Raw genomic sequence first — 518315 nt, forward strand, 5'->3', positions numbered from 1 at the left:
TTCTATCTTGGGTTTTCCTTTCTGTTTTCATTTTGCTTGATTTTTCCTGAGTTCAATTTTCCCCCTGAATATCATTATATTATCTCCAAATTTCTAGCAATTATAATTCCAAAAATGTTACTGATTCATTATTTCTTCTAACAAGATCAGCCTTTATCTTTGGGTTTTTAAAAAAGATTTTAGGGGAAATACACTAGCAATCTTTTATATTATCCTGTTTCTTGAGTATTCTTATACATTATGAACTTGCTTCACAAAAGTTATAATAGAACTTATATTGTTATTAGTATCAAAAAATATAAAAAAGGTATATTACATTTATAGTTATTTAATATTATAAATTCATGTTTAATTTTTCTGACTTATAAATGCTTCAGTTATAAATATATCATTTCTATTATAAGTTATTTCAGTTATATATATGTAGCTTCAGTTTCAGTTATAAACACAATTTATTTCAATTATAAATAAAATTGAATTTTAGGGCCACATAAATCAGTTATGTAAAATTGTCATTGGAAAATACTGAGATAATGATGGTCTAGGGTTATTATGTTTCTCTCCTCACCAGACTTTTTAGAGGCATGACCAGTTTTTATAATTAAAAAAAAAAACTTAAGTGCATTATTAGTTGTTGATTGATATCTGTGACAGTGTTTCATTTTTTTCTAGATTCTATCATTTTACACAGAATCTTTACATTCCTCAGGGATTTGGGAATTAGGCTTAATTGTAGAAATTCTAGATAAACTATGATTATTCTTTGAAAAATCTCAATTTATGAAAAGCACTACTTCAAAAATACTTTAATATTAATATTAATAATGTGGAATAGTTTCTTATTGTGTACAAGACTTGAAATCTTATCCTAAACCAAGCAGACATTCAGGAGACAGAGCTATAATTCTGACATGGCAGGATGTCAGAGAGATGCAAAACAGAATGTCAAGTGTGATCACATTTTAAAAAATAACGACAAAAACAACAAATATGTGTGCGTGTATATATATAAAGATGTTTTTAAGATACACAAAAAGATCTATAAAGGTGTTTAATGATGGTTATCTCTGAAGGATGAGATTCAAGGGGGATTTTACTCTATTTCTATACTGCTTAAATTGTTTGCAGAATATAGAATGACAATAAATTTGGAATTAAAATAAAAGCTTACCCATCATACGACGCATTCTCCTCCAACCCACTCCCCCAGAGCCTACTCCTGGTAACTTCCAGTTTTTCAATTTAACATAATTTCATAAAAACCTAATGGAGAATGAAAAACTCTTTGTGGATAAGTTTTAACTAATACATTTCATAAATAGTGCTTCCAATTTTTATATGAATGGAAGCAGCTTTTTATATTGGAAAAAATGGTCCAGTCTTTCTTGGAAAACAGGTAATGCCTCTGTTCTTCCTAACTACCCTGTTGCCCTTCTTTTCCTCCTCTTTCTCCATCTCAGCAACAATGGACTAGAATAAGCACACTTATTGCTGACCAATTGTTGGGACACATAGCTCTCTACCCCAAATGTGCTCTCAGTAAATAATTTTAAAAAGCTCTAAAATCTGAGTCATGATGCTTTTCCTTAGAAATAATATGCAAACTCCCTCTAGTCTTTCATATATAAAAATATATAATGATTATAGATTCAATAATTCAATGAGAACCTTCTACCCTGATCATCACTGGGACATCAGAAAGGACAGAGGACAGAAAGAAAAGAGAAGCAAGGGAGAACTCAATTCAAATGGACAAAGCTGAAATTTGGCTTCCAGTGGACAAAGTCAGAGTCTTAAGCTGACATTTCAAAAACAAAACAAAACAAAACAAAAAACCCACCCACTTAAGTCTTCCATTAACTAGAAAACAAATGCCCAGATTTCCAGTGGAGAGGGCCCCCTTCTTGTTATATATCTTATCCTATTCCCATCTTTAATTGGCAGGGAAAATGGGAAAATGGGAAATGAAAACACATAGTTTTTGTTACTTAGAAAGCACCTTGATTACTTCCAGTGACTATGTCAGAGCACTTACAAAAGGTGGGTCAGTTATCCTACCTTCTCAGTCAATTTAATTTTGCAGTTGATTAGAAATCATTAAACTGCAAATAGATATAAGCTAGATGATCACTAGCACTAATGAATGAAAGTAAAGTACAAAATTAAACTAGAAAACTATTTAAAATTTTGCATTTATTTGCTGCTTACTTCTTTTGTGCAATTCAATACCAACGGCATAAATATGCTAGCTGATACTTGTATCTTTGTACTTTGGCATAATGACTTTACTTGGAAAAAAAACTTGAAACTAACATGCTGTAAGAATTTGTTTTGATAGATGGTAAGAAATTCTCACTGCTTTATGCTATAAATCAAGAGAAGTTGAAGATTCATGAATAAATCATCATCTATAATATAGTGAAGCATAATTATGTTTCAAAATGTGCATGGAGGAAACTAATGGAAACAACTCACGCTTTTATTCTTCAGATTATTTTACTTGAAATACTTTATAATTAGAATCCAGCTTGTGGAGTCAGTCATGAGTCTATTGATTTTAACAAACTAATTTATTAGATTAATTTGGCTCACTTAAAAAATAGCAATCTTTTCTGAAAATGTTTATTAAAATATATAGAAAAGGTCTTTACTATAACTAAAAGTGCCCAAATATAATATGTACCATGCTATAATAGTAATTACATACAATATATTTTCAGAAAAAATGACAATGTTCAGATTAAATGCAGGAAAGAAAACATCACATTTTAACATTTAATATTTCCACTGATTCTTCATGCTCTGCAATTAGAAGATAATTTCACTTGTTTAGTTTTCTATCTATTCCAGGAGATTTGTGTTGAAATTTTTTTTCGCCATTAGAAACTGTGATTCTCTATGGGACCTTTTCAGTTTTGCACGCCGATTTTGAAACCAAATCTAAAGTTAAGGAAAAATAAAATAGGTCTCAGAAACATTATTTTATTATTCTTAACATTTCAACACCATGAATAACAACTAAATTTGAAAATTACCTGGATTCTGTCTTCCTCTAGATTCAATTTTCGAGCTAAGTCTTCTCTAATATCAATGCCAGGATAGCAGTTTACTCTAAAGACATTTTCTAACACTTCAATCTAAGAATAAGAAAAAAAAAATGTTGATATTCAGTATGTCACCAAAAATGAGCTTTAACTTCTGGAGTAAAATGACTACATTTAAATCTGGGCAATTAATCTGGATGCCTTTTTAAAAATGATTACCTGGAAATTGTTAAAATATGATAGTCTATTGTTTCATTAATAAAGCTTCTAAACTGAGATACCAAAGTGAATGGGCTTTTGTTCAACTTGGTGTCAATTAAAGCCTTTGTATTATCATTATTGGGTGAAAAAACTTCCCACCTGGTTTTGAGTAAAAGCAGTTCTTGGTCTTCGGCCTCTATACCAACTCAACTCTCTTTTCAAAGACAGTCTTTCTGAGGCTGAAAAGTAATTTTCATATTTCGAAGCTCTTTCTTCTGGCACTGGATGATCCACCATGCTGGGGAATGAAATCCCACTGGGAGGATTTGGGCTATGTAGACATAAGTTACCATCTTTCCCTAAAAACAGAAAAATAAGCCCTATCTTAGATGGTCAATCTTATGTTCCACAAAGTTCTATAGAGGTAGTTTCAGAAACTCATCTTTCTTTTCCTAGTGGAATTCTGGGATTCACAAGAGAATTGCCCCCCATTAACCAAAAACCAATAAAAAATGAAGATCCTGTCTTGGTAATACTGCCTCTTTGGTCTCTGAATGTCATGTATTTTTCAGTGAAAAGAGATTTCAAATATCTGATGTGTCAAACAGGGAGAGATCTTCTGAAGGCAGGTTCTTGGTATTTCCTGTGAGTGAACTTATCCACTTCGCTCAATCCAAAGCTGATATTGTTTTCATTTTCCCTAGGACTCAGCTGGAGGCATTAAAGTCCTAGACTCTGGCTGGGCGTGGTGCGTCATGCCTGTAATCCCAACACTTTGGGAGGCCGAGGCAGGCGGATCACCTGAGGTCAGGAGTTCGAGACTAGCCTGACCAACAGGGTGAAACCGCCCCCCCCTACTAAAAATACAAAAATTAGCAGGACATGGTGGCGCATGCCTGTAATCCCAGCTACTCGGAAGGCTGAGGCAGGAGAATCGTTTGAACCCGGGAGGTGGAGGCTGCAGTGAGCCAAGATCATGCCATTGCACTCCAGCCTTGACAACAAGACTAACACTCCATCTCAGAAAAAAAAAAAAAAAATAATAATAATAAATAAAATAAAAGTCCTAAACTCTAGCTCTATGTAGTATGAAATAAAGGGCAAATTAAACACTGTAAATGAAGTAACAAAGAATTGAAACAACTAAGCTGTGGCATACCTGAGAAGCTGCAGGTGTCTGCCCAGGGCCTGTGGGGTTTCCTTAATGGAACACAGTCTTTCTTCTGGTCCAGTCCTAAGATTTTCTCAATTGAAAAGGAGCAAGTTGAGGGTTTGCTTTCCCCGAGCTGAGAGCCTTCTTGAAGGCTGGGAGACATCCTCTTGTGGTCTGCACAGAGCAATAGCTCCGGCCTCTGCTGGCTCTGCCCCACGTGTATAGGGCTGGGATCTTCCTGCAGTTCACCTTATAGCGCCGCTGACAAGGGGGCTGGATTTAGAACGTCACTAATTAAAATCCTGTCTTAGAAAGTTTTAGCATGTCAATGAACACTTGCCCAGCCAGCAGCTTAAGGAGTTAATTGTTTATTTGTTTGCAAGTAATTAGCAACTAATGGCTACACCAGGGGGGCCACCTACAGGGACAAAAAGTGTTATCTCTCCTAAGCAGAACACAGACTTAACTTTCTCGAAAGAAGTGATGCACAAATGTGGCACTCCTCTTTTATTTGAAATCATTAATGTATAAAATCATGCTTTTTATTCTGAAGTTTATACTTTCATGGGCTCCACTTACCTAAACATACAGGCAAGATACGAGAGCAGTCGAGTAATAAATAATCTAATTTAAGTGAATTTTCTTCCAAAGAAATTGGAAAAAATAATAATCTCTTAATGCTATTACAGTAATTCTGATGAAAATGCCTGTTTTTCATATGCATATGTAATAGGGAATGTTGTCAATGAAAACACAATAGTATTTGGAGTGCAGCATAGTGGAAAAGGTTGGCAATGTTATTAACACGGAGTGTAATTGTCTTCCAAGTGCCTGGATTAATTCATAGGAACAGTTGCACCAATTATTTTAAATAATTAATGGGCTAATTCCTTTCCTTCCTCTTTTCTTTTAAATGAGAGAGATACAAGTTTATATGAAGGTTCATATGTAATCACCTCCAAGCAACTTAGAAGCATGACTACTTAAAGTGAATACTTTCTCTATCACAGTTATTTTAAAGAAAAGAACATAGTTTGCTTTCTAAAGAAAAATTTATCTCTGTTGATCTTTTGAGGGATGGGCAGAGGATGGAGTCTTTCAAGATGATAAGGCTTGTGAAAATAACCAAGAACAGAATGTTTTAATTTCATAATCCTAAGAAAACTTGAAATTAAAAGAAAAGTATAACTGCTGATTGGGAAGATTTTGAACTGGCTGTTCCCCCCGCAAAGGTATGCTTGTAGTTCTTGTACTCTGCTCCTTCTCTTCTTCCAGTACCTTCCTGAAGATACATTCAAGTGCCTAACTTTATTCATTATTTAAACAACTGCTGGTCTTTCCTTCAGGGAAGGGGAAAAACAGTCTCCACTCATAGAGGAAATAGCCTCTATAGGATGGAGCTCATCTTCATCAGCTTTTATCCTATTATGATCTCACAAATATTGAGCTAAATTCCTCCTGATGAAAGCTCTCGGGTAAATAATGGATCTCACATGCAAAACATCAACAGGCACATGGATTTATAAATATACGTGTAAAACCATTCTGTGGATGAATAAACTGGTGAACATTTACACCTCATGGAGATTTTGTATATAGTGCTGAGATGTAGATTGTGCAGAGGTGGGGGGTATCTTAATCTGGGATGACTAGGAGGAAGTGAAAGAATACAGGACCTTCTCAGTTTTCTTTCTCTCCTTTGAGACATTCATTATTTCCTTCCCCAATTGGTTGAGCACCTACTTAGAATCAGAAAAAAACAAAATACTACCTTGCCTTCATAGAGCTCACAGTGGTGCAGGGTGGGGGACAGGAAACAAATAATAATTATAGGTAAATTATCTAGTATGTTAGCCAGGGTAAGAATGGGAAAAGGAAACAGGTGAGCCAGGTAAGATGAATTAGTGTAGGTGGAGGGATAGGTGTCAGTGTAGGCATCACTGAGCCCCTGAGCCCCGCAGTTGAGTGCCTCAGAGGCACAAGGCAGAAGGATGCCACAGCGCATGCCAGAGCAACTCCAGTTTTCAACTTCTTCTTTATTAACAAAGATGTTCCAATATTTTTATTCAGCTTAAATTGATTTTCTTTGGATTTACATAATATCATTTTATATATGGATGAGTAGATGAAAATAAAAAGCAGGAAAAATTATCTAAAAATGTGAGGGAAGCATTTTCTCATATACTCACTCAACAGATTTTTGTTGGTTGGTTGGTTGGTTGGTTGGTTGGTTGGTTGGTTGGTTGGTTTGAGACAGAATCTCACTGTTGCCCAGGCTGGAGTGCAGTGCCACCATCTCAGCTCACTGCAACCTCCACCTCCTGGGTTCAAGCAATTCTCCTGCCTTAGCCTCCCGAGTAGCTGGGATTACACATGTGCACCACCACGCGTGGCTAATTTTTCTATTTTTAGTAGAGACGGGGGTTTCACCATGTTGGCCAGGCTGGTCTCAAACTCCTGACCTCAAGTGATCCACCTGCCTTGGCCTCCTAAAGTGGTTACAGACTTTTACAGGGCACTTAATGTGTGCCAGACATTATCATAGGTGCTAGAGATCAGTGATGAACAAAACATGCTAATTTCATGGCATGATAAATACACTGAAAGGAGTGAACAAGGTGATGCGGATGCAACATAATGGCAGAGGGTGACTTAAAGTACAGTGGTCGGTGGTCGATGGTGGAGGAGGGCCTGAGGAAGTGACATTTTCACTGAAGATGAGCTAGCATGCCAAGAGCCTGAGAAAAAGCACTGCGCTGAGAGAGAATGGCAAGTACAAAGGTCTTGCAGTTGAAAATCACTTGGAATGTTTGAGGAGGAAGAAGGCAGTAGCTGGAGTGAAGTTAGTGATACCAGGTGCATTTGGAGTGCCAGGCCAGGTTGGATAGTGGATGGCCTTTATAAAGGACATGGTAAGGAGGGTGCAAAGAGAAGCCAGGGTAGGGTTTTAAGCTGGGACCAAAATGATAGAATTTATGTTTTTAAACCTTACTCTGGTTGCTCTGTGGAAAGGGATTAGAGAGAAGTGGGTGCAACCAGGGAGATCAGCTGGGAGTTACTTATTCAACACATATTTACTAAGCATATACTACCTGCTAGGCATTGTTCTAGGTGTGAGGGATACAGTGGTGAAAACAAAGACAATTGTTTAGCGGCAAAAGATGATCCTTTGAAAAAAGTGTGAGAAGAGAAGGTAGATTTGGAGAGAAGTGCAATTCTTTAGAAGGTTACGGGAGATTGAATAATCGAATACTTGGTCCCAAGTCTTCAATCCCCATAAAATCTTATACAACCATCCCCTTGCTGTGGTTTCATGGTGAATACAGTATACTTCCCATCTCCTGATTTTGGGCTTGTTTGTGTGACTGGCCAATGGGAAGTGATGAGAGCAGAAGCTCAGTGTGCCCATTTGGGTTTTTTTTGTTTTTGGTATTTTTAAGACAGTCTCACTCTGTCACCCAGGCTGGAGTGCAGTGGTGCAATCTCTGCTCACTGCAACCTCTGCCTCCCAGGTTCGAGTGATTCTCCTGCCTCAGCCTCCCATGTGGCTGAGACTACAGGTGCATGCCATCACACCTGGCTAATTTTTGTATTTTAGTGAACAGTGATCAGCAACCAAATGGTAAACATGGGGTCACCTCCAAGGGCAAATAACTTTAGCATCAAAAACCAAGATATTAATCCTCAGACTAGCAGTAGGTGAGAGAGCTGAAGACTCCTCTTGGTTCCTAGAAAAGGCAAACTAAACCCTCTCTGGAGGAAAGCATCCCTAATTTAGGTCCACAAGATTCCCACAGATTAAGAGCAAGCAAACATAAGCTCATAATCAAAGATCATCAAGCACGTGAGACCAGCCACCTCATGAGGGAAAGCCAGCAGAAATGAGATTTATAGCTTGTTCCAGAGACTGCTAGTTGTCCACCAATATCCATTCTATCCTTCCTCAGTAGTAATATAATTTTTTTTTTTGAGTTTCAGTCTGTTGCCCAGGCTGGAGTGCAGTGACATGATCTTGGCTCACTGCAACCTGCACCTCCTGGGTTCAAGCAATTCTCTTGCCTTAACCTCCTGAGTAACTGGGATTACAGGTGCGTGCCACCATGCCTGGCTAATTTTTTGTATTTTTAGTAGAGATGTGGTTTCACCATGTTGGCCAGGCTGGTCTTGAACTCCTGACCTCAAGTGATCCAACCCACCTCAGCCTCCCAAAGTGCTAGGATTACAGGCATGAGCCACTACACCAGGCCACAATATAGTTTTTAGGTAAAGGTTGATAATGACATTTCCCAGACTGTCTTGCATATAGGTGTGGTCATGTGACTTCTTACCTCTGAGATGTGAGCGGAAGCAACATGTCTAACTTTCAGGCCCAGCTATTAAAAGTTAGGGGTGACCCCTCTGTGTTCCCATTTTCTCTTTTCTACTGTCTGGACTGTGGACAAGACGGTGGGAGCTGATGAAATGTTGAGAATAGCAGTGTAATGAGAGAGAGGACTTGAAGCCCTGTGGATTGTGGATTGGACTTTCCCTATCAGTACTGGACTACCTGCTTGTACAAAGAATAAATGTCTGTCTTGTTATTTGGGGTCTGTAAGTTATAGCAGTCAAGTCTATACTGTAACTAATATAGATCTAGAAGAAATTCAGATATGGGAGTTAACAACAACAGAATATGAAATATCTAACAAGTGAAAGTTTAAAGAACTAAAAGTTAGAATCATCAATAGGGACAAGCAAAAAGAAATGATCAGAAATGACTGGGAAGATTTTAAAAAGAACTAAATGGAATTCATAAAATTAAAAATGTATATAATTATTAAAATACACTCTGGATAAGTTAAAAGAGCATTTTGGGTCGTCATGAGAGCACCCTTCCCCACACCCTGGCCCATACTCACTGTTATAAACATTTTAAATTATTGCCAATATGACACATAAAATAATTTGTTTCACATTTCTTCAAGTAAGGTTGGGCATTAATTTCTTTACAGGTTTATTGGTCAATGTGTATTTCTTCTTTTGTGAAATAATAGTGTATTCCCTCAGCCCATTTTTCTATTAAGGTGATTTTTTTGCTTGTTTCTTCACTTTCTTCAGAAGGTGGGGGTGATGGTAGGGACTAAATGGGAAGAAAAATGAGGAAACTTTTTGGGGTGAGGGTAAGGTTCTATATTTTGACAGGATCTGGATTACACAGCTGTATGCATTTGTCAATACTCACTGATTGGTACTCTAAAATTTGTTCACTGAAAAATTTTATCTATAAAAGCATAAACAAGTATTAACTAGTCAATGTTATGTATGCTAAAGAGTTTAAGGGGGAAGTATATTGATGGCTACAACTTGATTGATTGATTGATTGAGATGGAGTCTCGCTCTGTTTCCCAGGCTGGAGTGCAGTGGTGCGATCTCAGCTCACTGCAGCCCAGACTTGTTTTACGCATTTTAAAGTAAGTTGTAGGCCAGGCACGGTGGCTCACGCCTGTAATCTCAGCACTTCGGGAGGCCGAGGCGGGCAGATCACTTGAGGTCAGGAGTTCGAGACCAGCCTGGCCAACACAGTGAAGCCCAGTCTCTACTAAAACTACAAAAATCAGCTGGGCATGGTAGCACACGCCTGTAATCCTAGCTACTTGGGAGGCTGAGGCATGAGAATAGCTTAAACTGGGGAGGCGAGGTTGCAGTGAGCTGAGATCATGCCACTGCACTCCAGCCTGGGTGACAGAGTGAGACTGTATCTAAAAAAAAAAAAAAGGGCCGGGCGCGGTGGCTCAAGCCTGTAATCCCAGCACTTTGGGAGGCCGAGACGGGTGGATCACGAGTTCAGGAGATTGAGACCATCCTGGCTAACACGGTGAAACCCCGTCTCTACTAAAATACAAAAAAAATTAGCCGGGCGAGGTGGCGGGCGCCTGTACTCCCAGCTACTCGGGAGGCTGAGGCAGGAACCCGGGAGGCGGGGCTTGCAGTGAGCTGAGATCCGGCCATTGCACTCCAGCCTGGGCAACAGAGCTAGACTCCGTCTCAAAAAAAAAAAAAAGAAAAAAAAGAAAAAAATGCATAAAACATAAAATGGATGGATGGATAAATATGCTTTCATGATCACTCTTATTCAACATTATTGTGTAATTCTGGATGATGAGAACTTCTAAACCAATTGAGTTTTCTGGGATGATGAAAATGTTCTTCATCTGAGCTATCCAATATGGTAGCCACTAGCTACATGTGGCTAATGAGCACTTGAAATGTTGCTAGTGCAACTGAGGAACTGAATTTCAAATGTAATTAAGTTTAATTTAATTTAAACTTGGACAGACACACATGGCTAGTGGCTCCAAACCGAAGAGCACAGACAGAGAACATTTCCATAACTGCAAGAAGTCTTACCAGATAGTGCTGGTCTAGAAGTATAGAACAATATTGAAAATAGTGATGATAGGCTGGGCACGGTGGCTCACGCCTGTAATCCCAGCACTGTGGGACGCGGAGGCGGGGTGGATCACCTGATGTCAGAAGTTCGAGACCAGCCTGGCCAACATGGTGAAACCCTGTCTCTACTAAAAATACAAAAAATTAGCTGGGTATGGTGGGGCTTGTACTCCCATCTGCTCGGGAGGTTGAGGCAGCAGAATCGCTTGAACCTGGGAGGTGGAGGTTGCAGTGAGCTGAGATCGCACTATTGCACTCCAGCCTGGGCAACAAGAGTGAAGCTCTATCTCAAAAAAGAAAAAAGAAAAAACAAAAAAGAAAAGAAAAGAAAAAAAGAAAAGGAAGGGAAAGAGAAGAAAATAGTGATGATAAAAACAAAAAACAAACACCTTTGTTTTGTTCTGACATGAGAAAAGTATTTCACCATTAAAATAGTATCTTCTGCTGGTTTCTAATAAATGCTGTTTATTTAGCACAATGTTATAATGAATACAAATGCAAAATATCTACCGAGCTTTATTGCTTCTGCAGCATTTTAGCATATTTGTGTTTAATCTTCTCACAAATCTTTTATCATTTGGTAGCTGATAAAACAGAAATTGAGAGTAACATTGTAATACCAGAAGTCACTAACTAGGAAGTGGCAGAGCCTTGACTTGCATTTTCTGCTCTAAATCCTGTTTTATTGACTTCACCAATTAATGGCCACCGTAACATCTTCACCAATGATCTCATAGTATAAATATCAAAGTGTACTAATCAATTAAGAAAAAAACTGTGTAAACTTTGCATATGATACTCAGTATCTTTCAACACTTACTTTGATATGAGAAAGAAAAGTCTGACATATTGACATTAGAGAGAAGAGGTTTTAGGAATAAAATTGGACAGTCTATATTTCAAATATTTATACATACAAGATGAAGTAAAAACTGAGAGGTTTATGTTTTTTCTTGTTTTAGGAACATGAAAGTCCATTCATGTTTTGATAAATATTTATTTTTAAATTGTGTATTTCAGTTAATATCCAAATCATTAACATCAGGAAAAATGTACTAGGTCTGAGGTGTTTTGGCAAAGATTTCTGTAAACCAGCCATACAAGTATTATGCTGTGAGCGTAATAAGAAATGGAATAAGCAAAGCTCCAGTGAACCTTGCGCCTTCCTTACTTTTGCATAGGAATTGCACTGATTTCACACTTTCAGTATTTTTAATGTTAAAATGTGTTTTCTAAAATATAAGTTTATTTTTTACTGCAATGCCTTCAGTGTTTCCTAGAACAATGCCCAAGTAGACATTCAATAAAATTTGTTGAATAAGTGAATTGAATGGATGGATAGACAGATGGGACGAGCAAGATGTGACATCTGAAACCTGACATGCAACGTAAATACTGTACTAGTATTGTTTATTATTTAAGTTTACTTGAATAGGGTTTAACTATTGTTGCCATTGTTTTTTAATGTGTAAAGTAATCCCAGTTTTCTGTGAACTACATGTGTATCACTCCAGGGCAATCTACAAAAGAGAAGACATTATGGCATTCTGTAACTAAAATTTAATAAAAATTGAGATAGGGCATTCATTTAAAAATCTGAGTTGAGGACAGGTGCTATGGCTCATTCCTATAATCCAAGCACTTTGGGAAGCTGCGGTGGGAGAATTGCTCAAACCCAGGAGTTCAAGACCTGCCTGGGCAACACAGTGGGACGTTGTCTCTTCAAAAATTGAAAAACCGTTAGCCGGGTGTGGTAGCATGCGCCTGTGATCCCAGATACTCAGGAGGTTGAGGTGGATTGCTTGAGCATAGGAGGTTAAGGCTGCAATGAGCTGTGATCGTGCCACTGCACTCCAGTTTGGGTGACAGGGAGAGACCTTGTCCAAAAAAAAAGAAAAAAAGAAAAAGAAAAAGAAAAAAAAGGCCAGGCACGGTGGCTTATGCCTGTAATCCCAGCACTTTGGGAGGCCAAGGGAGGTGGATCACAAGACGTCAGGAGTTCGAGACCAGCGTGGCCAACATGGTGAAACCCCATCTCTACTAAAAATACAAAAATTAGCCGGATATGGTGGTAAGCGCCTGTAATCCCAGCTACTGGGGAGGGAGGTAGGAGAATTGCTTGAACCCAGGAGGTAGATGTTACAGTGAGCTGAGATAGCGTCACTGCACTCCAGCTTGGGTGACAGAGTGAGATGCTATCTCAAAAAAAAAAAAAAAAAAAAAAATCCAAGTTTAAAATCTAAAAATCTCAAGTCATGTTGAACAATTCATATTTGTGGCACTCTATGGTTTCTATGGCCCTTGTCTGCCATTGTTACTAGACACACACAGGAGCTTTCCCAGTGATTACGAGGTTCAGGAGAGCAAGGTCTGTTTCATACAGTCTTCGATCTCCCCTGCACCCAGCACAGTGCCTGTCACACAGGAAATGTTAAGTAAGTTTATTGAGTATGTCCAGTTTATAACAATTAAAAAGCATTTCAGCCTTTGCTCTTCTCAAATCTCAAAAAATTATTATATTTTTCATTTTCAAATCAGTTAAAATTGTTTACAGTATAATGTCTTGTACATATCAAGCCCTTGACTTAAAAAATTTGATATAAAGTCAACCAAAAGACAAATGCATTTTTATTTTGAAAAGATTCATTCTACAGGCCGGGCGTGGTGGCTCACACCTATAATCTCAGCACGTTGGGAGGCTGAGGTGGGTGGATCACGAGGTCAAGAGATCGAGACCATCCTGGCCAACATGGTAAAACCCTGTCTCTACTAAAAATACAAAAATTAGCTGGGCGTGGTGGTGTGCACCTGTAGTCCCAGCTACTTGGGAGGCTGAGGCAGCAGAAGAATCGCTTGACCCAGGGAGGCAGGGGTTGTAGTGGGCCAAGATCACACGACTGCACTCCAGCATGGGGACAGAGTGAGACTCTGTCTCAAAAAAAAAAAAAAAAAGATTCATTCTCCACTGATCGAAGTAGCAAAGAGAAAAAATGTAAATTTTAAAAAAGATTTATTCTGTACAAGAGTACATGGAGTAAAATATGATAGTCTCCTTCACTTTTACCCCATCTTACCTCCCCAGCTTACTGGCTATCACCACTAACAATGTAGCATTTCTCCTGCCTGCCTTTCAAAATACTTTGACTTAAATAGGAGGATGCACACATGCACATATTTTTTTTTTAAATTATACTTTAAGTTCTAGAGTACATGTGCACAACACGCAGGTTTGTTACATAGGTATACATGTGCCATGTTGGTTTGCTGCACCCATCAACTCATCATTTACATTAGGTATTTCTCCTAATGCTAACCCTCCCCCAGTCTCCCACCTCGGACAGGCCCTGGTGTGTGATGTTCCCTGCCCTGGCACACATGCACATGTTTTTATCGACATGGGGTCAAACGTGTGCTATTCTGCAATGTGGTCCACTCTCCCATAGTGTGACACACACACACATACACCACAAACATGTATAGCTCTTCCTCTCCCTTCAACACCTGCTTGGCACTACAAGTGGATGAACCACAATTTATCAATCTATACCCTGGATAATGAGGGATATAGGTTGTCTCCAATTTTTTACTATACCATTTTGGCAATGAACATCCTCTACATACATGTTAGCACACATGCAGGGGTGCATGGAAATCCATGGAAAAATTTCTTTGAAATGCATATTATTTTTTAGTGGATGCTGCCATATTTCCTTCTGAGAAATCTTTACCAATGAACACTCTCATCCTGTCGAGCCCTTGTTCTTATGTCCTGCCTGGATTGACAGTGGGAACAAGAAAACTCAGGGCTGAGCTAAATTAGACTCAGGTTTTTCTCAGCCTCAATATTCAAAGATAAAATGGTTTAGGATTTAAGGCTCCAAAGGGCTCGGGCCTAAACTTTAGTGCTATTTAATCTAATCGCTGTAGATTAAATGGGAGTTGTCAGTTAACCCAAGAATCTGATGGTTATTTATAACATTGTTTCTGGGGGATCAATGTTACGGTTTTAAACAACTTTAACTTTCCAGTCGGGCGTGGCGGCTCACACCTGTAATCCCAGCACTTTGGAAGGCCGAGGCAGGCAGATCACGAGGTCAGGAGTTCAAGACCATCCTGGCCAACATGGTGAAACCCCATCTCTACTAAAAATACAAAAATTAGCTGGGCGTGGTGGCACGCATCTGTAATCCCAGGTACTCGGGAAGCTGAGGCAGGAGAATTGCCTGAACCCAGGAGGCAGAGGTTGCAGTGAGCCAAGATTGTGCCACTGCACTCCAGCTTGGGCAAGAGAGCAAGACTCCGTCTCAAATAAATAAATAAACTTTTCAATCAAAACAAACATTTGTTAAACTCCAACATATATCAGGGAGTGCTCTGCAGAGCACAGAGATGAAATCATTTCTGCCTTCAAGAAACTCATGATTAAGAGGATAGTAATTAATGTTGATTTTATTAGGTATGATAATGTGATTATGGTTACCTAATATGCCCCTTTAAAAGACACTCAAGTATTTACAGGTGAAATTTCATGATGTCTGGGTTTTGCTTTCAAATATTTTAGGAAAACAGAAAGAAAACCAAGAAAGAGATAATTGAAGTAGGTATTGCAAAATGTTGATGTGTTGAATTAGAGACCGGTACATGTGGATTCATTATTCTCTCTACTTTTGTAAATACAAATAGTAACATTCTCTTTAGTCTTTTAGGGACACCAGTATGTACATACACAATTACAATATAACAAAATAAAGATACAGGCACAAGTGACTATGGGAATAGAAAATGGCCCAAATCTACTTGGGTGAGATTAAATAGGACTGAGGAAGGGTTAAGAACCCAACTCTGATGTCAGATTATCTGGGTCCAAATTCCAGCTCTTCTTAGCTATGTGACTTTGCACATATAACTTAGCCTTTTGAGCCTGTTTCTTCTGCAATAAAATGGGGATAATTATAGTGCCCAACTGAGGATCCAATGCGTTAATATCTGCAAAGCTCTTGGAATAGAGCCTGACACGTAGTAGACATTACATAAACTGACTACCATTACTCACTTATTGCTGTTATCAATGTTATTATAAAGGCTTTTCAGAGATGTGTTGAGGCAGAGATGTTTCAAGAAAAGGTCAGAGGGCTGGGCGCGGTGGCTCAAGCCTGTAATCCCAGCACTTTGGGAGGCCGAGACGGGGTGGATCACGAGGTCAGGAGATCAAGACCATCCTGGATAACACGGTGAAACTCCCTCTCTACTAAAAAATACAAAAAAAACACTAGCCGGGCGAGGTGGTGGGCGCCTGTAGTCCCAGCTACTCGGGAGGCTGAGGCAGGATAATGGCGTGAACCCGGGAGGCGGAGCTTGCAGTGAGCTGAGATCGCGCCACTGCACTCCAGCCTGGGCGACAGAGCAAGACTCTGTCTCAAAAAAAAAAAAAAAAGAAAAAAAAAAACAAAAACCAGAAAAGGTCAGAGAAAAGCAACATAACATAAGGCCCGTCAGAGACAGGGGTGTGTGTGTGCTTGTCTGTTGAGGGGACGAGGAGAAAGTTAATGTGATTCCAATATTTCTAGCTTAGATAACCAGATGAATGATGGTATCATTAAGAAGGGAATATAGAGGAAGGGGGGTTTATCAATCAAAATACAATACAAATTATATTTCTAATTATACACACAAATGGGCAAGTATTTAGCAAACTGAATTTCTTCAGAATTAAGACAAAATTCCCAGAATGAGATGGTAAAACTCTAGTGAAAATTGACAGAATGTGATAAATGATAAAGATCTAAAAATATTTTAAGGAATAACTTTATCTAGAATATTAAATATTATTGTCATATATCTCACATATATAACCTAAATAAGTGAGTTCATTTTAGTAGTAGAAGACTGCAAATAACATTTCAGAAATCTAGCAATCAGATATTAGAAATACTTCAAAATAAATATGTATTTCTAAAAGGTTGTGATCAAATAAGGCAGCTATCATGGTTACCAATGGATTCTTCTAGGGAGGTACAAGAATTCTCAGTGGTGTCTAGGTCCTCATAAAAGTAGAGATAGAAAAGAGCAAAGATGAACTTTGGAATATTTTACTTTGAGTGCCCAGAGGTCTTACCACTTTCCAGGACACAAAGTTTCTTCTTTTCTATAGCAAAGACACCTGTTTAATACTCTCTCTTTAAAAACAGAAAAATGTTGGCTGGGCACGGTGGCTCACACCTGTAATCCCAGCACTTTGGGAGGCCGAGGCACGTGGATCACCTGAGGTCAGCAGTTTGAGACCAGCCTGGCCAATGTGGTGAAACCTTGTCTTTACTAAAAATATAAAAATTAGCCAGGTGTGGTGGCAGGCGCCTGTAATCCCAGCTACTCAGGAGGCTGAGGCAGGAGAATCACTTGAACCCGGGAGGCAGAGGTTGCAGTGAGCCAAGGTCGTGCCATTGCACTCCAGCCTGGGTGACACAGTGAGACTCTGTCTCAAAAAACAAACAAACAAACAGACCAAAAAAAAAAAAAAAATACACACACACACAGAGAAAAATGTTAAGGCAAAAAAAAAAACAATTTAGCAATGTATCATGTTCAATGGTCTATTCATGATTACAGCTATGTACCTGGTTTTAATTTGTAATGTTTTTTATTTAATTTTGAAACAATTTCAAACTTACTTAAAAGTTGCAAGTACAGTACAAAAACCTCTCTCTCCAACCATTTAGAGTAGTTGCTGACATGATGCCCCATCAACCCTGAATAGTGTTTTTCCTGCAAACAAGCATTTCCTCCTATATAATCACAATCAAACCATCAAAATCAAGAAAGTAACATTGGTTATATCACTACCATGTAATCATCAAACCCCATTCAAGTTTCATTCATTGCCCCAAATAACATCCTTCACAGTAAAATAATCCAGTTCAGAATCACACATTGTCTTCAATCGTGTCTAAGTCTCATTCAATCAACAACAGATCCTCAGTATTTTCTTGACCTTCATGACCTGGACACTTTTTGAAGATTACAGTCAGCTACTTTGTAGAATGTCCTTCATTTAAGGTTATCTGGGCTGGGCACATTGGCTCACACCTGTAATGCCAGCACTTTGGGAGGCCGCAGGCTGAGGCGGGCAGATCACTTGAGCCCAGCAGTTAGAGATCAGCCTGGGAAAAGAGGGAGACCTCATCTCTACAAAAACCACAAAAAATTAGCCAGGCATGGTGATGTGCATCTGTAGTCCCAGTTACCTGGGAGGCTGAGGTGGAAGGATCACCTGAGCCCAGGAGGTCGAGGCTGCAGTGAGCTATGATCGTGTCACTGCACTCCAGGTGAGGTGAGAGTAAGACTGTCTCAAAAAATAAAAAATAAGGTTATGTCTGATGTTTCCTCGTGACTAGGTTCAGGTTAAGCATCTTTGGTAGGAATGTCACAGAAGTAATGCTGTGTTCTCATTATTTCCAATCAGGTAGCACATGATTTTGATATGTCCCATTACTGGTGATATTTAATTTTGATTAAGATGGTGTCTACCAGGTTTCTCCACTGTAAACTTACTCTTTTCCCCTTCATAATATAGTATTTTGTGTGGAGGAGGTACTTTAAGCCTATGTAAATACTGTTTCTCATCAAATTTTTGAATTATTTATATCATTTATTTCTATCAGTATGGACTCACAGTTTCCTATTTTAATAGATTATAATCTCTTTATTATGACATTCAAATTCCCCCAGATTTGGCCAATGGGAGTCCCCTTCAAGTCTGACATTTTTGAACACTTTCTAATTTCTGGCACAACAAGATGTCCCAGGTGCATCTTGTTCTTTTCTTGTTCCAGGGACCTAGGATAAGCCATTCCTCCAAGGAACCCTCCAAGCTTCTTTTTAGTGGAGAATGGTGTTTAGAGGGCAAAATCTGGGACGTATGTGTGTTCATTGCCATTGGGGCATCTCTGCTTCTAGGCCCTCTCAGTGGAAGAGCTAGGAAACACATGCATATGATACATATACACGTTTATATCTACATTTATTTCCATATATTTACTGAAATCTGTGAGTTAACATGGATACTGTAATTCCAATCCAGCACCAGAGGAACCCTTTCCAATTTTCTCCCTTTCCATATTTGTAATCCCTTTGACAGTGAGAAACATGGCTTCCATTATCTTCAATATATTTACTTACTTGATCTGTCCCATGTATATAACCAAACTTTCATTGCCATCACCTCTTACTCACAGAGATGGCTTCCTTACCTAATTTGAGGACCAATCCCCTGTGCTAGTGCTAGGTGCTTTCCTAAAAAGCCCTTCTCTTCTTATTTGGGCTCTGTTTTCACCTTGCTCTGAGGTATAGGGCTCTGAGACCCTGCACCAGGCTTCCCTCCTTTATGGGTACTTCCCTCACCCCTTGGGTTCTGAAATCCTGCACCAAACTCCCACCTCATGCAAAAGCCCTCCTCATCATGCTTGGGCTCCAAACTGCACTCTCATGCAGGTGCCCTCTTCACTCCACTTTTGTTTCAACATCCTGCCACCAAACACCCTCTTTACCATCCTTGTGCTCTGACAACCCCCTCCACAGATGACTCCTCACCTTGCACAGGCTCTGAAACCTCACACCAGGCCACTCCTCTGTGGGGATGTCCTCCTCACACAGCCTGGACTCCAACACCCCGTTCTGGGCCCCCGTGACTTCTCCACTTTGCATCTACTCCTACTTTACCTGACTGCACCTAATGGCTTTAAGGCTGCATTAGTATTCAGAAAGGGAAGAGGAAAAACTATAAACCCATTTGTATTTATTTTTTAGCATTTATTTTTGGTTCAGGGATACACATGTAGGTTTGTTACATAGTTAAACCTGTGTCATGGAGGTTTCTTGTACAGATCATTTCATCTCCCAGGTACTAAGCCTAGTATCCAATAGTTATTTTTTTCTGATCCTCTTCCTCTTTCCAACCTTCACCCTCAAGCAGGCCCCAGTGTCTGTTGTTGCCTCTTTGTGTCTATGTATTCTCATCATTTAGCTCCCATTTTTAAGTGAGAACATGTGGTATTTGGTTTTCTGTTCCTGCATTAGTTTGCTAATGATGATGGCCTACAGCTCTATCCATGTTTCGAAAGGACATGATCTCATTCTCTCTCTTTTTTTTTTTTTTTTTTTTTTTTTGAGATGGAGTCTCACTCTTTTGCCCAGGCTGGAGTGCAGTAGCATGATCTCAGCTCACTGCAACCTCTACTTCCTGGGTTCAAGTGATTGTCCTGCCTCAACCTCCCAAGTATCTGGGATGACAGGCACCCGCCATCATGCCCAGTTAATTTTTGTATTTTTAGTTGAGAACGGTTTTGCCATGTTGGCCAGGCTGGTCTTGAACTCCTGACCTCAGGTGATCTGCCTGCCTCAGCCTCCCAAAATGCTGGGATTACAGACGTGAGCCACCATGCCCAGCCAGTCTTACTCTCTTTTTTATGGCTGCATAGTATTCCATGGTGTACATGTACCAAATTTTCTTTATCCAGTCTACCATTGATGGGCACTTAGGTTGATTCCATGTCTTTGCTATTGTGAATAGTGCTGCAGTGACCATTCACAAGCATGTATCTTTATGGTAGAATGATTTATACTCCGTTGGGTTTGTACCCAGTAATATGATTGCTGAGTTGAATGGTAGTTCTGTTTTTAGCTCTTGGAGGAATTATCACACTGCTTTCCACAATGGCTGAACTAATTTACTCTCCCACCAATAGTGTATAAGTGTTCCCTTTTCTCTGCAAACTCACAGCATGTGTTATCTTTTTACTTTTTAATAGTAGCCATTCTGACTGTTGTTCCCCTCTTTGTGTCTATGTATTCTCATCATTTAGCTCCAATTTGTAAGTGAGAACATGTGGTATTTGGTTTTCTGTTCCTGCATTACTTTTCTAATGATGGCCTACAGTTCCCTACAGATGGTATCTCATTGTGGTTTTTATTTGCATTTTTCTCTAATGATCAATGATATTGGGCTATTTTTCTTATGCTTGTAGGCCACATGCATGACTTCTTCTGAAAAGTGTCTGTTCATGTCCTTTACCCACTTTTTTTTTTTTGTGAAGGACTCTCACTCTGTCACACAGGCTGGAGTGCAGTGTCACGGTCTTGGCTCACTGCAAGCTCCGCCTCCCGGGTTCATGCCATTCTCCTGCCTCAGCCTCCCGAGCAGCTGGGACTACAGGCACCCGCCACCATGCCCAGCTAATTTTTTGTATTTTTAGTACAGACAGGGTTTCACCGTGTTAGCCAGGATGGTCTTGATCTCCTGACCTCGTGATCCACCTGCCTCGGCCTCCCAAAGTGCTGGGATTACAGGTGTGAGCCACAGCGCCTGGCCTCCTTTGCCCACTTTTTAATAGGGTTTTTTCCTTGTAAATTTGTTTAAGTTTCTTATAGATGCTGAATATTAGACCTTTGTCAGATGCAGTTTCCAAAAATTTTCTCCCATTCTGTAGGTTGTCTGTTTACTCTGTTGATAGTTTATTTTGCTGTGCAGAAGCTCTTAAGTTTAGTGAGATCCCATTCGTAATTTTTGCTTTTGTTGCAATTGCTTTTGGCATTTTCATCATGAAATCTTTGCCTGATCCTATGTCCAGAATGGTATGCCTAGGTTTTCTTCCAGGGTTTTTGTAATTTGGGGTTTTACATTTAAATCTTCAATCCATCTTTAATTGATTTTTGTATATGGTGTAAAAAAGGCGTTCAGTTTCAGTCTTCGACATATGGCTTGTCAGATAGCCCAGCACCATTTATTAAATAGGGAGTCCTTTCCCTATTGCTTGTTTTTGTCAGCTTTGTTGGAGATCAGATGGTCGTAGGTGTGCAGCCTTATTTCTGGGCTCTCTACTCTGTTCCATTGGTCTATGTACCTATTTTTATACCAATACCATGCTGTTTTGGTTACTGTAGCCCTGCAGTAGAGCATGAAGTCGTATTTTATGACTTTTTAAAAACATTGTCTTGGCCGGGCACGGTGGCTCAAGCCTGTAATCCCAGCACTTTGGGAGGCCGAGACGGGCGGATCACGAGGTCAGGAGATCGAGACCATCCTGGCTAATATGGGGAAACCCCGTCTCTACTAAAAAATACAAAAAACTAGCCGGGCGAGGTGGCGGGCGCCTGTAGTCCCAGCTACTCGGGAGGCTGCTGAGGCAGGAGAATGGCGTAAACCGGGGAGGTGGAGCTTGCAGTGAGCTGAGATCCGGCCACTGCACTCCAGCCTGGCCGACAGAGCGAGACTCCATCTCAAAAAAAAAACAAACAAAACCATTGTCTTAAGACATTGCTTTTGGTCCTGTCTATAATGAATGTGATTAAGCTAAATCACTAATGTAGTCTTTTTCCCTTTAAATCAAAGGATCTCGTAAATGATTGAGTTTACTTAAGAAAAAGTTAATTTGCCATTTATTTATTTATTTGTTTATTTATTTATTTATTTTGTTCTGACACAGAGTCTCACTCTGTCGCCCAGGATGGAGTGCAGCGGTGTGATCTTGGCTCACCGCAACCTCTGCCTCCCAGGCTCAAGCGATTCTCCTGCCTCAGCCTCCTGAGTAGCTGGGATTACAGGCGCCCACCACCACTGCCCATCTAATTTTTGTATTTTTAGTGGAGACAGGGTTTCATTATATTGGCCATGCTAGTCTTGAACTCCTGACTTCAAATGATCCACCCACCTCGGCCTTCCAAAGTGCTGGGATTACAGGCAAGAACCACCGCATCTGGCCACCCATATTTTATTATTTAGTATACCACCAATTCTCCAGTTTCCCCAACATTTGTTTCAAATCGCTGCCTTTATTAAAGGTGTTTTTGCCCAAAATTAGGGTAAGAGCCAAAGTCCTCATAGAGGGCACAAGGCTTTGCCTGACGTGGCCTCCTCTCCCTTCCTTTACTCCTCAGGCTTTCCACTGGCTTGCTCTTCTCCTGTCATCTTGGGCTCTGTGCAATTCTTGAACTAGGCCAGGCCACTCTTACCTTAGGGGTGACGGCTTCTGCCCTGGTGGTCTCTCTTTCTGGAATGTTTGCTCCCTAGACATCCCCAGGGCTCATTCCAGCCACTCCAAGGTTTTGTTCATGTGTTACTTTCTTAATGAAGCTTATTCTGAAGAACCTATTTAAAATTGCAGCTGCCCCGGCTCTGTTTTCTCTACTTTTTTTTTTTTTGAGACAAGGCCTTGCTCTGTCACCCATGCTGGAGTGCAGCCTCTACTCCATGGCTCAATGCAGCCTCCAACTCTCCAGCTCAAGCGATCCTCCCACCTCAGCCTCCCAAGTAGCTGGGACTATTGGTACACACCACCATACCCAGCCAATTAAAAAATTTTTTTGTAAAGATGGGTTCTTGTCATGTTGCTCACGCTGGTCTTGAATTCCTGGGCTCAAGCCATCCTCCCACCTCAGCCTCCCAAAGTGCTGGGATTACAAGCATGAGCTGCTGTGCCTGGCCTTCGCTACTCTACTTTCTATAGCACTTATGACATTCTAACTTACTATTCTTTATTTTACTATATAAGATAAGGTTTGCCCAGGCTGGAGTACAGGGGTGCAATCATAGCTCACTACAGGCTTGTAGCTGTAATATGCTATACTTCGTATTTATCTATCTATTTATTTTGAGATGAAGTCTCATTCTTTCACCCAGGCTGGAGTGCAGTGGCACAACAAATTCTGCCTCCCACGTTCTAGCGATTTTCCTGCTTCAGCTTCCCAAGCAGCTAGGACTATAGTCGTGTGCCACCATGCCCAGCTAATTTTTGTATTTTTAGTAGAGATGGGGTTTCACCATATTGGCAAGGCTGGTCTCGAACTCCTGACCTCGTGATCCACCAACCTCGGCCTCCCAAAGTGCTGGGATTACAGACATGAGCCACTGTGCCCGGCCAATATGCTATACTTCTAAGACTACTATGTTTATTTTTTATTGTCTTTCTCCCCACCATATCTACTAACCTGTAGCACCACAGTGACAGAGAGTTTTATTGTTTTGATCATTATTTAATAAATATTTGTTGAATGAAGACAGCTGTTCCCCGAGGTAGTCTGAATCCTAAATAATTGGCGCCATCTAGTGTTCTTGGAAGCATGTGTGAATTAACCCTGAGGGTCTTATTTGCATTAGCCATGGGATAAATAGTACTGGTATAATCAATTCTGCTACTTTGTTTTTCACTGCCCTCGATGGCTCTGAAAATATTAAAATGTTTTCAATGATTAAACAGGCACAGGACATATTAATTTCCCTAAAAGCTTTTTTTTTTTTTTTGAGACAGGGTCTCGCTGTCACCCAGGCTGGAGTGCAGTGGCAAGATCATGGCTCACTGCAGCTTTGACCTCCTGGGCTCAAGCAATCCTCCCACCTCAGCCTCCCGAGTAGCTGGGACTACAGGCATGTGCCACCACACCTGGCTAATTTTAAAATTTTTTGTAGAGACAGTCTCACTATGTTGCCCAGGTTAGTCTCAAATTCCTGGGCTCAAGCGATCCTCCCACCTCAGCCTCCCAAAATTTTGGGATTACAGGTGTGAGCCACTGCCCCCAGCCTATGAGCAATTTTGTCCCCAATGATTTGACTGTTCCTTCCAGAATTCCCATGTGGGGAAAGCATCATGAAAGTCTTCTTTTAACTTTGGGGCACCTCTACCCACTCACCACCCGCCAAAAAAAAAAAAAAAAAAAAAGAACAACAACAACAAAAAAACTCTCAAAAACCTCAAAATGGCAATAACCTTGGCTCTTTTGGTAATTGTTTTGGTACACTTTTCCTCCAGAATTTCAAAGTACATATTTATTGATTTTGAAATTTTGGTTTTGGCCTCAAAAGCCCCCAAATCAAAGTGATAAAACATTAGCAAGGGTAACTAATGTTATTTAAAATAGTATCAGAATTCTCTAAGGTAATAAGCCCAATCTTCTGATTTAAAAAATATTGGTTTTTTTAGGCCGGGCGCGGTGGCTCAAGCCTGTAATCCCAGTACTTTGGGAGGCCGAGGCGGGTGGATCACGAAGTCAGGAGATCGAGACCATCCTGGCTAACATGGTGAAACCCCGTCTCTACTAAAAATACAAAAAACTAGCCGGGCGTGGTGGCGGGCGCCTGTAGTCCCAGCTACTCGGAGGCTGAGGCAGGAGAATGGCGTAAACCCGGGAGGCGGAGCTTGCAGTGAGCCGAGATCGCGCCACTGCACTCCAGCCTGGGTGACACAGCGAGACTCCGTCTCAAAAAAAAAAAAAAAAATTGGTTTTTTAAAAAATATGATAGAGACCAAAAAAGCTTCCTTAAAAGCAGTAAAATGTTTTAATATTTAATAGTTGATAATGAAAGAGATAATTAGTTCATATTTACTGAATACTTATTGTGCTAGGAGCTACTGTAAAAGTTCATTAATCATCTTAACAACCCTATTAATGTAGGTTCTCTAGTATGAAGCTCCACTTTTCAGATGACAGAATGGAGAAACAGAGAAGTTAAATAACTTGACTTCAGTCACAGAGCTACTAAACAGTGGAGCCAGAATTTAAATCACAGGCCAAGCCCATGAGATCATAACCATGTTCTCATCTACCTCCCCACAGAAGGGGAATGATGCTATTTTGTGTTAAAGTTCTTGGCCTGGTCAAACAAATTAATTAAAGTGTTCTTCTAAAAAGGAATCAAGACAACCATAGATAAACAAAAGCATATACAATTTTCCTAGAATTTTGTTTTTTCTTTTTACAGTCAAGAAAGTTGAAGCTGCAGAATTGTCCCCCATTCTAAGGATGCTGTGGCAATGAGTAAAAGTGACATCAAGGTCAAGGTCAAAGGCAGAAGCTAGTTTGCAGTGGCATAATGAAGAACCAGTTGGTCCTTACTGCCCTCCCACCTCTTTTTGCAACCCATTCCTCAGAACTTTTTGTTCTACCCTCCAATTGTCCAAAGCTTCCCCCTACTCTGCTACTGGTGCTAATGTTTTAAAATAGATTAAATGACTCAAGTTCCCAAATTTTCTTGAAATCTGCTATTTCCTGAATCTGCTTTATCTCAGCTGGTATTAAGAAAATAATTGAATTATCTGTTAAAGTTAGTCCTACTAAGGAGTGATTTACTAGTAACAACCAGAATTTTTTGCATTATACATTACACTCTTTAAAAGGAGTATGGATTTCCCAGAATTTTAAATTGATGGAGTCTTTCAGAGGATATCTGTGAGTAGGTGGTTTCCAGGCTTGTTAGCCTGGAAATGATGTCCCTCTCACTATCCTCACCTGGAACCTAGGATTCCTTTTCTAAATGTTTGCTTAACTCTTTATTTTTTGTTAATTTTTTTTTTTCCTTTAGACTGAGTCTCGCTGTCACCCAGGTTGGAGTGCAGTGGTGTGATCTCAGCTCACTGCAACCTCCGCCTCCCAGGTTCAAGCGATTCTCCTGCTTCAGCCTCCCAAGTAGCTGGGATTACAGGAACCTGCCACCACATTTGGCTAATTTTTGTAGAGACGGGGTTTCACTATGTTGGCCAGCCTGGTCTCACACTCCTGACTTCAGGTGGTCCACCTGCCTCGGCCTCCCAAAGTGCTGGGATTACAGGCATAAGCCACTGTGCTCAGCCTATTTTTCAAAATTTTAATTTAATTTCAGTTTTTTTTTTTTTTTGTAGAGATGGTGTCTCTGTGTTGCCCAGGCTAGTCTCAAACTCCAGAGCTTAAACAATCCTCCCACCTTGACCTCCCAAAGTACTAGGATTACATGCATGAGCTACTGTGCCCACCTAACTCTTTAAAAAAAATTTTTAAATACAAAGTGATCTAGGAAAGGGAAATGATCATTCTCCATCTTGGATAGAGTTTTTCCTCATGTGGTTTGTGGATTACCCGCTTCAGACTTAACTGGAGAGATTCCCAGCCCTGACTCTGACCTACTACACCAAAATCTTCCAGTAGGGCTCAGGAATCTGTATTCTTTGTGTGTGTGTGTGTGTGTGTGTGTGTGTGTGTGTGTGTGTGTGTGGTTTTCTTTTTAATTATCTTTAGTCTTGTGGTCACACATATTTTTAAAATTTGTGTATATCTCCACTACTTTAATCCCTTTAAGTTGGCAAAAGCACCATTCTCAATCACAAATACACAGTTCTATAGTTTTATAAGTTTCTGAATGGCTGTTTAAAGACAGTCCTAAATTATAACTTAGTTTGACTTAGATTGTAAAGAATTCAAGAGTGAAGTTTAACTTGCTACTATTTTAAAAGCATGTGACCTTATAGATCTATAGGATGTGAGAAGTGTTGAATCATCTTTAATATTACACATAAACCACACTAAAATGCCTTTCAGTAAGTAAAAGGAACAATTTTAAATACAGGGAATTATAATTAAATTGGCATAGTTAAGGCCAAAACTCTAGACATTGCTACCTTATTTATCTTCAACTCTTGCCTTTAAGAGGCAAATGAACACAAAACACAGGTGAATCTTGCTTGGTTCTGAGACAGTGAAGGAATTTCCTCAGTATTTAAATACATTCACAAACCAGTTATATAAATCTAAATATAAAACCAATCTCCAGTAAGTTTTAAGATGGCACTCACCATCTTTGTGAAAAGTTGAACATTACTAACGAAGTCTAATCATATCTTTAGAAGGGGTAAACAGTGATAGCATTTACCGAATTGGAATTACTATTAAAATTCAAAAACTGAACATATTCATTTAACCACAAGCCAGTCTTAGTTTTAAATCAGGACTGCCCAACAAAATATTCTGTCAGTCACTCATGATCTGAATTCTGGTGTATGAGATCTATTAAAGCATGGTACACATAAAAAAGTCAGACATTTGTTTTGTAATAAATAAAATGTGGCCTATTACTCATTAGTAGCTTTTTTGAGATAAGCTATCAAGTCTGCCCTTTCTTCCTTCTTCTTAATGCCGACAAAGATCATTTTTGTTCCAGGGATGTACTTCTTGGGATTCTCCAAATACTCCATCAGTGTATCCTCTCCCCAGGTGATGCCTTTGTTCTTACTGGTGGCTGTGTAAGAGTATCCAGGGGCCTCACCTGTCTTCCTCCCGAAGAGACCATGGAGATTTGGCCCAGTCTTGTGCTTGCCTCCCTTTTAAATGGTGTAGCACTGGGAACACTTCATAATAAAAATCTTGCCTTTCTCAACATCACCCATATTTAATTCTCTTTTTAGTCGCTGGCCCGATGAAGATTCCTGCTCCGAAGCCGGATGTCCCAACTCTCTCAGGAATCTGTATTCTAACAACCTTCCCAGATGATTTTTCTGTGTGCATGAAGTTTGGAAACCACTGACCTAAAGGGATAATTTTTAAAAGTAAAGAACCAGCATCACTTGGGTTATTGGATTCTTTCCTATTACAGATCACAGAGGAGAACTTCAAGGAGTATCATGTAAAAACCTAATTATAAGACCAAATATAATTTTAGGAGACTAATAATTAACAACTCTATTTACAAGACTGTATGTCCTTTTGTTGTAAATTATACGTGTGAAATGTCTCAAGGGATAGATGTGAAATGTCTCAAAGAAATCTTTGGTGGACGTTGTTTAATCCTGACTTGCCTTCCATAAAATTAACCAGTTGCCCAAAGTTTTTACTCTACTACCCACAGATGAGTCTCCAGTAACCCTTAAGGCATTCTCTGAACAAGCCTCATTTCCTGTATAAAAGAAAACTGGCTTAAAATGAACTGAGTTTAGTTAACTGCACAAAACTTAGGCTGATTAAACTGGTTATCAAAAATGACTATGAATTCTGCAGCTTTGGAGATGTTTTAACATAGGAAATACAACTATATTTTTGGATGAGCAGGGTATATAGTGGCCTAAAGCTAGAGAATCCAAATGGAAGGCTCAAACTGGATTCTAGTACAAACAGGTTAAAACTAGATTTGACTAAACCTACCTCTCCATCGAATTGAATGTGAACCTGTTTTTGTTTTTTATTTTTTCATTTTTATTTATTTATTTTTTGTTTTTGAGATGCAGTCTCACGCTGTTGCCCAGGCTGGAGTGCAGTCTTGGCTCCCTGCAACCTCCACCTCCCGGGTTCAAGCAATTCTCCTGTCTCAAGCCTTCCAAAGAGCTGGGAGTACAGGCGCGCGCTACCATGCCCAGCTAATTTTTGTATTTTTGGTACAGACGGGGTTTCCCCAGATTGGCCAGGATGGTCTTGATCTCTTGACCTCGTGATCCGCCTGCCTCAGCCTCCCAAAGTGCTGGGATTACAGGCGTGAGCCCCACCGCGCCCAGCCTGTTTTATTTTTTAACCAATTTTTAACCAAGAATTCCTTGCCATTCTGCCATGATATAATGGCCTCTTGAGAATCCTTTACAGAAACACAGTTTAGATGTACATAACATACTAAGAAGGAAATCATTTAACAATACCACACCCAGATAATTCAAATACCTAATAGAATTTTTCATTCGAATTATTTGGTTTGGCCAAGTTAATTGGGTAACTTTTTTTTTTTTTTGAGACGGAGTCTTGCTCTATCGCCCACGCCGGAGTGCAGTGGCGTGATCTCGGCTCACTGCCCCTGGGCCTCCCGTCTTCAATTGAGTCTCCAGCCTCAGCCGCTCTCGAGTAGCTGGGACTACAGGCACGCCACCACGCCCAGCTAATTTTTGTATTGTTCGTAGAGACTGGGTTTCGCCATGTTGGGCAGGCTGGTCTTGAACTCCTGACGTCAGGTGATCCACCTGCCACAGCCTCCCAAAGTGCTGGGATTACAGGCGTGAGCCACAGTGCCCTTTTTTTTTTTTTTTTTTCTTTCTTATACATTGTTTACACTCCTCACTCTCACTCCTGATTCTTAACAGTTGTCACAACCTTTCTTCTCCTTCATTTAAAATCTAACTCAGTTCAATCAGGAAGGTCACTTACCTTGAAAGTCTTCCTTCTTTCGAGCTGGGGTGCATGGTGTTCTTGCTGGCAGAGTAGAAACAAGATATCAAGGAAAAAGAACCTGTAACACACTGGGAACCCTTAACTCATTGTAAGAACTGCCTCCAAATCAACTTCCTCAAAAACTAAAGAACTCTTCGAGAGAGCGAGACTAGTTGATAAACAATCTAAGGGGAGAACTTCTAAAGATTGTAACACTAAAAATAATTCCGTAAAACTACAATCCAAGTCTACCCAACAAAACTTTAAAAATATAATTTTATCTTTCCTTCAAGAGATCATGGGAAAATCTACTATTTTCGTTTAAAATATATAACTTCTATTTGTTACTGTATTTGGATTTGTGCTACCACTATTCTGGATTTGTTCCCATGTATCTGTGGAACCAAGCAGCTAATAATCTTTACTCAGCATCTCTGGGTATTTCTTGAATGAAAATGGAATGGATGGGTGGAATTAATGGCTAGATGTTTAGAAGACACTACTTTGTTATTTTCTCTGTATAATGTTGAAAGCCTACAACTATCCAGAGACATAAACGAGCCAGGGTGAGAGGCTGGGAAAGATGAAGAGGGAGGAGGAAAGGATGGGCTTGTAGCCCTCATCCGGTCAAACTCCCAACTTTGAGCTTCACTTTATTGTAAAATTAGAGGCTAAAACTATTTAAAGCTTCCAAAACTTTTGATGAAACGGAAATGCCAATTAGCTACTAACATAATTAACCAGTGTATCCTGATTTTTAAAAGATGTTTTCCTCTGTGATTTAAAGGAAACATGGGAGCTGGAGTTGCAGCGTCAGTCCTGAAGGACTGACCTTGGGAGGCCAGGTAGGAACTGTTAAACGGGCAACAAAATCACATGTTTTCAACTGAATATACTGATATTCAAGTGTCCAGAAAAATAATTTCGAGGCTACGTTCACAAGTTTGCCAGAAAGCCCTATTGACACAGCTGCGGATCTCAGACATCTGAGTTAGCACCATTCTGCTGGAGGGGATTAAGACTGGATGCTCCGAGCGGAGTTGGGAACATTATCATCTGAGGAAACTAAAAGGCGCCAGCAGTAGGGCTTTTTCCAACGTCTCTGACAAAATATGTTGCGGGAAAAGTCAACCCGCCCCAAATTCCCCCGTGTGGCCCTAACTCGAGGCTCCGGCTCCTCGCGCCAGCAAGCTGAGGAAGAGACAGTCTCCTGCGATTTAAATACAAACACGCGCGTGCAGGGAAGGCCATCGCAGGGCAGCCACTGCCACCTCCACCGCTTCCGACGCCCGCGCTCACGGGAGAGCCTTGCGCCGCACGGGAACCTCCCGTCCACCGCCGCAGAGCGGATGGGCGTCCCCGGGAGCCAATGGACGCGCCGGGAGGCGGGGCAGGGAGGCCGAGGGGGCGGGATTTCCCTCACGGCCGCTCGGCGTCTGGAGAAGGCGGTGCGGGCGGGGACGGCGGCCGCGCCAGTCGGAGAGGGCGGGCCGGGGTCAGCTGCGGTGGGTGGGCCGGCGTGGGGAGCTGTGGGCGGCCGCTGCGTCTCCTGCCGCCGCCCTCCCTCCGCCACGATGCCGGGGATCGACAAACTGCCCATCGAGGAGACGCTGGAGGACAGCCCGCAGGTGAGGCGCGGGCGCTGGTGGGCGACGAGGGAGAGCCCAGCGGGTGGACCCCAGGTCTGGCACCTCCGCCGCTCCCGCAGGTGCTCGCCCCGGCCCAGGTGGGCGCCGCCGCCCTGGGTCACCGCCCGTCGCAGGCCGCGCCCCGGGTTGTGGAGGGTGGGCCCGCCGCCCAAGGCCCGCGTGGGCCTGCTCGGCTGGGCCGAGGGCCGCAGGCGGAGACCGAGCCGCTGGTGCTCGTGGGCCGGGCGGTCACGTACGCTCGCGGGTCTCCTTTTTATTTGACGAAAGGCGCTGTTTTTTATCGCCGTAATGTGAGGTGGTAAATCTCGACCCTGGAATTTTCTCCCCAAGAATCTCTTCAGAGAAAATGCAGAAGGGAGAGAAACCCCGGTAGTCTTATTTAATGATTTCCGAGGCTCAGCAAGCTAGGGAAGGAAATGGATTGTTTTTCTTCGGGAGAGGCTGTAAGGTTGTGTGTGGAGACCTAACGGCAAAGCCCGTGACGGGTCCCGGAGCCCAAGACCGCTTTCCCCGCCCGTGACTGTGGTCGCTGTCACTCGAGCTGTGTATGGCCAGGGATGGACGGTGCCTTCGCCGCTCCTCGACTGCTGCGCCGCTCCCTGCAGACTTGGCCTTAATAAACTCATCAAAATAAAAGCCCTGTGTTCTGTGCGTCGGAATGATGCTGGTGTGGTTGCTCTAGCTTAAGACAGTTTTGGAAAATGTAACCATTTAATATGTTTTAAGTACTGAAGAATGAAATCAGCTATATTTTTAAAAATGTTGGCAGGGGCTGTAACTTGCATAGGGAAAACTTCATCTCTAAGTCTTTTTACACGATAATTTAAACGGTTTAAGACGGTGTTGCCGGTTGGACACTATTTAGAATGAAACATTTCTGAATTATTGCTCATTTAGAAATGCAGTTGCACCATTTCGTGTGTCTTTACAGCTGAACATGGCCCCCAAAGAAGAAAAGCAGAAGAGGTCTAGATCTCCTTTTCCTGGATGACACTTCTGCCATGGATTTTATGTCAGTGTTAATTGCCAAGTTGAAATGGGGCTCTGATTGTAGAACTGATTTGTTCTTTTTTATTCTGAAAGTTATCTTCACAGACCAGTTGCCTGCTGCTAATGTACTCTTAGCCTATACTGACAAAGAGAGAAACTCACATTTAGTTTATCTTGACTGCCAGTATAGCTGGTTCAATTTTTTTCTTCATGATTTCTCCATATAAAGTTATAAACTGTATTTGTTTCAGATGATTTGCAAAAAGTTTGTGGAATTGGTCAGGCGTACTTTGTCATTTTACTTTTTATTATGTAAGATTCAACAGGTTGCCTTACCTTTCTTCTCTTACTTGGCTTTTTTTTTTTTTTTTTTTTAATAGCCCATAAAGACTATAAACAGCTCAGAATGGATTGCATACTGCCCTAGATATGACTTGTGAGGCAGAGGTAAAATCTTGACTCATCTAATTTCTTGAGCTTTTTGCACAGATTAGTTTACAACTTAAGAATTGTGGTTTTTTGTTTTTGTTTTTTTTGCAAGCATGCATCATACTAGTGTCAGTTTTACAGTATATTTGTTTGTTTGTTGAGATGGGGATCTTGCTATGTTTCCCAGTCTGGAGAGCAATGGCTGTTCACAGACACTATCATAGTGCACTGTGTCCTGGAACACCTGTGCTGAAGTGATCCTCCTGCCTCAGCCTCCCTAGCAGCTGGGAATACAGGCGTGTGTCACTGTGCCAGCTAGTTTTTTTCTTTTTCTTTTTTTTTTTTCTGAGACGAGGTTTTGCTCTTGTTGCCCAGGCTGGAGTGCAATGGCATGATCTCGACTCACTGCAACCTCCGCCTCCCGGGTTCAAGTGATTCTCCTGCCTCAGCCTCCTGAGTAGCTGGGATTACAGTCGCATGCCACCACCCACCTAGTTTTTGTATTTTTAGTAGAGACGGGGTTTCGCCATGTTGGCCAGGCTGGTCTTGAACTCCTGACGTCAGGTGATCCGCCCACTTTGGCCTCCCAAAGTGCTGGGATTACAGGTATGAGCACCTGGCCTGTGCCAGCTAATTTTTAATGAAGTAGTCACATTGATATTCCTTCAATGTTTAAAGGCAATAAATTGGAACTAGGTAAAATTTACTTGGGAAAATTAATGGGGACAACTGGGATTTAGGAAGTGTAGATATTTGCAGGTGATTCTTCGGTTGAATCTGTGGCAGAATGGAAAGCCTTGGATCTAGGGTTGAGGAGATTTTTAGTCATCACTGTCACTTACTACCGTCTGCTTTAGGGCAAATCATTCAACTTCTCTGAACCTCAGCTATTGTGCCTTAATTTTTGACCCTGATTTAAAAAAATAATAGTTGCTTGCTTCAGAAAAATTGGAAGGCCCAGAAAAGAATAACACACAATTACCTGTTGGGTACCCAGCAAAAACCTGTTAACAGTTTGGTTTCTTTATTCTACTGTTTTTTTTTTTCTTCTACATGTTTTAATGGAATTGAGATTATATTGTGCATAATGATCTTTATCCTGCTTTTAGCTTAACATTATAACTTAAGTGTCTTCATATGTTTTTACATTCTAAATAAAAAAATTTGAAGACCACACACTTCCTTAACTGATTCCACCATCCACTGCTGGACTTTTAGAGTTTTCCCAAAGTCTTGCTTTTATAAACAGGGCTGAGATTAATGCTTTGGAGCATAAATTTTCTTCTCAGTTTGAACTATTTTATTTAGAATAGAGTCCAAGAAGTAGAGCAGCAAAGAATATGAAGACTTTTAAAGCTCATGGTAAGTTTTTTGCTTTTTTTTTTGAGACAGAGTCTCACTGTCACATAGGTTGGATTGCAGTGGCTCAGCCATAGCTCAGAAACCTCAAACTCCTAGACATATGCTACCAAGCTCAGCTAATTTTATTTTATTTTATTTTATTGTTTTTGGAGATGGAGTTTCGCTCTTGTCGCCCAGGCTGGAGTGCAGTGGCATGATCTTGGCTGACTATAGTCTTCACCCCCCAGGTTCAAGTGATTCTGCTGCCTCAGCCTCCTAAGTAGCCCAACTAATTTAAAAATGTTTTGTAGAAGACTGGGCGTGGTGGCTCACGCCTGTAATCCCAGCACTTCGGGAGGCCTAGGCGGGTGGATCACAAGGTCAGGAGTTTGAGACCGGCCTGGCCAACATAGTGAAACTCCGCCTCTACTAAAAATGCAAAAAATTAGCCGGACGTGGTGGTGGGTGTCTATAATCCCAGTTACTCAGGAGGCTGAGGCAGGAGAATTGCTTGAACCGGGGAGGCGGAGGTTGCAGTGAGCTGAAATTGCGCCATTGCACTCCAGCCCGGGCAACAGTGCGAGACCCTGTCTTAAAAAAAAATAAATTTAAAAAAAAAATTAAAAAAAATAATTTTTTTTTTTAAAGACAGGGTCTCACTATATTGGCCAGGCTAGTCTTAAACTCCTGGCCTTAGTGCTGGGATTATAGATGTGAGCCACTGTACCAGGCCCTAAAAGTTTTTTATTTGATTAGTTTTTAAGTTTTTTAGATCATTTAGATCTAATCAAAAGTGACCTGCCAGTTGCTACATAAAAAAGTTAGAGTCTTGGCCTGGCACAGTGGCTCATGCTTGTGAACACTTGAGGGTGGGAGTTCAGGACCACCTAGGGCCAAATAGCAAGACCTCATCTCTACCAAAAATAAAATTAGCTGGGCGTGGTGGCATGAGCCTGTAGTCCCAGCTATTCAGGAGGCTAGGGCAGGAGGATCGACTGAGTCCAGGAGTCCGTGGCTGCAGTGAGCTATGGTCACACCACTGCACTCCAGCCTGGGTAACAGAATAAGGCTTTGGCTCTAAAAAAAAAAAAAAGAACCTGGGAGTGATGGAAGACTATCCTGAATTATAGTTATCCTTCTTTAGTTTTGATTTATAGTAACTAGGTATTAAATTAGGGAGAATTTGCAAGTCCAAAATCCAGCTGATCAAAGAGCATCTTTTAAGGATAATGCCCGGAACCTGGAGGGGGGCGGAAAAAGCATGTTTGGAATTACCTTGCCCAAACCACACAGTTCTGCAAAAGATCATCCATTAAGCCAGAAAATCTTAAGCTTATACTAGATGCCTTGTCCATATTTATATGTTGTTCTGAAAATTAAGATCAAAATAAACCTTATTAATTACTAAAAACAGATAATGATCTTTAAAAACTTAATTGATTTTATGTGTAGATCTGTATCTTAGTGATTCATCTATGAGAGAACAGTGAAGAAAAACCCCAGTCCCAAATGGGATCTTCTTTCTTTGCATAATATGAAATACTCATGAGATGTGCCTTTCCCCCCAACATTTTAATGTCTCTGATTGGGATTCCTCATAGCGTTGATGGTATGTTAACAATTGCTATCAGCCAGGTAGCAGTAGTAATGTATTTCACATTGCCTGCAAATGTACATACTTGGTTGTTTCTCTTAGTAGCATACTGGCCAAGTGTAGTCTCTCAGTGTTCAACTAACAAATCAATTTTGCCACCATTTGAGAAAGGAGTATCAGTCCTGGTTATTGTCCAAAAATCTTCCTTTGATACCTGGTGAGATGTCAAATGACATCATCAAAACTTGCTTGAAGAAAATATTAGGGACAAAAATGGAGTACTTCTAAGAAATACTTATCTCCTCATGGCACAGAGAATGATAATGTATAGGAAAACATAGATATTGATGACTCTTGAGTTGAAAAGTGGTTCATGGGCCGGGCATGGTGGCTCATGCCTATAATCCCAGCACTTTGTGAGGCTAAGGTGGGCAGATCATGAGGTCAGGAGATCGAGACCATCCTGGCTAACACGATGAAACCCAGTCTCTATTAAAAATACAAAAAATTAGCTGGGCATGGTGGCAGGCGCCTGTAGTCCCAGCCACATGGGAGACTGGGGCAGGAGAATGGTGTGAACCCGGGAGGTGGAGCATGCAGTGAGCCAAGATTGCGCTGCTGCACTCCAGCCTGGGCGACAGAGTGAGACTCTGACTCAAAAAAAAAAAAAAAAAAAAGAAAAGTGGTTCATAAGATTTGAACTCTATGAAGTTTTAGAAATAAGTTTATGATGCTTATATTTCCTGTATTTACATGAGAGCTGTATATGATAAAATTCTGTGTGAAGGTCTGTTTCCATAAATATAAGGTAAAAAATTCAAGACATAAAACCTTAAATCATAGCTTAATTGCCAGCATTGTTTTGTTTGAGTAGTACAAAAATAAAAATGATGCATCTTACAATGGATACCGTCATAGATTCAATGAAATGGTACCATATTGATTCTATTTTTTAAGCTACTAACTTTAAACAAACAGTAATTATCCAGTGTTGAAGTTGATATTGTTAGTGTAAAATAGGGAATCTGTTTCAGCTTTGTTTGAGCTAAGAAGAGCTTTTAAATTTAATTATGCTACAAGTTTTTACATATATATGTAACTCCTTGAATTGGAATTACCCATTTTTAGAAAAAAAAAACGAAGTAGCAGATTTTTCTTAAGAATGGCACTAGCCAAACAAGATTTCCTGATGCTTTCTTTTGTACATCTTAAAATAGCACTATAGGGAATTGTAGTGGAGTGCTTGAAAAAGATTCTGTCAAATCTAAATCTCTGAGGCCTGGGGAAGTAGAAGACTGAAAATAGGGCCTTACTGGCATAATGATTTTGTGTCTTTCCCCTCCTTTATACTATATTGACTTAGCTTCCTCCTCTGAAAATAGGAAGCCAAGAAATAAGTTGATTTAAGAAAACAAAATTTCTGGCCATGTGCAGTGGCTGACACCTGACCTGTAATCCCAGCACTTTGGGAGGCCGAGGTAGGAGAATTGCTTGAGCCAAGCAGTTTGAAACCAGCCTGAGTAACATAGTGAGACCCTGTCACTACAAAAAAAATAGAAAAAAAGTAGCTAGACATGGTGGCAAATGTCTGTAGTCCCAGCTACATGGGAGGCTGAGGTGGGAGGATTGTTTGAGCCTGGGAGGTCAAGGCTGCAGTGAGCCGAGATCATGTTACTGCACTCCAGCCTGGGAGAAAGAATGAGATCCTGTCTCAAACAACAGCAACAACAACCACAACATTTTTCTAAGGCTGAGGCATAGGCCGGGCGCTGTGGCTCATGCCTGTAATCCCAATACTTTGGGAGGCTAAGGCAGGTGGATCACAAGGTCAAGAGATCTAGACCATCCTGGGTAACATGGTGAAACCCCGTCTCTACTAAAAAATGCAAAAAATTAGCCGGGCTTGGTGGTGGGCACCTGAAGTCCTAGCTACTGGGGAGTCTGAGGCAGGAGAATGGCGTGAACCTAGGAGGTGGAACTTGTAGTGAGCCGAGATCATGCCACTGCACCTCCAACCTGGGCGGCAGAGCAAGACTCTGTCTCAAAAAAAAATCTAAGGCCGAGGCATAAATTATTTTTAGAATAAAAATACAAAGTCATCTTTTAGATTTTAAGCTGCGGTTATCTCCAGTAGTTGTTGGTATTTTCATTCTTTCCCTGCCTTTGGGATGTAATGTGAGTATGTCTGCCTTGCCTTTGATAGCTTCAGCTTCCTTATCTTTGATACATTTTTATTGATATTCTGTCTTTTTTTTTTTTTTTTTTTTTTTGAGAAGAAGTCTCGCTCTGTCGCCCAGGCTGGAATGCAGTGGGCGATCTCAGCTCACTGCAAGCTCCGCCTCCCGGGTTCACGCCATTCACCTGCCTTAGCCTCCCGAGTAGCTGGGACTACAGGCACCCACCACCACGCCTGGCTAATTTTTTGTATTTTTAGTAGAGACGGGGTTTCACCATGTTAGCCAGGATGGTCTCGATCTCCTGACCTCGTGATCCACCTGCCTGGGCCTCCCAAAGTGCTGGGATTACAGGCGTGAGCCACCACGCCTGGTCTGACATTCTTAACATTTACTTATAAGCTTTTCCCCTTAAAATGAAGATAATTAAAAAAAATTTTTTTATTTTGAGACAGAGTCTTGCTCTGTTGTCCAGGCTGAAGTGCAGTGGCGCGATCTTGGCTCACTGTAACCTTCGCCTCCCAAGTTCAAGCTATTCTCTTGCCTCAGCCTCCTGAGTAGCTGTGACTACAGGCATGTGCGACCAAGCCTGGCTAATTTTTTGTATTTTTAGTAGAGACGGGGTTTCATTGTGTTAGCCAGGATGGTCTCAATCTCCTGACCTCGTGATCTGCCTGCCTTGGCCTCCCAAAGTGCTGAGATTACAGGCATGAGCTGCCATGCCCAGCCTAAAATGAAGGTAATTTTTAAATGTGCATAGTAGAAAAATGAGAAAACAAAACAAAAGCCAAACAATATAGACGTGTATAAAGAAGAAGAAAGGAAACCCCCAAATTGTGCATTCAGAAAAACCTAGTTAGCGTTTTATATGCTGAAGAGTTGGCCATGTTGGGGAGAGTATACTGTGGTATTTTTAGATTAGGACAGGGAGGGGTTTGGCCTCTTCTAGAAAAAAACTATAGAAGAAAAGAAATAATCATACTAAATTATCCTGAAGTAAGACATTTCGCCTGGCTAATTTTTTGTATTTTTAGTAGAGACGGGGTTTCACTGTGTTAGCCAGGATGGTCTCAATCTCCTGACCTTGTGATCTGCCTGCCTCGGCCTCCCAAAGTGCTGAGATTACAGGCATGAGCTGCCGTGCCCGGCCTAAAATGAAGATAATTTTTAAATGTACATAGTAGAAAAACGACAAAACAAAACAAAAGCCAAACCATATAGACGTGTATAAAGAAGAAGAAAGGAAAACCCCCAAATTGTGCATTCAGAAAAACGTAGTTAGCATTTTATGTGCTGAAGAGTTGGCCATGTTGGGGAGGGTGTACTGTGGTATTTTTAGATTAGGACAGGGAGGGGTTTGGCCTCTTCTAGAAAAAACTATAGAAAAAAAAAATAATCATACTAAATTATCCTGAAGTAAGACATTCAAAATATTTATACTACATAGAATGCTGTTAATTTAGCTTTGAATGTTTCTGTTGATTTGTCTTATAGAATTTTTGGTTTCTGAAAATATACCTCTGTTGTTTCTCCTAAAGTTTGTGTGACATAGTTGGAAAATACCTCTGCTTTGTTGAAGTGAAACTGAGAACAAAAAAACTCTGACTTTTTAACATTACTACCAAAGAGAGAAAATAGATTAAAACTCAGAATTACTAGAACTTTAATATCCTATGATTTTTGCTTCCTTTAGAAAAAATATTTTTCCATCTGATTTGTATTATGATTAACATAAACTTACTGCTATTATTTTATACAGACAAGGTCTTTACTGGGTGTATTTGAAGAAGATGCCACAGCTATTTCCAACTATATGAATCAGTTGTATCAAGCTATGCATCGGATTTATGATGCACAGGTAAAACACTGAGGACTAACTTGATGCTTTTAAAACATGAATTTTTAAGCCTCATAAGGATAGGTAGCGTCTGTCTTGTTTACCAGTGCTTAACCCTGTACTAGGCTCCTAGTAATAAATATTTGTTGAATGGATGAATGAACATTGTGTATTACAGAACTGACATTTCAACTACTAGAGTACAGTTTGTAGTACTACAAAAGTGATAGAAGATTGAAGCATCTGCCCATTCTCCCCAAACATAGTTTGGGGGAAACCCCCCATGAAACTCACTGATAGTGATCTTTCCTAATATTTGAATGATTATCCCATGTCATCACTGGTATTTTCCCTAATCATGCTTATTACAATCTTATGGAACACTTCCCCACCCCCACTTTATTTATTTATTTATTTATTTTTTTGAGATGGAGCTTTGCTCTTGTTGCCCAGACTGGAGTGCAGTGGTGTGATCTCGGCTCACCGCGTCCTCCGCCCCCCTGGGTTCAAATGATTCTCCTGCCTCAGCCTCTTGAGTAGCTGGGATTACAGGCATGCACCAGCATGCTGGCTAATTTTGTATTTTTAGTAGAGACGGGGTTTCTCCGTGTTGGTCAGGCTGGTCTTGAACTCCTGACGTCAGGTGATCCGCCCACCTTGGCCTCCCAAAGTGCTGGGATTGTGCCTGGCCCTTTTTTTTTTTTTTGGAGACGGAGTTTTGCTCATGTCTCCCAGGTTGAAGTACAATGGCGCAATCTCGACTCACTGCACCCTCCACCTCCCAGGTTCAAGCAATTCTCCTGCCTTAGCCTCCTGAGTAGCTGGGATTACAGGCGTGCGCCACTACGCCCGGATAATTTTGTATTTTTACTAGAGGTGGGGTTTCACCATGTTGGCCAGGCTAGTCTTGAACTCCTGACCTCAGGTGATCTGCCCGCCTCAGCCTCCCAAAGTGCTGGGATTACAGGTGTGAGCCACTGCAAATGGCCAACACTTCCCCTTTTTCAGTAGAGGATTTGAAAGTTGGCTGCCTCTGTCAAGTTAAAAGAAGGCACTAAAAATTAGATGTACCTTTGGAGTACAAGAAGATGAAGGGTATGACTAGGTTTTCTTGTTGACCAGGAATAAAATTTGAAGCTATGTTTGGATAACTTAATTATAAGCTTAAACAGCAACCTAGGTTCTGTGATATACTTTCTTTGGGATTAATTAAGTGTACAAGTTTTATTTTTTTCCCTTCTCATATTGTTTGCTTTCTGGCTTCACATTTTCCTTACATACTTAAAAGTTGCTATGTTGTTTAGTTTTTCCTTGTGATCAGGCTCTGAAGCTTTGCTTTCTGACCACACAGATATATGATATAATATGTTAAAGAAATGTCATATTTGTTATAGTCACTAAAAAAACTAAAAGTTTTTCATATGGCTGTGTTGCTGTATTATATGACTAGGTCAACTACATTTTGGTTGTATATTATTAAGTGCTTACTGTAGTCTAGTAACAGCATCTACAGAGAGCAATAATCAGTCATCAACGTAGACTCTCTAAAGATTTTGCTAAGGCTTTAAAGTATTTAGTGCTTAGTTTTTATTAGCAACAAACAAACACCAGGAACACTGCTGAATTCCTTGAGAGTGTCTATTTTATGGTTTGAATTTTCTTTTAAAGTGCTTTAATGGTAGTACGCCTTTCCAGTGATTTAATGAAGGTTTTTAAAATATTTATGTTAAGTGATAATAAATAAATTAGGTATATTCAACTAAAACTTTTTTCTCGGTATGATCATGCTAATTTGAATGCTTTTTCCATAGAATGAATTAAGTGCAGCAACACACCTGACCTCAAAACTTTTAAAAGAATATGAAAAACAGGTATCGTATATCAAAGTTTTAAAAGCATAATTTTAAAAGTATAGTATCTGTATAGATAGACTTTCAACAAGAATCCTTAAGTTTTCTTGAATTCACAGAATATACCATCGAAATTTCATGATAGCACTTACGTTCAGATAATTTTAATGATTTAATATTAAATACAGAGGCTATCTAGTTTACCTGTGTTCTTTTTACAAATGAAGAAGTTGTGACTTGCTCAACGTTACACCATTATTGGAGGAACTGGAGCTAAATGCTAAATCTTTGAACTTCGAGTACGGTGGAGATTCCAATATGCCATGTCAATTGGTTACTTAACAAACAATTAATGTTTATTAATTATATACATTACACAATTTTAGTTAAATGATATTTTAGAGCTTATTCAAAATTTTGGAAGTTTTTCTAAAGTTATTTAAAAATGTAAATTATAGTAATGTCATTCCCAAAAGACACGACGTTGAAACTTTACCTCATCTCTGTTTCTCGTTTTTCAGCGTTTTCCATTGGGAGGTGATGATGAAGTTATGAGCTCTACATTGCAACAGTTTTCAAAAGTTATAGATGAGGTAAACTTTTATTTTATTTTGCTTGATTAAAGGGTCTTATAATTAAGTTACCAGGCTTTTATTTTATGAGTAAAGCTCTATTACAGAGATGACTAAAGAAGAATCTTACTTCCACATCCTGGTGGCTGGCTCATCAAAACAATACTTTCTTTACCAGATTAAAACATTGTTTTCCAGGAATAAACATACAGATGTACTTCTTCTATATGTAGTCCATGTAACATTCAGTCTTGACACGTGTCATTAGATGTAGGCAGGGAGAGAAGAGTTAGGTAGTGAGCTACATCTGGGTTCTTTGTTGTTGCTCTAAGCAACATTTTACTGTTTAGTCTTTATTAATCCTGCCATCCTAAACAGCCAAAATCAACCCTGAATTCCTCAGATCGGTCACCACAACAAATCATTAAAACAAAGACCTGAAAGCTAACAGGAAGAAAAGGTAGTGAGAGCTTATGGAGAATCAATAACTATTCTCTACTGTTGCAGTAAAATCTCTTCTTTTCACATGGACCATTCGATAGTCCTGTGTTTTCTAGAATCTTACATGGAAAAATATTTTTTTTTGAAATATTTTAATAACCCATTATAGCAAAATGTTTTACCAGGAAATCAAGATAAAGAAATAATGTAATTTTTTTCATTTCAAAAATTGTGATAAAGTACACATAGCATAAAATTTGCCATTCGTGACATTTAGTACATTCACAGTGCTATGCAACCATAACCACTGTCTGGTTTTTAGGACATTTTCATCATCTCAAAGGAAGCCTTGTGCCCGTTAAGCAGTGAATTAATCTGTTTTCACACTGCTGATAAAGACATACCTGATATGGGTAATTTATAAAGAAAAAGAGGTTTAATGGACTCACAGTTCCACGTGGCTGGGGAGGCCTCACAATCGTGGCGGAAGGCGAAAGGCACATCTTACATGGCAGCACATGAGAGAGAATGAGAGACAAGTGAAAGGGGAACCCCTTAAAAATCATCAGATCTCGTGAAACTTACTCACTACCACAAGAACAATGTGGGGGAAACTGCCCCTATGATTCAGTTGTCTCCCAGGGGGCCCCTCCCACAACATGTGGGAATTATGGGAGCTACAGTTGAAGATGAGATTTGGGTGGGGACAGCCAAACCGTATCAAGCAGTCACTTCCACCTCTCTGCTCCCTCAGTCCTTGTCAACCACTAATCTGCTTTCTTTTTTTGTTTTTTTTTTTGAGACGGAGTCTGGCTTTGTCGCCCAGGCTGGAGTGCAGTGGCCGGATCTCAGCTCACTGCAAGCTCCGCCTCCCGGGTTTACGCCATTCTCCTGCCTCAGCCTCCCGAGTAGCTGGGACTACAGGCGCCTGCCACCTCACCCGGCTAGTTTTTTGTGTTTTTTTAGTAGAGACGGGGTTTCACCGTGTTAACCAGGATGGTCTTGATCTGCTGACCTCGTGATCTGCCCGTCTCGGCCTCCCAAAGTGCTGGGATTATAGGCTTGAGCCACCATGCGTGGCAATCTGCTTTCTTTCTGTATGACTTTGCCTACTTTTGATATTTCATATAAATGAACTCATAATTTTAGAGTTTTTAATGTCTGCTTTCACTTAGCATAATGTGTTCAAGGTTCATTCATGTTGTAATATGCCTCAGTACTTCATTCCTTTTTTGGCTAAATAAAATTTCATTGTTATGGATATATCAAGTTTTGTTTTTCTAGCTATCTCTTTATATATCTGTATCTGTTTATCTAGTCCTTGTTCATTTGTGTTGTTTCTACCTTTTAACTAGTTCAAATAATGTTGTTATGAGCATTCATATACAGGTTTTTTTGTTTTTTTTTTGAACAACAGTTTTCAGTTCTCTTGAGTAGGTACCCAGAAATGGGATTGCTGAGTCATTGCATGGTAATTTTATGTTTGTTTATTTAAAAGTTAAATAATGTAGAAAACCACCAAACTGTTTTCTACAGTGCCTGCACCATTTTACATTCCTACCAGCAATGTAGGAGGGTTCCAGTTTTTCCACATCCTCACCAACAATTATTTTTGTTTGTGTGTATTTAAAATTTTTAAAAAAATTATAGCCGTCTGAGTGAGTGTGAAGTGGTCCCTCATTGTGGTTTTCATTTGCACTTTCTTGATGTGTAATGATATTGAGCACCTTTTCATATGCTTATTGGCCATTTGTTTATCTTTGAAGAAGTTATACAGATCCTTTGCCCGTTTTTAAATTGGTTGTCTTTTTATTATTAAGTTGTAAATGTTCTCTTTCTAGATACAAGTTATGTATCACATACATAATTGGCAAATATTTTCTCCCATTCTGAGTTGTTTTTTTTTCTTTTCACTTTCTTGATGGTATGCTTTGATGCATAGAAGTTTTAAATTTTGATGATGTCCATTATATATTTTCTTTTGTTCCTTGTGCTTTTAGTGTCATATGCAAGAAACCGTTACCAAATCCAAGGTCATTCTGTGTTTTCTAAGAGTTTAGTAAATGGAATTTTTTTTACTATATAATATTTTGTACTGTATCACATAATTTTTAGTGTTTGCCTATATAAAATACATCAGAACCTTTTTTGTTAGATTCTGTTTAATTTACATAACACTGGTTAAATGTCTATGTATAGTTATTTGGCCTTTTTGGTCTTTCTTTTTCTAGCTTAGCTCTTGTCATGCAGTACTTTCAACTCAACTTGCTGATGCCATGATGTTCCCCATTACCCAGTTTAAAGAAAGAGATCTGAAAGGTATTGAAGTCAAGCTTATGTTTACTTTCATTGGCTGTAAGATCAACGCTTGTAAAATGCATATTACTCTATACCTACACCATTTCTTGACCACAACCTGTGCCACTCTTACTTTGCTCAGTTATCAAACATTTATAGGAGCTCCTGCTAGGTATCAAACTAGATATTGAGAAATACCGATATGGGTAAGATATCCCCTCTTTTGAGAAATTCTAGAGAAGGAAGTGGGCACACGCATAATTACAACACTTATGTCTCTTATAATTAGGGAATGAGCAAGGTGCTGGCGGGGCTGTTAGGAGGGGTCAGCAAGGCTTCACCCAAGGATGTGACATGAGCATTGAACAGTGAAGAGGAATTTGCCAGAAGAGTCATTGTTCTGTTAGAGGGACTAGAGTGCACAAAGTATGGCTTTTAGAAACACACAGCCTATTTGACAGTAGCAAGAAACTCAGTGTGGCTGCAATGCTGGATGTGTTAGAGTGAGGCAGGAGATGAATCCAGAAACAGAGGAGATGGGAGTAGGTCATGCTAAGAGGCTAGACTTCAGTTTATGAGCAAAGGAGAAGTCAATGGGGGTCTTTAAGGAGAGACACAATTCCTTTGGAGGATGGAATAGAGTAGCCTTGTTATGTAGGAGACTAGACTGGGAAGTTGTGGGTGTCCAGTGAGATGTGACTAAGGCCTGAGTTAGGATAGTGGCACAGGGTATAGAGGTGTGTGTATGGGCCGAAGTGGCAAGAGGTAGGGGTACTGGCACATTTAACAGTCTGCAACCTGGTTGTTTGTGGGTTTTATTTTTACCCACTTAGGATTACTAGGTGATACAATGAGAGTTTTATAGAATTGGTTCTGCTTTCCCATAACTTGTAATCTCAGCCATACAGACTTACTTCCAAAATATGTAGAGAGATTAAAAATATTGAACTAATGTATCAGTAATGGTAAAGTATTTAAATTATACATGGAATACAGACAAATGCGTATTATCATACTATTCTATACCTACCACCATTTCTGGACAGCAACCTGTGCCACCTTTACTCAGTCACCAATACATCTCTAATGTATTTTAAAGATGGAGTTACTAATTGTGGTTGTGATCCTCAAGAATGGTCATTTCTAAGGTCTAGAACAAGATCTCTTTTCTTCAGTGTAAGGGGACTGAATGGCATAATCTTATTAATAAGATGTTTTGTTTCTCGTTTAGCATTTGAATGTTTAGATTCATATACCAAAAATGCATGATTCTGGCACTAAATCAGAATATTTGCATATCTTACCATTTACAGTGGGTGTTTAAATTTGTTTTTCTGTCATATCACTAATTTGTAGCAAGTAGATTTTCTGGTGGTGTAACTGTTGCTAATGATAGTAAATGTTTCATAGACTAGCTGAAACACAGAATAGCTTTTTCACCCTGAATGTTGAAGTATGAAATATTATTTGGAGTTTTAATTATAGTTTAAGTAGCAGTTATTATTTTCCAAACAAATGTATTTCATAAATATGCCAAACTTAAATTATTCTTGAACTTTTTCAGAAATACTAACGTTAAAGGAAGTATTTCAGATTGCAAGTAACGGTAAGCCCTATAATTTGCATACTTATTTCTTGCAGTGATGTATTTGTTTATCAGTGCATATCTGTGGCTAGATTCTTTGTAATAATTGAAAAAAAAAAGAACACAATTAAAAATAAGTGAACATTACTTAAATCAGTATTGCTTCTTAAATTACACTGGTTATACAGTGTAATTTAAATCTTAAGGAAATTAAGTCTTATAGGTTACTATCTTCATAATGCTTAAAGAGATGTTATAGTATTTTACCTTTCTTGTTCTTTTATATATCCCAATTTTTCATTAATGAGTGTTAGATATATATATATGTATATATGTGTGTGTGTGTGTGTATATATATGTGTGTATATATTTTAAGATATGGGGTCTTGCTGTGTTGCCCAGGTTGGAGTGCAGTGGCTATTGAAGCCACAATCATAGCATACTGTAGTGATCCTGCTGCCCCATCCTCCTGATTAGCTGGGACTATTGGCATGTGCCACTGTGTCTAAGCTGCGTTTGCTATTTTTGTACTACAAAATACTTTAAAAAGCTTTACTGCATTAGTTTCCTGGAATTAATTTTTTAAAAACCAGTTTGAGAAGTAGACACATAATTTAGGGGAAATTTGGCTGTGGGGAAAATTTGAGTTCAGTGATCATGTGGTAGGAAATTCTTGCTTTAGTACGTTTGTGGAAAGATGCACATGTGAAGACCATTGAAAGCATTTGTAAGTTTTGAAAAGTACTGTTGTATTGTTAACACTCGTTTCTTTTTTCCAGATCATGATGCTGCAATTAACAGATATAGCCGATTATCCAAAAAAAGAGAAAATGACAAGGTGTGATACATATTTATTCCTTCAGTGTCATGATTAACAACTATTCATTAGGTGGTCTAGTTTTTCCTCTATCAAAATAGAGCCAGCAGTTACTTTGTATGTTTTGTTATATTACCCTTAGTTTTTTCTTTCCTTCTAGCTGTTCGAAACCTTTCTGATAATCATTGATCTCTTTAAACAAAATATTTTCTTCGGCCAAAATTTGATGTTATAAGTAAACATAACTATTCTGGAAATGTAACTAATGCCCAGTATATAACATTGCCTCTTGTTGCTTTGTATTTCGATGACATGGCATTGGTTCTGTTTGAATATATATGTGTGTTCAAAAATGTCTTCTGAGATAGAGTGGTCAAGAAGTAGAATTGTCACACACATAATGAAATTCTGTTATGAGGCCCTCCTTATTTACAGAAATATATATCTTTTGATATTTGTTCAAGGAGTGAAATACAGAAATATTACACTGTATTTGAGGAGAAATGCATTCAAGTAAAGATCAGAGAACAGAGTATTAACAAGTTCTTCTGGGCGTGCCTTAAGATCATGTCTTTCTCCAGCACCTAGTCCAAAGCTTGATGTGTAGGTCTTTCTAGATGCTTGTGACTGAGGTGATCTCTGTGCCTGGGTGTTGGTGTCTGTAGCCTTGGCTGCAGCTGCTGTTGGAAACGCAGTGACTGCTTGTGGGAATCCATAGTTGGGTACAATTTACTGTGCAACAGCTACTGTGACAAAGGAAATGTTTCTCACACAAAGTTTAGTATGAAGATTGATTTCCTTTTCGTTTTCTAATTTTCGCTGCAGACTACTACTTAATGGTGTATTGATAAAATGTATACATTTTGAGATCTCTAATAGTCACTTGGCCTTAGAGAAGTAGTCAAAGGCTCTAGGTATAAAATTTGATATATTTTACATTACTTCTGGCTGTTCAAAGTATTTTAAAAAACACTTTTTCACCAACTTCATTTTATTTAAAAATTCATTGAGTACCTAATATATGTCAAACAGTCTGTTGGGTACCTTGGGGGAACAATGGGAATAGGCTTCACTCCTGCCCTCAAAGACTGGATACTCCACATTTATTGAAGGCTACCTGTGTGAAGGCATGCAAGTCGACTAGGAACCAGAGTACAAGGATGACAAGAAGGCATGGATTAACTCTGTTATTAGTTAAATACAATAATAGGGGTTTTAATAAAATGCGGAGAGAGCACAGAGAGGGGAGCAGTTAGCTTTGATTGGTGAATTGGGAAAGGTTACACTTTTTTTTTTGAGACAGGGCCTCATTCTGACTCCCAGGCAGGAGTGCAGTGGCGCTGTCTCGGCTCACTGCAACCTCCACCTCCTGGGTTCAGGTGATTCTCCTGCCTCAGCCTCCCCAGTAACTGGGATTATAGGTGTGAGCCACCTTGCTCAGCTAATTTTTGTATTTTTAGTAGAGGTGGGTGTTCATCGTGTTGGCCAGGCTGGTCTCAAACTCCTGACCTCAGGTGATCCGCCCGCCTCAGCCTCCCAAAGTGCTGGGATTACAGGTGTGAGCCACTGCACCCGGCCAGCAAAGGTTACACTTTTAAAAGGTGACATTTACATTGAAGATAAGTGGATAACACTAGTTTGGAATTGGAGATTGCTTTCCTGAAAGAAAAACAGCCTTTCAGAGGCACATGGTGGAGTTGGGAGAGTGTAAAGGTTAGGAGTACTCTGTGACAGTAAAGGAAATGTTTGGAGATATGGCAGAAAGAGTAAGAAGTATATTGGTACCAGATTACTATATTAATGACCTTGAAATTTGTGTTAGAGGGAGTGGACAACCGCCAAAGGATTCTAAGTAGGTGAATAACATCATGCAGTTGTGTTATAGAACAAACATACTAATGAAAATGTGAAGAGGACAAGACTAGAGGGAATCCAATGAAAGGAATTGGAATAGTTTGCAAAGATATAATGAAGGCCTCAGCTAAGGTTGTTACTGAAAGTGGAGAGGAAGGAGTACTTTTGAGAGATATTTCTTTTTTTTTTTTTTTTTTTTTTTTTTGAGACGGAGTCTCGCTCTGTCGCCCAGGCTGGAGTGCAGTGGCCGGATCTCAGCTCACTGCAAGCTCCGCCTCCCGGGTTTACGCCATTCTCCTGCCTCAGCCTCCCGAGTAGCTGGGACTACAGGCGCCCGCCACCTCGCCCGGCTAGTTTTTTTTGTATTTTTTAGTAGAGACGGGGTTTCACTGTGTTAGCCAGGATGGTCTCGATCTCCTGACCTCGTGATCCACCCGTCTCGGCCTCCCAAAGTGCTGGGATTACAGGCTTGAGCCACCGCGCCCAGCCGAGAGATATTTCTTAAGTATGAATTGACAAGTCTTGTGGTAATAGGAGGAATAAAAAATGAGTCCTAGATTTCTTGGATGTCTGGATGGATCCTGTAGTAATTAAGAGAGCTAAGAAACAAAGTAGAAGAACAGGTTTTGTGTACAAAACTATTTTCAGTTTTGTACATTTGTAGCACATAAACACACATAAAGAACCCAGCTGGAGATGCGTTTCCTCTGTCACTTGGGAGAGTGAGAGGGAAGAGATAAAATTTGTGAGTCATTGATATATTGGAATATTAGAATATTCTTGGTACTTGAGGATTCTAAGGAAAGGAGGAAGACAGAAGAACATAATGCCTATTACATAATAGGTATTCAATAAATATATGTTGTCTGAATAAAAGAACTCTAGGGAGCACACATATTTCAAGTATGGGTGAGGGAAGACAAGCAAGTACAAGAGAGGAAGACTGATAGGGAGAGAACCAGGAGGGGAGACTGGTATGCTGTGAACTGATCAAAGTCAAAGACTAATGGCTAAACTAATAACAAACAATTGTCTGCCCTTCCTCCATGTGGTAAGCTTTCTCTGCCATGCTTAGTTTAGTTACTGTACCATTCTTAGTTATGTACAGAATTCTGTTTTCAATATGCCTTTTTTTTTTTTTTTTTTGAGACAGTCTCTGTCGCCCAGGTTGGAGTACAGTTGTGTGATCTTGGCTCACTGCAACCTCCACCTCCCAGGGTGAAGCTATTCTCATGCCTCAGCCTCCCTAGTAGCTGGAATTACAGGCATGTACCACCGCACCCAGCTAATTTTTTTCCATTTTTAGTAGAGACAGGGTTTTACCATGTTGACCAGGCTGCTCTTAAACTCCTGGCCTCAAGTGATCTTCCTGCCTCGGCCTCCCAAAGTGCTGGGATTACAGGCATGAGCCACCACGCCTGGCCTCAATGTGCATTTTGTAAATTATGTGGTTGGAAGGAAGTTAAACAGGAAAATTCGCTTAACCAGTATGTTGAAGGATTTCTAAAAGATCAGAAACAGGAACATCAATGCTCAATTGCTTGTGATACACCTTTTCCTCGGTGGGCTCTTCTCCACAGCTCCTACTGAAGATAATACAAAATTAAGTAAATAATAGTAGATTATTTACTTAATTATTTAAATCTTTTCATTCAAAGGTGAAGTATGAAGTAACAGAAGATGTGTACACGTCCAGAAAGAAACAACACCAGACCATGATGCATTATTTTTGTGCATTAAATACTCTTCAGTACAAGAAGAAAATAGCATTGTTAGAACCTCTACTTGGGTACATGCAAGCTCAGGTAAATACTGTACTGTATTTTGGATTATAACTGTCCTAAAAGCTTTATATTAAGCTTGATATTTACATTAAGTATAAAGATTTATAAACTATTTTCAACATCCTTGTTCATGTCTGTGGAAGTAATTTTAAAAAATGTCATCAGACTGTTATTTTAAGGAAGTTAGGAAGAATGGTTTTCCTTGCAAATGAAGATTTCAAATATTTTAGGGTAAATGAAACCACTTGTTCACCGTAGCTGGGGACTGAGAACAGAAAGCTAAATGAATTTCAGAGTTACACCTATTGCTGGAGCTTCAACTAAACACTTGCTTCATAATAGATCTGAAAGAGAATGAACAGGTTTGAGTTTATCCCATATTCCTTGCATACTTCCTGAGTTAAAAATAATAGATGAACTCCAGCGTGCCCCAAGGTACATCAGGAAGGGGGCTAGAAATTTGTTTTGGGTAGTATAAGACAAAGTGTCAGTCTCCTAAAAATTAAGAGTTTAAAGAAAATTGAGGCCAGGTGCGGTGCCTCATGCCTATAATCAAGCACTTTGGTAGGGCCGAGGTAGGAGAATCACTTGAGTCCAGGAGTTTAAGACTAGCCTTAGCAATGTAGGGAGACCCCATCTCTACAAAAATTGAAAAAATTAGTTGGGCTTGGTAGCATGTCTCCGTGGTCCCAGCAACTTGGGAGGCTGAGATGGAAGGATCCCTCGAGCCTAGGAGGCTGAGGCTGCAATGAGGTGTTACTGTGCAGTCTGGATGACAAAGCGAGACCCTGTCTCAAAAAAAAACAAAAAATTGAATCTATTTAAGTAAAAGAGTACTTTACTGATTATTCATCAGATAGAAAACTTATCTTTGTAGTAAACATGAAATACTTTATATAATTTGTTGGAAATACTTTAAAATTTATTTTCCAATTTTAAAAGATTGTTAACCATACATATGTATTACTTGTTCCAATTCAAAAAATATAAAAGGATATATAGTGGAATTTAAGTCTAACTTCCTTAATGGCTCCATGTGCAGTAGAAATCACAAACTACAATGTATTTTTACACAAATGGGAATATTCCTTTGTTTTTTACCTAACCATGTATCTTAGAGATTGTTTATATGATTTACTTTAAGTATTGCTTAATGTATTTTTGTATTGTTCAATTCCCCTGACTCCCTGCTCTCCAGATAAGTTTCTTTAAGATGGGTTCTGAAAATCTTAATGAACAACTGGAAGAATTTTTAGCTAATATTGGAACAAGCGTTCAGAAGTAAGTATTTTTTTCCTTAAAATTGAAAATGAAATGATGTGAATGATAGCTTAACAGCTCAGTGATATCAAATGTAAAGATATTTATCATTTAATTTCCTGAGTGAATATTTTCCCTGCCATGAGAGTTTCTTATATGGTTCATGGCTACTTCTTGTTTTTTTTTTTTTTTTTTTTTACCTCTTTTTTCCATAGATTGTGAACTTCGAATTTCTTAATGGTGATAATTTGATTCTAAACTCAGTTTTATGTCTGAATAAAACAGACACATAATAGTAATTCCCCATAAGTGAAATTATCTTTAAACTTGAAATTGTGGGAGTTTAATGGGAGATTACTAAATATTGTTTCCACGCCATGAAAGCTTAAAGACAGAGAGAAAGCAGTTCTCATCAGGTTCAAAATGCTGAGCAGTATATGTGGTCTGTCCACGGTATGGAGAGAGATGAAAGTGATTGTTGTTTTAAAGGCACAGGACCTCTGTTTTAAAGGCGCAGTTTGAAAATTATGCCAAAATCAGGGATTCAGTGGGGCTTCATTCATTTTTTGAATTTAGTATTGTTTCCAAAATATCTAAGTTTCAAATAAACTGTAAACCTGTTTTAAAATGTATTTGTGTTGTTTTAACCACGCATGCCACATTTCCTCTCTTTAAGAAAACATATCCAAAACAAATATGCAGGTAAACATGATTAGTAAGGAGTTCTACATTGATTGTGATTTATAGTAAATAATCTGTTCTGTATCAGTGTTCGCAGGGAAATGGACAGTGATATAGAGACCATGCAACAGACAATAGAGGATTTGGAAGTAGCCAGTGATCCCTTATATGTGCCTGACCCAGACCCCACCAAATTTCCTGTTAATCGAAATTTAACCCGAAAGGCTGGATACCTTAATGCTAGGAAGTAAGAAAACTATTGTTATTTTTGTATATTGTATATCATGTAAGACAATACCAAATGAATATAATAAATAATTGATGTCTGTCATATTGTTTTGATTTTTATTAAAGGTTGAAACTTTTTAGAGGTGTTAGTATTATGTGAACTTTTTGACAGATGAGGTACGTAAATACTTTTCAGAAGTAAAATCCTACCTAGCTATTTATTGAATAATGTAGAATGATAAAAGAAGTGAAACCAAGGCTGGGCGTGGTGGCTCACACCTGTGATCCCAGCACTTTGGGGGAGACCAAGGCAGGTGGATCACCTGAGGTCAGGAGTTCGAGACCAGCCTGGCCAACATGGTGGAGCCCCACCTCTACTAAAAATACAAAAATTAGCCAAGCATGGTGGCTTATGCCTGTAATCCCAGCTACTCAGGAGGCTGAGGCACAAGAATCACTTGAACCTGGGAGGCAGAGGTTGCGGTGACCCGAGATCGCGCCACTGCACTCTAGCCTAGGGGACAGAGTGAGACTCTTGTCTCAAAAAAAAAATGAACTGAAACTAATTTGAGTTTAAGTAAATATTCACATATGGTATCATCACATGAGAATGCTGCGAAATATCATTTATCATACTTTAATATATTTGTAATTATAGCACCAAGTCAAATGTTAGTTTTCACCTGATGATAGGATGAAGCAGGTTAACCCTAGAAATAAAATAAATTCTATTGTTTTGAATTTACTCCCTTGGAAGTTGAACTATAACCTGTATTTTATGGATCGTTATTATAACAGCCACAGTTTGATAATTTCCAGCCTTGTTTTGGAAACTGTATACACATTCACAAAAGTGAGTCAATATACATGAATTTATTTTAGAGACTGAAAGCATATTTATATTTAGTTTCTTGGCATCTTGGTGGCTTTTCGGAAGCCAGTTCTTTGTAACATGCTTTATCTTGTGTCTAGCTGATGATGAGATTCAGGTATGTTGTTATTAAAGAGTGAATGTGCTTTCTTCATTTAGTAAAACAGGCTTGGTGTCATCTACCTGGGACAGACAGTTTTACTTCACGCAGGGTGGAAATTTAATGAGTCAGGCCCGTGGGGATGTAGCAGGAGGCCTGGCCATGGACATAGACAACTGTTCAGTGATGGCTGTGGACTGTGAAGACAGACGATATTGTTTTCAGATCACTTCTTTCGATGGAAAAAAGTTAGTATTTTTTCCTACTACTAATTATCTATAATATTTTAAACTTCTGAAATGTGGGATAATTCCTTTTTGTTTAGAAATTTTATGGACATTTTAGGTTCATATGTATTAAGATAAATTGCTTTTTAATCTTGTAGAAATATATTGAATTTTTGTTTCTGTCTTGGTTAAATGGTTTGTTGATATTTTGAGGTTGTCAAAGCAATGTCATATAGTAAAGACCTGTGATTTCATGTTAGGGAACTGGAACTGAAAATCCTGTGTAGCATCGGGGAATACAGAACAAGTTCATGGAAAGAGTCCTAAACCTGGAGTCAGAAAGTTCAAATTCTGGATCCATTACTTACTCTGTGGTCTCAGACAGCAGAGTAATGTCTGTAACCCCTCTCAGCTCCATTTTTGTTCATGTAAAATGTGAGTGGGGGGGTTGTAATCCCTACTTCGTAAATTGTTGTGAGGAACAGAAATTCTAACATATGTAATGTGACTGACATACAGTAGGTGCTAACAACAGTGTTATTTTAAAATGTTAATCAAATATTTCTGATCAGATTATTTTTCCATTAATGTTTATAATACCATTTAAAAAAATTTCTATTACCTTTTTTTGAGGTGGGGTCTTACTATGTCTCCCTGGCTGGAATGCAGTGGTGTGAACATGGCTCACTGTAGCCCCAACCTCCTGGGCTCAAGGGATCCTCCCACCTCAGGATCCCAAGTTGCTAGGATCACAGGTGCATGCCACCATGTCTGGCAATTAAAAAAAATTTTTTTTGTAGAGATGTCTCATCATGTTGCCCAGGCTGGTCTCCAACTCCTGGACCTAAGTGGTCTTCCTGCGCTAGCCTCCCAAAGTGCTAGGATTATAGGCCTGGGCCACCACGCCCAAGCTTCTATTACTTTTGCATTAAATGAGAATCTTTAAAGTAGCATTTAAAAGAAATTTTCAAAAAGCATGGAAAGTTTAAAAAGGAGTATGAAAAAATTCTACTGTCTTATTAATCGAAAGCAACAATTAACTTTTTTGTCCATTGCCTTCCAATTTTTAACCTAAGTACATTTTAAAAATAGTTGAAGAAATACTGTAATTTGGATTTGCAGCCACCTATTAAAAACATGTTATAATGGCTATTCTATAATCTATTTAAGGACATACATTATAATTTAAACATTTTCCTAATGATAGATGTTTAGACTATCTGCCATTTTTCCCCCACTCAATTAAAATACTGCTTTTAACCTTTGAACTTTCTTAATTTAATAATCAGGAGCAGCCTCTGGGTTCCCTGAAAGTCATTTTTTTCCCCTGTATTTATGCACATTAAGATATTATACAAATAAATAAATTTGACCTTTACCCCTGAAAAAAAGATGCTATAGGCCAGGCTTGGTGGCTCACGCCTGTAATCCCAGCTCTTTGGGAGGCCAAGGTGGGTGGATCACCTGAGGTCAGGAGTTTGAGACCAGCCTGGCCAACATGGTGAAACCCAGTCTCTACTAAAAATACAAAAATTAGCTGGGCATTGTGGCAGGTGCCTGTAATCCTATCTACTTGGGAGGCTGACGCAGGGGGAATTGCTTGAACCCAGGAGGCAGAGGTTGCAGTGAGCCGAGATCGCGCCACTGCCTTCCAACCTGGGCAACAGAGTGAGACTTTGTCTCAAAAAAAAAAAAAAAAAAGATATTATAGCTCACTATCCTTTATCAAAATGGTTGTTTAATTTCACATTCCTTCTACAAACATACAATGAATGCCAATATTGTGTGGATTTATCCCACTAGATATTGGGAATCACTGTATTCATTTATCAAAATTACCAACTTGTTAACATGTTACTTACTATAAGTACTTACTTTTTGTTTAATGCTTACCTGATTTCCCATTTCATATTCCTGGTGTGATGCAAAATTAGTAAAAATTATTATTTTCTCTAACTCTAATATTATATCTGTAGAAAAGTGAATTAATGATATGTTAATGAGTAACATTGAAATATTTGATTTAATATTAAAGGAGAAATAATGAAGTAAAGTTTTTGCTATTAGGATCATTGATGCATATTTGAAATATATATGATAGTTCATAATATATAGGAAATATATATGATAAGTTGAAATGTATTGCCTTCACTGAAATGTAACTTTGTCATGGTCTGTCTTCTAAGGATCAGCACCTGTTTCCTTTTTGGTACATCTTGGGATAGGTAGCCAAAGTCAGAGTTGTTAAAGTCTGCATCCTGATACCTCTGGTGGTCTCCTTTTCCTAAGATACTGTTGGTTGTGTTTTGTTTTTGTTCTTTTAATACCGATTGGTTTTTATACATGCCTTTACCTTTAAAGATTAAAAAGTTCTCTCAGATTATGTTGAAAATACTTTTTTAAACAGTTGAGGCTCAAATGTCTCTTCTCTTCCAGATCTTCAATTTTGCAAGCAGAGAGTAAAAAAGATCATGAAGAGGTAAGATTTTACTTAGTTCATTTCTTCATTGACATTTAAAAATATTTCTCTGATGACAAAACATATATTAATATGTTTATTGTAGAAATTTTGGAAAATCCTAGTTAATTAAAAATCTTTCTTTTTCTTTTTTTGGTAAAGGTCTATTGTCCTTGAGCAATATTCTTGTTTCTCACAGAATTTTGTAGAGGGAGGGACCTTAGAGATCATCTCTGCTATTTTAAAGACTCAGATTGAGAAATGACCTTGTGACTGTTGCTGTCTGGCAGGCTGTTAGTATCATGAGGTGACAGTTTAATTTACTGTCTTCTCTCACCAATCCTTTGAGACACTATTTGCTGCACTAAGAACATAGTGGCAGCAGATGTGACATGGCAAGGAAACAACTAAAGCTGAAAATCTTGGAGAAATGAAAGATAGAAAAACAAAAATTTGGGAGTCTCTGTTCTTCCTCATGAGCCTTTTCTTTTTGACTCCATTTTTACTCCTACTATATCAGATATGGAAGGTAAGGTATTAGCAATAATTGATGCTTCAAACCTTTATCTTGAGAAACATTCTTCCATGAAAATATATCTTAGCTTGATTTTTCGCCTTTTAATTTGGCATTATAATTGTGTTGGTAAAAGATAAAAGTTGGAAATGCTATAGAGATCTACCTTTATTTACTTCTTATGGAAAAGAGTAATATTAAAACTTGCTTTCGGTCTCTGAGGAACACACACAAATGTCTCTGTTCTCTGCATAATTTACCAAATAAAATATTTGTTTAGATTAGTGAGGCTCATCAGGCACTTCAATCCTCGAGAGTGAAGCAAAAGATGTAGAGTGGAGATTTTCTATGCTAATTATTTATAAACTTGACAGAAGGGAGGCATGTAAAATATATTCGCCAAGAATATATTTGTCTTTTAAGTTTTTTTTGCATTTGTGTTTATGATACCTGAGTTCACACCGTCTTGTTTGGTGGGGATTAGGAGGGGAAGTGATATAAAAAGATAAATATAGATTATTAAGCATAATTTAACATGATTGCTGTATTTTTTATTTTCTTATGTGAATTAAACTTGAGATTCTTATATAAATCTACTGAATGTTTTCATATATTTAAATAATGAAAATGTTGAATGTTCTTTTATATATATTTATACGCACCCTCTTTATGAAATGTTTTCTTATAAGGAAGATAAATGGATTACTTCTAATGAAACATCTGTTGCAGTTGAGTATTGAACATTTGCCTTTACAAGAGAAGCTTTGTAGAAAAAAATAATTATATTTTTCTATTTTTTTCTCTTGCAGTGGATCTGTACAATAAACAACATATCTAAACAAATATACTTAAGTGAAAATCCAGAGGTAATATTTTTATTTTATGTTACCCAGATCTAACAAAATTGAGTAATTTTGTGGCTTACATGTTTTTATTAATTCATAATTTTTCAAGTTCTGTAATTTTTTAATTTGGCCTTGAATGGGTAGATTTTTTTTTTTTTTTTTTTGGAGACAGAGTCTCGCCCTGTTGCCCAGACTGGAGTGCAGTGGCCTCATCTTTGTTCACTGCAGTCTCCACCTCCCAGGTTCAAATGATTCTCCTGCCTCAGCCTCCCCAGTAGCTGAGATTACAGGTGTGTGCCACCACACCCAGCTAATTTTTGTATTTTTAGTAGAGACAGGATTTGGTCATGTTGGCCAGCCTGGTCTCAAACTCCTGTCCTCAGGTGATCTGGCCATCTTGGCCTCCCAAAGTGCTGGGATTATAGGTGTGAACCACTGCGCCTGGCCTGAATGAGTAGCTTTAATGTGCCATATATGTAATGAATGGTCTTCCTAGAACAATAAATTATTTCAAAAGATACTCAGCTCAGTCAACCAACAAATATTTATTGGGTGTTGACTATTTAACTCTGTGTTGAGCACCATGAAGAAAGGAAATACAGAAGAAAATTGAGCCATGGCCTCTGCCCTCTAGGAGCCTATCTGTATGGAGAGACAAAACTAAAACTTTAAGTAACATTTCATTTCAGATAAAACAGGATGTAATTGAAAGCATATGGTGATGACTAAAGGCTTAAGTTTTGAGAATAGTTTTGAGAATATTAAGATCAGTGTGGACTTTAGAGAAAACTCTGTGGAAATGGTGGAAACTTGAGTTGGGTAGGATTTGTTTGTGTTTTGAGGAAAAGAAGACACAGTGCAGATAAGAGAATAAGTACAAATGCAGAAATGGCAAATTTATGAAACTGTAGTATAATTAAAGATTTTTGTTTTTTTTTTTTTTTGGAGACAGAATCCTACTGTGTCGCCCAGACTGGAGTGCAGTGGCACTATCTCAGCTCACTGCAGCCTCCGCCTCCCAGGTTCAAGCGATTCTCCTGCCTCAGCCTTTTGAGTAGCTGGGACTACAGGCCTGCACCACCATGCCCAGCCAAGTTTTGTATTTTTAATAGAGACAGCGTTTTGGCATGTTGGCCAGGCTGGTCTCGAACTTCCAACTTCAGGTGATCTACCTGCCTTGGCCTCCCAAAGTGCTGGGATTACAGGCATGAGCCACCATGCCCAGCCAAGTTAAAGGTTCTTCATAGAGAATACAAAACTGAAATGTGCATACAAGTCACTTAGGGGTCTTGTTAAAATGCATAATATGATTCAGTATGTCTGGGGTGATACAGCGTGAATTCCCAGTTTTGCAAATTATACTTTGTGTAGTAAGGATATCAAACCAGATGAACTCTGAAGTGTAGATACAGCCATAGGTGCAGTCCAAACATACAGGTAGAACACAGGGGTACAGAGAATCCTTGAAGGAGTCAAGTGGGTACCGCAGCATAGTTGGAAAAGGACTTGACTCTAGGACAGGAGCTGTCTGACCTCTGCCACTGTTGGTGGGCCTGTCTGTGCTGTGAGAGAGAGTCCAGGCAACTCCTGGCTGATGATTTCAGCTGAGGCTGGGAGGGCTGATTTCTTTGGGAGGCTCTCACTCTTCTAAATTGTAATCTGCTGTTGATGTAATGGTGGATTAGATGGGAGGGCTAGACTAGTTTAGTAACTGATTGATATGAAGGATGAAAGAGATGAATAAGGTAAAGATGACTTCCAGGTTTTAAACCCAAGAGAAGAGAAGAGGAATTTGGGAAAGAAAAGTTCTGTTTTTTTCTTAATGAATTTGAAGTGCCAGCTAAGAAATGCCTAGGAGGAAGTTTTGAACCATAGAAACAAAATCTCATGACCTCCAAAATACTAGTAATTATACTGTAACATATAATGTATTATAATTATGTCTAATACAATAAATTATGAGTTTAGGCCAGGCGTGGTGGCTCACACCTGTAATCCCAGCACTTTGGGAGGCCGAGGCGGGCGGATCACGAGGTCAGGAAATCGAGACCATCCTGGCTAACACGGTGAAACCCCGTCTCTACTAAAAATGCAAAAAATTAGCCGTGCGTCACGGTGAGCACCTGTAGTCCCAGCTACTCGGGAGGCTGAGGCAGGAGAATGGCGTGAACCCGGGAGGTGGAGCTTGCAGTGAGCCGAGATCACGCCACTGCACTCCAGCCTGGGTGACAAAGCAAGACTCTGTCTAAAAAAAAAAATAAATAATAATTATGAGTTTAATTACGGAAAATCCATGTTAACTATAGAGAAACCTTTTGCTTTTAGTAATTTGATATCCTGCCAATCTAGCTTTTCCTTTTTGTAAGGTTATTTGGGAGCAACAAAAAATACCATTAAAATACAAATTAAATGATTTATTTTATCATCTAGGGAATACAGTGTTTGGATTTGAATAGTTTGTAATACTTATATAGTCTTTTCCTACCAATTATCAGAACTAATTTTTAGTTAGTATTTCTTAGGTTATCCAGAATTATTTTATCTGTGAGAATAGAAATTTTGATCAGTTTGTAGCATTGTATTGGTGATTTTGCTAACAATAAGACACAGAAATGCAAAATTGTTTTGTTATTATTTTTTCTAATTTAAAGACCATGTTTATGGAGTAGTGCCTGTTGTCCCAACTACTCAGGAGGCTGATGGGGAGGACTGCTTAAGCCTAGGAGATCGAGGGTGCAGTGAGCCATAATCATTGCACGCCAGCCTGGGCAGCAGAGAACCTGTCTCCCAAAAAAAGACCATTTAAAAAATTGTGAAAAAATCTACAAATTTACCATGTTAACTCTTTTTAAGTATACAGAAATGTTAACTATATGTACATGATTAAAACAGATCTCTAATTTAAATACCATTTTTATTCAGTCAATATTTTAAATAAAACAGTCTAAAGTATTTCCTATGAAAAGCTTTCTTATTTTCAATTTTTCGTTCTGAAAATATGACAACTTTATAAATTAATAAACAGATATTTCTGAGCATAAATATATTCTGGAAAATTGTGAAAACTTTACCAGCATAGTTATAAAATACTCGTATTTTGTGAGTATTTCCTTATTCCTTCTAAATTTCTTTATTCAACAAATGTATCGATTGTCCATTGTGCCAGGCACTGGACTGTGTGCTAGCAATACAAACTTTAATAAAAAAAATCTGGTAGTTAAAAATGTAAAGAAAACAATATTTTCTTTAAAAATTTAAAGTGTGCAACACTTGCAGGGAATTTTAAAAAATTAAAGAAAAAGCAATATCTAATAATTACATATAAGTAGAAAATCAGATTTTTTGCTAGGTTATAGGAAGAGGAAATCAGTTATGTACCCTAATATTAAGGTGAGGGAATACAGAACTACTTTAGTAGCTCTAATTTATATTTTAAGTGTAACCAGAAGCATTCTAACAATTCAGGGTTACATTCAAACTTTTGGTTTGCTTACTTTACTAATATTAGTCCTTTTTTAAAAAAATTAAAATAGGAAACTGCTGCACGAGTAAATCAGTCAGCTCTGGAAGCTGTCACTCCTTCCCCATCTTTCCAGCAGAGGCACGAGAGCCTGCGGCCAGCCGCAGGGTAAGTTACCACACTGTGAGTTATTTAAAGAAGGATATGGGCTATTTAAAGTATCTGTGATCTGGGATTATGTTTGTACTGAAACATAAGACTTCTCATTGACTTATAATGTTGTGTTTTCTTTTTTCATAGTTTGTTAAATATTTAATATCCAAAAGGGAAAATTAAATGGAATGCCTTCTTGTTTTATGCTTAGACAATCTCGGCCACCGACAGCTCGAACCAGCAGTTCAGGATCCTTAGGATCTGAGTCTACAAATTTGGCTGCCCTGTCTCTAGATTCCCTTGTTGCCCCAGACACCCCAATACAGTTTGACATAATTTCTCCTGTGTGTGAAGATCAGCCTGGCCAGGCAAAAGCCTTTGGCCAGGGAGGCAGGTGGGTGATAGCATCACAGGTACATTGTGCTGTGGTCTGTAAGGCTTATAATCCGCTGTCTACATTTGAGAGTCATCTCTTATTTATCATGTACATCAGCTATGTTGTACTTTCTTTGTTTAATTACGTAACATACTGATAGTTAGGGAAGAACCATGCAGGTTTTTCCTCTATGTCTTCTGCCTCAGTTAAGGAGTTAAGATAATTTAGTTTCAAAATATTTAATTCTCTATTGCTTATTAGGTCTACTTCTTGGATATTTGCTCTTAAAATTGCAGAAGAAAGTTGATAGCCCTGTCTTTAGGTCATGACAATTTTTTTAAAATTCTTGAGGATAATACACGTGATATGGGTTTATTAGAAAATATTATCTTATACCAGAAAAAGAAATCTTCAGGAAGTTACTAAAACATTATCACTATTATGAATTATTAATGAATCATCTTTTATTTATATAATGAATATTCTCACCAAAGCAGTTAAAATTTTTCCTTGGCTGTGGTTGAAGGAAACATGACTTAAGGCAAATCATTTATTAAGTAGAATGGATACCTAATGAATTGATCATATATTAATTTGGATATACATGGCTATGACCCACAAAAAGTCATTTACACATCACAGAAATACACTTAGCATTTGATGTAATAGAACACATACTACAGATATTAATTTCCTGTTATCTTAATGTCAGTGTTTTTTTAGAACCACTTAGCTCTCTGCTTCCAAAACCTATTTTGTTTTGTTTTGAGACGGGGTCTCACTCTGTTGCCCAGGCTGGAGTGCAGTGGCATGATCATAGCTCACTGCAGCTTTGACCTCCTGGGCTGAAGGGATCCTCCTGCCTCACCCTCCTGAATACCTGGGACCACAGGCGTGCACCACCACACCCAACTAATTTTTAAATTTCTTTGGTAGAGAGGGGGTCTTCCTGTGTTGCCCAAGCGGATCTCAAACTCCAGGGCTCAAGCAGTCCTCCTGCCTCAGCCTCCCAAAGTGCTGAGATTACAGGTGTGAGCCACAATGCCCAGCCCTTCAAAACCTACTTTGAGTTGTACTTTTCTTCCTTCACTGTGGTGTGCCACAAGCCATGCACACTAAGGAGGAAGGTAACTTCCATCTCCAGTTCACTTTTCTTTTTGCATTGTTACTTGTGCTTTGAGAAATACAGGTTTAAACTAGATTATAGCTAACTTGCAACATATACTTACAGAAGTAAGTAAAAACCTAAAAAGAAGTTTTTACAATTCCAGGACATTCTTAGCATTTTTCTCAAGCAGCTAAGATTGCAGTTAAATCAGTGTTCCTCTGTGCTGGTTTATTTAAATTCAAGAACTTTTGCAACATGGTTTATTATTATGTTGATTTTTTGTTGTGTATGGCTAAACTTCCAATTCATCTGTGTCTTCTAAAGTGCATGAACATTGATCAGTTAATGTGTGACAACAGAGGCCTTCATCATAGTAATTTAGTGATCAATAGTGTTTCTTAACAGGATGGGGCATTTTAGAGCTTTCTTTTTACAATGTTAACTCTGGTTTTAATGATTATATTCTTCTATGTGGCTCATGGTAACTGATCATTTGTTCATATTTTTTTCTGAACTTTTTAGGCGTACAAATCCATTTGGAGAATCTGGGGGAATTATAAAATCTGAAACTGAAGGTAACACAGATGTGCAGCATTCATATTTTAGAACTGCTTCTCAGCAAACTGTGAAGAATTTATTGTTTATATTTGTTCTGCTGCTAAGCTCAGTTTTCATGTTATCTTTACTTCAAAATTTCCTCTACTTATAGTACACTTGAAACAACAGAACTTAATCTGACTTAAGATGTTGTGATTCATACAAAACTATAGACTCACACTTGTGACCTTATAGTCAAATTCTCAGTGCCTAAGATACCTTTCAAGCTTTTCCTAACAGCTGATGTTTCACTTCTGGTACTGGAGCATAAATTTTGTTTTTCCACCACTAACTATTCATTTTAATTCCAAACTTACAGAAATGCTGTAAGAACCACCAGTTGTGTGTGTGTGTGTGTGTGTTAAGAGACAGGGTCTCCCTATGTTGCCTAGGCTGGTCTCGAACTCCTGGGCTCAAGGGATCCTCCTGCCTCAGCCTCCCAAAGTGCTAGGATTATAGGTGTCAACCACCACGCCTGGCCTCAGAACCACCAATTGTTGAAGCATTACTTTTAGCTATTTGAATTTTAAACCCTAATTTTCCTGTAACTTGGAATGCTGTAGTTAGGAGTTATTTTGAAATGTATCCCTTAAGTTGTTGAATTTTTCACTGGAAAATCTAAAAGGAGGCAATGTATTTTATTCTTTTGGAAAAGAAATATGGCATTAAAAAATATATAATACACCTTGTTCTGTTATAGATTCTATTCTTCATCAGTTATTTATTGTCCGATTCCTTGGTTCAATGGAGGTGAAATCAGATGACCATCCAGATGTTGTTTATGAAACTATGCGCCAAATCTTAGCTGCCCGGGCCATCCATAACATCTTTCGGATGACAGAATCGCATTTATTAGTCACTTGTGACTGTTTAAAGTAAGTAAAACCCTCCCTTAAAAAGCTGTAGAAAAAACATGTACATGATTTCAGCCTAATTAAAATTTGTTTTCCAATTTTTAAATTATTATTTTAGGTTAATTGATCCACAGACACAAGTTACAAGGCTCACGGTGAGTTCCACATGATTTAAGCTTTGTTTTAGGTCCCTTTGTATATATACACATTTTACAATTTGATAATAATCCTAATCCTGTATATTCAAGTGTGATAGGATCAGCTATGATTGGTCTTTGGCTGTTATAGTTAAGTCTGTGGCCATCTCCAAAAAGTTATCATTGAACAGTTTATGTAACTTAAAATAATTAACACAATTCTTATCATTGTGTTATCATTGAACATTTTATGTAACTTAAAAGAATTATCATTGAACATTTTATGTAACTTAAAAGAATTAACACAATTCTTTTTGTAATTTTTTAACAGTTCTTTTTGACTTTGTAAAATGTGTTAATGACTAATAAAATAAATGTAATATTCAACAACCTCTTTTTCTGCTTGTTAATTCAAACCAAATATGACATTACTTGTTTCTGCATTACGAGTCTGTTAAAATAATTGGCTTTAATATATTACAATATTTATATTTTTAGAACTTAGCTTATGAGTTTGTCACAAGTGCTGCTGTAATGACTTGTAAAATCTCATGTTTGCTTCTGATGTTTTCTGTGGCAGTTTCCATTACCTTGTGTAGTTTTGTATGCTACACACCAGGAAAATAAGCGCCTTTTTGGATTTGTTCTTCGGACATCAAGTGGGAGAAGTGAAAGTAATCTGTCATCAGTCTGCTATATATTCGAGTCAAACAATGAGGGGGAAAAGGTACATGGCTTTGCGGAATATCTCTGTCATAACTACTTACTAAGTGATTCTTACTAAGATTTAATAATTATTAAATTCTTACTAATTAAATTACTTAGTAATTACTGATTGAATTCTTTACAATTAATACAAATTTATGAGGTACATGTGAATTTTGTTACATGTATAGAATGTACAGTAAGCAAGTCAGGGTATTTAGGGTGTCCATCACCCAAGTACAATACATTTTTGTTAAGTATAGTCACCCTACTCTGCTGTCAGATATTAAATATATTCCTTCTATCGTAATTTATGGTTGTACCCTTTAATCCACTTTTCTTCATCCTCCCCTTTCCTCATCACTCAGCCTTCCAAGTCTCTTATCTATCATTCCACTCTCTGCCTCCATGTGATCAATTTTTTGGCTCCCACATACAAGTGAGAACATGTGATATTTGTCTTTTTGTTCCTGGCTTATTTCACATAAGATAATGACCTCTAGTTCCATCCATGTTGCTGCAAATGACATGATTTCATTCTTTTTATGGCTGAATAGTACTCCATTGTGTATATGTACCACATTTTCTTTATTCATTTATCTGTTAATGAACATTTAGATTGATTTAACATCTTTGCTATTGTGAATAGTGCTACTGTAAACATGTGAATGCAGGTATCCTTTTGATACAGATTTCTTTAATTTTGGGTAGATACCCAGTGGTGGGATTGTTGGATCGAATGGTAGTTCTATTTTTAGTTTTCGAGAGATCTCCATACTGTTTTCCATAGTGGTTGTACTAGTTTATGTTCCCACCAACAGTGTATGAGTTCCCCTTTTTTCTGCATTTCACCAACATCTATTATTTTTTGTCTTTTTAGTTATAGCCATTCTGACTAGGGTAAGAATGACTCATTGTCATTTTGATTTGGATTTCTCTAATGAATAGTGATGTTGAGCAGTTTTCATATACCTGTTGCCTGTTTTTATGTCCTTTAAGAAGTACATATTCATATCCTCTGCATACTTTTAAATGGGATTATTTTTTTCCCTGTTGAGTTCGTTGTATATTCTGGATATTAGTCCCCAGTTGGATGAACAGTTTGCAAATAATTTCTCCGATTCAACAGGTTGTCTCTTTACTCTGTTATTTCTTTGGCTGTGCAGACACTTTTTAGTTTAAGCCCCATTTGTCTATTTTTATTGCCTATACTTTTGAGGTCTTAGGCATAAAATCTTTGCCGAGACCAATGTGCAGGAGTTTTCCCTTCGTTTTCTTCTAGTATTTTTTTTCCTATGGAAAATAACCTTTATTTTATTAATTTATTTATTTTTGAGATGAACTCTCGCTCTGTTGCCCAGGCTGGAGTGCAGTGGCACAATCTTGGCTCACTGCAACCTCCACCTCCCGGATCAAAGTGATTCTCCTACCTCAGCCTCCTGAGTAGCTGGGACTACAGGTGTCTGCCACCATGCCTAGCTAATTTTTTTAGTAGAGACAGGATTTCACCATGTTGACCAGGCTGGTCTTGAACTCCTGACCTCAAGTGATCCACCTGCCTCGGCCTCCCAAAGTGCTGGGATTACAGGTGTGAGCTGCCACGCCTAGCTGGAAAAAAAACCTTTAATAGAACAGTTATTGAGAATATCATACTAACAAAGTTTCTCAAGAGACTAAGAGCTAAAATGGTGAAAGTAGGATGATCTTTTTTTTTTCTTTTTGATTTTTGTGGGTACAAGGGGTGTGTGTGTGTGTATGCACTTTTTTTTTTTTTTTTTAAGATGGAGTCTTGCTCTGTTGCCCGGGCTGGAGTGCAATGGTGCAATCTTGGCTCATTGCAACCTCCGCACCCCCCAGGTTAAAGCGATTCTCCTGCTTCAGCTTCCTGAGTAGCTGGGACTATAGGCATGTACTACCACGCCCAGCTAATTTTGTATTTTTAGTAGAGACAGGGTTTTTCCATGTTGGTCAGGCTGGTCTCAAACTCCCGACCTCAGGTGATCTGCCTGCCTTGGCCTCCCAAAGTGCTGGGATTACAGATGTGAGCCACCTTGCCCAGCCAGGTGTATATATTTATGCAGTACATGAAATATTTTGCTACGTGCATGCAATGCATAATAACCACATCATGGAAAATTGAGTATTCATTCCCTTAAGCATTTATCATTTGTATTAGAAACAATCCAATTATACTCTTTTAGTTATTTTTAAATGTACAGTTATTATTGACCATAGTCCTCCTGTTTTATCAAATACCAGGTTTTATTCATTCTATCTTTTTTTTTTTTTTTAATCATTAACCATCCTCCCACCCCCCATCCCCACACTACCCTTCTCAGCCTCTGGTAACCATCCTTCTACTCTCTGGCTCCATGAGTTCAATTGTTTTGATTTTTAGATCCCACAAATAAGTGAAAACATGCAACATTTGTCTTTCTGTGCCTGGCTTGTTTTGCTTAACATAATGACCTCCATGTTCCATATATCTTGTTGCACATGACAGAATCTCATTCTTTTTTATTGCTGAATAGTACTCCATTGTATGTAAGTACCACATTTTCTTTATCCATATATCATCCATTCAAATGACAGAATCTCATTCCTTTTTTCTGGCTGAATAGTGCTCCATTGTGTATGTGTACATTTTCTTTATCCATTCATCTGTTGATGGACACTTAGGTTGCTTCCAAATTGTGGCTGTTGTGAACAGAGCTGCAACAAACATGGGAGTGCAGATGTCCCTTCAATATATTGATTTCATTTTTTTAGGTATATACCCAGCAGTGGGATTGCTGGATCATATGGTAACTCTATTTTTACTTTTTTAAGGAACCTCTGAGTTTTCTCCATAGTGGTTATACTAATTTACATTCCCACCAACAGTGTACAAGGGTTCCCTTTTCTCCACATGCTTCCCAGCATTTGTTACTGCCTTTTTGCTATAATAAGCCATTTTAACTGGGGTGAGATAATACATTGTAGTTTTGATTTGCATTTCTCTGATGATCAGTGATGTCGAGGACCTTTTCATATGCCTGTTTGCCATTTGTACGTGTTCTTCTGAAAAATGTCTATTCAAATCTTTTGTCCAGTTTTAAATCAGATTAAGTTTTTTCCTATAGAGTTGTTTGAGCTCTTTGTATATTCTGGTTATTAATCCCTTGTCAGATGAGTAGTTTACAAATATTTTCTCCCATTCTGTGACTTGTTTCTTCACTTTGTTGATTGTTTCCTTTGCAGTGCAGAAGCTTTTTAACTTGATGAGATCCCATTTGTCCATTTTTGCTTTAGTTGCCTGTGCTTGTGGGGTATTACTCAAGAAATTTTTGCCCAGACTGATGTCCTGGAGAGTTTCCCCAATATTTTCGTGTAGTAGTTTCATAGTTTGGGGTCTTAGATTTAAGGTTTTAATCCATTTTGATTAGATTTTTTTATATGGTGAGAGATAGGGGTCTAGTTTTATTCTTCTGCATATGGATATCCAGTCTTTATTGAAGGGACTGTCTTTCCCCCAATGTGTATTCTTGGCACCTTTGTCAAAAATGAGTTCACTGTAGTTGTATGGATTTGTTTCTGGATTTTCTATTCTGTTGCATTGCTCTATGTGTCTTTTTTTTTTTTTTTTTTTTTTTTGCCAGTACCATGCCGTTTTGGTTACTACAGCTCTGTAGTATTGTAATTTGAAGTCACGTAATGTGATTTCTCTAGTTTTGTTATTTTTGCTCAGAATAGCTTTTGGCTATTCTGAATCTTTTATAAATGATTCCATATACATTTTCAGATTATATTTTTCTATTTCTGTGAAGAACATCATTGGTTTTTTGATAGGGATTGCATTGAATCTGTAGATTGCTTTGGGTAGTATGGACATTTTAACAATATTGATTCTTCCAATCCATGAACATGGAATATGTTTCCATTTTTGGTGTCCTCTTCAGTTTCTTTCATCAGGGTTTTATAGTTTTTTGGTTTTTTTTTTTTTTTTTTTTGAGACAGAGTCTCACTCTATTGCCCAGGCTGGAGTGTGCAGTTGCATAATCTTGGCTCACTGCAACGTCTGCCTTCCAGGTTGAAGCAATTCTCATGCCTGAGCCTCCCAAGTAGCTGGGATTACAGGTGTGTGCCACCATGCCTGGCTAATATTTTTAGTAGAGAAGGGGTTTCACCATATTGGCCAGGCTGGTCTCAAACTCCTGGCCTCAAGTGATCCACCTGCCTGGGCCTCCCAAAGTGCTGGGATTACCGGCCTGAGCCACTGCGCCCAGCTTGTAGTTTTCATTATAGAGATCTTTCACTTCTTGGGTTAACTCCTAGGTATTTAATTTTATCTATGGCTGTTGTAAGTGAGATTACTTTATTTCTTTTGCAGATTGTTCACTGTTGGCATATAGAAATGCTACTATGTAGTATGTTGATTTTGTATTCTGAAGCTTTACTGAATTCATCAGTTCTAATAGTTTTTTGGTGGAGTCTAAGTTTTTCTAAGTATAAGATCATCATACCATCTGCAAACAAGGATAGTTTGACTTCTTCCTTTCCAATTTGGATGCCTTTTTTCTCTCTTGTCTGATTACTCATCTTCCATCTATAAGGTGGAAAGGCTTTTGGTTTTTCCCCATTCAGTATGATACTAGCTGTAAGTCTGTCATATATGGCTTTTATTATGTTGAGCTATATTCCTTCTATACCAAGTGTTTTTTAGGGTTTTTAATCATGAAGGGATGTTGAATTTTATCAAATGCATTTTCAGCAGTAATTGATTAAATAGTTTTTGTCCTTTATTCTGTTGATATGATGTAGCATATTGATTGATTTGCATATGTTGAACTATCTTTACATCCCTGGGATAAATCCCACTTGGTCATGATAAATGATCTTTTTAATGGGTTGTTGCATTTGGTTTGCTAGTATTTTGTTGAGGATTTTTGCGTCAATATTCATGAGATATATTGGCATGTAGTTTTCTTTTTTTGATGTGTCTTTGTCTGATTTTGGTATCAGGTAATACTGGCCTTATAGAATGAGTTTGGAAGAATTCCCTTCTCTATTTTTTGTAACATTTTGGGTAAGATTGGTATTAGTTCTTTAAATGTTTGGTAGAATTCAGCAGTAAAGCCATCGGGTCCTGGGCTTTTCATTATCAGGAGACTTTTTATTATGGTTTGGATCTTGTTACTTGTTATTGGACTGTTCGGGTTTTGGATTTCTTCGTGGTTCAGTTTTTAGGTTATATTTGTCCAGGAATTTATCCATTTCTTCTCGATTTTCCAATTTATTAGCATGTAGTTGCTCATAGTAGCCACCAATGATCCTTTGAATTTATGCAGTATCAATTGTAGTGTCTCCTTTTTAATCTCCAATTTTATTTACTTGAGTCTTCTTTTTCTTCGTCTGGCTAAATGTCAGTTTTGTTTATCTTTTCAAAAAAACCAACTTTTTGTTATGTTGATCTTTTGTATTGTTTTCTTCATGTCAGATTCATTTATTTCTGCTCTGATCCTCATAATTTCTTCTAGTATTTTTATAGTGTTGGGTCTTATGTTTAAGTCTTTAGTGTATTTTGAGTTGATTTTTGTATATGGTGAGAGGGAAGGGTCTGGTTTCATTCTTCTACATGTGGCTCTCCAATCTTGCCAGAACCATTTATTGAAGAGGATATCCCTTCCCTAGTGAAAGTTCTTTGTCAGCTTTGTTGACGATCAGTTGGCTGTAAACATGTGGCTTTGTTCCTGGGTTCTCCGTTCTGTTCCATTGGTCATATGTCTTATTTTTATAACAATCCTCTGCTGTTTTGCTTAATGTAGCCTTGTAATATATTTTGAAGTTAGGTAATGTGATGCTTCCAGCTTTGTTCTTTTTGTTTAAGATTGCTTTGGCTATTTGTATTGAACCTATAGATTGCTTTGGGCAATATGGTTATTTTAGCTGTATTATTCTGATCCATGAGCATGGGATGTTTTTTTGTTTGTGTCTTCAGTCTCTTTCATCAGTGTTTTGTAGTTTTTTGTGTAAATACAATTCTTATATAATTCTAAGATTTTTGGAAAAAACTCCCAAATTTTGCGTAGGCTGACTGTGCTGCTTGAGCAAAGCATCTCTGAAGAGAGCCAAGCTGATGGGTTGGGCCTTCTGACTCTACAGACTCATGTTTTCCCTGCCACTGATAGTTGGTGCAATATTTTAGCCTCTAATTTATGCTGGGAATGGAATATATTCCCAAAACCAGCCATTTTCAGATGTCTTCAGCTTAGAATAGCATTAGCAGCTGTGTGCGTCTTCCTTGTAGGCCTAACTATGACAGTAATGAATTTGACATAACAAGAAATGGGGTATATGAAGGTGAGTGTCAGCAGTGGAAGCCTATAGACTTCAAGGAAAACATACAAAGCCTTGGTTTTGGGGCTTGAGCATTCTTAAATATGCTTTTGCTTGAAGCAATGTATTAGGATTCATTATAAAACTAGTTACATCAGTTATTTGGATACTTGACATTTTTGCTTTGTTGTGAGAACTGCCTGAATTTTTCATACTTTTTCTCTTTTTAGATATGTGATTCTGTTGGACTGGCAAAACAGATAGCTTTGCATGCTGAACTGGTAAGAATCCAAGATGTGGCTGGGCACAGTGGCTCATGTCTGTAATCACAGCACTTTGGGAGGCTGAGGCGGGCAGATCACTTGAGGTCAGGAGTTCGAGACTAGCCTGGCCAACATGGTGAAACCCCGTGTCTACTAAAAATACAAAAATTAGTTGACTGTGGTGTCGTGCCCCTGTAATCCCAGCTACTGAAGAGGTCTGAGGCATGAAAATGACTTGAACCCGGGAGGTGGAGGTTGCAGTGAGTTGAGATCACACCACTGTACTCCAGCCTGGGCAACAGAGCGAGACTCTATCTATCTCAAAAAAAAAAAAAAAAAAAAAATCCAAGATGCGTGATTTTCCAAGAATGTTAACTAAAATAGTGTATTAGCTCTTTCATATTAGCAAGTAAATAAAATGATTTTGCTAAACAATTAACAGTGGATACTATTACCAACATAGCATTTAGAATTTGGATAATTGTTTGCCATTGAATGTAAACTGTTGGTGTGCTTTCTTATGTATAAATGCAAAAAAAAATTGAAAGGTTACAAATGTGATATTAACTGAAATGTCTAAAATTTAAAGTTATTTCATGTTTAATTCATTAGTTTTATTCATCTGTTTCTTAGGATCGTAGGGCATCAGAAAAACAAAAAGAAATAGAGAGAGTAAAAGAGAAGCAACAGAAAGAACTCAATAAACAAAAACAGATTGAAAAGGTATACAGTCCTAATGTCTAGATCTTTGTGTGTTGTTTGTGAAGACTTAATTCAGCACTATGACTTTCAGATTTGAATTTCCAAATGAAGGACTGTTTCTGCTTGTTCAGCCACTTCATAAACAGATGATTCATACCATAGCAGAAAAGGGTCACATCTCTTTTTTGATACGATGTTTACATTATAGTTATGTTGACATGTAATATGACTGTTTCAAAAATATACCAGAACTTTAATATTTCAGAGGAGGTTGTCTCTGTCAAAGCAGTTGAGAGGCTGTATAGCTTTAACTGCCATTGCTGAAAGCCATTTTGCCTTCTATGGGGGGAAATAAATATATATATGTTATATGAAATATATAATGAAATATGTATTTTTAATATTGCCAGGAGTGTCAAATCATTGTCCATCCAACAGGATAATTTTAAAAGACAAATTTTGGAGCAAAACTTGAAGAATGCATTAAATGATCCATGAGATTGTAAGAACGTGTTATGGGTTGCAGATTGACTGTAGGAATAGTAAAGAGGAGACAGCTGGGATACTTAGATCAGATCAGTAAGCATTGGCTGTGGGCTATCTTTCTGGACAAAGAGGGAAGTGGCAAAGATGACACTGAAGTGAGGCTTTCTTGGTAGGCTAGGCTGAGGGAAGGTGACACCTGATTTAGCAAGATGAATTGGACAGGGATGGAGAAAAGGGCTGGAAAGGGAAAGGAGTGTGGGGTGATCGCTTTCGAGGGTTTTACTATGGTAAAAGATGATGGGCTTTATTTGGTTGTTGGTCGTAAAAAAAGAAAATGAGAAAAAATATTTTAGTTTGAATGCTGGGTTTTATAGGATGGTGCCAAAATTCATTTTGGTGTTGTATTGTTTGGGTGTAGCTTTTCTTTTTATCAAGTTGTCAGAAGTATGCATATATATTTATGACAGAAGAACTGAAGTGGCTCTCAAGAATGTATCTTAACTGCATAATTTGCCATTTGACTGCAGACAAGTAACTTAGTTTCTTTTTTGTCTTTTCCACTAGGACTTGGAAGAACAAAGTCGGTTGATAGCTGCGTCCAGTAGACCAAACCAAGCCAGTAGTGAGGGGCAGTTTGTTGTCCTTAGCAGTAGCCAGTCAGAAGAGAGTGATTTGGGAGAAGGAGGAAAGAAGAGAGAGTCAGAAGCATAAACTTAAACTTTTGGTAGATATTTCCCCCTTGGAATTTGACAGTTTCTATGGTGAAATGGCACAAGGTAACAACTGTGTTGAAATATCAAGGAGGAGACTAAGCTTTATATTTGCTTATTTGTTGTAGCTACATTTTAAAAGAAAGATTGAACTTGATGACTTAGGTTTGCATTGATCTTTTTTCCCCCTTAAACATAATGTACTATGCATTAACATCTAAAGAAAACCTGCTCATCTCCCTGAAGTAGACATTTGCTCAATAATTTTTTCCTTCAGATTGTGAACTTTTAATTCTTGCATTGTAATTGGCTATGACCGTAAGAAATCATTTATTCTTCAGGCTTAGACATTCATGGATATGCTTTTCTTTCATTACGAACATTTTGCTGGCAGTGAGGAAGCATTTAGCTGAATAAGTTTAAAGCCCTTTATACAGAGAATTCTACAAGTTTGCAAATATTTTAACAATATTAAATGTGCAATAGAACTTTTATAAAATAATTAGAACAGAGATTTTACACTTAAGGTTTCAAATTGTGGCAGGTGGTACTGTTGATCTCAGGGCACTTTCTGGGATTGCTCACATTTCGCTAATGTACTGCACTTGATGCCAGTAGGAAAGAAGCTTAAGTGTCTTCAGTTCAAGATTGATAGAGCCCTTGGCATTTTATTGTCACATTTTTAGTTCTCAGGTTGGGACTTCAATTACTGCTGCAGAGCAGTAGTGGTTAAAAATAAGATAATGGAATTTATTAGAAGATTTTTTGTTCAAATACATTTTAGATTAGGATTGACAAAGATACTGCTATAGAATGATACATTGTATTTTCTGCATTGTGTGAAATAGTTTTTATTGAAAGTCAAGTGACATTTCAAAAGAAGTTCTATAACAATTATGTTTCATGCTTAAAGTAAAAATTCCCAGAGTTTAGTTTAGAAAATGTAATCTTTTAAATTTCAGACTGTTATTCCCAGTATTTTCATAATCCCATGTTTTGATAAAGTACTGAATCACCACTTTATATCCATAAAGGCCAATAACTAATGTATGAGAATAGAATAATTTGCACTAATTATTGTAAATATGTCTACTCTTCAAATGAGAAAAAGGTCCAATTTTATGAAAGATTGAAAATACATTGAATGCCTCGTAGAGTATAGGAGAAGTTGACCAAGGAAGGATTTAACCTGGTGCCAAGGTTAAAATAACATTTCTCTACTCCCTGTTGTCTATGTTAAACCTTAATTTTTTTTTCTGTAATCACTTTTAACACTGCTAATAGAAATTGTTTTCATGTGTTTCACATGAAAAAGTATATATATATACAAAGTTAATATAGTGAGTAAAATACATAGTCACACATTTACAGATTTTTCAAGAGGTTAGCCACTAAGACTTTAATAATTTTACAAGGGAGAAAGCCTTTTTTTTTTTTTTTTTGATATACAGTTTTTTCTTCGTAGTTCTGCATTAGAAATGACATCTGTTTTAGGTCTCAAACTATAACTCGGCTGTTTCACACTATATGTACATTGTTTTCTGTAGGAATAGGATAATGATATATAGGATCATGATATTCCTTCTATCCATGTGCCAAATGGGTGTAATGTTTATTTACTGATGCTTTATGTTACCAAAACGTACAGTAAAAAAGTAGAAATTTATGAAATACTTTTTGATAAAAAGTTTATTTTGTGCTTACCAAAGGGAATGCTTTCACAATAGTGTATCAATTGTTTTGTTGAAGTTAGAATTTCTTCTGTTGCCAGCACTTAAGTAGTCATGGCAAGTCCTGTTTTTAAGACCTTTTGGAGACTGGAGCTTTCTGTTCCATTAAGTCTTTTGTTTATACTACAAATTGTCACCTCACTTAGTTCAGATGAAATTTGTTACTCTACACGGAAGGTGGTCATCATTAGGAGGCAGCTGTACTAAGCTGGTGCTTTGCATGGTAGCAAGTGCTGCCCTTGGTCAGCACCCTGGGTCATACTGTAGGCTAGAGTTAAGGGCACTGGCAGACTTAGGGATGCTGGACAGACCTGTAGTTTGTTTTAAGTCATGTTCACAGAAATTTCTACAATACTACACCCATCTTCATAGGTCAAATCAAAGTGCATTCCAATGTTAAATAGAAATTATGAGTGGGTTTAACAATTTTAGATGATTCAACTTCTGTTCCATTATTATTGAACTATATGAACTATTCCATTACTGCAGAGATTTAAGTATCCGTTTTAATAAGCTCTTTTTGTTATTTAAAGGCTGCCCATGGGTTTCTGCCTAGTGGTAAAGCTGATTGTTATCCTCCTTTGAAATCCCTTCTAGTTCTTGAGATGCTCTGAGGGTAATTGGATTAGATTTTGGGATATCTTTTCTCACATTCAGACTTACACTTAATGGTGTTAGAAATCAACAAAACTGCTTTTTAAACAGAAAAGATTTTAAGCCTGCCTACTTCTGCAATGCATTCTGTTAGCTGTATGAACAGTATGTTTGTAACTATGGCAATGAAGTCAGTAGATAGGAAACCAGTTATTCCCTCTCACCTTTAAAAATTTTGAAAACTTGCTAACAAGGGACTAAAGCTATTAACTTGAACAGAGTCCCTAAAGCTAGTCTAGTTTTTGCCACGTCTGCAATGATTATTGTTTAATTTCAAAAGAGTCATCAGACTCCACAATCTAGGGGTGGTAAATGTGTTTCCATATGCTTGGGAAAAGGTCAGTAGGATGTGCATCCTAGGGAAGATAAAATCGTATATGGTAAAGGCATCTGAGTTAACTTTGCATTATATCTAGGAACTGTATTATTTAAAATTTGAATCCTATTATTAATGCCAAGAGATCCTAAGAGCTAGTGTATTGTAAAACCTGCCACCTGAATAAAACGAAAATATTAATGTTGGTTCTGAGACAACCTCTTAGCATTCAGATTGTATTTTAAATATTTAAACACACCAATTGTAGAAAGCAACCCTTTATTTTTAGCAAGTTTGGTTTACTCTTCTCCCATGAGATTTCAGTTTTCTACATTAATTAGTAATACATAAAGATTTGAAACTGGAACTATGTTATACTTTTTAACCAATCTCTGTGGCTTTACTCATGAAATTTACTTCAGTTAATGTGAGACTGGGGATTAAGTTGTAACTAATGTGCAAAATTGCTTTGTATATTTGGTGATTTTATAATGTAAGTGAATTGGTTAATTCTTATTTCACTGATACTATTAATCATGCAGTGTACAATTTAAAATCATGCAATGTTTCACTTTAGAATTGGACTTGAAGAACTCGACTTTATGTGATCATGGTATTGGTATACATGTGGGGTGGAGAACTTATTTTTTCATTTTGTCACAATAGGTATTTACTGACAAGGCTTCAGGAAAAAAGTTAGATTTTTTAATGTATAATAAAGTCCATGATTTTTGTACAGTGTTTTTTAATGAAATATTTGATACTCTGAACTTTATTTCTCAAAGTAATTTCAGATGTTTGTAAAACAATGGACTCCTTAATCTGTTATGACATTATAAATTACACGTCTAGCCCAACTGCAATTCCACAGCAGCTAAAATGGAAAAAAAAAATTGTCACCTTATTAGGAAAAGTTTGTTATAGAAGCAAACTAATCAATCGCTGGTGACTTTTTTTCTTTTAGCAAAGGAAAAAGACTTCATTAATTGATGTATACTTGCTACTGTTTGGTCCTACTCACAGAAATTCCTCCAATTTAAAGGGGCAGATTATTGTGCATGCCACAGTATAGCTTGGATCTGTAATTTCAATACTAATGCTTATTCATCCCATGTGCTCTTTATAGTTTCTTATGGCAATTAGTTGGCAATTAGTTCCTTTCTTCTGGGATTTAGTGTTTTAATTTGTTTAGAATTTTATAGAAATGTACATACACTTTTAGAAGGTACAGGTAATAGATGAAATTAACTTTAGAATTATATCATTTATCTGATAGAAGTGCATGTATAGCCTAAATATATTTCTATATTGAAAGATATAATCTCTCACTTATCAGTTTGATTAAAAAAAATAAAAACTATTCATGTCAGCTATATAAATTTTTTAATGTAAAAAAACTATAAAAATAATTTAAAGTCTGTGCTTACTGAAATAGTCTATATAGCCATTAATCCCTACACCAGAAAAAAATCATATAGCTTCAGTTTCCCTAAAATGGACTCTCTAATTCTTTAAAAAGTACCAAGACTAAACATGTAAACACATCAAGGCCATAGCTGACTGGGCTGTAGTGAAAATGGACAATATCATTGTACCTGTTACCCCTATTGACGTGGCTTCTAAATGTGACACAAGTGTGGTTGAATGAATGTCTTTTTCAGTTTCTTTCCTCACTTTCCACACGTAGAAATGTATACTTACATGCAGGCCTGGCACAGTGGCTCATGCCTGTAATCCCAGCACTTTGGGAGGCCAAGGCGGGCAGATCACTTGAGGTCAGGAGTTGGAGACAGCCTGACCAACATGGTGAAACCCCATCTTTACTAAAAATACAAAAATTAGCTGGGTGTGGTGGCACACTCTTGTGATTCCAGCTACTTGGGAGGCTGAGACATGAGAATCTCTGGAACCCAGGAGGCAGAGGTTGCAGTGAGCTGAGATTGCACCACTGCACTCCAGCCTGGGCAACAGGGCGGCTCTCCATCTCAGAAAAAGGAACCTATACTTACATGCAGTATGAAATACATAGAAATAAAAATTTAACATAACTCCCATCAGCGAGCCTCTTCATGTCCATTATCAGGCTAGGTTCAATACAGAAATCATAAGCCGTCAATCATTTGCAAACACTTGTAATTCCAATTCCAGTGATCATATTAACCAGTAAATGGTCAGCCATAGCCAGGGTTTTGTGGAAAGAAGGGATACACATTTCTCATTAATAATGAAATTTCAATTGAGAGTTGTATTTCAATTAACTGAATTACCCTATCTCTGTACTTCACTCTACAAAGAAACAGTAGTAGACACTAAGCTGGTATTGGGAGTTTTCCACAAGAACAGCAAACTTCTAAGTCATGTACTGGGGTCAGTGTGTATTCAGTCCAATCACTGAGATGTACAGTAGGCCCCCTTATCCATGGTTTCCCTTTGTGTGGTTTCAGTTACCCGTGGTCCAAAACTATTAAAAGGAGGCTGGGTGCGGTGCCTCATACCTATAATCCCAGCACTTTGGGAGGCCAAAGAGGGCAGATCACCTGAGGTCAGGAGTTCAAGATCAGCCTGGCCAACATGGTGAAACCCCGTCTCTACTGAAAATACAAAAATTAGCCAGGCATGGTGGTGTACTCCTGTAATCCCAGCTACTCGGGAGGCTGAGGCACGAGAATCGCTTGAACCCGGGAGGCAGAGGTTAAAGTGAGCTGAGATCATGCCACTGCAGTCCAGCATGGGTGACAGGACAAGACTCCATCTCAAAAAAAAAAAAAAAAAAAAAAGGTGTTAAAAGGAAAATCCCAGAAATAAGTAATTTATGAGTTTTAAATTGCACACCATTCTGAGCAACATGATGAAGTCTCTCGCTGTCCTGCCTTGTCCCACCTGGGACCTGAATCATCCCTCTGTCCAGTGTATCCACACTGTAGGGCATGCGTGTACAGTTGTATGTTGCTTAACAACTGGCTTAAAGATGTAGATACCTACTGAGAAATGTGTTAGGTGATTTTGTCATTGTGCAAACATCATAGAGTCACTTACACAAACCTAGATGGGATGGTATACTACACACCTAGGCCATGTGTTATATAGCCTATTGCTCCTGGGCTGCAAGCCTGTACAGCATGTTACTGTACTGAATAGGCAATTATAACATATAGTAAGTATGTATTTAAACATAGAAAAGGTACAGTAAAAATAAGCATTATAATCTTATGGGACCACCATTACATATTTAGTCCAATGATGACTGAAACATTGTATGATATGTGACTGTGTAGGAAAAAAATACACTATGTATAGGGTTCTGTACTAACCCTGGTTTCAGACATCCACTGAGGGTCTTGGAACGTATCCTCTGAAGATAAGGGAGACTACTGTATTACATATATACTTCTCTATTAAAAAGATACTGTAATGAGTTATCTTGACTTGTCAGAAGTGGCATCTATTATTTTGAGCACATAGACATTGGATTTATACACTTAATTAGAACTGGTGTATTTCAGTTAATTGAAATTTTTACTATTTGGGTTTTTTTTTTTTTAAACTGCCTTGAGAATGCTAGTCATATATATGTTGAGAGGCTATGTTCAAAGCTACTTAAAAAAAATTTGTTTTTCTTTTAGAGATGGGGTCTTGCTCTGGTCACCTAGGCTGGAGTGCAGTGGCGCGATCACAGCTCACTGCAGCCTTGACCTCCCCAAGCTGAAGCAACACTCCTGCCTCAGCCTCCCAGAGCTACTTTTTAAAGGACTTAGACTGCATTGAGATTTTAGTTGGTGGGTAAAGCAAAAAATATGAATCATACATAAGTGAAATTCTAAGGAATACAGCTGCAAAATTATACCTTTTCCATTAGAATGGTTTGATTACCAGGTTCCTGTAAAAATTCCTTGTCCATAAAGGTCGTATTCTTTGTAAAGGACATATGCTTTTAGACGATTGGGTAATGGAAGAAATGACATGAATACAGGGCAGCGCAAATGTAAACGTCCCATGCATTTCCGGATCTTTAGGCGGCACAAGTGTTTTAGGGAGCGAGGGTTTGCTAAAAAGAAAAGGCACATTATCCAAAGAGAAAAAGAACTTATTTTTTAGTATCTTAGGGTTTTGTTAGCAAATGTATTTGATAGCATTTCATTTGCTGTTACTAAATAGCAAAATCAGGGAAATAGTTTTTCAGTTCTTACTGCAATCCTTGTTGTAGATATGGTTCCAGAGCCATGTCAAGTTAGAATCCAAAGACTGGCATCAATTGTGGATCTGGCCTGTGAGATCTGAAGTTCTTAAATCTGCATGTGGCCAGGCGGGGTATCTCATGCCTATAATCCCAGCACTCTGGGAGGCCGAGGCAGGTGGATCACTTGAGGCCAGGAGTTCGAGACCAGCCTGGCCAACATGGTGAAACCCCGTCTCTATTAAAAATACAAAACTTAGCTGGGCATGGTGACCATGCGCCTGTAATCTCAGCTACTCGCGAGACCAAGGCAGGAGAATTGCTTGAACCCAGGAGGCGGAGGTTGCAATGAGCTGTGATTGCGCCACTACACTCCAGCCTGGTTGACACAGTGAGACTCTGTCTCAAAAAAAAAAAAAAAAAAAAAAAAAAGTCTGCATGTTTTAGCCCCCTCAGGGACAGGGTAGAAACTGAAGATTACCCCCCAAGGGAAATAACACAAAATAAATTATTAATTTGTCTTACATGCTACTTTGAAAGGATTTGCTTTGAAGAAAGTCCTTTTGATACCCTCAACAGACTTGGCTCTTAGCTTTTTCTCATCCTTGTTTTTATTGCCATATAATAGCTTTTCATTCCTGTGTCCATGGTGTTCTTTTATAGCCATGGTTTAGGTGGATTGGGATGAAAGTATTACCTACCTATATAATAAGTAGTTACCTAACAGGTTTTATCTCCTCGGAAAAGGTAATAAATACAAATTAAGTATAGTTAGTAACATTTTTTTAAGATAGGAATAGTATTTTTCTGGTTTAAGTCAAGCTTTTAACCAGAAGAGAAGGGTGTTCTAATTCTAAAACAATCAAATTAGAATACAATTAGTATTTTTGTAAAAAGTCATTCTATAAGGATACTCACTTAAGATAAAATGTATTTCTGACCAGATGCCCTGTTTTTGGAGCACAGCTTTCAACTTTGAACAGATCCGAACTTGATCAACATAATCAAGCATCACTCGAACAACCTTTCCAGAGAGGTGTTGCAGCCATGACAAAGTTATTACTTCACAGAACTGAGGGAAACAAAGTCAGAATTAGGAAAGTAAATGAAAAACATGAAGTAGCTATGGTTTAGCATAGTAGTCAAAGGAGAAGTGTTGTGATGAAGGCCAAGAGGGAAAAATGTCTCAAAAACGGGGAGGGATGGTATTAGTCAACTGTACTTATTCTGATTGTTTTTTTCATCAGAAATATGATCAAAGTAAATCATTTAATCAGTTGCTTCATTTATGAAACTTCCTCACACTGCTAGGCAGAGTTAAATCACTTTTCTCTGTACTGTTTTTGTTCCTTTTATATCTTTCTACATTGTGTTCATTTTATCATAATTATTTTATCATATTAATTGTTATTATACTAGGATCTCTTCAAGCTTCTGGAGAGAATGGATGTAATCTATTTATTGCCATAGTTCCAGGGCCACAAATAATGACTGTAAGGGAATACAGCCAATACTGTGGACTTACCTTAGTATCTTTGATAACTGTAGATGTCCAGCCTTCAACAGTATAGGAAGGATGGACTTTGTCTCCATGTGGGCAATCAAAACATCGCTGTGTGTCATACCCATAGTTCAGCAGCATCCTGAGCATGACTTCATCTTTCAGAGTGTATTGCAGTGCTGATGGGAAATGTAAAGGGTTAACTCTGCAGAAGTAATTGACATTGGCCCCATGCCTTAGCAGCAGACTGATCAGCTCATAGTTGCCCATCCTGAGGGCTATCTGGAGGCAGTTAACCGGGTCTTGGTTAGGCAGAGCTCCAGCACTCAGAAGCAGCTTGACAGAAGAGAGGTCACTGTTTGATACAGCAAAATGCAAAGCTGACTTCCTGTGGTCATCGTAGTGTTTGCTAACTCTCTGATCCAGCATGAAGTTCACATCAAATCCAGCCTGGATGAGGAGTTCCAGGCACTGAGGGTGTGCTCCTGCTGCTGCGCAGTGAACTGGACTGATCCCACTCTGCTTAATGGCAGCAAGATCCGTAACTGGAATCAGTATCTTTAGAGCTCTGAGAAAGAATTTCAAAATGCATTTCAACATTGTTTTTAAGAAGTAGCACTAACGGGCCGGGCGCGGTGGCTCAAGCCTGTAATCCCAGCACTTTGGGAGGCCGAGACGGGTGGATCACAAGGTCAGGAGATCGAGACCATCCTGGCTAACCCGGTGAAACCCCGTCTCTACTAAAAAATACAAAAAAAAAACTAGCCGGGTGAGGTGGCGGGCGCCTGTAGTCCCAGCTACTCGGGAGGCTGAGGCAGGAGAATGGCGTGAACCCAGGAGGCGGAGCTTGCAGTGAGCTGAGATCCGGCCACTGCACTCCAGCCTGGGTGACAGAGCGAGACCCTGTCTCAAAAAAAAAAAAAAAAAAAAAAAAGAAGTAGCACTAACTTGTTTATTATTGTTTTATAGTAATACTAGATAGTATCAATATTCAGGGGCATTTAGAACCCCCAACCAAACAAAAGCATAATTCCTTCATCCAGAAGCTCAGATACCAAGTAAAATTGAATGGAATTACTGTCTAAGCTGTAAAATTCAGAATTAGCCCAGAAACCTGAGGCTTCCCATATTGTCTAAATACCTGAGAAAAAAGTTTTATATCTCTTTGGTGGCTTCAGAGGATGCCTGGTAAACAACCATTTCTAGTTCTTGCTAGTTGGTCAAGAGTTTTTTTTTTTTTTTTTGAGACGGAGTTTTGCTCTTGTTGCCCAAGCTGGAGTGCAGTGGCGCGATCTCGGCTCACTGCAGCCTCCACCTCCCAGTTTCAAGCAATTCTCCTAAGAGTTTCTCATCTTTAAAAGGTATGTTTAAGGCTAGTCGTCATGACTCAAGCCTGTAATCCCAGCACTGTGGGAGGCTGAGGTGGGTAAATCACGAGGTCAAGAGATTGAGACCGTCCTGGCCAACATGGTGAAACCCCATCTCTACTAAAAATACAAAAATTAGCCAGTGTAGTGGCGCCCACCTGTAGTCCCAGCTACTCAGGAGGCTGAGGCAGGAGAATTGCTTGAACCCAGGAGGCGGAGGTTGCAGTGAGCTGAGATCATGCCACTGCACTCCAGTCTGGCTGTAGGAGTTCGGTCAGCATGGTGGGAAAAATTATAAAAGTTATAGATAGAAGCAAACCTTTTCGGAAGGCTGGGAGGTTTTGCAAAAGCTTCAGGAAAGGATTTGGCTGAAGGCAGCTGAATTCTCTCAGAGTAGATAACAAGGAAGTGTAAGGGAATTGATCTAGATGGGGTGGGGGAAACTGTGTTAATTACCCACAAAATGTGCTGACTCAAAGCCTTTGTCATTAAATCTGTACTAAATAAATGCCTGAAGCACCAGCTTGTCAGGGCCATGGCTGCTACAACTCTTTCTGTGAGCAGCTTGGTCCCCTAGCCCACTCTTTCACTGGATACCTGTGTCTAAGTACTCCTTTCATCTGTTGCTTGGCCAGGGTCTGTGGTTCAGACCCAGCACCTGGCAACAGAGTGAGATTGCATCTCAAAAAAAAAAAAAGAAACAAAAAACAAAAAAACAGTATGTTTAGGTTGTGGGATTGGTGATTAAAGATTATAAAGTTCCTAGAAGCAGCTCAAAATAAAAGGTAGCTATTACAATTTTTATTATTTACAATAATGTAATTGAACTTAACAGTAAGTGGCCCCTGTCAGCTGCCACATGGATGGGCAGGTGGCCTGAATTCTTAGGGATGTTGGCATCAGCTCCGTACTCCAGCAAGAGGGCCACAGCATCTGGATTTCCTCCACTCGCAGCTTCGAGTAAAATGGAAGAAGAATCAGAGGCCTGACCATGAGCATTAGCTCCTAAGAGGAGAAAGACTCTTGTCAATGCAAAAATTATTTTCCACTGTTATTTCTTGAGCAATCTTAAAAATATATCACCATCAACAAAAAGCAGTTAGTGAGCATGCACTCTAGCAAAGCACCAAGAATCAAAGTGACAAAATATATACCTCCTGCTCTCAAGTAGCTTATAAACTAGTTGGGGAAGAAAAAAAAATGGCAGTTTCTAAATTATAAGTAGGTTAGTTTTTGAAGTAATTTGATGTCCATTTGTTTGGAACTTGAAAATTCCAGTAGAAATACTGTTATAAAAGTTGCTTTTATTTCTAGACCAGCCTACAAAAGCCCACTTATAACACACATATAGGATGGTACTAACAAATCTATCGAACTATAATACCATGCCATCTAATGATACTGTTTTGGTGGAAAAGGGCATTTGTTCTGTTTTAGCTTGTTTGTAGGGGACCATAGTAAGAGACACTAACTTTTTAATTGAGGTTAGGAACTGCCAATAGCCAAAGAGATAAGTTGTTGTACAGTTATTAGTACAGAGTATCCCTTATCCAAAATGCTTGGGACCAGAAGTGTTTCAGATTTCAGGGTTTTTTAAAAAAGTATTTGCATTACACTTACAAGTTGCATTATATTTACAAGTCCCAAATCCAGAAATCTGAAATCTGAAATGCTCCAGTAGGAATTTCTTTTGAGCATCATTTTGATGCTCAAAAAGTTTCAGATTTTGGAAGATTTTGGATTTCAGATTTTCAGATTAAGAATGCTGGCCGGGCGCGGTGGCTCAAGCCTGTATTCCCAGCACTTTGAGAGGCCAAGACGGGTGGATCACGAGGTCAGGAGATCGAGACCATCCTGGCTAACATGGTGAAACCCCGTCTCTACTAAAAAAAAATACAAAAAACTAGCCGGTATTCCCAGCTACTCGTGAGGCTGAGGCAGGAGAATGGCGTGGACCCGGGAGGCAGAGCTTGCAGTGAGCCGAGATCCGGCCACTGCACTCCAGCCTAGGCAACAGAGCGAGACTCCGTCTCAAAAACAAAAAACAAAAAAACAAAACAAAACAAAAAAAGAATGCTTAACTTATATATACCCTGTACATTAAGTGTTATGTGAGTGATGTGAATAAGAGTACAGGTACAGGCAAAAGGTCTTCTAGAAGATCTAGGGCTGGGGTTGGAAGGGGAGCTGGGAGGTGAAGGAAGGAGAAAAGAGTTTGGGTCAGTTGTGGAAGTCTTCCCAGTAAAACGGGCTGTGAGGAAACAGCATTTGAATGGACGAAAGTTGAGGAGAGCATTCTGAAGCTCACATAAAAAAGATGTAGTGACTTTAACACAGTCATCAGGGTCCAGTGACTGCCCAAGAACCCCATTCCAAGAATGCCTTAAGAAGTCCAATAAGCCTCTGTTTATTGAGTGTCCACTATGTGCTGATTCCTTTATGTGTATAATTTTTAAACTTTGTAAGAACCCCTAGCAGTAGGTGCTAACATACTCATTTTAAAGATGAAGAAACTCAATTGAGTTTCAGTGACTTCCCCAAAGATGCACAGCTAGTAAGCAAGGTAGTCAGGATTCTATGCAAGTATTCTAGACCCAGGGCTTATATCTCTGATGCCATGTTGCCACTCTAGCAATGCAGGGTGGTAATGTGATTTGGAATCAGACAGATGTACCTTGAAATACTAGCTCTGTCATTTACCATCTATGCCACTTGGTGCAAATTACTTTGTAAGGGAGTCACTTAAAGGAAATGCTCACTCACTGAGGTCAACTGATGCTGGTTTCTTTGCAGGGTAAAGGATTTAACATCTGTTGCTTCTCTTTCTCTGTATTTTAATCAATGATGTATACAAAAGGTTACTCTTTCCTCATAGATGAAAGACTCCAATGTTTACTTTTGCTATTCCAGCTAATGACTTTAGACATTTCTTATATTGATCATGTAAAACATCTTACTTAAAATGTCTTATGGCCATTGATTAGAAACTAGCCTCCCCCATATGACAGGAAAGATTTAGATAAGTCTAAAGAGCACAAGGTTGTTCTTAAATATAAGAGTCTCTGCCATCTAGAATATTGGAGACCAGGACCATATATTGTTAAAGAACAAAATAATACTTCTAGGGAGTAGAATAGGGAGGAGAATAAAGAAGATAATTCTATTATTGAGACTTTTAAAAATCTTGGTAAAAGTGTGCTTTTTTGAAAAAAGCTTTAGATTGATCTTACCTTGCTTCATCTAACAGTGTCATCAATGAGCTCTCCTCAAAGACAGTAAAAGCCAAAGTTCTCTGAGCCAAGGGTCCCTGCCAGTTAAGCCAGCATTCAAACTGACCACAGCTACAGAGCTGGGGATAGGGGAGGGGGCATGTTTGAAGGGAAGTCCTGCAACTGGTACCATGGCTGACCCTCACTTTCCTCCAGTACAAAACGAGGATAATACCTACCTCACGTGGTTTTTAAAGGGTTACAAGGCAACATGGGTAGTTTAATGCTTGTTGCTTAGACAGTAGTACCCAATACTGTAAGTTGCTTTCCCCTTCTCTTGGAGTTTTGGTTATTACTAGAGTGAAGAACTGGGACCCAAAGAGAAGAAATCAGGAAGAATTTCCTAATATCTAGTCATTTGGTAACAGATTAAACCGCCTCATGATTTAGACTTAGGCAGAGGTAACGTGTAGAGTATGTTGCAGGGTGTTTGATTTTATGATTCTAGAAAAGGACACCACCACAAAAAAGTTAAAAAACCACCATCTTCTTAGCAGGGTGAAGGAATGTTAAGTAAAAGTAACCTGCATCCTAGTAACTTTTGGAAAATTATGTCAGACCTAATAAAAAATTCAATCTTTATGTTAGGCTTTTCAGTAATCACTATTAACCCATAATTTTTATCAAACATTTATATTAGGCTTAAATAAAATATTAACTTTTATTATTTTGAAGTTCTCCATTAAGAGGAAAACCCCTGGATCATGTTACCCTTTGTTAGTGTGCTGACCAAACAGAAGATCTTGCCTTTCCGCAGTAACATTTCCATGATTTCAGTGTGTCCACTTTGGGCAGCAAGAGCAAGAGGAGTGAATCCATATGTGCTCTGTGGGTCAGGGTGTGCCCCAGAAACCAGCATAAGCTTCACCATGTCCTCTCTGCCCAGTTTGGCTGCTTCGTGGAGAGCTGTCCTCTCGTTGGCACAACGCAGATTGACATCTGCTCCATAGTTGATCAGCAAGGCAGCCATGTCATAGGAGTCACGCAGCACAGCTGGGAAATGAGAAGTGAGGTGGGCATGTTCAACGGGAAGTTAAGACCAGAGCAGCATATCTGCAAGTATCCCTCAGGCTTTCTTAAGGAGTTCTTCCCACCCACTCCCAGACCCCAACATTCTGTGTTTAGGAAACAGATTGTAAAGTAAGGCATGTATCAGATAACACTGAGAGTATTTTACATCAATGGACTATTTGTTTTTATGTAAGCCATGAGTAATTATTCATTGCTTATGTGGTTGAAACACAAATGTAAACTTTTCACTTATCTTTATTCTTCAAGAAAATGGGAACTTAATTATTCAGTACAGTCCTGGAAATGTTTGTAGCTGCTTTAAAATAAGAGAAAAAAAAACAAACAAAAGACAGCCCAGACATGGAAACGTGCCCCAAAAAACCCACCAGAATCTACCCCAGAAAATGAATGACTAAAACACAATTTAAATATGCATGTCTGGTGGGAGTGGTTGAGGCCATAGATGATAGTTTTGGCCTATCATTTCTGCATTAACACATTTTAGCAACATACCAAAGTATGTTGTGCAGAAAGCCCCTTAAGGTTCTGTAAAGAAAATTGTTTTGTAGTTAAAAAAATACTAATAATAAAAGGCTTGGGAACACTGTGTGTTTGTGTATATGTGTATGTAAATATATATATCTAGGGTCTCATTCTGTCATCCAGGCTGAAGTGTTGTGGTACAATCATAGCTCCCTACAGCCTTGAACTCCTGGGCTCAGTCAATCCTCCTGCCATAGCCTCCTAAGAAGCTGGGTCTACAGGCATGCACCACCATGCCTGGCTAATTTCTTTAAAAATTTCTGTAGAGATGCAGTCTTGGTATGTTGCCCAGGCTGGTCTTAACCCCTGGGTTCAAGTGATCTTCCTGCCTCGGCCTTCCAGAGACTGGGATTACCGGTATGAGCCACTGCTCTCAGCCAGCACTGTATATTCTATCACCCTCTTCAAGATTCACTTTGCATATTGATATATTGAAGTCTCTGAGGAATCTTGCAATGTGTTTGCTTAACTTTTTAACCCAGCATTTTCCATGACCTATCAGTGGGGACATGCTGTTTGGGTACCACAGAAATGGAATCATTTGACCTGCCAGATAGGCTGAAGTGAAGAGAGGAAAACTAGCTCTACCATCATTGTTTCAACAGGCTTCACAGCTTCATGGTTTTTACATATGTAATTTTTCTACACACAAGACAAATACTATCTTATAGACGAGGAAACAGGTTTAGAGAGGTTAGACCTGACGCAGAGTTCTTTTCACTATACAGTGCTAGGGTGCTTCGTGGTTTATGCGTGCTTTCTCAGAGAAGGCTCTTCTGCTCAGTGTTTTTCTATAAAATGCAAAGCCTTAGAAAGCATCTTCAGACAAACCACGAAGGGACCCCAAATCCTAATTTTTGGCAGTACTCTGTTGGTCTCTTTTTAATTTTCGTTGTTTTTTTTTTTTTGTTGTTGTTGTTTGTTTTTTGAGATGCAGTCTTGCTCTGTCACCCGGGCTGGAGTGCAGTGGTACGATCGTGGCTCACTGCAACCTCTTTTCTCCCGGGTTCAAGTGATTCTCCTGCCTCAGCCTCCCGAGTAGCTGAGATTACAGGTGCCTGCCACCACGCCCTGCTAATTTTTGTATTTTTAGAGACGGGGTTTCACCATGTTGGTCAGGCTGCCCTCAAACTCGTGATCGCAGGTGATCCGCCCGCCCCGGCCTCCCAAAGTGCTGGGATTACAGACTTGAGCTACCGCACCCAACCTAATTTTCAGCTTTTATTTTGATAAAAGTTATACATGTACAGAACTTAAAGAGCCAATTACTGTGAAGTCTATCACTCTTTCCCTACAGTCTTTCTCCTTCTCCAGAGGTATCCTTTAGCTGATTCTTTGCTCTTCATGCCTGTGTTTCATAAGTAACCTGCTTGTATTGCTATTTGTTGATTTTTGGTTTTGGTATAATTTAATGACTTCTTACCATAGAAAATGATTTAACTTTTTTTCCTCCTGTCCCCACCACATGTGCACATTTCTCATCCCACCATCCTATTGTTTTTATAGCACAATTTTTGTTAGATAAATATTTACCTTCATGTATGTCATTCAAAGGTGGGCCATATTTACATTTCCTTTTCTGCACATCTTTTTGTTTTCCCTGGAGTTAATATTTGTCTTATGTTTCATTTGCTTAGTTTTCAATTTATCATTAATTGCACCCCAAACTCTCTAAACTGTCTACATCTCCCTTCAAGATGTCATTCCTAGCCCACCATGGTCTTGAAGAAGCCTCTACCTGGGGCCTCCTGACCTGTTCCAATCTGGACCTCAGTGCCTGGTCATATGTGGTCATCCTACGATCATTATTCCTCTCATCTTAGGGATCTCATTTGCCTCCCACCTGGCTTGGATCTTCTGTTTCCTGGATCCCAAGCTTTTGTTTTTCTGTTTTACTCCAATGTTGGTAGAACATTTGCTCCGTTAGCTTCCTAACGGCAGGGAGCAAGAACGTTTTTGAGATTTCGTATGTCTGAAAATATCTTTTATGTCTTTACTGTCAGATTAGAGAGTTGGAGCAAATATAGAATTTTAAGTTGGAAATATTTTTCCTTAGAGTTTGCAAAACTATTATTCACCACCAATTACTTCAAGCTTCTAGTTACACCATTGAGATGTCTGACACCACTCTGATTTTTCATCTTTTGTATATTATGTATTCCTTTTTTTCTCTCAGGAAGTCTGTGGAAACGTCTTTGTCCCTAGTGACTTGTGAGTCTTTCTCTTTTTTTTTTTTTAGCTTTTTATGATTTTTTATTACAATGTAAAAGAGGCTATGTTCAATAAACTTAGAGTATAGAAGTAGAAAAGTTTAATTCTACCTCTGAAATGATCTTTGTTAACATTTTCACATGTATCCTTGAATTATTTATTTCTACATACGTTACATTTTGAAGAAGTTTTTGTTACACAAAATTCTCTAATAATTGGCTTTTCTGCATTTATACTGTGAATTCACATTTAGAGAAGGATACTTAGACCCCCAAGATCCTAAAACACCTAACTTTATCCATCTCACTATTCACTCATTAATTATTGGCACCAAATGTGTACAAGGAGTCTTGCTAGCTGCTGAAGTGCTGAATCAGTATGAATTCTGCTAATAAGCATTTATAATTTGCCACAGAAAGTGCTCTCATTGCTCTAAGACTAGAAACAAAGTGCTGAGGGGATTGGGTCTTTTACAGTACATTGAACTGGCGCTTAGTATGGCCCTTTATTCTGGAAACACTTGTCCTTCATTTTAGGACATCATTTTCTTGACTTACTGCATTGGCCATATACCACCTCCATCTTGTCTGTTCTCTCATTCCTCTTATTCACATGTTGCTCCTCTTGGATCATCCAGCTAATTTTTACTTCTTTCCTATTTTCCATTTCTTATTTTATTCTTCTGGAAGCTTTCCTGAACTACATCTTCCAGCATTGTTTTGGTTTTTAAAATTTCTGCTCATATTTTTAATTTTCAAGAATATTTTGTTTTCTGATTTTGCTAACCCCTTGTTCTTATTAAAATGGTTTCTCTGAGGAAGTTAATGACAATTTCCCTTTAAATTTTATTTTCCCTAAATAATCTTAAAGTTGTTTAACTCTGTTGGTTGAAGATTTTCCTCAGATAGCCTTCAGCTATTTGCTCATAATTAAAAGTTGGAGACTAGAAAGCTGGTTGGAAATTTTAAGCAGAAGGTGGGGCTTGCGGACTGTGGGTTTAACAATAGGTTGATATGTTTGGGCCACTTACTGGGAAAGCCCCAATGTTACTATCTTTAGCTCTTTCTTCTTGGGCTGGTCAGATTCCTCCAGAGAACCCCCCTGCCTGGAGGGTAAGGGCCTGGCTGCCAGCCTTCTAGGAGGAGGGCTGGGCAGTCTCAATTATGTTTGCTTAATTCCTCCAGTATTTTCAATCTAGTACTCCCAGCCTCACCTAAAGTTCCGTGGTCCAGAGACTTTCCGTTTAAGCTATGCAGAGAATAAACCTCCAGGAGTCTACTGGGGTTGGGCAGGAGTGATCTAGAGATCTATCTGCTTCTTAATAGTTTTCAACCAACTCTTCTGTTTCAGCTGCCTGCCCTTCACCCATGCTTCATGAGGTAATTCTGCTCCCCTCTGATTTCTTATATCAGAATTAACTGGCTTGATCAAGGCACCATGCAAAATGAGCTGCCCTTAATTGAGCAGAGGTTTTGCATCAGGCCACCTCACAGGCCAGCCTATAGAAACCTTCTGGAGGGTTGGTACCCATGTCTGGTCAGTTGGGAGGAGAGCGACAGTGCTGCAACTATGCACAAAAAGCTGCCTTTGAAATTTGGGGGCATGAAGGAGACTCAGTGCCACAGACTCGTTTTCAGAAACAAGGTATTCATTTACCTGTAAGAAGAGGAGAATTGCCTTCAAAATTCTTAGCATTTGGATTGCAGCCATTGAGAAGAAGAAAAGTGGCATTTTCTAAGAGGCAATTGCTGACAGCCAAAAACAGTGGCGTTTCACCATTGTGAGTGGTTTGCTCCCACAGACTGGGGTCTGAAGCTGAAATAAATTCATCATACCACACAAGTTAAGACATAGAAATGAATGTTAAATTTATCTCTTAGAAACATCAAGAAGAGTCAAAGGGAATTTACCGCTTAGGGTTATTTCCAAAATTTTCTTATTTAATTGCACTGCAGCCTTATGCAGAGGAATCCAGCCTATCTCATCTGCTTCACCAAAAGCAGAATGGTACTTGGTTAAGTGTGACAATGCATCTTCCTTACCTATTAACAAGTCAAATGAGAACAGATTCACATTTGGCACACTTACAAGGGAGCCCATATTGCTTCCTGAATTCCACCACCAAAGTTAATGCATAAGACAACAGAATTCTAGTGCCACCTTTTATGAAAGACAAATGGCATATGACAGACAGTAAGGCCTGTCATCTAGCATTCCACACCTGGGCCTGTGAATACCCCCAGCATCTTGTTACTTAATGAAAAAACAGTTATGTCTAGGAAGGAACCCAGGAGCTCTTTGCTACATTGAGCTGAAGTATTTTTTTCCCAGAAAAGCCTACATCAGACTCTTGACAATAAGCTGTGGACCCCCATGGTGTTCAGCATGGAAGAACCTGCTTCTAGGCTTCCTGAGCTTCGAGGAGAAATGCTGCCAGCTGTCACCATCACATTTTTCCTTTTTTTTTTTGAGACAGAGTCTCGCTCTGTCGCCCAGACTGGAGTGCAGTGGCGTGATCTCGGTTTACTGAAACCTCCATCTCCTGGGTTTAAGCAATTCTCTTACCCTACCCTCCCGAGTAGCTGGGATTACAAGGGCCCATCACCACACCCGGCTATTTTTTGCATTTTTAGTAGAGATGGGGGGTTTCACCACATTGGCCAGACTGGTCTTGCACTCCTGACGTCTGGCGATCTGCCTGCCTTGGCATCCCAAAGTGCTGGGATTACAGGCATGAGCCACTGTGCCCAGCCAATGTCACCATCCCATCTTACCACAAGTTAAAGGGGATAGAAGAGGAGGAGTACTTAACTTTCTCTATTGTTTCAACTATCTTCTTATAGTCAGCACTCAAAAAGGAATGGGAGCTGCACAGAAGAAAATACATATGTAATTCCAAAACTGAGGAGAAAAAACTGTTAATCTGATAGAAATAAAAAGGAAAGGGTAACGGTAGTAGTAGTTAATCTGGGATGCACTTTCATAGGAGGCATTGACTGAGGCGTAATAGAAATACTTCTATTTGTAAAATGTAATGTGGCCCTTAACAAAATTCTAGGGAAGCTCCTTCACCACATCTGTCTTCCGCATTCGCCTGTTAGCTTCTTTAGGGCAAGGACTGTGTGAGCCTGGATTGCAGTAGGCCTTTAATCAGTGTTGACTGAACTGAATCAAGCCTGCCTATGACTGAAATGTCACACTATCTCATGGTAAAATTTGATGGCCACTATAGAATGTCAATGATTCTAGCATAAACTATTTTTAAAAATAGTAAATAAAAATGGTGTGAGTTTTAAAAAATATTCACAGTCAGAATGTGTGCTCAGAAAACGCTATTAGCAGTTAAGTAATGTTTTTATTATTTAAGGCTTTAAATCTCAATTTATGAATCTTACATTATTTTAAAACCTAGCAAATAAGGATTGCCACCTTCCATTCTTTTTTTTTTTTTTTTTGAGATGGAGTCTCACTCTGTTGCCTAGGCTGGAGTGCAGTGGCACGATCTTGGCTCACTGCAGAGTAGCTGGTACTACAGGTGCCCGCCTCCACAGTTGGCTAATTTTTTGTATTTTTAGTAGAGACAGGGTTTCACCATGTTAGCCAGGATGGTCTCGATCTCCTGACCTCGTGATCTGCCTGCCTCAGCCTCCCAAAGTGCTGGGATTATAGGCATAAGCCACCACGCCTGGCCACCTTCCATTCTTTAACTATTTAATGAACCCAGGTTGAGGAGAATAAATTCCCTTGGATACTCTGTCCTGTTTACAATTTGGTCAATTAAGTTATCTTAAACATTTAAACCTGCACTCATAGATTCAGGATTGTGTTAGTTTTCTATAGCTGCTGTAAGAAGTAACCATACACTTAGTGGCTTAAAACAACAATAATAAAACAAATTTATTATCTTACAGTTCAGTAGTTCAGAAATCCGAAACAGTCCTCACTGAACTAAAATCAATGTGTCAGCAGGGCTGTCTGTGTTCCTTCTGAGGGCTCTCGGGGAGAACCTATCTCACCTTTTCTAGCTTCTAGAAGCCACCCACATTTCCTGGCTTGTGGACTCCTTGCTCCATATTCAAAGCCAGCAATGTTGGGCTTAGTCCTTCTAACACTGCCATCTGCCAGGTTGTCTCTCCTGACTCCCTCTTTCACACTTAAAGATCCTGTGTTACACTGGGACCACCTGGGTAATCCAGAATACGCTCCCTATCTACAAGTCAGCTGATGAGCAGCCATAATTCCATCTGTAGCCTTACTTCTCCTTCGCCATATAAGCTTCCAGAAGTTAGGACATCTTTAGTCCCAACCATTACTCCACATGTCACAAGTATGTTCTAGTTTTCTGATTCCTTCAAGTACCTGAGTAAATCAGCAAGCCTGCCTAACTATCATACAATTCCTGCAAGTCTAATCAAGTAAATGCATAACCACAGTCAATTTCAGTTTCTCTGAAACATTTCAGTACTCTAGTTAGCCCAACTCTCTTATACCTTTCAACCTAAAATTATTAGTTACTCAGTTATGCAATTTAAGGTTTTAATCATAAGGTTAATATAACAGATAATCTAATAAGGCTAATTGCTTTATAAAACTTTAAATATTTAAAGATTATTTTAAAAACTAATCCTGGGCCGGGTGCGGTGGCTCAAGCCTATAATCCCAGCACTTTGGGAGGCCGAGGCGGGTGGATCACGAGGTCAGGAGATCGAGACCATCCTGGCGAACACGGTGAAACCCCGTCTCTACTAAAAAATACAAAAAAAAAAACTAGCCGGGCGAGGTGGCGGGCGCCTGTAGTCCCAGCTACTCGGGAGGCCGAGGCAGGAGAATGGCGTAAACCCGGGAGGCAGAGCTTGCAGTGAGCTGAGATCCGGCCACTGCACTCCAGCCTGGGCGACAGAGCAAGACTCCGTCTCAAAAAAAAAAAAAAAAAAAAAAAACTAATCCTAAATTGAACACAAAACTATAGGAACAGTGTTGGTTAAGAGCACAGACTTTAGAATCAGACTGCCTGGCTCTTCACTTACTAGCTCTGTGACCTTGGGTAAGCCACTTAACTTTTCTGTGCCTCACTTTCTTCCTCTCTAAATAAGGATAATAATAGGACCTACCTCATAGAGAGATAATGAGAATTAGAATTTAAAAGTTAGTATTTATGAAGTGCTTAAAATAACATGACACATAGTGATCACTCCATGAGTTTATTACATTTTTAAATACTATATAGGTTTGATGTGCTTCATCATGTCTCTATTTAGTTATGAAATCTCTTGGGGTTAAAATACGTTTTTCTAGTTTTACATCCAGCAGGCAAATAGAGATTACCATCCCAAGCAAACTGGTTTATCACCCCAGAAGAAATGATGGTTACTACCTCAGGAGACCAAGGTTGCTGATTGGCCAGAGAGCGCGTGAGCAGGTGTGCTTGACTGCAGACTGCCCATATCCAGGACGACTCTTCTTACACCCCACACAGGGTCCAACTGGTCCTTTTTCAGTGTTGTTCAACAAAACTCTGAATCTACACTTTCAGAAGTCTCATTCAAGTTTATGGAATTCCTCCTTTTGATTTGAGTAGATCAAAGACTGGACCCCGTCCTCACCTACTCCACTAAGGTTGAAGATAGCTAACTTTCTGTGTGTCCTGGTTGGATTTATGCATTTCTTCAATTCCCAAAGACAAGATGTATTTGAGTTTTTCTCTAGCCCTTCATGTCCTCATTTCTTTCTTTCTTCTGATTTCCAGTCTGTATCACCTCACCCAGATTTGCTGCTAACCTCCTTCAGATATTTTATTGCCTAATTAAATTCTGAATTATTTCCAGATTATTCCTGTCTAGTCAGGCACAATATCTTACAGATATTTAATTGACAGCTCCTTGGAGTCTGACCCTCCTGTTTTTGTCACAACACTAGATTTAAGCTAATGACAAATGTCAGCTGTTGAATACAACACTTAATACTACATTGCCAATGAGAAAACCATTACCTCTCATCCTTAGGTGCATGTTGTGCTGTTCCTGGCTTATAAATATCCTGTAAACTCTGCTGAATGATGAACTGGGTGTCAAAGTCTTCATCTGTGTCTTCATCGCGGGTGTAATTATCCATGTGAAACGTGGACAGGTTTACTGTAAAGTCAGAGTGAATTAAGATTATTTTTCCAGTTGTGAAGAGATCAACTGCTTAAAATTACAAATGAAATTCAGAAACCTAGAAAATTGATTGGATTAACAAATGAAAAATACACAAAATTTAGGCAACAAAATATTCATTAAAAAATTTCTATAAACTTAAAAGAGTTTTCTGGACTGCCACATATTCAACAAAAATTAGAAGTTTCCATGAGTAGCCATTGACTTAAAGCTTATTCAGGAAAAACCACCTTTCAAATAAGACTTTGGTTAGTGCCACTCTAACACTGACAACACTTAAACTTGGCTTGTGAGTTCTTCACAGTGATTGTAGCACTCATCCAAAATAATATTTCCTACACACAGTGAGTGTGATGCTGAAAATATTTTACTTAATAAACATGAAAAATAAACATGTTAAAGAAACAAATGTATTCTCATAATTACAACACAGATTCAGCAGCAGTAAAAACAAATGTATCTTACTAGGCAATATCTAAATGGTTTTAAAAGAAAAATGTCAATTTTAGCATAGAATACGTTTGGTCACATTTCAAAGACTTTTTACCTTTTGTTTTATCCTCTAGGACAGCACTGAAGTTTTCACTGTTAAGGACTAACACATGTAAGCCTCAGATTTTTCATTTATATTTAGGATCTCCTCTCCCCTGTAGTGACCATTCCATTAATAGCTTTACTATAAATACTTCATCATAAGACAGTCTGGCACATTCTCCTTGTTTTTTACATGTGGTTTAGCTCTTTTTGGAAACATGATCTCTTTTCTTCAGTGCCACATTCATCAAATTTAAAGGATTAAACATTTTATTCCTGGAATAAAATGTTTTTGCAGGGAGTTGGCCATGCAAAGAGAATTCATTCTCTTAAGACTCATGCACATAGCTACTACAAACCACAATCAATTTTTCATTTAAGAGAACCCAAACATTTTGCTCTGACCCAATTATGCAAAGTGACTGTCCCAATGTACTAGATTCACTAGGTAGCTGTGACTACATTTTCCTTGGGTTACAGAACTGTGGCCTTAAGTGTCCTTGGAATCCTAAGGGAAGAATTCACTCTACACAAGATAAAATTTTGACCAAAATTCTGTTTTGTTGAAATATTTTTTAATCGTTAATATACACTAAAAAAAAAACAAAGGGACCACTTGACATTTCAAATTAAATATGAAGCAAATGCCGAGAAGCACACTGTCACTGCAGGTGTAGAAGTTCGGACTGCCCTCCAGCCATCCTACTGCCTTTGCAGGCCAGCTTTGCAGCTTTGAGTTTCCTTTCCTAGTCACAAGGATGCGGTGAGAAATGGAACCAATGTCTTAGAGGTAGGAAATAAGAGGTGTAGTTGTGTAACTGTTTTAATATTTTCCATATTTACAATTTCTTAATTTATGTATTTGAAATATTTGTGTATAATTAAGGTAGGACAGTGGAAAGTAAACTACTGAAGCTGAAGGAATGACTTAACATTTGTGAAGGAGATAATTCCTGATATTTGTTAAATTTTATCCGTTTAACCCTCAAATCTATTTTTCACATACAATCAAACTTCAAAAAGTTCTCCTCAGAGAGGAGAACAATGCAATGAGCGTTTGCAAAGACCATTTAAAAGAATAACACCAAGATACTTGGTTTTATAATGTATATATTTTAAGTAGGACAGGTTTTTTTTTTTTGTAAACTTTTGGATGTTTTATAAATTTGTCCAATTTAGTCATCCAACTGACAAAGCAAAGCAACCCCACGCTTGATCCAGTGCTCAGTAGGTTGGTCTGTTTTTAACAGCATTGCAATGACAAAGTTAGTAGAATGTCCCGTAGTGGAAAGAGTTCCTTTACGTTCACTTGTCTTGTAGAGGGGACAGACATAGGCATCCGACTTTATAATCTGAGATTTTTGAGCTTGAAAAAAAAAAAAGAAACAAATTCATTTGATAAAGGGGAAAACAGCCATTAGTACTAAAAGAACTACTTATCTTGTAATAAAATGGCCAGAACTACATCTAAGATCATAATTGTGATATATGAAGGTTTTACAGCATATATACATACATCTTTTTACAGTACATACAGTATTACGATTGTGAAACAAGGCAAGTATTTTTTTTTTTTTTTTTGAGACTGAGTCTCACTCTGTCGCCTAGGCTGGAGTACAGTCGCACAATCTCGGCTCATTGCAACCTCTGCCTCCCAGGTTCAAGTGATTCTCTTGTCTCAGCCTCCCAAGTAGGTGGGATTACAGGCGCCTGCCACCACGCCCCGCTAATTTTTGTATTTTTAGTAGAGACGGGGTTTCACTATGTTGGCCAGGCTGGTCTCGAACTCCCGACCTCGTGATCCGCCTGCCTTGGCCTCCCAAAGTGCTGGGATTACAGGCGTGAGCCACCATGCCTGGCTTAAGGCAAGTATTTCATATCGTGCATGATTCTAGGTGTGGAAGACAGGAATAGACTTTAAAGTTCTGACCGCTTAGCAGGCATGAGAAAACTCAAGAGGATTTGGGAGGGAAGAAGGAGAAGGGAGGGAAAAAGGAATAAAATACAGTATAGGTAGTGGGGGAGACGCAAAAGGAGAACTACAACTGCTTAGAGCGCTAATCCAAGAAACCCACACAGAAGAAGCTGACATTTCTATTTGTTTTTAGCAGGTAAATAATAAGAAAAACACGCCAACTTTTACCAGTTCACGAAAAGAAACTATGTACAATCCCCAAAAAGCCAGATAGAAGATATTAGGAGTCTTTCCAAACTAAGGTCACATTTCTCATAGTTATTCTCATTATGAACCACATTCATAATGAGAATATTTGATAGGTTGGATGGTGATTCTGGGTGACCGGTAAATATTTTCATTTAAGAAATTGTTGGCCGGGCGCGGTGGCTCAAGCCTGTAATCCCAGCACTTTGGGAGGCCGAGACGGGCGGATCACGAGGTCAGGAGATTGAGACCATCCTGGCTAACACGGTGAAACCCCGTCTCTACTAAAAAAAAAATACAAAAAACTAGCCGGGCGAGGCGGCAGGCGCCTGTAGTCCCAGCTACTCGTGAGGCTGAGGCAGGAGAATGGCGTGAACCCGAGAGGCGGAGCTTGCAGTGAGCTGAGATCCGGCCACTGCACTCCAGCCTGGGCGACAGAGCGAGACTCCGTCTCAAAAAAAAAAAAAAAAAAGAAAGAAATTGTTGTTATTTAAGAATTAAAACATTAGGGAAGAGAAAACAAAAGAATGAGACTTTTTTTCCAGACTTGTAGAAAGATGATGATGGTAGAAGCAGGGGAGGAGCAAGCAGTTTCCTAAGTGGGACAAATTGGCCCCCACCCCATGTGGCTGGCAACATCTATGCCTTGGGGCACCTGGCTGGCTCCTAGGCTTAGCGGTTTCTTATAGCCAGAAAATGCTAGTCACTATCTGGAGACTGTGTCAAGCTAATTTGTGCCTCTGAGCAATGTGCAAAGGGAATTCAGAATATGGATGGGCAGCTGTTCAATCTGTGAACCCCCTTGTAGAAGTGGGGGGAGGGCTGAAAAGAATGACATATCCCATAGGCTAGGAGCATAAAAAGCAGCATGGTATTCCCAAAATAATATAAATGCCATACACACAAAGGGATAATAATAATTTCTAATGTAAATATTCTATCAATATTTATTATAATTGAGCTAGATCCCAAAAGGTTTGAGCAAAAACTTATTTTGGGGAGCAGTGTATAATATCCATCCTTATTCTCCCTGAACTTCAAATAAATTTTGTTGAGAGAATATTTACTTGGTTTTATCCATATGATGGGCATCAGGTCAAACAGAAGTTTGGGATGTTGTTCAGCAAGCAATCCACTATAAAGAGAAATGGATAGAAATTATTAGAAATAACTTCTGAAATTTGCTAGAAGCAAATTGCTACTTACATATTGGCTACTTACATATTGGCATACTTACATATTGGCTTTTACTAGAAGAAAGTACTAGAGACAGAGAGAAAGTACTAGAGACAGAGAGAAAAAAATGTAAAAAAAGAAAATGAAAAAATGGCAATGAAGAATTGGGAGAAACAAAAGAAAACGATGGGACAGCAAAGGATAAACAGTGGACACTTATCAATGGCTGCCAATTTTTAATGACCGCCCATGAGGCCAGGGCTCCAAGGGAAACTTTCTCTCCTTCTCTCCTTCTCTCCTCTCTATCCCATATATTTTAAACAGGAATAGTATTGCTTAATTTCCTGAGTGAAGCAGGAAATTCAATATTTATTGTAAATATTTCTTTATTATCAAAATGCAAGAAAAGGCTTCCCATTCACTAACAGAAAGGTGAACTTCATTATAACTAACTGTAAACTGTTTAAAAGTGAGGTGGTCCTACACATTACAAAATAGAAGGCAACTGTTACAAAATGGAATAAGCAGGAAAATAATTTCAGCTAACTTTTCTACTAATAAGACTACTGAAATATTGACTAAAAATTATTCAGCACCTAAAAATAACAACTCATCAGTTGCCCCAGCTTGACTAATTATTTATGTGAGAGTTCTGATATTATTACTTGCCTTAAAAGAGGACTTTTTTTTTTTAAAGCAACGGGTTGCTTATCTTATCTATGATTCAGCTACAAACGAAGAGGTCCTGGCAGTTAAAACCACTGACCTTTGTCGGTTCCAGCGTGCGCCATCGAGATACAATCCGTGAATATAAACACCATCATCTGGTGATGTGTCAGATGTATCAGATGGGATAACCTGAAGGGACAGGCACACACTAGCAGTGATCCTCTCCAGACAACTTCATCTCATAAAGAACACATTAGTGAAATATTCAGAACACATTCATGGAAACTCTACTGTATAATAGCTTGTTAAACTACACATTTTTTCAGCCATAGTTTGTAAAAAAGTATAAAAGTACTTCTTTTTTAAGACTTTATCAAATTTTACTGTACCTCATAATATTTTTTGCTAAAGAGAAGAACAGCATTGGATTATTTAAATCAAATATTGCAGTATATAAAAGTTCTCTCTTAGGGATAGCAAGACAAATATTCTTACAACCCAAAGAACGAAGTAAAATTGCTTACAATGGGTTACAATATATAAACTCGGTTTAAATACATGACTTAATGTAATGAAATACTGTTGACTTTAAGGAGTTACTATACCTCAAATTCATATCCTAGCAAATCAATAGGGGTGGTATATTTTCTGGCATAATTCTGCATAGCTCCAGTTAAAAAGGCCTGGGTGAAAAAGAAACCTGACAGCCAAAACACACAAGGTTTTCCTGAATTATACCAGTCCTATAAAGGGGAAACAAAACACATTATGTCAGTTTTTAAAGTTATACAAGCACCACCTGATGTACAATTCCTGATTCTGGTTTTTGCTCATGTTGTCCACATTTTCCATCACAAGGCCCTCTTCCCCGATGTCAAGCACACAGCCTGCCTTGGCCCTCCCACCTCTTTCACCTTCTAGTTACTCTTCTTGGAAAACTCAAAACAATTTGAGCATTAACCTGAATGAAACATAGTTTGAAGAGTCAAATCTTCTGCAAAAGCCAAATGTAAATTATTTGATGCTTTATTATATCACCCCACTCAAAAGCAACCACGGTTAGACATCTTACACATTGTCTAATTATAGACCTCATTCGTTGATTCCAGTTCCTTAACCCATTTTTTTTTTAGATGAAATCTCGCACCATCACCCAGGCTGGAGTGCAGTGGCATGATCTTGGCTCACTGCAGCCTCTGCCTCCTGGGTTCGAGTGATTCTCCTGTTTCAGTCTCCTGAGTAGCTGGGATTACCGGCGTGCACCACCACATCTGGCTAATTTTTGTATTTTTAGTAGAGATGGAGTTTCAGCATGTTGGCCAGGTTGGTCTGGAACTCCAGACTTCAAGTGATCTGCCCACCTCGGCCTCCCAAAGTGCTAGGTATGAGCCACCGTGCCTGGCCACTGGGGCTGGAGGTATGACTGGCCAGGTGTGAGCCATCGTGCCTGGCCCCAGTTCCTTAACTCTTAAACCCCTTGTCTCTGTGTCCACTGCCCTCACTCCAGTTCCTGGTCTTCTTTCTGTACCAGTGCGTGTTGTCTTCTTGCTTCTTCCCTTTCTGTTCAATCTATCCAGAAGAATGTTGCCAGAATATAACTCATCGTGCAGAGTTTGGATCAGATGTAGCATCTTGCATAATTCTTCAGTGACCTACCAAATTGTTCAGTGACACACCAAATTAAAGCTTAAACCTCTTGGTCTCCTATTCAAGATGCTTCACATAAAGCAAATAAACAAACCAAAAACAGAGATACTTCACAATCCAGCCCCAATGTATTTTCAGTTTTATATCTCTTTTACTTCCTTTCAGGCATCCTGCATTCTAATCTGGACTGGACTAAAGAGACTGGACTATTTGCTGGTCTCTGTGCTGGGTGACATTTGTTGTTTTCCTGCCTATCTTAAAGTGATATTACCCTTCTCAGTCCAAGCTTCTCAGTCCAGGCACATCTGGTGGTAGAACACCACCTAGGCTTGCAGGGTAGGCTGGTGATTCACACCTGGCCAGTCATACCTCCAGCCCCAGTGACTGATTCAGAAATGGACATGTGACCCAATCAAAGCCAGAGATGCAGAAACTCTTGCTGGGACTTTTGGAGAAAAGACTCACTCTCAGCTCCTCAAAGTTGTGTGGATGTGAGGCCAGAGTTGCTGTTGCTATCTTGCTACCATCAGATGAGAACCTGACTGAGAATGGAGTTTACCTGAAGGGAATGGAGACAAGAGATGAAGTGCAAGAAGCCAGGACAAGATATCCATGTTTGCACCCTGGTCAAATGTTACCTGAAGCCACTTTAGCTCCTGGAGTTACACGAGGGAACTTTATGTTTGCTTATGTCAGAATTTTTGTTACTTATAATGGAATCAATCCAAAGTGATACAGTGCCTTTTATCCCACAAGCTACATAGCGATCTCTTTTTCCTTTCTTTGCAGTATCAAAACCATTCATTCTTTAAATCCAGCTTAAATGCTACCTCATCCATGAAACAATCTCTGCTTTCTTGTGCCATAAGAACTCGCTCCCTTCTTTGAAATCGCAGAGCATTTTACATGTTGGTCTTTCATGGAACATCCCTTACTATAGTGTACTAATTTTCTTTAGATACATGGCTTGTCTCCCTGTAAGCTCTTGGCAGCGTCAGGACAGGACTTTTGTTGTAATTATGTTTTTATCACAGAACACGCAACAAGGTGCTTTGAATAAAATAAGGTCTCAATTCATATTTATGGAATGAACAGATGAATCAATGAAATGGACTTTGTCTCTGGGCAGGCAATATACTCTGGGAAGAAGCCAGTTTTGCCCCCTAGGAGGAAGAGAACAAACTGCTGCTGGAGATGCTGCAACAGTACAAGCTATCAGGTCAAGAAGAGGCACAGAAAGAGATGAAGTCTGATGAGGGCAAAACCAGGCAGAGCAAGCACCAAGCACAAGAAGGCTGTAAAGGCCCACAAGGCAAGCATTTAGAAAACCCACTCGCCCATGGCTCCCTTTATCCCAGAGTGTCATTAGTGTCTGTGGTCAGCTACTTGTACTATCTCTGAATAAGCTACCATTTACTAAGTGCCATTAGTACATGCCAGGCACTGTGCTAAGCATTTTATATGCATTGCCTCATTTACTCTATAAAATAACAGTGAGTTGAATGTTTCTCTCATTTTACGGATGAAGAAACTGGGATGCAGCAAGATGAGTAACTTGCTCAAAGTCACAAAGATAGTAAGTGTTAGATCAGGATTTATGCTGGGATTTTAGGCAGTGTGCAAAAAGTTTTCTTTTTTAAAAAAAGTCACAGGAGGAGAGAATGTGAAGATGCTATGGACTGAATGTTTGTTTTCCTCCAAAATTCACAGATTGAAACCCTCATCTCCAAGGTGATGGTATTTGGAGATGGAGCCTTTGGGAGGTACTTAGGTCTTAAGGGTGGAGCCCTCATGATAGGATTAGCACCCTTATAAGAAGAAACAGAAGAGACATTTTTTTCTCTCTGTCTTTTTCTTTCATCTTTCTCTCTCATCATGAACCAGGAGAGCCGTCACCAACAACCTGACCATAATGGCATCCTGATCTCAGACTTCCCAGCCTCCAGAGCTATGAGAAATAAATGTCTGTTCTTTAAGTTGTCCTGTCTGTTTTGCCTTTTTTATAGCAGCCTGAACTGACTAAAAAGGAAATCGATAGGGTGAACAGTGAGAGAGAAATGAGGAAAGGGTAGTCCTGATAAGTAACAACTAGGAAAGGGCCCCAGGTGAGGAAGAACAATTGTTCTGAAAAAAGTCTAATTACAGACAATCCACTAGCAAATCTTGTTTCCAAATACCTTGCTCTGCCTGTAGCCCGAGCAGCACCACCTCGTTCTGCATAGCTCCTCTAGCACCACCCTACAAAACTTCCCTCCAGCCCCTGGTTCTTTACAGATAGCCTCTTCTCTGCTTAGCTACCCACTGCACTCTTGCAATGTATCTTCATACTTTCTCTAATAAATCTGCCTTTCTTTACCTACGACTGTCTTGGTAAATTGTTTTACTGAACATGACGCTGGCCCCAGACAGTTGCACCCAAGACAGAAAGAACAGAAAATTCAGATGACTCCTTTGCTTAACTTGTTAACTCTAAGAACCATTAGGAGGTAAAGAAGAGTACAGGAGAAAGAAAGATAATGAGAAAACTATAGCTTCTGTAAGGGTAAGAGAACAATGGAGGAAACCCTTTCAGTATTCTGTTTTATATTATTCCTTTTGTTAAACATATAATCTACATGAAAAGCTCCTATCAATTAAAAATAATACAGAAGAAAAATGGGCCTAGGATATGAATTGACAACACACACACACACACACACACACACACACACACACACACACACACACACACACAAATGGAAAGCACACATACTAAAGAAGCATAGGCTCACTAGTCATCAAAGAAAGTCGAATGGAAACAGCAAGATATGGTTGACCTAACAGATTGGCAAACATTTTAAAGGGATACAGGAGAAAGTCTGTCCCGCTACATTCTTACAAGCACTGGTTATTTTATGATTAGCTTATACAGTGAAACAAATAAAGCTTTTGTACAATAAAAAGGCAATTGAATATGGAAAGATCATATACCTTTGTGAATTTCCAAAAAAATCGTTTTGGGATTTTCCCCACCCCATACTCCTTCATAAACATCAACTATAGAATAGGGACAGGCAGTGGAGTTGAGAAGGAAAAGCAGTGTTCTGTCTGATGTTTATGCTGGGAGGAGAGCAGAGGGGGCATTCAAAATACTCATCTTTTCCCTGGTTTTCTGAGATAAGAGGCACTGATTTAAAGACAATAGCCAATTATTGATAAATCCAAGCCTCTGGCCTGTAATCCCAGTGCTTTGGGAGGCCAAGATGGGAGGACTGCTTGAGGTCAGGAGTGAGGGACCAGCCTGGGGTACTTGGTGAGACTTCATCTCTACAAAAAATAAAACTAGCCAAGTGTGGTGGCACGTGCCTGTAGTTCCAGCTATTCAAGAGGATCCCACGATTTTGAGATTACGGTGAGCTAAGACCACACCACTGCACTCTAGCCTGGATGACAGAGCAAGACCCTGTCTCTTAAAAAAAAAAAAAAAGAAAAAAGAAATCCAAGTCTCAGGATTTTTGACTTACATCAGTATTAAAATCACAAGATGGGATGCTTCCGGCCTTAGCTAAACCCATCTGGGAGGTAGGTTTGTGAGCATGAGAGGACAATCTGTACCTCAGGGACTGAAGTATGCTTATCCAGGTGGGCTGCCTCGAGCCTCGATCCCACCCCTGCGCTGGGTGTACTACAGACCTCCACATGTTGGACAGTAGGATTCAGCAGAGAATGAGTCCCACATCCTCTTTTCATCCATAAGCCACTATTCCCAACTGCTCTTCCACCTCCCATTGTCCCTATGTCTACTTTACTGCTCAATCTGGATTTTGGGGAACCTCCTCCCAAAAAGGCATTAGAAGGAAATGCCAAGCACTGAAATTTTGTCAAGAAGCGGAGGCTCTTAGAACGGAGAGGCTTTCTGAGTAAAAAGAACCAACCCCCTAGCAAGGCGCCTAAGTTGCACTCTGAACCTCCAAAGAAAGGGGAAGCTCCTACAGTGGATGGCACTTGGAAGACCCCTTCCTTCCCAAAAAAGAAGAAGACAGCTGCCTCTAGCAATGGGTCAGGACAGCCCCTGGACAAGAAAGCTGCAGTGTCTTGGCTGATCCCTGCCCCTTCAAAAAAGGCTGATTCTGTTGCTGCTAAAGTAGATTTGCTGGGGGAGTTCCAGAGTGCCCTTCCAAAGATCAATAGTCACCCAACCTGCTCTCAGAAGAAGGGCTCCCAGAAGAAATCCTCTAAGAAGAACCATCCTCAGAAGAATGCCCCACAGAACTCCACCCAAGCTCATTCAGAGAATAAATGCTCCGGAATATCCCAGAAGTTGCCACAGAAGATGGTGGCAATTGACTGTGAGATGGTGGGCACAGGATCAAAGGGGCATGTTAGTTCCTTGGCTCAATGTAGCATTGTCAACTACAATGGAGATGTGCTTTATGACGAGTACATTCTTTCCCCCTGCCACATTGTGGACTACCGAACCAGATGGAGTGGTATCCGGAAGCACCACGTGGTGAATGCCACACCCTTCAAGATTGCTCGAGGCCAGATCTTGAAGATACTCACAGGGAAGACAGTGGTGGGACATGCCATCCACAATGACTTCAAAGCCCTTCAGTACTTTCACCCCAAGTCCCTCACCTGTGACACCTCCCATAGCACCCCCCTCAACCTGGAAGGCTCACTGCCCGGAGAATGCCACCATGTCTCTGAAGCATCTCACCAAGAAGCTGCTAAACTGGGATATCCAGGTTGGGAAGAGTGGACATTCCTCTGTGGAAGATGCCCAGGCCACCGTGGAGCTGTACAAGTTGGTTGAAGTCGAGTGGGAAGAGCACCTAGCCCAGAATCCCCCTAAAGACTAGTGACACTGGGGACACTGGTGATATGGGGAGGCAGAGGCAGCGCCCAGGAGAAACAGGGCAGCGGACGAATGGACAGCTCCACCAGCTCCACATCTTTGGAAGATAGATTTGTGGGGAGAGAGAAGCTCTACACCAGACTTAATACCCATTGAAATTTCACCTCAGATGTTGTGTCCTGTATCTGGTTAAGTGTCCCATGGAAGGGGGAGGCCTTTACCTCAGAACCCAGCCCTATACCGTTTACTTCTTAAATGGCGCTAACCACAGGTGTCCCAGCATGCTCTGTGTCAGTTAAGATTTTTAATTCTCAAGGGGCAGGGCATACTGGGAAATGTAGTTTCCCAAACTGCCTTATCACTTGGGTGGACATATGTCTCCTTTTATGCCTTTTGGTTTGAGTAATTAACAGCATCCTCTTCCACACTCAGAAATGTTCTGGTTGGTGCCAGGCATGGTGGCTCACGCCTGTAATCCCAACACTTAGGGAGACCAAGGCAGGTGGATCACCTGAGGTCAGGAGTTCAAGACCAGCCTGGCCAACATGGCAAAATCCTGTTCTCTACTAAAAATACAAAAAACTAGTGGAGCATGGTGGCGGGTGCCTGTAATCCTAGCTACTCAGGAGGCTGAGGCAGGAGAAGCGCTTGAGCCCAGAAGGCGGAGATTGCAGCGAGCCGAGATCACGTCACTGCACTCCAGCCTGGGTAACAAGAGTGAGACTCTGTCTCCAAAAAACAAACAAAAAAAGTGTCCTGGTTGGATAATAAATTGTGTGGTCCCTGCTGGGCGCGGTGTATTGCTGTATTGCTCATGCCTGTAATCCCAACACTTTGGGAGGCCGAGGTAGGCGGATCACGAAGTCAGGAGACCGAGACCATCCTGGCTAACACAGTGAAACCCCGTCTCTACTAAAAATACAAAAAATTAGCCGGGCGTGGTGGCAGGCTCCTGCAGTCGCAGCTACTCAGGAGGCTAAGGCAGGAGAATGGCGTGAACCCAGGAGGTGGAGCTTGCAGTAAGCCGAGATCGTGCCACTGCACTGCAGCCTGGTCCACAGAGCAAGACTCCGTCTCAAAAAAAAAAAAAAAAAAAAAATTGTGTGGTCCCTTTCCATGTCACAGACTCTGCTTTTGGCTCAGAGTCTGTAACTAGCCTGTGTCAGGATATTGCCTGTTCTTCCCACCTTGACTTCCAGAGCAGCCATCGCTGGTGAGCTTTAGTTCTCCTTAGGGTTCCAAGGCATTAAAAGTAAGAGTGTAGCTTGGAAATCAACTTTTGTGATTTAGGAAAGCTGTCTCTTTCCTAAGGTAATGGGGGTTTATTTCATTTAGGCCCCAATTGGTAGGTTTTAAAATAATTTATAAAGTGTTTTAATAATTTGGTTGTCTTTTTTACCTTGCTAAACCAAGCCTCTAAAAACTCAAATTATTCCCTTGATAAATTTTTATAATGGAAAAAAAAAAAATCACAAGACAACTTTAAACTGTGGTCTTAGAGGACCACACACTTAGAATCTTGGTCTCAGAGAACTACAAACTTAGAATTTTGAAAAATATAAATATCACATATTACATTGGTTTGAAGTATGATTTTAATTTTCCACTCAATACTTTGAAATGTGTGTATTTTTCAATATTCTAAAATTTTCATCAGACTATCACGAAGCTACTAATCACATTTCATTCAACTCAGAGACATTCAAGTGACCAGAGCCAACAACGAATATCTCCCCAATTAACCAAAAAAAATAAAATTTTATATGTGTGTATATTTTACATATTTGTACATGCAATTTACACACACACACACACACACACACACACACACACACACTTTTACCTGTAAAAAGTTCAGCCGGGCTAGGAAATCTGTGGTGTAACTTCCTAGTGGCTTAAGGCTTGGGTATGAACGTTTGGCCCATATTTCTGGAACCTTTCCAACAAGTAAGCTGCCGGAGAGTGCCTCCAATGCAGAATCCATCACAACCACTCCCTTAATAGCTTTTTCAAGGTCCCGCAGACTGTTACGTATAGTTATAATTAAACTGCAATGAAAGAAATTATGTCATCAACATATATGATGATATCACCATACAGTCTTTCCAGAAGAAGAACAGCAGGCATTTCATTCCCAGCTTCATGGGACTGCTTCCCAAAATGTGTCCCCTCCCATGTGGTGGTACGTGAGGTAATGTTAAGTGACACATGTATGAACATTTTTCATTCATCACATACATATTTTAAAATACAGAAAGTAATACAACTAGCATATCACAATTGTTGCTTTCTGGCTATTTTTTCCTTAGGACCTAGCTAATTTAAGCAGGGAATGACTTAAGGAAAAATAATAGGTAAATAATATTTCAGGTGACATGCAAATATGAAAAAGCTGTAATGATGTCATTCAATGGCTGAAACTAAGGAAACACTGCATGAAAACATAAATTATATATTCATTTATACACTTGCAAATACTTTACTTGCACTTAGGCCCACCTTGCTACGAACACCATAAATATACTTGTAGTGAGAGATTTTAGGCTAGAAGCCTGAGCAGCTGAGATATAGTATGTTATTATGTATATATAAATAAAACCTTTGTATAAGAAATGCTGAATTAACTAAGGCATCAGGTGCGCATATATATATATATGTATTTTTTTTTTCTTTTTTTGAGACAGAGTTTCACTCTGTTGCCCAGGCTGCAGTGCAATGGCATGATCTTGGCTCACTGCAACCTCCACCTCCCAGGTTCAAGCAATTCTCCTGCCTCAGCCTCCTGAGTAGCTGGGATTATAGGCATGCACCACCGCACCCAGCTAATTTCTGTATTTTTAGTAGAGACAGGGTCTCACCATGTTGGCCAGGCTGGTCTCGAACTCCTGACCTCAGGTGTTTCGCCTGCCTGGGCCTCCCAAAGTGCTGGGATTACAGGCGTGAGCCACTGCACCTGGCCAGGTAGCAGAAAAATGACAAAAGATGTGACTACACATAGGTCTAGCTAATGTTTATTCTGTCTCTAATTCCTAAGAAGTATCGTTAACAGATGGATGAGAAGTTATGATTAATGAATATTTTTAACCAGTAATAACAGATCTCTTTTCATCATCATTTTTACTTTTTAAAAGATACCCTCTCAGCCAGGCTCGGTGACTCATGCCTGTAATCCCAGCACTTGGGGAGACTGAGGTGGGCGGATCACAAGATCAGGAGATCGAGACCTTCCTGGCTAACACAGAGAAACCCCGTCTTTACTAAAAATACGAAAAATTAGCCAGGCATAGTGGCAGGCGCCTGTAGTCCCAGTTATTTGGGAGGCTGAGGCAGGAGAATGGAGTGAACCCAGGAGATGGAGCTGGCAGTGAGCCCAGATAGTGCCACTGCACTTCAGCCTGGACGACAGAGTGAGACTCCATCTAAAAAATAAATAAATAAATAAATAAATAAATAAATAAATAAATAAAGATACCCTCTCTTCTGAGACAGAAGATATGGAACTTTTCTTTTTCTTTTCTTTTCTTTTTCTTTTTTTTTTTTTTTTTTTTTTTGAGACAAGGTTTCACTGTGTTTCCCAGGTTGGAGTGCAGTGGCACGATCTCTGCTCACTGCAGCCTCCATCTCCCAGGCTCAAGCAATTCTCCCAACTCGGCCTCCCAAGTAGCTGAGACTACAGGCACCTGCCACCATGCCTGGATAATTTTTAAATTTTTGTTGACAAGGTTTTGCCATGTTTCCAAAGCTGGAATTCCAGGGCTCAAGCGATCCTCCTGCCTCAGCCTCATAAAGTGTTGGGATTACAGTATGAGTCACTGAGCCTGGCCAGAACTTTTTGAATGAGTGAAAATTCCAATGAAATGACAGGATTTAATAGTCTTTTCGGTTCAATACCATTGTGTGCTTTTATTGACTTTGGATGGTTGCCTTCTGAATCACTGGGGACATAGATCCTTACTTGTTAAATCTTTCCATTTCTTGTACTAACACAGTATTCATGCTTTCTTCATATCTCACAGGATACTTCTGTAGTGCCATTTCAATGTCGAAATCACTAGGGAGCTAAAATAATAGATTTTGAAGATCACAAATTATTCTCAGAATGGATAATTAGCTTCATTCAGCTATTATATAATAATAGCTAACACCAGATTATATATGTACATTAGCTCATAACATACATTAATGTAGGTAAGTCATATGTACATTAGCGCATCCACAACCACAGTTACTAAGAACTTATTATATGCCAGGCATTTTATAAGCCACTTTAAATTCATGATCTCTTTAATGTTCTCAAAAAGCTTTAAAAAATTGGTAGTAGTATCACCATTTAACAGATTTGGAGACTAATGCTTAGAGAGGCAAAGTTCTTCCTCAAGATCACAATGCTAGTACATGGAGTTTTCAGATTGTCATTTCAGTATCATTTTTTATTTATATTTTAAGTAACATATTTTAAGCTAAGCATTACCTTGTTGAGGATATCTTTGGCAATTTCTAACAGAATCTGGTCAGTGCTTCCCGCGGCTCCTGTCTGTTTGGAGCCTCCCTGGGTGAGGAGCAAAGACTCGAAGAGGGTTTTTGTTTGTTGAAGATCCTTGGAGATATCAACATTTTCATGTAATCCAAATATCTCAGGGTGTTGAGTAAATGGAAGTTTCTACCAGAAAGCAAATTAAGCATGCATCATATTTTCCGTGGATACTGAAAGGGATGATCAGGATACGCTAGTCCAAAATATGCTACTTTGGCATGGGGGTTATGTGAGCTGAAGGCAATTAAGAATCAACAGATCCAGAAAGAGGTCTCCGCCCTCCCCTCATCTGTCTAAAAGTAGGGCATCAATTTCCCATTTTGACTTGTGGCAGACATTGCCTCTTTCTTGTACCAGGATGAAGAGAATGACCCTTCTCACTGGAGACAGAACTGGCACTGAGACGAGTCTGTATAAACAGACCTCACTCAAAATGGTCCTTATCTTCCACTAGTTTCCCCCATATATTTCCTAATCACTTTCCCACGATGTATTGCCCCTAGAACTCTAAACCCCCTTTCCTTTACCTAGTCATGTCTCTACAATTTACCCGCCTCTGTTGAAATGGTAAATGCCCAAGTACAACTGCACTGTTTGGTTTTCACTCCTTTTCTGCAAAGCTCCTGTGCACATAAAAATGTTAACATTAGTACAAACTGTACTGCCTCTTCTCCTGTGATTTGTTTTTTGTCAGTTTGATTGGCAGGCCCTGGCACTGAACATAAGAGGGCAAAGTTTTTCCTTTTCTACAATACATGAATTCATAAGGCAGACATGTGCAGACGAAAAAAGGGTTAAAAACCAACATCGAATAACAGAATACTCAAAATTTTTCTAATTTTCAGTAATTACTAGAAAAAGGTTATTAAAAGTTGATAAAACCATAATACTTGTCTAAACCTATACATTAGAGAAGAACATTTCACCATTTGCTGTTAGAAAAATCACACATTAATCTAACCTTATTTTCGGTGACATCATTACCTTAATGAATTCAATGTAGTCCTCATAAGTGCCTTTAGGAGGTGCAAAATAGTTTCCACTGGGAGAAAACTTATAATGAGGGTTTTCAACTATGGACAGATTATAAAAGTCAGCCAGCATGGTTAATAGGAGACGTCTGTCCCAATCGTCTGTCACTCTTCCTCCATAATTACACTCCCCAGTCAGGTAAGATATAGCTTCAAATGGAACTGTATCATATTCATTGATAAATAACTGAAGCAAAGGAAAAACGAAACAAGAAAAACCTTGAAGTATTTTGCTTCATTTCTATTTTAAGTATGTATCTATCTATCTAGAAAGGGGGTTGAAAGAATTATCATGAGTTGTCTTTGGGTAGCTAAGATTGTTAGTTTTTTTGTTGGACAGAGTCTTGCTCTGTCGCCCAGGCTGGAGTGCAGTGGCATGATCTCAGCTCACTGCAACCTCTGCTTCCTGGGTCCAAGCAATTCTCCTGCCTCAGCCTCCCAAGTAGCTGGAATTACAGGAGTGTGCCACCACGCCCGGCTAATTTTTTGTGTTTTTAGTAGAGACAGGGCTTCACCATGTTGGCCAGTCTGGTCTTGAACTCCTGACCTCAAGTGATCCACCTGCCTCAGCCTCCCAAAGGGCTGGGATTACAGGCATGAGCCCCTGCACCTGGCTGATAGCATTTTACCTTAAATTGCTTGTCTGTGTTTCTAATTTTTTCTGAAATAAAGACATACTGCTTCTGTAATGAGAAAAACATTTAACAAAAAAAGATGACATGGAAATTACCAAGTATTTTTCATATGAATTTGGATAAACCTTGTTTTATGGTACTCGCTATCAACTGGGGTTAATTTTGTCGCCCAGGTTACATTTGGCAATGTCTGGAGATAACTTAGATGGTCACAACTGTGGTGGGGGCTGGGGTGTTACTGGCATCTATTGGGTAGAGGCCTGGGCTGCTGCTAGACAATACACAGGAGAGCTGCCCACAGCAAAGAACTATCTGGCCCAAAATGCCAGTCATGCCAAGGCTGAGAACCAGGTGCCTGGTTTAGGACACTTTTCACAATGTGATTAAAAACAAAGCAATTTCAAACTTTAGTACAAGAGCATAAATCACACACTATGACACAGTTCCACTGGTAAACAATGCATAGAATTTCTAGTTTCCTTATTGTTGTCATAATAGTAATAAAAACTATCATTTGCATAGTTTTTATATTGTCTTATTCACTTCTCAATAACTCTGTGGAGTAGGAAACAGTCTGGTGAATGTGAAGTAATATGAAGGCCTGAATTTATTTCTTCCAGTTCCAGATCCCATACTTTTTCTAATATACAGGAATTTTTTATAGTATGTGTATTGAGACGGTATAAGTTGTGGGTTGAGAGCTTTTCCTGCCCCTGAAGTTTACTTAATAGTGCAGGAATTATAGCAGAAATTATGCACAGTTGAGAAAAAAATATTTCTAAATTCTCTAGAACCAAGTTGAAAGAAGGCTTAATCCTTTAAGATGCCCACGTTTTGAAGAGTAAGAGAAGTGTCAAGAGACATGAAAGGGGACTAAGAAAGAGGGAAGGTCGTTGTTTTGGGAAATGAATTATTTGCAAAAAGAGGAAAGTTTCTCCCTGTCTCTTCTTTGGGGGAAGGGAAGGGTGTGTTCAACTGGGTCCTTTCCCTCCCAAAACTGAAGGAAGAGACTTCACGAGAATTTAATGTTAAATTTGTGGCATATGCAAGAAGTGGAGACCAACAGCTCATTCTCCGGCTGTGTATCCACTTAGCCATCAGTTTTCTGATTTGCCTTTTGAAGAGAGGCAGCCTGCTCATACCAGGTGAAGATGGCTTAAGGATTAATCCTCAATCATCTTTCCAATTTCTGAAGAAAGGAAACATAGACCCAGCCAATGCTGGCAGTTTCCAATGTTGGGGCTAGAAAGGTTGATGATATCAGAGGCTGTAGGCTGGGGCTTGGCCAGAAGGTGATTGATTATATGCAGTATGATGGTTTTGGCAAAATGTTCTTCAAGCTTAGGCTGTACCAACTAATTGGTCTAAAAAACCAATGTTTAAAATCAATGTCATTTCATCATGCAGTTACAATTCCATAAGCACCAATCTCAACAACTGTTACAAGGATTTTCAAACGGACATTTTTATTCCAGTTAAGGTTTCTGCCCTGAAATTTTTTTAAAGACTTGATAAAATATCAACTATTTCTATACAAATTATGTGTTAACAATTTTTATTTTAAAGGTTGGTATAAATGTGATTAAATGCTTATAGCCTTACAAAAACCTACCTGACTGAAATCTAATAGCACCAATTAATTAGACTTTATCAATGCTTCTCTTTTCCCTTCATTAGGTCCTATTTCAAAAAGGCCTCTCAGAACAGCAAAAGAGCAGGAAAATATTAATATTCTGTGTTTGTGTGAAAGGCCAGCTACTCACTTTCCCAAGCTCTCTTACAGCTGAAGCCTATGCCTGTGACCTGGGCTTGGCTACTCAGATGCATCCACCTTAAACTAAGTAGGGGATTAAGGTACAGAGAAGCAAGAACAGCTATTGTGGCTCATGCCTGTAACCCAGCACTTTGGGAGGCCGAGGTGAGAGGATCGCTTGAGACCAGGAGTTTGAGATAAGCCTGGGCAATGCAGCAAGACCCTGTCTCTACAAAATACATCAAAAAAAAAAAAAAAAACCCCCAAAAAAAACACCTACAAGGGGCTGGGCATAGTGGCTCATGCCTGTAATCTCAGCACTTTGGGAGGCTGAGGTGGGTGGATTGCCTGAGCTCAGGAGTTTGAGACAAGCCTGGGCAACATGGCATAACCCCATTTCTACTAAAAAATACAAAAAATTAGCCGAGCATGGTGGCACACACCTGTAGTCCCAGCTACTTGGGAGGCTGAAGCATAAGAATCACTTGAACTGGGAGGCGCAGGTTGCAGTAAGCAGAGATCATGCCACTGCACTCCAGCCTGGATGACAGAGTGAAACTCTGTCTCCAAACAAACTTATCTGGGAATGGTGGCCTGTGCCTGTAGTCCCAGTTACTCCAGAGGCTGAGGCAAGAGGATTGCTTGAGCCCAGGAGTTCAAGGCTGTAGTGAGCTATGATTACATCACTGCACTCTAGCCCGGGCAACAGAGCGAGACTCCATCTCAAAAACAAACAAACAAACAAAAAAATCAGTAACACCAAAGAATCTCTTTGAATGTGGTCATGACAGCAGAGGCCTGCAGTAGACTAGAGTCTATGTGGCAGCCATGCAAGCTCTGGGGTCTAATATTCAACAAGGGTAGAGATGCTGCCTTACCAGACACAGAGTGATTTTGGATTTGACTCTGGATGCCTCTTCTCTGAGCTTGGCTCTCCAGCTGTCTTGGTGATACTGTGAGCTACCCAATATCCTTTCAATAAATTATTTTTCTGCTGAAAGTATACAAGCTGTTTCTGTTGATAGAGCTAAGCTGTAGAACTGACCAAGTGGAGGAAAGTAGAGGATAGTGAGGACATATGTTAAGGCAACACTGACGATGGCACTGCACAAATACAAAGAACCAGGGTCCTCGATGACAACACTGTGATGTTGCTGAATCAACCAAACCCAGAGCATGTCCTTCTTCTGCACCTCTTTATTATGTGAGTAATGAGTTTCATTGTGGTTTAAGCCAGTTTGAATCAGATTTCCCATTACTTGCAGCAGGAAGAATCCAGATAGATATAGTGTTTCATAAGCCATAGTTATTACCATCTACCCACCTGTTAGTGATGCTGGGAGAAGTGAATCAGTTATTCCAAGCAAAAGACTTGCCTAGGGCCTGATAAACAGTGATCCTTCATGAATGTTAATTTCTTGTTAGTTTTACCTGCAGTTGTCGGATACTGATGCGCAAGTCAGATTCATTAAATCCATATGGAATATTCCAACCAAGAGGACCAAATTTCTTTCTCTCTTGCACAAGGGCATGAAAAAAACAAACTCCAAACAGTAACTTCTCCCAGGCCTTTAATATAAAAAGTACACAAGAAAAAAATTCTCGTCAGATTCCATCAGTAAAATGAGAGGAATAAATGATCTTTCTCATTACAAGATTATGTGATCACGTATCTCTACAAACTTCTATTTTAAAAAAATCCTATCTAAAATAATACTTACTATAAATAGTATTCATCTTATGATTTAATTCAAATCTCCAAAGCTGGACAAACCATAGTAATATTAAGCCTTGTTAAAATGCAAAAATGGTATCATTTTACCAAAGCATTGACTAATAATACTTCGGTATTACTCGTAGATATTTACAACTTCAATACTTAAATGTTATTCTGTAAACTTGCTGGCATATGCTTGAGACTAAGTTCAGGGGAGTGATTAACCATTATAACATGAATACATCCTAGTATGTCATTCATGACTTTGTAACTTTCCATTTGAAAATCATTTTTGAAACCATTGTTTATTTCATCTGCTTTTGTGGCATCCTCACGTATGTGATATGCACGTCGCGTGGGCTTCTCACAAAATCTGTGTCAGTGTTCCAGAGGATGGTCGCCCAACTCTTTAAGGTCTCCCCAAGTAAATTTCAAGTATGATACACAGCATGTATTTTAATTTAGAACATTTCAAACATAGCTCCAAATCCAGTGAAAATCCATCCAGCTATTTTCATACAATGCAGTGGTAGACATTATTCTTTAATATTAGAAGGCAAGTACACTACGCTTTACTGTGTAGATATGTTTTTGAAATGTTGTAAGTACTTCAAAGCATATTTTAAATATACTAGATGAATGCTGTGGTGAAACATTTCATAGGGGAAGAAACTTTAGCAATAAGAACAAATATCTAATTTACATATATTTTCTACATATTTTTAAATAGTGGGTTTTCTTAAGGCTGGAACCATCCTTAAAGTTTTGGAAAATTGAATGATCACATTTGTTTCTGTCTTTGGACTTTATTTAGACTGGGTTCCTCCAAAAGTACACTTTGAGAGAAAGACGAGGGTGAAGGTGGGTGTATGTGAGAAGTGATCCCAGGAAGCAGGAGAGGAGTAGGGAAAGAAAGGCAGAGAAAGAGAAAAAGTCAGTATCAGGAAGAATTATGGAAGCTGTTGCCGTGATGAGGACTCAGTTCTGCTGGGACAAGTGGTCCCTGAAGAGTTGAAGGTTATCCCTGGAGTTGATAATTTCTCCACATTTTTGGTCTATGCTTGTGTGTCTACAGGCCAAGAAGGCTCCTGTTGCATCAGAGAAATCTTGAGGAAAGAAAACAGAAAGATGCATACTTGAGATAAGGTGCTGTAGCCTATGAAGAGTCTGAACTCACAAAGAACTATCTTCTACAGTTGTGGCTGAAATTAGATACAGACTGAAGAGCTGTGACAAAGGACATCAGTGTAGTTTGTCACAGTCCTGTTATCTAGATATTTTAAAAACCAGATATTCTTTAAAAAGCTTTTAAACATTAAAACATAATTTCTTTAAAAATAATGCCTTTCTTTTTTTTTTATGCTTGTTTTTGATTAAGCCAAGGGGGCAGTAGGATGCTGCCTTCTCTGCCTAAAGATGATACCACTGACCTGCCATCAGTGAGGGTATACATTTTAGTTTGTTTTCTATGATGTGATGCTGTTTTGTGTTGACTTATTCAAACTCCTTAGCAAGGCATGTAAAGACTTCCAGTCTTGACCCAATATTCCTTCCCATTCTTACTTCCTACCAGTTTAGCCAAAATGAGGTCCTTATTGCTCTTTCAACAACCTTGTTATAATAGTTGTACATATTAAACTTACTTCTTGTTCCTACTTCAAATATCACTTCTTCCATGAAACTTTTTTTCGATTCAGCCAAGCAGAGTTAATCACACACAAATGGAAAGAGTGAGATGTCCTGGGTACCAAATCCCACCTCCAACAATGGGCTGAGCTGTATGACTGATATCGTTTGGTTCTGTGTCCCCACCTAAATCTCATCTCAATTTGTAATCTCCATTTATCAAGGGAGGGACCTGTAATCCCTGCCTGTTGAGGGAGGGAGGTGACTTGATCATGGGGGCAGCTTCCCCCATACTGTTCTTGTGATAGTGAGTTCTCATGAGATCTGATGGTTTTATAAGCATTTGGAAGTTCTTCCTTTGCTGTTCTCTCTCCTGCCGCCTTGTGAAGAAGGTGCTTGCTTCCCCTTCACCTTCCACCATGATTGTAAGTTTCCCTAGGCTTCTCCAGCCATGTGGAATTGTGAGTCAATTAAACCTCTTCCCTTTATAAATTACCCAGTCTCGGTATTTCTTTATAGCAGTGTAAGAACAGACTAATTCAATGACCTCAATAATTTATTTAATTCATTTGAGCTTCAGTTTCCTTATTTAACAAATAGGTGTGTGAAAATGATACCTATATTAGAGGACTGTTGCAAGGCTTATATAGTTAAACTAACTGAAATCTGCTGATGGTCAATAAATGTTTGCCCCTTTCCTCCCTTCCTTTCTTTGTCCTCCTTTAGTTCATAACACTATCATGGCTGTTGAGCGCAGCGGTTGCTAACTTAGTTGAACATGCAAATTTGTTTGTTTACATCATATATGTTTTAGTAATTTTCATTTTATTGTGGTAAAGCATTTAACATGAAATCTACCGTCTTAAATTTTTAAGTGTACAATATAGTATTGTTAACTATAAGGACAATGTTGTACAGCGAATCTCCAGAATTTATTCACCTTGCATAATTGAAACACTATTCTCATTAATAAGCAACTCCCTATTTCCCCCTCCCACAGCCCTGGGAAACCACCTTCTGATTCTATGAGTTTGACTATTTTTGATACCTTATATAAGTGGAATCATACAGCATTTCTCTTTCTGTGACTGGCTTAGTTCACTTAGGATAATGTCTTCAAGTTTTATCCATGTTGTCATATATGGCAGTGTTTTCTTCTTTTCTAAGGCTGAATAATATTTTACAAATGGGCATTTAGGATGTTTCCACATATTGGCTATTGTGAATAGTGCTGCAATGAACATTGGCCTGCTAATATCTCTTAGAGATCCTGATTTCAATTTTTTTTTGGATACTCAGAAGTGAGACTGCTGGATATGTTCTGTTTTTAATTTTTTGAGAGTCTCCATACTGTTTTCGTTAATGACTGCACCACTTTGCATTACCACCAACAGTGTAAGAAGGCTCCAATGTTGTCCTTGCTAATACATGTTGTTTTTTGTTTTTTGATAATAGCTATCCCAGAAGGTGTGAGATGATATCTCAGTGTGGTTTTGATTTGTATTTCCCTGCTGACTAGTGACATTGAGCATTTTCTCATATATCTGTTGGCCATTTGTATGTCTTCTTTGGAGAAATGTCTATTCAAATCTTTAGCCCATTTTTAATCTGGTTATTCTTTGTTTTTTGTTGTTGTTATTGAGGTGTTCCATATATTTTTTGGAAATTAATCCCTTATCTAACATATGGTTTGCAAATAATTTCTCCCATTCCTTAGGTTGGCTTTTCACTTTGTTGATCATTTCCTTTGCTCTGTAGAAGCTTTTTAGTTTGATTTGATCCTACTTTGTTTTTGTTGCCTGTGCTTTTGGTGTGATATCTATGAAATTATTGCTAAGATCAATGTTATGAAGCTTTCCTTCTAAGTGTTCTTCCAGAAGTTTCACAGTTTCAAATCTTACATTTAAGTCTTTAATCCATTTTGAGTTGATTTTTATGTATAGTGTAAGATATGAGTTAAATTTCATTCTTTTGCATGTGGATATGCAGTTTTCTCAATACCAGTTGTTGAAGAGACTATACTTCTCCCATTGTATATTCTTGGCACCTGTATCAAAGATCAGTTGACCTTATATGTGTAGATTGATTTCTGGGCTCTCTATTCTTTTCCAGTGGTCTGTATGTCTGACTTTATGCTAGTACAGGTTGAGCATCCTAAACCCAAAAACCAAAAATCCAAAATGCTCCAAAATCCAAAAGTTTTTGAGTACCAACATGATGCTCAAAGGAAATGCTCATTAGAGCATTTCAGGTTTTGTATTTTTGTATTTGGAATGTTAACTGGTAAGTGCAATGCAAATATTCCAAAATTTTAAAAAAAATCCCAAGCATTCAGATAAGGAATACTTAACCTGTACCATATTGTTTTAATCACTGTAGCTTTGTATTATATTTTGAAATCAGGAAGTATGATGCCTCTAGCTTTGTTTTTTCTCAACATTGATTTGTCTATTTAAGATCTTTTGTGGTTCTATATGAATTTTAGAGTTTTTTTCTATTTCTGTAAAAAAAACCAAGTCATTGGGATTTTGATAGGGATTGCTAAATTAAATCTGTAGATCACTTTGGTTACTTTGCGCATTTTAATAATATTAAGTCTTCCAATCCATGAACATGGGATATTTTTCCATGTTTGTGTCTTACTTTAACTTACTGCATCAATGTTTTATAGTTTTCAGTGTATACATCTTTTACCTCCTCAGTTGAATTTATTCCTAAGTATTTTATTGTTTTTGGTACTATTATAAATGGGATTGTTTTCCTGATTTCCATTTCATATAGTTTGTTGTTGGTGTACAGAAATGCAACTAATTTTTATATGTTGATTTTGTACCCTACAACTTTACTGAATTCATTGATTAGCTCTAACAGGTTTTTCTTGTGTGGAGCTTTGTGGTTTTCTATATGTATAAGATCACATCATCTGCAAACAAGGACAATTTTACTTTTTCTGCTTTGATTTGGATACCTCCTGTTTCTTTTTCTTGCCTAATTGTTCTGTCTAGGACTTCCAGTCTAGACAGAAGTAGGAAGAGTGGGCTTCCATGCCTTGTTTCTGATCTTACAGGAAAAACTTTCAGTTTTTCCATGGTTGAGTATAAGTTGTGGTATTTTCATATTGTCTTTTATTATGTTGAGGTAATCTTCTTCTATTCCTCATTTGTTAAGAGTTGTTTTTGTTTTGTTTTGTTTTGTTTCTTCCTGAGATGGAGTCATGCTCTGTTGCTCAGGCTGGAGTGCAGTGGCACGATCTCAGCTCACTGCACCCTCCACCTCATGGGCTCAAGCAATTCTCCTGCCTCCTCCCGAGTAACTGGGATTATAGCCACACACCACCACACCCGGCTAATTTTTTTTTTTTTAGTAGAGACAGGGTTTCACTATGTTGGCTTGGCTGGTCTCAAACTCCTGATCTCAAGTGATCCTCCTACCTCAGTCTCCCAAAGTGCTGGGATTACAGGGATGAGCCACCATGCCCAGCTGAGAGTTTATATTATAAACAAGCATTGAATTTTGTTGGATGCTTTTTCTGCATCTAGTGAGATGATCATGTGATTTTTATCCTTCTTCTGTTAATGTGTATTACATTAATTGATTTTTATAAGTTGAATCATTTTAGCATCCCAGGGGATAAATCCCGCTTGGCCATGGTGTATATATGATATGCTATATTTATGCTTGTTCTTGAGCCTTACTTCAAAGTTAGTGAATCAGAATTCCAGAAGTGTGGCACTGACATCTGTAGCTTTAACAAGTCCCCCAGGTTTGTGGGAATTACAGTTGAGCTTGCCTTCCATAGGTTTCCTTTGACTAAAATGTCAGCTCCATAAAGATAGGAATTTTTACATGTTTTTATATATTTATATGTTCATTGCCATATTACCAGTTCCTATAAGAATGCCTTGCACCTAGTAGGTACTCAATAAATATTTGCTGAATAAATAAGTGAAGATACAGAAATGTATCCCTACCCTTAAGGAGAATAAAGTGAGTACAGGTGACAGACCTATAGACCGACAACGAACGTCTTATCATTGCTAGGTAATTCAAATGCCAAGATATCAACAACCTGTGATTTAAAAGATCATATTTACTTTTAATGGCCAAATGATGATAGTTCAAATTGTTGCTGGCCTAATTGTCAGAAATTAGCCTTATCAAAAGGCATTCCAGCTATTTCTGGAAGCCTCAGTGGAATTTCACATATGTCTACAAACCAGTCACCTGCAGAAACTGGAAGGCAATGGTTTTCAAAGTGTGATTCCAGGACCAGTCACATCAACATCACCAGGGAATTTGTTAGAACTATAAATTCTTAAGCCCCACCCCAGATCCACTGAATTAGAGACTCTGGGGATGGGACCCAGCAAGATGTGTTTGAACAAGCCCTCTAGGAGAATTGGATGCATATTGAGAACCTACATCACAGGGCATTTACATTCTTTTACTTCTCTTACCCCAGCTTTCATTTGTTTGTACTACCAGAGAAGTTGCTTGGTGAAGCCTTATCTATTACCACTGTTCATCACAAAAATAATGATACATGGCAAGGATACTGACTTCAGATATCCCAACAAATCCCAATACTTAGTTGCTTGCTCAATGTTGTAATACACGAGGAATGAGAATGCTTCTTCTCTAACTTAGCACCATTTTTATTTGAATAATCTGAGTCCCAGACTAACTCTGCTTGAGCTTAGAATCTTTCAAAGTTTCTCTTCTCTCTTGCCCTCTCTCTTTTAATTGCAGGAGCTCAAACTCTGGATGGGGATCAGACACCATACTATCTTCTCCATTCTACTAAGCTCCTTTCTCAATAAAACCACAAAATATCCTCTCTTGTTCTAAGATTTGCAAACAAAAGTATGGTGCAGAACTAGGGTACACAGAAAGTATCATTAAGCAGAGGGAAAATACCTGACTTTCAAAGAATTTACTATTTTACCTTCAGTATCATTTTTTCTAGCTTAAACATGCAAATATGATAAACAGTACATGTTGGGGTGAGGGCAGGGGATGATTTTCCCTCAGTAACGTTTCCTTTCATGTGCCCAGTTAGTAACGTAACACGCTGGACTTTTCTCCATTCTTGTACTTACTTGCTGCAGGAGAAGGGAGTGACCTACCTGACTGGTAAATTTGGGGAAAATTAACCAGATATGCTCGGCCCAGCTTCTGTCTTTTCTTTCTTAGAAGTGAGCTTCTTACAGGGACCTGGGTTTTCCTTTACTCTTCTGGGTGGATAAATTTGCTTAATTTTAGGGTTCTGTAATATGAAACCCATTTGTTCACAGATATAAGCTATATCTTCCAATCTAGCCTATATCAATAATTAAGCTTATGCTTTGGTTACCATACATTTATACTTTTCCCTGTTTCTCAGTTGGTAAGAATTTAGGCAGGGAAATGAATACTTTGTACTGGGATCCTTAAACTCCCCAGTACTGTAAACAAACTGTTTTAGGTGGATATATGGAAAAGCACTATTAACATGCTTAACATTATTACTAGAATTTAAGTTCCATCAAGGCAGATTTCTTTGTGTGTCTATTTTGTTCTCATTGCTTTATATCTACACTACCTAGGAGAGGGCCCAGCACACACACTTGTTTAAAAAGAATAAACAATGGGAAAATAGATTTCTACTCTCGGGTCCTAATCAAAAACATTATTGGGCTTTGGCTTACAAACTAAGATTCATTCATTCAACAAGTATTTATTTCAATGTCTACTATGTGGGAAGTGGAACACAAACTATATTGAATAAAATGGTGAACAAGATAAGTACAATTTTTGTCTTGTTAGGAAATGCTTAAAGTTTTAAAAACATTAAATAAAAATTTTATAAAAGCATTATTAAATAAAATTTTACACTTCCATATTTGATCACTATAAAACACATTTTAAAAGTTCCAAAAGATGAATATTACCAGTTCCTTCCCACGGCATCCCTTGAAAAACTCAGGATCAGAAACTGGATCAGTGAGATACGATTGAAGGAGATTCAGCCGAAGACCCGTGGGAGGTTCATTAGTCATTTTTACTCCATTCTGTAGAATTGTTACTGGGAACTAAGACAAAATAAATGGAGAGCATCATACAAGATAGCAAGTGGAGGCTCTAAAAGTGCATATACAAGTGGCTTAAAAAACAGGCATAATGGAGGACTCCAGAAATATTTAAAAACCTCTTAAGGTTAAGCATCTAAGGCTTGATTAAGATATGCAGACAGCTGGCCAGGCATGGTGGTGCACGCCTGAAATTCCAGCACTTTGGGAGGCTGAGGCGGGCGGATCACCTATGGTCAGGAGTTCTAGACCAGGCTGGCCGACATGGTAAAACCCCGTTTCTACTTAAAAATACAAAAATTAGCCAAGCATGGTGGCATGCGTTACTAGTGGCATGAGCTACTACATGGTGGCATAATCCCAGCTACAAGGGAGGCTAAGGCAGGAGAATCGCTTGAACCTGGGAGGCAAAGGTTGCGGTGAGCCGAGATTGCGCCACTGCACTCCAGCCTGGGAGACAGAGTGAGACTCCGTCTCAAAACAAACAAAACAAACAAGATATACAGATAGCTAAGTAAACGTACTGAACTGTACAAGGAAATAAACATACTTTTGGAGATGGATAGCTTGTCAGCCAAAGCCTAAAGGATGAGTTACAGGTTTCAGAGGTAAAATCTTCACATATTTTTTCCAACATGGGCATCCAGGAGACTGCAAGGTGGCAATTCTGTAGGCACACCCAAGTTCCTTCTTCTATTGCTGCTTTAATCATTTTTGCTGCAATTGGTCCTTGTCCCTGTCCCAGTGAAATAGCTTGAAACTTATTTCCAGACATAGATTTATCATTTGCAAATTTCAGCAGGCCTATGAGAGGCACAAAAAAATAGTCACACTACTTACTCTAAAATTATAAAAAAGTGCCTTATGTATAGCTGTTTTATCATGAAAAATTCTAGTTACATTTCTCTGTAAATATTGGATTTACTAACTGATTTATAATCATATAAGAAATGAGTATTGAACAAGATTTATAATTTCTTAAAAGTTTACAGTGTATGCACTTACTGGCCATAGGATCTGCTCCTGGAGATAGAACAAAAATTAAGGGAATGGTGCAATTTGAATCCAAGTAACTCTTTGTCAAATCAAATGGTGGAGGCTCTACAAACTTTTTCCCTAGTTTGTCAGTTACATAGTTTGTTATAGCTGGGGTTATCTGTTGAAGAGAAAAGATATGATCTTTAGAGCAACTTTTATTTCACATAACAGATTTGATTATTACTGAAAAATAACAAAGAATACAATTTGAGTCTAACGGTCAAAAAAAGCATGTAGCATCACAGACAAAGCACTAATTTCTCTAATAAATAAAAACTATATACATTTATAGGAGAAGACTAATTATCCAAAAGAAAAATGGGCAAAGGAGATGAACTGCTTAGAGAAAATGAAGTATAAATTGATCCTAAACATATGAGGGATGCTCAATGTCACTCATTATAGCAGAGATTGCATATTGTCCCACTTATTTGTCTCTGTTTGGTATTAGAACCCCAAGTTTTCCTGGCGTTTCTTGCAGGTAATGTGGCCATGTGACTAAGTTTTGGCCAGAGAGATAGAAGTAGAAATTATGTATGGATCTTCCAGATTATATTTTAAGGAAGCTATTTGCCTTCAACATTTTCTTCTCTTTTCAACAGTGTTCACAAGCCGGCTTCCATTTTGCTGATGAGGACCACACTGTAAGCATGAAAGAACCTGAGTTTCTGGGTGATCTCAGGAGCCAAGCTTCCCTGTCAGCCCTTAATCATTTGCCTCTGAGCTGTTAGGAGACAGAGAAATTAACTTCTATTTGATTTAAGCCACTGTACTTTAGGTCCCTTTGTTACAGCAGCTTCATTTATACTCTAATACTTATAATAATAAGAAGAAAAATACAAATTATACTTAGATACCATTTTTAACCTATTGAATTGTTATATAAATGAGTCAAAGATGGCCTGTGAGACCATGATATCCTGATATTTGGTCAAATAGCAGTCTACATGTTGCTGTGAAGGTATTTTTGGATGAGATTAATATTCAAATTAGTAGATTTGGAGTAAAGCAGATTGCCCTCCATAATGTGGTGGGCCGCATACAATCAGTTGAAAGCCTTAAGAAAGAAAAAAGCCTGATTTCTCCTGAGAAAGAGGACCTTTTGCCAGCAAACTGCCTTTGGACTCGAGTTACAACATCAACTCCTCCTTGAGTTTCCAGCCTGCCAGCTTACTGTGCAAATTCACCAGCTTCCACAATCACACCAGCCAATTCCTTTCAGAAAATCCAATCAATCGATCAATCAATTCCCCTCCCCTTTTGTTTTATTTCTGGAGAACAGAGGGAAAGAAGTAGAAGACCTGAATAATATAGGCGTTAATTACATTTAGTTTAACTCAATTCAATTCAACTTAATTCACAGACATTTGTTGAGCTTCTACCATCTGCCAGACATTGCTCTAAATCCTGGTGATATAGAGCAAAATAATATATGAGTCTTGACCTCAAGAAGCTCATAGTCTAGTGGGAGGTCCTAAAACATAAGCAGACAATTATTGTACATTCTAATGGGTTAAGTGCTATGGTATATAAGCACAGGCTTCCAGACATGGCAGACGAAGCAAAAACCCTACACGTGGTATTGAAACAATATCTCTACTGCCCATCAGGGAGCCATTCTGTAAAGTGAAAATAGGCAGGTGTTCCCAGATACAAAGCTATTAAGTCTTCACCATGAACAAGGGAGGCTACTGGTGATAATGAATAAAGCATTGTTTAGGGGCTCCAGGGACTTAAAGGGACTCTCTAGTGAGAGCAGAACAAACATACACAGACACATATGCACACACAACTAACTATCTGGGAAGAATGAGGTGAGTATTAACAATGTACAAAGGTCTTTGGGAGTCAGGGTAAGGGGTAAAACATGTAGGCCTCTGTTTAAATCTACTCAGAGACAGAGCATTAGATAATGTTCCTTGTGAGACTTTACTAAAACTGTAAATTTTTTTTTTTTTTTAAAGAAGGAAGAAACGAAGGGACTATTGCAATCACTTTCAACACCTTCATATTTTTCATGGTGTAGGTGAAGTGACTTACTGGTAAAGATTCTTTCCTCAAACAAACCTTCGTTAGACAGGCTTCTCTGAGCCCTTTTTTCTATGAGGACTGTCTTCAAGAGCCCAGTTGTAGCAAGAATCCTGCTAGCCAGTTTAGTGAGAGTCCCCCACCCTCTCCATCTGATCATCCTCCGTATCTGGTCAAATTCCTCATACCCTGCCATCACCCAGGTGGTGTCTCATCACCCTGGCCTGCTTTCAGCACTAATTCTGTTAGGTCAGTGTAGCAAGAATTCCCCCTATCCTTGATGTCTCTTCTTAGTAATTTCCCCCCACCCTGCTCCTTGACTATAAATCCCCAACTGTCTCTGCTGTATTTGGAACTAAGCCTGAGCTCTCTTTCCTACTGTGATAATCTTGAACAAAGTCTTCCTCACTGCTTTAACATTTGTCATGAATAATTTTTTTTAACATTACTCAAAGTTTAAACTAGATGTATGAACATGGTTTTTTGTTTTCTATTACAAAATTATCCTTTTGTAATACTATGATCACCTTTCTTAAATTTGTGAAAACTGGTATCAACCTACTTATCTTACCTTTAGAAAGATTTCTGTGCATGTTTGAACTAATAAAATTGTGACATGTACAAAATTTTCTGCCATCTTCTACTTTCAGCTATGATGTGGTTATAGGGATTGGATTTACCCTACCACCACAAACAACTTAAAAAACAGGCACAATTAATGAAACAACCATTTTTGCATAGGGGGCAATAGGTGGTGTACGACTGTGATCACTGAGAAAAAGAAAACAAAGTGAACGCTATCCTCTCAGATTTCTTCTTGGAGGTATGCTAGACTGTGGAACAGGGAGAGTGACTAAGGCAGAGCAATGCAGTGATGCTGAGTTGGGAAAACAAGAAAAAGACTACAAAGGGGCCAAGGCTGCTGAAATTGCAGAGTTCTAATTAGGATAGAACTGCCCAGGAAGAGTTCAGAAATCTACTCACAGTACCTCTGAATCCTTGCTGAACACTATGGTGTGTATGCATGAGACCAAGCAAAGAGCGTCTGAGGAGCTGTAACCAGGAGATCTGGGGAGCTACCACTCTTTATGAAGGTTGTGACTCATTCAGGTTCCCAAAAGCCATAGAGAGTCCTTAGTGATCGCCTGGAGCATTCAGTAAAGGCCCCAGACAGGTGGCACTTTAGTAGAGCTAAATTAATGCATTGAATAAAGGCTATTCTAGACCAGTCCTAACAAATCTTAAACAATATTTGAAAGGAACAATTCAAACTTCAGTAATTTAACTATATAACCACAGAGGTTGACAAACTTTCTATAGAAGGCCAGATAGGAAATATTTTAGGTTTTGTGGGACATATACAGGTTCTGTTGCATGATTTTTAAAATTATTTTTTATGAGACAGAGTCTCTCTCTGTCACCCAGGCTGGAGTGCAATGGTTTGATCTCGTATCACTGCAACCTCTACCTCCCAGGTTCAAGAGATTCTCTTGCCTCAGCCTCCCCAGCTCAAACTGCTGACCTCGTGATCTATCTGGCTCAGCCTCCCAAAGTGCTGGGATTACAGGCATGAGCCACCGTGCCTGGACGCATGTTCTTTTTAAGGCAACTTTTTTTTTTTTTTTTTTTTTTTTTTGAGACGGAGTCTTGCTCTGTCGCCCAGGCTACAGTGCAGTGGTGTGATCTCTGCTCACTGCAACCCCCGCCTTCCCAGTTCAAGTGATTCTCCTTCCTCAGCCTCCTGAGTAGCTGAGACTACATGCATGCACCACTATGCCTGGCTAATTTTTGTATTTTTGGTAGTGACAGGGTTTCACCATCTTGGCCAGACTGGTCTTGAACTCCTGACCTCAAGTGATCTGTCCTCCTCGGCCTCCCAAAGTGCTGGGATTACAGGCATGAGCCACTGTGCCCAGCCAAAACTACTCTTTAAAAATATAAAAAACATTCTCAGTTCATGGGCCAGGCCAAAGAGGTCATGGGGCTGGATTTGTCCCACAGGTGTTTGTTGACCCCTGATCTAGCAGGACAGAACTCAACAATCTTTATAGGAAAATGAAATTAACTCATCAACAATGTGATATTCACAATGCCCAATATCCAATCAAACATTATTAGACATGCCAAGAAGCAGGAAAACATGTATAACTAAAAGTAAAATCAGTCAATAGAAATAGATCCAGAAATTATGGAATTATTAGTCAGTAATTTAAAAACAGTTCTTATAACTGTGTCCAACTATTTAGAAGAAAATATTAGCAGATTAAAAAGAGAAATAGGATACAGAAAAAGAACCAAACAAATTTTTTAGAGATGAAATATACAATTACTAAAATTTAAAAATTAATCGAATGGGATTTGTAGCAGATTAGACAATACAAAAGAAGAAATCAACAAATGTAAAGACAGCAACAGAAACTACCCAAACTGACACAAGGAGATACCAAGGCTTGAAAAATAATTAACAAAGTATCAGTTACATTATATTACATTACATGGCATCATATTAAGCAATCTAATGTATATGCAGTTGAAATCCTGGGTGGGGTGAAATAATATTTGAAGAAATAATAACCAAAAACATTCCCAAACTGAGGAAAACAGTAATCCCACAGATCCAAATCCAAGGAGCTCAACAAACTGTAAGCTGGATAATCAATCTGAGAGTTAAAGAATCAAATAACAGTAATTTTAAGCCTAGTACTTCATAAATGGCAAATTATCTGGGTTCCAAATAGAACACATTGGTCTTTTACCTTATCGGGTCTTAAACACCGAAGAATTATTATTTTCTGTAGTTCCTTTAGGTTCTTATCCATTGGTGCTGGAAATTTAGCATTATGTGGCTCTTTACTGTCATAGATTTTCCGCCATTCATCTATATGTTCACAAAAATGTTGCCTAATAGGAAAAAGCTTAAGAATTATTCTTTTTATTGGGAAAAACTTAAAAGAGATTGTTGAACAAGGAGTAGAAACCAGACAGCTATAGGACCATTTAAAAATCACTAGATTGAAGAACAAGTTTACCTATTGCCATTCAGTGATAAATCATCAAATGTAACAGTTACCTGAGCCCTCTGAAGGCAGGAAATTCACTTGCACGACAAATTTCCTCCCAGCTTTTGTCCTGTAGCCAAGTTGGATCAGGATTTTTCTCAGCACTTTTAAGACTTACCCCTCCAGTTAAAAGAAACATCAGTTCCTGGTATTCAATCTCTTTCCTTGCCCTGTATTCCCAAAATAAGGACTGTTACACAATTGTTGGTTTTAAAATTGAATATCAATTTCTGCTTTTATAATCTGGATAGAATAACTTAGACTGTACTTACCCACCTGCTGTAAACAACTAGAAAACTGGACAAAATTAATGAAACAACTGTTTTTTGAAATTGTACAATAGCCAGTGCAGGACTGTGGCCTCTGAGAGAAGAGAGATGAATAAGGTGACCCCTGTTCCTCAGCGGTGTGCCTAGAGGCACTTTCTAGACTACAGAACAGGGAGGTGTGATCAGAATCAGAGCTTTGCAGTATTGCTGAGTTGAGGAAACCAGCATTAAGTTCTCCTCAACAGTATCGCTGAGTTGAGGACATCAGCATTAGGGAAAGCTTAGGTGCTGGAGTTTGTGAGCAGAGGAGGAAGAGGAATGGAAAAGGTGAATGAACATCTTAAACATCTACAGAGGTGCTCTCTTGGTTCTACTGATAAATACAGCCAGGCATTGCTCATAGAATTCTTAGTCACACATTGTAAGAAGTGCGTTGTTAGGTGATTTCATCATTGTGTGAACACCATAACGTGTACTTACACAAATCTAGATGGTGTATATGGTATAGCCTGTTGTTCCTAGGCTATAAATCTGTACAGCATGTTACTGTACTGAATGCAGTACACAGCTGTAACATAATGGCATGTATTCATGTATCTAAACATAGAAAAGAACAGTAAAAATATGGCATTATTATAATCTTATGGAACCACCATTGCATATGCACTTTGTTGCTGACTGAAATATTGTAATGTGGCACATGACTGTACTAAGGCATGCATCAGTAAGGTAAAATTCTAGGAAGCCAGCAAAAGAACATCTAACGGGCTATAAACTAAATAGCTCCCAGAGATCACACAAGACTAGGAAATATAAGTTCTTGCCAACCAGAGTTGAGTCCTTGTTCAACACCAGAGGAATTCAGGTCTCCTTAGTAGTGAAGCTAACATAGCCTTAGAGTAAAGGTTACTCTAAAACTACTATAAGAAAGTTTAAATACAAGTTGTCTTTTTTTTTTTTTTTTTTTTTTTTTATTTTTTTAAGAGATGGGGTCTTGCTCTGTCATCCAGCCTGGAAGTACAGTGGTACAATCATAGTTCACTGCAGCCTCAAACTTCTGAGCTTAAGCAATCCTCCTGGCTTAGCCTTCTGAGTAGCTGAGATTAGAGGTGTGGGCCACTGCACCTAGCATAAGTCTTGAAAAGATCAAACTAACCCAGTAGTAATTTAACTACCTGAAAAGTGAAGTCTAAAGCTCTTTAAAGGAATACAAAATTTCCAGCATTTACCAATATAAAATTCACAACATCCATAACCAGGAAAAAAATTGGTCTTAGATGTAGTTGTAGAAGTGAAAGAGACAATTCAACTAGCCAATGAGAATGTTAAAATAGTTATTATAAACATGCCAAAGGAGTTAAAGCAAAGCATGAACATAATAGAAGAAATAGGCAATATTAAATAGACCAAACACAACTCCTAAAAATAAAAATACATAATCTGTTACAGGAATAGAAAAAAAAACCTAAAGATACAAATATAAAAATTGAGATATTGGCCGGGCGCGGTGGCTCAAGCCTGTAATCCCAGCACTTTGGGAGGCCGAGACGGGCAGATCACGAGGTCGGGAGATCGAGACCATCCTGGTTAACACAGTGAAACCCCGTCTCTACTAAAAAATACAAAAAAAAAAAAACTAGCCGGGCGAGGTGGCGGGCGCCTGTAGTCCCAGCTACTCGGGAGGCTGAGGCAGGAGAAAGGCGTGAACCCGGGAGGCGGAGCTTGCAGTGAGCTGAGATCCGGCCACTGCACTCCAGCCTGGGTGACAGAGCGAGACTCCGTCTCAAAAAAAAAAAAAAAAAAAAATTGAGATATTTACTTATTTATTTTCCAGATGTATAGATATTGAAAAGATTCATTACAAGTAGACCTACACTACAAAATATCTTAGGGGAAGTTTCAGATAGTTGGAACTCTGGATCAACACCAAAGAATAAAGAACAACAGAAATGGTAACTTTGTGGGTAAACATAAAATATTTTTTAAAAAATCATTAATATTTAAGTGTCTGTAAAAGATAATGTCAGGAATTTGGAAGTCATCACTCACATCCTCACAATAAGAAAAAAGCTGAACAAACTGAAAATCAGCAACTTTTCTTAGATGCATCAGAGAACTGAGGTCATACAGCTAACTCACTACCTCCTAACTGGGAAGAGACGGATAAATACAGAGAATCCTAAATTACTTGAGCAGAAGCTCAGGTTATTATCAATAATAACCTTGAATGTAAACAAATTAAATCCCCCAATTAAAATATATAAACTGGCTAACTGAATAAAGAATACCCAACTATATGCTGCCTACATGAAACTCACCTCACCTGAAAAGACAGAGACTGACAGTAACAGGATGAAAAGAGATATTCCACACCAACGAAAACCAAAAGGAAGCAGGAGTATCTATATTTACATCAGAAAAAACAGACTTTAAGTTAAAAAGTACAAAGAGACAAATAATAATATTATATAATAATAAGGGGATCAATTCAGCAAGAGAATATAACAACTGTAAAAATACATGCACCTGGCCAGGCGCGGTAGCTCACGCCTGTAATCCCAGCACTTTAGGAGGCCGTGGGCAGCAGGACTGCTTGAGCCCAGGAGCTCCAGACCAGCCTGGGTCACATAGGGAGACCCTCTATTTTAATAATAATATTTTAAAATCTATTTTATTATTATTTTTATTTTTATTTTATTTTTTTTTGAGACAGAGTCTAGCTCTGTTGCCCAGGCTGGAGTGCAGTGGCCGGATCTCAGCTCACTACAAGCTCCGCCTCTCGGGTTGACGCCATTCTCCTGCCTCAGCCTCCCGAGTAGCTGGGACTACAGGCGCCCGCCACCTCGCCCGGCTAGTTTTTTGTATTTTTTAGTAGAGACGGGGTTTCACCGTGTTAGCCAGGATGGTCTCGATCTCCTGACCTCGTGATCTGCCCGTCTCGGCCTCCCAAAGTGCTGGGATTACAGGCTTGAGCCACCGCGCCCGGCCAATAACATTTTTTTAAAAGAGAAAACTTTTCAGCCAGGCACGGTGGCTTACAACTGTAATCCCAGCACTTTGGTGTGGGCAGCAAGCCACCCAGGTACTGAGGCAAGAGACTGAGGGCACGAGCTGTTCCAGTATAATAAAATATATAAAATAACAAGTTATACTAGATATAGATCATAGATATGATTATATACAAGTATCACTAATCATTAGTTTGTAGTAATTACTCTTTATTCCAATATTATAATAATTCTTGCTCTACAATCATAACCTAGGAAAAACCAGGCCATACAGAGATAGGAGCTGAAGGGATATGGTGAAAAGGGACCAGAAGACAAGAGTGTGAGCCTTCTGTTATGCCCAGACAGGGCCACCAGAGGGCTCCTTGGTCTAGCGGTAATGCCAGCGTCTGGGAAGACGCCCGTTACCAAGCAGACCGTGGTCTAGCAGTAGCATCAGTGCCAAGGAAAAGCACCCGCTACTTAGCAGACTGGGAAAGGGAGTCTCCCTTTCCCCGGGGGAGTTTAGAGAAGACTCTACTCCACCACCTCTTGTGGAGGGCCTGACATCAGTCACGCCCGCCTGCAGTTGTCTGGAGGCCTGAACATCTCCCTGTGATGCTGTGCTTCAGCGGTCACACTCCTGGTCCACTTTCATGTTCCTGTATACCTGGCTCTGCCTTCTAGGTAGCAGTAGCAGAATTAGTGAAAGTATTAAAAGTCTCTGAAATGCAGAAATAATGGCATAAGCTGTCTCTCCTCTCTCTCTCTCTCTCTCCTCTCTCTCTCTCTGCCTTGGCTGCCAAACAGGGAAGGGGCCCTGTCCAGCGAACACGTGACACACATGATCTTACCTATCATTGGAGATGGCTCACACTCCTTACCCTGTCCCCTTGTTTTGTATCCAATAAATAAGAGCGCAGCCTAGCATTTGGGGCCACTACTGGTCTCCATGTCTTGGTGGTCCCCTGGGCCTAACTGTCTTTTCTTTTATCTCTTTATCTTGTGTCTTTATTTCTATGATCTCTCATCTCGGCACACGGGGAGAAAAACCCACAGACCCTGTAGGGCTGGTCCTTACACTTTGGGAGGCGAAGGTGGGCAGATTACCTGAGGTCGGGAGTTCGGGACCAGCCTGACCAACATGGAGAAACTCTGTTTCTACTAAAAATAGAAAATTAGCCGGGCATGGTGATGCATGCCTATAATCCCAGCTACTTGGGAGGCTGAGGCAGGAGAACCACTTGAACCTGGGAGCCAGAGGTTGTGGTGAACCAAGATTGTGCAATTGCACTCCAGCCTGGGCAAGAAGAGTGAAACTCTGTCTCAAAAAACAACAACAAAAAAAACCAAAACAAAAACCAACACCAGAGCACCTAGATATATAAAGCAAATATTATTAGATCTAAAGGTAGAGGTAGACCCCAATACAATAAGCTGGAGACTTTAACACCCCACTCTAGGCAGAAAGTCAACAAAAAAACTGCAAATTTAAACTGTACCATAGACCAAAGAGACCTAAAAGACATTTACAGAACAATTCACAGTAGTTGCAGACTACACATTCTCTTCATCAGCACATAAAACATTCTCCAGGATTGGCCATACTTTAGGACACAAAAAAGAAACCTTAAAAGATTGTTTTAATTGAAGTAATACCAAGTATCTTATCTGACCACAATGGAATAAAAGTATACATCAGTAACAAGAGGAACACTCAGAACTATACAAATACATGAAAACTAAACAACACGCTCCTGAGCAACCAATTGATTTAAAAAAAGAAATTAAGAGGGAAAGTAAAAAATATCTCACCCCTGTAATCCTAGCACTTTCGGAGAATGAGGCAGGCAGACTGCTTGAGCCCAGGGGTTCAAGACCAATCAGGGCAACATAGCAAAACCTTGTCTCTACAAAAAAAAAAAAAAAAAAAAGCAGAAAAAATTAGCCAAGTGTGGTGGCATATGCCTGCAGTCCCAGCTACTCGGGAGGCTGATGTAGGAGGATTGCTTGAGCCCAGGAGGTTGAAACCACAGTGAGCTGTGATCATGCCATTGCACTCCAGCCTGAGGAACAGAGTGACACCCTGTCTCAAAAATAAAAATTCCCTGAAGCAAATGAAAATAGAAACACAGCATACCAAAATGTATGGGACACAACAAAAGCCATGTTTAGAGCAAGTTTATAGTAAGTATAGCAAGAGGCAAGTTTATAGCAATAAATGCCTACATTAGAAAGTAGAAAGATTTCAAATCAATAAGCTAATGATGCACCTCAAGAAACTAGAAAAGAACAAACTCAAAATTAGAAAAAGGAAAAACATAAAAAGCAGAAATAAATGACATTGAGACTAAAAAAATAGAAAAGATCAATGAAACAAAAAGTTAGATTTTCAAAAACATCAACAAAATTGACAAAGCATTAACTAGACTAAGAAAAAAAGAGAGAAGACCCAAAAAAGGAAAATCACAAACAAAAGGAGACATTACAGTTGATACTGCAGAAATACAAAAGATCATCAGACACTATTATAAACAATTATAAACTAATCAACTTGAAAACTTAGAGAAAATGAGTAAATTTGTTGATACATACAACCTATCAAGATTGAACCAAGAAAAAATAGAAAACTTGAACAGATCAATAATGAGTAATGAGATTGAATCACAGTAATGAAAAGGAAATCAAGAAAGAAAAGTCCAGGACCAGATGTCTTCACTGCTGAATTCTACCAAACTTTTAAAGAACTAATATTCTTTAAAATTCTTCTCAAACTATTCCAAAAAATCGAAGGGGAGGGAATTCTTCCAAACCCATTTTACAAGACCAGCATAACCCTGACACCAAAACCAGATAAAAACAACATACAAAAACTACAGACCAATATCTCTGAACATAAATGCAAAAATCCTCAACAAAATATAGTAAACCAAATTCAACAGCACATCAAAAATATCATACACTATAATCAAGTGGATTTATCCTAGGGATGCAAGGATTATTCAACCTACACAAATAATGTGATGCATCACAATAGAATGAAGGACAAAACCAATATGATCATCTCAATAGATCCAGAAAAAGCATTTGATAAAATTCAATATCCCTCATGATAAAAACTCTCAATAAATTAGGCACAGAAGCAAGTACCTTAACACAATAAAGGCCATATAAGACAAACCCACAGCTACCATCATACTGAACTGGAACAGGACAAGGATATCCACTCTCATCACTCTTATTCAACATGTTAATAGTATTAAAAGTCTTAGCCAGAGCAATTATGCAAGGGAAAAAAATGAAGGGCATTCAAACTAGAAAGGGGGAAGTCAAATTGTCCTTCTTTGCAGATGACATGATTTTATATATAGAAAAACTTAGACTCTACCAAAAAACTCTTAAAACTAATAAATTCAGCAAAGTTGCAGGATATAAATACCAACATACAAAAATTGGTCGTGTTTTTATATGAGAACAATGAACTAGCTGGAAAAGAAATCAAGAAAGTAATCCCATCTGCAAAAATTACAAAAAGTAAAATACCTAGGAATAAATTTAGCCAAGGAGGTGAAGGCTCTCTACAAGGAAAACTTTAAAAACACCAAAAAACAATGATGAAAGAAATTGAAGAAGACACCAAAAAGTAGAATGACATCCCATCTTCATGGGCTAGAAAAATTAATATTGTTAAAATGATCATACTACCCAAGGTGATCAAAAGATTCAATGCACTCTCTTTCAATATACCAATGATGTTCTTCATAGAAATAGAAAAAAAAAATCCTAAAATTTGCACGGAACCACAAAAGACCCCAAATAGCCAAAACAATACTAAGCAAAATGAACAAAGCTAGATGCGTCACAGTACCAGACTTCAAAATATACTACAAAGCTATATTAATGAAAACAGCATGGTACTGGCATATGATCAGACACATAGACCAGTGGAACAGAATAGGGAACCCAGAAATTAATCCATGTATCTACAGCCAACTGACTTTTGAGAAAGGTACCAAGAACACTGATTGGGGGAAGGACAGTCTCTTCAGTAAATGCTTCTGGGGAAAATTGGATATCCATACACAGAAGAACAAAACTAGACCATCTCCTCTTATTCTATACAAAAATCAACTCAAAATGGCTTAAAGACCTAAATGTAAAACCTGAAGCTATAAAATTACTAGAAGAAAACATGGGGAAATGCTTCAGGACATCAGTCCTGGAACAGATTTTATGAATAAGATCTCAAAAGCACAGGAAACAAAAGCAAAATACAAATAAGTGGGATTATATCAAACTAAAAACTTCTGCACACCAAAAGACACAATCAACACAGTGAAAAGACAACCTATAGAATGGGAGAAAATATTTGCAAACTGGCCAGACACGGCGGCTTATACCTGTAATCCCAGCACTTTGGGAGGCTGAGACAGGTGGATCACAAGGTTTGAAACCAGCCTGACCAACATGGTGAAAACCCGTCTCTACTAAAAACACACACAAAAAATTAGCCAGGCATGGTGGTGGGTGCCTGTAATCCCAGCTACTGAGGAGGCTGAGGTAGGAGAATCACTTGAACCCAGGACGTAGAGGTTGCAGTGAGCTGAGATCGCGCCACTGTACTCCAGCCTGGGCGACAGACTGAGACTCCATCTCGAAAAAAAATAAAAGAAAAGAAAAAGAAAAAGAAAATATCTGCAAACTATTCACCCATCAAGGAATTAATATACAGAATATACAAGGAACTCAAACATCTCAACAGAAAAAAAAAATCTAATTTTTAAATGGGCAAATGAGTCTAGCATGGTGGTTCATGCCTGTAATCCCAGTACTCTGGGAGGCCAAGGCAGGTGGATCACTTTAACCCAGGAGTGCATGACTGGGCAACATAGCAAAACCCTCTCTCTACAAAAAGAAAAATACAAAAATTAGCCAAACGTGGTAGCATGTGCCTGTGTCCCAGCTACTTGGGAGGCTGGGGTGGGAGGATCACCTGAGCCAGGCAGGTGGAGGTTGGAGTGAGCCAAGAAAGTGCCACTGCACTCCAGCCTGGGCGACAAAGTGAGACTCTGTCTCAAAAGAAAAAAAAAAGGCAAATGATCTTAACAGACATTTCTCAAAAAACAAAACAAAACAAAACAAAACAAAAAAACCACACACACACACACACACACAAATGGCCAAAAACACATGAAAAAATGTTCATAATCACTAATAATTAGGGAAATGCAAATCAAAACCACAATGAGATATCATCTCACCCCAGTTAGAATGGCTATCATCAAAAAGCCAAAAAATACAAATGCTGGTGAGGATGCAGAGAAAAGGGAACTCTTATGCACTATTGCTAGAAATGTAAACTAGTAAAACCAGTATGGAGAACAGTACGGAGGTTCCTCAGAAAACTACAAATCAAACTACCGTATGATCCAGCGATCCCACGACCAGGCCTTTATCTAAAGGAAAGCAAATCATTATATTGAAGAGACATCTGCACCCTGATTTTTTTTGGTAGCACTATTCACAATAACCAAGGTATGGAATCAACCTAAGTGTCCAACAACAGATGAAGGGATACAAACAATGTCGTATACATACACAATGGAATACTATTCAGCCATAAAAAGAATGAAAATTTCTCATTTGTGGCAACATGAATGAAACTGAAAGACATTATGTTCAGTGAAATATGCCAGGAACAGAAAGTTAAACACCACATGTTCTCATAGGTAGAAGCTAAAAAAAGTTGATTTCATAGAAGTAAAAAGTAGAACAGAGTATACTAGAGGCTGGGAAACATAGGGAAAAGCAGGGAATAGGGAGAAATTTGTTAAAGGATACAAAAGAAGTTCTAGCATTCAGTGGCACTGTAGGATGAGTATAGTTAACAATAATATATTACATTTGACTCTTGAACAACCGACACGGAAGTTAAGATGCTGACCCCCCATGCGGTCAAAATTCATGTATAATTTTTTACTCCCCCAAAACTTAACTACTAATTGTCTATTGTTGACTGAAAATCTTACTGATAGTCAATTAGTATATATTTTACATGTTATATGCATTACATACTATATTCTTATAATAAAGTACACCAGAAAAAGAAAATATTATCAAGAAAATCATAAGACAAATGCATTTACAGTATATACTGTATTTATCAATACTATAAGTTTACATAATCTGTTTACAAGATGAAATGTCTGTCCGAAATGGTGGGTAACTATGGCTGCAGACCTCAACTTATGGTAAATATCAAACAATTCCATTTTTTCTTGTAATGTAATGGACTCTTCTCTGTCTCTTGGGAGAACTTCCAGGAAAACTACAAACCAAAATCTCTCATGAAAATAGACACAAAAATCCTCGACAAAATATTAGCAAATCAAATCCAATAATGCATACAAAGAATTATACACTAGTGGCACTTTGTTCTATGTTATTCCAAGTTTGTGATATTGTACTAAACACAATGAAAAATACACGAGAACCATGAAGAGATCACTTTTTACTGCTATACCCAATGTACTGAAGAGATGAACTGCTCTTGAGATGATGAGCATCACCTGACATTTTAAGTGGATAATCATAACACTTAAGCTCACATCAACAGCAACAGGATGGGGCTACAAAATTATCACAGTAGTACAGTGTGTGCTACAGTTAATTTTATGCAATTATGATTTGATACTGCATCTTTATATTTGTTTACATTTCTTGACTGCAAATGATGCCATGCATGGACTGTAAGTGTGTGAGTTTTGATAAATTTTAACTTTTTATAATAGATTTGTGTATATTTTATGGTAGTAAATGATAAAAATAGACTAGTATCTACAAGTATTTTATGTATTTATGACATACCCAATCTTAAGTTTTTGAGTGTTTCTGGCTAGGCAGCTCATCTGTGTTTTTCCAAAGTGTCACAAATCTTAAAAAATTTTTCCAATATATATTTTTTAAAAATCCATGTATAAGTGGACTGGTGTAGCTGAAACCCATGTTGTTCAAGGGTCACTAGTTATTTTCAAATAACTAGAAGAGAGAATACTGAATGTTCCTATAGCACAAAGAAGTGATAAATGTTTCAGATGATGGATATGCTCATTACCCTGATCTGATCACTATAACCTGTATGTTCTGAAATAGTACTATGAAACTGAAAAATACATACAATTATTATGTGCTAATTAAAAGATACAAAAATGAAAATAACAGCTGTGCAAAATAATAATAGCAACAATGTATTTGATGACTATGGCTATGGATAAGTGAAATGAATGACCACAATGTTACAAGGGAGAGTGGGAGGGGAAACTGGAGTTACAAAGTAATTGCAGGAAGTGGTATAGTGTTATTTGAATGAGGACTTAGATAGATTAGTTGTAAATGTACATTGCAAACTCAAGGGCAATAACTAAAAGTTTTTTTTAAGAAGCAAGTATAATTGATCTGCTAAGAGAAGAGAAAAAATGAAATCATACCAAATAGCTAAAACCAGAGAAGACAGAAAAATAGAAGATAAAAACAGTAACAACAACAACAGAACAAGGGTAATGAATAGGAAACAGTAACATATATGGTAGATATTAATCCAACTGTATCAGTAATCAGTTTAAATGTCAATGATCTAAATACATCAATTAAAAGACAGGTTGTCAGAGTGGATCCAAAAGCAAGACCCAACTATATGTTGTCTACAGGAAGCCCACTTTGAACCATATAAAAACACAGATACATTAAAAGTAGAGATAGAGAAAGACATACCATGCTAACACTAATGAAGGGGAAGTAAGGTAGTTATATTGATTTCAGACTAAGAAGACTTCAGAGTAAGGAAAATTATTGGGAATTAAGAGGAGCATTACATAAAGATAAAGAAGTCACAGTCTCCCAAAACTCTCACAAGGAAAAATAGATAATATGAATAGACCTGTATCTATTAATGAAATTCAATCAATAATTAATAATCATCTAAAACAGAAAGCACCAAGCCCAGATGGGTCCACTGAAGAATTCTACTAAACGTATAGGAAGAAATTAAACCAATTCCACCATGTCTTTCAGAAAATAGTGGAAGAAATACTTCCTAACTGGTTCTTTGAGGTCAGTATTACCTAATACCAGAGCCAAGCAAGACATTACAAGAAAGGAAAACTGCAATTCAAAATCTTTCATAAAAACAGATGCAAAAATCCTCAACAAAAGGAGCATAATATTAGCAACAAAATATTAGCAAATCAAATCCAATAATGTATGGAAAGAATTATACACCATGATTAAGCAGGATTTATTGTAGGTATGAAAGGCTGATTTAACAAGTGAAAATTAATTAATGTAATTCATCATAGCAAGAGAGTAAAGAAGTAAAACCATATGATCCTATCAAAATATGCAGAAAAAACATTTGAGAGCTGGGCACAGTGGTTCACACCTACAATCCCAGCATTTTGGGAGGCCAAGGCAGGCAGCTCACTTGAGGTCAGGAGTTCATGACTAGCCTGGCCAACATGGTAAAACCCTGTCTCTACTAAAAATACAAAAATTAGCCAGGCTTGATGGCAAGTACCTGTAATCCCAGCTACTCGGAAGGCTGAGGCAGGAGAATCAATTGACCCCAGGAGGTGGAGGTTGCAGTGAGCCGAGACGAGATAGAACCACTGTACTCCAGCCTGGATGAGAGATCAAGAATCTGCCTCAAAAAAAAAAAAAAAAAAAAAAAAAAAAGAAAGCAAAAGACCTGAACAGACATTTCACCAAAGAAGATATATAGTTGGCAAATAAGAATAGGAAAAGATGCTCAACATCACATTTCATTAGGAAATTCCAAATTAAAATGAAATATCACTAAACACTATTAAAACGGCCACTTTCCAAAATAGGCAACACGAACTCTTATTCATTACTGGTGGAGATGCTAAATGTTACGGCCACTCAGGAAGACAGTTTGGTAGTTTTTTACAAAACTAAACTTACTCTTACCATACAATCCAGCTGTTGCACACCTGGTACTTACCCAAAGGAGTTGAAAACTTATGTTCACACAAAAACTTACACATGAATGTTTGTAGCATATTTATTCATAATTGCCCAAACTTAGGAGCAACTAAGATGTCCATCAGTAGGTTAATGAATAAACTGTAGTACATCCAAACAATGGAATATAATTCAGCACTAAAAAGAAATAAGCCATCAAGCCATGAAAAGACATGGAGGAACCTTATTACTAAGAGAAAAAAAGCCCATCTGAAAAGGCATACATAGTGCATAATTCCAACTATATAACCCTCTGGAAATGACAAAACTAAACCATGGAGATAACAAAAGAATCAGTGATTGGCAGGGTTGAGGGGAGGGAGGGCTGAACAAATAGAACATAGAGGATTTTTAGAGCAGTGAAACTATAATGATAGACATATGACATTATACACTTGTCAAAATTGATAGGTACATAACACCCAGAGTGAAGCCTGATGTTAGCTATGAACTTACTTATGAGTGACAATGATATGTCAATGAAAGCTCATAGATTCTAACAAATATATCACACTGGTAAGGGGTTTTGTTAGTGCAGGAGGTTGTATATAAGAAATCTCTGTGTCTTCTGCTCAGTTTTGCTGTGGATCTAAAGTTGCTCTACAAAATAAAGCCTTTTCAAAAAAAAGGACGGGCAAGACATAGAAAACTATGAAACATTATAGAGTGAAATGAAAAAGAACTAAGGAAAATGGAGTGACATATTATGTTCTTAGACTGAAACACTCAATATTATAAAATTGTTAATTTCCCACAAACTGATTTACAGTTCCAATGCACTCCTAATCAAAACTTCAGCATATTACTAGGTATCTTTCCACTTTGGACTTGACCAGATGATGCTAATATTTATATGGAAATGCAAAGATCCAAGAATAAGAAAGACACTCTTGTATAAAAGAAGAACAAACAAATGCAACAAAAATAAAGATAAATAGATGGGACTTAATTAAACTAAAAACCTTCTGCACAGCAAAAGACATAATCAGCAGAGTTAACAGATAATCCACAGAGTGGGAGAAAATCATCACAATCTATACATCTGGCAAAGATTAATATCCAGAATCTACGAAGAACTCAAACAAATTAGCAAGAAAACAACAACAACAACAACAACAAACAATCTCATTAAAAAAGTGGGCTAAGGACATGAATAGACAATTCTCAAAAGAAGATATATGGTCAACAGGCATATAGAAAAATGGCCAACAAGCATATGGAAAAATGCTCAACATCACTAATTTTCAGGGAAATGCAAATCGAAACCACAACATGATACCACCTCACTCCTGCAAGAATGGCCATTAAAAAAAAAAAAAATAGATGTTGGCATGGATGTGGTGAAAAGGGTACACTTTTACACTGTTGGTGGGAATGTAAACTAGTACAACCACTATAGAAAACAGTGTGGAGATTCTTTAAAGAGCTAAAAGTAGATCTACTGTTTGATCCAGCAATCCCACTACTCAGCATCTACCCAGAGGAAAAGAAGTCAGTATATGAAAAAGACACCTTATACGTGTTTATAGCAGCACAATTTGCAATTGCAAAAGTATGAAACCAGCCCCAATGTCCATCAATCAACAAGTAGATAAAGAAAATGCAATATATATATATATATATATATACACCACGAAATACTACTCAGCCATAAAAAGGAACAAAATAATGGCATTTGCAGCAACCTGGATGGAATTGGAGACTATTACTTTATTTATTTATTTTTAGACAGAGTCTCACTCTGTAGCCCAAGCTGGAATGCAGTGGCGCTATCTCGGCTTACTGCAACCTTTGCCTCCAAGGCTCAACCGATTCTTGCCTCAGCCTCCTGAGTAGCTGGGATTACAGGCATGTGCCACCACGCCTGGCTAGTTTTTTTGTATTTTTAGTAGAGACAGAGTTTCACGATGTTGCCCTGGGTGGTCTTGAGCTCCTGAACTCAGGTGATCCACTTGCCTCGGCCTCCCAAAGTGCTGGGATTACAGGCATTAGCCACCACACCTGGCTTGGAGCCTATTATTCTAAGCGAAGTAACTCACTTCACTTACTGTAATGTAAAAGCAAACTTCTTATGTTCTTACTCATATAAGGGAGCTATGCCATGAGGTCATAAAGGCATAAGAATGGTACATTGGACTTTGGGGACTTGGGAGAAACTGTGGGGGGGGGGCGGTGGAGAGGGATAAGAGACTACACATAGGTGCTCTGGTGATGGGTGCACCAAAATCTCAGAAATCACCACTATAGAACTTATTCATGTAACCAAACACCACCAGTTCCCCCAAAAACCAGTTGAAATAAATAAAAAATTAAAGAACAAGATGAAACACTATCAGACATCAAGATTAATTACAGACAAACACATTAATGGAACTGAATAGACAGTCCAGAAACAGATCTAGACATATGAATTTATTATTTATGGCAAGGAAGGCACTACAGAGCAGTAGGGAAAAGGCCAGTCTTTTCAACAAGTGGAGAGCTACATGGAAAAAATGTAAAATTTGACATTTCCTTAGACCATGCACACACATCAGTTGCATGTGGCTTGTACATCTAAATGTGAAAGGCATAATAAAGCTTCCAGATGGTTATATAGGAGAATACCTTCATAATATTGGGCTGTGAAGAGTTTTCACAAAGCAAGAACCATAAATCAGACTATATTAAAATTAAGAACTTGTGTTCAGCAAAAGGCAGCATTAAGAGAAAGAGAAAGCAAACTAGAGTGAGTGCCAATTTGTCACACAATTAAATAATTGTCAAGGGATTTGTGTCTAGAATATATAAAGAACTCATACAAATCCCTAAGAAAAACCCCATAAATAGGCAAGTGATGTGAACAAGTACACTAGAAGATTTCCAAGTGGCCTATAAACATGAACTAGTGTTCAACTTCATTAGTCATCAGAGAAATATAAATTCAAACCATGATTCAATAATATGTACCACATACCAAAATAGATTTCTTTTAAACAATATAAAACATTGGTGGGGGCCAGGTGCGGTGGCTCACGCCTGTAATACCAGCACTTTGGGAGGCCGAGGTGGACAGATCACGAGGTCAGGAGTTTGAGACCAGCCTGGCCAACATAGTGAAACCCTGTCTCTACTAAAAATACAAAAATTAGCCAGGCATGGTTGTACACACCTGTAGTCCCAGCTACTCTGGAGGCTGAGGCAGGAGAATCACTTGAACCCAGGAGGCAGAGGTTGTGGTGAGCCGAGATCCCACAACTGCACTCCAGCCTGGGCAACAGAGCGAGACTCCATCTCAAAACAAACAACAACAACAACAACAACAAAAAGAACAAAAATAAAACGTTGGTGGGGATCTGGTGCAATGGAACGCTCAAATTCTGTTAATGGGATGTAAACTGGTACAATTATTCTGGAAAACAATTTGTAACTTTCTTTCTAGGCATCTTCCCAAAAGAAATGTGTGCACGTGTGCCCCTACATTTATACACAAGATTGTTCATAGCACCATTACTTACACTAGTGCCAAACTGGAAACAACCCATCTGTTCATTGAGTAGACAGGTAAACATCAATGTATTCTTCTAATGGAATACTGTAAAGCAGTCACAGCAAATGAACTAGCCTCATGCTACGACACGGATGAGTCTCATGAAAGTAATGTTGAGGAAAAGAAGCCAGATAAAAGAATAAAGAATACATATTACTTGCTTATATATGTCAAACTAAACTGCAGTGTTTTAAGTGAGTATAGTAGTTACCTTTTTGGGGAGTAAGGAGGTGGTAACTGAAAGGAGTACAAGTGCTTCAAGGATGGTGGGGAAATGTTCTATTTCATCACCAGATCTTCCCTTTGTAAGAATTTGTTGAACTGTACATTAATACTCTGTGAACTTTTCTGTGTTATGTAAATTTTAAAAATTAAATAAACACCAATACTATTATAGAAGCTATTGTTATCAGTGAAATGCACAAGTAAAATCATGACTTAAGCAAAGAAAAATATAGCCTTCTGTGAGAAGATACATTTACAGATTTGATTTTCCAGGGAGGTTTTAAAAATAAATAAGTTATGGAAAAAGCAAGTAACTTACAGAAGAAGATTGGCACATAATAAAAAGGAAAATAACAGCTTGTCCTTCTCAAATAGTGATCGGCATATATTACAATATAAGTTGTATGTGAAGTGGTCATTTAAATATCGTAGGCGCTTTTCCAAAATCTTGGATTTGTTACTAAAAGTTAAAAAGAAGGAAAATGTATTGTCAAACAAAACTAGGAAAATATAAGCAATGTGAATTAACATATGCACTTTTTATTTTACGAAAGTATCACTATTAAAAACATATAAAGACACACACATGAGGGCACGTAAAACTGGTGAAATCTGAATAAGCTCTATGGGTTGTAACCATGTCAGTTTCTTGGTTGTACTATAGGCAAGATACTAGCATTGGAGAAACAAAATGAAAGGTACATGAAACCTCTCTGCACATATTTTTCTGTGTGCAACTTGTCATGAGTCCATAAGTATTTTAAAATAAAAAGTTTTAAAATGTAGGGTATAATTCTCTGAGAAAGTGAAATATGGCTTATACCATCTCTCTATTTTCCAAATCCTAAATATCTTATTCTGCCTCACAGTGACTGAAAACAATCAGTTAATTTAAAAAAACATGCCTATTAAATCTCTATTAGTGTAAGGCTCTATGCTAGGGAGGGAAGTGTAAGAGACAAAGAATTATGAAACATTTGCCTGCACCAAATAAGCATAAAATCTAGAGAAAGATCCACATATTTTAAAAATGCATGAAAAGGTCAGGCACGGTGCCTCTTGCCTGTAATCCCAGCACTTTAGGAGGCCGAGGTGGGTGGATCATTTGAGGTCAGAAGTTTGAGACCAGCTTGGCCAACATGGTGAAACCTCATCTCTACTAAAAATACAAAAATTAGCCACGGGTGGTGGTACAATCCTGTAATCCCAGCTACGAGGGAGGCTGAGGCAGGAGAATTGCTTGAACCCGGGAGGCGGAGGTTGTAGTGTGAGATCACGCCATTGCACTTGAACCTGGGTAATGGAATAAGACTCCGTCTCAAAAAGAAAAAAAATACATAAAAAGTCAGAAAACATATGGATAAATGTAATTACTGGATGGAGTTATGACTGATATTCTTTATACTTTCATATTCCAAAAAATGTTTATAATAAGCATATATTGCTTTCAATTTTTTTAGTTCAATTTAAAAATATAATACCTATGGGAATATAAAATGATGTAGCCATTCTAAAAAATAGTTTGGCATTTTATTATTATTATTATTATTTTGAGACAGGGTCTCACCCTGTCACCCAGGCTGGAGTGCAGTAGCATGATCACAGCTCACTGCAACCTCTACCTCCTGGGCTCAAGTAATCTTCCCATCTCAGCCTCCTAAGTAGCTGGGACTACAAGTGCATGGCACCATGCCCAGCTAGTTGTTTTTTTTTTGTTTTGTTTTTTGTAGAGATGGGGTTTCACTATGTTGCCCAGGCTGTCACTTTCTTTAAAAAATTTTTAAAAACTCAACTAAAGATCTTCTGCACAGCAAAATAAACTATCAACAGAGTAAACAGACAGCCCACACAATGGGAGAAAATATTTCAAACTGTACATCTGACAAAGATCTAATATCCAAAATCTATAAGAAACTTAAATTAATTAACAAGCATAAAACTAACAACCCCATTAAAAAGTAGGCAAAGGACATAGACACTTTTCAAAAGAAGACATACACATGGCCAAAAAGCATATGAAAAAATGCTTAAAATCATTAATCATTAGAGAAATGCGAATCAAAACCACAATGAGATACCATCTCGCACCAGTCAGAATGGCTATAATTAAAAAGCAAAAAAAAAAAAAAAAAAAAAACAGAAGCTGGCAAAGTTGTGGAGCAAAGGGAATACTTATACACTGCTGGTGGGAATGTAAATTAGTTCACCATGGAAAGCAGTTTGGAGATTTCTCAAAGAGCTTAAAACAGAACTACCATTTGACCCAGCAATCCATTATTGGGTATATACACAAAGGAATATAAATTGTTCTACCATAAAGACACATATACGTATGTTTATCACAGCACTATTCACAATATCAAAGATCTGGAATCAACCTAGATGCCTGTCAATAGTAGACTAGATAAAACTAATGTGGTACAGATACAACATGGAATACAACACAGCCACCAAAAAGAATGAACTCGTGTCCTTTGCAGCAACATGGATGGAGCTGGAGACCATTATCCTAAGCAAACTAATGCAGGAACAGAAAACCAAATACTGCATGTTCTCACTTATATAACATGAGTACACTTGGACAAAAGGAAGGGAACAATAGACACTGGGGCCTACTCAAAGGTGGAGAGTGGGAGGACGGTGAGGTTCAAAAAACTACCTTTCAGGTATCATGCTCATTACCTGAGTGACCAAATAATCTGTATATTAACCCCCTGTGACATGTAGTTTACCTGTATAACAAACCTGCATATGTACCCCTGAACCTAAAAGCTTAAAAAAAGAGTCCTCAATAAACCCTATGTCTTGTTTGCAAAAAAAAAAAAAAAAAAAAATCTAAACAAACAACTGCTACATGACCCAGCAATTGCACTCCCGGGTATTTATCTCAGAGAAATAAAAATTTCTATTCACAAATATATGTACATGAATGTTTATAGCACTTTTATTCATAGTAACCCCAAACTGGAAATAATTCAGAAGTCCTTCAACAGGTAAACGATTAAACAGATTTTAATCTGTGGTAAATTCATGCTATGAAATATTTCTCAGCCGTCAAAAAGAGCCAAATATTTATACACATAGCAACCTGAACGAATCCCTGGAGAACTATGCTGAGTAAAAAAAGCCAGTCTCAAAAAGTTACACGCCATATGATTCCATTTACATAAAATTTTTGAAGTAACGAAAGTATAGAAATGGAGAACAGGTTAGTGGTTGCCAAGGGTTACGGAAGAGGTAAGGATGGGAAGGAAGTGGGTATAGCTATAAAAGAGCAACACAGATATCCTTGTGGTGGTAGAAATATTCTGTATCTTGACTGTATTAATGTCATTATCATGGTTGTGATACTGTTCTACAGGTTTTCAAAATGTCACCATTGGGGCAACTGGGTAAAAGGTACATGAGATCCTTATTATTTCTCATAATTGCATGTGAATCTACACTTAACTCAAAATTAAAAATTTGATTTTTAAAAAGTAATACATAAGACCATGGGAATGGGATGAAAGGGATGGTGGTATTGACACTTCTCTGAGTAGATCTTTTTGTACAGGATTGAATTTTGGAGTCATTAATGGTGTCTGTACTCAAACATATAATAAAGTTAAAGTCAACAAAGATGAAGAAAAATCCTAAAATGAAACATAAAAATAAACAAATGAACTTAACTGTATTTCACATGAATAACATCTCATGTTGAAGGCGGAAAAACTAACCCAAGTAACTTGAATATAGCATTTTATGCCTAAATTTTTTTTAACTTTAAGTTTTTGTGTGAACATATGCAATCAATTCTCTTGGGTATATGCCCAGGAGTGGAATTGCTGGGTTACATGGCAAATCTAGGTTTAATATTTTGAAGAACTTCCAAAGTGGCCACATTATTTTAAAATCCAACCAGCAGTGTAAGAGGGTTCCAATTATTCCACATCTCACCAAAACTTGATACTGACATTTTTATGTCAATTCTTTAACTTGAATTTCCTTCATCATATGGGTTGCATAAATTCAAATTCCAAATGCCAACTGAGAAGGGATTTCAATCACTCAGCAGAGGTTATTCTACCAAGAGTCAATGTAGAAATTTCTTACAGCATACATGATTGGCTCAAGTTGTATATTTATTTTACTTAAAAAGTACAGCAGTTACTAAATACCAGACATTGTTACAAACACTTTATAAATATTATCTCATTTAATTCTCAAAAACTCAAAAGGTAGTTACTATTATTATCCCAATTTTATAGATAAGAAAAATCACGGCAATTACCTCATGTTAACGAACTTGCCTGTAGGCATGCAGCTAGTATGTGGCAGAACTGAGGTGTAATCCTCAACTCCAGTCTGACTCCAAAATTTGCATACATTCATTAAGTGATTAAAGTGCAAATATCCAGAAAACTATTAGAAATGTGGGGCCAGGTGCAGTGGCTCACTCCTGTAATCTCAGCACTTATGGAGACTAAGTCAGGAAGATTTCTTGAGTCCAGGAGTTCGAGACCAGCCTAGGCAACATGATGAAACCCCATCTCTACAAAAAAATTCAAAAATTAGCCAGACATAGTGGTGTGCACGTGTACTCTGAAGGCTGAGGTGGGTGGATCACCTGAGCCCGGGAGGTTGAGGCTGCAGTGAGCTGTGATTGTGCCACTGCACTCTAGCCTGGGTGACAGAGTGACACTTGTCTCAAAAATAAATTAATTAATTAAATTAAATAAAGAAAAAAGAAATGTGGGACTGAAGCCTTTTAGAGACCTCAAGGTTGGAGAAAGATACACTAGAGTTGCGAGGAAAAACAAATCATGCGCCTGCCTCACTGAAATATTTAAAAGAGACAAGAAAAAAAACTAGAGTTTATCCCTCCATGCCTAAATCTTGAGTAGGAGTGAAACAACAACTTAAAATAGAAAGAAGATTTTTATTATCTTTCATATGTCTTTTTTTCTTTCACTTTTCCACTTTTTTATATTTTTAGTTTTTGAGACAGTCTCACTCTGTTGCCCAGGCTGGCGAGCAGGGGTGCCATATTGGCTCATTGCAACATCCACCTCCTGAGTTGAAGCGATTCTCTTGCCTCAGCCTCCTGAGTAGCTGGGATTACAGGCACCTGCCACCATGCTTGGCTAATTTATGTATTTTTAGTAGATATGGGGTTTCACCATGTTGGCCAGGCTGGTCTTGAACTCCTGACCTCAAGTGATCTGCCTGCCTCAGCTTCCCAAAGTGCTGAGATTACAGGTGTGAGCCACTGCACCTAGCCATTTTTTCAAATTTTTAATGTTCTGTAATGAATATACATTATGTAAGTTTTTTTAAAAAGTTACTTTTTAAATGGAATTACTTTTTAAATGGAAAGGGCTGTGAAAATCCAACCTTGGGAAGATGAATAAAGTGAGAGAATGTTTACCTGTCATGAATAGAGTTGATATAAAGGTTGACAAACCAGGTAAGAGAGTACTGATACATGGGATCAATATTAGCCAGGTCTGCAATGCTAAAGAATAATACCGATGAGTGTTTGGCGATGGGTCTATAGCCTTCTCGAGACTCTGCTATTTTGAGTTCTGTCTTTTCTGCAATCTAAGAGAAGAATAGAAAAAGCAAGATTAAGAAATAGGAAGAGTATTTTAATTATGTACTTTTCATATAATGAAGTTTATATATTTTTTTAAAATCTCAATTCAATAACATTATATGAATTTAAATATGGTTTACAAGAGAGGGCTTTATCATACTGAAAGCCAGAAATAAAGAAAACAAAAGGGGATGAAGGAAAGAACTAGGGATAGAGGAAAGGGGAAGGAGAGAGAGGAGGAACGAGAGAGGAAAAAAGAAAAAATAAGTTTAAACTTTAGATTAACAGTTTGATCAGCTACCAACCATCTCTTTCTTGAGACATACCAAATAAGAAAACTTTGCTTATTCTTTGACTGACTGATCAGTGTCTACCGTAGTCATTCACCTTCTTTTAACAGGTCAGAGATAAAGAGGGAGAGAGGGATGGAGAGCAAGTTTACACGTTTGTATACTTACGGTGTTAACTCATGTACTGGAACCCTGCACAGTCTGGCAAAGTGGGTATTCAAAACTATTTGTTGATTGATGGTTTTATACCCAAGGATGCTTTTTCAACTAGCTTCTCATATGTTTAATTTTCTAACTTAACAGGGCTGTAGATATTCAACCCCCAAGGAAAAATGTTCTCCAAGATAATAGCTCTCCAACTCAATCTGATAGGTTGATATTCTATAGAAAAAATGTTTCGAGCACTATTCCAACTCACTCTTCCTTCTTTGGTAATGCTATCCACAGACTCTGATGAATGGTACGCCTATGTAGTCATGTTTATATCAAATCCTGTTTGTTGCTAATTTAATCAACAGGCAGGGATAAAACCAGATCCAAGATAAGGTAATCAAAAATTTTCCTAGAGAATTAAGACTTTAAAAGCCTCAGAAACTGAAGTTAGGTGGCATCGGCATTAGGAGTAAAAGGTAGTAGGACTTTTTCTACATGTTGGTTCCTACATGCTAGATAAGTATATGAAGGAAGAGATTAAAAAGTCTTAAAAGAAATTGGTCTTCAGTAGAGGGAAGCACAGAATGACCACACAGCCCCGGAAGTAGAGGAAGAGATAGAGAGCACAGAAACTTAAGGTCTTCCATTCATCCTTGAGGTCTGGATGTATATCCTATAATTGGGAAAATAAATTATTCCCTTGTATCTTTCTTATTTTAGCTAATTCAAGTGGGTTCCTGTTACTTGCAAACAAACTTTCCCCAAAATTATACTGTATAACCACAAATGAACTAAAAATAAGTTTGGAATCTCAGTCCTAACTATAAATAAGTAAAACAAAGTTATTGACAATGGGAATTAATGACATCTTATCTAAGAAAGCATAATTTTAGTATTCTCATTTAAACCTTTTGCTATTTAAACTTTGACTTTCAATTCAAATGCCATTTTGCAACTAACAGCAATAGCAAGCAGAAACAAACAGCAGATATAATTTTTATTTATTTTTATTTTTTCAAGAGGGAGTCTTGCTCTGTCATCCAGGCTGGAGTGCAGTGGCACGATCTCAGCTCACTACAACCTCCACCTTCTGGGTTCAAGCAATTCTCCTGCCTCAGCCTCCCAAGTAGCTGAGATTATAGGCATCCACCACCACACCTGGCTAATTTTTGTATTTTAGTAGAGATGGGGTTTCACCATGTTGGTCAGGCTAATCTCGAACTCTTGACCTCAGGTGATCCACCTGCTTTGGCCTCCCAAAGTGCTGGGATTACAGGCATGAGACATTGCACCGGGCCATAATTTTTAAACATTAAATAATAACTTAATTCATATTCCATGGTTTGATCTATGTATACTTAAAAACAGTGTTTGCTAAACTTGAATCTTTAGCATGAAATGCTAGGCTTAAGAAATATAAATACATTTTAAATATCATTTACCATTAATGGCCTAAAATCAAAGAACAAGATATTTTCTAAGAAATAAATACTGTGAGTTGGGCGCAGGGGCTCACGCCTGTAATCCCAGCATTTTGGGAGGTTGAGGTGGGCAGATCACCTGAGGTCCAGAGTTTGAGACCAGCCTGACCAACATGGAGAAACCCCGTCTCTACTAAAAATACAACATTAGCCGGGCGTGGTGGCGCATGCCTGTAATCCCAGTTACTCCGGAGGCTGAGGCAGGAGAATGGCTTGAACCCAGGAGGCGGAGGTTGTTATGAGCTGAGATCGTGCCATTGCACTGACTCTGGGCAACAAGAGCAAAACTCCACCTCAAAAGAAAGAAAGAAAGGAGAGAGAGAAGGAAGGAAGGAAGGAAGGAAGGAAGGAAGGAAGGAAGGAAGGAAGGAGGGAGGGAGGGCGGGCGGGCGGGAGGGAGGGAGGGCGGGAGGGAGGGAGGGAGGGAGGGAAGGAAAGAAAGAAAGGAAAACACTGTGAGTATATGTTAAGATGTTAAAAGAGGGCAACTCATTACTTGTAAAACTTTTCTGGTCTGTGATATTTATATATATAATACTTTCCAAAAATAAAAAAGACTAAACTTCAGTCAGGAAATCATTGGAGTAGCAGTAGGAGTAAACTTTGAAATCTCTAGAATAAACTCGTAAGGTTTTGTTTGTGTTTGTGTAATCTTGCGGGTTTACAGAAAAGGCAAAAGCAGATTTTGACTATGTTGGAGAGCCTTCCCTGCAGATGTTTTTTCTTACATTAGGTGGGTGGAGAAAGGTAGACTAGAAGTCAGGGTCAAATATGGAGTATGTTTTAGCTCAAACCATATAATGAATTTAAAACTGTGTTTGCAATGATCAATGGGATCCAGTCAGAAAGGTACTATAATTTATTATGTTTTTCTCATTGTAAGATAAAGTACTTGAACAAATAAATAATTATATCGCCCTTTCTCTTCGAGTCTTAACAGGAAGTAAGGCAATAAATGCTCCCTATCCTCTTTACCCTTTGAAAACTAGTTTGGTGAGGGAGCAAGAAGTAGCTTGTTCTGCTCTGATGGACAGGTATTGGGAAAGAAGACATGATAGAATATCTCAGCCATGGTCCCAGACTGGGGGCTGCCACAGAATATTACTCTAAGACCCTACTCCTTTGGCTCCCCCAAGATGAAAAACCCAAAACAAAACAAAACACCAAATAGTACAAGTGACCAGAAAGAATGATTACCATCACATTCATGCAAAATAAATCTATCCAAAAGGGAAGGGTGCCTAGACCTTTAGAAAGTCCTCTGTCCAGCCGGGCACGGTGGCTCACGCCTGTAATCCCAGCATTTTGAGAGGCCAAGGCAGGGGGATCACCTGAGGTTGGGAGTTCAAGACCAACCTGACCAACACAGAGAAACCCGTCTCTACTAAAAATACAAAATTAGCCGGGTGTGGTGGCGCATGCCTGTAATCCCAGCTACTCGGGAGGCTGAGGCAAAAGAATTGCTTGAACCCTGGAGGCAGAGGTTGTGATGAGCCAAGATGGCGCCATTATACTATAGCCTGGGCAACAAGAGCGAAACTGTCTCAACAACGACAACAACAACAACAACAAAAAAGTCCTCTGTCTCAGAGCAAGAGTGCACTGTGGGGTGGGAAGCAGTGGAGAGATGCTGAGTAATTAGTGCAATCTCTGTTTAGGTTTCTTTTTATTTTTTAATTACCCTAAAGTGAAGGAGCACGTAACTCATTTGGTGGGCCAAGGAAAACCAAAAGGCCTGAAGATCAATAACATTAGCTTACAGAAGTCATTCTGTAATACCATTTAATTGTGTAAACTTGGGCCTCAGCCAACCTTTCTGGGCCCTAGTTTTCTCAACTATGAAGTACAAAAAATAACTGCTTGCTAATGCCTTTTCTGTTTATAACATTGTATTATTTTATAAAAAGAGAAGTAGTATAAAAATATCATTCAGGGCCGGGCATAGTGGCTCATGCCTGTAATCCCTGCACTTTGGGAGGCCGAGGCGAGTAGATCACCTGAGATCAGGAGTTCAAGACCAACCTGGCCAACATAATGAAACCCTATCTCTACTAAAAATACAAAAAAATTAGCCCGGCATGGTGGCGGGCACCTGTAATCCCAGCTACTCAGGAGGCCTGAGGCAGGAGAATTACTTGAACCCAGAGGTGGAGGTTGGAGTATGCTGAGATCATGCCATTGCACTCCAGCCTGGACAACAAGAGCAAAACTCTGTCTCCAAAAAAAAAAATATATATATATATACACACACACACACACACACACACACAAATATATATATATACACACACAATATATATATACACATTATATATATACACTCTCTCTCTCTCTCTCTCTCTCTACATATATATATATATCTCATTCAGCTCTGTTAGGTGATTTGCAATAAATCCATTATTGGCTGTAGACTACTTGCTCTCTTCCTCCACCTGCCACCCTCAACTCTCATACCTGTCTTCCTGACAAATGACAAGATAATGATGGAATTAATGTCTAAGAATCTCTATTTATTCCTAGAATCCCTTATTGTTCAATCAACTAACAACTACCTCTGCCAAGAACTCCAATCAGAAACAGAGGTAAGACAAACTCTCAAATTTAGTTTTCCAGAGAAGAGTCAATTAAAATCTGAATGAACCCAAGTTGCCTGCTTTATCTATCCAATAATAATACCTATCTGATACTTCTAATAATACTTTACCTATCCAATAATAATACCTATCCAATACTTCTAATAATACCTTACCTGTGCAATAATAATACCTTTCCAATTCTTTTTTTTAAATTATACTTTAAGTTTTAGGGTACATGTGCAGGTTTGTTACATATGTATACATGTGCCATGTTGGTGTGCTGCACCCATTAACTTGTCATTTACATTAGGTATATCTCCTAATGCTATCCCTCCCCTCTCCCCCCACCCCACGACAGGCCCCAGTGTGTGATGTTCCCCATCCTGTGTCCAAGTGTTCTCATTGTTCAATTCCCACCTATGAGTGAGAACATGCAGTGTTTGGTTTTCTGTCCTGGCCATAGTTTGCTCAGAATGATGGTTTCCAGCTTCATGTATGTCCCTGCAAAGGACATGAACTCATCCTTTTTTATGGCTGCATAGTATTCCGTGGTGTATATGTGGCACATTTTCTTAATCCAGTCTATCATTGATGGATATTTGGGTTGGTTCCAAGTCTTTGCTATTGTGAATAGTGCTGAAATAAATATACGTGTGCATGTGTCTTTATAGCAGCATGATTTATAATCCTTTGGGTATATACCCAGTAATGGGATGGCTGGGTCAAATGGTATTTCTAGTTCTAGATCCTTGAGGAATCCCCACACTGTCTTCCACAATGGTTGAACTAGTTTACAGTCCCACCAACAGTGTAAAAGCGTTCCTATTTCTCCAGCATCTGTTGTTTCCTGACTTTTTAATGATTGCCATTCTAACTGGTGTGTGATGGTATCTCATTGTAGTTTTGATTTGCATTTCTCTGATGGCCAGTGATGATGAGCATTTTTTTCATGTGTCTGCTGGCTGCATAAATGTCTTCTTTTGAGAAGTGTCTGTTCATATCCTTTGCCCACTTTTTGATGGGATTGTTTGATTTTTTTCTTGTAAATTTAAGTTATTTGTAGATTCTGGATATTAGCCCTTTGTCAGATGGGTAGTTTGCAAAAATTTTCTCCCATTCTGTAGATTGCCTGTTCACTCTGATGGTAGTTTCTTTTGCTGTGCAGAAGCTCTTTAGTTTAGTTAGATCCCATTTGTCAGTTTTGGCTTTTGTTGACATTGGTTTTGGTGTTTTAGTCATGAAGTCCTTGCCCATACCTATGTCCTGAATGTTATTGCCTAGGTTTTCTTCTAGGGTTTTTATGGTTTTAGGCCTAACATTTAAGTCTTTAATCCATCTTAAATTAATTTTTGCATAAGGTGTAAGGAAGGAATCCAGTTTCAACAGACTTAAAGACCAACGGAACAGAATAGAGCCCTCAGAAATAACACCACACATCTACAACCATCTGATCTTCGACAAAAACAAGAAATGGGGAAAGGATTTCCTATTTAATAAATGGTGCTGGGAAAACTGGCTAGCTATACGTAGAAAGCTGAAACTGGATACCTATCCAATACTTCTAATAATACCTTACCTATCCAATAATACCTATCCGATACTTCTAATAATACCTTCCTTACCTATCCAATAATAATAAATATATTTTAAAACGTTCATTCTAAATTTATTTCTTCTGTGTATAGATACCATATAGATCAGACCAGGTTTTAAATAATTTAACAGTAAGATATTCTCTTAAGAGTTTAAATTTATGTTTTGGTATTTTATCATTTTCTTTTTCCTTTCCAGCAAGGCTACTCCAGCACCTTCCCTGGGGGCTGGAAGAAAATCGGAATCTTAAGATTTCTTAAGAATCTTAAGATTTAAATCAAAAGATTTCCAGGATTCTTTTTTCACCTGCTGTTTCTTTGTTATCTCATTGGACATCATTTTGGCAGAGTCTAAGACTTTAATTGCACTTTCATCTTCTAAAATGTTTCCTTCTGATGATGATAATGTTTCTAAAATTTTTTTCTCTATGTCTTTCAGCTGTTTCTTGTTAGCTGCAGACTGAAGAATAAGGGCATTTCGTTCCTCTTCTAATTCTGGTCTAAAAAGACAGAAACATTTAGTCCAAATTTGTAGTATTTTATCTAAATTTACATCTAAGTGTTACATATCACAAATTTGTAGACATCTAACACAAACTAAGGTGATTAACTGCTTTATTTTAAGGGAAAAATACTTTCACACACATAACTATTTGAGAAGTTCAAGCAAAAAAAGCATTAATTGTATGCATGTAAAATGTGGCAATAACATGTGCCACAGTAAGTCTAAGAATACATTAGACTTATCCATACGGTATAGCTGGTATGCAAAAGTAAGAACTGGAGAAGAAATTCAAAGTATGAACTTCTTATTTATTTCTTGATTTTGTCACCACTAAGTCTCATTTTCATCATATTTTCTATAGTAGCAAACATTGAAAGGATGACTGGTCATAAAACTGACTCTTTAAGTGAAAGACAAAATTGGCATTTATGTCGAAACACTTATGTCAAACAAAAATGGGATGAAACTTCAAAATAACACAGTCTACCATGGAATAGAATATGTTATGACATGGTTCTGCATTGGACACTCTACAAGTGGGATTTAAATATTGGAAGAAACACTTCATAGTTAAATATTTTCACTTTTAATTCGATTTCATTTACTAGACCACTTGATAATGTTACATTTAGATTCAAGTGAGATCAGATTTCCTTCCAGAAGCAATTCTTTACTAGTAGCCCTCCCAGGTACCATAGTGTTTTTCCTCATTTTAAAAAAATAATACATATTTGTGGTTTTACATTTAAGTCTTTAATCCTTATTATAGGCACAGGCAAAGATTTCACAACAAAAACATCAAAAGCAATTGCAACAAAAATGCAAATTGACAAATCGGATCTAATTAAACTAAGGAGCTTCTGCACAGCAAAATAAACTATCAGAATGTACAGACAACCTACAGAATGGGAGAAAATGTTTGCAATCAATCCACCTGACAAAGGTCTAATATCCAGAATCTACAAAGAACATAAACAAGTTTACAAGAAAAAACAAACAACCCCATTAAAAAGTGGGCAAAGGACACTTCTCAAAAGAAGATATTTATGTGGCCAACAAACATATGAAAACAAGCTCAACATCACTGATCATTACAGAACTGTAAATCAAAACCAAAATGCGATACCATCTTATGCCAGTCAGAATGGTGATTACTAAAAAGTCAAGAAACAACAGATGCTGGTTAGGCTGCAGAGAAACAGAAACACTTTTACACTGTTGATGGGAATGTAAATTAGTTTAACCATTGTGGAAGACAGTATGACGATTCCTCAAAGACCTAGAACCAGATATACCATTTGACACAGCAATCCCATTACTGGGCATATACCAAAGGAATAGAAATCATTCTATTATAAAGGTACATGCACGTGTATGTTTACTGCAGTGCTATTCACAATAGCAAAGACATGGAATCAACCTAAGTGCTCATCAACTATAGACTGGATAAAGAAAATGTGGTACATATACACCATGGAATACTATGCAGCCATAAAAAGGAACAAGATCATGTCCTTTGCAGAGACATGGATGGAGCTGGAAGCCATTATCATCAGCAAACTAACACAAAAACAGAAAACCAGACACTGCATGTTCTCACTTATAAGCGGGAGCTGAAAAAGATGAACACATAGACACAGGGTAGGGATCAACACACACTGGGGCCTGTCAGGGTGGATAGGAGGAGTGAGAGCATCAGGAAAAATAGCTAATGCATGCTGGGCTTACTACCAAGGTGATGGGTTAAGTGCAGCAAATCACCATGGCACACATTTACCTATGTAAGAAACCTGCACATCCTGCACATGTACCCTGGAACTTAAAATAAAAATAGTACATATATAGAGTATAAAGAAAACGATAAAAATTACCCATAATCTTACCACCAGAGAGAATTACTTTAACATTGAAGTGTATTCCTTCCCAATCTTTTTTTAATTCTTTTTATATATGTAGATAAACATCCATCTTTTTTTAAACAAAATATTACATATTCTGGATATAGTTTTATATGCTGCTTTTTCCCTCTTTTGCTAAGCATTTTCTTATTAATATCCTGTGTATATGTATATAAATGAATGTATTTCTATTTACAGTCACAGCATAGATTCCTAGGGGTGAAATTTCTGGCTCATTCAGATGCAAGTCAGAAGTCATGGTGTCAGAGGAATTTGAACCACAGCAACTCCATCTTGAGTAGGGGGTGGGTAAAATGAGATTAAAACCTACTGGACTGCATTCCCAAATAGTTGGGCCTTCTAAGTCACAGGATGAGATAGGATGTCAACACAAGAAACAGGTCATAAAGACCTTGCTGATAAAACAGATTACAGTAAAGAAGCTGGCTAAATCCCACCAAAACCAAGACGGCCACAAAAGTGACCTCTGCTCATCCTCACTGCTACATCCCACCAGTGCCATAACAGTTTACAAATGCTATGACAACATCAAAAAGTTACCCTCTATGGTCTAAAAAAGGGAGGCATAAATAATCCACCCCTTGTTTAGCATATAACCAAGAAATAACCATAAAAATGGACGACTAGCAGCCCTCGGGCTGCTCTATGGAGGAGCCATTCTTTTATTCCTTTACTTTCTTAATAAACTTGCTTTCACTTTACTCTGTGGACTCGCCCTGAATTCTTTCTTGCACAAGATCCAAGAACCCTTTCGTGGGGTCTGGATGGGGATCCCTTTCCTGTAACAATGGCATGTAACCTGAACCCAACTGCCCATACTAAAAGCCCAATATAACACAGTTGGCTTATAACTTACTTGTTACAGATGGCTATTTTAGAGGATTATGTGATTATTTATAGTAACAAAGTATAAAATTTGACAAAGTTTTAAAAGATTCACAAAACAAAAATATTAATGGCCTACAAATGTTCCTTTTTAAACCGTCTAGAAGCATCTAAGAAAATACATACCTCTCCTTTGCAACAACAATACCTAGTAATTGATCTTCAAGTCCTTCTGGAGTTATCATGAAATTGAGCAAAGACACTTTTGTAGCCAGCTCTGGCATATAGTGTGGATTTCTTAGTTTTGTGGTGATATAAAATTTGAAATCAAAGGAATACTCAATAATGACCTCACCAAGTCTGATGCAATCAATGCCACCTATAGTTCAGAAAACAAATGCATAACAAGTGAGCTAGTTACATAGCCCCTCACACTATGTACTTCTCTGGCCTTGCCTAGGTTACAAATAAATGGTCCTAAAGTAATTTAAAATAGAAAACAAGGCCAGGCTCGGTGGCTCACACCTATAATTCCAATACTTTGGGAGGCCAAGGCAGGTGGATCATTGGAGGTAAGGAGTTCAACACCAGCCTGGCCAACATGGTGAAACCCCATCTCTACTAAAAATACTAAAAAAATTACCTGGGTGTCGTGGTGGCACACACCTGTAATCCCAGCTACTTTGGAGGCTGAGGAACAAGAATCACTTGAACCCAGGAGGCAGTGAGCTGAGACTGCACCACTATACTCCATCCTGGGCAACAGAGCAAAACTCTGTCTCAAAATGATAATAACAACATATAGAAAACAGGAGAGGCAAAAGTCACAGACACAGCAACAAGTAAGCAGTTATACAGCAGGACTCTTTATGGGTTAATACAGGACATTTTCTTTGGTTGTCATAGAGCTTTGTAAATCAAGATTTCTCTTGAGCTTTCTTCCTCCATCAATTTTCAATTATGATTCTAAAATATATGTAAATGACTAAAGTTCTTAAAGGTAATAGCACTTGGCAGAGACAAATTTTTACAAACAGAAAGATATTAGGTGGACAATGTTTACCTAAACTCAACTCAGGCCCACATTCACAATCACTATTCATGGTGGCTAATTCCTATAATCCCAGCACTTTGGGAGGCTGAGGGAGGGGATCACTTGAGGCCAGGGGTTTGACACCACCACTATTCATAACAATAGACTTTTTGTGGTCAAGGGTCACAGGATAAAGGAATTTCAAGCTGGCTTCAACTTCTTTATGTTCTCTGACAGTCTAGATAACAGTGGTTAAGGCAATGAAGAGAGGGCAAGGTATATATCTGGCTAAGGTTCATTCCTGATAGCTTGTTCCAAATTTCCTTTCACTCATAACAATGAACCAGAAGTTCTGCATTATTAACATTATTATTAAATTTATGTAGTAGGCTTCTTTCATGCCTCCAAGATAATTCAATCATCTTTCAGTTCTACAGATTAATAGAAATTGCTTTATACCTTGTTTAAAAGTTTGTCTAAGTAGTAAAGGCTCCAAAGATGGATCCAGTTCTTCACCAACATTTTCTAATAGAAGTGGAGTTCCAAACTGAATACAGTTTTCCAACGTTCTCATATAGTCTGAATCTGATAGCTTAATAACACTAAGCTGATTTTCTTTTTCAGAGTTTTTGATCCACTTATTGGCTTGACCCTGGGGGTCAATCATTAAAGGCCTAGAATATAATAAGAAAAATTCTGAGAGGAAGACATAAACGTTGAGATTTCTTTAGAATTATATAAATAATAAATATCACCATCAATCTGTACAAAGTATTTCATATACATTATCAGGATTACTCTTCACAAAAGTCCTATGAGAAAAAAGTGAAAAGGAGTTTTTTTTTCTTTTTCTTATTTATTTTTCAAATGAAGAAATTCAGTCTCAGGAAGTACTCTGCTCAAGGTTCCAAGGTTCCAAAACTAGTTCAGTGTTAGAAGTAGTAGGACCTTGTGAATCTCTGAGCTCTGCTCTTCCCAATATAATATGCTGTCTTCATGGTAACTTTAATACATGACATCTGTTAACATAATATGAAAGTAATACTATAAAATATTTGATAAACATTTAAAACAAGAGATCCACTAGCATATAAGGGATTTCCTCAGATTATAAGTAGAATTACAAATTATGTCCAAGTTTAGGGTGGTATATATCTGAGATCTATTTAGGAGTTTCTTCTGAGTTAGCACAGTAAAGACTGTGTTCAAGAATATATGATTCATGGTTCAGATGTGTAATATATGATGTGCTTTTTGCTCTTCCTCATGGATGATGCTCACTGTCCTAGGTTTCTCTTGTATTCAGTACGGTACATTAAATTTTCTTTTAAAAATATAGCCCAGAGGCCGGGCACGGTGGCTCAGGCCTGTAATGCCAGTGCTTTGGGAGGCCAAGGCGGGCAGATCACCTGATGTCAGGAGTTCAAGACCAGCTTGGCCAACATGGTGAAAGCCTGTCTCTACTAAAAAAAAATAAATAAATAAATACAAAAATTACCCGGGTGCGGTGGTGGGTGCCTGTAATCCCAGCTATAGGGGAGGCTGAGGCAGGAGAATCGCTTAAACCCGGGAGATGGAGGTTGCAGTGAGCTGAGATCGCACCACTGCACTCCAGCCTGGGCAACAAAGAATGAAACTCCATTTAAAAAAATATATATACACATATATAATTTTATTTAATTATATATAAAAAATTATATATATTTAATATTTATATATATTTAAATAGATATATATACATATCACAGAAAAGGGAGTTTTTGTCCCATGTCATGTCAGCTTTCCCATTCTCTTTCTATTCCAACAGATTCTAGGGCTAGAGCTAAAATCCCCTTTCCCTATAAGCTCTTTAATTTACTCTCAAATAACTGTGTTCTTTTAGTTTCTGTCTTTCCCCAAAGACTAAACTAGACGACTGGACGTTTTCTTTCTTGGCTCTAATTGTGCTGAAATCCTACTTAAAGTACAAAAAGGTCCAGACGGTGCTTAAAATCTACTTTCCTACCACAGCAAAGAAAGCAAAGGCATTCTGCAAACAAAGTTATTTTTTCATAGACGTTACCTAGTAATTACACTAGTAGATGCTTTTGGTACCTTTCAAGGCCCTGTTTAAAGAGACATTATTTTCTTCCTTTCATGTCCTTATTATTGGAAAAATACAGTATGTGTTCATTCCCTCACAAAATGCAACAACACCTATAAATTAACATTCTAATGTTAATAAACATCCTTGGTAATGCCTAAATAAATGTTCTTGGTTACCCAATAATTAGAGATTCTTGTCTACTCTGAAAGAAATCTGACTCCTATTTAATATAACCTTATGTGAATACTGGAAAATTGGATTGTTGTGTCCATCATAGAAATAAGGCCAGGCCATGGAATTTGCATTCTAAGTATACCTTACTCTAGGTATGAAAATAATACTAGCCTACATTTGAGATCTTTGAGCAGTTTGAAGAAAGCAGCATTATCCATCTACGTTTCTGACAGAGGTGGTAATTTGGAGGAAAATAAGCTTTGCTGTTAAGTAGCCAGAGCAATGTATAAACACTAAAAAAGGAACACACTATTTTGCATTTTATTTTTTGTCTCCTACCTCCACCTAGGAGACACAGTAAGCGTTTTCATCACGGTTGAAACATGGCAAAATCAGAACTTAAGATATAGACTAGAGTGAGATATTCAAAGATAATTACAAAAAACTAACATTTCTTGAGCACTTATGTGCTAAGTGCTTTCTCACAACATTTCTATGAAGTAGGAGTTATTTTCATTCACAGATGGGGAAACCAAGGCACTGAGAGGTCAAATATGTTACCAAACTCTCAAGACAGAAAGTGAGGAAGTTTGAACCCAAATGCCCTCACTCCAGAGTCTGAACTGCTCTCAACCATTGCACAATATTATAAACAGACAAACTGCTAGAAACTATAAAGAGCAAGCACAATGATTAATTATCAACTACAGTCACAACAGCATGACTGGCTAAAAATCCTTCTTCCTCCTAGTGCTGATGGATAAAATATGACATTATTTTAAATGCACAGGTTAGTTGAGGCATGCATTTAAAAGACACATACATGCATTCACACATATCTAATACATAGGTACAGAAAAACACAGGTGCCAAAACAGATAAAACTAAAATCCAGAATAGTAAGTTTGTGAGCGAAACTGACAGCTGGACTTGGGAAGAGTGTCAGTCTGATAATCTAGAGGCTCACTGGGTCCATACGTGGGGGGAGGCTGGAACTGAGACCTTTGTATTAAGCTGAAACTCACAAAAGGCTTAAAGAAGTCACTGATAGAAAAAATTTCAACCCTATGCATAAAGAGACAAGAAGGAAATGTTTTGATTCCCATCTCATATCTGGCTAGGAAAAAGTGTCCCCTCAAAATGTGAATGTGTAGCTGTGGGTCTATATCTCATACAGGTTTAGGATATAAATTTATACCATCTACATGACTGAGGAAACTCCAAGCTGGAAAATTAACAGTTTGTGGCCAGTAATACTCCAAAGAATCCCAGAAGAAGTAAAGGCAAAACACACACTGCAGCTGAAAGTAGATTTGAAAGTTTACCCCTATTGCCACTCCAGTGGTTCCCTAACTGAAGTTTAGCCTTTTTTATTCTTGGAAAGCATTATATATATCTCAAAGATCAGAAAAATTTTAATGAAATGTCTTCTTTTAACATCTTAACATACACTCACAGTATTTGTTTCTTAGAAAATGGCTTGTTCTTTGATTTTAGGCTATTAATGGTAAATTAAAAATGTATTTGTATTTCTTAAGTGTAGCATTTCATACTAAAAATCGCTGAATTGTACAATTTAAAAGGGTAAATTTTATGGTACATGAATTATATATCAATACAGCTGTTCAAAATGATGGGAGGTGGGGGCACTATACTCACCTGTAGTTCCAGCTACATCAGGAAGCTGAGCCCAGGAGGTCAAGGCTGCAGTGGGCCATGATTGCACTACTACACTCCAGCCTAGGTGACAAACTGAGACCCCGATCTCAAAACACACATACACACACAAACACATGTGCATACACACCTGGACACATCAAACTGCTGAAAACTAAAGAGAGAAAAACTGGAAATTTTCCAGAGGAAAAAAAGGTATATTATATAAAGAGGAACTAAAGTAAGACTTAGAGTAGACTTCTCATCAGACTATGCAAGTCAGAAGCAATGTAGTGACATCGTGAAAGAAAAAACAATAAGCCCCAAAACAGAAGCAAAAAACAACTGTCAACCCAAAATTCTAAACTCAGCCAAAAAAAAAAAATTCTTTCAAAATGAAGATGAAATAAAGACTTTTTTCAAGGTTGGTTAATAGATACAGAAATACAGTTATGTAGAAGGCATAAGATCTAGCATTTGATAGTGCAGTAGGGTAACTATAGTTAACAATAGTTTATTGTATAGTTCAAAACTGCTAGAAAAGAAGAATTAGAATATTCTCAACATAAAGAAAATATAAATGTTTGAAGTGATGAATACCCCACTATCCTGACTTGATCACTGTACATGGAATAAATGTATTAAAATATCACATATATCCCTGAAATAGGTACAACTATTACATACCAATTTTTTTAAAGATTGTTTTTTTAGACCAGAAAAAGAAAAAAGCTGAATTCATTGCCAGTAGACCTGTTCACATGAAGTGTTAAAGGACATTCTTCAGGCAGAAGAAATGTGAAACCAAACAGAAACTAAGAAATTAAGAGGTCCCAAAATGGGAAAAAGATGAAGGTAAACATAAGACTTTTTTTCTTATATTTAATCACTCTAAAAGATAAATTATTGTCTAAAGTAAAAATAAAGAGAATCTATTATAGAATTTATGGCATACAAAAAAGTGAAATATGTAACAGCACAAAAGACAGACAAGAGATAGAATTATACTGTTGAAAGATACACTATATATAATAGCATAAAATTATTTGAAGATACTCAGTAATAAACTAGAAACGGATGATATTATAAACACTAGCACGAACACTAAAAATAAGGAGCATTTAACCAATAAGCCAATGTGGACATAAAATGGAATCATAAAAAAAAATTCAGCTAATCCAAATCCAAGTAGAAAAAGAAGAAAAAAAGGAACAAAGAACAAAGGAGACAAATAAAAAAGAACAAGGTGGTAGATTTAAATCTAAGTGTATCAATAATTCCATTAAATGTAAATGATCTAGATACTGGGATTAAAAGTAGAAAGAAAAACAAAGCATTTTAAAAGCAGTTCACAAGTCCTCACTAAAGTTAGAAAGACTAAAGGGACAAAGCAGTGAGGAAATAATGGATAACTCAACAAATAGTGCTGGAGTAAATGGCTATCATTATAAAAATAAATAAAATTACCTTTTGTCATGTCCAAAAATGCAAAAGAAGGAAGCAAACATTTGAGTCCTAATTGTAAAACGTAAGCTACTTTTCCAGGTCATGACTCTTCTTCTGAGAGCTACACTCTGGGTCTTCAATACTCATGGTTGTTACTCTGGCTTGGGCCCCACAGCTATAAGTTACTAAACCTAAGGTGAATGTTTGTCTCAAGCTAGACCAATCAGATGTTTTTCACAGGAATTAGAATTTGGACTCAGTGGTTATAGTTAATCTATACTACTCAACTGATTTTTTTTTTTTTTTTTTTTTTGAAACAGAGTCTTGCTCTGTCACCCAGGCTGGAGTGCAGTGGCGCAGTCTTGGCTAACTGCAACCTCTGCCTCCCAGGTTCAAGCGATTCTCCTGCCTCAGCCTCCTGAGTAGCTGGAATTACAGGTGCATGCCACCATGCCTGGCTAATTTTTTTTTTTTTTTTTTGTATTTTCAGTAGAGATAGGGTTTCTTCATATTGACCAGGCTGGTCTTGAACTCCCTACCTTGTAATCTGCCCGCCTCAGCCTCCCAAAGTGGTGGGATTACAGGCATGAGCCACCATGCCCAGGCCACAACAGCATTTTCTAAACTGCAATTTAAATAATCTGAATGGTCACAAAACACATGGAAATGGGTTCTAAAACAGAATTAACAGACTCAAGGGTCTAATATTCTGTTAAACAGAATGATCCCTGCTCTACCACAGAACACGTTTTTTATAACTAAAACATATTCTTTTTCAGATTATATTAAATTTTGCTTATTGCTTAGAAGTTTCAACTTAAGTATCTTCGCTCTCAAGTAAAGTTTTGAGTGTAAACTCAATATATGATTATATACATTCTTATTTTATTAAAACAATACTGCCAATATAAACAGGAGTTAGTTGTTTTGAAGTTTCCAGAAAGATTTGCAGAGAATATAAAACAAACAATAACTCAAACTTTCAGGATGTTACATTTTCTTATATCTTTAATTTATCTCATCTCAAAGAAGACCAAAATTTCCATTATGGTTTTAAAGGCAGTGAGTGTGATATCCTATTCCACAATTCACTCCAGCATAGTAATTAAGAGCAAGGATTTGAAAATCAGATTGCCTGGATTCAAATTCTGACTCTATCACTTATTTGCTGTCTTTACTAATTTAAAATTACTAAATCATTCTGGGCTTCAATTTCCTCATCTATAAAATGGGATAATAATAATACCTAACTCACAGGACATTGTGAAGATGTTGGGCACTTAGAATAAATAGAACCTGATAAATCTAAGAGCTCCATAGTATCTATCACAGTATATTTGAGATACAGTCCCATGAAAAGACTTTTAAAATTAGATGACACTGTCACTACATAACCATTATAGAAAACTATTTCTCAAAGGAAAGTAATTTTCCAAGTTTTTCAAAGTGATATGAATAAGAGGATAACAATAAAGACATTTGAAAAGTTTTTATAGTTATCAGACTATCAATGATAGCAAATAAAAAAGGTACCCATGAAATTGCATAAATTATCAAGTTATATCTTGAAGATGGATAGCAATACCTAATTAAAATAAGTACATTGTATAGACAGAAACTAGAAATAGCCCAGATGTCCATCAATAGAATACATCAACAGTGATACATTCATAAAATGGAACTCAGCAACAAAAAATAGGAACAGAGTACCAATGTATGCAATAACATGGATAGATCTCAGAAAAAAATATGCCAAAAGAAGCCTTACCCAATAACATATACATTATGATTCCTTTATATGAAATTCTAGAAGTAATCCATACAAAAATAATCTAGGCAAAACTAACCCATGGTGGGAAATAATCAGAACAATGATTTCTTGGGGTGGGATGAGGGTAGGGATATACGAAAGGAACATAAGGAGACTTCCCTGGTGGTAGTCATGTTTTATATCTTGATAGAGATTTGGGTTACACTAGTTTATATCTTCGTTAGAACTCACTGAATGGTATGGTTTTGTGTATTTCATGTATGTAAATTTTACCTCAAAAGAATAAAAACATAAGCAAATAGTGAACTTTAGTTGATGATATGCATGCTGAAGTATCTGGAAGGAAGTATACCTATGTCTGCCATTTACATGGAAATGCATTTTAAAAGATGGGTTGATGGAGTGATAGAGGGAAGGACAGGTACATGATAAAGCAAAAATACTAAAGTGTTAACTGCAGAATCTAGGAGGTGGTAGTTATATTGGTGCTTATGATAAAATTCTTTCAACTTTTCTATATGTTTGAAATTTTTCAAATAAAACAACGGAAAAAATAAACAGTTTATATTTCTTACCAACGCCTTGAGTTGTTAACGATCACTCCATTATCTATGGAAAACCTATCTGTTGGTAATCCAGCAATATTCCAAGCTCTAATTTGTACTGGATCACCCAGGGTTTTACTCAACAAGAACTCCTCTGAACATGGGATTTTTTTCTTCTGTAAGAAATAAACAAAAATCTGTTTTCTTTCATCTTGTTAATTGAAATATTTTTTAAATTAAAATATCAGTTTAATTGTCACTAGGTAGTATTTAATAACGCTAAGGAACGGAAAGAAAAGAAATTAAAAGTTGAACTGTGGAACTATTTTACTGATGAAACAAGAAGCAAAAAAAGAAAGACCCCATGTTTTCAGTTATTTCTTCTTTTTGTCCTTGTTATCATCCTTTCCCCCAAAATATCCCAAAACATACTTTGGATGTTCTAAAACAAGACTTAAAAAATATAAAACCATTACCTTGCACAACATGCTCCAATCTTTTGTACATGTTTCTCGAAAGCCAGAAGTGAAAGCACCAAGGTAAGCTATGACTCCTGCTGATACCAAGACATCGCCAGTTAAATTTTCATATGTTATCTGAAGGTCATCTGCAGCTTGGGCCCATCTGTGCCATCAACCAAAGGCAAAATCGATTTACAACAGAAAATGATGGGAGACAGTAATTGAAAGGGCAAGGGCTTCCAGTCCAACTGTGTAACAAAAAGCTATAAAATGTGGGACACCTGCTTATCTGTAAAATGAGGTTGGAACCCTTCTAGCTCTTATGTGCAATAACATGTATCTATGTTATGTGAATGACAATCTTCCTTTCATTATTAGAATATTAGACATTTCTTACAGGACTTGGCCCTTCACAAAAAGCAAAAAATAAACCAAAAAACAAAACAAAACAAAAACCCAAAACACCAACATTTTGCCTAATAATTTTCTCTTGGATGATTTGGTCTAGTGGATGTGCTATTTGTTTTAGTATTTATTGTTAGACTGTAAAACACAGGAACATTTGCAATTCATTGCCAAAAATTACATTTAAGCTGTATAGAAGCTGACATACTAAGAATCGTATTTTTTCCATTTAATGAAACCCATACAATAAAAAAGTGTATTCCAAAACTATCTAATCTGTACTACAAAGTCTTGTCAAACTTTATCGTGCTATTCATTCAACAAATAGAATAAATGAAATAGCTGGCTGTCCAATCCAAGTAAATACATTAGAATAAAGCTTACTGGCTTTGTTAGATCAAGCCAGTTATATCTTCGTTAACATAAAATTTAACCAATGAACCATGCATTCACTACTCCCTCCAAACATTGTATTACAAAAAATTTTAAACATACATAAAATTGGAAAGAACTGTACAACAAACAACAACATACTCACCACTTGGATTAAAAAAATTGTTACCATTTGCCTTATTTGCCTCTTTTAAAAGACTATGTGAAAGCAATTTGTAAACACCATCCTCAAGACTGATATCCTTGTTTGGAGAAGCCTGGCCAGGTGTCTTCCAGAATGTCCCATATCCTCAACCAGCCATTGTAAAATCAGTAATTACAATAAACACCCAAAGAAGGTCACATATTCAAGCCTGACATTCCTAAATCTTGTTAAAATAAATAGAAATCTGACCTTGATTTTTCTCCACCCAGTCCTCCAATTAATTGTGAGGCTCTTTCAAGTTTCTTAGCACAGAGTTCCACCTGGTCTTCTAAAGCAGCCTTTTCCTCTGTTTTCTCAAGAAATGTCATTTGTAAATTTTCCAAATGATGTTCTACTTCTGCCAGTTCTGCTCTCTTCTGATTCAAAAGCTCCATTGTCTCAGCTAAAGACTTCTGAGCTTCTGTTAAGCGAGCTTTCTTAGGAGCCACTACCTTTTTGGGAACAATATATGCAGATATGATGTGTACTATGTAAAATTGATATCTGTATAATTCCTCCCTTATAGATATTATGGATTAGAAATGCATTATAATAAATTACATAAACATTTTGCCTTAAATCTTCTGTTTTTACATACAAAGTAAAATATACCTATATATATTATAAAATAGATAAATCTGGACTAGCAAATTGTTACCTATAAAATGATAATTTACACTGGGCTAACAAAATGTCGAAATATGTAGCAAAAATGTCACAAGATGTCTCAAAATAATGAGTAGGTGTCACTCAACTGTCGTCAAATAACAGAGAAAAACATATAACATGAAATAATAAGTGTTTGTTTAAACACATGAATATGCTTTGGGTGTTTTTTTTTTTCCTTTCCAAGCTTGTGATTTTCTTCCTAGTCAGATTGAGGCTTACATCTGCCTTGCCAGGATTAGAGCTGTGATGGTGGAAATAAAAAGGAAGAAAACCTTGATGCTCAGTTTCACTACCAAAACTGAATTTTCCTCAACAAATCTTGAAAAGTCACATTTGAATGACAAAAAAGGGATTTCCTAAAGTTGTTTTGTTATGCCCATTCGCATATCAACAATGCAGTTTGGCCAACTGGATCACTGAGCGTCCTCTAAGCCCTTGGTATAAAGAATACACACCGGGGCCTATCATGTTGAGGGGGGAGGGGGGAGGGATTGCATTGGGAGTTATACCTGATGTAAAAGACGAGTTGATGGGTGCAGCACACCAACATGGCACAAGTATACATATGTAACAAACCTGCACGTTATGCACATGTACCCTACAACTTAAAGTATAATAATAATAAATAAATTAAAAAAAAAAAAAAAAAGAATGTAGAAGATGACCAGAGAGGGTCTGCGCCTATTAGAAAGTAGATAGACCTAACCCTTCTAGTAAATTGCCATGAAAGAAGCTGAAGGCAAGGACGGACGAGAGAGAGAGAGAGAGAGCAGTGTATCAGACACAAAATGCCCTGCTTTCTCTCTGCTACATTGAAATCATGAAAGAAAATGTGTTAAATAAGTAGACAGAAAGCACATGAAAGAAAATGTGTTAAATAAGTAGACAGAAAGCAGGAAGCTCCCTTTTCTGCTTCTGACTTCAGAGAAGACATTACTGCATATTTCCCTCCCATGCTTCTGTATCAACATGGGGCAGCTTGTATCAGAATAAAAACGGCAGTGTGGAAGTGTAGAGTGGGAAGGCAGGAAAAAGCCTGAATGCCTTGGCTTCTCTGCTTTGTAGAAAGGATCCACAAGATTCTACACATCTGTGGAACATGTGGAAATTAGCTGAGCTACCATGAGACTACCGTGTGAAGGGACAAGATGTTTAATGGAAAGACATCCTAGATAAAATTAATTTTATTTCTTTAACAGGTTTTTTCAGGTCTGCTCCCTTGAAACTAACAAACTCTCTACCTCTCTCTAGGTACATGTATGTATATCATTTAGGAAGACCTTCCTAATTATTACAGCTTGATCATTTATTCCGTCTTCTGAGTTTGTTTTAAACACATGCTACCACATATTTTCATCTACCTTTTTATTTATATTTCTTTCTTCCTTAGGTAGAATTCTGCAAGCTGCGAGGGCAAAGCCTTTGTTGCCCTGGTCCTTTGCTAGCCAGATTTACAAAATGCTCTTAACTATTCTCTGCTCTCCCAGAAATTTGGACCCGGTGGGTATTCCATGAAAGGTTCTGTGTCAGTGCATGGTATTGTTTCAGGGGATCTTTCCATGCTCTGCCTCTTAACTCTACTGGATCCTCTTACTTCTGATCCTTGGAATCAACTTTTTAATCTGGCACTTTCCCCTTGATGGTTTAGATTTTTCTTTGCTTCTGCCTCATCAAACCTTAATTCCCCTTTGTCCTGGGTCCTAAAGCTACAAGTAAATCTGACTAATTTTACTCATCATCCCTGCTCCTGCATCACTACCACCCACACCAGCCCCAACCAGGTTATGTTATGCACAAATATTCTCTTCGTCTACTAGGTATGCAATCAATATATGATAATATGCTACAGCAGGACAAATTCTCTCTGTGGTCACTTTGAGAAACTTCTTAACCAGTAAATATAAGTACAGATTTTAATTCCTGGGAATATCTTAGTAGAATACAGACGTGCTAATCTTCAAAATACCTTGGCAACTCTGTCGTACACTTCCATGGCCATAATCCACTTACACAGACCCTCAGCTGCAGAAGAAGCTTTAGCAACCTTAGGGGGATCAAATTCAGGGTTCGTTAAGTATTCACTACGAATCTTCTGCATAACAGTCACCTATATAACAAAGATTTAAATTTTAAAATTTCAATATAGATCGCACAATCATCAGATGAAAAAATCATATACAATAAAAACATTTGTATAAAAAAGTAATGTTGGCTTTAAAAGCCAAAATAAGTATTTTGAGATAATTTAAAAATAAGCATAATTGTAGCAGAAATACATCACATTTGTGAGCAAAATATGCAAATGTATTACAGATATGAAGGCAAAATGTTTCTTCCAAAAATATTAAAAGACTTACAAGTTTAGGCCGGGCACAGTGGCTCACACTTGTAATCCCAGCACTTCGGGAGGCCAAGGCTGGCAGATCACTTGAGACCAGGAGTTTGAGGCCAGCCTGGCCAACATGGTGAAACCCCATCTCTACTAATAGTATAAAAATTAGCTGGGTGTGGTGGAGGGTGGCGGGTGCCTGTAATCCCAGCTACTCAAGAGGCTGAAGCAGGAGAATTGCTTGAACCTGGGAGGTGGAGGTTGCAGTGAGCCGAGATCATGCCACCGCACTCCAGCCTGGGCTACAGAGCAAGACTCCATCTCAAAAAAAAAAAAAAAAAAAAAGACATACATTGAGAGGACAAACGGAAACAATGGAAAAGAACAATTAAACATTAAGAATAAGAATTTGGATAGAAAATAATGTGCTATACTTTTTAAATCTTACATAAATTTGTGTATCAGATTTCTTAATTTGTTATAAGAAGACAGACAACTCTTTCAAGTCAATTATACACTAAAAGAGTAACTTATTTAAATAACTTTTTAATTATCTGAGACAGGAATGGTTTTAAACATTATGAAAATTCATAGTATCATTAATAAATGTAATATCTCTATTATGTTAATCCTAAAATGGACTATTTCTATATGTGTTGTAAACTATTGCATAATATTAAAGTTTTTAAACATCTTAACCAAGTCACATTTATAGAAAGAAACCCAATGCAACTCACTGGAATGTTGTCCTTGTCATATTCTTTCAAATCTCTTAAGAAATTCATATCTCCCAGAAGTTTTTTGCTAGGTCCCCAGTAATCTAATATCTACAAATAAAATTTATGGAAATTTGTTAAATTTGCAACTAAAAATGCTAGATGTAAAATTTTTCTTCTTGAAGTTTAAGAGGTATTATCAAGAGAAACTAATCGTATACTTTTTGTTTGTTTTGAGATGGAGTCTCACTCTGTCGCCCAGGCTGGAATGCAGTGGTGCAATCTTGTCTCACTGCCTCCCAGGTTGAAGTGATTCTCCCACTTCAGCCTAGCTGGGACTACAGGCATCTTCCACCACACCTGGCTAATTATTGTATTTTTAGTAGAGACGGGGTTTCACCATGTTGGCTAGGCTGGTCTCCAATTCCTGACCTCAAGTGATCCACCTGCCTCAGCCTCCCAAAGTGCTGGGATTATAGGCGTGAGCCACGACGCCCAGCTATCAACTTACATCTCCTTGGAAATTAAGACTTTCCTCAAGTACATGTTAAACATAAAATATTTTTAAATATGGAAATGCATTTATAGGCTGAATTTGTTTTAAAAAGTAAACACTGAAAAGGAAATAATGTGATTATTTCTTTTGAAAACTTCAGCAACTTGAGTAAACGCTATCACAATTTCATATAAGAAAATAAATTTTTATTACTTCAAAATTTACTTTCCTGTATTCTTTGACTCTTTTAAATAAGAAAAGTACCAAACTTTTTCTTAAAGACAAACTCCTCACTTACCTAGACTCTCCAAGTGAAATTAAAGGAGAAAGCAGAAAGCCAAAGAGTGAGTACACGTTGCTCTGCCAACCATAGGGTAAAAGCACATGCTACTTATACTGGCAAAAGAGCTGAAATAACCAGCTGAAAGTTCTTTTTCCTGCTTCTGGAAGCCTGATAGGGAGGTGTGTGTGTGTGTGTGTGTCTGTGTGTGTGTAAATGAGAAAAACTTAATAAGAGCCTATTTATTTTCTCAATGAAGGACAGAATGGCCAAAAAAAAAAAAAATCTAATTCTTTAATTCAGGAATTTAAACCCACGTATTAAAAAAACCTGAAGAGAAAATTAGCCTGTACATTCAGTTTAGAATGGATATTATGCCTTCCTTTTTAAGGGATGTATCCTTGAATAATAATTGTAATAATAACAGCTAACATTTATTGTGCACTTACTGTTTGTGAGGCTTTACACCTAAAAACTTTATATGTACTAACTAATCTAATTCTCTCATTAGCTTTATGAGGTAGATACTATGAGTACCCTCTTTTTTTATTTTTATTTTTTTATTTTTATTTTTTATTTTTATTTATTTTATTATTATTATAATACTTTAAGTTCTAGGGTACATGTGCATAACGTGCAGGTTTGTTACATATGTATACTTGTGCCATGTTGGTTGCTGCACCCATCAACTCGTCAGCACCCATCAACTCGTCATTTACATCAGGTATAACTCCCAATGCCATCCCTCCCCCCTCCCCCCTCCCCATGATAGGCCCTGGTGTGTGATGTTCCCCTTCCCAAGTTCAAGTGATCTCATTGTTTAGTTCCCACCTATGAGTGAGAACATGCGGTGTTTGGTTTTCTGTTCTTGTGATAGTTTGCTAAGAATGATGGTTTCCAGCTGCATCCATGTCCCTACAAAGGACACAAACTCATCCTTTTTTATGGCTGCATAGTATTCCATGGTGTATATGTGCCACATTTTCTTAATCCAGTCTGTCACTGATGGACATTTGGGTTGATTCCAAGTCTTTGCTATTGTGAATAGTGCCGCAATAAACATATGTGTGCATGTGTCTTTATAGCAGCACGATTTATAATCCTTTGGGTATATACCCAGTAATGGGATGGCTGGGTCATATGGTACATCTCTTTTTAATGGAATCCCACACGTTAAATACCTTAACCAAGGTCACGCTGCTAGTGGGGCTGGGATTTCTGAATACAGACATTCTAGCTCCAGAGCACATGCTTTTAACAACTTCACTATACTGCTTAACTCAGCAGATTTGTTGGAATACCTAGAAAGAATCTTAGCTGGAAAAGTACAAGTACCTCAGTGTTCATTTAGTTCCAAGCCCATGGTAGTGGAGAATTCTGCATAGACAGAAAAGGAGATGGAAGCAACTAGAACCATTTTTTTTTTTGAGCTGGAGTCCCACTCTGTCACCAAGGCTGGAGTGCAGTGGCACGATCTTGGCTCATTGCAACCTCTGCCTCCTGGGTTCAAGCAATTCTCCTGCCTCAGCCTCCTGAGTAGCTGGGATGACAGGTGCCTGCCACTGCATCCGGTTAATTTTTGTATTTTAGTAGAGACGGGGTTTTACCACGTTAGCCAGATTCATCTGGAAACACATTTTTTTGACACTACATTGTCTTAGCTTTACCCTAGAATATATACAGACAATATCTGGAAAACAATGTTTCTTCCCTAATTTGGGTACTGTTGATATTTGATAATAGTTGCTGCTGACAAGTTCTATACATTCATGAATATGATTCAAATCTGTGTCAAGTTATTACCTTGCCTCCAGTCCCTGAAGGATCTGAAATTTTTTCTGGTTTTATATCTTTCATGACACAAACAGCAGCCATAACTAGTTTAACACCAGATGGAGGATTCTTCATTGATTTCACAATCGTAATGTCAGCTGGCTAAAAGAAAAAAACAAAAACAAACAGGACATCTTCAGAATAGTTTACTTTTAAATAATGAAAAAATTTTAAAGTAATGTTGGAGAATAATGAAAGCACTCCTTTTTATTTGAAATCAAAGTTTTGTTGTTTTTATTTTTTATTTATTTATTTTTTTACTTTATGTGGTTATGAAACAATTAGCAAAAGAGAATTCAGCACAGATTAAGACTAATGGTTCTCAAATGTTGGGAGGGGTCAGTCATAGATACTTATGAGAATATAATGGCAGCTATAAATCCACCAGAAAATATAGTTTTTCGCATATACAATCACATACCACACCCATTTGTAGAACCTAGGTTAAGAATCCTAATTTAGATGAAGATTTAATTCTGTATTTGCTTATATATATTAGTTGTATTGAAGATGAAAGAAGAGGTAGGTCCCAATTCCAAACCTATTTTCTAAAAAGGTATACATTTTTATAATAGATAGTATAGATTCATTTACCCACACCAATATATTTCTGACATTTCTTGCAAGATGCAAATGCTGGAAAGCTAACAACTATATATCTTAGTTTTTCATGCAACTAGAGTTCTGGGTGAGAATTCGATTCCAGATCACTTGAGTGGTACTAGAATTCAGACAATAAATGGGGAGACTGGCAGGGTGCAAGACATCCATTGTGACAATGTAGATTATAGTGGAGGTCATGTGGCACTGTAGGAAGGCTCTGCAGGCTTCCTACTCAGAGGGACAGCTGCTCTGGTAGACCATTTCTGCGGTATGTCTTTGTGAGTCATTCCTGGAGGCTCAGCCTCTTCCAACAATTCTGTAATCCATTTATAAAATTCCCTAAAGAATCTTTGTCTGCTTATACTAAATAGAGTTAACTCTCTTCTCTGTAACTGAACTCTAACTCAGGTAATACAGCATTTGATATCAGGAAGGGTATAAGCAACAGACTCTCAATGAAAGGGGACCCTAGTATTAATGACCTAAATTGAAGGCATCAAGAATCCTATATCAGAGGATGGAGTGCTGAAAGTTCATGGAACATAGAGAGAAGTTACTTACTTGAGAGTTACATGAGAGAAGTTGCTCATGGTCACCTAGAATGGAGTGCCTCTTAAAACAAGGCTTTGTCAAAATAAGTAGCTGCTGTAATAAATCTCTAAGGAGAGAATGCAGAAAGATCACAGGGTAATAAGTGACTCTTAAATGTGCCAGAAATTAGCCAGGCATGGTGTCACATGACTGTAGTTCCAGCTACTCAGGAAGCTGAGTCGGGGGGTTGGGGGGTATTACTTTAGCCCAAAAGTTTCAGGTTGTGGTGAGCTATGATCACATTGCTGCACTCCAACCTGAGTGAAAGAGTGAGACCCTGTGTCAAAAAAAAAAAAGAAAGAAAGAAAGTACCTGAGAGCATGAAGAAAGAACATAATAAGCTCAGCGTTTTAAATTCCTGATTCACAGCGCATTGAGAGCACTAGGAAATTTCTATAAATGCCCTAAAATAATCTCTTGTCTTATAACTACAGGGCTGATGTTACTGAAAATCAGAGAGTTTGATTCTGTGAAATGCTGAATTACCCACAGGTTGAGTTTACAGTCTTGTCAGGTCTGTTACATGAAAGAAAGAGTATTGATTAGGAAAAAAGGCAAAAAATGGGACCTGAATACACTGTTGACCCCCTAGTCAACAGATGCTGTCTCTCCTGCTGTGCTTGGTGCAGTTGTTCTGGTCTTCCCGAAAGACCTGTAAAAAGTTGTGTACAACATAATGTGGTACAGATGGTGCCACTCACAGCTGTACTGGAAATGGCCTTTAAGTTTTTCTGTGTATGCAGGTCCAGGAGGCTGCAGAAGACTAGCTCCACACTGTACTTAACATATGCCTGCTGGTCCACGTACAGAACCACTTTGGCCTCTTGGAGTCTATTCGTCTCATTCCACTAGAATATCCTGAATGAAAATTATAAATAATATACAAAAAGCAAAAATAGGCCAGGCATGGAAGCTCATGCCTATAATCCCAGCACTTTGAGAGGCCAAGCTGGGAGGATCACTTGAGCCCAGGAGTTTGAGACCAACATGGGCAACATAGGGTGACCCTGTCTCTATAAAAAAAAAAAAATATTTAAAAAGATTAGCCAGGCATAGTGGTGTGTGTCTGTGGTCCTAGCTACTGAGGAGGCTATGGTAGGAGAATCATTTGAGCCCAGGAGATGGAGGCTGCAGCAGGCCATGGACTGCACTACTGCACTCCAGCCTGGTCAACAAAGTGAGACTCTGCCTCAAAAATAAATAAATAAAATAAAATAAAATAAAATAAAAATAAAACAATATATCAAAGGCAAACTGTTAAGAGGCAAGTTTCATTTGATTAGAAAGAAACAAGATAATGCCACCTACTGAAATACAGCCACTTCTAATAAGCCAAATACCCATATTCAACTTCCCTCTGTTGATGAAACACAAAGTAGTTAATTCAAACACGTGCCTTAAGTGTATCCAGTGCAGACAGAGCTGCTTCCAAGGCTGGAATTGCCTCAGCTAGGTCACTTTCACACTCATTTTTCAGAGCTTGGGCTTCTTCAGCTTTCCCACTGGCTACCTCTTCATCCAATTTCACAAATTGTCTTTTCGCTTCCACTTGTACAGACTCTATCTCAATAACCTAAAGAAGTGAAAGATGAAGACAATTTCTCAAACACCCTATTGCTTTTTCAATCCTAGACAAAAGAATATTTGAAAATCAGGGAATCTAACATATCATTTTGAAGGATAGAAGGGTCTATAATAAAATCAGGAGAAATACAAATACATGTGAACTAATTTGGAAATCGGCTTCACAAATTCCTTCAAAAAAGACAGAACCCACATTGGACCCAATGAGACAGCCAGTCAATGGAAAAGGGTAAAGTCTCTAAAGTCTAGTGGCAAAAAATTAACTCTTACTTTCTAGGCTAATTTTACATATTTCAATTGTCCTTTGACATCAAAAACATTCAGGATACTCTACCTGCATCATATTTGCATTTTCAATTTTAGCTTCCTCCAATTTGGGCTGTAATTCAACAAGCTCCATTTGCATTTCACCAACCTAAAGAGACAGTTTATAATATGATTAAGTTTCCATTGCTGTAATTGCTATTGAAACCAAATGCAGAAAATATAAATTTAAATGTATCCATAAAAGTATTGGAGCAGAAAATCTCAACTTTTTCTGCTAGTTCTTTGCATGATAAACAAAACTATGAAAGTGTGGGCCAGGGCCAAGCACAGTGGCTCACGTCTGTAATCCTAGCACTTTGGGAGGTCGAGGCAGGTGGACTGCCTGAGCTCAGGAATTCGAGACAAGCCTGGGGAACATGGTGAAATACCGTCTCTACTAAAAATACAAAAAAATTGCCAGGCGTGGCAGCGTGCACCTGTAATCCCAGCTATTCGGGAGGGTGAGACAGAATTGCTTGAACTTGGGAGGTGGAGGTTGCAGTGAGCCAAGATTGTGCCATTACACTCCAGCCTGGGTGACAGAGTGACACTCCATCTCAAAAAAAAAAAAAAAAAAAAAAAAGGCGTGGGCCAGTTTTCTTCACAGAAGACCTCAGTAGGAGAATGCAGTTGCCATGGAAGAAATGTAGATTGAAAACAAAGCAGCATCTCAGAGTATTCTTGGTATACTATGTGCATGACATATGATACAAAGATCAGCCAACCAAACCTCTATTACTTATGTTGAACTAACACTAATTATTACTAGCACTTATTAAAAAAACCACAAATCTCATATTTAACCAGCTTTTATAATAAAAAGTGACCTAAACTTATATTCTTTTAAATGGCAAAAAATTAATTAAAAATAAAACATGATCTATTTGAGCTGTGTGGTCTAGGCAACTTACTGAACTTCTATAAAACTTACTATACTCATTTGTAAAATGAGGATCATAAAAGTGTCTACCTTATAGAGTTGTTATGAAGAATAACTGAAGGAATAGATGTGAAATACATAACAAAGAGCCTGGCATATCACATATTCTCAATAAATTATAGCTTGTATTATTATTTCTTATACTTCTCAGTATATATTATCATTCTGAGCAGCTCATCAAATTTACCTGAGACTCAGCAAAAGCTAATTTGTCAAGCCCATTCACGTATCGCTGTTTTGCTTCCATGACAGCTTGTCGCTTCTTTGTCAAAAGCTGTCGAAATGAGCCAATGAGTTCAAGATAAGAAGTAGCAGTAACATAGTTATGTCGTCCTAACTCATGCAAGAACCTAAAAGAGAGGCAGATAACATACTTCACTATAAGTAATGGATTCCACAAAAAGGTAAATTCAACATACCATTAACAGACATTTAATAAAGATTACATTTTATATAGAAGTTAGTGAGTACTTGAACATTGTAAGACTCTAGAATCCTACATATTACCACATTATAATTTCTTGTCTCTAAAATAACTACTAGTGGTGACATATTTAAAAGGCACAAATCAAGTGAGATCCTATCTTTTAAAAAACCACAGATCAACAAATATGTCTATAAAAGATGAACTACAGCAAAAAAGAATCAGACTATTTCACATGTTTCATAAGCCAGGAGGATCTAACTTGGTAAGTGACCCAAGATATCACGTAAACCAGGTAAGTACAGTAGGAAAGGGGATAGCAGATAAGATAGCAAATACATGTGAATTAATTTGGAAATGGGCTTCACAAATCCCTTCATTGTCATTTTAAAATTTACTAATATTAACCTTTCTGAAAGATCCATAATGGAGGTGTGAAAGTGTTTACAGATTGGAACTATCTCTTGTCGTTCAACCTCAGTAAGCTCCAGTGTTTCTAAGAATTTCACAGCTACACGTTCAAGAGCATCTTCAGGCCATGACTAAAAACAAGAAAAAGAAAAACTCTTGAAATTTAAGATGAACAGTAGTCTCATTCCAACTCCATAACTTAATGCATAATAAGTTGCATGACTTCCTATGGAAGAATAATTTGGTTTTGAGAAAATTAAAATTTTAATGAACAAAGCAGAATAAGAGAGACTGAGGTCTCTGAAAGACCTAATATTCTTATATACTAAAATGAAAAAAAAGGATAATATAAAGAAAGGATCAATGAAGTTTTATTTATCAAAGATATATTACACTGCCTTCCCAACTCTTCCACTTGGATGTCTAGTAGGCACCCCAAATTTATCATGACAGTGGCAGAAGCTGCTAGTTGTCCACCCAATATCTACTAGCCCTTTCTTCCTTGGGACTCCAATTTTATTCTAGATAGCAATATATCCAGCTAAAAGACTAGATTTCCTAGACTCCTTTGGAATTCAGGATGGCCAATGACACATAAGCAGTTGTTGGGTGGGGACTTCAGGGTAGAGCTAGGACATCCTTTTTGGCCTACTTTCATTCTTCTACTTCTTGTTTGGAACACAATTGTGAACAATGGCACTCTAGCAGCCACCTCACCTCCCTAAGTTACTTTGAGAATGGAAGTCGCATGCTAAGGATAGTAAAGCAGAATAACTTGGGATCCTCATGACTTTGTTAAGCCACAAAAGCCCCACTCTGCTTACCTTTAGATTTTTTTTTCCTATGAGAGTTAAAAAACCCAATGTGTTTGGTTTGGGTTTCTATTACTGGGAGACCATCACAATTTCTACTATAACATCCAAAGGTGATTTTTAAATTTTCTTCCCTACAAATTTGCTTCCTAGCCAGTCCTCTCCATCTTAGTGAAATGGTTCCTTCCTTGGCTTTCCTGCAATATGTCAAGCATGCTCCTACCTCTGGGTCTTTGGACGTGCTTTTCCCTCTGACTAGAACCCTCTCCCTCAGACCTCCATGTGGTTCATGCTCTCACTTCCTTCACATCCAAGCTCATATACCGACTTATCAGGAAGGCCTTCCCAGAGCACTCTTTATAAAACAGCATTACTTCCCTCATTACTCTGCCTTTTATACTGAGTTTTCTTCTCAGCACTTACCAATACATGGCATATCATTAATCTTTATTTGCTCACTAGAGTATTTTCCAGGTTTCCTTTCATTTAGTTTCAATACTATGCTTATAATTTTTTTTCCTTTGTAGCAGATAATACGCATTTTAAGACCAATTTTTTTTTGGTGTCTAGCCTAAGCACATACTGCCAGTGTATGCATTTTTTATTAATAGATTGTTATATTCATGTGATCCAATTGTACCAATACATATTTTAAATCTAAGAGAGACTTCTAAAGAACTATTAAGATTAGTGAAATTTTATAAAATGCCAAGTTAAATGTCATATAACTTACACATCATTAAAAAATACTATGGAGGCTTATCTTTTTGTTCTGCATGCTTCATTTTTAATCATCCTGCTAATTATCATGCATATTTAATACTATCTGTAGCAGTTAGGATATTTATGACTAAAGAGGCAGAAAACCAGTCTTACTGTATCTTCAAAAAAGAGAAGATGCATATTCTTATAGAGTAATACCCAGAAGTAGGGTATTTCCAGGGTTGCTTCATTTAGAAGCTCAACTATATTATCAAGTATTCACGTTTTTTCCATCTTGTTCCTTTCTCAGTGCACTTTATTTCATCCTTGGGCTTGTCCCATTATGGTGACATGATGACTGCTGCAGCTATGGGCATCACATTCTCAAGCAACAAGATTGAGAGACCAAAAAAAGGCCCTTTTATTACCATGTGACTCCTTTTATAGTGAAAATACTTTTTTTCCCCAAAGCTCCCCAGGACCCACTGGCAAGGAATGGTTCATACATGGGCTCAGGCATAAAACAATCACTAGCAAGAGAAATGAAAGCATATATACACACACACACATATACACACACACACACACACATATATACACATACACACACACACACACACACACACACACACACACATATATATATATATCTTTTTTTTGAGACGGAGTTTCACTCTGTTGCCAGGCTGGAGTGCAGTGGCACAATCTCGGCCCACTGCGACCTCCGCCTCCTGGGTTCAAGCAATTCTCCTGGCTTAGCCTCCTGAGTAGCTGGGACTACAGGCGTGCAGCACCACACTGAGCTAACTTTTATATTTTTAGTAGAGACGGGGTTTCACCATGTTGGCCAGGATGGTCTCCATCTCTTGACCTCATGACCCACCCGCTTCGGCCTCCCAAAGTGCTGGGATTACAGGTGTGAGCCACCGTGCCCGCCTGAGAGCACCAATATTGGCTTAGGGCTGGGCACAATGGCTCATGCCTATAATCCCAGCACTTTGGGAGGCTGAGGTGGGAGACAAGCTTGGACGACATAGAGAAACCCTGTCTCTATAAAAAATTTAAAAATGAGTTGGGCATGGTGGCATACACCTATAGTCCCAACTACTCTGGAGGCTGAGGTGGGAGGATTGCTTGAGCCCAGGAGGCAGAGGTTGCAGTGAGCTGAGATTGCACCAGTGCACTCCAGCCTGGACGACAGAGATCCTGTCTCAAAATATATATATATATTGACTTAGACCAACCATGATTCAATCCCTCTGATACATAGCTACATGGAGGGTGATTTCCCAAACAAAACCAGAATGCAGTTGATAAGAATTAGGCAAAGAGAATAAAACAAATCAGTACCAGAAACTAATTTTTTAAAAAAAATTATCCAGGGTCAATGCACAGTCCACATTCTATTGCACATAAAACAATCAAATAGAAGGTACCATGAGTTACTGTTCTCAAAAGTATGAATACCAAATGGTTTTATACAGGCAGTGGCAGTCTGTCTTAGGTGAGGCAGTGGCCTTCATCATTTGCTTCCAGCTTGACTGAAATTGTTGCCTAGCTGGTTTTCCTGTCTCTTGTTTTGCCCTACTGTAATTTACCCACCACACAGCTTCCAACTGTTTTGGTTTTCTCCTAAATACAGATTATCTAAAAATATGTTGATGCCACTGTGATGTCTCTGGTATAAAACCAAATTCCTAGGAATACCTTGCCAATCTCTTTGTAACCTGATACGCGCCCAAAGCTCCAACTCAACTGCTGCTGCCCTTAAAATGCCAGCCAGCTATACCAAACAATTTTCAGTGGGGCAGACGAGCCAACCTCTTCCCACCCTTCTCCTTTTCCATGTACTATTCTCTAATAATGGTTCATTTTATGTGTCAACTTGACTGGGCCATGAGGTTCCCAGATATTTGGTCCAACATGATTCTGGGTGTTTCTGTAAGAGTGTTTTTACATGAGTTCAACATTTAAATCATTATAGACTGAGTAAAGCAGAGTGCCCTCCCTAATGTCAATGGACTGCATTCAGTTGTCCTTGTCCAATTTTGTTCAATCCAACGCAACACAAATGCTGATCCTCCCCCAAATTCCTCCTGTATGATTGTCTTCAAGCTGAGACATTGGTTCTTTTTCCCCTCCCTTCAGACTTGGACTGAATTGGCTCTTCCTGGCTCCTGAGCCTGCCGGCCTTCAGACTGGAACTACATCACTGGTTTTCCTGGGCTTTCACCTACCAACTGCAGATCTTGGGACTTTTTAGGCTTCATAATCATACGAGCCAATTCCTCATAATAAATTTCTTTACATACAAATTTCCTATTGATTCCTAATACACTCCCCCTCTATGTAACTAATTCATCTTCATGCCTCAGAAATTCACTGCCTTTGTATGTATACCCTTTGCACATCAACATTATGGCTCTCTTATATAATCATGATTGCTGACTGCTTTTTCTATCTTCCAGTCTATAGTGTAAGCTCCTTGTGAGGATCATGTAGTCCTATCAGTCTCTGGTGCTGAACATTACGCCTGTCATTACAGTAACTGATCAAGAAACAAACACTTGCTGAATGTATATTAATGAAGTTTTTCAAATATTTCACTAAAATTCCAAAAGAGTTAGTTGCCTCCCCCTCCAACCAAGAAAAATGACAAACCTGAAACCAGTCAATGGTACAGCAGTTGATGAGTGATGGGAACTGTCTCAAGCGATTTCGAAAGGCATCTCCAATGGGGCTAAAGGCCACCACGACATGAAGATTATCTTTGCAGCGATTCACGAAGAAAGCAAACAGGGCTAAGGGGCTGAGTTCATCATGTTTACTGCCAGCCTGAGCTACTGGACGAACACCCTAGGGAATATCAGAAAATAAAAACCTTGTAAATAAAAATAGATAAGCTGGCAGTGAGATTGGTGGATATTAGAATATGAAGAAGTTTTATTGCTCCCTGTAAATATCTGTAAAATTTTGGTTTCATATCAATAGGATGACTTTGACATAGTTTAAATGTAGAAAACCTCTTCCAACTCAAAATTCTACAATTTAAAAACAAGTATCTGCCAAGAATTTACCTTATAAAGATAACCACAAAAGTTCACAAAGATGTATAGAGACATAATTTTACATTTTTTTTTTTTTTTTGAGACGGAGTCTCGCTCTGTCGCCCAGGCTGGAGTGCAGTGGCCGGATCTCAGCTCACTGCAAGCTCCGCCTCCCGGGTTCACGCCATTCTCCTGCCTCAGCCTCCCGAGTAGCTGGGACTACAGGCGTCTGCCATCTCGCCCGGCTAGTTTTTTGTATTTTTTAGTAGAGATGGGGTTTCACCGTGTTAGCCAGGATGGTCTCGATCTCCTGACCTTGTGATCCGCCCGTCTCGGCCTCCCAAAGTGCTGGGATTACAGGCTTGCGCCACCGCGCCTGGCCAATTTTACATTGTTTTTAAGAGAAAAAATGTAAACAGCTGAAGTAGCAATCAGTAAGGAAGTAGTTATAAATGTAAAAGATCCACATATTAGCATTTTATACAACAGTTAAAAATAATAAAGTGGTGTCTCATGCCTGGAATCCTAGCTTCTTGGGAGGCTGAGGTAAGAGCCCAGGAGTTGGAAGCTGCAGTGAGCTATGACTGCACCACTGCACTCCAGCCTGGGCAACAGAGCAGTGAGACTTCATCTCTAGAAACACACAGACACAGACACACACACACACACACACACACACACAGTGTATTTTGTGCTACAAGAAGATAAGCAAGATAAAATAACTAAAAAAAAAAGTTTTGCAACAGTATATTGAATATGATACCGTTTAAAAAATATAGATGTATATAAAATAGCAAATATATAACAGAAATAGTGAAGAAATGGAAAAGTTTAGTAGCAAAGTGATGGGAATGAAAGATAGATAATAGCTAAAGCAGCAGGACAGCCTAGCAAAGCTTAGGAAATTCCATTTCCCAAAGGTGACTATTCCTTGAATGGGCATATGGACGATGCATTTCTCCTATAAATCAGGAGAATACCACTAATTCGCAGCCTTGGTCACATCTCTGACATATCCCAGATAAAAGCAAAGAACATGGGTTTTTGTTGTGTTGTTTTGTCCTCTTTTCTCCTTCCACACTCCATACTATGAACTGGTAATGCACCATTTACTGAGGGCTGTGTAAGTGCCTGACACTACATAAGTGCTTTATTTTGTTTGATTCTCAAACCTCACAGCAACCCCATGTGGGAAGAACTCTTATCTGTGCTGCCATTTCATGGAACAGAAAAGCAGAGTACTTGAAAATGTGAGTCCATTTCACTCCAGATGTTATGGCTGGAGGTGGGGAATTAAATATCCAGGTGTGAGTGATATATTTTGTGGGTAAAAGTGATTATGGTAATGAGAAAGTGTGACATTACTTTCATCTTAGAAATGAGGGTTAAAGTATGTGACAGTAGTGGACACGTCACCATTGTATTTTTTGTCAATTAAATCACAAACAAGACTTTCAGAGGTATCAAACCTATAAGATAGTTTCATTAAAACTTTTTAAAAATTTACTAACCAGTGTAAACGACAAAGACTAATAAAGTAGCATTAAAATCATGCTTTCTTACATCAATGTAACCTTAAGAGATGATTTAAAATTCTCTAATCACTCATAAAACATGCTAAATAACATTAAACAGGTGAAACAAACTGCCATTATTATGAAGATAGGAGTTACAAAACAAAAATTATTCCTCATAACTATGGTTGAAGCAATTTAAAATTCACCAAACAATGATGTATTTAACTAATATACTTAAAATTTTTAATTACCCCAAAATCATGTGTACAAACTATATTTATCCTGAAGAGCTGAGAAAAGGTTTCAAGAAATAAAGTTTTGTGCTAGGAGCAGTACTTTCCCAAAAGTGTTTACCTCCATCACTTCTTGTTTCTCATCTGCTGCAAAAATGTTAGGCACTTCTCCTGTGTTGAGCACACTGTCAATATCCTCTAGAAAAGCTTCCTCTTTAATCTGAGTGTCTGTGATGAGAAAGACGGTCTTCTGGCCCCTCATGCCCACATTCCTTAACAGACCCTTAAAAAATAAAAATGTACTTGTAAGCAGAATATGGTAGACATCTGTTGGTTTTGATTTCCCTCACTTTCCCCTTCTTTTGATAATAACACTTTGATTTTTAGGGCAGTAACTCTCCCCACTTCTACTGGGGCTGTCAATTGGGGCCTCCACTGCCTCTGTCCCCTGGGTGGGAAAGCCAAACTGGTCAGTTTCCCCAAACCCCTAGACATAATCACTGATTCAGAGGAAGGCATATGATTTAAGCAGGGCCCAATCATAGTCTTACTTCAGGGATTGAGACAGACTTGAAACAGAAAGAATCCTGGCTGTTCTGAGATGGAATATATAAAGGCCAGTAACCTTAATTACTTGGAGTTAACTGTTTGCCTCATGGAATGAGCCTGCTGGAGAAGGAAGCCAAATGGAGGAGAGTTGTGTCAGGAGATAGAAAGAGTAATTACTAAGGACATAATTTGATACCCTAAATTCAGCTTTGTCAAAAGCCTATCTACCTCTAGACACTTCAGTGTAGACAGGCTGGGGTTTTTGTGCAGGGGTCAACAGCAACCCAAATTCCTAATATAAGATATGGGCTCAGTAGTGTGCTGAAACTGACTTGTACAAGCTTGTTAGAACTGACTGTTAAAATTTCAGGCACTTGTCAGAAGTTTGTAAAACATAGCCAGGATTTAAAAATTGAATTATATAAACTTACAATTATACAAAAATCTAGTTATATTTAAAAGGGAGGTAAATGCTTAAATCTCATCATCTCCTATTTTATTATGTTACTATTATCTATACTCTGGAAATTTTTTCAATCTATTGTATCAATACAGTAAAATACCATGTCATGGTGTTCTATGCATATCTCTTTTCAGTTCTGTTCTCAGTGACAGCATGTTGGGAGCTTCAGATCAGCCATGGGGCAGTTTTTACATCATGGAAATTGGAAAATCTACCATCAGAGGCTCCCTCTCACCCCCAGTCCTCGAAAGCTGCTTGTTAAACATTTGTCAGCATACAAACTGACTGTAGTTCACAGTGAAATAGCATTACAACTTCTGTAAGTTCTTTTTTAAAATAACCTTCTACATTGTAAAACCATATATTTTAAATCATTAAATATTAACTAATATTTTCACTCCATAAAATAACTGGTGGATTTTTATATTGTACACAACTACGTCCTTTTCCCATTACAGCCATCTTCCAATATGAAGGCTGTTTTGTTCTTAGAAATAATTTTCTGTCATCAAAACTAGGGAGTCTAGTTTTTAAAGTAGTATTGTATCAGGTTTATAATTATTAATATTATATCAAAATAAATCTTAGGCTGGGTACAGTGGCTCACCCCTGTAATCTGAGCAGTTTGAGAGGGTGAGGCAGGAGGATTACTTGAGCCCAGGAGTTTGAGAGCAGCCTGGACAACATAATGAGAGACCATCTCTAAAAAAAAAAAAAAAAAAAAAAAAAAAAATTAGCCAGGCCTGGTGGTACATGCCTGTAGTCCCACAGGCAGCTACTAGGGAGGGTGAAGCGGGAGGGTTGCTTGAACCTGGGAGGTTGAGGCTGCAGTGAGCTATGCTCATGCCACTGTACTCCAGCTGGGGTGACAGAGTGAGACACCTCTCCAAAAAAAAAAAAAAAAAAAAAAATCTAAAAATTTTAATTTGTGCTGGGTGTGGTGGCTCAGGCCTGTAATCCCGGCACTTTGGGAGGCCCAGGCAGGTGGATCAACTGAGGTTAGGAGTTCGAGACCAGCCTGACCAACATGGAGAAACCCTGTCTCTACGAAAAATACAAAATAACCTGGGCATGGTGGCACATGCCTCTAATCCCAGCTACTCGGGAGGCTGAGGCAGGAGAATCGCTTGAACCCAGGAGGTGGAGGTTGCAGTGAGCCAGGATCGTGCCATTGCCCTTTAGCCCTGGCAACAAGAGCAAGCCTCCATCTCAAAAAAAGAAAAAGGAAAAAAAAAAAACCATAAAAATTTTAATTTAAAATAAACTTTACAATACAATATACACAAACATATTTAACTTATTGTCATGAGCATCATTGTAATTTGTTTTTTTTGTTGTTGTTTTTTTTGAGACAAAGTCTCGCTCTCTTGCCTGGGCTGGAGTGCAGTGGCACGATCTTGGCTCACTGAACTTCTGCCTCCCAGGTTCTAGCGATTCTCCCGCCTCAGCCTTCCAAGTATCTGAGATTACAGGTTCATTCCACTACAAATGATTCTCCTGCCTCAGGCTCTTGAGTAGCTGCAATTACAGCTCCGTTCTACCACACTTGGCTAATTTTTGTATTTTTAGAAGAGACAGAGTTTCATCATGTTGGCCAGGCTGGTCTCAGACCTCTGACCTCAGGTGATCCGAGACCAACTTGGTTAACATGGTGAAATCCCATCTCTAGCAAAAATACAGGAAAAAAAAATTAGCCAGGCATGGTGGCAGGCACCAATAATTCCAGCTACTAGGGAGGCTGAGGCAGTAGAACCACTTGAACTCGGCAGGTGGACGTTGCAGTGAGTGGAGATTGTGCCACTGCACTCCAGCCTGGGTGACACAGTGAGACTTCATCTCAATAAAAAAAATTGATATTAATTATATGTCAGGAATATTAAGAAAACCCTATATACATTATATAATTTAACCATAATAATCTTTGAAATAGGTGGTATTATCCAAATTTTACAAATGAAGAATTGAGAAAGTGACCATCAGCAAGATAATGGGCTAGGAAGCTCTAGACCCTTTTCTACCCTGAAGACACTGTATTAGCAATATATAGAACACAATTACCTTTGTGAGAACTTTGGAAACTAGTTAAGTGGCTGCAGCACCCAGAAAAGAGCATGAACAAGAGAAGGGACTGTTCCCAAAAGGGTGAGACAGTACCTCATATTTTTCTCACTCTAGCCCCTCCCCCAACTGGGCATAGTGTGGGGAGATCCAGAGAATACCATCCAAATCCTGGCTCCTTCCTCAGGACAGAAGGAATATAGTTGAACTTGAGCCCAGAATACTGGCTTGTGTGGGGGCTGTTCCACCTGCCTTCAGGTGCTAACAGGAACAATGGCCTATTTTGGACACCAGGTTGGAGGCCACTGAAACAGGGTGAGTTCCCTGGTGGGTTAGAGCAGCAGAAGCTGCAGTTCTACAGGCAGGCAGGCACCAGGGAGAGCAAGAGATCAAGGGCAGAGGAATACAACGGAATCAGCAACTGAAAGCCCCTGAGAAGAAAGAGCAAATTAAGACAGTCAAAAGCACTCATACATGCAACAATAAAAGCACACGTACAACCTCAAAGAAGACACGTCCTCAGAAAAGGTCTGAAAGGTCCCAGAACCTCTAGCTAGGTTGATTGGTGAAGGTCTTCCCTGAATGAGGCCAGTCATAATGATTGGGAGGGGTGGCTTTATTTCAAATGGTCAACTCTCAAAAAGATCACAAGGGATGCAAAGAAATAAGGAAATGTGGCCCAATCAAAGAAACAAAATAAAGTTCCAGAAACCAACCATAAGGAAATGCAGATCCATGAACTGACTAGCAAAACATTTAAAATAACTACCTTAAAGTTTCTCAGTGAGCTGAAAGGAACCCAGAGCTAAATCAGGAAAACAATGCATGAACAAAATGAGAATTAACAAAGATATAGAAACCATAAAATATAAATAGAAATTCTGGACCCGAAACATAAAACTGAACTAAAAAGTTATCTAGAGGGGTTCAATATTAGACTTGATCAGGCAGAATCAAGAGTCAACCAACTTGAAAACAAGTAATTGAAAATCACCAGGTTAATGGAGCAAAAACTAAACAAAGACAATAAAGGAAGGTGGAGCAAGCCTAAGGGATTTATGGTACACCATCAAGTGGACCAATACATGCATTATGGAAATCCCAGAATGAGAGACAGAGGAAGAGAGGACAGAGAGCTTTTTCAAGAAATAATGGCTGAAAATTTCTCAAATCTGAGGAAAGAAGTGGATATAAAAATTCCATTTTATGGAAGATCAATGAATTCCAACTAGGATGAAGTCAAAGAAATCCACACTAAAAAACAATATAATCAAACTGCCAAAAGTCAAATACAAAGAGAAAATATTGAAAGCAGCCAGAGAAAAGCAACTTGTCATCTACAAGGGAACTACCTTAAGATTATCAGTGAATTTCTCAGCAGAAAATGTACAGACCAGAAGGAAGTAGGGTGACATATTCTAATTGCAGAAAGATAAAAACCTGTCAACCAAGAACACTGTATCTGGTAGAGCTGCCCTACAAAAATGAAGGTGAAATTAAAACCTTTCCAGATGAACAAACACCGAGGGAGTCCTTACCACTAGATCTGCCCTACAAGATACGCTAAAGGGAGTCCTTTAAGCTAAAGTTGAAACAAAAGAACCTAGATTACTACTAAGACAACGTTAATGCCATCATCATCATCATCAGGTTCATGTTTAAATCTGCTAGAAACCATATCTGAAATAAGTCCTCTCTGAACTGGAATAAATATATAGTCAGTGGCATAAGCCAGGCACAGAAAGATAAACATCACATGTGCTGACTTATATGTAGGAGCCAAAAATTTGACCTCATGGAGGTAGAGAGTAGAAAGACAGTTATCAGAGGCCAGAAAGGAGATGCAGGCAGGGGAGGATAAAGAGAAGCAGGTCAATGGGTATGAACATACAGTTAGAAGAAGTTGTAGTGTTCAATAGTACAATAGCGCAACTATATTTAACAATGTATTGCGTATTTCAGGATAGAAGATATGCAATGTTACCAATACAAAAAGATCGATGTTCTACATGATAGATATCCTAAATGTGCTGACTCCATAGTTATTCATTTTATGCATGTATCAAAATATTACATGTACCTCATAAATATGTACAAATATTATACAACAATTTTTTTAAAGCAGCAGCCATGGTAATAGCGTAGTGGATAAGACTTGAGTTAGAAAGCCTTGCTCTGTTGTGCATCACATGTCACTCAGCTTCAGTAAAACACAGAGACAACCCACCTGCTGCATTGCATTGCTGTACCTATAGAATGAGATCATGTAGGTAAAAGCTAGGTAAAGCACTCAGGACAGAACTCAGCACACACAGTAGATGCTCTATGGACAGTATCATCATCATCATCATCATCATCATCATCACTGGAGTTCAGTACACAGCTACACAGGCTGGTTCTCTCTTTACAAGTAAAAGAATGTACTGTTTTCATTTTAGATACTAGGCTTCTTCATAATCTTACCTTCATATCCTCTCTCCATTCATTCATACCATAGCTCTTAGAAATTTCTGGTTGGAAAATATGCATTTTTGCCATGGATGTAGCCAGACGAGTTAAAGATTGACGACCACTTCCTCCAAGTCCGACAAGCAAAGCATTTCCACCAGACTGCTTTAGAACTCGACATATTCTTGATAAATGTTCCAAAACATACCTACCACAAAATAAAAATTTTATTAATGCATTACAATAAAAATGTAAATGTATATTTACATGTAACTACTGTTTTACTTTCCTAGAAGAACATGACTTTGCTGTCCTATATGTTACTATCCCAGTTTTAAAGAATTTACTATCAAAAACTGTGATTTTTTCAAAAGCAGTCACAACTGGATCATTCGATATAGGAGAAAACTAATTAAAAGTTCAAATTCAGGAAACTTGATATACAAGTTATACAAATAAAATGAAATATTAACTAATACTGGCAGTATCTTATCACTTTTATTAAATATGTTTCTTCAGTGTCTTAAGATTTCTGTGTGAGAAAAGATCGTTACCTATAAAACAACAAATTCAGAAAAGGTGCTTAGCTTCACTGGTAATTAGGTTAATTAAAATTAAAATGATAATGAGATACCATTTCACTCTCCTTAGACTAGAAAAACTTACAATATCTGTCAATCCTAAGCATCAGCAAAGGTAAAGAACAATGGAAGCTCTCAAAAATAATAATCATTTTTAAAGATGTTTTGGCAAAATTTAGTAAAGTTGAAGATGCTTATATACTATGACATGATAATCCCACTTATAGGAAAATAGCCTAGAGAAATTCTCACACATGTACCCAAGGAGACACGCATGAGAATTTTCAAAGCCTTTCTTATAATAGCAAAAACTAGAAGTCACCTAAAGTTTGTCTCAGAAGAATGACTACACTGTGGTACAATTATATAATAGAATGCAATATAGTGGTAAATATTCATTTTTCTTTGACTCTCACAATATGGAATAAACCAACTAGTAGCAGAAGATTATGTCTAGTATTATACCATTTATATGCAGTTTTAAAATATGCAAAATAAGACTGCGTATATGTTTAGGAATACACACATGTATAGTAAAAGTTCTAAGAAACACAAGTTTCAGCCAGGCGCAGTGGTTCATGTCTGTAATCCCAGCACTTTGGGAGGCCAAGGCGGGCAGATCACTTGAGGTCAGGAGTTCGAGACCACCCTGGCCAGCATGGTGAACCCCATATCTACTAAAAATACAAAAACATTAGCTGGGCGTGGTGTTGCATGCCTATAGTTCCAGCTACCTGGGAGGCTGAGGTAGGAGAATTGCTTCAACCCAGGAGGCAGAGGTTGCAGTGAGCTGAGATTGTGCTATTGCACTCCAGCCTGGACGACAGAGCAAGACTCAGTCTCCCAAAAAAAAAAAAAAAAAAAAAAAAAAAGTTTCTTTTCACTGCTACTCTTAGGACACCGGATGCAGTGAGAGAGTGTGACTATAACAGGGAACTTCAAATAAATTACTAATATTTTATGTCTTATGCTGGATAATGGGGACAAAGTTATTCACCGTATTTTTCTTTACACCTTTTGGTACATTTTAAACATTTCATAATAACGTTTTACAGGTAGCAATTTCAAGCATCAACATCATATATAGGTACCTAAAAATGACAAGATTCATTCTTGTTTTGTGTGTTTGATTATACTCATCTAAGCACTGGTCCACAACATCACTAAAATGAAGAATATTTGGAATTTCAATATAAACTCTATCATCTCCTTCAAGGTCAGGATTCATATAGTCACCAAACATGAGATTTCTTAAGTCTTCTTCAGTTACCTATGGAAAGGAAATCAACAAATTATAAAACTTAAAACATTTAAAAAATAAATTTAAGAAAATGTTGTATAAAATTTTTGTTTCATCCATGTTATAAAGTAATTTTTTTAAACATTAGGGTAGTAAATAATATACTTACAAAATTAGTACCTGAGATTACATCCTTAGGATATAAAAAGAAAAGTAAGATCTTCTATCATATACGTTTTATTGTTGTTAGGCTACAGAAGTCATTCTGGGTGACTCCCATTTATTGAGTAGTTACTAAGTGATGGTCATCATGTTAAGCACGTTATATCTATTATATCATTTATTCCCTACCACATAAGGTGTTATTCTTTAAATAACTTCTATGTTGCATACTTTCCTATGAAGATAAATCTTCTCAAAACAAACACCTATTTACAAGGAATGCTAAAAAAAAAGTTCATTAAGAAATGATTTTTTTAAATATAACTTAATTGTAACAATTTATATATTGTACTGCTTTAACTCAATATGTTCTTAATCACTGTACTCACAGGTGCATTTTGTTTCCTCAAATGTGAAAAGATACTGTCAAATGATTCTTTAAAATGGTCCTTTATAACAGTTTTAGTTAACTGGAACAGCCATCTTCGATCATCATCATTAATGAGGCGATCGTAAAACACTCGGAGAACCTCATGCACAAACAGACGGATCATAGTGTGTTTGCTCGCCACAGCATCTCTTTCAATGAGTAAACAGCCCCGGATGACACGTGAAAAATCACGCAAGTTGAAAGTATAATGGGATTTTGTGGGAGTGGGTAAAAGATTTTCCACAGATTGTTTATATATCTGAATATGAAAAAAGCAACAAAGTAAAAATAAAATGCTTATAATCAGCAAAGTCATGTAACCAATGGAATGTTACACAAAATATTTTATTTACTCTATCAGATTATAAGGGCTTGGACTGAGCACGGTGGTTCACATCTCTAATCTCAGCACTTTGAGAGGCTGAGCTCGGCAGATCACCTAAGGTCAGGAATTCGAGACCAGCCTGGCCAACATGGCAAAACCCCGTCTCTACTAAAAATACAAAAATTAGCCAGGTGTCGTGGCACATGCCTATAATCCCAGCTACTCAGGAGGCTGAGGCAGGAGAATGGCTTGAACCCAGGAGGTGGAGGTGGATGTTGCAGAGAGCTGAGATCGCGCCATTGCACTCCAGTCTGGGCAACGAAGTGAGACTCTGTCTCAAAAAAAAAAAAAAAGAAAAGAAAAGAAAAAAGAAAAAAGATCATCCTGGCTTGGAAAATTGCACAGTACTAAGCCTAGCATGGGATATATGTTTATTTTGGCTTATAGCACTCAACCAGGCATTATAAAGCTGAGGGAACTTAACATCTGATTCCCTCCAAGCCCATCCAAGTAGAAACCTGTTTCTACTTTTATTTCCCAGTTATTATGGTTATGCCATTTAAAGGTGAATAATCTGAGGTTAAATAGTGAAAAACAAAATCTTTTATAGAAAGTGAAATCAGATAACTCAGCTGAATCATTCCAAAGAAGATGACGAAATAATTTTCTTGTTACTACAATCAACTTCAAAACAAATCAATTTGTTCTCTCTCTTCCCTTCTATCTCTTATTCCCTCACTGCCTTCTTCCTTATATCTAAATTGGCTATAAGGAAATGAAGTATATTTTTACTATGTACTGAATTCACCAAATGAAGTTTAATGTTCTCTTAAAGGCAGGTGAATTAAGCCTTTTATAATATAGTCAAAAAAGGAAAACTAAACAACTTTTTTTTTTTTCAGATGGATTCTTGTTCTGTCGCCAGGCTGGAGTGCGGTGGCACAATCTCGGCTCACTGCAACCTCCGCCTCCCGGGTTCAAGTGATTCTCCTGCCTCAGCCTCCCGAGTGACTGGGACTACAGGTACGCACCACCACACCCAGCTAATTTTTGCATTTTTAGTAGAGATGGGGTTTCACCATGTTGGTCAGGATAGTCTCAATCTCTTGACCTCATGATCCACCCACCTTGGCCTCCCAAAGTGCTAGGATTACAGGCATAAGTCACCACGCCTAGCCAACATTTTTTATTTGTATGTGTTCTGTGATTCATCTACCTACTCCAACCTCCACACATGGTAGGTCTACAATGCTTCAAATACAGAAAAACAGAAAAAAGCCGGGGGTAGGGTGGTGGCAGGGATGCTTTCTGTATCCCCTTCTATCTGACCAATACCCCTGTATTTTCCAGGACATGACTGAAATAGAAATATTATATTTATAAATAAAAGCACTTTTCTGTATCAGAATAAATGTACTATCTCTTCGCTCATAATTTCTTTACTTGAACAGCACACACTTTCCACTGAAACAAGAGGAGAATTTTAGAAGATAAGACTGATGTTCTTGGAAATGGATGGAAGGATTCTAGGGAGCTTTTTGCTTCCTGTTGCAGTGATCACAAAATGAAACTTGCTTTTTCAAGCTTCTAGAAAATGTAGTTTGGTAAGATCATGACTGACATGCCTTTATATATATTGTTTCCCATTTACCATTAGAGATGAGGCTGGCTCTAGTCTCTGAACTGAGGCAAATAACACATCTGAAATAAGTTAAAAACTGTTCTTTGGCTATATGAGGAGTCTTGTTGTCTGTTTCTACCCTTGTATTTCTCTTTCATAATTATTTTTTCATTGCTACTTATAAATTATATGGTCTAAAAGTAATGTATTCATAAGCTGCTTAAATTTCTTTAAGACAAGCATGAAAAATGGGAGGGAAGACAGAAGAAACTTGACAAATACCAGAGTAGGAACCTAACAGCAAAATACCTGTGATGTGGCAGATACTAGTTTTAGATGTTTTCCTTAAACAACCTTGTGAAATAGGTGTTTTATTCCATTTTAGTCATTAAATAAACAGCCTCTGGAATGTCAAATTACTTGCTCAAAGTCATATAGCTAGGAAATAGCAGTCAAGGCTCAACCCAAGTTAGATTCCCTCATTTCAAATCCTGTGATCTTCCTATTCTCTGGTCTTCCAAACAGTTTCTCTGACACCAAAGACCAAAGCAGATAGTTAAGTGGGAAACAACGCTAAAAAAAAATAAAATAACGGACAAATGAGGGAAATATGCAATACTAAAACATTTACATTGCATTATTGACTGACCTCCATAGTCCCATTGACTATCTGGTTCCCAATTACAAAGTACTCTGGAGGAAATTCACGAGTTCTCAGGTAGAATGCTACAATAGATGAGAAGATTCGGACCATAGTTTCATCACTAAAAGAATTAATACTGCAGACATTGAAATGTCGAATACAACGGGGAGTAACTGGATTTCTTCCACCACCTGGAGGGCCCATTGCAGCAATCAGCTCTATGTCCACCAGTGTGATTTTACTTGTGTCCTTAAGGTCATACCTTAGAAAGCACACACACAAAAAACTTAGATTATCTGTTATAAAGACAGTAAAATGGAATGAAATATAGATCTCTCAAGAAATTTAATCAGACTTTAGCTTCTCTAAAAGGAATAACTTCAGATAACACTTTGAGTAGGAGAGAATTTTGTTTTAAAGCAGAATTTGGTTTCTCCCCTCAGTGACTGATTCTGTTACCCAGATTCTGGGTATCTAGAACGAATCTTCCTCTTACTTTTCCCTCTCTTTCCTCCTACTCTTCCTTACAGTTTGACTCTCCATTTCTCGTTTCTTATTCCAAATCTAGAAGCATGGATGAGTGATCAATCCTATTTGTAGCCATTCAAAGATAAGGTTACCATGTATCTCATTTTACCTAGGACAATTCTGGCTTGTGCTTATTGTACTGAAGTAATTATTAATAACACTCCCCTTTTACTGTCAGAAAGGTCACAGTTTGAACACTAAGTTATGTAGTCAAACTGGTTATAGCGATGTCCTGATTTTCTTTTTCTCATCTCAAACTGTATCTTCAGAGTGGATAAGGATGTCTAAATAGGATCTATACATTTTGTTATAGAAAGGGACCCATTAGGGAAAAATGAAATTTCAAGGAAGTTTTAATCAGAAAGAAGTATGAAATGACACAATTTAGTTGGAACCACTCAGAGTAAAAGGTTGCTATTGTCAATAAGCCAGCAAGTCTTTAATACTGAAGCTATTGCACACACAGAGACATACACATACAGAGGCTGGGGGAGGAGTCTGTCTAGCCAGTCCTTAGGCTAAAAGCATGCTAGAAAGTATGAAAATATGGTTTTTGGTAACAACCCTAATAATCATCAATGGAAGACCAGCTAAGTAAATTACAGCAACATCCACATAATATTAAAGCCAATAAAATGAATGAGTAGACAAATATGCACTGATATGGCTATTCAAGATAAATATATAAGTGCAAAATAATTTACAAAACATTGCATGTAATATGAGCCTATTTTTAAACATAAAAATACTTATATAGAAAAAAATCACTGAGGAATAGTGATTATCTCCTGATAAGCACTAACTCAGGAGAGTGACTATCTCCTGAGATAATTGCAGTTATTATCTCAACAATGGTTATCTCCTGAAAGCAGAATTCCTAGGGCCTATAGTAATAACAAAAATGCATCTGTAAAATATGACTTAGCTTTGAAATTCATCTACCCTTGTCTTGAGATAAAAATCATGGCATACTGAAGAATAGAAAAGTACATTTAAGAGGAGGAAAGGAAGAATTATTAATCCTAATTAAAAGGTGCTGTATCTTGCATGTGAGAAACTAACCATGTCACCATAAAGTGGTGTGGGGAGAATAGAAGGGTTATCCATGAGATTGCTGTCAAATACAGCCATCTCCAAGATATGGTAGGTAGTTCCAAGCAGCCACAGAAAATATACAGTTAAAAACATGGTAGAAAAATAGGGTGCTGATTATAGTTACTTAGGCTGGACACTACCCACAAATTATTGATTTAGGGGAATGGTACTTGGAAGGATGTAACCTGTAAGTTATTTTCAATAATTGAAACTAAGTTGAAAAGTGCAGGCATACCGCATTTTATTTCACTTCACTTCATTAAGCTTCGCAGATACTATGTTTTTTACAAACTGAAAAAGGGTTTTAGAAACCCTGTGTTGAACAGGTCTATAGGCACCATTTTTCCAACAGCATTTGCTTACTTCCAGTCTCTGTGTCACATTTCGGTAATTCTTGCAATATTTCAAACTTTTCCATTATTTTTATATCTAGTATGGTGATCTGTGATCAGTGATCTTTGATGTTACTATTGTAATTGTTTTGGAGCACCATGAATTGCACCTATATAAGAAGAAAAACTTAACAGATAAATATTGTGTGTGTTCTGACTGTTCCACTGGCTGGCTGTTCCCCATCTCTCTCTCTCTTCTCAGACCTTCCTATTCCTTGAGATACAACAATATGGAAGTTAGGCCAATTAATAATCCTCCAGGCCGGGCATGGTGGCTCATACCTGTAATCCCAGTGCTTTAGGAGGCCAAGGCGGTGGATCACTTGAGGTCAGGAGTTCGAAACCAGCCTTGCCAACATGGCAAAACCGTCTCTACTAAAAATACAAAAATTAGCTGGATGTGGTGGTGTGTACCTGTAATCCCAGCTACTTGGGAGGCTAGGGCATGAGAATCACTTGAACCTGTAGTGAGCCAAGATCACGCCACTACATTCCAGCCTGAGTGACAGAGCAAGACTTTGTCTCAAATAAAGGCAAAAAAAAAAAAAAAAAAAAAAGCCAAAAATCTCCCAGTAAACTAGGAATAAAGGTAACTTCCTCAACTTGGTAAGGAATATCTATAAAAACTCTACAGTTAACACCATACTTAATGGTGAGAATCTCCAAGCTTTCCCACTAAGATCAGGAACAAGGTAAGAATGTTCCCTCTCACCACTTCTTTTCAACATCATAATAAGGGCTAGAAATAAGAAAAAAAAAAAAAGGTATACAGACTGGGAAGAAAGAAATGAAACTGTCCTTGTTTGCAGATAACATGATGATCTATAAAGAAAATCTGAAAGAACTACAAAAAACTTCTGGAACTAATAAGCGATTATACCAAGCTTGTAAAGAGTTACCAGGTAAAAGTCAATCACCTTTTTATATACCAGCAATAAACAAGTGGAATTTGAAATTAAAAGTACAACACCTGGGCCAGGCACAGTGGCTCATGCCTGTAATTCCAGCATTTTGGGAGGCCAAGGAAGTTGGATCACTTGAGGTCAGGAGTTTGAGACCAGCCTAGCCAACATGGTGAAAACCTGTCTCTACTAAAAACACAAAAATTAGTTGGGCATGGTGGCACATGCCTGTAATCCCAGCTACTTGGGAGGCTGAGGCAGGAGAATCTCTTGAACCCAGAGGCAGAGGTTGTAGTGAGCCAAGATCATGCCACTGCATTCCAGCCTGGGTGACACAGTGAGACTCTGTCTCAAAAAAAAAAAAAAAAACAAGTACAACACAATTTACATTAGCACCCACCCCCAATGAAATACTTAGGGATATATCTAACAAAATATATAGAAGATCTACATGAGGAAAACTATAAAACCCTGATGAACTAAATCAAAATACTAAATAAAGAGAGGTATTCCATGTTCATGGATAGGAGAACAATATTATGAAGATGACAGGCTTTCCAAACTTGACTTGTAGATTCCATGCAATCCCAATCTAAATCACAGCAAGTTATTTTTTGGATCTTGAGAAACTGATTCTAAAGTTGATATGGAGAGGCAAAAGGCCCAAATTAGTCAACACTATTGAAAGAGAAGAACAAAGTCAGAGGACTGACACTACCCAACTTTAAGGCTTACTATAAAACTACAGCAGTCAAGACAATGTGGTACTGACAGAACAGACAAATAGGTCAGTGGAACAGATTAGAGAGCCCAGAAATAGACCCAATAAATATAGTCAACTGATCTTTGACAAAGGAGCAAAGGCAATATTATGGAGCAAAGATAGTCTTTTCAAGAAATGTTGCTGGGCACAGTGGCTCATACCTGTAATCCCACCTACCCAGGAGGCTAAGGCAGATGGAATGCTCAAAGCTAGAATTTTGAGAACAGCCTCAACAACATAGCAAGATCCCTGTCTTTTAGCAAAAGACAAATACTATTAAACAATTGGACACACACACGCAAAAAATTGACCTATATACAATTTTACCCACCCTTCACAACAATTAACTAAAAATGGATCACAGGCCTACATATTAAATGCAATACTATAAAACTCCTAGGAGATAGCAAAAGTAAACCTAGTTGAACTTGGGTATAGCAATGACTTTTTCAGACACAACACCAACGGACTGGTTGGAAAAACTGGACTTCATTAAAATTAACAACTTCTGCTCTGCCAAAGACAAAGTCAAGAGAATGAGAAGACAGGCCTGACTTGGAGAAAATAATGGCAAATGACACATCTGATAAAGGACTATTATCCAAAATATACAAAGAACTCTTAAAACTAAATGATAATAAAACAAACAACCCAATTTAAAAATGGTCAAAGACCCTAACAGACACCTCACCAAGTAAGATACACAGAGGGCAAATAAACATATTAAAAGATGCTTCTTACCATATGTCAGGGAAATGCAAATTAAAACAATGAAATACCACCACACACTCATTAGAATGGCCAAAATCTAGAACACTGACAATACCAAATGCCAGAGAAGACATGGAACAACACTAACTCTCATTGATTCCTGATGGGAATGCAAATGGTATGGTTATTTTGGAAGATAGTTTGGTGGTTTGTTACAAAACTAAACATATTCTTACCACATTGTTCAGCAATTGTGTTCCTTGGTATTTACTCAAAGAAGTTGACAACTTATGTCCATGTAAAACCTGTGCACAAATGTTTACAGCAACTTTATTCATAATTGTTGAAAACTTGGAAGCAACCAAGATGTCCTTCAGTAGGTTAATGGATTAATTGTGGTATAACCAGACAATTGAATGTTACTCAGTGCTAAAAAGAAATGAGCTATCAAGCCATGAGAAGATATGAAGGAAACTCAAATGCATATTACTAAACGAAAGAAGCTAATCTGAAAAGGCTATATACTGTATTATTCCAACTATATGACATTCTGAAAATGGCTAAACTATAGAGACAGTAAGATCAATGGATCTCTTACAAAGGGGCTGAAGTTGGGGGAGGAATGAAAAGAGAACAGAGGATCTTTACAGCAGTGAAAATACTCTCTATGATATTATAATAATGGATACATATCATATACATTTCTCCAAACCCATAGCATGTACAACACATAAAGCAAACCCTAAAGTAAACTATGGACTTTGGGTGATTGTGATATAGCAATGTAGGCTTATCAATTGTAACAAATGTGCCAATTTGGTGGGGCTGATGAGATTGAGGAGACTATGCATGTGTTGGGGGCAGGGAGTATACAGGAAATATCTGTACCTTCCTCTCAATTTAAAACAGTCTTTTTGAAAGATATTAGAAAGCCTTCATGTACAGGAAAATCTGAGCAATCATTCTTTTCCTTAAATATCTCAAAAAATATATTATTTTACTTAAAAAACCTAAAATAAAAACTGAGATATAACTTCAGCATAACTTATCGAATTAAATAGTTACCAATGTCCACAGTCAAAAAATTGTCGTAATAATTCAATAGGAGGTTGAGCTCCATACTTCTCCAATGCAGGCATATTCATATCATCTATAAAAATTATACACTTCTTTCCCATAGGTGGTCCAAAGACTCCTTTGCGTCTTTTATCCAATCTAGCCATGATAATGTTCTAAAATATAAAGGAAGAGTGGTATATTTACCTATAACTGAATTAGGAATTTATTTTCATACTTATGTTAAATCAGTATCAACAAGTACAACAACCTATTTTGCCAGAATCCATGGGATTTTTACCAGTAACAATGACTATTTGCTTAATTTATCAATGATTAACTTAACATAAAATACCATATTTAACATCAGAAAAAAAAAAGTTTAAGTTTCTGTAGGGAAATCATATCAAGTAGCATTATATATAGTGTTTGTTTTTATTTATTCATATTTAGGGTGATACTAAACTTCACAATCAACATCATTCAAACATTTATTGAAATCCTATGCACTCACAATTGTTACACACATATATTTATGTATTATATTTGTATAGTATATGCATGTTTCTACAATATTTCCACAAATGTCACCAAAATTTCTACAATATTTTCCTCATTGGACAAGCAACATATTTTCATTTTTTTCTTCACTGAATAATTTTTCTTTCCAACTTTTATTTTAGGTTCAGGGAGTACACATGCAGGTTATATGGGTAATTGTGTGTTGCGAGGGTTTGGTGTACAGATTATTTCATCACTCAGGTAATAAGCATAGTACCCAATAGGCAGTTTTTCAATCCTCACCCTCCTGCCCGGCTCCACTCTCAAGTAGGCCCTGATTTCTGTTGTTCCCTTCTTTGTGTCCATCTGTACTCAAGAATGTATCTATTAGCTAAAACAAATGTGGATGCTTTCTTATAGTTCTAATGCTTTTGGAACTCACTTGTCCATTGGAAAAATAAACTGAAATTATTTTCATTCAAATAAAGCTCCACAGTAAGTGTTCTAAATTTGTAAGATTTTGAAGCTCAGTGAAGCATATAGACTTAAAACAACAGAAATGAGGCCGGGAGAGAATGGATAGGCATAAATTTAGGAATGGATGATGAAAATGGCAATTAGAAAAGGTTTCATGAAGTAGTTTCACCTTGACACATTTGAAGGCAAAGGGTGGGATGCACTCACGTGGTTCCTGTCACAGGCCCATGGTATGAAAGGTCCAGAGAGCAGCAAATGCCCCTAAGGCCCATCCAGGAGGGTCTTGAGAGAACAATTCAAAGTTCTCTCATTTCTCCCTGGATCTCCCCACCCCCGCCCCGCCCTGTGTGTGTGTGTGTCTTTTATACTCCCTTCACCAGTTAAGAAATCAATTGTTGCTTCTTCTCAGGCTAAAAAACAGAAACAAAAACAAAAACAAAACAAAAAAAAACCAAACAAACAGGTAATAAAGCTCAATAACCCACTATTAATGTAAAAATGTCCTCTGAAACTTTTCTCATTAATTTCAAAAACTTGTAATTCCTCAAACATTTGAAAGTTTTATTTAAATTCATAGATTTACACAGTTGCTTATTTAATGTACAATTTTAAATACTGAGCAAATAAGACAAAATATTAATGACAGACCCACGTTTCTGTCTTTAAACTAACCTGAACCTGATTGGCACTGGTCCGTGCAGATAAGTTAACATAAAAAGGAAAGTATTTGTCCTTTTCCAAGTGATTCATTAGCTTATCCTTCACATACACAGATTTTCCTGTACCCGTTGGACCCACAAAAAGGAGTGGCCTTAATGAAAACAATGAATATATTATTCAAAATGGAAAAAAGTCAGAATACATTTCTACTAAAGGAGGTGGTAGTTAAAAGCTTACATAAGAATCAAATCATCTTCATTAAAAACTCATTTTTTACCTATAGTTATTATTTCATGAGAGACAGATAAAAGTAATGATTGGCATACATTTTTACATAACGTTGCGGAGACTTTATTTTGTATCTTTTTATTTTATTTTATTTTTTTGAGACAGAGTTGCACTTAGTTCCCCAGGCTGGAGTGCAGTGGCGTGATCTTGGGTCACTGCAACCCCCACCTCCCAGGTTCAAGCAATCCCCCTGCCTCAGCCTTCCAAGTAGCTGGGACTATAGGTGTGCACCACCACATCCAGCTAATTTTTGTATTTTTAGTAGAGACGGGTTTCACTCTGTTGGCCAGGCTGGTCTCCAACTCCTGACCTCAAGTAATCCACCTGCCAAAGTGCTGGGATTACAGGCATGAGTCACCATGCCTGATCTATTTTTATTTTTTGAGATAAAGTCTCACTCTGTGGCACAATCATAGCTCACTGCAGCCTCAAACTTCTGGGCTCGAGTGATCTTCCTGCCTCAGCTTCCCAAGTAGCTAGGACTATAGGTGGCATGTCACCACACCAGGCTAATTTTTTTTTTTAACTTTTAATGTTTTGAAGAGACAGGGCCTGGCTATGTTGCCCATGCTGGTCTCAAACTCTTGGCCTCAAGTGATCCTCTCATCCCAGTCTCCCAAAGCACTGGGATTACAGACAGGAGCCACTGGGCCTGGCCTTGCAGATACTTTAATAGTAATAAACTCTTATTTGAATAGATGTAATGTCACTTATACAAAACACTTACGAAACAAGTAATAATATGCTTAACTTTTCAGAGCAGAAAGTCAAAATCTGTCTCTTCAGAAAAGAGCTGTATTTGTCCTTTTACTGTAGAGACATGGGGGCAGCATGTGAATAACAAGGGGATGACAGTAAGACAGCTGTAAGCTGTTTCCCAGTGATCTCAATAGCCAAAGGTTTTGTGAGAGATGGAATGACAGTGAATTCTAAAGCTAACAGTTATGTATATGTATACTGTTAATAGCATTTTTAAATGAATTCAATTACTAACTGAAAATATTTGTCTAAAAGCAAACACTAAGGAATTCCCCATTCAGTGAGGCTTCAAGCAAGGTTTCCCATTCTTAAGTGATCACAACTAATTTTAAGGGGAAAAGTAGTCATATGAGTTTATGTTCACAAAACTCTGGACAATCCCAGTTTGAGAAATGCTGCATTAAAAATAAAATACTATCATTTTGAGTGATAACTTGTTAATACACAATACATAAAGACAAACACAGGCCGGGCACGGTGGCTCATGCCTGTAATCACAGCACTTCGGGAGGCTGAGGCAGGCAGATTACCTGAGGTCAGGAGTTCGAGACCAGCCTGACCAACAATGGAGAAACCCCATTTCTATTAAAAATACAAAATCAACCAGGCATGGTGGCAAATGCCTGTCATCCCAGCTACTTGGGAGGCTGAGGCAGGAGAATCACTTGAACCCGGGAGGCAGAGGTTACGGGGAGCTGAGATTGTGCCATTGCACTCCGGCCTGGGCAATAAGAGTGAAACTCTGTCTAACAAAAAAAAAAAAAAAAAGACAAACAGAAAGGCACTGAAACTGAGTAGTAGCCATATTCAGTTCTAAGGGGTCATCTAAGTGAGCCAAACTATGCCAGTATTAATTTTGAAAATTGTTACTGAAATATGATCACAAAATTAAAGTTCTTTTAGAACTAGAGTGACCCCTGAGAATTCATCTACATGTTCCAGTCTAACACTAGCTCTATGAAAATCTATTTATTAAAATAATACTAATAAATTTCTGTTCTTAACTTGGGGTCCATGAACCAACTAAAAACATTCGTAGAATTCAGAGAATCTGTGAACTTGAATGACAAAAAGTTTATACCTTTACTTTTGCTATCCTGTAACTAAAATGTAGCAATTGTATGAGTAGTACCTGTGTCTTTGTCACCAGTAGAAATCATAGCTATTATCCTACACATTATAATTCTTACAGTATCTCAAAAATATCACTCATGCCCATTCCTTCTTCAAAGGTATTATAGTCATCAGATCCACTGACAGATCTTGTTATTTAATGTGTTAATAAACATATATATTTACTACTACAGCCCAAATATGTTCAATATTTTAATAAATGTATTTCAATACAAAAAGAAAAAAAACAGGCTGGGCACAGTGGCTCAAGCCTGTAATCCCAGCACTTTGGGAGGCCAAGGTGGGTGGATCACTTGAGGCCAGGAGTTCAAGACCAGCCTGGCCAACATGGTGAACCCCCGACTCTACTTTTTGTATTTTTAATACAAAAAATTAGCCGGGCGTGGTGGCAGGTGCCTGTAATCCCAGCTACTCCGGAAGCTGAGGTAGGAGAAGTACTTGAACCCAGGAGGCAGAGGTTGCAGTGAGCAGAGATCACGCCACTGCATTCCAGCCTGGGAGACAGAGTGCAAGTGACTCTGTCTTAAATAAATAAATAATAAATAAATAAATAAATAAATAAATGTATATATATGGTTTACTTTATAATTCTATTTGTACTTATTTATTTAAAAGTATTATTCTGACAAATGGTTCTTGGCACGAAAGAACTGTATTGCCAGGCACGGTGGCTGACACCTGTAATCCTAGCACTTTGAGAGGCTGAAGCGGGTGGTTTGCTTGAGCTCAGGTGTTCAAGATGAGTCTGGGCAACCTGTCTCTACCAAAAAAAAAAATAAAAAAAAAAAGCCAGGCATAGTGGTGCATGCTTATAGTCCCAGCTACTTGAGAGGCTGAGGTGGGAGGATCGCTAGAGCCTAGGAAGTCAAGACTGCAGTGAGCCGTGATTGCACCTCTGTACTCCCGACTGGGTGACAGAGTGAGACCCTGTCTAAAAAAAAAAAAAAAAAAGAACTGCTATACTAGAAATGTCACAGAATTGGCAACTGTCTTCCTTGCTTAGCTTCTAAATGCAAAAATGCAACTACGGACACAAAGTAGGGGTAAACTAATTTTCCCTCATAAGCTATTTTTCCTTTTTTTTTTTAAAACAAGGTAAAATTGGTTACAGAATGCATTCAGAAACAGGTTCTTTATCAAAAAATGACATTTATGATTACATAAACTTGTTTAGTTTAAATAGTATGAATTATAAATTATGCCTTGTGTTTTAAAAGAAAAGTAACTATTAAATGTTATTAAGAAAGTCGGTATGGATATGCAAACAGTACATATCTAGGCTTTTGATCAGCTTCATGTGTCTTTATTTTTGATGGACTCTTCTGAGTTTTTAATATTCATCTTAAGTTATAGAATCCAGAACTAGCATAGGACATACATGAAAATGCTAAATGTAATAGGAGAATGTGGATCATGGTTACTTTGATGTCTCAGGAGTACACTGAATCTTTAAGTAGACTGCATACCTTTTTAACAGTAACACTACAGCAGACTTTCAGTGTGCTGTTACAAATCAAAAATGTAAGGTGACTTATGAGGCAGCAAGGTATGATGGCAAGGGCTTTGGAGTGGGCAATGGGAAATGTGCATTCCAGGTTTGCCAATAGCAACAGATGTCACTTTCAACATGTCAACAAGTCCCCCAGGATTTCAGTTATCTGAAAAAGGATGATCTTAAATACTTCAAAATTTGCCATAATCCTATTAAAATGGTACTTTTACATTCAAAATGCTTGTTTATAGCAGAGTTCCTTACTTTGCATAGGTAATACTCAAATCCATTAGAAACGTATATCTAATTGTGTCCATCGTAGGGACTATGATATCTTGAATCTTGATTTGTTTATCTCCTAAATTAGTATTTTTAATTAATTCATTCCAATGGACCCAGCGACCTTTGTTTTTCAACTACAAGAAAATATAAGTTTTAAAGTATTAAAACCATGTACTTGCCGTATCTGAAAGGCTCTTTTCAACACTTATACTATTAAATTAGCTTTTAAAAACTTTAGTCGTCCCCCTTTTAATGAAATATTATATTCATATAAAAGAACACATATAGCATATTTTAAGTCCTAAGCAGATTAATAAAATAAGCATTCATGAAAACACCACTCAATTTAAAAAATACATATTTTCAATTTTCCTTTTTAATAACCTGAAAAACATAATATAACTTTTATTATCACATATTCAACATATCTAACATTTCAGATACTTTTGCCTTTATGTCTCCTTAACACTCCAATATTCCCCAAATGCCTTCAAGATGTCCTTCTGCATACATCAAGTATTTATTTGAAAGCCACTCTAATGTACCTCAAGTCACAATTTCCTGGATTTTGGCTTTACCTTTTATATTTTAAAATAAATGGGCAATAATCTAACTAAAAATAAAATATCACATAAAACCACTGTATTTGTTTCTCTAACATTATTCTCTTTGGCATTTTGATCCAGACTGAAACAACCAGGATATATATCAGCATAGTTGTATTAATTGTTATGATACCGAAATTCTTCTGAATCACTGGCTAAATAACTGCTGTCCTGACACCTCTGAGTGTCTCCCAATCTTCACTCCACCCCCAACCATTATCTTCTTCTCCAGGTTGTTTTGACCCCTCCCTGGAGACCCCCAGCCCTTCCACTATTAAGTAAAAAAACTTTTAATACCTGCCAAAGTAGCCCCCTAGGACCCTATTTCAGAGCTGTGACTGGAATCTCAAAATCTTTTCCTATTTTTGAGCAAATTGTACATGTATGTTATATGTTTGAATTATGGTAACTGTAAGTTTGGGTGAATGTTTCTTTAGGAATTCATATTTGTATTTTTTTAAGTTTTAGCTTTTATTTTTATCAACATCATATATGTACAGATTTTACAGTCAAAAGATGTATAAGGTTAAGAAAAACAGCATTTCCCTACTGTCACTTTCCCCTTCCTAGAGACCTTTACCTTCTCTAAGCTGGATAGTTTGGTATTTATTTTCGATTCTTAAAGAATATTCTTGTGTTACCACCTCTTTTTCACTTTTATTGACTTCCTGCTATGGCTAATGAGGATGAAACTCTCTTTCTGGCCATATTCTTAAAATTCTGTGTTAGTATGATTTTGGGGAAAGGGTCCTGCACTATCAGGAGAACTTGTGTCAAGTTCTGGCTCTGCTAGTCACTAACCTTTTTAGGTTTACTTCCTTATCATAAAACTTGAGATTTAGATGAAATTACAACTAATGCTCTATCTAGATCTTATGGAGAATGAAATAAAATTTGTGTGAATCAAATAATTATTCAAATACTTGCTGTTTAAAAAATGCTTTGGGGACTTATTTAATAAAATTGAAAAATAAATTTAATTTAAATATGAAATTATAAAAATTTTATTAAAGCAAATTTATTTATACAGCCAACAAGTTATCGAAGGTGAAACTAAAAAGAAGGGAGCTTAAAAAGCTCACCACAGGAGTCAAAATAACTCTAGGATGGAAACCCAGGAGCTTTGTCTGCTGATCCAAGCCTTTGTGTTTTATCTTACCATACCAAGCTACATCATACCTCATACATGTAGTCATAGACCAGGCCTTTTTCATCAAATGGGCATTCCCATTTACCCACAGAATCTGGCACTGGGTTTTCTTCATCTTTTCCCAGTATGATTAATCGTATGAAAGCATCAAAAACACGACGGCCATCTGTATCACAACTTCCTCCAATCGACCAAATCAAAGAGAATATAAAGCAAGCCTGTTGGTGGAGAAAAATGTTAACTTATAGCAATTATTTTAAAAGGCATTTTAGAAGAAATGTAACCAAAATTCAATATATTAGGATGTGCTCAACCTACTTGAACAAGGTCATAAATGTAAATAAAGTGGAATGGAGCACCGCTAAGCCACATAATAATTTCTCTGGCAATTTTTATCAAAATAAATGTCTGTCTTTCCTTTTTTTTTGAGACAGGGTCTCACTCTGGTTGCCCAGGCTGGTGAACAGGGGCACCATCTCAACTCACTGCAACCTCAACCTCCCCAGTTCAGGTGATTCTTGTGTCTCAGCCTCCCAAGTAGCTGGGACTACAGACATACACCACAAAGCCTGACTAATTTTTTGTTTTGTTCTTTAAGTAGAGATGGGGTTTTGCTATGTTACTCAGGCTGGTCTTGAACTCTTAGACTTGGCAATTCACCCGCCTCAGCCTCCTAGAGTGCTAAGATTACAGGCATAAGTTACCATGCCTGGCCCAATATCTATTTAAAAAAAAAATTTTTTTTTCTATTTTGAGATGGAGTCTCACTCTCTCACCCAAGCTGGAGTGCAGTGGTGCGATCTCAGCTCACTGCAACCTCTGCTTCCCAGGTTCAAGCTATTCTCCTACCTCAGCCTCCCAAGTAGCTGGGACTACAGGCGCCCACGACCATGGGGTTTCACCATGTTAGCGAGGATAGTCTCGATCTCCTAACCTCGTGATCCACCCACCTTGGCCTCCCAAAGTGCTGGGATTACAGGTGTGAGACACTGCGCCCAGCCTCTATCAAAATTTTAATGCCCATACTGGCGGGGTAGAGTGGTTCACACCTGTAAACCCAAAGCTTTGGAAGGTAAAAGGATTGCTTAAGGCCAGGAATTTGAGACCAGCCTGGGGAACATAGTAAGACCCCATCTCTACAAAATATTTTTAAACATAAAAATAAATAAATAAAATGTCCTTCCCAAATAACCTAGGAATTTCTCTTGTGGGAGTTTATACTCAAATATATTTCCACCTGTGAAAATGATACATGTACAAGAATATTCACTGCAGCACTATTTGTAATAGCAAAAGATCAAAAGCAACCCAAATTGTTCTTCAACAATGGTCTGCTTAATTGGATTCTAATACACTGAAATACACACAGCTGTTAAAAAAGAAGGTCACTCTATAAGCACTAATATGAAAATGACATATTACAATGGAGAAATGATGCAAATCAGTACATAATGTATGCTAATGTATTTTTAAATGTATACATGTAAAAGAGTGTGTGCATAAAATACTTCTAGAATTCTATATAGGGCACTGGTAATATTAGCTGCCTTCAGTGTGGCTGGGGGACTGCTATGGAAAAGTGGGGAAAACCCACTTTTGCCTTTTGAATTGTACTCTAGGTACATGCCTTATCTAGTCCAAAAGTAAATATATATTCAGAGAAAAATTTCACCTAGGTATCAATCTATATAACTCTCTTGAAGTGATTCTGAACCACTTAAAACATTTAGGTTTTAGGTTTACCAACAGAATAAAATGTTCAGGAAAAATGAAACTTGAAGGTTATACAGGTAAACTGTTCCCGTGATACTTTTATAAACGGTAACACTGACAGATATGGAAGAAAGCTAAAACACTAGTTTTGGGATTACAGGCATGAGCCACATCACCCGGCCTACTCCTGGTCTTTCATAGCTAGCTTTTACGTTGTCTACATGCTGGTTTAACATTAATTAATTAATAAAATTAATTCACCTAATGTCCAAATTTGTTTAATATTACATCATCTCATTGTTGATAAAATTGTAATCTTTCATAAATAATAGGATAGTTGGCTGGGCGTGGTGGCTCACGCCTGTAATCCTGGCACTTTGGGAGACCGAGGTGGGCAGATCACCTGAGGTCAGGAGTTTGAAACCAGCCTGGCCAACATGGTGAAACCCCATCTCTACTAAAGATTAAAAAAATTAGCTCGGCTTGGTGGCATGTGCCTGTAATTCCAGCTTACTCAGGAAGCTGGGGCAGGAGAATCGCTTGAACTCAGGAGGCAGAGGATGCAGTGAGCCGAGATCACATCACTGCACTCCAGCCTGGGCAACAGGGCAAGATTCCGTCTCAAACAACAAAACAACAAAAACAAACAAACAGGATAGTTGCCAGGCGCAGTGGCTCACACTAGTAATACCAGCACTTTGGGAGGCCAAGGCAGTTGGATCACGAGGTTAGGAGTTCAAGACCAGCCTGGCCAAGATGGTGAAACTCCGTGTCTTCTAAAAATACAAAAATTAGCCAGGCACAGTGGCAGGCACCTGTAATCTCAGCTACTTGGGAGGCTGAGGCAGGAGAACCAATTGAACCTTGGGGAGAAGGGCGGAGGTTACAGTGAGCTGAGATCACACCACTGCATTCCAACCTGGGTGAGAGTGAGATTCTGCTGTCTCAAAAAAAAAAAAAAAAAAAAAGGATAGTTTTGGTTCCTTCTGACATTTTAATTTCTTTAAAGTGCTTTTTAATATCAGAATACCAGGTGTCAGGGCAACTTTAGTGTCTCAAGCTATTCTTTTAATACTCACCAAAAAAACCAGCTTTGGATCTTATCATGTTTTTCTCAATAGAAACATCATGTACCAGAAGCATAATTTATTCTGTAATTTAAAACTACATAAAGTATAAAACCAACCATAATCCAAACACGAATGTGCTTGCTAGTAGGATCATTTTCTACCACATTACAAAGTAGCACTTCAAAGAGGCGTGTGAGAGATACAACCACATTGCTATTGCTGGTAGGAATCAGTTCCTGCAAGGTGAAAATAAGATAACTTTCTTAATTTTCATCTTATTTAGAAAATAAGAAGATAAACATTTTATTTTTAAAAACCGATAAAGGCATACATGGTTTTAATAAGGTCTTTTTTTTTTTTTTTTTTTTGAGATAGGGTCTTACTCTGTCACCCAGGCTGGAGTCCAGTTGCACAATCATAGCTCACTGCAGCCTCCAACTCCTGGGCTTAAGGGATCCTCCTACCTCAGCCTCCTAAGTAGTTAGGACTATAGGTGCACACCACCAGGCTAATTTTTTTTTTTTTTTTTTTTTTTTTTAGATAGGGTCTCACTCTGTTACCCAGGCTAGAGTACAGTGGTGTGATCACAGCTCAGTGCAGCCTCAACCTCCTGGACTCAGGCAATCCTCCTGCCTCAGCCTCCTAAAATGCTGGGATGACAGGCATGAGCCACCACACCTAGCCTCATAAGGTCTTTATAATATTTAAACTTAAAAACTTTAAGTAGGCATGATAAAACATTTCTAAAATATTTTAGTTTCCCATATTACATTATACAATTATACATAACTGTACAGTTGCACATAACATATTCTAAATTCTCTGATAAATGAAAACTAGCTACTGTAAGAGAATAAACAATGTTCTAAGGAACAATAACAATGTTCTAAGTCTCTAAGAGCCATTCATTCATTTATTTATTCAACAAACATTTATGAAAAACACACTATACCTATGTGGCAAGCTAAGAGATATGGAAATAAAAGATAGAATCCCTAAAAATGGGTGATATTAAAATTAAATAGACAAAAATAATATAATAATGATTGACAGAGAAAGTCTCAGGGTAGGAGGAAGCTACTAGAGTGCTTGGGATAAACAATTGGAGGAGTACAAAAAGAGGAAAACAGGAGAGAGATACATCAAGGAGGGCTTCCTGGAGGAAGTAATAATAGCTGAGCCGAATTTAGAAGGAAAATGTAAGTTTGCCAGGTGAACAAGGGAAGGATATTCAAAGCAGGGGAATGTATACAAAGAAATGGAGATGTGAGCAGACACAGATTATTAAGGGGATTCTGTAGATTATGAAAATAGGGTATGAAGGAGGAATGCCCCAAAAATAGGCTTGAGAAATAGACAAGAGTCAGATCCTAAAAGGTTTTTATATGCTGTTTTCAGGACTTAATTACAAGAAGAAGACAGTTCCAACGGAGGATTTTAAATAAAGGAATAGACAGAAAGGATTTGTGTTTTGGAAACTTCATTCTGTAGCAGGATGTAGACTGGACCACAGCAGCTCTGTTGTATTGATTCAGGTAGGAAGTGATGATGGTCAGAACTGGGATACTATAATGGGAAGGGTGGGGCGAGGAGGTGGCCACAGAAACATGGATGGAAAGAAGACAGGTATAAACATTATCAAGAAGGGAAAATCAATAGATCCTGGAGCCTGGGCCAAGTGGCTCATGCCTGTAATTCCAGCACTTTGGGAGGCTGAGGTTGGCAGAATGCTTGAGGCCAGGAGTTCAAGACCAGCCTGGCCAATGCAGCAAAACCTCATCTCTACAAAAAAATACAAAAATTAGCCAGGTGTGGTGGTGTGCACCTGTAATTGTGCCTGCAATCCCAGTTATCTGGGAGGCTCAGGCACGAGAATCACATGAATCTGAAAGGTGGAGGAAAGGTGGAGTGCCACTGCACTCCAGCCTGGGAGACAAAGACTCTATCTCAAAAAAAAAAAAAGTGGCTCACACCTGTAATCCCAGCCCTTTGGGAGGCCAAGGTGGGCGGATCACGAGGTCAGGCGATCGAGACCATCCTGGCTAACACGGTGAAACCCTGTCTCTATTAAAAATACAAAAAATTAGCCGGGCATGGTGGCGGGCACCTGTAGTCCCAGCTACTCGGGAGGCTGAGGCAGCAGAATGGCGTGAACCCGGGAGGCGGAGCTTGCAGTGAGCCAAGATCGTGCCACTGCACTCCAGCCTGGGTGACAGAGCGAGATTCAGTCTCAAAAAAAAAAAAAAAAAAAGTCTGGGGACTGACTGGATGAGAATGAACTATGAGAAGAAAATCCATTACTCATTATGTGGAAAGGTGAAGCCCATTTTGTATTATTTACAACATATAGCATTAGAGCTTTAAAACTGCAAGGAACTTTGTCTATTTTCTCTATGAAGACACTATACAGACTCTTCATAAAGTGGAGTTGTTCATTTTTTCTTTTAAATGGCACTTTTTTCTATCCCTAAAACAACAGTTTAGGATAAAACCGAGTATCTCTTTTCCCGTCTCTATATCAATATATTTATTTACATGTAAGAAGCTAATATGTGTGTGTGTGTGTGTGTGTAGGTGATGGTGGTGGTGGTTGAACAATGGTCCCCAAAAAGATATTTCCATGTTCTAATCTGAGGAACCTATAAATGTGATCTTATATGGAAAAAGGTCTCCGAAGAAGCAATTAAGTTAAAAATCTCAGGAGGAAGACATCATTCTGGATTATCTGGTGGGTGCTACATCTAAGTCCTTATAAGTGTCACATGGAGAAGAGACATGTGAAGTAGAAAGCCGTGTGAAGATTGGCCAGGTGCAATTGCTCATGCCTGTAATCCCAAAATTTTGGGAGGCCGAGGTGGGTGGATCAACTGAAGTCAGGAGTTCAAGACCAGCCTGGCCAACATGGAGAAATCCTGTCTCTACTAACAATATAAAAAAATTAGCTGGGTGTGGTGGCACATGCCTGTAATCCCAGTTACTCAGGAGGCTGAGGCTGGAGAACTGCTTCAACCTGGGAGACAGAGGTTGCGGTGAACCAAGATCGCGCCACTGCACTCCAGCCTGGGTGACAGAGCAAGATTCTGTCTCAAAAATAAATAAATAAAATTTAAAAAAAAAAAAAAAAAAAAAAAGAAGGCCATATGAACATGGAAGAAGAGGTTGCAGTTGTGTAGCCACAAGCAAAGGAACACCTGAGGCTACCAGAATCTGGAGGAGGTAAGGAAAGAGTCTCCCTTAGAGCTTCTGAGGAAGTATAGCCCTACAAACATCCTGATTTTGGACTTCTGGTCTCCAGAACTGTGAGAGAATCAATTTCTGGTTTTGGGGTGTTTTCTGGGTTTTGGGGGTTTTTTTTGAGACAGAGTCTTGCTCTGTTGCCCAAGCTGGAGTGCAGTGGCGTGATCCTGGCTCACTGCAACCTCCATCTCCTGGCTTCCAGTGATTCTCCTGCCTCAGCCTCCTGAGTAGCTGGGATTACAGGCATGCACCACCACACCTGGTTAATTTTTATACCTTTAGTAGAGACAGGGTTTCACCATATTGGCCAGACTAGTCTCAAACTCCTGACTTCAAGTGATCTGCCCACCCCGGCTTCCCAAAGTGTGCTGGGATTATAGGAGTGAGCCACTGTGTCTGTAGCTTTAGCCATCAAGTTTGTGGCAATTTGTTATGACAGCCCTGGGAAGCTAATACAATATGTAAAGTTTTTTCATAAAATACTAAATATTAAATAACTCATAAACTCACTAAATATACAAGTGAGTTTTTACAGGCACATACTTAAAATAATTTGAAATACGAAAAGTAATTAGAATTTGTAAAGCTTCAGACACTATGGTTATATACAAATAGTTTAGCGGGAATAAATTCAACCCCTGAGTTATTCGGCTATAACTTGAGCAATATAAAATCAACAGTGGATAGTAAATGCATAAGGACAAACTGGTTTTAGTTATTCATTCTACCAACCACTGTGACTTTAGACTTAGTCAAGTTGAATGGAAACAAAGAAACTTGAATAGGTCAGAGAAGTATAGGATTACCTTGCATTTTTTCTTACGCTGCTTTAAAGAGGGTGGTATTAACCAGGCAAAAAGTCCTTTCAGAAGAGCTTGATGTTCTGGTTCACACAGAGGTCCTTTCAGTGAATTCAACCAAGAAGACACAAGCGGTTCCCATCCTAACTGTGAGGGCTCCAAATAAATCATACCACAACGGCTTACAGTGGCAGGCTAGGGAAAAAAGACACAATTTTCTTTTTGCACAGTTGCTTTTATACCAGTGGCACCTGGCAATTATCAACTACTTCTTAGGATGACTTATGAGATCCTTCATAATCTAGCTCCCATCTGCCTCACAGAGCTTCACACAGTCTAGACGTTCCCCATACAGAAAACTATTTGCAGTTCAGTTTCCCAGACATGTAAAGGCTCCATATCTTTAAACATTATCTTGATTTGGAAACGCCTAGGATTTCCAAATCCAATCTCCCTGGAGAAATCTTACATCTTCCTCAAAATCAGACCAAACACTCAGTTACCTTCCATGGTGCTCCTCTATCCATCCTCCTCACAGATGCTCACTCCTCTCCACACTTTTTTTTTTGTTTTTTTGAAACGGAGTTTTGCTCTTGTTGCCCAGGCTGGAGTGCAATGGCCCAATCTCAGCTCACTGCAACCTCCGCCTCCTGGGTTCAAGCGATTCTCCTGCCACAGCCTCACGAGTAGCTGGGATTACAGGTATGCATCACCACGCCTGGCTAATTTTGTGTTTTTAGTAGAGACGGGGTTTCTCCATGTTGGTCAGGCTGGTCTTGAGCTTCCCACCTCAGGTGATCTGCCCAAAGTGCTGGGATTACAGGCGTGAGCCACCGTGCCCAGCCATCCTCTTCACACTCTTAAAGCACTAACATGTAGCTGTGTATTGGGATTATTTATTAACATGCTTCTCATTCTCCCTAAACAAGTATAAACTATGTCTTATTCATCTTTGTATTCCCAGTGCCTAACCCATTTTCTGACATATAATAAAAAATACTTATTGGCTAAATTAAAGAATGAAGAAATGAACAAACTGCTATTGTATTAAATTATGAACTTACGGACGCCTGGGAAAGGTCCATTGTTTCAAAGATGAGGCTCATCTGGGGGGACATCTGAATGATTTCTCCACTCATAAGGCAAAGCTAAAGGCAATTATTTTTCAAACATTTATTTTTTTAAATTTCAAGCTTCTCAGATAACAATTTATACTATGTATAAGATAAAGTAGCTCCTGTGATATAATGGACTAAGAATTAGAATGGAAGCCAGAAAATCTTAATTCTAGGTCTAGCCCTGTTAATTATTACTGTTAAGCAAATACTTAACATCTCTGAGTCTCAGTATAATATACTCTCTTGTATAATATCTCTCTTGTATAACTGTGGGAAGGGGGACTATAAGACAAAGTCCAAAACCTATAAAATCCTATACAAATATCAGCTATTAAGAAAATTAAGTGAAATACTCCTGAATTTATAAAGTGACCATAGACCTTTTTATTAAATTAAAGAACAGAAAATAGAGAATAGAGAATAGCATGAGTACTCATATACCCAGCTCCTAGATTTAATCAATGTTAAGATTTTGCCATACTGCCATTGCCCTTTTAAAAAAACATTTTAAAGAGCATTATAGACATCATGGCATTTCACATCCAAGTGCCAATGTCTCCAAAAAATAAGTATATTTTCTATGTAATCACAATAACATTATCACACCTAACAAAATTAATAATTCTTTATTATCATCTAATACTCAGTCAATATTCAAATTTCCTCAGTTGAAAGCAAAATTCAATCCAAGACTATGCCTTGAGTTTTTTATGTCTCCTTGGTCTCTCTTAATCTAAAACATTTCTTCTTTTATCAAACACGTCAAAAACTGAATTTATCCACTGCTTCCTTTCCCTCGAATTTCTATCTTGTCTATTATTAAAGCCATCCTATCTCCTCAATCTGGCTTGCACCTTTGGAATTATCATTAACTTTTAATAGTATTAATAATTATTATTAACTTGATACCTAAATTAACTTATTACTAAGTCTTTTAAATTCTTCTACATTTAGTTTTCAGTGCTTCCTTTCTGCTTTTACAATCATCACTTTTAGTTCCAGTTTTGCCCCTATCTAATCACATGTCAACAATGAGAAATTTAACATTTGTGGATTCCGTTTCTTAGCTGTAAAATAAATGAATGATCTAGAGGTGGATTGTCCAATATGGTAGCTGCTAGCCATATATGGCTATTTATATTTAATTTTAACCAAAACTAAATAAAATTTAAAATTCAGTTCTTCAACTGCACTAAGCCACACTTCAAATGCTCAGTAGCCACATGTGGCTAGTGGCTACCTTCTCAGAGAACGTAGATAGTTGCAGTATTGTAAAAAGTTCTACTGGACGTACTCGTCTAGAATACTTTCAATCTTTGACCAGATTATTTCAGCAGACATCCTCCTAACTCTCCACAAATGTGAAAGGTAGGGTCAGCATTCTCCTCACTGCCCTGTGTTGTTTCCCAACTACTTCTATTCCACCCCAGTTACCACCCTTGACAACCCCTGCTTTTTTCCTGCCACTCAACAGCACCCAATGATTCCCTCCTCAATAGCTAAAGTCCTTGGAACTTGGCCTAATCTCTTTCTCTACTATAACTCTGGCCTGATCTGGTATTTATAAAGACTGAGAATCTCAACACAGCAGCCCATCAGATTCTTGACCACCTTGTTCCACTCCAGCTGTCCACTTTATGTATCTGGGACCTTCTCTCCAGAAATACTACACAATTCTGAAATATTAAATTCAAGTATCTCAGTCTCTGCCCACAGCCTCCAATCCATCCAGTTATTTCATTCATTGTCTCCTACTATACTTGCTCATTTTCACAAGATTTTTCACATCCCTGATGTTTTCACTTCTTTCATTAGGCAGCTTCTGTCCTGTGGTCTAGTGCTTCTACCATTCTCATGTCAATATCTTTAAAGTCTTACTATATTTCCAGGCCTGCAATATTACCTACGCCTAAGCTGCTTAGACTGGCAGAGAGTATCTCAAAAAGGCAGACCTTGGTACTACTAATAATAACTTATGGTCTTCTACTCAATCAGGCTCTCAGTGCTAGCCAGAAATCCTTCTATGTTTTCCTAGATAGCTCTCTTTCCCATCTTCCACAATGGCTAATTTAAGTCTCTTCCTTTATCCTCAATTTTGCAAAGAACCAAGGCCCATCACTTCACGAAGAAAAGAGAAATCATCAGAAGGATTTGCCTTCAAATTTCCACGATCAAATCTATACACTCACCTATAACTGTCTTTTCATAATTCCTTCTCATGCAGTAAGAGACAATCCATCCACTTGGCTCTGAACCCTTAGACTTCACTCTACAATTAGAATAACCTTCCTGCTTCTTCATTTACTTTCCACCCTCAGCTCAACCAATATTACTGAATGAATGAAAGAAGGAATGTGAATGACTAATCACCTATGATAAAGTACTTCAGTATATCTTTTTTTTTTTTTTTTTTTTTAAGACGGAGTCTCACTCTGTTGCCCAGGCTGGAGTGCAGTGGTGTGATCTTGGTTCACTGCAACCTCTGCCCCTGGGTTCAAGTGATTCTCCTGCCTCAGCCTCCTGAGTAGCTGGGATTATAGGCACGCGCCACCACACCCAGCTAATTTTTTTTTTTTTTTGTATTTTAGTAGAGACAGGGTTTCACCATGTTGCTCAGGCTGGTCTCGAACTCCTGACCTCAAATGATCCACCTGCCTTAGCCTCCCAAAGTGCTGGGATAACAGGCGTGAGTCACCAAGCCCGGCCTTGAGTATATCTTTAAATGCTAATTAAATGAGTTTGCTTATTTAGTAGGGCAGTCATTTCATGTAAGTACGGAAATAATTTGTGATATATTCACACACTAGGATACTAATATAGACATAAAAGAAAAAAGTTAACAAAACTGAACTACAACAATATGAACATCACACATACATTGATTTAAAAAAAACACTAAAGAGTATGATTCCAATATATGAAGTTCAAGAGTTGGCAAAACTAATTCATCATAGAAGTCAGAAGAGTGATTATCTCTGGAGGAAGATAAACAAACTAGGAAGGAACATGAGTGAAACTTGCAGGGTATAGGAAATTTCATGTGTCATTTTTTGGGTGACGATTATGTGAGTGTACAAACACATTTAGAAAATCATAGAATCTACACTTGAAATTGGTATACATATTATACCTTACATATGTTGTCTTTCAATTAAAATAAATATTAGAATACTTTCACTTTCTAGTTCTTTTGTATATCTCATAGCGCCTAAGGTGATATACTATATATAAACACTGAAGCATTCCATGTTTTCAAAAGGAATTAGGCTTTTGTTATTTTATCCTAAAATATTAAAGTTCTATAAGAAACCATAAGACTGAAGTCTCTTAACAACTTATTCTCACCCTAGATTACTATGTCTTCTGGCTAACACAGTAATTTTAATACACTATACTTTCATTCTATAAAAAAAATTAAGCCAAGGACTTACTATAGCACAGTTTTCATTGAAAAGAGAATTTATAAACCTACTCAACTTGCTGCATCCTTTATTTTAAATAGAGTCCTAGTTGATTAATTGTTGAACATATAAAATTGCTTAATCATGGCTGAATCTGCTTCTCTTTTGATCATGATTTACCTTTTTATTATCATCCAATACTGTGTTCATGCTCTCTATCCACAAAGTGTCAATAGGACCATCAAATACAACCCATTTCCGGTCAGATGTTTCTGATAAGGCAAATTCTCTAAAAGTGTTAGCCACAATACCATCAGTCCACTGAGGGGAAAAAAAGAATTAGAAAGCTTGACTCATAAAATTGGATTTAGGAGTGAAACTATGAAAATACTTCACATTTCTTGTTTTAACACGCACTTCCCATAAGAGAGTTGGGAATACTTATATTTAGTTTACCTCATGAGACACTGGGTCAAACTGTCCAAAAAGTTGGCCCATAGTAATAGATTTGGGGTTTACAGTTCTATAAATGACCTTTTCTTCCTCTCCATAGCCATGTTCATTCATTAAACTTAGCGTATCCGCCAGCACATGCAGAACTTTTGTCTTAGCAGCAAAAGGCTCTCCTACTAACATAAATCTATGAAGGAAAAGAAATAATTATACAATAAGACTCTTTAAAAAGTTAAATAATTTATATCAGTATATAAAACTTTACCCTGTGATAATTACTACTTATAATTTTTGAAAGCATATGAATTTTTCTCAGACATAAAGAAAACATATTTAATTTCTGAACTGGTGACTCTAAATCAAATTCTTCACACTAATATTTTCTCCAAAAGGGAATGTAATAAAGAATCTTCAAATGGCAATGAAAACTTAATATCTGTGTACTCTTAAAAAAAACAAACCTGAAGCCCCCTAAGGAGTGAAATGGGAAAGATTTATATTCCCAAAGTCTTCATTTGCCATAAAACTGTTAGTGTTCTTTACCAACTACTTCTGGATCTCCTCCCTCCTGGCACATAGGATTTCTGGCCCTCTTGTGGAAAGACTAGGTAACTAGTTCTAACCAATGAGTAATAAATGGAAATGAAGGGCATTACTTCCAAGCGGGGATAGGTAATTGCCAGCTAGAGACCTCACAGAGCTCCCTTTTCCCTCTAGCATGGCTGTGACCCACAATGTTGAGGTGGTGCTTACTCTAACAGCCTGGGCCCTGAGTGGTCATAATGAGCAGGGCTGCCCTCGTAACCTACTGTGTATAAATGAGAAATAAATCTTTGTTTTTTAAATCACTAACATTTAGGTGTTGACAGTTCTTACAGAATATCCTCGCCCATAGAAATCGGTACCTAGAAGGGGGGAGGGTGTTCTTGCCATAATAATAATAATTTTTAAAAACCTACTGTGGCATTGGCTTAAAGGCCAGGTTATGAGTGACAAATTAACTGTTATCAGAACCTAAGATATGGACAATTATTGTTATGCAATGAATGATGAAACATTTGGTAAATGTATTCCTTGAGATTACCTGGAAGATAGCTAATTACCTAAGGAAATTAGAATTTCAGGTGAAAAAGATAGTAAACAGAATGTTATTAGTATATAATGGCAGGTACTAGTTTCATTTAAAAAAGAACTATAACAAAGAAATGAGCCCAGAAAAAAAACATGGCCAGTTTGCAAGCAGGAGTGAAAAAGGGAGTCCAGAAATTCAGGGACTTCTAGAATTGAATGTATCAAGTTATTCTCATTCGCAATTGGTAAAAGATAAAATTAAGAAAATCTTTAAACAAAAATCTATTAAAACTCAGTTTGGCATCAAGGATCAAATCAAGGGTAGGGTTGTTATATCATATTATTAAAACCCATGAAGAATTAATATGGGCCGGGTGGCTCATGCCTGTAATCCCAGCATTGGGAGGCCAAGGTGGGTGGAACACTTGAGGTCAGGAGTTCAAGACCAGCTTGGCCAACATGACAAAACCCTGTCTTTACTAAAACTACCAAAATTAGCTGGGTGTGATGGCATGCCCCTGTAGTCCCAGCTACTCAGGAGGTTGAGGCAAGAGAATCACTTGAACCCAGGAGGTGGAAGTTGCAGTGAGCCAAGATCTTGCCACTGCACTCCAGCCTGGGTGATAGACCAAGACTCTGCCTCAAAAAAAAAAAAAAAAAAAAAAAAGAATATAATTCCCAGTAATCATTATTTCAGGAGGATAAAATGATTCATGAAAAACAGACTAAGATTATGGCTCCCTCCATAAAGCCTGATAAGGCCAAGGATACTTCAAGGAAATTTTCAAAGGCATGGCTTAATAAGGGCAGTAGTTATGGATATAGGAATATGGAGCTGCCTAGAATCAAATAGATAAAAAGCTGATTGTCTTTGAGGGAGTTTACTGACCAAAAAAACTGTGAGTCTAGTCTAAAACACATGTGAATGTTCAAGACTTAAATAATCCTTGGGAACTAGGTGTGGTGGTGCGCACCTGTAGTCCCAGCTACTCAGGAGGCTCAGGAGGGAGGATCGCTTGAGCCCTGGAGTTTGAGACCATCCTGGGCAATATCAACAGACTACATCTCAAAAATACATAATCAATAATTTTTCAAATGATCCTTGGGTATTGGATGCATAAGGGTTGATTGTACTATTCCCTCTATTTTTGTATTTGTTTAAAAATTTACATAATGTTTTTGTAACCCTACCTTTAAAAAAATTTGTGACCATTGAGATCCCAACTTTCTACAGGCAGGAAGCAGGCTGAAAACATTTCTCAGCTCCCAAGAGCAGTGTTTTCTCTATTGCCTACTTCACATGTGCCCAGAGAAGAAAATGGAAATGGAAAGATCTCTCAGAAGGTTAAACTAAGGCCCATGAAGAATTAAACTGGAAAGTCCCTCCTAGGTAGCAAAAATCAAGCACAAGCAGATCCAGATTTTAAGAAAGGTGGCTAAGTAAATTTAAATATACGTATACACACACACACACAAAAAAAAACTTTACTTATATAACATATATAACTTTTACTTATATAATTATAAATACGAAATGCCCATAGCCACTTTAATGACACCCTGTATAATAAATCACAAATACAAAATGCTTATGGCTCCTTGGATGAGGCCCTACAAGTGAGAGGTCCTGAAGTTTAAACTCTATTAGTTTCACAATCAATCCATCTCTAGAACTGGGACCCTCACGTGACCAGCTGGATTTCAGAATTGTCACAGAATGTGTTGGCTGTGTCTTCTATTCTTCGATTTCTGAATGAGAGTGTTTGCTCTGGTAATCCTGTTCTGGTAAGCTCACTATTGTGCACTGGGTTTGTGGAGAAAAGATAACTTGTCTTTCTAGGTTGTAGGTCTCTGGATCAAGAGGAACAGCTTCCAGATATGATACAAAGGCTATCATGCATTGTCACCTAGGGATCCTGAACTTTGAGTCTGGTTCATTTATTGATTAGAACTTTTAGGTGCCTCCCTGGGAAGGGAAGAGTATGTTTTTATGCAAATGGTGGTGTTTATTAGTGCTAGCTCACTGAATGAGCACTTCTTACCAACCCTTGTTGGACATGTAGTATGAGAAATAAACCTTTGCCTTTTAAGCCACTGAGGGGCTGGGGGGTGGGCGGGGGTTGCTCTCAAGCTCACCTAATCAGTTTGCCAAGTCTTTGGTTCATGGATTTTAGTTGTTTTAACAGTTTAATCAAGAAATAACATCTAACTATAGCAATATATAATCTTACCCATGTCTAACAATCATCATTTCATATGTTTGAATTATTTTTTCAAGAAAAAATTTAACAGGCTGAAGATTATGTACATTGCAGGCTTCATGAGCACATTCTAAAAATTCCTGAAAAAAAAAAAAGTAATGCATTTCTACCACACAATATTATAAATCATGTCATACTGTCTTACAAGTGTAGATTTTAAATTTACTAGTAAAAAATCTTGTTTATTATTTCTTAAAACTTTATTATTTTTTCAAATCAAGAGGAGAAACGTATAGACTCAAAACACTTTTAATATATTAGTCTTCCCTATTATAAGTTATGAATGATCATAGCTTCATAGCACTGGGTGTATACTGCATGAAAACAACTCCTTTTAATAGTGTTTCCCAGAATTTCACTTTTGGTTAGGATATAGAAAGACATGCCAGACAATCCTTCACACTGTAGTAACCAGAAATAAACAAGTAAGTTTTTATTTTTTTATTTTTTTATTTTTTTTTTTATTTTATTTATTTTTTTTTTTGAGACGGAGTCTCGCTGTGTCTCCCAGGCTGGAGTGCAGTGGCGTGATCTCGGCTCACTGCAAGCTCCGCCTCCCGGGTTCACGCCATTCTCCCGCCTCAGCCTCCCAAGTAGCTGAGACTACAGGCGCCCGCCACCACGCCCGGCTAGTTTTTTGTATTTTTAGTAGAGACGGGGTTTCACCATGTTAGCCAGGATAGTCTGGATCTCCTGACCTCGTGATCCACCCGCCTCGGCCTCCCAAAGTGCTGGGATTACAGGCTTGAGCCACCGCGCCCGGCCGTAAGTTTTTAAAATTATAAAAAATTTAAACACACAGAAGTACTTTGGATGCAAATAAATATAAAAGAACTCAGTTGCAGAAAGGGATGATGAACCTTTCCTAGGTAAGCACAAAGCAACAGCTGTTTTCACCCCAGGGACATTTTCTAAGTCTGGACATGGTAGATACTGGATTGGGCCTGCTATAGACAGAAGGACATAGCCAAAGTAAGAAGAAACCAATAGAGATTTTAATGGTTGTGTGGGCTTATGTGACATGTTTGAATTTGGAGGAGCCCAAATGCCAAGCTGGTTCTCCCCACTATCCATGCTTTTGCTCAGCATGTAGTGCCACAAGAGACCAAGGGCTCAGCTGGAAAGACACACAGAGAGATGTCTTTAGTTTCAGAATGCTTAGATCCCAAAATCCTACTACAGGGAAGGGCCAATCACATGGCAGGACAACTCTTACTCTGAAGACATTTGAAACCAGAAGTAAACTACAGCTCAATAATGCTGTAACAAAACTCTGACTTAGGTCAACTCTCAATTGAACTGATTAGCAATGCAACCTAGCTACCTGAAATAGGGGGGAAAAAACCATGATTTTTCTGCAGGAAAATTATACCACCTGGCCAGGTACGGTGGCTCACATCTGTAATCCCAGCACTTTGGGAGGCCAAGGTGGGCAGATCACCTGAGGTCAGGAGTTCATGACCAGCCTGCCCAAGACGGCAAAACCCTGTCTCTACTAAACATACAAAAAATTATCCGGGCACGGTGGCGGGCGCCTGTAATCCCAGCTACTCAATAGGCTGAGGCAGGAGAATCGCTTAAACCCAGGAGGTGGAGCTTGCAGTGAGCCAAGACTACGCCACTGTATTCCAGCTTGGGTAACAAGAGTGAAACTCCGTCTCAAAAAAACAAAAAACAACAAACAAACAAACACCTTAGCCTGTATAATTATGTTATACACAATGTTTAACATACAATCAAAACTTAAAGTTGGAAGTGCTAGCCAGAACAATCAGGCAAGAGAAAGAAATAAAAGGCATTCAAATAGAAAAAGAAGTCAAACTATCTGTCTTCTCTGACAATATGATTCTATGGCTAGAAAACCCTAAAGACTCTGCCAAGAGGCTCCTGAAACTGATAAATGACTTTGGTAAAGTTTCAGGAACAAAACCAATATACAAAAATCAGTAGCATTTCCACACACCAATAGCATTCAAGCTGAAAGTCAAATCAAGAATGCAATCTGGCCGGGTGTGGTGGCTCATGTCTGTAATCACAGCACTTTGGGAGGCCGAGGCAGGTGGATCATTTGAGGTCAGAAGTTCAAGACCAGCCTGGCCAACATGGTGAAACCCCATCTCTATTAAAAATACAAAATTAGCTGGGCGGTAGTGGCATGCACCTGTAATCCCAGCTACTGGGAGGCTGCAGTAAGCAGAGGTTGCACCACTGCACTCCAGTCTGGGCAACAGAGACTCTTTATCAGGAAAAAAAAAAACAAAAAAGGAAAGCAACTCCATTTACAATAGACATACACACACACATACATGCACACACCCTAGGAATATGTGTAACCAAAGAGGTGAAGATCTCTACAAGGAGGACTACAAAACACTGCTGAAAGAAATCACAGATGACACAAATGGAAAAACATCCCATGCTCATGGATTGGAAGAATCAATATTATTAAAATGGCCATACTGCCCAATGCAATCTACGGATTCATTGCTATTCCTATCAAGCTACCATGATTAGTTTTCACAGAACTATAAAAAAATTATTCTAAAATTCAGATGGAACCCAAAAAGAGCCTGAATAGCCAAAGCAATTCTAAGCAAAAAGAACAAAGCCAGAGGAATCACCTTACCCAACTTCAAACTATAAGATTACAGTAACTAAAACTGTATGGTGCTGGTACAAAAAGAGTGACACAGACCAACAGAATGACTAGAGAACCCAGAAATAAAGCTGCACACCTACAACCACCTGATCTTCAACAAAGTGGACAAAAGCAATGGAGAAAAGACTCCCTATTCAATCGATAGTGCTAAGATGGCTTGCTAGCCACATATAGAAGAATTATTGGATCCCTACCTTTCACCATATACAAAAATTAATATGGATTGAAAAGTTAAGATCTCAAACTATAAGAATCCTAGAAGAAAACCTAGGAATCATTGGCCTTGGGAAGGGATTTATGACTAAGTCCTCAAAAGCAATTGCTACAAAAACAAAAATTGACAAGTGGGACCTATTTAAACTAGAGAGCTTCTGCATGGCAAAATAAACTATCAACAGAAAAAACATACAACCTACAGAATGGGAGAAAATACTCACAAATTATGCATCCAGCAAAGGTCTAATATCCAGAATTGATAAGAACTTAAACAATTGAACAGGGGGAAAAAACATTTAAAAATGGGCAAAAGATATGAACAGACACTTCTCAAAAGACATGCAAGCAGCCAACAAATATATGAAAAAATGTTCAACATCACTAACCGTTAGAGAAATGCAAATCAAAAGTACAATGAGATACTATCTCATACCAGTCAGAATGGCTATTACTAAAAAGTTAAGAACAACAGATGCTGGCAAGGCTGCAGAGAAAAGGGAATGCTCATATGTTGTTTGCAGGAATGCAAATTAGTTCAGCCACCATGGAAAGCAGTTTAGAGATTTCTCAAAACACTAAAACAGAACTACTGTTTGATCCAGCAATCCCATTACTGGGTATATATCCAAAAGAAAATAAATTGTTCTACCAAAGAGACACATGCATGCATTATGTTTACCACAGCACTATTCACAACAGCAAAAACATGGAATCAACCTAGGTGCCCATCAACAGTAGAATGAATAAAGCAAATGTACATATATACCATGGAATACTATGCAGCCATAAAAAAGAACAAAATCATGTCCTTTGCAGCAACATGGATACAGCTGGAGGTTACTCTCCTAAGCAAATTCACACAGGAACAGGAAACCAAATACTGCATGTTCTTACTTATAAGTGGTAGGCAAACATTGGGTACTCATGAGCATAATAATGGCAACAACAGACACTGGGGACTACTAAGGGGAAGAGAGAGGGAAAAACTAACTATTGGGTACTATGCTCAGTACCTGCATGATGGGATTAATAATACCTCAAACTTCAGCATCATGATTATGCCCATGAAACAAACCTGGGCATGTACCCCTTGAATTTAAAAGTTGAAATTCCTTTAAAAATAAATAAATAAATAGGCCTGGAGCAGTGGCTTAAGACTGTAATCCCCAGCACTTTGGGAGGCCAAAGTGAGTGGATGGCTTGAGCCTAGGAGTTCAAGATGCTGCTGGGTAACATCACAAGACCTCCTCTCTACTAAAAATACAAAAAATCAGCCAGGTGTGGTGGTACATGCCTATAGTCCCAGCTACTCAGAAGGCTGATGTAGGAGGATTGCTTGAGCCCAGGAGTTGGAGGCCGCAGTGAGCCGTGATTGCACTGCTGTACTCCAGCCTGGGTAACAGAGCAAGACCCTGACTCCAAATAGTCACTTCATAACAGAACCAAAAAAATAACAAAGTCATGAGACGTAGCTGATGACCAAGAGAAAAAACAAACAAAACAAACTTATAGATGACCCAGATGTCATAATTAACAGATAATAATTTGACACTACATTTACAAAGTATAAAAAAGAATAGATTATAAGATAGAAAAAATAGAGGAAAAAATATAGAATTTTAGCAGAAAAAAGGAATCTCTAAAAAGAACCAATTGGACACACTAGAACTAAAAAAATCAAAATATGTGAAATTAAGAATTCATTGAATGGGCTTATCAGCAAACTGGACAAAGCCAAAGAAAGAACCACTAACCTTGAAGATAGGTCAATTAGTAAGTATTCAAACTAAAGTACAGAGACAAAGTAATGAAAAACAAAAGAAAAAAAAAAAAGAGCCATGAGAGACACGTGAAACTATATAAAATGGTCTAATATACATGTCACTGAAGTTCTGGAAGGAGAAAGGAGAAAAAATTAGGACATAAAAAGATAATTACTGATAATTTTCTGGCCGAGTACAGTGGCTCATGCCTGTAATCACAACTCTTTAGGAGACCGAGCCAGGAAGACTGCTGGAGCCCAGAGCTTGATACCAACCTGGGCAACAAAGTGAGACCTTGTCTCTATGAAAAATAAAATAATTAGCTGGGTGTGGTGGCACGCACCTGTAGTCCCAGCTACTTGGGAGGCTGAGGTGGGAGAATTTCTTAAACCTAGGAGGTTGACAATGCAGTGAGCTTTGATCATACCACTGCACTCCAGCCTGGGTGAAAGTGAGACCTTGTCTCAAAAAAAAGAAAAGAAAATTTTCTGACAAAACACATCAACACACAGATTCAAAGAGTATAGCAAATCCTAGGCAATAAAGTACAAAACAAAACTTGGCACATAGTCAAACTGCTCAAAACCAAAAAAAAAAAAAAAAAAAGAATATTAAAACAACCAGAGGAGCATAAATAAGAAAAATGCCGGACTTCTAAGCACAACACTGAATGGCAGAAGTCAATGAAGTAACATCTTTAAATGCTGGGGGCGGGGCAGGCTGGGGAAGAGATGCCTTGACAATCTAGAATTCCATACCCGTGAAAATATTCTTCAAAAATAAAGATTAAATAAAGACATTTCAGACAGACGAAAGGTGAGAGAATTTGTTGCCAGAAGACTCACATACACACAAATACTACAGGATGTTTTTTAGGTTAAAGATAAAAGACCCCAAATGAAAACATCTATCTGCTGGAAAGAATAAAAGCACTAGAAAAGTGTAAAAGGCTGTTTTTTCCCCCCAAATACTAATACTTAAAGTAGAAAACAACAACAATGTATTGTGGTGTTTACAGAATATATAGAAGTAAAATATATGACAACAATAGCATAATGGGCAGGAGTAAGTGGATAATGAAACTATACTATTTAAGGTGCTTATATTTTTTGTTAACTGGTAAAATACTAACTGTAAAGTTGTAATAAGCCAAGGATATATACTGCAATCTGTGGAGTGACCACTAAGGTAAAACTATAAAGCCAATAGAGAAGATAAAATGGAGTGACAAACATTTTTTGAAACCTAAAAGTCAGTAAAATAAATATAGAACACATTAAAAAGCAAGAAGGCAATTTAGCACTATTTTTCCAACTAGAATCTATGGATTCATTGCTGTATTCATAAGAGTATATAAGAGTTCTTCAAGAAAATATTAAAATTTTGTGTTTTCATTCTGGTGTTTAAAAATCATACTAGCACATCCTGAATCATCTTGATAGTCACCTTAACCTGCCATAAAATGCATATTAGTATTTGAGCATAAGAATTTAAAAAACAGACAAAAAAATAAAGATAGCTTTAAGTTAAGTGATGTCTTAATGATTTGACAGCTCAAACAAAAAGATGTTGCAGTCCTATCAGTAAAGAGAAGATGTGGAAGAATTGAATCATCACTTGGCAAAAGGTGGTTTATGAATGCTGAACTCAAGAGAATCTTCACTGTATATTTCACAATAGAAGTTCCCGTAAAGTGACAAATCAGTTTCAACCACATATCACCTATTTCATTGTGTTAAACTGAATTTGAGATTGTTTTGTTTGTAATGTTATTTTGTTATTTCTAGTTTAAGATGGAGTCTTGCTCTGTCACCCAGACTGGAATATAATGGTGTGATCTCGGCTCACTGCAACCTCCGCCTCCCGGGTTCAAGCAATTCTCCTGTCTCAGCCTTCCAAGAAGCTGGGACTACAGGCATGCACCACCATGCCCAGCTAATTTTTGTATTTTTAGTAGAGACAGGGTTTCACCATGTTGGCCAGGCTGGTCTCGAACTCCTGACCCCAGGTGATCCACTTGCCTTGGCCTCCCAAAGTGCTGGGATTATAGGTGTGAGCCGCCACGCCTGGCCTGTAATTAATTTTAAATTGTATTTTGGTTTTCTATAACAGCCATAAGCAGCAGATGAGTATATACATATTTAGGCTTCATTATAATATGTATAAATTACATGAAGTTGGAAATGTGAGTGGTTTGTGTCTTTTTGTTATTTTTAATTTTTAATTGACAAATAAAAATTGTATACATTCAAGGTGCAACATGATGATTTGACAAACATATACATTATACAATGATTACCACAATCTAACATATCCATCACTACCCAGTTACTGTGTGTGTGTGTTTGTGTTAGGACTGTTTCCTTTAAAAATAAAGTGAGTGTACTACCTAAATTTGAGAAATAAAGCTTTATTATGTTACCTACAGGACGTTTTACTACTTTCATTTCTACCTAATATAATACACAATAGTATTTAGTATGCAATACTATATATTACCCAATAGTGTAATATACTATTACAGTACACATACTAGTATCTTAAATCACAAGATAGAAAATAAAATCTTTTTTCTCAGCCAGGCACAATGGCTCAAGCCTGTGATCCCAGCACTTTGGGAGGCTGAGCTGGACGAATCACCTGAGGCTGGGAGTTCAAGACCAGCCAGACCAACATGGAGAAACCCCATCTCTACTAAAAATACAAAATTAAAGCTGGGCATGGTGGTGCTTGCCTATAGTTCCAGCTACTCAGGAGGCTGAGGCAGGAGAATTGGTTGAACCCGGGAGGCAGAGCTTGCAGCAAACCAAGATTGCACCATTGCATTCCAGCCTGGGCAAAAAGAGCGAAACTCTGTCTCAATAATAATAATAATAATAATAAATACTTATTTTTTGTGTGTGAGAAAAAGTCACTCTGTGGACCAGGCTGGAGTGCAGTGGTGGGACACCACCATGCCTGACTAATTTTTTGTATTTTTAGTGGAGACGGAGTTTTGCAATATTGGCCAGGTTGGTCTCAAACTCCTGACCTCAGGTGATCTACCCATCTTGGCCTTCCAAAGTGCTGGGATTACAGGTGTGAACCATTGTGCCTGGCCTGTTTAACCTACATCTTGACAGGTTAACTTTGGTATCATATAATAGAAGGTACCCAAATTTACTTATTGTTATTAACAATAAGTGGTCAAAATAGGGGATTTTCCTCAAAACAGAATAATTTCACTCATTTAATAAATCTTGGTAAACAATTGAGTCATCAGACGAATAATGCCGAATAAGTCTTTCTCATGTCTTTACTTACATGATAGTCAGCTTCAGGAAGTTTAATACCAGGAAATAAGTCACTAGTTATTCCATTAAATAAAGGTATATCATGTGATAAAAACTTTGGTTCATTTACATCTTTAATTGATCGAAGAAGCTAAAATTACCCAAAAAGTGCAATGTAAGTTAGTTGCCAGCATTTGCAACCCCACTTCTCCCACCCCGCCCCGATCCGACCCACCGCACCCCCCAGCCAAAAGTCAAAGTTTATTTTACATTGCTTTATGGAATCCCTATAATAAAAAGCCAATACTATGCTTATCGAGCCAAAAAGTCTTCATATTCATATGAAGTATAACAATAACATAACCCAAAAAACTACCATTTCGACCTCATATGAAAAGACAAAGCACACCCTCTCAAGTGCCTATTTGTAGTTCCTGATTAACCTCACTAAAGAAAATTATCTTTCTACTGAAACTTTCACAATGCTTATATCTAATACTTACAAGTATATCTTCATTTTCATTCGGGTATTTTAGTTTTAGATTGCCAGCAGCCACTAAAACGGCTTTTACTGCTCGCATTCCATAGTCATAATGAAATTGTGATGAGAGCTGCTCTGAGCAAAGCCTATAGGTCATTACTATTTTCACAGACAGAGGTTTTGCATTCAAAAATCCGTAGGAGTAGAGAGATATTTCTGCTATAAGGGCATAGTTTGGAACCATCATAGCCACTGTTCTAAAAAGAACCTGAAGTATAAAATAAATGAAATATATTACTTACATAAATGAAGCTGTTTTTAAGCTGAGCATAAGCATTCAAGGTGTGGTGTTGTCAAGTTTATTCTCCAAATGCAGCACCTTTTTCTAAACTATAATTTTTTTTGGTAGTACTTTTAATATTTTTATGCAGTTAGTATTTTTTTGGATGTCTAAATAAGTTTTGGGAGGGAAATTACAATGTTATGAAAAAAATATCATTTTGAATGGATTATGCTGTTTTTTTTTTAATTCACAAACTTACTCTCTTAAAAAATATTGGCTGGGGTACAGTGGCTGACGTCTGTAATCCCAGCACTTTGGGAGGCTGAGGCAGGTGAATCACGAGGTCAGGAGATCCAGACCATCCTGGCTACCACGGTGAAACCCCGTCTCTACTAAAAGTACAAAAAATTAGCCAGGCGTGGTGGCATGAGCCTCTAGTCCCAGCTACTCGGGAGGCTGAGGCAAGAGAATCACTTGAACCCGAGAGATGGAGGTTGCAGTGAGCTGAGATCATGCCACTGCACTCCAGCTTGGGCAACAGAGCGAGACTCTGGCTCAAAAATATACATACATACATACATACATAAATGAATGAATGAATGATATTACCTTAAGATTGTCCGGCAATTCAGAGCGTCCTGCATAACCAGGATTCATGGTAATAGCTACAAAGCAATTCGGATTGAGCTTAAGTTCTGTCCCTTCAAAAACAAACACATCCAACTTCTGTTGAATGGCTCTCTGAATGCAAAGGATCTGTTGAGCTACCACTGACAACACTTCCAACTCAATTCGATTGAATTCATCAAAGCAAGCCCAAGCACCAGAAGAAGCCAATCCTTTAAAAAACTAAGGACAAAGAAAAAAGGAAAGTGAACTTTTTCTCAGGAAAGGATATCATCTCTTAAAACAAATATCTAACACTTTAAGTCAGAATTGAAAGTTAAATTCAGTAAAAGTTTCAAGGATAAAAACAATGTCTTCACTCCTAAAATGCAAGTCCAAATAATATTCAAACCACATTCATAGGTTTAAAAATGAGTTTGCTTCCATTTATCCAATTAGACCTAGATTATTGATTCAGCAATTTAACTACCTTTCCCATTGCTAGATAATCTAGCCCATCAGAACAGTTGAACACCACACACTGCACAGCAAGAGCTTTAGCCAAGTCCTTGGTGGTTTCAGTTTTTCCTGTGCCTGCTGGCCCCTCTGGAGCACCTCCAAGGTTTAAATAGAAAGCACCTATCTGAAATGAAAAATACATGTGAAAAGAAATCCATGCTTAAATTTAAAAAATCAACAGACACTTGTTTACCAAATGGATTTAGTCTGTTCCGTAGCTTCAGAGAAGCCATTACATAATTACATTGTTCATTTAATTTTTAGCACAAATTTTTCTAGCTGCTCAAAGAGAAAGCATTTTAAAATGTTCAAAAAAGTGAAAAGGTATCAAAACTTCCGTGTCTTCTGACACTTTTATAGGTATCCCATTTGCCTTTAAAAACAAAGAAAATCTAGCCTTGTGGGGGTAAAATTGGTTCAGAAAGGTTTTAATTAGAAGTGTTTGTGGAGATGGTTGTGGAGGACAATAATGACACATTCTGGATGGCTCGCCGCAAAGAGGGTAAAACACCAGAAAGTGAGATCTATAAATGGCACCCATCATTGGGAAAAGAAACAGATGACTTATTATATAATTTTGTCTATAATTTGCCTGGCTATTGCCTTTTACACTTGATATGTTCTCCATTTTCTATTTTCCCATAAAACTGTTCTATATTTCTCATTACTGGTAGTATCACTTTCTACCTTGTATTATACTTAATTACGTACATTTTTTTTCTCATCAATTAGTCTTTAAGGCGCTTAATGACAATATCAGCAGAATTTGAATTATTCCTGGGTCCCCAAAATGACTGGACTAGTGGCTGGAAATTTTTAGAAACATAAATTATAGTCAGCTCTAACTATGGAGTCCATTTCATGGGAGTTTCAAATTTAACTTCTTTTAGAAAAAGTAGGGCTAAGTGACGAAGGCTGCGCATATAAGTGGGGCAGGGGAAATAAGAGAACTCTGTACTTTGCTCTTAATTTTGCTATGAACCTAAAACTGCTCAAAAAAAGGTCTATTTTTGCTTTTCTGCAACGGGTTTGCCGCCAGAACACAGGTGTCGTGAAAACTACCCCTAAAAGCCAAAATGGGAAAGGAAAAGACTCATATCAACATTGTCATCATTGGACACGTAGATTCGGGCAAGTCCACCACTACTGGCCATCTGATCTACAAATGTGGTGGCATCGACAAAAGAACCATTGAAAAATTTGAGAAGGAGGCTGCTGAGATGGGAAAGGGCTCCTTCAAGTATGCCTGGGTTTTAGATAAACTGAAAGCTGAGCGGGAACGTGGTATCACCATTGATCTCTCCTTGTGGAAATTTGAGACCAGCAAGTACTATGTGACTATCATTGATGCCCCAGGACACAGAGACTTCATCAAAAACATGATTACAGGGACATCTCAGGCTGGCTGTGCTGTCCTGATTGTTGCTGCTGATGAATTTAAAGCTGGTATCTCCAAGAATGGGCAGACCCGAGAGCATGCTCTGCTGGCTTACACACTGGGTGTGAAACAACTAATTGTTGGCGTTAACAAAATGGATTCCACTGAGCCACCCTACAGCCAGTAGAGATATGAGGAAATTGTTAAGGAAGTCAGCACTTACATTAAGAAAATTGGCTACAACCCCGACACAGTAGCATTTGTGCCAATTTCTAGTTGGAATGGTGACAACATGCTGGAGCCAAGTGCTAACATGCCTTGGTTCAAGGGATGGAAGGTCACCCGTAAGGATGGCAATGCCAGTGGAACCACGCTGCCTGAGGCTCTGGACTGCATCCTACCACCAACTCGTCCAACTGACAAGCCCTTTAAGCCTGCCTCTCCAGGATGTCTACAAAATTGGTGGTATTGGTACTGTTCCTGTTGGCTGTGACTGGTGTTCTCAAACCCAGTATGGTGGTCACCTTTGCTGCAGTCAGTGTTACAACTGAAGTAAAATCTGTCGAAATGCACCATGAAGCTTTGAGTGAAGCTCTTCCTGGCGACAATGTGGGCTTCAATGTCAAGAATGTGTCTGTCAAGGATGTTCATCGTGGCAACGTTGCTGGTGACAGCAAAAACGACCCACCAATGGAAGCAGCTGGCTTCACTGCTCAGGTGATTATCCTGAACCATCCAGGCCAAATTAGTGCTGGCTATGCCCCTGTATTGGATTGCCACACGGCTCACATTGCATGCAAGTTTGCTGAGCTGAAGGAAAATATTGATCGCCGTTCTGGTAAAAAACTGGAAGATGGCCCCAAATTCTTGAAGTCTGGTGATGCTGCCATTGTTGATATGGTTCCTGGCAAGCCCATGTGTGTTGAGAGCTTCTCAGACTATCTACCTTTGGGTCGCTTTGCTGTTCGTGATATGAGGCAGATAGTTGTGGTGGGTGTCATCAAAGCAGTGGACAAGAAGGCTGCTGGAGATGGCAAGGTCACCAAGTCTGCCCAGAAAGCTCAGAAGGCTAAATGAATATTATCCCTAATACCTGCCACCCCACTCTTAATCAGTGGTGGAAGAACAGTCTCAGAACTGTTTGTTTCAATTGGCCATTTAATTTTAGTAGTAAAAGACTGGTTAACGATAACAATGCATCGTAAAACCTTCAGAAGGAAAGGAGAATGTTTTGTGGACCACTTTGGTTTTCTTTTATGCATGTGGCAGTTTTAACTTGCTAGTTTTTAAAATCAGTACTTTTTAATGGAAACAACTTAACCAAAAACTTGTCACAGAATTTTGAGACCCATTAAAAAAGTTTAATGAGAAAAAAAAGGTCTATTTTTAAAAATAAGTAAACCACAAAATGATAAATATTTTTTACTTTATTTTAAAAATCCAAGAGAGACAGCTAGTGTAAAAAATGCAATATCAGTGATACTTCATCCATTTTATTTTATTTTTTGAGACAGGGTCTCGCTCTATTGCCCAGGCTGGAGTGCAGTGGTGAGATCTTGACTAGGTGCACCTCTGCCTCCTGGGCTCAAGCAACCCTCCTACCTCAGCCTCCCGACTAACTAGGACTACAGGTGTACGCCACCACACTGAGTTTATTTTTTGTATTTTTAGTAGACAAGAGGTCTCACTATGTTGCCCAAGCTGGTCTCAAACTCCTGAGCTCAAGCAAGCCTCCCGCCTTAGTCTCCCAAAGTCCTAGGATTATAGGCGTGAGCTACCACACCTGGCCAACCTATTTTAAATTTATAATGGATGCCATATTGTTAATGCCCATTAACTTGATTGCTGAAAACCTCGGGCTCTTCCTTTTAAATTTTAAGAAAATGTTCACAAACATGTTCCCTTTATTATGAATAATAAATATATTAGGAGACTTTTTCTCAATGTCTAGTGTTGTATTCAAGCATTTAATATGATTCCGGGTGGGCACAGTGGCTCACACCCGTAATCCCAGCACTTTGGGAGGCATAGGCAGGTGGATCACTTGAGGTCAGGAGTTCAAGACCAGCCTGGCCAACATGGCGAAACCCCGTCTCTACTAAAAATACAAAAATTAGCCAGGTGATTACAGTGGCACACACCTGTAATCCCAGCTACGTGGGAGGCTGAGGCAGGAGAATCACTTGAACCTGGGAGGCAGAGGTTGCAGTGAGCCAAGATCACACCACTGTACTCCGGCCTGGGAGACAAAGTGAGACTGTCTCAACTAAAAAAAAAAAAAAAAGTGACCTGGTGGGGTGGCTCACGCCTGTAATTCCAGCACTTTGGGAGGCCAAGGTGGGCGAATCACCTGAGGTAGGGAGTTTAAGACCAGCCTGAATAACATGGAGAAACCCCATCTCTACTAAAAATACAAAACTAGCTGGGCATGGTGGCGCATGCCTGTAACCCCAACTACTCAGGAGGGTGAGGCAGGAGAATTGCTTGAAGCAGGGAGGCGGAGGTTGCGGTGAGCTGAGATCCCACCATTGCACTCCAGCCTGGACAACAAGAGCAAAACTCCTTCTCAAAAAAAAAAAGAAAAGGTGTTGAATATGATTCTGATTTTTACAACTCAAAGTTGTTAACCTCCACCTTACAAGCATATCACAGCTTCTGACTTCACAGAGGTAACAGATATGACATCCTATCTTGAATTCATCTGCTCAACAAATATTTAGGGATAATGTGTCCTTGTTCAGCACTAGAGTAGAGAACAAGACAGACATAGTCCCTGCCCACAGGCAGCTACCCAAGAAAATAAAGAGTTTGGTGAAATCTTTTCTCCTAGACCCATTGTTGCCCTACCCAGAGCCCCTTTACCCAGCCATTGCATTCATCCATTTGCTGTGTGAGTTGCAAATAGTTCACAGCTGCTCTTTTCTCCTTATCAGCAAGAAAATGCCTGAAAGCTTACTCATATCCCTGCCCCAGGGGTGACCCTAGTCAATGAAATTAAACGGGTACAAAAGCCAGACCCTGCTGGCTTTGAAGTGGAATAACTCATGCCATTCATGCTTCAGAGCACCCTGTGAGATCAGGCTGCAACTGTACGTCTGTTGAAACCACACCTTTGCTTAGCTTTTTACTGTCCCATCCTGCTGTCCTTGTTTCCCTACAGGTTTTTACTAAGAACATTACCTAATCCTTTGCACAAGAATTGCCACTTCATTTCTGTTTTAAGAGAACTCATTCGAAGACACTTCAGTTTCACTTACTCAGCACAAGTAGAGTGGTACTTCTTGATGCTCCTTCTCAATTCCCGTAGGTAGGGTTGCCAGATTTAGCAAATAAAAATACAGAATGCCCAGTTAAATTTTATTTCAGATAAACAGCCAGGACCAGTGGCTCATGTCTGCAATCCTAGCACTTTGGAAGGCTGAGGCAGGCAGATGGCTTGAGCCCAGGAGTTCAAGAACAGCTTGGGCAAGCAACATGGCTGAAACCCCATCTCTATTTTAAAAAGTACGAAAATTAGCTGGGTGTGGTGGCATCTGCCTATAGTCCCAGCTACTTGGGAGGCTGAGGTAGGAGGATCTCCTTGAGCCCAGGAGGCAGAGGTTAAAGTGAGCCATGATGGCACCACTGTATTCCAGCCTGGGTGGCAAAGTGAGATTCTCAGAACAAAACAAAACAAAGCAAAACAAAAATTCAGTTACAGTGGGTAGCTAGTCAGGTATGAGCAGAGCCGGAAAGCGCTCCCCACCCCACACACACCAGGAATGTCCGGTGACCACCAGGTGATGGTCAGGGGTTGTTAACTGTCTCGCTGAAGTAATAATTGGTCACAGCTGATGCCAGGGATGGGCAGTTTCCTAACAAATAGAAAATACCTGAAACTGGTGATCAGCAGCTTCCCCATAAGATCTCAGGAGCTGGGTGAGTGGGGAGAAGTAATGCAAGATCTAGGAAGTATGCCAATGTATAAAAGTCAAAAGGTCAAGCTGCATACTTGATCTCTCAAGTCACCTGCTTGGGCCTCCTCGAAGTGTACTTTACTCCCTTTCGTTCCTGCTCTAAAGCTTGTTAATGAACTTTCGCTCCTGCTCTAAACCCTGCCTCAGTCTCTTTCCGCCTTATGCAACTCAGTCAAATTCTTTCTTCTGAGAAGGTAAGAACTGAGGTTACTGCAGTCTCGTACTGATACAGATACGCTCCACAGGCAACATATTTTGGTGTCATGTGACTTGGGTAATTTCCACTGCTACCATTCAGATAAACAATGAATAATTTATTAGTGTAAGTATGTCCCATGCAATATTTGGGACATATTTACTTTAAAAATTATTTGTTGTTTGTCTGAAATTCAAATTTACCTGGGAATCCTGTATTTTATCCAGCAACCACATTCCCAGGGTATTCATAGTTACAGCTCTGTCTTCCATACCTTCAGCTCTGGATCTCAGGTCTCAGCACCACACCCATACACTTCATCTCTCCATCCTATTTAACAGCACTAATTTGGTGTCCTAAGGCCCAAATGTACTTTCCTCATCTTCCTGTCATCTCTCCCAAGACTCCACTGCAAAAACTGATACCATTTTCCAAAGCTCCAGTTTAGTCATTATATTGTCAATACTTCCCTTTTTCTAATTACCCCCAATCAGAGTGACTCACAACTTTCATACGATAAAATGTAAACACTCTTGTATGCTACAAAAGCACCCAGAAGTAAATATTCATTATTATAATTTTGCATAAAGAGAATTTGGGATTAGAAAGGGATAACTGTATTCAACTACTGCAGGTAAGACAAGTGAGAAAAGATGTCGTTACAGCAAAAAGTAATTGTTAATGTGTGAATTAAGATAATTTAAAAGCATACCAATGTTCTGTAACACCTGTCAGTTAGAGGTGTAATGACAAGTCGAGGTGAGTTACCAAGATATTCATAAGCATATTTTACATTGCAATTAATGATACGAACTCGGGCATTCTCATTTTCCCAATAATATCGGAGCTGAGCAAGCCACTGGAAATCTGTATCATGTGAGACACCTAGAAAAAATAAAGTAAAATAAGAGACATGATCCTTACATGGAAATAATTTTTAAAATAAGTATTTTATCTTTTATAACAGCAAATATTTAAAAATCATGTTTGCCAACTTATAAAAAAAATTCTGTTGAGAGAAAAATACATAGAGTACAAGTATTTGTTTCCAGATGCTATCAACATTTTATCTTTAAAAATCAAAGAAAAAGTCACCTACCCATTTCAATCATGTCCATGACCACATCTCTAGCATGGACATCAATAGTAACCAAAGCCCCCAGAGTGGTCCTGGTCTGCTTAGACAACTTTCCTCTTACCAGCTCTACAATCTCATTCAGTTGGTTCTGAAGTTCCTTATAATACTTCTTTAATCCCTACAAAATAAAAAAAAAGCAATCTAATTGATGTCATATCATACTTAAAACATGTGTTTTATATATTTAGCCTTTTATAAAACAATTCTGACTTCTTAATCTATCTCAATATAGAAATGAGTCCAAGCGCGGTGGCTCATGCCTATAATCCCAGCATCTAGGAGGCTAAGATGGGAGGATCTTCTTTTTTTTTTTGAGACAGAGTCACTGTTGCCCAGGCTGAAGTGGCAGGATCTCAGCTTACTGCAAACTCCGCCTCCTGGGTTCAAGTGATTCTCCTGCCTCAGCCTCCTGAGTAGCTGGGACTACAGGCATGTGCCAATAGGTCTGGCTAATTTTTTGTGTTTTTAGTAGAGACGAGGTTTCACTATGTTAGCCAGGCTGGTCTCGAACCCCTGACCTCAAGTGATCCAACCGCCTCGGTCTCCCAAAGTGTTAGGATTACAGGCGTGAGCCATGGTGCCAGGCCCAAGGTGGGAAGATCATTTGAGGACACGATTTCAAGACCAGCCTGGCAAAGCAGAGAGACCACTGTCTCTATAAAATTTTTTTTTAATTAGCCAGATGTGGTGGTGTGTGCCTGTGGTCCTAGCTATTCAGAGGCTGAGGCAAGAGGATAGCTTAAGCCCAGGAGTGTGAGGTTATACTGAGTTATGACTATGCCATTGCACAGCCTGGGTGACAGAGCAAGACCCTGTCTCTAAATATACACACACACACACACACACACACACAGAAATGAATTTTGTGAGTGATTTTGTCTAAGCCCAGTAAAATATTAAGAACAAGTTCTCGGGCCAGGTGCAGTGGCTCATGCCTGTAATTCCAGCACTTTGGGAGGCTAAGGCAGGCGGATCTCCTGAAGTCGGGTGTTCAAGACCAGCCTGACCAACATAGAGAAACCCCATCTCAACTAAAAATACAAAATTAGCCGGGCGTGGTGGCACATGCCTGTAATCTCAGCTACTTGGAACAAGGCTGAGGCAGGAGAATTGCTTGAACCCAGGAGGCAGAGGTTGCAGTGAGCCAAGATCGTGCCATTGCTCTCCAGCCTAGGCAACAAGATCATAACTCCATCTCAAAAAAAAAAAAAGAACAAGTTCTCAATGAAGTTATAATTTTAAGATTATATACAGAAACTGACAGATGTATTGTCTTTGCAAACAATAGATAAGCTAACTAAGAAACACGGGATGGGGTCAGGCACTGTGGCTCATGCCTCTAATCCTAATACTTTGGGAGGTTGAAGTGGGAGGATTTCTTGAGGCCAGGAGTTCAAGACCAGCCTGGACAGCACAGCAAGATCTCATTTCTAAAAACAATAAAATAAAATAAAATAAAACAAAACCTGGAATGAAGGATGTTACTTAAAAGCAAACAATGCTTTACCTCCGTCCCACCACTTATAACTTCCTGTGTCTCAGATGTCCAGAACATTTGAGAAACACAAAGCACAACTTGGCCAGGCCACTCTCGAACCCAGTCTCTTCTTGCAGATTCTGGATAAGCCTGAACAATTAAAATAAATTTATAACTTTAAAAGGCTGCATGAGAAAAAGTAACTAAATGTCTAGCAATAGAGAAGTGCAATATTTGGTACCTACATAGGCTAGAATATCATATAGTCATAAAATTGTTAAATGACTAAAAGACTCCCTCCAAATTTTATAATTATTATGTTTTAAAAATATTTATTTATAAAAGAATGGAAAGATAAACACCAACATGTTAATAATGGGCAGATTTAACTGTTGATTCTTCTGGAAGTTGATTTCTATGTAATTTTTATGTTCCTTTGCTGTGGAGAGTTGTCAAGTTTTCCATATAGAATACCTTTTACTCCTATCATAATAAAATACAAAAATTTTAGTAAACTTAAAAAAACTAGTCAAGGCCGGGTGCGGTGGCTCACACCTGTAATCCCAGCACTTTGGGAGGTCGAGGCAATGGATCACCTGAGGTCAGGAGTTCGAGACCAGCCTGGCCAATGTGGTGAAACCCCCCCCTCTACTAAAAATACAAAAAAAAATTTGCTGGGCATGGTGGCGGGCACCTGAAATCCCAGCTACTGGGGAGGCTGAGGCAGGAGAATCACTTCAACCCGGGAGGCAGAGGTTGCAGTGAGCCAAGATCACGCCACTGCACTCCAACCTGGGTGATAGAGTGAGACTCTGTTTCAAAAACAACAACAACAACAAACTAGTCAAATAGATTATGTATATTGATGCCAATATTTAATTGAAAAGGAGACTATACAATATAGTTAAAAACTGCACTAATAGTGCCCTTGTATTATTTATCCATAGCTTTTCTGAAAACCTATATGACCAGGGCATATAATTTCACAATTATATATTTGTTCAATTATGTACAATTGAACAATCTGTAGTTTTGAATTCAAGGTATACGTTCATTTTTTCTAACACTTTGATATTCAAAATGCATTTAAATGTATTTATGGAGGGAGAGGTTTAATCATTTTAAAAATAGCTTTTTTTTTAACAGTAAATGATTTTAGCAGATCGAACTGTAAATTGAAAACAACTACAGAATGAATTTTGAAGCTGATGCTAATGCAAATTATATTTTCAATAAAATAAGATCATCTTATATATATAAGAATGTTAAAATAGGATATCAGTATTGTTATAAAATGCTTCTTAGTCATATTTAGAAATAAATGCAAATGATAAGCTGACCTAAGCTTCAAAGAAGGATGAATGGTGACTGAGAGCCATTGCCAGGTACACAGAAGGTCAATTTCTATACTAATTAAGGAAATACTTTCATGGACAATGGTGGTTCTTTCCTATGTGTTTTAGTTTGCTTTGAATCATAAATAGTAAAAGGAGAGAAAAAGTCAAGATTTATCTGTAGGAACACTGAAGCTGAACAGAATAGCCACCACAAGAAGATGAGCTTCATAGGACTCTCGGTGAAAGAAAAAGAACAGTCACTCACATATAGTGAGTTGCTGAATATAAAGCTTCAATGCCTTTTAAAACTATTCTACTACTTTACAACTGCTCCTTTGTGGTCCTAAAGGCAGAAATACATGTGTTTATCATTCAAGATTAGGTTAACTGAATTAACATAAGTGAGATACATGTAGTGCCAAGTGTTATCTTTCTTTCAAATTTATTACATAGCCCCCTTTAATGTTTGTTCATCTTATTTGAGTTCTTAAGTAGTTGTTTAAGTGTAAAATGCAGTACGTGAACTAGGTCATGCATTTACCACTCATATCTGAAGAGAACTGTCCTGCAGATCCGCATGTGCTAATGTGCAGGATTGTTTGCCTATGAAACATATCCACTAGCCTAGCTCATAGCATTTCAATTTTAATATATCTAAAATTGAGCTCTTGATCTTCCCCTAAGCCTCCACAAACCTGCTTCTCCTCCAGGAATCACCCAGAGTAAATGCCACCCATATGTTCAAATCAGAAGCCTAAAAGTGATTTTTGAGACCTCCCCCTGCTTACACTTGTATTCTACAACCAGTTCATCATTAAGACCTGTTGAAATTAACTACAAAATTTATTTATAATATTCTACTTTGCTCTATATCTTCTGCCATTTGCCTAGAAACAGACCACATCTTTTTTCCTTTATTTTTGGTTTTTATTTTTTGAACCTGAATCTCTGGCAAACCAGCCCACATCATCTTTCATCTGAACTAATCTGAGTCTCCTAATTTGCCTTCCTGTTTTCACACCTCCACTAATCTATTCTTTATACCATAGCCATAGTGGTATAAAAATATAAATCAGACTATGTCTCTTCCCTGATTAAAATATTTAGATGGTGTTCCATTGCATTTAAAATAAAATGCAAACTCCTAACTGCCTTCCTTTCCAACCTCATGTCACTTTACTCTCCACTCTGCTTACTCTATCCAGACATATTTGTCTTCTTTCAGGATCTCCCAAATCCCCAGTTCTCTCTGATCCCAGGGCCTTTACATAGGATACCTAGATGCTCTCTCACTTGCTCTTTACCTGGCTAATTCCTACCTATCCTTTGTATCTCAGTTTCAACATCACCTCCTCTAATAGCCTATCACTGGACCTTCCCCCATTCTAAATTATATACCTCTTATTTTTCTCTCTCATAATACCTTTCCTCTTTTATAACAATCATATACTATTATCAATTCATAGCAATATTGTTATATTAATAATAATGTTAGAAACAAAGAAGTAAAGAAAATAAATGATTTAAAATAGTAAGAGCTTTAAGTGTTAATTTACTGGTTTTCAAAACCTCTTAAACAAAGCATTTGCAGAATATAGGGTATACATCAAATCCTAGAAAACACACCAGCCTGGCTGCAGCGATCACATCATGAATACTCCGGAGCATTAGGTCTTCCACTTGAATGAGCCACTTTTCCACAGCACCCCGCGCTGCAGACGTGGAAATGAGTGCAATCAGCTCCACTCGCTCGCTCTCAGAGCTATACATGGCTTTAATGTCCAAATTGGGAAGGAACTCCAATTTAGCAATGCCCTCAAAGCATTTTTTTAAATGTGGCTGAACTCTAAGAGGATCTTTAGTCTCTGATAAAATCTCTAACATTTCATCGTTAGATAAGAAGAAAAACCTAGGGAAAAACATGCAAATATAAAAGTTTTAGTTATAATTCATCACACATAAGAAAATGCTTTTAATTACAGCACAATTGATTATCATACCGAGGGAAGAAAAGACGTTTCTTTTCAAGATATGCATTAAGACCTTTCATAATTTTCTCCAAAAGTTCATTGCAGTTCTGCAGTTTTTCCAATAAACCTGTTAAAGAAGTGGCAGCAAGAACCTAAACGAGACACACTCATTCAAGTCAGCACTTTTATGCCAGATATAAGACTTAAATATCAATCTATACTATACATTAAAATCTTTTAATGTTAAAAGGTTTACCAAAAAAGTCAAAGGTTTATAAAATTTGCAGTGAAATTTTTTGCAATGTAAAAACTATTAAAATTCAATGAGTTATAAATATTTATCCAAGGACACTAGTTAAAATGACAAGTTGTGATTGTCATGCATATTGTCATTTCTCCTATATTATTTTGAATGATGTGAGAAAAGTCTGTTTGGCTGGTGCTCGATTTAATTCTTACTTTTACTACTGTCAACCATAAATGTAACAATCTACAGCAAGGAGTTGGCAAACTATATCCTGCAGACCAAATCCAGCCTGCTGTCAGTTTTTGTATGGGTTGTAAGCTAAAAATTATTTTTACACTTTTGGAAGTTAAGAAAATCAAGAGAATAATATTTTGTGACATATGAAAATGTCAGTGTCCATAAAATTTTATTGTAGCACAGAAACAGTCATTCATTTTCATATTATCTCTGGCTGCTTTCTCACTGCAACAGCAACAGAATTGAGTAGCTGCAAAAAATACCTGTCCTGCACAGCCTAAAATATTTACTACTTGGCCCTTAGCAGAAAAAATTGCTGACCTCTGATCTACAAGAAATCATGTTTCACAAAGATTCTAAAGTCAACAGGTAAAGCAAAATCCTTAACACTCATGAATTTCAGTGCGCTACTGACTCGCAGTAAGTCCAGCACAGCTAGTTTTTCATTCAGCATGGGAATAAATTGTTATTTCTTAAATTGAATGCCAGATGAAAAAGTGGATGCATATCTATGAACTATGTGCACTGTGTGTATGAAAAATATATAGTCTGTTTTTCAACATTTACTGGGAAAGACATAGGAATTGCAACCAATGGAGAGAACAGCAGATTCTTCCCCATCACTCCGAGTATACAGAGTCACTAGTAGAATGTCAGTTGAGTCACCTACACTATTCATTCTGTCTCCCTCTCTCTTGTTCTCACTCTCTCCTCTCCCCATTTGATTTGATTTATCTATTTATTTTATGAGGAGGAGAGCAGTGCGTGTTTATAGTAGAAGGTGTGTGAATCAGATGTACATTTGAAGCAACTCCACTAGGTATACTAAAGAGTAACAAGCAGTGTATCTTATTAATTGAAAAGTAAACTTATTTTAATACTTTTATGCTTTCTCATATTTTTCTGAACTTTCCAGTTTGTATACAATGAGCAAGTTTAATTTTTATAATCAGAAAAAAGTCACATGTTTTACTTAATTTCCAAAAACAAAGGTTCACCTACTGTGAGAGAGAAAACAAACACTTCACCTTTGGATCTTTTGCACAAAACTTCATGATATCCCTCCAATGTCTGTCTACTGTCTGAAATTGACGCCCTTCTTCTGGCATCTGTTGCATAATATCCTCAGAACAAAAGATGGGCTCTAAGTACAGCCATTGAGCTTGCACTTTTAACCATTCATCAATTGTTTCTTGTATTCGAATCAAGCGGTCCTCCCAGGCCTTAATGAAAAGTATACTGCACTAAATTCTAGTTATTAAAGAAAGGTTATAAATTATAGCAAGGAAAATACATTTTAAATTTACTATTATTTTTAAATAAGTGCAAACATCTTACAGCTTAAGGTTACTTATGTATGTCTCACAAAGGCTTAAAAAAAATTCTAAGAGGTCTGAGGTTTTCCTAAATCACTGGAACTCACAATTGGAAATGACTGTAACGTTATTTTTATTTTTATTTTTTATTATACTTTAAGTTCTAGGGTACATGTGGATAACGTGCAGGTTTGTTACATATGTATACCTGTGCCATGTTGGCGTGCTGTACCCATCAACTCGTCAGCACCCATCAACTCGTCATTTATATCAGGTATAACTCCCAATGCAATCCCTCCCCCCTCCCTCTCCCCCCTCCCCATGATAGGCCCCGGTGTGTGATGTTCCCCTTCCCGAGTCCAAGTGATCTCATTGTTCAGTTCCCACCTATGAGTGAGAACATGCGGTGTTTGGTTTTCTGTTCTTGCGATAGTTTGCTGAGAATGATGGTTTCCAGCTGCATCCATGTCCCTACAAAGGACACAAACTCATCCTTTTTTATGGCTGCATAGTATTCCATGGTGTATATGTGCCACATTTTCTTAATCCAGTCTGTCACTGATGGACATTTGGGTTGATTCCAAGTCTTTGCTATTGTGAATAGTGCTGCAATAAACATACATGTGCATGTGTCTTTATAGCAGCATGATTTATAATCCTTTGGGTATATACCCAGTAATGGGATGGCTGGGTCATATGGTACTTCTAGTTCTAGATCCTTTAGGAATCGCCATACTGTTTTCCATAATGGTTGAACTAGTTTACAGTCCCACCAACAGTGTAAAAGTGTTCCTATTTCTCCACATCCTCTCCAGCACCTGTTGTTTCCTGACTTTTTAATGATTGCCATTCTAACTGGTGTGAGATGGTATCTCATTGTGGTTTTGATTTGCATTTCTCTGATGGCCAGTGATGATGAGCATTTTTTCATGTGTCTGTTGGCTGTATGAATGTCTTCTTTTGAGAACTGTCTGTTCATATCCTTTGCCCACTTTTCGATGGGGTTGTTTGTTTTTTTCTTGTAAATTTGTTTGAGTTCTTTGTAGGTTCTGGATATTAGCCCTTTGTCAGATGAGTAGATTGCAAAAACTTTCTCCCATTCTGTAGGTTGCCTGTAACGTTATTTTTATCAGTTTCCTAATCTCTAGATGAGCCATCTGGAGTCCCAAAACCATCCAAGAATATATCCTGCTCTACAGCAGTGGTTATCAACCACGGGCAATTTTGCCTCCCACCCCAGGGAACATTTGACAATGTCTGTAGACATTTTTGGTTGTCACAACTGATGGGGGAAGATGCTACTAATGTCTAATGGGTAGAGGCCAGAGATGCAGTTACACAACCTATAATGTACAAGACAGCCTCCCATCACAGAGAATTATAGAGCCCAAAATATCAACAGTGACAGGTTGAGAAATCCTGCTCTATATCAATACAATTTGGAGAAAAGTGAACTGAAATGAAAAATAAAATGAAATAAGTCTCCTTATTCTCATAGATCCCCTAGAAATGACAAGATATTTCATTAGCCAAAGACCATTAATATAATATCTCTCTTTGGTTCTTAAATATATGCCTAAGGTCTAAGTGTCAAGAGATTAAGTCCATATCTTCGATTTTTAAAAAATCTCTAAGACAGCTTTTAAATTTGTCTTCTAAATTCTTCTTGTTAGACAAGTAAATTTCTACAAAAAAGTAATATCTTATCAGGAAAGGCTAGGTTAGCCTGCTTCTTGGGATAATGTCCAGCCTTATGTTCTCTTGGAAGAACATTACTCTGCTTTCTCCAAATAATGACAGCCAAAATCTTCTATAAAACACGATTTATGCTCATATTAAAACCAAATTGCCTCAGTTTGAACCCCAGCTCTGTCACTTATTAGCTAGATGAACTTAGGAAAATTACCTATCCTATATGTTGGTTTCCTTGTCTATGAATACAGATAATAATAGTGCCTACTTTGAAGGCCTGCTGCAGGGATCAAGTGGGTTAATAAGTGTAAAGTTCCTAAAGCAGCATCTGAAACATAGTTTGAAATCAATTGATATCAGGGTAAAAAATCCAGTTGTCTTTCCCCAATTTATATAGGCCCCAGTTAGAACAGTTTTCATATCCAATAAGATATGAAATAATCTTGGAGCCTCAAATACCATTCGTTTTTCTCAAGGGAACAATAATTCATTAAATACTCTAAAAGATCCTCATGCTAGCTGTTTACAACTATAATTAAAGCATGGTTACTACAAGTTTCAAGAATGCAGCATAAAACAAGGTTTAGGTTTTCTTAAGTTAGAATAAGTAATACCACCTGTTTTCCTCTCGAGTCTATCACTGCCATTGGAGAAGATTTTAATAAGACATTTTTCTTTTAAAAATCATTTATGTCTCAGATGTATATATTTCTATATTAAATTTTGAATAGCATTTTGTATTTTATGAAATAAAATATCAAGATTATAGGTCTATGATTTGAATAAACACTTAAAAAGCCATTCAATCGGCTACTTATTACCATGAGAGCATATATGTAACAGGATTGCAATCTGTATAAATGACCAAGAGCTGATTATTATATTTAACACACCTTGATCTCATGTTCAAATGGTTTGATGAAAGGTGAGCCTCTCATTGTCTGAGTTTTTATAATTTGATCATCAAGGATGGCCTGAATCTCATCCACTGAAGAAAGAATACAAACTCCAGTGTCACGATATAGACTTATATGAAAAGCAATATCATCCCAAGTTCCTATCATTGTATTCATGGCTTTCTCTAATGAAAATTCCTAAAAGGAAGGAATGAAGAAAGAATGGGAGGGTGAAGAAAGGATCTTATTTACTATATTGACTTTCCCTAGTGAATTCAGTAAGCATTTGATGTATTACATTATCATTTCCTTAAGATAATCTGTGACTACAGTATAACTTTTTAAGTTAGAAGGTTTTTCAACAATTTAAAAATTCCTAAGAAGAACGACTACATAGTTTTAAAAAATTCACTTGCTATGAAAACTACTGCTGTCAATATTAAAAAAGGACAAGAGAATAAAATACCTGTAGGACTTTCTCTGAAGTGGCCTTTCTACAGGCAGTCCATAGTCTGAAGATGTTTTCTGTGTACTTCAAGAACCCATTCTTTAGGGCCATACTTACCCTGCTAGAACACACACATATCACATGCCACACATACAACAGTACTCTTAATGAAAAAATTATGTACCAACACTAGCACATCATCCAACAGCATCAGAATGTGGCAGAATTAAGAGGAGGTCAAAGGAGTCATTTCTCATCTGGATTCAGGACAAGTAAGCACACACTTTGTTGGGGGGAAAAGAGTGTTTTGTTTTTGAGACAGAGTTTTGCTCTTGTCGCCCAGGCTGGAGTGCAGTGGCATAATCTCAACTCACTGCAACCTCCACCTCCCAGGTTCAAATAATTCTCCCGCCTCAGCCTCCTGAGTAGCTGGGATTACAGGCACCCACCACCATGCCCAGCTAATTTCTGTATTTTTATTAGAGACAGGGTTTTGCTGTGTTGGCCAGGCTCGTTTTGAACTCCTGACCTCAGGTGATCTGCCCACCTCGGCCTCCCAAAGTGCTGGGATTACAGGCGTGAGCTACCATGCCCGGCCAGAGAGTGGTATTCTATTACTCTCCCCCACCACCTCCCGTTGCTATCCAGTACTGTACACATTCAACCCCAACAAAAACTATGATTACTTGATTAACAAAGTCATCACATAAAGTATTTCAGTTGATCTTTATGTTTACCTTGCTTGCACCTGCACTTATCACTTCAAATTGTTCCAAGTATGGGGTAAGGTTTAATTTTAAAACTTTTCTCAGTGTAGTTCCAGAGTCTGGAGTCAAGTCATAGCCTACAATTTCTGACATCTGTTTCCAATGACGAGCTCTCATTCCTGGATTGCACAGAATGGAGACAGTAGGAATATATTCCTAATGGCAAAAATATAAACAAAATGAGTCATTCATTTGACTTCCACACACATAGATTCCATAGATGAAGCCTTGATGGTATAAGGATCACATTTCTTCAGTTTATTTAATACATTTCTATCAGTACAATCAAAACATCAATTAGATTTGGAAGGAGAGAGATACTAAGAAAATGAACCTAAAGTTCACCTGCAAAAATAAGCATGTAAAAATAGCCAGGAAAATTATAAGAGTAAAAAAGAAGAATGAAGGGCCAGACGCAATGGTTCATGCCTGTAATCCCAGCACTTTGGGAGGCTGGGGTGGGAGGATTGCTTGAGCCCAGGAATTTGAGGTTACAGTGAGCTAAGACTGCAAACTGCACTCCAGCGTGAGTGAGAGAGAGACAAGAGGCCTTGTCTCTATTTAGGAAAAATAAAAATAAAAAAGGTATTATTTCAGAAATTCAAATTCATTATACTATTTGCAGAAATATATAATATATAGTTATAAACACACACACATAGCATGAATGGGGAAAATATCTGTGCCAAAATCCCAAAATGTAACAATGTTTTATCTCTGCTGAGTGACCCCTGCCTTGGCCTCCCAAAGTGCTGGGATTACAGGTATGAATCACCATGCCTGGCTCCCTATTTTATATTTATATGAGTCATGTTTTAACTTTGTAAAAGTAATAACTTAATATGGTAAATTTTTTTAAATTGGAGGACCATAAACTAGCACACTTTTTGTTTTGCTTAGTTAAGGACTTTGTTTTAACCTTCCATGGGTTATCACCATCATGTTTTTGCTTTTCATCACATATTCCCTAGAATTTGTCAGAACATAATATAACAGGCACTCAGTAAGTATTTTTTAAATAAATGAAGTTTCAACATCTAAAAAGTAGAAAGAACATACTCTTTATTTACTTATTTAGACAGAGTCTTGCTCCGTCGCCCAAGGTGGAGTGCAGTGATGCGATCTCGGCTCATTGCAACCTCCACCTTCTAGATTCAAGAGATTCTCCTGCCTCATCCTCCCAAGTAACTGGGACTACAGCCTCCTGAGTAGCCTCCTGAGTAGCTGGACCACACAAAAGTGAAAAAACTCTAAGCAGATGAGCAGACAGTAAGAGAATCAGACTTCCACATCTGCAATGCCCCTCCCTCTATTCTGTCAGGTACCAAGAGGGCAGAAAATTTCCCCCCAACTCACTGTTTCTACCCTGATAAGAACAAGGTCAAAGTGGACAACCAGCTACCCCACCACCTTGGATTCCCTAGCAGGAGATCTGTCCTGCCTTAACCCACAGGAAGCATCCCCAGTGCCTGAAAGGATAAATAATTCCTGAGGACAAGCAGAGACAAAGGGAGGAGGTAGGACTACCATCCCCAGCCCTGGAAACGTTACTCTGTAAGCCACAGGAGATGCCAAATCAGAGTGGCTATTCTGCAGCACCACTCTGTAGGAGGTTTGTCCCACAGGTCCCCTGGGCACAAACTCCTAGCCAGCTTCCCACATTGCCAGAATATAACCTGTGGTACTGTCCCCATTCAGTAAGGGCAGCGCTCCCATCAGGTACTAGAGCCAAGCCAAACCTGGGCTTAAGGTGCCACTTGGAGCTGAAAAGGAAGCAGTGACCTAACAGTACAGAAACTCTAAGCAAATATATCCAATATAAACCAAAACAAGCCAGAGAAGAAACACTGGAATAAATAATACTTCAATGCAAAGACACTGATGTACAACCAGCAAAAACAACAGCAAACAGGGAACCATGATCTCCACAAACAGAAGAAGCAAAGAACCAGTAAATGACTCTGACAAGACAGTGATACATGAGCTCTCTGACCAACAATAAACAACTAAATTCCTAACCAGACTGATTAACAAAAAGGAGAGAAAATTAAAATAATCAATATTGAGAATTAAAAAGGAGTTAGCACTACAGAATCTACAGACATTTAAAAGATAATGAATGTTATTAGCAACTTTATGGCGACAAAATCAATGACTTAGAAGAAATGGACAAATTCCTTAAAAAATACAATCTACCAAAATTAAACACAAAATCTGAATAGCGCCTATGTCTATTAAAGAAATTATCTTTTCCTTCCTCTAGAGGGGGAATTGGCACAGGACTTGCTTCAGCCAATGTAATGTGGGTGGATATGAAGTATTTCACTCACAGCTGAGTAGATCTAAACTTAGGTACACGGTTTAGCTCAGCCCTTGCTCTCTCTCTATAACACGAGATTGGCCCACATTAGCTCAGGGCACAGCCTGTGTCCTGGAACTTAGAAAACTCAGAAGCAGAACAGGACTGCAACTGGAAGCAGAGACTCAGCTAACCTGTGGTCCTCATGGAATATGAAGAAGAAATAAATTAGTACTTGAGAAATATATATAGAGAGAGTCTGTTTTCAAAACCTTTCCTACAAACAAAACGTCAGGCTAAATGGTTTCACGAGTGAATGTTTCTCTAAAATAAGAAAGAAATAATACCAATTTATAAAAAACTCTTTCAGAAAATAGAGAAAATAAAACTTCCCAATTTGTTTTATAAGGCCAACATAACCCTGATACCAAAATCTGACAAAGACATTACAAGAAAACTAAGACCAAGATCCTTCCTGAACATAATCTCAAATATCCTAAATAAAATATGAACAAATAACAAACTATAAGAGTATTAGAAAAAAATATTTTGGCATGGGGAAGGCATTTTAAACTACAGTTCAGAACCCAACAGCCATAAAGGAAAAGAATAAAAATAATTACATAAAAATAAAAGGCTTCTGCCAGGCAAAAGCTATCATAAGCAAGGTTAAAAAGCAAATAATAAATATTCACATCACAGACAAAGCCTAATCTATATACACAGGAAAAGAAATCAGTAAGAAAAAGGTCAATAATTCAACAGAAAAATAGGCAGAGGTAAGTTAAAGCAGTTTACAGGAAAAGAAATATAAAACACTCTTAAATATATGAAATAGATGAAAATATGCTTAAAATTTTACTTGCAAGAAGAGAAATGAAAATTCTCCTAGTAGAGTAGCAAAAACCTAAAGTTTGATGATATTTTGTTATGAAGGTTGGTGAGAGTATATATTGGTATAACCTGTACGGAGGGTAATTCAACTGTTGATTTTAACTTGGCATTTACTCTTCCACAGTTTACCCTGCAGTCCCACCTTCAAACACATGCAATTTACACACACATACACACATTAGTCACACATTATATAGGTGTGAAAAAAAATGAAGAAGCTCCCTATATATAACAAGAAAAGGTCTCCAAGATAAATTAAGCAAAACAAGGAAAGAAAATAGCAGAAGCAGTTCCAAGATGGCCAAATAGGAAGAGTTCCAGGCTACAGCTCCCAGCGTGAGCGACACAGAAGATGGGTGATTTCTGCATTTCCAACCAAGTTACTGGGTTCATCTCACTGCAGCGTATCAGTGGGTGCAGGACAGTGGGTGCAGCCCACCAAGCGAGAGTTGAAGCAGGGCGAGGCATCGCCTCACCCAGGAAGTGCAAGGAGTAAGGGAATTCCCTTTCCTAGCCAAGGGAAACCATGACACACAGCACCTGGAAAATCGGGTCACTCCCATCCAAATACTGCACTTTTCCAAGGGTCTTAGCAAACGGCACACCAGGAGATTATATACGCCTGGCTCAGAGGTTCCCACGCCCACATTGCTAGCACAGCAGTCTGAGATCTAACTGCAAGGTGGCAGCGAGGCTGGGGGAGGGGCACCCACCATTGCTGAGGCTTGAGTAGGTAAACAAAGTGGCCAGGAAGCTTGAACTGGGTGGAGCCCACTGCAGCTCAAGGAGGCCTGCCTGCCTCTGTAGACTCCACCTCTGGGGTCAGGGCATAGCCAAATAAAAGGCAGCAGAAACTTCTGCAGATTTAAATGTCCCTGTCTGACAGCTTTGAAGAGAGTAGTGGTTCTCCCAGCACGGAGTTTGAGATCTGATAACGGTCAGACTGCCTCCTCAAGTGGGTTCCTGAGCCCCCTGTAGCCTAACTGGGAGGCATCCCCCAGTAGGGGCAGACTGACACCTCACACGGCCAGGTACCCCTCTGAGACGAAGCTTCCAGAGGAACGATCAGGCAGCAGCATTTGCTGTTCAACAATATTCACTCTTCTGAAGCCTCTGCTGCTGATACCCAGGCAAACAGGGTCTGGAGTGGACCTCCAGCAAACTCCAACAGACCTGCAGCTGAGGGTCCTGACCGTTAGAAGGAAAACTAACAAACAGAAAGGACATCCACACCAAAACCCCATCTGTATGTCACCATCATCAAAGACCAAAGGTAGATAAAACCACGAAGATGGGGAAAAAACAGAACAGAAAAGCTGAAAATTCTAAAATTTGGAGTGCCTCTCCCCCTTCAAAGGAATGCAGCTCCTCACCAGCAATGGAACAAAGCTGGATGGAGAATGACTTCGACAAGTTGAGAGAAGAAGGCTTCAGATGATCAAACTTCTCTGAGCTAAAGGAGGAAGTTTGAACATCTCAAAGAAGCTAAAAACCTTGAAAAAAGATTAGACAAATGTTTAACTAGAATAACCAATGTAGAGAAGTCCTTAAATGACCTGGTAGAGCTGAAAACCATGACACGAGAACTACGTGATAAATGCACAAGATTCAGTAACCGATTCGATCAAGTGGAAGAAAGGGTATCAGTAATTGAAGATCAAATGAATGAAATGAAGCAAGAAGAGAAGTTTAGAGAAAAAAGAGTAAAATGAAATGAACAAAGCCTCCAAGAAATATGTGACTATGTGAAAAGACCAAATCTATGTCTGACTGGTGTACCTGAAAGTGACAGGGAGAATGGAACCAAGTTGGAAAACACTATTCAGGATATTATCCATGAGAACTTCCCCAACCTAGCAAGGCTGGCCAACATTCAAACTCAGGAAATACAGAGAACACCACAAAGATGCACCTCAAGAAGAGCAACTCCAAGACACATAATTGTCAGATTCACCAAAGTTGAAATGAAGGAAAAAATGTTAAAGGCAGCCAGAGAGAAAGGTCGGGTTACCCACAAAGGAAAGCCCATCAGACTAACAGCAGATCTCTTGGCAGAAACTCTACAAGCCAGAAGAGAGTGGGGGCCAACATTCAACATTCTTAAACAAAAGAATTTTCAACCCAAAACTTCATATGTAGCCAAACTAAGTTTCATAAGTGAGGGAGAAATAAAATCCTTTACAGACAAGCAAATGCTGAGAGATTTTGTCACTACCAGGCCTGCCATACAAGAGCTCCTGAAGGAAGCACTAAACATGGAAAGGAACAACTGGTACCAGCCACTGCAAAAACATGCCAAAATGTAAAGACCATCAATGCTAGGAAAAAACTGCAACAACTAACGAGCAAAATAACCAGCTAATATCATAATGACAGGATCAAATTCACATATAACAATATTAACCTTAAACATAAATGGGCTAAATGCTCCAATTAAAAGACACAGACTAGCAAATTGGATAGAGTCAAGACCCATCAGTGTGCTGTATTCAGGAGACCCATCTCACGTGCAGAGACACACACAGGCTCAAAATAAAGGGATGGAGGAAGATCTACTAAGCAAATGGAAAACAAAAAAAAGGCAAGGGTTGCAATCCTAGTCTCTGATAAAACAGACTTTAAACCAAAAAAGATCAAAAGAGACAAAGAAGGCCATTACATAATGGTAAAGGGATCAATTCAACAAGAAGAGCTAACTAACTACCCTAAATATATAGGCACCCAATACAGGCGCACCCAGATTCATAAAGCAAGTCCTTAGAAACTTACAAAGAGACTTAGACTCACACACAATAATAAGGGGAGACTTTAACACCCCACTGTCAATGTTAGACAGATCAACGAGACAGAAAGTTAACAAGGATATCCAGGAATTGAACTCAGCTCTGCACCAAGCAGACCTAATAGACATCTACACAACTCTCCACCCCAAATCAACAGAATATACATTCTTCTCAGCACCACGTTGCACTTATTCCAAAATTGACCACATAGTTGGAAGTAAAGCACTCCTCAGCAAATGTAAAAGAACAGAAATTATAACAAACTGTCTCTCAGACCTCAGTGCAATAAAACTAGAACTCAGAATTAAGAAACTCACTTAAAACCGCTCAACTACATGGAAACTGAACAACCTGCTCCTGAATGACTACTGGGTACATAACGAAATGAAGGCAGAAATAAAGATGTTCTTTGATACCAATGAGAACAAAGATACAACATACCAGAATCTCTGGGACACATTTAAAGCAGTGTTTAGAGGGAAATTTATAGCACTAAATGCCCACAAGAGAAAGCAGGAAGGATCTAAAATTGACACCCTAACATCACAATTAAAAGAACTAGAGAAGCAAGAGCAAATGCATTCAAAAGCTAGCAGAAGGCAAGAAATAACTAAGATCAGAGCAGAACTGAAGGTGATAGAGCCACAAAGAAACCCTACAAAAAATCAATGAATCCAGGAGCTTGTTTTTTGCAAAGATCAACAAAATTGATAGACTGCTAGCAAGACTAATAAAGAAGAAAAGAGAGAAGAATCAAAATATGCAATAAAAAATGATAAAGGGGATATCGCCACTGACCCCACAGAAATACAAACTACCATCAGAGAATACTGCAAACACCTCTACACAAATAAACTAGAACACCTAGAAGAAATGGATAAATTCCTAGACACATACACCCTCCCAAGACTAAACCAGGAAGAAGCTGAATCCCTGAATAGGCCAATAACAGGCTCTGAAATTGAGGCAATAATTAATAGCCTATCAACCAAAAAAATTCCAGGACCAGATGGATTCACAGCTGAATTCTACCAGAGGTACAAGGAGGAGCTGGTACCATTCCTTCTGAAACTATTCCAATCAATAGAAAAAGAGGGAATCCTCCCTAACTCATTTTATGAGGCCAACATCATCCTGATACCAAAGCCTGGCAGAGATACAACAAAAAAAGAGAATTTTAGACCAATATCCCTGATGAACATTGATGCAAAAATCCTCAATAAAATACTGGCAAACCAAATCCAGCAGCACATCAAAAAGCTTATCCATCATGATCAAGTGGGCTTCATCCCTGGGATGCAAGGCTGGTTCAACATACGCAAATCAATAAACGTAATCCAGCATATGAACAGAACCAAAGACAAAAACCACATGATTATTTCAATAGACGCAGAAAAGGCCTTGACAAAATTCAACAGCCCTTCATGCTAAAAACTCTCAATAAATTCAGTGTTGATGGAACATATCTCAAAATAATAAGAGCTATTTATGACAAACCCACAGCCAATATCATACTGAATGGGCAAAAACTGGAAGCATTCCCTTTGAAAACTGGTTCAAGACAGGGATGCCCTCTCTCACCACTCCTATTCAACATAGTGTTGGAAGTTCTGGCCAGGGCAATCAGGCAGGAGAAAGAAATAAAGGGTATTCAATTAGGAAAAGAGGAAGTCAAATTGTCCCTGTTTACAGATGACATGATTGTGTATTTAGAAAACCCAATCGTCTCAGCCCAAAATCTCCTTAAGCTGATAAGCAACATCAGCAAAGTCTCAGGATACAAAGTCAATGTGCAAAAATTACAAGCATTCTTATACACCAATAACAAACAAGCAGAAAACCAAATCATGAGTGAACTCCCATTCACAATTGCTTCAAATAGAACAAAATACCTAGGAATCCAACTTGCAAGGGATGTGAAGGACCTCTTCAAGGAGAACTACAAACCACTGCTCAATGAAATAAAAGAGGACACAAACAAATGGAAGAACATTCCATGTTCATGGATAGGAAGAATCAATATCGTGAAAATGGCCATACTGCCCAAGGTGATTTGTAGATTCAATGCCATCCCCATTAAGCTACCAATGACTTTCTTCACAGAATTGGAAAAAACTACTTTAAAGTTCATATGGAACCAAAAAAGAGCCCGCGTTGCCAAGACAATCCTAAGCCAAAAGAACAAAGCTGGAGGCATCACGCTACCTGAGTTCAAACTATACTACAAGGCTACAGTAACCAAAACAGCATGGTACTGGTACCAAAACATAGATACAGACCAATGGAACAGAACAGAGCCCTCAGAAATGATACCACACATCTACAACCATCTGATCTTTGACAAACCTGAAAAAACAAGAAATGGGGAAAGGATTCCCTATTTAATAAATAGTGCTGGGAAAACTGGCGAGCCATATGTAGAAAGCTGAAACTGGATCCCTTCCTTACACCTTATATGAAAATTAATTCAAGATGGATTAGAGACTTAAACGTTAGACCTAAAACCATAAAAACCCTAGAAGAAAACCTAGGCAATACCATTCAGGACATAGGCATGGGCAAGGACTTCATGTCTAAAACACCAAAAGCAATGGCAACAAAAGCCAAAATTGACAAATGGGATCTAATTAAACTAAAGAGCTTCTGCACAGCAAAAGAAACTACCATCAGAGTGAACAGGCAACCTACAGAATGGGAGAAAATTTTTGCAATCTACTCATCTGACAAAGGGCTAATATCCAGAACCTACAAAGAATTCAAACAAATTTATGAGAAAAAAACAAACAGCCCCATCAAAAAGTGGGCAAAGGATATGGACACTTCTCAAAAGAAGACATCTATGCAGCCAACAGACAATGAAAAAATGCTCATCATCACTCGTCATCAGAGAAATGCAAATCAAAACCACAGTGAGATACCATCTCACACCAGTTAGAATGGCGATCACTAAAAAGTCAGGAAACAACAGGTGTTGGAGAGGATGTGGAGAAATAGGAACACTTCTACACTGTTGGTGGGACTGTAAACTAGTTCAACCATTGTGGAAGACAGTGTGGGGATTCCTCAAAGATCTAGAACTAGAAATACCATTTGACCCAGCCATCCCATTACTAGATATATACCCAAAGGATTATAAATCATGCTGCTATAAAGACACATGCACACGTATGTTTATTTCAGCACTATTCACAATAGCAAAGACTTGGAACCAACCCAAATGTCCATCAGTGACAGACTGGATTAAGAAAATGTGACACGTATACACCATGGAATACTATGCAGCCATAAAAAAGGATGAGTTAATGTCCTTTGTAGGGACATGGATGCAACTGGAAACCATCATTCTCAGCAAACTATCACAAGAACAGAAAACCAAACACCGCATGTTCTCACTCATAGGTGGGAATTGAACAATGAGAACACTTGGACACAGGAAGGGGAATATCACACACTGGGGCCTGTCATGGGGTGGGGGGAGGGTGGATGGATAGCATTAGGTGATATACCTAATGTAAATGACAAGTTAATGGGTGCAGCACACCAACATGGCACATGTATACATATGTAACAAACCTGCACGTTGTGCACATGTACCCTAGAACTTAAAAAAATTAAAAATAAATAAATAAATAAAATCATATACATTGTATGCTACAGTTTATCTAAAAAGATAGAAGGATAAGAATATATATTTGCATTGTTATATATGTAATAAAACTCTGGAACTATACACAAGAAGGTAATAACATTGATCACTTGAGTTATACAGGTGAGAACCATGAGGAGACTTTTCAGATACATCTTTCTATATTTTTTAGACCATGCAAGTATATTCAACATTGCAAATAATTTTTAAGTTAAAAAAAATCAGGCAGTCATGGAATCTCTGAGATGACTAGACACAGACAGGAACAGTGCTTGCATCCAATCACAGAGTTTGCACTCTGGGCATGTTGACAGTGGAAATTTAAGGATGTATTACTGACTGTCAAAAAAAACTGTTCTTATTCTCTCTTTATAAATGAGAGGACCAAGGCACAAGTGGCTAAATATCTTGCTCAAGGTGTGCCACTGCCAAGTGGAGAACTGTGTTATAACTAAGCAGTGTGGTTCCAAATCCTTCCCAATAAACTGTTACCCTGTGTTGCTGTACTTAGTGTAGACTAAGTGGTCTGCCCTAGTAAATTTATGCCCCTTTTTTTTTTTTGAGACAGGGTCTCACTCTGTTGTGCCCAGGAGTGTGGTGGTATAATCATAGCTCACTGCAACCTCAAACTTGCACCTCAGCCTCCCAAGTAGCTGGGTCTTCAGGTGCAGCTGAATTCTTTTTTACCATGCCTGGCTAATTTTTTATTTTTTGTAGAGGTAGGGTCTCACTATATTACCCAGGCTGGTCTTGAACTTCTGGCCTCAAATGATCCTCCTACCTTGGCCTCCCAAAGCACTGGGATTACAGGTTACAGGTGTCATCCACTATACCCAGCCTGCTTCCAAACCTTTCTATTTCTCTTCATTAGCACTTGATGATGAGAATAGCTCTATCGAGCCTTTCTTAAGTAATTTTGGAGTCTTGCTCTGTTGCCCAGACTGGGCATGCAGAGGCATGATCTCAGCTCACTGCAACCTCCGCCTCCTGGGTTCAAACGATTCTCCTCCCTCAGCCTCCCGAGTAACTGGGATTATAAGTATGTACCACCATGCTCAACTAATTTTTGTAATTTTAGTAGAGATGAGTTTTCACCATATTGGCCAGGCTGGTCTCGAACTCCTGACCTCAGGTGATCTGCCCACCTCAGCCTCCCAAAGTGCTGGAATTACAGGCATGAGCCACCGTGCCTGTCCTTGAGTAATTCTTAAGATTCAGAATTCATAGGTCAACAATTTATCTGGACTCAAAAGCCTTCATCTAAGCATTTTGCAAATGCTAAAATTTTTTAATGTATTCATCTAGAAAAAATAGTTATAACCTCACTTCAAAGTTTGGATTATGCTTAATTAATGGTAGGCTATTTATTCTGTTTGTTTAGTTTTATTATACTAAATTATAAACAATGGTGTACTCTTCCTATTTTCAGGAAGTATGCAATCTGCCCTAATAGGTCTAAGCAATCTTCTGCTGCCTTTCTTGGGCCAGAGGAACTCTTTCCCCCAGTTTTGCCAGATCTGGCTTTATATGTATATTCTCCTTGATCTGCCCCAAATATGGCTGCCATTCACCACCCAACCAGCCTTTCCTACGCTCCATAGCGGTGCTTCATGATGACGAGCTAAAGTTGTGGGAATGAGACACCAAAACATCAAAGATGCAAACAGATGTAATTTGAAAGATGAGAGGAATAAAGTGCCCTCTCTTGCCCTTACCTCTTCCTCCCAAAACCAATCACTCAGCTCTGTCACAAATACCCACGCCTAGAACAGAGGTAGGAGTGAGTCAGAGCTTGACCAAGAGGCTGAGGCATAGCAGAGGAATTTAAAATCTTATTTTTTCTGATTGTTTCTCCTCAGTACCTTCATTTGGCCATACTCCTTTGATTACAAGTGACAGAGACCCAATTCATTAGCAAAATGGGAAGAAATAGTGTCTTCTTCTTGAGCCTACGAGTCTGAGGCTGCAGGGAGCTATGACTGTGCCACTGCACTCCCGCCTGGGCAACAGAGTGAGACCCTATCTAAAAAGTAATAATAATAGGCCAGGTGTGGTGGCTCATGCCTGTAATTCCAGCACTTTGGGAGGCCAAGGTGGACAGATTGCTTGAGCACAGGAGTTCAAGACCAGCCTGGGTAACACAGCAAAATCCCATTTCTTCAAAAAAATTAGCCAGGCATGGTGGCTGTATTACCAGCTACTCAGGAGGCTGATGTGGGAGGATTACTTGAGCCTAGGAGGTGGCAGTGGCAGTGAGTCACCACTACACTCCAGCCTGGCCAACAGAGCAAGACCTGCCTCAAAAATTATTAATAATAATAAATAATAAACATGTAAAACCAGAAGATAGGCTTTATAATTTATATATCAGGCAACAGAAAAGTTGAGAAGATAGCTATAATATTAAAATGTTATTATATACATTTATACCCTAAAAGCTTTTATCTGTTCCATGACTGTACTGCACATAGTAAGAGTAGGATTCTCTTTTGGTTCTTCTTCAATTTTCTCTTCTTCCAAAGACCGTTTTCTTGCTGCCTTTCTTTTTTCTTGCAATTCTTTCTTTAGCTTCGTTTGGAAAAACTTTAGTGTCTTAAAAATTTCTCGGGAAAACTCTTCCACATCAGCCTCCATGCTTTCCCCGTTGAGGTCCAAAAACCCTCCATCCATCCACCTGAATTGAAAGAAAAAATACTATTAAACTCAGACTTTTGGAGTTTGAAGGGGTCTTAGAGATCCTTTAGGCTAGACCCCTTGTTTTAAGAGAGAAAAATGAGGGCAAGAGCTGTTAACAGTTTTTCTCAGGCACCCAAGTAGAGCTGATGGTAGAAAGACAGAACTAAAATAATCATTTTGACTATGCTGCATGTGCTAAAATATGTATCAGATTATAAATGGAGGACTAACAGTACCCAAATAAAATGCAGATTCACATTACAGACATGCAAATCAAACCACAATGAGAGACCATCTCCCATCAGCCAGAATGGCTATTATTAAAAAGTAAAACAAAAAAACAAAAACAGATGCTGTGGAGAAACGGGAATGCTTATACACTGTTGCACTGTTGGTGGGTCTGTAAAGTAGCTCAGCCACTGTGGAGAGTAGTTTGGAGATTTTTCAAAGAACTTAAAACAGAACCACCATTTGACCCCGCAATCCCATTACTGGGTATATACCCAAAGGAAAATAATCATTCTACCAAAAAGACACATGTACTTGTCTGTTCATCGCAGCACCATTCGCAATAGCAAAGACATGGAGTCAACCTAGGTGCTCATCAACAATGGATTGAATAAAAAAAATTCGGTACATATACACCATGAATACAATGCAACCTTAAAAAAGAATGAAATCATGCCCTTTGCAGCAACATGGATGCAGCTGAAGGCCATTATCCTAAGCAAATTAATGCAGGAACAGAAAACCAAATACCTCATTTTCTCACTTTGAAGTGGGAGCTAAGCCCTGGGTATGCATGGACACAGAGATGGGAACAACAGACACTGGGGACTACTAGAGGTGGGAGAGAGGGAGGGGAGCAAGGGCTGAAAAACTACCTATTAGGTGCTATGCTCACTACCTGGGAGATAGGATCATTTGTACCCCAAATCTCAGTGTCATGCAATATACCCATGAAACAAACCCGCACATGTTTCTGAATCTAAAATAAAAGTTGAAATTATAAAACAAAAATAAAAATAAAATGCGGATTTGACTCCATACTTCTAATTTTGGGGGTAAACATTAGTGAAATTAATCTATTGTATTAAAAAGGGAATTGACTCTCAGAAACCAAAATGAAAACTCATATATTATATATACATTTTTCATGTCAGAAGGGTAATGTGCTGACATTGTAACAACGTTTGAGGGAGGCCACACCTCTCACACATGAGCATGAAAATCCAATCATTATGCTCATAAACCAGAAAAGGATCTCAGATATTGTATTAGTAAGGTTAGTGGGACCTTAGCAGCACTGGATGCTTCTCCTATATGGTACCTGATTCTCTTTCAAATGGACATAAAAATCCTACTTTTAAACACTTAACCAAAAAAAAAAAATCAATTTATATTTTACAAACTCTTTTCTGTCATTTGCTTGATTTTTACTACATTACCAGCAATTACCGTTTTTCTGATCGTTGCCACTTCAAAACAAAATTGAAAAACTTCTGATAGGGCTCAATGTTAACTTTTAATTTATCCAGTTCAGGATATTTTGTCAATTCCCACTTGAAAAGTTCCTCTTCTTTATTGATAAACTGCACTGCTTCTTCAGATTCCTGAATACGTTTTTGTAGTTGTCTTACATCTGTCACGTACTGAAAGCAAATAATTTTTTGTCTTAAGAAATATTCAAGTAATGTTACAAAAATAAAATCATATGATACTGTGTACAATATGTCCTTGCATTTATACAACAACTTTATTTTTAGGCTGGAGTGCAGTGGCATGATCTGGGCTCACTGCAACCTCCGCCCCCCTGGTTCAAGCGATCCTCCCGCCTCAGCCTACCGAGTAACTGGGACTACAGATGCCGAGCACCACGCCTGGCAAATTTTTGTATTTTTAGTAGAGACAGGGTTTTGCCATGTTGGCTAGGCTGGTCTCAAACTCCTGACCTCAGGTGATCTGCCCACCTCTGCCTCCCAAAGTGCGGGGATTACAGGAGTGAGCCACTGTGCCCCGCCTATACAGCAATTTTAAATATTAACTTCACAACATAACTATGATTGAGAGCAAAAGGTATGATGACGTCTACTCTACAAATAGAGAACTAAGTCACAAGAAAGACAATATAGCTCCAGTTCTGGGCCTAAGAGTCAGGTCTTTGTTTGCCAGCCTGGGCAACATGGCAAAACCCCATCTCTACAAGAAAATACAAAAAATTAGCCGGGCATGGTGGCACACGCCTGTTAGTCCAAGCTACTCAGGAGGCTGAGACTACATATAAAGTGTTTAAATAAATATTTATGTATTTTACTATATATAAACACATTATATAAATATATATGTATCTATGTAATATATAGAAAAATATATAGAGTAGACATAAAAAAGTAAACTTGCATTTGTCTATATTTTTAAATTTATGTTAACATGCCCTGTATGACTCTATGGGCTGGCCATAGCTATCGTCTTATATATTTATCAGACCTGTTGCATGCGCTCCAGCTCTGCAAATTCTGTAAACTCTTCCATGCGGCGTGATTCCTTTTCTATTTCCAAAATAAGTTTCTCTCTCTTGGCCATTAGTTCATTTTCTTTTTTATGTTTAGCATTCTCAATTAGCTTTTTAAAAGACAATTTAATCATGTTAGTTAATCTGTAACAAAGAATTACCAAGTCAGAAATCTAAATACTGTGTATAATCATAAAAACCATCAGAGAAGTAAAAATGAGCACAAAAATAAAACAATGTCTATAATTATTGATATAAAAATGCAAAGAATAATAAACCACACACAAAAACATTCCTCGATCTCCAAAGTGACTTTAACAACTTGTATTCATTAATTAAAATTTATTTTAATTTGTTTATTTAACAGATTCTGGGATACTAATAAAATTACCATTTATTGAGCATGTGCCATGTATCAAGAACTATTAAATACCTTACCTATATTATTACTAGTATTATTATTCTCATTTCAGAGAAAAGAAATTGAATCTTACGGAAGTCATGTTCATGTTCACAAAATCATAAAAATCAAAATCTGGATTAGAATCTTGGTTTATCTGATTGAAGGCCACGCTTTTTATTACAATACCATCTTACCTCCCAATTCAGGATAAACTGGTTTATATTAGGACTTTTTCAATATCTGAAATACATTCAGTCTGATATAAAATTGTAAATCTTATCACTGTGATATTGAACTATTTAATTTCTCTGAGTCTCATATTTCTCATCTATAAAATGGAAGAAATGGGAGCACGTGTGATTTTTATGAGTTAAATAATTGAATAAATGGAAAGCATTTTCTCAGTTAAGTGCTTCTATTATTAATTTATATAATAGTTCTGACTTTCTAAATGTCAGCCCCACTACTTACCAGACCTTGTGAGTTAAGCCTAACAGCTTGTCTTAAGCCTAGAGGGCCATAAGTGTGGCCAGTCTCAAACTCATATTGACACAAAAAATTACTTTTAAAGTTAGATGGCCAGTAGATATGAAAATTAAATGTGAATGATGTGCTCGAAATGTCAGAATACAAAAAAAAATGAAAAATATATTTACCTCATCATTTTCATCAAAGATGGGATTAATTTTCTTAGGCCACATGAGGACAGTTGCATTTAAAGCTAAGTCTTCTTGAGGAAATAGAAAAACATCTAAAAAGTAACTCATTTGGCGTTTAGATTCCTACGAAAGAAACTCTGGATATAATATGTCATATAGAAAATCTAAGTCATTACGAAAAAGAGAACAACAATCTCTAATACTTTTTCAGATTGAAATTTGACTCAGATTATAAACTGATATTTTATATATCGCCCAAACCAGACAGGTATTTCAATAGCTACAGTATTTATCTTGCTTCATGCCACATAATTGTATACTTTTATGCTAGAAACAAGGCTTTTAAAAAGTTTTCACTTGCAGTTGATTTAACATAAAGGAACTTTTGGTCCTCCCTTGTTTATGACTGAAAAACATAATTAAATCTTCAGTAATCCTTTAACTTTGATTTTAAAGGATTTTAAATTATTTTATTCTTATAAATGTTTTTATTTTTGTATCTTTGATGACAATGATTTTAGTATCTTTTGTTTTGTATCTTCAGTGACATCACCACCATTTTTGCCTACTTCACACATTGCTGTATGCAATAGTCCAGAATATTACGGTTTGTAATAGTTCAGAAAGAGTTGGAGGTGAGTAGGCCGGGTGCAGTGGCTCACACCTGTAATCCCAGCACTTTGGGAAGCCGAGGGAGGTGGATCACCTGAGGTCAGGAGTTACAGACCAGCCTGGCCAACATGGTGAACCCCCATCTCTAATAAAAATACAAAAATTAGCCAGGCGTGATGATGCACGCCTGTAGTCCCAGCTACTCGGAGGCTGAGGCAGAAGAATTGCTTGAACCCAAGAAGCAGAGGTTGCAGTGGGCCGAGATCGTGCCACTGCACACCAGCCTGGGCGACAGAGTGAGACTCCGTCTCAAAAAAAAAAAAAAAAGGAGGTGAGTTGCAAAGAAAAAAAACTCTTAAAACAATAGATTTATCTGAGTAGAGAGATTGAATATTTTTACCCTCTATATCTTTCATTGTTCTATAAGCTGTACTGTAGCACTAATTTTTAAGAACTGAAATACAGATTCAAAGGCAAATTTAAGGTTTTTGATTTTATATTATATGTATGTATTTTATATATTATATATCATATAGATATAAAATTATGTATTGAAAATAACATTAAATATGCATTTTGTACATTCTATATATTTTATATATACAATGCACATAGAAATAAAACTTTAAAATAAAAAACGATCCATGTAATTCATTATACTAACAGATTAAAGAGAAAAAGCATATGATCACCAAAAAAGGCATGTAGTGAAATTCAAAGTTCACTCATACTAATTTTTCTTTTCAAAAAACCTAGTAGCACATCAGCAATAGAAGGGAATTCATTAATCTGGCAAAAGTACCTGTATAAAACCTACGACAAATGTCATACTTAATAGTGAAATATTCCCAGCACTTTGGGAGGCCGAGACGGGCGGATCATGAGGTCAAGAGATAGAGACCATCCTGGCTAACACGGTGAAACCCTGTCTCTACTAAAAAATACAAAAAATTAGCCGGGCGAGGTGGCGGGCGCCTGTAGCTCCAGCTACTCAGGAGGCTGAGGCAGGAGAATGGCGGGAACCCGGGAGGCGGAGCTTGCAGTGAGCTGAGATCTGGCCACTGCACTCCAGCCTGGGCGACAGAGCGAGACTCCGTCTCAGAAAAAAAAAAAAAAAAAGAAAGCTTTCCCCTTAAGGTTGGGATAAAGATGGGAAAACTGTCATCCACTGCTATTCAACATTGTACTACAGTCCCAGACAGTCCACTGTTGCAAAGAAAATAAACAAAGTTTTGCAAATGTGTAACATTTGGTCATGAAAAACAAAACTGTCATTATTTGCAAGTTATATAATGAATGGTACATGCAGACATTCCAAAATAATCTTCAGATAAAGTATTAAAATTAAGAAGAGAAATTTAAAATATATAAAAATAGTAAAGTTAATTTTTTTTTTTTTTAGAGACGGAGTTTCACTCTTTTTGCCCAGGCTGGAGTGCAATGGCGCAATCTCGGCTCACTGCAACCTCCGCCTCCCAGGTTCAAGTGATTCCCTTGCCTCAGCCTCCCAAGTAGCTGGGATTACAGGCATGTGCCACCAAGCCTGGCCAACTTTTTGTATTTAGTAGAGATGGGGTTTCACCATGTTGGTCAGTCTGGTCTCGAACTTCTGACCTCAGGTGCTCCACCTACCTCCGCCTCCCAAAGTACTGGGATTACAGGCATGAGCCACTGCGCATGGCCTAAAGTTCAAAGTTTTAAATAGAAAATGTTGAAAGAAAAATTGAATGATGGGTATTAAATTAGTATATAAAAATACATTTTGGCAGAGCATGGTGGCTCATGCCTGTAATCCCAGCACTTTGGGAGGCCAAGTCGGGCGGATCATGAGGTCAAGAGATGGAGACCATCCTGGCCAACATAGTGAAACCCCATCTCTACTAAAAATACAAAAATTAGCTGGGCGTGGTGGTGCTAGCTGGGCATGGTGGCACGTGCCTGTAGTCCCAGCTACTCGGGAGGCTGAGGCAGGAGAATCTCTTGAACCCGGGAGGCAAAGGTTGCAATGAGCTGGGATTGCACCATTGCACTCCAGCTTGGTGACAGAGTGAGACTCTGTCAAAAAAAAATAAACAAAAAAAGGCCAATGGAACAGAACAAGCTGCCTCAAAACAGATCTATACATATATGGACACAGTGGGGATGGTCTCTTCAGTAAATGTGTAATTGCTCATCTATATGGGAAAATATTTAAATTGGACCTCACATTATTTACAGAAATAAATTTTCAGGATTGAAACCTAAATCTGAAAAGCAAATCTAAACAGCTTCTAGAAAAGGGTGGAAGAAAAATATCTTTGAACCAAGGTAGCAGAGGATTTCTTAAACAAAATACAGAAAGCACTAGGTATAAAATAAAAGATTGCTCCTTTTAACTGCATTAAAATTAAGGCAACATGGCAAGACCTTGTCTCCAACAGAAAAGAAAGAAAGAAAGGAAGAAAGGAAGAAAAGAGAGAGAGAAAGAGGAAGGAAGGAAGGAAGGAAATAAAAAATTCCTCCGTTTATTATAAAATAAAAGATTGCTTCATTTAACTGCATTAAAATTAAAGACTTCTGTTCATCAAAAACACCATTAAAAAATTACAGAGTGAATAAAAAGATACCTAATAATATATTTAAAATTACTACATTGAACTGTACACTTAAAAATGGTTAAAATGGTAAATGTTGTGTTATGTTTATTTTGCTGCTCCTTAACTGCTACAAATCAATAAGGAAAAGGTACATAACCCAAAAAATAAATGAGCAAAATATATGTACTATCATTTCACAAAAGAAGCACTCCAAATGGCCAATAAGCATATGAAAAGTGTTCAAATTCATTTCTTTTTAGGAAAATGCAAATTGAAAATACCATAACTTTCACCCAATAGACTGGCAAAATTTAAACCATCTCACAATTGCAAGTAAGAATGTTAAAATAATAGACATTTTGTGCACTGCTAATAGGAGTCTAAAACTGGAACTACTTAGAAAAGAATTTTGCCTTAATTAGTAAAGGTGAAGAAAAGCATATCCTATAACACCTGGAAGAAATGAATGAATGTGTGCACTGGGATACATGTATAAAAATGTTCCCAGAATCATTGCCAGTAATACCAGAAGCAGAAATAACCAAATATCCAGAACAGTAAAATTTTTAAAATAAATTATTGTATACAATGTGGAATGGATACAATATGGAATGGAATACTAGACAGCAATGAAAATCAGCTAAAGTTAAGGAACAATGACATTACTAACATAACATTGATGAGAGGCAAAAGAATATAAATAGTATGATTCCCTTTATATAAAGACCAAAATCAGAAGAAATTAACTATATTGATTAGAAATACATGTTTAAGTTGTACAACTATAAAAAAGAACAAGGAAGTAATTACTATAAAAATCAGAATTGGCCAGGCGCAGTGGCTCATGCCTGTAATTCCAGCACTTTGGGAGGCCGAGGTGGGCGGATCATAAAGTCAGGAGTTCAAGACCAGCCAGGTCAATATGGTGAAGCCCAATCTCTACTAAAAATACAAAAATTCTCCGGGCATGGTGGCGGGTGCCTGTAGTCCCAGCTACTCGGGAGGCTGAGGCAGGAGAATCACTTGAACCCAGGAAGCAGAGGTTGCAGTGAGCCGAAATCTTGCCACTGCACTCCAGCCTGGGCGACAGAGTGAGACTCCATCTCAAAAAAATAAAAAATAAAAAATAAAAAATCAGAATGCTGCTAACATCCAGAAGACGAGGGATTATGATGCGTTTCTAGTGGGTCAGCAAGGTTCTATTTATTTTCCTATGTGGCAATTACTGGCAGTTTACTTTAGAACATTCTAAATTGTACAGTTTGTATTTTATATAATTTTGGTATATGTGTTGTTTAACATTTTTTTAAGTTTTTTAAACAAAGAATAAGAGTGAAATATAGGTAAATAGGTACATAATCTTGTGCTGGAAAAGGTATAAGCATACGATTAAATGCAGAAACTATAAAAAAAATTTTTTTTAATATATATTGTTTAAGGACATACACACAATTGGTGAAACTAAAGAAATTCAAAGCTATGATTACTGTAAAAATCAACTGCTAATCTCTAGAGGAGGAGAGAGGAGAAGGAGAGGCATGGCGATCAGAAAGTTATATGCAGAGTCCTAGGGTGCTGACAATATCTTATTTCTTGACCTAGGTGGTGGCAATATAACTGCTCAATTTACAACTACTTGTGTAACTATATATTTTACACATCTTCACTATGAATATCATATTTCAAATGAAAACAAACCAAAATATGTAAATTAAAAGTTTCTTACCTGGATCCTTAAAATCAACTCTTCGATTCCTGCAGTCCGGGCTTTTTCTACATAAGATATCAGATCCATCATCTCTTCTGTTGTTTCAGGGACTTTTAATGCATGTTCTTTAATTGCTTCAAATTCACTGCAAATACTGACATAAAACTCCACCTTAATAGACTGATGTTAATTAATGTTATATCATATTCAATAAATGTGTGTTATGATGATTATTATAAAATAAGAACGGCCGGGAGTGGTGGCTCACGCCTGTAAGCCCAGCACTTTGGGAGGCCGAGGGGGGCGGATCATGAGGTCAGGAGATCGAGACCATCCTGGCTAACACGGTGAAACCCCATCTCTACTAAAAATACAAAAAAAATTAGCCGGGCGTGGTGGCGGGCACCTGTAGTCCCAGCTACTTGGGAGGCTGAGGCAGGAGAATGGCGTGAACCTGGGAGGTGGAGCTTGCAGTGAGGTGAGATGCACCACTGCACTCCTGGGCAACAGAGCAAGACTCCGTCTCAAAAAAATAAAAAATAAAAAATAAGAACTATGATATCCTAAAAATAATTGCTCAATTCACTAAATTACCTTAAAAACATTTAAGCTTGGCCAGGTACAGTGGCTCACACCTGTAAACATAGCACTTTGAGAGGCCAAGGCAGGCAGATCACTTGAGCTCAAGAGTTCAAAAACAGCCTGTGCAACATGGTGAAACCCTGTCTCTACAAAAAAGATACAAAAATTATCTGGGCCTGGTGGCACATGCCTGTAGTCCCAGCTACTTGGGAAGCTGAGGCAGGAGGATCACTTGAGCCTGGGAGGTTGAGCTGCAGTGAGCCATGATTGCACACTGCACTCCAGTCTGGGTGACAGAGTGAGGCACTGTCTCAAAAAAAAAAAAAAAAAAAAAAATTAAGCTTATCTGCTATAACTCAGTATATACTATACATCAATAAAACCTATAAAATTAAGGTAATAATTTCATGCAAAATTATGGCATATTAGAAAAAATTTTAGCGACCTCTTCAACTCTCTTAAATACCCAGGTAACATTCATCTTTCTGGATTGTTGCAAAACAATAATGAATGTAAAGGGTCTAGCATATAGTACACTCTATTTACTGATAACTATAATCATTAATATAATCATTAGTTTTTTTATTATTATTAGTGCCTCTTGTGAAACATGACAGTACAGCAAGTAAACAGATCACCCCTTATACATAGTTTCTTTAATTAACTGTTCTCTTAGAATATCCCATGTAGGATATGAGCCTAGATATCCTACAGCATTATTGAACTAAAGTTACATTTCATAGAATTATTTCCTGAGCTTTAAAATATCTGGGCCAAACTAATCTTTGATAAAGCATATAAAAACATAAATTGGGGAAAGGACACCCTATTCAATAAATAGTGCTGGGAAACCTGAATAGCCACAGGATCCCCATCTCTCACCTTATACAAAAATCACCTCAAGATGGATCAAAGACTTAAATCCAAGACCTGAAACCATAAAAATTCTAGAAAATAACATCGGAAAAAAGCTCCTGGACATTGGCCTAGGCAAAGAATTCATGACTAAGACCTCAAAAGCAAACACAACAAAAACAAAAATAAATAAATGGGACCTAATTAAACTGAAAAGCTTCTGCACAGCAAAAGAAATAATCAGCAGGGTAAACAGACAACCCACAGAGTGGGAGAAAATATTTGCAAACTCTGCCTCCAACAAAAGACTAGTATCCAGAATCCACAATGAACTCAAACAAATCTGCAAGGAAAAAACAAATAATCTCATCAAAAAGTGAGCAAAGGACATGAATAGGCATTTCTCAAAAGAAAACAGACAAACAGCCAACAAACCGATGAAAAAATGCTGAACATAACTAATCATCATGGAAATGCAAATTAAAACCACAATGAGATACCACCTCACTCCTTCAGAAATGGCCATAATTTTCAAAAAACAATAGATGCTGGCATGCATGTGGTGAAGAGGGAACATTTAAACTGCTTGTGAGAATGTAAATTAGTACAACCACTATGGAAAACAGTATTGAGATTCCTTAAAGAACTAAAAATAGAACTACCATTCAATCAAGCAATCCCAAAGGAAAAGAAGTCACTATATGAAAAAGATACCTGCACAAGCATGTTTATTAGCAGCACAGTTCACAATTGCAAAGATACGGAACCAACCTAAGTGCCCATCGACCAATGAGTAGATAAAGAAAATGTGGTATATAGACACCATCAAATACTACTTAGCCATAAAAAGGAATGAAATAATGTCCTTTGCCATAATTTGGATGGAGCTGGAGGCCATTATTTTTTTCTTTTTTCTAAGACAGAGTCTCACTCTGTTGCCCAGGCTAGAGTGCAGTGGTACAATACACCACAGCCTCCACCTCCCAGGTTCAAGCCATTCTCCTGCCTCAGCCTCCCGAGTAGCTGGGATTACAGGCATGTGCCACCACGCTCGGCTAATTTTCGTATTTTGAGTAGAGATGGGGGTTTCACCATGTTGGCCAGGCTGGTCTTGAACTCCTGACCTCGTGATCCACCTGCCTTGGCCTCCCAAAGTGGTGGGATTACAGGCATGAGCCACCGCACCCAGCTGGAGGCCATTATTCTAAGTGAAGTAACTCAGGAATGGAAAACCAAATATTGTATATTCTCATAAGTGGGAGCTAAGCTATGAGGATGCAAAACAGTAATACAATGGACTTTGGGGACTCGGTGTGGGGAAGGCTGAGAGGGAGGTGAGGGTTAAAAGACTACATATTGGTACAATGTACACTGCTTGGGTGATGGGTACGATAAAATCTCAGAAATCACCACTAAAGAACTTACCTACGAGGCGCAGTGGCTCATGCCTGTAATCCCAGTACTTTGGGAGGCCCAGGCGGGTAGATCACTTGAGGTCAGAAGTTCCAGCCTGACCAACATGGTGAAACCCCGTCTCTACTAAAAATACAAAATTAGCCAGGCATGGTGGCACACACCAGTAGTCCCAGCTATTTGGGGGGCTGAGGCAGGAGAATAGCTTGAACCTGGGAGGCAGAGGTTGCAGTGACACTCGATCTCAAAAAAAAAAAAAAAGGAATTTACCCATGTAACCAAATCACTTATACCCCCCAAAACTATTGAAATTTTAAAAATTAAATTAATTTTTTCTTTAAGAAAAAAATATCTACCCCAGACACAGAGGCTCACGCTTGTAACCCCAGTACTTTGGGAGGCTGAGGTAGGAGGAGCTCTTGACTCCAGGAGGTTGAAATCAGCCTGGGCAACATGGCAAAACCATGTCTCTATTAAAATTTTTTTTTTAATTTTAAGTTAGAAATCTGTATTGTCATGCTATTACTAGAAATATCAGGAAAAAACATGTAAAAACAAAGTGTAAAAGAGGTAAATGATTTTTTAGTTCATGCAGGAATTTGGAGAAATATGTGAGAAATTATACTTGCTCATTCACTCATTTAATAAATAGCTGAGTACCTACAATATGCTAAGGAAAATTCTAAACATTGTAAACATAGCAGTAAATGAGACCCTGCCCTCATAAAGCTGGTATTGAAACTGAGGAGAGAGACAAAAGCACACAAATATGTACTCTGTTAGGTAGCAAAAAAAAATGCTGGCCAGGCGCGGTGGCTCATGCCTGTAATCCGAGCACTTTGGGAGGCCGAGGCAGGCGGATCACGAAGTCAGGAGAGCGAGACTATCCTGGCTAACATGGTGAAACCCCATCTCTACTAAAAATACAAAAACAAATTAGCCGGGCATGGTGGCAGGCGTCTGTAGTCCCAGCTACTCAGGAGGCTGAGGCAGGAGAATGGCGTGAACCTGGGAGGCCAAGGTTGCAGTGAGCCGAGATTGCGCCACCGCACTCCAGCCTGGGCGACAGAGCAAGACTCCGTCTCAAAAAAAAAAAAAAAAAAAAAAATGCTGAGGATCCCTTGAGCCCAGGAATTCAAGGCTGCAGTGAGCTGTAATTGTGCTACTGCACTTCGGTCTGGGCATTATAGTGAGACCCTGTCTCTAAAGAAAAAAAAAAAAAAAAAAAAAAAGCTATGAAGAAAAATAAAGCACCATAAAAGGAAAAAGAATGATGGAGTGTCAAGAAGAAGCCGCTATTTTACACAGAGGGGCCAGAGAAGGCCTTTCCAGGGAGGTGATATTCAAGGTGAGTGAAAAACAAATGAGTTGTCAAATACCAGGAAAAGAGATTCCAGGAAGAAAAAACAGCAAGGCCATAAGGTGGTAATAGGCTTGACATACTTTAGGAATGGCAAACGAAGTTGAAGTGGTGAGCAGAAATCAGATAATGTAGGACTTTATAGTTAATTATTGAATATCAGAAATACAGGAGGAATGTGCCAGGCACAGTGGCCCACACCTGTAATTCCAACACTGGGAGGCTGAGACGGGAGGATCACTTGAGTCCAGGAGTTTGAGAGCAGCCTAGGCAACATGACAACACCTTATCTCTAATAGAAGGAAAGGAAAGGAAGGGAAGTGAAGGGGAAGGGGAAGGGAAGGGGAAGGGAAGGGGAAGGGGAAGGGAAGGAGAAGGGAAGGGGAAGGGGAAGGGAAGGGGAAGGGGAAGGAAGGGGGAAGGGGAAGGGAGGGGAATGGGAAGGGAGAACTATTCGTTACTGGGCTTAATACCTGAATGACGAAATGATCTGCATTTAAAAAGGTATCAAACAGTATCAAACAAAAAGAAGCAAGCCCAACGGGACTACAAAGGCACCTCTATAGGAGGCAGCTATGGAGAAAAAGTTGTAAGTACTTACATATTTTAAGCTTTTGTTTTTAAACAGGAATTACTTTAGCAAAGTATTTCTTTTAGCCATATAATTCTGAGTTTGGGAATTAATTCTACTTACCGTTCATTTTCTTTTCTATATTTTGAAGCTATGTCATTTAATAATATGTTTGCAAAGGCTTTTGCTTTATTTGTCAGGCCTGTCTTCAAATCTTCACAATCCAAGCGCACCATAGGGTAATGAATCCACTGAGGCAAAAGCATTATTTCTGAGGCAAGACTGAAAAATTTTTCTATAAACTTGAAAAAAAGTGTTCAAATGAAAAAAACGTTTAGAACTTTCAGTGATTTTATAATATTGTATTGTTATGAGTCTTAATTATATAATATAAATACAACTTTATTTTTTGCTAAGTGACTAAAATTTTTTCCCTTGTTTCATACATATTTTTTCACCTATTCTTTCATTAAGGAATTTGCCAATCTACCAGTAAATATCGAATATGATACCATTCACAGTATCAAAATCTGAACATATCACAAGGTAAAATTTCCCTCAATAATTATTTCTTAAAACTATCCCCAGAGTCAACCCATTTCTCTGTTTAGAAACAAACATATATCATGTAACAATTTGCATAGTGGATAAATATTTGCTTTTGCCATTACTGATAGCTCATTAAAGATTCTATTTTTTTCACTTTACATCCACATGGTCAAGGATTCTAATTCAATCTTTAGGAAAAAAAAAAAATATATATATATATATAAGGAACTTATTGGTTTTTGTTAAAATACTCCAAGCCAGGCAAGATGGTTTGAGCCTATAATCCCAGCTACTCTTAGGAGGCTGAGGTGGGAGGATTGCTTGAGTTTAAGGTTGCAGGCAGCTATGATGGCACCCTGCATTTCATGCTGGGTGACAGTGTAAGACCCTATCTGTTAACAAAATAGTAATAATAATCCAGCAACAGATGCCCTGCAATTACCAAGATCCAAGATATTGGAATGTATGTCAACTTCTTAGTACCCAAACACTGGGGTAATTTTTAAAAATTAAACAAAGTAGTATCAAGAAAATCTGACAAGATATGTTGTACTTGGTAAAAGTGAAACACACTTACCAACTTTGAACTAACTTTGACTTAATTTCACAATCCACCTTTAATGTTTCTATCTGCCTTCCTTCTCACTCGATCTCCACTCTCTACCGAAATGGCCTATTCCTTTTATTCTTCCTTCAGGAGAACTTTCCTTTATGTTTCTCTCTCTCAATGCTGTCCTATTTTTCTAGAGTATCTAGGATGTGGTGAATTGGGTTTAAATTTTTCAGTGTTCAAGGGGGAAGATAATAATTAATTGATTCAAAGACTGTCTTAAGCACCTGCCTTGTTCTTGGTTGGAAATACACCAAATAAGGCCAGGCACAGTGACTCACGCCTGTAATCCCAGCACTCTGGGAGGCCGAGGCGGGTGGATCACCTGAGGTCAGGAGTTCGAGACCAGCCTGGCCAACATGGTGAAACCCCGTCTCTACTAAAAATACAAAAATTAGCTGGATGTGGTGGCACACGCCTGTAATCCCAGCTACTCAAGAGGCTGAGAATCGCTTGAACCTGAGAGGTAGAGGTTGCAGTGAGCCGAGATCACACCACCGCACTCCAGCCTGGAAGACAGAGCAAGACCCTATCTCAAAAAAAAAAAAAAAAAAAAAAAAAAGTTCCATCAAATAAAGGGTAGACAGAACTCATGGCATTGAAAAAAGATGAATATGGATAAATTTTACCATGATGAAAGAAGAAAAACACAAAAGAATATATACAGTGCGATACTTTTCATACAAACTTACCATGGACAAAACTAAACTATATTATTTAAGTATACATACATAGGTGGTAAAACCATAAAGGAAAGCAAGAAATGTCAGGATAATAGTTACCAATAAAGACAGAAGAAAGTTATAATTGGGGAGAGGCACGTGGTGGCTTCTGGGTGTTGCAAAGTTCTCATTCTTAAGCTACGTGGTTATTACCACCTAGGTTATAATTACCTATCTGTCTATACATATGTACTATGTATGTTATATTTCACAATTATATTAGGTTTTTTCATGGAACATTTTAAACATACAAAAATAAACAAAATGTACCCATCATCCAGTTTCAACAATTAGCAACTCATCACCAACCTTTTTTTAACTATACTCCTAACCACTCCCCTGTCCTGTTTTATTTTTACACAAATCACAAGCATCCTATAAATTCATCTGTATAAGGCAGGCATGATGGCTCATGCCTGTAGACCCCCCCAGCATTTTGGGAGACTGAGTCAGGAGGATTGCTTGAAGCCAGGAGTTCGAGATCAGCCTGAGCAACAAAGTGAACCCCCCATCTCTACAAAAAAAAAAATTTTTTTTTTAAATTAGCCTTTCAGCTTGGGTAACATGGTGAAACCCCGTCTCTACAAAAAATACAAAAATTAGCCAGGTGTTGTGGTGCGTGCCTGTAGTCTCAGCTATTCAGGAGGCTAAGGTGGGAGGATCACTTGAGCCCAGAAGGCGGAAGCTGCGTTAAGCCATGATCACACCACTGCTCTCCAGCCTGAGTGACTGAGACTCCGCATGAAAAAAAAAAAAAATTAGGCATGGTGGAATATGCCTTTAATCCTTGCTACTTAGGAGGCTGAGGTAGAATGATCATTTGATCCCAGGAACTTGAGGCTGCACTGAGCTATGCTCACATCACTGCACTCCAGTCTGGACAACAGAGACCCTGTCTCTAAAAAAATAAATTAAATAATAAGCCGGGCGTGGTGGCCCATGCCTGTAATCCCAGCACTTTAGGAGGCTGAGGTGGGTGGAGCACCTGAGGTCAGGAGTTCAAGACCAGCCTGACCAACATGGAGAAACCCCTTCTCTACTAAAAATACAAAATTAGCCGGGCATGGTGGCGCATGCCTGTAATCCCAGCTACTCAGGAGGCTGAGACAGGAGAGTTGCTTGAACCCAAGAGGTGGAGGTTGTGGTGAGCCAAGATTGCACCATTGCACTCCAGCCTGGGCAGCAAGAATGAAACTTGGTCTCAATAAATAAATAAATAAATAAATAAATAATAAATAAGTTCATCTGTACAGATGTTACAGTTCATCATTCTTAAATTTCCCCCCAAATAGGCATACTAACCACAACTACAGTATATCAGAAACTGACAAAGAAATCCAGGAATATGTTACTAAATCTAAAAGTAAATTTTCAAATAGTTATATAAACTATCCCAAAATTATTACAAAATTCTAGAAAATGTCACTACAAAATAATAGACCTAAGGAAATAATCATTTTAAAAGTTAATGAGGTGGGGTGCAGTGGCTCACACCTGTAATCCTTGCATTTTGGGAGGCTGAGGTAGGTGGATCATGATCAGGAGGTTGAGACCATCCTGGCCAACAAGGTGAAACCCTGTCTACTAAAAATACAAAAATTGGCCAGGTGTAGTGGTGGGCACCTGTAGTCTCAGCTACTCAGGAGGCTGAGGCAGGAGAATCGCCTGGGCCCAGGAGGCGGAGCTTGCAGTGAGCCGAGATGACGCCACTGCACTCCAGCCTGGGCGACAGGGCGAGACTCTTTTTTGTCTTAAAACAAAAAAAACAAAAAAACAAAAACAAACGGAAAAAAACTTTAATGAAACATATGCTTGGTCTTGATATTTAGGGCTTATAGATACTACAGGTTATACCCAGGCCACAAAAAATTTAGCTGGTAATTCATAGAACATTTATTGTGTCTATTCTCTGCATAGCACTGTATTGAAATATATGGTAAAATACAAATGAAAGAGAATACACTTGGCCCTCTGTATCCACGGGTTCCACATCTGCAGATTCAACTAATGGCAAACTGAAAATATTTGAGAAAAGCCATAAAAATAACAATAAAATAATTCAAATAAAAAACAATACAGTATAACTCTTTATATAGCATTTATGTTGCATTAGGTATTATAAGTAATCTAGAGATAGTTTAAAGTATACTAGAGGATGTGCATAAATTATATGCAAATACTACACCATTTTATATGAGACTTGAGCATCTGCAGATTTTGATATCTATAGATGGGTCCTAGAACAAATACCTGCAGCTACCAAAAGACAACTATATGCCATCTCTGAATTTGTGAAAGTAATTATGCATTTATGCATTCACAAAATAGTTTCATGAAACCATATAAACCAAATAAGGTAAAAAGTATGCATATTAGAAAAAAACCCATAGTCATCTCAATAGATGCCAAAAAAGCATTAAACAAACTGGTCTAAAGGTAGTGAGTTATCTCATTTGATTGTTCACAGTTAATCACAGATCAAACTGCTTGTTCTACTCTTTCCCCCTTTCTCACTATTGGGTACTTGACCAGTCAAAAAAGAAAAAAAAAAAAAGCATATAACGAAACCCAACACTCTTTCATGGTAAAAACACAAACTAGGAATAGAAGAGAACATCCTCAACTTTCATAAGGCATGTCTAGGAAAAACCTACAACTAACATTATACTTAATGATGAAAAAATGAACATTTCCCTCTAAGATCAAGAACAAGATAAGGGCCAGGCACAGTGGTTCATGCTTATAATCCCAGAGCTTTGGGAGGCTGAGGCAGGAGGATCACTTTCATCCAGGAGTTTGAGACCAGCCTGAGCAACATAGTGAGACCCCATCTCTACAAAAAATACAAAAATTAGCTGGGTGTGATGGCACACGCCTATTGTTCCAGCTACTTGGGAGGCTGAGGTGGGAAGATGGCTTGAGCCTGGGAGGTCAAGGCAGCAGTGAGCAAGGTTCTACCACTGCACTCCAGTCTGGATAACAGAGTGAGACCTTGTCTAAAAAAAAAAAAAAAAAGAACTTGTACTACAGTGGCTGGGCACAGTGTCTCATGCCTATAATCCTGGCACTTTAGGAGACTGAGGTGCATGGATTACTTGAGCCCAGGAGTTTGAGACCAACCTGGGCAACATAGTGAGACCTTGTCTCTACTAAAAACAAAAAAATAACTTAGCTAGACGTGGTGGTCTGTGCCTGTAGTCCCAGATACTTAGGAGGCTGAGGTGGGAGGATCACTGGAGTCTCGGAGGTTGAGGCTGCAGTGAGCTGAGATCACATCACTGTACTCCAGCCTGAGCAACAAAGTGAGACCCTGTCTAAAACAAAACAAAACATTGTACTACAGATACTAGCCAGTGAAATTAGGCAAGAAAAATAAACAAAAGGAACTCAGATTAGAAAGGAAGTAAGACAATCACTATTGCACATGACATGATATTGTATACAGAAAATTCAGGGCCAAGTGTGGTAGCTCTCATCTGTAATTCCAGCACTTTGGGAGGCTGAGGCAGGTGGATCGCTTGAGCTCAGGAGTTTGAGATTGGCCTAGGCAACATGGCGAAATCCCTTCTCTCAAAAAATACAAAAGTTATCCCACCATAGTGGCATATGCCTGTATTCCCAGCTACTCAGGAGGCTGAGGCAGGAGGATCACTTAAGCCTGAGAGGTTGAGGCTGCAGTGAGCTGTGACAACACCACTACAACCCAGTCTGGGCGGCAGAGCAAGACCCTGCCTCAAAAAAAAATTAAAAAAAAAATGTTGCTAGAGATAGAGATATTTTAAAATAATAAAAGGGTCAGTCCATCAGAAAGATATGACATTTACACATATATAACAGAGTACCAAAATATGTGACACAGTAAATGACAGAAATAAATCATACTTTTTGATAGATTATATAATATTTGATTTTGATTGATTATATAATATGTGAATTACATCTCAATAAAGTTGTTTTGTAAAATAAAAGCTAGAGTATCAGTATCAGTAAAAAACTTCAGAATAAGAAACATAATCAGGGGCCAGGCGCGGTGGCTCACGCCTGTAATCCTAGCATTTTGGAAGGCTGAGGTGGGCAGATCACCTGAGGTCAGGAGTTCGAGACCAGCATGGCCAACATGTTGAAACCCCATGGCTACTAAAAAATACAAAAAAATTAGCTGGACATGGTGGCAGGCACTTGTAATCCCAGCTACTCAGGAGGCTGAGGCAGGAGAATCACTTGAACTCAGGAGGTAGAGGTGGCAGGGAGCCGAGATCGTGCCATTGCACTCTAGCCTGGGCAACAAGAGCAAGACTCCATCTCAAAAAATATATATATTTATATATTTTTAAATATATATTTGATATATATTTATATATAAATTTTATAAACATACAAATATATTTTATATTATTTTATATATTTTTATATATTTATATATGTATTTTAATCCCTGATTTTATATATATAAAAGATCAGGGATTTAAAAGGTTATTTTATAATAATAATGTTCATCAAGAAAATATAACAATCCTAAATATCTATGTATCCAAAACCAGAAATTCAATAGCCTGTGGCAAACCAAATCCTGTCAATGACCACCTGAGTGAACTTGGAATCATTCTGCCCCTAGTCAAACCTTCATAAGAACATAGCCCCAGCTGACAGCTTGACTGCAACTTTATGAGAAACTTTGAGCCATAGGGACCCAGCTGATCCAAGGCTGGATTCCTGACCCACAGATAGTATAAGATAATAAAGTTTGGTATTTTAAGGCACTAAATTTTAGGGGTAATTCAGGTTTATTCCAGGAAAACAACATTGGGTTAATATTTGAACATCAATAAATATAATTCAAAATATTAACAGAAAAAAAGAGAAAATCCATGTGATCAATTAAATATGTGCCAAAAAATACTTGACAAAATTCAGCACCCTCCCATTATAAAAACTCTTGGCAAACTTGGAATAGAAGGGAATTTCATTCACATGATAAAGGGCATCTACCAAAAACCCAACTCTTAACGTATTTAATGTTGAAAATCTGAATATATTCCCCACAACACTATAAACACAGCAAGGATGCCCTATCTCACTGCTGCTATTCAACACTGTAATGTAAATAAAAATTGCTATTAAAAATACTATTTATGGCCAGGTGCAGTGGCTCATGCCTGTAATCCCAGCACTTTAGGAGGCCGAGGTAGGCAGATCACCTGAGTTAGGAGTTCAAGACCAGCCTGGCCAACATGGCAAAATCCTGTCTCTACTAAAAATACAAAAATTAGTTGGGTGTGGTGGCAAGCGCCTGTAATCCCAGCTACTGGGGAGGCTGAGGCAGGAGAATTGCTTGAACCCAGGAGGCAGAGGTTGCAGTGAGCCGAGATCGCACCATTACACTCCAGCCTGGGCAACAAGAGTGAAACTCTGTTTAAAAAAAAAAAAAAACTATAAGAAAATCAGGTAAACCTGAAACATTTTAAGGGACAGATTTAGGAAAATATTTGCAAGAGCTGTACAGTGCAAACTACAACTACATTGCTGAGTGAAATTAAAGAAGGTCCAAATAAATTTAAATACATACTATGGTCATGTACTGAAAGCTTCTATTTCAAGATGGCAGCTCTTTCCAAATTGATTCAGAGATTCAATGCAATCCTAACCAAAATCCGAGCTGGCTTCTTTAGGAATTGATAGGTTGATTTTAAAATGTATATGGAAATGCCAAGCACCTATAACAGTCCAAATAATTTTGGAAAAAGAACAAAGTGGGAGAACTTGCACTACTTGATTTTACAATTTACCATTAAACTACAGAAATCAAGGCAGTGTGGTACTGGCATAAGAATAGATATATAAATCAATGGAAAATAGAGAATCCAGAAATAGACCCACAGATATAGGGTCAATTGATTTTCAACAAAGATGGCAAGATACTTTAATGAGGACAAGACAGTATTTTTGACATATGATGCTGGGGCAGCTGGATGTCCACATGAAAAACATCTGAACCATGACCTATATCCCACACCACATACAAAAGTTAACTTACAAAGGGCATAGACCTAAATGTGAAAGTTACAACTATAAAACTTCTAGACAATCACATGTGTTGTTTAGGGATTCTAAGAAAAGCTTCTAGAGTAAAATATAGGAACAAATCTTTACGATCATGGAGTAGGAAAGATTTGTTAGGACACAAAAAGTATGAACCTCAGAAGAAAAAAGTGATAAACTAGAATTAATTATAATTTAAAATGTCTGCTCCTTGAAAGACATCGTTATAAAAATAAAATGTCAAGGCATAAACTATGAGATAATATTTGCAAAACTATTTCAGATAAAGAACTTTTACCCAGAATATATAAAGAATTCTTAAAACTCCATAACATTGATTATAACAATATAGTCCAATAAAATACATCCATTATAGCTCCACAATAAAACATAAAAACCCAATTTAAAATGTACAAACAATTAAGAGACACTTTATTTTTATTAATAAAAAGATACACAGATGGAACGTGACATGTTAAAAGATGCTAAACATCATTAGTCATTAGGGAAATGCAAATTAAAACCACAATGGGATACCAACATACACATGAAATTAAAAAGGCTGGTAATCTAGATGTGAAAGTGCAGTGGGAAAAAATAAAACAATAATAAAAAGTAAAAGACTGATAATCCCGAAGGCTGAAAAGGATGTAGAAGAACTGGACATCTCATACACTGCTGGTGAGATTGTACATGATATAACAACTTTGAGATAAATTGAAGTTTCTTCTGTTTTTTGAGACAAGAGTTTTGCTCTGTCACCTGAGTTGGAGTGCAGTGTCATGATGATAACTCACTGCAGACTCGAACTCCTAGTCTCCGGTAATCCTTTCACCTCAGCCTCCTGAGTAGCTGAGACTACAGGTGCAAGCTACTATGCCTGGCTTAACAGTTTCTTTAAAAGTTAAACATACACTTCCCATACCACGTAGCAATCCAACTCCTAGAAAGAGAAATGAAAGCATATGTCCACACAAAGACTTATAAACAGAAGACCATAGTAACTTTATTCATAATAGCCAAAAACTGGAAACATCTCAAATACCCATCAAAATGTGAATAAATAAAGAAACTGTATATCTATACAGTGAAATACTACTAAGCAATAAAAGAAATAAGCTAGGCTGGGCGCAGTGGCTCACACCTGTAATCCCAGCACTTTGGGAGGCCGAGGCAGGCGGATCATGAGGTCAGGAGGTCGAGACCATCTTGGCTAACACGGTGAAACCCCTTCTCTACTAAAAATACAAAAAATTAGCCAGCCGTGGTGGCGGGCGCCTGTAGTCCCAGCCACTCGGGAGGCTGAAGCAGGAGAATGGCTCGAACCTGGGAGGCAGAGGTTGCAGTGAGCCGAGATTGCACCACTGCACTCTAGCCTGGGCGACAGAGCAAGACTCCGTCTCGAAAACAAAAACAAAAACAAAAAACACATATACATACAAAAACAAAAACAAACAAAAGAGGAATAAACTACTGATACGCACAACATAGATAAATCTCGAAAACTTTATGCTAATAAAAGAAATCAGATGCAAAAGAGTATGTATTTATGATTCTATTTATCTGAAACTTTAGAAAACAAAAACCTAATCTATAGTAACAGAAAGCATGCCAGCAGTTTCCTGAGGTCAGAGTTGGGGAGAATTGACCAGGACGGGGTATAAGAAAACTTTCTGAGGTAGGAGAAATGTTCTACATCTTGATTCTGGTGATGGTTACATGAGTATACACATTTGTCAAAACTCATATAACTGTACAATTAAAATAGGTACATTTTATTGTATATAAACCAAATCTCAAGTTGATTTTTTAAAGTTAATTTCTCTTGAAATTAATAAAGAATTTTTAAAAGGGATGGAATGACAAATAAATATAGCAAAATCCTAGAATGTAGGTGGTATGCTTTGTAAAATTCCTTCAATTTATTTGTACAGGCTGGGTGTGGTGGCTCATGCCTGCAATCCCAACACTTTGAGAGGCCAAGGTGGGAGGATTGCTTGAGTGTAGAAGTTCAAAACCACCCAGGGAAACGTAAGGAGACCCCATCTCAAAAAAAAAAAAAAAAAAAAAACTTTAAACAAAAGTTAGCCGGGAGGTGTACGCTTCTAGTCTCAGCTACTCGGGAGGCTGAAGTGGAGGACTGCTTGAACCCGGGAGGTTAAGGCTGTAGTAAGCCATGATCATGCCACTGCACTCCAGCCTGGGCAATAGAGTAAGACCCTGTCTCAAAAAAAAAAAAAAAAACCTGTATATGTTTAATATTTAAGATGTTAGAAAAATTAAAATGTATAAAATATACATTTAAAAATCTAAACAGTCAATAGAAAGAAGGAAAGTGAAGAAATATTAGGCTAGTTTTAACCAATAGAACAAGGTCCCTTGAGGAGGTGGGAGTCTTTTCTCTTTCAATTGCCTTTTCCCCACTACTACCAGAATTTTTTTTTTTTTTTTTTTTTTTGAGATGGAGCCTCACTCTGTTGCCCAGGCTGGAGTGCAGTGGCATGATCTCTGCTCACTGCAACCTTCGCCTCCCAGGTTCAAGCACTCCTACTCCTCAGTCCCCCTAGTAGCTGGGATTACAGGCATAGACAACCATGCTTGGCAAATTTTTTATTTTTAGTAGAGATGGGGTTTTGCCATGTTGGCCAGGCTGGTCTCGAACTCCTGACCTCACATGATCCACCTACCTTGGCCTCCTAAAGTGCTGAGATTAAAGGTGTGAGCCACTGCACCGGCCCAGAATTATCTTTCTAAAACTCAGATCCAAATAGATTACTTCCATGGCTAAAAACCTGCAGAACAAAGTACAAACTCTTGAGCAAAGATACTCCAGGATTTTCCCATGTGGCTCCAACTTACACTTCAAACTTCATCATATTCTAAATCTTCCATGTACTGTGTCCCTGTTACCTATTATTTAACTATTTTCATTCATTTATGTTCTCTGAACACCTTGGTTCATGCTACATCCCCTCCCTTCTCCACTTATAAAATCTACTTCAAAGCCCAACTCACATTTCACTTCTTGTATAATATCTTCACCAATTTCCCAAAGCAAACAACACTTTGTCCATATCTCTATTCTAGTACTTATCTAATACTTCATAGTTGTTATTTCCATGTCAGGCTTCCAGGCCAAATATAAGCTCCTGAAGACAATAGTTGTATATATTTTTTTAAGACAGGGTCTCGCCCGATTGCCCAGCTGGAGAACAGTGGTGCAATCAGAGCTCACTGCAGCCTCAACCTCCTGGGCTCAAGTGATCCTCTTGCCTCAGCCTCCTGAGTAAGAAGGAATACAGGAATGCACCACCATACCTGGCTAATTAAAAAAACAAACAAACAAAAAAAACTTTCGTAGAGACAGGGTCTCACTATGTTGCCCAGGCTGGTCTCAAATTCCTGGGCTCAAGCAATCCTCTTGTCTTGGCCTTTCAAAGTGCTGGGATTATAGGCATGAGCCACCATTCCCACCCTATCATTTATTTTTGCATCACCAAATCTTGCTAGGTGTCTGAATGTGATAAGGAAATTTTTATTGAATTAATAAATGAGTAAATGAATGACTAAAGAAATTATAAGGTAAGACAATGAGTTTTGTTGAAATTATATTTTAAATAAGAAATTATATTTAAACATTTACTTTTAGAATGGAAAGATCCTAATGTTACAAAAAATTCAAAACACATTAATAAAAACAGAATTACCACTTACCTCTGTATATTCATCAAAAGTATGATCTTCTGTCTGAAAAGTCTCTATATTCTCAACTGCGGTCCCATCAAGGAGCCAGTTATATTTTTCAACTGAAAATTAATAATCTAATTAAAATCTCAGTAATACCCTTTTTAGAAGATAAAACACTTTTTATATGATCATGGAATGGGGAACCTACTCAATTAAATATTATTATTAATAGAGTATTAACATATATGATTTACTATATTTTAAGAAAATGGGTAGAATAAAAGCAAACCAAGTTAAACACAAACATTTTAAAACAAAGGTAATAGAGTATTTGAGACTTTTAAGAATGACTTAGGGGTACAGATACACCAATTAATAGAAGATGTTGGTTAATAGAATGTCAAAGAACAACCATACATCCTGACCTCACACATACATGAGGAGACTTCAGACCAATAAAATTGAGCTACATCCTCTTTGAAACTATTCTCAGAAATTACCTTGCTTTTACCCTTGAATTATTCCAACATTTCTTCTCTCTGCCTTTGACTTTACCACCCCGCTCCAGTTCACACACACCCTTTGGACTGGACAACAAAATGTATTGGGTTTGATTCTTGACTCTGCCAAAAGCTACGCCTATGCTCACTTCTGGCTCTCCCTGTTCTTTCATGGCAGCCCCAGACAAACAGACACCTGACCAAATTCTAGCACAAATAAAATGATGACAAATGGTATAATATTATATATATCATACACACCATATGTCTCATAATGTTTTCTTGCACCTTCTAAGTTCCGATGTATTGCTGCCTTCAGTGTGTCAACAGCCCAGTGTAACACGTGTTCAGGAAGTTCTGTGTCAAGATTTACTGGTGTTGAAGTTCCTGATAGCCAAGAGGGGATTGTTTGGACATTCTAACGCAAATAAAAATAATAACAATGTATATAATAAATATCTAACTGTATAATTAATCTATATGTAGATTTTTTTTTTTTTTTTTTTTTTTTGAGACAGAGTCTTGCTCTGTCACCCAGGCTGGAGTGTAGTGGTGCGATCTCAGCTCACTGCAACCTCCGCCTCCCGGGTTCAAGTGCTTCTCCTGCCTCAGCCTTCTGAGTAGCTGGGATTACAGGCGCACGCCACCACACCCAGCTAATTTTTGTATTTTTATACAGGGTTTCACCATGTTGGTCAAGCTGGTCTCGACCTCCTGATCTTGTGATCCGCCCGCCTTGGGCTCCCAAAGTGCTGGGATTACAGGCATGAGTCACCGTGCCTGGCCTATTTTTTGTATTTTAGTAGAGATGGTGTTTCACCATGTTGGTAAGGCTGGTCTCGAACTCCTGAGCTCAGGCGATCCGCCCGCCTCGTCCTCCCAAAGTGTTAGGATTACAGGTGTGAGCCACTGCGCTGGGCCTATATGTAGATCTTATACTATATTTTTTAACATTCTTTTCAGATTTCAATGGCCGAAGAAAAAATAACTTGATACAAAATAATGATTTAAAATTGTATAGTTTGTAGTCTAACGTAAAACAAGTTGGGCCAGGTGCAGCAGCACATGCCTATTGTCCCAGCTACTTGGGAAACTGAGGCAAGAAGATCACTTGAGCCCAGGAGTTTGAGGCAGCAGTGTGCTATGATCATGTCTGTGAATAGCCACTGCACTTCAGCCTAGGTCAATAGTGAGACCTTGTCTCAAACAAAACAAAACAAAGAAAACCTTAAGTTGCGTTAGTTTTTTATCATTCAACAAATATTTATTGACTAATTATTTATTGACAAATAAATATTTAACAAATATTTATTTATTTATCTTTTTTTTTTTTTTTTTGAGACAGAGTCTTGCTCTGTCGCCAGGCTGGAGTACAGTGGCATGATCTTGGCTCACTGCAGCCTCCAACTCCCTGGTTCAAGCAATTCTCCTGCCTCAGTCTCCTGAGCAACTGGGATTACAGGCACGTGCCACCACGCCCAGCTACTTTTTGTATTTTTAGTAGAGATGGGGTTTCACCATGTTGGCCAGGATGGTCTCGATCTCCTGACCTCGTGTTCCGCCTGCCTCGGCCTCCTAAAGTGCTGGGATTACAGGCGTGAGCCACTGCGCCCAGCCGACAAATATTTATTGACTAATATTTATTGACAAAGTAATTATACCAGAAAGCTCTAGAAAGAACAAATATTAATTAGATCTTGTTCTTAAGAAGCTCACAACTCAGTAGAGATGAGACATGCAAAAAAAAAAAAAATCAATTCATAGCTACAAGAAAAGTTCTAAGAAAGAAGATGTCATCTCCAGCCAAGAGACTTTTTCAAAGAGAAAGCAATTTCTAATTTAAAATAATTGAGGGAGGAAAATAACACAAAGAGTCATAACATTTTATGTACATATACACTTCATAGAGATTCGACTCAAATAATTTAAAATTCTTTAAAAGAGCCACATAAAGAAACCCGATGGGTAAAGATGTAATACCTGCAGAGCTTCGGCTATTCGTTCTACCAAACTCAAAATATTATCTTCCAAATCTTGAAAGGTAGGATAAAATTCCATTTTGTCATCATCAAATGTCAATTCTATCTTAAATATTGGCAGCCTTTCTTGATCTTTTGGGTCAAAGAGTTTTACAAATCCTTCTACAGTTCTCCTTAAGAGATCCTTTAGCTGCATGATATAAATCATTATTACTTTAGAGAGTACAAATTCAACTTTTAACTAACATCAGTAAACTGATTAGAATTGTCTATATCTGATTATAATCTTCTATAATTAAAACATGCTATCAATCCGTTTAGTCTTGAAAATTATCTTCATTCAGCATACTATATATACATGTGTATACACACACATACACACACACACACACACACACATATACATATATATATATATATATATATATTTTTTTTTTTTTTTTTTTTTAAGACAGTGTCTCACTCTGTTGCCCGGACTGCAGTGCAATGGTGCCATCATAGCTCACTGTAACCTTGAACTCCTGGGCTCAGGCAATCCTCCTGCCTCAGCCTCCTGAGTAGCTGGGACTACGATGCATGCCACCACACCCAGCTAATCAGCATGATATGTTCTTATTAATTTTTAATATTTGTGGGTACATAGTAGGTGTATATAAAGGTTACATGAGATATTCTGATACAGGAATGTAATGTGTAATAGTCACATCAGCGTAAATGGGATTTCCATCACTTCAAGTATTTATCCTTTGTGTTACAAACAATCTAATTATACTCTTTTAGTTATTTTGAAAGGGATGATTAAATTATGTTTTGCTGTAGTTACCCAGTTGTGCTAGTAAATACTAGGTCTTATTCATTCATTCTTTTTGTTTGTTTGTTTGTTTTTTGTTTTTGAGACAGGGTTGCCCAGGTTAGAGTATAGTGGCAAGACCTCCACTTACTGCAACCTCTGCCTGCTGGGCTCAGGCCATCCTCCCACCTCAGTCTCCTGAGTAGCTGGAACTACATACACATGCTACCACGCCTGGCTAATTTTTGTATTTTTTGTAGAGGCAGGGTTTTGCCATGTTGCTCATGGCTGGTCTCAAACTCCTGAGCTCAAGTGACCCACCAGCTTTGGCCTCCCACAGTGCTGGGATTGCAGGTGTGAGCCACCACACTCAGCTTATTCATTCTTTCTAACTTTTTCGTACCCATTAAATATCCCCACTTACCACCCCCCGCGCTCACTTCTCCCACTACCTTTCCCAGCCTCTGGTAACCATCCTTCTACTCTTTATCTCCATGAGTTCAACTGTTTTAATTTTTAGCCCCCAAATAAGTGAGAACATACATTAACAAATATAACCTAAAACAATAAATAGAACATTATATGCAAAACCTAATTTTGTTTTTAGTTTTGGTTTTTTTGGTTTTGTTTTTGTTTTGAGACAGAGACTCACTCTGTCAGCCAGGCTGGAGTGCAATGGCACGATCTCGGCTCACTATAACCTCCGTCTCCCGGGCTCAAGTAATTCTCCTGCCTCAGCCTCCTGAGTAGCTGGGATTATAGGTGCCTGCCACCATGCCTGACTAAATTTTGTAGTTTTAGTAGAGACAGGGTTTCACCATGTTGGCCAGGCTGGTCTCAAACCCCTTTCCTCAGGTAATCCACCCACCTCGGCCTCCCAAAGTGCTGGGATTATAGGTGTGAACCACTGTGCCCAGCCTATTTTTGTTTTTTAAGACTGGGTCTTGCTCTGTTGCCCAGGCTGGAGTGCAGTGGCACAATCATAGTTCACAGTAGGCTCGAGTTCCTGGGATGCGGGACTCAAGCAATCCTCCCACCTCAGCCTCCTGAGTAGCTGGGACAATAGGCATAAGCCACCATGGCTGGCTAATTTTTTATTTTTTTTCTAGAGACAGTGTCTCACTTTGTTTCTCAGGCTGGTCTTGAACTCCTGGGCTCAAGTGATCGTCCCACCTTAGCCTCCCAAAGTGCTGAGATTATAGGCGTGAGCCACCACACCAGCCAAACCTTAATTTTTTAATAGAGTATCAACAATCTTAAAATGGCGACTCAGAATTTTTCACATTCTTTAGTAATTCTGTCCCTGGTACAGAAAATGTTCCAAAAGATCAAACAACATGGTAAAGACTGAAGGGAGGGGAGGCGTGACAAGCAGAGGTAAGGGTGTAATGTGGGGACATGCACATGGAGTGAGGTACAGTGGAATGCCAGAGCTAGCTCCTGTTCTCTCAAGAGTCAATTGTTAAATATTCAAGAATTTTGTGACCAGTTGTTAAACTCTTAGAAGCTCGAAATTTACCATGGTGGGAATATTTACACCACAGAAGTCAACAAACACTACAAATCAGGGTAATTTTCTTATTTATTTATTTATTTATTATGTTGAGACAGAGTCTTACTCTGTTGCCCAGGCTAGAATGCAGTGGCACAATCTGGGCTCACCACAACCTTCGCCTCTCAGTCTCAAACTATTCTCGTGCCTCAGCCTCCTGAGCAGCTGAGATTACAAGCATATGCCACCATGCGTGGCTAATTTTTGTTTTTTTAGTAGAAAAAAGGTTTTGCCATGTTGACCAGGCTGGTTTTGAACTCCTGAGCTCAAGTCATCCACCTGCCTGGACCTCCCAAAGTGCTGGTATTATAGGTGTGAGCCACTGTGCCCAGCCTAAGGGTGATTTTCTTTTCTGGAGAGCCATATTTCTAGCACACTACTGGGTGAAAGTAAAGTCACTGGAACTTAGAAATGTGCACAAGGAGCTTCTAAAGTACGAATAACGCTTTCTTATAGAGAACCAACTGTTGGGAATTTACCCCAGCAGACAAACATGGTTCTAAATGATCTTCAAGACATTCCTCATCTCTTTTATTAAATAATCACAGTCCTCTTAAGAGGGTAAAGGTAGAAAGGAAACCATGTATATTAGTTACAGCATTACATACTAGATATTAAATATGTATATTATCCTTTTAAATATTCAAGACAAAATTCATGGAATTGTTGGAGGTCTTTACCAAAAGGGCAAGTTTTTCTTCAAAACTATTTTTCTAGAATTGTATATCTACAATAGTAAAAATTTGGGAAGGCCATAAATATAATTTCATAAAATTAAAAATTCCCTATTTGTCATTTAAAGATTATCTATAACTTTAAAATATTTTTCCACCGTATACCTCTTATACAATGATCAATAACATTTTAAACCAAGATTTTACTGAGAATGAAATGAGAATCAACCAACTCTAAATTTAATAAATTCAAAAATATGTTACTAGAATAATTCTTTTGTTAACATACTCCAAATAAAGCTATAATTAACTTATATATCCTTTAGGCATGAGCCAAGTAATTACTCATAATACTAACATATACTTCTAGATTTCCTTTCATTTTAGATAGTTTCAGAAACTCAGTATTTTTCTGCTAAAATTATTTAAATAAAATTGCAGTAGAAATATTTTAATTTATTTCAAAATAATTACTTAGCACTATGTTTACATAGAATTCTATTTAAAATACTGAACTAATTTTAATAACATTATCATTTGATATACATAAAGTATATTTACCTGATTTGACATAAGTGTGGAAACACAGCTATAAAATGCATCCAATTTTTCAGGTTTAACACCTTCTAGTGCCTCCTTCTTAGTAAAGAGATTTATAACCTTTGGATACCATGTATTCATTATCTTCTCTTCTGCTTTTCTAGTTTGTATTGATAGATCAGTTTTCAGTGATTCACAGTCAATTGGACCTTTAGCTCTATTTATGAGAAAAAGAAATATGATTTGAAGCAAATGATACATATTGGTCTTAAAACACAATTGTTAGGCCGGGCACGGTGGTTCACACCTGCAATCCCAGCACTTTGGGAGGCTGAGGCAGGCAGATCACGAGGTCAGGAGTTCGAGACCAACCTGGCCAATGTGGTAAAACCCCATCTCTACTAAAAATACAAAAATTAGCTGGGCGTGGTGGTGTGTGCCTGTAAGAAAAGTGTTGAAGATTTAGGGATCTGTTTTAAAAATTATACAGTCAAAAATATAGACTCAAGCAAGGAGACATTCAAATTTTAAATTTAATTAATAAATACAGGATTTTACCTAATTCCTGTAAAGTCCAACAAAACTGTATCAGCAAATGTTGTATAACCAAGGTCCAGTAACATTTTCATAGTTGGATGAACAATGTGCAAATTAGAGAATATTTGATTTCTTGCCTGCACATAGCTAGAACGCCAAGGATTAGAATAATCCAGGCCTCTGGAAAAGCAAAACACCATATCGAACATGATTATAATACACCCTAAACTTTAGGAAATAATGCTTATAACATGAAATTAGTATTGAAGTGAGAAAAGTGGGGCTTGAGAAGAGGGAAATGTGGTCAGCAATGGGAACCTTAAGATATATGCATTTAATAAAAACACATCAAGAACTCAAAACTGCATTATCTTCAGAGGGAACAGAAATAATTTGTGAGTAAGGCAGACTGATGGGCCAGATCTGAGAGCTCTGCTAACTTCCACTGTGCTTTGGCTCAGGTATCCCAGGCGAAAATGAAAGAACACAGTCTTTAGGACTAAAGAAAAGGGCTGGAGAAATCTGTCTGGCATACACCAAAACTTACTCAAGGCTAAGTTAAGCTATGCATTCATAAAGATCTCTCCAGTTATGTATGCAGAACTGAACAAGCATAGTAGAGAGGGTACCTCTGGGGGAAAAACAAGAGTACCTTTTTTTTTGGATGTGTTCAAAATACCTTTGAGTATCACAACTGTAGACTTGAATATAAGATCAGTTTATTTTTAATCTATATCAAAAATTGTATGAAGTACTGTTTGTAAACTTATTTACTCACACAGGAGATTCAGGTAAAGGACCTCCTTCATCTTCAAGCCATTTAACTGGTGGTTTCACAAGAACGCTCTGCACTAAAATACATGGATATATTAATGCTTCTTGAAAATCTCTGCACAATCTATTAATATCGAAGTTTCTAACTTTTGATTTTGGATGGTATAGTTTACTATGCATTAAAAGGAATGTAAGAAAAAACTCCTTTATTTGAAACAAAATCAAGTTATTGGTACTATTTTGGCCTTACTTTAGAGGAGAGTTCAGATAAATAAAAGCTTTAATAAGATCTCAGTTTTTTGCATTCCATCTACTCAAAAGTCACTAGCATGGCCACTTAAAAAAAGTGCATTTCATGGTGGCTACCAGGGACTGGAATGTTAGTCACAGGCTACAAAATTTCAGTTAGATAGGAGGGAACAAGTTCAAGAGATTATATAACATGGAGGCCGAGCACGGTGGCTCATGCCTGTAATCCCAGCACCTTGGGAGGCAAAGGAGGGCAGATCACCTGAGGTCAGGAGTTCGAGACCAGCCTGACCAACATGGTGAAACCCCATCTCTACTAAAAATACAAAAATTAGCTGGGCATGGTGGCAGGCACCTGTAGTCCCAGCTACTCGGGAGGCTGAGGCAGGAGAATCACTTGAACCTGGGAGGTGGAGGTTGCATTGAGCTGAGATTATACCACTGCACTCTAGCCTGGGCAACAGAGTGAGACTCCGTCACAAAAAAAAAAAAAAAAAAGAAAGAAAAGAAAAGAAAGAAAGCAATTATAAAACATAGTGACTAGTTAGTAACAATTTATTGTATCCTTGAAAATTGTCAAAAGTAGATTCTGTGTTCCCACCACACACAAAAAATGGTAAATATGGGGAAAAAATGCATCAATTAATTAGCTCAATTTAGTTATTCCACAATGTTTCATATTTCAAAATGTATTGTACATGATAACTATATGCAATTTTTATTTGTCAATTTTTAAAAAGGAAAAGAATTTATTCTAAAAAATAGCAGATTATACCCCTAATAAATCTCCCAAAACACGTTAGTATTTTCTAGAAAACCTATAAATAGTATAGCTAAACTCATAAAGTAAAAAGTCAAAGAGATGTTAGCTAATTTAAAAAAATACAAAAAGTACCCTTAAATTGTAAGGATTTTGACTTAAGTATAGGCTCAAAATAAAAACTTTAAATAAAAATCATATCTAAGAAATACAAATAGTTTGGGCTGGCCTGAGTGGTTCAGTCTGTAATCCCAGCACTTTGGGAGACTGAGATGAGCGGATGGCTTCAGTCCAGGAGTTCGAGACCAGCTTGGTCAACATGGTGAAACCACATCCCTACCAAAAAATAAAAAAATCAGCTGGGCATAGTGGTGCGTGCCTGAAGTTCCTGGTACTCAGGAGGCTGAGGTAGGGGAATCGCTTCAACTCAGCAGGCGGAGGCTGCAGTGAGCTGAAATAGCACCACTGCACTCCAGCCTGGGCTACAGAGATCGTGTCTCGAAGAAAAAAAGACAAAGAAAAGAAAAAAATAGATATAGTTTAAATATATAGTGTTCATTATTCATTTTGCTTATTTCTATTTTTGATTCAGTGGGGTTGGGGGGAGGCAAAGGTGACAGAAGCGTGGTGTGTGTTAGATGCTACTTACCCAAATATCTCTTCATGCTGTTTTCAAAGTCACTTGATACCTCATTTATGAGACTTTCAAGGAGTTCTTCTCTTTCTTTCCCTTCCTTTAAAGACTCAGGTATCAGCCTTAACATGTGATCCAGCCATTCCTGCTGAATAGGTACTATAGGACTACTTTCTACACATTGCTTCATATAAATGTAGTTGAACTGAGAACATAAGAAAAAAACTAAACGTTCTGCATGGTTGTATCATTTCAGTGTAACTCCTGAACTCTCTCTTCCTAAGACAACATTTTTTCAGATTAAAAATATTCTGAAAAATAACATTTTCAGAATAAAAACTGTTTAATCCAAAAGTACATCCTACAAAGAAACCATTTTATCTTTTTCTTTATTTATGATTAATTCTTGCCAAATTAATATTCTTAGCAGAGTCTTCATTTTCTCAAGGCAAAACAAAGATTCTTTAACTTATTATTCCTTATTATCTAACTTATTATTATAATATATCCACTGATTCAACAAATATTCAGACATTGTTCTAAACGCTGAGTACATAGTAGCTGAACAAAACAAAGCCCATGCTCTCTTGAGATTATATTCCAGTACAATAGCAGTATAATATAATTTCACAAATTCTCCCATAAGAATGAATAGTCTGACTAAAAATAGACATGAATGAATGAAAAGACACTTGATCTTAGTAAAGACATTTTAGCATCATGAAAATTTCAGTTTTCCCAAAATTAATTTAACACAATACCAATAAAAATATCTACATACATTTTTATGGAATTAAATAAGTTGATCCTAAAGTTCATGTGGAAAAATAAACATGCAAGAACAGCCAAGAAAACCCTGAGAAAGAAAATCTGCAATGGAGGGCTAGCCCTAGGAGACATTAGAACATACCAGAAAGTGTGGTGTAGCACAGGTGTATGAATAGACAGACCAGTGGAAAACAACAGAAAGTCCAAAAATATACCAGTATATCAGAAAATTTAGCACATGATAAACATGGCATCTCAAAACACTGGGAAAAATATGAAGGTTTTAATAACTATTTGGAACAACTGGTTAGCCATTTGGAAAAAGATAAAATAATTCATACCTTCCATCATACATAAGACTAAACTCCAGAATTTAACTTAAACAATGAAACTATACAAGGATCATGAAGAAAAACGTAGATGAAGTCTTTTATAATTTGAGTATAGGAAAAACCTTCCTAGTTATGATTCAAATACTAGATACAAAAAAGGAAACAAGTGATAGATTAATTTTTACTACATAAAAACATAAAGGTTTGCATAACAAAAACAATTTAAAATGTCAAAAGACAATTGACAATTTGGCAGAAAATATTTGCAACATACATCTCAAAGTGTAAACAATGCTTTAAAATTTAGGGGATGGGAGAACCTTAAGGACATCATGCTAAGTGAAATAAGCCAATCACAAGAAAACAAGTATTGCATCATTCCATTTATATGAAGCATTTAAATTTATAGAAACAGAAAACAAAATAGTAGTTGCCAGGGGCTACGGGGAAGAGGAAATGGGGAGTTGTTATTTAAGAAGCACAGAGTTTCAGTTTTGCAAGATGGAAATGTTCTGGAGATTCGCTGCACAAGAATGTGAAAATACTACTAAACTGTGCTCGCTTTGGCAGTACATATACTAAAATTGGAATGATACAGAGAAGATTAGCACGGCCCCTGTGCAAGGATGAACACAAATTTGTGAAGCATTCCATATTTTTGAGACAAGAGATGCTGGCGAGGCTGTGGAGAAATAGGAACGCTTTTACACTGTTGGTGGGAATGTAAATTAGTTCAACCATTGTGGAAGACAGTATGGCGATTTCTCAAGGATCTAGAACCAGAAATACCATTTGACCCAGCAATCCCATTACTGGGAATACACCCAAAGAAATATAAATCATTCTACTATAAAGACACATGCACACATAGGTTTATTGCAGCACTATTTACAATAGCAAAGTCATGGAACCAACCCAAATGCCCATCAATGATAGACTGGATAAAGAAAATGTGGTACATGGCTGGGCATGGTGGCTCACGCCTGTAATCCCAGAACTTTGGGAGGCCGAGGCAGGTGGATCACAAGGTCAGGAGTTCAAGACCAGCCTGGCCAAGATGGTGAAACCTCATCTCTACTAAAAATACAAAAAAATTAGCCAGGTGTGGTGGTGAGTGCCTGTAATCCCAGCTACTCAGGAGGCTGAGGCAGAGAATTGCTTGAACCCAGGAAGCAGAGAGTGCAGTGAGCCGAGATCACCCCACTGCACTCCGGCCTGGCAACAGAGCAAGACTTCATCTCGGGAGAAAAAAAAAGTGGTACATATACACCATAGAATACTACACAGGCATAAAAAGGAAGGAGATCATGTCCTTTACAGGGACATGGATGAAGCTGGAAGCCATCATCCTCAGCAAACTAACACAGGAACGGAAAACCAAACACCGCATGTTCTCACTCATAAGTGGGAGGTGAACAATGAGAACACATGGACACAGGGAGGGGAACAACACAAACCAGAGCCCATTGGGGGATGGAGGGCAAGGGGAGGGAACCTAGAGGATGGGTCAATAGGTGCAGCAAACCATCGTGGCACACGTATACCCATGTAACAAACCTGCACATTCCGCACATGTATCCCGGAACTTAAAATTTAAAAAATTACAATTAAAAAAAAAGAAAATACTACTAAACTGTGCCCTTAAAAATGGTTAAGATGATTTTATGTTATGTGTATTTTATCACAGTTTGTAAACATTTAGGGGGAAATAACACCAAAACTACAACAGAAATATGGGCAGAAGATATAAACCAACATTTCACAATAAAAATATAATTGAAATGGCACTTAAACCATATTTTAAAATGTATAATCTTACTCATAATTACAGAAAGCAAATTTAAACTACCCTGAGATACCAGCTGTCACATATCAGACTGACAAAATTTTTTAAAAATATGACCCCCACATTCTTTTGTGAAACTATGGGGAAGCAAACACTCTCATAAATTGCTAGCACATTTTGGAGAGAAATTTTGCAATATCTAACAACACTACATATTGAAATCCCACTTAGAGAAATTAAAACGATACCTCCAACAGTATGAAAACACACATATACAAGGTATTCATTGCAGCAAAATACTGGAAACATTTAAGAGTGGCTGATGCATACATTCGTGTTCTGTGCAGCTAATGGTGAAAAATGAGAAAGATCTCTAAAAATTGATGTGGAGCGATTTCCAGGATACATTATTAAGTTAAAAACAAAATGCGGCCAGGCGCAGTGGCTCACACCTGTAACCTCAGCACTTTGGGAGGCTGAGGCGGGCAGATCACCTGAGATTAGGAGTTTGAAACCAGCCTGGCCCACATGGTGAAACCCCGTCTCTACTAAAAATACAAAAATTGGCTGGGCATGGTGGCAGGCTCCTGTAATCCCAGCTACTCAGGAGCCTGAGGCAGGAGAATCGCTTGAACCCGGGAGGCAGAGGTTGCAGTGAGCTGAGATTGTGCCATTGCACTCCAGTCTGGGTGACAGAGTAAGACTCTGTCTCAGAAAAAAAAATAAATAAATAAATAAAAAAGAAAAAAGAAAAACAAACAAACAACAAAAAGCAAAATCCAAGAGTATCTACAGTATGATGCATTTTGTATAAGATAAAAGGAAATAAGAAAACATACCTGCTCATTTGTAAAAAATTAAACACAGAAAGGATAAATCAAAAATTAATGGCATTGGTTATATGAAAGAGTAGCTTGGAATAGGTAGAAAGTATGGGGGCATGGGAATAGAGTAGAAGGGATGGGAGATGCTTCTCTGAGGTGTACTTTTGGTATAGTTCTGATTTTAAATCTTGCTGTTGTTTTACCTGCTCAAAGTATAAGTAAAAAATATCAACATAAATAAGGGAGAAAAGAAACTCCAAATGAAAACAAACGAACCACTGAACCTACCTGAATTTCAAGTTATTAATAATTACCTAGCTGAAAATGTATTCATAATTACCTACTGAAAAGGAGTGTAGAACTAACCAATACTGAACACAATATTTTAACCATATATCCTTATGCTAAGTACAAAAGACTATAGATGAAATTAAATTATGGTGAGCAGGTTTGTTTTTCACAGTAGTACGAGTCAGTAATTTTGAAATTATTTATGTATACTCTAGGATTTAACAAAATAAGTAAACCTTGTGGCTAATGGATGAAAGCCAGATTCCTCACTGTCAGAGAAGGGAGCTATGCATAGAGAAAGGGGGACAGGCTAGAATGAACCCTGGGGTGTTACTGGAATAGGAGGTATCAGTATGAATCCATGGGTTTTGAGAGAGAGAGAGAGAAATAATTATTTTCTGGATCTTCTGCTGAGAAAGCCAGGAAGCAATGACACTCGGTATCGAGGAGCACATTTTACACACATATCATGGTTTTTAAATACCATTCTCCACCAAAAGGAGCCAAAAATCCCTGGAGAAATTACTGATTACAGGGCTAGAATAGAAAAAGTATATATAGCATAATCCTGGAACATCTCATTGTGCCAGAAAGTAAGGACGTGCTCAAAGAATGATGGGCTATGTAAAAAAAGACGAGAGTCAACTTTAAGGGCTCCCACTGGTCAAAGGTGGAACAATTGAACTTCAAAATTAATAATAAAGCCAGGCCCTGTGGCTCATGCCTGTAATCCCAGCTACTCAGGAGGCTGGGGTGGAAGGATGGCTTGAGCCCAGGAGTTCAAAGCTGCAGTGAGCTATGATCACAACACTGCTCTCCAGCCTGGGCAACAGAGCAAAACCCCATCTCTAAAAAATAATAATTATTATTAGTAATAATACATTATAAGTTAATGGTTAAAAGAAAATCTATAGTCCACACTGATCTAAATGAATGAATAAATGAAGAAAAAAATTAAAAGTTCTTTCTTACTACAGAATTCCAACAAAAAATGTAAAAGAAATGATAGAAAAATTACTATTTGGCAACAACCACAGTAATCATTGTTACAGGCAAAGACGTTAACATTATGGGAACAGATAAAGCATACAGGGGAATTCTTTGTACTCTTTTCTGCAACTCTTTTGTATGTCTAAAATTATTTTGAGATAATAAGATTTTTAAAATGTGTAGCCTAGATGGACATTTTTTGTCTCTTACTTTTATTTTTTTTCAATTAGTTGCTCACTCCAAAATTCTTACAGAAAGACATTTTCTATGTCCACTCCATTAATGTACTGCTTAATCTTTTTTTTTTTTTTTTTTCAGATGGAGTCTCCCTCTGTTCCCCAGGCTAGAGTGCAATGGCGCAATCTCAGCTCACTGCAACCTCCACCTCCTGGGTTCAAGCGATGTTCCTGCCTCAGCCTCCTGAGTAGCTGGGATTACAGGCGTGGGCCACCATGCCCAGCTAATTTTTTTCTTTTTACTAGAGATGGGGTTCCACCATGTTGGTCAGGCTGGCCTCAAACTCCTGGCCTCATGATCCACTCGACTCGGCCTCCCAAAGTGCTGGGATTACAGGCATGAGCCCCCATGCCTGGCCCATGTACTGCTTAATCTTAAAAGTCTTGTGATAGTCCCCAATCCCTCACTATATCAATGGGCTGACCTCTGTCTAGCAATGAACTCGGTCCTCTCGCTACTCCAGCTCTTCCCTCCTCTCTAGATGATCTTAATAATAAGTGTCACCAATTACCCTGCAAAATCAGACCAAAGCCTAAGAATCATCCTTGGTTCCTCTTTTCCTCACCCTCCACATGCACCCTATCTGAAAGTCCTGTCGCATTTACATCCAAAATATATCCTGAGTCTAACAATTTCTCTCTAGCTCTATTGCTATCACTCTAAACTATTCTCTCTCACCTAGACTGTTATCTTGTACAACTACCTGGTTCTTCTTTTATACTTTAGCCATAGCCACAATCCATCTTCTAAAGAATCTAAGTGGGCTTTTTCATATAATTGTCAAAGTGACTTTTTATCATTAAAAGTAAATCAAGTTGTGTTATCCCCATGGGTAGAATCCTCCAATGACTTCTGATTGCCACTCTGAGTAAAATCCAAGCACCTTACCATAGCCTATAAAAGGCCCTCATATTTGGCTCCTGATCCCCTTTTCAAGTTTATTTTATACCTTCCCATGAGTTCAATCAGCATGCTCTAGCCAAGCTGGCCTTCTTTCAGTTCCTGGAACACACCAAGTTGTTTTCTCCTTCAGGTAACTTAAACTAAGCTGTTCTCTCTGTTGGGAAATTCTCAACCCCAGGTCTTTCCATGGCTGGCTCCTTCCTACCATTCAGGTTTCCATAAATGTCACCACCTCAGGGATACCTTCTCTAACCACCTGCCTAATATGGCCTCGCTCCCTCACCAGTCACTATCGACCATATTACCCTGTATTTTCTTCAAAGTACTTACCACAATTTTATTTATTAAACAAAATAGAAAAATTTTGTTTATTTGATTATTATATGTCTTCCTCATTAAAGTATAAGCTTCATAAGGGCTTATATGTCCATCTTGTCCATCAATCTTCAGCATCTAGCACAGGATCAAGTATGCATGGATATTTGTTAAGTATCTCACGAATAAATAAATTATACAGACAAAGATGATATTTTCTCAATACCCCAAACCTATAGCAGTTCTAGAAAGCAGGTAAGGGTCAAGCACTGAAATGTTATATAGAAAACTAAGCTTGAATAAAATTATTATATGACTATATAGTGAAAGGAAATTTATTGAATGTGGTTTTTGTTGCAGAAAAAAGAAAAAATGAAATTTAAATTCATTATTCTAATTACGTATATTTAATTTATACCTTTCTAAAACCATTTCATCTCCTAAAATAAAAATATATTTGACCCTTAGAATTAAAGTATATAATCTTCCTTAGCAAAACACTATCTAAGTCAAGTGATGTACTTTCAAAATTTTTCTTGAAAACTTCCTGGCCTAGCATGGTGGCTCATGCCTGTAATCTCAGCACTTTGGGAGGTCAAAGCAGGTGGATCCCTTTCAGCTCAGGAGTGAGAGACCAGTCTGGGCAACATGGGGAAATCCCATCTCTACAAAAAAATAAAAAATAAAAATTAGCTGAGCGTGGTGCCTCGCACCTGTAGTCCCAGTTCCTCAGGAGGCTGAGGCTAGAAGATCGCTTGAGCCTGGGAAGCAGGTGTTGCAGTAAGCCAAGATCACTCCCCTGCACACCAGCCTGGGTGACAGAGTGAGAAACTGTCTCAAAAAACAGAAAAAAATTTTTTAAAACTTTCTATATTATGCCCTCACTGTAGTCTCTTCACACTTCTATTATAACAGTTGTTATATTTTACTGAACATGTGTTTTTATATTTATTCATTCATCAATCATTCATTAAGTAACTATTTTTGGTGCTCAATATCATAGTAGTTGATTAAGAAGCAATTCCTGGCCGGGCATGGTGGCTCATACCTGTAATCCCAGCACTTTGAGAAACTGAAGCAGGTGGATCACTTGAGGTCAGGAGTTTGAGACCAGCCTAGCCAACATGGTGAAACCCTGTCTCTACTAAAAATACAAAAAATTAGCCAGGCACGGTGGCATGTGCCTGTAATCCCAGTTATTTGGGAGCCTGAGGCACAAGAATTGCTTTAACCTGGGAGGTGGAAGTTGCAGTGAGCTTAGATTGCCCCACTGCATTCCAGCCTGGGTGGCAGAGCAAGACTACTCTGTCTCAAAAAAAGAAAGAAAAGAAAAGAAAAAAGAAAAGAAGCTGCTGTTGGCTACTGTGGTCAAGACGAGATGAAGCTTTAAGCTAAGGCTAGGACAAGAAAATTACTGTTTTGAGAACTATATAGAGCTCTTGGGGACTAAGTATATGGGAGGGAGGTAGTTGGGGAGGGGGAAAAAGAAGTTCAGATTCAGGTATTTTAAGCATGAGTAACCGGATAGATGGTGATAACAACTAGAATAGAAAATGAGCAAAAAGAGTCTTATGGAGGAAGCTTGTGGTCTTATTTTTTTGACACGTTGAATCTGATGTATTTGTGCAAAAAAGTCTCCAGGAGTCATCAATATATGAAAGGTAGTTGAAATCAGAAAAGGAGAGAATCATCCAGGGAGGTTCAAGGAAAGAGACGAGTGACTACAGCCAGTCAAGGAAGAGGAACCCATGGAGATAACAGAGAAATTAATAGAGAACCAGATGAATAAATACAAGGGAATGTTAGAAAGGAAATAAATGGTCAGTGGTGTCAAAAGTCAGCTGAAATTGTCACTGTTTTTTATTTCAGCCATTCTAACAGGTATGTAGTGAAAATGAATCATGGTTTTAATTTGTATTAGCATAACAGCTAATGATGTTGAACATCTTTTGCATGCTTATTTGCCATCCATATATCCTCTATGGTAAAATGTCTATTCATATCTTTCTTTTTTTGGGAGGAGGCACTTTATTTGTTACTATAACATTCTTTTTTTTAACAGATCAACCATAAGCATGCAAAAAGTTCTCCTCTGAATGAAACTGCTTCCACAACCTGTTGTATAGAAATGGGTAAATTACAAAGGTGATTCAATTTGGAGTTCTCTCCTTTTTTATAGCACTTCTAAGCTATGTGTGTGACACATACCACAGAGGTAGAAAGGATCATCTTTAATAAATCATATTCTTAATTGCTGAGAATTTCTGAAAATAAAGCTGGCAAAATGCTAAACCAAGCCTTTGATGAGTCCCAAAGGACCACAGATCCATCGACTCCTATTTGAAGAATTAATCCCCTGGAGTGTTCTAGCCTTCCAAGGGCACTTGATAACAAGATCCACCAGGCTCTGAACAACTGCACTAAGAAGGCTTCTAACCACTCTCATCTGCTGATTCTTTGGGCCACCCAGTCCTGCTGGCAGAGAGGGCAGCGATTGCTCTGTTTCACCCACAGGGACATGCAGCAGTTGCGGAAGGAATGATTACATTCTCCCACGACCACAACACAGTCCTCTTGTTTGTTTTCAGCTTGACATCTGAGATAGGCATCCATCACCTGGACTCTGCAAATGGCGCACGTAACACACTCCCCGTCCCAGCTCCACACGGCCACCGCGTTCCACTTCTTGAGCTAGAACATCTTGTCGCCCCCCGACTTGGAGCCTGCGCTCCTGGACTGAGAGGTCAGAGCGTAGGGTTCCTCGCCGTCTTCCACGTCTGCCGTGGTAGCGCCGCGGAGCCGATGGCGGAGACATTTGGTTGGGGAAAGCTGGAGGCTGTGGCGGCTCTGTGGGGCCTCCCGACGGGCTACAGCGTCACCCTATTTTTCTTTTACCCATTTTATTTTCCTTCCTTTTTTGAGACGGAGTTTCGCTCTTGTAGCCCAGACTGGAGTGCAGTGGCGCAATCTCGGCTCACTGCAACCTCTGCCTCCGGAGTTCAAGCGATCCTCCTGCCTCAGCCCCTCTAGTAGCTGAGGTTACAGGTGTGTGCCACCACACCCAGCTAATTTTGTATTCCTAGTAGCGACGGGGTTTCACCGTGTTGACCAGGCTAGTCTCGAATCGCCCTCCTCGGCCTCCCAAAGTGCTTGGATTACAGGCGTAAGTCACTGCGCCTGGCCGTTTTTACCCATTTTCTAATCAGATTTTTGCTTTCATACTGTTGAGTTTAAAGAGTTCCTTATATATTCTAGATACAAGTCCTTTGTTGGATAGGCGATTTGTGAATATTTTCTCCCAGTGTGTAGCTTGTTTTTTCATCCTCTTAACAGGGTCCTTCACTGAGCAATAGCTTTTAATTTTGATGAAGTCTAATTTACTGAGTTTTTAAAAATTTTCTGTGGGAGGCTGAGTCAGGAGAATCGCTTGAACCGGGGAGGCGGAGGTTGCAGTGAGCCGAGATCACGCCATTGCCCTCCAGCCCGGGTGACAAGGTGAGACTGAGTCTCAAAAAAAAAAAAAAAAAAAAAAAAAAAATCTGGATTGTGCTTTTGAGGACATACCTAAAAACTCTTTGCCCTAGGCTAGGTTTTTCTAAAAGTTTTATAGTTTATGTTTCTCCTATGCCTTTTTCTAATTTTTTTATAGTTTTATGTTTTACATTTACATCTATGATCAACTTTAGTTAATTTTTGTACAAGGTGGGGGGTTTAGGCTGAGGTTTTTTTATTTTATGGATATCCAATTGCTTTCCCCCCATTCGTTGAAAAGACTATTCTTCCTCCACCGAATGATTTTCGCAACTTAGTCAAAAATTGGGGGGATGGTGGCATGCTCTTGTAGTCTCAGCTACTCAGGAAGCTGAGGCAGAAGGATCACTTGAGCCCAGGAGCTCAAGATTAGCCTGGGCAGCAAAGAGAGACCCCCATCTCTAAAAAAAAAGAAAAAGAAAAAGAAAAAAGAAAAAATCAGCTGGCTATATACACTTGTGTGAGTCTATTTATGGGTCATCTATTCCGTTCCACTGATCAAAGTTTTTTTTAAAGACAGGTGGAGGCTGGGCACGGGGGCTCCTCCTGTAATCCCAGCACTTTGGGAGGCCAAGGTGGATCACCGGAGGTCAGGAGTTCAAGACCAGCCTGGCCAACATGGTGAAACCCTTTCTCTACTAAAAATTAAAAAATTAGCTGGGTGTGGTGGCAGGCGCCTGTAATCTTAGCTACTCAGGAGTCTGAGGCAGGAGAATCACTTGAACCCAGGAGACAGAGGTAGCAGTGAGCCAAGATCGCGCCACTGCACTCCAGCCTAGCTGACAGAGGGAGACTGTCCCAAAAAAAAAAAAAAAAAAAGACAGTTGGAGGTCCAAGAGAGAGGTATAGAAAAAATATCTTTTGGCCAGGCAAGATGCCTCACACCTGTAATCCCATCATTTTGGGAGGCTGAGATGGGTTGATTACCTGAGGTCAGGAGCTCGAGGTCAGCCTGGCCAACATGGTGAAACCCCATCTCTACTAAAAATACAAAAATTAGCCAGGCGTGGTGGCACATGTCTGTAATCCCAGCTACTCGGGAGGCTGAGGCAGGAGAATCACTGGAAGTCGGAAGATGGAGGTTGCAGTGAGCCAAGATTGCACCACTGCACTTTAGGCTGGGAAACAGAGTGAGATTCCATTTCAAAAAAATAAATAAATAAAATAAAAAATATCCTTTGAATTTGGCAGTTAGTAGTTACTGGTGACATTCATGATGAAGTGATGGAATTCCTAGAAGCCATATTGCCAAGAGCAGTGGGCTCAGTTGTGAATTACTGTATTCCTGGCTAGGAACAATGAGGATACTAAACACATACACAAAAATATTAAATACATTTGGCAATTTATACATTAAATATTTATTAATGTTTTGGGATTGTTGTGTATCAGTAATTATACCTAGTAAAAAGAAAGATCAACATTCAAATTCTCCAGAAATGTTGGGTGGCCAGGTAAGGAGGAAGAAGAGCATTTTGAAAACCAAAACCAAAACCAGGAAAAGCTAAAAAGAGTTTCTTCCAAATCTCCTAAATTCATAGAGGCTGAATTCACATCTTCAGTCTCTATCCCCCAAAGTGAATTTTAAGGGACTTGAGAAGCTTATATCCCATCTGAAAACATGCTGCATGATTTCCTCTTTCATGTCTCCAGCTCCGTATGTTTCTGTTATGCTTTGCTAGTAAAGAAATTTTACGTTTTTGTCTTTCCACCAATCATATCATAGTCCCCTGTTGTCACTCATGCAGTCAGTGTCTTTTTCTTTTTTTTTTAATCTCTAGCACCTAGCATGTAGCTAGCACATAACAGATTCTCAATACATATTTGCTGAGTGGCTACTATATCATTATATCAATATTAGAATACTCAATTATTACCCTAATGAAAAAGAGAGATGGATTTCCTTTATAACTGCCACTTTGAGTTTTTTTCAGTTGTTTGGAATAAGAATGAAAATATTTACATAATTAATCTGCAAATAGTGAATGCCAACAAAAATGTAATTCTTAAAACCCATATTGGTCGGGCACAGTGGCTCACACCTGTATTTCTAGCAATTTGAGAGGCCAAGGTGGGAGGATCACTTGAGTCCAGGTGTTCAAGACCAGCCTGGGCAATATAGTGATATCTCATTTCTACAAATAATTTTAAAAAGTATCCAAGCATGGTGGCATGTGACTGCAGTCCCAGCTACTCAGGAGGCTGAGGTGGGAGGATTGCTTGAGCCCGAGTGGTGGGGCTGCAGTGAGCCAAGATCGCACCACTGCCCTCCAGCCTTGGTGACAGAGCAAGACCCTGTCTAAAACAAAACAAAACAAAACAAAAATCTATATTGCCATATTGTTGTTCATGCCATGTTTGTTCCCTTGGGAAAAGAAAATAAAAACCTCAGTTTCTAAATTTATTTGTTTTCTAGAATGGGACTTAGCAGGTGGTCTTAGAAGAAACTACTTTGCAATAACTTATTTAACATTTTCAAACAAGAAATATAAAAACTTGAACTCACTCCTTTTTTTTTGATTTCACTGGTCATCTGTCAAAAACAAACAAGATATAATTAAATCAAGGAGAACATTTTAAAATTAATTTAAATTGTTTAAAAATTAAATATATAGTTTTAAATATATTTATTATTCCTTTTAAAAACACCAGTTATATTGAGATTGTCTTAACTACAAATTAAAATGATCTAAGGATAAACTTTTTAAAGAGAAAACATAAACTTACAGTTTGAGGATAATCAGGTGGTGGTAATAGAGGTGTTCTTTTATCCAGTGTTCTGTCTAAATTTCTTTTGGCTCCATCAATTCTGAAATTTATAGTTAGAAATATGACTCTCTTGATAACATTATCGTAAGTTACTAAAACATTACAATTTTAGCATTTTTCCAACTATACTAAGAGATATTCAAGAGTTATCTTACTGTATTTTTTTATGAGAAACAAATCCCAATAGACATTATCAATGAGACCTTAATTTTTAAATAATGCATATATATGTAACAGGGTGAGAATAAAAATCAAAATCAAATTTTTTCAAGTATAACTTACTGACCATTTTTAAATTAATCCCAATGGATAGTGGGCTCTTATATGTATCTCTGTTCAAATGTCTGCCAGTCTGTCAGAGAAGCCTCCCTGTATCCCCTATGTTAAGTAGCACCTCCTTCGTTATCCATCCATTTTATCCTCATTTATCTTGCTTCAAAGCACTTACCATCATTTTTATACAATATTTTGTAAACTGTTTTATTCACTGTGGTTATCCTCAGTGCCTAGAACAGTACCTGGCACATAGTAGCTGCTCAAGAAACAGTTTACCTTCAAAACTGCTTATAGATTTTTTACATCCATAAGATATAATTTTCTCTTTAAATTAAGTTGTATAATCCTATTGTGTAATCCATTAATCTGTCAATAAATATTTACTGAATACCTATATTATGCAAATAACAATACTAGATCCTATTAAAATATAACAACAAATCTCAAGGACTGATGAACTGACTGAGAAGAAAAACAGTGCCATACAGGTACCCTGTGGTTCAGAGAGGGGACAAGTTCACTTTCATCTGTGAAGGCCACATACACATGTTACCATTAGCAATGAGCTTTAAATGAAAGAGAGGATTTCAGGTGGAGACATAGTTTTCCTGGGATCTAAAAAACAAAGACCCCAAGGAACAGGAAGGCAAGGAAAGGATCAAAGGAGGAAAAAGGAAGCAGGGGTCGTCCAATCCACCCAAAGGTGACAGTGTCAAGTGGAGATAAGTCTGGAGAAGTGGATTGAAATATCCAGCTAAAGGCCTCAAAAACAAGCTTTTTAATCCAATAGACAATGACGAGTAATCGAGAGGTTTTGAGCTTGGAAACATATTTAGGAAGACAAATCTAATAGTCTATAAGGCTAGATATACTAGAAGAGATGGCCAAAGAAAAAAGCATACAAGGGAATTTAAAAGAGAATTCAGAAAAGATTGGAGGGTGTCAAGTATGACAGGAATGAGGAAAAACAACAATTGAATGAGCAAAGGAGATACCATCAGATAGGTAAGAAGAGAACCAAAAGAAAAAAAAAGAAAAAAAAATCTGAAGGAAAGGGCATCCACTGGAGCCATAAAACCATAGATTGGTAGATGGCATAAAGAAGGACCATGTCTGTTTTGCTCACTGCTTTCGCCACACCACTTAAATAGTATCCATCAAGATGTAGGAGCTCAATAAGAATCTGTTGAATAAATGATCAGAATAGCATATCTGGAAATGATCTTGCATATCTAGTTTAGTACCTTACCTAATAGATGATTCCTCTCAGCAATATCAAGCTGTACCCTTGGGACTCCAGGGGCACAGCTTGAGAGAACCATGAGAGTACTGTGAGATGGGCGGGGATGTTGGAAGAGAGGTGGCAGTCATGACTTTATTTTTTAAATTTTTGTGGGTACATAGTAGGTATATGCATTTATGGGTTACATGAGATGTTTTGATACAACCATGCTATGCATAATAATAATATCAAGGTAAATAGGGTATCCATCGCCTCAAGCATTTATCCTTTGTGTTTCAAACAATTCAATTATACTCTTTTAGTTATTTTAAAATATACAATTAAATTATTTTTTATTATAGTTACCCTGTCATGCTAGCAAATACTATGTCTCTTTTTTTTTGAGACAAGAGTCTCGCTCTGTCCCTCAGGCTGGAGTGCAGTGGCATGATCTCGACTCACCAAAACCTCTGCCACCCAGTTCAAGTGATTCTCCTGCCTCAGCCTCCCAAGTAGCTGGGATTATAGGCTCAGGCTACTAGGCCCGGCTAATTTTTTGTATTTTTAGTAGAGATGGGGTTTCATCATGTTGGCCAGGCTGGTCTCAAACTCCTGACCTCAAGTGATCCACCTGTCTCGGTCTCCCAAAGTGCTGGGATTACAGGCGTGAGCCGCTGTGCCCCGCCCTTTTTCTCTTTTTGTACCCATTAACCATCCCCAATTCCCTCCCCTCATCTCCCCGACTACCCTTCACAGTCTCTGGTAACCATCCTTCTATAATCTATCTCCATGAATTCAAAGAGTTTAATTTTTAGCACCCACAGATAAGTGAATGAGTTTAATTTTCAGTGCCCACAGATAAGTGAAAGCATGCAATGTTTGTCTTTCTGTGCCTGCCTTATTTCACTTAACATAATGACCACCCATGTTGTTGCAAATGATAGGTTCTCATTCTTTTTTATGGCTGAATGGCACTCCATTATGTGTATGTACCACATTTTCTTTATCCATTCATCTGGGTTCTTTGTTTTTGTTTTGTTTTCTTTTTTAAAGCAAGTTTATTAGAGAAGTAAAGAAACAAAAGAATGGCTACTCCATAGACAGAGCAGCCCATTCATCTGTTTATGGACACTTAGGTTGTTTCCAAATCATTTTTTTGTTTGTTTCTTGTTTGTTTTTGTTTTTTGAGACGGAGTCTGGCTCTGTCGCCAGGCTGGAGCGTGGTGGCGTGATCTCAGCTCACTGCAACCTCCGACTCCCTGGTTCAAGCTATTCTGCCTCAGCTTCCCAAGTAGCTGGGACTACAGGTGCGTGCCACCACGCCCAGCTAATTTTTGTATTTTTAATAGAGATGGGGTTTCACCATGCTGGCCAGTATGGTCTCAATTTTCTGATCTCGTGATCCACCCGCCTCGACCTCCCAGAGTTTTTTTTTTTTTTTGAGACAGAGTCTCGCTCTGTCACCCAGGTTGGGGTGCGGGTAGCACGATCTCAGCTCGCTGCAACGTCTGCCTCCCAGGTTCAAGTGATTCTCCTGCCTCAGCCTCCTGAGTAGCTGGGATTACAGGCACCCACTACCACGCCCAGCTAATTTTTGTATTTTTAGTAGAGACAGGGTTTCACCATGTTGGCCAGGCTGGTCTCGAACTCCTGACCTCAGGAGATCCACCCCTGTTTGCTATTTTCATGTCTTCTTTTAAGAAATGTCCCATTTAGATCTTTTGCCTATTTTTAAATCGGATTATTAGATTTTTTTTCCTACAGAATTTGTATTAGGCCATTCTTGCATTGCTATAAATAACTAAGACAGGTGTGGTGACTCATGCCTGTAATTCCAGTCCTTTGGGAGGCCATGGCAGGAGGATTGTTTGAGCCCAAGGGTTTGAAACTAGACTGGGCAACTTAGTGAGACTTTGTTTCCAAAAACAAAAAAAGAAAAAGGAAATTTTAAAAAAAGAGCAATACTTGAGACTGGGTAATTTATAAAGAAAAGAGGTTTAATTGGCTCCTGGTTCTGCAGGCTGCACAGGAAGCATAGCAGCATCTGCTGTTAGGGAGGCCTCAGGAAGCTTATAATCATGGTAGAAGGTGAAGGAAGAGCAGGCATGTCACATGGTGAAAGCAGAAGCAAGAGCAGGGATGGGAGGCACACTTTGAAGCAACCAGATCTCACGAGAACTCACTATCGTGAGGACAGCATCAAGGGGATGGTGCTTAACCATTTATGAGAAATCTACCCCCATGATCCAATCACCTCCCACCAGGCCCCACCTCCAAAACTGAGGAATACAATTCAACATGAGATTTCAGTGGAGTCACACATCCAAACTTATTAGAGTTGTTAGAGCTCTTTATATATTATGGTTATTAATCCCTTGTCAGATGGGTAGTTTGCAAATATTTTTTCCCATTCTATGGGTTGTCTCATCACGTTGTTATTACCTTTGCTATGAGGAAGCTTTTTAACTTGATATGATCCCATTTGTCTATTTTTGCTTTTGTTGCCTATATTCATGGGGTATTACTCAAGAAATCTTTGCCCACTCCAATATTCTGGAGAGTTTCACCCAGTTGTTTTCTTGTAGTAGTTTCATAGCCTTAGATTTAGGTCTTTTTTTTCTCTTTTGAGACAGTGTTTCAATCTTGTTGCCCAGGCTGGAGTGCAATAGCATGATCTTGGCTCACCACAACCTGCGCCTCCTGGGTTCAAGCAATTCTTCTACCTCAGACTCTTGAGTAGCTGGGATTACAGGCATGCACCACCATGCCCAGTTAATTTTGTATTTTTAGTAGAAACAGGGTTTCTCCATGTTGGTCAGGCTGGTCTCGAACTCCCGACCTCAGGTGATCCACGCACCTTGGCCTCTCAAAATGCTGGGATTACAGGCGTGAGCCAGTGCACCCGGCCTAGGATTGTTTCGTCTATATCTGTGAAGAATGTCATTGGTATTTTGATAGAGATTGCATTGAATCTGTAGATATTTGGGGGGTAGTAAAGACACTTTAACAATATTAATTCTGTTGGGCTGGTCACGGTGTGCTCCCAAAGTGCTGGGATTATAGGAGTGAGCCACCATGCCTGGCCTGGGTCTTGTTTTTTTATCCATTCAGCCATTCTGTGTCTTTTAATTGGAAAGTTTAGGCCATTTACATTCAGTGTAATGGCAGGACTTACTCCTGCCATTTTGTTATTTGTTTTCTGGTTTTGTGATCTTCTCTTCCTTCTTTCCTTCCTTCCTGTCTTCCTTTATTGAAGGTGATTTTCTCTGGTGGTATGATATAATTTCTTGCTTTTTATTTTTTGTGTATCCATTGTGAGGTTACCATGAGGTTTGCAAATACTAAAACCCATTATGTTATGCTGATAACAACTTAATATTGCTTGGATAACAAACAAATAAGCAAAAAGAAGAAAAGTAATAAAAACTTTTTTTTTTTTTCTAGACAGGGTCTCATTCTGACACCCGAGCTGGAGTACAGTGGTATGATCTTGGCTCATTGTAACCTCTGCCTCCTGGGCTCAAGCAATCCTCCTTCCTCAGCCTCCTGAGTAACTGGAACTACAGGCATGCACCACCATGCCCAGCTAACTTTTTGTATTTTTTGTAGAGATAGGGTTTCTCTATGTTGCCTAGGCTGGTCTCCAACTGCTGGACTCAAGTGATCCACCTGCCTCAGCACCCGAAAGTGCTGGAATTACAGGCATGAGTCACCATGCCCAGCCAGTAATAAAAACTCTACACAGCTTGATTTCATCACCCTGCTTTTTAACTTTTTGTTGTTTCTATTTATATCTTATGATACTTTCTATGTCTTTTTTTTTTCTTGTTACAGAACAATAAACACCTTTATTACATAAGCAAAGAAAGGATGAGGATTTATTTGCCTTTCTGGGCCTTGATTTTCCAAAGATAAAACTCCAACTCCCAGGCCTCTAGCACATAGCCATCTGCTGGGCCCCACTGTTCTGGCCTTGATGTGATGCACGCAAGACGCTTGCCCTGCTGGAACTGTTCCTCCAGAAGACTGCTGATTTTGGCATTCTTTTTATTTTCATCATATTTTTCTTCTAAATTTTTTTAGATTGTTTTTTATTGAAAATCTCTTCCTCCTCAGGAGTCAGCTCGGCCCCCTTCTTGCTGCCCAGGGACAATGCACACTGGGACTTGCACCACTGTCAGTAGAGTGTGCTGTCACTGAGCATGATGCAGTTCTTCAACAGCATCTTGGTATGGACCATTTTGTTATTGGACACACTGTAGACAACATTGATAATCCTTGTTTTGTATCTACAACACTCTGAGCCCTAGGAGAAATTCCCTACATCCAGCCTCAAGGTATGGTATTTCTTGTTACGTCCCTGCACACGGACTGTGTGGACGCAGCGGGGGCCAATCTTGTTGTTGGCAGCGGGGCACTCCAGATAATACTTCCACTTCTTGTGGGAGGGCTTACTCTTGCCCCTGTCTTGCAGCACTTATGCCAGATGTCCTGAGAGAAGCCCATTGCTTGGCACCTGTACTGTCTATGTCTTGGAAAATTGTTATAGTTATTATTTTGATTGGTTCATCTTTTAGTCTTTCTACTTAAAGAGTAGTTTACATACCACAGTTAGTGTTATATTCTGTGTTTTTTCTCTGTACTTAATATTACCAGTGAGTTTTGTACTTTCAGATGATTTCTTACTGCTCATTAATATCCTTTTCTTTCTGATTGAAGTACTTTCTTCAGCATTTCTTGTAAGACAGGTCTGATGTTGATGAAATCCTTTAGCTTTTGTTTGTCTAGGAAAGTCTTTATTTCTCTTTCATGTTTAAAGCATATTTTTTCCAGATGCAGTAATCTAAGGTTCCTTCAGTACTTTAAATATCTCATTCCACTTTCTCTTGGCTTGTAAGGTTTCCACAGAAGTCTGCTGCCAGACATACTGGAGTTCCATTGTATGTTGTTTCTCCTGCTGCTTTTAGGATCCTTTCTTTCTCTTTGAGCTTTGGGAGTTTGATTATTAAATGCCTTGAGGGACCAGGTATGGTGGCTCATGTCTGTAATCCCAGCACTTTAGGAGGCTGAGGGAGGTGGATAACTTGAGGTTAGGAGTTCGAGACCAACCTGGCCAACATGGCAAAACCCCAACTCTACTAAAAATACAAAAAAATTAGCAGGGTGTGGTGGCATGTGCCTGTAATCCCAGCTACTCAGGAGGCTGGGGCAGAAGAATCACTTGAACCCAGGAGGCAGAGGTTGCAGTGAGCTGAGATCGCACCACTGTACTCTAGCCTGGGTGACAGAGCAAGACTCCACTCCATCTCAAAAAAAAAAAAAAAAATTCTTCTTTGGGTTAAATGTTAAATCTGCTTGATGTTTGATAACATTCTTGTACTCGAATGTCAATTATCTTTTTCGAAGTTTGGGAAGTTTTCGGATACTCTCTCTTTGAATAAACCTTCTATCCTGTCTCTTTCTCTACCTCCTCTTTAAGGCCAATTACTCTTAGATTTGCCCTTTGGAGGCTATTTTCTAGATCTTGTAGGCATGTTTCATTCTTCTTTATTCTTTTTTTTTTGTCTCCTCTGTGTATTTTCAAATAGCCTGTCTTCAAGTTCACTAATTCTTTCTGCTTGATCAATTCTGTCATTAAAACTGCTATTAAAAGAACGCTGATCCATTCTTCAGTATTTCAATTGCATTTTTCAACTCCAGAATTTCTGCTTGATTTTTAATTATTTCAATCTCCTTAAGTTTATCTGATATAGTTTGAAATTCTTTCTCTGTGTTATCTCGAATTTCTTTGAGTCTCCACAAAACTGCTATTTTGAATTATCTGTCTGAAAGGTGACATATCTTTGTTTCTCCAGGATTAGTTCCTAGTGCCTTATTTAGTTTGGTGAGGTCATGTTTTTCTGGATGGCGTTGATGCTTGTAGAAGTTCCTCAGTGTCTGGGCACTGAAGAGTTAGGTACTTACTGTAGTCTTCGCAGTCTGGGCTTATTTGTATCTGTCCTTCTTAGGAAGGCTTTCCAGGTATTTGAAGGGACTTGGGTGTTGTGATCTAAGCCATCTCTGCATTAGGCTTAGATCACAACACCCAAGTCCCTTGGTGTTACTACCCCAAGCCCAGTAACATCGTGGTTCTTGCAGACTCATAGAAGTATCACTTTGTGGTCATGGATAAGATCCAGAAGTATTCTCTGGATTACCAGGCAGAAACTCTTGTTTTTTTCCCCTTACTCTCTCCCAAACATTCACAGCCTCTCTCTGTGTGCTGGGCTGCCTGGAGCTGGAGGTGGGATGACACAAGCACTACTATGGCCACCACCACTCAACCGTGCTGGGTCAGATCTGAAGCCAGCATAGCACTGGGTCTTGCCCAAGACCCACTGTATCCACTACCTGGCTACCACCTATGTTCACTCAAAGCCGTAGGTCTCTACAATCTGCAGGTGGTGAAGCAAGACAGGCTTCTGTCCCTCCCTTTCAGGTGGTGAGTTCCGCAAACCCCAGGTGGGTCCAGAGATCCCAACTGGGAGCTACGGACTAGAGTCAAAAACCTTAGAAATCTACCTGGTGTCTTATTATACTGCCGCTGGGCTAGCACTTGAACCGTGAGACTCAGTTCTTCCCACTTTTCCCCCGCCTTTCCACAGGCAGAGGAACCTCACCCCATGGCCACCAACACCACAGGCCCATAGGGATCCCTGCCAGGCTACTCCCAATGCTCACTTAAGGCCCAAGCGCTCTTCAGTCAGTTTGTGGTGAATGCTGCCTGGCCTGGGACTCACCCTTCAGGGCAGTGGGCTCCCCTCTGGCCCAGGGCAGGTCCAGAAATGCCACAAGAGCCAAGGCCTAGAATCAGGGACCCCAAGAGCCCACTTGGTGCTCTACCCCACTGTGCCCTACCTGGTACCTAAGATGCAAGACAAATTTCCCTTTACTTTTTCCTCTGCTTTTTTCAAGCAGATGGCGTCTCTCACCATAGCCAACACAGCTGTGAATGTGCTTGGCCTTACCTGGATAATTTCAGACAAGCCAGCTTGTCTCAGAGTCTCACTCAAGGCCCACAGTGTACTGCCTGAGTATTGCTGATGGTTATTCAAGGCCCAAGGGTTCTTTAGTCAGTTAATGATGGGTCCTGCTATGACTGTGTCTTTCCCTTCAAGGCAGCAGTTTCCCTTCTGGCCAACGATGTGCCAATAAATGCAATCCAGAAGCTAGGGCCCAGAATGGGGACCTCATGACTCTGCAGGTGCCCTATCCTACCATGACTGAGCTGGTATCCCAGATGCAAGACAAAATTCTCTTTGCTCTTCCCTCTCCTCTCTTCATACAGAAGAAGGGTCTCTTTTGGAGCTGCAAACTGTGCAGCCTGGGGTTGGGGTTAGGACAGGAGTGGCACAAGTACTCCCTTAACGGCACCTGCTGGTGTCTCAGTAGGTCATGTGCCCCTGCAGTCCACTGGATATGAGCTCAGCTCAGCACTAGAACTCACCTAGGAGTTGCAGTCCTTGTGGCCTAGACTGCCTTTCAAGTTTATTTAGGGCACTTTAGCACTCCATGATGAGGCTTGCCAGAGCTCAAGTTTTGACAACTGAGATGTGCAATTCTCCTCTGCCTGGGGCTGGCCTATATGCTCCCTCTGTGGCCAGGTATCAGCTGAGTTCAGCTCAGTTTTGCTTTCCACTGTGTCAGGGCAGCATTGAGTTCAATGCAAAGTCTCACGATCACTGCACTCTCCCTCCCCAAGTGCACAGATTCTCTCTCCGTGCCACACAGCCACTGCTGGGATGGGAGGTGATTGGTGTCAGCAATTCAAGACGGTCTTTCCCGCCCACTTCAGTGCCCCTTTCAGTAATATGAAGTTAAAACAAGGTATTGTGAGTGCTTATCTGATTTTTGGTTCTTACAAAGGTGTTTTATTGTACATAGACAGTTGTTAAATTTTGTGTCTGTTGGGGGGTATGTTCAGTGGAGCCTTCTGTTACACCATCTTGCTCTGTTCCCCCACCCCACTACCATGATCACTTTCTGAGGCAACCCAATTTATTGTTAGCAAACTCTTTTTTTTTTTTTTTGAGACAGAGTCTGGCTCAGTTGCCTGACTGAAGCGCAGTGCTGTGATCTCTAATCACTGCAGCCTCTGCCTCCCAGGTTCCAGTGATTCTCCTGCCTCAGCCTCCGAAGTAGCTGAGATTATAGGCATATGCCACCATGCCTGGCTAATTTCTGTGTTTTTAGTAGAGACGGGGTTTCACCATATTGGATAGTCTGGTCTCGAACTCCTGACCTCTGATGATCCACCCGCCTTGGCCTCCCAAAGTGCTGGGATTACAGGCATAAGCCACTATGCCTGGCCAGCTAGCTCATATTCTTAGAAACAAATTTCTTATATTGAGCTGTATCTTTGTAACTTCTAGTGTCTGAAGCTATACAGAAAAAGTCATATTCTTTGTCCATGTTTACTTATCTGGTTCCTTTAATTATTCCTGTCAATGAATTACTGCTTATTATGAGTTTACTATGTTTTAGGCATAGGCTTAAGATGTTTATATGCATTTAATTCTCACAACATTCCTAAAACATACACACTATTTATATCTCCATATTACAGATAGGAACATGAAGATAAATTACATAACTTGCCAAATTCACATGGCTAATAAGCTGCAGAGATGGTATATGAACTCAGGCCTGATTGATGGCAGAGGCTATACTCTAATTAAGTGAATCAGCTTCCTTCAAATTTCCTCACTCTCCTCTTGCGATGGTTTAAATGTGTCCTCCAAAAGTTCACGTGTTGGAAACTTAATGCCTCTGTCCTCATGAATGAATTAATGGATTAATGAGGGCTGTGCCCTCATGATTGGATCAATGTCACTATCAAAGGTGTGGGCTTATTATCATTGGAATGGCTTTGTTATAAAAGCAAGCTCTCTCTTGTCCTCTCACCATGTGATGCTTTCCACCATGTTATCACTCAGCAAGAAGGCCCTTACAAGATGTCAGCACTATGCTCTTGAACTTCCCAATCTCTAGAACTGTGAACTAAATAAACCTCTATTCTTTTTTTTTTTTTTTTTTTTTTCTTTTTGAGACAGAGTTTTGCTCTTGTTGCCCAGGCTGGAGTGCAACGGTATGATCTCGGCTCACTGCAACCTCCACCTCCTGGGTTCAAGTGATTCTCCTGCCTCAGCCTCTCAACTAGCTAGGATTACAGGCATGTGCCACTACACCCAGCTAATTTTGTATTTTTAGTAGAGATGGGGTTTCTCCATGTTGGTCAGGCTTGTCTTGAACTCCCGACCTCAGGTGATCCTCCTGCCTCAGCCTCCCAAAGTGCTGGGATTACAGGCATGAGCCAACACACCCAGACATTTTTTTTTTTTTTTTTTCTTTGAGACAGAGTCTAGCTCTATCACCCAGCTGGAATGCAGTGGCTCAATCTCAGCTCACTGTAACCTCTGCCTCCCGGGTTCAAGCGATTCTCCTGCCTCAACCACCTGAGTCGCTGGGATTACAGGTGCCTGCCATCATGCCTGGCTAATTTTTGTTTTAGTAGAGATGGGTTTTCACTGTGTTGGCCAGGCTGGTTTTGAACTCCTGACCTCATGATCCGCCCGCCTTGGCCTCCCAAAGTGCTGGGATTACAAGTATGAGCCACCACACCTGGCCTAAACCTCTATTCTTTATAAATTATCCAGTCTGTAGTATTCAGTTATAGTAATAAAAAATAGACTAGGATACCTCTGCAGCTATTCTGGTTTATCAATGTCCCTCCTTTTATTTTATGTGGAACACCTCACAAATTTGTATGTCATCCTTGCGCAGACACCTTATGAATCTTCTCTGTATTGTTCCAATTTTTGTGCATGTGCTGCCAAAGTGAACACTCAAAGTCCCTTTTAAAGTGTGACCCCAGAATTCCATATGTTTGACCAGTACAGAGTGAAAATTTTCTCTCCCATTTCCTATACATGCTACATTTATTAAAGTATCCTAAAACTGAATTCGCCTTTTTGAGCAGCCTCATTTCCCTGTTGAATCTTACTAAACCTGTACTAAACTAAAACTCCTAAGACTTTCTCACATGATGTGGGGAAAAGAGAGATCAGCCTGTTACTGTGTCTATATAGAAAGAAGTAGACATAAGAGACTCCATTTTGTTCTGTATCTGAGATGCTGTTAATCTGTGACCCTACCCCCAACCTTGTCCTTGCAAGAGACATGTGCTGTGGTGACTCAAGGTTTAATGGATTTTGGGCTGTGCAGGATGTGTCTTTGTTAAACAAATTCCTGAAGGCAGCTTGCTGGTTAAAAAACCTGCCTGTCCCTGGGCAATGGAATATCTCCGTGTGAGACCCGATTGTATGCTCTGTTTACTGAGATAGGAGAAAACCGCCTTACGGCATAAGGTGGGACTTGCTGGCGGGACTTGGTGGAGCAATGCTGCTAAAAGGTTTATGGAGATGTTTGCATATGCATATCAAGGCACAGCATTTTCCTTTGAACTTATTCATGTCACAGAGATCTTTATCCATATGACTTACTGCTAATTTTCTCCCTTCAATGATCCTATTGTCCTGCCACTCCCTTATCTTTAAGATGGTAAAGATAATTATCAATAAATACTAAGGGAACTCAGAGACCGGTGCCGGCGTGGGTCCTCCGTAAGCTGAGCGCTGGTCCCCTGGGCCCACTTTTTCTTTCTCTATACTTTGTCTCTGTGTCTCATTTCTTTTCTCAAGTCTCTCATTCCACCTAACGAGAAACGCCCACAGGTGTGGAGGGGCAGGCCACACCGTCAACATGAAGTAGAAAATGTGCCTGGATATCCTCCTCCTTTCTTTGTTAATCTTCAAGACCTTGGCCAGGCTTCCCTTCATCCATCATTTCTCCCTAAAGAGTCTAGCTCTCAGTGATTGCTGCCTTCAAGGAATTTACCTTATACTTTGGTATGCTAGTTGGCACTAGTCATAGTTAGCCTTGCACTGTAATTATCCCAACATAAATATGCCTGACTTCCTGTTCTTTATATATAAATGCCACCCTTTAACATAGCAACAATTTCTGGAGTGTGTTTTCTCCTACTGGCTATAAATAAAAAGAGCTGGGAAGAACATACAAGTGAGCATTTTCACTCCCTGACTATTTTTGATTTGTATATTAGCAATTACAAACAGGCTGGGCACAGTGGCTCCCAGCACTTTGGGAAGCTAAGGCAGGTAGATCGCTTAAGTTCAAGACCAGCCTGGGCAACAAGGTGAGACCTCGTCTCTACAAAAAACACAAAAATTAGCCAGGTGTGGTGGCGCACACTTGTAAACCCAGCTACTCAGGAGGCTGAGGTGGGAGGACTGCTTGAGCCAGGAAGGCAGAGGTTGCAGTAAACAGAGATCCCACCACTGCACTCCAGCCTGGGCAGAAGAGTGAGACCTTGTCTCAGAAAAAAAAGGAGCGGGGGCGGTGGCAAAAGCATGAACAATCATAGCTAAACTAAAACAAAAACATTTTATGATAAAATCAAATAAATAAATAAAAACTTCATAATTTCAAATGACTGGGTGAGAAACCACATGCACTAAAGGAGAGAAACTGGCTTGAATCAAGAGGTGAGGTAGTAGCCAAGGAAGAAGGCAGGCTCCTTCTTGAGACTCTGGAAAGCTACAAAATGTTACTGGCTCAGCCAACCATTCCCAGGGACTGGTCCTAGTAGGGGGCCCACTTCTGCCCATGACTCTTTACATCCTACCTCACCCCAGGAACTCCTTCTATCCACAGACTTCATTCCACCTTTGAAATAGGGAAGTCTGTGCTCCTATCATCTAACAGGAGTAGATAGCAAGGGGATGGAGAATCCCAAAGTCCATGGTCATCCAGAAAGATATGTTTCCAGTTTTTTTTAAAAAACTTTAATTTTATCAGGTATTTTTTAAAAAATGGTTTCTGAAAGGTTTTTTTTTGTTGGTGGTTTTGTTTGTTTTTGTTTTGTTTTTTTGTTTGTATTTTTGTTTTTTAAGACAGAGTCTTGCTCTGTCGCCAGGCTGGAGTGCAGTGGCGCCATCTCGGCTCACTGCAACCTCCACCTCCCGGGTTCAAGTGATTCTCCTGCCTCAGCCTCCTGAGTAGCTAGGACTACAGGCACGCACCACCACGCCCAGCTAATTTTGTATTTTTAGTAGAGACAGTGTTTCACTATGTTGGCCAGGATGGTCTCAGTCTCCTGACTTTGTGATCCTCCCACCTTGGCCTCCCAAAGTGCTGGGATTACAGGCCTGAGCCACCATGCCTGGCTGAAAGTTTTTGCATTAGACCTTTGGCCAGCTAAAAATGAGTTTGAAATCCAAGGAGAATAAACCAAATATACTTAAAGTTTTTGAAAGTAGCCAAAAGAAACACACACAAGATAAAGTTAGTTTTCAAAGAATGAGCTTATTAATAAGGAGAAGGAAAAAAAAGAAGTGCAATTCAGTAAGAGGTAAAGTTTAGCAAAGTGAGCGCTGACTGAAGTAACTTTTTTTTTCTTTTAAATGAACCTAACATTGTGAACATATCCAGGAAAAATAAAACAAAACCAATAATTCAAAATGCATTTTTCCCAAAGAAATGCATAGCAATTCTTATCTCAGTATTAATACAGCACTATGCTTCAGGTAATTTTGAGGCAGTATTTTTAAATTAAGCACCAAAATAAAAGTTGTACTACTTACAGATCTGTATAAAGCACAATAAGGCAAGGATCTTCCTTAAATATTCATTCATCCCCTCATTCATTCGTCAACAATAACATGCCAAACCCTGTGATTCGTGTTGAGATCCCTCTCCTTAAGCATGCCAAAGTGGAGAAGACAACAAAGAAAATAAAAGTACATTGTGTTACAACATACTCTGTGCTTATGACATCCTGCTCTTCTGCTTTTCCTCTTATCAGTCATACTTACACTACCTGCTGGTTGACTTTTCTCCACACATCTAACCTTTCGCCCTAGGCCTTTTGCCTTCCTTAGCTCACTTGCTCACTTGTGCTCTCCCCTGTGTTCTCTCTTGCCTAGCTCTCGCTCTTGCTCTCTCTGTGATTCCAACAATTCCCTATAGCTTTAAAAATCATCTACATGCTGGTGACTCCCAAATTTTTACATCTCCAGCCTAGTCTTCTCTTATATATCCAACTGCTATTAATGTATTTCCCTTTAAATGTTACACAGGCACTTAAGCTCCAAAAGAGAATTACTGCTTTTTACCTCCACCTCTTGGACTTCCTCAATTCTCTATAAATGGCACTACTATCCACCTAGCTACCAAAGCTAACCCAACAGCAAATCCTACTGATTCTGCCTCTGACACACATCTCTTCTAAACCTACTTTCATCCTCCACTGTCTCCAGCCTTATCCAAACCACCATAAGTTCTCAACCATGCTACTGTAGTGGCATCCTGCCTGGTCTCTTTGTGTCCCCCTATTCCTGCTCTCTTCCCCTCCACCTCAGTCTATTCTTAATAGCAGGAGTGATATCTTTTAAACGTAAATCAGGTTCCATGTCACTTCTTTGATTGAAACATTTTAGTAGCTTCCACTGGACTTAAAAATAAAATCTGAATTCCTTGTCATGGCCAACAAGGCCCTACACTATCTGCTCCCACCTCCCTCTCCATCTTCATCTGATACTACCTTTCCCCAGGCTCATGATACTCTAGAGATGTTGGCCTTTGTCAGTTCCTAGAATGTACTGAAAGCATTCATATTTCAGGGATTTCATGCTTGCTATCCCCTTTGCTAGAGAGCTTTTCTCACGTTTACTTAGATTACAGTCTTCTCATTCTCTGGATCTCTACTTACATATTACCTCCACAGGCCTTTCCTGCTCCTGGGAAGATCTTCTCTCTATCCCACTGTCTTATTTCCTTTTTTTTTTTTTTTTTTTAGATGGAGTCTTGCTCTGTCACCCATGCTGGAGTGCAGTGCATGATCTTGGCTCACTGCAAGCTCCGCCTCCCAAGTTCAAGTGGTTCTCCTGCCTCGGCCTCCCGAGTAGCTGGGACTACAGGTGCCGGCCACCACACCCGGCTAATTTTTTGTATTTTTTTTTTTTTTTTTTTTTTTTTTGAGACGGAGTCTCGCTCTGTCGCCCAGGCTGGAGTGCAGTGGCCGGATCTCAGCTCACTGCAAGCTCCGCCTCCCGGGTTTACGCCATTCTCCTGCCTCAGCCTCCCGAGTAGCTGGGACTACAGGCGCCCGCCACCTCGCCCGGCTAGTTTTTTTTGTATTTTTAGTAGAGACGGGGTTTCACCATGTTAGCCAGGATGGTCTCGATCTCCTGACCTTGTGATCCGCCCGTCTCGGCCTCCCAAAGTGCTGGGATTACAGGCTTGAGCCACCGCGCCCGGCCCAAGTTTTTGTATTTTTTTTTAGTAGAGACGGGGCTTCACCGTGTTAGCCAGGATGGTCTTGATCTCCTGACCTTGTGATCTGCCCACCTCAGCCTCCCAAAGTGCTGGGATTACAGGTGTGAGCCACCGCGCCCGGCCCCACTGCCTTATTTCTTCATAGCATCTATCATCATCTAAAAGGTTAACATGCCCTTTTTGTTTTTTACATGTTTACTACCTGTTTCCTCTCACTAGCATACAAACGACTTAAAGACACAATCCTTTCTATTGTGTTTTCTTTTTTTTTTCTTTTTTTTTTTCTTTTTGAGATGGAGTCTCACTCTGTCGCCAGGCTGGAGTGCAATGGCTTGATCTCAGTTCACTGTAACCTCCACCTCCCCAGTTCAAGCTATTCTCATGTCTCAGCCTCCCAAGTAGCTGGGATTACAGGTGCCCGCCACCACGCCTGGCTAATTTTTGTATTTTTAGTAGAGACAGCGTTTCGCCATATTGGTCAGATTGGCTTCGTACTCCTGACCTCAGGTGATTGACCCACCTCGGCCTCCCAAAGTGCTGGGATTACAGGCGTGAGCCACCATCTGTTGTGTTTTCTATGGTCTCCTCAGTAACAAGCATCTATGTAACAGCAGATACTTACTATCTGCTAAATAAACTGATGTGAGAGAAATGCGTACATGAAAGGGATTAGGAGAAGGCTTTCTAGAGGAGGTGATCCATAAACTAAACCTGGAAGAACTAGGATAAGTATTCAGGCAGACAGTGCAGTGAGGGAAATTGCAAAGCACATCTCTAAACTGTATACAGTTTATTTGTGTATAAACTGTAATACAGTATATTTGTATATTTTTGAAATACAGTATATTTGTGAAACTGCAAGTAGTTCAACATGATAATGCAAGATAATGAAAAGTTATGGAGTAAAAACAATCCAGGCCTGATGCAGTGGCTCATGCCTGTAATTCCAGCACTTTGGGAGGCCAAGGCAGATGGATCACTTAAGCCCAGGAATTTGAGACCAGACTGGGCAACACGGCGAAATTCTGTGTCTTCAAAAAATACAAAAAATTAGCCAGGTGTGGTGGTGCATGCCTGTAGTCCCAGCCACTTGAGAGGCTAAGATGGGAGGAGCACGAGAGTCCAGGAGGTGAAGGCTCCAGTGAGCAGAGATAGTGCCACTATACTCCAGCCTGGGTGACAGAGCAAGACCCTGTCTCAAAAGAAAAAAAAAAAAAAAAAAGGAACAATGTATAATTCCTAGAGAACTCCCTTCTCTACTCTAAATCTACTGAAACACTGAATAGAATCTTAGGAATGAAGGAGGACTTCATCTCTCTCTCTTTTTTATTTCTTTTTTCTTTTTTTTTGAGACAGAGTTTCGTTCTGTCACCCAGGCTGGAGTGCAGTGGTGCGATCTCAGCTCACTGCAACCTCCCCTTTCCAGGTTCAAGAGATTCTCCTGCCTCCACCTCCTGAGTAGCTGGGATTACAGGTACCTGCCACCACACCCAGCTAATTTTTTGTATTTTTGGTAGAGATGGGTTTCACCATGTTGGCCAGGCTGGTCTCGAACTCCTGACCTCAGGCAACCCATCCACCTCAGGCTCCCAAAGAGGTAGGATTACAGGTGTGAGCCACTGCACCTGGTCTCTCTTTTTAAGACTATTTTTGTTTGCTTGTTTGAGATAGGGTCTCATTCCATTGCTCATTGCTGGGAGTGCAATGATGCCATCACAGCTCACACACTACAGCTTTGACCTCCTAGGCTCAACCAATACTCCTGCCTCTGCCTCCCGAGTAGTTAGGACCACAGGCACACCCCACCACACCTGGCTAATTTTTTTTTTTTTTTTGGTAGAGATGAGGGTCTCACTACCTTGCTCAGACTCGTCTCAAATTCCTGGGCTCAAGCAGTCCTCCCACTGTGGCCTCCCAAAATGCTGAGATTACAGACATGTAATCTTTTTTTTTTTTTTTCTGTCTAAGGCTTGAATACGTAAGCATCCCCAATAGTACATGCACTGATATTAGTTTATATACCCTATAAATGTATATTTAAATATGAGTAAATTATTGCTGGACTAATACAAATGTAAAGTTAAAGAAGTTATGTGATTAATAGACCTGCTTAATTGTAAGGAAAGTAAAATTAGCAAAAATTAAAATTATTAAATTGGCAACGATACTTAGCTGCAAAAAATGTTTTTAAATGAGGCCAACCAAGAAAGGAAAGAGAATGTAGAAAGGGAAACAGAAATCCACCAGAGAGAAAATTCTCATTTTATAGTTTAAGTGTTGGCTTGGAATTTTGTAAATGAAATCCATGTATTTTTATTTATCCCTAGAAACCAGCAGAATCAGGTGTCTCAGAAATTCTCAGTAACTAGTTGAACTGAACCAACCTCATCACAGCCTTTGGCAGCAGGTACCTAAATTATCTTTAATTTCCACTAAATTGGGGGTTGGGGGTGAGTAGGATGTTGAACTATGTTTCCTTTTGTAGCAAAAAAAATTTCAAATATAAGTAGTTTCAAGATATTTTATTAACTCTTTGTTCAAATTGTAGAGGTTCAGTTATTTGATTTTACTTTCAGGGATCAGTATGGTTATAATAAATTGAGAGGAGGAATAGTGTGGTGCTTAAAGAATGTGAACTTTAGAACCAGACCAACCAGGTCCAAATCCCAGCTGTGCAACCTTAGGCAAGTTACTTAAATTCTCTATACCTCAGTTTACTCATGTAAAAAATGGAGCTAACAATAGTACCTACCTTATAGGACTGTTGTAAGAAGTATAGGCGATAAGAACAATGTCTGTCAGTGTACAGTGTATAATATTTGCTACCATTACAATTACTTTTCAATTGTTTTTCTAATTAACTTGAAAATAGTATTTTACCCATGAACAACCTCCACAGTTAAAACTTTTTATGAGAATATGAACACTAATCATTTTACTTGAATTCCAAGCAAGAATTATCTACTAATATGCTACTTACACTAACTGATTAATTTTCTGCTGTTGCTCCTTGGATCTTCTGTATTTTAGCAGCTTACTTTGTGTTGGTGTATCAACGCCTATGTTTTCTGGGAGATGGACAATGGGGGATAACTTCAAGTTCAGAGCTTCCTTTTCTGCTGCAATGGCAGCTTTGTTTGCATCTGACATCTTGATCTCCCAAAAATTAAAATACTCTGTACTCTGAGGAGAAAAAGTTCACAAAGCCATTATTATGTCAGCAAGCCTCGACATATTCATAACATATCTAACATATCAATACCAAAAATAAAATTCTAGACACTTTTGGATCTTCCTCCCAAGTATGGTATTAGTCTAAAGAATGACAGTTGAGGTAAGTTGGCAGGGATTCCTGTTAGAACTCTACAACCCACTTATGAAGCAATGAGCCAGTCAGTTCCCCTTCAGGGCTTGTTTCCTAATGGATGAAATTAAGGAATTGAATTAGATGCTCTGTAAATATCCCGACAGCTCTAACATTCTGGGTTCAAAATTTTCCCTAGATGCAAACCACCACTACCACCACAAATCCAGTTGTTAAGGGATGATCCCCTTCCCAGTAAAAGCTGATATTTAACATCATTAATGGTTTGTGTTTTTTTGTTGTTGTTGTTTTGTTTTTGTTTTGAGACAGAGTCTTGCTCTGTCGCCCAGGCTGGTGTGCAATGGCGTGATCTTGGCTCACTGTAACCTCCACCTCTCAGGTTCAAGTAGTTCTCCTGCTTCAGCCTCCCGAGTAGCTGGGACTACAGGCGCACAACCACGCCCATCTACTTTTTTGTATTTTTAGTAGAGACAGGGTTTCACCTTGTTGGCCAGGCTGGTCTTGAACTCCTGACCTTAGATGATCTGCCCGCCTCGGCCTCCCAAAGTGCTGGGATTACAGGCGTGAGCCACTGCGCCCAGTCAATTATTAATGTTCTTAAACATCAATATGATATCTTAGTCTTGCTGCCTTCCAAGAAAGTGATGCTATGATCAAGCGTGGTGGCGGGCGCCTGTAATCCCAGCTACTCCAGAGGCTGAGTCACAAGAGTCGCTTGAACCTGGGAGGCGGAGGTTGCAGTGAGCCAAGATCCCGCCACCGCACTCCAGCCTGGGCGACAGAGCGAGACTCCGTCTCAAAAAAAAAAAAAAAAAAAAAAAAAAAAAAAAAAAAAATTGTACTGTGATAACAACTAAATTTGTCATGAATACCTACAGGATTTGGAGATTCCTGCCTTTAGAAAGTGTTTAAGTTGGCACCCAAATCGCGATACCTGCCCTGGGAGGGAAAGGAAGAGAAAAGCAGAGAACAAGTACCTGATTGTTTCTCACTACTTCCCCGTTGCGCAGACGACAGGGAGAGAGAGAGACAGTCAGAGCCTCTCCTCAGGTGGAAGGAAGGGGGATAACGAGGGAGAAACGTCCGGAACGCCACCGGCTCTCAGTCGAGTAGCTGGAGAAGGGCGGTCGCTGACCGGGTGGAAACAACGCCGTCGCCATGGAAACTGTGGCGGCCCCAGCTGGAGGGCCTGGGTGAAGGTTGCCAGGAGAGGCAGTTGCTGAGCTGCGAGGGATTAGGATTACCTGTCACAACAATAATTCATTACTCAAATAAATCGGGCGTATTTTCTGTTTTCTGTTTTTTTTAACCTAACTGCCTTTCCTTGGAAGGGGACCAGGAAATCAGGATCTTCAAATTATGGAAAACTGCAAGACTGGAAATTTAGATCTGTTGGAAAACAGATTCATGGAAACACTCTCAGCAAGAGAATTAAGTCTTCAAGTGTCCCCTAGTGACAATAAATATTGTAACTAATCAGCAATATAATTTATCTTGCTTCTAGATTTGCTATTTGTTAACACAGCACTTCTAGGAATTATTTGGCAAAACCAAACAAGTTAAGGTGTGTGCATTTAGTGAGTACCCTGGGAGAAAGATGTGCAATTTTGCTGTTTGAAGCTGCACAATGCATACTACATCTAACGATAATAGCCTACAAGAATACTATGTGCCAAAATTAAATTAGGGACGTGAATAAATTCTACTGGTGTGTTAACAGCATATTCATTCAACAAATATTTCAGCACCTTCTATGTGTCAGTTGCTACGTAATTTTTTTTGTTTGTTTTAATGAGAGTACAGCCTACACTATTGTGTCTGGCACACAGGAGGTGCTCTAAAATGTCATTTAAGTGAGTGAATGAACAAGTAAAACTTCCTGGTAGTTTGTAAAAGCAAATTATCTTTCTGTAGAAAATAAAATACTTGTATAAATAATGTGACTTTTTTTTTTCTTTTTCGAGACAGAATTTTGCTCTTGTTGCCTAGGCTGGAGTGCTTACCACAACCTCCACCTCCCAGATTCAAGCCCTCCCGAGTAGTTGGGATTACAGGCATGCACCACCAAACCCAGCTAATTTTTTTTTTTTTTTTTTTTTTTTTTAGTAGAGACAGGGTTTCTCCATGTTGGTCAGGCTGGTCTTGAACTCCTAACCTCAGGTGATCCACCCACCTCGGCCTCCCAAAGTGTTGGGATTACAGGCGTGAGCCACTGCACCATGCCACCTTTTCTTTTTTAAACTTTAGTCCTATGACAGATTAGACAGGTTTTTTTAATGTCAATTTGTTAGGGTTATTTTTTAGAGACAGGGTCTCTCGCTCTGTTGCCCAGGCTGGAATGCTGCTGGAGTGCAGCGGCACCATCATGGTGAAAGGAGTCAGCTAGTTTTTGCCTTAGGTAGATAGCAAGGGAAGGGTCCTCACAGAACCCCCAGCCCATAGGTCAGTGCCTCATCCCCACTTAACATAAAAAGCAGCCTGGGAAAAAATTCAAGCTGCAGGCACCGATAAAAGAACTAGCACAGGGTGTTGTGACTGGAGATATGCCCACAGCTCCACAGATAGAAAAACCTCTGGCCCATTTGGACAAAAACGTGCACAGACTTCCTCCTCACTCACATAAAGGAACAAAGAAATGCCTTTATCCATTGTATACTCAGTGGGCTCCTAGGAAAGAAAAAAAAAGTTTATTTTCCTTTTGTGGGCATGGGCACAGTAGGCTCCAGTAGGTTCCGGTGGGCACTCTACTTTCCTTTATTTGGATTGTAAATCTGGCTTCCGGGAATCATCACGTCAGCTCCTGATTGGTCCCGGGCCAAGGTTCAGGGCCAAGCTTTCACTTCAGCTCCTGATAGGTCCTGGGCCAAGCCAAGCAGCATCTATGAATCATCATTTCAGCTCCTGATTAGTACCAGGCCAAGGCTCCAGGGTAGGGGGGTTGAGGGACAAAGCACATTCCTTCCCCTTCCCAGTCCATAAAACCCCTGGACCTCAGCCTCATAGGGAGCACCCCATTCAGGTCCCCCTCTCTGCTGGCAGACAGCTTTCTTTTTTCGCTTATTAAACGTTCGCTCTAAACTCAACTTTGGGTCTGAGCTCCTTAATCATCTTGGAGGTAGGACAAATAACTCCAGGTGTTATCTCAGACAATGAGAAACTGTTACATCTTGGTGCATTGCTGAGACTACAGCAATAGCTCACTGCATCCTTAAACTCCTGGGCCCAAGGGATCCTCCCACCTCAGCCTGAGTAGCTGGGACTACAGGCACACAGCACGACATCGGCTAATTTTAAAAAATATTTTGTCGGGACAGTGTCTTACTATGTTACACGGGCTCATCTCAAACTCCTGGGCTCAAGCAATCCTCCTGCTTCAGCTTCCTAAAAGTGTTGGAATTATAGGCGTGAGCCACCATATCTGGCCTGAATGTCAATTTGGTTAGGCTAAACTAGGACTAAAGAGAAGGCAGCAATCTTGTGTACGATATACCCACCTTCTCCCAGTCATTAATCAAACACTAATCTAGGACTGCTGTGAGGAGATTGCAGCTCAATTCAAGTCCCTGGTCAATTGACATTGGTCTAAGGAGATTATCCTGGGTGAGCCTGACTCAATCAGTAGGAATCCTTTTAAAAAGATTTAGGCCTGGAAAAGTGGATCAACCCTGTAATCCCAGCACCTTAGGAAGCCGAGCCAGGCAGACTGCTTGAGGGAGTTTGAGATCAGCCTGGGCAACATGGTGTAACTCTGTCTCTATTTTTAAAAATTAAAAAATTTAAAAAATAATAATAAAGAGATGGGCATGCCCTGAGTCAAACTCCAAACAGCAGCTGGGTCTACAACTGCTCTGCCCTACAGACCTTGGACTTGCTTAACCAGCCCCCTCCATTGCATAAGCCAATTCTTAGTAAAAAAAAAAAATATATATATATATATATACACACACACACACACACACACACACACACACATATAGATGATATATATTATCTCTTACTGGTTCTGCTTCCCACTTTGAACCCTGACTGACACAATGTACATCCTTTTTTTTCACTTAAAAAAAATTTTTATTTTAGAGACAAAGTCTCACCATGTTGGCCAGGTTGGTCTTGAACTCCTGGCCTCAAGCAATCCTCCTGCCTTGGCCTCTAGATGTGCTAGAATTACAGGTGTGAGTCACCACGCCTGGTCGATGTACATCCTTTTTAATAGCCATGTTTCCAAAAGTGTGTTCTTTTACAAGAACAGAGTCCTCTTGAGCTTATACAAATAAATATATTGCCATAAAACAACAATACTCATGAATAGTTTCCTAATTCTGGAGATACCAGGTAGACATAAAGATACATATTTCAATTTTACTCACAAAATATACCAAAAAGTTACCAAATTGCTATAAAACTACAGATAATGCAGAGAAAAAAAGTTTTCTTAACTCTGAAAGAAAATAATAATAAAAAGTCAGCAAAGTTTCAAGCAAAAAAGTCATTAAAATCATTTCAGTCCTAATCAGTTCCACCCCATGTAATTAAGTTTTGTTCTACTTGATAAATTAGCAATTTTAAGTCTAGTTTTACCATTGGAGTTTCTAAAGTTCTTTTTTTTTTTTTTTTTTTTTTATTTATTTATTTATTATTATTATACTTTAAGTTATAGGGTACATGTGCATAACGTGCAGGTTTGTTACATATGTATACTTGTGCCTTGTTGCTGTGCTGCACCCATCAACTCGTCATTTACATCAGGTATAACTCCCAATGCAATCCCTCCCCCCTCCCCCCTCCCCCTTCCCCCCTTCCCCCTCCCCATGATAGGCCCCGGTGTGTGATGTTCCCCTTCCTGAGTCCGAGTGATCTCATTGTTCAGTTCCCACCTATGAGTGAGAACATGCGGTGTTTGGTTTTCTGTTCTTGTGATAGTTTGCTAAGAATGATGGTTTCCAGCTGCATCCATGTCCCTACAAAGGACACAAACTCATCCTTTTTGATGGCTGCATAGTATTCCATGGTGTATATGTGCCACATTTTCTTAATCCAATCTGTCACTGATGGACATCTGGGTTGATTCCAAGTCTTTGCTATTGTGAATAGTGCCACAATAAACATACGTGTGCATGTGTCTTTATAGCAGCATAATTTATAATCCTTTGGGTATATACCCAGTAATGGGATGGCTGGGTCATATGGTACATCTAGTTCTAGATCCTTGAGGAATCGCCATACTGTTTTCCATAATGGTTGAATTAGTTTACAATCCCACCAACAGTGTAAAAGTGTTCCTATTTCTCCACATCCTCTCCAGCACCTGTTGTTTCCTGACTTTTTAATGATCGCCATTCTAACTGGTGTGAGATGGTATCTCATTGTGGTTTTGATTTGCATTTCTCTGATGGCCAGTGATGATGAGCATTTTTTCATGTGTCTGTTGGCTGTATGAATGTCTTCTTTTGAGAAATGTCTGTTCATATCCTTTGCCCACTTTTTGATGGGGTTGTTTGTTTTTTTCTTGTAAATTTGTTTGAGTTCTTTGTAGGTTCTGGATATTAGCCCTTTGTCAGATGAGTAGATTGCAAAAATTTTCTCCCATTCTGTAGGTTGCCTGTTCACTCTGATGGTAGTTTCTTTTGCTGTGCAGAAGCTCTTTAGTTTAATGAGATCCCATTTGTCAATTTTGGCTTTTGCTGCCGTTGCTTTTGGTGTTTTAGACATGAAGTCTTTGCCCATGCCTATGTCCTGAATGGTACTACCTAGGTTTTCCTCTAGGATTTTTATGGTATTAGGTCTAACATTTAAGTCTCTAATCCATCTTGAATTAATTTTCGTATAAGGAGTAAGGAAAGGATCCAGTTTCAGCTTTCTACTTACGGCTAGCCAATTTTCCCAGCACCATTTATTAAATAGGGAATCCTTTCCCCATTTCTTGTTTCTCTCAGGTTTGTCAAAGATCAGATGGCTGTAGATGTGTGGTATTATTTCTGAGGACTCTGTTCTGTTCCATTGGTCTATATCTCTGTTTTGGTACCAGTACCATGCTGTTTTGGTTACTGTAGCTTTGTAGTATAGTTTGAAGTCAGGTAGCGTGATGCCTCCAGCTTTGTTCTTTTGACTTAGGATTGTCTTGGAGATGCGGGCTCTTTTTTGGTTCCATATGAACTTTAAAGCAGTTTTTTCCAATTCCGTGAAGAAACTCGGTAGCTTGATGGGGATGGCATTGAATCTATAAATAACCTTGGGCAGTATGGCCATTTTCACGATATTGATTCTTCCTATCCATGAGCATGGTATGTTCTTCCATTTGTTTGTGTCCTCTTTGATTTCACTGATCAGTGGTTTGTAGTTCTCCTTGAAGAGGTCCTTTACATCCCTTGTAAGTTGGATTCCTAGGTATTTTATTCTCTTTGAAGCAATTGTGAATGGAAGTTCATTCCTGATTTGGCTCTCTGTTTGTCTGTTACTGGTGTATAAGAATGCTTGTGATTTTTGCACATTAATTTTGTATCCTGAGACTTTGCTGAAATTGCTTATCAGCTTAAGGAGATTTTGGGCTGAGACAATGGGGTTTTCTAAATATACAATCATGTCATCTGCAAAGAGGGACAATTTGACTTCTTCTTTTCCTAACTGAATACCCTTGATTTCTTTCTCTTGCCTAATTGCCCTAGCCAGAACTTCCAACACTATGTTGAATAGGAGTGGTGAGAGAGGGCATCCCTGTCTTGTGCCAGTTTTCAAAGGGAATTTTTCCAGTTTTTGCCCATTCAGTATGATATTGGCTGTGGGTTTGTCATAGATAGCTCTTATTATTTTGAGGTACGTTCCATCAATACCGAATTTATTGAGCGTTTTTAGCATGAAGGGCTGTTGAATTTTGTCAAAAGCCTTTTCTGCATCTATTGAGATAATCATGTGGTTCTTGTCTTTGGTTCTGTTTATATGCTGGATTATGTTTATTGATTTGCGAATGTTGAACCAGCCTTGCATCCCAGGGATGAAGCCCACTTGATCATGGTGGATAAGCTTTTTGATGTGTTGCTGAACCCGGTTTGCCAGTATTTTATTGAGGATTTTTGCATCGATGTTCATCAGGGATATTGGTCTAAAATTCTCTTTTTTTGTTGTGTCTCTGCCAGGCTTTGGTATCAGAATGATGTTGGCCTCATAAAATGAGTTAGGGAGGATTCCCTCTTTTTCTATTGATTGGAATAGTTTCAGAAGGAATGGTACCAACTCCTCCTTGTACCTCTGGTAGAATTCAGCTGTGAATCCATCTGGTCCTGGACTTTTTTTGGTTGGTAGGCTATTAATTATTGCCTCAATTTCAGAGCCTACTATTGGTCTATTCAGGGATTCAACTTCTTCCTGGTTTAGTCTTGGAAGAGTGTAAGTGTCCAGGAAATTATCCATTTCTTCTAGATTTTCCAGTTTATTTGCGTAGAGATGTTTATAGTATTCTCTGATGGTAGTTTGTATTTCTGTGGGGTCGGTGGTGATATCCCCTTTATCATTTTTAATTGCGTCGATTTGATTCTTCTCTCTTTTCTTCTTTATTAGTCTGGCTAGTGGTCTGTCAATTTTGTTGATCTTTTCAAAAAACCAGGAGTTTCTAAAGTTCTTACTCAGTCCAATTGAATAATCAACAGAGGACTGTATTCCAGAGTATGTATCAGAGACTTTTTGTCCTTTTCATAAACCTCTTTGAAGACACAATGCTTTAGGATTATATTTGCTTGCAAAAATCATTTAGTAACATTAGAATAAAGCAATTTACTATGAACAACAAGATTTAGAATGGCTATGGTGAAAGACCTGGTAAGAGTTTACAACAATGATGTGATTGACAAGGAAATTTGTGTTTTTTCTGTAGTCTATAACAAGTTTATGTAGTAGCCATAATTATGACTGATAACATAAACAAAGACACATCAGATTTTTAGGAATCTCATATACTTTTAAAACACATATTAATAACATGTTCATATAAATGTAATGCAAAGGTTTCCTGTATAATTTACGTATCAAATAAATGTCTCTCTTAGGCTTCCAGGGGCCATTCTGGGATAACCTAAGGTTAGTTTGAGGCCGAAAATACTTAATTTAGAATTTGAAATTTGACTTTGGGAAGCCTGTCAAGTATGTCAAAGGATAAAAACACTCAATTAAAATAGAAAAGGCCAGGCTCAATGGCTCAAACTTGCAATCCCAGCACTTTGGAAGGCCGAGGTGGAAAGATCACTTGAGCCCTGGAGTTTGAGACCAGACTGGGCAACATAGGGGGACTCTGTCTCTATAGAATATTTTCAAAAACTTAGCCAAGCATTGGTGGTGTGCACTTGTGGGCCCAGCTACTTGGAAGACTGAGGTGGGAGGATTGCTTGAGCCTAGGAGGTCGAGGCTGTGTGAGCCATGACTGTACCATTGCACTCCAGCCTGGGTGACAGAGTGAGACACTGTCTCAAAAAAAAATTTTTTTTTAAATGAAAACAAACTAGGAAAGTTTTAAGACATTTGATCAAAAGAAGATCACAGGTTACTGTAAAGTAACAGTTATTCATTTAGCCAAAGAGAGAATTTAAAAGATTTTACAAAGCAGTGCTCATTTCAGCAGCACAAAATACTAAAGCTGAAATGATACAGAAAAGATTACCATGGCGCCTGCATAAGGATGACACACAAATTTGTGAAGCATTCCATAGTTTTTAAAAAAAATATTTTATAAAGCAAAATCCTTCATTTTTTGATAGAAGACTCAGTTTTCCAAATAATGAAAGATCTAACAAAGAGAGCAGGGCCAGATGCAGTGGCCTGTGCCCATAATCCCAGGTACTCAGGAGGCCGAGGTGGGAGGATCACTTGAGCTCAGGAGTTCAAGGCTGCAGTGAGCTATTATGGCAGCACCTGTGAATAGCCAATGCACTCCAGCCTGGGCAACAAAGTGAGACTATGTCTATAAAAAATGTTTTTAATTAAAAAATTTAATCAGGCCAGGTGCAGTGGGTCACACCTGTAATCCCAGCACCTCAGGAGGCTGAAGTAGGCAAATCACTTGAAGTCAGGAGTGCGAGACCAGCCTGGCCAACACAACCTGGTGAAACCCAGTCTCTACCAAAAAATACAAAAATTAGCCGGGCATAGTGGTGTGCACCTGTAGTCCCAGCTACTTGGGAGGCTGATGTGTGAGAATCGCTTGAACCCAAAAGATGGAGGTTACAGTGAGCCAAGATCATACCACTGCACTCCAGCCTGGGCAACAGAGTAAGACCCCCCAAAAAATTTTTTAATTGTTTAAAGACAGCATGAGGTACACAATCTGTTTCTCTCTCTCTCTGTCTCTCTCTCTCTCCCCTTTCTTTTGCAGTTTACTCAAAAAGTAAACAAAATCTTTTACTATATTTTATTTTATTTTTTGAGACAGGGTCTGGCTCTTTCACCCAGGCTGGAGTGCAATGGCGCAATCTCAGCTCACTGCAACTTCAGCCTCCCAGGCTCAAATCATCCTCCCACCTCAGCCTCCAGAGTAGCTAGGACTACAGGCATAAACCAGCATGGCCAGTTAATTTTTGTACTTTTGGTAGAGACAGGGTTCTGCCACGTTGCCCAGGCTGGTCTCTAACTTCTGGGCTTAAGCAATCCTTCTGCCTTGGCCTCCCAAAGTGCTAGGATTACAGGTGTGAGCCACCATGCCTGGCTTACTATCTTTTATTAATACTACCAGAAAATCATGTTCAAATGAGAGAACCAAATTTTACTTTTGTATCAATATATTACTAATACTAAAGCAAATCTCAATAAAACCATATGGCCAGGCATGGTGGTTTACGCCTATAATCCCAACACTCTGGGAGGCCAAGGTGGAAAGATCTCAAGGCCAGGAGTGCAAGACCAGCCTAGGCAACACAGCTAGCGAGACCCCATCTCTACAAAAAAAAATTTTTTTAATTAGCCAGGCATGGTGGCACATACCTGTAGTCCTAACCACTTGGGAGACTGAGGCAAGAGGATTGCCTGAGCCCAGAAATTTGAGATTACAAACGAACTATGACTATACCACCACACTACAGCCTGGGTCACAGATGAAGACCCTGCCTCTAAAAAACAAAACAAAACAAAACAATGAATAAATAAATATTAATAATAAAACCTTATAAACAAATAGATCCAATCTCAGTCAGCTTTGACCACATAAGAAATCCATAAACCTTTTATAACCTCTTACAGTTTTTAAATTTTTTTCTCCAACTTTTTATATCCATTTATTTTTGTGTACATTTTTCCATACATTTTTATTTTTTGAGATAGAGTCTCACTCTGCCACCCAGGCTGGAGTGCAGTAGCACCATCTTGGCTCACTGCAACTCCTACCTCCCGGGTTCAAGCGATATTCCTGCCTCAGCTTCCCAAGTAGCTGGGACTACAGGCACGCACTACGACGCTCGGCTAATTTTTTTTTTTTTTGTATTTTTAATAGAGATGGGGTTTCCCCATGTTAGCCAGGCTAGTCTCGAAGTCCTGACCTCAGGTGATCCACCCACCCTGGCCTCCCAAAGTGCCATACATTTATTCTAAAACAATCTTTAAATAACCTTTACTTAGCCAAAAGTTTTTCATTTTTTTTGTTATTGTTTCAGTGGCTAGAAACACTTTTTTTTTTTTTTTTTTTTTTTTTTTTGCGGGGGGATGGAGTCTTGCTCTGTAGCCCAGGCTGCAGTGCAGTGGCGCCATCTCGGCTCACTACAAGCTCCACCTCCTGGGTTCACACCATTCTCCTGCCTCAGCCTCCCGAGCAGCTGGGACTACAGGCGCCCACCACCACGTCTGGCTAATTTCTTTTGTATTTTTAGTAGAGATGGGGTTTCACCGTGTTAGCCAGGATGGCCTCGATCCCCTGACCTCGTGATCCACCCGCCTCAGTCTCCCAAAGTGCTGGGATTACAGGCGTGAGACACCACGCCCAGCCAAAACAAAACTTTTTTAACAAAAGCACATATACTCATGACTTAACTTTTCCTCACTAAAAATATATGTTGCTTTTATTGTACTCTGTATACAAAAGTATTGATTGATTGATTGATTGAGATGGAGTCTCGCTCTGTCGCCCAGGCTGGAGTGCAGTGGCGTGATCTCAGCTCACTGCAACCTCCAACTCCCGGGTTCACACCATTCTCCTGCCTCAGCCTCCCTAGTAGCTGGGACTACAGGTGCCTGCCACCACACCTGGCTAATTTTTTGTATTTTTAGTAGAGATGGGGTTTCACCATGTTAGCCAGGATGGTCTCGATCTCCTGACCTCGTGATCCGCCTGCCTTGGCCTCCCAAAGTGCTGGGATTACAGGCATGAGCCACCACACCTGGCCACAAAATTATTTCTTACTTTTAGTAGTTTTAATTACATATATTAATTTGAACTTTAACTCTTAGTAACCCTAATTTCTAGTGAAAACCCAGGAAGTCAGTAATTTTGAATTGTTTTATATCAGTATTTACAGACAAGAGCCACTTAATAATTTCTAAAAAGATATGTTTTCTCAATATGTTATTTATTAATGGATCCAAATACATTTAGCTTTCTATATCATATGAAACAAGACATCAAAAAAATGAAAACAGAACTTCAGAATAAGTGGGAAAAATGAAAAAAAAGATGTCGAAGTATATAAACTTAAACTTACGTTTAATAATTAATGTTTCAGTGTTTTCACTTACTTAGAAATAACTCAGACATTTTACTTTTTTTTTTTTTTTAAGAGACGGGGTCTTGGGCTGGGCACAGTGGTTCACCCCTGTAATCCCAGCACTTTGGGAGGCTGAGGTGGGCATGTCACAAGGTCAAGAGATCGAGACCATCCTGGCTAACACGGTGAAACCCTGTCTCTACTAAAAAATACAAAAAAATTAGCTGGGCGTGGTGGCAGGTGCCTGTAATCCCAGCTACTCAGGAGGCTGAGGCAGGAGAATGGTGTGAACCCGGGAGGCGGAGCTTGCAGTGAGACGAGATCATGCCACTGCACTCCAGCCTGTGCGACAGAGCAAGACTCCGTCTCAAAAAAAAAAAAAAAGAGATGGGGGTCTCACTATGTTGTCCAGGGCTCAAATGATCCTCCCATTTCAGCCTCCCAAAGTGTTGGGATTAAAGGCATGAGCCATTGTGCTCAGCCAATACAATTTATAATTATCTATTACTTCATTTAATACAGCATGACTTTAAGATTTTAAATTACTGAAAAAGTTTTTGAAACCATGACAAGTTTATTTGTAGATGCTTATCACATTCACACTTATCTAATGTACTTGTTCTTAACTATATTTCACTTGCTTATGGAAAGCAAAACTAGTCATTTATTTAATTAATTAATTAATTTATTTATTTTCATTAAGCCCCTTCCATTCTAGAAAGTTATTTATTTTGAAAAAACAAAGCCACCAGGTATAGTGTCTCACTGCTAATTTCAGCCCTTTGGGAGGCTGACGCAGATGGATCGCTTGAGCCCAGGAATTTGAGACCAGCTTGGGCAACATAGTGGGATCCCCCATCTCTACAACAAATACAAAACAATTAGTTCAATGCAGTGGCGTGTACCTAAAGTTGGAGACAAAGGAGTTCAAGGCTGCAGTGAACTATCATGTTGCCACTGCACTCCAGCCTGGGTGGCAGAGTGAGACTCTGTCTTAAAAAAAATAAAAAGTGGCTGGGTGCGGTGGCTCAGGCCTGTAATCCCAGCACTTTGGGAGGCAAAGGCAGGTGGATGACCTGAGGTGGGGAGTTTGAGGCCAGCCTGACCAACATGGAGAAACCCTGTTTCTACTAAAAATACATTAGCTGGGTGTGGTGGTGCATACCTGTAATCCCCGCTATTCGGGAGGCTGAGGCAGAAGAATCGCTTGAACCTGGGAGGCAGAGGTTTTCAGTGAGTCAAGATCATGCCATTACACTCCAGCCTGGGCAACAAGAGTGAAACTCCATCTCAAAAAATAAATAAATAAAATAAAGAGCAAAGAAAACACAAAACTAACCTAACCCTGCATCAGCCAGTCTCATCTTAACCAAGGTCTTTCAGATATTGGACGCAGGTACTTTTCCCAATATCCCTTGCCCTTCTCCAACCCCAGTCATCCTGTTCCTGAGTATCCATGTGGCATCCAGGACAGCTATGAAGGGCAGAGCCCATCTATGTCCTGGATTTACATACCAGGTATAGAGGCCAGTACAGAGGATAAAGCTGTGAAGATGATGGTGGAGGTTCCAACCCCTCCCAACATGACAAGGATGCAGAGTTGCGCCAAGGAGGACAGGGCAATACTGCACTCAGCTTTACACGCAGCTGGTGGTCCAGGTGATACAGACACACGTTTCCAGGCTTCACCATGGCCACCTGTCTACATCTCAGAATCCAGAGGCCTAAAGCCAAAGACAAAAGCTCATATCAAAATGTGCGCAAGGTTTCAGGGGAGCCCAGCAGCCAGTCCTCATAGTTTTAACTTATACACAAATCAAGCCAAATATTAAAAATATCATGGAAGCAATAGTTTTATGACTTTAAAATATCTAGCAAAGAAAGCATAAATCTGTCTGACCAATTGATGCAGGCAAAATGTCTAAATTAAATTCTGAAGATATATATATATTTTTTTTCCAAGACAGGGTCTCACTCTGTCTTCGAGGCTGGAGGGCAGTGGCACAATCTCGGCTCACTGCAACCTCTGCCTCTCGGGTTCAAAAGATTGTCCTGCCTCAGCCTCCTGAGTAGCTGGGATTACAGGTGCCTGCCACTGCGCCTGGCTAATTTTTGTATTTTTAGTAGAGACAGGGTTTCACCATGTTTAGTAGAGATGGTGAAACCCCATCTAACTTTTGCATTTTTAGTAGAGACGGCATATCACCATATTTAGTAGAGATAGTGAAACTCCATCTCTACTAAAAATACAAAACTTAGCCAGGCATGGCAGTGCACACCTGTAATCTCAACTACTTGGGAGGCTGAGGCATGAGAATCACTTGAACCCAGGAGGTGGAGGCTGCAGTGAGCCAAGATCACACCACTGCACTCCAGCCTGGGTGGCAGAGTGAGGCTCCATCTCAAAAATAAAGAAAAATTTAAAAAATTTATATGGCGGCCAATGACAATTACAGTATCAAACACCTTTTTTTCCTGCAATTAAAACCAAATGTTTTTAGCTTTTCCCCTTTCAAGAAAATGAAAATTAAAGCTTTTGTATAATTGCAAGCAAAACAACTCTAATGGCCCTCTTAGAAGAAATCCAGAACTTCATACTATGGCTTAGAATGCACTACACAATCTGGTGGATGCATATCTTTCTTATCTGCTACTCTCCCCTGGTCTCACCGTACTCATCACACTGGACCTTTCTGGTCTACAGGTAAAGCAATTCATTTGTTCTTCAAGGCCTTTTTCCTTTTTTTCTTTTTTTTTTTCTTGTTGCCCAGGCTGGAGTGCAATGGCGCGATCTCAACTCACTACAACCTCCGCCTCCCAGGTTCAAGCGATTCTCCTGCCTCAGCCTCCCTAGTAGCTGGGATTACAGGCGTGTGCCACTACGGCCAGCTAATTTTTTGTACTTTTAGTAGAGACGGGGGGGTTCACTATGTTGGCCAGGCTGGTCTCGAACTCCTGACCTTAGGCAACCCACCCGCCTCAGCCTCCCAAAGTGCTAGGATTACAGACATGAGCCACTGCGCCCGGCTTCTTCAAGACCTTTGAAAGAAATAGCAATGAAGTGCACGATTCCTTAGGCCAGGGGAGGCGGTTTTCACTTGTTATCCCAGAGTTTTGGGAGGGTAAGGCGGGGGGCTTGCTTGAGGCCAGGAGTTCGAGACCAGCCCAGGCAACATGGTGAAGCTCTTCTCTACTAAAATACAAAAATTAGCTGGGCATGGTGGTGTGTGCCTTGGGAGGCCCAGTTACTTGGGAGGCTGAGGCACAAGAATCGCTTGAACTCTGGAAGCCGAAGTTGCAGTGAGCCAAGATTGCACAGCTGCACTCCAGCTTGGGCGAAAAAGCAAGACCCTACCTAAAAAATAAAAAAATAAACAGATAAACAACTATTTCTTAATATAAGTATGCCCCATTATTATTCCTTATCTGAAATTCGAATTTAACTGAGATTCTGTAATTTTATTTGTTAAATGTAGTCACTCTAAATAGAGTTTTCCCATCTCTTTACTAACTAAAAATAAACACTGGGTGGCTCTTGCCTATTTGTACTTGGGAGGGTGAGGAGGGAGGATCACAGGAGCCCTAGAGTTCGAGGGGGCAGTGAGCTACAAGGCCACTGCATTCCAGCTTGGGCGTCAAAGTGACAACCCGTCTCTAATAAAAAATAACAAACAGGCTTCCGCAGTTTGTCAGTACTATTTGTTTCTGCCAATTAATAGTTGGGTGACCCTGAACAGGTAATATCTCGGGACTCCGCATTTGTAAAGCGATGGATACAGACCCACCTCATAAGAACTATGAGGCTTAAATAAGATAGTGTGTGTAGCGTTTCTCTTATAGCCTGCGCTCACTAAATGGAGTTATTGTATATCGTTCGTTATTAACTACCACAAAGGCTCTGCTCAGTGCGTAGGCGCTGGCTCAGCCTGGGGTGAACCCACCACGCCACCGAAACGAGCGATCAGGGTCGGCAAAGCTGTGGAGATGAAATAGGCAACACCTTCCACACTGCGAGTAAAGCTCGCAATCCAGGTGGAGGCTTCCACGTCCTAGCGCAGTCCAGCCTGGTGCGCAGGAAGGAGAGTTCGCCAGCCAAGATTCCAACACTGACGCCCACCTCATCTAGCAAAGCGGAACACGTGACACCGCCCCATCCACTTCCGGCTTGGAGGGCATGCCCTACCGTCACTAGCATGCACTTTCGACAAAACCGTGGAATCTAGTATTTTCCTCTGATACCTTTATATTTTCTTCACTTCCCTATAATTCTGACCTATCTTGTAGATAAAAATTAATCTTCAGACAATTAGAAACATGAGTGCCCACGCGCCTGGCGAAAGTGCGAGGCGGAAGCACTTCATTCTCTCTGTTCGCTAGCCGGAAGTCGCGAGGTCTGAATGAGTCAAAGCCGGCGGCCTCTGCTCCTCAGCTCCACCTGACAGTAGGCCGCTGATCGGCCGCGGGTCTCGTCGACCGCTAGGCCACCAGGTTCATGTGGAGGCTCCCAGGCGCCCGCGCCGCGCTTCGGGTGATCCGGACGGCGCTGGAGAAGCTGAGCCCGGCTGAAGCGCAGAGCCAGACAGCGGCGGGAGCGATGGAGCGCGCTGTAGTGCGCTGTGTACCCTCGGAACCCAAACTGAGCCTGTCATTCGCTTTGGCTGATGGCAGCCACAAGAACATGCAGCGCGACCAGAGCGAGCCGCTGGGTCGAGTCCTCAGCCGCATCGCTACCAATGCCCTAAAGGGTCACGCTAAGGCGGCCGCCGCCAAGAAGAGCAGGAAGAGCCGGCCAAATGCGAGCGGCGGTGCGGCCTGTTCAGGGCCGGGGCCTGAGCCGGCTGTGGCCTGCGAGCCCGTGGTAAAGCTGTACTACCGGGAAGAGGCAGTGGCTGAGGACGTGCTCAACGTGGATGCCTGGCAAGACGGTGCGGTGCTGCAGATCGGCGATGTTAAGTACAAGGTGGAGCGCAACCCGCCCGCCTTCACGGAACTGCAGTTGCCGCGCTACATCATGGCCGGGTTCCCTGTGTGCCCCAAACTCAGCCTTGAATTTGGGGATCCCGCCAGCTCCCTTTTCCGCTGGTATAAGGAAGCCAAGCCCGGAGCGGCGGAGCCCGAGGTCGGTGTCCCGTCGTCATTGTCTTCCTCCTCACCTTCTTCTTCTTGGACTGAGACTGAGGTGGAGGAGCGTGTCTACACCCCGTCCAATGCCGACATCGGGCTAAGGCTCAAGCTTCATTGCACCCCAGGCGATGGGCAGCGCTTTGGGCCCAGCCGGGAGTTGGAAAGTGTGTGTGTGGTAGAGGCTGGTCCTGGCACCTGCACTTTTGACCACCGGCATCTCTACACGAAGAAGGTGACGGAGGACGCTCTCATCCGCACTGTCTCTTACAACATCCTGGCAGACACGTACGCGCAGACTGAGTTCTCGCGAACGGTCCTGTACCCATACTGTGCCCCCTACGCCCTGGAGCTCGACTACCGCCAGAACCTTATCCAGAAGGAACTTACCGGCTACAACGCCGATGTCATCTGTTTGCAGGAGGTTGACCGCGCAGTGTTTTCTGACAGCTTGGTACCCGCCCTAGAGGCCTTTGGGCTCGAGGGGGTGTTTCGAATCAAGCAGCACGAAGGCCTGGCCACTTTCTACCGAAAGTCTAAATTCAGCCTTCTTAGCCAGCATGACATTTCATTCTACGAAGCCCTCGAATCCGACCCACTTCACAAAGAACTGCTGGAGAAACTAGTTTTGTACCCATCAGCGCAGGAGAAGGTGCTCCAGAGATCTTCTGTTCTTCAGGTAAAGTAGCTCCGCCCATCTCTTCACATACTGTCCCACTTTTAGGGGCCAGGAAGGCGAGGAATGAGGTGGGGGTTAAAACTGCGACGAAAGTATCCAGATACTGTTGAAAGGTGTGTTTGCCCTGGTATCTTTAGCACAAAGTTTACTCTTCATTCATTCAGCAGATTTTTTTTTTTTTTTTTTTTTTTTTTTTGAGACGGAGTCTCGCTCTGTCGCCCAGGCTGGAGTGCAGTGGCGCAATCTCGGCTCACTGCAAGCTCCGCCTCCCGGGTTCACGCCATTCTCCTGCCTCAGCCTCCCGAGTAGCTGGGACTACAGGCGCCCGCCCCTGCGCCCGGCTAATTTTTTCTATTTTTAGTAGAGACGGGGTTTCACCATGGTCTCGATCTCCTGACCTTGTGATCCGCCCACCTCGGCCTCCCAAAGTGCTGGGATTACAGGCGTGAGCCACCACGCCCGGCCTCAGCAGATATTTTTTGAACACCTCTCGTGTGCTTGCCACACTGCAGGTTGCCTTGAACAAGACAAGCAGGGACTTTTACAGTGCTTACAATCTAGCGAGAGGGACACATGCTAAATGCAAGAACAATAGTAGCTAATGTTTTTTTACTACTTGCCAAGCACTGTTCTGGCACATTTTAAAGTACTTAAAATTTAAGAGCGTGGTGTGTTTTGAAGTGCTCCATAAATATAAACTAGTTTTTAAATCATAGGCTCATTGAATCTTCACAGTAATTCACCTGTTCCCATTTTATAGATGTCATTTGTGTGTTAAAGTTTTTAAGTAATTGATTTTGTTCATAGCAAGAAGAGCATCTACCATTTTTTGAGCACCTAAGGTGTTTCATGCACCATATAAGATCATTTAATTGACTTCACACAACAGTCCATGAGGTGGATGGTATTGTCAGTGATTACCAGTACGAAAGTGGCTAGAGCCGGGCGCGGGGGCTCAAGCCTGTAATCCCAGCACTTTGGGAGGCCGAGACGGGCGGATCACGAGGTCAGGAAATCGAGACCATCCTGGCTAACACGGTGAAACCCCGTCTCTACTAAAAAATACAAAAAACTAGCCGGGCGAGGTGGCGAGCGCCTATAGTCCCAGCTACTCGGGAGGCTGAGGCAGGAGAATGGCGTAAACCCCGGAGGCGGAGCCTGCAATGAGCTGAGATCTGGCCACTGCACTCCAGCCTGGGAGACAGAGCGAGACTCCGTCGCAAAAAAAAAAAAAAAGAAAAAGAAAGTGGCTAGAAAAGCATCTTTCTGCAGGTCACATTGCTATAAATGGTAAAATGAGTATTCAAACGCAGGTCACATTGCTATAAATGGTAAAATGAGTATTCAAACGCAGGTCTGCCTGACTCCAAAGCCTGTGCTTACGCTTGAAAACACTTTCTCCAGTCAAAGTGTTGTCATGTAAAATGTATTGTTTATATTACTAGCTTTATATATTGGACTATTATTATTATTATTACTATTTTGAGACAGAGTTTTTGTCACCTAGGCTGGAGTACGGTGGCGCGATCTCGGCTCACTGCAACTTCTCCCTCCCGGGTTCAAGCGATTCTCCTGCCTCAGCCTCCCGGGTAGCTGGGACTACAGGGGACTGCCACCACGCCCGGCTAATTTTTTTTATAGAGACGGGGTTTGGGGTTTCACCATGGTAGCCAGGATGGTCTCGATCTCCTGACCTCGTGATCCGCCCGCCTCAGCCTCCCAAAGTGCTGGGATTACAGGCGTGAGCCACCGCGCCCGGCCTATATTGGACTATTATTAAAACATGTTACACTGAACCTAGTCATGTAGATCCTGAAACTTAAATAACAAGTCGGATTTCATGATTGCAGTCCTAGTTAATCACGGGAAGGAGATGGAAGAAAACGTTAGTTCGCCATATAGTCTTAGATAAAAACAGGTGGGGCGTGGTGGCTTATGCCTGTAATCCCAGCACTTTGGGAGGCCAAGGCAGGCGGATCACGAGGTCAGGAGATCGAGATCATCCTGGCTAACACGGTGAAACCCCGTCACTACTAAAAATACAAAACAATTAGCCAGGCGCGGTGGCAGGCGCCTGTAGTCCCAGCTACTCGGGAGGCTGAGGCAGGGGAATCGCTTGAACCCGGAAGGCGAAGGTTGCAGTGAGCCGAGATCACACCACTGCACTCCAGCCTGGTTGACAGAGTGAGACTCCATCTCAAAAAAAAAAAAAAAAAAACCAACCAAACGAACAAAAACATTCAGGAGATTTGCAAATGCCAACTGAACTCTTGGCACTTTCCGTTTATTTTAGGTTTCAGTTCTTCAGTCTACAAAGGACTCTTCTAAAAGGATATGTGTTGCTAATACCCATCTTTACTGGCATCCTAAAGGTAGGTTTTATTTGGTATCACAAGTGACTTAAACGCGCTTAAGGTTGTTTAAAGCTGTTTTACACAAATATATATCTTGAATGTCACCCAGAAATTGTAATTTGTGTAGTTTTTCCGTTTTAACTTAAAGACAACTTTAAAAAATACTTACATTAATGTTTTTTATATTCATAGGTGGGTATATTCGCCTCATTCAAATGGCAGTAGCCTTGGCTCACATTAGACATGTTTCATGTGATCTGTATCCTGGCATACCAGTTATATTTTGTGGGGACTTTAATAGTACACCATCAACAGGAATGTATCATTTTGTCATCAATGGCAGCATTCCAGAGGATCATGAAGACTGGGCTTCCAATGGGGAGGAGGAAAGATGCAACATGTCTCTTACGCATTTCTTCAAGCTGAAAAGTGCTTGTGGTGAACCTGCTTACACAAATTATGTTGGTGGCTTTCATGGATGTCTAGATTACATTTTCATTGACTTAAATGCTTTAGAGGTTGAACAGGTGATTCCATTACCTAGTCATGAAGAAGTTACCACCCACCAGGCCTTACCTAGTGTTTCCCATCCCTCTGATCACATAGCACTTGTATGTGATTTAAAATGGAAATAGATGTGTGTTTAATGGAATTGAAGTCTGAAAAGGAAGTAGTTATTTTAGCAGAAAATTTAATATGAATCAAAGCTTATATGTAACCTTCAAAGAGGAATGGTAAAATGTTCAACCCTCCTAGTTATGTTCCCGATGTCTTCATTAATGAAACTGTTGATAATGTTTGCATCATACAGCTTCTCTTTCCTCGTTTTCCTCTACACTTGGAGGAGAAACAAATATATTTATTACTAGCAAGATAGAAAATTATATTATTTTTCTCCAATTTAAGACTCTCAGAAAAAGAAGATTGAATTATCGTGGTTTTTTGTTTGGTTTTGTTTTTTGTTTTTTGTTTTTTTTTTTTGAGACAGAGTTTTGCTCTTGTTGTCCAGATTGGAGTGCAATGGCGTGATCTCGGCTCACTGCAACCTCCGCCCCCTGGGTTCAAGCGATTCTCCTGCCTCAGCCGCCCAAGTAGCTGGGATTACAGGCATGCGCCAACACATCTGGCTAATTTTTGTATTTTTAGTAGAGATGGGGTTTCGCCACGTTGGCCAGGCTGGTCTCGAACTCCTGACCTCAGGTGATCCACCCGTCCCGGCCTCCCAAAGTGTTGGGATTACAGGCGTGAGCCACCGAGCCTGGCCCTTGTGTATATTTTTATAAGAGAATTTTTTTAGCTAGTAGTTCAGAATTTTTAAAGTACCATTTGAATGATCTTAATTTTTCTTTCATGACAACACATTCCAAAATGAATCATGCTTATGTACTAAGAGGGAAAATGTATGTAAGTTAAGGGTGAGAGACTTAAGTTATAGGTGACCTTAGAGACCTAAGGTGGAGAGACTTGACACATGGAAGGAGTAACATTAGGGTCTACCTCTACCTCAATTTCGTTAGTGATTTACTACAATTTCAGAGCTTTAACAAAAGATAAAAATAAATCGTCACCAATTGTTATTGCTTCTCATCTTTCATTTCTCAATGAACAAGTAAGGTATTTTCATTCTTATTTTTAGGATTTTAGTTTTTAGTGTATGGAACAAATGAACACAGTTTATATTCTAATTCTTACTGCAGCTCATTTTAATTTTTAGGATGCAAGCACAATTTAGTATTCAAAGTCAGTAGCAACATATCCAACTTGATCCTATTGTCTTTAGTTACTCTTGCCCATGAAAAATATTCATAAATGAACAGGGTATTTGACCATATGATATTAGAAAATACAGCACAATATATTCATTTATGAGAAACTACCTACTGATATGGGCTTGAAATTTTGGGTGAATCATTGAGCATTTCTACGCTAGAAGTAATTTCAAAATTGTTGGTTTTTATAAACAAGAAAAAGGGTGAGTAGTGGGACTTTTAAGCATCTCTGAAATAAAAAACCTATTCTTTTTATAGACAAGCATTATAGTTTGAGTTACAGACAACAGTGTGTATATATGTAATATATATATAGTAAAAGGAAATTTAAATATGAAGCCAAACTTTTTAAAATTAGAAACTACAAATGGTTATACTGATTAGTGTCTAGCCTAGAGTGGTAACCAGGCTTTACTAATCCAATTATCAAACACATTATTTATAATGCATTAGCTGTATTAGCTGTTGCTTTTTTGATGTTCAGGATAACTATGTTATCTCATTTCTGCATTTAATTAATAGCTCGAGTATTAAAAGACCACCCCTTCAAGAAAAGCTTTGATTTTCCCCAGTCATGAAAGCCCTTGTTTCAAATTCTTTAATCTCTGAACCCAGTATCATAAAATTTTCCTCTTTTGGTAATATCTGTACTTTCATATTCTGCTCACTATCAAATGTATTGTTAACTCTTAGTAAGTTTGAAAATGACGGGGTTTTATCTGCACTTGACATTGAACCTTGAAGTACTTTAAGTACTCCAAGGGAAAAATTAAAGTGGAAGTTTCTTGGGATCTTGTTTAGAAAAAACTATAAATAAAAAATTGATGCTACCAAATTGTGCCTTCCTAAATAACATTTTTGATAGCATTTTAACAGCAGTTTACAAATATGTAAATAATAGATTAAAACCAAAACTTGATTCTCTTGTGAATTTTTTTTTCATTTTAAAAATACATTTTTGGTCTGCTTTCAAACAAAGATGTTGATAGAACCCTTAGAGTGACTTGGGAGAAAACAAAGTGTGACATCAAAAAGTTGAGATACATTTTGAAAGAAAAAATTCAAACATGCCCATGAAAAAAGCATACAGGTTCCACATTAGCACTGGCTAGATTAAACTGTAGTCAGAAAACTCAGCACTTAACAGACATTCCATGTCCTATATCCTTAATTTTGATATTTTCTGACTAAACAATATACTCAGATTGTATACAGGCATTTCAGATTATTAGGACATGGAATGTTATTGTGAAGTGCCATACACTCTGATCAAATCTCCAATATACAGATAGGTTAAAATGATTGGAGTCCAAAGGTAGAGAACACTAAGAAAATGTATAAATAGCATACACATTTCTTTGTACTCACGAGTTAGAAGGCAGTGTTATTCAGAAATATGTTTAAAGCACCTGTGTGATTGCATTTTTCTATTACATTTGGATTTTTTAGTACATTTAATTTTAAGAAAACATGGGAAATCTAGTGACTTTCTATGGTAAACCACATTTTATAATGTCACAAGTTCTTGCTATAGGAATTAACATTCTAAAATTTTATATTGATTATAAAAGAGTATTTCAGAACATATTATTCTGTTAAAATGAACTCTTACACAGTTGCCGCTACAGCACATGTGTCTGCCAATAATCATAATTCATTAGTGAACAATCGTTTCTGGCTGTATGTTCTTTTTGAAATTCTGAATGCTAAAATCAGTTGTTTCAAAATTTCAAGAATTTCACTGAGTGGTGACTTTTCTGAGTACTAAGCTATGATCCCATCAGAATGTGCTAGTTTCAGTCTGAGATAGATTTCTGAGGAGCCTAACACAAGGGAGAGAAGGTCCAAAGAACGCTACTGTGGAAAGTTCTTACGGTAGAAATTGGCATCTTTTGTATGTCATTCTCCAGCCGTGAAATAAAGGCAGAGGGTTCCCTGCAAACTAGTTTGGTTGGGATAAATCCAATATTTATATATAATGAAAAATAAAAGTTTGCATTATTAGTTTATCACAAGACCCATGTGACACCTCAGAAAATATTCTCAGCATAATTTTTTTAAGAAATAGAGTCTTACTGTTACCCAGGCTGGAGTGCAGGGGTGCAGTCATAACTTACTACAGCCTCAAACTCTTGGGCTCAAGTGATCCTCCTGCCTCAGCCTCCCAAGTAGTTGAAATTACAAGCCCAACCTTTCATACCTGAAAACTAATTTTCTTTCTTTTTTTTTTTTTTAAATGATACTTTAAGTTCTAGGGTACATGTGCCCAATGTGCAGGATTATTACATAGGTATACATGTGCCATGTTGGTTTGCTGCATGCATTAACTCGTCATTTACATTAGGTATTTCTCCTAATGCTATCCCTCCCCCTGCCCTGAAAATGAATTTTCTAAACACCAATAAAAACTATTTCAATGTTTTGAGAATTTTAATAATTTGCTTTAATATAGTATGGGAAGGCAACACTGTATAGAGGGACAGGCATAGTGGCTCATGACTGTAATCCCAACATTTTGGGAGGCTGAGGCAGGAGGATCACTTGAGCTGAGGAGTTCAAGACAAGCCTTGACAACATTGTGAGACCCTATATCTGCAAAAACTGAAGTTAGCCAGGCATGGTGGTACATGCCTGTAGTCCCAGCTATTCAGGAGGCTGAGGCCAGAGGATCACTTGAGCCCATGAGGTCAAGCCTGCAGTGAGCTATGATCAAGGTGCCACTGCACTCCAGCCTGGGTGACAGAGCAAGACCCTGTCTCCAAAAAACCACTCTAGATTTCATTTTGTAGGGGGTAGGGAGGACAATTTTTAACAGCTCTAACTGACATGGGTAATATATAAGTTCTGTGTTCTCACTTTATGCTAAAGTACTTTTTTAAATGTTGAAAATACTAGAGCTGTATTAACTTGATTTTTTTTTTCTTAGCACTAACTTCAAAATAACCATACAGTACTGCTTGTAATTTTTGTATTTTTAGTAGAGACAGGGTTTCACAATATTGGCCAGGCTGGTCTTGAACTCCTAACCTCAGGTGATCTGCCTGCCTCAGCCTCTCAAAGTGCTGGGATTACAGGCATGAGCCATGGTACCCGGTCTAAATTTTAATTTTATATATAAATGGCAAAATAATCTTAAACATACTAAATCTGTTCACTTATCTGCTATGCTAGTAAACTCTGGGTTGTCAAAAATACATGTTCATATTGTCAGTGTTAGATTTTTATTCATAATTTAAAATTTCCTTCCAAAATTTCACAGAAAACTGAATTATTCATCTCCATCTTCTGTCCAATTTATGTATTGATTGTATGTCAAAGCATTTATGTAACAGTCCATTTTGCCCAGTAATTCACTTTAATGATGTCATCATGAAGTGTTGACGTACTTTTTTTTTTAGTGTATTGAAGTATTCCTAGGTTGCATTTGTGCTAGTTTCATACCATTTGTGTTCCTTATATATTGAGGATGGTTCAGTAGGGGAATTGGATAGGCTTTATTTAGTTGGCTTTCTTATACTGGATAATATAAACATTTTTTTTTTCTTTTCTTTTTTGAGACAGGGTCTGGCTTTGTCACCCAGGCTGGAGGGCAGTGGTGCCATCACGGATCACTGCAACCTCCACCTCCTGGCCTTATGCAATCCTCCCACCATGGCCTCCCCAAATAGCTGGGACTACAGGTACGCACCACAACACCTGGCTAATTTTTGTATATTTTGCAGACAAAAAAAAAAAAAATGGTTTCACCATGTTGCCCAGGCTGGTCTTGAACTTCTGAGTTCAAGCAATCCACCCACCTCGGCCTCCCAAAGTGCTGATATTACAGACATGAGCCACCCCACCCAGTCAGCACATATATATATATTTTTTAATAAGACAGAGTCTTATTAAAGCCTGTTGCCCAGGCTGGAACACAGTGGCATGATCATAGCTCACTGCAGCGTCAAACTCCAGGGCTTAAGTGATCCTCCCACCTCAGCCTCCTGAATAACTGAGACTACAGGTGCATGCCACCATGCCTGGCTAATTTTTTAAATTGTTTGTAGAGATGGGCGTCTCTCTATGTTGCCCAGACTGGTCTTAAACTCCTGGGCTCAAATGACTCTCCTGCTTCAGCCTCCCAAAGTACTGGGACTATAGGTGTGAGCCACCACACTTAGCCCTTTTCTAAAATAATTAAAAACAAATTTTTTCTCCAGAAAAGAACATATTTAGCAATTTTTAAAAACATGGGCACATAGTAGATGCATATATTTATGTGGGACATATTTCTTTTGATAGAGTAAATTGAGTATCCATCACATCAAGCATTTATTTGTGTTACAAACATTCCAATTGTACTCCCTCAGTTATTCTAAGATGTGATATACACACTTTTAAAAGGATTTATTGTGCTGGGTGTGGTGGCTCATGCCTGTAATCCCAGCACTCTGAGAGGCTGAGGTGGGTGGATCACGAGGTCAGATCGAGACCATCCTGGCCAACATGGTGAAACCCCATCTCTACTAAAAATACAAAAATTAGCTGGGCATGGTGGTGCGCACCTGTAGTCCCAGCTACTTGGGGAGGCTGAGGCAGGAGAATCGCTTGCAGAGGTTGCAGTGAGCCAAGATTGTGCCACTGCACTCCAGCCTGGCAACAAAGCGGGACTCTGTCTCAAAAAAATAAAATACAATAAAATAATAAAAGGATTTATTGCATATAATTCTTATATCCCCTGTGGAATAGTTTGGAAAAATGGTACATCCAAAGATAAAATCAGTTAGAAATAAACAGTGGCCTTCCTCAGAAAAGCTGGGTTAAGTATAATGTTTTGGGTATCTTAAACCAAGAAAGGGTATTTCTGTCCAAGCTGTAGAATTTTTAATAATTCTATTATAAATAATGGAATCAGGCCAGCGCAGTGGCTCATGTCACATAATCCCATTCTCCTTAAGAGCTTTTTGTCACTGCATATCAACTCAGTTGACAAGGACTGGCTCCCAAAAGAAGCTGCATACTCACTTGGCAGTCACTCCCTATTCCCCCTAGCTCCTGGCAGCAACTTAAGCTGTTTCTGTGGATTTGCCTATTCTGGATATTTCATATAAATTGAATCATATAATTTATGTAGTCTTTTGTGACTGGCCTCTTATGTAGGATGTTTTTAAGGTTCAGGAGTTTGTTTTTATGATGAATGTTCCATCTTATGGGCATACCACATTTGTCCATTCATTAGTTGACAGACATTTGAATTGCTTCCACTTCCTGGCTTCTATGAATAATGCTGCCATAAACATTTGTTTACAAGTTTTTGAGTGAATATGTGTTTTTGTTTCTCTTGGGCACACAGAAGGAGTGGAATTGTTGGGTCCTATGATAACCTTTTGAGGAACTGCCAAACTATTACTGAAAGCAGTTGCACTATTTTGCGTTCCCATCAGCAATATGAGGGTTCCAATTTCCCTCCATCCTCATCAACACTTTATAAATCTTTTTGATTATAGGCATCCTAATGTCAAGTGGCATCTTACTGTGGTTTTGATTTGCATTTCCATGATGGTTAATGATGTTAAGCATCTTTTCCTGTGCTCGTTGGCCATCTATATATCTCTCTGGAGAAATGTCTTTTGAAATACTTTGCCCACTTTAAAATGTTATTTGTTGTTTAGCCACCCCTCCTTAAAAAATACATAATAATCCATCATCCCTTGCCTTTTCAGGGCCATCCAGGAGGCAAATCTTTCTTAGTCTGTGCTTCATACATCCCTTTAGTTCCCAGCCTAAAAAAAAAAAAAACACTGTGACCAAAATCTGGTGAGTTCCCAGAAAGCAGGGGTAAGCTGTCCAACACCAAGTACTTACATGCCCAATAAAATTGAAAATGTGGCCGGGCACAGTGGCTCATGCCTGTAATCCTAGCACTTTGGGAGGCCAAGGCGGGCAGATCACTTGAGGTCAGGAGTTTGAAACGAGCCTGGCCACATGGTGAACCCCCATCTCTACTAAAAATACAAAAACAATAGCTGGCTGTGGTGGTACACGCCTGTAGTCCCAGCTAATCCGGAGGCAGAGGTTGCAGTGAGCTGAGATCGTGCCACTGCACTCCAGCCTGGGTGACAGAGCACGACTCCGTGTCAAAAAAAAAAAAAAAAAAATGAAAACGTATCATTTGAACAATATAGAAAAATGACTGACAAGGTCAGGAAGGAACCTAACTCCGCTGCCCTCTAACACATGAAGCCATACTGGCAGGGATCCAATAGTAGAGCTACCTTAATTTTTCTTTGCCTGTGTCTAGATAAGCACTTTTGCTATTCATTTCTCACAATCTTATTAGAATTTAACCGTTTAAGATAAAGGGATAGTCCTCTAAAAGTAGCATAGTAAGAAACAGCAGCAGCCAAGCAGCCTTCCAATAGTGGCCCATGAATGCAAGGTCACATGTATATATTAGTAGAAATATATTTTCCCTGTTGGATCCTCAGGTAATGAACTTACAGACTATTGTTATTCAATCTAGTTTTCATACTAATTCTACCAAAGCTGATAACCAATATTTACATTATTGAAACATCCAGAAGTACAAGCTACCAGAAGGTACAAGCACTTGTTTTCTCTCCAGTTTTTCTCCATTGAAAAGCACTTGGCTGGATGTGGTGGCTCACACCTGTAATCCTACCTGAGGTCAGGAGTTCAAGATTAGCCTGGCCAACATGGTGAAACCCCGTCTCTACTAAAAATACCAAAAATTAGCTGGACATGGTGGTTTGTACCTGTAATCCCAGCTACCCAGGAGGCTGAAGCAGGAGAATCACATGAACCCGGGAGGCGGAGGTTGCAGTGAGCCGAGATCACACCATTGCACTCCAGCCTGGGTGATAGAGTGAGACTCCATCTCAAAAAAAAAAAAAAAAAAAAAAAGTAAAGCAATTATTTTCAATAACAAGTTAGAAGTCACTTTCTTTTTTTTTTTTTTTTTTTTTTTGAGACGGAGTCTCGCTCTGCCGCCCAGGCTGGAGTGCAGTGGCCGGATCTCAGCTCACTGCAAGCTCCGCCTCCCGGGTCTACGCCATTCTCCCGCCTCAGCCTCCCGAGTAGCTGGGACTACAGGCGCCCGCCACCTCGCCCAGCTAGTTTTTTGTATTTTTTAGTAGAGACGGGTTTCACTGTGTTAGCCAGGATGGTCTCGATCTCCTGACCTCGTGATCCGCCCGTCTCGGCCTCCCAAAGTGCTGGGATTACAGGCTTGAGCCACTGCGCCCGGCCTGTTTTGTTTTTAGTTTTTTAAGTAGAAACAGGGGAAACAGGGTCTTACTACATTGCCAAAGCTTTTCTCAACTCCTGGTCTCAAGTGACCCTTCTGCCTCAACCTCCCAAAGTGCTAGGATTACAGGCGTGAGCCACTATGCCAGTCCCTCCTTTTACTCTTGATCTGACTTCTAAGTTTTTAATAGTGTTCCCCATGCTGTTATACACATGAAAACAACCCATATCTCCACTTTATACAATTAGTAACCTACCAGTGGGATCTGTATTACTGTTCACAGTACATAAAATATGCAAGCAGTTTGCTAAATAGAAAATACATTTCAAATACCTTCAAGACTCAAAAAGAACAAACACAATTACGTATTTTATCATTTTATTAGGAATAATTCCAAATGGGTTATGCAGAAAATGTATTCATCAAATTTGATGAGTTTTCCAAAAACTCTTAATGAAGGTATGTCTGCTCAATAAACAAAACATCAGCAGAACTCTCATATACTGAGCAAAAAATCAGGCTGATAACAAAAGCAACATGCAACATAAAAAAGACACAATATAAAGGAAGACAATCTGCTGAGTATTTAAAACCATCTAAATCTCAATTCTTTGCAGCCAGCACAGAACTAATTAGCTATCAAATCCAAACCCCACCAAGGTATAAGTTTAGCTGATGTAGGCCAGGAGTCAATGTAGGGGGAAAAAATTTCCTCAGTGCAAGAGAGCTGAGTAGTGTTTTGGATCTTTCTGTGGCTGGTACAAGCAGTATTAGAAAATCTTTTTGGCAAGAGAGAGAAATAAATACAAATGGAATGCTACATTTTTAAATTAGCAGACTGTCTCAGGAATGATAAAGGTATCAGTAAAGTAGCAAGGGGATAACTTTAAAACATTATTTATCTGGGGCTTAAAAAGCACTCAAACCAATTTATTTAAAGGTTTCACAATAGCTATGTCCAGGCATTTACACTTATGGGAAGTAAAATTTAAAAAGGATACTTTTTTCCCAAGGAGAATTTCTTTAAAACCAAGCACAATTGCTAAATAGCAACATTATACTTGGTAAACAATAATTGGCAACAAAATAATATTCTGCCCAAACGAGTCCCAGATACTGTTTAATAACCAAGATACAAACTAATTTTGTTGTAACAAGCCTAGGCCAATTTTATCAAACATGTCCTTGGTTAGATATCCAGTTTCATTTAACGTTTTGAAAGCTCATTTGACAGCCAGTCAAGTCCTTCATACAGACCAGTTCCTTGTGTTGCACAAGTGGCTTGAACATACCACTGTAAAGAAAAGACAAGAAAATACTTCATTAACAAAGTTAATATATAACACCAGTGTTTAAACTGTCTTAATCAAACTTAAGAGTCTTCTCACACCTCTTGCTTCTCACAAAACTCTACCATATTTAAAGCTACTTATGGCTGGGTGTGGTGGCTCGCACCTATAAATCCCAGCACTTTGGGAGGCGGAGATGGGAGGATCACTTGAGCTAGTGATCCTCGAGCTTATAGTTCGAGACCAGCCTGGGCAACATAGTGAGACCTTGTCTCTACCTTTTTAGATTATTTTTTAAAAAATAAAGCTGCTTCTACCTATTCTGGAGGTTGCAGTGAGCTGAGGTTGTGCCACTGCACTCTAGCCTGGGCGACAGAGTGAGACTCCGTCTCAATCAATCAATCAATCAAGCTACTTCTACCTATTCATTATATTTAGACCAGATTTTCCCCCCTCAGTCATTCAGGTTTTTTTTCAGTACTAGTTTTTGGTTCCCTTTTAGTAAACTTTCTACCACTTAATCTGAAAAGAGAAATCATGGGGAAATTAGTAACTAATAAACTATCCATCTGGTTTTTATAACTCTCGTTTCCCATAAAACTAAACTCAAAAAGGCAATTTTTGAAAGAGTAGGGTTTGTTGATATTTTAAAGGCAGGCTTTTCAGATAATTTCACTATCTTTAGTCTCATGCATTCCAAAAAGTTCTTGTTTTTAGATGGTAATGAATCTTATCTCTACTAACTGTGTGAAAGTATCAAAAAAAAAAACCTAGAAGACAATTTACATTTAAGATATAGTTTACTTTTATTAATTTTTTTGACCAGTTTAACGCTGCAAGGCCACTGCAGGTATACCATGATGCCAATTATTTGACTACCATATCTCAGTAACCTAGGAGGCTGGGGAAAGGCTCAAATTCATACCTTCACAGCATGGAAAACTTGTATTATTTACAGTTAGTGTTGCTTGCTTATTTACTGATTGATTGATTGTTTTGAGGCAGAGTACTCACTCTGTTGCCCAGGCTGGAGTGCAGTGGCATAATCTCAGTTCACTACAACCTCCGCCTCACAGGCTCAAGACATTCTCGTGCCTTCAGCCTCACAAGTAGCTGGGGTTACAGGCATGCACCACCACGCCCAGCTAATTTTTGTATTTTTAGTAGAGACAGGGTTTTACCATGTTTGCCCAGGCTGGTCTTAAACTCCTGGTCTCAAGTGATCCGCCCACCTTCCCCTTCTAAAGTGCTGGGATTACAGGTAGGTGTGAGCCACCACACCTGGCCCAGTTTATGTTCTTCAAATCAGCCTGAGATACCTCAAACAGGCAACAGGTTCTTTTTCTTTTTCTTTTTTTGAGACAGAGTCTCACTCTGTCACCCAGGCTGGAGTGCAGTGGCACGATCTCGGCTCATTGCAACCTCTGCCGCCCAGGTTCAAGTGATGCTCCTGCCTCAGCCTCCAGAGTAGCTGGGATTGCAGATGCCTGCCACCACACCTCATTTTTTTTGTAGTTTTTAGTAGAGACGGGGTTTCATTATCTTGGCCATGCTGATCTTGAATTCCTGACCTCGTGATCCACCCGCCTAGGCCTCCCAAAGTGCTGGGATTATAGGCATGAGCCACTGCGCCCAGCCTGCAATAGGTTCTTTGTTGTTTCATTTTTTACCACAGCCATAGTATTTGCCTTATTTACAGGTTAATGCAAAACTACTGTAAAAAGCCTATGACACTAAGTTTCTGATAATTTATCTCCATCACTGAATCACTGATCTAAAATAACAAGCAATTTTAGAGAAGTATAATTTTTTTTTTTAAAGAAACAGTCTTGCTCTGTCACCCAGGCTGGGGTGCAGTGGGCACAATCACAGCTCTCTGCAGCCTCCAACTTCTGGGTTCGAACAGTCCTCCCACCTCAGCCTCCCAAGTAACTGGGACTAAAGACGCATGCCACCACACACAGCTAATTTTTATTTTTGTAGAGATAGGGTTTCACTTTGTTGCCTGGGCTGGTTTCGAACTCCTGGCCTCAAGCAATCCTCCTGCCTTGGCTTCCCAAAGTGTTGGGATTGCAGGTGTGAGCCGTGGTACCTGGTCTCCTCCATAAGCTGTTAACAAGCAGACAAGGCTGGGCACCATGGCTGGAATCCCAGCGCTTTGGTAGGCTGAGATAGTGGGAGGATTGCTTGAGTCCAGGAGTTCAAGACCAGCCTAGCAACAAAGTGAGACCCCATCTACACTTTTTTTGAGACCGAATTTCGCTCTTGTTGCCCAAGCTAGAGTGCAGTGGCGCGATCGCGACTCACCGCAACCTTCACCTCCCGGGTTCAAGCGATTCTCCTGCCTCAGCCTTCTGGAGTAGCTGCGATTACAGGTGTGTGCCACCATACCCGGCTAATTGTGTATGTTTAGTAGAGACAGGGTTTCTCCATGTTGGTCAGGCTGGTCTCAAACTCCCGATCTCAGATGATCCGCCCGCCTAGGCCTCCCAAAGTGTTGGATTACAAGCATGAGCCACAGTGCCCAGCCCCCCATCTCCACTTTTGAAACAAGCAAACAAACATTACTGGATCCTTAGTAAGAGAGCCAGATTTCAAAATATTTGCTGTAGGGTTATTTAAAAGATACAAAATTAAAATTAAGACTATCAATAATCTTCTTTCCGTTCCTTCTACCTCCCCCTTCAAAAAAAAAAAAAGAAAAAATAGACTATCAATAATCTTTAGACCTATTCTACAGCAGTTTTCTATATCTTTACAAAAATGAAATAAAGGTATTTAAAGTTTATTACCATATTTTTAAATAAATGATGTGCTTATTATTTGTCCAAAGGAGATAATAAATGTTTAAACTGAATACTAGCTTACACAACTATCCTAGTAAGTCTTAATAGTCAAGAGGTTAATATCAACCTCCAAATACTTACTGTTCTGTTACGAAGAGACTGAAGCCCTAGTTTATCTGTCATTTCACTGATGGCCATAGCATTTGGCAAATCTTGTTTGTTTGCAAAAAGCAGTAGCACTGCATCTCTCAACTCATCTACCAGAAGCTGGAAATAAAAGGTAAGGCATTAGCAACTACCAACCGGAATCTGAGTTTTGAAACTAACTGTCTTCCTATATATGCTTTACTCAGCATTAAATATACTATTAAACATTAACCTAATTTCTCTACACAAAGTTCACTCTTAACAACTGAAGTCTCATATCCTTCAGTTTTTAAATCCAGAGCAAACAATCATATGCCTTCAAGTAAGACAGAACTGTTTTTCAAGTCAATCATTCTACACCCCATTAAAGCAAATCACTCATCATTCAGCCTTCATGATCACCCATTGTCAGGACTGATAAGGGCAAGAAACACATATGGGAATAAAATGTTTATGGTAGGATCTTATGGTACTTAGTAGCAGAAGTACTCAGATGATGATTCTTTTCAGACTTCTATCCTTTCCAACAACAGTGGGACAATAACACAATTATCTGGGCGTTGGCAGTACCATGAAAAATACAAAAAAAAGTACCAAGAACAGAAGTTGTACTGGTGCATGATACAATATAGATGAACCCTGAAAAATTACGCTAAGTGAAAAAAGTCAGTCACAAAAGAACACATTGTATGTTTTCATTTATATGAATGTCCAGAATAGGTGACTGTATAGAGACAGAGTAATTAGTGGCTGTCAGAGGCTGGGAGTGTGGTGTAGGAGGAAGGAAATGGGAGTGACTACTGATGGTTCCAAGATTTCTTTGGGGGTGATGAAAATTTTCTAGTATTAGATTGTGGTGACGGTTGTACAACTCTGTATACTAAAAGCCACTGATATGCACATTTTAAAAGGATAACATTTATAGTATGTGAAGTACGTCTTAACAGTTTTTCTTTTTTTTTTTTTTTTTTAAGAGGGAAAGCTGGTGACATTTGACTCAGGCAAAAATCCAACAATGACTTAGTTACACATATACTGGCACAACGGTTTTACAAACTGCCCTCTAGTCTTAGGAGGAATGAATGATAATTAAAATTTCATTTCAGTAAATATTTTATGGCTACAAGTTTAAAATCATGACAAGGATTCTCAGCAGTCTTCCTCCATTTAGTACATTTAACACCACAAACACATGAAATCCAATATATGGCAAGGCTGCAAAATGCCACTGTGAACCAAACGTTTGTCTCTACTTTCAGAAGAAATTCCTTATCCTTAAATGGTTACTATTAAAAAACATTTCTGAAATAATTATTGGCACAGCATAGAGAAAATGGAACCGATGACCTTGGGAACAAAACATTTGAATCAAGATTCCTAGGGTCAAAACTGCTATAGCACTATAGATTTGGTACCTGTAAAATAAGGGACTGAGCTAAATCAGATATCCTCAGCCAGAGATAGGCATCAAGATTACCCATGAGGCATTCTAAAAAAAAAAAAAAAAAAGCTGCTCTGCCCTTCCTCCCAATTTACTGAAGTACTCTTCCATGTGTTTTTCAAAATGCTCTATAAGAGATTTTGAAGTACATTAAGAACCTGTGGATAATAGAGTTTCTTAAGTTTATTTCTAGCCCCCCAAATCCACTTGTGTAAACTAATCATAATAATAAATTTAAAGTATATTCTTACCATTTTCTGCAGCTCATCTGCTACTTCCTGAATTCTTTCACGATCATTGCTGTCTACCACAAAAATAAGTCCCTGGGGAAAAATTGTTTCAGTAAATTTTAACAGTTAAATGACATTCTCTATATGAAACAGAAGTGTAGGCAGCAAAATGGTACCAATGGTTAGACATTAGGAAGAAAATATCTCATTAAAAGTAAGAACTTAAAGCTGTAATGCTAAAAGCTTATTTGAGAACTATTTGTAAGTTTAATTTATTAGTGCTATTTCAAATCTAAAAACTTTTTATTCTTCACCAATTAACTACTTTTCTCAACTACCCTAAGAATAAATTGTATCTATTTTCCCCTCTTCCCTCTGTACTCTCACATTTAAGTGCAGGTACCAAAATAGCCACAAAGTAGGAACAAAAAGAAAAATAACAAATCAAGGATCCTAAAGAATTGTGAATTTGGCCAGGCATGGTGGCTCATCCTGTAATCCCAGCACTTTGGGAGGCCGAGGCAGTCAAGGGATCAGGCCTGAAATCGCTTGAACTCAGGATTTGGAGACCAGCCTGGGCAACATGGCGAAAGCCTATCTCTACAAAAAAATACAAAAATTAGCCAGGCGTGGTGGTGCACTCCTGTAGTCCCAGCTATCTGAGAGACTGAGGTGGGAGGGATCACTTGAGCCCAAGAGATGGAGGATGCAGGGGGCTGAGATCACGCCACTGCACTGCAGCCTGGGTGGCAGAGAGAGCCCCTATTTCAAAAAACAAACAAACAAATAAAACCATGAATTTACTAACTGAATTAGCTTATTGTATCAAAGGCATGTACAGAGTGTAATAAAAGGGGGGTGGGATAGCGGGAGTGGGTGCACTACAGTTTTCATCTGCTTTATCATGGAAGGAAAAAATTAACTTTCTCCAGAATGCTGCCTGCCAACTCTAGAATCAGGAGGACATCTTAAGAAAAAGATAGCAAGAAAACTCCAAGATTGGGCGCAGTGGCTCACTCCTGTAATCCCAGCACTTTGGGAAGCCAAGGCAGGAGAATCATTGGAGCCCAGCCGTTTGAGGCCAGCCAGGACAATATGGCAAAACCGTATCTCTTGAAAAGAAGAAAGAGAAAGGAAGGAAGGAAGGGAGGGAGGGAGGGAAAGAGGAAGAGAGAGAGAGAGAGATTTACTTGATTAAGACATTCTTTAAAAAAAAAGAAGGTAGTATCAATTCTCAGAGATATAAATATTACCTTCTTTTCAGACAGGGTCCCAACTCTGTTGCCTAGGAGCACAGTGGCGTAATCTTGGCTCACTGCAGCCTTGACCTCCTGGGCTCAAATGATCCTCCCACCTCAGCCTCCCAAGTGGCTGGGACTACAGGTGCGTGCCACCACACCTGGCTAATTTTTCTATTTTTTGTAGAGATGGGGTTTCACCATGTTGCCCATGTGGTCTTAAACTCCTGGACTCAAGTGATCCACCCATCTGGGCCTCCCAAAGTGTTGGGATTACAGGCATGAGCCATGGCACCTGGCCCATTATTAGAATTCTATACTACAAGAGAAATGGAAGGAATTAGGAAGCAATTAGTTGAACTCTTTTTCTAAAAACTTTCAAATGGGAAATTACAGAATTTTCAGTTAGAAAAAGGGAGCAAAAATAAAAATAATAAAATAATAAAAATAATAAAAAGGAAAAAAGATAAACCCTGACCCCGAAAGTACTTTTGATCATGTCACTTATCACAGATTGTCTTGTACTACTGATTTATTTAAGTAACTAGGCTGGGTGCGGTGGCTTTCACCTGTAATCCCACTATTCTGGGAGGCCGAGGCAGGTGGATCACCTGAGATTAGGAGTTTGAGACAAGCCTGGTGAAACCTCATCTCTACTAAATATACAAAAATTAGCCAGGCATGGTGGCACGCCTGTAATCCCAGCTACTCGGCAGGCGAAGGCTGCAGTGAGCCGAGATTGTGCCATTGCACTCCAGCCTGGGCGACAAGGGCAAACTACATCTCAAAAAAAAAAAAAAAGTAACTAGATTAACATTCACGGAAGGCAAAGGACTATACTACATCTTTTTTTTTTGAGAGAGTCTCGCTCTGTTGCCCAGGCTGGAGTTCAGTGGTGCCATCTCAGCTCACTGCAAACCCCTCCTCCCAGGTTTAAGCAATTCTGCCTCAGCCTCCTGAGTAGCTGGGATTACAGGTGGCCACCATTACACCTGGCTAATTTTTGTATTTTTAGTAGAGACGGGATTTTACTATGTTGGCCAGGTTGGTCTTGAACTCTTGACCTCAGGTGATCCACCTGCCTTGGCCTCCCAAAGTGCTGGGATTACAGGTATGAGCCACCGTGCCCACCCCCATCCTACATCATTTTCTATTTACCTCTCAGGATTATCACAGTACTGGGCTCTCCAGGGGTATCTAACACTTATTTTACATCCACTTAACGACAATTTCCTTTGTTTTAGCAAATTATAAGTCCATTTCCTTTATCTCTGTTGGAAACCATAACTTAATTTTTTTTTTTTTTTTTTTTTTTTTTTGAGACGGAGTCTCGCTCTGTCACCCAGGCTGGAGTGCAGTGGCGTGATCTCCGCTCACTGCAAGCTCTGCCGCCTCCCGGATTAACACCATTCTCCTGCCTCGGCCTCCCTAGAAGCTGGGACTATAGGCGCCTGCCACCATGCCCGGCTAATTTTTTTTGTATTTTCAGTAGAGACGGGGTTTCACCGTGTTCGCCAGGATGGTCTTGATCCCCTGACCTCATGTTCCGCCTGCCTCGGCCTCCCAAAGTGCTGGGATTACAGGTGTGAGCCACCGCGCCCGGCCAATAACTTTTTTATCTTATTTTACATTGCATCTACACCACCTGGAAAACCATCACTTTAAATATCTATCCTTTGAAAAACCTTTTGGCTGGCATGGCACCTCTAATCCCACCACTTTGGGAGGCTGAGGTGGGAGGATCACGTGAGGTCAGGAGTTCAAGATCAGCCTGGGCAGAGTAAGACACTGTCTCTACGAAAAAAATTAAAATTTTAGTAGGGCGTAGTGGCACGTGTCTATAGTCCTAACTACTTAGAAAGCTGAGAAGGGAGGATCACTTGAGCCCAGGAGGTTGACTGAAGCTGCACTGAACCACGATAGTGCCACTGCACTCTAGCCTGGGCAACAGAGAAAGACCCCATCTCAAAAACAAAAAATAATGTTTGATGCTTGGAAACACAGACTCAAATTCAAATCTTACACTACTTGTTATAATATTACCTAATCCTTGAATATGCCTTGTCTAAATAAAATAAAAATACTACTAACTTCATAAGCTTGTTAAAGATTAAATGCAGTCAAAGAGAAAAGAGCTATCATTGTGCTTGGCTTATCACAGGCATTTATTTACCAAATCTGTCTCTTCCTTTTCATATTTCAAAAGCTACTCCTTTTTAGAACCAAACCTTCCATTTTTTTCAAAAAAAAGGCAAGGAGTACAGAGGCACAATCATAGCTCACTTGGGCCTCCACCTCCTGTGTTCAGGTGGTCCTCCCACCTCAGCCTCTCAAGTAGCTGGGACTACAGGAGCATGCCACCATGCCCAGGTAATCTTTTTTTTTTTTTTTTTTTTTTTTTTTGGTAGAGACAGGGTTTCACTCTGTTGCCTGGACTAGTCTTGAACTATTACTGGCCTCAAGTGATCCTCCTGTTATGGCCTCCCAAAGTGTTGGTGTTTCAGGCACAAGCCATAGTACCCGGTCCTGAAACCTATCCTTTACAAGAGGTAATGCCCTTAAAAGGGACCTAATTTTATCTTGACTACCAACTTTCCATTTTTATTCTTTTTTTTTTTTTTTTTTTTTTTGATGTAAAGACAGGGTCTTGCTATGTTCCCCAGGCTGGCCTCAAACTCCTGAGCTCAAGCGATCCTCCCGCCTCAGCCTCCCAAAGTGCTGAGAATACAGGCATGAGCCACTGCACCCAGCCTTTATTTGTTTTAAAACGCAAATAATGCTATCAGTCCCAAAGTAACATTGAGAAGGAGAATTATTTTAGGAATTAATCCCTAATTATTTTCTTCCTGGAACAGCCTAGAATCAAGAATGAAGAAAAGCTAGGATTCTACAGATAAGCCCAGCTGCTATGAGATTATTTTAAAAGCCAAATATTTGCTTAATTATTTAGAATGGCAAATTAGTTGGAATTATCTAATAAGAGGAATTTACTACACACTATGCCATGGTTTGTTAGTATAGGTTAGAAACATGGTTAAAGCTATAGTTTCTTTTAAATTTTATAGCTAGAAGAACTGATCAGTAATGCTGGGAATGCAAGCTAAGAGCTCAGCTTTGATTCTATCAGGTAACACATAAAGCTTTCCCCAGCTAGCATGAACTCCCTGGGAAGTAGTACTTGGACTTTTAATTCTAAGGTGGTCCAAAGAGGCCAGAATTGGGTCTAATCTCAAATTAAGAACGCAAAGTAAATTACAAAGCATTCTAAAGAAATCTAGGGATAAACCCAGGGTTACCCTTGGTCAAGAATTATTAGGCTTAAGGATTAGCAAGGTTTTACTTCATATCTAACTCTTCAAAATATATTGGCCAGGTGTGGTAGCTCATGCCTGTAATCCCAGCACTTTGGGAGGCCTAGGCAGGGGGATCACATGAGGTCAGGAGATCAAGACCAGCCTGGCTAACATGGTGAAACCCCATCTCTACTAAACATACAAAATTAGCCAGGTGTGGTGGCGCATGCCTGAAGTCCCAGCTACTTGGGAGGCTGAGGCAGGAGAATCACTTGAACCCGGGAGGCGGAGGCTGCAGTGAGCCAAGATTGCACCGCTGCACTCTAGCCTGAGTGACAGAACGAGAACTCCATCTCAAAAAAAAATTAAAAAACAGTCCAGAGGGTAGAGCACATTAGAGATGAATATCAAATAACACAGCACTGGTTATATCCTGTTAACTGAAGCTGCATTATATATACATGTGAGTTTATTATGCTATTCTCTCTACTTTTATGTATACAGATTGAGTTTCCTTAATCCAAAAATCCAAATGCAAAACTTTCTGAGCACCAACGTGACAAAGGAAAAACTCCCTGCAGTATATCAGATTTTGGATTTCTGGATTTAGGATGCTCAACTGGGTACAATGCAAATATTCCAAAATTTTGAGATCAGAAACAGTGGTTTCTGGTCCCAAGAATTTCGGATAAGCAACGTTCACCTTGTATTTAACATTTTCCATAATGAAGCTTTTTAAAGCATGTGCCTCTGTATCAAATATCTTTTCTAGTCATAGCTGTATATTGATGACCATAAACATTCTTTTTTTGTTTTTTTTTTTTGAGACAGAGTCATGCTCTGTCACCCAGTCACCCAGGCTGGAGTACAATGGTGCAACCTCCGCTCACCACAACCTCCACCTCCCGGGTTCAAGCAATTCTGCCTCAGCCTCCTGAGTAGCTGGGATTACAGGTGCACGCCACCATGCCTGGCTAATTTTTGTATTTTTAGTAAAGACAGGGTTTCACTGTGTTGGTCAGGCTGGTCCCGAACTCCTGACCTCGTGATCTGCCCACCTCAGCCTCCTAAAGTGCTGGGATTACAGGCGTGAGCCACTGCACCTGGCCTAAACATTCTCATTTTTAAATAAAAAAGTATACCACTTATTTAATATGACATACTATGTAAACCTGGTTGTCCCAGCCACTCACCTAAGGTATTCACTGCCACCTGATGGCAATAAACCCCACTTGTATGCAATATTTTAAGAGCTGGATAACAAGATGACATTGCAAATCTTAAACATATAAAGTGGCAGTGATATCCACTTAAAAAATAATTACCAAGTAGTAAACAAAAACTGACAAATTCCTTGGGTGGTAGAAAAAACAATTGAGGTGGGACCAGGTTAAACAAAGGAAGAGTAAGAAGAAACTCTCCTGTCTTGGGTAAGTCATTACAAGTTTCAGTTTCCTCATATGTAAGAGAGTTAGATTAGAACGGTGGTTCTCAGCAGGGGACAATTTTGCTCCACGGGATATTTTGCAGGTGTGGAGAGATTTTTGGCTGCTAATTGAGGGGAACTGCTATTGCCATCTAGTGGGTAGAGGACAAGGATGCCACTAAACAACCTACAATGCATAGAGAGCCCTCCCCATACCCAACAACAAAGAATAACCCAGCCCAAAATGTCAATAGTGCTGTTGTGTAAGATACCAGACCAGTAGTATCAGCACAACCCAAGAACTTGCTAGAAATACAGAATCTCAGGCCTTAGCCAGGACCTACGGAATTAATGTGTATTTTTAACAAATACCCAAGTGATTGATATGCATTATTACAGTTTAAGAAACACTACTGTACCTGGATTATCCCCTGAGATTCTGATTCATGTGGTCTAGGGGATGATCTAGGTCTTGGGATTTTTAAAGTTCCCCATGTGACTCTTAAGTGCCACCCCCAAATTTGAGAACTCTTGTTCTATAGGATCACTCACTAAAGTCTCTTCCATGCCAGTATTATATATACACACTATGTGGCAATATAAAAATATCTTACAAATCAATGCAGCGAACTGACCTTAATGTATTTTTTTTTTTTGAGACGGAGTCTCGCTCTGCCGCCCAGGCTGGTGTGCAGTGGCCGGATCTCAGCTCACTGCAAGCTCCGCCTCCCGGGTCTACGCCATTCTCCTGCCTCAGCCTCCCCAGTAGCTGGGACTACAGGCGCCCGCCACCTCGCCCAGCTAGTTTTTTGTATTTCTTAGTAGAGACGGGGTTTCACCGTGTCAGCCAGGATGGTCTCGATCTCCTGACCTCGTGATCCGCCCGCCTCGGCCTCCCAAAGTGCTGGGATTACAGGCTTGAGCCACCGCGCCCGGCTAATGTATTTAATAAAGTAAACAAGTAACTGAGCTAAACAAAGGACTATCAATTGTCTTACATTCATCAGAAACTACAATGACAGTTTATACAGACCTTACTTTCTAAACTAAGATGGAAAGCAAAGAACTATGGATACGAGACCTAATTCATTCTTGAGAAGTACACCAGCACCCACCCCATCTTCCAAACACTTACCGTAATTGCTTTACAACTCTTCCACCCTATATGTTAGCCTTCGAGGCATACGTGAGAGTCCACTGAAGAATGTAGAAGTGGTGATAAGACAAATGCCAACTCATAGTAAACACCAATATCCAAGTAAATACTAGATACTAACATAAACTTTAGAGCATGAAACCCACAGAGAAAAGTTATAAAAACATATAGTATCCCTTACCTGGGTATTCTGGAAGTAATGCTTCCAGAGAGGCCTAATTCTATCTTGACCACCAACATCCCATACTGTGAAACAAATGTTCTTATATTCTACTGTTTCCACGTTAAAACCTACAAAGAAAAACAAAAATGACCGCTGTGCGGCGTCATTAAGAAAATAAAACCTTTTATTGTGGAATTTTCTTAGTGTTTTAAAAGTACTTCTTTTTATTTAAAAAAATATATTTAAACCTAAACATCAACAGAGACAAGGACTCAATATGTTATGCAGGCTGGTCTTGAACTCCTGGACTCAAGCGATCCACCCACCTCGGCCTCCCAAAGTGCTGGGATTACAGGCATGAGCCACCACACCCGGCCTGTTTTAAAAGTACTTCTAAGATAATCAACATGCTTAACAAAAAGACAGTCTCAAAACGAGACTGTATATATTTCACTTTACAACATATCATCATGATATAAAGTCATCTGTAAACTTTCTTACCAATAGTAGGAATGGTGGTGACTATCTCCCCTAACTTCAGTTTATACAGAATGGTTGTCTTGCCAGCAGCATCCAATCCAACTAGAAGAAGACATTATAGATTTAAAATCCAGACCAAAAGCACACTCCAAGAAATAATTTTACAGTATAAGTCAAAAGTAGAAGTTGTCTAAATGAAATGATCTTATTTCTGATTCCCAAAGGCAACACTTCCTACAGAAAGCCTTTCCATTCTTCTTTCTAGACCAAGAGAGACAGCATGTACTAGTAAAAGGAAACGAGTATATAGCTGACTTAGGCTCTAATCTCTAGCTTTGCCACAAACTATTTGAGTGACTTTAGGACACTGAGGAAAGAGAAATTAGCCATAAATAAAGGGACTGGATCAGATCATCTAAGATCTCTTCCAATTCAAGACTTTATTCTATGAACTACCAGCATTTTTGCGGGGGGGCAGAGGAGGGGGGGGACATACTCTTGCTCTGTTGTCCAGGCGCCCAGCACCACGCCCAGCTAATTTTTGTATTTTTTGTAGAGATGGGGTTTCACCATGTTGGCCAGGATGGTCTCAAACTCCTGGCCTCAAGTGATCTGCCAGTCTGGGCCTCCCAAAGTGCTGGGATTATAAGCGTGAGCCACCGTGCCCAGCCATACTACCATTTTTTAAAACACAGATTAGAAGTTGATTCAGAGAACACAAAACTGAATAAAGAATTATCTTAAGATTTGTAAAAATATTTTCTCTTATTTACAGAGTACAATTTGGGTAACAGATTTTGATGCTAAGGGGTAAAAATACACTGGTATAACTATGTCCTAGTGGTGTAACTATGTTCTAGTGACCTTCTATAACTATGTCCTAGTGACCTTATAATGATAATAAAAGAAGATGAAGCCAATTTTACCCCTGCTTAAATCCATTTCAACATTAAATGTGCCAAAATGAAAACCAAAGTCTGATTAACCTGTGTTATAAAAATGGCCCTATCACATTCATCTACAATATTAAGTAATATCTAAATTTTTGTTGTTGTTGTTGTTGAGACAGAGTATCACTCTGTCACCAAGGCTGGCGTGCAATGGCATGATCTCAGCTCACTGCAACCTCCATGTCCCAGGTTCAAGCAATTCTCCTACCTCAGCTTCCCGAATAACTGGGATTACAGGCACGTGCCACCACACCCCAGCTAATTTGTATTTTCAGTAGAGACGGGGTTTCACCATGTTGGCCAAGCTGGTCTTGATCTGCCCACCACAGCCTCCCAAACTGCTGGGATTACAGGTGTGAGCCACTGTGCCCGACCTAAATTCTTAAAATGATTCATTTGAGGCAGAAGTACAAGTAGGGAGGAATGTGTTTGCTTGTGAAAAAAAATCCACACTAGAACAAGAGGCTATACCTCTTTATTAGGGTGACAGTGAAGAACAAATTAAATGCTTGTAAGTATGAATCTCTCAAAACCTGAATATTCTGCAGTGTTTGTTAAAGCCCTCACAAATGAAAGATCAATATCTAATAACCTCATTGAATTTATCATTGTTCTTAGGATATCGTATCTGGCTACCTGGATTTATCACAGATTTTTATATCAATTCAATTGAGTATTGATTTAAGCAAGGACACTTTCTTAATATTTAAATCAAAGCATGACTTAGCACATAAAAGCAATGCTAGTAAGTTAAAAAAAGAGCTGAAATTATCTCACTTATCTAATTTACATTCCTATGCAAGTAAGTCTATCTTTTATCAGTTAGTCCAAAACCGAATTGAAGGCTACAGGCAATTCCGATTCCTTCCACCCTCTTAACAACCCTTTCTGCTCTGTACCCTACCAACAATAACTTTAAATTCTTTTTGGAGACTCAAGCCTTTTATTCCTTTGTCCCGTAAAACCCTGTTCCCCACTTCGTACTGGGATACAGGTTTATTTCTTCCCAAATACTAGTCAGTGTGATCAGCCCACATCAAGCCCTCATTCATGAGCATAATAATAAAAGCCAACTGTTACACAAGTGTTTTATTTTTTGAGTACGGAACAGTATCAAAAAGATCAGAAAACATAATTCTAAAAAATACATAAAAAGGAGCTATTAAGTTTGGCATCTTTAGTAACAAGATATAAAACAAAGGGGGGGTGGCAAAAAACAACTGGATCTTTAAATGGTTCAACAAAGCTGTCTGTTGAAAGCATCAGATTTTTAAGTTAACTAAAATTAACCTTTAAGTTCAAATATGATTCAGCCAAGTCAGAAATGAAACAGACGCTGATTAGGAAACACACACACACACGCACACACACAAAACTATGGTACCTGCCAGTTACCACCAGAGGTCCAACTGGACCTCAGACTGCCAATTAAAAACAATGTAAGGCCTGGCGCCATGGCTCATGCCTGTAATCCCAGCACTTTGGGAGGCTGTGGTGGGCGGATCACCTGAGGTCAGGAGTTTGAGACCAGCCTGGCCAACATGGTGAAACCCTGTCTCTACTAAAAATACAAAAATTAGCTGGATGTGGTGGCACATGCCTGTAATCCCAGCTACTCTGGAGGCTGAGGCAGGAGAATCGCTTGAACCCAGGAGGCGAATGTTGCAGTGAGCCAAGATCATGCCATTGCACTCCAGCCTGGGCAACAAGAGCGGAACTCGGTCTCAAAAAAAAAAAGTAAATCCAAAAATATTGACAAAGAATGGAAGAAATCCAAGACAAATCATGATTATATTATTTTAAATTATACAAAAGCATGTAGGTACTCCAAATTTTCTTTTAATAGGTTTTATATGTGCTTATATGAATAATTGTTTCCTTGCTCCTCTACTGATAGGAATTTTTTTTACCCAAAAAACATGTATTACTTTTATGAAAAGAGAAAAAAATTGTCCAAGTAGATTTTTTTAATTAAAATGTTGGGCTGTTTACATTTCCTGATATATCTTTTTGAAGATGACTCCTTGAGGGCTTTAAATATATAGTATTTTATATACTCATTTTACTTTTTCAAAAAGGGAAGTGTTTACAAAATCATGCAACCATTTCTAGGTCACCCCAGAATTCCAGGGGAAAAATAATTTACCCACAATGACTTTTAAGCATCCACAAATTATTTTCTAAATATAAATTACAAGACAACAGTTTAATGGCTCACAGCAACACAGAATGTATCTTATGCAGTTGTATCAAAAATAACAATGCTATATAAATGCAAACTAAGAGTTTTTTAAAAAGCTATTTCTAAGCTTTAATGCACAAATTAAACATATACCGTCGTCACTTAAAACTTACAGTTCTTTGCTCAAAAACATATTGGTCCAACAACTTCGAGCCACTTTAGTCATTTCTTATGTATTTCCTTAATGGTGCAATATTTGGCAGTGAAATTTCTCCACAAAATGAAAACTATTACCAATTTTCAACTAGCCAAGATAAGACTAATCTGTATAGCCCAGCAATGTCCTCCCTCCCCTTCGTGTCCAGAAACAAGCAACTGTACTGAAAGATGTACTAGAATAATACTTGTTCTCCTTAACTAGACCTGCACTTTGACCAAAGTGTTAATATAGCAGGAAAACTACCTCAGAAATCTTTGCTGGCCAGGCAGTCACTCGCGCCTGTAATCCTAGCACTTTGGGAGGCGGAGGCAGGCGGATCGCTTGAGCCCAGGAGTTGGAAACCAGCCTGGTCAACAGAGCGAGATCCATCTTTTAAAAAAAGAAAAATTAAATTAGCTGGGAAGCTGTGCATGGTGGCTCACACCTGTAATCCCAGCACGTTGGAAAGCTGAGGCAGGTGGATCGCCTGAGCTCAGGAGTTTGTGACCAGCCTGGGCAACATGGCAAAACCCTGTCTCTACAAAAAATACAAAACTTTGCCAGGTGTGAGTGGGGCATGGTGGCTCATACCTGTAATCCCAGCACTTTGGGAGGCCGAGAAGGGTGAATTGCCTGAGGTCAGGAGTTTGAGACCAGCCTGACCAACATGGAGAAACCCCGTCTCTACTAAAAATACAAAATTAGCTGGGTGTGGTGGCGCATGCCAGTAATCCCAGCTACTCGGGAGGCTGAGGCAGGAGGATCCCTTGAACCTGAAAGGCGGAGGTCGCAGTGAGCCGAGATCGCGCCATTACACTCCAACCTGGGCAACAAGAGCAAAACTACATCTCAAAAAAAAAAAAAAAATTTGGCCAGGTGTAATGGCACATGCCTGAAGTCCCAGCTACTGGGGGAGGCTGAGATGGGAGGATCACTTGACCCCAGGAGGTCAAGGCTGCAGTGAGCTGTGACCACACCACTGTGCTTCAGCCTGGGCAACAAAGTCGAGACCCTGTGTCAAACAAAAAATTAGGGTGGTGTGCATCTATATTCCCAGCTACATGGGAAGCTGAAGAAGGAGGATCCCTTGAGCCCAGGGGATCGAGTCTGCAGTGAGTCATGATCGCACCACTGCACCTCAGCCTGAACAACAGAGCAAGACCCCGTCTCAAACAAATCCAGGCGCCGTGGCTCACGCCTGTAATCCCAACACTGTGGGAGGCTGAAGTGGGCGGATCACATGGTCAGCAGTTCGCAACCAGCCTGGCCAACATGGTGAAACTCATCTTTACTAAAAATGCAAAAATTAGCTAGGCATGGTGGTGGGTGCCTGTAATCCCAGCTACTTGGGAGGCTGAGGCAGGAGAATAGCTTGAACCCGGGAGGTGGAGGTTGCAGTGAGCCCAGACGGCACCACTGCACTCCAGCCTGGGCAACAGAGCGAGACTCGGTCTCAGAAAAACAAACAAAAAAATCCCCACAAAACAAACCTTTGCCCATAATTAGGGCAGCAAGAAATACTTATATTTTAAAGAAGTTAGATCCGGCCAGGCACGGCGTCTCATGCCTGAAATCCCAGCACTTTGGGAGGCCGAGGTAGGTGGATCATAAGGTCAGGAGTTCGAGACCAGCTGCCCAAGATGGTGAAACCCCGTCTCTACTAAAAAATAAAAAAATTAGCTGGGCACGGTGGCAGGCGCCTGTAATCCCAGCTACTCGGGAGGCTTGAGGCAGGAAAATGGCTTGAACCCGGGAGGCAGGGTCTGCAGTGAGCCGAGATAGCACCACTGCACTCTAGCCTGGGCGACAAAGCAAGACTCTGTCTCAAAAAAAGGAAAAAAAAAAAGTTAGATCCAATGATCTCAACTTTGAGGGAGAAAAAAATATTGCAGAAAGGAGTAAGACTGGAAAGACAAAAGAGTATTTTCAGATGGATAAAAAGATTTTTCATGTTTTCCTTTATCTTTCAAATTATCTACAAGTTTGAAATATACCTTCATTATTTTAAGTGTGTGTGTGTGTATATATATATACATTTTTTTTCGAGACAGGATCTCGATCTGTCACCCAGCCTGGAATACAGTAGTGCAAACACAGCTCACTGTAGCCTCAAACTTCTAGGCTCCAGCAATCCTCTCACCTCAGCCTCCCCAGTAGCTGGGACTACAGGAGCACGCCACCATGCCCAGCTAATGTTTAAAATTTTTTTGTAGAGATGAGGTCTTGCCATGGTGCCCACGCTGCATAATAATTTTAAACAATAATTTAAAATTGAATATTTACTGCATTCTAAGCATAGTACTAGGTGATTCCATACATTTTTGGAATTTAATCCTCACAATAACCTTTCATTTTACAGATGAGACATTTAATGTCCAGAAATGTCCCCCATAATCACAGAAAAAGAAGAACAGATATTTAAAAACCTAAGTCTTGCAGAGAAATTAGAACCCTCATACATTGCTAGTGGGATGTAAATGAGGATGTAAAATGGAAACGTTTGTCAGGTCCTCAAAATGTTCAAGACAGTTACCATGACACAATTCCGCTCCTAAGTATTTATCAAAGAATTTAAAACACATGCCCACACAAAAACTTGTTCATAAATGTTGAAGAGCTAGAAAGTGGAAATGACCTAATTTTCATCAACTGATGAATGAATAAATAAAATGTGGTTTATCCATCAATGTAATTACTATTTGGCCATCAAAAGAAATGAGATGCTTATGTGAATTTTGTGAAAAGGAAAAAAATGAGAAGAATGAAGGACTAATATATGCTATAATATGAATGAATTTTTTTCTTTTCCTTTTTTTTTTTGAGACGAGTCTCGCTCTGTCGCCCAGGCTGGAGTGCAGTGGCCGGGTCTCAGCTCACTGCAAGCTCCGCCTCCCGGGTTCACGCCATTCTCCTGCCTCAGCCTCCGGAGTAGCTGGGACTACAGGCGCCCGCCAGCTCGCCCGGCTAGTTTTTTGTATTTTTAGTAGAGATGGGGTTTCACCATGTTAGCCAGGATGGTCTCAATCTCCTGACCTTGTGATCCGCCCGTCTCGGCCTCCCAAAGTGCTGGGATTACAGGCTTGAGCCACCGCACCCGGCCTATTTTTTTTTGAGATAGTCTCACTCTGTCGCCTAGGCTGGAATGCAATGGCACAATCTCAGCTCACTGCAACCTCTGCCTCCCGGGTTCAAGGGATTCTCGTGCCTCGGCCTCCTGAGTAGCTGGGACTACAAGTGCCTGCCACCACACCTAGCTAATTTTTGTATTTTTAGAATAGACAGGGTTTCACTATGTTGTACAGGCTGGTCTCGAACTCCTGACTTCGTGATCTGCCCGCCTCGGCCTCCCAAAGTGCTGGGATTACAGGCGTGAGCCACTGCGCCCGTCCACTATGAATGAACTTTCAAAACATCATGCCAAGTGAAAAAAGCCAGACATAAGAGGCCATAAATCATGATTCCATTAAATGAAGTGTCTGGAATAGATTAACCCATAGAAACAGAAAAGAGATAACTGGCTGCCAGAAGATGGGAAGAAGGGAGAATGGGAATTACTACTAATGGGTATCAGGTTGAGGGATGATGAAAAATTCTGGAATTAGACAATGGTGATGGTTACACAACTTTGTCAATACATATACTAAAACCCACAGAACTGTACACTTTAACAGGGTAAATTTTATGGTATATGTATTATATCTCAATTTTTTAAAAAAATTTCTAAAAAGCCAGAACCAACAAACCCTAGTTCTGATGCCAGAGACCTCAAATACTATTTACATACTGCCATCCTGACTTTAGGTTTTTCTGGTGGACATACTGTATCTTGGTTGGGCATGGTGACTCACGCCTGTAATCCCAGCATTTTGGGAGAGTGAGGCAGGTGGATCACCTGAGGTCAGGAGTTCCAGACCAGCTTGACCAATATCGTGAAACCCTATCTCTACTAAAAATATGAACATTAGCCAGGCATGGTGGCAGGGGCCTGTAATGCCAGCTACTCGAGAGACTGAGGCAGGAGGATTGCTTGAACCCGGGAGGTGGAGGTTGCAGGGAACGGAGATTGCACCACTGCACTCGAGCCTGGGTGACACACTGAGACTTTGTCTCAAATATATTTTATCGAATTCATCAGAGGCTTGACCATCCAAACTGAAACTGAGGCCACCAGGTATATGGAAAAATGTGAACTTAAGTTCTGCTTCTATGCACGGATGAGAAACATCTGCATTTTTATCAGTTAATTAGCAGCAAATTATCAAAGTTTCTTACAGCCTATTGCACTACTATAATAATGCAAAAGGGTGCATCTAAGGATGGCTGTACCTATCAACCAGTGGCATGAAACAGGATTTTTGCCTTTTCCATTTCCTATATTCACATAATGAGAAGAGCCTGTTTTTTCAAAGGTTGGCAGTTATATGTTCAACCAATAACCTCAGAAAATGCTTGTAATAAGCTAAATCAAAAAGAGAGGACACAAAACTAAATATCACAACTACAATTTTAGAGGAACAAAAACTTCCTCTTAAAAGGCTGACTGAGCATGTACCAGGTGTGGTGGCTTACACCTGTAATCCCAGCACTTTGGGAGGTTGAGGCAGGAGGATCTCTTGAGTCCAGGAGTTTGAGATCAGCTAGCAACAGAACAAGACCCCCATTCTCTACAAAATAATTTAAAAATGAGCTGGGCATAGTGGTGCCTGTAGTCCTAGCTACTCCAGAGCCTAAGGTAGGAGGGATCGCTTGAATCCAGGAGTTCAAGGCTACAGTGAGCTATGATCATGCCACCTGTATGTGCCCCAGAGTATGGTTGACAGAGCAAAACCCTGTCTCAAAAAATAAAAATAAAAATAAGGCTGAGAGTAAATATGACAGAATAGTGGAATTACAGATAGGTAATTATCACTTTATTCTTTTACCTGTTTTCTAAATGTAACAGAAGGAACATATACTACTTTTAGAATCAGGAGGAAAAGGCCGGGCGCGGTGGCTCAAGCCTGTAATCCCAGCACTTTGGGAGGCCGAGACGGGCGGATCACAAGGTCAGGAGATCGAGACCTGCCTGGCTAATACGGTGAAACCCCGTCTCTACTAAAAAATACAAAAAACTAGCCGGGTGAGGTGGCGGGCGCCTGTAGTCCCAGCTACTCGGGAGGCTGAGGCAGGAGAATGGCGTAAACCCGGGAGGCGGAGCTTGCAGTGAGCCGAGATAGCGCCACTGCACTCCAGCCTGGGTGACAGAGCGAGACTCCGTCTCAAAAAAAAAAAAAAAAAAAAAAAACAGGACAATGCAGCCAGGCTCAGTGGCTCACCCTGTAACACCAGCACTTTTCGAGGCCAAGGTGGGGGGATTGCTTCAGCCCAAGAATAGGCAAGATAGTGAGACCTTCTTGCTACAAAAAATTTCAAAAATTAGCCAGGCAGGTCGAATGGCATGTCCTTGTTGTCTCAGCTACTCAAAAGGAAAAAAACATAATTATTTTAAAAATATATACAAAATACAGAAGCTGGCCGGGTGTGATGGCTCATGTTTGTAATTCCAGCACTTTGGGAGGCCAAGGCAGGTGGATCACCTGAGGTCAGGAGTTTGTGACTAGCCTGGCCAACATGGTGAAACCCCGTCTCTACTAAAAACACAAACATTAGCCGGGCTTGGTGGCAGGCGCTTGTAATCCCAGATACTCAGGAGGCAGAGGTTGCAGTGAGCCTAAATCGTGCCATACTGCACTCCAGCCTGGCAGACAAGAGTGAAACTCCATCTCAAAAAAAAAAAAAAAAAAATTAAATTAAATTAAATACAGAAGCTATTGCTTTATTTTTATTTTTTTTCAAATAGAGATGGGGTCTTGCTAAATTGACCAGGCTGGTCAAAAACTCCTGGCCTCAATGCAATCCTCCCAACCTGGCCTCCCAAAGTGCTGGGATTATAGGTGTGAGTCTATGCTGCTTTCTAACTCAAGCAGCATGGGCAATACCATCACTTGCGTAACTTCCCCTTATAACTAGTACATAATTTCTGTCAATCAATAGTCCAGATTATGTTAAATTTGATACACTGTGTTGGTTTTTTAATTACAGTTAACTACAAGCTGACTTCCAACATCTTTTAAAGTTACTTGAACTTTTGGAAGAACACCAGGTGTAGGAATTAAATTTAAAACTTCTCCACAGTAGTTTGGCAAACCCGAGACATCAGCTAACTCCTATCTCCTTTATACTTTAAAATGGTAAAGTCTGAAAAAAGTCTGACTCAGGAGGGCATGAATCTTATCTAAGCTTTATAAAGAAAAAAGAAGCACACTAATGTAAAACATTAACCAATAATTCCAACAGTTGAATGGGGTAGAAAAAAAAAAGTGATCTATTATTTTTGCGGTCAGTCACTCATAAAGCCAGACAGAAAAATTAAGAATTATCAAACTTCCAAACCACCTTTTTCCCTGTTCATGCACATATCTTCCTCGTACGTTGATACCTCCTTTGATGAGTTACCATAAATGTTGATCTTGTGACTGAAGTGTTTTTAGTCAAGGAAAACTGATTATCCCAAAATTAAAGTGCAAAACAATAGCATGCCTGAGTTAAACATTCAAAACAAGTAACTCCTAAATCCTCCGCACAAATGCAGAAACTTCAATATTTTTTCTCTCCCATTTTCTTCAAATCTAGCATACTTCTATCTTCCTTGCCCCTCTGATACTTTCATCAATCACAAAAGACTAACGAAACGAAAAATAGCAATTTATTTACAATAAATCTTAAGTAAAAAGACCAATATACTACGTGTTCTGGAACACAACCATATATTGTTAAATCTCTTTAAAGAACAGGCTGGAAATTCATTTATCGCAGTCCAAAGTCCTCCCATTAACTTCCGATCCTTTTTCAGACTGCCAACTTTCAGTCTTAACTTAAATATGCTTGCCCTCCTAAAATAATTCTGTTCTCTTGACAAAGGAAATCTAAGAAACTTTGAAAAAGAAAACACTTTATGAATCATAAACAATTGTTTCACAAAATGTAAATACGATGAGTTGAGGAAAATTAAACGAGCCAATGTATATACTGTTACTCTTTATATACCTTGAAATATTACAGAAGCTTGTGTTTGAAAGCTTTCGATGGTAGTACAGTTCCAAAATAAAACCTCCGGCCCGGCATGGTGGTTCACGCCTGTAATCCCAGTACCCTGGGAGGCCCGGGTGGGTGGATCACCTGAGGTCAGGAGTTCGAGACCAGACTGGCCAACATGGTGAAACCCCCGTCTCTACTAATAATACAAAAAATTAGCCGGGCGTGGTGTTGCATGCCTGTAATCCCAGCTATTTGGGAGGCTGAGGCAGGAGAATCTCTTGAACCCGGGAGGTGGAGGTTGCAGTGAGCGGAGATTGCGCCACTGCACTCCAGCCTGGGTGACAAAAGCAAAACTCCGTCGAAACAAAGAAAAGGAAAGAAAGGAAGAAAGAAAATAAAACCTCCTCTGGTAGAACACAAGCTAATGAACCAACAGGTTTCAACGTTCAAAGTTAGAGGGGCTTCTTTCAGCGTTATTCTAGTCCATGGAGCTCAGCTGTGATGTAGGCTGGTCACAGTAACCGGGAGCGGTTGCTTACATCAGCCAACTGACAGCCCTTCTCCCTTAGCTGAGCAAAAACACGCCCCCTAAAAAGCAGTTTTTTAAAAGTCAATTTTCTAAAAAGAAATTTTAAAAAATTGTAGTTACTATTAACAAGGCTACCTTAAAATTCAGCGTCATGATGTTCTGTTCAGTTCAGTTACTGAAAATTTATCAGGTATTTTTTAAAAATTCGTTTCTAATTTTTTTTTTGCATTAGACTTTAAGCCGGCTAAATAAGTTTGAAAACCTAGGAGAACAAACCAAATACATTTAAAGTTTTTGAAAATAGCCAAAGAAATAGAAGATAAGCTTGGTTTTCGGAGAATGAGATTAACAAGGAGGGAAAAACTTGAAAGGGAATCCAGCGCAGGCCAAGTTTAGCAAAGTGGGCGCTGAAGGACTCCAGACTCTTAGGAAACCTTGGGTGCTCCCTGGCCACCGCAACTTCCTGCCCCGGGCGACTCCAGGCTCCGGGTGGCCGCTGGCTCACATACCAACGGACTGTGCAGGGACTGTACACGAAGCGCAGAGTGGGAAGGAAAAGGCTAGAGTGGCTCTGCCTTCCCCCTGACGGCTGTCCACACCCGGGCAAGAAGGTATGCAGATCGCACCCCCAGAAAGGGCCTCGCCAAGTGTTTGCTTCCCAGAGTTGGCTTTCCCCACATCTCTGCCTAATGTTGTCCAGCTTTCAATAAGATCAAGGGGAAAAAGTCAAGTCCAGAAAGAAGAAACCTTGCCCAAAACCCTGTCGCTGCCTCGTCTGGCAACAGATCTGGGGAGGGATCGCTCACCCTCCGCTCCATTGTTCCCCCTTAAGAATTCCTCCCGACCCCCGACCCGGCGCCCCTCCCCCACCACGGCGGGCGGAGAGAAAAACAGGCCCAGAGGCCACCTGAATTGTAGAGATCCTGCCTTTCCCAGGTCCCGCCTCGACTCGCAGCCCTTCACTCACCCATCAAAATGCGCATCTGCTTCTTGCCAAATAGTCGGGAGAAGAGGGAGGAGATAGTGAGGCCCATGGCGGTAGTGGCACTTGTGATGGGCAGAAGCAGAAGGGGTTTGGGGCGACCCCGTGCTTTCTCCTTTCAAGCTCCCAGGCAAACTAAAAGAGAGGGAAGAGAAAGAGCGGAGGAAGAAAGGGGGAGGCAGGCCCGTCTCGCTGGCCGCTGTGCTGATGAAGCTCCGGCACAGGAATAAGCCGGTAGAGGACCTGCTAGGCGACTGGCGCGGCAGCTCCGGCTCTAGCCTTTAGGATCTGGCTGTGCCACGTCACGCGGCGGCCGCGGCGACTCCAGCAGCGGCCCGGCCCCTCCAACGCGGACAGAATCGCGTCACCGCCTCCCCATCCCCCTGCGCTTCCGGTGCGCCCAAGCCACTGCGCTTGCGCGCTCAGGGGATTGGCCAGTTTCGCTGACGTGCATCTCTCGACGACGCCACCGTCTGGACGTGGCTCCAAGAGTCGGGAGACGCCGGCTGGGGCACATGCGTACTGGGCGACGGACAAAGTCCCACAATACCTCGCTTCGTCACTTCCAATCAGACTCAGGACGAGACGCTTCCGCTCGGATAAAGGCATTGTCGGGGTGATAGTACTTGCTTCCGGAAAGGCGAGCTGAGCATTATGGGTTAGGTGAGGAACCTCGCCGTCTTCTATTACGGTACGCGCGATGGGAATTCCCTGATGCCATGAACTTAGACGTCTCTCACACGGGGCCAGACGCTTGCCTTAGTTAACGCGTGAAGACCGGCCTGGCCTTTTGCGGAGAAAAGTGGTTAAAAGCCGACTTGTGGGCCGAGAAACTGTGGCATCCTAATGAGCTAAGGCGAGACGCTTCGACCACCACGCTAGGTTATTCTGAAGATCTTTAATTCTATCAAGGCGAGAGCGCTCCAAGACATGTTCATCGGCTATTGCTTTTTAAAGAGAAGGCAACGAGGAAGTCTTGCTTTTCTTGTACTTTTTCTCCTAGAAGCAGCATGAAAGACTTACTCCTTAGGTTGAGGAAGTGGAAAGCCTCTTGATCAGGCCTGGCGCGGTGGCTCACCGTGCCCGGCCTGCTACACCTTCTTAAATTCACAACAATGATTAATTTATTAGACTCATTGCCAGGATAAAGATTTAATCTGTTTTTCTAATAGTGCCGTCCTTTGTGGTTCTGTAGTTGCTTATTCCAACTGGCATATTTCCATAGGATGGGGTTGAATAAGAAAAACTTGCAAACTTTCAAAAACAGTAAGCTATTTTTGTATTTTTGAAGGCTTGCTGAGTAACGCTTCTCTTGGTACCACTACCTTATCTACCCTTCAGAGACTGTTGTTTCTTAGGAGTGGCCCTGGGCAATTAAAAGCAAAAACTTCTGGCCAGGCACAGAGGCTCAGGCTTGTAATCCCAGCACTTTGGGAGGCCGAGGTGGGCGGATCACGAGGTCAGGAGATCCAGACCATCCTGGCTAACACGATGAAACCCCGTCTCTACTAAAAACGGAATACATTAGCCGGGCGTGGTGGCGGGCGCCTGTGGTCCCAGCTCTTCGGGAGGCTGAGGCAGGAGAACGGCGTGAACCTGGGAGGCGGAGGTTGCAGTGAGCCGAGATCGCGCCACTGCACTCCAGCCTGGGCGACAGAGCAAGGCTCCGTCTCAAAAAAAAAACAAAAACAAAAAAAGAAAAAAAAAAAAAACGAAAACTTCTTTACTCAGAAGTACCCTCCTTTGCACTGGAGATACATGTAAAGAGTTGCTTAGCAGTTGAATAACCTAAAATTGCATTTTGGAAGCTTGCTAAATGACAGACCTTCTTGTATCCTTTTGTGAACCCCCAAAATCTGAGACAGGTCCCAGCTAATTTAGAAAGTTAATTTTGCCAGAGTTGAGGACACGCGCCCGTGACACAGCCTCAGGAGGTCCTGTGTAGACATGTGCCCAAGGTGATCAGAGCACGGTTTAGTTATATACATTTTAGGGAGACATGAGACATCAATCAACATATGTAAGATGAACATTGGTTCGTTCTGAAAAGACGGGACAACTCAAAGCAAAGGCAGGAAGACTAATTGGGGAGAGGGCTTCCAGGGCATAGGTAGATAAGAGACAAATGGTTGCATTCCTTTGAGTTTCTGATTAGCCTCTCCAAAGGAGGCAATCAGATACGCGTTTATCTCAGTGAGCAGAGGGGTGACTTTCAATAGATGGGAGGCAGGTTGGCCCTAAGCAGTTCCCAGCTTGACTTTTCTCTTTAACTTAGTGAGGTGGAGGCCCCAGTCTTCAACTGATTCTTAGGGTCTTCTTAAATTGACTAAATTTCGCAAAAGACAAATCGTATGAGCCCTCCTCCCTGTAACTTATTCCAAATCTTAATCCATGTTTTCTGTTTAGTTATGCAAAATAAATCTAAAGAATTCTTTTCTCCATCTCTAGCCTCCAAAACCTGAACCAAAACAAAAGTTGTCAAAACAGATTTTTCAGTAAGAATACGCTACACATCAAGTGGTTAATGTAAATTACAAAACAGGATGTTAATGGCAGACTATAATATCTCTATTGTACAGATAAAATAATAAGGGTCAGAGAGATTAAATAATCTGCCTAAGGTCACACAGCTAAAAGCAGTGGAACAGGTATAAGAATCCATTTCTTCTAGTATTAACACTTTTTTTTTTTTTTAAATAAGTGGATTCAGGCTGGTCTGGAATTCCTGGGCCCAAGCGATCCTTCAACCTCGGCCTCCAAAGTGTTGGGATTACAGGTGTGAGCCAGTGCACCCAGCCATTAACACTCTTAACCACTATACTATACTACCTTCTTACATTTATTTATTTATTTATTTATTTATTTATTTATTTATTCGAGACAGGGTCTCACTTTGTCACCCAAGCTGAAGTGCAGTGGCATCATCTCGGCTTACTGGAGCCTCAACCTCCTGGGATCAAGTGATCCTCCCACTGGAGGCCTGAGCCACTGTTTCTGGCCAAATTTCTTTTTCTTTCTTTCCTTTCTTTCTCTTTTTTTATTTCCTTCATCATTCTCTCCCTTTCCCTTCCCTTTTCCCTTCCCTTCCCCCTTCCGTTCCCTTTTCCCTTCCCTCCCTTCTCCCTCCCTTCCCTTTTTCCTCCCGCCTCAGCCTCCCAAGTAGCTGGTACCACAGACATGTCCCACCATGCTCAGCTATTTTATGTATTTTTGGTAGAGTCGGCGTTTGGTAGAGACCAGCATGTTGCCCAAGCTAGTATCCAACTCCTGAGCTCAGGTGATCCACTCACCTTGACCTCCCAAAGTGTTGATAGTAGAGGTGTGAGCCACCGTGCCTGGACCCCAGATTTGTTTTTATTTTATTTTATTTTTCTAGGTCAGGCACGGTGGCTCACACCTGTAATCCCAGCACATTGGGAGGCCAAGATGGGAGAATCACTTGAGCCCAGAAGTTCCAGACCAGCCTTGGCAATATAGAAGATGCCATCTTCCATATCTCTTCCTTTTTTCTTATATCTTTTCCTTTTTTCTTTCCTTTTTTTTTTTTTTTTTTTTGTTTTGAGACAGTCTCGCTCTGTTGCCCAGGCTGGAGTGCAGTGGAGCTATCTTCAGCTCACTGCAATCGCTGCCTCCTGGGTTCAGGTGATTCTCCTGCCTCAGCTGCCCAAGTAGCTGGGACTACAGGTGCTCACCACCACACCCGGCTAATTTTTTTTTTTTTAGTAGAGATGGGTTTCACTATGTTAACCAGGCTGGTCTTGAACACCTGACCTCCAGTGATCTGCCCGCCTCAGCCTCCCAGAGTGCTGGGATTACAGCTGTGAGCCACTGTGCATGGCCCTCCTTTGAATTTTTTAAAGCATTTGAGCAGATATATTCTATAAATAGTGGTACTATTTAATAGCAATAAGTGGTTATTGAGCACTTACAATACGCCAGTCATTGTACTTAATGTGCATTATCCCATTTAATCCTCTCAACAGTTTAATCCATGCCACTCACCTTGTTCTCTGCAAGACTGATTCAATTCTGTGTTAGTCCCTTATTCATTGCACGACAATATAATTTTTGCCATTTCCTCCTAACCTTTGTAAACTCTACTTTGATCTCATCTGACTGTAATCCACCACTGCTCTTGTTTAAAGTTCATATTCTCTAAACATTGTTATTTATCTGCACAGTACAAGAATATCTGTGCTTCTACAGAGAGTCTTGTCCACCCACTTTCCCTTCCAGAAGGGGAGTGGTATGTGAATTCTGAGTGTTTAGATCATTTGGCCCAACCTATTACCTCTCAACAACTCAAGCCATGTAGTTAAAAACCTTCCCTTACGTTCAGTGCCCTTTATTGTCTCTTTTTTTTTTTTTTTTTTGAGACAGAGTCTCGCTCTGCCGCCCAGGCTGGAATGCAGTGGCATGATCTCAGCTCACTGCAACCTCCACCTCCCGGGTTCAAGCGATACTCCTGCCTCAGCTGGGACTACAGGTGCGCGCCAGCACGCCTGGCTAATTTTTGTATTTTTAGTAGAGATGGGGTTTCACCATGTTGGCCAGGCTGATCTCCAACTCCTGACCTCAGGTGATCCACCCACCTCAGCCTCCCAAAGGGCTGAGATTACAGGCATGAGCCACTACGTCCAGCCTACCATTTAGCATTTATAAAAGTTTCACAGTTAGGCCAAGTGCAGTGGCTTGTGCCTGTAATCCCAGCACTTTGGGAGGCTGAGGCAGGTAGATTACCTGAGGTCGGGAGTTTGAGACCAACCTGGCCAACAGAGTGAAACCCCGTCTCTACTAAAAACACAAAAATTAGCCAGGCGTGGTGGTGGGCGCCTGTAATCCCAACTACTCGGCAGGCTGGGGCAGGAGAATGACTTGAACCCGGGAGGCAGAGGTTGCAGTGAGCCGAGATCGTGCCACTGCACTCTAGCCTGGGCAACAGAGCGAGACTCCGTCTCAAAAAAAAAAAAAGTTTCACAGTTGAAGAAATTAGGTAGCTTAAAGCTAAATATCCAAGACTATTTGCCATGTACCGCTGCAACATTAATGAAATAAGGTTATTTCACAAAATCTTCCTCCCCTTGCCCAAATCTCCATCCTTCCTGGCTGTACAAATATTTTCATGTTTATTTTTTATTTTTATTTTATTTTTTTAAAGACAGAGTCTTATTCTGTTGCCCAGGCTGGAGTGCAGTGGCATGATTTTGGCTCACTGCAACCTCTCCCTCCCAGGTTCAAGTGATTCTTGTGCCTCAGCCTCCAGAGTAGCTGGGACTACAGGCATGAGCCACCACGCCTGGCTAATTTTTGTATTTTAAGTAGAGACAGGGTTTCATATGTTGGCCAGGCTGGTCTTGAACTCCTAGCCTCAAGTGATCTGTCCACCTCCCAAAGTGTTGGGATTACAAGCATCAGCCACCATGGCCAGAAGTGTATATATATATATATATATGTGTGTGTGTATATATATATATATTTTTTTTTTTTTTTGAGATGGAGTTTTGCTCTGGTTGCCCAGGCTGGAGTGCAATAGTGCGATCTCAGCTCACCACCCCCACCTCCTGGATTCAAGTGATTCTCCTGTCTCAGCCTCCCAAGTAGCTGGGATTACAGGCATGCACCACCACACCTGGCTAATTTTGTATTTTTAGTAGAGGTGGGGTTTCTCCATGTTGGTCAGGCTGGTCTCAAACTCCTGATCTCAGCCTCCCAAAGTGCTGGGATTACAGGCGTGAGCCACCGCACCCAGCCCAGAATTTTTTTTTTTTTTTTTTTTGAGACAGAGTCTTGCTTTGTCACCCATGCTAGAGTGCAGTGGCATGACCTCAACTCACTGCAGCCTCCGCCTCCCGGGTTCAAGCAGTTCTCTGCCTCAGTCTCCCAAGTAGCTGAGATTACAGGCATCTGCCCCCACACCTGGCTAATTTTTGTAATTTTAGTAGAGACAGGGTTTCACCATCTTGGCCAGGCTGGTCTTGAACTCGACCTCGTGATCCACCCGCCTTGGCCTCCCAAAGTGCTGGGATACAGGCATGAGCCACTATGCCTGGCAGAAATTTTTTTTAATGTATCACAATTACTTAAATATCTTCCAAGCTACAAAACATAGAAAAGAGATTAATCTACAAATTTTTTTCCTCTAAAAATTAGATTTACTGATTCATGTAATACTGACTTCATGATAAATGGTGGCTGATAGTGTTAATGAAATAATCACCTACTGTTAAATTCATGTATCTATATGGTTCTCAAATTTTAACAGAATTCTCAAACAAAGCCTGAGGGTTTGTTAAAACTGGAATGCTAAAAACTGGGCATGGTGGCCCACACCTGTAGTCCCAACTACTTAGGAGGCTCATTGGAGCCTAGGAGTTAGAGTCTAGCCTGGACAACAAAGCAAGACCTCATGTGTCATGTCTTTCTTTTTATTTCTTTCTTCCTTTTTTTTTTTTTCTTTTTTGAGACAGAGTGTCACTCTATTACCCAGGCTGGAATGCAGTGGTATGATCATGGCTCACTGCAACCTCAGGCTCTTAGGCTCAAGTGATCCTCTTCTCCTGAGCAGCTTGGACTATAGGCATGTGCCCCCATGCCTGGTTAATATTTAAAGTTTTTTTTATAGATGGGGTCTTGCTTTGTTGCCTATGCTGGTCTTGACCCCCTGGCTTCAAGCAATCCTCCCACCTGAGCCTCCCGAAGTATTGTGATTAAAGGTGTGAGCCACCATGCCAGCCAAGACTCCATCTTTTTTTTTTTTTTTGAGACGGAGTCTCGCTGTGTCACCCAGGCTGGAGTGCAGTGGCGCGATCTCGGCTCACTGCAAGCTCCGCCTCCCGGGTTTACGCCATTCTCCCGCCTCAGCCTCCGAGTAGCTGGGACTACAGGCGCCCGCCACCACGTCCGGCTAATTTTTTGTATTTTTAGTAGAGACGGGGTTTCACCATATTAGCCAGGATGGTCTCGATCTCCTGACCTCGTGATCCACCCGCCTCGGCCTCCCAAAGTGCTGGGATTACAGGCTTGAGCCACCGCGCCCGGCCGACTCCATCTTTTAAAACAAAATAAATTGCTGGGACTGTCACTTCTAGCCAAGATGAAGTAACAAAAACCAGATTTACCCACTCACCTAAAATAAACAGAAACAAACTAGGCAGCAAATAAGAAATAATGGTTTTTGAAGACACTGGACATCATGTATCAAAGGACAATAATCCCTAAAAGAGAGAACACAAATGCAGGGAGCCGGGAGATTGCCCCAGTTTATTGCCTTGGGAATGTGTCTAAGTTGCAGCACAGAAACGGGGAACAGAGTTAGCCTGGTGGACTCTTTGAGCTGAGAGTCTAGGGAAACCAAACCTTAGGACAGAATTCCAGAGAGGAGAGAGCAGCACAGAAAGAGAGAAATCTGCAGAAGTTTCCTTAGAATATTCAGCAGAGTACTTATTAGCACATGAATCTGAGCAAACTACCCAAAACCACGGGGAAAATCGACAGGTAAGGTTAGAGGAAACAGTGCCCAGGGTTGGCTGGAAACAATGCCTGGTCCTATCAGCCAGATTGAAAAAATCCCATAACCTGTGGGACAGTGGGTGGAGTACTCAAAAAGGTCTTGCCTCACTGATGAAAAATAATTCTAGATTGAGCACTACTCTGGATCTACCTAACAAATTATTAAAAACCTGAAAAGATCAAATTATTTCCCAGTCATTTAACTACATCCTAGAACAAAGCTCACAAGGATTTAAAGTAAAACAAAAATACACAATATCCAACAAGGTAAAAATCTGGCATCTAATCCAAAATTACTGGGCATGCAAAGAGGAAGGAATACATGACCATCATGATGAGAATAATCGATCAATTGAAACCAACATAGAACTGACAGAGATGTTACTTTAAATAAGTAAAGACATGTAAGATATTTTTTAAAAGACTTGAGCATCTAGAAATAACTACAATGTCTGAGATGAAAAATACACTAGATGGAATTAATAGTAGATTAAACTACACAGAAGAAAAGATTAATAAACTCATAGAAATAGGAGCTATTCAAAATGAAATAGAAAAGAGTCAAAAAGGAAAAATGAAGAGCATCAGTGAGCTGTGAAATAGCCTCAAGTAGCCTAATACATGGGTAACTGAAGTCCCTAAAAGAAGGGAAGAGGGACAGAAAAAAATATGTTAAGAAATAATGACCAATGATCCACATTTTCCCAAATTTGGTTAAACCACAGGTACAGATGCTTTACTAACCCCAAGCACAAGAAACATGAAGAAAATTATATCAAAGTATATTGCCATCAAATAAGTCAAAACCAGTGATAAAGAGGAAATCTTAAAAGCAGTCAGAGAAAAAGAGACTTAGTAACCATATAGGAACAAAGATAAGGGTGACATCATATTTCTCACTGGAAACACTGCAGGCAAGAAGACAGTGGAGTAACACCTTAAAATAGTGAAAGTAAAAAAAGTCACCCTAGAAATATATATCCAGCAAAAATATCTTATAAAAAGAAGGAAAAATAAAGATGCTTTCAGACACGCAAAAGTTGAAAGAATTCCTTGACAGTATACCTATACTACCAGAAATGTTAAAGGCAGTGTTTCAGGCAAAAGAAAAATGATACCATATGAATCTACCCAAGGAAATAGCACAGGAAAAGATTAAGTATAATAGTATATATGTTAACTTTTCAATTTAAAACTTTTTAAAAAAAAAGATAACTGTTTAAACAAAAATAACATACTGTGAGAGTTTTAACACACAAAAGTAAAATTTATCAACAATAATGTAAGGACTGGAATAAAAAAATGGAAACATTATTGTAAGATTCCTATTCTATACAGGAAGTGGTATAATATCATTGAAGGTAGACTAGTTAAGTTAAACATGTATACAATATACCTTAAAGTAACCACTAAAATAATAAAAGAATTATACCTAATAATCACTCAAAAGAGAGAAAGTGAAACCATTAGCAATATTCTATTACAGTGGCTGGCTCACGTCTTAGTCCCAACACTTCAGGAGGCCGAGGCAGGTGGATCACAAAGCCAGGAGATTGAGACCATCCTGGCCAACATGGTGAAACCCCGTGTCTTCTAAAAATACTGATATCTTGACACTGTACTTCAGCCTGGTGACAGAGCGAGAGTCCACCTCAAAAAAAAAAAAAAAAAAAAATCTATTAATTTGAAAGAACCCAGGAAAAAAAGGAAAAAGAGAACAAAGAGCAGATAAGACAAATAGAAAACAAATAGCAAGATAATAGACTCAAACCTAACTCTATAATGAAATGATATAAACATACCAATTAAAAAGGCAAACGTCTGAATAAAAAAGCAAGAATGAACTATATGCTACATACAAAAAAAACTTCTTTTTTTATTTTTTTGGAGACAGAGTCTCGCTCTGTCACCCAGGCTGGAGTACAGTGGTGTGATCTCAGCTCACTGCAACCTCCGCCTCCCGGGTTCAAGTGATTCTCCTGTCTCAGCCTCCCAAGTAGCTGGGATTACAGGCGCCCACCACCACAACCAGCTAATTTTTTGCATTTTAGTAGAGATGGGGTTTCACCGTGTTGCCCAGGCTGGTCTCAAACTGCTGAGCTCAGGCCATTTGCCTGCCTCGGCCTCCCAAAGTGCTAGGATTACAGGCATGAGCCACTGCCCGGCCATAAAAAAAACTTTTTTTTTTTTTTTTTGAGACACAGTCTTACTCTGTCACCCAGGCTAGAGTGCAGTGGCACGATCTCGGCTTACTGCAACCTCTGCCACCCAGGTTCAAGCGATTCTCCTGCCTCTTGGCTCCCAAGTAGCTGGGATTACAAGTGCCCGCCACTGCGCCTGGCTAATTTTTGTATTTTTCGTAGGGACAGGGTTTCACCATCTTGGTCAGGTTGGTCTCAAATTCCTGACCTTGTTATCTATCCACCTCAGCCTCCCAAAGTGCTGGGATTACAAGCGTAAGCCACCACACCCGGACTAAAAAATTTCTAAAATATAAAGACATAGACGGCACACCTGTGACTCACGCCTGTAATCCCAGCACTTTGGGAGCCGCGGCGGGTGGATCACGAGGTCAGGAGATCGAGACCATCCTGGCTAACACAGTGAAACCCCATCTCTACTAAAAATACAAAAAAATTAGCCGGGCATGGTGGCAGGCGCCTGTAGTCCCAGCTACTCGGGAGGCTTAGGCAGGAGAATGGCGTGAACCCGGGAGGCGTGAACTCAGTTTGCAGTGAGCCAAGATCATGCCACTGCACTCCAGCCTGGGTGACAGAATGAGACTCCGTCTCAAAAAAAAAAAAAAAAAAAAAGGATAAAAGAAATATAAAGACACAAATTGGTTAAGAGTGTAAGTATGGAAAAGATGTACCATGCTAACACTAGTCAAAAGAAAGCTAGGATAATTCTACTAATATCAGATAAAGTAGATTTTAGAACAAGGAATACATGAATCCACAATTACAATTATTATAATCAAGAGATTTCAATAGCCCTCTCTTATATATGACAACAAATGGGCAGAAAATCTGACATGAACAATACTATCAGCCAACTTGACCTAACTGACATTTATAAAACACTCCACCCAACAACAGCAAAATACACATTGTTCTCAAGTGTGTACCCAGAACATTTACCAAGATAAACTATATTCTGGGCCATAAAACAAATCTTAAATTGAAAAGGATTCAAGTCATACCAAGTATGTTCACAGACCACACTGAAATTAAATTAGAAGTCAATAACAAAAGATTTTTGGAAAATCTGCTGCTTTAGTTTGTGTTTTTAGAAAAAAAATTTTGAAGGGGAAATCTGCAAATAACACCCTTCTAAATAACCCATGGATCAAGAAGTCATTATATAAAAAAAAAAACACCTGCTGGACACAGTGGCTCATACTTGTAATCTTTTTCTTTTTTTTTTTTTTTTGAAACGGAGTCTCGCTCTGTCGCCCAGGCTGGAGTGCAGTGGCGTGATCTCGGCTCACTGCAACCTCCGCCTCCCGGGTTCACGCCATTCTCCTGCCTCAGCCTCCCGAGTAGCTGCGACTACAGGTGCCTGCCACCACGCCCAGCTAATTATTTTTGTATTTTATAGTAGAGGGAGGCCGAGGCGGGTGTAATCCTTTTTTCTAAAAACACAAAGGTCAGGAGTTCAAGACCAGCCTGACCAAGGTGGTCTCTACGAAAAATACAAAAATTATCCAGGCGCAGTGGCAGGCGCTTGTAATGCCAGCTACTTGGGAGGCTGAGGCAGGAGAATCGCTTGAACCCAGGCGACAGAGTTTGCAGTAAGCCGAGATTGTGCCATTGCACTCTAGCCTGGGTGACAGAGTGAAACTGTGTCTCAAAAAAAAAAAAAAAAAGTTTTTTTTTTTTTTATGGCCGGGCAGTGGCTCCACCTGTAATCCTGGTACTACAGGTATCCACCCCTGCACCTCGCTAATTTTTTGTATTTTAGTAGAGACGAGGTTTCACTGTGTTGTCCAGGCTGGTCTCGAACTCCTGAGCTCAGGCAGTTCACCCACCTCGGCCTCCCAAAGTGCTAGGAAAAAGAACTGGAAGTCATTATCTTAAATGAAATAACTCAAACAGAAAGTTAATACTAATGATCTCACTTATAAGTAGGAGCTGAACAATATGTACACATGGAAAAAAAATTATAAGGACTCTGAACTAAACGAAAAAAAATATAGAACATATTAGAATTTGTGTGATGACACTAAAGCAGTACATAGGGGGAAGTTTATAGCACTAAAAGCTTAGAAAAGAAGAATGGTCTCACGTCAACAACTTCAACTTCTGCCTTGAGTAACTAAAAAAAGAGAGACAAAATTAAAACCAAAGTAAACAAAAGACAAAAGCAGAAGTCTATGAAATTGAAAGAAAAATATAGGCCAGGCGTGAGCCAGCACCTTGGGAGACTGAGGCGGGCGGATCATTTGAGGTCAGGAGTTTGAGACTAGCCTGGCCAGCATGGTGAAACCTCATCTCTACTAAAAACATAAAAGCTGGGCGAGGTGGCGTGCTCCTGTAATCCCAGCAACCCAGGAGGCTGAGGCAGGAGAATTGCTTGAACCCGGGAGACGGAGGTTGCAGTGAGCCAAGATCATGCTACTGCACTCCAGTCTGGATGATGGAGCGAGACTCTGTCTCAAGAAAAAAAAAAAAAAAAAAACAGAAAATCAATAAATACAACCAAAACATGATTGAGATCAGTAAAACTGATAAGCCTCTAATATCAGGAATGAGAGGTTACATCACCACAGGGTCTCCAGATATTAAAAGGATAATGAGGGAGTAATTTCATGTCCATAAATTTGACAACTTAGATGAAATGGACAAATTTCTCGAAAGACAAACTACCAAAGCTCACTTGAAGAAACAGACAGGCCAGGTGTGCTGCTCATGCCTGTAATCCTTGCACTTTGAGAGGCCAAGGCATGAGGATCGCTTAAGCCCAGTAGTTAGAAAGCAGCCTGGGCAACATGGCAAAACCTCATCTCTACAGAAAAATACAAAAAATTAGCCAGGTGTGGTGGTGTACGGCTGTACTCCCAGCTACTCAGGAGGCTGATGTGGCAGGATCACTTGAGCCCAGCAGAGAGAGGCTGTGGTGAGACATGAGTGCACCACTGTAGTAGCTTAGGCTACAAAGTGAGACCTTGTCTCAAAGAAAAAAGAAGGAAGAAGAAGAAGAAAAGAAGAAGGAGGAGGGGGGGAAGAGGAGGAGGAGGAGAAGAGGAGGAGGAAGAGAAGGAAGAGAAGAGTAGGAGGAGGAGAAAGAAGAAGAAAGAAGAAGAAAGAGAAGGAGAAAGAATAAAGGAGGAAGAGGAGGAAGAGGAGAAGAAACAGACTACCTTAATAGCCTTGTATCTATTTTAAAAACTAAAAATGTAGTTAAATACCATCCCACAGAAAATTCTAGGTCCAAATAGCTTAACTGGTAGATCCTACCAGACCTTTAAGGAAGATATAATACCAATTTGACACAAACTTCCAACTCATTCTATGAAGCCTGATACCGAAAGCAGACAAAGACATTACCAAAAAAATGACAAACCAGTATGTCTCATGAACATAGATGCAAAAATTCAAAAAAATTTTAGCAAAGATCATAAAAAAAATTCTAGGCCAGGCACAGTGACTCGTGTCTGTGATCCTTGCACTTTGGGAGGCTGAAGCAGGAAGATCATTTGAGCTCAGGAGTTTGAGACCAGCCTGGGTAACACAGTGAAACCTCGTCTCTACAAAAAATTTAAAAATTAGCCAGGTGTAGTGACACAAGCCTGTAGTCCCAGTTACTTGGAGGCTGAGGCTAGAGGGTTGCTTAAGCCCAGGAGGTCAAGGATGCAGTGAGCTATGATCAAACCACTGCACTCCAGCCTGAGTGACAAAGCAAGACCCTGTCTAATAAAAAATTCTAGAGATGTGAATCAAAACCACAATGAGATACCATCTCACACCAGTCAGAATGGCTGTTATTAAAAAGTCAAAAAATAACAGATGTTGGCAAGGTTGTGGAGAAAAAGGGAATGCTTATATGCCATTGATAGGAATGCAGATTAGTTCAGTCCCTGTGGAAAGCAGTTTGGAGATTTCTCAAAGTAAAAATAGAACTATCATTTGACCTAGCAATCCCATTACAGGGTATATACCCAAAGGAAAATAAATCATTCTACCAAAAAAAAACACCTGCACTCATGTCTTTATTGCAGCACTATTCACAATAGCAAAGACATGGAATCTACCCAGGTGCCCATCAAGAGTGGATAGGGCCAGGCTTGGTGGCTCACACCTGTAATTCTAGCACTATGGGAGGCCAAGGTGGGAGGATCACTTGAGCCCAGGAGTTTGAGACCAGCCTGGGCAACACTGTGAAACCTCATCTCTACAAAAATTATTTTTAAAAAATTAGCCAAGTGTAGGGGCACACACCTGTGGTCCCAGCTACCAGGAAGGCTGAGGTGGGGGGACCCCTTGAGCCTGGGAGGTCAAGGCTGCAGTAAGCCGAAATCGTGCCACCACACTCTAGCCTGGGCAACAGAGTGAGACTCTGCCTCAAAAATAAATAAATAAATAAATAAATAAGTGTGGTACATATACACCAAGGAATACTATATACCCATAAAAAAAGAACAAAATTGAGTCCTTTGCAACAAGGTGGTTGCAGCTGGAGGCTATTATCCTAAGCAAATTAATGCAGAAACAGAAAACCAAATGCTACAGGTTCTCACCTGTAAGTGGGAACTAAACACTGGGTACACACAGACACAAAGATGAGAACAATAAACACTGGGGAGGGTTTCACCATGTTGCCCAGGCTAGTCTCAAACTCCTGGGCTCAAGTGATCTGCTTGCCTCAGCATCTCAAAGTGCTGGGATTACAGGTGTAAGCCACTCCACCCAGCCAACAAATGTGTTTGGCAAATATATTTGTTAAATGTATATTAATATACACATTTGTTAAATAGTTTATATGTAGCCCGTTATTGATAAAAACTCTCAGGCAGGCCGGGCACAGTGGCTCATGCCTGTAATCCCAGCACTTTGGGAGGCCAAAGCGGGTGGATCACGGTGTCAGGAGATCGAGGCCATCCTGGCTAACACGGTGAAACCCTGTCTCTACTAAAAATACAAAAAATTAGCCCAGTGTGGTGGCAGGTGCCTGTAGTCTCAGCACCTCAGGAGGCTGAGGCAGGAGAATGGTGCGAACCCGGTAGGCGGAGGTTGCAGTGAGCTAAGATCGCGCCACTGCACTCCAGCCTGGGCAACAGAGCGAGACTCTGCCTCAAAAAATACATAAATAAATAAAACACCTCTCAGGCAAACTAGAAACAGAAGGGGACTTCATCAACTTGATAAAGAACATCTACGTGTTGTATGAAAGGAGAGAAGGTTAGCACTTCCCTTGGCAAGGATGGAAGAGGGCCTCAGGCCTGACAACATGTATACGGTTAAGGCATTGCCACCTACTTCATGGCGTCTAGCCATCGTTATTTTTGGTGGGTGCAGTGGCTCACACCTGTAATCCCAGCACTTTGGAAGCCAAGGCAGGTGGATCATGAGGTCATATGTTGGAGACCATCCTAGCAAACATGGTGGAACCCCATCTCTACTAAAACACAAAAATTAGCTGGGCATGGTGGTGGGCCTGTAGTCCCAGCTACTCAGGAGGCTGAGGCAGGAGAATTGCTTGAACCTGGGAGGCGGAGATTGCAGTGAGCCAAGATCATGCCACGGGACCCCAGCCTGGGCAACAGAGCAAGACTCTGTCTCAAAAAAAAAAAAAGAACATCTATAAAAAACCTACAGCTAGTATCATAATTAGTGATGAAAAATTGAGGCCAGGCACAGTGGCTCACGCCTGTAATTCCAGCACTTTGGGAGGCTGAGGCGGGTGAATCACCAGATCAGGAGTTTGAGACCAGCCTGGCCAAGATGGTAAAACCCCGTGTCAACTAAAAATACAAAAATTAGCTGGGCACAGTGGCGGGCACCTGTAGTCCCAGCTACTCGGGAGGCTAAGACAGGAGAATCACTTTGAACCTGGGAGATGGAGGCTGCAGTGAGCCGAGATCGTGCCACTGCACTCCAGCCTGGGTGACAGAGCAGGACTCCATCTCAAAAAAAAAAAAAAGAAAAGAAAAGAAAAGAAAAATTGAATGCTTTTCTTTTAAGATCAGAAAGAGCTGGACAAAGTGGTACATGTCTGTAATCCCAACTACTCAGGAGGCTGAGGCAGGAGGATCATTTGAGCCCAGGAGTTTGACAGCAACATAGCAGAAACCCCTCTCAAAAAAAAAAAAAAAAGTTTTAAAAAAGAAAAATGTTTAAAAATGAGTATGTCGGCCGGGCGCGGTGGCTCAAGCCTGTAATCCCAGCACTTTGGGAGGCTGAGACGGGCGGATCACGAGGTCAGGAGATCGAGACCATCCTGGCTAACACGGTGAAACCCCGTCTCTACTAAAAAATACAAAAAACTAGTCGGGCGACGTGGCGGGCGCCTGTAGTCCTAGCTACTCGGGAGGCTGAGGCAGGAGAATGGCATAAACCTGGGAGGTGGAGCTTGCAGTGAGCTGAGATCCGGCCACTGCACTCCAGTTTGGGCGACAAAGCAAGACTCCGTCTCAAAAAAAAAAAAAAAAAAAAAAGAGTATGTCTGCTCTTACCAATGCTATTCAACATTGCATTGGGGATTCTAGCCAGTGTAATCAAAGAAAAATAAATAAAGGTCACCCAGATTGGAAAGAAGTAAAACAGTCTTTATTCACAGATGGCATAGTCTTCTATGTAAAAAATCTGATGGAATCTTCAAAAAAGGCTACTAGAATAAATGAGTATAGCAAGATTATAGGATACAAGATCAATATACATATATGTACAGTACTAGTATTTTGAACAAATTTTTGAAAAATTGTAAATTTAAATTTTTTAAAAATATCATTTGCAACATCAAAAATATGATAGGCTTAGAGATAAATCTGACAGAAGATATGATAGACTTGTGTTGATAATTACAAAATATTGCTGAAATTAAAATATACATAAATGGAAAACAAACATACATATACTTTGTTCATGATTCAGAAGACTTGAAATTATTCAATTCTCCCTCAAATTGATCCATAAATTCAGTGCAATCCCAATCAAAATCCCAGCAGGAATTTGTGTAGAAATTCATAAGCTGATTCTAGAATTCGTATGGAATTGTAAAGTAATTAAGTAAGCAAAACAGCCTTTAAAAAGGACACAAACTGGAGGGCTAACACCACCAGTTTCAACAATAAAGCTACAGTAATCAAGCAATGTGGTATTGGCATAAAGACAGACATATACAGAATAGTGGCACAGAATAGGAAGCATAAAAATAAAAATAAACCCACACATATATATATGGACAACTGAATTTTGACAAAGGTACAACAAAGCCAATGCAACTGATTTTTGGCAATAATAATCACCTTTCAACAAATGGTGCTGGGACAATTAATATTCATATGCAAAAAACAAAACAAAAAAAAACCCTTAAATTCATACTTCACATACACACTAAAACTAATTCCAAATGGTTTATAAACCTAAATGCAAAACCTAGAACTGTAAAACTGCTAGCAGAGGCTGAGCATGTTGGCTAACACCTGTAATCCCAGCACTTTGAGGGGCTGAGGCAGGCGGATCACGTGAGGTCAGGAGTTGGAGACCAGCCTGACCAGTATGGTAAAACCCCATCTCTTCTAAAAATACAAAAATTAGCCAGGTGCGGTGGTGCACGCCTGTAATCCCAGCTACTGGGGAGGCTGAGGCAGGAGAATTGCTTGAACCCGGGAGGCAGAGGTTGCAGTGAGCTGAGATTGCACCGCTGCACTCCAGCCTGGATGACAGAGCAAGAGTCCATCTCAAAAAAAATAAAAATAAAAATAATAGAAAAAAACATAGGTCTTTGTGACCTTGGGTAAGAACACAACACTTAAAAGAACAAATTCGTAAGTTGAACTAAATCAAAATTAAAAACTGCTTTTCAAAAGACACTTTTAAAAATGAAAAAAAAGTCATAAACTAGGGGTGGAGGGATCTTTGCAAAGCATGTATCTGAAAAAGAACTTGTATCAAGAACATATGGAGAACTCTGGCTGGGCTCAGTGGCTCACACCTGTAATCCCAGCACTTTGGGAGGCCAAGGTGGGTGGATCACTTAAGGTCAAGAGTCCAAGACCAGCCTGGTCAACATGGCGAAACCCCATCTCTACTAAAAATACAAAAATTAGCCAGGCATGGTGGTGGGTGTCTGTAATCCTAGCTACTCAGGAGGCTGAGGCAGGGGAATCACTTGAACCTGGAGGTGGAGGTTGCAGTGAGCCAAGATCGTGCCACTGTATTCCAGCCTGGGCAACAGAGTGAGACTCCATCTCAAAAACCAAACCAAACCAAACCAAAAACAAACAAAAAGAACATTATAGAGAACTCTCAAGGCACAACCACAGGAAATTACACAATAAGCAAAAGCTTGGAGCACTTTACCAAGAAGATACAGAGAAGGCTAATAAGCACATGAAAACATGCTCAGCATCAAAGGTCATTAGCAAAATGTAAATTAACATCTCAATAAGGTACCAATACAAACCTATTAGAATGGCTGACATTAAAAAGGCTGACCACACCAATTGTTAGTTGAGACGTGGAACTTTCATACAATACTCCTAGAAATAAAATAGTACAACCACTTTGGGACAGTTTGGCAATCTCTTAAAAAAGTTAAACATTCACCTACCATATGACCAAGACATCCCCCTCATACCACTCCTAGGTATTTACATAAGAAAAAAGGAAATATATGTCCATCCAAGGACTAGTACATGAGTTCACAGCAGCTTTATCTGTAATAGCCAAAAACTAGAAACAATCCAAATGTCTATCAACAGGTAAGTGGGTAAAAAATGTGTTATACCCCTATAACACAATACTACTTACCAATAAAAAGAAATGACTTGCTGATACAGGCAACAACATGAATGAATCTCAAAATCATCACGCTGAGTGAAAGAAGTCAGACCTCCTCCCCACCAAAAAACAGAAAGAGTATATATACTGTATGATTCCACTTACATAAAACTCTAGAAAATACAAACTATAGCAACAGAAAACATCTATAATGGTTGTTTGGGGGAGACAGAAAGGAGTGCAAATGGGCATAAGGAAATTTTGGGGGTGATGAAAATGTTCACTATCTTGGCTGTGATGACGGTTTTATGGGTGTATTCAAATGTGAAAACTTATCAAATTATACAATTTAAATATGTTCAGCTTATTGTATGTCTATTGTACCTCAATAAAGCTGTTTTTAAAAAGTATGATTTGTGGCTGCGTAAGGTGGCTAACGCCTGTAATCCCAGTACTTTGGGAGGTGGAGGCAGGAGGATTGCTTGAGCCCAAGGAGTTTCAGACCAGCCTGGGCAACATAGCGAGAACTCATCTCTACAAAACAACAACAAATAAACAAACAAAAAAACTGATTTGTTGAGTTCTACCACCAGAGCCTCTGATTATAAAAATATTTACCCATTTCATTAAATGAATGCAATCATTTCAAGTTTCCTACTGAAGGATAAAAATTCATTCACTTAAGGCTGGGCGCAGTGGCTCACACCTGTAATCCCAGCACTTTGGGAGGCTGAGGCGGGTGGATCACCTGAGGTCAGGAGTTTGAGATCAACCTGACCAACATGGTGAAACCCTGTCTCGACTAAAAGTACAAAAATTAGCTGGGTGTGGTGATGCACGCCTGTAATCCCAGCTACTCGGGAGGCTCAGGCAGGAGAATAGCTTGAACCTGGGAGGTGGGGGTTGCAGTGAGCCGAGATGGCGCCATTGCACTCCAGCCTGGGTGACAGAACAAGACTCACTCTCAAAAAAAAAATCATTCACTTAATAAGAAGTATAACTCTGGAATATAAAGTTACTATTTTCCAAAAGTATTTCAGTCAATGTAGAAGCAATTTATACCATAATGTATTCAGACTGGCTGACATGGAAAAATGTGAGGGACAGGCAAAAACATGTAGGATCTATGAAGTCCGGCTTTCTAATGGTTAAGACAAAAATAGCATAATGATGACAAGAATGGGGAGGCAAAAATAAACAGAAGATTGCAAGTCTAGTGGTAAAGCTAGTAAAATGGAATGAGGCATGATTATTGAACAACAAAATCTTTTAAAATTTTTTAAAAATATTTTTTCTTTTATAGACAGGGTCTCACTCTGCTGTTCAGGCTGAGTGAAATGGCATGATAACAGCTCACTGCAGCCTCCAACTCCTGGGCACACACTATCCTCCCACCTTAGCCTCCCGAGTAGCTTTGACCACAGGCATGTACCACCATGTCTGACTACTTTTAAAAAACTTTTTTTAGAGATGGGGTCTCAGGTGCAGTCGCTCATGCATGTAATCCCAGGATTTTGGCAGGCCAAGACAGATCACTTGAGGTCAGAAGTTCAAGACCAGCCTGGCCAACATGGTGAAACCCTGTCTCTACTAAAAATACAAAAATTAGCCAGGTGTGGTGGCACATACCTGTAATCCCAGCTACTTGAGAGGCCGAGGCAGGAGGATGGCTTCAACCTGGGAGGTGGAGGTTGCAGTGAGCAGAGATCATACCACTGCACTCCAGCCTGGGTGACAGTGTGAAACTCTGTCTCAAGAAAAACAAAAAAAAGAATAATATAATGTAGTTGCTACTTTTAAAAAATAAGAGGAAGTAGTAAAAATAATTGGAGATTTGGGTTTTTAAAAAAAGTAGCAAATGAAGGAGAATCTAGCAACTAAAATATTTTTTTGAGAGAGGTCTTGCTCTGTCACCCAGGCTGGAGTGCAATGGTGTGATTATGGCTCACCACAACCTCTACCTCCTAGACTTAGGCCATCCCCCCCTCACCTGCCTGAGCCACCTGAGTAGCTGGGACTGCAGGCGTGTGCCACCATGCTCTGCTAATTTTTTTATTTTTTTGTAGAGACGGGGTCTCACTTTGTTGCCTAGGCAGATCTTGAACTCCTGAGCTTAAACGACCCTCCTGCCTCAGCCTCCTGAAGTGCTGATATTATAGGTATGAGCCAATACATACGGCCAATATTTTTACCAGAATATTTCATAAAATCAATGCACTGCTAGGAAAGATATGCAGCCACTTAACTGATCTGTCTAAACAGAACTGTTCACCTGTTGATAGTGAAGTACACAGGGTTTTCATTTGAAGTCCTTAAAAAAACAAACAATCTGGCAGGAAACAAAAGGAATCTCATAATGCTCAGGTTTCATTAACCATGCATTTTCTCCAATTAGTCCAACCCCACTCAGAAATAACACAAAATATCCAAGTGCTTTAAAATCCAAGGCCTTTAATTTAGTTTTTGGTAATGACCATAAATGCCTTCATAAAAACCTCTTTTTCACTGTAAATAGAAGGCACTAGGCATTACATAATACCCTTAAAGCAGTGATTCCTCCTGATGCTGGTAGAGATAAAACATTTAACGTCAGGGTTTACACAGTAACAAAGTCTTCTTTAAAAAAAAAAAAAGACAAATCTGAAAATCACAAACCAAAAATTATCAGTCAGTCTTTCTCAGGTTCCCAATGCAAATTTACATCATTTTTACAAGTACATAGTTTGAAATTAAGAGATAAACTAGGTATGATACGGTTTTCAACATGTGTTAGGTTTCAGTTAAATACAGTAAAAATGAAGACACCATTATCATGCTAATTGGCATCTTTTGCTACTGTTTAGCTGTGCAAAATAAACTTGAAATGATACATCCTGTAGTGGTATAATTTAAAAGATCCTTGATATGACACCAACAACTTGCAAATTCTGGTCACAAACTGTATATAAATTGTACAATTATTAAAATATACCTTTTTGAAAAATAATAAGATAACCATTTATACCTAAATAAGGTTTCCCAGAAAGTTATGAAATACTTTTAGCATATAAAAGTAGTTGCCCCTTTTCTGAAAAGTCAGCTGTTGTTTCACAAAATAACTCATATGATCCAAGGCAAATGATTTCTTGAATGCCATATTCTCTCTATGACTTTGAGGTATGCTTCAAGAGACTGTATCCATAAGAACAGGGCACATTTGGGTATCAGACCACAGTTACAAATGCAAGGAATCTTTCTTGGGTCAGGAATACCCTTAAAAGTTATAGCAAGAGAACAAAAGATAGCTTCTGAAGCCATATCCTTTACAAATACATAAAACTAAATTTGGTTATTTAGAGGATAATTCAAGACACAGCTATTAACCACATGCTGTGTCATGTGTGCCTATTATAATTAGTGGCTTCTGGCCGGGCGTCATGGCTCACGCCTGTAATCCCAACACTTTAGGAGGCCAAGGCAGGCGGATCACTTGAGGTTGGGAGTTTGAGACCAGCCTGACCAACAAGCAGAAACCCCGTCTCTACTAAAAATACAAAATCAGCCAGGCGTGGTGGCGCATGCCTGTAATCCCAGCTACTTGGGAGGCTGAGGCAGGAGAATCGCTTGAACCCGGCAGGTGTAGGATGCAGTGAGCCAAGATCACACCATTGCACTCTGGCCTGGGCAACGAGTGAAACTCCGTCTCAAAAAAAAAAAAAAAAAAAAAAAAGTGGCTTCTGCAGGATACTCTTATTCAAACACAAACCAAACAACCTTACTCTACCAAATCACATTCTTCTATTTTTGGCAAGGCAGTATTGTTTAAACAAAACAGAAACAAAAACAACAACAACAAAAGCTAACCATAACAGTGACTCATGCAAAAGTTTCCATGTCAAACAACAGGAGGAAAAGCGTTCTGAGAAACATTAATGTTGGGAAAAATAAAACACTACCAAACAAATAATGCCTGACATCAATCTTATCATCACTCAAATAAGTATCACATAAAAAACTCATGAATGCCTTTGAAATAAGAATAGTTCAGTTTAAAAAAATAGCTGATTATGAGATTTATAATTAAAATGTCTTTGAAAAGCATCCAAGTTCATTAGCTTAAACATTTAATAATATTTAAATTAGTATTTATTATTTAATTTTTTATTTTTGTTGAGACAAAGTCTCACTACATCACCCAAGCTGGAGTCCAGTGGTGTAATCTCAGCTCACTGCAGCCTCCACCTCCCAGGTTCAAGTGATTCTCGCATCTCAACCTCCCAAGTAGCTGGTATTACAGGTGTGTGCCACCATGCCTGGCTAATTTTTGTATTTTTAGTAGAGATGGGGTTTCACCACGTTGGCCAGGCTGGTCTCGAACTCCTGACCTAAGGTGACCTGTCCGCCTTGGCCTCCGAAAGTGCTAGGATTACAGGTGTGAGCCACTGCACCTGGCCTAATGTTTAAATTAATAAAGGGTAAGAGAAAATAAACTCTTCCATAATTAATACTAGATGCCTCCTTGTCTTTGGAGAAACTGGTAAGATTAAATTTTGAAAATGGAAGAGAAAATAATGAAAATCTATATGACAACTGAAAAAAATCCATCATGTATATTAATAAACACAATGGGTAGCAAGAAACATTTTTTTTAAACAATGATCACTCAACAGAATACCTTATAAAATTACATATCATAATGAAGCTAAGGAAAAGCTTCAAGACTAGCAGCTGAACTGTGAAACATGTAGGACAACAGAAGGCACTACATAAGCATCAATTCCTTCTAACCATAGGACAGTTCAGTCTTTCTGTTCTTAAGAAGATAGCCAGTGTGAATGTTATTTTTATATCCCCCTGAGTTTTAACATGATTGGGCAAAGCAGCACCAATTTAAAAAAATATCTGCAATGCCAGCACTGCAGTATGAAATCACTAATACTGATGGCCCACAAGTCTCTCATAAGAGCACTTTAGAACATGATTAAAAATATAGAAATGCCTTTCGGTGTTTCAGTATTAAAGTGGAACCACCACAGATATCCACTTTAAAAATAATGCACTAAAAAGTTCTGTTTATACAATACAGTCTTTCTACCCTGTTAACTAGCATTCATGGCAATTCTCCATTCTGCTGAGAGATCTCCTTTGTGCGTCTGGTTGAAATGTCAGTATGCTTCCTGATGCATAATCCTTTTTGGCTGGAAAATCTTGGCAAATATCATGTCATGCCCGTTTTGAGCAGTATGCCTTGCAGGTCCTCTGGCAATGCTAAGATAATGGCATCTATGTGTGTCCGTAACTTTTCCATAGTGTCAGGTTTCACAGGTAAGTGCTCTCGATCAGCCTGCAACTATATAAGGACATTTCATAGCATTTAAATTATCCTCAGAATCTGTATTAATACATTACATTCTCTAAATAAACCATTTTAAAAGTCTAACAATTGGATACTTTCAGTCTTAGACCAAAATTTACAGAAACTAAAAAAGCAAGGAGCATTCCATTTAAACAATACGTTATTGAGCTCAGTAAAAGGCTTCTATGTAAATTCATAATAATACCTAGAAATATAAGCAACAATGTTTTGATAGAGCTTATTAGATTCTATGTAGATAACGTTAGAATAATATGGCATCATTATGGTCTGTTTCAGTGACCAAGTATTTTCAGCAATACCTACCATCAATTGACCAATTTCAAGCCCTCTCATTTAAAAAGTTACTTCTGTGAACTATCATGGGTTGTCAGCTCACATGAGAGGAAAATATCTTCACAGAGAAGTCAATTTAATCATTGGCTATTTTGGCTACATACCAGCTTATTTTTCAGCTTCAAGACAAGGTCTACTGTTTCTACTTCTGTGTGTTTCTGGATCCAGAGAAGTAAGTCCTAGAATAAATAAAATCCCAAATCAGTAAATTCTCAAAATAATATTCAAACCTCTATTTCAATAGGTAAGGCTACTGTGAAGGAAAGACAAGAAGGAAAAGGAGAACAAAGTATTTATCCCAGATATAGCATTAAGTGCAAGAATAATTCTCATAATATTCTAATAACTGTTAATTTTCTGCATTAGCCAGAATAATTGTCTCATATTTGGAAGCAAAACAAAATGTACTGAGGTGGCTTTTTTAGATCAAGCAAGAAAAACAAAATTGCAACTCAAACTGTAATAGTAACCCCCACTGCCACTAAGTAGTGACTAATTTATAAGGAACATTTATTAACAAATCAAGAGAACTGAACATGAATTTACTACTGGATGTAAACTTCATGTTTTCAGATAAGCTCTTCCTGGGCTTGTGCTGCAGGTGCATTCATCAAATTCCTTTTCTCAAAGCCACAGTCACTGGGAGTTTATGAGCAGAAAGTTATCACTGAGGCTAGCACGCCTCGCATTTAAAGCTAAATATAAATGAAAGTAAGACTATCCCCTTTTATTTTCGTAAGTAGTTTAAAAGAGCCTGGTAATACAGAACATAAAAAACAAATCAGTCCACATTTTTAAAAGTGTTAATACTCACTAAAAAAGGTAAATACATCGTAACAGCAAAAGATGTGGAGTTAGGCTTCTTGGATTAGAATCCTTACTCTACCCAGTAATGTGCTGGTAAATATTTAACAAGTGGTTCTCCAAAAGAGGTTTCTGGTTTGTCGCATTTGCCAATTTCTGTGGTGTAGTACTCCCGCTGTAGGCTATTTCAAGCTGCCAACCTGAGGTCACTGAACGCAGAGCTGAGAAGAGATGTGCACAGAGAAGAGATGTGCACAGTTGGCTCTTGTGAGCCAATGCAAGTGGACTCCAGCACACTGTTGGCTCCACTACTTAGCAGGGATGTGATCTGAGGCAAGTCATTTAACTTCTAAGCCAAATGTTTCCCATAATGTAGTTCATAACACACCTACCTCAAAGAATCATTATAAAGATTAAAAGAGATTATCTATATAAAGCCCCTATAATGTCCTTGGCACACAGCACATGATCTAGAAAAGTTAGTCATTATTACTATTTATAAAGAGTGGATAAAGGGTACAATCTTCAACCTCTAAGCATAATTATCTTTATTTTTAACAGTTGTTAATCATTACACAAACACACAGTTTTCGAACCTCTTCACAAAGAGCTTCTAGATGGAGTGCCTCCAATTTTTGGATCATTTCCTTCCTCCGGGTCTTAAACCAGCCATCAAAATTTGGAGACTTTAGGAAATGCCTATAAAAATACATTTTAAAAAAGTAAAGTTTGATTATAACTTATTTCCTTTCCTCAATACCTTTCCTATTCAGAGAACCATGTCAAACTTTAGAATTCTTTAAAAAGAATAAGTTTAAGTCTAGTTTTTTGTTTTGTTTTTAAATAAAGCACGACACATGGGTGTAAAACAGGAAAAAAAGACTAACCGGTAAAGTCCAATCCAATCGCCTTTTATTCTAGAGGTTAGCTGAGGTCCTGTTTTCTCAAGTGTTTTCATAAATTCTTCTGGAAGAAACTGTCTTAATTGAGGTGGACTCTAGAAAACAGGAAATATAATATTTAGAAATTAGGAGTGGATATGTTCACAGAAGTTAATTACAGTTAGAGGACCCAAATAGATTTGAATATATTCATACCTTCCATGGGGAAATACTTTTCTGCAAAGGCATCAAGCTTGCCACATACCTTTCCTAAAACCAAAAAAAAAAAAGTTAATAAAAGGAGTGTCTTCAAAAATATTTAAACAGACCTACTTAAAAGAAATGGGTCTTTTAAGTTTTTAATCATATGCCCTTTCAATGGACGGCAACAACTCCATCACTCCCCACAACAGATATAGCTAAATTTAGACTGACGTGGGAAGTCAGATTTCAAATAAAATTCAACTAAATCTTGCGTAAACCAAGGGACTACATTTTTTTTTTCTTTTTTGAGACAGAATCTTGTTCTGTTGCCCAGGCTGGAGTGCAATGGCGTGATCTTGGCTCACTACAACCTCTGCCCCTTCGGGTTCAAGCAATTCTCCTGCCTCAGTCTCCCAAGTAGCTGGGATTACAGGTGTGCACCACCACGCCTTGCTAATTTTGTATTTTTAGTAGAGACAAGGTTTTACCATGTTGGTCAGGCTAGTCTCAAACTCCTGACCTCGTGATCCACCCGCCTTGGCCTCCCAAAGTGCTGGGATTACAGGCGTGAGCCACCGTGCCCAGCCCTTTTTTTTATTTTTATTTTTATTTTTTGAGATGCAGTCTCGCTCTGTTGCCCAGTGGCACATGGCAGTGGAGTGCAGTGGCGCAATCTCAGCTCACTGCAAACTCTGCCTCCAGAGTTTAAGCAATTATCTGCCTCAGCCTCCCAGGTAGCTGGAATTTCAGGAACCCACCACCACGCCTGGCTAATTTTTATATTTTTAGTTGAGTCAGGGTTTCACCCTGTCTTAATGATAATAGCTAACCTTACTGAGTAACTATAGGCCAGATAATGCACTCAACATTTTACATGCGTGATCTCTTGTAATCCTTTTTTTTTTTTTTTTTGAGACGGAGTCTCGCTCTGTCACCCAGGCTGGAGTGCGGTGGCCGGATCTCAGCTCACTGCAAGCTCCGCCTCCCGGGTTCACGCCATTCTCCTGCCTCAGCCTCCCGAGTAGCTGGGACTATAGGCCCCCGCCACCTCGCCCGGCTAGTTTTTTGTATTTTTTAGTAGAGACGGGGTTTCACCGTGTTAGCCAGGATGGTCTCGATCTCCTGACCTCGTGATCCGCCCGTCTCGGCTTCCCAAAGTGCTGGGATTACAGGCGTGAGCCACCGCGCCCGGCGGGTCTTGTAATCCTTGGAATGATCCTATGTGGTAGGTATTATTGGGAAACTGAAGATTCTTCAAAAGGCTAATACAATTTAGACTTGAATTGAGGTCTACTTGACTTTCATCCATGCTTTTGTTGTTGTTGTTGAGACGGAGTCTCACTCTTTTGCCCAGGCTGAGTGCACTGGCGTGATCTTGGCTCACTGCAACCTCCACCTCCCAGGTTCAAGTGATTCTCCTGCCTCAGCCTCCAGAGCAGCTGGGACTACAGGTGCATGCCACCATGCCCGACCAAGTTTTTGTATTTTTAGTAGAGACGGGGTTTCACCACGTTAACCAGGATGGTCTCGATCTCCTGACCTCGTGATCTGCCCGCCTCGGCCTCCCAAAGTGCTGGGATTACAGATGTGAGCCACCACGCCCAGTCCATGCTCTTTTTTTTTTCTTTAAGAGAGTCTTGCTGTTGCCCAAGATGGAGTGCAGTGGTGTAATCATAGCCTACTGTAGTCTCAAAGTCCTGGTCTTAAACAATCCTCTCATCTTGGCCTCCCAAAGTAGCAGGCCTGAGCCACTGTGCCCAGCCTAGTCCATGCTCATAAGCACTACAGAAAAGCTTATTTATTCAAACAAATAGATTTAATGGAATAAATAAGTTGACATCCATAGACCAAGAAATAATATTTCTTTCTAAAATATAACAGCAAAGATCTCCAGGATGCCCTATATAATATTCACAGATATATTACTTTATATTAATAACTGTGCAAAGTTTCTCTATGATGCAGTCTCCAGAGTAGGACCACATCATGGTACTCCCTATACTTTAATATGACATCCTTCTGAATTTCTTAGAATAACCATATCATCTAGTCATTGATTCCATAAATATTTGAGTGCTACCATATGCCAGACTGGCAAATTAATAACGAGCAAGACAGATACAGTCCCTGTTATTATGGAGCTACAGCCTCATAGACATTATGTCAAATTTTTTTCAAGATAACTATCACAGAAGCTCTACGATAATCTTCTTTTAAGGTGAAAAATGTAGTAACTACTTAACAGTTCATATAAAGTATATCATTTAATATTCACAACAGTCTTGAAAGATACTTAGGAAAAGTGGAATCAGCCACATTTCATAGGTAAGAAAATTGAGGTTCAGAGGGAGTGACTTACCAAAGCTAAACAGTTAACACTAGAACAAATAATCCAGGTCTCTTGCAAAGGGGTTTATTTTTAATCACTCAAATATACCAGGCTGGCAAAACACACAACTTAAGATATGGTTTTGGAGGGTGGGAAAAACATTTATATACCCTTCACCAAATCATTAAATTATGCAAAAATGTATTTTATTAACTTACTAATGGAATGATGAAACTTTGTGTCAGTTCCAAAAAATAGCGTCGAAGAATGACACTTTGTGCCTCAGAAGGACGTTTCTGTTGTACACCCTTAAAGAGGAAATAATGAGAATGTTTTCTAGTGATGGAACATAAAACAATGGATAATTATCATATTCAACTGCTATGTAAATATACATTTACACTTGATATTTAAAAAACTAGAACTTCACCTTGAAGTAATTTAATGTGAAGTTAATTGTGCAATATCCTGTGAAAATAATCTTTACCAGAGCAAAACATAAGAGTTCTTAGCTTAGGGAATACTGTTCATCCCATACTGTGAAAATGTGAGTTCACAGCTGGGCACTGTGGCTCGTGTCTGTAATCCCAGCACTTTGGGAAGCTGAGGCGGGTGGATTACCTGAGGTCAGGGGTTCAGGACCAGCCTGGCCATCATAGTGAAACCCTGTCTCTACTAAAAAATACAAAAATTAGCCAGGCGTGGTGCTGGCCACCTATAATCCCAGCTACTTGGGAGGCTGAGAAAGAAGAATTGCTTGAACCTGGGAGGTGGAGGTGGCAGTGAGCCGAGATCATGCTATTGCACACCAGCCTGGGCAACAAGAGCGAAACTCCATCTCAAAAAAAAAAAAAAAAAAAAGTGAGTTCAAAATAAAGACAATATTTTATATTTGCTATATTATATGATTTACATTTTTTAAAAAATTATAATCCCTTACTGTTAGATGCTATCATGGTAGAATCTATGGCTTTTTCACTATAACTCCCAAGTTTCTAGAAAGACTGACACTCATGTATAGCTACAGTCCCAAATTCATGCCCATACTGTTGCTAGCTTAGTCTCCTGATTTTCATAAAACTTTGAGTCAAAAAAGATACCCCGGCAGGGTGTGGTGGCTGACACCTGTAATCCCAGGACTTTGGGAGACCGAGGTGGGCATATCACTTAAGGCCAGGAGTTCAAGACCAGCCTGGCCAACATGGTGAAACCCTATCTCTACTAAAAATACAGAAATTAGCCAGGCATGATGGTGCACTCCTGTAATTCCAGCTGCTCAGGAGGCTGAGGCATGAGAATCACCTGAACCTGGGAGGTGGAGGTTACAGTGAGCTGAGATCACACCACTGCACTCCAACCTGGGTGACAGAGTAAGACTCCATCTCCCCGCCCCCCCCAAAAAAAGAAAAGATCCTATTTCACATTAGTATACATAAAGGACATATTGCCTAAGTGGATATTACATACCTGAACAAGGAAATTTAAATTAATAATATGAGCAACTAATTACCTTCTGTAATTGTTTTATGATCTCTTCATCTCTATTTAAATATGGCTTATATGAAGTATAAACTCCTAAGAGCAAAGAAAAGAAGGTAAACAAAAAAACCCAAGTACCATACAAATATATATTTAAAAATCAATAAAAGTCAATACCAGGTTTAGAATCCAGAGTCTTTAGATTCTTCAGTTTTTTCACTTTAACCTGCTTAGGAATTTCACCTGCAGGAAGCAGCATGAAGATTTTTATAATTATTCGAATCATACATATTATAAAATTGGAACTTTATAATCTACTGTTTATTACTTAAGCATGTTATAATTAAAGCATTCTTAACATCAATTAATAAGTTAAGGGTTCATTCTTGGCATTTTAAAACTGGATTACAAGAATACTGGATTATTACAATAGTACAGAAACAATTCATGTAAATTATATAAAATGGATATTTTATCTTTCATTAATATCTATCATTACTTAAATTTTTCCCTTTTTGTCACTCAACCTGTAATTTAAAATCTACATGCCAAATACATAAAACTGAAAATTTAGGTGCTGAAGAGGAATAAAATACCCTTTAAGTATAAATGGAATACAGAGTAATTCTTAAATGACTCTGCAGATGTAGTCTTCAAGGGTTTGTGTGTGGTTTTTTTGTTTTTTTTTTTTTTGATGCCTCCTCAAATTCAGCTTTTCCATTACAGAAACTTACACTGCCAGCAAGTGGCAACGGTGTGTGCAGCAACCACAGGTCTGAGCCACAGATGGACAGGACTCCTGAGCAGACTGCTATGTTGAATAGCTTGTGTAGTATATGCAGGCCCTGGTCTTAGGGTCAAAGAAAGCTAACACCTAAACAACTCTTATAACGGGCAGAAAAATGCCTCAAGATACACACTTAAAAGTGTCGTGAACAAACCTAATTTCAAAGACTTTCTCCACCCTCCCTCTTCTCTGCACAAGGGCTAAAAGAACCTAAGAACTGAAACACAATCTAGAGATTATATTATTATAGAGATTATAATATAATTCAAGCCTCTAAATTCACAAAATACCTTTGTTTAAATAGTTACATAGATCAAACTGCTAATTGTGGTATATCTGGAGGTGGGATTTTAAGAACAAGGAACATTTTCCTTTGCAATCTTATATTGCTAAAAAATTTTAAGAGCATGTAGTATGATAAAACAGCTATTTCTATAAACTTTTTACTTTGAAATACAGTTGAACATTTAATAATGTGGGTTTAAACTGTGCATATTCACTTATACATGATTTTTTTCTCCTCCTTCTGCCACCCCTGAGTCAGCAAGACCATTCCCTCCTCTTCCTCCTCAACCTACTCAATGCGAAGGTTATGAGGATGAAGACTTTTATGATGATCCACTTCCACTTAATGAATAGTCAATATATATTTTATCTTCCTCATGACTTTCTTAGTAACATTTTATTTCCCCTAGCTTACTTTATTGTAAGGATATAGTATATACTACAAACAACATACAAAATGTGTGTTAATCAACTGTTTATGTTATTGCTAAGGCTCTGGTCAACAGTAGGCTGTTGGAAGTTAAGTTTTGGAGGAGTTAAAGGTATACACAGATTTTCTACTACATAGGAGGTTGGCATTTCTAATCCCTGTGTTGTTCAAGGGTTAACTGTAATTTCAATCTTGCAAAGAAGCTGCCAAGTAACACAGTCTATAAAGGAAAGAGCGAAAGAGATTAAAAAAATTAGTCTATACTGCAAATGTGTCAACTGCCCCAATAATAATTTTAAACAGATACTTGTTAAAAAAGCAGTATCATGGATACACAGACTTAATTTTTCATTGACTCAGTATATATTAAGTAAATATAAGATACTGGCAGTACAGGAACAAAACAGCTAATTCCTCATATCAATGAGCCACAGTCTAACAGCAAAATATGACACAGAGAAATGATAATACAGAGGGAAAGGTGCTGGGACAGAATTATGAACAAGATACTATGAGACACAGAAGAGTGTCCTGGCCAAAGAGGAGTAAGAAAAGTATTTAGGATTCCTAAAGGAGGTAGCATTTAAGCGAACCTATAAGAGAGAGAAAAACTTGGCCAGGCATGGTGGCTCACGCCTGTAATCCCAGCACTTTGGGAGGCTGAGGCGGGTGGATCACCTGAGGTCAGGAGTTCGAGACCATCCTGGCCAACATGGGGAAACCCCATCTCCACTAAAAATACAAAAATTAGCCGGGCATGGTGGCAGGCACCTGTAGTCCCAGCTACTCGGGAGGCTGATGCAGGAGAATCACTTGAACCCAGAAGGCAGAGTTTGCAGTGAGCCGAGATTGCACCACTGCACTCCAGCTTGGGTGGCAGAGCGAGACTCTGTCTCAAAAAAAAAAAAAAGTTATCCATAGGAAGGAGAAAAGGCCTTTTGAGTAAAAAGTTAAATACAGAAGCATGAACATGCTGCTTAAAGAGTTGCAGATAATGGTAAGGACAGTAATAGCCACCATTTACTGAAGATGTCCTCCGTGCCAGTCTCTGGTCCAAGAACACTGCACAAATTATCACATTTAATCTTCACAATAAGAGTTTATTTATGATGCCCATTTCACAGATGAAGAAACTAAAGCATGGACAAAACTTGATATTCACCTGGTATGCACCAGAACCAGCTGGTTACTGCCATCATTCATTCTGATTAATGAGTGCCCTATTAAGACAGGTTGTTAGCTCTGTCATAACTAGACACAGAGGAACATCTTGTCCAAGGATGTGGGTGCACTAAAACTAGGTATAATCCAGAAAAAGCAATTCCTTTATATCAGGAGGAATGATCCTTCTGCAAGGTTAACGCTAAATATATGTTTCTGGTAAAGTTTCAGGACACAGGAGAGCAAAATCTTAATTCTGCTGTGCCTTCCCTCTTGGTCCTAAAGAAGACGCTTTTTTCTATAATTTTACTGACCCTGCCAGATTTTTTTTTTCCTTGTAGAACTCACATCTATCTCAGGTTTCAAAGCCAGAATCCTGAGCAGGGCTGTGTTGCACAACTTGTACAGCATTTGCAGTGGGCCTGGCTGGTTTTTAACTTAACAAGCGGAAAAATACTCCAAGATATATACCACTCATAAATTAAAAGATATATGAGATTTCATGACTATGACACCAAATACTCAAGCAATACAAGGAAAAAATAAATAAGACTTAAAAAAAAAAAAGAAGAAAACAAAAAAACGATAAATAGGACCATTAAATTATAAACTTCTGTGCACAGGCCAGGTGTGGTGGCTCACACTTGTAACCCTAGCACTTTGGGAGGTTGAGGCGGGTGGATCATGAGGTCAGGAGTTCAACCACCCTGGCCAAAATGGTGAAACTCTCTCTCTACTAAAAATACAAAAATTAGCTGAGTGTGGTGGCGCACACCTGTAATCCCAGCCACTGGGGAGGCTGAGACAGGAGAATCACTTGAACCCAGGAGGTGGAGGTTGCAGTGAGCCAAGACCAGGCCACGTCACTCCAGCCTAGAAGACAGAGCAAGACTCCATCTCAAAAAATAAATAAATAAGGTAAAATAAACTTCTGTGCATCAAAGGACACCATCAAGAGAACAAAAAGACAATACAAAATAGAACAAAAGATTCACAAAGCATGTATCTAATAAGGATTACTATTTAGAATATATAAAGAATTCTTATAACTAAAAAAAAAAAAAAAACCCATTCAAACAATCCTATTAAAAGTGGGCAAAGGACTTGAATAGACATTTCTCCAAAGAAGATATATAAATGGCCAATAAATAGGCTGGGTGCGGTGGCTCACACCTGTAATTGCAGCACTTTGGGAGGCCAAGGCAGGTGGATCACCTGAGGTCAGGAGTTTGAGACCAGCCTGGCCAACATGGTGAAACTCCATCTCTACTAAAAATACAAAAATTAGCTGGGTGTGGTGGTGCATGCCTGTAATCCCAGCTACTCGGGGGACTAAGACAGGAGAATTGCTTGAACCTGGGAGACGGAGGTTGCAGTGAGCCAAGATCGCGCCACTGCACTCCAGCCAGGCAACAGAGTGAGACTCCGTTTCATAAATAAATAAATAAAATAAATGGCCAATAAACAATGGAAAGATACTCAACATCACTGATCATGAGGGAAATGAAACTGAAACCCACAATAAAATACTAACTCATGCCCATTAGGATGGCTACTATCAAAAAAATGGAAACTAACAGGCCGGGTGTGGTGGCTTCCACCTGTAATCCCAACACTTTGGGAGGCCAAGGCAGGAGGACTGCTTGAGCACAGGAGTTCAGGACCAGCAACATTGCAAGATCCTGTCTCTACAGAAAAAATTAAAAATCAGCCAGGCGTGGTGGTGTACGCCTGTACTCCCAGCTACTGGGAAGGCTGAGGCAGAAGGATCACTTGGGCCCAGGAGTTCAAGGTTACAGTAAGCTATGATTGTGCCAATGCACTCCAGCCTGAGCAATAGCACAAGACCCTATCACAAAAAAAAATTTTTTTTAAACGCAAAATAAATAGACATTTCACCAAAGATATATGAATGAAAGGAAGTAGATGAAAATGTGCTCACTATCACTAGACATTAGCAACATAAGAAAAGCAAATTAAAATCACCATTTCAAATATTCTAGAATGGCCATGATAAAAATGACAACATCAAATGTTGGAAAAGATGTTACGAAATAGGAACCCTCACACGTTGCTGGTAAGAATGTAAACTGATGGGCCACTTTGGCAAACAGTTTGGTGATTTCTTTTTTTTTTTTTTTTTTTTTTTGAGACGGAGTCTCGCTCTGTCACCCAGGCTGGAGTGCAGTGGCGCGATCTCGGCTCACTGCAAGCTCCGCCTCCTGGGTTTACGCCATTCTCCTGCCTCAGCCTCCTGAGTAGCTGGGACTACAGGCGCCCGCCACCGCGCCCGGCTAATTTTTTGTATTTTTAGTAGAGACGGGGTTTCACCGTGGTCTCGATCTCCTGACCTTGTGATCCGCCCGCCTCGGCCTCCCAAAGTGCTGGGATTACAGGCGTGAGCCACCGCGCCCGGCTGGTGATTTCTTAAACAGATTTATCAACTCATGCTGCTCTACCAATGATTTTGTGCAAAAGTTCCTACCTACATCTAGCAGAGAGACTTCTTCCACTGGAAAGAGAAAACAATCAGCAGTCTACTACATTACAACTAATAGTCTAAATTAGTAGGCCCAAATCATGAAAATGTCAAGATTAAATTAAGATTTAAAAAAATTTCTCATATCGTCTCATATCCAAGACTCTAGCAACTGTTGTTCTCTGAACTATCATTAATACTCAGACAGAACAGTAACAGAATGGCAGGGGACCATGCCATTTACAGAGTACCATGCATCAGGCACTGTGTTTAATCCTCCTAGCAGACAAAAAATTTGAGACTTAAAAATGATATTCAGCCTATTAGCACACAGTTCTGATTGCCAAGGTGAAGCCCTTTGCTTTTTCCTCTATTTCATAAAGCTTCTAAAAATTTCAGTAACACTGAGTCCAGAATTTGTAAACAGTACTATTTAAAATGTTATCCTTGATTCTAACACTTCCATTTAGATACATGTATATACCAGAAAGAAAATCTTATAAAATCAGATTATTAAGTCATGTTTTAAATATATCTATGTATAACAAAAGGAACAAGATTTAAAAGTAGTGGCTGCTGGCCAGACGCAGTGGCTCAGCCTGTAATCCCAGCACTTTGGGAAGCCGGGGTGGTCGGATCACTGGAGGTCTGGAGTTTGAGCCCAGCCTGGCCAACATGGCAAAACCTCGTCTCTACTAAAAATACAAAAATTAGCCAGGCGTGGTGGCGGGCACCTGTAATCCCAGCTACTCAGGAGGCTGAGGCAGGAGAATCTCCTGAACCCGTGAAGCAGAGGTTGCAGTGAGCTGAGATCACACCACTACACTCCAGCCTGGGCAGCAGAGTGAGACTCTGTTTTGAAAACAAAACAAAACAAAACAAAAAACTGTAATGGCCGAGAGTGGTGGGTCACACCTGTAATCCCAGCACGTTGGGAGGCCAAGGCGGGCAGATAACCTGAGGTCAGGAGTTTGAGACCAGCCTTGCCAACATAGCAAAACCCCGTCTCTACTAAAAATACAAAAATTAGCCAGGCATGGAGGTGGGCGCCTGTAATCCCAGCTACTTGGGAGGCTGAGGCAGGAGAAACACCTGAACCTGGGAGAGCTGAGATAGTGCCACTGTATTCCAGTCTGGGCAACAGAGTGAGACTCTGTCTCATAGATAAATAAATAAACATAGTACATTATAAAGTTATTAGAAAATAACTTTATAATCCCAACTATTCCAATGGAAAATTCATGAATGTCCATTGTCATGTCAAAGAGAAGTCTTCCACTGGAAGGAGAAAATAGTCAGTAGTCCACTACATTACAATCAATAAAATAGTCTAAATTAGTACGCGCAAACCATGAAAATAAATGTCAAAATTAAATTAAGATTTTAAAAATTTCTCGTATCTTCTCATACCCAAGATTCATGTCCTTAATTAATGTACCATTTAGTTGTCATCTAGATTAACAAAACTTCCAACCTCAGAATTCATATACTTAAACATTTGTTAAACTCCTACCATGAACAAGGTACTGTATGTCTTTTCCATATGAAAAGACACTGTGAACCACTCCCTAAATCAATAACCTGTGTTACAGGGACATATACTTGTTTTGAGACCTAGCTGAGTATTTTGCAACAAGTCAGGAATAATTCTAGTTTTCTATAAGGTTTTACTCAAGCAGTATTGCAAAGTTCTGTTTTATTGGACTTCTATATATATAGAAAGTTCTGTTTTATTGGGCTTTTAAATATATATTTTTTATATTTATATTTAAATATATATTTAAATCTGTAAATATATATTTAAATATATTATTATATAATATTTAATATATATATAAAGCTAACATTTTTGAGACTTCATTTTACTATAATTCATTCAATGTCTGTAACACTATAAGTATACTTTTTGGTAGGAGGATATGACAGATTAGACATATTATAAGAACCTGCGTATTTCAGTTGGAAATTAGCAGGAAATTATACTCTTCTCCAAAGGCCTTGAAGAAAGCTGCCATCAACATAAAAAGTAATCAAGGATGAAAAGAAAGGAAGAAAGAAACCTGTTCAGCAACACTGCACACTAAAAACAGAACACCAAGTTTATACTTTACCTGTAGGTTTAAGGTCTCCTATTCGAATAATGTGTGGCCAGTGCTGGAGTGTCTTAGCAAAAAAAGGGTTGGTTACTCCTAATATAACTGAGGGCCTATATAAAACAAAACAAAATTTAAAAGGTGAGAAAAAGATGAATGTTAAATCAGTGAAGAATAGCTTACATTTTCTTTTCAATGAACAATACACAGATTGCTTTTTCCTTTATTCAAACATTACATATCAACTACACGGCCAGGCAACATGTTTTACGCTAGGCATATAAAGATGAAAGGACACGATCCTTCCAACAGCACACACAGGAAGAAGGGTATACACACCCAGTTATGATGCCAAAATTAGAAGACAGTGAAGGTGGTTTAAAATGCACAACATCGGCCGAGCGCGGTGACTCACGCCTATAATCCCAGCACTTTCAGAGGCCGAGGTGGGTGGATCATGAGGTCAGGAGTTCGAGACCAGTCTGGCCAACATGATGAAACCCCATCTCTACTAAAAATACAAAAATTAGCTGGGTGTGGTGGTGCATGCCTGTAATCCCAGCTACTCAGGAGGCTGAGGCAGAAGAATCGCTTGAAACCAGGAGGTGGAGGTTGCAGTGAGCCAAGATTGCACCACTGTACTCCAGCCTGGGCAACAGAGTGAGACTCTCTGTCTCAAAAAAAAAAAAAAAAAAAAAAAAAAGCACAATAATCAGAAAGGAGAACCTATGTCTACGAGGGGATTAAAGGACAGCCTCACCAAAGAGATAATATTTACGGGAAGACATGAAAGATGAGTAGGTGTTTTTTGCCAAGTGGATGAGAGAAGGAAGAGTGATGCAGAACAAACTATGTGCAAAGCAATGAAGTGACATTATGGCCTGTCTGTAGAACTACACCGAGTTCAGCATTCCTGGAGCAAAAGCAGAAAGGATGAATAGTCAGAAATGAGAATATTGTTGCCCAATCATTAGTACCATGTTAGCATGCTAAGAAGTTTAGATGTTATCTTACAGGCAAAGGGAAACTACTAGATAACCAAGTGGAGGAATGTTGCATGAAAGAAAAAGTGCTTATTAGAAAGATCACTCGGCCGGGTGCAGTGGCTCACGCCTGTAATCCCAGCCCTTTGGGAGGCCGAGGCGGGCGGATCACCTGATGTCAGGAGTTTGAGACCAACCTGGCCAACACGGTGAAACCCCATCTCTACTAAAAATACAAAAATTAGCCAGGCGTGGTGGCAGGTGCCTGTAATCTCAGCTACTGGGGAGGCTGAGGCAGAAGAATCACTTGAACCCAGGAGGCAGAGGTTGCAGTGAGCTGAGATCGCACCATTGCACTCCAACTTGGGGGACAAGAGTGACACTCTGTCTCCAGAAAAAAAAAGGAAGATCACTCTGGAAGAAATTTGGAAGTTACCTTATGAGGAGAGAAGGGGTCGAGGGAAAAGCAAATTTGGATATGCAAAACATGAGACACAGTAAGACTGGAAAGGGAGCTACAGAAAGAAGATAAGAAATGTAATCAGAGATATTTTAGGATATCAAATTGACAGAATTTGGTAAAATTTAATGTGGGGCATGTTACAAAGGAGAAATTTATGACAATTAAGGTTTTGAGGACTAAGTGAAAACTAATGCCATCCATGAAAAGAAAGAAGAGGTATGAGATTAGGTGAGAAAAGAGGGAGACAAAAATAATTCAGTTTGCACGTGTTTAGTTTCAGATGCCATTAAGACCTCTATCTTCTATGGGGCAATGTGCTTAAAACATCCCCTCTCCCCCCGCAACACACACACATGCCTGGTTATATACGTCTGAACCTCACAGAGATATTGGCTAGAAAGATACATTTCAGTCATTAGCATGGGGTATTAACAGAAGCCATGGGTACAGATAAGATTGTACAGAAAGGGCCAGGCACGGTGGCTCACACCTGTAATCCCAGCACTTTGGGAGGCTAAGGCAGGTGGATCACTTGAGATCAGGAGTTCGAGACCAGTCTGGCCAACATGGTGAAACCCCATCTCTACTAAAAATACAAAAATTAGCTGGGTGTGGTGGTGTATGCCTATAATCCCAGCTACTTGGGAGGCTGAGGCAGGAGAATCACTTGAACCCAGGAGATGAAGGTTGCAGTGACCCAAGGTCGTGCCACTGCACTCCAGCCTAGGCAACAGTGTGAGACTGTCTCAAAAAAAAAAAAAAGATTGTACAGAAATAATTATCAGTCTGGGCTGGGTGTGGTGGCTCATGTCTGTAATTCTAACACTTTGGGAGTCCAAGGTGGGCAGATCACAAGATCAGGAGTTCGAGACCAGTCTGGCCAATACAGTGAAACCCTGTCTCTACTAAAAATACAAAAAATTAGACAGTGTGCACCTGTAATCCCAGCTACTTGGGAGGCTAAGGCAGGAGAAACACGTGAACCTGGGAGGCAGAGGTTGCAGTAAGCCAAGATGATGCCATTGCACTCCCTCCTGGGTGACAGTGCCAGACTCCGTCTCAAAAGAAAAAAAAAACTATCAGTCTGAAATCAGAACCCAGAAGACAATACCTAGTGAACACCAACATTTAAGGGATTCGTAGAGAAAAGAAGTCTGCAAAGGAGATTGGGATGCACCACAAGATTGCCCAGGAGAGAATGGTATTAGAGATTCAAAAAAAATTTTTTTGTTCCAGTGGCACAATCTGAGTTCACTGCAACCTCTGCCTCCTAGGCTCAAGCCATCCTCCCACCTCAGCCTCATGAGTAGCTGGGACTACAGACGCATGCCACCACATCCAGCTAATTTTTGTGTTTTTTGTGTGTGTGTGTGTGGAGACAGGGTTTTGCCATGTTGCCCAGGCTGGTCTCTAACTCCTGGGCTTATGTGAAATGCCCGCCTCAGCCTCCCAAAGTGCTGGGATTAGAGGCATGAGCCATCATGACTGGCTGGTGATTAAAATATTTGTAAGGTTAAAAGTGTAAATGTTACAAGAAACAAGAGGTGGCACACCAGCCTTGGCAATGGGGAGGGGGAAGAGAAGTGGAAGGGAGGGGGAGGAGGGGAAGGGGAAGGCGAAGGGGAGAAGAAAGAAGGAAAGAAAGAGAGAGAGAAAGAAAAAGAAAGAAAGAAAGAAAGAAAGGAAAGAAGGAAGGAAGGAAGGAAGGAAGGAAGGAAGGAAGGAAGGAAGGAAGGAAAAGAAAGAGAGGAAGGGAGGAAGGGAAGGGAAGAAGGAAGGAACGGAAGGAAGGAAGGGAAGAAAGGAAGGGAAGGAAGGAAGGAAGAAAGGGAAGGAAGGGAAGGGAGGGAGGGAAGGAAGGGAGGGAAGAAAGGGAAGGAAGGGAAGGGAGGGAGGGAAGGAAGGGAGGGAAGGGAAGGAAGAAAGGGAAGGAACAGAAGGGAGGGAGGGAAGGAAGGGAGGGAAGGAAGGAATGAGGGAAGGAAGGGAGGGAACAGAAGGGAGGGAGGGAAGGAAGGGAAGGAAGGAAGGAAGGGAGGGAAGGAAGGAAGGGAGGGAAGGAAGGAAGGGAAGGAAGGGAGGAAGGGAGGGAAGGGAACGGAGGGAAGGGAAGGAAGGAAGGAAGGAAGGAAGGGAAGGAAGGAAGGGAGGGAAGGGAACGGAGGGAAAGGAAGGAAGGAAGAAAGGAAGGAAGGAAGGGAGGGAAGGGAACAGAGGGAAGGGAAGAAAGGAAGGAAGAAAAGAAGGAAGGAAGAGAAGGAAGGAAGGGAGGGAGGGAAGGAAGGGAGGGAGGGAGGGAGGGAAGGGAGGGAGGGAGGGAAGGAAGGGAGGGAGGGAGGAAGGGAGGGAGAGAAGGGAGGGAAGGGAGAGAAGGAAGGGAGGGAGGGAAGGAAAGGAGGGGAGGGAGGGAAGGAAAGGAGGGGAGGGAGGGAGGGAGGGAGGGAGGAAAGGAAGGAAGGAAAGGAAGGAAGGAAAGAGAGAGAGAGAGGAAGAAAGAAAGAAAGAGAAAAAACAGGGCAATGATATGCCTACTGGGTCAAACAGTGAGATGGGTCTTGATTATTTGGCAAAAACAAATTCAGTAAATACGAAGAAGTCAATCTGCAGTTGACTAGAAGCAACCAGAAAATCAAGAAGTGGAGATAGTACATGCAGATTGTTGTTGCTTTAGAAATCTAGCTGTAAAAAGAAGGTGAGCGATAGAGCAGGAGCTACAAGGGAAAGGGTAAGATTATTTTTTCTTTTTACAGACTGGAAAGATTTTTCATAAAAAAGTAGAATTGAAAGTACAACCCAGCAGCTATTAATGACAATATAGCTTCCATTAATAAATAAAATCACTTGGGCCAGGCGCGGTGGCTCACACCTGTAATCCCAGCACTTTGGGAGGCTGAGGTGGGTGGATCACGAGGTCAGGAGTTCAACACCAGCCTGGTCAACATGGTGAAACCCCGTTTCTATTAAAAATACAAAAATTAGCTGGGCGTAGTGGCACGTGCCTGTAATCCCAGCTACTCAGGAGGCTGAGGCAGGAGAATTGCTTGAACCTGGGAGGCAGAGGTTGTAGTGAGCCGAGATCATGCCACTGCACTCCAGCCTGGGTGACAGAGCAAACCTCGGTCTCAAAAATAAATAAAAATAAATAAATAAATAAATAAATAAATAAAATCACTCAAATAATGTACTCTTAAAATCTAAAATTATTTATAGATTTCTTAAAATCTATAAAATCTAAAACTCCTCAAACTTTCCTTTTATAAGATCATTCTGCCTATAAGCTTTTATTACCAAAAATAATTCTACATAATTGTGGTTATAAAGGTAATACCTGGTCAATATAAGTTATTCTGTTTACTTACGGAGCTTGAGTACGGGTAGTATATTCTTTGAATTCACTATCATGAATAGTGAAATAAGGTCGGAAATCACTGAAGTACTTTAATGGAGAAATACAGCTGTGGAGCAGGAAGAACATGTAAAATAAAGGACACAGAAATTAAAAATCCTAATCTGTAACTAGAAAACATCTACACAAACAGTATACACACAAAGGGATACTTTGTTTATTTTAAAAAATGGTAAACTCATTTCACAGAATTAGAAAGACAGATATATATAATGTGAAATGGCATACTGAAAGAACACACTGGGTTTGGGGCAGAAGATGGGATGAAATTCTGGCTCTACCATTCACTAGCTATGTGCCTTTGACTCTACACTGATCATTCAAACAAGTAATATTTATCAAGGATTAACTTCATGTAATGAATCAATGTGCCTGTCACTCAGAACAACAAAGGCATGGTTCCAGCCCTCACGGAGCCTGATTCAATTTTCTCATCCATAAAATGGTGTTATAATAAGCATTACCTTCTGATAGGGTTGTTGCATGGATCAATGCAATAATGGGTGGGGAAACATACGACAGGTGGGAAGTGCTGCAAATATCACCAAGAGGTTCAGTACTGCAGCATCAAAAAAAAAAAAAAAAAAAAAAGTCAGAAATAGTAACTAAATATACTCACTTAACAAGTGCCAATACAGTCTCTGATGATTCCGATGGTGATGGCGCCATAACCACAAGGGGCTCCCCCAACAGCACCAGCTCCCAGAGCATCTGACTATGAAGGAAAACTGGGCAGAAACATCTGAAAGGTGATGCACAGTAGAAATATTTTTTAATGTAGCCAATCCTGTTTTTAAAATTCCTACATAATCTTTCTAAAAACTCCACAATGATATAAATTCTTCTGCTATTTGTATCTTGATCTGATACACAAATTCATTTAGAATATGGTAATGTATAGAGACGTAAGTCCCTTTTATCCACATAAAAATGTCTATCAATTTGACTCATTCTAATTTTTACAAAATTAAATGTAATATAATGACATACAGAATAACTGACAATAAAAGCATATAATTCTTAAATTGTTGTACCATATGATAGATCTATTTTATCAATATTGCTTTGATACATTTGAATTTCAATCCTAAATATTTTTAAGGAAACAAGAAAAATTAATTTTCCAAGGGCACTTATTGGATACACTTAATTTAAAACCCAATACTTTTGACATTAAAGAATGATGACAGATCACAAGGGGGAGTGCTAATCCTGAACAAGAGCAAACCTCCTGGGCAGATACTCTCTCTACGGAAATGTTGAGTATTTTTACAGCAGCCCTGGAATTGGGTGGAGGCCTGTTGGGACACAACTCCACTAGTATGTTACTAAGCCTAAAACACTTGGTAACTTTCACTTATTTAGGAATTTCCTCCTGGCTTGGTAAAAATTTTTCCTATTAGATTAGGGGGGAGAATCTTATCTATTTATGAAAATCATAACCAATCCACTCGGTTGAAAAGACACACATGCAAATAAAAAGAAAAGAAAAATCAAACAACAATTAAGTGCAAAAATATGCAACAAATCATGAGATGGAAATTAGGGGAGTTAATTTTAACTATTCAAAAACAAGACAAGTGCCACAAAAGAAACAAACAACAACAACAAAAAAAACAGCTCATGGGTAAGGCAAAGGAGCTCTTCCTCTTCCCTTCCTAAACAACTCAGTCCTAAATCAGAACATGGTAGGTATCTCTGCCACGAGGGAAAGAGAGCCGTATTGACCAGGGAGGCATGTCAGAGCTTATGTAAGGTAAGGTGGACATCTACATGCAGATGGTGGCCTACTGTGGAGCTGCTGGAGCCCAAATGTGGTGAGGAACGTATACATGTGTGGGGATTATTTGGTTTGAGTTCACAGAGCCCAGGAAGCACAGAGGGGTAGCCTGATGTGTCGTATCAAAGACAGAATGAGTTGAGGAGGTTGTCACAATGTGGGACCAACTGGCACAAGGTGTCAGAGCAGAGGAACGAGGGTATCTCCAAGGAGAAGTACCCTGGAGTGGGTAAGCACACAAGCAGGGTAAGGAGGGCATTCATGTGAGGCTCGACCTAGTGTCAAGAGTCAGAGCCCAAAAAGGGGAAGATGGCACCCACTTGGAGATGTGGTCTAGTGGGACAGAATAACCTGAATGAGACAGGAGGGTATCCATGGAGGTGCGGGTAGAGTCAATCCAACAAGGAGAATCAGAGAGTGAGCAGGGTAAGGAGGGTATCCATGCAGAAGGGAAGCCAGGTATAGAATGGCAGGGCCCAAGGGGGATGAGAAAACTATTAGCATGGGGGACAAAGTTGCAGCAGAGTCCTACCCCGAACAATCAGACAAGAGAAAGAAATAAAGAGCATGCAAATTGGTAATAAGGAAGTTAAAGTGTCACTGTTTGCTGATGACATCATATACCTAGAAAATCCTAAAAACTCACCCAAAAAGCTCCTAGAACTGGTAAATGAATTCAGCAAAGTTTCCAAATACAAAATTAATGTATACAAATCAGTAGTTCTCCTATACACCAACAGCAACCAAGCTGAGAATCACATCAACCCCTTTTACAATAGCTGCAATAAATAAAATAAAATACTTAGTAATACACTTACCCAAGGAGGTGAAAGACCTCTACAAGGAAAATGACAAAACACTGCTGAAAAAAATCACAGATGACATAAACGAATGGAAACACATCCTATACTCATGGATGGGTAGAGTCAATATTGTGAAAATGACCATACCGCCAAAAGAATCTACAAATTCAATGCAATTCCCATCAAAATACCACCATCATTCTTCACAGAACTAGAAAAAAACAATCCTAAAATTCATATGGAACCAAAAAAGAGCCTGCATAGCCAAAGTAAAACTAAGCAAAAAGAACAAATCTGGAAGCAATATATTATCTGCCTTCAAACTATACTGTAAAGCCATAGTCACCAAAACAGCATGGTACTGGTATAAAAATAGGCATATAGACCAATGGAACAGAACAGAGAACCCAGAAACAAAGCCAAATGCTTACAGTTAACTGATCTTCAACAAAGCAAACAAAAACATAAAGTGGGGAAGGGGCACCCTATTTAACAAATGGTGCTGAGATAATTGGCAAGCCACATGTAGAAGAATGAAACTGGATCCTCATCTCTCATCCTTTACAAAAATCAACTCAAGATTAATCAAAGACTTAAATCTAAGACCTGAAATCATAAAAATTCTAGAAGATAACATTGGAAAAAACCCATCTAGGCATTAGCTTAGGCAAAGACTTCATGACCAAGAACTCAAAAGCAAATGCTACAAAAACAAGGATAAATAGATGGGACTTATTTTGCTTCTGTACAGCAAAAGAAATGATCAGCAGAGTAAACAGACAACTCACAGAATAGGAGAAAATCTTCACAATCTATACATCCAAACAAAGGACAAATATCTAGAATCTATAAGGAACTTAAATCAGCAAGAACAAAACAAACAATCCCATCAAAAAGTAGGCTAAGGACATGAATAGACAATTCTCAAAAGAAGATATACAAATTGCCAACAAACATTAAAAATGCTTAACATCACTAATTATCAGGGAAATGCAAATCAAACCCACAATACTCTAGTACCTCACTCCTGCAAGAATGGCCACAATAAAAATAAAAATAAAAATAAATAAATGCTGGTGTGGATGTGGTGAAAAGGGAATATTTTTACACTGTTGGTAGGAACATAAACTAGTACAACCACTATCGAAAACAGTATGGAGATTCCTTAAAGAATTAAAATAGATCTACCATTTGATCTAGCAATCCCACTACTGGGTATCTACCCAGAGGAAAAGAAGTCATTAAAAAAAAAAAAAAAAAGGCCGGGCGCGGTGGCTCAAGCCTGTAATCCCAGCACTTTGGGAGGCCGAGGCGGGCGGATCACGAGGTCAGGAGATCGAGACCATCCTGGCTGACACGGTGAAACCCCGTCTCTACTAAAAAATACAAAAAAAAAAAACTAGCCGGGCGAGGTGGCGGGCGCCTGTAGTCCCAGCTACTGGGGAGGCTGAGGCAGGAGAATGGCGTGAACCCGGGAGGCGGAGCTTGCAGTGAGCTGAGATCCGGCCACTGCACTCCAGCCTGGGCGGCAGAGCAAGACTCCGTCTCAAAAAAAAAAAAAAAAAAAAAAAAAGATACTTGCACATGCATGTTTATAGCAGCACAATTCACAACTGCAAAAATATGGAACAAGCCCAAATGCCCATCAATCAATGAGAGGATAAAGAAAATGTTATATATATATAACTAACTATATATATATATAGTTGTGTGTGTGTGTATATATAGATACATACACACCCCATGGAATACTACTCAGCCATAAAAAGGAATGAAACAATGGCATTCACAGTAACCTAGATGGAATTGGAGACCATTATTCTAAAGTAACTTAGGAATGGAAAACCAAACATCATATGTTCTCACTCAAAAGTGGGAGCTATGCTATGAGGATGCAAAGACATAAGAATGATACAATGAACTTTGGGACTTCAGTGGGGAAAGGGAGGGAGGGGGTGAGGGATAAAAAGACTACAGATTGGGTACATTCCTCATGTGATGGGTACATCAAAATCTCAGAAATCATCACTAAAGAACTTATTTATGCAACCAAACACCACCTATTCCCCAAAAACCTTTTGAAATAAACAAACAAAAAACTTTAAAAAAAAGTTGCAGAAGAGATGGGGCATTGATTACCAACAGGGGTATTGATTAAATCAGTAAATAAAGAATAATTTAATATAATATATATGATGTGTATATATACATGCATCTACATATACATATATATACACACACACACATACATACATGCATACACACACACATCCTAGCTATGTCCACTTGAAAGGGTCTAAAAGCAATGATATCTCAATATCAATAAGCACACCAAGTGCCCAGATCTTGTCTTCTAAATCCTATTCTCTGCTAAAAAGAACCAAGGCTTTTTAGAGAAATGGCTGATTCTAGAGCTAGGGAAGAGAAAATACAAGATAATCTGGAACCCAAGAGAATAAAAAACATGTCCACACAAAGACCAATACACAAATGTTGACAGCAGTATTATTCATAATAACCAAAAGTGTAAACCATCCAAGTCTCCATCAAAAGGTAAATGGATAGACAAAATGTAGCATATCCACAGGGAATTTTTTTTTTTTTTTTTTCGAAATGGAGCTTTGCTCTTGTTGCCCAGGCAGGAGTGCAATGGCATGATCTTGGCTCACCAAAACCTCCACCTCCCAGGTTCAAGCGATTCTCGTGCCTCAGCATCCCGAGTAGCTGGGATTACAGGCATGTGCCACCACACCCGGCTAGTTTTGTATTTTTAGTTGAGATGGTGTTTCTCTATGCCAGTCAGACTGGTCTCGAACTCACAACCTCAGGTGATCTGACCGCCTTGGCCTCCCAAAGTGCTGGGATTACAGGCATGAGCCACCACACCTGGCCCATCCACATGGAATATTATTCAGCCATTAAAAAAATGAAGTACAGACACTCCCCATGTTACAACGGTTCAACTTACAATTTTTAACTTTATGATGTTGCAATTCAGTATGCATTCAGTACGCTCCTCAACATATGACAACTTACCTCCAGATAAGCCCATTGTAAACTGAAAATATCAAAAACGCACTTTGAACTTATAATTTTCAAACTTACAATGGGTTTAACAAGACATAACCCCCTTGTAAGTCTAGGAGCATCTGTACTGATTCATGATACTGCACAGATGAACCTTATAAACATTATTCTGGGTGAAGGAAGACAGACACAAAAGGTCACATTTTGCATGATTCTAGTTAAATGTAATGTCCAAAATAGGCAAGTGCATAGAGACAGAAAGTAAGTTAGTAATGGCAAGAGGTTGGGAAGAAGAGGGAATGGGAACTGCTAATAGGTACAGTGTTACATTTTGAAGTGATGAAAATGTTCTGGAATTAGCATTGATGGTTGCACAACTTTGTGAATATATTAAAACACTAGTGAATTGTACTTTAAAAGGTTGAATATTGTATGGTATGATAATTACAACCCAGTTTATTTAATTACCAAAAAAAAAAAAAAAGATAAATCTGGAGTATCTTACACCAGAAAGCAAGAAAGTGTTCAAAGAATGACAGAGATATGGCAAAAGAACATAGAAGCCAGCCTGTAGTAAGTTCTCCCTGGCTAAACAGGGACAATTTGAATATCAAAATAGGTAATAATGGATTAGAATCCATTGAATAAAACAAGAAATCAGAGTCCAAATAGACATATAAAAATAGTGTGGTGATTTAAAATATGTCCAGGCTGTGCATGGTGGCTCACTCCTGTAACCCCAACACCTAGGTGGGAGGATCACTTGAGGCAGGAGTTCAAGGCCAGCCTGGGTAACATAGGAAGATACGTCTCTACAAAAATAATAATAAAAAATAAAATAAAATAAATAAATAACATCTGTCCACAAATTCTTTGACACTCCTTTCAAAACATGGAGCCTAATTCTCCTGTTCTTGAGTGTGGACCAGATTAGTGGTTTGATTGTAATGAACAGAATATGGTAGAAATGACAATGTACAACTTTGAAGGCTAGGTCATATAGGACACTGTGGCTTCAGCCTTCTCTCAGTACCTGCTCTGGGAAAAGTTAGCTGCCATGTTGTGAGAACATTAGGCAGCCCTATGGAGAAGTCCATAAGGCTAGGGCTGAGACCTCCTAACAACAGCCACAGAGAACTGCGATCTCCAGTCAACAGCTGTGTAAGTAAGCCCTGTAGGGAAGCAGACTCTCCAGACTCCTATGTCCAGCTGACTGAAACCACAGATAACATCTTGACTGCAACCACATAAAAAACTCTGAGCGCCAGAACGACCCACCTAAGCAGCTCCCAGATTTCCAACCCTCAGAAACTGTGTGAAATAATGTTTGCTCTTCTAAGCCTAAGTATTGGGATAATTTGTTACACATCAATAAGTAACAAACATAATTTCAAATATCTTCCCCAAAAATACCCAGTTACAAAAGGAAAAACAACTTATTAGTGGAGAAGCTTGGAGGATACCACATTAATCAAGTGATCAAACTGAACATCATCAAAAACAAGGCAAGCTCAACTTATGTGCCACCTCCTGACAGATGGCAGAGCCTCAATCTAATCATGAGTAAATACCAGACAATCCTAAACTGAGGAGTTTCTGCAAAATAACCGTCCTGTAATCTGTAAGAATATCAGGATCATGAAAGTCAGAAACTAAAGAACTATTCTAGACTGAAGATGACTAATGAGATGTGACAGTTACATGCAACAGATTATTCTCAGTTTAACTAGACATTATTGTAATAACTGGTAACATTTGAACTGGTCTTAGTATTAGATGATATTAACTTATCAATGTTGATTTTACCAATTTTGATGGTTGCATTGTATACTCGTTTGTAGGAAATAGAATCTAAAGTATTAAGGGATGACAGGGCACCAAGTCTCCAGCTTACTACCAAATGGTTCAAGAAAAAAGTCTTCTGTATTGTACTTGCCACTTTTCTGTTGGTTTGTAAAAATAAGCAAAGGAAAAATGAAAAAGTCCTACATGAAAACATCTGACCAACTTTAATAATGGGATTCCTTTAAGGCACCAAGTTGCAAATTATTGTCTTTCAAGTATATTAATATATTACTAACAAAGGGCACAAATAGAAGATAGGAAGTATAGTTACAAGATAAATCACTCTTTGAAAGCTTTGTATTATACTGATAATATGTTATCAAAGTCTTTTTTTGGGTGAGAGGTTAAGTTTTTAATATTCAGGAAAGGCAACTTGTCTCGAACTAAAAAAATATTAGTAGTAGGCTGGGTGCAGTGGCTCACGCCTGTAATCCCAGCACTTTGGGAGGCTGAGGCGGGCAGATCACGAGATCAGGAGATCGAGACCATCCTGGCTAACAATGGTGAAACCCCGTCTCTACTAAAAACACAAAAAATTAGCCGGATTTGGTGGCACAAGCCTGTAGTCCCAGCTACTTGGGAGGCTGAGGCAGGAGAATCGCTTGAACCCAGGAGGCGGAGGTTGCAATGAGCCGAGATCGCACCACTGCACTCCAGCCTGGGTGACAGAGCGAGACTGTCTCAAAAAAAAACAGTAGTGTGCATCAAATTAACTGCAGTATAGGATTACTGAAATGAAGGTCTGTAAGGAAATCACTGGTTCTTTTTTTTTAGTACCACATTTATATTCCCGTTTTGGAGTACCATGCCTTTATGCTAAGCTCCTCCCACCAAAACAGCCATGCCTTGGGAAAATAATTAGAAATTCACTTCTTTTTTTTTGAGATGGAGTCTCACTGTGTCGCCCAGGCTGGAGTGCAGTGGCACGATCTCAGCTCACTGCAACCTCCGCTTCCCGGGTTCAAACGATTCTCCTGCCTCAGCCTCCTGAGTAGCTGAGATTACAGGTGCCCACCACCATGCCCAGCTAGTTTTTGTATTTTTAGTAGAGACAGGGTTTCACCATGTTGGTCAGGCTGGTCTCGAAATCCTGACCTCATGATCCACCCGCCTCACCCTCCCAAAGTGCTGGGATTACAGGCTTGAGCCACTACATCTGGCGGGAAACAAGAACTTAAAAACAACAAACTAACTTGCCCCACTCTTAAACCAATATTATGTAATTCACATCCAGGAGACGAGACACGTGCTAATCAAAGGTGTTAGTGATGGAGGTAATTAACTAGGGGTTGAGCATCCCTAATGTGAAAATCTACATTCCAAAATGTTCCCAAATCCAAAAGGTTTTGAGCATTGACATGATGCAACAAGTGGAAAATTCCACACATGACCTCGAGATGAGTCAAAGTCAAAATGCAATCAAAATTTAGTTTCGTGCACAAAATCATTAAACATTTTTTTTTTAATTACGTTCAGGCTATGTGTATAATGTGTATATGAAGCACAAGTGACCCTTGTGTTTAGACTGGGGCCCGTCCCCAAGATATCTCATTATGTATATGAAAAAATCCCCAAATGCAAAAAAGTCCAAAATCCGAAACACTTCTGATTCTGAGCATTTCAGATATGGGATATGCAAGATGTACCACAAAAGCTAAGATAATCAGTGACAAACAATAAAGCCTAAGACTCATACCCGAAAGTTCAAAAGAAAAATTGTCTGATAATTGAACTCCATATTAATTTATGCCAATTCCGCAAACAAATTATTCCCTCATGAGTCAAGTATCAAAACGAGAAATAGTATACATTCTTCTTTGTATATTTTTCCTGTAATATTTATTCATTTATTTGGGGGACACTCCCTCTTTTCAACCTAACAATGCAATAACATGTAATTTTTAAGAAAATTAATTTGTTTTAAAAGTCACATTTATATTTTTTTTTTTTTTTTTTTTTTTTGAGACAAGAGTCTCGCTCTGTCACCCAGGCTGGAGTGCAGTGGCCGGATCTCAGCTCACTACAAGCTCTGCCTCCCAGGTTTACGCCATTCTCCTGCCTCAGCCTCCCAAATAGCTGGGACTACAGGCGCCCGCCACCTCGCCCGGCTAGTTTTTTGTATTTTTAGTAGAGACGGGGTTTCACCATGTTAGCCAGGCTGGTCTCGATCTCCTGACCTCGTGATCTGCCCGTCTCGGCCTCCCAAAGTGCTGGGATTACAGGCTTGAGCCACCGTGCCCGGCCCACATTTATAATTTATATGCAGTAAAATTTACCCTTATCAAAGATCTAGAATAGTTCCATCACCTCACAAAATCCCTGCAGCCCTTATGTAGATTTCCTCCCCCAGCACCAGGTAACCACTGATCTGATTTCTGTCCCTATATTTTTGTCTTTTCCAGAACATCATATAAATGGAATCATTCAGTAAGTATCTTTAAATATCTGGAAACTTTCACTTAGCATAATGCTTTTGGAAGTCTTTCATATTATTGCATATATCAACTGTTGCTTCTTTTTTTTTAATGCTGAATAGTATTCTATGTGCATTCATGTATTGCATTTTGTTTGTCCATTTACCATTGATGGATACTTCGGTTATATATAGTTTTATACTGTTATGAATAAAGCTACTATATAGACATTTGCATACAGGTCTTCATGTAGACAAATTTTCATTTTTATTGAATAAATACCTAGAAATAGGACGAATGTACTGTGCTAGAGCAACATACAAAACTAACCACTCTTTTCTTTTTTTTTTAACTAATCAATCTTTTGAAGCAGTATTCCATGTAGTTTACAAGTCATAAAAAACAAACAAGCAAATGAACAAACAAAAAGGTTGGCCAGGCGCAGTGGCTCACACCTGTAATCCCAGCACTCTGGGAGGGCAAGGCAGGTGGATCACTTGAGGTAAGGAGTTCCAGATCAGCCTGGCCAACATGATGAAACCCCATCTCTACTAAAAATACAAAAACGTAGCCAGGCATGGTGGTGTGCACCTGTAGTCCTAGCTGCTTGGGTGGCTGAGGCAGGAGAATTGCTTGAACCTGGGAGGTGGAGGCTGCAGTGAGCCAAGACTGCAGCATTGCACTCCAGCCTAGGCAACAGAGTGAGACTCTGTCTCAAAAAAAGAAAGAAAAAAGATCCCACCAAAAAAATCCATTTCAAGTCTTTCACAACTTTTTGAACATTTGGTAACTGCTCATTGATAGCAGTGGTTTTTCAAGCTGGCCTATACATCAGAACTACCTGGGGAACTAGAACTTGGGCACCAATCCAAAGATTTAGCTGCTCTGGGTAAAGGCACAAACATTACTTTTTCTTTTTCCTCTATTTCTCTTCTAAGTGCTAACAGTATCTCTTTTTTGTTTTTTCATTTTCCATGTTGACATTTTTCAAACATACAGAAAATAAAGACAACAGTATAAGAAACATCATGTACATATCACTTAGATTTAATGATTAATATTTGCCATTTTTCATATAATCTATTTTTTCTTACTGAAGTATTTTAAAATAAAACACAAACCTCATGACATTTCACTCCCAAATAAAATGCATCTTTTTTTAAAAAGTACATTTTCTAACATCATTACAATATGATTCTCACACTAAACCAAACAAAAATATTTTTACATATAATACATATTCTATATTTAAATTTCCCTAATTGCCAAAGCTTATAACATGTAGCCAGGGATGAACCATTGATTTATAACATGTAAAACATAACTATTTTCTTCCAATTTTTTCCACATCCTATATAAGAACATTCATTTTTTAAATAAATTAACATCACCACCACAAAGCAAAAGAAAAGTCAGTTAACAAAATTTTTTATTCTTTACCTGAAAATATCCACCTCATGAACAGTAGGTAAAATAACAGATATATTTGTGTCTGCCTGAGAGACAGAAAAAAAAAATAATAAGAGAAGATATCACCAAAATTTACAGAAAATTTTAAAATATATCTATCTTGTGATCAATAAGCCATGTTGCCCCGTTTAACTTTTAAGATTCTCTTCCTTTAGGAGCAGCCAGAGAAGGCATGGGTCTTACCAATCTTCCCTAATATAGCAGAAGGTCAAAAATAATGCAGATATCATGGATAAAGAATTAATCCTGGCTGGGCGCGGTGGCTCACGCCTGTAATCCCAGCACTTTAGTAGGCCAAGGCAGGTGGATCATGAGGTCAGGAGATCGAGACCATCCTGGCTAACACAGTGAAATCCTGTCTCTACTAAAAACACAAAAAATTAGCTGGGCATGGTGGCAGGCGCCTGTAGTCCCAGCTACTCGGGAGGCTGACGCAGGAGAATGGCGTGAACCCAGGAGGCGGAGCTTGCAGTGAACCAAGATCGCACCACTGCCCTCCAGCCTGGGCAACAAAGCGAGACTCCATCTCAAAAAAAAAAAAAAAAAGGAATTAATCCCAAGTTCATGCCTGTAATCCTAGCACGTTGGGAATCCAGAAGGAAGAATCGCTTGATGCCAGGAATTCGAGACCAGCCTGGGTAACAGAGCGAAATCTCATCTTTATAAAAAATATTAAAAATTAGCCAGGTGTGGTGGCATGCACCTATAGTCCTAGCTACTTAGGAGGCTGAGGTCGGAGAATCACTTCGGCCCAGGAATTGGAGGCTGCAGTGAGCTACGATAGTGCCACTGTACTCCAGCCTGGGTGACAGAGGGAGACCCTGTCCTTGTTTAAAAAAAAATTAATCCAATAGTCAAAATTAGATTAATTTGCAACTGTATGAAATACTCCCATTATACTGGTTGATATGTAACAGGAATACTAATTTTCCTACTGCTACTTGTTTTTTATTCAATTCAAAGAACAAAGTACAACAAAAAAATTTACACCAGTTAAAACATTTCAAATGAAAACTTCAACCCCACCCATGAACAGATGGTGCTTTTGGAAAAATAAAGGGCAATTGTAACTACAGAATCCTTTTAACTGAGTTTCCTAAAATCGGAAGTCTGCTGGTCACTCTCCTAAGAGGTTTTGCCAGAATCAAGGCTTATTGAAAAAAATTCACTTTTCCCTTTTCCTCACAATTAAAATATAGATTTTGAGTTCTCCAGTCTCTACTGGAGAAATAACAAGAAAAAACACCCTAAGAAACATTAGAGATTACCAATTCATTAAAAATTATTTAATGGGACATTTCAGTAATATTCAGAAATATGTAATAACCTCAAGAAACTCTGCATTTGCTAGTTCAAAAATTCTGTTAAAGAGACTATATGTGCTGGATCATTCTACCATAGTACCACACAATACCTGCTGAGTTAACTGCACTATTTGAGTTGTCCCAGGCTTGTCATGACATGTGGGAATCCGTACCTAAAAGAAAGACAGGAAATTATTTTTGGCTATAAAAGAATGGGGGATGAGAAGTGCTATATCCTGCTGCTAAAAAGGTATGGTCATTAATGCCAAAAAAGCTACAAAAATAAAATTATCTATGTCAGAGTTAAAAACTAAGGTCATATTTATTTTTAGTCACAGCAGAAAGTAAATCAAAGTCTCCACACCCACATACACAGTAATCACTAACTCCCTGAGAAGTATGTTGAAAAACAAAATGGACATCAGCTTCATAATGCTTCCTGTTTATTGTTCCAATCTTTGCTTCATTAATATACACACACCCAAACACACCCTTCTCAAGCTTGCCAAATTTTTGGATAAATCTCACAGGAAACGAGAACACTCCATCCAGAGCTATCAGTATTACTTTTGATGATTTCCCAAGGAAAAACACAATACAGATCCTACAAAAATGGGCAAATGTAGAGAGAGAACATTGTCAAAAATAAGTCCTACTCCATAGCGAACTGCAAAGCACTTAGAGTACAACTCATACAAAGTCTGAGAGGAAAATGGTAATTCATTTAAAAGAAAAATCTAACAGAGAACAATACCCTGGGATGAACATGTGTGGTCTGACATCACATGTTAAGAACATCATTTAGGACTAAGAACGAATGGCTTTCCCAATTTATCTTAATTTTTATTGATTCATACTCAATTCTACCAAGTAATCTGTTTCTGCATATCACTCATCTCTGGAGGCACTGGCAGGGCCATGGAGTTGCAGAATTCTAGGAGGTAGGATGTACATGTACATATATAACATATAAATGACACTGTTCTGCAAACTCTAGAGGATGCCATGAGATCAGAGGCGCCTGAAGTCGTGTGACTAATGGTTCTGGGAAGCAAAATGAATTGCAATATCTCTATAATGCCTCACATCAATGACAAACAAGGGAAAGCAATAACATGACTAATATTAATATTAGGTTAAAAAGCAAAGCCCATATGTGAGCTTCCTACAAAGTTCTTTTTTTTGTAGTTGTTTTTGTTTTTTGAGACAGGGTCTTCTTTTGTCGTGCAGGCTGGAGTGCAGTGATGCAAACATGCCTCACTGCAGCCTCGACTTCCCAGGCTCAAGCAATATCCCGAGCATCTAGGACTACAGGTGTGCACCACCACACCCCACTAATTTTTGTATTTTTTTGTAGAGACAAGGTTTTGCCATGTTGCCTAGGGTGGTCTTGAACTTTTGGGCTCAAGGGATCCACCCGCCTCAGCCTCCCAAAGTGCTGGGATCACAGGTGTGAGCCACCATGCCTGTTCAAAAGTTCTCTAAAAAGATCACAATTACCCTGGGAAACATAGCAAGATTCTGTCTACAAAAAGTTTAAAAATTAGCCAGGTGTGTTGGTGCATGCCTGTGGTCCTGGCTACTTGGGGGGCTGAAGTGGGAGGGTCGCTTGAGCCTGGAAAGTTGAGGCTGCAGTAAGCTGTGATCGTGCCACTGTACTCCAGCCTGGGTGACAGCACAAGACCCTGTCTCAAAAAAATAAAAATAAAAATAAAAATAAGAAGGAGACAACTGAGATATAAGACACTACCTTCATTACCACCCCCATGATTGGCAGGTGTAATGTTTTCCCTGGCACTGGAGCAGGCCATCGATCAACATCATTACAAGCTGAAAAATATAACAAAATATTTTCTTAGAATAAGTGAAAACATCAAAGTATTAAAAATGAGGCATTAGAAATAAGAAAACTACTTTCCATATAGCAGAAAAAATATACTGGGAAGAATGAAAGATAAAAGGCAAAAGAAAAGTGAAAGTGATGAAAACATTTTATATTTCACTCAGAAATACACATGTTGGTTAATTTATATCCTAAGTATTAAAGGGAGTTTTCGTATTCATTTATTACCACTAATTAGCTACAAAAGCACATCAACTGGCAAAGGCCTTCCATCTGTAGCAAGTGACAAAAGGATTTTTCAACAGTACTCTAAGTATTAGAACTGTCAACTCGATATTCATTTATTATTATCCTAATAATAATAAGCATCATCAAAGTAGTTAAATGAAATAACAACAGACAGTTTTGGATATCTGTAGGTACAGATGCCAGACAAATAGTTTTATACCTTTCTCCTATCATATATTCCTTAAATTCTTGCCTGAATTTTTATAAATTGTTATAAATCAACTTCATTTTAATCATTCATTTCCAGTAAAAATCTTAAAACTCTTTCATAAAGGTACTCAACTCATACCATGTTAAACTTACCTGCTTCCAAATAAGGTTCACTCTTTTCAAAATACTCTGGTGCTATCTGTTTGAGCACAGTGTGAAAAAAATGAATATAAGGTAGTTTGCTGATCAAAACCAAGGACTGAGGAAAAAAAAAAACAACGTTTTAAAAATTGCTTTGCATTCATTTCTCGCATAAGCAATAACTAACAAGCTAAATTGAGCAAAAAGTGTGGATTTTAAAATAAAAAGGCTTTTACAGTGGATAGCTAAAAGGAAACAAAACCATAGCTACAGAATACAAAAAGTTTAACCTTATTGTTACACTTTAAGAACATAAAAGCATGTAACGGATTTTTCTGCTCTTCAAAAAAAGAATTTCCTACCAACAAACTAATGTCATGAGTAACTTCGAAAGCCTAGCTCCTGCTATCCTTAAAATAGCAATATCAGGAATTAGCCATATGAACTCTTCCTATTAAAGAAAGAGCAAATTTTGATACTTTTGCAAAATACTTACGAGTTATATTTTATAGTTCAACTGCCATAGCCACATAGTTGGAAATTGTAACGTTATGGTTTGATCATTTCAGATACAAATTATACCAATTTTTAAACTTTTTTTTTTCTTAAAAACCACTCTATCTTTCTAACACCAATCAGTGGTCAGGGCAAATTCTGAGTACAAAAGGGAAAGGTATGTCTTGCTAGCTGGGATTAAATAGGAAAGATTCTTTTATTTTTGTTTCTTTTTTCTTTTTTTTTTTTTTTGAGACAAGGTCTCACTCTGTCACCCAGGCTACAATGTAATGGTGTGATCATGGCTCACTGCTGCCTCAACTTCTTGGGTTCAGGTGATCCTCCCACCTCAGCCTCCGAAGTAGCTGGGACTACAGGTATATGCCATCAAGTATGGCTATTTTTGGGGGGCACGGTGGATTTTTGGTAGAGATACGGTTTTGCCATATTGCCCAGGCTGCTCTCAAACTCCCAGACTCAAGCAATCTGCCCACCTTTTCCTCCCAAAGTGCTGGGATTACAAATGTAAGCTACTGTGACTTACCTGATTCTTTTTAAGAAACAAAAGGAATTGTATATTTGGAATAGAAACAGTAATGGCTAAGATGTTGCTAAAGTTTATTTACTAGCTCTTTAAAAAAAGATATAATAGTTCAGGCTTTTATTAGTTGTAACAATATTACAACCTGCTTATTCCTTCCCTTATTCTAAAATGTAAAAATTAAGTGGACTCCTCTGGCTTTTGACAGAATTCTGTGCAATAATTGTAACTTACTGTCAGGAATCTAGCAGAGAGAGCAAAAATTCAATAGCAGTTAAACATATAGAGACAGGTGTCCATGATATTAAAAAAAAAAAAAAAAAAAAACAAGATAAAATATAAACCCAAGGCTAAGCACGGTGGCTCACACCTGTAATCCCAGCACTTTGGGAAGCTGACGTGGGTGGATCACCTAAAGTCAGGAGTTCAAGACCAGCCTGGCCAACATGGTGAAACCCCATCTCTACTAAAAATACAAAACTTAGCTGGGCATGGTGGCGCACACCTGTAATCTCAGCTACTTGGGAGGTGCCTGTAATCCCAGGTACTCGGGAATACAGTACCTATACTCCCAGCTACTTGAACCTGGGAGGCGGAGGTTGCAGTGAGCTGAAATCACACCACTGAACTCCAGCCTGGGCGATAAGAGCAAAACTCTATCTCAAAAAAAATATATGTATATGTAGGCCGGGTGCAGTGGCTCACACCTGTAATCCCAGAACTTTGGGAGGCTGAGGCAGGTGGATCATGAGGTCAAGAGTTCAAGACCAGCCTGGCCAAGATGGTGAAACCCTGTCTCTACTAAAAATACAAAAAATTGGGCAGGCATGGGGTGGGCACCTATAATCCCAGCTACTCAGGAGGCGGAGGCACAGAATTGCTTGAACCTGGGAGGCAGAGGTTGCAGTGAGCCGACATCGCGCCACTGCACTTCAGTCTGGGTGACAGCATGAGACTCTGTCTCAAAAATATATATATATATATATATTTTATATATATATATAAAATACCAAAGACTTTAAAGACTCTTAAAACTAACAGTTTCTGTTTTTCTAATCACAAAATAAAAAAATACTTTAATAGTGTATATGACAATTACCTTCTGAAAGTAGCCTCTTTTTAGAGTTTTATCTCGAACTTGCCGGAAATACACATACCCATAAAAATAAGCAGGATCCTTCTATGAAGAAAGTGACAAGTAAGTGTGTGTGGGGGGGGGGTACATATATATGTATCTATACCTATATCCATATCTTTATCTTTTAATATTAACATCAGGTTCCTTTATAAACCCAAATCAAGACATGAGATATACACAAAGAGCTAGTTATGCTTTTCCACCAACAAATAATAATCATGATAGCAACAGCCAGATCAGAACCTTCTAACTCTTGACGTGGCCCATATGATGTGTGTAAAAACTTAAAATTAAAACAAAAAAAAACCCTCCTAACTTGCCCAAAGATGGCAAAGTACTAATCACAATCTAAGTACTAAAGTCAGATTTTCCCCCTATAACTTACTCAGCTTATATTCTTTATTCATCTCTATACTAGGTGATTGAAATTAAAAAACAGTCAAATTCTGTTTTCCCCAATGTTGTATTTCGTTTCTAAAAAATTCTACCTACAATTTTGAGATTGTCATATTAAGGGATCAATCTTAAAACAAAATGAGGTAAGGCCGGGCACGGTGGCTCAAGCCTGTAATCCCAGCACTTTGGGAGGCCGAGACGGGTGGATCACGAGGTCAGGAGATCGAGACTATCCTGGCTAACACGGTGAAACCCCGTCTCTACTAAAAAATACAAAAAACTAGCCGGGCGAGGTGGCGGGCGCCTGTAGTCCCAGCTACTCGGGAGGCTGAGGCAGGAGAATGGCGTGAACCCGGGAGGCGGAGCTTGCAGTGAGCTGAGATCCGGCCACTGCACTCCAGCCTGGGCGACAGAGCGAGACTCCGTCTCAAACAAAAAAAAAAAAAAAAATGAGGTATCCTAACACACAATTTCAAGAGAGAAAATAAAAGGAGTTAAATGACAATCTGAATCTTATATAGTCAGTTATACGTTAACCCAATAATAATGAAGCATAACAATGTTTATCAACATACAATCTGAAAGGTAATTCCATTCCAAAAAATTTAAGCATTTACATCTTAATGGAGTAAACTTTGGCTCAGTTCCTTATTTGATTATTATTGCTTAAACAAATATATATTGACCACCTACTTTGAACAGGGTAATGTGTTAGAGAAGATAAAAAGATGCATAAGACACAGTTCTTCCTCAAGGATATCATGATTTAGGAGGGATAAGAAAAGTAGAAAAATGAGGCCAGGTGCAGTGGCTCATGCCTGTAATCCCAACACTTTGGGAGGCCGAGGTGGACGGATCATGAAGTCAGGAGATCAAGAGCATCCTGACCAACATGATGAAACCCTGTCTCTACCAAAAATACAAAAATTAGCTGAGTGTGGTGGCATGTGCCTGTAATCCCAGCTACTCAGGAGGCTGAGGCAGGAGAATCGCCTGAACCCAGGAGGCAGAGGTTGCAGTGAGACGAGATCACACCACTGCACTCCAGCCTGGTGACACAGTGAGACTCCATCTCAAAAAAAAAAGTAGAAAAATGAGTATTATTGTAATAGGAGGGTGGGTACCATGAAAGAGCACAAAGTGTTATAGGAAAGCTAAGGGCAAAGAGTAAAGATTTCATGGAGGCAGCTGTATTTGAATTGGGAATTGAAGGATGGATATGACTTAAACAAAGACAAAGGCATTCCAGGTTGAAAGGGCTAGGAGTTTTGGTAAAAACACAAAAGACAAAAAAACTACATGCTATCTCAGGAAAAAGCACATAGTTCAGTTTGACTAAAATATGGCATACATATGGCACACATAGAAAGCAGATGAAGGTGAAATTTTGATAGGATAAAGGTCTTATTTTGGAAGGTCCAAAAAGTGAAGACAAGGAAGTAGTAACCTCTTTACTCATTAAACAATTCGCAGTCATTTTAGATTTTACTTATATAATATATTGTACACTTTAGCTGGTAACACTGTATAAGATATATTGTGCTGGAACAAAACAAGAGGTGGGACGTCCTTGGGTAAATTTCTTATCCTCAATAGCCCTCAATTCCCTCATCTACAAAAGGATCTCTCTTGGAACACTGTAGGGAGGATTAATTAGATGATATATGCTTATTAATACAGTATCTAGAACATAAAAAGCCCTAACAAATAACAGCTATTATCATCATTGGTTGGAAGAATATATTAGTAGTGACAGCAAGGAGGAGATGGCTCTAAGAGACATTTCACAGGTAGTATCTCTGCCCTTAGTGGAACCAGGGAGGTAAACTATAAAAACTGGTATCAGGCTAATTATGTCCAAGTCACACTGGATGTGCTGATAGGGCATCCAGATGAAAACGTTCCTCATGTAGTTAAAAAAAAATCTAGGCTCTAAGATCATCTGAATTATTAAAATGTTTTAAATAAATAATAACTAAAACAAGGCTCATTCAAAAATCAAAAAGAGACAACTATGTTATCATCAAGTATGACTACCTCAACTCTAGATGATATTTACTGTACAGTACAACTCCACTCCCAAATCTAATTCAAGAGTTTATTAACAAATGAAAGAAAATTACCTCAACAATCTAATCCATTTTTATAATTCACAATGACATTAGGTTTCAAGCACAGCAACTGTATAAAGTCTCTTTCATTCAGATGCTGAATCCTTATGAGTAAGACTCACTTAGGAAATTCAGCTATATAATATAGTAGCAAAACAAAAGCAAAATATTTCTGAATGGTGTCAGAGGTAACTGAATAAATGAGTTCTAAAGTTTCCTCTCAAATGGACATTTTTCTATGACTACTTTTCCAACCTTTAAGTAAACTGGTAAATCTTTGTCAAATTGATCCAGGAGACAATGCAGCGACACCCTCCTCCCAGAAGACTGTCGAAATCTAAAACAAAACTGGGTATCTCCAAGACAACCTAATGAAAATAAAAATGAAATAAATTAAGGATAGTTTAGTATAACATTTATCCAGTTTCATCAATTTTAGAGCTGAAAACAATCCTATCAATCATTTTAACCCATTCTGTCATGTTTTGGAGGAAAAAAAGGAAATCCTAAGAGTTCAAGTGACTTGCTCAAAGCCATCCTTGCTCATCAGAGGCAAAGCCAGAGTAAAACATGCATCTTAATTCCTAAGTCTCTTTACTATTTTTTCCTATTCCATATCCCTCATGTAATAAAAAATTTTTGGAATATATCTGCATATAATGTTGACTCACAAACATAATAATGAGCAAAAGATGCCAAACACAAAAGAACACATATTGTTCAAATCCACTTTTATAAAATGTTTTGAAAGCAGGCAAAACTAAACTGTAGTGCTTAGAGATGCATTACTGGATGATAAAAGTATAAAGAAAAGAAAAGTATTGTTATAAGAAAGGATAGTGGTTACATTTGGAGGAAAGATTCACCTCAATTTCCTTGTCAACAAAATCAAGGAGTACTATTAGATAATCTCTAAAGTCACTTCCAGTAGTAACATTCAAAGATACTAAAATAAAATTCCCCAACTTGACCTATGACTGTACTGAATTCCAAGCATCTTACCCAATATACTCACTAAGAAAACTAAAGACCTACAAGATCCAAAAAGATATAACAGTTATGCTGTGAGCACCATAGCTTTCTGATGATTCACTCAAAAACAGAAAAAATTTTAATGGAAATTGACTTTTTCTTTTATAAACAGAGTTATAAGAATGAACTTACATAATTTTATTTTTTTGAAACAGAGTCTTGCTCTGTTGCCCAGGCTGGAGTGCAGTGGCGGGATCTAGGCTCACTGCAACCTTCACCATCCGGGTTCAAGAGATTCTCCTGCCTCAGCCTCCCGAGTAGCTGGGATTACAGGTGCGCGCCACCATGCCTGGTCAATTTTTTGTATTTTTAGTAGAGATGGGGTTTCACCATGTTGGCCAGGTTGGTCTCGAACTCCTGATCTCAGGTGATCTGCCCACCTCGGCCTCCCAAAGTGCTGGGATTACAGGCGTGAGCCACTGCGCCTGGCCTTTTTAAAAAAAGTTTTCATTAGAGATGGGATCTTGCTATGTTGCCCAGGCTGGTCTTGAACTCCTGGGCTCAAGTGATCCTCCCACCTCAGCCTCCCAAAGTGTTGGGATTACAGGGGAGAGCCACCACACCCGGCCTTAAAATGACCTCAGCCTCCCAAAGTGTTGAAATTACAGGGGAGAGCCACCACACCCGGCCTTAAAATGTTATTTCTACATTTGTACAATCACAGCTACAGAGTGATCAAAATGTCTAAGACTAAGACAAAACATGAAACTTCAAGAGCCAGCCCCCTCCCTTGACCCTCAGCTTATATCGTCACTCTCTCTGATTAAGGTGGTTAAGCTGGATTGCTGAGAAACGGTACTTTAGACCAGAGCTTCTCACAGTTTATTCCATAGACTGATGCCAGTCCATAACGCGTTACTGTTTCATAACCAAATAAATATGCAAGTTGAGAATATACATTTAGAAATTTTCATAGCAACTTGATATTACTGTAGTAAATTTGTACTTTTAGGCCAGGCACAGTGGCTCACGCCTATAATCCCAGCACTTCAGGAGGCCACGGCAGGTAGATCACCTGAGGTCAGGAGTTTGAGACCAGCCTGGCCAACATGGTGAAACCCCGTCTCTACTAAAAATACAAAAATTAGCCAGATGCAATGGCAGGCACCTGTAATCCCAGCTACTCAGGAGACTGAGGCAGGAGAATTGCTTGAATCTAGTAGGCAGAGGTTGCAGTGACCCAAGATCACACCACTACACTCCAGCCTGGGCAACAGAGCAAGACCCTGTCTCAAAAAAAAAAAAAAAATAGACTTTTATTTTACATTTCTTTTTTTCCTCATTTCATTTTATTTTTCTAATTCAATTACCACAGACTGGAAATATTAAAAACCCTAACTGGCCCTTCAACACAGTCTGAGAAGTGCTGCTTTAGCTACTGGGAAGTGTAAAGCACATCATGATGTCACTGCTGTCTACAGAGAAGAAATGTGTTGAGACAAATATTGTCTGCATGTTAAGTTCATCCAGAACAAGGAGGATTAATGATTCCCTCAGATTCATCACTGCTTCAAACTCTCTCTACTAATGCTGAGTTTGTTCTCTGGACATGTTTAAAATACAGTGACTACTGTCCTTGGGCACTCATCACAGCTTAAGCCTCAGGAACACCTACATCCAGATGATGTTAATGGTAAATGATAAGGAAAAAAACACTGGACAAATATTTATCAGAGGGAAGATCCACTTTAAACTTAGGCTCCTAAAGATAAAAGCCATTCAAATAGAACAAAACACCAAAACCTAAAAAACCAACCAAACAAAGCTTTTTTAAAGTCAGGAGAATCTAAAGTGGCAGAGGGGCTGGGAAGGGCAAACCATTCCAATCTCAAAAGCATTTTTATCTGTGTCATTTTTTCATCCAGTCTAACAAGCTGTTTTACTTTAAGTGTATACAATGGAAATACAAGCTTGATTTATGTCTCTTTCCTAAAGACTGCTCTACTGTGTCTGGATTTCCTTCTACAGAAACTAAAAGCTATCCTGGGAAATAATAAATCTATTTCAAAGTTGGTACAGTAATCCCAACTTTCTTTTTTTCATGAGATGGAGTCTCGCTCTGTTGCCCAGGCTGGAGTGCAGTGGCACAATCTAGGCTCACTGCAACCTTGGCATCCCTGATTCATGAGATTCTCCTGCCTCAGCCTCCTGAGTGGCTGGGACTACAGGCACACACCACCATGCCCAACTAATTTTGTATATTCTTCAGTAGAGACGGGGTTTCACCATGTTGGCCAGGCTGGTCTCGAACTCCTGACCTCAAGTTATCTGTCCGCCTCAGCCTCCCAAAGTGTTGAAATTACAAGTGTGAGCCACTGCACCCGGCCTCCAACTTTCATTTAATAAACACATTTAAAAAACCAAACTCTTTGGATAACTACAACTGAAAATAGCAATTTCAAATATTTACAAAACATACGGTCTTCTTGCTACCTAGAATAATGATGATCTGTTAAGACAGCAAAGTGCCTGCTTTCAGGTCTTTTGTAGATTTTCCTCGTACCAACCATACTTCAAGTCACAGGAACCACACTTCATTTGATGTGCAGCACATAAAAAAAGCATTAAATAATATCTATGAGGAAAAAAATCGGTTGGACGTGGTAGCTCACACCTGTAATCCCAGCACTTTGGGAGGCCGAGGTGGGCAGATCACAAGGTCAGGAGATCAAGACCATCCTGGCTAACACAGTGAAACTCCATCTCTACTAAAAATGCAAAAATTTAGCCGGGCGTGGTGGTGGACTCCTGTAGTCCCAGCTACTCAGAAGGCTGAGGCAAGAGAATGGCGTGAACCCAGGAGGCGGAGCTTGCAGTGAGTGGAGATTGCGCCACTGCACTCCAGCCTGGGTGACAGAGTGAGACTCCATCTCAAAAAAAAAAGAAAAACAATCAGCCAGGTGTGGTGGTTCATGCCTGTAATCCCAGCACTTTGGGAGCCTGAGGCGGGCGGATCACTTGAAGTCGGGAGTTCATGACCAGCCTGGCCAACATGGTGAAACCCCGTCTCTACTAAACATACAAAAATTAGCCAGACATGGTGGCAGGCAAGTGTAGTCCCAGCTACTTGGCAGGCTGAGGCAGGAGAATCACTTGAACTGGGAGGCTGAGGTTGCAGGGAGCTGCGATTGTGCCACTGCACTCCAGCCTGGGTGACAGAGCAAGACTCCATCTCAAAAAAAAAACAAAAACAAAACAAAGAAAAAAGAAAAAAAAAAATCTAAAGGTCATTCATAAGCCAAAAGTACTTAAAAATTGTTTTGATAATGACACATGCAGAGGCTATAAAACTAGATATAGGCTACCTAAACACCACAGAATTAACTTCTTAGCCTTGATGTATGAGTGTGGGGGACTTTTCCTCTACCATCTTAGGTTCACTAACTGGGCTGTGAAATAAATGAACAACAGATTAATGAGAAAATATTTAGTTCGAATGCATACAAAGGCTTCAGAGAAAAAAAAGTAAAACCTAAAGGAGGTGGTTAAACTTGGGAGCTTAGATACCATTTTAACAAAATAAAATAAAATGCACACAGCAACTAGACAAAGGAAAAAGGATTTGGACTTCTAGGGGTAGTAAATTGTGGGAAGGTAAACATATGGGTGAAACTAATGAAAGATAAGGGTTATTTTAGCAAGGTTTATTTATGCAGAACCAAGCTGGTACCATCTCCAGTGATAAGAGTTTTCTCTGGTGATTCAGAATCTTTCTCCTCTTCCTGGTATGGGAAAGGGGAGGGGTGACACCTTCACAAAGGGAAATGTATGTCCTGCTTTTAGGCATATGGGGGAGGGTGAAGGGCTCTTTTTGCATCTGCTGTTTCCCAGTTGCCTTCAATTCAAAACAATTCTTAAGCCAAAGTGGTATATTTCGGGGTGGTATATTCTGATCCCCTTCATGCTCGTGTAGAGAAGTAAAAAACAGAGGGGAGCCATGACAACCAGCTATGATCTGAAAGAGAAGAGCATCCAGTGTAATTCACTGGGATTCCATGCAAAAAGTCAGTTCATCCCGCAATCCATACAACTCAGCTAACTTGGAGTCCTGGAAATCTAACCCATCACAATATATAGGAAGTGTATGTACAGATTTTATAAGAAAAATGTTAACTGAAATGAAGATACATTCCTACAAGACCTCTGTATCATTATTTCATAAATAGGTCAAAGAACAGTAAAATAATTCCAGGTCAGAAAAAATGCCTCACTGGGATCTCTAAAAGGCAATATCTAATTCACCAAGATATCACTTTTCTTTCATATAGTTCACCAAAGCTGAGTTCCAAATGTATAGGAAAAAAATTCTGGAAGCATTTACACAGAAAGGAGAAAATGCTAAAAAAAAAATTTTTAACTGTCAAATCTCTCAAATCAGATTGAAAGAACTAATTAACAGAATATTAGAAATAACTGGCCGGGTGCAGTGGCTCATGCCTGTAATCCCAGCACTTTGGGAGGCCGAGGTGGGCAGATCACGAGGTCAGGCGATTGAGACCATCCTGGTTAACACGGTGAAACCCCTTCTCTACTAAAAATACAAAAACAAAAAATTAGCCGGGCGTGGTGGCAGGCACCTGTAGTCCTAGCTACTTGGGAGGCTGAGGCAAGAGAATAGTGTGAACCCAGGAGGCAGAGCTTGCAGTGAGCCGAGATAGCGCCACTGCACTTCAGCCTGGGTGACAGAGTGAGACTCTGTCTCAAAAAAAAAAAAAAAGTAACCATAAAAGGAAAGAAAACTAGACTGTCTCTGCTTTATAGGGTTATAACTGTGTGTGGCCTGAGAAGCTGAATGTTTTGGTCACTATAAGCCAAGAAAAGCTAGTTTGAAAGTGAAACACAAGAGGTAACCTGAAGGATGTCAATGATTAGGACCACACAAAAGGAATAGCTTGAAAGAGACCAGCAAAACCAAGCTGAACAATAAACAGACCCTTATATGTTTTTTTCTACACACCAAGCACTATGCCAAGGCTTTACATATATTAACCCATATAAACTACTGCACACAACTTATGGCCTTGCTTCCTGACCAAATTTATCCTGGCTTTTTTTAGGTTCACTGCTTTTACAGAGTTCCTGGTAAGCTCCCAGATTCTGAATTGAAAGTAAACTACACACTATATAAACTATTTAATACATACTCCATGAACCCTAAATACATCAGTGTCGCTGATTTTCAACCTCTTCACTATTTCAAGAGTTTATTGTTCCTTGATGGTTTACTTCATCACACCATAACAGTTATTTTAAGAGTTGAAGCTAGTAAAATCAACAATGATATGACTTGGCATCATTAAAATAGGAATAAAAATCATTGATCTGTTTGCATTCTAATATGCTATTTCAATCAATTTTCATACATTAACAGTATAACCGGTATTCTTAGCATAAAATTAAACAGAAACAATAGATGAAAAATAGTTACCTGAATTTGAATCTGGAAAAGACAAATAGCAAATATTGGTTTTCTGAAAAAGAAAACAAAAGCGATGTATGCTGACACACACATAATCAATAAAAATAAACAGAAATATAACAGTAAACTATACAGAGCAGTATTTTTACTTACTTCTTTGTCAGTAAGTTTGGAATGCTGAGGATAAATTACCTGGAAGAAAAGAGTTAAATTTTGTTAAACATATTATAAACGTTAGTTATAAACATATTATAGGCCGGCACAGTGGCTCACGCTTGTAATCCCAGCACTTTGGGAGCCCGAGGCAGGCGGATCACTTGAAGTCAGGTGTTTAAGACCAACCTGGCCAACATGCCGAAACCCCATCTCTACTAAAAATACAAAATTAGCCAGGTGTGGTAGCATGCACCTGTAGTCCCAACTACTTGGGAGGCTCAGGAGGGAGGATCACTTGAACCCGGGAGACGGAGGTTGTAGTAAGCTGAGATCACGCCATTGCACTACAGCCTGGGTGACAGAGCAAGACCCCGTCTCAAAAAAAAAAAATATATATATATACACACACACACATATATATATTTTAGACTACTGTCTTTAGTCTACTATTTTAGACTGTTTCACATATATTATATAATATATATAAAAATACAAAATATAATATATATATAATATATATTATATAAATAAAAAAAACTTCAGTCTAAAATAGTAGTTGGTTATGGTCAAATCACTTTCAGAAATAGTTCACAGAAGCACAGATAAAGAAAATGCAGTACATATACATAATGGGATATTATTCAGCCATTAAAAAAATGAAATCCAGGCCAGGCATATTGGCTCATATCTGTAATCCCCGCACTTTGGGAGGCCGAGACATGCAGAGTTCAATACCAGCCTGGTCAACATGATGAAATCCCATCTCTACTACAATATAAAAATTAGCTGGGTGTGGTGGCTCATGCCTGTAATCCCAGCTACTCGGGAGCCTGAGACATGAGAATCACTTGAACCCAGGAGACAGAGGTTGCAGTGAGCTCAGATTACGCCACTGCACTCCAGCCTGGGCGACAGAGTAAAAAAAAAAAGAAAGAAAGAAAGAAAAAGAAAAAGGAAAAAAAAAAAAGAATGAAATCCTGTCATTTGCAACACCATGGGTAGAACTGGAGGACACTATGTTAAGTGAAATAAACCAGGCACAGACAGACAAGTATCACATGTTCTCACTCATATGTAAGGGCTAAAAAGAGGAACTCACAGAGATAGAAAGTAGAATAATGATGGTAAGTTACCAGAGGCTGGGAAGGGTAGTAAGGGTTTGAGAGGCGGAATAAAGAAAGCATGGTTAAGGGGTACAAAAATTAGTACAAAAGTTAGACTGAAGCTAGTGTTTGGTAGCACAATAGGACAACCATAGTTAAAAATAATTTATCGTATATTTCAAAATCACTAAAGAGTAGAACTGGAATGTTCCATGTCGGGCGCGGTGGCTCACGCCTGTAATCCCAGCACTTTGGGAGGCCGAGGCGGGCGGATCACAAGGTCAGGAGATCGAGACCACGGTGAAACCCCGTTTCTACTAAAAATACAAAAAATTAGCCGGGCGCGGTGGCGGGCGCCTGTAGTCCCAGCTACTCAGGAGGCTGAGGCAGGAGAATGGCGTAAACCCGGGAGGCAGAGCTTGCAGTGAGCCGAGATTGCGCCACTGCACTCCAGCCTGAGCGACAGAGCGAGACTCTGTCTCAAAAAAAAAAAAAAAAGAACTGGAATGTTCCTAACACAAAGAAATGATAAATGCTTGAGGGGATGGATATCCCAATAACTCTGATTTGATCATTATACATTGCATGTCTGCATCAAAGTATCACATGTACTCCATATACATGTGCAAGTATTATATATCCACAATAATGAAGAATTTTTTGTGGTTTTTTTGTTTGTTTGTTTTTGAGAAGGAGTTTCACTCTTGTTGCCCATGCTGGAGTGTAATGGTGCAATCTTAGCCCACTGTAACCGCCACCTCCCAGGTTCAAGTGATTCTTCCGTCTCCCGGGTTCAAGCAATCCTCCTGCCTCAGCCTCCTGAGTAGCTGGAATTACAGGAATGTGCCACCACACCCGGCCAATTTTGTATGTTTAGTAGAGACGGGGATTTCACCATGTTGGTCAGGGTGGTCTTGAACTCCTGACCTCAGTTGATCCACCTGCCGTGGCCTCCCAAAGTGCGGGATTTCAGGCATGAGCCACCGCGCCCAGTCAAGAATATTTTTTTAAAAATACTGGGAGGCCGGCCGGGCGCAGTGGCTCACACCTGTAATCTCAGCACTTTGGGAGGCTGAGGCGGGCGGATCACAATGGCAGGAGATCGAGACCATCCTGGCTAACATGGGGAAACCCCATCTCTACTGAAAATGCAAAAAAATTAGCCGGGCGTGGTGGCGTTCGCCTGTAGTCCCAGCTGATGGGGAGGCTGAGGCAGGAGAATGGCATGAACCCGGGAGGCGGAGGTTGCAGTGAGCCGAGATCGCGCCACTGCACTCCAGCCTGGGTGACAGAGCAAGACTTCGTCTCAAAAAAAAAAAAAAAAATTTTCGGAGGCCGAGGCAGGTGGATCACGCCGAGGTCAGGAGTTCAAGACCAGCCTGGCCAACACGGTAAAACCCCATCTCTACTAAAAATACAAAAATTAGCTGGGCATGGCAGCGCGTGCCTGTAATCCCAGCTATTCGGGAGGCTGAAGCAGGAGAATTGCTTGAACCAGGACCCGGGAGGTGGAGGTAGTAGTGGGCCCAAGATCATGCCACTGCACTCCAGCCTGGGCTATAGAGCAAGACTCTATCTCAATAAATAAATAAATAAATAAACAAATAGTTCTACACCACCATTCACAATAGCAAAGACATTAAATCAAACTAAATGCCCACCAATGACAGATTGGATAAAGAAAATGTGGTACATATATACCATGAAATACCATGCAGCCATAAAAAAAGAATGGGATCATGTCTTTTATGGGAACATGGATGGAGCTGGAGGCTATTATTCTCAGCTAACTAATGCAGGAACAGAAAACCAAATACTGTATACTCTCTCTCATAAGTGGGAGGAGCTAAATAATGAGACTTTATGAACACAAAGAAGGAAACAACAGACATTGGGTCTACTTGAGGGTGGAGGGTGGGAGGAGGGAGAGGAGCAGAAAAGATAACTATTGGGGACTGGGCTTAACACCTGGGTGATGAAATAATCTGCACAGCAAACCCCCGGTACATGAGTTTACATATGTAACAAACTTTCACGTGTACCCAGAAACCTAAAATAAAAGTTAAAAGACAAAAAAACAAACAGTTCACAAACTTTAATAATGAAACAAAGGGGAAAGCTGGGAGCAGTGAGTAATATTTACATTAGGTAAAAAAAGTTTTTGGTTTCAATTTATCTCCAAAAGATTGGTAAAATCGTTAAGTTATCAAGAACTATTTACCAACTGACTAATAACTCAAAGCTTACTGAGTCTTTTCCTTGGTAGCCTATAATGTACAGAGAAGATAATCTTTCAGCTGGCGTCTCCTTCAAGAAATAATAATTTTCAACTGACTTCAACAAGTAATACACATCCTAACTACTTAGTTACTAGTAAAAGAAAAATGAAAAAGAAAAATAATGATCTGCACTTTAAGAAACCTCAAGGACCATCTCTACAACAAAGGCTATCCTAATTCTCTCTGGTCCCTTTAAAGGATTATTATGCATTTTCTTAGGTTGTTTTAGTGTCTGCAGTGACTACAGCCACCTTCTGAGGAAACTCCCGCCCCAGAGCCCCTGCAAGGAAGCAGGGCTAGGTCAGATCAGCTACCACCAGAACAAATACTAGTAAACAACACACCCAAGGGCACACACTCTACAAGCCAACCAAGCTCTGTTATAACCAACCTGACCTCCTTAGGAGATGAACATTACATTGACGAAAGTGACAAAAATTACACTCTCAATACTTGACCAGTCAACTGGCACTATACATTAATCACAGAAGGCAACCTGTGTGCATTGGTAGTAATGCCTCTCTCATGTCACCAATTATCAAAGGCCAGTAATTTCAAACAGGATACCAGAGGTGTCTTAAAGGCCACCTGGTTGTACCAATGGCTGTCTTAGGAGAGTCAGGCCCCTGCCCCAGAACATAGAGGCTGCAACGAGCCAAGATCATGCCACTTCACTCCAGCCTGGGTGACAGGGTGAGACCCTCTCTCTCAAAAAAAAAAAAAAAAAGTCCTTCTTGGCCAGATACCACAGCTCACACCTGTAATCCTAACATTTTGGGAGGCCAGGGTGGGCTGATCACTTGAGGCCAGGAGTTTGAGACTAGCCCGGCTAACATGGTGAAACCATATCTCTACTAAAAATACAAAAAACTTAGCCGGACGTGGTGGTGGGCGCTTGTAATCCTAGCTACACGGGAGGCTGAGGCACAAGGATCGCTTGAACCTGGGAGGCGGAGGTTGCAGTGAGCCGAAATCATGCCACTGCTCTTCAGCCTGGGCAAAAGAATAAGATTGCTTAAAAAAAAAAAAAAAAAAAATCCTTCTCTTGTTACAAGATGACTTAGAAAAAGTCCTTCTCTAATCTTTTAACAGTTAAATCCTTGTTTCCAAAAGCATGGTACACATGCCAGAGGACATATTACATGGTGCACAGCCCTTTTAAAATTGTAATAGTTACATGCACCACACTTAATTTAATGTGTAAAAGCATGGCACACATGCCAGAGGAGATATTACATGGTGCACAGCCCTTTTAAAATTGTAATAGTTATATGCACCACACTTAATTTAATGTGTAAAAGCATGGCACACATGCCAGAGGAGATATTACATGGTGCACAGCCCTTTTAAAATTGTAATAGTTATATGCACCACACTTAATTTAATGTGTATTAGGAAAAAAGACCTAACACTCAAAATCAATATACCATGGATACAAATGCTTAAGATATAGCTAAGTAAAAAAAGGGGACAGAGGGATGTGAAGAATCCAGTTAAAGAAAAATATTAATAGTACAAATAATATGACAAGGAATGACTGAAACTTAGAAAACAACAATGAATTAAGTTTTTGCATATTTTCTTCTAATATTTATGGGCTTTTTCTTAAATTCTGAGCTATAGCTCAAACTGCTATTTTTTTTTATTTTTATTTATTTATTTATTTATTTATTTTTGAGACAGAGTCTCGCTCTGTCACCCAGGCTGGAGTACAATGGCGTGATCTCAGCTCACTGCAACCTCTGCCTCCCAATTCAAGCGATTCTTGTGCCTCAGCCACCCAAGTAGCTGGGATTACAGGTGTGTGCCACCATGCCCAGTTAATTTTTGTATTTTTAATAGAGACAGGGTTTCACCATGTTGGCTAGGCTGGTCTCAAACACCAGACCTCAAGTGATCCCACCCGCGTTGGCCTCCCAAAGTGCTGGAATTACAGGCATGAGCCACCGTGCCCAGCCTCAAACTGCTATTTTTAAAATTGTCAACTTTCCCAACACTATTTGCTCAAACAAAAAACTATTTCCCACTGATATGTAAGGCTCTAATAGTACCTTCTAATAAATTCCACCTGCTATTCCTATGTCCTATCATTTTAATCAATTCTCTACAGTGAAAGACAGCAGGAAGATGGAAAGAAACCAAGTCCTTACATTATTTCAACTATAAATTCAATTGTGCCTTGAGTCAGGCTTACCTGTGAACTTTGCAATAACATGAATCAATAAACTTTGTTTTCTTATGCCAGTTTGGGCTACCTTTGTCGTCTTTTCTTTTTTTGAGACAAAGTCTCCAGAGTCTCATTCTGTCACCAAGGCCAGAGTGCAGTGGCACAATTGTGGCTCACCCCAGCCTCAATCTCCAGGGCTCAAGTGATCCTCCCACCTTAGCCACCTCAGTAGCTGGGACTACAGGCATGCACCACCACACCTGGCTAATTTTTAAATTTTCTGTAGAGATGGAGTCCTGCCATGTTGCCCAGGCTGGTCTCAAACTCCTGGCCTCAAACGATCCTCCTGCCTCCACCTCCCAAATTGCTGCGATTACAGGCTACCATGTCCAGTCTTCCTGTCACTTTTAACAGAAAGAATCATGGTTGCTTTTTTTCTTTGACAGCAGAAAGCACTACTATATCTTAATTCACTAGATCTCAACATTCTTTCTGGCTTTGTATCAGACTGCATCTATGGGAAGTTTCACTCTTTCCCCTACCAGCTGTGATTAATATAATCCTTCTCAGTTCCTAAATAGAAGTACTTGGTAAGAGTTAATTATATCCTATTCTTTGTAAGCTGTTATATCATCTTTAATATCCAACCAACTAAATGCTGAACTACTGAGCCATTTTTGTCAAAATCACTAATTCATCACAATATCTCATCAAACCAGTTCAACACATCTCATTTAGGCATTCCTCAAGGAAATGACTCCCTTTTTTAAAAAAAGGACTTTCTGTTATAAACCACTTAGACTAAATACCAAGTTCTTTCATCATAGGATGATTTCTCCTGATACTTTTTCCAAGACAAATATAGATTTATAGAATATAGACGTTTAAATTTTAACAAAGATATCTCTACAGCTTTATCAGAAATCAATAGGAGATTCTCCCAGCACGTAAATGCCTTGATAAACAGCTACTATTTTCTTCTGAGAAACCCATAAAGAGCACCTCACACACTGAATTGCCCTCAGAGGGAGGATAAAATGGTCGTTGGTTTCTACAAAGAGAATGAAAATGGTTTAAGATGAGAATTTTTTTTCCAGGCAATTGGGGGGATAAGAAATATAGTTGGGGCTCAAATCCAGAGATATCTAGTCCAGTTAGATGGTGCTATGGACTGAATCCCCCAAAAATTCACATAAAAGCTCTAACCTCCAATCATATTTAGAGACAGGGCCTTTGGGAGGTAATTAGGTCAGGAGTGTAGAGCTCACATGACGGCATTAGTGCCCTTATAAGAGGAAACACAAGACATCTCTCTCTCTTTCTCTCTACCATGTGAGGACATAGCAAGGACACAGCCATCTGCAAGCCAGGAAGACGACCCTCACCAGGAACAAAATTGGCAAGCACCTTGATTTTAAACTTCCCCCAGCCTCCAGAACCAAGAGAAATAGATTTCTGTTATTTAAGACATCCAAGCCAGGTACGCGGTGGCTTTTGCCTGTAATCCCGCACTTTGGGAGACTGAGGCAGGTAGATTACTTGAGGCCAGCAGTGACCAGTCTGGCCAACATGGCGAAACCCTGTCTCTACTAAAATTACAAAAATTAGCTGGGCATGGTGGCACACACCTGTAATCACAGCTACTCAGGAAGCTGAGGCACGAGTATGGCTTGAACCCATGAGGTAGAGGTTGCAGTGAGCCCACATGGTGCCACCGCACTCCACCCTGGGCGACAGAGTAAGACCCTGTCTCAAAACAAAAACAAAACAAAACAAAAAGACACTCAGTCTGGTATTTTGTTATAGTAGCCATAGCAGACTAATACAGATGGTTTGTGGGAAGACGAGACAAATATATGAAAATAGGATGCACTGGTATGGTTGCCATATGCAAAGATCCTACTGTTTTACCTTTCTAGCTTCTAGGAAACACGGTTAACTAGATATTCCCACCTGCCCTCACAGAAGACAACAGACAAAATATTAGCATTTGGCCTTCTTTTTCACTGTTGTTGTTACTTCTCATTCTACCAGCCTAAGCCAAATCTTCAGTTTCTTCCTATCATCTCTTCTTCACTTCAATTTTTTCTTTAAAGCCCAAATTGTCTTTAAAATTCACATTTACTCACCTTGACTTTGGGCAAAAATAAATGAATACAGCTCTGCATCTTCAAACTCTTAAGAGGCAGTGGGGAAGGATGGAAAGTACAGTACTGGTACCAAAACCATGTTTTGGTCCTAATTAGATGTGTCCTTGTGGGAAATCATTAGCCAGTCTATGCCTCAGTTTCTGCTTCCATAACATGAGGGTGTACCTTCCACATCAATGGTCCATTGTTGCTCACTGATGGAGTGGGGCAAGGTGAGCCTGAAGAAGTAAGGAGAGAGAAGACTATGTAGGGATTGTGGGCTACATTTAAGAAGCTGCTGGAGAATTTTTAACCTTGAATGAGTCAAAAATACAGGCTGGGAAGGCGGGAGCTCAGCCACTACTGGTGAGGAGCTACAGGAATTACAAATGCAACAGACAGCCTAACAGCAGCTCTGGAGGAAAGGTGAGATATAGAGATGGTACAGGGTGCTGAGCAGGATTATGGACAGAAATTTGTGAGAAACTAGACCTGTTAGAAGAGCAGCAGCAGCAGTAGTGGGAACAATGGACTATGTGTTCTTCGAAGCACAAAAGTTAACTTCAGGTGAAGTTGAGTAAGTTACTTTTATAACTCTTACCTAATCTCAAAATAAAGTTAAAAAAAAAAAAAGCTCTAATTCACAGCATATACAATAGTCAACTTTGAGTTCAAAGTGGATCAAAGGCCTAAATGTAAGAGCTAAATCTATATAACTCTTAGAAGAAAACATAGTAATAAATCTTCACAACCTTGAATTAGGCAATGGTTTCTTAGATATGACACCAAAATCACAAACAACAAAACGAAACATAAATAAATTGGATATCATCAAAATTTAAAACCTTGTTTCAATAACAACAAAAACCCCAAGGTGATAGTGGTATTAGGAGGCGAAACCTTTGGGAGGTGATCAGGTCGTGAGGGCAGAGCCCTCATGATTGGGATTAGTGCTCTTACAAAAGAGACCCAAGAACTAGCTCTCCACCATGCAAAGACACTGCCAAAAGGTGCCATCTATGCATCAGAAAAAGTACCCTCACCAAACCCCACATCAGCCAGTACCTTGATCTTGGACTTCCGAGCCTCCAGAGCTATGAGAAATAAACACATTGTTTATAAGCTGCCCAGTTTGTGATATTTTGTAAGAAGACTGAACAGGCTAAAACACAATATAACTAATAAGGGTCTGGTATATAAAATACATAAAGAACTCCTACAATATAACAATAAGAAGACAAATAACCCAATTTTAAAATGGGCACAAATGTGAATAGACACTTCTCCAAAAAATAAAAATGAAAATGGCCAATAAGCACATGAAAAAACACTGTTTAGCATTAGTTACTAGGGAAATGCAAATAAAATCACAATAAGACACGGCTATACCCACTAGGACACCTGTAATCAAAAGGACAGACAATAACAAGAGTCGGCAAAGATGCAGAGAAATTGGAACCCTCATGTACCAGTAGTGGAAAACAGTTTGGCAGTTTCTCAAGAAGTTACAATATAGAGTTACAGTATAGCCCTGCAATTTCAATGCTAGGTATATATCCAAGAAAAGTGAAAACACATGTTCACACAAAAACTGGTACACAAATTTTCATAGTAGCAATATTCATAACAGCCAAAAAGTAAAAACAAGCCTGGACAACATAGTGAGACTCTGTCTCCTCAAAAAAGTTAAAAATTAGCCAGGCCACAGTGGCTCACACTTGTAATCCCAGCACTTTGGGAGGCTAAGGCAGGCGGATCATGAGGTCAGGAAATTGAGACTACCCTGGCTAACACAGTGAAACCCATCTCTACTAAAAATATAAAAATTAGCCAGGCGTGGTGGTGGGTGCCTGTAGTCCCAGCTACGCGGGAGGCTGAGGCAGGAGAATGGCGTGAACCCGGGAGGCAGAGCTTGCAGTGAGCCGAGATCGCGCCACTGCACTCCAGCCTGGGCGACAGAGCGAGACTCCATCTAAAAAAAAAAAAAAATTAGCCAGGCATGGTGGCAGGCACTTGTAGTCCCAGCTACTCAGAAGGCTGAGGCAGGAGGGTTGCTTGAGCCCAGGCAGTCAATGCCACAGTGAACTATGATCATGCTATTATGCTCCAGCCTGGGCAATAGAGCAAAACCCATGATTCATTAAATCATGAATAAACAAGATGTGATATATCCATACAAAGGTATATTATTCAACCATAAAGAGGAATAAAGTATATATACATACTACGACATGGACAAACGTATATGATTCCACTCCCATGAAAAGCATACTGACAGAAGCTTATTAGGGGCTGCCAGGCGCCAGGGAAAAAGGGGAATGGGTATGCGTTTTTCGGGGGTGAAGAAAAATGTCCTGCAATTAGATAGTGGTGTTAGTTGCACATCTTGTGAAAAACTCAAAACCAATGAATTATACACTTTAAAAGTGTGAATTTTATATGTGAATACCTGAATTTTTAAAAACGGAAACGTAGACACAATAATTCAAACCTTAAAAAGGCATAAAATCATAATTATAGTCTCTCTCCCATTGAGCTTGAGGTTTTCTTCCTTCAATAACCATTGCTAAACAATTTCCTATGTATCTTTCAAAGAAAAATTATGTATGTACTTTTCCTTAACATAAATTATATTCTGCGGGAGGCTGAGGCAGGAGAATTGCTTGAACCCAGGAGGCGGAGGTTTTGGTGAGCCAAGATTGCGCCATTGCACTCCAGCCTGGGCAACAAGAGTGAGACTCCATCTCCAAAAAAAAAAAAAAAAAAAAAAAAATTACATTCTGTTCTGTTCTCACTGCTTTACACACTGCTTTTTTCCTTAAGATCTTGAAGATCATAATATTTCAGTACATAATATATTCATTAATTCTAAAGATGCTTTGAACTTTCCTGCTTCTTCCCTTGCTCACACTTAGGAACTGATTCACCATTTATCTGCCTATTAAATTCCATCCAGCAGGGGAAATAAGTGATTCCTATTGCCTCTTTTTGTAATTTCTGTAATTTTTCCTCAATAAATATTGTGTATAATTTTTTAATTATATAAGCTGAAATTTTAAATTACGCAGCCCTAAAGGTTCAAATCAATTTTCACCTTCCACCAGAAAATTTCACTTACTCTCTGGACCACTGACTATATAGTTTGTTTTGTTTTGTTTTGTTTTTGAGATAGAGTCTGGCTTTGTCACCTAGGCTGGAGAGCAGTGGCACGATCTCAGCTTATTGCAACCTCCGCCTCCCAAGTTCAAGCGATTCTCCTGCCTCAGCCACTCAAGTAACTAGGATTCCAAGTGTGCACCACCCCACCCGGCTAATTTTTTTGTATTTTTAGTAGAGACGGAGTTTCGTCATGTTGACCAGGCTGGTCTCGGACTCCTGAACTCAAGTAATCCACCCACCTCAGCCTCCCAAAGTGCTGGGCCTATAGGCATGAGCCAGCACACCTGGCCAACTTGTCTCTTCAGTTAAATTCTGGAGAGCAAGGATTCTTATGTCTTTATCTACTGATTAACATAACAGAAACCTTTGTGCATGTTAGGTGCTTATTATGGCCTATGCAAACAGTCCCAGTGCTCCTACTATAATAGGTACCAACAAAAATTTAGTGATGCTACCCTCATACTGATCCTATATTACTTATAAAGGACTCTAAGCTTAGGCAGTAATTCACTAAATGAGTAATACAGATAGAATTGAAATAAGCTAGACCAAAAGAGTACCTATTTCATTATTTCAGAAAAACTCAATAATTACAATTGCCAACTTTATCAAGTGTTTTCCTTGTGCCAGGCACTGTGTTGTATCAATCAATCCTCACAATACACTAGAAATGAGAACTATTAAAATTATCATCTCACTTCATCTGCCCATGGTTGTAAACTGCTTTCAGTCAGAATACCTACATTCAGGAAATCTAACTTTATGTCATTGACATAGGTCACACTGGTCTGAGTTCAGTTATTCTTTCGTCCAAACAGAAGCAAGTGTCTACTGTGCATTTCACAGGATCGTAAAGCATTTTGCCAACTAAAAGATCACAAAAATGCTAAAAGCAGTTCATACAACTCACAAAATAGCCCTAGGTACTATTATTACATTTAGTATTAGCATGTAAACAGGAACACTTTGAGAAATGAGGTAAACTACTACTACCAAGAATTTAAGAATTTTAGTTCAAGCTACCACTGGCATTTCACGTCTTCTTTGCTTCAGTTTCCCCTAAATAGTAAACAAAAGTAGCTTAATTTTGTACCCAGGATAACACAGTATAGTGGGGGGAAATTAGGCTTTAGAATCAAAAGGACCGGGGTTCAAATCCTGGCTTACTAAGCAAGTGATATGGGGCAAGTTACCTCTTTTAAGTTTCAGTTCCCTTATTTAAAAAGAGTTTAGGCCGAGACGGGCGGATCACGAGGTCGGGAGATCGAGACCATCCTGGTTAACACGGTGAAACCCCGTCTCTACTAAAAAAATACAAAAAACTAGCCGGGCGAGGTGGCGGGCGCCTGTAGTCCCAGCTACTCGGGAGGCTGAGGCAGGAGAATGGCGTGAACCCGGGAGGCGGAGCTTGCAGTGAGCTGAGATCCGGCCACTGCACTCCAGCCTGGGTGACAGAGCGAGACTCCGTCTCAAAAAAATAAATAAATAAATAAAAAATAAAAATAAAAAGAGTTTAGCTGGGCACGGTGGCTCATGCCTATAATCTCAGCACTTTGGGAGGCGGAGGGGGGGATCACGAGGTTAGGAGTTTAAGACCAGCCTGGCCAAGATGGTAAAACCCCATTTCTACTAAAAATACAAAAATTAGCCGGGCGTGGTGGTGGGCACCTGTAATCCCAGCTACTCAGGAGGCTGAGGTAGAGAATTGCTTGAACCCAGGAGGCAGAGGTTGCAGTGAGCCAAGATTGTGCCATTGCACTCCAGCCTGGGTGACAGGGTAAGACTCCATCTCAAAAAAGAGTTTATGGGCCAGGCACGGTGGCTCACGCCTGTAATTCCAGCACTTTGTGAGGCTGAGGTGGGCAGATCATGAGGTCAGGAGTTTGAGACCAGCCTGACCAATATGATGAAACCCTGCCTCTACTAAAAATACAAAAACTAGCTGGGTGCGGTGCCACGTGCCTGTAATCCCAGCTATTCAGGAGGTTGAGGCAGGAGAATTGCTGGAACTCGGGAGACAGAGGTTGCAGTGAGCTGAGATTGCGCCACTGCACTCTAGCCTGGGTGACAAAGCAAGATTCTGTTTCAAAAAAAAAAGTCTAAAGCCGGGCATGGTGGCTCATGCCTATAATACTAGCACTTTGGGAGACTAAGGCACGTGGACTGTCGGAGGCTGAGGCAGGCAGATCACTTGAGGCCAGGAGTTCAAGACCAGTCTGGGCAACACAGCAAAACCCTGTCTCTACAAAAAAACAAAAAATAAAAAAGTAGCCCGGCTATAGTCCAGCTACTTGACAGGCTGAGGTGAGAGAACTGCTTGAGCCTGGGAGGTCCAGGCTATAGTGCACTGTAGCCTGGTGACAGAGCATGATCCTGTCGCAAACAAATAAATAAAATCTATATATTACTTAATAATTAGAGTGACGGAAAGGAATAAATGAGGCTAAGTAAAATGGCTCACGCCTGGGATCTCAACACTGGGAGGTGGAGGCAGGAGGATCCCTTGAGCCCAGGAGTTCAAGATCACACTGGGTGACACAAAAATAAAACAATTTATTTGGGCATGGTGGCATACACCTGGAGTACCAGTTACTTGTGAAACTGAGGTGGGAGGATCCCTTGAACCCAAAAGTTCAAGACTGCAGGAGTCATGATCACACACCACTGCACTCCGGCCTGGGCAACAAAGTGAGACACTGTCTCAAAAAATAAAAAAAGAAAGAAATGAGATATACAAATAAAGTTTCTCTTTAAAGTAAATTTTCTGTTTAAAGTCATAGAACAATCAAAGAAACAACGGGGCCCATAGTTTTGCATCTTCTGTGCGAATCCACAACCTTCAAAGCCTGTCAACCACAACAGAGCCTGAAGTTGCTGAGCCCCTGATGTGTGCCAGGCACTGTGCTTAGCGCCTCGCACACTTGATTTAACTCTTATGGGAACTCTGTGAAGTTGGTTCCTGTTTATACCAGAGGAGATGAAGCATACAGAGTGAGTGACTTCATCAAAATAATACATCTAGTAAGTACTCAAACCAGGATGCCAGCCCTGGTCTGACTTTACAATTCACTTTACTACTTTAGCCTACCTCCCACAAGTCAACTAATCAAAGCATCTCAAGCCAGAGAGTGTTAAAACTGCAACTGTCAAACTTTTTGTTTCCAACATCCCTTTATACTCTTAAAATGTACTGAGGCTCCCAAAGAACTCCTGTTGGTATTTCGTTTCATTTTTTGAGACAGAGTTTCATTCTTGTTGCCTAGGCTGGAGTGCAATGGCACAGTCTCAGCTCACTGCAACCTCCACCTCCCTGGTTCAAGTGATTCTCCTGCCTCAGCCTCCCCAGTAGCTGGGATTACATGTATGCGCCATCACACCCAGCTAATTTTTTTTTGGTATTTTTAGTACAGATGGGTTTCACCATGTTGGCCAAGCTAGTCATGAACTCCTGACCTCAGGAGATCCACCCGCCTCGGCCTCCTAAAGAGCTGGGATTACAGGCGTGAGCCACCATGTCCGGCCTAGAACTCTTGTTTATATGGGTTACATCTATCAACACTCACCATTGTAGAAACTAAAAGTGATCATTTAAAAAAATTGTTATTTTAAAATAATAACCTATACTCATTAACATATTCAATTTTCATGAAAAGTAACTATATTCAGGTTGAGTATTCCTTATCCAAAATGCTTGGTGGGATCAGAAGTGTTTTGGATTTCAGATCTTTTCAGATTCTAGAATATTTGAATTATACTTACTCAGCTGGACATCCCAAATCCAACAACCTGAAATCCAAAATGCTCCAATGAGCATTTCCTTTAAGTATCACATCAGTACTCAGAAAGTTTCAGGTTTTGGAGCGTTTCAGATTTTGAATGTTTAGGAAAAAACCACCTATATTCCTAAATAAAACAAAAACTTTACTGAGAAGATGGCATCGTTTACACGTTTGCAAATATCTTTAATGTCTGATTTAATAGAAATAACTAGATTCTCATATCTGCTTCGACGTTCATTCTTTTTTAAAAAAATTTGTTTTTCTTTAATGTTTGCTCTTGGCAGAATCATTCTATGTTCATTCTATTACAATATGTCGTTCTGGTTGAAGAACATGAAGAAAAGCCACACATAGTTTGAAAACATCCTGGCCGGGCGCAGTGGCTCACGCCTGTAATCCCAGCACTTTGGGAGGCCGAGGCGGGTGGATCACGAGGTCAGGAGTTTGAGACCAGCCTGACCAACATGGTGAAACCCCGTCTCTACTAAAAATACAAAAATTAGCCAGGCGTGGTGGCACGCACCTGTAATCCCAGCTACTCAAGAGGCTGAGGCAGGAGAATTGCTTGAATCCGGGAGGCGGAGTTGCAGTGAGCCGAGATTGGGCCACTGCAGTCCAGCCTGAGCAACAGAGCGAGACTCTGTCTAGAAAAGAAAAGAAAAGAGAAAAGAAAAGAGAAGAGAAGAGAGAAAAGAAAAGAAAACATCCTACAAATCTCCTGAAATGGTCTCAGAGATGCCCAGAAGTCCTCAGACCACATTTTGACAACAGCTGGTTTACAAGAAAAACAGAAAAGCATATGTAAAGAGAAAATTCAAAAACATACTCCAAACATGCCTACATATAATGATCATCTGGAACTGATTCTGATTAAGCAGATGGGTGAGCCCCAGAATCCTCATACGTAATAAATGCTCCAGATGATTCTTATAAGAAAAACAAAATAACTCAAATAGAATCCCAATGATACAAAACTAGCTTAAATTTACCAAGATACAAATGTTTAGCCTTATTTTCAATAAGCATTAACAGATATTTCCATATCCCAGGTAAAACAGAACATAATCCTTTATTTCAAACTTACATAATGGTGTAGAATTTTTAGGCACATATACCCTTGGCTCTCAACGAGCTCAAAGTTACTAAAGTTTATAGCCTAAAACCCAAGCTTAAGAAATATTTCAAAATAAATATTTGATTACATAAGATTATAACTGCTCTCAGGTAAGGCAGTAAACGCTTGTTGCCTTCCAATACCACTCCTCCTTCTCCTTTTATTAATATAGGCATACCTTGTTTTATTGTGCATCATTTTATTGTGCTTTGCAGTTACTAGTTTCTACAAATTACAGGTTTGTGGCAAGCCTACATTAAGCAAGTTTATCAGCATCATTTCTCCAACAACGTGTTCACTTTGTGTCTCTGTGTTACATTTTGGTAATTCTCACAATATTTCAACCTTTTTTGTTACTATTGTATCTGTTACAGTGGTCTGTGATAAGTTATCTTTGATGTTACTATTGTAATTGTTTTGGGGCACCACAAACCATGCCCATATAAGATGGCAAATTTAATCAATAAATACATGTATTCTCACAGTTCCACTGACCAGCCATTACCCCATCTCTCTCCCTCTCCTCAGGCCTCCCTATTCCGTAAGATACAACAATATTGCAATTGGGGCAATGAATAACTCTATAATGGCCTCTAAGTGTTCAAGTAAAAGGATGAGTCACACATCTCTCACTTTAAATCAAAAGCTAGAAACGATTTAAGTTTAATGAGGTAGGCATGTCAAAAGCTGAGATAGGCCAAAAGCTAGGCCTCTTGGACCAAAGAGCCAACTTATGAATGCAAAGGAAAAGTTCTTTTTTTCTTTCTTTTTTTTATGCAACAGGATCTCACCATGTTGCCCAGTCTGGTTTCGAACTCCTGGGCTCAAGGAATCCTACTGCCTCAGCCTCCCAAAATGATGAGATTAAAGGCCTGAGCCACCACACCCAGCCAAAGGAAAAGTTCTTGAAGGAAATTAAAAGTGCTACTCCAGTGAACATATGAATAAGAAAGTGAAACAGCCTTACTGCTGATGTGGAGAAAGTCTGAGTGGTCTGGATAGAAGAGCAAACCAGCTACAACATTCCCTAAGCCAGAAGCCTAATTCAGAACAAGAGCCTAACTCTTTTCAATTCTGTTTTTCAATTCTGTTACGGCTGAGAGAGGTGAGGAATCTGCAGAAGAAAAGTTGGAAGCTAGCCAAAGTTGGTTCATGAGGTTTAAGGAAAGAAGCTGTCTCCATAACATAAAAGTGCAAGGTGAAGCCGCAAGGACTGATAGAGAGCTGCAGCAAGTCATCCAGAAAATCTAAGAGAAATGATGAAGGTGGCTACACTAAATAACAGATTTTCATTGTAGATGAAACAGCCTTCTATTGGAAGACTATGCCCTCTAAGACTTTCATAGCTAGAGAAAAGTGAGTATCTGGCTTCAAAGTTTCAAAGGACAGGCTGACAGCCAGATGCAGTGGCTCACGCCTGTAATGCTAGCACTTTAGGAGGTGGAGGCAGGAGGATCCCTTGAAGCCAGGAATTTGAGACCAGTCTGGACAACAAAGCAAGACCCCATCTCCACAAAAAAATTAAAAATTAGTCTGGTGCATAAGCATACACCTGCAGTATCAGCTACCGGGGAAGGTGAGACAGAAGGATCACCTGCACCGGGAGTTCGAGGCTTCAGTAAGCCATGATTGCATCACTGCACTCCAGCCTGGGTGACAGAGTAAGACCATCTCAAAAAAAAAAAGAAGAAAGAAAAGAAAAGAAAAGAACGTCTGCTTTGTAAAATCATATTTATGAAGAGTTTTTTGTTTTTTGGCTTTTTTTTTTTTTTTTGAGACAAAGTCTTGCTCTGTTGCCCAGGCAGGAGTACAATCTCAGTTCACTGCAACCTCTGTCTCCCAGGTTCAAGTGATTCTCCTGCCTCAGTCTCCCGAGTAGCTGGGATTACAGGAATGTGCCACCAAGCTGGCTAATTTTTGTATTTTTTAAGTAGAGACATGTTGGCTACAGTGGTCTTGAAGTCCTGACTTCAAGTGATCCACCCGCCTCAGCCTCCCAAAGTGCTGGTATCACAGGCATGAGCCACCGTACTTGGCTTATGAAGAGTCTAATAATCTCAAAAACTGTTTATGAGAATATTTATGAATAAAAGCAGACTCTCAGTAGACATGTTTAGGAGACTGCCGCCCAGACTATGCTTTGGAAGTGTCCCTCCTATTGCAGGGGTGAGCCTAAGTGACTTCTACTGCTACCGAAACCTTGTCTCCTAACCACAAGTGAACAAAATGGGACACCTGTCCCATGCTGAGCCAATCAGCTACTCCAGTATTAAGCTTCAGCCTCATTCCAGAAAAAGAGTTTGGCTAAAATCAGTACCATGGAAACCCAAAGTCAAGCAGAGTAATGGGGGAGCAGAAACTGAGGCCACTGCAGCATAAACCAGCTTCAGCATGGAGAATGGAAAAGACATGCAAAGAGCAAAGACGAAAAAAAAAAAAAAAAAAAAAAAAAACACAGCTCCAGAGACAAAGGCAAAAGCCTGGGGCTTTCCAAATCCCACAAGTTCATCCCTGCTTCCCACACACTTGGATTCCAAAAGACTGCCTGGAATCCTTATAATCACTGTCCCTTTACTTAACTTTATTTGAGGTTTCTGTTCCTAACAATCAAATTAATCCTTGACAGATACAAAATTATATAAAGAAAAAAAGCATTAACAAAAATGCCAAATATTAATAGCAGTTGCCTCTTAGTAGAATTAAGAGTGATATTTTCTAGTGTTTATAATTTATTGTCTTTTTTTTTTTTTTTTTTTGAGACAAAGTCTCACTCTATTGCCAGGCAGGAGTGCAGCGGTGCGATCTCATTGCAACCTCCGCCTCCCAGGTTCAAGCGATTCTCCTGCCTCAGCCTCCTAAGTAGCTGGGACTACAGGCATATGCCACTACGCCCAGCTGATTTTTGTATTTTTAGTAGAGACGGTGTTTCACCATGTTGGCCAGGGTGGTCTCGATCTCTTGACCTCGCGATCTGCCTGCCTTGGCCTCCCAAAGTGCTGGGATTACAGGCGTGAGCCGCCACGCCTGGCCTAATGTTTATAATTTCTTTACTTGCCAAGTTTTCAGCAATGAGTATGTTATTATTCACTCAGAAAAAAAAAAAAAAAACTTGAATAAATAAGGTAATTCTGTATTCAGATAATTAAGGCTTTACTAAATATTGGTAATTTCAAAGCTAAAAGTGAGGTACAGTATATCAAACCCAGGAGGTTTCAAAACTTGTTCCAGAGGACACTTTGATTCTGTAGTAATGCCTCCACAGCCACTTCAGGTAAAAAGCAGCTCAGCACACCCACTGCAGTCAACACCTTGTTCAGTTACTTTCTAGCTCAAAGACCTCCTTAACCCCCTTCACTTAGGACAGGGCCTTAAAAGACATTTTATGCAAGGTGAAACACTCCCCCTTCCATTCAGAGCTTTAGCCAACTGTATCAGAATGGGAACCTGCCCCAAACCAGGCCAGATTATCTTCCTCTGGCTTTGGAAGAGAGTTAAAGATTCACTTTTTTCACTGAGGTGGCTAAAAACGTTAACTTCTCATCTTAAAGATCAGAGAAGGACTGGGCCTGGTGGCTCACACCTATAATCCCGGTACTTTGGAAGGCAGAGGCAGCAGGATAATTTGAGGCCAGAAGTTTGAGACCAGCCTGGGCAAAATAGCAAGACCTCGTCTCCACAAAAAAATTTAAAAATAGCCGGGTGTAGCGGTGCATGTCTGTAGTCCTAGATACTCAGGAGGATCCCTCGAGTTTAGGAGTTTGAGGCTGTAGTGAGTTATGATCATGCCACTGCACTCCAGTCTGAGCCAGACCATGTCTCTAAGGAAAAAAAAAAAAAAAAAGCCAGGCACGGTGGCTCACACCTGTAATCCCAGCACTTTGGGAGGCTGAGGCAGGGTTGTCACCGAAGTCAGGAGTTCAAGACCAGCCTGGCCAACATGGTGAAATCCTGTCTCTACTAAAAAATATATATATATATATACAAAAATTAACTGGGTGTGGTGGCATGCGCCTGTAGTCCCAGCTACTTGGGAGGCTGAGGCAGGAGAATCACTTGAACCTGGAAGGTGGAGGTTGCAGTGAGCCGAAATTACGCCACTGCACTCCAGGCTGGGGGACAAAGTTAGACTCTGCCTTAAAAAAAAAAAGAATCAGAGAAGAGGAAGAAGGCAGTTTGCAGAGAGCATGAAATATAAGCAAGATCTGCACACACAAAAAAGAGCAAAACCAAGAGGATTCCCTGATTCTGAACTCTAGCCATTTTCTGAAGCCCCACTATGTTTATGTCTTAAATCGCTGGAAACAGGTATTTAAGCTCTGTGTCCTTACAGTAAGTTCCCCTTTACTGCTTGAGGTAGCTTAAATTAGTTTCTGTTGTAGACAAAGATACACACACACGCCCCATTTCAACAAGATTAGTCATTAAGGTTCCAGATTAGATATCTATTTACACAGGGAACAAAGTTCCCTACTAAAAAAAGGTATCGATTCTAGTACCTCAATTTCATTTTACAAGTGAGAAAACTGAGGCCCCACTTCCCAAAACAAAAGTCAGGGGTTCTCTTCACTTAAAAAGGAAATTTCAGGCCACGCGCGGTGGCTCAAGCCTGTAATCACAGCACTTTGGGAGGCCGAGACGGGCGGATCACGAGGTCAGGAGATCAAGACCATCCTGGCTAACCCGATGAAACCCCGTCTCTACTAAAAAAATGCAAAAAACTAGCCGGGCGAGGTGGCGGGCACCTGTAATCCCAGCTACTCAGGAGGCTGAGGCAGGAGAATGGCGTGAACCTGGGAGGCGGAGCTTGCAGTGAGCTGAGATCCGGCCACTGCACTCCAGCCTGGGCAACAGAGTGAGACTCTTGTCTCAAAAAAAAAAAAAAAAAAAAAAGTAAATTTCAGCCAGGTGTGGTGGCTCACACCTGTAATTCCAGCACTTTGGAGGCCGAGACAGGCAGATCACCTGAGGTCAGGAGTTCAAGACCAGCCTGGCCAATATGGTGAAACTCTGTCTCTACAAAAATATAAAACTGGCCGGGCGCGGTGGCTCAAGCCTGTAATCCCAGCACTTTGGGAGGCCGAGACGGGTGGATCACGAGGTCAGGAGATCAAGACCATCCTGGCTAACACGGTAAAACCCCGTCTCTACTAAAAAATACAAAAAACTAGCCGCACGAGGTGGCAGGCGCCTGTAGTCCCAGCTACTCGGGAGGCTGAGGCAGGAGAATGGCGTGAACCCAGGAGGCGGAGCTTGCAGTGAGCCAAGATCTGGCCACTGCACTCCAGCCTGGGCGACAGAGCAAGACTTTGTCTCAAAAATAAATAAATAAATTAAATAAATAAAACTTAGCCAGGCATGATGGCAGGTTCCCGTAAACCCAGTTACTCAGGAGGCGGAGGCAAGAGAGTCATTTCAACACGGGACGCGGAGGTTGCAGTAAGCCAAGATTGTGCCATTGCCCTCCAGCCTGGGTGACAGGGTGAGACTCCACCTCAAAAAAAAAAAAAAAAAAGATGTAGGCCGGGCGCGGTGGCTCAAGCCTGTAATCCCAGCACTTTGGGAGGCCGAGACGGGCGGATCACAAGGTCAGGAGATCGAGACCATACTGGCTAACATGGTGAAACCCCGTCTCTACTAAAAATACAAAAAAACTAGCCGGGCGAGGTGGCGGGCGCCTGTAGTCCCAGCTACTCAGGAGGCTGAGGCAGGAGAATGGCGTAAACCCGGGAGGCGGAGCTTGCAGTGAGCTGAGATCCGGCCACTGCACTCCAGCCTGGGCGACAGAGCGAGACTCCGTCTCAAAAAAAAAAAAAAAAAAAGGAAATTTCTAGAAAATCAATGCTTCTCAAATGAAGCCTTAAATACATCTTACTGTGTCCCAGGAACTGCTCCAAATGCTTTACAAACATTAAATTACCTAATCCTCACAACAATGCCATGATATAGGTATTGTTATCCTGTTATAAAGAAGAATGTGAGACTCAAACAAGCTAAGTAACTTGCCCAAAGTCACCTGGATTCTAACCTAGGCAGCCCAGCTTTACAGTCTGGGTTTTGTTAGGGGTTTTTTGGGGGACAGTGTCTCGATCTGTCACCCAGGCTTGAGTGCAGTGGCACGAATATGGCTCACTGCAGCCTCGACCTTCCTTTATTAGAGAATCTTCCCCACCCTCATCCTACACCTTCTAAAACCAGTGATGCTTAATGTGGGGACAATGGAACAGAAGGTCCATGGATAAACCCAGACAGTCCATGGAACCACATACATGATTTCGTTTACTCAGCCTTTTCCTAGTGGAAAGTTCACAATGTTTGTATTTTTAAAAGATCCAGGAAGCAAAAGGTTAAGAACTCCTGACCTAAAAAAACTCTATACAGTGGCATACATTATGGAAAATGAAATTCAAAATAAGTCCTTTAATAATTCACATTTTTGCAGCACTGTTTTCTGTCTATCTGGTCAAAAATATTCATAAAGAATGTCCCAAATAATAAGAATCCAAAAGGATCTCCTTTAGCTATTTAAAAACACAACTACAACAACCCATTCTTAAGCTTTCTGGTTAAATTTCTTGCTGTACATATAACTTCAGGTTAACATGACAAGGTGAATAATAAATGGCTTATAAATCTTTTATTCAAAATCTTTGGGAACTGTTTTTCTTACTTTAATAGGATAGAAGAATTGCTCACATATTCACCCATTCTATCAAAAGTATTTACAGAATGCCACTAGGTGCCAGGGACTGCATTTGGCCTTATCAGCTACTATGATTAATTCTTGGTTCTCTAAATTGTTGCCTCAATCTACAAATATAGGTTAGAGCACACCCTATTTGTATGCTCCGCAACTAACATAATGCTTGGTTCTTAGTGGAAACTTAATGTTGAACTGTGTTATACTAAAACACCCAGAAGGCAGGCCGAATACGAAAGCAGTGGCTTGGCATTAAGAAAAACCACCCCTAGCCAGTTTTCTTAGTCAACCAGGCCACTAGTCAGAATGAGATAGAAATCTGTCACCAATACCAAAAACAAAAACATCTAAACAAACGCCCTTCTGATAACGATTTTCTTGGACACATGAAAACAAGCAATTCCTTATGCTAAAAAGACCTTAAACGAAGTCAAGAATAGATGTTTCTAAAGTCTTTCGATAAGGGGCCATAAATAAGAATGGAAAAGTTGACTGATTCACAAGCAAATGATTTTCCCTATATTCATCTTGACATTAGTTTCACACCAACTGTTCCAGAGGCAATATTTTAAAAATAACAGAAATGAAGCCCGGCACGATGGCTCACGCCTGTAACCCCAGCACTTTGGGAGGTCGAGGGGGTCAGACCAACTGAGTCAGGAGTTCGAGACCAGCCTGACCAAAATGGAGAAACCCTGTCTCTACCAAAAATACAAAATTAGCTGGGTGTGGTGGCGCATGCCTCTAATCCCAGCTACTCGGGAGGCTGAGGCGGGAGAATCGCCTGAACCCGGGATTCAGAGGTCGTGGTGAGCCGAGATCGCGCCATTGCACTCCAGCCTGGGCAACAACAGCAAAACCCCGTCTCAAAAAACCAACCAACCAACCAGAAATGAGGCACAAAAGGAGGAACGGGAGAAAATGTATGCTGAGATAAGTATTTCGGCTCAGGCTGAGGGAAAAGCTCTATGAATTACTACAAATGACCAAAACAACCTGAGCCTTAAAAATTGGTTGTGCAAGTTCCGCTATTAAGAGTTCATCATTAGTTATGGAGCATTGTTCTTGAAAAAGTACCAAACATCCTGCCTGCAGGCTTCCTCGGGTGGGTGCTACTAACCCTTTTAGTTAGTTCTGTGGCTCTGGGTTTAAAAGAAATAAAGAAATAACAGGATGAACATCAACAAGTATTTAAGAAGGGCCTAAGAGAGAACTTTTCACCCCTAGCCGCAGCCCAAGATCCTCCCACGGGAAGTGCCGTAGGACTGCAGCCCGAAAGAGCGCCTGAGGGGAAACTGGCCACGCCCGGATGCGCGGCGGATGGGGTCCAGGCCGGCCAGCCCGCGGGCGCTTGGCTTTGCGGCAGCCGCCCAGGCGCAGGGGCGGAGCGCGGAGACAGGGCGGGGCCGGGCCTCACCTCCACGGCCTGGCCCAGCTCCAGGTCGAAGCCCACCACACACACGCAGTGCAGCCAGGCGGAGAAGCCGTCCCAGCGCAGCAGGCCCCGGCCACGGCCATCGTCCTCTTCATCGTCCTCTGGCGCGCCTCCCGCCGCCAGAAGGGCCGGCGCCTCGCGCTCTACGGCCCCTGCCACTGCCTCGTCCAACGGCCTTCGAGAGCCGGGCCCCAAGCCCGCAGGGCCCCTCAAAGCCATCCGCGGCCCCCTGGCCGTTCGCACCGCCTCCACCGCGGACCGCGCCGCAGAGCGCGCTTGCCTCCGCGCAGGCGCAGGCGCAGACGCCGCTGCCGCAGCCGCTGGGGACAGACTCAGTCCGGGCGGGGCTGCGACTCACGTGACCCTGGGAGCGCGGCTCTGCGCAGATCCTCCCGGGCCGGACCGGACGTGGGGACGTCACGCCGCCGCTTGTCTCGGATTGTGAAGCCGGCCCTGACCTTGTCTGAAACGTCTTTGGGACTGAAGCAGTTGTTTATGAATCTTTGTCAACCTCGTTCGCAGTCAACGACCAGGGAATAAATTATTCGTGGAATGACACTGTTCATAATTATTATAAGGTATTAAATTATGAAAGCGTAGGCTGGGCGCGGTGGCTCACGCGCCCACTTTGGGAGGCCGATGCAGGCGGATCATCAGATCAGGAGTTCAAGACCAGCCTGACCAACATGGTGAAACCCCGTCTCTACTAAAAATGCAAAAAAATTAGCCAGGCTTGGTAGCGCGCTCCTGAAATCCCAGCTACTCAGGAGGCTGAGGCAGGAGAATCGCTTGAACCCGGGAGGCAGAGGTTGCGGTGAGCCAAGATTGCGCCACTGTATTCCAGCCAGGGCGACAAAGCGAGATTCCATCTCAAAAATAAAAAATATGAAAGCGTAATGGTAACGGTGGCTAACATTGAATGCTTACTTTGTGCCAGTTGATATGCCAAGTACAAATGCGAATATTTACAAATATTACCTTATTGAATCTTCACATAATCGCAAATAAGTAGACAGTATTTGCTTATTTTTACAGATAAGGAAATGGAGAGTCTGGAGGTTACATGACTAGCCCAACAAGTATGACAACTCCGATACCTCCTTGCGATTCACTCAGTTTGCTGACTCAGATATCTGTGCATTCACTGACCTGTTTCTTCTGCAGCAACGCCTCCCTACCCCGCCACCTCCACCTTTCTTGGTTTGGCTGTGACTCACTCAACACACATCCCCAGACCTTTCTGGAACTCCAGGTTGGGCAGATTGGCCTCCACAGCAACCTGTGGATCTCTGAGCACTGGGGCAAGGGCCTGGTCTCAAGCAGCTTCATATTCGGAGATCAGTTTTTACTGATTATGGGACCAGCCAAGATACTAACTAGTATTTATTCAGCACCTACTATGTTAAGTATAAATAGCATAGTAAAAGTAGGAAGCACACAATAATACCTCAACAGAAAAATGAGTAAACCAGCGAGGTGTCACACCTATAATCCCAGCTTCTTGGGAAGCTGAGGCCAGCTAAGGCCAAGGAAGATATCTTGAGCAGGAGTTCTAGGCTGCAGTGCGCTATGATCATGCCTGCAAACAGGCATTGCACTCCGGCCTGGGCAACATAGCGTGACTGCGTCTCTAAAAAACAACGCAAAACAAAAAACACTGCAGAACTTAAGCATTTTGCTGCACTGCCCAGTCAAATCCATTCCACTTGACAAATACTGCCCTCTTAACATTCTTAGAATTCATTTTTTGGAGCAAGTGTTAGTGTCCCTGTTTTCAAGGAGGTGGTCCAGGTATGCACACACATCAGTAGTGATGTTTGCTGGAGACTTCCTTTAGACAAAAATGAACTTAGGGACAGCACTTAAGTTAGAGGTCACGTCTTTGACCAAGGTAGCCTGCCATCCTACTCCAGAGAACGCTGTGGTTAAAAGAGGAAAAACTGTATTCTGCGATCAAGTAAGGCTCTAAACCCAGTATTAGGAAAGAACAGTAGCCTTTTGTATTAGAAAGAACACTGGCCTGGAAGTCAAAAGTTCTGGATTCTAGTGCCAGCTCCACCCACGATCATGGTAGGGCAGGCTGCTCCAAAACCCAGTTTCTGCTCAATGGGAATGATGATTACTAACTCACCTCACTGACTGTTGGAAAAAGTTAAGCTATCCTAATGTACCCATTTTACCAGATGCTACTTAATTATTAATGATCGCAAAACACCAGTTGTGGCCAAGCACAGTGGGTCACACCTATAATCCCAGCACGTTGGGAGGCTGAGGCAGTAGAATAGCTTGAGTCCAGGAGTTTGAGACCAGCCTGGGCAACATAGGGAGGCCCTGTCTCTTAAAAAAATTAAAAATTAGCCGGGCATGGTGGCACACACCTCTAGTTCCAGCTACTTGAGAGGCTGAGGTGGGAGGATCACTGGAACCCAGAAGGTGAAGGCTGCAATGAGCCATTACTGTGCCACTCTACTCCATCCTGGGCAACACACCAAGACCCTGTGTCAAAAACCAAAACCAAAAAAGAACACTAGTTGTTCCACAGGGCTAGTTCTTTCGTGCATAGACACAAACTACGATTCTGTGAAATGTCGCTTTATAATATTGGGTTAAGGATAATCTTGTCAAAATACAGTACCCTGAAAAAAACATATTAGGAGGGCCAGAAGTTTCCAGAGAATGAAAGCACACCAAAGCTCTAGAGAATTTTAAAAGTAAAAAACTTGTTTGGGGAGAAAAAAAAAAAACACTACTTAAATCTTTATGCACAGAAACAGAATAACCACCAGGGAAAACAAAGCACCTTTGGCTTTATTTCCCTCTACCTTCATAACTTTGACATTCTGCCTTACAGTCTATTTTCACACAGTTTCTGTTGTTACTAGGAGCTGAGGAACAAGATACTGACACCTTCTTATGGTTCATCAAAAGAACCTTTGACTCTGAAAGGATCTTGGATAGGATCATCTCTCCAAACTTCCTATTCATGGATCTTCTGACATTCAGTTAGCCAGCCTCTTTTCTAACACTCTCTATTAAAGTTAAGTCACTAGCCTGTAATCCCAGCATTTTGGGAGGCCAAGGCTGGTGGATCACCTGAGGTCAGGAGTTCCAGACCAGCCTGGCCAACATGGTGAAATCCTGTCTTTAGTAAAAATACAAAAATTAGCCAGTTGTGGTGGTGCACACCTTTAACCCCAGCTACTTGGGAGGCTGAGGTGGGAGGAACCCTTGATTTGGGGAGGCAGAGGTGACCGTGAGCTGAGATCACACCACTGCACTCCAGCCTGTGTGACAGAGGGAGACTCCGTCTCAATAAATAAATAAGTAGCCGGGCACAGTGGCTCATGCCTGTAATCCCAGCATTTTGGGAGGCCAAGGCAGGCGGATCATGAGGTCAGGAGATTGAGACCATGGTGAAACCCTGTCTCTACTAAAATTACAAAAAAAATTAGCAGGCGCGGTGGCAGGCACCTGTAGTCCCAGCTACTTGGGAGGCTGAGGCAAGAGAATGGCTTGAACCCGGGAGGGGGAGCTTACAGTGAGCCGAGATGGCACCACTGCACTCCAGCCTGGGTGGCAGAGTGAGATTCCGTCTCAAGATAAGATAAAATAAAATAAAATGAAATAAAAAAATATACCTGGCGCAGTTGCTCACGCCTGTAATCCCAGCACTTCAGGAGGCCGAGGTGGGCAGATCATTTAAGGTCAGGAGCTTGAGACCAGCCTGGCCATCGTGGTGAGACCCTGTCTCTACTAAAAATACAAAAAATTAGCCAGGCCTGTTGGCGTGCTCCTGTAATCCTAGCTACTTGGGAGGCTAAAGTGGGAGAATCGCTTGAACCCGGGAGGTGGAGGTTGCAGTGAGCCAAGATAGCGCTACTGCACTTCAGCCTGGGTGACAAGAGCAAGACTCCATCTCAAAAATAATAAATAAAAAGTTAAGTAACTACTTTCAGAGCTGCTATTTTTTGGGTGTTCATAAGGGCTAGAAAGTTCTTCCCTTTATGGAGACAAAATCAGCCACTTTGTAATACCTACCCATTGGTCTAAGTTGTGCTTGCTGAGATGACATAGAAGAGTCCCACTCTTCTACATGATAACCCTGTGAACATTTGAAAATAGTTATCCCACACCCACATGCCTTCCAGTTTTCAGGGTAACTACCCCAATCCTCCAACTGTTCCTCAAAAGATGTAGTTTCTAGGCCATTCATCATCCTGTTGCCCAATTTGGGCATACTCCAACTTGTCAACATCACTCTTATAGCGTGGGAGGAAACACCATCCTCCAGGTGTGATCTTACCACTGCAGAATGTACTCTAGGACTATTACTTTTCTTGTCCCAGCCACCAGGCTTCTTTTAACACCAGTTCATATCACATTTACTTGTTTTGGCAGCCAGGTCACATCACTGGCTCAGGTTGCATTTACTGTCAACTAAAGCCCTGGATCTCTTTTCATGTGAGGAGCACTTAAGTCAGGGTAGACCGCATTAGCCAAGAGCATGACTAGATTCATGGCTCTGCTGCTCTTCTAATGTTACCAAGAACACTGAACACAGGATTAAAAACATTCCAGACTTCTCCACTCACCCTTAACCAAACTCCGGGCATTTCAGTAGTTTTAACAGAAGAAAGAAAAAATAAAAGGCTGAGCATTAGACAATGGTGTGAATTGTGAAATGCAGTGTCAGGTCTCTGGGTTTAGTTTTACCAAAAGGACCCACAGGGGGTCCAGATGTCCTAGATATTTACCCAGATGGGCAGCCAGGGGACTTCCCTCTTGCACTTAAGGTAAATGCTGCCAGGGCTGCTGGGACATAACTATACTTGCGGTGGTGAAAAAACTACATGGAGATATACACAGAGGCCCCATACCAGTGTGTTATCAATAGAGAACTGAGTTTACTGCTGTACTTCTCTGGAAGACAAAAATGCTCAAATACAGATTTTGAAGGGAGGATCCAGCCAAAGAAGACTATAAAATGCACGATCAGGGCCAGATGCCGTGGCTCACGCCTGTAATCCCAGTACTTTGGGAGGCCAAGGCAGGCGGATCACTTGAGGTCAGGAGTTCGAGACCAGCCTGGCCAACATGGTGAAACCCTATCTCTACTAAAAATATAAAAATTAGCTGGGCATAGTGGCATCCTCCTGTGATCCCAGCTGCTCAGGAGGCTGAGGCAGGAGAATCACTTGAACCTGGAAGGCAGAGGTTGCAGTAAGCCAAGATTTCACCACTACACTCCAGCCTGGGCAACAGAGCAAGACTCCATCTAAATAAAATAAAATAAAAAATAAAATGCACTAACAGGTTTTCCCAAACAGTGTTTGTGACAGCTTTAAAAAATGGTGGTCGGGTGTGGTGGTGGCTCAGACCTCTAATCCCAGCACTTTGGGAGGCCAAGGCAAGAGGATTCATGACAACACACACCTGTAGTCCTAGCTACGTAGGAGGCTGAGGCTGGAGGATCACATGAGCCCAGGAGGTCAAGGCAGCAGTGAGCTGTGATTGTACCACTGCACAGCCTGGGCAACAGAGTGAGATTCTGTCCCCCCAGCCCTTCAAAATAATAATAATAATAATAATAATAATAATAATAAATAAAAACAGGAAAGAAAAGAAAAAATAATGAAGAGCCTTTTTTGTTTATTTTTGTTTTTACATTCTTAATATTTATACAGTGCCTGACATGTGGCAGGCACTCAGTAAATATTTAATTAATTAATTAATGCACTTTATTTTATATTCTTTGAGTAGGAGTCTCCCTCCGTCGCCCAGGCTGGAGTGCAGTAGCGCGATCTCGGCTCACTGCAAGCTCTGCCTCCCAGGTTCACGTTATTCTCCTGCCTCAGCCTCCTGAGTAGCTGGGACTACAGGCATCTGCCACCATGCCTGGCTAATTTTTTGTATTTTTAGTAGAGATGGGGTTTCATCAGGTTATCCAGGATGGTCTCAATCTCCTGACCTCGTGATCTGCCCACTTCAGCCTCCCAAAGTGCTGGGATTACAGGCGTGAGCCACCGTGCCCAGCCATGAATGCACTTTATTTTTTTTTTTTTTTTTTTTTTTGAGACGGAGTCTTGCTCTGCCGCCCAGGTTGGAGTACAGTGGCCGGATCTCAGCTCACTGCAAGCTCCGCCTCCCAGGTTTATGCCATTCTCCTGCCTCAGTCTCCCGAGTAGCTGGGACTACAGGCGCCCGCCACCTCGCCCGGCTAGTTTTTTGTATTTTTAGTAGAGACGGGGTTTCACCGTGTTAGCCAGGATGGGGATGCACTTTAAAAAAGCATCTTGACTTTGCCTCCATCTCTACAGAAAAATTTAAAACATTAGTTGGGCACGGTAGCCAACACCCATAACCCCAGCTATTTGGGAAGCTGAAGCAGGAGGATCTCTTGAGCCCTGGTGTTCAAGGCTGCAGTGAGCTATGATCACGCTACTGTACTACAGCCTGGGCAACAGAGCAGATCCTGTCTCTATTTAAAAAATACATAAAATTAAAATAAAGGTTACTTTTCCAACTGTCTGATGCAGTTAGCACTAGGAAGTTGGTTTAATAGGCTCAATATAAGCCAAAATGCAAAACAGAGAATATAATAATCAAATTCATACTCTTCAATCACAGAGATGTGAGGCCTTCACTCGTAAGTTATTTTGTCTAGGTTTACACATAATTCTGGCTGGTTCAAGTGCAATGGTGTTTACAACTGATTGAAACTAATTGAACACAACCAAGTAGAGATTTCTTCTTCTTTTTTTTTTTTTTTTTTTTTGAGACCAAGTCTTGCTCCATCACCCAGGCTGGAATGCAGTGGTGCAACCAATTAGAGATTTCCTTGTTCCTTTTCTACTCCCACTGCTTTGACTAGCCTTAAAAATAATAATAAATTTACAGATAATTTTAATAGATTTACTTGTCTGGTTTCCCAGACTAAGAAGCAAATATGAAGAGCAAAGAGGTTGCTTGAGGCAGAGCATGACAAGAGCAGAAAACAAAACACCATAGGTTAATAGAATAGAAGGAAAAGAAAAGGAAAAAGAAAAAAATGAGTCAGAAAACAAAACTTTAGATGATACACAGTAAATTAATAGTCTTTCCTTATGAGGCATAGAAGTGCCAGGAAATAGGCCAGGTGCGGTGGCTCACACCTGTAATCCCAGCACTTTAGGAGGCTGAGGCAGGCAGATCACCTGAGATTGGGAGTTCAAGACCAGCCTAACCAACATGGAGGAACCCCGTCTCTACTAAAAATACAAAATTAGCCGGCCGTGCTGGCACATGCCTGTAATCCCAGATACTCAGGGGGCTGAGGCAGGAAAATCGCTTGAACCTGGGGGGCGGAGGTTGCAGGGAGCTGAGATCACTCCAGCCTGGGCAACAAGAACGAAACTCCGTCTCAAAAAAAAAAAAAGTGCCAGGAAATACAAGTACTGGTGAATCAAATGGGGAATTTTGCTTTTTGTTTTACACACTACTATATTTTGCAAATTATTTAGGAAGGACATATATTGCTTTTGTAAGTAAAATATTAAGATAATTTATATAGAGTTAGTTATAGTAGTAAAAAATTAGAAGCCACCTAAATGTCCAACAATAGAGAACTGAACTGAAAAAATCATATATCACAGGCTGGGCACAGTGGCTCATGCCTGTAATCTCAGCCTTTTGGGAGGCTAAGGTGGGCGCATTGCTTGAGCCCAGGAGTTCAAGACCAACCTGTTAACATTTCTCTACAAAAATTCAAAAAAATTAGCCTGGTATAGTGGTGTGCACCTGTAGTTCAGCTACTCAGGAGGCTGAGACTGGAGGATCGCTTGAGCTTAGGAGGTCAAGGCTGCAGTGACCTGTGATCATGCCACCGCACATCATCCTGGGCAACAGAATGAGACCAGTTTTCAAAAATAATAGGGCCAGACGTGGTGGCTCACACCTGTAATCCCAGCACTTTGGGAGGCCAAGGCGGGTGGATCACCTGAGATCAGGAGTTCAGACCAGCCTGACCAACATAGAGAAACCCCGTCTCTACTAAAAATACAAAAGAATTAGCCGGGCATGGTGGCGCATGCCTGTAACCCCAGCTACTCAGGAGGCTGAGGCAGGAGAATCACTTGAACCTGGGAGGCAGAGGTTAAGCCAAGATCGCGCCGTTGCACTCCAGCCTTGGCAACAAGAACAAAACTCGGTCTCAAAAAATAAATAAATAAAATACTACTAATAATAATAACAATAATATAGGCCGGGCGCAGTGGCTCACGCCTGTAATCCCAGCACTTTGGGAGGCTGAGGCGTGTGGATCATCTGAGGTCAGGAGTTCGAGATCAGCCTGACCAACATGGAGAAACCCCGTCTCTACTAAAAGTACAAAATTAGCTGGGCGTGGTGGCTCATGCCTGTAATCCCAGCTACTCGGGAGGCTGAGGCAGGAGAATCACTTGAACCTGGGAGGTGGAGGTTGCAGTAAGCCGAGATCATGCCATTGCACTCAAGCCTGGGCAACAAGAAGGAAACTCTGTCTCAATAATAATAAGAATACATTAATTCCTTTGAACTGGAGCTGCAAGGTAAAAGAAAAAGTAAAAGTATAAAAATATTTTTAAAATTCGTAAGTTTCAAATTATGTACCATTCTGAGTTGCATAATGAAATCCCAGAGTGGTCCATCTTGCCCTATAATGTAGAATCAGCAGGAACCCTGAGCTTGTTTTCCTGCAACTAGACAGTCCCATCTGGGGGTGATGGAAGACAGTGACGGATATCAGGCATTAGATTCTCCTAAGGAGCAGGCAGCCTAGATCCCTTGCATGAGCAGTTCACGATAGGGTTTGCATTCCTATGAGAATCTAATGCCGCTGCTAATCTGACAGGAGGAGGAGCTCATGCGGTAATGCCAGTGATGGGGAGCGGCTGTAAATACAGATGAAGTTCGTCCACTGGCCCGCCACTCACCTCCTGCTGTGTGGCCTAGTTCCTAAGAGGCCATGGAGTCAGATACCAGTCCCTTGCCCAGGGGATTGGGGACCCCTGGTATATGCAACTCTACTGTTAGTCACTTAGTAGTTGTCTGCGTTACCAGATTGACTATTAACAGTATTGCAGTGCTTGTGTTCAAGTGACCCTTATTTTACTTGAAAATAAATGGCTTCAAAGTGCAACAGCAGTGATGCTGGCAATTAGGATATACCAAAGAGAAGCCATAAAGTGTTTCTTTTAAGTGAAAAGGTAAAAGTTCTTTTTTTTTTTTTGAGACGGGGTCTTGCAAGGCTGGAGTACAGTGGTGCTGTCATGGCTCACTGCAGCCTCCCAAGTTCAAGCAATCCTCCCAGCTCAGCCTACCAAGTATCTGGGACTGCAAGCATAGGCCACCACACCCAGTTAATGCTTGTATTTTTTTTGTAGAGACGAGGTCTCCCCATGTTGCCCCAACTGGTCTCGAACTCCTGGCCTCAAGTAATCTTCCTGCCTTGGCCTCCCAAAGTGGTGAGATTACAGGCATGAGCCACGGTGCCTGGCCAAAAGTTCTTGACTTAATAAGCAAAGAAAAAACTCATATGCTGAGGTTGCTAAGATCTACAATAAGAGCAAATCTATCTGTGAAACTGTGAACAGTATTGTTATACTTGTTATATTCGTTATCAGTTATTAACCTATTACTGTGCCTAATTTATAAGCTAAACTTTATCATTATTATGTATTATATATAGGGAAAAAGTTAGTGTATATATGGTTTGGTACTATCTGCAGCTTTAAGCATCTACTGGGGGGGGGTCTTGGAAATATTCCCTATGGAAAAGGGGAAACTACTGTATCTATTTTATGCCTACGTGACCATTGTATTTTGGAAGCACGTAATTATCTGATTCAGAAGTTCGTAGCTGGAGAGGAATTTTGTCTTAGTTTGACTCTGCCTCGAGTGTCACTCATATCTGATTTAGATGGTATTTAGGTAAGGGTTTCAACTTTAGGTAGAGTTGATGGTGGAACAAGATAAGACTTTTCGAGTTATTGGGATGAAATGGATGTTTTTTTGGAGACGGAGTCTCGCTCTGTAGCCCAGGCTGGAGTGCAGTGGTGTGATCTCTGCTCAAGGCAACCTCTGCCTCTTGGGTTCAAGCGACTCTCCTGCCTCAGCCTCCTAAGTAGCTAGGATTACAGGTGCACACCACCTAGCCTGGCTAGTTTTTTGTATTTTTAGTAGAGGCAGGGTTTCCTTTTTTTTTTTTTTTTTTTTTTTTTTTGAGACGGAATCTCCCTCTGTCGCCCAGGCTGGAGTGCAGTGGCCGGATCTCAGCTCACTGCAAGCTCCGCCTCCCGGGTCTACACCATTCTCCTGCCTCAGCCTCCTGAGTAGTTGGGACCACAGGCGCCCACCACCTCGCCCAGCTAGTTTTTTGTATTTTTTTAGTAGAGACGGGGTTTCACCGTGTTAGCCAGGCTGGTCTCGATCTCCTGACCTCGTGATCCGCCCGTCTCGGCCTCCCAAAGTGCTGGGATTACAGGCTTGAGCCACCGCGCCCGGCCTGAGGCGGGGTTTCACTGCGTTAGCCAGGATAGTCTCGATCTCCTGACCTTCGTGATCCACCCGCTTCAGCCTCCCAAAGTGCTGGGATTACAGGTGTGAGCCACCGTGCCCAGCCTGGCATACCTGGTTATATTCTTTAAGAAGCAAGCAGAAAAAAAATAAATAAAGCAAGTACTTGTTGCCCTTTTGGAGTTTTCTGTTTTTTGTTTTTGTTTTTGTTTTTGTTTTTGTTTTTGTTTTTTTCGAGACAAGGTCTAACTTGTTGTTCAGACTGGAGTACAGTGGTGCTATCTCAGCTCACTGCTATCTCTGCCCTGCGGGTTCAATTGATCTACCTCAGCCTCCCGAGTAGCTGGGACTCTGGATATGCAACATGACACCCAGCTAATTTTTGTATTTTTGTAGAGATGGGGTTTTACCGTGTTGCCCATGTTGGTCTTGAACCCCTGGGCTCAACAGGTCTGCCCGCCTTGGGCTGTCAAAGTGCTGGAAATAGAAGTGTGAGCCACCTCACCCATCCTTGTTGCCCTTTTACCCCTTTGCTTCCTCCTACTGCATCCTGGACATGAAGGCCAAAATTTCAGCAGCCATTTTGGGACTGTAAAAAAAATATCAAGAGAGTCACATCCATAAGGTGCCAAACCAATGCCAGCAACAGTCTGCCTCTGAACCTCTCCTTACATGCGAAAAACTAACCTATCTGTTTAAGGCACTGTTAGTTAGATTTGTCACTGGCAGCCAAATGCAATTTGTAACTGACATGAGTCAGCTTTTTCATTAGAACTTTCACCATGTGCAAAACTACATCAGAAAGTTCGAATAGTACATAGAAGTTAGAAACAAATTTGTGTTTAGAGTTGACTTCTTAATTACTTTTATATAAAAACAGACTTGAAAATAGGTTTGTTCTTTTGAAGAAAGACTAGCAGTACTCAGCATTCACTTTGTTCAAATTCGCTGAGTATTCCAAATAACTTTGATGTGGGAAGAGAAGAGGAACCTTACTTGACTTTTGGTGATTGACACTTAATATGTAATGTTGGATTTTTTATTTAGCAGGGAGAGTTGGTGAAGTTAATGGTATACTATTTTTGGAAGATAAGTATGGAAAGGGCTTGAAAATCTTATGCTTGGGCACTTTGGACTTCTTTTTAAGCTTGCTCTTTGGAGTAAATCAGAGAGAAACAGAAAAGTCTGCTATTCCTGAATTAAAGGCTTTTGAATTATCTGGGAAATGGTTAAAATGCAAATTCTCCTGTCATCCCAGAACAACAACTTAAGAAACAGTAAAAAAAAAAAAAAAAATAGACTGCTCAGTTGACCAGGTGCCCGTTGATTTCTTTTTCTTGTTTTGAGAGACAGAGTCTTGCTCTGTCACCCAGACTGTAGCACAGTGGTATGATCACAGCTTACTGCAGCCTCAACATCCTGGCTCAAGCAACCCTCCCATTTCAGCCTCCCAAGTAGCTAGGACTACAGGCACATGCCACCACACCCAGCTATTTAAAAAAATAAAAAATTTTTTAGAGATGGGGGGGGGTCTCACTATGTTGCTCAGGCTGGTCTTGAACTCCTGACCTCAACTGATTATTCTGCCTTGGCTTCCCAAAGTGGTGAGATTACAGGCGTGAGCCATGGTGCTTGGCCCCTATTGAAATTTATAAGAAATTACAGAAGACACTGAATAAGGGCAGTCTGTTAAGACAGTATGATTCTTTGACCTGGGAGGCAGAGACCCTTTCAGAGTGCCCATGAGGTCAAAATTCGTTATAATGGCCAGGCACAGTAGCTCATACCTCATGCTGTAATCCTAGTGCTTTGGGAGGCTGAGGCAGGAGAATTGCTTGAGGACAGGAGTTTGAGACCAGCCTGGGCAACATAGTGAGACCACATCTTTAAAGGAAAAAGGAGAAAAAAATTGTCATAATAACGTTAAGATACTATTTGGTACAAAAAGTAGCCAGGTGTGGTGGCGTGCACCTGTAATCCCAGCTACTTGGGAGGCTGAGGCAGGAGAATCTCTGTTGCCTGGGCAACAGAGCAAGATTCCAACTCAAAAAAAAGATATTATTTGGACTTTTTTACAATTCTCAAGTAAATAGTGGAGTTTCCAAGTAATTACATGACAGGTACACAATGGAATTAATGGAATGCAGAAGCACATAAGAACCTAGATCTCTTTTATTAAAGAGATCATGACACTTTTAATTTCTAATATAAGTATTGATAATCCATATAACAAAACTTTTTTCATGTCCAGTTTTTCTGACAACCAAAAAATTGCCTAATTAGCAAATTAAACTAGTGTACTTATGAATTAAAGTAAAGATTACTATTTTTTTTTGTAAATACTTTTGTTTTGGCCAGGAGCAGTGGTGTAATCTCAGCACTTTGGGAGGCTGAGGTGGGCTGATCGCTTGAGGCTGGGTGTTCAAGACCAGCCTGGGCAATGTGGTGAAACCCTATCTCCACTAAAAATACAAAAAATTAACTGAGCACGGTGGCACGCACGTGTAGTCTCACCTGCTCAAAAGGCTGAGGTGGGAGGATTGCTTGAGCTTGGGAGGTCGAGGCTGCAGTGAGCCGAGATTGTCCCACTGCACTCCAGCCTAGGCAATGGGAATGAGACCCTGTCTCAAACAACACAAAGTTCTGTTTTGCAAAACTAGGATTTTGTTGTCGTTGTTTAGTTATGGAGTCTCACTGCCTTTACTTGCCCATCATCCATTGTATCCTCTTCTGCTTAAGAGTCCCCAGTTTTCAGTCAGGCACGGTGGCTCACACCTGTAATCCCAGCACTTTGGGAGGCCAAGATGGGAGGATCCTCTGAGGTCAGGAGTTCGAGACCAGCCTGGCCAACATATCGAAACCCCATCTCTATTAAAAATACAAAAATTAGGTGGAAGTGGTGGAGTGCGCCTATAATCCCAGCTACTCAGGAGGCTGAGGCAGGAGAATCACTTGAACCCAGGAGGCGAGGTTGCAGTGAGCCAAGATTGTGCCACTGCACGCCAGCCTGGAAGACAGAGTGAAACTCCATCTCAAAAAAAAAAAAAAAAGTCCCAAATTTTCTAATGGGGAGCCACCTCCCCAGTGATCTCAGTCTATGAGGTTCAAGAGGAGGTAAGCACTACTCCTGGATTCCAGCATGCGCATGTAACCCAGGCCTAGACCATCAGTGTATTCGATATACCTAGAACAATGATGGGTGCAGGCATATCCCCGTGCATGACCCAATCAAACAACGCAACTCCACTCTGGGAGTCATTAGAACTGTTCTGAAAGAGGCACTGTCCTGACACTGGGATTGCTGAAAGGATAGAATATAAACTTGGAGTCTTATCACTGTAAAGGAAGAGCATACCCAACAAAGAAAACGCCAAGAAATAGAAAGAGGAAGACAAAGTCCTAATGACATCATTCAGCCCTGGAATCAGCCAAGGCTGAACTTTTCACATACATGAGTCAATAAATTTTCCTTTTAGATTGAAGCTAGTTTGAGCTAGATCTTCTGACAGGTGCAACTGTAGGAGTCTTGACTAATATAATTACACATGGTTAATAGTCCCGATTCATTACATTAGTCTTTTACCATGCCAAGTGCTTATATAAAATCTCCCCGGTCGGGGGCGGTGGCTCACGCCTGTAATCCCAGCAATTTGAGAGGCCGAGGTGGGCAAATTGTCTGAGGTCAGGAGTTCGAGACCAGCCTGGCCAATATGGTGAAACCGCATCTCTATTAAAAATACAAAAAACTTTGAGGCCGGGCACAGTGGCTCATGCCTGCAATCCCAGCACTTTGGCAGGCTGAGGCGGGCAGATCACGAGGTCAGGAGATCGAGACCATCCTGGCTAACGCAGTGAAACCCCGTCTCTACTAAAAACACAAAAAATTAGCCGGGCATGGTGGCAGTCACCTGTAGTCCCAGCTACTCGAGAGGCTGAGGCAGGAGAATGGCGTGAACCCAGGAGGCGGTGGTTGCAGTGAGCTGAGATCATGCCACTGCACTCCAGCCTCGGCGACAGAGTGAGACTGTGTCTCAAAAAAATAAATAAATAATAAATTAATTAATTAAATTAAATAAAATTAGCCCAGCTTGGTGGTGCACACCTGTAATCCCAGCTCTTCGGGAAAATGAGATGGGAGAATCGCTTGAGCCCAGGAGGCGGAGGTTGTAGTGAGCCGAGATCGTGCTACTGCACTCCAGCCTGGGCAACAGAATAAGACTCTGTCTCAAAAAAAAAAAAAAAAAAAAAAAGAAATCTTCCCTTAGAGTTTATTTGCTGCCCCCCAAAAAGCCATATGATACAATACTTAACTAATGAATTGTTTCTGGATTTTTATATCCTAAAATAATCTACAAAAGCAACCTAAGGGTCCATCAGCAGATGAATGGATAAAGAAAATATGGTACAGATACAATGGAGTACGATTCAGTCATAAAAAGGAATGAGATCCTGTCATTTGCAACAGTATGGATAGAACTGGAGGTCATTATGTTAAGTGAAATAAGCCAGACACCGATAGACAAACTTCACATGCTCTCACTTATTTGTGGGAGCTAAAAATTAAAACAATTGAACTCATGGAGACAGAGAGTAGAAGGATGGTTACCAGAGGCTGGGGAAGGTAGTGGAGGCATAGGGGGAAGAGGGGATGGTTAATGAGTACGGAAAGTAGATAGGGATGGATACCCCCATTTACCATGATGTGATTATTATGCATTGCATGCCTATATCAAAATATCTCATGTACCCTATAAGTATATATACCTACTGTGTACCTACAAAAATTTTAAAATAAAATAATTCACAGGTTTTTTTTTTTTTTGAGACAGAGTCTCACTCTGTTGCCCAGGCTAGAGGGCAGTGGCGCCATCTCGCCATCTCGGCTCACTGCAACCTCTGCCTCCTGGATTCAAGCAATCATCCTGCCTCACCTGAGTAGCTGGGACTACACAGGCAGGTACCACCATCTTTGGCTAATTTTTTTCTTTTTCTTTTTTTTTTTTTGAGATGGAGTTTCACTCTTGCTGCCAAGGCTGGAGTGCAATGGTGCAATCTCGGCTCACTGCAACCTCCGCCTCCCGGGTTCAAGCGATTCTTCTGCCTCAGCCTCCTGAGTAGCTGGGATTACAGGCATGCGCCACCAGGCCCAGCTAATTTTGTGTTTTTAGTAGAGTTGGGGTTTCTCTGTGTTGGTCAGGCTAGTCTCGAACTCCCGACCTCAGGTGATCCACCCTCCTCAGCCTCCCAAAGTGCTGGGATTACAGGTGTGAGCCACCATGCCTGGCCAACAAATTATTTTTAATAGGATAAAATAGGGGAAATGTCATTACTATAATATAATCGTTATCACCTAGTAAAGGATATTTATTTCACCAAAAAATAAACAATTCTCATGAAAAATAATCTTCAAAACAAAAAGAGATAGTGGTCGGGCACGATGGCTCAAGCCTGTAATCCCAGGCTGGTAGATCACCTGAGGTCTGGAATTTGAGACCAGCCTGACCAACATGGTGAAACCTAGTCTTTACTAAAAATACAAAAATTAGCCAGGTGTGGTGGCACATGCCTGTAATCCCAGCTACTCAGGAGGCTGAGGAAGGAGAATCACTTGAACTGGGGAGGCAGAGATTTCAGTGAGCCGAGATCGCACCATTGCGCTCCAGCCTGGGCAACAGAGGGAACTCTGTCTCAAACAAAAACAAACAAACAAAAAACAACAAAAAGCAAAAAGAGATAGCTCAATTCATTCTCCCCTCCTTCAAATATTTGTTTCATTTATGAAAAATGCAGTGCTAAACTCTGAGAGACAGCAAAACGAGTAAGTTTTTTTTAGGACTTTGTAATTTAGCAGGACAGATAAAACATGTATGCAAATAAGTTATTCGGTGTTCCCTGAGAATCAGAGAATAAAAATAAATAATATCTAGAAGAGGTTTTAAAAATCCTGTAATATTCTTAAAGCTGTAAGAGTTTTTGGAGATGTGACAATTCTCTCAACACGTGGTGAAGGAAATTGCAGTTCAGTGAGCCAGTTACTTAGTTCCCATAGCAAGTCAGTGGCAAAATCCCACTAGAAACCAGACTTCTTAGACACAGTCCAACATTCTTTCTTATTACCCCACCCTACCTCTGTTAGAAGAGAAACAAAATACCAAGAAGTATCTTGAACTATAATTTTTCTTCAGCACAACCTGAAATGGAGAGAGAATCTCCAAGACCACACTAAAATAAGCGTGATTCTCTCTCTCTCTCTTTTTAAAAATCATTTATAGAGGTACAACAGCCACGACTCTGCCTCAGTTCTCAGAGTTTGGCTTCAGTTTTCTGTCATGGTTTTTCTCTCATTGACTTTTGTTTTTTGTTAGTCTAACCTTGAATGTGCAACAGCTTTGCCTGAGCAAAATCCCAAACAGCTTGTTTTGAACATGTTTGTTCTCTTTTCTCTTCTGGGCAAACTAATGGAGTCTGGGAGTGCAAACTTTAGTTACCTAAGTTAAACTTAATCCAGGAAGTCTTCTTTGGCTGATTTCCCAGTGTGGCAGTGCCAGCCTGAACAAAAGACTTAAACACTGCAAATTCTAATTCTCTTGTGAGTAAGAGCTTTGTCTAGGGGAAATAAAGAAAATACAAATATTCAAAACTAGCACTGTTATTTCTAGACACCTTCTTGTCAAGAACTTACAAACAGGACCTGTTCTCATTAGAAATAATTGCTGTGAAGTACAATTTTTACAGTGTCACTGATATGGCAACTCCCTATAAATAATTTGGGATAGTGGATTAAAAATTTGGTTTTAAAGAACAAAGTAGAGGTCTCACACTGCCCGTTTTCAAAACTTACTACAAAGCTGCAGTAATCAAAACAGTGTGGTACTGCATAAAGACAGACCAACAGAGTACCATACAGAGCCCGGAAACAAACCATTGCATAGTCAAATGATTTTTGACTAGAGTGCTGAGACCATTCCATGGGGAAAGGACAGTCTTCAAGAGCAAAGGGTACTGAAAAATTGTATACCCACATGCAAAAGGATGAAGTTGCACCCTTACCTTTTAGCATATATGAAAAATAATTCAAAGCCAGGCATGGTGACCCACGGCTGTAGTCTCAGCTACTGGGAAGGCTGAGGCAGGAGGATCACTTGAGTTCAGGAGTTCAAGGCTGCAGTGAACTATGATCATGCCACTGCATGCCAGTCTTGGTGACAGAGTAAGACCATTACTCCCCACTGCCCTGAATCCTCAAAATGGATCAAAGACATAAACATAAGAGCTAAAACTGTAAAGCTCTTAGAAGAAAACATACGAGAAAAGCTTCACTATACTGGATTCGGCAATGATTTATTGATATGATGCCAAAAGCACAGGCAACAACAACAAAAAAAGAGATAAATTGGGCATCATCAAAATTAAACACTTTTATATATCAGAAGACACCACCAACAGAATAAAAAGGCAACCCACAGAATGGAAGAAAACATTTGCAAATCCTTTATCTGATAAGGAATTAATATCCAGAATATATAAAGAACCCCTATAACTCAACAACATAAAAACCAACAACCCAATTCAAAAATGGGCAAAGGACTTGAACAGACATTTCTCCAAAACAGGCATACAGATGGCCAATAAACACTTGAAAAGACGTTCAACATCACTAATCATTAGGAAAATGCAAACCAAAGCCACAATGAGATACCACTTCACATCCATCAGGACAGCAAAAGAATGTGAGAGAGAGAGGAGGGAAGGAAAGAAGGGAGAGAGGAAGGGAGGAAGAGAGGAAGAGAAGGAGGGAGGGAATATTAAATTTTGACAAGGATGTGGAGAAATTGGAACATTGTGTGGTGTCAGGGCAATGTAAAATGGTGCAGCCTCTGTGGAAAACACTTGGAGTTTCCTCAAAAAAAAAAGGTGTGGTGTTTTTTTTTTTTTTTTTTTTTTTTTGAGACAGAGTCTAACTTTGTCACCCAGGCTGGAGTGCAATGGTGTGATTTTGGCTCACTGCAACCTCCACCTCCCAGGCTTAAGTGATTCTCCTGCCTCAGCCTCCTGAGTAGCTGGGATTACAGGTGCCCACCACCATGCCCTGCTAATTTTTTTATTTTTAGTAGAGACGGGGTTTCACCATATTGGCCAGCTGTTCTCGAACTCCTGACCTCAAGTGATCCACCTGCTTGGGCCTCCTGAAGTGCTGGGATTACAGGCATGAGCCACCGTGCCTGGCAAAAAATTAAACATATTCATAAATTTAGCTATGATGCAGCTTGCATGCTTTCTCCTTTTCCTTAATTATGTGAAACTGAAGAGTTGCTTGTTCTGTTTTCCTTTTTAGAAGTTTATTTTTTCTTTTTCTTTTCTTTCTTTCTTTTTTTTTTTTTTGAGACAGGATCTGGCTCTGTTGCCCAGGCTGGAGTGCAGTGGCACAATCTTCGCTCACTGCAATCCCCGCCTCCTGGGCTCAAGCCATCCTCCCACCTCAGCCTCCCAAGCAGCTGGGACTACAGGCGCACAGCATCACATCTGGCTAATTTTTGTATTTTTTTGTAGAGATGAGGTTTTGCCATGTTGCCCAGGCTGATCTTGAACTTCTGAGCTCAAATGATCTGCCCATCTTGGCTTCCCAAAGTGCTGAGATTATAGGTGTGAGCCACCGTGCCCATCCAGAAGTTTTTTTCTTAATGTGAAAGTAATATGACCAAGCTTTTTTCTTTTTTGTTCATTTCGAGATGGAGTCTCACTCTGCACCCAGGCTGGAGTGAAGTGGCACAACTGCAACCATCACTTCCTGGGTTCAAGCGATTCTCCTGCCTCAGTCACCTGAGTAGCTGGGACTATAGGCACCTGCCACCATGTCCAACTAATTTTTGTATTTTTAGTAGAGACGAGGTTTCACCGTGTTGGTCAGGCTGGTCTCGAACTCCTGACCTCAAGTGATCCACCCGCCTCAGCATCCCAAAGTGCTGCAATTACAGGTGTGAGTCACCGTCCCCAGCCTTGACCAAGTTATGATGCATTTTTCTCTTTTAAAAAAATCCCCTCCTTAAATAGAGCTATAAAGTGGCCAAATCTGAGAACAACCACATTCATTTTAGTTACAATAAATTTAATACTTGTAAATATAAAAAAATTTAAACATAAAATTACAATATGATCCAGCAATTCCACTTCTAGGTATATACTCAAAAGAAGTGAAAGCAGGGACTCAGACAGATATTTGCATACCAGTGTTTATAGCAGCTTTATTTACAATTGCCAAAAAGTGGAAACAACCCAAATGTCCATCTAAAAATGAATAGACTTCTTGTTGTAGAGACAGGAGTCTACCTATGTTACCAGGCTGGTCTCAAACTCCTGGCCTCAACTTTTAAAGCAGAGGCAAAAGTTTATCAAAAAGCTTAGAGCAAGAACAAAAGGAAGTAAAGTACACTTGCAAGAGGGTTCTAGTGGGCAACCTGAGAGCTCAAGTGCACAGTTTGGCTTTTGACTTGGAGTTTTAATTGTTTTCTTTTCTTTTCTTTTCTTTCTTTCTTTTTTTTTTTTTTTTTTTTTTTTTGAGATGAGATATGGGATCTTGCTCTGTTATTCAGGCTGGTCTTGAACTCCTGGGCTCAAGCAGTGCTCCCACTTCAGTCTCCCAAAGTGCTAGGGTTGCAGGTGTGAACCACCACACCAGGCCTGACTTGGAGTTTTATGCATTGGCATGCTTCTGGAGGGTTGTATCCCTTCTCCCCTATTTCTTCCCTTTTGGGGTAGGCTGTCAGCATGCAAAGCAGCCTGCCAGCACTTGAGAAGGGCCACAAGCGCAGTGTGTTTACTACAGTTGTATGCATGCTCAGTTGAGGCATTTTTCCCTTACCAGTTGTGTGTTTATACTCTGCCATTTTGCCTCTTAGTGACTTGAGGCATTTTTCCCTTACCAGTTAAATGTTCCTAAAGGAAGGTCACATACCAGTTAAACTCTGCCAGTTTGCCTCTTAGTGCACGTGCTTGAGCCCACTCACCCAACTCCTGAGATATTTTATTTTATTTCATTTTCAACTCACTGCAACCTCTGCCTCCTGGGTTCAAGTGATTCTCCTGCCTCAGCCTCCTGAGTAGCGCCCACCACCACACCCAGCTAATTTTTGTAAATTCTTAGTAGAGATAGTGTTTCACCATGTTGGCCCGGCTGGTCTCAAACTCCTGACCTCAAGTGATCTGCCTGCCTCGGCAGATGCTGGGATTACAGGCCTGAGCCACCACATCCGACCAACTAATTATTATTTCAGAGAGGCAGTTTAACAACCACCTGACCATCACCTGATGGTTGTGACATTCCTAGATGTGGGGGGCGCTCCCCTTCCCCGCTCATGTCTAACTAACTACCAACTGTAACAACTGGAAAAGACAAATATCGTATTCCATTTATATGGGGTACCTAGAGCAATCAAATCCACAGAGACAAAGTAGAATGGTGTCTGCCCAGGGCTAGAGGGAGGAGGGAATGGGATGTTATTACCTAATGGACGTACGTTTCAGTTAGGGATGATGAAAAAGTTTTGGAGATGAGTAGTGGTGATAGCTGCACAATAATTGGAACGTACCTAATGCCATCAAACTGCACATTTAAAATGGTAAATGTTATGTTATATATATATTTCCAAAATTAAAAAAAAAAATGTTGACCAGGCACAGTAGGATTACATACCTGTAATCCCAGCACTTTCGGAAGACAAGGCAGGAAGATCATTTGAGCCCAGAACTCGAAACTAGCCTGGGCAAATAGTAGGACCTTGTCACTACAAAACAAAAACAAAAAAGTTAGCTGGTTGTGGTGGGGTGCACCTGTAGTCCCAGCTACTCTGGAGGCTGAGGTGGAAGCATTACTTGAGCCCAGGAAGTCCAGGTTACAGTGAGCCATAAGCCCATCACTGCACTCCAGCCTGAGCAACAGAGTGCAACCCTGCCTTGAAAACATCTTTTTTTGTTGTCTTAAGCACATAATTATTGAGAATAATTTTCAAGAATCAGGCTTGCTTATCTGTAGGGCTTTTTCCCCCGAAGGTTAATATGCACTTTGAAGTTTCATTCATTCATTGCTGAATGCGTGCTTTGAAGTTCCATTCACAAATGTTCATTGACAACTTGCTGAAGTTGCAACAGTGAGCAAAACAGACGTAGTTGCAGCCACAACAGTGCTTACCGTTTATTGGGGGAAATAGGTAAAAAGAAGTTAAATAAATAGGTTGGGTGTAGTGGCTAACGCCTGTAATCCCAGCACTTTGAGAGGCCAACGTGGGCAGATCACTTGAGGCCAGGAGTTCCAGACCAGCCTGGCCAACATGGTGAAACCCCATCTCTATTAAAAATACAAAAAATTAGACAGGCGTGGTGGCACATGTCTGTAGTCCCAGCTACTCGGGAGGCTGAGGCAAGAGAATTGCTTGAACCTGGGAGACACAGGTTGCAGTGAGCTGAGATCACACCACTGCACTCTAGCCTGGGCGACAGGATGAAACTCTGTCTCAAAAAAAGAAAGAAAAAAAAAGAACTTAAACATATAAAATAATGAATTATAAATGTGAAGAAGTAAACATTGTGCTAAGATACAGATTAATGGGGGTGGGGAAGGATCTGATAGTTGCTTTATTGTATGCTAGAGCTGAGTGATATAATAAAAATAAATACTTGGTCTATGACCTCGGTTCCCAGCACGCAGCTCCTAAAATCCTTGGAATCTCTGGAGAGATAAGAATGTTTTCTGTATGCTAAAAGACGACTGGTGCGTGGGTGTCCCTAGACAGCTTCAGGATTGGGGCTGGTTTCCAGAAAGACCAAGGCATGATTAGAGGCTTGGAACTTGTAGCCCCACTGCCTCATCTGTGGGGAGGGAAGAGGAACCAGAGATCCACTTAATCACCAATGCCAGTGATTTAATCATTCATGCCTACACAATGAAATGTCCGTAAAAACCCTAAAGAACAGGGTTCAGAGAGATTCCCAGATTGGTGAACACATCAAGATGCTTGGAGGGTGGCACTCCCAGGGAAGGCATGGAAGCCCTCCCCATGACCCGTACCTTGCCTTATTCATCTCTTCCATTTGACTGTTCCTGAGTTATATCATATATATATACACACATTAATAGGGCTGGACGCAGTGGCCCATGCCTATAATCCCAGCACTTTGGGAGGCTTAGATGAGTGGATCACCCGAGGTCAGGAGTTCGAGACCAGCCTGGCCAACATGGCAAAGCCCCATGTCTACTAAAAATACAAAAATTAGCCAGGCGTGGTGGTGGGTGCCTATAATCCCAGCTACTTGGGAGGCTGAGGCAGGAGAATCATCTGAACCCAGGAGGCGGAACTTTGCAGTGAGCTGAGATCATGCCACTGCACTCCAGCCTAGGCGACAGAGCAAGACTCCATCTCAAAAAATAAAATAAAATAAAACAAACCATTAATAGTAAATAAAGCATTTTCCTGGTCGGGCGCGGTGGCTCAAGCCTGTAATCCCAGCACTTTGGGAGGCCGAGACAGGCGGATCACGAGGTCAGGAGTTCGAGACCATCCTGGCTAACACGGTGAAACCCCGTCTCTACTAAAAAAAAAAATACAAAAAGCTAGCTGGGTGAGGTGGCTGGTGCTTGTAGTCCCAGCTACTCGGGAGGCTGAGGCAGGAGAATGGCGTAAACCCGGGAGGCGGAGCTTGCAGTGAGCTGAGATCCGGCCACTGCACTCCAGCTCCGGCAACAGAGCAAGACTCCGTCTCAAAAAAAAAAAAAAAAAAAAGCATTTTCCTGAGTTATGTGAGCCATTCTAGCAAATCATGAAACGTAATGAGGGAGTAATGGGAGCCTCCAGTTTATAGCTGGTTGGTCAGAAGTACAGGTGGCAAGCTGGGACTTACAACTGACATCTGAATGGGGAGCAGTCTTGTGGGACTGAGCCTATAACTTGTGTGATCTCATGCTCACTCCAGGGAGAGGGTCAGAATTGAACTGAATTGTTGGACACTCAGTTGGTATCCGGAGAGCTGGAGAATTGGTTGGCATGAGAAAAAAACCCACACATTTGGCATCAGAGATATTGCCAGTGAAAATAGTTCAGAGGCTGCCATAACAACGTACTACGAACTGGGTGGCTTAGACAACTGAAATTTATTTTCTCACAGTTCTAGAGGTTAGAAGTCCATGATCAAGGTGCTATCAGAGTTAGATTTCCAGTGAGGCCTTTTTACCTTGCTTATAGACAGCTGCCTTCTTGCTATGCCCTTACGTGGCTTTTCTTCTGTACACACACACACACACACACACACACACACACACACACACATACACACAGATTCTCTGTTGTCTCTCTTTTTTTAAATTCAATTTTATTTATTTTTAATTTTTAAAATTTGAGACAGGGTCTTGATCTGTCACCCAGGCTGGAGTGCAGTGGCGCGATCTCAGCTTGTTGCAGCCTTGACCTGCAACTCAAGCTATCACCCACCTCAGCCTGCTGAGTAGCAGGGACTACAGACACACTCTACACACTCAGCATTTTTTTTTTTTTTGTAGAGACAGAGTATTACTATGTTGCCCAGGCTGGTCTCAAACTTCCAGGCTCAAGCAGTCCTCCCACCTTGGCCTCCCAAAGTGTTGGAATTATAGGCATGAGCCACTTTATTTGGCCTCTGTTGTCTCTTCCTCTTCTTCTTTTTTTTTTTTTTCGTTTGAGACGGAGTTTTGCTCTTGTTGCCTGGGCTGGAGTGCAGTGGAACAATCTCGGCTCACTGCAACCTCCGCCTCCCAGGTTCAAGCAATTCACCTGCCTCAGCCTCCTGGGTAGCTGGGATAACAGGTGCCTGCCACCATGCCTGGCTAATGTTTTTGTATTTTTTAGTAGAAACAGGGTTTCCCCATGTTGGCCAGGCTGGTCTCAAACTCCTGACTTCAGGTGATCCACCCGCCTCAGCCTCCCAAAGTTCTGGGATTACAGGCATGAGTCAACGTGCCCAGCCTGTCTCTTCCTCTTCTTATAAGGACAAAAATCCTATTAGACTAAGGCTCCACCCTTATGACCTCATTTAACCTTAATTACCTCACTGAAGGCCCTATCTCCAAATACAGTCACATTGGGGATTAAAATTTCAACATGAGAATTTGGGATGAGGGACCTAATTCAATCCATAACAGATAGTTAATGGGGGAAGGCCTCTCAGAGGAGGTGACATTTTCACTGAGAACGAAAGCACCTACAGGAACTTGTTATGATATGAGGCAGAGGAAGGTCACTACAGAGCAGAAATGTGTGCAGAAGTGAAATGTAAATTTGTTATACTGTTTGAGAATACTGAGTTATGCTGCAGGAAAAAATAAAAAACAAATGGAATGGAGGAAACTCCTAAGATGAGTTAAATATAGATAAGTAGTGGATACAGCATGTGTGTTTTAAATGTAGATAAAAAGAAATGAAAGAACCAAAAATAATATTCATGAGGCATAAATATGCATGAGGGACCTAGACACTAAATATTCATGGCAAGTTAAATATATACGAGACATTTAACATTCAGGATACACTAAATATACATGAATACTTAATATTTATGAGGTCTTAATTCAACTACTCATTGGTAATAACTATTCTGGTGCATGTGTCCTCTGCCCAAAAACACAAACTCATAACCCGAATAAAACCCATAGTTGTTCAGCAAGTTAATTGGCAAGCGACAGCTGCAGGCCAGGTGTACGTGTTCCTCCTGAGTCCTTCTGGTAGAACAAGTGTATGCCACTGACTCAGGGCACCTTCTGTCTGTGGGCACCTTTACTTAAACGTCAACTTCCGTTCATCAACAGAGAAGGTTGATGCAAAGAGTCATACCAACATTGTATAACCCAGGATTTATGTTGTGTGAACCTTCTATCCTGTTTGCACCCTTCCCTAATTGTGTGTTAATTTACCCCATTTCTTTTCTTTTGCTTTTTGCTGTATGTTTTAAGTTGATTTTTTTTTTGAGATGGAGTCTCGCTCTGTCACCTAGGCTGGAGTGCAGTGGCACTATCTCAGGTCACTGCAATCTCCGCCTCCTAGGTTCAGGTGATTCTCCTGCCTCAGCCTCCCTAGTAGTTGGGATTACAGGCATGTGCCACTATGCCTGGCTAATTTTTTTCTGTACTTTTAGTAGAAATGGGGTTTTGCCACGTTGACCAGCCTGGTCTTGAACTCCTGACTTCAAGTGATCCACCCACCTTGGCCCTCCAAATGTTGGGATTACAGGCGTGAGCCACCATGCCTGGCCTAAGTTGATTTAATAAACTGTATGTGATTCAAGCATTTTAATTTGGTCTGTAAGCCCTTGTGTCCTTTGATCTTTGGGATAGCCTGCCTGATAGTGTAATTGAAGTTTACCATTGCATCAGGGTAATTTCCCATGCAACAAAATGCCTTAAAATAAGAAAAACTAAATAATATGTTCTAGAACTGCAGTAGAATAGCCACTAGCCACATTTGGCTATTTAAATTTAAGTCGATTAAAATTAAGAAAAAAATGAAAAATTCATTTGCTCAGGTCCATTAGCCACATTTCAAGTGGTCAATAGTTACATATGGTTGGTGAATGCCAACAGACAACTGAACAGTGCAGAACATTTCTATCATCACATAAAGTTGTATATTTTTAGTAGAGATGGGGTTTCACTATATTAGCCAGGATGGTCTCGATCTCCTGATCTCGTGATCCGCCCGCCTCAGCCTCCCAAAGTGCTGGGATTATAGGCGAATCACATAAAGTCCTATTGGACAATAATGTTCTAGAAACTTAGAGGCCAGTGTGGCTAGAGGGTGATGCTGAGGACAGCTGGCAAGAGATGGGTTTGGAGAGGAATGCAATATCAATGTCATGCAGGGAATTGTGCACCATGGTAAGAGTTTGAATTTTAGTCTAACATATATAATCTGGTTTATATCTTAAGAAGATTCCCTCTAGTTATTTGCTGAATAATAGGTTGGAAGGTATGCAGAATATGGTTAATAGTAGGTCCAATAGCTCTCCTTTGAAAATCCAGCTTAGGCTGGGCGTGTTGGCTCATGTCTGTAACCTCAGCACTTTGGGAGGCCCAGGCAGGCAGATAACCTGAGGTCAGGAGTTCAAGAACAGCCTGGCCAGAAGGGTGAAATCCCGTCTCCACTAAAAATACAAAAATTGGTCAGACTCGGTGGCTCATGCCTGTAATCCCAGCACTTTGGGACACCAAAGTAGGCGAATCAGGAGGTCAGAAGTTTGAGAACAGCCTGGCCAACGTGGTGAAACCCTGTCTCTACTAAAAGTACAAAAGTTAGCTGGGTGTGGTGGCACACACTTATAATCCCAGCTGTTCAGGAGGCTGAGGTAGGAGAATTGCTTGAACCCAGGAGGTGGAGGTTGCAGTGAGCCAAGATTGTGCCACTGCACTCCAGCCTGGGTGACAGAGAGAGACTCCATTTCTATATATATATATATATTAGCTATATATATATTAGCTATATATATATTAGCCAGGAGTGATAGTGCATGCCTATAGTCCCAGCTACTCAGGAGGCTGAGGCAGAAGGATTGCTTGAGCCCAGGAGCTCAGGGCAGCTGTGAGCTATGATCATGACACTGCATTCCAGCCTAGACAACAGAGTGAGACCCTATCTCAAAGGAAAAAAACAAAAGCAAAGTCCAGTTTACAAGGGTGGTCCTTGGTTGGAACTTGGATCTTGGGAGGGTTTCCACCACCCAACTGACAAGAATGGCTCATTGTGTCTAAATTGTATGAATGCTGTGCTTTATGCTTATCTTAGTCTATGTGCAGGCTGATAAAACAAAATAGCATAAACGAGGTGGCTTATAAACAACAGAAATGTATTTCTCACAGCTGTGGAGACTAGGATATCTAAGATCAAGGCACTGGCAGATTCAGTGTCTGGTGAGGGTCTAGTTCATAGAAGGTACCTTCTTACTGAGTCCTCACATGGTAGAAAGATGAGGAGTCTCTCTCAGGCCTCTTTTATTAGGGGACTAATCCCACTCTGCTCCCATGACCTAATCATATCCCAAAGATCCCACCTCCTAATAATATCACCTTGTGTGAGGTTTTCAACATATGAATTTTGGAACCATGTAAGTATTCAGACCACAGCAATGCTGAACACCTGCTTTCCTTTGAGGAATCAGGAATTTTGGTACACGTGAGGAATCAGGAATTTTGGTACATTTTGCATAGGCAGGGGGTGCCTATGCAATCAGCTCCCATAAAATCCTGGGGTGTGGCTGGGCGCCGTGGCTGACGCCTGTAATCCCAGCAGTTTAGGAGGCCGAGGCAGTTGAATCATGAGGTCAGAAGATCGAGACCATCCTGGCTAATACAGTGAAACCCTGTCTACTAAAAATACAAAAATTAGCCACGTGTGGTGGCAGGTGCCTGTAATCCCAGCTACTCAGGAGGCTGAGGCAGGAGAATCGCTTGAACCCGGGAGGCGGAGGTTGCAGTGAGCTGAGATCGCACCACTGCGCCACTGCACTCTAGCCTGGGTGACAGAGTGAGACTCTGTCTCAAAAAAAAAAAAAAAAAAAAAAAAAATTCCTGGGGTGCTGGGTCTTTAACAAACTTACCTGGTTGGCAATACTTCACTTGTACTGTCACAACCCATTGCTGGGAGAATTTTTTTTTTTTTTTTTTGAGACAGAGTCTCCCTCTTGTCGCCCAGGCTGGAGGGCAATGGCGTGATCTTGGCTCACTGCCACCTCTGCCTCCTGGATTCCAGTGATTCTCCTGTCTCAGCCTCCCAAGTAGCTAGGACTACAGGTGCCTGCCACCACACCCGGCTAATTTTTGTATTTTTAGTAGAGACGGGGTTTTGCCATGTCGGCCAGGCTGGTTTTGAACTCCTAACCTCAGGTGATCCGTCTGCCTTGGCCTCCCAAAGTGCTGGGATTACAGGTGTGCACCACTGCGCCTGGCCGCTGGGAGAATTAAGTATGTCCCATGTGATACCAGTGGAAGAGAACCTTTGGAAGCTTGGGTCTCATTTCCTCTGAACTTTATCCCATGTGAGTTTTTCCTTTTGCTGATTTTGCTTTGAATCTTTTTGCCATAATAAATCACAGATGTGAGTATGACTATATTCTGAGTCCTGTGACTCTCCTTAGTAAATAATTGAAACTGGGGGTGGTCTTGGGGACCCCTATACAGAGGAGGAGAAAATAACAATGAAGTGGGAAGATTCTTCGAGAGGCAATTTCAATAATTCAGATGAGAGACAATGATGGCTTGGACTAGAATGGTGGCAAGATGAAGAGAAACATAAAGATTTTTAAAATATTATCATTGTTGTGGAAATACAGGTGTAGAAAGGAACTCCTCAGCTGATATAGTGATGGGAAATTTGGTTCTTTCTCTCCAATTCCCCACTCCTTTTTGGGTTTTAACTTGTATTCAATTTACTATTTACAATGTTCTGCCTATAATGTTCAAAGGATAGAACCACCCACATGTAGCTCATCTTCTTCACTTTCCATATCCACAAAATGTGTAAGTTTTTCCCTTGAACAGCTCTCATTTCTATTCCTTCTGTCTCTTCTCCATTGCTGGTCCCACCGTTGTATCTCTTGAGGTTCAAATTAATGCATCAGTTCAGAAAGTCAGTCTTCCTAATATCGGGTTCTCACATCCTTAGCCACATTAAACATGTTCTAATTTTCCTTAATGACCAATCCATTCCCATTGCCATCACATTAAATTCCTTTTCCCCAGTTTCAAGGCACTCCATAATCTAGTTCTATCCTATCTGGCTTAACTTCCCACCTAGTCTTCCCTCATACTTTTCCTCCTCTTCCCAGGGCTCCACTGACCCAATGTGATCCTTCCTACCCCAAGGCTTTAGTCATTCACTTTTATTTTTATTTTCTAGTAGAGATGAGATTGCTTTGTTGCCCAGGCTGGTCTCAAACCCCTGGGCTCAAGTGATCCTCTTGCCTCGGCCTCCCAATTTGCAGGATTACAGGTGTGATCCACCCTATCTGGCCTCATTTACTTCTTATACTTTTCTCTCTCTTTATCTCTCTGATTCATTCAAGTCCCATTTTATTCATAAAGCCTTTCTTTTCTTTCTTTTCTACTTTTTTGTGTTAGGGTCTCACTCCATCACCCAGGCTGGAGTGCAATGATGACTCATTGCAGCCTCGACCTCCTGGGCTTAAGTGATCCTCCTGCCTCAGCCTCCCAAGTAGCTGGAACTATAGCCATGTGCCATTACACCCATCTAAATTAAAAAAAAATTTTTTTTTTAGAGATGGAGGTCTCCCTATGTTGCCCAGGCTGGTCTCAAATTCCTGGGCTCAAGCAATCCTCCCACCTCGGCCTCCCAAAGTGCTGGGATTACAGGCACAAGCCACCATGCCCAGCCTCCTTCTTTGTTTTGAGTTTCCTAAATCAAATTAAATTTGGTATTGGCTTCATTTGCCTGTCTCATGTAATGACCAATATTCTCGTGTCCCTCCCTCCTTGAAGCATACATAAATCCTGGAAATTATGGACTACATGAAAATTGAATGAAGAAACTTGGCCTTTGGTTTATCATCTTATGGCTTGGAGATATTCATCGGCCTCATTTTCTGTTTGAATATAAGCAGCTCTGTTGGAGGCATCTTACTGCAGGTTCTATGGCCACATTTCTTAGAGTTGAGGGCCCAGGCACCCATACACGTCTTCGGTGGTTTTGTACCCCCCAGGACAGAGCTGTATTGGATCAAGACTAGTATCTCTGGACTGACGCGGTGGCTCACGCCTGTAATCCCAGCACCTTGGGAGACCGAGGCGGGCGGATCACCTGAGGTCAGGAGTTTGAGACCAGCCTCAACATAGAGAAACCCCATCTCTACTAAAAATACAAAATTAGCCCGGCATGGTGGCGCATGCCTGTAATCCCACCTACTCAGGAGGCTGGGGCAGGAGAATTGCTTGAACCTGGGAGACGGAGGTTGCGGTGAGCCGAGATCGTGCCATTGTACTCCAGCCTGGGTAACAAGAGCAAAACTCCGTCTCAAAAAAAAAAAAAAAAAAAAAAAAGACTAATAGCTCCATTAGTCATAGACTTACATACAATCTCATAGTAACTTCTTTTATATGGGTAAGATTTTTCTTTCAAGTTAAATTGTTTTGTAATTTATGCTTTTGTATGCCTTACTGTGCTGAACATGGAAAAATCCAATAAATACTTGTTGATAGGCGCAAAGAAGAGAATGCATAATTTCTGCCTAAGGGAATTTACAACTGGCCAAGGAAGTATAACCAAGAAGGGGAGGCCCAGATATGACCACAAATTAAGGAATTGTAAGATAACTAAAATGGGAATTTAAAAGGAAGGAAGTATTATAGAGGATCTAAAAAGACAAGATTGGCCGGGTGCAGTGGCTCAAGCCTATAATCCCAGCACTTTGGGAGGCCGAGGCGGGTGGATCACAAGGTCAAGAGATTGAGACCATCCTGGCCAATATGGTGAAACCCCATCTCTACTAAAAACATACAAAAAAAATTAGCTGGGCGTGGTGGCACGCGCCTGTAGTCCCAGCTGCTTGGGAGACTGAAGCAGGAGAATTGCTTGAACCCAGGAGGCGGAGGTTGCAGTGAGCTGAGACTGCGCCACTGCACTCCAGCCTGGACACAGAGCAAGACTTCGTCTCAGAAAAAAAAAAAAAAAAGACAAGTTTATATCTTGCTGGGGGTTCAGAAAGGATACATAGAGAGGAACACATTAAAGAATGCTTTTGAAGCCTTGAACCTCTTTTGAGAGAGAAAAAAAGACGTGTTTTTTGCTTTCTAGTTTTTTGAGATAAGTTTTTTTTAGACAAAATCTCACTCTGTCGCCCAGGCTGGAGTGCAGTGGTGTGATCTCATCTCACTGCAACCTCCACCTCCCAGGTTCAAGCAATTCTCTTGCCTCAGCCTCCAGAGTAGCTGGGATTACAGGCGCCCCCCACAACCATGCCCGGCTAATGTTTTAGCACTCCAGCCTGGGTGACAGAGCAAGACTCCGTCTCAAAAAAAAAAAAAAAAAAAAAAAAAAAGGTCTGGCTGGGAGCGGTAGCTCACGGCTGTAATCCCAGCACTTTGGGAGGCTGAGGGGGGTGCGAATCATCTGAGGTCAAGAGTTCAAGACCAGCCTGACCAACCTGATGAAACCCTGTCTCTACTAAATATACAAAAAATTAGCCGGGCATGGTGGCACATGCCCATAATCCCAGCTACCTGGGAGGCTGAGGCAGGAGAATAACCTGAACTTGGGAGGCAGAGGTTGCAGTGAGCTGAGATCGTGCCATTGCACTCTAAACTGGGCAACAAGAGCGAAACTATGTCTCAAAAACCAAACCAAAACAAACAAACAAAAAAATGACTTTTAGCCAGGCATGGTGGCAGGTGCCTGTAGTCCCAGCTACTTGGGAGGCTGAGGCAGGAGAATCACTTGAATCTGAGAGGCTGAGGTTGCAGTGAACCAAGATCGTGCTATTGCACTGCAGCTTGAGCAACAAGAAGAAAACTCCATCTCAAAAAAAAAAAAAAAAAAAAAAAAAAAGGCTGACCAGTAAACTGAAGGCACCAACCACCTGTTTCAGCACTTGTCACTGCCCCATCCTCACCTCCGAGGCCCAGAAGAATGACATAATAAGGTCAAATTTATCTATATAATATCACAAACTAACAAATAGTACATCTGCCATTCCTCCTCCCCCTTCCCAGGTACCTTTCCAATAAGATTGACTACAAAACTGGCTGGCCTGATACAAGATACATATGTAGGAGAACATGATGACTTTAAAAAAGCATTAGACACAAGAAAAACATTATCTTTCATTTCATAAGAAAATGCTAAAAAGCAGAGAAGTAAATGTTTTATTGTTAGATAGGAATGTGTATGAACGTTAGTGACTGATTACTAATAAAAAATGAAATTCTAGAATCCTGTTTGCATACATTTGAAAAAGAGATGCCAGAACAGCATTTGTGTGGGATCTCTCACAAAAAGCACTAACAATACGGTCACAGTTAAATTACTGTATTTCAAACAGCCAAATGCAGGTCAGGATGAGGGAGTGGGGTTAGAGCTGGAAAGAAAATTCAGTACTGAGGAGTGGTAGGTAATAAGGTCAGGGACTGCATTTGTTTCTGCAGCCAGAAGTTTTCTGATGATTCTTTGATGGCTGATATATATCAGATGTTAGTTTAAAAAGTGGTTTGCAGGGCCCTTCAAAAGAGTCATATTCAGCAGATGTAAGGTGGGTCTAGCAATCTGCACCCTTTTAATACACCTTCTAAGTTATTCGAATGCAGGTGATCTGGAGATTGTACCTTGAGAAACATCTAGAGCAATTACTGCTTCAATGTATCTATACATTTATTTATTTATTTGGTTTGAGATGGAGTTTCTCTCTTGTTGCCCAAACTGAGTGCAATGGCATGATCTTGGCTCACTGCAACCTCCGCCTCCTGGGTTCAAGAGATTCTCCTGCCTCAGCCTCCCGAGTAGCTGGGATTACAAGCATGCACCATCGCACCCAGCTAATTTTGTGTTTTCAGTAGAGATGGGGTTTCACTATGTTAGTCAGGCTGGTCTCAAACTCCTGACCTCAGGTGATCCACCCACCTCGGCCTCCCAAAGTGCTGGGATTACAGGTATGAGCCACCATGCTCAGTCCAAATTTTCTAAACAAAACGTAGAGTGTACAAAACTTTCTAGTTGGAGAGAGTGGCTAAGGAACTTGTTCAGAACGTTTATTTAGAATATTAGAGGTGCTAAGGGGCCCTTGAGGGAGACTGGAGGAGCCATGGGTTAAGAGATGCTTAAGAGGAGTGCTTCTTAAAGCTCAAGTGCACACACATCACTGGGATCTTGTTAAATGCATTTGCTAAGTCAGTGGGACTGAGTGGGTCCTGAGAAATCTGTATTTTAACAAGCTTCCAAGTGATGATAATGCAGCTGGTCCTGGCCAGGCACAATGGTTCACACCTGTAATCCCAGCACTTTGGGAGGCCGAGGCAGGTGGATCACCTGAGGTCAGGAGTTCGTGACCAGCGTGACCAATATGGTGAAACCCCATATCTACTAAAAATACAAAAATTAGCTGGGTGTGGTGGTGTGTGCCTGTAATCCCAGCTACTCGGGAGGCTGACACAGGAGAATTGCTTGAATCTGGGAGGCGGAGGTTGCAGTGAGCCAAGATCATGCCACTGCACAACCTAAATGACTAAATTACAGACCGAGACTCTATCTAAAAAAAAAAAAAAAAAAAAAAAGGTAATGCAGCTGATTCCAGGGCCACACTTTAAATAGCAAGACTTTATACTGAAAATGGGGTAATGGGGTATATAATGGAGAGAGATACATTTAGACATTGTATATGAGATGGAAAACCAAAACATAAAACACCATCAAGTTTTGAAATAAACTTAATCCAAAAGTTAAGCAAACATGAATCTTGAAAGAGGAAATAACTGAATTAGAACCCCAGGCAGTGCAGATAGTCTAAAAGTGAATCACAAGGCTCTTTCAGGTTTTCCCAGGCCCCACCCGCCCCTGTAGAGCATGTTTGATGCTTACATGAAAAGAAGGGTTATAGATAAGGTCTAGGCAAGGTCCCATCAGCTTCTATTCAAAAAAGTCCATCAAAGTTTCTTAAAGAAGCTGGATGTGGTGGTGCATGCCTTTAGTCCCAGCTACTCAGTAGGCTAAGGTGGGAGAATCACTTGAGGCCAGGAGGTCAAACCTGCAGTGTGCCATGATGGCACCACTGTACTCCAGCCTGGGCAACAAGAGTGAGGCCTTGTCTCAAACAAAAACAAAACAACAAAAACAAACATTTCTTAAGCTCATTGTTTTCTCTGATTAACAAATCTACTCCCTACAAGCTAGAAAATGCAACTTTGCAACACAGGATAATCAATTATCAAACCAAGATCTGGCCGGGCATGGTGGCTCACGCCTGTAATCCCAGCACTTTGGGAGGCCGAGACAGGCGGATCACTTGAGGTTAGGAGTTTGAGACCAGCCTGGCCAACATGGTGAAACCCTGTCCCTACTAAAAATACAAAAATTAGTTGAGCATGGTGGTGGGCACCTGTTAATCCCAGCTACTCGGGATGCTGAGGCAGGAGAATTGCTTAAAACTGAGAGGTGGAGGTTGCAATATGCCAAGATTGCGCTACTGTATTCCAGTCTGGGTGACAGAGTAAGATTCCATCTTAAAACAAACAAACAAAAAACCCAATATCTTATATCTTTCTCTGCTGAAAATCCCAGATGGTCCCCCTACTGTTAGGGACAAAAACCTAGATTTCTGAGCTTTTAATTCAATTTCCTCCACATTCTTCTCTGTCACTCTATTTCCAGCCCTATCTCTTGCCAATAACCAGTTTTCTCACACATTCTTAATGCAGTTCACACCCACCTACAGGGTACTTCCTACTTCTAGGCTTCTGCTCCAGTCAGTCTCTTTGCTGGAATGCCCTTTTAAACAATATATTCTTCAAAGCCTATCTTAAACATAATAGCAATCATATGCAATAGTAATCTATATTTGCATAGTCCTCACTATTTGCTAGGCACTACATTATCTCAATGAATCCTCACCCCAACTCTGAAAGACAGGGATTATTATTTTCCATTCATTCATTTGGAAAATATTTATTGAACCCCTAATGCATGCCAGGCACTGCTTATAGCACAAGTCTCTTCCTTCAACAGGCTTACATTCCAGCTTTAAGAGACAAATAATAAGGCCGGGCGCGGTGACTCACGCCCGTAATCTCAGCACTTTGGGAGGCCGAGGCAGGTGGATCACTTGAGGTTAGGAGTTCAAGACCAGCCTGGCCAACATAGTGAAACCCTGCCTCTACTAAAAATATAAAAATTAGCTGGGTCTGGTGGTACATGCCTATAATCCCATGTACTTGGGAGGCTGAGACATGAGAATAGCTTGAACCTGAGAGGCGGAGGTTGCAGTAAGCCGAGATTGCACCACTGCACTCCTGCCTGGGTGACAGAGCAAGACTCTGTCTCAAAAAAAAAAAAAAAAAGGCCGGGCGCGGTGGCTCAAGCCTGTAATCCCAGCACTTTGGGAGGCCGAGACGGGTGGATCACGAGGTCAGGAGATCGCCTGGCTAACACGGTGAAACCCCGTCTCTACTAAGAAATACAAAAAACTAGCCGGGCGAGGTGGCGGGCGCCTGTAGTCCCAGCTACTTGGGAGGCTGAGGCCGGAGAATGGCGTGAACCCGGGAGGCAGAGCTTGCAGTGAGCTGAGATCCGGCCACTGCACTCCAGCCTGGGCTACAGAGTGAGACTCCGTCTCAAAAAAAAAAAAAAAAAAAAAAAAAAGGGAAATAGTGAAAAAAATAAGTAAACATACAGTGTGTCAATGAAAAGTGCCGTGGAGAAAAATGAAGCAGAGTATGGGGATATGAGGATACTGATAAAGGGAATGGTTTGAGCTAATGGTTGGAGACAACCATTAGCCTTGAAAATAGCTAGTGGCCAAGAAAACAGCAAGTGCAAGGAGCATGCTTGACAGGTTTGGCAAGGGTAGATGACTGAAGAGGAGGATGGTTGGGGCTGAGGTGAGACAAGTGGGGCTAATTCACATAGAAGGGCTTTCTAGGCTAGTCTAAGAATTTTGCTTTTTTCTCCAAGTTAGATGTAAAGCCATCATGCGTTTTAAAAAGTCATGGGCTATTGCCTTGAAAAGTGATCACAAAGAGACCTGTTAGGAGTCTACTGCAAAGGCGCAGGTAAGACATGATAGACCAAGCTGCAAGCAGTGGAGGCGGGGAGAAAAGGTCAGATTCTGGATCTCTTTGAAGGTTCAACAGGCAGAATGTGATGGCTTGCAGGTGAGAGAATGAGAAATATTCTTGACTTAGGCCAACCAACTAAGTTTTTTGGCCTCTACAGCTGGCAGGATACAGTTGCTATTTGTTGCTATCTTGTAAAGAATTTGAGGTTTAAGGAGGTTACATAACACACCCAAAGTCAACTGTATCGTTATCTGTTACAGGTTTATCTGGAAACATTGAGCAGCAGTTTCCCTTCTTCCCATCTCCTAAGAAACTAGCCTGGGCTAGAGTTTTACCTTTCCGTTGACCTAAAGAATTAATAGGCCTTTGTTTTCCAAGAACTCTTTGCTAACATAAAGAAAGGATGAATCGCACTGAGTCTGGGGAAGGGTTGTGGGATTTTTTTTTTTTTTTTTTTTTTTTTTGAGATGGAGTCTTGCTCTGTCACCCAGGCTGGAGTGCAGTGGCGCGATCACAACTCACTGCAACCTCCGCCTTCCAGGTTCAAGCAATTCTCCTGCTCCAGCTTCCTGAGTAGCTGGGATTACAGGCGCGCCCCACCATGCCCAGCTAATTTTGTGTATCTTTAGTAGAGATGGGGTTTCACCATGTTGGCCAGGCTGGTCTCAAACTCCTGACCTCGTGGTCCAAACGCCTCGCCCCCACAAAGCGCTGGGATTACAGGCATGAGCCACCGCGCCTGGCAGGGATTTTTTTTTTTTTTTTTTTTTTTTTTGAGACAGGGTCTCACTCTGTCACTCAAGCTGGCATATGCGGCATGATCTTGGCCCACTACAACCTCCGCCCTATCAGGTTCAAGCCATTCTTGTGCCTCAGCCTCCAAAGTAATTGGGATTACAGGTGTGCACCACCACGCCTGGCTAATTTTTTGTATTTTTAGTAGAAATGGGGTTTTGCCATGTTGGCCAGGCTAGTCTCAAACTTCTGACCTCAGGTGATCCACCCGCCCTGGCTTCCCAAAATGCGGGGATTACAGGCATGAGCCACCACTCCTGGCCTGGGATTTTTAGGATTTCCAAATGCTTTCCTCTCCTGAAGCTTGCAACAGAGGACAGGACTCAAGCAGGGATGACTGCAGGATGCCTGGGAGACAGTTCACTAAGCACTGAGACCCTGGAAGGAGTGCTGGTGACAGCTGTCTGGTCAGACGAAAGTAAATCAACAGCATCACCCCGTTTCAGTGACCCAGGACCACTCGACCACCCAAAACCTAGAGGTCTTGTATACTTCACTGCAGTACAGAAAGAAATCCCAGAAATAATTCTTATCCATCTTCAGAGTGTGGGCTCTAAGCCATATTTTATTTGAATAAATAAATTAAAAGAAGAAAAGAAATAGGACAGGGATGCTCACCATGTCTATTTATATAGAGTGTGATACTATGCATCCGTTTAGAAAGCTAGAATAGATTTATATTTATAGATGTGGAAAGATGTCCACAATGTGTTGCAAAATTAAAGGATCAGTTTACAGAACAGTATGTAGAATATGAATCTGTGTAAGTCAAATCCTGTGCATACATATGCCTACACAAATATATGGATGAAGAGACAGCTGGGAGCAAGTTCACAAAGTGCTGACAACACTTATCTGTGGCTAGTGAGGTTTATGTAATTTATTTCCTGCTTTTATGTATTAACTGAATTTTTTAAAAATAAGCATGTCTCAATTATGTAATCAGAAAAAAAGTTTTCTTAGAAAAAAACTACTACCTTGGATTTTGCAATTTTACCTTTAATTATGCTATAAAATTGTTTTATCTAAAGATACATTTAAAATATTCATTAGACATTTTGCACCCTAGAAACTTTTTGGTAAGCCTCCATTTTCATCAATTAAATGCTGAAAAAGTTAAGTACATTAATCAATGTCCTTTATGCTTGAATTCTTCCCACTAAGCACTCTGGTAAAAATAGTCAGCTCCATTTA

General features: G+C 39.6%; 8 protein-coding genes, 5 non-coding genes and 4 pseudogenes across 39 annotated transcripts; 7 read left to right on the forward strand and 10 right to left on the reverse strand.

The window, feature by feature from the left end:
• Positions 1-2555: 2555 nt before the first annotated feature.
• HESX1 (HESX homeobox 1) lies at positions 2556-31144 on the reverse strand. 3 transcript variants are annotated; one of them, XM_077993243.1, is made up of 6 exons: positions 30975-31144; positions 29743-29787; positions 4405-4671; positions 3405-3604; positions 3036-3137; positions 2556-2940 (listed from the first exon to the last, which is right to left on the reverse strand). In XM_077993243.1, exons 3-6 carry the CDS (start codon positions 4559-4561, stop codon positions 2842-2844), a joined length of 558 nt encoding a protein of 185 aa, XP_077849369.1. In that variant the 5' UTR covers positions 4562-4671; positions 29743-29787; positions 30975-31144; the 3' UTR covers positions 2556-2841. The 3 variants fall into 3 exon arrangements, with proteins under 3 accessions (XP_077849369.1, XP_077849368.1, XP_001100209.1); XM_077993242.1 differs by having other exon boundaries at positions 30908-31144; XM_001100209.5 differs by having other exon boundaries at positions 29743-31144.
• Positions 27141-31186, reverse strand: LOC144339476 (uncharacterized; the record flags this gene model as incomplete). The annotated part of the gene is made up of 3 exons (XM_077994114.1): positions 27141-28145; positions 29743-29787; positions 30908-31186. Coding segments are annotated over 3 exons (525 nt in total), but the record flags the coding sequence as incomplete, so codon positions are not given.
• On the forward strand, positions 31167-77464 carry APPL1 (adaptor protein, phosphotyrosine interacting with PH domain and leucine zipper 1). Of its 2 annotated transcripts, XM_015130635.3 has the most exons (23): positions 31167-31373; positions 34122-34175; positions 39682-39780; positions 41571-41630; positions 42131-42202; positions 44854-44941; positions 46485-46526; positions 47285-47343; positions 50835-50981; positions 52159-52241; positions 52990-53148; positions 54160-54348; positions 56764-56806; positions 58109-58165; positions 61678-61772; positions 61969-62151; positions 63764-63816; positions 64539-64713; positions 64811-64847; positions 65410-65556; positions 72080-72130; positions 72746-72835; positions 73865-77464. In XM_015130635.3, the coding sequence occupies exons 2-23, from the start codon at positions 34173-34175 to the stop codon at positions 74009-74011; spliced, it is 2079 nt and encodes a 692-aa protein (XP_014986121.2). In that variant the 5' UTR covers positions 31167-31373; positions 34122-34172; the 3' UTR covers positions 74012-77464. The 2 variants fall into 2 exon arrangements, with proteins under 2 accessions (XP_014986121.2, XP_014986118.2); XM_015130632.3 differs by lacking the exon at positions 34122-34175.
• Positions 72695-97603, reverse strand: ASB14 (ankyrin repeat and SOCS box containing 14). Of its 4 annotated transcripts, none has more exons than XM_015130636.3 (11): positions 97489-97600; positions 96776-96917; positions 93598-93653; positions 92697-92828; positions 92443-92601; positions 87769-88014; positions 84586-84757; positions 82410-82953; positions 81803-81956; positions 80555-80755; positions 72695-73942 (listed from the first exon to the last, which is right to left on the reverse strand). In XM_015130636.3, the coding sequence occupies exons 2-10, from the start codon at positions 96895-96897 to the stop codon at positions 80577-80579; spliced, it is 1764 nt and encodes a 587-aa protein (XP_014986122.1). In that variant the 5' UTR covers positions 96898-96917; positions 97489-97600; the 3' UTR covers positions 72695-73942; positions 80555-80576. The 4 variants fall into 4 exon arrangements, with proteins under 4 accessions (XP_014986122.1, XP_077849364.1, XP_077849366.1 ...); XM_077993238.1 differs by having other exon boundaries at positions 87733-88014; XM_077993239.1 differs by having other exon boundaries at positions 73648-79462; positions 87733-88014; positions 97489-97601.
• A 428-nt stretch (positions 97604-98031) lies between these two features.
• DNAH12 (dynein axonemal heavy chain 12) lies at positions 98032-349263 on the reverse strand. Its single transcript, XM_015130629.3, has 76 exons — positions 349140-349263; positions 346655-346863; positions 334448-334714; positions 333126-333328; positions 314212-314293; positions 313991-314017; positions 301523-301712; positions 299869-299941; positions 299112-299270; positions 298575-298770; positions 294999-295187; positions 293280-293436; positions 292546-292637; positions 281035-281213; positions 276149-276284; positions 271232-271357; positions 270148-270282; positions 269119-269312; positions 267415-267658; positions 255333-255518; positions 254145-254345; positions 251272-251466; positions 249790-249911; positions 249416-249698; positions 246483-246602; positions 244937-245093; positions 244550-244722; positions 238279-238431; positions 237792-238031; positions 236922-237167; positions 236450-236569; positions 228479-228588; positions 225180-225363; positions 224904-225044; positions 221269-221352; positions 220211-220399; positions 216284-216403; positions 213414-213602; positions 211612-211763; positions 207687-207825; positions 206046-206212; positions 200596-200851; positions 197960-198259; positions 197260-197438; positions 195603-195795; positions 190191-190352; positions 187934-188128; positions 183756-183889; positions 183111-183273; positions 182012-182092; positions 181490-181666; positions 178870-179001; positions 176312-176401; positions 175212-175352; positions 172787-173028; positions 171610-171757; positions 171164-171309; positions 163915-164129; positions 162609-162801; positions 159481-159673; positions 152914-153086; positions 147823-147963; positions 131466-131624; positions 131152-131296; positions 126335-126485; positions 125880-126133; positions 125192-125332; positions 117350-117487; positions 113484-113717; positions 112437-112625; positions 111921-112024; positions 109809-110013; positions 102087-102224; positions 101579-101670; positions 100704-100771; positions 98032-98841 (listed from the first exon to the last, which is right to left on the reverse strand). The coding sequence occupies exons 4-76, from the start codon at positions 333293-333295 to the stop codon at positions 98651-98653; spliced, it is 11883 nt and encodes a 3960-aa protein (XP_014986115.1). The 5' UTR covers positions 333296-333328; positions 334448-334714; positions 346655-346863; positions 349140-349263; the 3' UTR covers positions 98032-98650.
• Positions 106878-108465, forward strand: LOC106996900 (interferon-stimulated 20 kDa exonuclease-like 2 pseudogene; annotated as a pseudogene).
• Positions 239328-241003, forward strand: LOC100425578 (elongation factor 1-alpha 1 pseudogene; annotated as a pseudogene).
• LOC114676620 (small nucleolar RNA U13) lies at positions 268818-268924 on the reverse strand. The gene has a single exon (XR_003727669.1). It is a non-coding gene; the product is annotated as a small nucleolar RNA U13 (small nucleolar RNA).
• On the forward strand, positions 303162-303267 carry LOC114676476 (U6 spliceosomal RNA). The gene has a single exon (XR_003727548.1). It is a non-coding gene; the product is annotated as a U6 spliceosomal RNA (small nuclear RNA).
• Positions 309958-313501, reverse strand: LOC106996894 (RING-box protein 2 pseudogene; annotated as a pseudogene).
• Positions 317400-321758, reverse strand: LOC144339255 (small ribosomal subunit protein eS8 pseudogene; annotated as a pseudogene).
• Positions 325529-325635, reverse strand: LOC114676519 (U6 spliceosomal RNA). The gene has a single exon (XR_003727587.1). It is a non-coding gene; the product is annotated as a U6 spliceosomal RNA (small nuclear RNA).
• LOC114676504 (U6 spliceosomal RNA) lies at positions 342060-342167 on the forward strand. Its single transcript, XR_003727575.2, has one exon. It is a non-coding gene; the product is annotated as a U6 spliceosomal RNA (small nuclear RNA).
• A 238-nt stretch (positions 349264-349501) lies between the features above and the next one.
• Positions 349502-375137, forward strand: PDE12 (phosphodiesterase 12). Of its 11 annotated transcripts, none has more exons than XR_013413377.1 (5): positions 349502-350939; positions 353233-353311; positions 358624-358742; positions 365879-365972; positions 374818-375137. XR_013413377.1 is itself a non-coding variant. In XM_077990493.1 (5 exons), the coding sequence occupies exons 1-5, from the start codon at positions 349632-349634 to the stop codon at positions 374978-374980; spliced, it is 1767 nt and encodes a 588-aa protein (XP_077846619.1). In that variant the 5' UTR covers positions 349502-349631; the 3' UTR covers positions 374981-375137. The 11 variants fall into 11 exon arrangements, 10 of the variants coding, with proteins under 10 accessions (XP_077846619.1, XP_077846621.1, XP_077846626.1 ...); XM_077990493.1 differs by having other exon boundaries at positions 358620-358742; XM_077990495.1 differs by lacking the exon at positions 358624-358742.
• On the reverse strand, positions 363011-388133 carry ARF4 (ARF GTPase 4). Its single transcript, NM_001195582.1, is given in 6 exon segments — positions 363011-363602; positions 366525-366650; positions 368223-368294; positions 375496-375605; positions 375979-376059; positions 387862-388133. Coding segments are annotated over 6 exon segments (543 nt in total). The 5' UTR covers positions 387929-388133; the 3' UTR covers positions 363011-363515.
• A 14630-nt stretch (positions 388134-402763) lies between these two features.
• On the forward strand, positions 402764-402889 carry LOC114676604 (U6atac minor spliceosomal RNA). Its single transcript, XR_003727656.2, has one exon. It is a non-coding gene; the product is annotated as a U6atac minor spliceosomal RNA (small nuclear RNA).
• Positions 402890-408762: 5873 nt separating this feature from the next.
• On the reverse strand, positions 408763-480294 carry DENND6A (DENN domain containing 6A). 11 transcript variants are annotated; one of them, XR_013414081.1, is made up of 21 exons: positions 479999-480294; positions 456152-456190; positions 456008-456050; positions 449803-449915; positions 447002-447079; positions 444879-444984; positions 444195-444274; positions 442555-442617; positions 441111-441166; positions 430421-430543; positions 429755-429850; positions 424968-425062; positions 417892-417957; positions 417746-417810; positions 416454-416543; positions 413919-413972; positions 413709-413818; positions 413418-413520; positions 412832-413042; positions 412122-412196; positions 408763-411657 (listed from the first exon to the last, which is right to left on the reverse strand). XR_013414081.1 is itself a non-coding variant. In XM_077993235.1 (21 exons), the coding sequence occupies exons 2-21, from the start codon at positions 463869-463871 to the stop codon at positions 411526-411528; spliced, it is 1626 nt and encodes a 541-aa protein (XP_077849361.1). In that variant the 5' UTR covers positions 463872-464071; positions 479999-480294; the 3' UTR covers positions 408763-411525. The 11 variants fall into 11 exon arrangements, 9 of the variants coding, with proteins under 9 accessions (XP_077849361.1, XP_014986114.1, XP_014986110.1 ...); XR_001442995.3 differs by having other exon boundaries at positions 447002-447082; XM_077993235.1 differs by lacking the exon at positions 412832-413042 and adding an exon at positions 463833-464071.
• Between the last annotated feature and the right edge of the window lie 38021 nt (positions 480295-518315).

This window comes from Macaca mulatta, chromosome 2, assembly GCF_049350105.2.
Source record: "Macaca mulatta isolate MMU2019108-1 chromosome 2, T2T-MMU8v2.0, whole genome shotgun sequence".
Taxonomy (NCBI): domain Eukaryota; kingdom Metazoa; phylum Chordata; class Mammalia; order Primates; family Cercopithecidae; genus Macaca; species Macaca mulatta.

Excerpts from the sequence above, each read along its gene's own strand:
- DNAH12 (XM_015130629.3), bottom strand. The coding sequence starts at position 333,295 with ATGTCAGATGCAAACAAAGCTGCCATTGCAGCAGAAAAGGAAGCTCTG. Across the intron at positions 200,852-206,045 it reads TTTTTTGACTGTGGACATTG|GTATGACCTTAAGGACACAA; the intron begins GTAACTATTTAA and ends GTGCTTTCTAAG. Across the intron at positions 112,025-112,436 it reads CCAAAGATATCCTCAACAAG|CTCCCTAGTGATTTCGACAT; the intron begins GTAATGCTTAGC and ends CTATTATTTTAG.
- PDE12 (NM_001258194.1), top strand. The coding sequence starts at position 349,632 with ATGTGGAGGCTCCCAGGCGCCCGCGCCGCGCTTCGGGTGATCCGGACG. Across the intron at positions 350,940-353,232 it reads AGAGATCTTCTGTTCTTCAG|GTTTCAGTTCTTCAGTCTAC; the intron begins GTAAAGTAGCTC and ends CGTTTATTTTAG. Across the intron at positions 353,312-353,485 it reads TCTTTACTGGCATCCTAAAG|GTGGGTATATTCGCCTCATT; the intron begins GTAGGTTTTATT and ends TTATATTCATAG.
- ASB14 (XM_077993238.1), bottom strand. The coding sequence starts at position 96,897 with ATGGATAATTACACCCGCGATGAAGACACAGATGAAGACTTTGACACC. Across the intron at positions 82,954-84,585 it reads GCTGACAGGGGCCACTTACT|AGCTCTAAAGATACTGATTC; the intron begins GTTAAGTTCAAT and ends ATTCTTTCTCAG. Across the intron at positions 81,957-82,409 it reads CAGTTATCAAAGATACTAAG|TTCTGTGAAGTAATAACTTT; the intron begins GTAAGTCCACAG and ends TGTTTCCCTCAG.
- DENND6A (XM_015130623.3), bottom strand. The coding sequence starts at position 480,235 with ATGGCTTTGAGGGGCCCTGCGGGCTTGGGGCCCGGCTCTCGAAGGCCG. Across the intron at positions 441,167-442,554 it reads TAGTGCAGTTAACTCAGCAG|GCAGACACAAATATATCTGT; the intron begins GTATTGTGTGGT and ends TCTGTCTCTCAG. Across the intron at positions 413,819-413,918 it reads AAAGTATTTCCCCATGGAAG|AGTCCACCTCAATTAAGACA; the intron begins GTATGAATATAT and ends CCTGTTTTCTAG.
- HESX1 (XM_077993243.1), bottom strand. The coding sequence starts at position 4,561 with ATGTCTCCCAGCCTTCAAGAAGGCTCTCAGCTCGGGGAAAGCAAACCC. Across the intron at positions 3,605-4,404 it reads AGACACCTGCAGCTTCTCAG|GGAAAGATGGTAACTTATGT; the intron begins GTATGCCACAGC and ends TTCTGTTTTTAG. Across the intron at positions 2,941-3,035 it reads TAGAGGAAGACAGAATCCAG|ATTTGGTTTCAAAATCGGCG; the intron begins GTAATTTTCAAA and ends CCTTAACTTTAG.
- APPL1 (XM_015130632.3), top strand. The coding sequence starts at position 31,320 with ATGCCGGGGATCGACAAACTGCCCATCGAGGAGACGCTGGAGGACAGC. Across the intron at positions 53,149-54,159 it reads GGATACCTTAATGCTAGGAA|TAAAACAGGCTTGGTGTCAT; the intron begins GTAAGAAAACTA and ends TTCTTCATTTAG. Across the intron at positions 56,807-58,108 it reads GTAAAAAAGATCATGAAGAG|TGGATCTGTACAATAAACAA; the intron begins GTAAGATTTTAC and ends TTTCTCTTGCAG.